Below are 535,995 nucleotides of genomic sequence, written 5' to 3' on the forward strand. Positions count from 1 at the left end.
CTCCCAGCCGACCCCAGGGTCTCCCCCATGTTGCTGGCCATCGCGGCTAATAACATCAAGAAAATAATGTCAACACTTGTCTCGTGTGGACACTTTGCCAGCAAGCAGCATCTGTCATCTGTCAACAGTAGCCGTCTTGCATCGCCGAGACTCCACACAAAAATACGCTGCGGATTGTGTCGCGTGCCTTTTTTTCGTTCCGTAAACATGTCTGACGCACACAGCGTGTCGAGTGCTACCACAGCGCTTGACTGACGACATCACCGTGCTTTGAAACAGTCCGTGGCTCAGACACCGTCCAAATGCCATGCTTGCCCTTCTGGCGCCAGGCCAATTCCCATGTGCCTGAAAACTCTTACACATCGACACCCGGCTCCCGAGATCCCCTCTTCGTAGTGTTGTGCACGTGATGGCGGGGTCCGTATCTCCGTACCCGTACCTAGGTACTCTAGCACTAGCTACACACCTGTCCAGTACGTAGCTCATAGGAGGAATTAAACAGTTCCCACAGCGGTACACTCGAGCATGCAGAGACAGCTGTCCATGCAATGTGCCTTCGCCTAATGCCAACAGAGCGCTCTCGTCGCGTCGCTTACATCGTCACCTTCCCTACTGCGGTTGTCGCTGCTGCTTGTTGAGGTAGTGAGAGAAATAGTGGGGCAAGGCGAGCATCGCGAATACCACGGCTACGCGCCATTGGTGTTGTACGTCCCGAGAACGGCTACGGCGATAGTCATTAGCATGAAAAGTGGGGAGTATGGAAGGTACAGGCAAAGAAGCGGTGGGTGAACACGCTGTCCGGCAGGAAGCGGGAGCGATTGCGTACGATTATTGCTAAGTCAGCCGGACACGGGAGGCATTTATATCGCGACTTCTCTCCCTCGTTCCTCACCCCACCGCACACCACCGATTGTAAACAACAGCCAACTGTCAAGCTTGCAATCTCTCTCCCTTCTATCAACCACACCCAGATTTCCCCGGGCCATTGCCCAGCTGTCAAGACGTTTTCCAATCTCCTCAGCTCGTATGTGCCCCGCCATAACCCCATGGGGACCGCCTTTACTTACACTTGACAGGATCCACAACCCATTCGCCGGCCGACGCACTTCTCCCTCTGGGGCAGCGTCGGATTTAGACTTCCGCAACTAAGTTCACCAACTCAACAAGAACTTAAATCATCATGGCACCACACGCAGACGAGCGCGTCGGTCACGCGAATGGGTTCGAAGCGAAGGCAACTCCCAAGGATCTCTTTGTCGTCAGCTCTCCTAACGTAGAATACACCGAGGATACTATCAAGTCAAAGTACACTTACCGTACCACCGACGTTACCAAGAACGACGACGGCAAGTATGTTGCTATCCCCAAGGAGACGCTCTACGACTTCAAGGTCGACCGCAAGATCCCCAAGACCGGTGTTATGCTGGTTGGATGGGGCGGCAACAACGGTACTACGGTCACGGCCGGCATCATCGCGAACAAGCGTAACCTCGTTTGGGAGACCAAGGAGGGCAAGCGTGGCGCTAACTACTATGGTTCGGTCATCATGGGATCTACTACCAAGCTCGGTGTCGACAGCAAGACTGGTCAAGAGATTCACATCCCATTCCATGACCTCCTGCCTATGGTCCACCCCAACGATCTCATCGTTGGCGGATGGGACATCAGCGGGATGAACCTCGCTGAGGCCATGGACCGCGCCAAGGTTCTGTCACCGTCCCTCAAGTCTCTTGTTCGCAAGGAGATGAGCACCATGAAGCCTCTTCCTAGCATCTACTACCCGGACTTCATTGCTGCCAACCAGGAGGAACGTGCCGACAATGTTCTCGAAGGTACCAAGGCTTCCAATGCCCATGTTGAGCAGATCCGTAAGGACATCCGGTAAGCCGAGATTCGATGCATATCATACCCACCTTTACTGACGATGTTGTAGTGACTTCAAGTCCGCCAACGGTCTCGACAAGGTCATTGTGCAGTGGACTGCTAACACTGAGCGCTATGCCGACATCGTCGAGGGCGTCAACGACACGGCGGACAACCTGCTCAAAGCGATCGAATCTGGTCACGAAGAGGTTTCTCCGTCCACTGTCTTTGCTGTGGCCTCCATCCTTGAGGGTGTTCCCTTCATCAACGGTTCCCCTCAGAACACATTCGTTCCTGGTGCCATTCAGCTCGCCGAGAAGCACAATGCCTTCATCGGTGGTGACGACTTCAAGTCGGGTCAGACCAAGATGAAGTCGGCCCTCGTCGACTTCATGATCAGCGCCGGTATCAAGCTCACCTCGATTGCCTCCTACAACCACTTGGGTAACAATGACGGCATGAACCTCAGCTCTCAGAAGCAGTTCCGCTCCAAGGAGATCTCCAAGTCCAACGTCGTCGACGACATGGTCGCTGCCAACAACGTCTTGTACAAGGAAGGCGAACACCCCGACCACTGCGTCGTCATCAAGTACATGCCTGCTGTTGGAGACGACAAGCGCGCTCTTGACGAGTACTACGCGGAGATCTTCCTCGACGGCCACCAGACCATCAGCTTGTTCAACGTTTGCGAGGACTCTCTCCTGGCTTCACCTCTGATCATCGATTTGGTTCTGGTCGCTGAGATGATGACTCGTGTCCAGTGGAAGGCCCACACTGCCGAACGCGGCGATGGCAAGTTCAACAACTTCCACAGCGTGCTCAGTGTCCTCAGCTACATGCTCAAGGCTCCTCTCACTCCTCCTGGCACCCCTGTTGTCAATGCTCTTGCCAAGCAGCGTGCGGCTCTCACCAACATCTTCCGCGCCTGCGTCGGACTTGAGCCGGAGAACGACATGACCTTGGAGCACAAGCTTTTTTAGGTCTCTGGATGAACTGATGGCGGGCATGCATGTTGATGGTGCCAGCTGGCAGACGGTGCATGAGCTCTTGAAGCACATGTCACTCACGATTTGATTTGACCAACTCACTACTTTCTTTAAAGCAATAAAAATCTGTTTACGAAATCCGCACGCATATGTAATATTGTCGGTCTTCGGTGAGCTAATAGTGGTGATCATGTACTATGCCTCACTGCCCATTTATATACACATGAGAGACACAGCTGATTTTCGGGTGGATAGTGCGACTTCCTCATCGTGGTTCTGAGGTGGGTCGCACCTACGCATACGCAGGAACGTTCCTACCTCAATCCTTACCTCCCTGAAACTTACCACAACTACCTCAACCTCAACACTGCGAACTCGTACCAAACGAGAAAATGCCCGCATCTTCATCAATTCAATCTTACTTCTCATCCTCGCCAACAAAAAGCAGTGATGTCTTCACCCCAGGGGAGGTACAATGCACGCCTGCGGCAGGAGCGACCAGAGAAAGTACATGGGCTGTAATGTGTCTCACTCAATGAATATAGACCCATCACTGATATATGAAAGCCCACTCTCGACTACGAAGAAGCAGACCTAGACACACTTGAACCTGGCCCCTGCAACCTCACCCTCATGGGCCGCGTCGTCTACTTCAACGACCAATCAAAACCGAGCAGATCGCACAAAGGAGCTCAAGGATGCATCAAAATCCTGCTCGCAGATGACACCGGGGTACTCACCGTGCGCCTTTGGTATGCTAATACCCAGTACAAGCTCAAGCTGGGACAGCTACTCAGCGTGTGGACGGTGCATATCTCGAACTCTTCAGAGTACAACTCACTAGCACCGAATACTGCGCCGCTATTCACTACGATATTCCCTGAGGGCGAGAGGCACTGCCATGTCATGGTGCATGAGAACAGCGATGATGGGACGAGGTTCAAGAGGCCGTATAGTGTGCGGGACAACAGAGTGCTGCCTGGGTTGATGACGCTGAAGACGTTTACTGATGGTGGTTATGATATCGAAGAGCCAAAACTACTGGTATGCGTCAAGAGTATTGGCGCGCGGAAGAAGTGTGCGTGGTTCTCCTCTTTACGATATCTTCAATTATGATTCATGACTAACTTGCCAACAGACATAAACCGCAACAGCACAACCTCTGAACTCATAACACTCGGTATCTTCGACGACACATCCGACGGCCTCCTCACCCTATACTCCTCCATGTGCGACTCGGCCTCTCTGTTCGTCCCCTCCGAAACCGTCCTCCTCATCTCGAACCCTGGATGGCGCATCGACAAGATGGCCAAGCTCACCATCAGCGGCAACTCACGTGTCGACATCGACCCCGACATGGGTGATGCGCGGCGACTGAGAGCCCTAGCACAAAGACTGACGAAGAAAGAACATGTCAACCCGCCGTTTCCCATCGCTGACGATGTAGTCGATGACTTCGAGAATGCAGCCGTGAGAGCGTTGTATACACTTGCGGATGTAGATGATGTCGCTCGCTCGCTGTCGAGCAAAAGGTCCAGAGAAACTATCGCTGGGTACCTTAGCGTCATCATCACCGAACTCAATATCGTCACGCCGTTCAAACGGAATATGCTCATGAGTAATGAGTGCTGTGGTATACCCATCTTCGCCAATAGTACCCAGGTCATTTGCAAGCAATGTGAGAAGCTTGTTGAATTGAGGATCAATCCTAGAATAGTAAGTCACTCTCAGTTCTCGTCTACATCTGTTCCTACAATCCCTCATTCGTCTTCTTCCCTGACTAACCCCCGACTCTCGCAGCTCGGTCCCCTCCTCGACGAAACCGGCCAGATCAGCAGCGGTAAGCTCATTCTCTCGGACGCCGCGTGGACCCAATTGCTCGGTCGCTCACCAGAGCAACTCGTCGATACCCGTCTCGATGTCCTTCGTTATCTGGAACAGCGCTTGCTGTTCCTGCGTATCTCGATGGGGTTTGCGTTGAGGCTAGAAGATGAGATTGGGAGGCTGGCTGTGTGGTGTGTTAAGAGCTGAGTGAGAGTGACTGAAGGAGAGACGGAGAGAGATGAGGAGGATGTAAGCTGGATCCAAGGTCCTGGAAACGAGATCTGTCATGGTATCTCGATAATAATAGAGTGCACTACTTTGACCGAATGAATTGTCTGCCGTGACTCAGAATGGGTATGATGGTATTCCTTCTCCAAAACATTTACACGAAAGAGTCAAGAAAACAGAAGGGTATATCGTATCCTCCCGGTCCATTCCCAAGCCCGTAAACACCATGCGAAGATGCGTCAATGATGTGTCTCTCTAAAACAAGGTGAAAACGGTCAAAGAAAGTGCGCCACATAGATCATTCTCATAAGACCTCCTAGGAGTGTCTGGTCGGATTGTCAATCCCTGCCCGTTCCTGCCGGCAAATTTGTTTGGTATTGATTGCAGCAGCAAAGTTATTCTTATTGCTCGCCAAGTACACCAGCAAGGCCTCTCAATATATCGCCGACTCCAATTCCTTCTGTGCCCACTCTTTCCTTCGCTTCCCGATCCCGCTCTTCCAACCTCTTTGCCGCAGTACCCAGCACACGATCCGCTACCCGTTCGGCCGTTGCGCGATACTGTTCGATCTTATGAACACCGTCTGCGAAAAGGTCTATGTGCGGTTCTAGCGAGTCGGCGAGGGACGTGAGATGTGATTGTAGTGCTGTAGGCGAAGTGAATGTGAAAGCTGACGTTGGTGGTTGTGTTTGTGACGACTGGAGGGAGGAAAGTATGGCGGCTTGGGCGGGATCGAGGAGGGACGTGTCGATTTCGGATAGTGTAGGTGTTGATGTCGGTATTGAGGGCGCGGTTGGCGGGGGCTTGGTTTTCGAAGCTGATGCAATGGCTTCCCATGCGGCTTTCTCTTCTTCGAGGCTGCTTCGCTGTTAGCATGGAGCAAATATAGAACACGCGGATTCTGTGGCGTACCGCTTGACTTCCTCCTCCAATTCCTGCAGTGTGGCTTGGTTCTTCTCGTTCTGAGGATTCGGCTTCTTTACCACAGGTGGTGGGGCTACTTCTTCCTGTAAAGCTATTAGCTCACCCTCTTGCCGTAATGCAATTGATCCACATACCCTGCTGAACCAGTCGGAAAGCTCGGGTTTGCTTGCGAAATCGTCTATGAGTTCTTGTTGAATAGCTCGCGCTGCGCTCCTGTCAGTCTTCGTCTTGTCCACCCTGCTTCGTTTAGACATACCAGCCATAATCGCATTCGCGTTCTTCACGTCGCCTGATGGTTTTGCTGGTAAAGCTCGCGATCCGCACCATGTCAATAGCTGCTTCATCCGTCGTGGTTCGGGTAGGCTCTGCTCGATATATTTGTAGAAATCTCGGACTTCGACTTCTGAGTGCGGTAGGGCTGCGGAATTGTTAGTATCCACTGATCCCCAGGGGCGCTTTTCCATGCCGTTAGGGTCCTGTGCCCAGCCCTCCTGTGCATCATTGCTTGACTCACCATTCGACTGGCCGCTGTCAATCAGCGAGCTTGCCCTTCTCCCTCGCAAGCCTGTGCTACTCCTTCTCGACCCATCCTTGTTGCCTTTCCGCATCTCTTTGTTCCTCGTAATAACTGGGGTGTCCGCAAAGGGCAGCATGATCTTTTGAGCGTTGGGATCGCGCTTCTTCGCGACCTGTATCTTGTTGTGTGTCGGCGTTTGCACGCCTGCATACGCGCTCTTGGGCTCTGGTTGTGCCTCAGGAGCTGGTGTAGTCTGCTTCTTCCTTTCCTTCTCTACGGGCGCGGTTTTCTTTGTTCGTGATTTCGCCGGTGGAGGTTCTGTAGACTTTGGTCGCACTTCCAGCTGTCTACTGTCGCCAGATATGCGCGCTGAACGACGACGCTTTCCCGAGTCTGAGGATTCCGGATCGGCTGTCGCGATTGACTGTTTCTTCCGCCGCGTAGTGGATTTGGCCGGTTGCGCTTCGGCAGCGCGCGCGAATGTTGCTGGTTCGTCCTCGGGTATTGGTTCTGGTGCCAGCACAGCCTGTGCCTTGGTAGTCCTTCGCGAGGACGTGCGACGCGAAAACTGGAAGCCATCATCGTCCTCGTCGTATGCAGCTGCCTTTGCTGTCTTCTTTGGCGCAGCAGTCGCCTTTTTGCTCGTCCCATTCACGTCCGCCTTCGCTCGTTTGGTCGTCGGCGCCGGCGCATCATCGTCGTCGAAGGCTTGTCTTGCGCTCCTTCGTCGCGTCGTGGGTCGGTTTGTTGCCATAGGAAGCGATTGGAGCGGTGGGCGCGCGAAGACGGTAGTCATGAGTCCAGTCGCTGCGTCACGGGAGTTTCGGGGAGTTGAAGTTCGGTCAAAGCGCGTGCATTGGCGCGACAAACGGGCGAGCGCAGACGGGGCGAGCTACGCAAGATGTGCGATCGGCGAGAGGCTGGTACGCGTGCAATTAGGTATGTGCCTGGGTATCCGGGGCTCGTAATGATTTGGCGGTAATGCGAATATCCTTAGGCGTCGGGCGTGGAGGGGAACGGTTGTCACACGGGAGCAAGGAAGCTGGTGTGTGCACCTGCCGCCAGCATCATCAAAACAATGGTTTTGGGACTAGCGCGTTCACGTGAGCCTTTAGCGCTCCCCACATCGACGAGCGCTGTCACTTCGGCTGCTCTCACTCGGTCTTGGGTGCAGTAAGCCAAGATTCAGAAGATGATGATGGTTTGTAGGATCCGCACCGGCTGCGCCGCATGTATATAAATAAAGTCTTCGTAGGAAGCGAAGGTAAAGCCGCTCAAAAACGCCCAAGAACAAGCGACTACCCGTGCCGCCAATCCATATGCTCTCATACTTCATAACCACGTTACTCCAGACACGCCAGAACAATGTTGAATATCCAAGCCTGCCCACTTCCTTTTGTGTATTCCATTTCTTTTGCACTTCAGTGGGGACTATTCTACATCCCAGCTCCAGGCATGGGTCCTTTCACGCCCGGAGGTGCAAAGCTGCCCTCAATGCGGCGTTTCGCGTCCTGCTTCTCTTCATTGGTGGGGTTGTTCTTGCGCATGTCGGGAACATGAGCTGGTCTGTTGGGGCTGTGGCCGATGGACATGCCGACGCGAATCTGTCGTAGTTAGTAAAGCGAACTGATTACAAGAGACGGCGACTTACAAGAGTCTCGAGAGCCGCGTTTGAGTTGTCTACGAGGTCCTCGTCGTATCGCATCTGACCTGGCTCAAAGAGTAGCAACAACGTGCTTCCACCAAATTTGAAGTACCCCAACTCTTCGGCACGTTTGACGTGCTCACCCTTCTTGCGCGTAATGACGGTGCTACCTACCATCATAGCACCAATGCAGATGACCATGACACGCCCATGGGCGACAGAGTCAATGGGTACTACAACGCGCACGTTTTCGCCGTAGACGTCCAGAGCTGAGCGAATAGCCATTGGGTTGACAGTGTAGTATTCTCCCTCAATCGTCTTCGGTTCATCCATGACACCGTCAACGGGAATGTGGAATCGATGGTAGTCTTGCGGCGCGAGTCGGAAGATACCAAGAGAACCACCGTGGTAGCGCTTTGCGTCCTCAGGGTATGCATCACCAAGCAGCCGCTCGACAGTGAAGTCGCGACCCTTGACCCAGATAGCCTGTGCTGAGTCGATCGTGTTGAAGACCACACTTCGGCAGTCGGAGGGGGAGACGATGACTCTGGGATCATCTGGCGCAGAGCACGGACGCGCACCAGGCTTCAATGCTCTGTAGAAGAACTCGTTAAAGTTTTTGAATTGGTCTGTTGGCAACAGCACTTCAGACATGTCAAGCTGATGGAAGTTGATGAAGGGTAAGATTTCCGAGGCTGAAGCAGGATCGTCATACTTCCTTCCTTGTTTGAAACTGAGGGACTTGAGTAGTTTGCGAACTGCGATCAGATTAGTATGCGACATGGAACCAACAAAATCTGGATGACTTACTTCGCTTCTTCTCCATGCTGTTCGACTTGAGACCCTTGTACAGCAATCGAATTCCCAGACGTACATACACGCTCATACGCTCTTCGTTGATCTGCCCTGTAAGGCGATCCTGGACAAGGATGTTGGCCGAATTTGCGCCTAGCTTGTATCCGCCGTATGAGATCTTGGTAATAACCTTGGAATACCACTTGCGCTGGGCCTGACTCGAAGTGACAAATCCAGCCATGACAATGTTGTTAACTTGTCTCCAATCTTGACTCGCGCATGTAGCAATGTGTGTAATGATATTAGCATCGGACCTCTTGTTCAACTTTGGTTGATGGCAGATGGGACATTCACGGATCTCGATGACATGTTCTTCTCCCTTTTCGTCTGCGAGATCATCAATCTGGATGTTGTCGCCTTCCTCGCCCTCCTTTCCTAGTGTGTTTGTTTCAAGTACTGGGATAGATGTTGTCGAGCTGTCCTGGTTGATGGGTGTGAGCATTCCGGATGCTAACGAGGGAGTCTGCGTGCCCGATGCAAGACCGTTCTTTCGGGAGTCTCTGGCCTCCGTGGCCTGGAGCTGGTCTTCGAGGCAGATGACAGCTTCGTCGAACGTAAGCAGAAGGTCTCCATTGTGAGCATCCGCGAACCGCTCGAAAAAGCTGTCGATGGTCGACTCATGCAGAGTGGAGCCAAGAGTGTCGAGCATGGTAGTCAATTCCACTTTGTCCAGCAGGCCGCTCTCATCGGCATCGTACTGCTTCAGCATAGCTCTCCAAAATTGCTGTCGGAGGGCCTTGTATGGGAGATACTTTGCGCGAATGTAGAGAGTAGAGTTGTGCTTGTTGCCCCAGCGCTCTTTGTCCTTCAGCTCCAATGGCAGAGTATACATCTTCAGATCCTCATCATCTACAGAGGACGGGTTGATATTGACATCGCCAGCGACAGCAAGGTTTCCGTTGGAGTCGGCTGCAGCGTTTGGCGGAGCACCCAGAGCCGCGTTGGATTCTTGCGCAGATAGTGAACCTGTCGAGGTTTCCTTCTTCAGAGACGGCCGGCCTAGACGAGATAGACTGTTGGTTGAAGCAGAACGAGAGATGGGAAGGCGGAAGCGGGATTTCTTAGAACTGCCCGAATCAGAGGGAGAGATACCAGGAGAGTCTGATGGCTCCGGTAGTCTGTAGAGTCCTGTCTCTGGGTCTTCCTGTGGGGCTGTGGAAACGGCCTTTTCGATTGGGAAGTTGACAGTGCCGACATAGTCGTTGCCCGAGAACTTGTCCTTGTCGATGACAGTGAAGTTGACAGAATAATTGGTCTCATGCCGTAAGACTTGGAAGATGAGTTTCTCGTCGAAGACGGGGTTGAGGTTGTGGCTGATGGTCTTGGTACGGTACGTCTTCTTTCCGAGGGAGGTTACGACGAAGGGATCCATGTCGAAGGTGGTTCTGGTCACTATTCATGTGTAAGTTCAGGCAATAGCGCGCTGTTGGGGAGACTTACCATTGCGTTGTGGGGGCAGATCGGTGCACTTCTGGATCTCCAGGAAGAGCACACCAGCTATGTCTCCCGTACTGGAGTATTCGTAGGCCTTCTTACCCTTGACCTTCCTCCTAAGCCTGGCCAGCTTGAGCTTCTTCCGCCGCTTCTCCCGCTTCTCGGCCTTCTTGGATTCGTCCTGGGCCTCGTCTGAGCTCGATTCGTCGTCTTCGGCATCGGTGAGGTTGCTGTCGCCGCGCTCTAGGAGGTCTTCGTCGTCTTCGTCGGGGCTCGGTGTTTGTCCGGCGATGGCGTAGAACTTCTGGAGGATCTGCTCGGGCGTGGCGGTGAGGTTGAGGGGATCGATAAGGGAGAACTGGATCTGGATCTCGCCGGAGACGACAGACTTCTTCTTGCCGGAGCGCCGCGACTGCAGCGGGAACCATTGCGGCTCCTGCTTGGTGAGGCCGTTCTGGAACTGCTCCTCGAGTATGACGTCAAACTCGCCCATGTAGTCCTTCCCAAAGCGGTCCTTGTCCCAGCAGACGACCTCGAGCAGGAGGCTCTGCTCGCCGACGATGGGCAGTTCGAGCGTCTCGTTCCATTCCGGGTTCAGCTGCTTGTTTATGGTAGGCGTGGTGAATTTCTCGTCGCCGAGGGAGAGGACGAGGTACTGCGGACATGCACGTCAGCGGGAGTTTGGGAGCAGTTCATACGGGGCACGACTCACGGGGTCCGAGGTGCCGCTGCGGTCCTTTGCAGCGAGGTCTCTGCCCTGCGTCGCTGTTAGCTGTGGCTCCTCCGCAGGGAAGCGTGGGCGGGCGCACTTTGATGACATTGGCTCTCAGGACCAGGCCGGGCGTGGGCTGCTCGTTCATGGCGCGCAGTTTGGGGCTGCCGTTGCGGCTGGCGGGGACTGAGGTTGGAGTGGAATTGGCGCCGTTGGTGTAGCTCGACTGCTGCTTGAGGCGGTGGGGGAGCGAGAGTTTGCTGGTAAAGGCTGGTCGCGGCATGGTGGGCTACGGCCGGCGTGGCTACGCGTTCAATCGGAACGTGCTGGCCGGACCGCGGTAGCCAAGTGCCTAGGGAGTGCTTGACGTCGCGCCGGCGGTTGGCAGAACGTGGCTCTGAGCATGCAATATCACGAGGTAGAAGAAACAGCAGGAAGGACGCGGTGCGAGTGCTGACGACGGCCAGGTCAAGAGTGAATTGAATTAAGCTTGGGGGCCGCCGCATACCTTAGTGTCGGTACATGTGCACGCGCAGCCAGCTGAAGGAGGGCAGGCCCGCAATGTGTCTCTTGCGGCGTCGATAGGAGCAGCGCCTGCCGGAACTTGCGGCTGGGCCCTCTGGATGTGCCTCTCCCATGTGTGATCGACGACTATGCTCGACTTCTATGCATGGCCCAAGACAAGACGGCCAAAAGCAAATACCGCCTGCTGCCAGTTGCTGCATCGAAGCGCGACTCAGCCGCCAATAGTCGGAGCCCAGAACTGTCTTCCATCTCCACCCGAAACCCACCGCAAGGCATCAGGGCAGCCGCAACCAACAAAACTCAGTGCAAGCAGCCCTAATCAGCCCTGCGCGTATTACCTCGATAGGAACCCCTCATTCCGCGCCTACTAGCCATCCGAGCAACCGGCCGCCGTATATATAGACATGCGCGCAAGCCTGTCACAAATGCCGCATATCCTATGCCGTCTCCTCTGTCTCACTAACGCGTCGCGCTGACGGCTTCCGTGCCAACAACACATCGTATACATCGCGGATACCTATCTCGATTGAGATGCTCCGGGACTATGCTGGGCCCTTACACTGGGGCTAAATGGGGCTACTTGGGAGAGCCTGCAGCTCTACGCGAACCGTCCTGTAACAGAATCCTCTAACCGCATCAACACTACCCTACTGTACTCCCAAAGACCACCTTCCACCTTTAGCGGGGTACATGTGAACGAGTGGGATCCTGCCCAGCCCGCGCATCACTTCTTCCGATCTTTGCTAGGTAATGTAGCATCTCATCTTCGATGTACTACATGGCACCACAAATTATACTGCCTACGTCGTCAGCCGAGAGCTTGTGCTCGAATCTGTGACTTGTACCACACCCATCGCTTGGCCCGATTCGTCAAGTTTCTGGCTGCCGTCAATTCAACACGCGCCTTGGGCGCCTTGCATGCCGTCAGATACGTCGTACCAAACTCCAAGACGAACAACGACTACGGGTAAACGACCTCGTTGGTGGGGCTTTTGTTGGATACTGTACCGGCAGTCGCGATCCGCACGCGACGTCATACCACCTCTCCACATTCTTGGTCCGCCCATCCGTTCCGCTAGCCGTGGCTGATGACGTGGCTGTGGCTGTGGCTGTGGTGGAATTTACTAATTGCATCGTCTCATCGATAATCTAGGGACACCATTGCAGACTGTCATGCGTGACAGGCTCGAACAGTCGATTCAAAAGCAAGACTCCTTGTGGTAACAGTTGATGTTGATTTCATCATCGTCCAGAAAACGGACACTCTTCCTTGCATTCCACGCCGTCGATTGAGTACATGTCCACAACTCTATCCGATGTTCGTAAACTAAACTAAATACCAAAATTTTCTGGAATGTCTCGCACATCAAGCCTCCCAGGTCTTAGTCTATCCTGTTTATTTCTCTCTTCTGATCATCTGTGTACTTATGTAGTGTGAAACTCTTGCCGACTACGATCAAAATACGTACACGACTTGAAACTTGGATCTTCAGTGTTTCCATCTGCTGAGCTCTGTCAGGGTATTCGTTGTCGCCAGTCATGAAGAAGGTGGATTTGGGGTTGGGCTCCTCTCAATCCTTCATGAGGTCGGACGTATGGAAATTGATAGCGCTTTTGCGATAGTGGTGTCGAGGGCGCTGGGACCATGATTCCATGGTCTCAGGTGTGAAATCTCCTGGGTTGTTCTCGTCATCCGTATATAACTGCAGCAGCCTCGTTCAGGTACTCCCGGTAGCAGGCCGTTCTCGCATTCCGGATTGTCTCGTCTCATCCACCTCCCGCCACTCGGGGCATGAGTGCTGGTCTTATCGCGATGTTGCAGTAGCACGAGGGCGATTGGCGAGAAGTTACTGACGCTGTCTCTTGGGTCGTCTGGAGATAAGTCGGTCCATCTCGCGGACTTTCCCCGGCTCTGGAGGGCTTTGCCGCAAAGTTGTACCACTTCCTTTGTTGCGCGACCAGTACAGGGATTCTATGTCGAGTCGACTGCTATCCCCGCATGCAAGATTGGAGACAAGGTAATTCGTGCGCTTGTCGCCCAGGGCATTGATGTTGTTATTGAATGCGATTCCAGGACTTAGGGATGGACGAGCATTCTGGTAGGGTTTGTCGGTACCTTGCGGAATGACATGTCTCAAAGAGCCATGCCGGAACTATGGGCTTGATGCTCTTTCGTTTATATATACTTTCTTGGCTTTCTTCCGAGGAAAGGGCGACATCGATATATAGGCGATCCCTGGCGATACGCAAAGGCATGAGAGGTGTTCCACTCGATTCGAAGAGTGAGTGCATTTGAGCGTGTTGAACTCCAGTAATGAGCTTGACAATGACGTGTATATCGTCAGCTCGAAGGATCGGTGGCATACGTAGAAACGCACTCCGATGAGGCGTCAATTCCATTCGCTGGGATGTAGCCGGCGATGTCGTCCACACGAATGTCGATGGCCAGCCCTCTCAAGTCACCGCCGAAAGGCACGTATGCATTGAGAGTGGCGACGAAAGCAAGCAATGTCATCAGCTCACTTACTGACACTGGCTCTCGATGAGACTCCTGCAAATGCTGATAATGCGTAGCTCTCCCCAGACGATTTATCAGCGCTTTGCCCGTCGATTTCTCCAAGACAGTTTCCTTTGGGCAGGGAGTTATATATGTGAGATTCAAATCCGTCATCTCGTCGTTGTCTCGTACACAGTCGGTAAAGCGTTTTCGCGCAGCCTCGGCGGCAGCCCTTGTACTGCGCTTTGCTGTGGCACAGCCCGAAAGGCAGAGGGGTACGCCGGCCCAAAGGAGCTTGCCTCCATAAAAGTACATCGTCGCACTTTCGTAGAGTGATGCAACTCCAGGCCTGGCATAACAACGACAACATGACAGCGTATGCGTTGAGTATGTATATATAGCGGTGGCTACTACGGCCTCCAGGTGATAGTTGTGGATGCATTGGATTGAAGTTGGTCAGCCTCAACATGTAGATATATATACGGTTGGGGTTGCTTTGAGAGAGGCGCCATGTAGTCTCAGGGCTCAGTAATGGGTGTTGCTGGTCTCTGAAGAGGTGACGCTGGCCTCTGCATACGTCTTTCTGACCTTCTTATCTCGTAAAGAAAAGAGTGGTAAGGTTCGTCGAGAATGGGGCCAGAGGATGCGATAGGCTGATTGGTCGCGGTTCTGCACGAGGAGTGCGACATGGTAACAGGTGCAGCATCGCCGACCTTCCTCAAACGAAGGAATATCACATAAGAGCATAGGGGAAGCTCGTCCTCATATGTGCGTCTAGTTTCTTGTTCCTGGGCGATGGCATTGTCTTCAGCGTCTTCGGCTGCATAGTGGCTGGTAGCCAGCGAATCGCAACGTTCCTCGTAGGGAACATTGGTAGGGGTAAACCGAAGCGGTCTACTTCATACCTAGTATATATAGACTCGCAATCCTCGTCTCGGTATGACTTCTGGGCCGGATTGATGTTGGAGCAGCGCTCTGCTTGACAACGTCATGTCTTACTTTCCCGCCTTGAGCTTGGTGTGATGCCCCCCTCACTTCGTCGTCGCTCTCATGCTCCATCACCACATCGACGTATCCATCGCTCTCTTTTCCCGCATGGTATATTTGCATAGTTGTGTCACATGGAGAGATTCGGGCGCCGCTGCGAGAGTATCGGAGTGATTGGTGTCCAGGGCGAGTACGTCTATACTGTTTGGTTGTCGCGTGTATATAGATATTCTCTCTCTTCTCAGATCGGACATGCGTAGGAATACCGGAATCAGCGGATCGTGAGAGGCCATGGTAGGCAAGCGAATATGCTCCAGCGAGTGCTCATCGATGCTATCTTTGTCCTCGTTATTGGCGGTTCCAGATTTGGGACTCGAGGATACAGTCCAGATAAAACATCCATCCGATCCGATCTGATCGTGTATATATCAATACGAAAGACTTCCTTCACTGTGAAGCGGTACAGATCTAGGGAACGCAGATAGTAAGACCTTGTGGCTGTTAGCCTATTACGTATTAGCTTTGTTGGCAGACTACGTACCAGAGTGTCGTCATTGTCTTCGGAGAGCTTGGATGGCACCCAGTAAGGTCGGTACTGGGGGAAGGCCGCAGGTTTACCCAGCGCTTGGCTCAGCCGACGGCTTGGTGGAATAGGACACATAACTCGTGCCGAATGCCGTAAGCAGAAATAGAAGAGACCACACGGGATGAAACCGTAGGCAGTTCGTACGTTGAACGCCTGCTGGAATGATCCAGACTTTATATAAAACCTTTCGAAGAGCAGCAGTGTCTCTGGTAGACTCTTTGGCGTGTCGAACGAGGCATAGCAGCCAGTCATCCATGACAGTAGACTTCTGCCTCTTTCCCAGATTACCCCATGCCTCCTACGGTTGCTTGGATTGGCCTGTGACAGCCTGGGAATGATCAGGAAGGTCCTGACATCAGTAGTACAGAAGGTATGGGTGTTCGTAGGCGCATGGGATATCTCGGAGTGGATCCAGGCTCCACAGGCGTGATGTCGAAGGACAATCCTTCGAGTGGGCTGAAGACTAGTGCGGAGGTTCTTGGAGATGCGATGCTTCTCTCTTTCGTAGAGTATCTCCTCGCGTATGAGTCGAACGACTATTGCGCAAACATTGGTAGCAGCATAAGTGCATGCAGATGGGTGTGCGCTATATATAGTTCTGAAGGATTTCGAAATAACACAGAATGTGCCGAAAGGCTCAGGAGTGGTGTATATACAAAGCTACATTGGTGCGTTCGAGGTGGCGAAACTGTTGGACTGAGCACGCCTGTGGAACCGCAAACGATGGGGATGGCAGAGACGATAGGAGTGGCGCAGTCGATAGAGCCGCGGATGGCCAGGAACTGAGCGCAATAGGCGACGAACCTGCCTCTGAGATAGTTCCGCGTAAGACGCCGTGGCTATAGAGTCTGTCGAAGGTCCATGACCTGGAGAGTGGAAGGCTGGGATCGATACGTCGACGTAATGCTTTATGACAGCAACGGCTAGCTCGGCGCAGAATAGTATTACTCTCTCTTTCGTCCAAAGGCGCTCGTCCATCTTTTTCGTCTCTCCAACTTTAAGTGAGTAATGGAAGTCATGGAAGTACCCGCATATCTTGAAGAGCAGCCATGTCGGGTGTCATATCTCTGCTCCGTATCAGGCATGTCGACTTCCTGAGGACATCGAGGAATTCAGGCCCAAGGTTGGATACGATCCTATGGGTGCCGGAGGCAGCGGGCCATTGGTAAGGTCCAGGTGCGATAGAAGCAGCGGCGAATGCAAGGGTCATATTCCAGGCCCCATGGCAGCCCTCTGCGCCTCCGGAGGTGCGCTATATAAGAACAAAGGAGACGGGATATAAGTGAACAGAGTGCAACGGTCCGGGTGTATATAAGAGGTTTTGGATGCTCAGTAATAGTAGGCTGGGATGGCTGATCTGGGCGAACAGTATGTGCCAAGATGAGAGTACGAGTCCTCTGGCCAGCAGACAAATTGTACGACGAGGAGGCATGAGCCAGAAACAGGACCGGAAGAGAACGTGATGATGACGTATATATTCTCAATCAGATGGAAAGTACATGATTTAAAAAGGAGGGGATATGAAAAGCAATAGCAAGACATAGGAAAGTAGACGTGATGAGGACTTGAGTGGGAAAGAGGCTGTTTAAATACCTATGCTTCAAGCAGCTGGCCATCTCATTTCCGGTGTAGACGGCAGTGCAGGATGACCACCGTTACCGCGGCAAACAACATCAACGCAGCCACCGTTACCCGCTCACAATTCCAACCACGTAGCTGCATGACGGAACCTCATCCGCTAACGGTATGCAAGAAGATGCCAGGGGTTCAGACAGTAAGGCAGGGAGAGTGCCAACTCAGAAGCATATACGCGGAGTCATTGGAGTCCAATGCGAGTGCTGAGACGAACACCGTGTATGTATGCGTGCCCGCATTGACTGATGCAGATTCGCGGCCGAGACAACACTCACCGCCTTGCGACTTTGCAACTAGGCAATAGCATATGCAGATATACCCCACAGCTGGAAGCGGCTTCCCTAGACAGCGACGTGTATGCAGCCTTCAGTCAAACATTGACTAAGCACCGCCAGTCGCGTTCCGAGCATCGCACCGATCCGAGACTTCGGCGTATGGAGTGGATATGAACCATCGGAGTGATTTCGATACAGATTTCCACATGTAGTGAGCATTGCGAATCATTGAGGGACAGACGTTGAATTGATGATGTGGTGGAGAAGGGAAGTCACGACCAATCCTCTGGAATGGCGCCACATCCGCGCTAACCGCATTCCCTTCCGCACTTTCACCTTGATAATCAGCCCGCACCAACAACATCACATTTACCATGCCCACGGGTCCTGAATCGAAATCCACAAGCTAGAAGATGCGTCATGTAAATTCCGAACCCAAACATCAGGTAGCGAACCAACAAAAGCACTGGAAGAGGGCCGTGACCCTTGCTCATTGTGAGACTGACCGCGCATGTCCACTGTCACTATCACTATCGTGACAATAGCGTAATGAGCGTATCGCATCACATCGTATCGCATCGCGTCACATCGTAGATCGATCTGTGCCCGTATTCCAAGGGCAACAGCAGCCGAACCAGTTCGTCTTGGCCGGCCCGAATACTGACTTGCTATGGAGAAGGGGGGAAACCAGAGTGTCGGGTTGCCAGAAAGTTGTCCATGTTTGTGTGGGTGTGCACGATGCTGGTTCCCTTGCTTTGTTCCCGTAATTGTTCCGCGAAATTGTCCCTTTGTTTCTTTCTTCCGGAGACAAGGTTGCTCCCGCACTCTGGGGTCCGATTATGCAAGGTGTGCGAGCATTGACTTGTTGGTTGGGACCGAATTGATTGGCATGGCTTTAGTCGTTGCGACTGGGACGAGACGATTTGCAATATGATCTGATGAGGGGAGATGATTGGGAGGTTAAAAGTAATTCATCATTTCACTACATATCTCACACATGCTGTATACATACGAAGACCAAAAAAGTGCATGCTGCGGTGAAAATAGACTTGGAAGAACAGGTAGTATTAGGAAAAAAGCTTCTTTTGGCAGCCGCTGTACACACGCTTCGCACGCCGTTGGAAGATTCTTTATATCAAAGGACACGTTCCAATTCCCAATCCCTCGTTGGGCCCAAGAAAACGTTAAAAGAAATAAGAAGATGAAAAGACGCTTCGCTGGTGGCGTGTTCCATGGTCTCTTCAGCCCGCCCGCAGGGTATCAAAGAGGTAGCGACCCGGGCCTGAGCAAAACCACTTCTCGACAAAAGAAGCGCAAACATGCAAAGCAATGTCCACAAACGCCTGTGGAGGACATGAGGCATGCAACCCGTGATTCGAGATCAGTTGGAAGATGTTCGTTTATCCCGCCGCCATTGCACTTATATCAAACCGCACAACCGCAGGTTCTCCTGGATAATAATGTCTATAACATGTCAGCGTGATACAAGCAGAGTAATGTTGGGCAGTCGTACCGTTTACTGCAGCCATGACGAAGCGGATCTGCATAGTGTCTGTGGCACATGTGAAATGCGTGTAAATTTGCTTTGTCTCGTGTTGGTTGAGCGAAACGAAGCGGTTCAGGATGTAGTCACACGCAGCAGCGTAGTCTGGGCCGCCCTCGTAGTCGGGGAAGTAGTTCTTCATGGGGCTGACGGGCAGCTTCTCCTTGAAGCGATCGATCTTGTTGAGGAACAGGATGATGGATGTCTTGACGAACCACCGCGAGTTGCAGATGGAGTCGAACAATGTGAGGGCTTCTTGCATGCGGTTGACGGTCTCGTCCTCGAACAACAGCTGGTCGTATTCGGAGATGGCGACGAGGAAGAGGATGGTGGTGACGTTCTCGAAGCAGTGTATCCACTTCTTACGCTCAGATCGTTGACCACCGACATCGAACATGCGGTAGGTAAGATCGCCGATGATGAAGGTGGTTTCGGTGATACCAGTCGTCTTGACACGCGATCGGAGCACGTCCTGGTCGTTGGGAATGTAGTCGGGCGCAGCGATACGGTCGATGGAGTCGAAGTAGCTGTTAACGGTTAGCGATATTGCGCATTCACTGCACGGAGCATGCTCACTATTTAGCAGAGTCGTTGAGCTGGTACTCGCGCGAACGCTGGAAACACTGTTGGACACCGGCGTCCTTCCACAGGACTGAGATGGCGTTTCCAACCTCCGGGGGCAGGCTGTCGCCCTCAATCTGTGCCGGCTGCATGAAGATGGTCTGGACGTGGTATTCGGCGCGCTGGTCGTCGAGCGGCAGCTCGAGCGACTCCATGGCCTCGAGGATGACGCGCATCGACTGGACGGTGTTGCTGAAGATGATCTCCTTGAACGACTCGCGCTCGTCGCGTGAGTATCCGCCCTCGTGGATGAGCTTCATCTGCTTGAGGATGGTCGACTTTCCGGACTCTCCGGCTCCTGCGCGCTGTTAGAGGCTGGCGACGTGGCGGGCGTCGCAATACTGACCGAGAAGCAGCATCTTGATCTCGTTGCGCTGCATCATCTTGTCGCGCTTGAGCTGGTTCTCAATCTCCTCGTTCCTCTGCTTGCCCTCCTTCTCTTCTGTGCTCATTCCGCAACCCATGATGGCGGTAGGGGACGGTGTCCGGGGTGATTATTAGGGTAGGATGGGTGATGTTCCGTCGAGGCCGGCCAATGCGGAAATCTGGAGGGCAGAGTCAATAGGAGCTCAATGGCAGACAGCGGCGGCGTCGTGCGAGTGCAGAGGGTTGGCGACTTTAGCCGTGGGCGAGGCGAGGGCAGGCGATGCCGATGTTTGCTCGCTCGCGCTCGACGGTGGCGCTTGGGTCCCAGAGCTCAGGCAGCGGCAGGCGCGACGGGGCGTCGAGAAGCAAAGGGAGGCTCACCTGGTATTACAAGACGACCCCCAATGGAAGGCGCGGTGGGCAGCGGTCGGATGTGGAAGGGATGAGGGTGGAGGACGAAGGTGAAGGGATGGCTGGCGTATGAGAGACGACGAGGCTCGCTTCGCTCCGAGGTCTCAGGGTTGCTGCACGGTCGGCTCGGGGGTGGATCGGCTGGGGGAAGCAACGTTGGCTGCGCGCTCGCCGACGTGTCGCAGCAAGAAACAAGAGGCGCAGAAAAGGGCCGGGACTGGGACTGCAGCGATTGCGACGAAGTACAGCCGTGGATTGACGTTTGGGAGAAGCAAAGAACAAGAGGCGAGTATGAAGAAGGCTGATGAAGGCCGCGAAAGGAGAGGCGCTTGCCCGCGAAAGGAAGCATCGCCAGGCCTAGCTAGCCTGCAGCTGCTCCCGGGCCACTCTACCACCAAACCCTCCGATGCCCATCTTGCAACGACTAGGTGCTAGCATCACTAACATCTTTTGCCGATTCCCCCTGGCTGGTTCGCCATCTTCGCTGCTTCTGCGCTGTCCGCTGTCTTGACGCGACGGCCTGTCTGAGCCCACCCACTGCCGACCCAACACCACACCCACCAGACGTGCCCGCCTGTTCGTCCGCCCGTCTGGCACCTGTTCGCCAGTTCGCTCACCGTAAGTTGGCCTTCGCCATTGGCCGCCGGGCACAGCAGCTCTATTCGCTGCAGCTCGCCCGCTCTTGCTGCAGGCCCTGGTGTCGCCTCCTCAGCCTCTGTTGCACTACGCGGTTTGACATGGAAGCGCTGTCGACAACACCGCCAGATGCGACTCCCGTAAATCCCGTCCCGCCTGGTTCTGACTAGCTGCGCTTCTAGAAGGTTTATGGAAATTTTGGACCCATCGAAAGAAGAGGGCCTTGACGCTTGGAGCCGGCAAAGCATCCAGGCACGGTGCCTTGAAACGCCGTCGCGTTTGGCCTCTCCTTCTCACCCGTCCTGTCTTGCATCTGCAGGCAAGGTCCCGGCCTCGCACTGCGTCGCTCTATCTGCTGCTGTTCTACCTCCATCAGCAGCCCGTGGTGGTGCGCTGACAGGTTTGGTATCACGCTTCTGCCAGCCACTCGAGTCGCTCCTCGGCCAAGCACTGACCGGGGGGCTATTGACACTAGTCTCCTTGCGGCTAGCCCCGCAACACACGAACATTCGCCAAACGTCCGTCGCATCGCTTCATCTCCCCGACTCGCGCGCTTCGGCCAATCATTGCGCCATCAGATTTTTGGATTTTCCCAAGTATCCTCGCCTCGCCTTTCTGCCGTTGCACTCGGCTGCCTGCTCGTCATGTCGCCTCAGGTCTGGGTGGATGCTGGATTTATGCTCTTCTGGGGTACTCAGCACTTATGAACATGGACGTGTCGCGGTCATGCGACTGCCATCTTCGTCCCGTCCTTGACGAAACTATAAATCACTAATCTGACTGGCAGCCGGGGCTTAGCCGTCCCGAAGACACTCTGTCTGAATACTATACTTCTTACCAGCGTTGCGCTGCTCCAGTACCCTTCTCCTGGGATGATGCATCAACAGTCTCAACTTCTGTCTCAACTCTTGCGCACAGTCCTGAGTCAGACTGACGGGAGGACCCACGAACGACACGTGGGAGCAATGACCGCCCGTGAATGCCGCTGAATAGGGGGACAGCTCTGGCCACGCGAACAGGTGACTACGTTTACACCTCGTCCATGGCTCGAAGCACGAGCATTCCCCCAGCTTGTCTAATGCCGAACCTTATAGTTCTACGCCTTTGCAGATACCATATCGTGGTTATATTTGCGTCCTCCTGTTCGATAACTTCATCTCCTCTTATCGTCAAGATCTGCGTCCCATGACGGAGTATGGCTGTATTCCACCTCTTCTCTCCGTGAGCTCCACATGCCTACGCAACATGCAGACCAAGTTACCCGCTTTGGTGGTGACGTCTCCACATAGCGACGACGTTCCTGCGCATTTAGCCATCTGGTAACCGATTTGGGTGGGTGCCGAAGAACATCCATATTTCTCTACTTGAAGCTCTGTTATCTCGGCCTCTGGGCGCCGTTACAAGTCATGTATACTGCAATGACAACGGGTAGCTGACGAGCTGACTGTCGATCGCCTTTGTAATTGCTGACTTGCCATGGTATCGGTTTGATCAGTGTGCGATTTGCGCTAAGACTGAAATTGTCATCCTTTGCGCGTTACTCCAGTCTTCAATTAGAAATTGGGACGAATATGGTTCTCTCGAGAGGTAGCACCAGATGTCGCAGCCGTTGTCACGAAGACAGACGATAATGCCAAACAGACGCGCACAGCCAGATGACGGCCCAGAATAGTCCATGACCTCGTCAGTCGAGTTTCGCGTCACCAACGCGAACGAGCACCAATGACGCGGTTCTCGGGTAGTCGCTAACGCTGGGCTGCAGCGTGTTTTCGTCCCACGTAATGCACGTAGGCCAAGGCTCGCTTTTGTGTTCTGCTCGAAGTTTATACAGGCGCCGTGCAACGACTGGCTGACGTGGTAGACTAGCCCGAACCCCAGCGCTTAGCGCACGACGCGAGCGCCTAGAATAGCATCTTTGCACCACCACATCTTCGAAGCGACGACTCTCCAGTCAATCAGCCTCTCTCAATTCTGCGAGCGCTTACCATGGGTGTCAATGACCTCGAGAAGCCGCTATCGTGGCGCCTCAGCGGTTGCTCACGCAGGGCTCTGACATGGCGGCTGGCAACGATGCCAATACATATTGTCAGCCTACCATCCCCCACTTAATGGCTTTTGTATACATCAACAAAACTTCATGAGACGGTGGACGCGTTACGAATTTCCTTGAGTTTCTCTCCTTCAATTTCCTTGTTCATTCCGCTGCAGGTTCAGCGCTTCTCCGCATCTTCCCTCATGTCTAGATCTCTTAGTGAGTAAACTATTGTCATACGTCCATCCTTGAAGATGTAGCTAACACTGGTACAGATACTGTACAACTATGCTTATGAGCCACTTCAGAAGGCTATGGATCTCATCAGTCTTTATAATACTAGCTTCGCCGATGCAGGCAGCTCCCACTGTCGCTTCCACACCAAACTCTCTCCCGCAGGCGCTTCAACAGAATGTACCCCAATGCGCACAATCATGTTTACGATCTTCGCTGGACGAAAGATTTCCCGTAGCATGTTCTGGTCAAGAGAGTCTTCAATGCCTCTGTTCTCGTTATAGTAATGCTGGAGAGTCACTTGGCGAAGTGGCTCTCGGCTGCATCTACCTATCGTGCCCCATGGAAGATGCCCAGGCATCGCTCAGTTCAACCTACGGGATTTGTCTGGGGCAAAAGGATGCGGTCATGCCGACCAAGAGTGTTCTCACGTACGTCGTGACGAGCGCAACTCGCACCATGTCGCCGACTATCAGTCTACCAACCACAACGAGCACACCAATCATCACATCCTCTTCACGAATTCAAAGCAGCTCTACCCAGACCGCTTTTGCCGATACTGTTCCTTCACTCCCGTCTGCTACTTCGTCGGCAACGTCTTCGCCTGTCGCAGCAACAACGGCTTCAAACAATCCTCCTAGAATGACACCTGCGCAGATTGCTGGACTTTCAGTAGCTGCAGTAGCAGCTTTTGTTATGGCGATTGGACTGATGGCGCTCAGTGTGTGCTTGCGCAGGCGAAAGGAGCGACGGGTGGTTTTCGATGGAGACGAAAAGGGAGAGACTCAGCGAGGAAAGCAGCTTTCGACAAGATTCTCGCACTATGTCCAAGTAGGACACGGTACTGAACTACCGAAGCAGTTCCCCTTGGCGCCTCCGCGAGCTTTTCGCAGGGGCAGCAAGCAAGGCCCAGCACGTCCAGCGCAACGACTCGGGGTGGGGACTTCCAACAGTTCCTCAAATTCCTCGTTGCCACTGGATCAGATAGGTCTGGCCATCAGTGCCGAGCTGGATGGCAAGCCCGTGGTACCTCAGAAGGCGCCAAAAGTCGGCACAGCGCATCAAAAGGCACCTCTCGCGACACAATCGCATACCAGCACAGCCTTTCGGCCTGTCAGTACGATGACTCAGGAGACTGTCTTCGAAGAAGATGAGACCTCACCACACCGGAGATCCTCGATGCTGTTGCCCACGCCTCCAGTACCCATTCCTCCGATCCGCGCTCTACAGCCCTCTAGACGAGCACCAAACTTCGCCGTCAACCAGCGTTCAGTAGGACGTGGATCCGAGTTGTTTCTTAATATTCCTGTTCGTCACGAGAGGCCCCAGCCGAAGCAGATTGCTGCGGCAGCGACACGCTCTCATGGTGCACCACTACCACCTCAAGCGCAGCCTGCAACACGCCCGCGCTTGGCACCACCTTTCCAGATGACATCTACAGCCACTTCGTACGAATCAAAAGCCACGACTGCCAGCTCGCGCGACGCAAACACATCTGGAGACATCATCGACTATTATTTCTCCAGTGGCCAGAGCCGTGACCAGACACCCAAGGCCAGTCCAGCGCGCATCGTCCGCCCAAAAGAATCACCGAAGACTGTGCAGATTAAGTCCAAGAAATCGCACGGTAGCACACTGTCGCGTACTACATCGCGAACTTCGACCAACCTACGCGATTCCCTGAACAGCCAGACATCTTTTGAGACGACAAATGCCAACGACTCCACACCTGAAGATGAGGACGAAGACAAGCAACTGTCGGATGACAGTGCCAGCAATAAACAGCAGCTATCACCTGTCGCTGAGTCGCCAATCTCCAAGCTGCGATACCCAAAGGTGCCTCGGTCTTCGAATCAGCTGGTACCGCGTAGCCCAAAGAGTTCGCCACAGCAGCAGAACTTCAGAAGTCCACGTAGGGCCCCAGACGCGTCAGCACTTCTTCAGAAACGCAACAATGCTCTTCCGCCACTACTACTCGAGTCCCGGCCTAGACTAGAGAGCCCTCACCGAGACCCGTTTACATCCCCGCCGCGTGTGACTAGTCCTCCGCGCAGGGCTCGGTCACACATGCGCAGCAACAGCACAGAGTCGTGGAGCACGACACCTGCTTCAAAGACGGGTATCGACCGTAAGAGTCGCGTGCAGAGTGGCGCTTGGGGTAGAAGCCCTGTCATGTACGAGGAAGACGTCGTGCGGCCGTTGAATGTGAGGAGGAAAAGAGACGAGATGTCCGAGTTGAACATCGGCCGAGATGTAAACGTCGACTTCGATCGGGACGGATTGAAGAGTCCTGCATGGGTACCCCGACTCACGCCGAGGAAAAAGGGCGAGGACCTATTCCTGGAGGTCGGGTGGAGATGAAGAACTGCGAGGTGAAGTTCGATTCTTGATTACATAGCCTTTTCTTGTGTATAGATTTTCTTAATGAATGATGATGGCGGAAATGGAGGAGGGGATGGAAGACGACAAGACTGTCATTTCCTTTACATGTTTGTATAGTACGAGATAGATACCCACAGCGCTCATTTATCCTTTTACGTATGTCGAAATTGTAACAATACATATATTGATTTTCCATGGTTGACCCGTCAATCAAACAGCCTGGTTGAGCGGCCTTGGTACAGGGACTCCTTGGTGTTGAGATTGTGATTAGCCAGCCAGCGGTATATAGCACGGCGGGCGCGCTATTTACCCAACTGCCCTAGCAGTCTAGTCTCACGTCGTCGCAGTCTCTCAGCGCAACCGGAGAATAAACAGGTTAAATGTCCGGCTCTAGTCGAGACATCTGTATTGGGGCTTTCACGATTGAGCCTCATGTACGCAGTTCTGTTTCGGCCGCGGCGCCGATCCCGGGTGTCGCGATAGCCGCCCGGAAGAATTCTGTCGCATCGTGAGTTTTCTGCATGGTGCAACACGTTGGAGCAAGAGTTTGAGAGAGGCGTTCCCTGCGCTATCGGGGCACTGTGGTCCGCCAGTGCGGTCGTTCTCGGCGCATGGCGGATGCAGAGGGAACAGAGGCTGGCCAGGGCAAGAGGTTAGTAATGGACAGTCACTTGCAGCTGCAGCAGCGCGCCATTGACCGGCGGGACGAGACAGGACGAGACACGGCAAACCATGTCAGCACACGGCGCAGGCTTACTAAAAACAAAACACGCAGCAGGTGGGATGTGGCATGTTGTGGCAGAAAGTGCGGCGACTGGTTGATGTAATCGGGCTTTGAGAGACCCCACTAATACGTCCACTCTGGCGTTGTGAGTGAGGCAGGCATGACGGCTAGCCACCCCACTATAACTACAAAACCTAAACACCAGCACGTCTGTGACAACTTCTCTTCTTTCAATCTTTTCCCCATCGACAGATCTGCCCATCATGCCGTACGGAAAGACCGATGAGCTCGCTATCAACACCATCCGCACCCTAGCGGTACGTTACGTCCCTCTGTTGTTTTGGTGCCCGCCCCACCATTATCAAAGCTACCCCGCTAGCAGTCCTGCTCCCAACAAAAGTGGCAGCAGCTTGTTGGAGCCTGTTGAGGGTCTTTTGAGAGATTCAATGGCTGACTTTTGGTGTTTTCGTATAGGTCGATGCCACATTCCAGGCAAACTCCGGCCACCCGGGTGCCCCCATGGGTATGGCCCCGGTGGCCCACGTTGTGTGGAACAAGTTCATGACTTTCAACCCCAAGAACCCCAAATGGGTCAACCGCGACCGCTTCGTCCTCTCGTTCGTACTTTTCTGTACTTTTCAACACATACAAAGGCGGTCATGGCAGGCTTGGAATCGCGCAATGGTTCTGGGGTGTCTTGGATGAGAAGTTGCGGATCTCCGCGGCGACGGCAGATAAGAGAGCATTGCTTTCTTGATGTCAGCCGTTGTCGGAGATCCCGTTGTGGCTTTTGCACCAGAGCAATCTCTGCGCAGACACCTTGCTTGCATTGGCGTGGCTGTAACATCCCACGTTTTATCAGATGGAAAAACTGACTGAGTGCCTAGCAACGGTCACGGATGCATGCTCCAGTATGCGCTGATCCACCTCTTCGGCTACAACGTCAGCATTGACGACCTGAAGAACTTCCGTGTACGCATTCAAGATAATTCTACTGCCTGTCAAAACTAATTCCGCTGCAGCAAGTCGACAGCATCACACCCGGTCACCCCGAGTCCCACGACACCCCCGGTATCGAGGTCACCACTGGCCCTCTTGGTCAGGGTTTCGCCAATGCCGTCGGTCTCGCTATTGCTGAGAAGCACACCGCCGCCGTCTTCAACAAGCCCGGCTACGAGCTGATCAACAACCACGTCTACATGTTCTTCGGTGATGGTTGCGCTATGGAGGGTATTGCCAGCGAGGCTGCCTCCACTGCCGGTCACTTGAAGCTCGGAAACCTCATTGCCATTTACGATGACAACCACATCTCCATTGGTAAGTTTGGCAGAGAGTTCGAAAGGAAAAACGGGGACTGACGTCATACAGACGGTGACACCAAGTGCGCCTTCACTGAGGATGTCATGAAGCGATTCGAGTCCTACGGATGGCACGTACTGCACGTCGAGGACGGTGACTCCGACCTCGAGGGCATTGAGAAGGCCATCGCTGAGGCCAAGAAGGTCACCGACAAGCCTTCGATGATCAAGCTCACTACCACCATCGGTTTCGGTTCCAAGCTCCAGGGTACCGGCGGTGTCCACGGAAACCCCCTCAAGGCCGACGACTGCAAGCAGGTCAAGGAGAAGTTCGGTTTCGACCCCGAGAAGATGTTCGCTGTTCCCCAAGAGGTTTACGACATGTACCACAAGCACGCCGCCGAGGGTGCTGCTGCTGAGGAGGAGTGGAACAAGCTCTTCCAGAAGTACGGCGAGGAGCACAAGGAGCTTCACGCCGATCTCTCTCGCCGTCTCACCGGCGACCTCCCCGAAGGCTGGCAGAAGGCCCTCCCCACATACAAGCCCACCGACGCCGCTATTGCCTCAAGAAAGCTCTCTGAGAGCGTCCTCGAGGCGATCCACGATGTCGTCCCTGAGCTTCTGTCCGGTTCCGCCGATCTGACTGGCTCCAACAACACCCGATGGAAGAAGGCCGTCGACTTCCAGCCCCCTGAGCTCGGCATTGGTGAGTGGTCTGGCCGATACCTGAGATATGGTGTCCGCGAGCACGCCATGGCCGCCATCATGAACGGTATGTCCGCATACGGCACCATCATCCCTGCCGGTGGTACTTTCCTGAACTTCGTTTCATACGCCGCCGGTGCCGTCCGTCTGTCCTCTCTCTCACACCAGCGCGTCATCTACGTCGCTACCCACGACTCCATTGGTCTTGGTGAGGACGGCCCCACCCACCAGCCTATCGAGACTCTCGCCCACTTCCGCGCTCTGCCCAACATGATGGTCTGGCGCCCGGCCGACGGAAACGAGTGCTCTGCTGCTTACTACATGGCACTTACCTCCAAGGGCACGCCATCCATCCTCGCCCTCACCCGTCAGAACCTGCCCCAGCTTGAGGGCTCAACTCTCGAGAAGGCCATCAAGGGTGGTTACGTCGCTCTTGAGGACAAGGACGCCCAGATCACCCTCGTTTCCACTGGTTCCGAGGTCTCTCTCTGCTTGGAGGCCGTCAAGACCCTCAAGGACCAGGGTATCACCGCTCGTGTTGCTTCCCTGCCTTGCTTCGAGGTCTTCGACGCGCAAGACAAGGACTACAAGATGTCGGTTATCCCCGGCGGTATCCCATCGCTCAGTGTTGAGGTCATGTCCACTATGGGCTGGGAGAAGTACTCTCACGAGCAATTCGGTCTCAACCGCTTCGGTGCCTCCGGACCATACAAGGAGGTCTACGCCAAGTTCGAGTTCACCCCCGAGGGTATTGCCAAGCGTGCTAAGGCTACCATTGACTTCTACAAGGAGGTCAAGCCTCTCCGATCTCCTCTCGACCGTGCGTTCCAGCAGCTTATCTAAGCGTTTGCGTAGCGTAGGATCTGCTTTCTGGAAGTATTTAAGGTTTTGGAGCAACGTCTCTGGCTTTTAATGAGTGATGATATATAAGAAGCGGCAGCCCGCTTCATGAAGGAGAAGGGAAAGTCATAACCCGAATGTATAGAATTTGATTCCCCCTTTGACCGACGTTCTTGCACCCATGTGAACACAAAGCTGCCTGTGAGTGTGGATAGGAATGAATCCAAATCGAGTCTCGAATACACCTATAATAATTCTCTCCAATCTACCTAGGTAGCTTCCTAACTGTATTAATAAATACAAACGTCAACATCAAATGTCGTTATGGATCATCGGAAACCTTAACAAGTTCTAGTACTTTTGATTCTGTTACGATAATAGTGCTGCTAGGATTTTTCAAATACGGAAGAGTATCTGGAGACATTTGGTTGGGGTATTAGTGAGGGTCTCGCGTGAGATGGGCGGGGCGGTGGATGCAACGACGTCGGCGGGCTCTCCTCCGAGGCCGCCGCATCATCAACTTTTTGCGACATCATCGCCAGCATCACCACGCATAGCCATGATGCCTCGACACGACGATGACAACGCTTCCGCTAGAAGTATCAGAAGACAGCCATCTTCGCGCAGCCTATTCTCCGTCCCGACTCCAATAAAGCAGCTGTTCGACCAGTTCCCACTCGTCACGTATCCCGTCAACGACTTCCCACAACGCGCACCACAACATCACGACACCCATGTACTCTATGTATTCACTACAGATGGAGGTGCAATCCGAGGTGCACCATCGCATAACCCAGCGTGCTTGAAGTGGCAGGTCAGTTCATGTCGATAGGTGCCCATACCCCACCACCAAGCTCACATTGTCGCAGGCATACCTCAAGTTTTCCAAAATCCCCTTCAGAGTCGCCTCGGCAAACAACCATGCCTCTCCCAGCGGCTCGCTACCCTTCGTAATACCGTCCTCATCAGATCCTTACAAGCGAACACAGCCTGTTCCCTCGAGCAAACTGCAACGATGGGCCATGAACAATAGCGAGAAGGCAATAGAAGAGCCTGGAGATCCGCGCTACGAAGCATACCTGAGTCTACTAGACTATCGGATACGGCGAGCCTGGGTACGTTCATCGCCAGGACGACTTTGCTCATGGCTAACTTATTTCAGCTCTACACTGTCTACCTCTCTCTCAACTTCACCACTATCGCCGAGCCCCTCTACATCCTCCCAAGTTCCCGCAACCCTTTCGTGCGCCTCACGATATCCCGCGAACTACGTCTGGCCGCTGAGACCGAACTGCTCAAGTTCTCGAGCATTATCAACGACGAGACGCTCTACAATCAGGCAGACGAGGCGTTCGCAACACTCGAGACACTGTTGGGTAAAGACGACTGGTTCTTCGGCGCGCAAAGACCGGGCTTGTTCGATGCTAGTGTCTTTGCGTATACACATCTGCTATTGGATGAGCAACTGGGCAAGGGTTGGGTGGACACGCGTTTGCGCGACGCGCTAACGACGCGCACACGCCTGGTCACGCATCGCGACCGGATACTTGCTAGATACTTTGAAGATGGGTCTTGAGTGTAGGATGATACCCGGGAGCAGTAATGCAGTGAACGCTGTACAGATCTCCCATCGAAGTCCAGTCATGAACATCACGAAACAGCGACCACGCGCTTGCGCGAGGTCTACCTCTCATCAGCTCTGTTCATGCCAGCTTGGAAAGACCGAACGCATGTTGAGTGAAGTTCGGACGTGGCGGACGCCGGGGGCAGTTTAGCGCGAGCCAGAACCCAGCAGATGCAGATGTGACTCACGCTACGGAGAGATGCACGACATATCGCCTAATTGGGCAACACTGGATACATGCTGGGCGTGGAGAGGGCGCGCAGAAGAGTCATTGGTTGGAGCAAGCTGGCATATAAGACTTCGCCAGGCACCGAGCAGGAAAAGCATCAATCCTCAGGAACCGTACCCCACTTCAGATCTGCAGTAACTGTTCGTCATCTGTGTCCAGGCTCAGCCAGCCAACTACCATCTACAATCAGCAACCAGTCTTTCATTCTGTCTTCGAGAGCACCATTATCAACATGACACAGCCAACATCCATCGACATGACCTTCGACACGTCCCTCGTTGACGTCAACGCAGCTGCCAATACCTCCTTCTCGACCACTGAATCGGACTCAACTGTAGACGGCCAACAAACAGCAAAGCGTACCCAGACTTTACAACCGACCACGGCTCCACAAAAGCCTTCAACTCCAGTCCAGCACATCCCAACTCAAGCCGCCTACGACCAATGGGCCGCCATCTACGACACCGATGGCAACATGCTGCAAGCGATTGACGATCTAGAGCTTCAGACCCTCCTACCAGATTTCTTATCCCAAGTCAAGAGCAGCACTGCGACAGAACAGGAGCTCCGCGTGCTGGATCTGGGATGTGGTACCGGACGTAATACTGAGAAGCTTGTGCGATACGATTGGAACGGAAAGAGCGTGGAAGTCATTGGTCTCGATTTCTCACAAGGCATGTTGGATGTCGCTGCGAAGAAGCTGTCGCCGTTGTTGAAGGAGAAGGACCAGCAAGGGGTGCGGTCAAGACTAGAGTGCTGCGACTGTTTTCCTACTGTCGACAATCCATCGATTTCTCCGCTACCTGCGGTATCAAACCTGCGACCCGTCCATGCCGTCACATCCACTCTAGTCCTGGAGCACATCCCACTGAAGGATTACTTCGCCACGTTAGCAGCATTGCTCTTACCTGGTGGCACGGCGTTGGTCACGAACATGCACGCGGACATGGGGCGTGTCAGCCAAGCTGGTTTTGTCAATGCAGACGGTGTCAAGGTTAGGGGAAGTAGTTACGTTTATACTGTGGAAGAGACTTCCGCGGCAGCCAAGACAGCAGGACTCGAGGTAGTGAGTGTGAACGAGCGAGAGATGAGGAAGGAGGATGTTGAGGGTGGTGCTGTGGGCGAGAGGGGTTGGAAGTGGGTTGGCACAAATGTTTGGTTCGGCATGGTCTTCAGGAAGACGTCGTAAGCTTTGTAACAGCAAAATTCGTAATATCATGAAGCGTGGTAGCTAGGAGGCATCTTCTCCTCGTCGTGCCCTCGCATACTTCCATCCAGGTTCTGCGTCGAAGTTTTTGATCCACTTCTCCGCAGCTCTACAAGGTGCACTTCGTCATCCGCCTTTCCAATACCCTCTAGCGTATCGTCTACCGTCCTCGCCATCGTAGTGTTGAACAAGCTTGCATCCAGCATGCTTCTGCTTGGCTTGCCTCTCCTTTTTGATGGCCGATTGGGCGTGTCGTCGTCTTCGTTAGGGTCGGAGTGGTTTTGCGTCGTGCCAAAGCACCTGGGTACCAGCTGAGCGAGGAATCTTCGGAAGGCTGGCATGGATACGCAAATAATGCCGACGTTGATCTCGAGAATGGAGTATACGCCGGACATGAGGTTGTCGTACATGGGGTTCTGTGAGGTGGCGTATTTGGCGACGGCGCTGAGGCGGATGCAGGATACTATGATGGTACTAAGATATCTTTGTTAGCATGCGGTGATACTTTACTAAGTAGATGGATTGACTCACATGCCCCCGACGCCAAAGATCGCGCTGAGGAACACCTTTTTACGCGAACTGAGCTTCAGTGTCATCAGGTTCGGGATCGGTATCAAGACTATCGCGACGTCCAGACCGATGTTGAACGCCGCTGCTACCAGGTAGAACAAATTCTGGTTTATACAGTAGTCCGGCGTGCTCGTCCCGTCCCAAGAAGTCCATACCGCGGAGATAGGCCTGCAGGCAAAGGTCATTGTGAATGCGAATGCGATTGTCCAGAGCACTGATATGACGATGAACACCCATATCCATTTCCGAGTCGTTTCCGAGGGAAAGATGCGAAGGAAGAAGAACAGGAACGCGAGCTTGGTGAGTCCACAGCAAAGGAAGTAGGATATTTGGGAGCCGTAGGTCAGCTGTTCGGCAGTCAGTAGTCATTCACATACATTAAGCATCGTTTGCTTACCCTCAAAACCTTGTAGATATCGCTATGGGGAACTACCCAAGTGTCTTTCCCGAAACCAAGCTTTGGCGTGTAACATTGTATCACCGTCACGGGGAGACAAGCTGCTTCGGCTGCTATTGCAAAAACATCATCTAGCCCGAACGAGTTCTGACTAATTGCAGACCACGTGCGAACGGTGACGGCGGCGAGAGCAACGGAGCCCGCTGTGATACCCGTCAAGAATATGACGTTGGATCGGTCGCGAACAGGCCTCTCGCACATGGTGGAAGTAACGTTAACAGCAGCTGTTGTTCGCCTCATGTCAGCGCGGTTGATGTAGAGTCTGGTGGGGATTCTTACTGAGGGATTCTTTGACTGAGCAAGCGCCACCCACGCAGGTCTGGATGGCCGCGTTTATGGATTCACTGTCACAGATACATTGCACATCAGTAGGTGCGCATGTCGTCTGGGCAGTGACAGCATTCTGGAAGCATTTTGCCTAGTACTGTCAGTGATATACTCTCATAGAAGTGGAGGAGAAACCAGGACTTACTGCGCATGGCGGTAGCATGTTCAAGCCATCCTGTGCTAGAGCTGTGTGCACAATGCTACTCAATGTTGTGAGCCCTATGACGAGCACCTCATTCCACCGCATGCTGAGTAGTATAAAAGACCCAAGAAGGTGAGCCACGAATATGACGAGCTGTCGATCCTCGTTCAATGATCATTGATACATATAGTGTACGACGGTGGTGAAAAAGCAGAAGAAAGGCAGCCATGGCCAAATGCCATCCCGAATCTTGGGTATCATCAGCACGTTTCCGTACATCCTTACCAGCATCCTGGTATTCGATATCCCAGTTGATATTCAGGAGAATTTGTTTCTGCTTGACCTGCGTAGGATTCGAGGCGAACTCTACCGAGCAGGCTGCATGACCGACGTGCCGTCCCAGGCGGCTCGGCACCCGGGGACTACCGAAAGGGTTAATGGGATCAGAAACCTAGCTGAATTGAGTCCTCGCCGATGTACATATTGATGCGGAAGTTGTTTTGTGAAGATGTAGTAAGCCGCGTAGTGAGTAATCCGATCAATTCTTAGAATGCGTGGCTACGCCAGTGTACATAGGGCCGAATGCCTACTACACGGCGTTGCCCTCACGACCATAGTATTCCTGGTGCCCTGGGAAAAAAGATGGAGAGGCGTTCAAGGTTGTGCATCCATCATCGCGGTTTCAGATCCTATTGGCTCCCCGCGGAAGTCCAGATATCCACACAACGTCAAATTGATAGTCTAGACGTTGTTGTGAGCTAAGTAGCGGCTCTTGGGCTTGCGCGTCTGTAGACTATAGTCTCATGCCTCGCGATTATGCATCCCTGGCGTAATTGAGGCGGCATTGGAGGACGGTAGGTGTGTGGAGGGCTGGCTTCGCTTCGCTTCGTGGCAGCGTGAGGAGACTGTGAACAGACACACGAGTAAGCTGCGTCGATAGGCGACAGCAAAGTTGAAGAAGTCACAAGTCATGCAAAACTCTGGAGGCGGCAGGCGGGATAGGCGACTCGGGACGGCGGCTGAGCCTGCTATGAACAGGGTGTTGCGATTAGGGTGCTGCCGTGGACCCCCTTGCAGAAGCAAACCCCATTCGGCCATTCCGAGCGCGGCAGCATCCTTCCGACTTCCCGCCACATGGCAATGAGAAAAAGCGATGCTGGACAGTCTGGACACATCAAATCGAACAACGAATAGTTCGCGGATTTCCTAAGCGACTTTTGTTCAGCTGGCGAAGCTGAGAACACCACAAGTTTGCTTTTGCGACTCGTGCAAAGCGCACACCATGGCCAGAACGCGAGGGTCTGCGGTACGCCCCGGCACTTGCAGCGTGCCCACAGTAGAGAGACCCGCATTTCGGCATCGTCTCTCCTTTCAGTATACTGGGACGGCCTGTTCGAGTCGTAGCTCGCTATCGGAGGCCTGAAAGGGTTGGCTGCAGAGTGCTGCAGTTACCGATGAGCGACGATGGAAGATAATTCCGTCTGTCCCCTCCACCATCGTTCGCGTGGTGTTTCTGTCCTTCAACGTCGGGATATGCAACATGACGCTTCTACATGATGTTTTTCTGGGTGCACATCTTCGATCTGTCCTCTTGATCTACCTTTCTACATCTTTCGTCTCATACTATCTCGTCTGGACCATCTATACTCGAACCCTCCATCCACTAGCCAAGGTTCCAGGACCATTCTGGGCATCGGTATCACGAACATGGCTTATGTGGCACCATCACAAAGGCGACATTGAGATTATCGAGCGCGTTCTTCACCAGAAATATGGCCCCATCATTCGAATCGCACCCGATGAGGTAGTGACGACCGACACCACGGCCATTCCACACATCTACCCGGTTCAAAAGGCCCTACAAAAGACGGATTGGTACAATCCATGGCGACCATCAGGACTAAACAGCCAGCCGGACTTGTTCACGCAGACCAATGAGAAAGCGCACGCAGCGTATCGAAGGATTGTTGGAGGTGTCTATTCCCTTTCCAGCATACTGAAAAACGAACCGAATCTGGATGCGACCTTGGAACTCTTTCTTGGACGATTGGGTAGCTTCGCCGATAGCAACGAAGTATTTGACTTTGGTCTTTGGCTCGAGATGTAAGTTACAAATTAGCTTTCACCGATTTCACAGTCTAACTTGTGGTTAGGTACTCTTTTGACAGCGTCGGTGTCGCCTTCTTCGGTCAAGCCTTTGGTTTTCTCAAGGACAGCATCGATTACAACAACTACATCCACTCGGTCCATCTTGCAATGCCGTTTCTTACCCTTCTGACAGTCACCCCGTACTACATACGACCGTTTCTGCTTTTGGTCGCGGTGTGCATCCCGAGCTTACTGAAGGCTGTGCTGGCTGTGGAGGACATTAAGAAGACTGCGATTATAGAGACGAAGACCGCCACCGAGAGAACCCTTGAAGTAACGGGAAAGCGACCCGACTTACTTTCTCAGCTTCTGGCGATCGTGCAAGAAAAGGGAGAGAAAGTCAACTACTCGCACAGAGAGATCACATCGGACATGTGGGTTGCAATGTATGTGTACTGAAAGAACAGCTACCGTGGAGTATCATGCTGACTGTTATTAGCATGGCTGGAGCTGATAGCACGTCCATCGCAATGCGCTCCGTTTTCTACTTCTTGATGAAGAACCCCGAGAAACTGGAAAAGGCGCGCGCAGAAGTCGATGCGGCCTTTGAGAACGGTACCCTCTCATCACCAGTACAGTACAGTCAGGTATCTTCTCTTCCATACCTCCTAGCGACTGTAAAGGAAGCCCTGAGATTATTCTCTCCATTCTCGGTATCGATGCCTCGATATGCTCCAAGCGAAGGAATCACTCTGTGTGGGAAATACATCCCAGCAGGCTACACAGTTGGAATGAACCCTTCAATCGTTTCGCACGACAAAGACGTATTTGGAAAAGATGCGCTAGAATTCGTTCCCGAGCGATGGCTGCAGAGTGAAGATCGTACGCGGGCGATGGACAAGACAATCCTAGGTTGGGGTGCTGGGACACGCACATGCGTTGGCAGACCCGTGAGTTCTCCGTGATCACATACTAGAGAAGTACTGACAATAGACAGCTCGCTTTGACACAGATTTACAAGATAACTACCGAGGTACTGCATCGGTTCGACTTTGAGATGGCACATGACAAGCCGTGGAAGACACACAATGCTTCTTTCAACGTCCAGACTGGTGTTGAGTGCAGGTTCAAGCGAAGAGGGTCGACTACACCTTAGTCGCTCAGAGACAGTCAGTATTGCGGTTACGTATGCAAGACCGTCGCAGTCTAGAATATAGACGATATCGGAGACGCTTAGTCATCGCCGCAGCCGAAATGTACATTCAGAAGTTGTATGCAGTGTACTGAGCTTTACATGTTGTGCGCGGTTAGACCCTGAAAGACCGCTTTTAGCAGCTTTTAGTGTTGTGTTGCTCCAAAGAAATTCCAGGCCTCCCTATGGTTGCCAAAATCAACAAGAGGATTATGTTAGAGAAGACGCCGACAGTGACCTAGTTGAAGATGCAGTGTCTTCGTCGGTCGGCTTTTGCTTCCCCAAGAAGAGATCTCGGGGTGCAGGGTCCGGTGTTTTACCCAATCAAAAGTCATCATGACGTCAACCTCTGTTCATGGTCCCATGTGCATTCTCAAATCTTCGCCATTTGAGACGCCGATAACTGTTCCCAAACGGCGATTATCGTCGGCGACTTCGACAAATAACTGAGATTAAAAGCAAGGACAGAGTTCATATCTCCAAGGCCTTACCAGTAGCACCATCAATCAGCACTTAGAAACGACATCACCCAGAACCCAACACAACATGGACTCGCTTCCCGTGAACAACAAGACGGCTGGTGAGCCTGAGAGTGCATACAACAACACACTTGAAACTGGTGCTGGTATGACTCAGGTAAGCATAATTCAGCTCGTGTAGTGACTACGCTAACCAATTGTACAGAACTTCGCGCCAGTCAAGAGGATATGCGCGCACCTCAACGCCTTCCACGCATACGCTCACGATCCCAAGCGCGATGCAGTCGAAGCAAACCACTACTGCGCGCACCTGAACGATGAAGTACGCCAATGCATCCTCTACGACTCGCCCGAGAAAGGCGCGCGGATCATCGGCATTGGTAAGCATCCTGCGTCCTCAATCGCAAGACTGCATACTAATACAATCTCAGAGTACATGATCTCACCCAAACTCTACTCAACCCTCGACGCCGAAGAGCAAAAGCTCTGGCACTCCCACGTCTTCGAAGTAAAGTCCGGAATGCTAATCATGCCGCGTCCAACCGGCGTACCAGAAGCCGCATGGGAAGTAGCCGAGAACAAAGAGATGGAAGAAGTTGTGGAATTATACGGCAAGATCTACCATCTCTGGCAGACTGACCGTGGTGACAAGTTACCGCTTGGACCCCCGCAGCTGATGACGAGTTATACGGCAGCGGATCAGATGCCAGATTTTGAGAAGAGGTTGAAGGAGAGGGATCAGCGGTTTGATAGCGATTATCAGAGGAAGAAGGGGGTGAGGGAGTATATTGAGGTGCCGAAGATCCATGAGAATGCTGATGCGACGTGGGCGAAGGGGGGTGTTGGTCATTAGACGCCCCTTGTTGAGGGGGATGTGGTGTCACCGAGGCATTTGCGAGGCGTTAGTGATGCATGTTGAAAGGTGGAGGTGGGCAAGAACAACAGGATAGTACGGGTGGGCCAGAAATCTTTCGCTAAATCCAGATTAAGTTATGCTGAAGTCATAATAAAGTTACACCATACTAAGTACACAAGTAAGAACCAGAACCAAAATCTGCTACTGAAGAAAGCAACACAAGAAATACCCAAGCGCATCTTTCCCCCCTCCAGAGTACAGAGCCAGCTCCAACCCTGTCGCGTAAGAATGCTAAGACACACCATCGATCTAATATCCAGCTATTGAAACAATCCCAACATTTATGCCTAACTTCATCTGCTCGTTCTGCTTTCTAGGTCGGCCCTACTTCTTGTTCGGACCCATGATGTAACCGAAGCCCATTTTATCTGATTTAGGTGTGGATTCAATGTTATCTCCAGTGTTCCGTCGCCTTGTCGGTCGTGTATCATCATCCTCCGATGGTGGACTATGTCTTGGCCTTCCGGATGGGTTGGCGGTTGTAGCGCCCATCGGGGTTGCCTGATAAGTCGGTTCTCGAATCGGACGTGGGGTTATGTATAGAGTCTCAAGAGGCTGAGTAATAGCCGTGTACGGGTTAGCCGCGTACGGGTCCGAACTTGGGTCTGTCTGTCGTCGACGAGGAGGTTCCGGATATGCTTCGCGTGCGTCATATTCGGGTTGCTGTGTGTCATAGGAATATGAGCCTTGCAGTGAACCATAGCCAGCAGCTTGATGGGGGACATGTCCTTGACGGTGATGTGGATCATACTCTTCAGCGTAACCTAGCTCTTGTCTAGGTGGGGGTTGCTGGAAGGCACGTGGAGGTTGAGTTTCCTGTGCGAATTGTCCAGGTGGGGGGTACTGTGGCACAGGCGCACGCGGCTGTTGCCGTGAAGGCCGCCGGGAGCTACTTGCTTCAGTAGCCGGCCTTGCCCATGTTTGAGCTCCCGGAGGAGGTGTAAGGGGATTAAGAATCGACTCCATTCCCGATCGTGGTACTGGAGGCTGCTGGAAGCTACTTGCTTGAGTATACGACGTGTCCCATGTTTGTGATCTCGCCGGAGTTGTAGTGGGATGGGTAATCTGTGGCATTACTGCTAGTGGCACTGGAGGCCGCCGTGACCCATCTGCTTGAGCAGGTGGTATTTCCCATGTTCGTGCTTTTGTCGGAGCTTGAGAGGCATGAGGAATCGACGATATGGGTGGTAATTGTTGCTGCGGGGGCTGCTGGAAGCTATGAGTATGCGACGTGTCCCGTGTTTGTGGTATCGACGGAGCTGTAGGGTAAGCAGGGCCCAGCTGTGGACCTTGGGGCTGTGCATTGCCAGTAGCAACTCTACGTCGTGGTCTACCCGGTTTCAGCTTTGCTCCTGTTTCAATAGAGCCCTGGCTCAGGTTGTAGAATGGGTCCACGGCGGCTTTGTTGGGTCCATGGGCATAATCAGGAGGCCCAGTCTTAGACTTGTACACTGAGCTGGCCGTCTTGAACGCTGAATCAACCGAGATATTCTTTTGCTCACCCATATAGCGGGGTTCTGCTTTTGGTGGTCCAAACTTCCCAGAGGATGTCATATAGCTGGGTGGTGCTTTTGGTGCTCCAAACTTCCCAGAGGATGTCACCGCAAAATTCCCCTGAGGAATCAGTCTTTGCCCTTGCTCCGCTTCCTTGCGGTGTTGCTCATCAGCCTTTTTCTTCTCATCAGCCTTTTTCTTCTCATCAGCCTTTTTCTTCTCATCAGCCTTTTTCTTCTCATCAGCCTTTTTCTTCTCATCAGCCTTTTTCTTCTCATCATCCTTGTCTCCAGAACCCCTACCCCTACCCCTACCCCTACCTGGTACTCCACTCATAATGGCCGATGGTACAGAAAAGAGGCTTGGGCCCAACTGTGTTTGACGAGGGAAAGATACGGTCGTTGAGCGTAGTCGTGTCTCGTGGAGCTGGAATGTTGATCAAGTTTGTTGTCGATATAGTCGAATGATGCTGTAAATGGTAGTGTGTGTATGCGTTGTCTGTGAGGTCTAAGGAAGAGTAAGTGTAAGTGCTGGGGCGGCTACTTATAGCCACCAATGCATCGTGGGTTCTTCACAGGACGAAGCATTGCGTGCTTGCAGTATGTGATTGTGTATGCGTGATATTGATATCCAGTCGTTCAACTCCGAGCCTAGGTCCCATATCTGCAATGTCTACATTGTACATTGAAGAGCATACCGGAAGGTTGCGTGATCCTTATGCTACATTAGCTTCCGCACAGAGCCACAGGTGAGGGGTTATACCGAATCTCGTTCGCTCTTCACACATCAGGCCTTTGACAGGCGAATCAGTGACTGGATAGGTGAAGGCCTCAGTATGAGCATGCGGATCGCGCGCAAACACTGTCGTATCCGTAGCTCAGTCCGTTTCTGAAGGCGCCCGTAATGACGGCAATCGTCTTGGCCAGCATCTCATGTTGACTCTGTTGTGTTTTGCACGACCTCGATGCTCGCAGGATCTCTCTTCTCGCGCCCCATCAGCTTGCCCAACACATCCTTTTCCTTATCGCTGTCTTCCGCATCGCTCGCGCTGTCCTTGTCGCTGTCCGCGTTCGGGTCTTTTTCTTCGAGAACACCTAGTCCGAGGTCCTAGACACTGTCAGCAGCGCCCTACGATACCCTCAAGATTCAATACTCACCATCTCAATATACGGCTCGCCCTCGTCCTGTCCCTCTACAGTTTCCAGGCTCTTCAGCGTCCCGGCCTTCTTCTGCGCCTCCAATTCCTCGTTCGCAGCCTTCAACTGCGGCAGAAAGTCCTTGAGGAAGCCGCGAATGTCTGGTCCTAGATCCTCATCGCCTAGCCTCATGATAGGCTTCGTGCCTCTGTTGGCGCGGAGGTTTACGACGCCGTCTTGTGATTGTGGCTCCTCGAGCTCCATCTCTGTGTCCTCGCCATCGTCGTCTTCCTCCTCGCTTGAGCTCTCGTCGCTGCTGGGTTCTTCGCTCGATTCGGACAATTCGCTGTCGCTGTCTGAGGTACCAAAGTCGCTTGCATTCGTGGTAGAATCGTCTGCAGCGTTTGTCGACGCGAGGGCGGAGTCGGAGGATATCGAGGGCGGCGAAGATTCGGGCTCGTTGGAGAAGCGCACGCGCTTGCTGCGGTGCGCGACGGCTTCGTGGACGTATGGCGACATAATTACTTGGTGGTGTTCGATATGGGTAATCTTAGGAGAGACGGTTAAGGACGTCTACGCGTTTGGAAGTGGGTTACAAAAGTCTGGGGAAAAAGTTGGCCAAGATTCAAAGTTTCGCGCAGACGGGTGCAGATCTCGCGCCAGGGTAGCGAGCCGGAGAAGACCCTTGGCTACGTCACCGCCCTCCAGATGCCTCCAGCACATGGCGCCGACAGCCAATGCCAACCAGATATGCACACATGACATGTTCAAGTACATCTATAACAATGGGATATCCCGTCAGATGCTCCACAGTCCAAGGCGTGCGGCTGCAGATTGGCCTGAGGCAGAAGCGACTCGTTGGTGTCAGCAGGGGTCGTGAAACGGCGTCTTGAAACGTAGTTAGAGCGGGCGCCTGCATGGCTGACTTGTGCTGTCCGAGGGGTTAAGCCTCTTAAAGCTCCAGCTGGCCTCGTACATATCCGACCTCACCCCTTCTCGTCAATCTTTACAGTCTCGCTGCTGTGATCCTTCTCTCTACCTGTTCTCATAGCTTTTGTGACGGTGTCTGCAAGAGTCGGTGTGTCGCTGCCCCGCTTCCGACTTTCATCAGTGTTCACCACCTGGGCAACCGTGTGCAAGGCTCAATTGTCTTTGCGCGAGATTTCTGGATATCAGACATTAGGTATGTACTTATTCTCTCATGTCGCTACAATCTCTACAAATTCATCCATCTCCGTTCCCGTCGTCTCTTTCTTGCCACCAGATCGAAAGTCAACCTCAGACTTGCCCACATGCACCCATCCATGGATCTTATCAAGATCGATCTGCCCCGATCCAGCATCAGCATCAGATGATTGCATATTTCCCTATTGATCATCTGCTATCATCTTGCGCGTTCTGCTATTGTGCCAGCATGATCAGTTTTCATCGAGCCCAACGCCGAGCGCTGGTTGGTCCACTCGTCTTCACCTTGCGCGTTCACCTTCACCACCGTCATTCAAGCGAGTCCACAATAGATTTCTCTGCTATTGTTTGTCTTTGCAATGAGGAGGCTGGGAGAGCATAAAAACTTTCCAATCGCTCGTCCTTGACTGTCTCTCGTCCATCACACTCCTGTTCTTCACAAGCCTTCACAATCTACAAACCACCATCCGCCAGCTTTCTATATCTATTCAGAGACTCTCAGTCGTCATTTCTCCTCTCTACATCACTCTATCCTATACCACATTCACATCCATCACCATGACCATGAACGAGACCATTCGTATCATCGGCATGCTCAGGGCCTCTGCCGCTCAGAACGCTGACCAGGCCAAGCTCAAGGAGCGCGAAGCTTTCCTTGCCTCGGCCAACGAGACCCGCAAGAAGCTTAGGACTGCAGCAGCTGCCCGCAAGTCCACCTCCGTCTCTCTTCTTGAAGACCTCATCTACGCGACCAAGCACGGCGTACCCTACCCCAACGAGCCCCTGACGTACGAGGCCAAGGTCGCCGCTGATCGCATCCTCGTCACCCTCAACAAAGCCATTGCCCGTGAGACCATCCTCGTCGTCCCCAACGTCCAGCCCAAGGAGACCTCCGAGGACCTCGCCAACGACCTCGCTATCGAAAACAGCAAGCGCATCTTCACCGCGCGTTCCAACATCAAGGAACTCCAGCTCATCAGCAGCAACCTCGGCATCCCCATCACATCTCCCGCCATGGCTGGTCGCTTCCCGGTGCTCAGCACCTCTGACCTCCCGAAGGCATCGGCTGAAGAGCAGTCGGCCACGGCCTCGCCTGCGCGCGGCACCGCCATGCTCAACAACATCTTCAAGTCGGTGCGAGTACCCGAGTTCCGCTTCAAATGGATGTTCTGGGCAGAGAAGGGTCAGCAAGCCGCGCCCAAGGACAAGGCGGCTTCAGAAGAGTACCTCACCCGCCCCAAGCCGCTTGGAGACCAGATCGTCTCCGTCAAGGAGTTCTACCAGCACTTCAACAACATCCCGGTGGAGAACCTGAAGCTGCGAGACTCGATACACCTCTTCCACCTGGGTGTGAAGCCGGTCTGGGAAGACCCGCGGAATACGCGCGGCGGCGCATGGTACTTCAAGGTCAGCAAGGACGTGGCGGCGCAATTCTGGCACGAGATGTGTCTGCTTGCGGTTGGCGACGTTTTGCAGGGGGCCGTCGAGACGAAGCGTGCCTGTAAGTTGATTTCTTTCCAACAATTCACACGTATTCAAGACTAATCTTCAACAGCCTTCAACGACGACATCTGCGGGATCTCGTACAGCGTTCGCTGGAACGCTGTACAGATCGCCGTCTGGAACCGGGACGCGGAGAACGAGGATGGCCGTCAGAAACTTCTGGCGGTCATCCTAGACAAGCTGTCAGAGGAGCTCCGGCCGAAGAAGGAGGACAGCTACTGGTACAAGGCGCACAAGGAGCACAAGGGCTTTATTGAGCAGTAGTGAGCCGACCTTGTACCGGTGGCTGTCGCTCAGATGAGAATGAGCTGGTGGAGGGGGTCATGGATGAGGCGGGGAGTACGTAGACGGGCTTTAAGCCACACATATGCATATCAGCATCGGCGTTGATGAATACATCCTTTTCGACACGCATATGAGTCTTTTTGTTTACCAACCGAATGCCTCCTGCCTGATCTGACAGCCCCTCTTCCGTGACTTTCCTCATGCACGGAAGCGTACCAGGGTCGGGTAAGACAACAATGCAACAGCCTGGACTATCTAATGAAGACGCCTCAACCCGCCAGCATGTGCTCGTTGTGCATCCGTGGTGGTAGTGTTTGCGCCAATCACGGGCATCGTTCGCCGCAGACGCTCGGACCATATTTCCAGTAGAAGCATCATCCACTTCTCACGATTCTCCGCATCTTGCCTGCCGCCGCCTCACCACACCAAATCCGCACAACCCGCCAACCATGGCTGCGATACCCACCTCCCTCTTCCGCTGGGTCGTTCCTGCCGCCATCGGCGCCAGTGTCGTGCAGAGCTCGCTCTACGACGTCAAGGGCGGAACCCGCGCCGTCATCTTCGATCGTCTGTCGGGAGTCAAGGAACAAGTCGTCAACGAGGGCACCCACTTTCTGGTACCATGGCTGCAGCGGGCGATTGTCTTCGATGTAAGGACGAGGCCGCGGAACATCAGCACTACGACGGGCAGCAAGGACTTGCAGATGGTCACACTCACACTGAGGGTGCTGCATCGCCCAGAGGTTAAGCAGCTGCCTAAGATCTACCAGGTATGTCTATGCCCCTCCGCACTCGTGCAGCAGGCAGCTCGAGGAATTGCATCTAACGCGCTAGTAGAACCTCGGTCTCGACTACGACGAGCGTGTCCTCCCCTCCATCGGTAACGAAGTCCTAAAAGCCATCGTCGCCCAGTTCGATGCCGCCGAGCTCATCACCCAGCGAGAGGCCGTCTCGAACCGCATTCGCACCGACCTGCTCAAGCGTGCCAACGAGTTCAACATTGCCCTCGAAGACGTCTCCATCACCCACATGACTTTCGGTAAAGAGTTCACCAAGGCCGTCGAAGAGAAGCAGATCGCACAACAAGAGGCCGAGCGCGCGCGCTTCATTGTCGAGAAGGCCGAGCAGGAGAGGCAGGCCAACGTCATCAGGGCAGAGGGTGAAGCCGAGGCTGCCGACACAATTTCAAAGGCAGTGGCCAAGAGTGGTGACGGCTTGGTGCTGATCAGGCGCATTGAGACACAGAAGGATATTGCGCAGATGTTGGCGAGGAACCCCAACATCAGCTATCTACCCGGCGGTAACTCTGGCGGCAATGGCGGTGGTTCAAGTGGAGGCAGCTTCTTGCTGGGCCTAAGGTCATGAGCGTTTGAGGATGTGCAAGGTTGAGCGGAAGAGGAAAAGAAGATAACAAAGAGCTGGACGAAAGGCAAAAATGCATAGCCAGCGGGGTTGCTGTACAATATATTGACATGAGCATGATAACGCTTCTCTACAATCGAAAGCCGGAGTCTCTTCTCACCTCTCGTTGTGTCTCACGTACCAGGCGTAGTGTCAGCTGGGAGGTTGTCTACGAATAATCCCCACTATTTGCCTTGCTGACACTGTCCTAACAACAAACAGCACCTATGCATCGAGCCGATCGATGCTCATTATTCAGTATGCTCCGAGAGACAGTAGCTTGCACAACGATCGCAGAGAGAGTAACGGACCTGTGTATGATCACGCGAAATATTGTCGCGAGAACTGAAATACCTCCTACACCTCGGCTCGTGTTTGACAAACCTTACCGCCTGAGGCCTCTCAGGTTTCGGTACACATCTCTCCGCCCAAAGATTCAAAACTTGTTCATGCATTGCCCGAGAGGAAACGGGCTTTCGGAAGCCGCGAGGCCGCACGTGATAGTTCGCATGCATGGTCTGCATTTGGCATCCGGATCTACACTCGGTGCGAACATGTTGCGATTCGGCAATGGGGTGTGGGGGTGTTTCGTGTGACGCCGGGTTATAGGCCTGGGATGCTGCTGTCCGGGAGGCCGAGTACGTTGAGTCGGATAAGAGAGTTGGCGAGTTGAAGTTGGGGGGAGAGGGTCGCTCATTCCACGTGAGAGATAGATGGTATCGGAAGCATCCAACCACCGCAACTTCAATGCCTACATGTTTTCTTTTTTCCCACATCACGTCCATAATCACCAAAAGCTTCGTCGTTATCGTTCGAGTCCTCTTTACCGAAGATCAGCCGCAACCATCCCCAGCTATGAGACGTCATGCAGGATCTATGTTCCACCTTGTTTCGGAAGGCCGCAACACCATCACGGCGGGGGGACCTCGTTACATCCTAGCCGCAGATCCCGAGGGATTCACAGACGTCAAGCGGTCAGCGATACTTTCCGATGGTCGCTGAACGTTCCGCATGAAGACGACACCGGTGCTGGGGGAATACAGGCTGTCTCTCAAGGCAACGACAAAACGATGGCGGTCAAACGACTGCAACACGGCACATTTGCGGGGGCCTGCCCGTAAAGTGTTCGTGTAAGGTAGGAGAACCGCTGCGCCACGCTATTCACTCAATGCGTGACCTTGTCTTTTGCCAGGCTGTCCAAACGATAGGGTGGGAGAAGTGGTGTCGAGTCTGGCGTTGATGCCCCAGGTTATCAAGCGGCATTCTGTTGTGGCTGAGCACTTCAACAAGCCGGGAGCCAGCCAATCATGCCGCGTGTGGCCGTACAGCGTGGCTTGACAGTTTCCTCTCATCGAGGCAGGCTCACCGGCAGGCACTCTGCAATGTGCTCCGCCCTTGGATGATTCCAAGTATATACATGCTAGCTGCGAACGCGAGAGGCGAAGGTTGAGTACACGTCGTCTCTTCTTACGTCTTCGGACCGCCCGTCTCGCTTAGCAATGGCGATCCAGCAGCGCAACAAGCAAACGAGCATTATCCTCACCTTTAGAATCCTCCAATTTGTCAAACAGCTTCGTCGTCGTGTCAAGCCGCGTGTGCAGCATGGCTCAATCGATGCGAGCCCTCTTGGCATCAGCCTCGCGCCGAGCCTCCGAAGTGTCGCCCAGAATCTATCACGGATCAGCGTCCAGGATGCGAGGCAGTCGCGTCGCGTCGCCAATCGCATCTGCAAGAGTCAGAAGGGTGCGACGTTCACTCGATCGTCGCGCAACCTGCAGACGCCGGCTTCGGCTGCTCCCGCAAGTCGAAACCTAGGGAATGAGGTGCAACAGTACGTTCACGGAAGCTTTTGTTTAGTTTCAACTACTGAACCTGCGGGCCTAGTATGCTTCGCTACGTCGACGGCAAACTCCATGTAGCGGGAAACGCGTTCTCGTCTATCGCGGACAGCGACAGGCTCTTTCTCAAACACGACAACGCGTCGATCTTGGAGGCTCGTTCCATGAACGAAACTATCCAGCTCCTCGTGGCAGTACACGAAGCGATCAACGTGCTTGCGGGGTGTCGCCGGCAGTATGGTGACGACTGGCTCTTGGCCCAAGGGCTTGACCTCGGACTGATCCTTGACGAGAACTTCATTGCCAACTATGAACATCTACTGCTGCGGCTACAGACAGACCTAATCGAGTCCTTGGCACGCAAGGCTCTGGAGGAGTTGCTCTGCGGCGATCACGACAAGAGGCAGCGCAAACTCCTGGCCTGGTTTACAGAGTTCGCTGAGAAGCCACAAGCGCTCAGCACCTTCCCATGGACTATCAAACCGTCGCTAGCCGTTCTGTGGGGAGTTTGCTGGATGTTTTACGAGGGAACTGGCAAAGACCGCGTGCCGTACAACAACGTGCTACACAACCTCAATCTTTCGTGGGATACCGATGCATCGTCAGACTGTATGTGTTACATTTCTTTCCGCCCGATGAGGCTTCTGCTCAGGTGGATGACTGGTTGCGATTGGTCGAGCGTGAAAACACGAAGAAGGTTTGTGGTTATCCCGATTGGTGCTAATGCATTGCAGACCTCAGCTTTGGCCAAGAGCTGATTGGCGAGCAGCCGCAGCATGCGACGCCTGCGACAAACGTCCATGTGGACCATGCTCCATTCCAGGCACGAAACACGGAAACCTGGGAGCCCGATCTGAGTTTGAATGGTCTTGCGGACAGGCTGCCAGTTCCAGTCCTGCGGGTTAGTCAGGCTGGAGAAGGTGCGGACCCAGAGCCGCGACCAAGTAAGTGCCTAGTGTCCCGTGTCCGTTTGAGTTGAGTCACGACTTCTCTGCCTACCCTGGGTTTCAGGCTGGACTTGTTCGCAGCTGCGACTAACAAATCCAAATCCAGATACTTATTATGGCGTATCCGCACCAAACTTCCAGGCAGTTCCGCCCGTTAATTTTTATTCGCCTCAAGATCAAGGCATTGCTGCGCCACCTCTAACGGCCTTTCCGCATCTGGGCTCCGACCACGAAATTCCTTGGCACTCATATACGTTGCCACCTCAAGACAGTCCGCGTCATCTGATCACTTCTACTCAAGATCCGAGAGTTAGAGTCACCGGAGCGGCGGGAAGCGATCTCTTTGCTCAGCCACAAACTGCCTTCGCGTCTCCCGGTATATATCAACCAAGCCGCCAGCCTCAGGCCCAGCAACACAGTTACAACCCTCAGTATTTCAACCTTGGATATCCAGACATCATGACTGAGCTTTCGCCAAACCCTACTTCCATGCAAGTGCCGCACGAGCACAAGCGGAACATTTCCATCAGCTCGCTCACCGATATGCCTACCCCGGTCAGCATGAGCGCTCGATCACCTATGACCTCTCCAACTGCTGGCGAACGACAAATCATCGTTACAAGCCCGCCCCGAAGCCACAGCAGGGGACTTTCTGTAGACTCCTCGCAAGACGGCGATGACGACGGATCACTACGGAAGAACCACAGCTATAAACGCGCCGAAGAACCACCGCGCAACGAAGACGGCAAGATGGTGTGCAAGTATCAAGAGTGCCGCGGTACATCTTTTGACCGAAAGTGCGAATGGAGGTGAGTGATAGTATTCCCAGACTCACACGAACAGACACTGACGTTTACAGCAAACACATGGATAAGCATGACAGGCCTTACAAGTGCAACGTCAAGGGCTGCGAAAAGCTCCAAGGCTTCACTTACAGCGGTGGCCTTCTTCGCCACGAACGCGAAGTTCACAAGATGCATGGCGGTACCAAGAAGTCCCTTTTCTGCCCCTTCCACGACTGCAAGCGCAGCTCAGGCGCCGGCTTCACGCGGAAGGAGAACCTCGCTGAGCATGTCCGTCGTGTTCACCGCAGAACATCAATGTCGGCAGATATGCATGGCTTGATCATCCGCCGCGACATGGTCAGGCGTGAGATGGAGGGGGGTTCTCCCATTCCTGAGTCACGCACCTCGGAGTCACCGTACAACCGCACCATGGACTACCGCGAGGAAGATGAGATGAGTCTGAAGCGCAAGCGACTTGGCTCTGACTCTGGCCTCTCAGACCGTGGCAACGATGAGATGCGCTCTGAGATCAAGCGTCTCCGTCAGGAGAATGAAGAGAAGGACTCGAGGTTACGGCAGCTCGAGCAGGCAGTCATGGCTCTTCAACAGAGTCATAGGTGATGATGATGACTTTGCGTCGCTGTCACTCGATGCATTTCCCGGCGTTCTTCCGCTTAGCCTCATTCTCTGTTCCATAACTTCACTGTCGCTCACTGTACATATCACTTGAGCGTTTTTGCTTTCCTTGTAACACCCCTAAACTGTAATATCTCTTAACTATTTACGCACTCTACGCATGGCTGGCACATGTTCACCCACGATAGCTATGATACCAAAGACTGCGATGGAATGGGTTGGATAGGGGAAGGCAGGGGGGATACGGACAGATGATACCTCGCTCAAATCTATAGATGGAATATGCCACTCTAAACTATTGTACTGTAATTTAAAAGATAGACACTCGACAGTCTCGCTCCTTCCTGCACTTTTCGTGATCTTCTCGTCTGCCGCGGTATGAGGTTGAGTTTGGCTTTTGGCCCCCGAAAACAATGCATACCTTAGCCTCGTTCGCAACGCCCTTGGTGCCTAGCAGGATTGCCTTACCCGCGATGTCTTACGGCAGAAGGGCGCGTGCGCTATCTGCCTAGACAGACGTTCGCATATGCCCAGGCAACCGTGCCGCTATTCATGCCGTTACGGGTGTGATATCCGAGTACGAGGTGCATCGCGAGAACCAGAGTATGCACTGTGTAGCATCACGTCATTTGCGCACTAAAAAGCGCCTTCCACAGCTTCCGGCTTATGCTTCCTTCAAACATTGTGATTACGGTTGCTGCCTTCTCGATGCGGTGATGATTGATCCGACGGACTCCGAACGGACATTCGCCTTCTTAGTCACCTCGCCTCAACATAGGCTTCAGCTTCAAAATTTTGGGTAGCATCCCGCTGAGGCAAATTTAGCCACAGCAGCCACGTTGAACGAAAGTATGACTCCCACCCGCCTCTCCTCCTCGCCCAACAACCCAACAACGTCGCTGTCGCAACCTGATTGGGCGCCAGGCCAGGCCATGTGACAGCGTGTTAGCGCGTTTGGTGCAACGTGTTACGTGTCCTGATGCCTGATTGTGCCGTGTCTTGCCGCCTGTCGGCAGAGATGGATGGGACGGGTGGGTGTGGATGTTATGGGGAGAGAATGGGATGGAAGAGGGTAGATGGGATGATAAATGGCGGGTGTGGCGGTGCACAGGGCCTAGAATCGCGTGGGTGGCAAGGGTGCGAAATCGTGGCGTTGGCGCCTGGCTGTGGCGATCATGTTGGACCTGCATGCGCGACCCGCTGCTCGCTTGCTGTGACTGCCCAGGCCTGCCCAGGTGACCTCGGGAGTATCAACGCGACGACGTCATAACGTTGTGGTCGCTTTCGCGTACGTCGCAATGCTTCCATGATCAGCAGTATTGGGTTTACGATTGTGGAGCCTGCGCGTAGGGAGGACGCCTAACTGTGCCGCAATGCTCTGCCCTTCATGCCGCACAACACGACGACTTCATTCTCTTTCTCTTCTTACCCATCGTTATGTCCAGAGGCAGAGGCTCCGGCAACTATAGAGGCCGGGGTAGAGGCCGGGGATTTAGCAAGCCCAACGTCCGCGTGCTATACCACGACCACTTCGAATCACCCAAAGAAGACGAGCACAATGTCAGCCCTGCATGGTTTGAGCGACAGAAGCAGCGTCCTGTCGAGAGCCATGACCCGAGCCTTCGCGACTGGCTTGCTACGGAGGTCGACGCATTGAAAGCATACCACGATGGCCACATGAATGCAGATGAGGCGGCATTATCCATGACACACCCAATATCCACCTCGCCTGTACCAGCACTAGGAGGCTATTCTGATGAGGTCCTGGCTGTTGATGACTTATGGGGACTCATCATAGACGCCCTCATGGAATGGCCATCCACCCGTGTCCCAGAGATCTTTACGCTACTGAATGCGATCGGAAAGGTGCCGGGTTACATCCACAAAGGCGAGGCTCTTGCTGCGGGAAAAAAGCTCTCATGGGCACGATTCTCGTACTTCGGCATGGCCTGGCACGAGAGGGCTCACTATGACATCCATCCAGGCCAAATTTGCCGGCAGTATTTCGATTCAACCTTGGTCGAGTTGGGACGGAAATCTTATTTGAAGATGAAGGACCTCGAAGCTCAGTTGTATGCGAACCACGTGTTTAGGGTGGACAGGAAAACGATTCGATTCATCATCCGAGCGCTCGAGAAAGAAATCGACCAGAGCGACGAGCAGCTTGCTCCAGATGAAGCTACTGGTTATGATCAAATCAAGCTTGACTGGCACATTCCCGCCGTCTCCTATATGTTCAAGTACAATGGGAGCGAAGTCTACGACGAAGTTGTGACTAAGGGATTGGGGGATTGGACAAGGGGTCAACTGCCAGATGAAGCAAGGGAGTTCCAGAATGGAGCTGAGCGATGGTTATTTTGGAGGAGACGTCTGGAGGAGTTGTCTCAAGAACATTTCGATGACGAGGTAAAGGCCGCTGCACAGGCAAGCTTGAAGTATATGTCATCGGTCACTTAGCGTTACGAGATTTTGTGAATGAAGAGACTGCAGCACAGGTTATGACACGTACCAAGCGAGGGATGTTAGTTCGTTCGCGGTGGAACATTGTAGCTTTGTTGGTCTCTGGTGAACCACAGCGAATTCTGAAATACATGTGGGCGCATTCGAAGACGTGCACGCTATGAGAATGCAGCCTCTTCGCCGTGTAATCGCTGGCAATTGAGCGCAGGGTCATTGACCCACCCGCGGTTCCTCGCGAAGCGCAAGCCTCCCGCTACCAAGAACAGCACCCTCGGGAATTTTTGAAGAATATATGGCACAGTCAAAATTCCTGACTTCCCGCCATCGATTATCCCATCTCCCTTCACCACCTCCTTGCGGGTGACTTCCTTAAGAATGGTACGACTCAGCAGCGAGATGTCCACCCCGATAGCTACACCTCCCGCATCCGAGAGAGGCGGACGCTCGCCAACCCGACCGGTCACCACCCCCGGCGGTGATGACAATACTATGACCAGCGTTCTGGGAACACTGGCTATCATGTGCACCCTTTTCGCGCTCGTTTTGAGCATTTACGTCACCCTATCCGGCACACCCGACGAGTCGCAGATATACCCTATCTGCTTGTTGGAACTACCAGTTGAGCGCCTACTCGCTCTTACTAGCCAGAGGAAGCACTAAGCATATACAGTTGTTCATGATAATCCTTGTAGCTACCTCCGCCGCTTTCTCGAAACTCGCCTCTGCCACACATCCAACAACCAATCGAGTATTCCTAGCTCTCCCTGTACCCCTCTTGGTTCACCTTGCCTCCTATGGCATCTATACTATTGTTCCCGATCCAGTCACACGCCTGCATGCGATATTCCTTGGGTTGCCCGTAAGCCTCGCCATATCAGACTGTCGCATGGTGTCCTAATGTCCGCAGTTTCTTCTATTCCTGATTTCAATGCTGATTTTCAGTGCTGTTTTCCCTTCTCCTACCCCTCGAATCGAGGCAAGTCCGCTGAATCTGATGGTATGAGGCACAGTGAGAGAGGCATCTGCGTTTAGCTCCACATTTTGCGGATTCACGAAGCGGGTATTGCGGATCATGAGTGTTTATACGTCCCACAACCTCGACAGGTTGTACGAAGAGCCGTCTTTCTACTCGTACGGGGAAGAAAAGGCACTGACAAGGAAGTGAGAAAACGCGTAGCTGTATTGTACGGCCGGTACACGTGGAGATTCTCGCTACCAAATGGCATTACCTTGAAATCTCTTCTCATACCACTTTTAAAGCTTCCGTCGCGTTCGATTCTCCTGTATCTTCACAAATGACAACTACCAATTCTCACCCTATATCGAACTACGGCGACATGACTCAGTCTAGATTCACCGGAAGCTGCGACGCTCATCAACACGCCAGTACCAGCGGCTCATCACCTTTCCTCTCGCTACCTGCTGAGCTTCGGGTGGAGATTTATCGATCCATCCTCGTATCATCGGGGCCTGTCGTGCTACCTAGCGACGGCATCACCAGTTTTCGATCTTGCGATGGCAACCCTCGTGGTGTTGCCCTCTTACGCACTTGTACGCAAATCTACACCGAGACAACGAATGTCTTGTATGGCGAAAACCAGTTCCGAATCAGATCCGGGCGTATGGCTTGCGGCAGCCTACTTTGCCTCCCTCGATCCAGCTTCCGTCATCTCAAAGAGCTCACAATCCCGACACCTTTCCATGGATGTATTGGTCGCCCTCAGTTTCGGCGACAGCACTCATCGAACGTATCTAACTACGATCTGCAACCAGACTCCATCAATCCAGACCTCTGTCGGACGGATTTCCCATCTAATCACGCCATACGTCAGCTTCTCAATGCAATCGCCAACGCACCGCAACTACATCAACTTAATCTGCTATTAGACAAACGCCGTGCGTACGAAAGCAGCTATGAAGTTTCACTGTACGCCTCACTTTCTGGGCGATACCACGCCTTCATCAACAACGAGGATGTTTGGGAAGATCTAGCAGGTCTATTGCGGGTTAAGAAGGCCTTACGGATCACAATCGTCCAGCACCATTATCCAGTCCCGCAATTCTTGTCCACAAGAGCAAAGCGATTCTTACGTGCTATGAGATCTCGATTGGGTGTGTGGGATGTGCGTGATATAGATGAGTATAAGACAGATTACTCGTGGAACGACTATAAAACTATACCTGCGGCGAGGGAGGAGCACAATCCCGATGAATGGCTACGGGCGGTTCGAACTCTCTTCGAAGACTAGCGGTGTCACTCATAGTATCTACGGCTCCTGTGGAAAGTGCACGTTGGTGGAAAGTACTAGGCTCTTACCACGTTTCGCTGTCATACCGGAGACGAACGAGTCAAACAAGACTGGCCCGTAAACAACAGTCTTATATACTATGCTCTTAATTAAACATCCACATTACAAGTCATTATCTATCCCAATTACACCAAAGTCGTGCTACACGAACAAAGGTCCGTACCCAGTTCCATCACCTCTTCCAATATCCGCCATCATCGGTTTCTCGTAAGCCACTCCATTGTTTGCCTCGCCCTCGGTAACTGGCAGCGGCATCTCCCTCCAGTGATCTTGAATCTTCTTCGCACTCTCCAAGAAGCGGTCTTGCAGCGCTGTGTATCCAGCTACGGCTAGCTGCCAGTCTCGCTTCTTGAACTCTCCGTTAATTATGACATGCCTGATGTCGCCTACGTTCGCGTGCAACATAATGGCAGCGATCGGATCGGTCCAGCCAAGTACACTCGGAGCGCGCCCGTTCCATACCAGTAGGTCTGCTTTGGCTCCAGGTGCCAGGATACCAATGTCGGATCGTCGCAGTGCGAGCGCTCCGCTGCGAGTCGCGAGAAGGAAAGCCTGGTTGACAGACATGGGATTCTCGGCGGGAAGATGGCGTCGATCAACAACTTCGCGGTAGAAGATCTTCCTGACACTCTGGAGCCACAATCGCGCTTGTGTCAGTATATCCGACGAGAACGTGAAGTGTGTGTCGATGCCTAGAGCCACTTGGTCCATGATGAGGTGGCTGTTTGGGTGCAGATGACCGTAGTGCATCTCAGACTCTGGGGTGGTGGATATGTAGTGATTGTACTGTCGTAGGAGTTGCGCGTCGGTCGCGCTATGATAGCTGGCATGTGCGAAAACGATCGGGATGGATTGGTTGAGGAAGTCGAATTCATGCAAGACCTCGGGGAAGTTTGGAGCGCCATAAACACCGCCGTTTGCGTGCGTTGAAACTACGGATACATTCTTCTCACTGGTAACAGTTAGTTATGTGCTCGTTCTCGTGGGGTGGGTACTAACATTGCTAGATCAAGAATTGTGCGCGTTTGGTTCCTGTTGGTGCTAGCGAAACCATCGTATGAGATGCCTAGGTTTGTAGGCGAGCTGTCAAAGCGCGCATCGTTGACCAAATCGCGGAAGAGGTCCACCTGCCCTTCGACGGTAAAGTTCGCGTAGTCTTGGAAGTAGTAGGCAAATTCAGTCCGAACACCGCTCTCGAACGTCGCGTTCAGCGCCGCCATAGCGTGCGCTGCGGACCAGGTGCAATGAGGGTAGTCCAGAATGGTAGTGACACCGCCATTCAGGGCCTCGTACAACCCGACGAGCTGGCCAATGTACACATCCTCGGGCGTGAAAAATGTATTGGCGGGCGAGTCGGTTCCATAGCGTTCAAAGTATCGCATCAAGGTCGTGTTCGATCCCAGGGTCTTGAAGGCCGTTTGCCAACTATGACGATGAGTGTCTATGAAGCCTGGGGAGATGATGTCGTTAGTGGTATCGACGACCTCCAGGTCAGCCGGTAGAGTGCCATTGTAGGATCCAGAGAAAACAGCGGTTATGGTGTCGTTCTCGACCAACACAGAACCGTTCCTGATAACATCGAGATGATTGGCAGAACTGTCCCAACCAATTACTGTCCCACCGGTAAACAGTGTTGCTGCCTTACCAAGCGAGACGCACGATGCGAACGCAAGGAGAGAAAGCCGGCCTGCACCACCAAAGATCATTCTGAAGGAGTTTGGTTAGACGTAACTTGGCTCTGCGGTTCCACCGCGACCAGCAACTTATACTCCATCGTCTACGCGATCTGATCTCCCGTCTGCTCGATCGTATCGTAGATGCCGACTCTTGGCCGACGCGTGTGAAAATTGTTCATCGAATTCATCGCTCTTCCACATTCGATGACGTTCAGCCAAGAACAGACCTTGGAAAAGCTTGGGAGAATCTTCACGATGGCCGCTTCGGCAGAGACGGAACACAACCGCTTAGGCCACCCGGAAGCAATGCCCGGTGGAGCTGGACCACTGCAGTGTTTTCCGCACACGCCAGAAAGCGGTCAGCCTTCTCTAGTGCAAAGGTCACATGTAACCAGCACTGGCCCTTCTCCTGAGTGCTTAAATACCGCTGTTCCCTCCTCTTTTATTCTGCATACTTACCTTCTTGCGATGACCCAGCTCAAAGATTGGGTTCATCTAACAGTCTCGTCTGCATTGCACAGCGCGGTATGGGACTGTTACGAGCTTCCTTCGGGGATCTCGGCGGGGCAATTTTTGCTGGTCTGCTTTTGAGCTTTTCATTGATCCCACTACCCTGGTGGTGGATTGAGGAAGAGTTTTCGTGGAATTGTGTGTGCGCGCGAAGATGCAGGGGTGACGGCTGAAGCCACTCTCCGCGACCAGGGCTCACGAAGGTTTCGCTTCGTCGAGCTGTAACGGAGTAACGTAAATGTACGTAGTGACAGGAGACGCGAACGCACATAACTGGTGATCTAGTGACACGGTCGCGCTCCACGGGCTTTGTGGCTTTGTACCAGCCATCTGGGTGTTGCTTAGCTTGGCGCTGCTAGATGGAGCGCCCATCGCTATCTCGAGATCATTGTGCGACCACCAAACCTTTGACGACTGTACGCGCACCTCTACGTCTGGCGGTATGGGCTGAAGGCCAATGAGCAAGCGTGTACCAAGATCTAGGATAAGCTTTGCAGTTGGGGTCGTGGTTCTGTCTCGAATATTGCGACATCCGACCAACTGGACTGCGCCGAGCCTGCAGCGCCTGCACCACCCGAGGCCAATAACGACTGCACCTTCGCAAAGGACCTACCTACCCGAATACCAGTCGCCTGATCTCCTCTGTTCTCGCAATGTCGTGTTGCTGCATTGCCGTATTGCCGCCTTTATCCCAGCTGCATCCATCATAGGCGCGCGTATTCTTCGTAGAGTCAGATGACGTATGAAGGAGATCTCATACGGGCGTCCCGGTATCTCGGCACCTCCTTGCAAACGCACTACTAATGCCCAGCTTCTCTAAGTTTTGAATTCACCAAAAGATCATTCCAACTACAACAAATCGCACATCCGATCATGAAAGACACCTTACCATCAAACCGCACAACGCTCGAGGTCCACAACAACATACCGTGGCGGTACCTTTACATACCCGGCCTATATGCAGTTCTTCTTGGTGGTCTCACGTTCTCTCACTCGTTTGATTACTGGACGATGAACCCATATCCAGGTAAGGCCATCGGTTGCTCGAACATTCTCGCCGGCGTTCTGGGTACGTTCCTCGTCTATATTGGTATCGGCGCTTGCATTGGCTGGTACTTCTTTAAGGATGCATGTTTTGGACGCGCGGTCGACGTAGATCCAGCAATAATTGACGTTTCCGGGATGATCAACGAGGAAAGATTCTGGAGAAGCATTATACAACGCTATCCGTGGCGCTATGCACAGAAGCTTGGTCTATCGCTAGTTATCCTCGCCCTGTTCATCATAGCTTATGGAGCGAACATGCATTGCATGAACTCTGGATCTACAGACTGGACAACGGTCCTTCCGATTCGATTTGGTATCATGCTAGCCATTATCCTCAAACTGGCGGGCCTCGTTCTCTGCATGGGATGGCATGTATTCAAAGATATAGAGACAGGCGATACAGAAGATCAAGAAGAATTAGGACCTCATAGGACTTACGATGTCTCGACGTTGGGTTCCCCGAATGTCACAACCTTCGCCAACCCCTTCACTCATCCATACTTGAGCGCTGTTCCTCCTACAATATGTACTGGTTGTACATTGTATAGTGCTTTCGCTGCCTCGGGCATACTTACTCCTGGCGGGCCGATGGCTGTACGCCCTTTCGTATCATTGGCAATCGCTACTTGCCTGAACATTGTTCTAATTGTCATCGAATTCATGGGCAATTACAAAAACCGGGTGTCCGCCATGCAGGAAAGAATGGCTGGGATCGATATGCGCTTAGGAACGGATTGCGACAGGTCTGGAAAGATGGAAGAAAGGACTCACCACTCGCGCACGACCTGACTTGTATCGCTATGGAGGCAAAGGGGGCCATGCTGGACTCCGCGAATGACCATGAATCGTCTACGCACTACTCAAAGGGTCATGAAGAAGGGGACTGCTTCTACACTGTTCATGGCGAAGACATTGGATGTGGGCATATCATGGGAAGTACACAGAGCAGGAAGTGCAACTCGTGATCAAACCACAGTTTCACTTTGCGAAAACAGGATAGCCTGCATACACAGATATTGAGGTCAGATCGGACTGGAACAGACGTAGTAGTAGTAACTCGTGATTACCTGGGGCGAGACAGATTGAGCAACCATTTGGTAACGGCCAGCTAAGCGCTGCCGCTGCTAGACAAATGCGGTGAGCACTCAAGTCTTCGGCGCGACCTACCTGGAGATGGTAGTATAGTACGACTCCAGATCCTAGGTACGCTTGGATGCTTGCAGAAGCCTCGGCCGAGCTCCAGCTCAGCACGCTAGCTGTCATCGCGCGCTGTAGCCCGCACCCACCGAGAGCGTACATCGCGTTCGTTTTGGCCTACCTACGCACGAAACTTAAAGGATGATCTTCATGGCTGGAGCTTTTGGCTGGAGTCTCGTTGCCAATGTGTTAGGCTTTGTCACGATGTGCGACGTGAGGGGCAGTACCCGATGTCGACACCGAATGGCAATCACCCCGCACGCCCGCACGTCCGGTGCCGCAGATCATGTATTGGTATATAGATGTACCAAAAGTACATACCGACAGCACCTACTGTGTTACCGAATACGCGAAACACTTCTTCTGTAAACCCGTACCGCTATAATATCTCGCCATGCCGCTGCCCACTGAAGTCGTTCAAAACCTGAAGCAGACCGTTGATGCAGCCTGCGCGGATCCAAAGACATCTATCCCAGGAACTAGCGTCGTTGTTGTAGGGAAAGATGGCGAAGAACTCTTTGCACACGCCGCTGGTCAACGTGGCGTTGCAAGCAACGAAAATATGACTCTCGACAACGTGTTTTGGATTGCATCTTGCACTAAGATGATCGCCGGGCTGGCCTGCATGCAGCTTGTTGAGCAAGGACAGCTACAGCTGGATGATGGGGATGAGTTAGAGAGGTTGGTTCCGGAGCTGAAAGAGACGAAAGTGTTGCAAAAGGATGGTAGCCTGGTAGACAAGAAGAGGAAGATAACCCTGAGAATGCTCTTGACGCATACCGGTACGAGGCCATCCTCGCAAAGTTGAATCCTTTCACTAATCATGACCCACAGCTGGCTTTGGCTACACGTTCTTCAACGAATCTCTGTGTGCCGTATTGGACGGGTTTGATGAGTTCTCCGGGGACGTCAAGGACATACTTCAGCCGCTGACTTTCCAACCGGGCGAGGGCTGGCAGTACGGCGTAAACATCGACTTCGCTGGTTTGGCTCTCGAACGCAAGACTGGCATGTCGCTAAACGACTACTGCCTGAAGAACATCTACGAACCGCTAGGGTTGAAGAACATAACCATGTTCCCCAACGAGGATATGAAGAAGCGGCTGGCGTCCATGCATCAACGAAACCAAGATGGCAGCTTGGTCGAGCGAGACCATCTACTCCTCAAGCCCTTGAAAGCTTCGAGCAACGAGATTGGCGGCATCCTGAACAGCGGAGGCGCAGGTGCTTTCGCAACACCATCCGACTATGCGCGTAAGTTGCCCATAAAGCAATATGTATACGACACCACTGACAGAGTTTAAGAAATAATCGCAACGCTCCTCAACGACGGCAAGTCGGCCAAGACCGGCGTCCAACTCCTCAAGAAAGAGACGGTAGACCTCATGTTCACGAATCAGATATCACAGTTCCCCGACTTTGGTCGTCAGGGAATCCCAGCGGCCAAGCCTGACCTCACAAACGCTATTCCAGACATATACCCAGTGGAGGGTAAGCCTCCTCAAGGCTGGGGTCTGACGTTCATGCTGTCCAACGGAGGCCCGACTGGTCGGTCCAAGAGTACTGGGTTCTGGGCTGGGCTCCCGAACTGCTGGTGGTGGTGTGACAGAGAGAAGGGAGTCGGCGGGATCGTTTGCAGTCAGATCCTGCCGTTTGGCGATCCCAAAGTGCTTGGATTGTGGTTCGACGTTGAGACGCAGATCTACAAAGCCTTGGGGGCTTGATCGTATGTCATGTTGGGTGACTCTGCTTATGCAGTCGGTCCGTTTTGTTTTGTCGGATTCGGCCGGATGGACGTGATCGTCATTGTCTTCATATCGAACCTCGCGTCAAATTGCACCCTGAGGACCAGCCGATCTCCTTGCTCTCTTGGTGCACTCTTTGAGAAACGTCAAAACCGTAATGTTGGGTCGAGAAACCTTGAGTTGTGCTATGAGTGTAGTGCACATCACACCCCCACATCTTTTTAGCGTCATGTGTGCCATACAGGGTTGCATATGGGCGAGAGATAAGCCGTGAACGGATATGGCGCATGAACATGTAAAGAACTTGTCGTTTGAACTGCGATTCGAGTGGTCTTTCGTGCTGGCTGAGACGTTGAAACCCGTCCGTGGCTGCCTGTGTGGGCCGATCCGATGCTCGTTCTCCGTAAGTAGCCTGCCTCGAAAGTTTCGGAACAGTCCGATCGCCATTCGAGGGACCAATTATAACAAGGATGGCTGCAGGCTCAGAGAATAGTGCCTAGGTGAGACCGAGCGTCCGGTACAAGCTGTCCCGTGAGCTGTCTGGATGCCGTTACAATGGAAGAGGCAGTGCTTCCTTTGGGGAGAAACAGGCATCTCAAGACAAGGAACATATGATAGAATAGCTTCGATCGACAGAAACGGCCGTGCAGCATCCATAATCGTCAGTGATGAGCCGGACTGAAGCTTGCGTTGAGCATCGTTGTGCCCTGCCACGCGTTAGCTTTCCCCGCATTTCTGTGTTGGGATGTGGGTCCTAGCCGGCGACGCGGGGTGTGCATATCAGCAACGCACTTGCCTCTTTGCATAAGCAGACCTCTCGTGCTTTTCCCTCTTTTCGACTGACAATCCGAGCAGCAGCCATGAACTTCGTGGACGTGCAACCAAAGTCGTTCCTCGATTATGCCTGGACGTCGCCATCTTCGGGGGCGATGGCAGCCACCAAACCGTCCAAAACGAGTCGGAAACAGAACAGATGCTGCGACCAATGTCGAAAAGGGAAAAGAGCGTGCGACGCCGCAATTCTAGAAGACACTCTTTTAGAAACGAGCAAATCTGGAGCAACCCCTACGGTGTTCCATTATAGTGGTAAGTCATGCCTTCGTCGATGGTACCTAACGCGCAAGCTAACCTGTCAGACGTTTATGGGCCGCTAGCATCGTGCGGTAATTGTGAGAAGACAAAAAAGAGCTGCACATTCGAATGGCTGCGCTCACAACGCGTATCGCAAGCTGCGCAACCAGTGTCGACAACTTCACCGCCAGCGAAAAGGCGCCGCACAAGAAGCAATTCGACCAGCCGAGCACAGAAGCCAAACCTATCGTGCCAATCCAGCGCAACCGTGAAACTGAAAGAAGACCGGCATCCGCACGGCGATGGCCTTCTGTCCCATACCACGCCCGTGGAACTGGGCGTGACGTTTGCAGATTTTCCGTGTGGCTCATCCATGTTCACCACCGATCCTACAATCGCATTCTTTGAAGAACCATCGCAAGTATTCGAGAAAGAAGGGACCGGAGATGAACCAGAACTCGCTGGAGGGCTTGCCGAAGAAAGCTGGACTATACTCGGTTGCGACTCTGGCAGAGGCTCGTCTCTGAAGACAACATCGGAGATCAGCGATGATAAGCTCGAACGCGACAGCCCCTCTGAGAGTCAGGACACCAGCAGCATAAGTCCAAGTAATCCGCCTTCTACCATATCGGATGGAACGATCGCTCGTACTAGTCTCAAACGGCGACGCTCTAGCTCCTCAGCATCAATCTCAAACGGTGCGCAACCTTACCCAGTGATATCATATGCCAGCGATCTTCTTTCATCAAGCAACAATGCGTATCTGACTGAAAGCCTGCTGAGGATCTATCATGATAGTTTCGAAAACGCACTTGCATGCTGGGTCACAGAAAGAACCTGTCCCTACAGTGCAAAATCGGATAACCTGCTAGCCACAAACGCTAAGCCTGATTGGAATCGAATCTATCACAGAGTGGTGCGCCTCGATAGGCTAGCTTCAGCCATCAGAGGGCGCAAGCTTACTCAAACGGAAGACCGCGCAGCATCTAGAGCTCTAGACTTAGCGGTCTTTTCCTTCGCTTCACAATGGGCACAGTCCAGTCCCAGAAGCAGAACGAAGTACCCGTTCCACAGCACCTCGGCCGATGGTGGCAGTAGCGTCTTTGATAGTATCGAGGACGAATGCGCACCGGCTGGCGTGAACTTTGATCGTACCCTGCAGATATCAGCGTGGCATGAGGCCCGCAATGCACTGCAAAAAGCCGGTGAAGTGGAGTCCTTCCGGGTGGTACTTGCACAGATCATTTTCGCCCTGACACAACGGCCTGTGGAGGCAGACGGGGCTCAGGATGAGCAGAACGCTCTTTCGAAGACCGAACTACTGGCGACCGACGCCTGCACGGAAGTCCCGATGGAACAGACCCCTATGCTTTCGACCGATCAGGACGTCGATGAGTGTGCAGATCTGATGTCGAAGTTGGATCTCGCTATTGAGTCCGACGGACCTCCTGTACATCTTGAATCAGGCCTTCGACTCATTCACTCCTTGAGGTCGCGCATGACCATGTCGAGAGAAGCGCGATACAGCAACCCCGGACCAGGGCGCTCTGCACGGCAACGACGCTCGCCCGTTGTGCGTCTTGAAGACGCCGATCGTGCGACAGTGGACCTTCTGTTCTGGGTCGGTGTCATGTTCGACACGCTATCAGCAGCCATGCACAAGCGACCACTGGTGGTATCGGATGAAGATAGTGATGTAGTCATGAGCGAAAGCATGCAGATTGAGCACTCGGCCCAACAAGCGGCAACACCTTCCTCAACAGACGATGGACTGTGGGACGACTACTTGTTCTCTCGGCAACAGCAGAATCCAGAACATGCGCCCACAAGATGGCCATGCTCATTCGATGAAGCCGCAGCTGCGTTGTGTGACGCAGCCCCGGTCAAGGTGTTGCTGTTCAGAAGAGTCTGTCGGATCCAGACGCTTCTCACAAGAAATGCACGAGGCGCGAAGGTCGAAGAGGCTGTCAGTGCCGCAATGGACGTGTGTAACCACTGGGATGCGCTGTATGCGCCCTTCGTCCGAGACTGCATACAGAACCACGACCGCCTTCCACCACGCGTCCAATCATGGTACGTATGCGTCACCGGACACTGGCACCTTGCGACTCTCCTTCTTGCGGACTTGATGGAAGTGGTAGACGAATCAGAGCTTGGACTTGAGGAAGCCACACATCAACGGAATATTAGTGCCTTCATCGCGAAATTCCGCGAGAACCAATGCCGGGTCCTATCAGACCTAGCGAGCTGTGCATGCCCGCGAGAAGACGCATCATTCGCACAGTCCGAGTTCCATTTCGCAGTCAACGAAGGCGCACTGCTGACGGAGCCATGGACTGTAGTGTTGATTCGCGCGTTCGCCAAGGCAGGCGTACTGTTGCTTGAGTCAGATACTCTGCTGCCGTCAGACCTGGATCGAGAGGATGCTTTTCAACGCGCGGATGCTTGTATTAAGGCGTTATGGTTTTTGGGTAGAAAATCGGATATGGCCCTCTCGGCGGCGAATATCTTGGGAGAGGCGTTGAAGCTGCGACGCAAAAGTGCGCAAGATCGGGTTAGCGACATGAGCGTCTTTTTGGAGAGTGAGCTGTGGCATGATTTGGAAGGGGCGTTCGAGGTGGACTGTGAACTATAAGCCAGCCACAATGTACTATTCTCGTGACCATGATGCGCAATTTGACAAGATGAAGTGAAAGAGTGAGTACTGAGATGGATCGAGCCTTAGAGGATGCCCAAATGGCGCTTAGACTGAAAAGGCAAATCACGTGTTCTCGCGTCGCGCAATGGAACTTTGGAAGGAGCGATAAGGAGATTGGCGACGGTCGACCGCGCCACACCCTTTCACCGTCGTCTAAACCAGCAAACCATGTATGCCTAGGTACCTAAGCCTCGCAATATAGCAGATCCGTTCACCATCTTGTTGGGCGCCGACACCCCAGCCTTCTCCCAAATCACGCCAATCGCGCTAAGACGCGTGCAACGGTCGGCTAGCCGACCTCCCATCTTCCCCACACCCACGTCATGGGCCTTCCAGCGTAAGCCTCCAGACCAATTGGGATTGGAGCTCGTACTGACGCCTGGACAGATTGTGGGACACGATTAAGAAGCACGAAGAAAGCGTACCCGTCGCGCAACTCGCCGAAGAGCATCACCGGCGTCATGGCAGGTCACTCCGCATTGCTGTCGACGAGGCCGATTGGCGCTTCAACAACCTCACGGTGCAGCAAGTCTACACGATACGGGAGAGTCAGTAGTACACGCGTCGTCTCTGCTTTTGCTTTTGCTAATAGGACCAGCCTCCAACGAGTACGCCTACCAAGGCATCGAGAAAGCTATGTTCTACCGTATCTGCCGCCTCCTTACCCTAAACATTCAGCTCATATTCGTCTTCGATGGCCCCGGTCGACCTTGGAAGCGGGGAAAGCGAGGTGGAGCACGGATAAACTACGAGGAGCAGCGCTTGCTCAAGGAGATGCTTCAATACTTTGGGATCCCATACCACGAGGCCCCGGGGGAAGCAGAGGCAGAATGCGCTCGTCTGCAGATTCTGGGCATGGTTGACGCTGTTTGGTCGCAAGATTCTGACTGTCTCATGTTTGGCTGCACCCTCTGGCTACGCGATCACCGTGTCGCAAAAGAAAAGGGCACGACAGACAGGTCCAAGGAGAACACCAAGAAGAATGGGAAATACGCGAGCGTTGTGCGAGCACACGATCTGAAAGAGAGATATGGCCTAGACCGAGAAGGACTTGTGCTCTTTGCTATGCTTGTCGGTGGGGACTACGACGTGAAAGGTCTACCACAATGTGGGCCGTCTCTAGCCCTGCAGGCAGTCAAGCAAGGACTCGGTCGGCGGCTTTGTGCCTGTCGAGATCAGATGGAGTGCGGCATGTGGACTGTGGAGCTGGCCATGTTCCTGGAGCGGAGTGCTCGCGGGCGCGCTATCGAAATCCCGCCAGCCTTTCCAGACTTCAAGATCTTACAAAAGTACTACAAACCGAAAGTCACCAGCGACGCGGATTTACTTAGCAAGTCGCGCCTCAACCTTGACTATGTTCGCCCGATCCAGGAGCTGAAGTTGCTTACACTTACCAGCGAGCGCTTCAACATATGGGGACGTTTATACATGAACTGGGTTGGGCCTGTGCTGCTGACACGAAGCCTCACCGCAAGAGATCCGTCTCTACCACAAGAACTGGTCCACGGAATCAGGCTCACAAAGCAAAAAGCGAAGAAAACCGACAACGAAGTGACCATACGCACTTTCGAACGTAAGCTGACCTTTTCACCCTTTGGCGTCACTACCCTGAGCAGAGCCGACTTCGAGGGTGAGCGTTTAGGGTGCTGGAATGGAGACAAGCAGACCTTATTTGACCCAGAGCATCGTGTCGAATGCGAATATCCTGAGTACTGGCTGCGTAAAGTTCTTCCACCTGACGTACTAGAACCGCCCCCTGCACCACCAAAGCGTACGCCAAAACGCAAGCGACCAATAGCTGAAGTTGGGGAAGACGGCGAAGCCTCAGGCACAGCTAAGCGAAAACGTACGAACAAAGGAAACGATATCTCCGCTACCCAGGCTACATACAGTGCATCCCCCAGGAAATCCAAAGGACCAGCTGCGAAGGCCAAGTTTCAAGATACGCAGATGACGCCGACAGCACAAAAGATCTTCGATTATATTGCACTCTCTGACTCTGAAGATGAGGGTGGGCTTTCTCTACCAGCCAACACTCGCTCTCCAGAACCTGCATTGAATCAACCGACGACATCTCACATTATTGATCTTGGTTCGCCTGAGCCGTCAGATCAGGAGAACGATTCATCCGTTTCGGATCCTTTCCGGAATCCTGTAGCAAACACATTGCCATTCGATATCCCAGATGAAGAAGACGAAGAGCTGCAGTTAGCTTTGCGGCTAAGCATGCAAGATCAAGGCGCCAAGATCCCCCCAATACAAAGGTCTTCCGCTTTACCTTCTTCAAATCGTGGCAGATATGAAAGCATTTTTGCAATGAGAGAAGCCGGTAGAGATGTACACGGGGCCTCTGTACCTGCTTGGTCGCTTGATGAAGCACTCAGCGCGGCTGTGCCATCCAGAGTTTCTCAAAATCCCCGACGAGTGGAGAATGAATCGCGCATATCAAGTATGCCAATGAGAGGTGTTCACGCAGGTCTTATAGGAAGGGAACCAGTCGACCTACCTGACTGGTCGCGCCCTCCTCCGCGCGCTAATCTATTGCCAGTGTCTGCAACTCCATCTTCGAATCCAGATACAGAAGATCAAGTTACACCTCCTGCACCTACCGCAGCTGAGATACGCGCTGCTCGGCTTCGACACTTCGCAACGACATCTCCCGACCCTGCCAAGGACGCAAATGAGCCACGTACTTCTTCGCTTGCTGTCATGCCAAACAAACAACCAACAAGTACTTATAAGGTACCAGTGGGGGTTGAGTGTATTGATCTGACGGATGACTGAGCAGCATATTTGTCTCAATTCAGCATTCACCGCTATATACCAAGTACACTTACTGTTAATACTATATCACGAGCTATACACGAATATGTGAAGGCTGTGTCGGTTGAACGCTTATATGCATAGCATCACACATCGCCTGGGCTAAACAGCTCGAAGGTGAATGACTGTGGCGATTGGACTCCGTCTGCGATCATTCAATGCAACCAGGAATTTTGCTATTCGTTGGTGGCAACCCAGAGCCATGGAGGATAAATGGGCTACCCAGTAGTCTAAATGCGTTTATACAACTATAGACCTCAACCGAACATGGACTCATCATCTGCCACATACCAAGACGTTGTTGACCGCGTACTCGCCGTCTCTACACCCACGGAAGCACCACAGGATGAGCCGACATGCTTTGTCTGTGGTCGAGAATATGGAAGCATCGGTGCAGGCGTCGAGACACACCTGGACTTCCTCAGCCAACTACCGGGAGCATACAGGAAGACCTTCCTCGAACAGACTGTCAAACCCATCCGGACACCGTGTGGACATGTCTTCTGCCTTTCTTGTCTGAGTGTGTGGTTCAAAAGAAAGCGAAAATGTCTTTGCCCCATGTGTCGCGAGCCGATTGAGATTCCTTTTTTATACGAACTAGAGAACACAGACGACGGTCGACGCGATGTCGGCATCCAGGGCCTCTCCCTAGCCCTCCATATACCAACATCTCTGGCAAAGGAGACGTATCGGATCATCAATCTGCAGACTCGAGAACTGCTCACCACGACCGCGCCGATGCCGTTTCAGTGGAATGCAGAAGCCATGATCCACGATTTGCCCATTATGATGATCAACGTTGCTCGTCGCTTCCATTACCAGTCGTTGCGACAGGAGGAGGGGGTACCCAAAGATCCCTCGTATATGAAGCGACACAATCCAGTACAAATTGTAACAGCACAACCTCGCTTCAACGATCTCAAGTCTCTGGGGCGCCCCGACGCACCACTCGCCAAGCACGCAGATGCTCTTGAGATGTACCGGCTCGTTTGCGACCGTATCAGGGATCTTGAGGGTACAGTAGGGGACGGTTGCGGTCGATGCGCAAACTGGGAGGCTCTAGCGTGGGCATTGATGTACAGAATCGTTCGAGAGAAGATGCCTCAGGCCAACGGAGGTGTCGGCCGGATGCGTTGGCGGCACTATGTGTGGTGCGTGATCAAGGCGGTGTTTGTCTGGCAAGCGTACTGCGAGCGCGCACGTAGGTTGATGTGCCTGCGTACACAGCAAGTGAGCGTTGATACTACAAGGACAGAGGAGGGCGTCCGAATGTATCAGGTGGGCTGAGAGGAGTCTGATTATCAAACCATCATCTAGACATGGCGTGAAGCATTTCTCGAAAATCGTTCACATTTCGTCAGTTAATGTGCCATATATGATGTCCGTGATCTCATCATGCTGTATTGAATCCTGTGAATGGAAGTTTGTCCTATCCATTTGCGAATTGTTCACGCCTTAGCCAGAGACACAACGCGAATCTTGGACCCTACGCGAATAAGTTGGTCTTCCACGCTCGTTTCATGTCCACCCTTCTCGCGCAGTGAATCCCAATAAAGCCATCCGTAGTGTTGGGTACGTGATGAACGGTGCCACTTCGTATGGCCTTCATCGGCGATCGCAGTAGGCTGTGAAGCCGTTGCCAAAGTTCCCTGTCGGAGCGGCCTTCAGATGTCGATATCACAGCTCTAGTCAGGACACCAATACCACCTGCCCACTGCCTGTAACTTGTTTCGCAAAGTTGAAGAATGTGTCTTGCCGCCATTTTCAGTGCTTGTCCTTCAGTGTGTAGCCTCCCTTCATCGCGGCAATCCATTCCCAGCAGCACCACTCGCGCCACTACCCCCACTCCCAGAACTCTCACCACTCCCATTCCCCGCTCTAACTCCCATCCTCGCACCGGGCTGCCTGGCCAAAGCCAACCTCAACGGCTCCTCTCTTCCCTGCCCAACAATCCCACCACCGCTCGCAACCGCCGTTCCGCTGCCACTCCCGCTTCCGCCGACCATAGGGCCTCTCCTCAGTAGTTCATCAAGACCTAGATCCCGCCATGTCGGCTCCTTCTTTGTCTGTGTCGCTCGCTGGATGCCGAATGCGGCGTGTTGGTCTGGGACGACGTCGTCTTCGTCTTCGGGGTTTACGGGTTGGAGGTGCGGCGGGATGTAGATGTCTTCCGGGGTGAGTTGGGAGGAGGTGAGATTGGTGAATTGCTCGAGCAGGTCGGCGTGGTGCGACGAGTGCATGTGGAGGTAGGTTGCTGTTGAGTCGCGCGTCTGTGGGGGTTAGTATGGGGTTAGTTTCCAAGGCGAGAGGATCTTCAATTACCATTCTGAAGTTGCGCTTCGGGTTTACAGGTTCGGGCAAGGGTTGTGTAGTATATTTTTCGCTCTGTGGTTGTACCGTCGTGTTGTGCTGGTCAATGTTTGTAGACGCGGAATCGCGCCGCGTTAGGACTGAATGGCGCACTAGCCTGATTTGGATGCCTTTGAGGATTACGCATATTATGCCTTAACCTCACTCCACCTCAGTGATCTTCTCTACAACATTATCCGTGAAATATATCTCCTCAGCTGCTGTACTGTGTGTGTTCTAGGGGCGAGAGGATGATTGATGCCTACACACTCGACTACACACGAAGCCCCTGTGCGCCGGATCAGTAACAGCACTATCAGATTGCCGATCGGTTCATCGAGTCGATAGAGGCCATTTACTCCGTCTTGTCATGGAATAAAGAAGGTTTCCTCAACTGTCCGCGTCAGGGATGGTACCAAGCTTCCAATGAGTACCCGGTACCTACGTGGAGAGGTAGTCACGGATCATTCGCTTTTGGAAGCATACCTACCTCAACCAAGATGTCGTCTTCGCGTCCCGAATTTTGGATGCAACGACTCAATGAAGCAATAACACAATCCTGGACGGCTATAGTGATTCACGATGCGCGTTACTAGCAGCGACTCGCCCTGTTTAGTTTGCCGAGGCCTACTCCGCAACTCCACGCTATGGATAACACGTCATAAGACCCGAACAGTCTCTGTCTCTAATCCACTAACTAGCACCTCCTTTCTGCGAGATCTTTGTTCCCATCTTCTCGTCAAAGTTTGCCTATTTCGAATCCTCTGAGCATTGCAGGATATAAGACTTCCAGTACACTATTCACCGAGAAAGCACCGTTCCGCATTCAATCACGATGGCCGAGGGACGCTGCAACTGCGGAAGCATCAAAGTTTCCATGCCTTCCATGCCTGAGCAGTCCGCTATCTGCTACTGGTATGCATAATCACTACAATCTACACCGGCATCTTCATACTGACCGTAGAAGCGCCAACTGCCGCCGCGCAGGAGGAAGCATCGGATCAATCGTATACATCCTCGACAGTCCCCAAGTCACAATCAACGATCCGAACAAGTATCTCAAAGACTACCGGGACAACGACACGAAGAGCGGGAACCCTATTACTCGCCAATTCTGCAGCAACTGCGGGTGGTGAGTTGATGGCCCATGTAGCATTTGGGAGAAGCCTGACTAACTAAAGAAAGCCCAATCACGTCTGTACTGGCTGGCGATAAGATTGCGTTGAAGGGTGGACTGTTTGATAAGATTCCCGCTCCAGGGTTCAAGTCTTTTGAGCAGGAGGAACCGAGCTGGATGAAAACTGTCTAGAGCTGGCAGAGGAAGACACGATTGGAAGTTACACATCAACAGCTGATGCTATATGAACAGAGATAAAACTTGATACTTAGTCCCGAGAAACGCACCATGCTAGACTTCAAGGCCTTCGGCATATACTCAAAACCTGCTTTTCGACTTCAGTTCGTAGCCCATCCAATGCATCTTCTCGAGAGAGTTCTTTTGCCTTCGATCTTGTTGTGGCCATCAATGTAATACATCGAGAACCCAGGTCGGTCGACATGCTGCCCTAACACTAGGTACACGGTCTGTCGGTCGAACGTCGGGTGCTGGTGAGCGCCGACGATGAAACATAGGTTCGCTGCTGAAGCTCAACAATCGGCCCAGACCTTGTGGTAAGAGCAACAAATGAGGGATAGGGGAGTTAGCGGAGCGACTTACTAATTAGCTGTTTCTTTTCTAGAGCCGACATGTCTGTGTCGATTTTCATGAGTTCAGTAAGGCGAGCACGGAGCTCTTCGTTTGCTGTCGGGTTGGTCGTAATCTCGCTCATCGTCATTTCGGTACAGTGAACTGATTTACGGAGAGTGGTGGCCTGGCTGCTTTCTTATAACGAACACGGTTTGCTACTTGACTTAGGTGATGCAAGCAATCTTCCATGCTTGTCGCACGTCAAAGTATGTCAGATGTTGTGTCCATGAACGAGGACTACGTCTTGTTTCTCATACAAGAACGTGTTTGCTAACTATATTGAGAGGCGCTTGCTGAAGCTAAAGATTGCCATGTGCTCGATGGCAGTCCGACACATTACTCGGTATGATGGATCCTCCGTGGTATCGTCTCTGGCATTGGGTTGGCCGGCCCAAGCCAGGACCACACTGTTGGAGCGCGACCCGCATTACGCAAGTATCGCATTAGCTGAAAAGTAGAGTCTACACACACCCTAGATGTCATACGATAAAGTCGTGGTTTGTCGGCTGAGGATCTCGTTTAGGTAGAGTGGGAAGGCGCGATGTTCTCACGCCTCACGTGCGCCATTCAACCGACTCTCCCGGCGCTGAAGCTAGTCCTCCCCACATCAACCCACTCTGCCGGGTCATCTATCTCATCAAACGACGGCAACAGCCCCAAACCTCACTGGCCTCATGCATCCCCAAGACAATCTAGATGCAGGCGCAATGCAACCGCCAAGCAGCCAGCACGTTTCAGCAACAGGGGTTTCGGAGATCATTACTCGTGATTACTCGTGAAACGTGGCTTCCTATCTCGCGCGATTAATTCTTCCGACGTAGAAGATGTTGACGTCTGGCTTTTTTGGACTTTCTTTCTTTTTCGGCATCATTCCAGGAAGGTAGTTAAGAAAGTAAAGAGCTTGGAAGATGGTCACAGCAACATGGCCGCGGCGACGGCATTCACCCAGTTACTTCGCCGTCTCCACAGCACTTCTCTGCGCATCGACTGCCAGAGCGGAACTTTTCTACACAGCACGCAGTCCCGTTATTCAGGATGGCCTTATCAATAAGCCTGCAACAGTTTGCCCCGTGGCTCAGGATGGCTACACTTCCGATACCTTCCCATGGACGCATCACCCGACATGCATAGACATCGTAACACCAAGTAGAGAGAACGAGAGCACAGGATCAGATGTTCATCAGACATTCTGCGCCTACACCAATGCCAACTACAACAACGGTCGCGGAATCAGCTTTGTTGTGAGTCCCGAAGTCGCGGCTAGCGTGACAATGGAGACGTTTGGCATGAGCATTGGGGGCATGGAAGGCCAAGTGGGTGAAGAGATGGGTATGTGGGAGGTCAAATACGCAGGAGAGAAGGGCAAAGGGTTGTTTGCAAAGAAAGATATCGCCGGGATCTTTCCAGGCGAGAGCTTGATTGTGCAGACTCCTGTGCTGTTCGTCGCTAAACAGATACTGGAGATACCGGAGATGCCGAGGCCACAGCTCGTGTTGAAACAGGCAGTCGATCAGTTGCCGGAGAAGACTAAAGAGATGGTCAAGAAATTGGACGTCAATGTGGATGGCACTGTCGAGGACATTGTCACGACGAACGGCATTGCTGTGAAATGGCCATGGGTTGATGAGCTGCCCCAGCTTTTGGCAGTTATTCCCGAGGCTGCGGTAAGTCATGACTGATAGCCTATCCTTGAAGTATATGCTAACTTCAGTATAGCGCATCAACCACGCCTGTCGACCGAACACTCTATGGCGTTTCGACGACTACACCCTCTCATTTGAAGTCTTCGCTCTCAGAGACATCAAGCCCGGGGAAGAGATTACGCGAAGCTGTAAGTAACTATCCGCCGAAGAATTCAACGGAAAGACTTTTCTAATCACTCCATAGATGGCTTCGAAAAACGTGCTCGCCGACGTCGCGTGAAGTCTATAGAAGCGAACTTTGGTTTCACCTGCGCCTGCCCTCTATGCACCGCAGACGACGACGCAACAATGGCATCCAACGATCGCCTCTCTGAGATCAAAGCCCTGAAATCCGTTCTACCCACCGACCCAGAAGATTCACCGCAGCTTCTCGGCCTCCTCCCTAAACTCATTGAGCATCTGGAGGAAGAAGGTCTCCTAACCGAACTACCCCAGTACGAAGAGATCCTGGCGTATACGTGGAGTAGTTTCGGAATCGAGGATCGCGCGAAGTACTGGGCGGGTAGGGCGCAGAAACATTGGGCTGTTGTAGCGGGTAAAGAGAGTTGGGAGCAGAGGAGGTGTGGGGAGTTGGAGGCAAATGTTAGGGGCCATCAGACTTGGATGACGTGGAAGGGTGATCCTTGGGAGGGTGTTGGTGAGGGGCATCCGTGGGACGAGAAGGAGGGGGATGGACATGATCATGATCATGATCATGAGCATGGACATGAACATTGAGCGTTAGTGTTTTTCCGTACAAAAACAAACTTGTTTCGAAGGGAGAGTCGGAATATCAGTAGTGCTTGCAGTGCTGGTATCACCCGGTCATTGTTGCACCACACAATAACAGTCTTTTGTTTACATCTTGGATCTGAGATAATCTTACTCAAATAACTTCCCATCCCCATGCATACGATCTAGTTTCCAAACAAGCGTCTCGATTTCCGTCTCGCACCAATCACCCTCTTCAGCGGCCTTGCTCACACCATCATTCAGCGCCTTCGCAAAATCTTCATCCGGTACATCCGCAAACTCATGCATAGCCATCCAAGTCGACGGTTGGGGATGCGGTTCGTCTGTCGTTGGCAGGCCCTTGAGAGCGCGAGACTGCGCATTCGTCCTCGCGTAGAGGAGTTTGAAGCGTAGTGTCCGGATATACTGCGGTGACTTCTCGAGCGTCGAGATTTGCTAGGATATTAACGTCAGTATCGAGTCTACATAAAATACTGACTGGGTCGGTACGGGGGTTACATACCTTTTGGAAGCACGCAGTGACCTGTCCTTCTGCTGGCTGCTTTTCCGGTCGAAAACCTGACGTGATCACATACTTCGGCCCACCTCCTTCTCCCTCTCTTCTCTTCGGTGTCTTACCCACAATACCCAGGTAACTAACATCCATATCCGCCAAATCATAAATCACACCACTACCGGGTAACGCATTGCTCTTGAACCCTATCTTTTTGAACTCATCACCTAGCGTAAAAGCCAAATCATCCATGGGGTAGCATGCTAGGAATGGTTTCGGATTTTGCTCGTTGCCAATAGGTGAGGACTTGTGGGTATCGATGAAGCGGAAAGCAGAGTCGATGCCGGATGTAGAGACTACTTCGGGTATGTGCTCGTTGTCGTACCAGGCGAGAAAAGTGGGCTCGGAGAGTATGTCGTTGGCGGAAGGCGAGATGCGGGAGCGGACGAAGAGGATGCCGGGGCCTTGGATTGCGGATGTGGACATGGTGTTGCGTCTTTGAGGTGTCGAAGCTGAGAATTTGAGCTGTAGGGTGTTATGCAGAGAGGAAGGGGAAGACAATACGACGCGAGAAGAACTGTTGGACTTTGGTGTGAGGAGGTATGTCTTGCAACGCCATCTCTAGTGCTGGAGACAACTGAACGCAATGCAGGATAGGAGTTTCGGGTATCCATTGCCGAAGTATGGCTAACCGATACCCCGCCTGTGCCTCTTCGCTGATATTTGGTGTGATTCCGGTTGATGGCGAATCGTGATGGATTCTCTTCCAAGGTCTGTAGGGATGATCTCTATACAGCCAACATGGCTGGGTCGTGGGTGTTGTTGTAGGCACAGATCGAAGCCCCATTCCAGTATCTATCACAGCTTCGACTTCTCTGCCAATAGCTTTTCCAGCCCGGCCTTGAGATCTTCACTCATGCCATCCTTTCCAGGTCGGCGACTGTCGCGGTCCACAAAGACGTGGATGAACTCGCCGACAGCTTTGACCTCCTCTTGGCCTCTTTCGAAGACACCAATTTCGTATGTGACGGAACTCTTCCCAAGCTTATTGACTCGTAACGCGAGGTCTACGACGGAGGGGAACTCGACAGGGGCGAGGTAATCGCAGTGCGAATGTACGACGAGGCCGATCTGTGGGGAGGTAGGTGGGTGCAGCGAGCAGTGCTGGATGAGATATGTATTGACTACGGAGTCAAATCTTCCAATAGTCAGTATCAGTATCTCATAATATGGTGAAGACGTACAGATAGTAATAGACGCTGTTGTTCATGTGGTGGTACATGTCATTGTCGCTCCTTCCTGCTGTCAGTACCGAGAAGGGCTTCGCGCGAGGACACGCACCATCTTGTCCTGTATTCGAGCTGAAACTTGTAGTCGCCCCGTGTACGCGACTTCAATGCCTGCTGTGCCATGTTGTCGCTGCTTGTTATTGGTGTTGGAGGCAGACGCGTCCCGGACATGAAGACGACGGGCTAGTTGGCTGCGTCACCCATCAGCCTCGGCTTGCGCAACATGGATTTCTCCCACACGCACCTCAACCCCTCTCCCCCGCGATTCTGGCGCCCTCTCCGCGCATCCTCGCATACCTCGCCTCCAAGGGCCGCCTGCCTGTGCCCAAGACTCGCACAGGCTCTCCCTCCATGGCCCTAGTGCCCTCGCCCCCGCGCGACAAATACCCGCCCCTGCCCGACGACAAATTTCCCTGGAAGGAGCCCCCCGCCGTCGCAATCACGCCCTGCGATCCCTGGCCGCGCCCATACTACCTCGAAGACGGCCTGCGCAAGGTCACGCCCTACCACTTCACATACAACACCTTCTGCAAGGAGAGATGGCGGGGCAGAGAAATTCTCGACATCTTCTCTAGCGAGTTCCGCGACCGGCCCGCCGAGTACTACAAGCAGGCCATAGAAGAGGGTCGCGTAGTTATCAATGGCCAGCCAGTCCCGAGCACGAAGACGATTGTCAAGAACGGCGATGTCATATCCCACACCCTCCACCGGCACGAGCCTCCGTGCACCGCGCAGCCCATCGGCATCGTCCACGAAGACGACAACATGATCGTCATCAACAAGCCCGCCGGAATGCCCGTACACCCCGCCGGCCGCTACAACTTCAACTCCATCATCGAGATCATGAGGGCCGATCGTGGCTATACCTGGAACCCGTTGCCGTGTAATCGACTCGACAGGCTCACCAGCGGCATCATGTTCATTGGTAAGCACAAGCAGGCGGCAGAGGAGCTGAGTGCACAAATCAGAGGGAGGACGGTCAAGAAGGAGTACATCACGCGAGTGGTGGGCGAGTTCCCAGAAGGAGAGATCCTCTGCGAGAAGCCTATCCTGCAGATCAGCCCGAAGCTCGGTTTGAACCGCGTGCGCGCAAACGGCAAGGAAGCGAAAACGGTCTTCAAGCGGTTGGCATACTACCCACCCAAAGACGACGGAAACAATGGCGAGAAGCAGGATGGAGAGACAGGCCCCAACGGTCAGCCATGGAAGAAACTCCGCGGCTACTCCATCGTGCGCTGCATGCCAGTAACAGGCCGCACCCACCAGCTCCGCGTCCACCTCCAGTTCCTCGGTCATCCCATATCGAACGATCCCATATACGCCAACCAGCGCGTGTTCGGCCCCGCCCTCGGCCGCGGACAATCCGAAGACGAAGACGACGAAGACATCATGTCCCGCCTCTCGCGCATGGGCAAGGAAGAGGTCGCCGACGCGGTCGCATACCACGACGAAATGGTCGATGCCTACAACAAAAGGAAAGCGGAGCGAATGACTGGGGAGAAATGCAAAGTCTGCGATACAGATCTGTATAGCGATCCAGGGGTCCATGAGTTGGGTATCTACCTGCACGCGCGCAGATACAGGTGTGAGGAAGGGAAGTGGGATTATGAGACTGGCTTGCCTGAATGGGCGTTGCCACCACCTGGATACGAAGGCCCTACAGAAAGCACAGCAGAGTCTGATCCTTTGGCCGTGGATCTCAAGAAGCTGGGCTTGGAGGACGATGAGCCCAATAAGGAGACTCCCACAAACGGCACCAAGGATACAAATTCAGCAGCTTTGTCGAAAGAGCCGGCTGCTGCTAGTGCTTCTGCTTGAGTGTTGACGCATTGAAATGTGCTACATTCACATATAAAAGTTCGAGCATCTAGAAGTTTTGAGATACCCACCAATGTATTCTTACTAGCAACGTCCTAATGTCCGTGTCCTGTGGTGAGAAATCTCTTGAAACAGTCGATTCCATTGCCCGAGATATCTAGAGCTGAGCTAATCGTCGTCTTCGTCATCGCTGTCATCAACTACACTTCTCAGCTTGCCAGGTCTTATGTGCCTGTGCCCAGCGAGGTCTTGATCATCCTCATCCGCATCTGCCTCGTAGCTGTCTTCAGTGTCTCCCTCATCCTCATCATCGTCCTCGTCTCCGTCCTCATCTTCCTCCTCATCATCCACACTACCCGTCCGAGGCGTCCCCTCCCTCTCCCTCAACTGCGCTTTCAAGCCATCCAGAATAACGCCCAGCCTTGCTTTCAGATCTGGATTCCAAACCTTACTTATCTGGCCGTCCATCTCTTGGATCTTGCTCCTCAACTCTTCCGCTACCTTATCTTCCCCGTCATCTTCTTCGTCATTATCGTCTCCCGAAGCTCCAGGGCCTTCTTCGACTTCGATCTTGCCGCCGAACGCAGCTGCGAACTCGTTGGCGACTTTGCGTTGGGGAATAGCAAAGATGATGTTCTCGATAGATGGAAAGGTCTCAGCACCAGTCGGTGGTGACTTGCTGTTCTTCTTGCCTCCAGATGAAGAAGCAGAGCTACCACCACCCAAGACCTTCGCAAAAGCCTCCGCAACATCTCTTACTGGATTACCATACGCTCCAACGCCCCAGGCCCCGAGCACCAACGCCTTAACCCCCTTTTGTTCCGCTATCCTCAACACACTCCTAATCTTGCTCTCTACAATATCCCTATCTTTCCTGCTTAACCTTTTCTCTTCCTCTTCTTCCCCTTCTAGTTCAGGAAATCGTAGCATCCCCGCACTAATAACATCGATGTACCAGCGCTCCGTGGGAGAAAGCTCACCTGCGCTATCGCCGAGAGGAAGGGCAGAGCGGAAAACGAGCACGTCGTGTGTGTATATGCCGCCATATTCGGGGAGGCGGTAGAAGGATTCTTTGAGCGAGGGCAGCAGCGTTGTGCGTGCGCAGAGGGATTCTTCGGCGGAAGTGGCGCCTGTTAGGAGACCGCCGCCTGGACGGAGGGGAGACGCCATGTTCAAGATACATGGGTTGGGTTGTTTCTTCGACGTCTGCTTTGATGTGGTGGTCGCGGTGGCATGGTATAATGAGGGATTGGCGAGCATATGTGCAGCTGTGAGGGCATCCGTCGTTATCATGCGTATGCATCGCGGTTTCCTAGATGGATCGGGTGTTGATGTTGCAGTACTACTCAAGTTGAGATTTGATAGCCCTTCGTCGAGAGAATCATTGCGTTTCTTGCCTCTTCCCTTTGCCCTTCCTTTGCCAGCATCTCTCCCCACATCACCATTCCTCGCATCCTCCTCTTCAACATCGTCTTTCCCACCTTTGACCTTCCGCCTCCCTTGACCCTTCCTCTTCACATAGCCCGTATCTTCACCACCCTCAACACGTGCACCATCCCTACTCTTACTATCCTGCCCCACTGTGCCGTTCGGCCCCGGGTTCGGAATAAGCTCACTCCCGTCCGCACCTCGCCTAGCTCTTGCATTTGATGCCAATATTGCAGGAACGACTTTGTTCACCACGTGCCGCGCTTGTTTGGCTCGGATGTCTTTGCGCACGGCGGGTGGCGCAAGACCCTGAGATTTTTCAGTGCGGCCCATCACCGCAGGATTGCGCGTATCTCTAGTTTTCTGGTTGTGGGTGTGGAAACCTTCGTAATAGAAGGGAAGACGTGACCAAAAATCTGAGAGGGTCCTGCTCAAGTTGTTGCTGCTATTCGCGAGTACTATGTTGGTTGGTCTGGTCGTCGCTGGTTGGTTGAGACTATGACGTTTTTGGGCGGGTCTGGAGCTAGTGGAGCTAATGCCCTTCGCTCGTCGAGCTGCTCCCTCCTTGCTTTCTACATGCACCATGATCTTGAGGCCCAGGTCAGGCGTTGGTGAATGTGTTGCGCATGTGCTCCGTTGTAATGCTCAGATCGCGACCCAAGCATGGCCGTACTACTGATGATCCACTCGTACCATTACATTCCTAGGTCTCGGCTCAGTAGAGTAGGGAACTCTTACATAACTGCAATAGATTTGCAGTATCTCAATGACTTTGACCCTCGTCAACCGGATCACGCAGAGCTCGATACGCGTTTGAAGGTTCAGTTGTTGAAGAAAAGATTGCGCGAATATCCACAGCAATGTGTCCAAAGAAGACACGATCTTCTTCCTTCATAGTCACAATCTGGAACCCCGTCCACGATTTGGGGAACAAAGCCGCTTCTGGGCCGTGTTATGTCGATTTACCGCTCAGCCCCCGTTCCTGAGAGGCGGTTCAGGTCCAACAGAACGCGCGTTCATCACAAGGTGGGCACTTCGCTCCGCCAATTTGTTCTCGAGAAGGAGGCCTCGCGATTGTATCATATGGATGAAGTGGGCACGACCCAGCTCAACAAAGGCAATAGAGGATACTTGCCTTCGTTCTCAACCACAACCTAAGTCTTAGCATCTTCGCGTAGCTCTTGCTGAATTCATACATATACTGCCTTCCTCTCCTTTCCTCCTTTCTTCTTCATCTCTTCTCTCTCCATCTATTACCAACAAATTGAACATCAAAGACAAGATGTTCTCTCTAGTCCAGTTTTTCGGACTTCTTACTATGGTGATGGCAACCGTCTTCGCAAACTTCGGCAACAAGTCCGTTTGCGAGCCTCTCTTCTCGGGCTCTGGCCCCAAAGTCTTCCCGGACACCCCCGAGGCTTTCCAGGCCTACACTCCCTTCTCCGATGCTGCATCATCGGCCGTCACTCCCCCTGGCTACGTCCAGTCTTACTCCAACCTCCTCACCACGTACGATGAACCATCACAGTTCGTCCACTACGTGACTATGGACTCGTACGATGTCGATCTGTGTGAGTACAACTTCGCACTGAAGAGCATCACACCAACAAGTGCATCATGGCTTCAACAAGTTTACTAACTACTTTCAGGTGCTGCCGAGTGCGACAACGACGCCAAGTGCAATGCTTTCACCATCTTCTTCGAGCGCCAGCCCGCCCATGCTCCTCACGGCATCCATTGCCCCAACCCTGAGTCTACGACTTATATCAGTACGTTCCTTCCTTGGAAGAGTATGTGAGACATCAACTAACTTCCCGTCCACCTCCAGAGTGCGACTTATGGTCAGGCACCATCCTCCCCAACATCGCCATAAACGAGGGTCAGACCCGTGAGAATTTCCATGTCGTCATGGCCGGCGCCAACGCCTACGTCAAGGACGTTGTCACACCCGATGTCCCTGCCGGCTATGCCCTTGAGGCGTACGCACTCGGTGCTGCCATTGAAGCCCCTCTTGACTGCAACGGTGAGGACACCTACATGGGCATGAGGTACTGGCAAGACGGCAAATTCGATGCTCAAAGGTGCATCACCGCTTGCGAGGAGACCAATGATGCTTCGGGCCGCCAGTGCCACTTTGTCAACACGTACATGCAGCGTCGCAACAACGTCCCCGTTGTCCAGCACTGCGCCATGTTTTCCAAGTACTGGCCCATCGAGTAAGCTCACCCACGAACTGTATCTACTGTGACCTTTCTCTGACTGGAATGCAGATTCGCTACCAACGTCGGTCAGCTACGTGGTAACGATGAGATTGACATCTCCGAGACTGATTCTTACGGGTAAGCTCCTCACTATCTCCTTCTCGACATGTACTAACCCAGTTGCAGTATCCGTCACATCGTCGACGACTTCGCTGCCTGCCTGCCCAGCGACAAATCTGCCTCAGTCGCATCCAGCACGCTGGCGACCATGACACGCGCCAAGAACGTGCTTGCAACTCCGTCTTCCTCCTCCTCCTTCGACTACCCCATCATCGCTCCCGAGACATTCAGCGACTGGGACCCTGTCATGGAGACTACCACGTACACCACTCCCATCGCCACTGCTTCTTCCTTCACCACGCCCATCATCGCCCCGGAGACCTTCTCAGACTGGGATCCCGAGTACGAGACGGCCACTTTCGATAGGCGTCGCCTCTTCAGTCATCGTCGCCAGCTTGTCAGGCCCACTGGCACAGAGTTCATCACCGATGTTCCTGATTTCGCGTCGGCCTTCTCTGCTATCCCTGCTATCCCTGCTATCCCTGCTATCCCCACTGTCCAGTAGATTCCCCGCTCGCTCGACGTGACTTATCATGTCAGTGGGAATGACGTCGCAGGTGTAGAGTCTCCTTGTCCAATCCTGCAATTTATGTGGTAGCGCGGACGATAACAGCAGATCTGGACACGGACATGATCAGCCATTATGGTGTTTGAGCTTTTGGTCGTTGAATTGGTTCCGTGGAGCATGGCCGACTTTGAGTGACATGCTTGAACCACACAAAAACATCAGAAAATAGAAAATACCAGAAAACAATATAAAAATTGAAAAACACAAACATTGTGAGATCCATGTCTTGTATCTGCTGACGTGGTAATTCGTACGATGGACACGAGGATTTGGTGTTGACACTTGACGAACTGCAAAATGCGGACCTTATCATGAAAAGTTGGAAAGTAATTGGACATAGTTTCTCATCTGCGTACTTCATCGTGCTGCGATACACTTCCAATCCAACCCTGTGCGCGAGTAGGCACGAAAGACTTGTAATCTGCAAAACTCCAAACCCCGTATACCCGGGAACGCCTACATCGCATTACTTCTTGCCATCTACCTCTCCCTCGCTCCTCTCATCCGTCAGCCTACTAATCTGACTGAGCGTGCTCATGCGACCTAATAGATCTGGTCTTTCCGCTTCCTTCTTGTTGCCAGCCGTCAGCGCACTCTTATCGCGATTTGTCCAAAAGAGCCAGCTCTGGCCATTATACAAAGCAAGAGGATTTGTCGAACTAGCTCTTTGCCCTTGTGACTGTTCTTCGTCATCTGGATCGGCAGTAACAGTATATGGCTCTTTGATCGGCGACGAGGCTTCAGATTGTGATGCACTGCGTACCGATGTGGTGGTGCGATCCATTGATATGGATGTCTTGGGTGTACCCGTGGGCTTGGTGTCGAAGGTATCGTTTGTTTTTGTAGGATGTAAGACGGGGGATTCGTGGGGTGTGGAGTGGAAGCTTAGGGCAGCTAGAGACTTTCGAGGTGAAGCGCTGCGGCGAGGGAGGGAATTCGTGGAGTCGAAGCTGGCGTGCGATATACTTTGTCGCCATGTCATGATCCGGTCGTTTGGTGGTTGTGTAGATACACTGTCTCGCCGTGATCGGCTAGTCCGCGATATGATGCTGCTGGGTCGACCGATACCCGACATTCTCTTCATGGATGCTGTATCCCACTGTTCGCTCAGCCGTATGCGCTTTTGGTGGGCGCAATCTTGTCTGAACACTTTCAGCGCTCCAGTATAGTCTGCTGTAACGATGATGTTGCCGCCTCGATGTGCCGAGCGAGCAACGTATGCCGGGCTTTCCGCAGCTTTCTTAAAGTTGGTATCTGTGGGTGCGGGTGTCGGATGGGCTAAACCTGCCTCTGTAGGCGCCCGCGACGAAACGACAGACTCAGCTTTTGACACTAGAGTGACCGGTGGTGGATTGCAGAGGTCGAAGATGGGATCTTCCGATGCGCTGAGCAACTGCCGTGTCTCGATGGGTGCCATGACAGTACACGTCGTGATGGAATTATGAGCTTCGAACATTTCCACCGGACGATGATTCCTCTTCTCGCCCTCTGCCGTAGATGTCGTCGACCAAATGTACGTTTTCCGATCCTCGCTTCCACAGATGATGTGTCCACTGCTATCAGCAAAGGTAGCTCGTATCTGACTGCAGTTGTTTTCGTGACCACGGAACTTCATCTCTAGAGTCTTGTCCTTCATGTTGTAGATGCGCAGCCTCGAATCATTGCTCGAAACCAGTAGCTTCATCTCGCCACTCTCGCTTCCTGGAGGCCAATATGTTGCTTGAATTCCAGTGATCTTACTGCCCTTCGCATTCTGACCGCGAGTCGACTTTACGTGGAGTTGCGCCTGCCACTTCAATCCTTCGGTATCGTAAAACATGCAGAGTCCACCGAGGGTACCAGCTATACAAGTCTTCCCATCGGGTGTAAACGCTACTGATGTGATCATGTCTGGAACAGTGATCGAAAAGGCCACGCTCTTATCGGGTATGCTCCATAGTCGCAACTTAGCGTCAAGCGACCCAGCTAGGAAGAATCGATCGTCCGTAGGGTGAAACTGAATGGAAGGAACAAAGTCGGAATGTTTGAATGTACATAGATTTTCGTCTCGGCTAACGTGCCATAGTCGAACGGTTTTGTCCATGGAAGAGGATAACAGGAAGTTGTTCTAATAGGTGTCAGTAATGCATCAATACCTCACATAAACTCGACATACCTTGCTCCAGCTCAAGTCCAGGATCGTTGACGTATGTCCTTGGTATTCGCGAACGGGCTTCTGCTGGAAGACTGGTGCGCTGAGTTGGGCATGCGGATCGCTCTCGGTATTCTCATGTGCGCGACGTCCTTCTGGGCTTTCAATCACGGCCCACACCCGGATGACTCTGTCCTGACCACCAACAGCAAGATACCTCCCATCTTTGCTGAACTCAACAGCCCAGATAGGATTCTGCGTAGCGGCCGACCCAGACTGAGGCGCAGGATTTGATCCAGCAGCGGGGGGACTCTTCTTATCCGATCCGGAGCGTAACTCCTGCGCCAGGAAGACACGGTCAAACTCCTTCTCCTTCTTGAACTTTGTCCTCACTTTGATGTATGCCGGAGGATGTGGTATCTTCGGACTGAAGCTGACATTGTCGACATAGAGCTGGGCATCCATACCCTCTGGTCGTCGGTCGTCTGCCTCAGAGCCATTGTCGCTTGCGCCATCGAGGGTGCTCTTCTTTTTGTTGCCTCCGATGAAGCGACTAAGGAATGACACTTTCCTACATACATAGTCAGCCTTACTGGTCACACCTGGAGCTAGCGTCGGCAATGACGATCAGGCCAACAGGAGAGCGAAGCGCGAGCTCAGCCTCGATACGCGGGTCCTAAATCTCAGTACGAAATACGCGCTAACCCTTGGCATGTAGCCATATGACACTCCATGCGCTCTCGTGAACGAACATGTGCACTTACTTCTTGTCTGCCTTGCCCCCGCTTGTGTCGCGGGCCGTCTCTCCGCTCAATTTCTTGTCTGCGTTCGCTTCGTTCGGTGACGTTGGCGATTGGATCGGCTCGGTGTTCTGGGATCGTAGTTTCTGTACGGCGGGCGACGTATTCGTTCTCTGTAGGATTTGCTATACGATAATGCGCAATTAGCGTCCGTCTCCGCATCTCGAACCTTATATGTACATACTTGCGAGAGCGGGTCCATGAGTGTTTCGGGCAATCTCTCTCCATCGCCAATGTATCCATTGTGTGTATCGCCTGCCGGTTGCGCAGAGGGTGTGGTGGGGCTTCGAAGTTTGGCGGAGAGTTTCTTGTTGGACAATGGGCCTGCGGATCCTGGAGTAAGCATCTGTCAAGTTGCGACGTGACTTGCAACAATGGGTACTGGTGTGTGACGTACCGTCTACTGTGATTGAAGACGCGTTCTCCTGGTTCTGGAAGTAGGAACCTTTGCCAACGGCAGGTGGGTCTGTCACCTTGATCTGGGGTACGGTGTCTGCCATGTTGACTTGTCACGAAGCGGCATGGATCTACCCCGGCGCCACCTCAAATGGTACTTGACACCCTTTGCTGAACACGCGGATTTGCGTGCTGCGACTTGACTCAGATGATAATCATAGAATATGCACGCTGCACTAGAACAGCGATAGAGTCGGATTTTGTCGCGGAGGGTCGCGGATGTTTACGAGCTAGCCTGTCGTTGTCTGGTGCACCAATTCTGTACGCAAATGCAGGGACAGGATTACCAATATCCCCATAGTGCGCGATTGGTTAAAAGCAAGTAGTCAAGGCGTCGCAAACTGCAGAGCTGGAGATGGCGCTGTACAGACAGCCTGCAGGTATCCAGCTCGCTTGTGGCAATTCCACAGGATGGCAGCCGCGGGACGCCTCACGCATGGCTGACGTCATAGCAGGCGGTACCTGAGCGAATCCTTCCAAGAGCAAGCTTGCGCGCCTGGGCGGCGCGTAGCATCTGCAGAGGAAGTCGCGCGCATGAAGGCTACTGCGAGTAATCCACGTGGTAGGAGATATGGGCAGGTATCGGCAAAGCTTGGTTCGTTCAAGCGCATGCTGTCGCGTGGCGTGTCGGACCGAAGCTGCACGCGTCATGCACGAGTAACATCATGAAGACCTTCACGCGTCGATGGAGATGTGGTAGTGGAGACATGTATATATGTAAATGTTTGTATTCGTGATTATTCAAAATGATAGAGTCGTTGATCCCATCGCTGTCGCGTACTATAGCTATCCTACCGCATCACTCATCCAAGAGGCCCATCCCAGCTAGCTAGCAACGCCATGACTCCAAAGTGCGAAGAGTGGTTACTTCAACAAAAGCAAAGGGGGTATGTGAACGTAGATGCCCGGCATCCGTGCCAAACCCAAGCGTCCGAAGTGTTGTACAGTAACTAAATCGCAAATAAATAACAAGAGAAGAAGTCGAGGCGTCTAGAAGTCCTCGTCGAAGCAGAAGTCTCCGGACTGGCCTTGGGGCTCAGGAGCGGGCGTAGACGAGCCGTCCTTCTCGTGCTTCTTGGTGCTAGCCATGACACCAGCCTTCTGGTAGTCACCGACGCGCTTCTCGAAGAAGTTGGTCTTGCCGGCTAGCGAGATGTTCTCCATGAAGTCGAAGGGGTTGGTGGCGTGGTAGGCCTTGGTGTTGCCAAGAGCCAACAGCAGACGGTCAGCAACGAACTCGATGTATTGGCACATGAGCTTGGCGTTCATGCCGAGCAGAGCACATGGCAAAGCGTCGCTGAGGAACTCTTGCTCAATCTCGACGGCCTCGGTGATGATGGCCTTGACCGAATCCAGGCTGGGCTTGTTCTTGAGGAGAGAGAAGAGAAGGCAGGCGAAGTCGGTGTGCATACCCTCATCGCGGGAGATGAGCTCGTTGGAGAAGGTAAGACCGGGCATCAGACCACGCTTCTTGAGCCAGAAGATAGAGGCGAAGGAGCCGCTGAAGAAGATACCCTCAACAGCAGCAAAGGCGACAAGACGGTTGGCGAAAGTGGAGTTCTTGTCGGAGATCCATCGCATGGCCCAGTCGGCCTTCTTGCGGATGCAGGGAACTGGAACACATTAGATGATGTTGCAAGACGCGTTGTAGGTATGACTTACTGTTGTCGATGGCGTTGAAGAGGTAGCGGCGCTGCTTGGGCTCGCTAATGTATGTGTCGATGAGAAGAGAGTAGGTCTCGGAGTGGACGTTCTCCATCATGATCTGGAAGCCGTAGAAGCATCGCGCCTCAGGGATTTGTACTTCGCTCGAGAATCGCTCGACGAGGTTCTCGTTGACAATGCCGTCGGAGGCAGCGAAGAAGGCGAGGACGTGGGAGATGAAGAAGCGCTCGTCATCGTTCAGGCGGTAGTTCCAGTCGTGGAGATCCTTGGAGAGATCGATCTCCTCTGCGGTCCAGAAAGAAGCCTCGGCCTTCTTGTACATCTGCCAGACCTGTAGTGAACATGTCGTCAGCATGGGTGTCGCTTAAGTGGGGTTTGACGCGTCTAGTCACGCGTAAAGCGCGTTAGATCGGAGTGAAACTTACATCGTGGTACTTGATGGGGAACAGGACGAAGCGTCCAGGGTTCTCTTGAAGGAGGGGCTCTTCGGCCTCCTCCTCCTTGATCGTGGGCGCGACGGTAGGCTTGACCTCCTCAAGATCATCCTCGAAGTCATCTGGGATGCCGACGATGGGCTTGAAGGTGTTCTCCTTCTGTGCAGGGGAGAAGTCAAGCTTCTTTGCGGGCGAGTCGTTCATCTTGAGCGAGTCAATCGCGGATGCGACCTTTTGACGCGTTAGCATGGACGCGTCTTGCTGGGTACAAGTACCGGAAGTATCGCGACGTACCTGCTTGGAAGGCGTAGACTCAAGAGCAGACATTGTGAAGAGAAAATATGTGTGAAGCTCTGGATTGTACGAAGAAAGGCGAATGTGCAGTCAGGATTACAAGAGGTATCGCTGATGTGGGCTGATGATGGTTGTGGTGTAGAGAGAGACGAAGAGCAGACGCGACTTCACTATAAATCCGCGTCGAGACGCTAGCACGTGACTGGGCGATCGGCTTTGGCCAGCCACTAACGCGCCTTCCTCGCGAAAAGACGCTATGATCTCATCCATGTGCGGCTTCGATCACCATGACTTTTGTGCCCTATGAACATCAAATTACACTATAAATGTACCTAACTACATAATCGAGTGCGCGCATTCCAACGATACCCATATTGCGTTCTTTCCGTCTGGTGGTCGTCGACAATCATCGTCAACGTCTTCCAGCGCGTCGCCCAGCCACGAGCTTTCACGTAAAAACCGTCTGTGCCAGACGCGTCGCAACGCGCTATGAGTCGAGTCTCCCCACCACAACATGCAAGGGCCGTTTCCGCGACTAGTTAGTCCTGCATTTGGCGGCTGAACAAAGGCTTGGAAATACATTTGAAACCCAGATTGGCCCGCCTCGAGGCCCGTCTCGACGCTTGCATTGGCTGCCATCTGGCCGTGCTCGTTCCGGCCTCGGATCAGATTAGATTTTCTCTGATAATGATCTGACGCTGATGGCTGGTTGGTTCCACTCGACTCGTCACACGCCGAGTTGGACATGTTTTGGCCCGAGAACGCGTCGTGAGACCGTGTTGGACGCGTCTGAAGCTGTTCCGTCTATGCGATGCTCACCTTCCCCTGACTTGCTCCCTTATCCCACACATACTTTGTACGGGTTTGCGATCTCGATGGCGTTACTACGCGAGTGATCCCCACTAGTTGACTGGACGACGCGTGCTCGGACGCGTCTGAGGGTAGTCGCACTAGGTGTGGGGGAGACCACCCGGCTCACTATACGGCTGAAGTTTGCACAAAACTAAGATTCGCTAGATGCACATGTTCTGGAAGCAATTTGGGGGCTTTTCGATAGAGGTTTTGGGTGGTTCAATCGTTGATCGTGGTTGAATGCGTCATCAGCGAACTATATTCATGGCATCGGCGGCGTGAAAGCCTGTACCGTAGGCAGACCTGATCTAGATCTACGCGCGCATTGTGTGACTCCTTGACTCACACTACTAGGCGTGACTAGAGTGTGTGTCGCAGTCAACAGCATACGTTTTGAGTAGAAGTATACATTGATTTGTATACTACGTACTTGCTACGATATAATAGTCTGAATGCAGCAAACCTCGGGATCAACGCCACATCGCCGCCCACTTCATTCCCCTCAAACCCCCAGTCCCCGGATCAACGCCACCAATTCTGGGATGCGAAAAGGTTTACAGATCGCCTCATCCACGCCTGCCTCCTTCGCCATATCAATCTGCTCTCTTCTCGCGTTCGCACTGACCGCGATAATCGGCACATGCCCACTCAACTCGCCATTGTTCTCCATCTCCCGTATTCGCCTCGTGCAGGTCAAGCCGTCCATTACAGGCATCTCAACGTCCATGAGGACGACGGAGAGCGGAAGAGGCGGTGTTTCGCTTGGTGTCCGAGAGAACGACGTGCGCGATAACTGGGAGAGAGCCTCAAAGCCGTGGTTTGCGACGTGAATTGTGTGTCCTAGCTTTTTGAGTTGGGTGGATAGGACGCGTTGATTTATGAGGTTGTCCTCTACGATGAGAATGTGGTATTTGTGGTCATTGATTACTATCCCATCTTCCTGATCCTCCATGGGGGCGGCGGTAGGCAGTGCTCCGTCGGGGGATTTGGTATCGCCCTGGATGATCTGAGCCTTGGACCGACTCGACAGGCTGTCTTTCTTCTTGTGGCCATTTGTGGTTGAAAGGGCACTTCGATCTTTTGCCCTCCGTGATTTGATGTAGAATGTGAATGTTGACCCAACATTGTGAACGGAGGATACGCCGATGTTTCCGCCTTGCATTTCGGTGAGCTCGCGCGAGATGAACAGGCCTAAGCCTGAGCCGCCATACTGAACATGTGTCTTTGGGGTCGCCTGCGAAAAGCGTAGGAATAATTTGGCTTTATGATCGGGAGACAGACCGCATCCTGTATCTTTGACAGTAAAGTGTAGATAAAACGGCTCGCCAGCGTTGTTCCATTCAGCCTGTGTCAGGAAATCTTTTCTGACGGCTTCCTCAGGCACATACTCGACATCGGGTATATGTTCTGCCTCGCGTGATGCGCTCATGATTACTTCAACCTTGCGGATTTCTTGGCTTTGGGTAAACTTGATGGCGTTGGTGAGCAAGTTGATGAGGACCTGTAGAACTCTGCTGGGGTCCAGTATCGCCCAATCAATGTTCAAATCCGCAATGGACGAGTCACATCTTACTTCCAGATTCACGCGAGCTTTGTTCGCCTCGTCCTTGAACATCTTGTAGGCGTCCTGTAGAAGAGCCGAGGGTTGTAACACCGTGGGACTGATCACCAGCAGCTTTGAGTCCAGTTTTGACAGAGTGAGGATGTCGTCCACAATTCGCTTTTGGTGCGTAGCGCAGGCTTGTATCGTATCGACTGCGTCTATACTGGTGCTGATCAAGCTTTTTAGTTGTGTTTGAATGACAGGTTGTAACGCCAAGGTATCTCCGCTCGCGAGTCCATTGATTTCGTTCAGGGATGAGTATATGGAGTCTGCGCATTGTACCATCGCGCTCAATGGATTCCGCATCTCGTGAGACGTCATGTCAATGAAGTTCTCCTGCTGCCTTTTCGCCTCGAGCGCTTCTCCGACTCTGTTCTTCTGAATAGCTTCAAGCCATACCATGTGACTGACATCAGTCATTGTTCCCGTCACAGTCTCATCGGGATACGCCGTCTCGCTGACAAGAATCCAAGTGGGTGTCTCAATACCGTCAGGACCCATCCACCTCTTCTTGAGGTTTATTGTGAAGGTATGTGGTCCTCGTTTGCGCCTGGCGACCTCGACTTCATGGACACATCGCTCTATCAGATCGTCATCGATAATAGTTCGCCACTCTACTTGATCGATGGGCACTTTGGGATGGTCGGTAATGCGGAACCACTGGTCGTTGACATATCTCATCGTCAAGTCTGGGTTGAGATGATATAAACCCACTGGTACGAGCTCCGTAAAGGAAGCTAGACGTCGCTCTGCTTCCGATCGCAACAGTATGGATTTAGTCGCTTCTTTTTGAGCACTGATGTCGGTGTTGCATCCAAATATGCCTGTGACAAGCCCGTTTGCGCCTTTGATAGGCATACATGCTGACAATGTCCAGAGAACGTCGTCGGCAGCTTCTCCGCTCTGATGGTTCTGATCTGGTCGCTTCCATCGTATCTCAAATGTCGCCGGTTCGCCGGATACAAGCATCTTCCATTGGCTATCCACCATAGCTAGGTCCTCCTCAAAGACGCACTCCTTGTAAGCCGATACCGGGACCTTGAGAAAGTCTCTCCGGTGGCCAGTCTGAGCAAAGTACGTTCCCTGAATTGATATTAGTTGCATTCAGTTTCCTGAACGAAATGTCCTTACGTTAGCATGAAGCAATATGCCATTGACATCGATCTCAAAGTACCCCAGGCCAACTTCGTCCGCGATATCGTGGAAGTTGCGGAGCTTTTCAGCTACGTGACTGGCTTCCAGTGTGAGATTCGCAACTTCTGCATTGAGAACTGCTCTATCCCTCGCAGCTTGTTCTTCCTGGAGTTCGCGTTTCCTGATCTCTTCCTCGTGAAGCGCTACTGAGGCCGCAGAGGCACCGAGCAAGTTGGAGAACACCTTGATCCAGTCCTTGTACTCGTCGTCAAACGGTCGCCGCGTATTCAGGCCGAGAAGAAGGTACCCTACTATAGTTTCGTCGTAGGTCCTGATCGGAACAACAATGAAATGTTTCAGGGGATCTCCAAAGCCTCGCTTCTCGAGATCATGGTATAGCGACTGCGGCAATATACCCTCCTTTTCCTGATACATAAGTGCGGTCCCATCGCTTGCCGCATCTCGCATGGCGCGGGCTAAGCCGTCATCGCTGCTGAGATCCAACTGCAGAGGTATGGCCGGGTGGTTAGGCTTGTAGCCAATGGCCCATTCGAGCGTACATTTACTAAGTGCTCCTCTCGGCGAGATATCGGTTTCCGCCATATCGTGTAATTCGCACTGTGAATATAAAACGGCGGCCGGAAAATCGTATTCGAAAGGCCTGACGGCATCGGCCAAGCTGTGCCAGAAACTTTTGGTGCTTCTTGCCTTGCTAGTCAGTTGGCCTACTTTGAGCAGGGCAGCGACACGTCGTTCCAACAACCTATGCTCGGTGAATCAGTCTGTCGTTCGTAGCACACATGCAGGATACCTACCTTTGTTTCGTCACCTCAGTCACGATGGAGTACATGCCGTCGATGTGAACACCGACAAGGGGTACCAAACTCCACATGAAGAAGGCTTCCTCTACAAAGCCAAATCGTTCAACCATGAAATGATACTCTTCTTCTGGAGCATCTGCGAAACGTGTCTGCTCTGAGCGAGCCATCGTGGCACTAACAGGATCGGCGAGTTCAGGCCTGGAGCGAGTTAGATGTTTGATCATTGTATGTGCACGTGAAGTAAATACCAAGCATCAATAATACTTTGACCAAGGATAGCGGGATGCCTTGAGCCACTAACAGAGGCATACGCGAGATTGTACAGTATGGTATGCTCGGGACCAAGGAAGAGAGCCGTTGGCCGCGTTTCCAGCATCAGTGTGGTGACCAGAACGTTGAGCTATCAAGCTGTTAGCACGAATAGTAAGATGTCTCAGCACTGCGTTAGCAAAGCATAGCAAGGGAGCTACATACTAGTAATAAGTTAGCAAGACATCTTGAGAGCTATTCGTGATGGCTACTTTACCTTCATAACCCCAGGAACTGATCGGGCCAAGTGACGTCTTAGACCAGTTGACATTTCGTATATGTTCGACATGTGCGCGTAATTCTGGCGACTGAATTTTGACGGTAAAGATGGTGTCTGGCACTGGTTGCAGACGTGGTGAGGGTAGCCTCCCTCGGGCAAATTGCGCGGGCTCCTGCAGGTGGCCATGCTGTTCATCATTTGGCGCTGGCTGCTCGATGATGGTGACAATCAACCAGCGCTTGCATGCGAATTTGGCCCATTTGTATCGGCCATGCAGGAACTCATTTTGATGGCGTGCTGCAACTCTACTCGCAGGATCCCACCAGTCTCTCAGCGCGGAATGTGAATGCAGCGATGACGCGATATGTTGAATTGTGAGGAGGGCGGTGTTGACATGATATATGATGGCAGTCGGGGCTTGGCAGTCGACGATAAAGGTTGGCCGTGGGTCGCTGTCGTATAGCTCCCGGATGTCCGCTTCCATGGTGGCAGATCTGCGTCGTCAATGCTGTGATTGGATGGCGCGTGGAGAATGCTGGGGATAGTCGCGGGAAGGCGCCGAAAGCGCGCCGGAGGTTATTATATCGTTCCTATCGCATGCAGTGGCTGAGATGAGTCCGTACTCTTACAGTGTGCGAAGATGCAGGTGTTGCAGCAGGAAGCAGGTGCACGAGTCGGCCGGTCATGGGAATTCGGAATTCGCTACTTGCCACCATGGGATTCCTGGCCGAGCGACTAGTTGACGCAGCAGTGACCTAGATCCGCCTCGTCCGTCGTCGTCCCCACGCTACGTCCATTGTCTAGAACTTTGGCATGCACGCCTTGGTAGTCTTACCGAGGCGATTGGAGCAAGGCGCGAAATGCTGCGAGTTACTGTTTCACGCAAAACGCCCATTCTTGTACAAATCGTTGTCTTCATCTCAAGCAGTTGTTGCTGATTGGTGGCGGACTTCAATATCGGTCCTGGGAGATGCAGTTACATATGTACAATCCATAAACTTTGACTGATCCCTGTGGCGCCAGGATATGCATGTCACGAACGCCTGGGTCAAATCAAACCCTACCCTAACATTTCTCCCCAGTTTGGCACCACCACGAACTTTCCCTTCACTCTACCAAGACTTGTTGCATCGCCCCCGTCTTCCGGCGCCGTCCTCTCGCTTTCAGGTCGGATGCTAAGGCTAGCAACTTCCTGGAGGAAACTGGCTTTTTGTCCAGGTGTAAGCTCGTAGCTTGTGCCTCCCCAGTCCAGTGTCGTGCGGCCAGATTCATGCACGCGCAACTTTCCTACCAACCCACTCCCGAATCGTACGCCCTCCCTTGATCTAGCAGAGGGGTCGGAGAAGCTGCCCTCTTCGAGTTTGATCTTTGGATCCGGCTTGACAGATGGCTGCGCAGGCGGTTGAGCGGGCTGAGGTTCGGAGGTTTCTTTCTTGATAGAAGGTGGCTCCACCGCAGGCATAAGGGGTGGTATTTGAAACAGGTAGACGTTGTTGTCTCGTACCGTAGGCTTCTTCTCCGTGCTGGCGGCGTCTGCCATAGGTACATCGCCAGACCCGTCGACCTGTGGTACTTCTTCTGGACCCAACTCGGCTCGGATATGACGTAGATTCGACTGGAAGCGTGCCCATTCGGCGCGATCTTCATCGGTTTGGAGGATAGGCTCTGCTATAGGTTTCTTCCTGAGCTTAGGCTTTCGCTCGGCATCTGGTGACTGTGGTTCCTGTTTCTCTGCGGGCTGGGCTGGAGCGTCAGATTGGCCCACCTGCTCGGCATCGACCATGTTCTCGTCTTCACTAGTAGGTTCAGTCTTGACAACCACGTCTGAGTCTTCCGAATCATGCCAGACGCCCTTGAACTGTTTCCGCGAACCTGTGATCTCCATGTCCTTCGGTTTGCTCTTGGGTTTCCGGCTTGTTTGTTCGGATGCAGCATCTTTGAGTGACTGCCCACTCGATTCTGCCTGCTCCAAAATCTTCGCCGCAGTCTCTGAGCTTGCCTCTGTATTGATGCCAAATGTCCGTTCCTGGTGCTCTTTCCTTCCGATACGTACGGGTAACGCTGTTCTTGCTCCGCGTAAAGTGGGTGCGCTTTTGGGTTTGCTTTCGTCTTCGTCGGAGGAGATTTCGATCAAGTCGATGTCCTTGCGCGGCACATCAGCCTCGTCTTCTTCATCAGACGACACAAGGCCGCCGTCTTCTCTCTTGATAGATGGACCGCCTCCACTTCCTCCTCCGCCACCGCCGCCTCCACCCGTCCGGGAACCGGATCCTCCATAGCTACCGTCCTCATTCTTGACGCGCTCTGCTCTTGAGCCTGATCCTGATCCGAATCCAGAGTATCCGCGATTCGGGTTGTTCTTCCTGTCTACTCAATGTTAGTATGTACAGCCATAGCCAGAGCGAGTGACTTGCCTTCCTTGGAGCTGCCTAACGAGAATGGACCACTGGCAACACCACTGAATCCACCTCGGGCATTTTTCAGTTTGCTGGCCTCTCGTCTTGCTGCCCTTGTAGCATCCGCCTGCTTCCTAGCTTCGGCTGCAACCTGCTCCTTTGTCCTTTCTCGGTCGCGGGCTGCCAATTCTTTTGCGATCGCGTCTCGCTCCTCTTTGCTCCTTCGCCCGGTAAAGGCGGGGGTTTTGACGCCCCTCTTCCCTCGAGTTGTGCCGCCGCGGCCGCGTACAGACGGTGATGCAGATCGCGAAGGAGGCACTGAGCCCTGGAGACTGCCGAGTCTTTGCACTGGGGCGCGGGTGGTTGGTTCTGCGCTAGGTTGAGGTGATGCGACAGCCCTGTTGTACATATATCAGTACTGCCGTCAAAGTAAATGGGGGAATAGAGCATACGATGCAGTCGCTGAAGGCGCCTCAGAGGTTTGCGACTCTATGACTGCCGACGCGCCATCACCACTAACGACTGGTTTCGCATCGCCGTCTTCTTGCTTGGGGACCACAGGCTCAGCAGCAGCTTCCGAGGCATCTGCGGCAGCTGTGCTTTGCGGGGTCGCATCTGTGGATTCGCTCGCGCCAGTCGTGGCTCGCCCTGATACTGCTCCTCCTCTTGCGGCGCCGCGAGCGCGACTAGCTCCCCGTCCTCTTGGTTTTGGCGGCATTGCTGTTACTCGAGTGTAGCTAGTTGGTGGTGTTTGGTGACTCGCGCAACACTGAGGGTCGCAAATATTTTGGCTATCGATAAAGTTAGCTCCAACGCGACGTCACATGTCTAGGTGAGGGGCCTCGACCAGTCCCTGGCAAAGATCTGTCGGTGCAAAAGCGGATGCTCTCGCCTTTCACTATTCATTTTGCAATGGACCTGGTCACATAGTCACACTCAAGCATGTCATCACCGAAAGCTACGAGTCTCGGAACATCATCTAATTCATTTCCTGACGACCGAAGCCTCGATCCAACTCTATCAATTACAAATTTGTCCGCGTCGAATGCTCAGGTAAGAGTAGTGGTAAGTTATGTGCATGCCAATGTATGTGAAAAGCCCGCTCCGCCAATGCTCGCTAGAGATACTGAGGATGATTGTGCTCCCTGAACGCCAGCCTCCAAGATGCCCAAAAGCAGTGTGTAACATGAACGCATTAGCAGAGAACCGGAATATGGCGGATACGAGCAAGAGTGCCAACGCGATGAACAACCGATAAACAGGGTATAAGATGCGATCCAACTCTTCTCTATCCTTCGACGAGAGTTTTGGGGCTCTTGCCAAGCAGCTCAAGACATCTGCGTGCGAGGGTGACGACTTCGCCCTCGCCATCTTCGTTGTCCTCATCGTCCGATTCGATGTTGCGCTCGGCAATCTCGGTCACCATGTCGATGATTTCGTTCGATTTGCCAATGTGCTCCATCAGCTGTTGGTCTTCCGATTCGAGTAGCTGCAGCAGTGTCCAGATCGCGATGTGCTGGAAGGTTGGGTCTCCGCTCGCCAAGAAGCGGCGGAGGTAACCGTGGATTCCGCCTGCGGGTTCCGTCCAGTTCTGGATGAATATCGAGTAATCACCGACTGTACTTGTTAGCGATGATTGTAGTAGCGACGAGTTAGACTTACCCTTGGAAGACAGGTTTCCCAGAGCGGCCGCGCTGTTCCCTTGAACCTCGATGCTCTCCGACTCGGTGAGTGGAATGAGTACATCGAAGACGCCCAGGTTGAGTAGATGGGGCTTGAGCTCCTCACTAAGGGCAAGAACGGCAATTGCTGCCGTCATCTCAGACTGAACCGGGAGTCGCACGTTGAGCACGAGCGACTTGCATTTCTGCACGGCACCCGCCTCCAAAACCAATTGCTTGTTCTTGTCTGAGCTGGCTGCGAGGTTGCGCAGGGTGGAGATTGCGTGGCACTGGATCTCGTCGTTATCGGTGGAGCCGAGCAGATCTACGAGAGGCTTGAGGAAGCCAGCTTCGATGATGGGCGATTCGTTGGCAGGGTGGATGGAGATGTTTCGTATGCATGCGACGGCGGATAGGATAAGCGGTAGGTAGGACGATTGCAACAGGCGGAGGAGGGAGGGTAGACCACGAGCGCGCACAATTTCGAGCTGGTAGCGTTCGTCCGATGCTAGGTTACGGAGAGCGAGTGCAGCCTGGCACTGCACCTTGGGCGAGGACGACTCCATGAGGTGTACCAAGGAGCCAACCAGCCTGCCCTCAGTCTGTGCCAGCTTGGCGCGGTTGCTTGCATCGACAGCGATATTGCTGAGAGCTGTGGTGCAGTAGTACTGGACATCGACATCGGACGAGGATAGCAGCTGAACGAGGACGGGAATAGCGCCAGCGTTCACGAGCTGTTGTCGGTTGTCGTCTGGTACCGTGTCAGTGCAAAGCATGATGAAACACTGCGAGCATCTTACCTGAATGCGTCATGTTCAGCAGCGCGCCGGTGGCATTCCTCTGCACGCGCATGTCTTTGGACTTTGCTAGTCTTGTGAGAGGCTGCAGTGCGCCGGAGCGTGCGATCTTCGCTTTGTTGTCTTCGTGTGTAGCCAAGTTGGTGATGCACCCGACGGCGTTACATTGCACCTCGACGTTGGGCGAGTTCATCTGCTTGATCAATGGCGCAAGACCTCCCAGTGCGACAATGGCTACCTTGTTCTCGGCTGCGATGGTTAGTCATCGCGTCGAGGATGTAGGGTGTGAACGTACTGTTTACCGCCAGATTGCCTAGGGCGGCACTCGCTGCACGCTGCACTTCGATGTCGGGGTTCTGGAGCAGGAACAGAATAGGCTCCAGGGTGTCTCGGTCGACCTCTCTGACATCTGGACGGATGGTGTTAGATGCTGCATGTAGGTGTGGTGCCGGGTCATGTACCTCGCTCTGTTATCTCGGCAAATGTCAAGCTTGCGGACCGCTGGAGATCGATGTTGTCCGAGTATACCAGCGTACTCAGCGCGCGGAGGGGTTCGCCAGAAAAGAAGTCGGTCTCGGCTCGCTGTGCAAGTTAGCATGGAGCAGCTGTAGCAGAGGCGGTGGGCAGCGTACGTTCTCGAGGAAGCCCAGCAGGTCGGCAACAGCTTCCCGCTCGCTGTCGGCCAGCACTGGGTCATATATGCTGTCTCTCGAGCGGCCTGTCAGATTTTGTCAGCAAGCTCCCACGGCGAAGATTTGGGTCGACTGACCGCCGCAGCAGAAGAATCGGTAGCAGAGGTCGGAGACGCCCATGGCTGGAGGCGCAGACGGTCGCAGTCCGGCCGAGTGAAGCTGGTGTCGGGTCTGCAGGTTCAGCCAACAATGCGGTGGCGCAGTGAAGAATGCGTGCAGCTGGCGACGGGAGACAGATTGGGCCGGTGCGATGGGTTGATGAGCTTGGTGATGTTGTCACCCGCCCCAGGGTGTTGAATCGAGCTTGGCAGATGGAACTTGGAGGTGTGCTAGGCGGGCGGCAGCGTCGCCCGTGCATGCAGTCAGTCAACAAGCGTCGAGCTAGCCAGCTTCACGTGAAGACGACTTCAATTTGACAGCAGAGAGCCGCGTGGATGCGTGCGTGCAGTGTGTATTCTGGCTGCGATGCGACCCTCGAGCAGTTGCGCGGGCGTTCGCGCTCTTCCAAGGCCCTATCGCAACGATCCCAGCAACCCTATAAGATGATGTATATGTGCATTCCAAGCTTCCCTGCCTCCGCTATCGTCAACTCGGTCAAGTCGGCGCGGCTTGAAGGGTCCAGCGATGCAGACAGGGACCCCGGGCAATGCCTCTTGCTGGCCGCCGTGACGAGCCAACCGCGTCGAGCTTCACGGCGACCGCAACGTCATGTTTCGGCCGTTTGACGTGTACAACCAACAATGCGCCGGCCAGGTCACAATTATGGCCCTCATGCTGCCTTATTCGCCTTTGCAACGCCCGGCGTCATGTACGGTCTAGCGGCCCGCCATGCAGGCCATCTGTCGGACGCGCCCCACGTCCTCTGTCACTGTTATCACCGCCTGCCAAACCTCATGAATGAAGCCATGGTGCTGCGCAGCTCGCTGCAGAGCCTCTGTGCGGGGTAGCCGCTCTCCTCGCCCTCTACCCGTCGCGATGCGGCGACGGCTGCTTGGCTATCTGCTATCCCATGGATCATCCAGCACACCTACTACGCTAGACTGCCCAGAATCTTCACCGAGCACCCACTCGCTATGCGCAAAAGCAGCAGATTACCCTGCGAACGCGTCCCATAGGCGCGCATAACTGCATGGCTGGTTCACGGCCGCTCACGTGCCTCTGCGCCCGCGCCTCCGCTGACGGCCGCCTATTAACAACATGCGTGGGGGAGGCTCCGAGCGGAGGACCAGAAGCAATATTCTGGACAAAGAACTATGCCCTCCTTTCCCACTTCTGCCCTTCTCCTCAATCAACTACACCCCAGATCCATCAATCAATTGCCACCCCGAGCAATTTCCCCAGGCATACCGTGGCTCGGCGCGCGTGCAATTTCCTCGTTCCGCTAGCACTCCGCTGTCACCAAGCCCGAACATAATCTTATTACTTTACTTCCCGGTTTCGCCCTTCGCCGCGCGACTCACCCCACGATCGCCGCACACATAATACACCCGCTCGCCGGTGTAAAAAGAGGTTTGCTCTCACTGTGAACCGGTTTAATGGCCCCAATTTCAGAACCCTCACACACTTTCCAGAAGCTCAAACTCGACACCTCGACTCCCCACAAACCCGTCGCTTCCACCTTTGCATCTTTCGCGCCTCTAGCCCGTAAACAGTCCCCGCACAACCACCATGGCCAGTCCCAGCTAACCGCCGAATTCGCTGCTGCAGAACCGCAGAACATCTCGCGCGCCTCTTTCCCTACGCGTGACCACCATGGCGCCGACTTGCGCGCCGAGTCCGACGATGAGGGCTCCCTGGCTGTAGGCAGCAGCGGAAGTGACGAGGATTTTGTAGCCAAATTCAGGCAGCGAAAGACGAGCATCAGCTTCAACAATGAAGTCCGGCTCGACACGGGAGAGGGCGTCGGCCTGGGCGTGCCCGTGCCCAAGTCTTCACGGCAGTCGCATTCACGCACACCCGAGAATGGAAGCTACTCGGATGGTTCGCAGCAAGACTACATGGAGATGCCCTACACCATGCGCCGCAACATGCAGTACCGCGTTGGAGAGTCCCGATACCCACTCGCCCAGTCCACCGTAGACGACCTGGCCAACGACTCCGAGTACCGCGACCAAGTCGCATCCTTGACGTCTGATGCTACCGCTTCGCCGCCGCTAGACGAGGCGCAAACGCCCCTCGAGGCGCCGTCCGAGTACATGCTCTCGCCAATGCCTGCCACCTCCCCCATGGAGTTTCCCCTCTTCTCGCCCTCTCCGCGCCGCGGCGGCCCACCTCGGACCAAGAGCTGGAGATCGGAGATTGGCGAAGATGGCAGTCTGAAGAGGACTAGCCGTCGATCGTCTGCCCGTTCCGGCCGTTCTCTGTCGTCCATGTCACCGGCTGCCTCTTTCCTGGCGCGTTACAAGGCGTCCGAGGCCCCAATCAAGGCGCCCGAGCCAGACGACGAAGGCCAAGGCATTGGCTATGACAGCGAGTACATTATTGGAAAACAGATTGGCTATGGTGGCTTCAGCGTCGTGAAGGAGGTTACAAGCATGGAGAACGGCAAACCTGTCATCGATGCTGTCAAGATTGTGCGCAGGCTGCAACAGGACAAGTCTGAAATTGAGAACGAACAGATCCAGACGCAGTTCGACCATGAGGTGGAGATCTGGCGCTTCCTACGGCACCCCTATATTCTTCCCCTCCTCAGGGTATACACCACCGACTATGCCACTTTCTGCATCACCAGGCTGAACAAGGGCGGGACTCTCTTCGACCTGATCCGCGACACACGCCGCCAAAAGAAGAGCGGACTACCAGCTCACTTGGTGAAGCGCTATGCCTATCAGCTGGCGTCAGCCATGCGCTACCTGCACAACGACGTCCAGGTTGTACATCGCGACATCAAGCTCGAGAACTGTCTTCTCGACATGACCGTAAGCGACGCTGAAAAAGACGGCGGCGATCTTCTCCTTTGCGATTTTGGCATGGCAGACTTCATTGTTAGCGACCAGCGCGATGGTCCCGAGCCACACTCGATCGGTGACAACCAGAACATAGGCCCCGCGGAGACTAGTACTTCTATCGCTGGTAGCCTACAGTATGCGGCTCCTGAGTTGTTCAATACACCTGGACCTGTATTCTCACCTGCGGCGGACATCTGGGCGTTTGGTGTAGTTGTTTTCGCTTTACTCACCGCGACTCTACCTTTCAATGACGGCCTCGACATCAAGACCATTGAGAAGATCAAAAACTGCGAATGGGACGCGGATCTCATACGTAACGCAGAGTCGGCCCAAGCAGGCAACATCGACGATGCCCTCGCATTAGTCAGGGGCTGCCTTGAGGCTGACGTTGGAAAGCGCTGGAATGTCCATGATATCCTGGAGTGCGCATTGTTGCGCGACTGCGAGCAACGCTTCGAGCACGTGGCTCGCTCATGGGTTGCAGAGTCATGAGCTGATGATTTTTTTGTACGAGTTACGTTTGGTGTTGGACAGGCCTTGGATACCCGGTTTGCATTGCGTTTTTTCTTGCTCATACTTGGTGTTCGCTTATCATCCGGCATTCTGCGATTCAGTCACTTCCGTTGGCTTTTGGATACCCTGCACTATTATTCCACTCATGATCCTGGTCTTCCCGGCGTTTTCTTATCAATGGTTGGGTCAAAGGATGGATGGTCTCATGATGCATTGTACTTTACTTGGCTGCCAGATGAGCGTGGTTTCCACCGCAGACTCCATTATTTGTCATGCCCGCAGGCGACTATCAGCGGCTTATACGACCTCATACTTTGATGAGCTTTCTGCAATGTATTGTCACTACTCACAAGCCTTGTCTGTCTCATGATTGTTGTGCTCACATGGTACTTGACAACTAACGTACACAACGTGGCAACGTTGTCCAAAAGACGTGCAGTCGTGGTCTTCGTGCTACCGCGTTGGACCGGTGGTAACCCCCGATACAGAACCTGCAAGCATGTCGATGGCACTTTCCGGATCCGCGCACGCCTTCCCCGCAGTACGACACCCACACGTTCCGTCGCATCCACACATTTTGCTTCAAGCACGGACGGCGTTGCGCTATCGTGGCTGGCTCTGCTCGGGTATCTCACACCCACATATGGTTTTGCGCTGCGAGTGCTCTAGCTCCTTCCTTATCCAAACGGTTACAACGCTAGCAGTGCACTCGTGTACTGTAAGTACCACTCCTTCCAGACCCGCGGTTCAACGTCACTCGTACTCTCTACTACTGGACACCGGTGCTTCGTCGCTCATCAACACCGCAGCAGTCGCATCACGAGGATCGTGAATCTGCCAGCGCCAACTCACGTCGCCACTCCTGCCGTCCTGGAAGCAAACCGTTGTTTAGCGCCTCTAATTGCGCGTGGTGGATGCTCTACCAAATCAGGCAAGGCCTCGTTTTGACGCTCGTGGAGTGCAATGAAAAAGGTCGCCTGATTTCACCGACTGATTACCAGGAGTCCGACATCATGTCTCGAGGACTGATCAGCCTTGTACTCACAGACGCTAGCTAGCCTGGCATAACCTTATGATGCACGTCAGGCGTACCTCTGCGGATGCGGTCAACCACCGCATATCCCAAACTAACCAAGAGTCTTGGCCACCGATAAAAAGCCTTGTCAGTGAGCTTCATGGACTTGTTGCCTACAATGTAAGGTGACACTAAAGTTTCCCCACGTGGTGTAATATTAAAAAGGTTCGGTGCTACGCCCATGCTGTTTAGGTTCGCCCGTAACTCTTCCTGACATTTGTATCGTCACTTGAACGTTAAATCCAAGCTAGTGCTGACCGTAGAGCTGTCAACAAACATCACGGCCCCTTCGACAAACGAAATGGCCATTTTCACGCACCGGTGCCTGCATCTTTCATTGCTAGCTGCAGGGAGCACGAGGTAATACCAACGGAAGATCGACTCGGGATTTCGTGTCTATATAACCTTCGTATTCCATCTCACCCTAAGTTTGCGCGCATGCCCGGTATCAATATTTTGCATGCTTGAAGATGTATCTTCCCATTCTTAGTGTGCTGTGCACCTTCTTTCTTACTACTGCTGCACAATCTAGCTCGACCTTCACTCCAGCTCGTCCACCCTCCCTACCACTGGCCGTCAAGAGTCCATATCTCAGCACGTGGTTTCCTGCCGGTAGTGATGGAGGAAATGGAGGCTATCTTCCAGGCCAGTGGCCATCATTCTGGACGTAAGATCCCTCTCGACGCTACGTGTTGGATACATGTTGACATTAAGCAGTGGTCAGATTCTAGGATGGACTGGCTTGGTTAAAGTCGATGGCAATACCTTTGTCTGGATGGGGAAACCCGACGGCTACAACGATTTCGCCAATCAGACATCATACGAGTACACGTCTACCAAGAGCATCTTCACCATCACCGCAGGCGATACCCTTCAGCTCAAGGTTACATTCATGTCACCACTGACTCCAAATGACTTCAAGCGTCAATCTCTTATCTTCTCGTACATGAACGTCGAGGTCTCGTCTCTAGACGGCTCCCAACATGACGTGCAGATCTACACAGATATCAGTGCTGGTGAGCATCTCTCACTCCCTTTTAAACGTGCGCTTGAGTTGACATGCAGATAGAATGGACGTCTGGTGATGTCGCTGCTGTGGCTGAGTGGAGTTACGGTACTACATCAGATGGTATCGGCTATCACAAGATCTGGAAGCAAAACCAACAGTCTTTGAGTGAGGTCAACGACCGCGCAGAGTGGGGTAATTGGGTAAGTAAACCACCAAAGGGCATGGAATCATGATCTGACATTAGCAGTATTATTCTACAGAAGCAGTCGAAGGTCTTACGTACAAGTCCGGCGCAGACTCTGAAGTTCGCGATGCCTTTGACAATGATGGAAGCCTCAACAACGCGGAAGACTCCGAATTCCGACCAATTAACGCTGAGTGGCCCGTGTTTGGATACGCTCTAAACATGGGTTCCGTCGGGTCTGACGTGAAAAGCCAGCTGTATACTATCGGTCTATGTCAAGACGACGCTATACAGTTTCTGGGCGCCGACGGCCTCAAGAACGTGCCATCACTTTGGAAAAGCTACTTTCAGGACGATCTCGCCGCCCTTTCTTTCTTCTACAAAGACTACCAGGAGTCCAACAGACTCTCTACGGAGCTCGACGACAAGATCTCTAAGGATTCCAAAGCAGCTGCAGGAGATGATTACGCTATCCTGACTAGCTTAGCTGCTCGTCAGGCATTCGGTGCCACTCAGCTTGTCGGCACTCAGGACAAGCATTACCTCTTTCTCAAGGAGATCTCGTCCAACGGAAATATGCAGACTGTGGACGTCATCTACCCTGCTACCCCAATCTTCTACTATACCAACCCAGAATTGGTCAAGCTGTTGCTTGATCCGCACTTCGAGAACCAGGAAAGCGGACACTATCCAAACAAGTTCGCTATACATGATCTAGGAGCGCACTACCCCAACGCTACCGGCCACCCAGACGGTCTGGACGAACACATGCCGCTGGAAGAATGCGGAAACCACATGTTCATGATGCTCGCCTACGTCCAGCTATCCGGCAACACCGACTACATCACCCAACACTACCCCATCCTCAAGCAATGGACCGAATATCTTGTAGAAGAAAGCCTCCTTCCAGCCGATCAACTCTCTACCGACGACTTCGCGGGCGCACTCGCCAACCAAACCAACCTCGCACTCAAAGGCATCATCGGGCTTGAAGCCATGTCCCAGATGGCGCGCATCATCGGCGAAACAGCAGACGCAGATAACTACACCGCCATTGCCCACGACTACATCACCCGCTGGATCGATCTCGGCATCAACAAGGCTGACAACCCACCTCACTCTATCCTCAATTACGGAAACGAAACCACTCACGGTCTGCTATACAATCTCTACAACGACCGTCTCCTCGGGCTCAACCTCGTGCCCCAAGAAATCTACGACATACAATCTGCCTTCTACCCCACCATCAAGGAAAAGTACGGCGTACCCCTCGATACTCGGAATCGTTACTACACAAAGTCTGACTGGGAGATCTTCTGTGCTGCGGTAGCGAGTAAGGAGACGAGGGATATGTTTATTGGGGATCTGGCGAAGTGGGTGAATGAGACGCCCAACTCACACCCTTTTACCGACCTCTATCAGACAAATGATGGAACACAACCTCCAGGTATTGATTTCAAGGCTCGACCGGTTATGGGCGGTTTGTTTGCGCTGTTGTTGCTTGATAGTGAGGGGTTTAGCGCGAGGAAGAGGGTTTTGTAGGTTGTTCCACATCGATGTGGCTCTTGGAGACATACCGGCGAGTGTGTTATTCACTGCCGTGAGTATGTTGTCTGCGGTAGTCAAGTAGACCCGGAGTGGTGTCCTTGTCAATACAGGGTTTCTTGAACAAATCACATGATTGTCATTTCCCACGAACTTTCGGCCTACTTCTTCCCCTTACCTTTTCCCTTCTTTCCCCCATTGCCGCCACCTTCGACTTCGCCTTCTCCTTCCAAGTCCGACAACGCCTTATCAGCGTCGACATTCGCGTCGTATTCCACATCCTCCACCCACTGCTTCGCCACGAAAAAGTGCCATGTCGCCGCTGCTGCAAGCCCCATCACGACCACCGTAGAAAACAAGGTCTTGAATATCGACCATAACGTTATACTAGCGAAGTACCGGAGCCATGGCGTAACGATGGCTTTTCTTTCTTCCTACATAGTGTTAGCATCCAAAATCATTGGCTCCGATATCCCAGAAGGAAATACCAACCTCCAGATCCGGATTCACGCAGTATAGCAGCAAGACGAGCGCAACGAGAATGAATCCCAACAGGATGACGGTAAGAACCTGGATGACGGCAAGCAAGATGGAGATATCGCGTGTTGTACGGAGGACTTTGAAGCCGGCCGCTACGAGTGGTGTTACTTGTTCGAATGCAGCGTTGATTTGGCGGGAGTACGGTATACCCATGTTGGGTGCTAGCGTTGGCTCCGGTAGTCGCTAATATGTGATGATGTATGTGCGCTGGGTATCGTCAAAAGAAAGAACATAGACTAGAGATTAGCGATTAAATAGTGTATTTGTTGAACCAGAAACCTGGAAAACAAGATGCATGACATAGCGGGGTTGCTAGATGCGCATGCACGACGGGAAGGTGAGATGAATGGGTGGGTGGAGTGCAGATGGGCCACTGACGTCATTTTGACCGTGACGAGGAGCAGGGGTGAAATGAGTGGTGTTATGCTTTAGCGAGAAGAGACCTTGGGGATATTGCGTTGGAGGATCGATGCGTTCGATATTCATTACTTTGACTATCTTCATGATTGTCCAACTGATTTCTCATCAATTTCAAGGAGAAACTGGACAACCGTCTCGATGAAGTAACGCATGGCCTCATCACCAGAAAGTTCATGGTCAGCATCCAATGGAATGACCTGACACTGCTTACTCGCCAAACCGTTTGGGATCGTATCAATCCACCTCTTGAGCAAAGCTTCCTTGTCTACAGTCGAGGGGACCATCTCGTCCTTCTCTGACATCAGAATCAACGTCGGCTTATCCAGTTTGCCGAATGTGGACTGGAGAACGGAAACTGGTAGATCGGAAGAGAAGAAGTCGTCGTCGCCTCCCACAGAGACTAGAGAGTGCCAGCGGTATGCTGTTATGGGAGATGTAATGATAGGTGGGATGAAGGAGCTAGGCATGATAGTCTTTCCTTCCCCTTTAGCAATGAGAGCTTCGGCGTGCTTGAGGCTGGTGGAGAGGAGGTCTTGTGGCATGAGCAGTCCAGCTGTTTCGCGATCTGAAGTTGGGGCTTGCAAAATGTAGCTGTCAACCAGGGGAGGCGCTGGCAGGGTAGTTGCGTATGTCATGATGGCCTGACATCCTTCTTACTCGTTAGTAACTAGCAAAACCCGAAGAAGAGCATCTCATCTCAGTGGAACAGACTCACCAGTTGAACTCCCTGTCAAGACAATCTTCTTCTTCTCAATCTCCTTCAAATATTGCACCAACTCCTTCAAGTCTTCGGCATCTTCCTTCAGGCTTCCATATCCGAACCCTGTATAAGTACTTCGCATTCTCAGCTCCCAGATACTATAGTGCACGCTGTTTCCATCTTTCAAACTCGCACGTTCCAATGCGTCATTTAAAGGTCCTAGGTAGGGGGTTGTATGCGGACCGCTGCCCAGTCCGCCGAGGAAGACCAAGGCGTTGCTGCACTTGGCCGAGTTGGAATGGCAGCGCTCGTATGCACATGTCTTTGGTTCGATCGGAGGAATGGGGTGGACGTGAACTGAGAAAGGACGGAGTCGTGGTGTGTGGGTTGACTCGGAAGTCGGCATTGTGGAAAGAGGAATGGACTCCTTGTTACTAGAGCAAGACTGACTGCTTTACCTCTCCTAGGATCTTCTATATGCCCTCTTACAGACTCTTATAGTCTATTTCTCTTAGATTGGCATGCCATTGTCGCCAAGAATGCATAGTCATGAGTGGGCCATCTGCGTATAGCGACGTGCGTGATTGGTGTGTTTTTCACAAAGGATTCGACGGGCGTACGTCAACTTGGCTTGATGTGCTAGCATGTCACATCTCTGGTTTGACTACGCTGATCAATGCATAGCATGGTAGATGGACTCCATATTGACTGCACATTGGAAGCACAGGTGCGCTCATTGGCATTCTTCGCGCCATATATCCATTGTATAGCATGATCCATAGTCGTGACGCGTACCTCCTGGGTACAATTGCAGTCTAGAAGTCTATTCGTGTAGATGCGATCTACCCATGGTCAAATTCTTGTGTTCTTCACAAGAAGGCGGCCGCAGCCGCCGCAGCCATGACGCCGAACTCAGCCCCCAGCCACTGTCCAGCAAGTGCAGTCGGCATCGCGGCTCCCTCGGAACCGGTTGTAGAGGTAGCCCTCGCCGCAATAACGTTCCTCACGATGCTGAACTGATCGCTGACCTGTTGTTCCTTGAACGACCTCGCCGCACTCGGCAGGGCTGTATACCAATCTGGCTTGGAGAAGTATGTGGGGGTCTCGTCGGCCATGGTGACTTCAGCTGGAATGCTGTAATTCGAGGCGGTGCTGACAAAGGCGTCGATTTCGGAGCGCGCGGATGTGAGAGAGGACTGGTAGGGCTCGCCGAGGGATTCCGTGAAGCGACCGTAGGCTATCTGCGCATTGAGGAAGACTGAGGTCGTCCATTCCTGGGCCTGCTTAATTGTCAGTACGGCGGTAGGGACCCCCAGATTTGCGTTCAGCGTACTTCAGATGGGTTGGCGAAGGTTGGGATGGCGGACGTGGGAATTGGCGGTTCGGTGTAGACCATGAAGTCGCCTCTCACCACTCCCGCCGCTGCGGTCAGTAGAAGAAGCCCTGTTTTCGCAAACATGATCTGATAGATGATGCGATATGTACTAGCGAGGGTGTATGCGAAAAACGATCGTAGAGTTGATAGAGAGCGGAATGTGTTGTGGTGTAGGACATCAACTGCGCGCCTTCGGTGGCACACCCAAGAATTCAGGCGCGGCCCCAAGACTTCTTTCCTCGTATCAAACCGCTACTGCTCCACATTTTGCTGATCGTGGTCGTAACGTCCTGGGCGCAGCTGGGCAATGCGAAGGATCCATGTGCACGCGGAAAGTCATGACGAACTGCGGCGGCTACTCCACGGAACGCGAATGGGCCCACTTTAGCTGACCAAGACGATGAAAGATCATCTCCACGTCCTCAACAGCCAAACCGCTGACCGACGCCATAAACACCTATAAACATAATGTTTAGCAATGCCCCAAAGTGCTAGCAATATGTGGGGTGTGTAGGGAAATCCTCGTTATTGGGTACCTAAGTAGATGCCGCGTACATCGCCTGCCCCACGCCTCTGTCAACCATGGAAAGTTTCCCATTCGGTACATATCGACACAGCGCAAGCCCGGCACTAGGTCCAGATTATATCTCACCTTCAACGGTACCTGTACTCGTTGCCTCCATGGCTATCCCGCGCAACACGGTAGCCTTTTTGGTTGGAGCTCATACGCACAAGGCCTGCCGTTCAACGAGCGGTTTCATCGCTTCTAACGGTCCCAGCTCACCAATAACTACCTTGGGTACCATAGCGATGATTGTTCACACCACTCAGCCTGGGGGACGCCGCGATAAGATGAAGGCGCAATTGTGGTGGGGTACAGCTCTTCCAGCAGTCCCGTGTCTGCATGTTCGTTGTAGTCCGTGTCTACGGTGTGCGTACGTTTCGTGATCTAAGCGCTTCGTTCGTCCGGTATGTATCATCAACTAGAACTATATGATTAGTTGTTGCGACTTGGTGAACATCTTTTTGTCCTGTCTGCAAATTGACGCACACAAACAGTGCGTGCGCATACAACCTTGTCCTCGTCATTGGGGGAACCGAGCTGGAGAGGCAATGGATGGGAGTTGCGCAGTTAGTGAGCGCACCCAATGAATACAGTATTTGGGTTGTGGACGCTCCTCCTTAGCATCCATCGTGGCTTGCAGCATTAATCTCGGGAATGCTTCTTTCCTCATGGCTTCGACTTGAGAAGACTTGTCGTCCTGCAAAAGACTGAGTCCTCGGATGCTCTGGTGTCTATCGTGCGCGGATTACCTGTACTTCGTGGACGTGGCGATTGACCCAAAGACGCGGGTTCGACGGGGTCCGCGAGACTGTAGTCCTTGTTCGCAGTTTTGTGTCATTTACAACAAGGGTTGCCAAATACAATACCTATTCGCCGGAAAGAGTGCGTAAGACCAGAAGGCCGATCAATTGACACAGCGAAATATGGCCATGATATTACTTCTCGGTCCGATTACCGGTGTATAGGTGTCGACACAGCATTTAGAAATAAGATGAACGCGGTCCTACTCGGAACAATGCAGCTCATGTTTCCTTGTCAAGATCAATAGCGAGCTGTCGGTCAGCATGAGGCATCTCTGATGGAGATGCGCGCATCCAAGATATTGGGGTGTGTTGTGCTCAGCATCCCGGCGTATTCGCGCTCAACGCTCGGCGGGTATACAAACTGCGCACACACAACAAGACATGGCGTCAGCCGATACGCAACACGGTATGCTCTGACCACTGCGATGTGTCGCAGGATGCGTATACTTACTTGGCCGAAAAAGCAAAGCCGCAGGACACCTGCAGACGGCACATATCATACACCGTTGTACAAAGGTCGTGTCGATATCGTCGAATATCACGCGTCGTGGAAGGATACGGTGAAAGATCGAAGGCTGGTCGCCGTTTGGTGCAGCCTATTCTTGCATCGTTGCCAGGATTTGGGCAGTCTCCCCGTGTGTCTATTTTCAAGTCAATTAGAAGAGACACATGAGTGAAAGACAGAGGACCGAATCGTCCATGGACGGCGATCACATACCACTGAACCAACGAAGTGGAGGACTGGGTCCGATCACTACGACATACGACGAACTATTACACCTTGAATCGGCACTGACCGTCCCAACTGGCTTTTTTGAGATATTCTACCAAGTGGCTCGACTAGAGCAGCCACCGAGTCGTGATGAGAAGCCTTTTAGCCTAATACCCCAGTGGCAAGGCTCTGAGGATAATTGTGTCGTTTCGTGGCGCGGCGCTTGTGGTGTTCGACGACGACCAACGGGACGGAGGCCTTGGTTAGGACCTTCAAAGATCTCGTGCTCGCGCAGCCGCCTCGAACGGTCATTCATTGATTTCTGCCCCTGTAGAGGAAAGAACGGCTGGAGATCCCGACAAGTACGACGGTCCGAGCGTGGGATCTCGTTGAGTGGCTGCGCATGATCGGAGTCGGAGTACACTAAACCAGCATCGGTACACCACATAGTCATGATTACTGTAGACTATTCCAAGCTCTGGTGGCTCATCTGGCTGGAAGCGAGGTTCAAAGGATTCGGTGTTGGTGGGCGTTGTGGATACTTGGACTGACTCCGTGCACATTGTCTGGGGTGATCCGACAGAGTACCCTGCCCATCTCGTGATGCTAGTCAACCCACAGAACAAAGCGATGTGATTGCGCGACCTTTAGGCGCCCTCAATGTACACATACCCACCATGCTGGGTGATGCATCGAACATGGCTGCTTTTGATGCAGTCAGACTTGACTTTTCGATAAGACAGAATGCCAACGCAGGCAAAGATTGCTTAGGTGCGGGCGGGCACGGCATGCAAGAGTAGCCAAGTCTGCTGAAAGCCCGTTCGGGATCGCTAACAAGCATTGAAGAAGCAGTTGCCGCATCAGCCGCGCATGCAAGCCCTTTCTTGTGGGTTCCAAAGGAAGGGCACAGCGGCCAGAGCATCCCGCGAAGGAGTCGAGGGCGTTCAGGGCCGTGGGAAGCTGCAGGCAACGCATTCAATAATTGCTGTGATTCAGCCGGTGCAGGCTGGGCAGCGGGATGCTTAGATCTCATCTACCTTATGGCGTCTTCGGCTGATCAAGAGTGTTGGAAGATTGGCATTCAAAGAAGAGCCAGCCACCCGTTGGCGGCTTGGCCCAGACATCGCCCAGGCGTAAGCGAGACCGCCCGTTTATACGGTGGCCGAATCACGTTGACAGGACGCTAATCAGGGATTGTGCTGCTTGCAGCATGTACTATCAAATAAGACGATGGTAGGATGTGTTAAATGAGCCCGGTGAAGCAGTTGCGATGTATCGCGTGAGGTCTCCTCGGAGCGCGTTAGCTGTTGTTGATCTCTGGGGAAGCTGTCTGGGGAAACCTCTGGGGAACGGCTCGAGGCGCTGACGGTGCAAGAAGAAAAGCGGGATATCGCATTGCAGATGTGGAGTTTCCGCGGAGTGTATCATTGAGCTGGATTGGCCATGAACGAAGGAGCGTTCTGCCGTTCGGCGCTAGCCCGTGCCTCACATCCATCACGTGTTCGGGGCACCAGTGAGTTAGCAGGCTGGGGAAATCCGGCTCCATCTTTCCGCCAACCACGCCTCATCACCTCGGCTCCGCGTGCTCTGCTGTTTTCCCCAGGCTGGCCCCAATCATTATGGGGAGACCCTGAAAATGCGCTTGTCAGACCCACGTTCTCGGTCGCTGGAGTCGTGAGCTTAGAGTAAGGGGTTAGTGGCTGGTTAATCTATTCAACCGTAGCATGCGACACTCTCGCAGCTGATCACGACCTTCGAGAAGGTTGGCGGAAGTGTCAAGCCTGTATGGCCGAGCCGGAACAAGGTCGCGGCTGGAGGCTTGTCCTTGCCCAGGTGAGCTTCACGAGGGCATACCGGGCTGGCGGGCCTTGTCGCACTGTAGGCATGCATCCATCAGGCCAGGTCCAACATTTCCATCACAAGACAAATGAGCCTCATTGCTTAGGCTTCTTGTTGTTCTTGACGGCTGACCGTCCCGCGCGCCGAGGCCGACTTGACACTGGTAACAAGATGATCCGTTCATGGGCAAGACGAAGCTTGGGGTCTGGGCAAGCTACCCTTGACCCCACCGTTTTGGGCAATTTGCCGCCCACTCTACCCCATACGGCGGTTCATCCGCGCAGAGTGCCACACATTTCTCCAGTCGAATTTAACCGGTCCGCTAGACCGTTGTTCTGGAGCCAAGGTCCTCTGCGAGGATAGTATCGTGCAGGCTGGGAGGCATATATATGAAGCACCAACATGTTCAATCTATCCAGGCTCAGCTGCAATCAGCCCAACCCGACAAGTCAACAGCTTATATACCCTGCTGCCCAGGACAGTGTAAGGTTGTGTGTTTCAAAACCAACCTTCACTCATTACCTCGTTACTTCGATTCAACAAGCAGTCTACGGACTAAGAGTCGGACGCCATGGGTCTCTACCAGAAGTTCACGCCCAAGATGGGTGCCGTTGCGAAGAGCAGGTCCGACGTCGAAGCTGCTCAGGCTGAAGCTCCTCACCTCAAGAAAGTCAACTGGAGGTCCGACGCCGGTCTCCGCAAGCTCTACTTCTACGCCTTCTTCATCTGTATCGCTTCTGCGACCACAGGTTACGATGGGTAAGTCTTCCCATTACTGTTATCCAATTGACCAAAGCTAACCCACTCCAGTTCCATGTTGAACAACCTTCGTATTCTGCCTAAGTGGACGGAGTTCTTCGGCGACCCAAAGGGAGACACTCTCGGTCTCTTGACTGCTCTTTACTCCATCGGTTCGATTGCCTCGCTTCCCGTCGCTCCCTTCGTTGCCGATCGCTTTGGACGTCGCGCCTGCATTACCTTCGGATGTGTTATCATGATTATCGCAGCTTCCATCCAGGCCGCCGCTAAGAACCTCGACTACTTCATGGGTGGACGTTTCCTCATGGGTTTCGGAAACTCGCTTGCTCAACTCTCGTCTCCCCTGCTCCTTACCGAACTCTGCCACCCTCAGCATCGTGCTCGTGTCACCGCCGTCTACAACTGCTTGTGGAACGTTGGTGCCATCATCTGCACATGGTTGACTTTCGGTACCAAGCGCATTGAGAGCGACTGGTGCTGGCGTGTACCCGCTCTTACCCAGGCTGCTCCTTCCGTCATCCAGTTGGCCGCTATCTGGTTCATCCCTGAGTCCCCACGTTGGTTGATCGCCAAGGAGAGGAACGAGGAGGCTCTTGCCATTCTTGCCAAGTACCACGCCAACGGCGATGCCAACAACGCTACCGTCCAATTCGAGTTTGCTGAGATCAAGGAGACTCTCCGCCTCGAGTTCCAGTACCAGAAGACCTCCTCCTACTTCGATTTCTTCAAGACCAAGGGCAACAGGTACAGGCTCATGCTCCTCGCATCTCTCGGTCTCTTCTCCCAATGGTCTGGCAACGGTCTTGTCTCCTACTACGCCACCGATGTCTACAAATCCATTGGTATCACAGACGCTGACACCCAGCTCGGTATCAACGGTGGTCTTACCATTCTCTCTCTCATCGTCTCCGTCTCCTGCGCTCTCCTCGTTGATCGCGTTGGTCGTCGCCCACTCTTCATCTCTGCCACCGCAGCCATGTGCGTCACCTTCATCGTCTGGACTATCGCTTCGTCTCAACAGGAGGCTACCAAGAGCAAGGCTGCTGGTCAGGCCGTCATTGCCATGATCTGGATCTTCTCCGTCGCTTACGCGCTGGCTTGGTCTGGTCTGCTTGTCGCCTACACTGTCGAGATTCTGCCCTTCAAGATTCGTGCCAAGGGTCTCATGATCATGAACTTGTTCATTCAGATTGCCCTGACCATCAACCAATACGTCAACCCTCTCGGATTCGACAACCTTCACCCTACCTGGAAGTTCTACACCATCTACGCCGTAAGTCACATAGCAATAAGCCTTGAAATATATCACGTACTAACCAAAGCCAGTGCTGGATCTTCCTCGAGCTCATCTTCGTCACTGTCTTCTACGTCGAGACCCGTGGTCCCACTCTTGAGGAGGTCGCCAAGATCTTCGATGGTGATGAGGCTGAGGTCGCTCACATCGACATTGAACATGTTGAGAAGAACGTCATGACTTCCGGCTACGAGAAGGATGACAACGTCCGCATTGAGCAGGTCCGATCATCCCAGTAGATGATTTGATCTCTCGTGTGTATATAATTGCTGCTTTGATTGATGTGGAATGATGGTGGTTGGATGATTTTGCTATATACCAAGTATGCATGTCCTTCGCTAGTACTAGTAATCGATATGCGTCCTCTTCTCATATTATATCCCGCTCTGTGACTTGTACATCATGCGTCAATAACGCCCTGCTCCATCTGACTAACCTCCCTTACTTGCCGCCTTGCCTCCTTTCTCTGTCTTCGTCTCTCCATCTTTGCCTTGATAGTGGCTTTGATCCCCGAGCAGCACATTACTGAAGAGAACAGTGCACTTCCCATCCACAGCAGCGCATTAATGAGGTCGCACCACACAGCTCTCTTCATGCGCCCCACATCCACATTCTGGTACCCTTGCTCGATGTCCCCGCTTGAATAGATCGTATAGAAGAGGCCGAAAGAGGCAATCCATAAGACCGCCAAGATCCATTCCGGGATCCAAGTGACACGGTAGTTGCGTACTGTTACACTATCGATGACTAGAACCAACAGAGTAAGCCCAAAGACGACTTGCGCAAATATGAAGTCGGTCTTCGAAGTACTCGTTGCATGGCTCAATTCGATGGCGTAAGATATGCCCGATGCGAGTGCGAAAGCGAGTTGGAAGATACGGATGCTGAGACGGAAGAGGGATACGGCGGGCTTGTCGAGTTTGGCATTTACTGCGGACTTGAACGAGGACGGGGAGATGAACTGCGACTTGAAGTAAGGTGGTGGTGGTACGGATGGTATCGAGTGGGTCGATGACGCCGATGAAGAAGTTGTGGATGGCTTGTTGTAGACGGCTTCGGATTGCTTTGGCTGACCCATTATGTTTGATTCGCTCGAGTGGAAGTGCGAAACTTTATAGTCGACGTCGCAGAGAGAAGCGTGAAGATGGTTTAGCTCCGAGCACAGCAGCGGGTCAGCCTGAGGTTATATGCATTCCGAGTGCTGACGCGGTTGGTTGACTAAAACTCGGCGCACTACATAAGAAAGAACTTTTCGCGGTAGTATGCTTTATTTAGTTCTGCTAAGTGGAGCGTGATGAGGGTGCCAGACATTTGTCCCTGGAAAATGCGTATTCTAAGAGAACACGAGCGAATGCGAGGGCTGGCGCACTAGCGTCAACATCGGAGAGAAGAACCCGCGTCGGATCAGCAACGATCAATGCAACGCCGCTGCACTCATCGTGGGGCTTAGCCGAAAAAAACCTCCTGATTAGGTGACACGTTGGGAAGGGGTCAGTCAGGTCAGTTTTCGGAGATTTCCTGTGCTGGAGATGCTTGCGGCGTTGCGCAGCCCTCGCGGAAGGTGTTCACGCTAGAAGCGATGATGCATGCCGCTAGCGGCTGTGGTCTCTCTTAATACGCGCTCCTCGCTCAGAATACGCATTCTGGCGTCTCAACATCTTCATCAACAACACCAACATGCAACAAGATTCGCCACTCACGGAAGCCACATCAACTTCGAGGGGAGGGTCTCTTCTAAATTCACGGGAAACCTCTCCATACGAGCAAAATGGGAAAGTTACGGCAAAAACATCAAAGATAACGAGGAAGTCTCATCGCAAGTCGCGGGCTGGATGTGTTCATTGCAAGACGCGTCGCATCAAGGTACGTACCTAGATAGTATTTGAGTATCTCGAAGATCTTTGCGCCATCTCTCTTGAGCAAGGCTGTGGGTTTAGTTTCTTGTATACAGCATGCCGAGCTATCGTTGAAGGACAAAGTTTACGCTCAATGTGCTAATGCAATACCTAGTGCGATGAGGGCAAACCATTTTGTACCAATTGCAAACGGCGGCAGGTCCGCTGCGAGTACCCAGCAACGTCTATTATCGTTCCGGAAGTTACTGGCCTACAACAACCCGGCGGCCTTCCACTTTCTGAGATTGAACTCACGTATCACTGGACGACGACTACATGCCACTCGTTGTCAGCATGGCCTGCCGGTGCTGCACGCGTACAATCGTCCACAGAAGAAATCGCATTCAAGAACGAGCATGTGCTACACCTCGTCTTCGCATTCACGGCTCTCCATCTCGCTACATGCCGACCAGACCGCAAGGACTCCTACATCGCTACTTCAAACCATCACTACGAATGCGCCCTAGCACTCGTCACTCCAGAGATAGCCAAGCTCAACCCCTCCAACTGCGATGCGGTTCTTCAATCTGTCCAACTGATTTGCTTTGTCAGTTGGGCGAGAGGACCACAGGCTGGTGAATACCTTGCTTTCGGCAAGCACGGTAGATCGGAGTGGCTCGTCATGTTTCGTGGAATCCGCACGACGCTCAGCGCCTTTGAGATAGACAACTTCGCGAAGACACATGCGCCAGCAGTGCGTAACAAAAGTCGGCTTTTACCAGTAACAGACGGGCCATTCGAGTTCGAAAGGCATCTTGAAGAGCTGAAAGAGCACATTGAAATCGCGTCTGAGCCTTCTGATCGCGACGACAATGTGCTCAGCGTGGATGTCCTCCAGGAGATGTATTCGAACCGCTACGGTGGCAAGGACGGTGAATACCACGTGGCGTTTGGATGGCTCTACCGAATGAGCGACGACTTCCTTGATCGCCTACAAGAATGCGATCCGCTGCCACTCATCATCTACGCGCACTTTGTCGTTCTGATGCACGACATGGAAAGATTTTGGTATATGAGAGGGTGGACACACCATGTTATGAGTGGAATCTTCGAAGCTCTGCCAACGGAGCATAAGCCCTGGATACGCTGGCCCATGACCTGTGTCGGGTGGATAGCACCGTGATGCATCTACTGTCTGTTTGTGGTAGGCTCAGTTGACTGCTTAGAAGCATCACATGTACGTTCAATTGAGGTGTATGTTTTAGATTGTTTCTCTGAAGTTTGGGGCTGCTTTCCACCACCAGGCATCGTGTTCATCTCTGAAGCGTCACATCGTGTCCAGACCCAAGACAGTCATACCAAGGCAGTCATGACACCCGCGGTTGAGCATGCTTGTTTCCCCTAGTGCAGCCGTGATGAAGGTTCAATCAAAAAGACCCAATTCGTACTCATCGCAATCGGCCAGCGCGTGTTGTTGCCCTGAGATCAAGCGAAGCGACCGTGAGCCTCCGTTCGGTCTGACCTACGGTCATTCGCACGAGGGCCGCGTCCACCAGCGCCGGAAGGACGATAGGGCAGACTTGTATGCATAGCAGCACGAGTATCTGCGTACCGACCCATACCGCCCAGGTGGTATGACCTATGAACGGGATCTAAGGATGAGTGTAGAAAGTCAGTATTTGTCTCACATACAATTCGTACAGGAGTATTACTGACAAGGTACATAGTCGCCAGTCGGAAGATCGTAGGTGATCGCTAGCTGGGGTTGCCAGAGAAAGGCTATTGCCTCTTGAGGGGTGAACATTATGGACGTATGTGAGCGTTGAGCGTTCATGACATTCATGGCCGACTCCATACTCTTCTTCTCCATCTCCAGTCTCGCTTTTTCGCGCCCAGCAAGAACATCTGCAATGTACTGTACATCGTCTGGCACAGTAATGTTGTCAGCCTGATCCTGAGGAGCTTTCAACCTCGATAAATATGAGGGGAACACATCGTCAAGTTCGTCGCTCAGCGTCAAGTCAATGACTGTGGATGTCTGACTGGGGAAGGACTTGGCTCGAGAGCTTTCGGTGGGTGCTTGGGCCTTTGGCTGCGTTCTCATGTATCGCACGTCGTCGGCCGCAGTAGTGTCGTCAGCCTCCTCATTTACCTGCGCTGCCATGACTTCCGGTTCCCTCTGTCGCTTGGTAGGAAGCTGCGGCTGAAACTGAGACGATTCGGAATCCGCTCGCGCACGTTTTGCGCCTCTCGCCATGGTGAAGCGAAATGCGGTACTGTTGAAGGTTACAAGTTAGCGAGTCTAGTATAAAGTAAGCCCGCGCATTCGGACAGTTCAGACAGAGAGGTTCGGCCGCGGTGAGTTGCTGGTCATGCAAGTTCCAAGGTTGTAGGTAGCCCATATAAGGTGAGTCCCAAAATTGCCGCTTGGACCACCAAAAAACGCTCGTAGAAGGCGCAACCACGTGGTAGCAGCTATTGTACGGCTATTGTGTGATCAAACCCGACCTTTTCTACCAGTCTTGGCATTGAAGTCCTGGAGTGCTTGCTTGAAACCAGGCCAGGCGTCTCTGACGAGGGGATTGCCCTCTAGCGTTCGTAGGTAGTTTTCAGGTACGTCATGGAGTCGCTTTCCTAGGTGAATGCCTTTGTGGAATCTCCATGTGTCTGATGCCGAAAGAGCGTTCGATCGAGACCCTTGTGCGTTCCGTGTGGGAGGCTGCGATAGCTGAGCGTGTGTCTGTTGGGGTTGAGGGTGGTCTGGCTGAAGACGTGCCTGCCCCGGCCTGTGGTACTCGAATGCCTCCAAAAGGCCCCCATGTCTTCTGTCCCTGTATTTGTATAACTGACCACCGATCATTCTGAGGTAGTTTTCGTTCACATCGGTGAACCGCTTGCCCTTGTGCATACCGAACGTGAAGACGTAGTCGCGTGCCGGATTGTACTCAGGTGTTGTCGGTCCATCCGTGGACTCTTCGCTTGTGTCGCTGCTGATGCTGATGACGCTCGATCGCCGAGATGCTGTGGATGGTGCGAGGGAGATGTATGCGGCCGAATCGGCAGAGGTATCCTCCTGGTAGAGACCGTAGCGCACGCGCGTAGTTGAGGTACTGAGTGGGTAATCGCGCAGATAGAGCTGCCTGTATACCGCGACCGCGGCTGCCTCCGTAAACATTATATCCGCTTGTGGTTGTATTCCCCGGCCGGTCGTGGGCAGTGGCGCCTGCACGTTGATCTCGATATCCTCGGCCTCATACATGTCGTCGTCGAGCAACTCATCGCCGAATTGGTCTGAGTCGGAACTGTCGCCGTCCATGTCGAGATCAAAGTCGTCGTTGCGTGAGGACCTGTAGAGGGCTTCGAAATTGTTGCCACCAGAGGATAGAGGTATGAAGTCTTGGCCCGATTCGTTCCTGCCCTTCTTCTGCGCAAAACGTCCGCCACGTCCGCCTCCTCGCCCTCCCCGTCCGGCGCCACCACGGCCTCCTCCTCCGCCTCCTCCGCGGCCTCCACCACGCCCGCCACGTGCTCCGCCGCGCTCGCTGCGTCGAGCGTTGTGTATTGCCTTTTGACGTGCTTTGTGTCTTATCGGGGGCGGTCCGGTTGGCTTGGACCCTCTGGATTTCCGGTTCGCAGCCGCACTGGCGCGCCGTTGCTGGCAGGGGCGCGACATTGCGACGGCGGAGTTTGGCTGTGAGTGAGTTGAGAAGAATGACGAATTCCAACCTGTGTGCTCAACGTCAGACTTCGAGACGCTCGGCCCCACGACTACCGATTCGGCATCCCGAAATTGCCCTTTCTCCCCCTGCGCACGTCCAACACCACGGACCCTGAATTTGTACGCGACTGTTGCGCACCTGGGCACATATTCACCGAGCTGGAAGACTCATGCCTTGTTCAAAAAGAAGTATCAAGATGGGACGGACGCTACCCTCAATACTCGCTAATATCTGAACCCTTGCCCAACAGTGCGACAAAAGGCCATGCGAACCCAAATATCCTTGCTTTATCTCGAAAGCCGTATTGCATCTATATCTTACCAACAGCATTCAATGGCTGCTGCCCGGTTGATCACAGAAGCTTCGAACTGGCAAACGTACTGATATTGATTCCTTTGAAGCGACGCAGCGACTCGTTTGCATCAGCCGTAGGTATCTTTGCCAGCCTTCTTTCGCTAATCTCCAGGGCGCTCACCAGGGCGTTCAGCAGGTGGAAGCCAAGCCGATACATCCACGCGCGCACAATGTTGACTTTACTGAGCTCCGAGGTGATGTAGCCGTGCATACGCAGATGCTTTCTTGCGCAGTGACATTGGACCAAGGAGGCAACCACGTTGCAGTCTCTTGAAGAACGAGGGATCTTCGTTGTGGATAGGAAACATCAGAGACTTGAAACAGCAAAGTGAAGAGCTCAAGCCAGCGTGAGTATGACGTATCGTCGTCTTCCTCTGTTATCATCTCGAAAATGCGCATGCCTCGACGATGTTAAGGCCATCTCTACGTTGATCATGACTTCATTGCGCCGCTCGCAATTTCCTGGGCCCATCGACCCTCGAGGACCGCTCATCTCACAAAACGTTGCCCAGCGCAATAACCCGCGCCGCCCTCATGAATACACATTCTTTGCAGACCCTCACATTCCTTGCGGCTCTACGATGCACCTCATTGCCCGGGGTGGATGCTTGCCGCTGACGTTGCCGCCAGAGCACTCTATTTGAGCACCGTGCCGCAACCCCGCATATCAGCCTTGCACAACCGCCGCATGGCCCGAGTACTCAAGCGGGATCGCCACACGAATATAGTAGCGATGAACAGATAGACAGGGTGAAGGGCGGGTGGTCCGGCATGGTTACTCTGAAACGAAATCTCTCTATGCTTTAATAAGGTACAAGAGTACCTGCTCGTCAGCGCGTCCTGTATCTGCATTCACTCTCCCTTGCATCTTCAGCTGGCCTTGGATCCGGTTATCCGCTCGTATTTGTCTCACTTGACTGACTGCGTCATCAACTCTACTTCTTCATCGAAACAAATACCCAACACTACCAGAAGCATTCGCAAGCAGGTCTTGAAGATGCACACCAACACCTTCGCCATTCTCTCTTCGGTTCTCTTCTCATTATGCGCAGCGCGCGTCCTCCCTCCTCAGCCCCCGCGCATTCTCCCTCGCGGTGATGCGCAGTCATTGCTGTCATCGTCCGCTACATCGCTGGCCGACAAGTGCACATTCACCCTCTTCCACAAGCAACTCATGACCGCTGCCCGACCAGCCTCGACAAGCGATGGCAAGATCAACTACGTCCAAGTCGACAGCTTGGAAGACCACATGAACGGAATCACTGTCGATCTCGCTTCTTCGAGACCCCGGACCGAGCGTAACTCGTATGTGAAGGTCTCTGCGACGCAGATCTTCGAGATCGATGGACTGGTGGATGACACCAAGTTGACTATCTACGGCTCCGATGGAGAAGATGCGCTGGCCTTTGAGTATGATGGGCTGAAATGGGCGACCGAGGGCGGGAGCAAGAAGTTGCACCCTGAAGCATGGTGTAACACCGGTTCCTGGGCGGAGAGTGGGAATGGAAGCAGGGTATGTTATTCCTCCGGGTTCATACGAGAATCGCATTACTAATACTCATGTGCAGCAACGATCAATGGAGTGCGCTTTCCCTTGCGCCAAGATTGAGGACGACGAAGAGGATGAGAGGGAAGAGCTGCGGTAGATCACTTTGATCCAACGTATGGCTCTAGGTCAGCATTAGATATGCTGCTCATCTGATCAGAGCAAGACTCTCTGGAATTTCTTTTGTGATCACTTCGATTCTCCAACACTTGATACCCATCCCAAAAGAATGATAGTCAGATCCAATGTGAAAGCTGTAAAGACCCGCAAGGCTGAAACTAAATTCATTCCATTTCAAAACTACATTAGTCTAAATTCATCGGTCTGGTTGAGTGATGCCAGCGTAACAAACTTTAGAAAAGGGAAATGCTCTATACGGGAAATTGAAAGTCAACTCAACGCTATCCTCCATCCTATCTGTTTCCGAACGTCCAAGCATCTCTAGTCACACCAAACCACTCCATCTCCTCGTCTGTCTTCTTCCTGCACTGACAACATCCCCCTTCTCTGCTCTCTTCCTCCTCAATCGGCATCATCATCCTCTTCTCCAACCACCTCGCCAATCTCTCATCATCACACCCCGTAACCTTCGCAACACCCACGCCCCTCACCCCAGTAAACAGTTTCAAGACCGAATTATCAGCCCCATCAAACATACTCTGCCAAACCTTAACCTGGAGAAACTCCGCACCAGAGAATGCGGCCGTAGCTTGACTGCTGGTAAACCGGGGATCGGTATCCAGACGTAGTTCAAGCTGCCAGCGCTTGATCTTCGCGATGTTGGTCGAAGACAAGATTGGTTTTTCGGGTAAGATCAGATGTGGTAGGGCGGTTAGGAGAGAGCGGTGGGCGTGGAAGACGTGTGTTGTATATAGTAGATCCTGGGCTTCTTCGTGGATCTTGCGACATGTGCGGAGGATGGCTGGGTAGACCGTTGGAGGTCTGGATGGCGTGGAGTATGTAGCGAGATCTTTGTGGTGCGGTGTGTTCGGACAGAGTAGCTCCTCGTAGATTTGGTTTCGGAGTTCTGCCGGTAGATGGAAGAGGATTGAGGTTTGCTGTGGGTTTGTTGCGCCTCTTTCCAATGTGGTTATTTCTGGTACCATTGAGACAAGAGGCTGGGCATGTATTGCTTCGTGCGTAACTGGGATGAACGAGAATGGGGAGGTGGTATTCGGCGTGCTTGCAGGGAATGGCGATGCATCATCGGTCGCATGCGTTCTGGGCATGTTGAAATGTGCTGCGTAGTAGTATGCTGTTGCCATTTTCGATGATTTTTCTTCTATGTTTGTCTAGCCTGGCGATGAATTGGAGATGGTCGATTGATAGCAGTGATGAACCGTCGTCGTTGATGTATTCCGAGGTGGACCACTCGCAATTTGCAACTCTGGTCGGTCAAGTCGGATGGTTCACAGTCGAGATATATTTCTTCAAGATCCTATGACGGTATGCTGTTCGTTGCTGATAGTTTTATTCGTCTTTGTCCCGATCGGGTGATGCTGACTCGGGGAGTTGATACTGACGGAGGTCCGACAGTCGATGATGATAAGCTTGGAACTATGTTAGACAACACTGTCGGATTGAGTCAAATCTTATACAAAGCAGTTCGTGCGTGATATCGATCTCAATCACCTTATCGTCAGTATCGTCGTCTGCTCGCGGTCACGTTAACATTCCAAGCCTCGGTCCGAAAAGGGCAAGATCGTCTGCGAGTAGCGTGAAAGTCGCGCCACATACATCGGGTATCACCCCACCGCCATTTGTTGACCTGAGATCATTATAATTGTCTCTATGGCTGTTACACACATCGCACGATGAACCTCCTAACGCAATTGCCCAATGCCTCCATATATACAAAGTACGTGTATCGCACAGGCAGAGCGCAAAGTTGAGTTGGCGCTTCGGTCTTGCCCAGGTGGGAACAACGCGTTGGCATGCTAACCCCGCCCGCGGGGGATTACCGCAGCAGCAGTCGTCACGTGGAGGCACTAACCGCCGCCGTGATTACTAAATGTGTCGTATCCTCATCACCCATCACTCCTTTACTCCAAAACTGGCATCGACCAACACAGTGAAAACGATGAAATGTTAGCACGTTGGGCTCAGACACCTATCTCTGCACGTGGTTGGGATTGCAATTTGGAACAGAACGGTGTTACATTAACGATACAGACATGTTATTCTAGTAGAGCCGGCCTTCTCCTTGAACGACTCGGACGATCCACAAGGACCATACGCTCCACTCTCAGTTCATCACGCTCAGGCCGCCGTCTCCCATTATGATCCACACATCTCCACCAGGCCTCCATCAGCATCGTTATTCGGCGCCAAGTACGGCTGTTCCGCCAGAGACGCTTTACTGGCATGGCTCGCGGAACTGAACGGTGAAGCCGCCGACGCTGGACCATTTGCCGCCAGCGTTGCAGGCTGCGCCGTCCTTGTTACGCTTCTTGTCCACGCAGACAACCTGGCAGTCTTCCGCAGCACCAAAGTTGTTCTGTAAAGGAGCCAGGCCGCAATTAGCTCGATCCTCATATCAAAGAGCTTTGAGAGACTTACGACACTGGCGCAGCAGTGCGAGCCATCCTGGAAGAGACATTGGCAGATGTGGGAAGCTTGAGCTCCGAACACGATCGTGAAGAACACCGCGGCAACGGAGAGAAGGCGGACCATGATGACGGATTGAGAAGAGAGTGGGTAAGTTGAAGTAGAGTTGGGTGTTGAAGTGGTGAGAGAAGTATTGCTGGTCGCTGCGATATCTTCACTGCAGAGGCGAAATCACCTGCCTTTTTAACATGTTCTCCTGCATCTATCACATTATCCTGAAGGCGAAGCATTTCGTTAGTATCGTGATAGCAACATGGGTAAAGCGGATTGATTAGTCTGTTTTCGGACCTTCTCGTGTATCTCTTTCGGACCTTCTACTACCTGCTCAACTAGGTACCAATCTCGGCTTCCTTCCCCATACTGTTCTGTACACACCGCAAATTGTAACGAACTGAGAAGATCTAAAGCCTCATCGGTACACCTCTCGACGATACTTCGGTGGCCATTAACAGTGGCCCAAGCACTGGACCTCTTAGCTTAGCGGAGCTTGTCTTTCTAAGCCAAGATGGGACTTGGTCTTCAACACGTGGTTATGATATACGAGGTGTACTTGCGCTTCCTAGGTAAGTACCGTGTTCATCGCATAGCTTGGTCTATCGGAACACCCCTGAGGTCGTATTTTGTTCGGCCGTCAAAGTAGCAGGGAAACAATGGCGATAATCGTCACTTTCGATTCCACCGCAGTCACCTGTGAGAGAGCCCGACGCATTCGTCCGGAAGCCAACAAGGCAGCTCGTATCTCTAGGCCCCTAGATATCGTGAGCGCTATATAGCACCTAGACTCGCCCTCTTCGTTCTTCCACTCCACTTCGTACCAACCTATCTCCATCTTCTTCCAGAACAACATCAAGATGGTCCGCCTCTCCGCCGTCTTCGGCCTCCTCCTTGCCATGGCCGTTGGTACCCAGGCTTCTATCTACTGCCAGTGCTTGTACCAGGACGGCTCCCATTGCTGTGTCGCTGTACGTGCCTCGAACTCCTTAGGGAGAGAGACACGGGACTGACCAAAATTTTAGGATAACAATGGCGGCTGCACCAGATCTTGCTTGAACGTCGCGCCGCTGTTTGAGGACGACAAGCCCTGCAATGCTGGAGGAAAACACTCCGACGTGAGCTTCTTCACCGCCCAGGGCCGCCATGCATGCAACGACTAGGTTGGTCATGAAACATTCAAGGGCGTAAGAGGGAGGTAGGATAAGGGACGATCAAGACAACAACTTGGAAAACGTATAGCGAGCTCGGAGATGACCGGCTTTGGTGGTGCTGGATGACATCCATATAAACCATATCCTCATAATTCCATTGTCTTCTTGTTCTTAGGATGAAGGGGTTCTTCGCACTGGCTTTGCAGCTTTTAGTTCTTATCTAACATTCGTCTCCCATTACTTCTTGTCTTGCTGACCGTTGCTATCATACTTCGCGTAATATACATGCATCGTAAGTCGTTTAAGTGCCATATATGACAACTAGTATGTCCAGATCCAAATCTGCAGCTGGAATGAAATCTAACTCTTTCTTCCATAAATTATCAGGCCCCTCATCTGCACATCACTTGTCATCATACAGCCATGCCCGCTATGCCAACTCCAACAGCTGCAGCAAGGCCCTTGGCCCAGCCTACTCCTTGTGTAGGTGCAGCGTTCACCACGATCGTCCGCGTCACTCCTGTCTTACCAGTGAGCGTACCCATACCGATCGATCCTGACCCTGGAAGTGGGGCGTTCGTCTGAAGAGGCTTGAAATCCAGCGATATAGTGTATGGCCACCAAGTGGAATATGTCCCTCCGATCCATGTCTCGGCCCACACCACGGTGTAGAAGGGTACGTTGCTGAATGGTTTCGCCAATCGCGTAACATCTGCACCTGCAGTTCCGGCAACATTGATGGGTGGAGCTGCCGGCGCGATGGCATTGACAGGAGGCGCAAGAGCTGGTGGTGGTATAGGATTGACGACAGGATCAACAGCGGGAACAGGTATAGCTACAGGCGCAGGTAATGCAGGCATCGGAAGTGCAGGATCGACAGGAAGAGCTGGGGCAGGTTCTGCAGCTGGTATCGCTGTAATTATGGCTGGTGGTTGCTGAACAGGCGCAGGTGCGCCCTCGACTGGAGCAATGCCGGGTCCTCGACGAAGCCTATGCAACCGTTAGTACCCTGTCACATCACAATCCTCTAAATTGGGAAGTTACTCAATGCCGCCCACGCCAGCGATAGATGTCGCAGTAGGCGAAACCGATGTAGGGACCGAAGCTGGGCTCGCGCCTATTGTTGTTGTAGTCTCCTCTACATCTGGCAGGTACTCAGACTCAGCGAAGAGTCTACCGCTTATGATTGCCGATAAAAGAAGGACGTAGAAGTCTTGGACGCGCATCCCGTCCCGTGCCGAGAGGTGAGAGAAGGACGCTCGGCTGCTGTTGTCGAATGTGGGAATTTGAGACTGAAGCACCAAAGCCTGACCTCGAAAGCTGACAGACCGACCGGCAGATGGGATGATATCCCAGACTCGAGCTTCACGCCAGAAGAAAAATCGGTGCAGTTACTCGTGTCGAGTTTGAGACAATGTTGCGATGCCGCTTGGAATTTGATATGTATCGTACTGCACAATGGAAAACAACAGGTAAAGTCTGAACAAGCCAAAAGAGCCAAAAGCCAAAAATCGAAAGCCTAGAGACGCGCGCGAGTTGCTGAAGCCAAAAAGAGCGTAGACGTGCAGAAAAGAGTGTGGTTGAAAAGCTGCAGTGTTGATACCTCGCGATAAGGATGCAAATGCAGCGACTGGACCCTGAACCAGAACAGCAGGAGCGGCTCTCCTTGCGGATAGGAAGCAACTGCCAGCATCTCTATCACGACTGCCGTTATACATTACGGGAAGGTGTAGCTCCTGCTTCATGGCCATGGTACGACTTTGGAGATGGCTCTAACTTACCCGATTGATCCCACGGCGTTATTTGACACCTAGGCATCGTTTACGCTGCGGGTCGTTGGGCATACCTGAAAGCTCATGCGACTGAAAACATACTTACGAGTCCCTATTCATGCATTATGTCCATACACCCTATCTGTGATGCAGTCCCTGAGCTACCTAGGTAGCATTTACTGTGTACTGAAGTCGTCGGTCCTGATACATCCGTTAACAGATCTCGGGATCGGCCAACTAGTTCCATGCATGCAAGTCGAGAACGCAATGTGGCTATGTAAGCCGCAATCGAAGTCGGAGGTCGTCTTGACAACACAGTCTCGCCGACCCGGTTCATCGCACCACCGGTGAACGCTAATGCAATGCCAAACAGAAACAAGCCTTTTCCCGCTCAATAGTGCATCCTGAAGAGAGCAAGATTGCCGCCATGCTGAAGCTTAGGTGGCTGCAAGAGATCTGAGCAACGCAGGGGGCGCGCAAACACAAGCTTCATGCAGGATGCAAACAGGAGGGGATCCGATGCAGCGTCTGGTAGCCGAGGAGCGAGGATAAAGGACGCGCGAGTGTAAGAAAACAAGAAGAAATCAACTGTCTCCAGAAGCTCTCCGGTAGTAGCGTCCTATCTCGATAGGTGTCACAACGAGCTCGAAATCGAGTCATCTCACGACGAAGTGTCAGAACATCTCCTCGCCACTCTCAGCTCCCAATAGACTTGCAGCCCCACTATCACGGGAGTACCTGGGCCGTCTTCAGCAACCGCCGCTCCACCAACATTAGAGTCCAAATTGCCGGTGTACAACGGCGCCGAGTTACAGGCCCATTACGTCACTGAGCTGGCACTACTACTGTGCAGCTAACCCCAAGTACCGAAACGCACCGGCAGACGCCACAGCAGAAATTTGGCGCGGGTACGGCACTAGACCGCGCGTCAGCGTGCAAGTGCAAAACAACGCTGGGGAGAGTTTAGCGGTCGCAGTGGGAGGTTTCCCGGGCCTTGTAGGTTCAGTCTATAGTCGTAGTTTGAGACTCGCGTCGAGTTGAGGTGCAGGAGGATCTTCAGGCAATTCTGGCAAGCTCGCCGGATGAGCTACATGCCGCGAACATGTTCTCTGACAACTAAGTCACGGACGCGTCCCGACAGCAGGGCAAGATTTCGATAGGCTTGCATAGCGCGTCTGATTGGCGTTGTTGGTCGAGGGCTGGTCGAGACGCGATGGAGGGTCTTCCGACGCTTCCGGAGTGAGGCTCCGTTGGTAGTAGCCCGGCCAGCTCCACTGAGCAGGATATCAGCCATCGCAACTCCGATGCTAGCTGAGTAGTTCTTGCGCGTATGCAAGGTACAGTTGTTGCAAACTGGGATCTCTGCAATTGATGAGATGCAGGGCAACACCCTTTTTCATCCTAGAGTGCGTGTCAGTAATGAGATGACACAAACGACTGCAAGGGCAAAGGTTAAATTGAATTGTTTAATTTTCTTATGGCAGTAGCTGTCATGGGCTAGGATATATCGACGCATAATGGTCTAAGATGGTATCTTCCGATTCTTTTCTCTTTCCAATGCAAAAACAGGCGACGCGATGGTATGCGGCATGGGGGTATGAGGGCCGAAAGGACGGTTGTGGAACAACAGCTTCCGGCGGAGTGCACTCCGATACAATAAGTAAAATCTCTGCCACAAAGGGCCGAGGTAGAGAAGGAGCCGCTGCTGGACCAGGGCAGAAGGCGTGGGCAAACGGGCTGACTGCGCAGAACCCCGTGCGAAGGGTATATACAAGAAGAGAATATATAAAAGGGTAAAGACACTATAGGCGGTGCTGCGCCATGAGTATGTTGCTGAATCAAAGAAAAGTGTGAGGCGGTGCGAAGACGGGCCCGTGTAGAAGTCGAAGTGAAAAGTGCAAATCGGACTGCAGTAGTCGTATTACTCCAAGAACGCTGTAGAAGTGGTCGTATGCTCGTAAAAGTTCCCAGCCCATGGCCCCAGATATAGGGAACAAGTGGAGTGGGAGGAGGCGGTATTAACTGTCCTGATAATGTCTATTACGCCAGCGTTAAGCTGAGAAGTGTGACGAATAAGGGGACCACGATCGATAATGATTGCGCACCGAATGTGCTGGTCGCGCTACCTGTGTATGTTGTTTGACCGGGTGTCATATCGTCTCCATCTTGCGAGAAGAAGTAGGTTTTCGCTGCCTCTGGGCCCTTGCTCTGATCCGGTGGGCTCATCTGGTTAGGGATGGCGCAGACTTTGGCGGGCTCATATGTCGGGCAACGCTTCTTGTAGTCGTTCTGCGAGCGTTCGGTATCAGTCGAGTTGAAGTATGACTTCATGTACGAGATGGTCATGACGGTGTCTTGATCCGGGGGTCCAGCAGACCACGATGGGTCACCGTTGCTCCAGTGGTTCAGGAAAATGCCGCCGCTCTCCGTGGGAATGTTCTCGGTCATCTCGTGGAGGAATACACCGTCAACGTAGAAGGCGACGCGGTTAGGGGTCCAGTCGAAACGGTACTCGTGGAACAGTTCGTCCGGACGGAAAGGGAGAGCCTTGACTTCGAAGCCGTTTGTTCCTTGAGCAGCGTAGCCGTGCGTAACGGATTCCGGGCTTTGGAGAACGAGGTTTACGGCGCCTTGGGAGTTGTTGAACTGGTGAGACAGGAACTCCATGTCAATTTCTTGCGAGTTGTTGTGGTACTGTGCTTGTTAGTCAAGTTTCAGACTGAAGAAGAGGGTGTGGGATCTTACGAAGAAGAAAGCGCCGCAAGTTCCCGAGGAGTTCGACAGCTTCATGCCGATACGGAAGCTTCCAAGTAGAGAGTCGTTGCGCATTGTGACAAGCTCGGCTCCGCTAACGAGACCATCTTGATGGTCGCCGCGAACCCACAACTCTAGTCCGGCATCACCGCCATGGTCTGCATCACCCGACCAGCCCTTCTTGAACGGGTTCGTGACAATGTTTGTCAACTCCATACTCTTTCCAAAAGGTCCTCTAGCATTCGTCGAAGTAACATTGTATTCCTGCGGCTGCCAGCCAACCTCTTTCAAGTCGTCGGTCGAAGTATGTAAAAAGTCATTTTCCATGAGCTCTGTGAAGACGGCATAGTTCGAGTCGCTTGTGCTGTTAACCGAGTAGCCGCATTCGCAGGCAGCGTTGGCTGAAAGAGGTTCACCGGTCAGCACGAGTTCACATTGGGAGTCGCAGGCGAGGAGCCGACTTACAGAAGCGGGACAAAGCGAGTAATAGTAGCGACGACGTCGCGCCCCAAGTACTGCGGGACAACATGTTGAGAAGATTAGATTAGAAGCGAGTGACTGTAAAGGTGAACCCTTTGCGACGGACGGAAAAGAAAAGTAGTAAAGAGCGTGCGAGGCGGGAGTCGGGTGGTTGATGTGCAGCCGGCCAAAAGTAAAAGAGGTCGGATGGCTGATGGCAGGCAGCGCAGAGGCCGATGATGAACTGCTGGGCCCTCGTGTGCAGAAAGGCAAAGTCCGGCACGCACGCCCAAAGCAGCGCAATTACGGACGCAGGAACCACTCACGTCGCCCTTGGGGTCTGGGCACCTCCGCTATTTTCCTCAGGGATCGCCCGTTAATGCCACCGAAATAACGTGTACGAGGTAACTTTGTGGGTCGCCAGGAAGGTCCAAGTCTGGGCTAAGAGACGTAGCGCACGTCTAAGCTGCTGCTCCAGCGCGGAGTGTCAGTAGCTTTGGCGTATCGTATGCAGGAACCGCCTTTGGTCAGCTGGCTGCTATGGCTGGGACGTGGTGGCTGACTGGGAGAACTACGATGAACGCTGGAGGCGGCTGGTGAGAAGACAGGACTATCTCCGCGCGACTCCATTCGCGCCTCCTCCGTGCCCATCCGTCAACGCTGCTGTCACCCACGCTGGGAGGCGCGATAACACATGCACCATCCCTCAACCCCCTCAGATGCTCGGAGCCACAGAGTCCATCGACTGGCCAGCGTTCACCACAGCCGTCGCACTACCTCGCCCTCCTTGATTGGCCACTGCCTTGATTCTGCCCAGTCACAATCGAGATCGCACCCAGTACAATGTCTTGTGATTATATCCAGGCGAGCGTAGTCGCAATGCCCTCCTGAATGCTTTGCTACGTGCGTCGCAAAGCTCCTATTCCAGATTCCCGAGACCAGGCACCCCCACTGCGGCCGTCTTGGACGAGTAACAGCTCACGAGCGCCATGCATCCTCTGCATCCTTTCAAGTCTTTTCCGCTCTTAGTGACAGCCTCGGGGAATAGCGAGCGTATGGCAGGCCACAGAAAACGCCCCTGCCGCGCCGTTGCTGTGCACGCCTGATTACAGGGTAACGCAATGCCTGCGAGTGCAGCAAGAAATTACCCATCGCTATCAAGCGAGGAGCAGGGGGTACGACGCTCTGGCCGCATCGATGATTACAATCTCAACCTTCTGCTTGACGAGGTGCCATGACGATGCGTGTGCTCAACATGTTCATAACGAAAGTTGGTCGCATCCATAGACGAGAAGATGTGCATCTGATATTGTTTATTGTTGATCACCCGAAGTGATAGGCGCCAAAGCAACGCAGCACCCCTATTCCCCATTCCGGCAGACCTCGGATCCCACAACCCACAACACCAAGGCCCAGCAACATCAGCAACCCGCCCAAGCTCTTGTCATCCTCTTCGCACAATCCCAAGTCCTGGCAAGACAGCACATTGTCCACCTCGGCATTATGTCATAAGCCTTGATGGCTGCACACTGCACCGTGCGCCCGCGTCTTTGACAGGCCAGAAACACAAAAGCTGGGGTATGCTACCACAACGGCTGTCGTTCTTTTGGCCACTTTCCCTTGTCAGTAATCTCCCTCAGATTGGATGTGAGGATGATCCTCGTCCGGCGTCACTCGGCAACGTCCGCATTGGGTCATATCTAAGACGGCACGCTCCTGCCGAGTTCTCATGGCGACTGCGCATGCCATGGAAGGATGGAAGTCTGGGGCAATCATTCCATGAGGCCGTCGCTGGGCGCCTCGGTGATCGTTGCGGGGGTGAGGTTGCTGTAGCGCCTGCCTCACCTCCGATATGTGTACCTGGTACCATGTTGCGCTGACTTTTGCAGTGGGTGCGCATTAGGAAGCAGCGTTCCTTAGCTCTGGCAGTCACGATGCTCACGTCGGATGGACAACATTCCTGCGCGGAATCTGAAATTTCCGCACAGGACGATCTGCCGATGAGGGACACGAGAGTATCCATCCGCGAGCACTAAAGCAGCCTGACATGTTTGCACCGGGGTGCGAAGTTTGCGTTGCATCGTAGAGTGCTAGTGCTCATCCATGCGTGTCTGCGATATGCACTACCACGCTGACGATTTGACGATGTGAGCATACCAGCCCAGACTGAGGTCCTGAAGCTAGGGCGGATTGTTTTCGTTCCTTCACACGCCGGCAGAAAGTATAGAGTAAAGTTCAAGGCGAGACACCGGGCAGCAGCGACGGAGAATGCCTCACCATCTATTCGCATCCACACTCGCACAACTAAACAAATGAACAACTCATCGCAGCACAAGTGATGATCCCCACCCTACAGCCCTATCGTGAACTGGTGTTTTGTTCACCGTCACTTTCACGTCTGAGTCGCTCCGTTAGATCGGCACCCTAGCAGAAGTCAGAGTCAGGGTCGACGGCGATACGAGGTGGAAAGAAACGCCGAGCGACCTTTGCCGCTCGTCCAATAACCAGACACGAGCCCTAGACTAACGGACAAGCTACAACACGAGAAAGCGTCCAGGAATATGCTTCATACGGGACCCTGGGTCATGATACTGCACGTCCTTGCCACGATGGTTTGCAGACAGTGATTTATAGAAATCGTAATCGCGTGTGAATTAGCTACGAAACTGCAGATGCGCGCCAGCGACAAAAAGACATGCCGTTCCGCTACCTATGGAACAAGAAAGATTTTCCCAACCGCAAGCGCCCATCGTAATATCCCGTCCCATGAGCGGAGCTTACCGGTTCTTGCGAGACCCGAGAGAGAGGGAGGAAATTATACGCACCCGCGTGAAGCGTTCGCTCTACGCCAGCAGTAACCAAGGTGAAGATCAAAAAGCCCAACTCGTTTCATTCCATCGTTAGGGGGTGTGGGTAAACCAGAAAAGCAAACGCCGAATACCAAAAAACAACCAAAATACTCCAAAGATTCCTATGAGAAACAACAATGCTAGTGTTTCGTGCGAGGGGGGTATCATCGTCATTTGTCACAATCTCATCACAAGAATCCACTCTCGGAGAGAAGCCTAAAACGCCGTTAGCCCCATCTTCTCTCCAAAAGACGCATTCATATCCCCGCTTTGTTGCTGTGTCCTCCTCTTGAAGCGGGGGTTTGATTTGAGTTTTTCTCTCTATCCTTCTAGCCCAGTTTTGGAACGATCAAAGGAGAAATAGGTAGTGTACCTTGCAATCTTTTCGTCCTCGCGTTCTCGTGGTTCGACGCTCAAACTCATCTCGTACATCTCGTGCACGTCGCCTGCAGACTGCATGTTGGTGAGGATGTAGTCTTGCAGCTCGGGCACAGGCTGTAGTGGGTATGGCACGTTTTGGTACTGCTGGATGTCGCGGATCACTTCGGCGGTTTTGGCGCGCTTTGCGAAGTTGATGAGGTTTGTGCGCTTGATCAGCGATGGAATACCATCCTCGATGAAGGTCAAGTCGGTGAGATAGACACCTGGTAACATGGATTAGCCGGCTGATGCAGGGATGCTGCTGGGGCAGTACATACCGAAGAAAGGGATACAGGGTGGATTCGCTCGATGGAGCGTATCTCGGTACTCCGCAAAATTCTTGGTGCTACCCATGAGCTTGCGCATGCTTTCCAGGGTTGCCATAGAGCGCTGGTTGACGGCGCTCCAGGTCCTGTTCAAGCGGTGAATAGGTGCTGTTCCTAGCGCTGAGATGATTGAGGTTAGTGTAGAAAAGTTGTTCAGCTGCCTGCATTTCTGGTTTGTGTTAGCAATGGATGTCGCATGCACGCGTTCGTTGACTTACATCTGCGACATTGACAAAGTGCTTGATGACGATCACTCTGCGCTTGACGTCTTGTTGTGTAAGGATCATCTGTGCGACCCAGTTCGTCAACTGATTGGAGTGGAGAATAAGCGCCTTGACGTTTGCGGCCGGATCAGGTTCACCGGGGGCAAGCTTCTTCTGCCAGGTCTTGTTCAAACACTCCGTAGGGCGAATCTTTCCGTATAGTCTGGATTCGATGATCGTGAGTTGTCGGGCGAATTCCGTTGCGTCAATGTCCAGGAACTTGAGCTTCTTCATGTGTTTGGGCAGAATAGGCTGCGGCGTTTGTGCACTCAACGTGAGGACTAAGCGTTTCGTGGGCATATCTGGGCCGCGAGACCTTTGCTCCACTGATGTCATCAGTGGTGCCGCTCCAGGGGTGCTTGTTGTGGCAACATGATCCTTCGCAAAATTGTACACCCGCTGGATCAGGATGCGTGCTTCCTCGTCGTTACCTTCCATCCAGTAATTGTCGAACCAACTCTTAAGAATATTGACAACTCGGAACCGGATCGGCTTTTGTTTCTTGTCTACCCAGTGCTGATAGTCCTCCTTGGCCAGTCCATGGGGTGGTTGTATACTCCATCGTTTGACCAGCATCTCGAATAGCTCAGAAGCCGTGGTGAATGATCGATACGTAAGCAGGAAGGTGTTGTTGAAAGCTGGATCGAGACGGTCGTGACGCGTCAGTTGCTCGACAAGACCAGCCAAAGTACCACCCTTCAGCTGTGGTGGTACGGATTTGTGATCGTAGGATATTTCGCCCTCATGGTCGAGCTTCAAGTACTCGGGGGTTTCTTCGATCGCCTGCTGTGGAATAACAGGGACTTCACCGAAGAAGTCCTTGAGCTTCTTGTTGCTGTTAGCTGATCGTACTGGCTCGATCTTGCCCTCGTCGACACCAAGAGGTGTGCCTGCACTGTACGTGTCTGCCTTAGGAATGTTGCCAAGCAAAGGTCTCTCTTGTCCAGATGGCCCTCGGGTATGGTTTGGTAGCTCGCTATCGGTGTTTCTCCTTGGGTCTGCACGGCTCACAATGTCGGACAGGGGGACTGTATCCGAAAGTTGTTGCAACAGACCGTATTGCTGGGTGCACGTCGATTCCAGATCTCGGACAACTGCTCGCACCGCATTGATGCGGTCCTCAAGTGAATCACCACGTAGTTCCGCCCACTCGTCTCCCAAGGGTGCGGCTACTCCTTGACACGCAATTACGAGTTCAGATACGACGTCGTAGGCCTTTTGCTTCTGGACACTGAATTCGCTGAGTTGCTGCCCGTGAGTATCTGCGTCGAGAGAAGCGAGGTTGATCTGTTCAATGGTCGAGATCCAGGGTCGGCACGCCTCCAACACCTTTCCTGCGGCACTGCATACGTGGTCACCTATCGCTTGGTGTTTCCTATGTGATATAACTGGGTCTCTGACCATCAGTTGCTCATCCAATCGCCGGAGACTGGAAATGATCAAGCGCTTAACATCCTGCAGTCTCTCCAATACGCGCGAGTCAAGCTTGAGAGTTGGTTCAACGGAGGGCTCATAGTCGTCCTGGTCAGAGTACATGGAATTGTTGGAGTCATGGGTGTCAGTTCCGTTATTCTGCCAACTGCCTCCGGTGGTGTTCCCGGCTACAAATCCAGGCACGAGACGGGGAATCTCTTCTCCGCGCTGCTGGCGTGCTACTTCGACAAAACCAAAGACTCCGTTGAGGACGCCCTCTGCTTCTTTCAGACACTTGGAATAGGAATCGGGGGGAGGAAAGTCGGAGGCAGCGATATGCGAAGACAGCACCAACTTGGAGAATCGCGACATGGTCTCGCGGAAGTGAGGGTACAAGGCCTTATTTGTAGATATGATAGAGGGGTTGCCGGAGTGGTTGTCCGTGGTCCCTGAACCAGCAGCGAGCAGCAAACGCAGGTGGTCCGAAACGTCCTCGGCGCGCTTCACAAACTCAGACCTGTCGCTATTGTTGATAGCCTGCTTGTAGCGCTCTATGGCGCGGCGCATGTCCTCCACCATTCTGTTCCAGGTGAGAGGAACCGGGCTCACGTCGTCGTAGAACTTGCGCGTTTGAGTTGTGGTGCCGTTCGACCCGCTAAGAGCTGGGCTGTTCGCAAAGGAAGTGGCCGTGGTGCCGGTGGGAGGCATGGTGGAAGAGGCTGCGAAGCTCATGCCGCTTTGGTCGTAGGACCTGCCAGGGTAGCCCGCGTTCATTGACTCCATCGAGGTTGCCGATGAGAGGCCATCGGACAAGCGCTGCCTGTGCTGTGGTACAGTGTCAGTACTCGCTCCACGTAGAGTAGCGCAAAACTTACGCGCGAGCGGAATGAGCCCTTCATGCCGGGCCCTTCCAGGTCGGACGCTGACGTCTCGTCGTCGGTGTCCTCCATGTGGTAGCCGGAGCCTGACGCGAGCAGCTCAGCTGGCGGTCGCGACATGTCGGGGATGAAGACGTCGGTGCGGTTGCGTGGGCCGCTCTCGTTCGCAGAAGGCGACTCGAGGGGCAGCTCCATTGTGCTGACGCCCGTCAGGGTGTTGAAGTAGAACAGCATGCCGTCTGGCGTCGCCTGGGGTATCCAGAACGCCGCCTCCTCCTCTTTGTTGTGCGGCACATTATTGCGCTCGAGGGGCAGGATGGTGTCGTTCCCGCCGCTCAGCGACTCCCCGTCCGACGTGTCGAACTCGCCGCCGCCCGTCGACCGTGTTTCGTGGTCGTCGTCGGCGTCGATGCCGTCTCTGTCGCTCTCGATGTCCTCGCTCGGGCGCTGCACGACGGCGCAGTAGTTGCTCGGGAACCAGCCGCGGACACCGTGAATGACTCCGTCCCACCAGCCGCTCTCGAGCTGGGTAATAACCTGTATTATGTCGCCCGTCCGGAAGCTGAGAGATGTGCGGTCGTCTGCCTGGTAGTCATACAGGGCGCGCACGTACATGCCGCCCGCGTCCGTGGTGCCGAAGCTCATGGCGTTGTAACGAGTCTACGTTGTTGGCGCGACCGGCGTGTGGGTGGAGGAGGCAACAACAGCCCAGGCGCGAGTACCCCTCTGCTCAACCCAGGGTTAAAGTAGACGCGGTCGCTATGTGGGCCGACTGAGCTTACGCCTTCGAGGATGTGTATTAGAGCCGGGGGTTGCTTGATTGGACTAGAGGGGGACCAGGCAATGAGGAGCCTGACGTTCGCGCTTAGCTGGGCCGGAGCAGCGAATCCAGCCTCGTAGCAAGCTCTCTCGTGTGATTATGGTTGAGCAGAAGAATGGGCTCGAGCGAAAGAAACGCAACACCAGGGTGGGCGTCGTGAGCAGCGGTGGAGTGGGGACGCGCTGTGCCATCCTTGGATCACGTGTTGGGCGTTGGATAAAAGCAGCTAACAATGTGTCAAGAAGACCCGGACCCGTCCCAGGAGGATTATTCTCGGAATCCGCCAACATGCTACATATTGCTCTCCATGCACATCTATCTGCCCTGCCAACCTGCAGCCGTTTGTGCATGTACTCAGTGTAGCCAGATGGTAAGCGATGGTCCCTGAGCGGGCACATCTCCATGGTTCACGCCGCAGCTGTCAACGAGGCTGTCGTGGCTGTCTACACCGACCATGCATGCTATACATATGCCATTGATAATACGGCCCCACCGGGCCCTCATTGTGGTACGCAACATCTATTGACGCCGCAGAGCCTGGCGATGCAGCGGGGACGGTGAACTTTCAGTCAGTTGTCATCTAGAACACTGTCTGACTCGTTGCATATTCTCGGGATTTTGCGCTATGAAACGTGGTCCTCCAGGATAGCGAGGACTTCCCTCCCGTTGCGGGCGGATACCGGCGCATCGAGCATTGTGCGACCGTCTATCTTGCACCACCTGTAACGTTTTGTATCTACCGACCCTACGCATTTCGTTTGCACGGGATGTCACTCGATGCCCCGCAACTCAGTGGGGGACCTTTGCTTGTTTGTGCTGCTCCTCGTCTGAACCTCCAAATCCTTAGAACAACAGGCAGTGACTGAGGCGCGGCAATGCTACACCGTGATACTACAAAAGCATGCCTATATCACTGCATCCGGCGCTGTATTCCGCGGCCCTTTCGGCCATCTGGGTGAGAGCGGTGACTGACACGCGCATCTCATCGTGGAAGGTGTGATGGAAGCTCGGAATGATTATTGCGGATCTTAGTGGCCGATACCAGTCTCAAACTTGCTTGGTTTGTCGCGTGGAAGCGGAAAAGGCATTTTCTGGGTTCTGTGACACTGGCTGGTGGGCCGGAGGATCAGCCATCAATTGATCAAGATCTTTGCTGTTCCCGAGACATGGGCATTGTTGAGAAATGAATAGGTGCCGTTGTAGAAGGAGAAGCTCAAACGAAGAGCAGGATGCGATAGCTGCCGTGCTGCACGTGGGGGCCTGCAGCGACATGCCGTTCAGATGTCATCGAAGTATCCGCTGAACCCAATGGCAGACTCGCTGCGTCCTGCAGGGCCGAAAGGGCGTACCTTTCACATGGGACTGGGCATGATGGCACGTCAATATACCGGCTTGAATTTGCAGCCACCATTCGTCTTCACTGAAATGAGCTAGATGTTTGCCTCGATCAAAATGAAATTACCTGACGGCGTAGGCGGATGAGTACGGCCCTGCCGCGTCCGTGAGGGCGCGGAAGGGCCATCCAGTGCCACTTGAAACCACCATCTGCTTCTAAAGCATTACGGCAAGCGTGCTAGCGCGGGGGGTTTCAGTGAAAAGTAAAGCCCCTCGCTGATGAAGTGGTCAATGAGGGGCCGTTAGAGGGGTTGTAGAAGGCATGTGTAGCGGTGGCTTGTGTTCAGGAACGGTGAGGGTAAGAGAGTGTCATGGCAGCAAGAGCGTTTGCTAGGCCGCGACCGACGCTATAAGGTCCAGGATTATACGCGCTCCCCCGATTGAACGAAGACAAGCGGGGCATAATTTAGCGGACTCTGCCACTTTCTGCTGACGGGACGCTCGATCGTGTGTAGGTGTTGTCCCGAGCCGAAAGACCTCGGCCAGACGGGTCGGTGGAATCGGTGTGTCTGTCGACACACGCAAGAAGCACCGTGTTCGCGGCGTTGAATGTTCGTGTGAGCTCTGCAAGCCGTGGCAGTCTACTGCAGGTGTGGACCTGACTAAATGCCAGTGTGGGTCCGGGGAACGGGATCCTGGCCCGAAAGTATGGATAGAGTTCCAGAGGGCAGCCGACGATCGTCTTGAAATTACTCGTGGCACGACTTGCAAGTATCCTGGGCGTCATGTTGTGAAGGTGATTACCCCTCTGCAACCCCTTTTCCCGCGCCCTTCGTCATCGTGCAACACAGACCAGCCGGCCTGGAGGGAGGGGCGACAGATTGTTTGGTATTGAAAGCTGTTGCAAAGAACTGGCGCAGGCGTCCCCAGGTGGGAAGTGAGGCGGTGAGCCACCATCTGCATGGCCTGCATCTGATAACTGGCGGCCCACTACTCCTCCAAGAGTGTACTCGACCTTGTTCTTACCGCCACTTTGTCTGCTGGCCAGAGAGTGACAGCGGGTGGTACGGCGAAACATACTCGTTGAGGCTCTTGTGGGAGAATCATTGGACAGGCGGCTGCCATGTCGCACACCTGGGCCCAGAAGCCTAATGGTTAGGGCTACCCCGGGATGTAAGAACTCGGGATGATTATTATAGTATCAGAGGTTGTTGATGGCCTCGGTGTGCGATAGTCAAGAGTACCTCGCAACCTTGGGTGGTAGCGGGGTGTCTGTCACTGTTAACCATCTTGGCAACCTCAAAGCTGCCAGCTATACAAGCACCTGGCAGAGCCAGCAAAAGCATCGCAATTAATAGATGTTAGACACTGGACAAGTCGCGTTAGATACACTAGCGTGTTATCCGTTCACAGGGATGGGAGATGTATCTAGCGATGAGGCGGACGCAGGACGCACGGGCGAACCCCCCCTCTCAGAGTAGCCCTAGAGGTGCCTCGCCAGCGACATTGCACTGGTCCTCCTTGAAGTCACCCCTCCCCGAGGTCATCTCATCTTCAACAGTAGCCATTATTGTTCCATCGTCGTACGCGTAGCCATACGGTGCTGACGCCTACGACTTCCTCTCTTTTCTCTCACCGGCAATTCCTTCGCAGCTTTTTCCGACACACGGGATGCACGAAGCGTACAGCGCGACACATCGTCCATCTACCACCACGCTTTAACACCCCATTCCATCCATTGAGATGGCATCAAACTCCTCGCCCGCCGTGCGCAAAACAGGCGCGCCTGAAAAAAAATACAAATGTCAGCAGCACCCTGCACGAGGAGCTGTATGTGAGAACATCCACTGAACTTCGTCCAGGCCAGTTTTGCAACCGCGCTTTCAGCCGTAGCGAACATAGATCGCGCCATGAACGCTCACGTACGTCAAAACTCCCGTCTTTTCCGTCGCGATGGAGCTTCGCTGGGCGGGGTAGCTGTTTACGCGTTCGCCCCGCGCGTACTGTTGTTGCTACCTGCCCCGCGTTTGTTGGAAAGATTGAAACTGACGTTTGCGACGACATACAGACACCAAAGAGAGACCGTTCAAATGTGCCAAGTATGTTGCCCTGCACAGACGCATTATGGGAAATGTGCTGACTCCAAATCCAGGTGTCGCTCGACATTCGTACGTCGCGATCTCCTCCTACGACACGACCGCACCGTTCACGCGAAGGATGGTGGCGCGCCCCTCCCCAGCGAGCAGAAGCGCCGAACGAACACCAAGGCAGCCGAACAGAAACAAGCCACGGCCGAGAGCGCGACGACACTCGAGCGCATCGAAGCTGAGAACGATGCGATGCACGAGGATGAGGACCTTAACGCTGCGGCCATGTTGATGACCGACTTCCACCACAAGGCAATGGCGAGCCAAGAGCCCGAGATGATCCCCGAGCACAACGAGCCCGTCATCTCGCCCACGGGCCCATCGATGATGGAGCCTGTCATCCCATACACTGCCCCTGGCCAGAACATGCTTCCGCAGATGCCGTGGCGAGACTCAATGGTGCCTCAATCCGAGCCCAAGTCGTCGCCCAACACACACTCAGCCTTCAACAGCGCCAGCGCGCTCGGTTCGCATCCCCACCAGCTTCCACCCCTGATGGAGCGCACCATGTCTGGCAGCGACAGCCTCGCGCCTACCTTCTCAGCAATGAACGGCGGCAATGGGTTAGGTACTCCTGGTGCCCTGTCACCCTACCCCTCCATGATGGGACCCGTGTCACCAGTTGACTACCGCAAGTCGCCCGGCCCCAATCAGGCTCTGATGATGACCCGCGCCCCTCAGCTGGACTCTGAAGAGCAGTGTGCAAGGATCTACGAGAACATCAAGCAGTACGACAGTGAGAACTCGCTCTTGGAGACGTTCCACTTGCCCAGTCTGAACACGCTGAACCGCCTGTTGAAGACGTACTTCGATCTGTTCCACCACCACCTGCCTTTCTTGCACCCCGCCACCTTCAACCCCACCGAGGTGTCTGCCCCGCTATTGCTTGCTGTGCTATCGATAGGTGCTCTGTACATCTTTGACCAAGACCAAGCCTATATGCTGCACATTGGATCAAAGGTCCTAGTCAACCAGTTCCTTCAGAATAAGGAAAACTTCAGTTCCCGCAAATGCCCGTTGTGGACGATGCAGAGCACCCTGCTCAACATGATTTTCTCTAGCTGGAGTGGTGATCCAAAGGGCCTTGAGTGGGCTTGCTCGATTAAGAGTCTTCTTGCCAACGTACGTATAAGTGTGTCTTGCTCACGATCGCCACTAACACATCGTAGATGGTCGCTGGAAATCGGTACGAGCTCAAGCTCCGATCAGATGCTCGTGATGGCGCTCAGCCAAACCACGAAGAATGGGTTGTCGACGAGCAATGCCGACGGACTTACTATGCGGTCTATATCTTCTTCGGCCTACTGACGCTCACCTACAACCACACTCCTGCAATGGGTTTCAACGAGTTCGACACCCTGGAGCTGCCTTCTTCGGAGTCGCTCTGGACCATGGAGGTTTCAGATGACGAAGCCTGGCGCGAGAGCCTGAGTGCTTCCAGGATCATCACGTTCCGCCAAGCGCATGACAACCTATTCCAAGGCGAGACTGCTCGTTACAGTGCTTTCGCGACACGCGTCATGATCAACGCACTGTTCCTCGAAGTATGGTACCACAAGCGTAGCCCTGAAGCTCTCCAAGACGTAGTCACCGAGTACAAGCTTCGCCTGGCCCTGGAGACATGGGAGAAGTCGCTTGAGCTCTGCGAGCCTGAGACAGTCGTTGTCCAACTGAGCGCTCCACACAAGGGCCATCCTCTCATTTTCAACGCCATGGCGCTGTACAGGAATACCAGGGCCCGACTCGTGGTCGATCTCAAGTCCATTCAAGAAGCTCTCCGCTATCACGACTCCTACGAAGTAGCTGCTGCTATGACGAATGCCCGCGACAAGGTCCAGCGTTCACCAGAGATGATCAAGGTCATCCAAGAATGCTTCGATTGCATCGAGGTTGCTGCCGTGCAAGGCATACGCTGGGTTGCCCGAACTTCCGCTACCAACTGGAGCATCGAGCATCCACTTACCGGCATGGATCTGATGGTCATCTTGACACTATGGCTCTACCGCCTGGAGCACGACGAAGAGCCAGCTACCGAGGAGGAGCTGGCCATGTACAACAAGCTGCGCAATCTGTTTGACGACGATTCCGTGGATGTCTACGGTGCAAAGCTGAGCTCCACTGTCGCGCGACTATGGGGCAGCATGATCGACGAGGTCGTCGTTTGGGGGTATGTAAATGCCTATTTGTTCTTCAGTAACTTGGCACTAACGATACTTAGCATCACCAAACTTATGGGCGAAGCTTTCAAGCTACATTCGCAAGCACTTGTTGGCTACGAAGATGCCATGTCGTCTCGTTCCGGATCCGCTACGCCATCAATGGCTGCTGGTGGTGTCCAGGTGCTCGAGATGCAGATGGCCTACTAAGCGAGAGACAGCTTCCGGAACTGGTCGCGATCTTCCACGATCTTGTTTCCATGTCGCGTTACTTTTACAGACTGTGGATTTCCTTCCTATATTTCGTCCTCTCCTTGCACCTGGGAGCATGGCAAGGAGTTTGGCGCCCCCAGCATCGGTCTATTGTTTATCTCATTTCATTTCATTTTTCTCAAGATCGGGGTAATACGGCGCACAGGGCGGGTCTGGTCCAGATTCCTACACTCTCGAGCTCATGCTCTACTCATTTGGCATTCTTCTAATACCTCTCCCTCGCTCATACCCATCGGCATTTCTGGACTGTTGAAGGCTGGCCCTAGGCGCGTTATTGCTTCACTTCGGTTCTGCTACTAGCGCTGCCTTTGTTGCATTCTTGCTAATATCTATTTCTTTTTGCCTGTACTTCGGTAATGCCTTTTCTTGGTGGCATTGGGCTATTTCCTTACATATACCATAGTATGTCATGATTCGACTTCGCGGTGACGGAGATGGGAGATATTACGGTAGTGGATATGAAGTCAAGGTGTAAATCGGTCTCAAATAGTACTGTATGAATACGTCTTCTTATGCCATCATGACATGAACGCAAATTGATATCTGCCTTGCTGTGATGTTTGTGTTCTTCGCGAAGTTGAGCATTCCAAGCCCTGGAGGTTCTTGAAAAGGCCACTAGTCGCACAGACCACCCCGGGGCCCGCTAGATGAAGCTTCATTCTCTTCCAAAATTTCGCGAAACCGACTTCAGCACGACGCATTACCAGCCACCACATCTTCGCATTTCTAATTCCTACCCAAAACCTACAGTCGCTTACCCACACAATGTCGAAAGATATCGAAGAGAAGAGGCTGAAGAAGGAGAAGAAGGACAAGAAGGAAAAGAAGGAAAAGCGCGCAGAGACAGACGGCGTGTCCAAGAGCAAAAAGGACAAGAAGGAAAAGAAGGTCAAGGGCGATGTCGAGATGGTAGACGCGCTCGAGGCTGAGCTCGAGAAGGAGCCAGAAGTCTCAATGGTCAACGTCGTGGACGGTGATGAGCCGCGCGGCGCACTCGTTCCCTTTGCCTTCCCTCTCGCAGACAACGACAAGGAGGTCAAGAAGATCCTCAAGACCGTCAAGAAGTGTATGTTTCCCACTTCATATGTGTTGGCCTGTTTGCGCACTTGAAAGAACAAGACTAACGTTCATCCTGCTACAGCCGCCAAGTCCAAGACCCTCCGTCGCGGTGTCAAGGAAGTCGTAAAAGCGCTGCGCAAGTCCGCTGCTTCAGGCGCCGGATCCTCCCTCGACGACCCCAGCGCCATTGTTGTCATCGCCGCCGATATCTCGCCCATGGACGTCATTGCGCATATCCCCGTTCTCTGCGAAGACCACAACGTACCCTACATCTACATCAAGAGCCGCGCGCAGCTCGGCGAGGCAAGCGCAACGAAGCGACCCACTAGTGTGGTCATGATCGGCAAGGACAGGATGGGCAAGAAGGCCGGCGAGGGTGACGAGGAGTTCACCGAGGCATACGGAGAGCTGGTCAAGGTTGTTGGCAAGGCTGCTAAGACAGTCAAGAAGTGAGAGCAATGCGACAAGTGGAGAAGAAGGTGATCGACCGTGTGTCGAGTGTATTGTTCAAAAGGGAAATGAGGAGTCTGGCGTTTTTCACCCATGGTTGGCTGATCAGTCCTCCTAGTGTTACTGTTTCAATTCTAGGCATCGAGCTAGGCTTGCAATATACCTCTACAAAACTTCACGCGCTCATGCCAACGGACAGTTTGCTCACGCGTCGCCTGCTGAACCAGCTACATTCACGGGTCTCACTCATGAGGCCTACACAAGACACTGAACGGAGCCCTCTGAAGATCGCCTGCAATTCGAGGTGCGATCCGATAAAAGAATGTCGGGTTTATGTACATATCAAGACAACCAAGTATAAACACGAAGAGAACTCGTTCACCACCCGCCCGCAGTTGACATTGTCAGTCGCAAGTTCAGAACCAAGGCCCTAGAGCCCATAGTCGTCCAATCCTCTGCATTCGAGCACAGAGCTCTGACAACAGCGCCTAGTTAGCAGCAGTCCACAGCGCCGGACCAGGGAACGTGTAAGTCGTAGGATTGGTGTAGATGTTGAACACGATACCCGGCATGTCCTTTGTGTACAAGCTGGTACCAGGAACGCCAGCCGTCGGTGCAACAGAGCCGCTACCACCGACCTTGAGGTTCAAGCCTACAGCAATACTTAGCATATGATCTTTTTACATCGAAAGCAGCCTGGAAGATGAGTGACCTACACTGGGGGTACAACTGCGCGCCATTCACGTTCTGCCCACCGTGAAGAGCAATGATCTCATGACGGATGACGTAGTTGCCAGGAGCAAGTTTGGCAGGAAGGACAGTGGAGACCTTGAACTTGTTCTTGATGAGCGTGTCTGTAACCCAAGTTCCTGGGCTGACGATAGCAGATTGAGAGATCTTGGACCAGCGGAGAGAACCGGGGGTCAGAGTGGTACAGTCGCCTGTATGAAGCAAGTGATCAGTAAGAGTGCATGCTGTACTGGTTCAAGCAGATGGCATACCGTTGCAAGGCGCAATGTAGTTGATAATCGGCCCCTTGTGACTATCAGGCCAAGTGTTCCACTCGAACTCGATAGTGTCTCCCGCATTGACATTGGCGTAGAGACGTCCCGCCGTAGCACTCTTGTGGCAGTTCACGTCCGCTGTGCCGACCGATGCAGGCTCGACGAAACCGATGTCTTGGTTCAACGCATCCCAGCCTGCGGTTTGGGGGCGGTTGTCCTTCGAGAAGTAGTACCACACGGGGTCGGAGCCGTTGGTGAAGGTGCCCTTTACGTTGACACCTTTGACGAAGCCGTGGGCGGATGCTGTGTCGAGAAGGACGGCGAGGGCGCCGAGTAGGAGTGCAGATGTGTACATCATGGAAAGAGTGATAGAGTGGTAGCGAACGTTGTTGCTTTGATGCTGATCTGTCGCACTTGTTTCTACCTACTCTTATATGTCTTCAAAGGTCTTCATAGTCTGTATGGCTTCTCATGGCGCTCCCGATCAGATACGGAGCACATCTACCGATCATTTCAGGTAATTCAAGGATCACATAGTACTGTTAGATGACTACAAGTCATTGCCTAGTCCTCTGTAACAGTAATGGGCATAGTCGCTATGGCGAAGCATAGCTTGTTGCTCCATGGTCATACACATGCTGCCCGCCGTGTAGCTTCCAAGACCTTTGATGGCTCAGAATTCCGGTCACAGGCGAAGAACCTGATATTGCTGTGATATTGAATCTGCTTCCGAGTGTGGTTGTGGCGCAGAGCGGCGCGCTTCGCGTGTCCTGGTTTTCTTTTGGGTTAATCTATTCTCCCCGGAAAGCCGCAAGCGAGCAATTTAAATACCGAGAGAGCAACGAATAGTAATCATATAGCGTGCAAATTGAAGTTACACTCGTCACTCGGGAGTGTTGTAAGGTTGCGGACAGTGAAGGGAATTTTTCCGTTGGCTCGCTACTGCTACAGCGGAAGGTGCACGCGGCGAGTGGAGTACCTCGTCCATGACAAACTCTAGCCACTTCATCCGTGACAAACTCTCAGTTTTTGCTCGCTACAGGAAGGTCTTCCAGAGGTTATGTGTAGAAATCGATATCCTAGACGCCGACAAAGGTGCTAAATTGTGCAGCCTATCCTGGTCTGCGTCTATCGTAGACTCAAACCTGATCGTTCGATCAAGCAAATAGCCTCCAGGACTTCTCTGACATGATTCCCCTGTCCCTACCCAAAGTGGGTCAGCGTATGTGTCGCGGACGGTATGGTAACGCCTGCGCGAAGTCAACACAACCTCTTCAAGAGCAATAGCTTTCAGACATACCATCTCGCCCTTTGGCTTTTGATCCTGTAGCGCTGTCTCCTCTTCCCCAGCCTTCTGCGCCTCGCTCTCCTCTTTGTCGTTCCATTCACGCTCGACCTCGACCTTCGTTTCTCTGTCGCTCACTTCCTCTTCGCCGCCCATGTCCTCGTCGCTCATCTCGTCTTCGAACCACGTCTCTTCTTCTGCCTCCGCGGTCTCATGGGTCTCCTCCACCCCAGCAGTGTATACTGCTATCGCATACAGCACATCGGCCTCAACATCCGGAACTGGTGTGTCCTCAGGTCATATGTCGTCTTCGAGTAAACCTTGCCTAAACATATACAATTTAGTTCTTTCTTGGAATCATCTAGAGTGTACCCGGGTACTCACTTTACTTCTTCTAAAGTCTCACGAAGTTCATCCAGCGTCCTGTTCACGGTCGGGTTTGTGCTGTTACGATACCATTGCTTCGTGATACGCCATATGGTTTCACCCTTGACGTAACAGGTGTATGCCTCATGCCAGTCTTCTAAAGTGCATGCAAGCATTGTGAGACACCTCATACGGTGGTATCTAGGAATAGCGCAATCAGCGAGTAATTCGCGCAAGACCTCGATACATTGATCGAATTCGTCCTGTTCGCGGAGCTCAACAGCAGCGTTGAAGCCGCTCGTAAACCGGCGATCTATTTCATCCATAGTGGCCATCTGGAACGTGCATGGCGTTGATGTGAGGGTTGGTGGGAGATATCGTCTCTGCGGTTTGTGATCTGTTGACTTTACGTGGGTAGCATAGCGATCCAAGGATGAAAGATCTAGCTGCACGTGGCAGACAAACGCTCAAGGACCCCGGGCCTCTAGGCCATACGTCATTGTATGGCAATCGGAGGTGAGAGACAGTTGAGAAGCATCCAATTCATAGAACCATAGAACGATTCAACGTATATGCCTGATTCTCATAAATAATACCACTCAATATGATACACGCGTTTCCAAACTCCATATAGCAGGCCTTGAGGGTGCATGCAAACAAATCGATCACATCAAAGCCGACACCCCAGTCTCCTTGCAACCTCGACATGTACTACCTCCGCATCTTCCGCCTGTGATGCTCGACCAAATCATTCTCCAGCACCATAACAGCGTCGAAATGATTCTCCCCGACAGCCTTCGCAATGAACTTCTTCTCTCCCTTTCCATCCACATATAGGCTCGCCTCCACGGACTCTCCGGCTCTACTGCTGATGATCAAGAACTCTTTCTCATCGCTAACCCCGAAATCAGGTTCGTATATGGCACGACCTAACAACTCATTAGTATCATAAAACACCGCCAAACTTGGACAAACGCCAAACTCACCGACAGCCATCTTGCCCACCCTTGCTAGCCAAGCCATAGCGAGCGCCTCTCGCTTATCTGGCACCCTTTCACCCTTCTGCTGCGCTAGGTTTCGTATATCCCGCGCCGTCTCCTCATCTTCCTTGTCTCTCTCCCACTCCAGCTCGCCTTTGATTCTTGGTCTGATGTTCAGGCCGCGGTCCATGTCGGAAGAATTCCATGTGAAGTGCTCATGTTTCCAGTCGTGTGCTGCTGTTCTGAATGAGCGGTGCTCGCGGGTGCGAGCGATCTCTGCGGGGTTGTCGACAGCGCGGATGTGCGTGAGATAGTGACTAGATGAAGAAGGTGGTAGGACTTTGATGGTGATGTGGTATATTGGTGCGATCAAGGCTGCGCCGTGTAGTTGTGCAGGGCTGGTTGGCATGATTGCGCTTCGGGTGTTGGGGACTTTGCGGCGATTGGAGATGTCGGGATCTGCTAGTAGTCAAAAGTAATTGGATTGGTGAGTATTAAAGTCAGAAACTCATAGTAGCCACATAAATAGTCCGCCCAGTCAGTGAATTTCATTTGTACTAGCCGGCTGGTGAAGTGTCGCAAACGCTATGCGAACGCGGCTTCAACAACGCACCAGCTCGCACGATATGCCATGTCTGTTTGACAGCTAAACAAAGCTTCAAGCATCGTGTAGTTTCACATTCCATATCCCACCTCTTGAAGTTGCGAATCGTGGTGCGTGCTGGACAATGATGATTGCGGCGTATAAAGGGTAGAATCACTTTACACGACGCGTCATGTGTATTTAATAAAGCAAGTTCTTAGTCAAGTACTAGACTGTCTGCAAGGTTGCCTATTGCGGAAAGATACGTCCGGCAGTATCTTCTAAAGAAGATAGTCACTGCTCACGGAGTAAAGAGAGTCGTAATGACATGTCGCGTAAAATTGTTCGAAAACGTTCGCCAGTGACGATTCTCAGAACCTACGGGTTATGCCAGTCCCACGCTGAGCCATCATCTGAACGAGTACTCACGCCATTGGGAAAAGCTACATGGCCCAACTCCTAGTATCTGCCGCCGGGTGGGGGTTGGCCATACTGCTGCTGACCTGGGTAACCGCCGGGGCCTCCTTGGGGCGGTCGCTGCTGGCCATACTGACCTGGTGGAGGTGCTTGTTGACCGTAGCCTTGTGGAGGTGCGCCGGGTGGAGCACCGTATCCTTGGGGCGGATGCTGACCAGGGGGAGCACCGTAACCCTGGGGTGGCTGCTGTCCATAGCCTTGCGGCGGCTGTTGGCCATAGCCCTGGGGTGGCTGTTGGCCGTAACCTGGAGGAGGTGCGCCATACTGGCCAGGTGGTGCGCCGTAGCCGCCAGGTGCAGGGTTGCTCTTCTCGTCCTTCGAGTCGTAGCTTCGATCAATGGCACCGAGAAGAAGCTTGATGATCCAAAGATCGGGTGTAAGATCGACAGGAGGGTTTGCGCGCATCATCTCTTCCTGTTCGTTTTCGAAGTCTGATTCTGCGTTAGCACAGGTCTAGTCTGGATCGTATGAGACTTACTGGACGTGCAGTCAACCATAGGGCCAACCTCGGGTTCCTCATCGAGTTGACTGAGGAATTTCCTTGCGGTCACATCGTTTCCTACCTGAGCAAACTCGAAAGCGACAGCACCACGGCCGTAGGGCGTCGACTGGAGCTGTCTGTAAGTCTCCTTGATGACCTTAAAGATCTCGCCGGAAGGCTCTCCCGCTGGCTGCCCATCGGTGATGGCAATGACCAATACTGGCTTTTGCATCTGTCCTGAGCGTGCCTTTGGGAGTACTATCTCCTGGATGACTTTCTTGTCCATAGAGGTACCCATGGGTGTGAGGCCCTTGAAGTTGACGCCACGCATGATCTCTGCGACCTGAGCCTCAGTCGCGACGCCATCTTGAAGAGGTCGACCCTGTTGGTTGCGAGCTCCCGAAAGATCGGTGTTCATGCAGCGGACAGAGATGCCATCGTTGTCAAAGAGAGTTGCAGCGAACGAGACTCGGTCCAAAATAAGGCGCAAATCTGTGATACGGCTACCTTCCTCTTCGAACTGCATGGATCCACTGTCATCTAATGTGTGTCAGCTTGATCACGATTCTCGAGCTGAGCAACTTACCGATGTATAGCACGATGTCGTAAAGCGCTAGCTTTACAATGTCATTGGCAATCTCCTTCTGGATCTTCCAGCGCGAGATGACTTGATTGATCTTCGCGGGCGCTTGTTGAGCAATCTGGTCAATATGTTGGCAGATTGGGAAGTTCTGGAGGCCCTTCTCTTGGATGCAGGCTTGCAGAAGCTGCTTGTAGCCCGCGATCTCAGCTGGTCCGGCCTGAACCTGTTGGGGAGGGGGCGGGCCGCCGCCATATCCTCCTTGTGGTGGAGGTGCGCCATACTGGCCCTGCGGAGGCTGTCCTGGTGGTCCACCCTAATATCACGTTAGTCTCTGCACAAATCTTCGCGGAAAGTCACTAGCTCTGCGCCTTTGCTCATACGTGGGTTTGAAAATCGAAGAAATCTAAATTAGTACGAACATTCGGTTGGAAAGCGGGCTGCTGGCCGTAAGGTTGGCCATATTGCTGCGGCGCCTGTCCGTAAGCGGGTTGCTGTGGTTGGCCCCATTGGCTTTGCTGCTGGTAAGGCTGTTGTGGTGGTTGCTGTCCATACGGCGGCGGGACCTGTGGCTGATTCCATTGCGCGGGGGGCGCTTGACCTGGTTGTGGGGACTGTGGGAATGTCGATTGAGAATACGGAGATGAAGGCTGTTGTCCTGGCGGTGGTGGCGGGGGTCTGCTATACCCTGACTGCCCTTGTGGATATGGTGAAGATGCGCCATATTGGGTGGGAGCTGCCGGTTGCGCAAAAGGCGACTGCGGCGGCGCATACGAACCAGGACGCGGAGGCATAGGAGGACCAGGCTGTTGTTGTTGCGCATAAGGATTTGGCGCCTGCCCGGCGTTGGGCTGATAGGCAGTATAGCTAGATGACATCTTGCTTGATAGAGGCATGTGTGGCTAGGTCCAGGAACGAAGTGTGGCGGAAAAAGTCCAGAGTGGATGCCGGGCGTGCGATAATTTATTGGAGCCAAAAGCAAGTGGAGAACTAGAGAAGAGGCTTGCGAATGCCCAGTCTTAAGTGGCGGGTAGGGAAGGGCGATGACGACGCAGAGCAAGTGACAAGAGAAAGAAAGAGCTTTGGGCTTACCCCGGGAGCACCGGCACCTTGGGCACCTGGATACGCTTGATACTGTGGCTGTCCAGGCTACGTTGCATTAGTGAATCATTGCCAACATCACCCTTCACTTGAAGACTTACGTAGCCGCCTTGTCCACCGGGCGGAGGATAGCCAGATGCAGCCTGAGCCGCCTGCATCTTAGATGCGAGCTTCGCCTGGTTAGCTATGACGATGGTGGGGTGGAGGGGTAGCTAAGGAGCTGGCTGATAACATACACCCATCTTGCTATTTGCGTGTAAGGGTTCTGGTGCGTGACAGAGGATTGAGAAAGTCGGACAAGGCTGATTCTTGAGATAGGAATTAACAAGGTTGAGATGGAAGGTCAGGTTATAATGTATGCCTTGCGATGTTGGCAAGAGCCGAAGCTGACGCGCTTACCTGCTAAGCCCCCGCCGGTGCACCGCCCTAGTCACGTATTGGTTAACGCCACATGGCCATTGTTCATTGCACACCAACACCGTGGCTGTTCGTTATGAAATGTGGGAACGCGTGAGGCTGTGCCTTCGGATAAAGTGACGAACGAGCGGGGCATCATCAGGCAACCGGATTTTGTACCAAACATTCTTGAGGCATGTGACGCTGCCGGCCAAAGACCCTGCTGCGCCTCTGCTCCATCTGACTGACCGTTACAAGTACATCTACATTCGTATAGCGCCCGCAGCTTACAAGGCGATTGATGCGCGTGGTGCTCTGAGTTGTGTAGCGTTGTTGCATCTTGACGCGCTCATGTTTAGATCGTTAAAGCACGACAAACGTCCAACTTCTCGACTTACGCCGGTGCATCTTGATACTTCCGCTGCTTCAAGCTGATTTTTCACGGTGTCACTGGCTCAAATTTCTAATTCTGCTTTCTGCTCGACATCTATGGTCTAAGAGTTCAGAGTACGTACATAACCGCGATACTGCCCATTACCTGCCTTCTTTGGTAGTAATTTTAGATCGCTCCAAACTGGTTTCGAAATAGTTTTCTCTGATACCCACACTGATCTCATAGCCGTCAAGCGTCTCAGGCTCGGTGGATCTCTCACCACGCTCTGCTGCGAGCGCAGCTCCCAGGATCGTACCAAGTTGAGCCTCATCTAGCACGTTCACTCGACGGAAGTCCATCAGACTTGGGAGATTGCAATACTTGAAGCGAATATTCTTGCTTGGAGCTGGGTAATGGAGGCTTCCGTAATCCAAGATAAAAGCAATGCCCTGGACTTCGTATCTTGTCTCAGGTGGGGTGCGGTGGTAGTCTTTGTATACCTCTAACACCAGGGCGTTGTGTAAATGCGTTGCGCCGGCGAAGACTGCAAGTCTTGTGCCCTCGGCCGAGATTTTCTCACCCGAAAGATACGTTATGGGATGAGTGGCCTCACGAGTATCGCCTTTCTCAGCGACTTGCTGCATCGAGGCCCAGCATCCTTGTGTATTCTTGCTGATCGCGCAAGACATTATGTCTGCTATACTGCCATGACCTGTTCGATGGGATCTGTTGCGTTCAGTCGCTCGATGCTGCGACTGTTCGGTAAGAGCATTGATAAAGGCTCTTTGAGATAAAGCCACAGCGGCTTCACTGGAAGTTACTAGCCGGCTACCCAACCAGCGATACTTAAAGAAGTCTTTGAACGCACGCATACGTTCCGGTTCTGCGTTGAAAGACTCTACTATTCTTTGGACTTCCGGTGGTAAGGAAAGCTGAACCCCTTTCTTAGTATGATACCAGTACTCGTACCGATACGGAAGATAGAGTACGTCTGTAGCGTTGAGGAATTGCAGTGATGCAGTTATCTCAAGTCCTCGAGCGAGTACAAAGCTGCTATCCCAAGTACCTGGTGCCACCTCAAGCGCGTATCTTGCAATCTCTTCACGATCTAGTGCCAACACACGACGGAACAGGTTGAGAAAGTCCCGCTCTTTCCACAGATCCGGCTCTCCACCTGCACATTGGTTTTGCAGAAGCTTTACGAACAGCTGCTTACTTGACGTGTTGTAATCAGGAACAAGACGATGCGCGGTCTCGTGATCCTGAGATGTAAGACCTAGCAGTGCGTATACTTTATCGTGAATAACGCTGCATCGAGACTCGGAGAATTCCTCGATTAACCACCGGAGTTCGAACTCCAGTGGCCAATCATAACCAGTGCGAAGGGATCGGGATCTCTTAGGGTCTCTATAGGTTCGATATTCTCCCCGAGATATCAGAAGTTTGAGGCCTGGAATATCCGGTTTGTCGTAAACGTACATATAGATCGCGCGGCCCAGCTCATCTGCATTTGCCCGGTACTCGCCTAGCCAGATTTCCAGAGTCGGCGGCAACAATGCTTCCTGGACAACCCACATGCGGCACCAGTATGGCTTCTGGAGAATGTTTATTATGGCCTTCTGGGTCCACTGCCTACCAGGATGGTGATCGGGTATGAAAGGATACGCCACGGTTTCGTCGGTGGTCGTCTCTCCCAGCCACGCGATGACTGATCTAGCTGTCGAATACAGGTGAAACATCTTGGTAACTTGTTGATTTCGCTCCTCGATATCATTTTGGTTTATACCTGCATCCGCAAGTTAGCGCCCTTGAAACACTAGTCTCGCTGATCTGTACTCACAGATAGCATCAACCCACAAAGTAGCATTCTTATCAGTGTTCCAGGAGCGAAAGTGACGTAGGAAGTCCCAAAGATTCTTTCCGATCTCGATATCCACGCCATTACATTGTATGCTACACTTCCCACTTTCCGGAGACCATGTGTATGACAGTGCGTGGTAGAAAAGGTGTTCATGCAGTTCTGCGTGAGAGAGAAAACATCGTATCGGCTCATGCGGCTCTCCAGGACACACCTTGAGCAACCGAATGGAGTTGGTGTTCGGATCAAGAGGTCTATACAGGAATACCGGCATGCCGCCTGTAAGATTATCCAAAGCGGGGCCGACCGGGTGGAATCAGATTGCCTGCGCTCCCTTGACCTGTAACTGAACTTAGGGGGATAGATAAGGATTTCGGCCACCAAGCTTCCATCAAGCTCAGGCTGCGTGAGGCGAGTGTCATCGAGAGAGGGATTTTCGGACGCCGGCGAGGGCAGCACATGTATGAAAAGTAACATCCCATGACTTATGCATATGCTGTGACACAGTGTGTGATTGCCACGTTGTCAGCGAATCCAATGCCGGCCTTATGACGAAGAGTCGCGTCGAATCCTTAGCGAGTGGGCGGATGCAGGTGTGCTGGGGGATGGGCGCTTAGTTGTTTGTACCCGTTTGTAATACACCGAGTGGGTTTCCCAAGTACTGGTTCTGTACTTTAGCTGATAAGTAATAGAGGAATAATTCTTGCATAGCGTTGAGGCATATCGTTCTAAAGCCTGCTGCGCATCTGTGTAGCTGTGCTGAGCGGTAGCCCAGGGGGCGGGCATGCAGTGACGAAAGAAACCGTGTCATGTCTCGGAATACTTGCTGGCTACAATCTTGATTAGACCACCTTTTTGTGTACCTTCCTCATTCATTAAATAACGTTACTGCCAAAAGGTATGTGAAACTAGCAGGATCGCGTGCTCTTCTTTTGGCGCAGCGCAGTTTTGAGGAGTGGCGACGGCGATCACTATCATGGCTATATTCGTCTCGTATTGGACCATCGTGTATCTTTATACGTGCGAATCGCTGTGATGGTCAGAATCAGAGATCCGATACAGGTTGTCGAGGGGGAAGCCGCCACCAGCCGTGTCGGCGGGCGATGCCCCGCGGGCCGCAACCCCGCCCGCCCTCAACTCAATCCATACATACGATCATGCACTCGTGCATACACTATTTACTTCACGTGCGGAGGCGGTCCTCGATGACCTGCTCAACTTTGCGTAAAGAAATTTCTTGTCCTCATATTAGCATCTACCTAGGTATGATCCAGCAGTCAACATTCTCGCGCTTGGCTTCGCGACAGTCGGCTTCTTGTTTCTCGCTGATAAATCCAGACGCGATAGCCTGCACGATGGCTCACTAGCATCTCACCCTGGCGCACCGATCTTGACTATCGGAGTGTGTATCATGCAAAGTCTTACTTTCGGCTGGGTCCTCTGGAATCGATAAATTCAGTGGACATGGGAAAAGAACTCACCGGTTCGAGGGTGATAAGACTCGCCAAATATCAGTGATCAAAGTGAGTGGTGTTAGAACGCACGTACTGAAACATCCGACAGGCTTTGCAAATTCTCACAATCCTTACTACGTACATATCACGAAGCAGTGATATATGAAAGCATCGATCCGATTGCGATATATGAATCAAGCACGATAGGAGGGCTTCATTTCTCAATTTGATGTTAACCTCCTGTCCGTCTATACCCTATAGCAAGACCACTTGTCCCATCCACCATCGCACCAAGCATATACGTTGCTGCCGTACTGCCTCGTACATGCTGCAGGAGTGTCGACATTCAAGACTATACCGGCGTTGAGGGCTCCACCTGAGCATCGCCAGTCGTTGCATGAATTTCCGACCCGGCCAGCAGTCAAAGGAAAGGGAGGAAACTGCTCACGGCAGGCCCGGGGCATGTCTATGCCGCCGAGTCTCTGGCCAGCTGCCGCTGCAGCAGCTGCTGGGGCGACGAGCGCTGCTGGGGCGCCAAATGCTGGCCCGGCGAGGAGGCCGAAGCTGATAATGGCACCGAGAACTGTAGTGTGGGTAACCATATTGTTCCCTGTACACAGACGAGTGGAAGTTAGTAATTGGAGAGATAGGTTTCTATGTCTCAGTTTGGGGAAAGGAAAGATCTCGCTACTGCCACATACCTAGGTATTTGATGAAGACTGATGCGAACAAGTAGATCGTGGCTGGGTCTTGAAATTTGTGAGATGGTCGCGGTGTGCTCGGTGAGTGGGTGACTATGGAGGGGAGCTACCTAGGTATTCAAGGTGAAGAAGAGTAGTTGTTATAGTGATTTGCTCCTGCTTCGAACATGCGCCTTCATGTAGGTCGTCCAGGCATATTGATTACTAGCCACGTCACAACTGTCGACCAAATGATCTTACTTGTACGCTAGACGTTGGAAGGGAGGGGAAGGGGGTGGGTCTAAGATCGTTTATGCTACTATGCGGCGCAGCTTGGTGTAGCCGAAGTAGTGATAAGCAGGCGCAAACATATGTGGCAAGGCTCTCGACCTTGGAGCATATCGTCTTCCAAATCCGGACGTTATACAGCTACCATTATAAGCCCGCCTCACCTATTAACTCTTTCTGGTCCCCTTACGCATCCCGCCCTAAACCGCATCTCTTCCATTAGTCCGCGCACATTCTGGCCTTCTGCTGCTAGACAGTGCACATACGGCAAATTGACGTATGTCATCAGCCCTGCAAGCTTTGTGCAGAAGTCTTGCTTACGTTTGCGCTCTTCAAATTCGGAAACGCGACAAATTGGAATGAAGGCTGCGAATGAAGACTCGCCAAGTAACCAATACACAACGCGTGAGAATGGATGTGTTTTGGCATCCGAAAGACCTTACAAAGTCCTCGTTGAAGATGGACCGTGAAACAGTGGGACGTAAAACCATCAACTCGAAAGCGACATGTCAACCACAAGTGACAGAAAGAAAGTGAATTTGTATATGTCCGTCTATGCCTTATAGCAGCCCCAACTGAGCGCATCTCCATTGCACCGAGCATACACTCCAGCCCCATATTGATTAACGCATGCCCGAGGGGTGTTGACACCCGTCTTGAAATTGGTGTACGCATCCCAGCACTTCCAACCGTTGCATGTACTATCAAACCGAAGAGCTCTCCACTGAGGTCCAATTTCCTTTATACAATAGGCGTCCATGTTAATGCCCTAAATCATCGATGTCCGAAGTTAGTGTTTGTCTCACCAAGATTGCTTATATGGGAGAATCTACCCCAAGGTATTCACCTGCTGCTGCTGCGGCGATGGCGGGTTCTGCAAGGGCTGCTGGAGCGGCAACTGTTGGCGCAGCGAAGAGACTGAAGCTGATGATTGCGCGGATAATAGTGATGTGAGTGACCATGTTGGCGGGTGCGTTCTAAGTAAAATTAGCCATCGTAAAGGTGAGAGTATATCATTGAAGTTTAAATGTCGTAGATCGCGCTATAGGAAGGGACTCGTTACTATGACATACTTGATGAAGATCGCTGAGGACCGGCGTATGGTATATAGCTCTTTCAATTTGTGAAGGGTCCGTTGCGTATTAGAAGAATGAATGGGGATGGGAAGGAGCTGTTCGAGATGAAGAAGAGCCGTTTTTATAGCAATACCTTCATCTTTGAACACACGCTTCCATTAGGTCGTCGGGGCGTAAGGCGTATTCTTTGTCGCCCGGTTCAAAGTATTGGACTAGGCTATCCTCATCGCAGGCTAGAGTTCTGGGGCGTAAGCTGAAGTGACATAGACCGGCATGCAATGCAGTCCGGTGGAGTGCCGTTCATGCTGACATGCAGCATAGCTTAGAAAAGACAGGTGAGTCTATTGACAAGCGGCCCGATCCTACGTAGCGAGTCTGCTGGAGCTAGATGCACTTTTTAGTAGACAGTATCGAGACAGGACTGCTTATCTATCTGCTCTGGGCTTTGGCGTTGACAGAAGGTCGAGCCTGGACGGAGGTGAACTCAGATGGGGAAGGTCTGAGGTTAGGCCCTCCGTAGGATTCGAGTGCGGGGCCAGCCGAGCACGCAGGGACTTACATACTAAGCGTAGGATTGGTTCTGTTAAATAGACTTCTCTGTCGATGTTAGCGAAGGCTGGTGAAGGATGCTCACTACAGCATCGTTCAAGGTTTGTGGTTAGAAAGTGTGCCGCTTGCAAGGAAAAACCCACCAATCGTTTCTTGGGTCGCGACCTTACAGTAAACCTCTGGAAATCTTCATATGTCGCGCAATAGAAGCGGACAGACTCCAATGACAGGCCACGTTTGAGATCATCGCTAGGTTTCCATGTGTATCTCGTAGTGATGCAGAACGAAAGAAACTCCACGATGAAATTCGCAGGAGAATTGTGGTTTACCGCTCGGACTGAAGTCATCCGTCAAACAAGCAGATACGCATTCTTTCTGCTCAATAAGTCTGTGCTGCCTCATGTATTACTCGAACTGATTGCGGCTAGGATCAGGCGCAGCGTATCCTCTCCTGAGAAGGAAGCTCTGCAGTCTATCCTCAACTCTCGCAAACTACAATTCCGTTAGCCTCAAAGACATTATTTGCGACTCCGTTAGGTCACTATTTAGGATGCGCTCTCTGAGCTGAAGCACTTACAAAACCCCGTCCCTGTACTCCATCTCTGACCCATACTCCATATCCACCCATGAGGTTTGCCATCATGACGTCCGTGGACAGGCGATCTCCTACTATTGCGATTTGATCTGGTCTGGTCACACCAGAGTCTGGATGTGCCCTGAAGTAAGCCATGACCTCTTCCTTACAGCCAGGCTTCTTGGTGGTATGTCGCAACACTTTGACACCGGTGTTGGCCTCCAAGACATCGGCTTGGGCATAATTCTTATCGGATGATGTGCCAGCTGTGTTAGACACTATCAAGAGTTTTGAGCCTGGATAAGCGCGTCGCAGGCGCTGGAAATGATCCTAAAATGGTGATTAGTAACGTTCTGGGTGGGGAAAGGCGCGTAGCAGTACTTCATACGGCTTGTGAATCTCATCGGTATGTGGGACAGCAAAACAATTGTCTTTGTCGAGCACTACAGCTTGGATGTCTACCTCTTTCTGCTCGTTGACCCCATCCTTTCTAAAGGCTTTCGACAGGGGAATGGGTAGATGGTTGAATGTTGAGACTGTATGCTGCGGGAGACAAAGAGTCGGATTCCAAATCAGCCGGAAGACGTTTAAAGTGCCCGAGATGTTCATTTGGGATGCAGCGTGGTATGATTGCGATGGTGGATCTGGATGGTGACGCGCTTGTTGCGCGCTGCTTTTCCAGAGATGTTATTTCCGACGGTTCCGATTTCGTTCCGAGCAACTCTCGAGACCGACCGCTGCAAATAGTACCGGTGAACTCTGCTTAGTGTGCCTATACGTTTGTTCAGTTCGAAAGAGCAGATCGGTATTAAATTCCAACGAAGTTCTAACAATCGTCGCTGCGCTACCTACCTAGGTAGCGAGGAGCGTACGTTTCTACCTCCTTCGAAGCAAAAGCCTGTTATTAAGCACAAGCATAATTCATATACAATCCACAATGATAACGCGCTATTACAAGATTAATGCAACTCGATAGAATGAGGCTTGGACAGACATCGAGTTCTTGAGGAAGAGCAGGCAGCAGAGAGCGATGGGATGATGACTAAGGCATGGCCCAAGCTCAACCTCAACTTTCTGTAGACAGCGATATTAGCACCGCGCACGCGCTCTGCACCCACGACACCCAAGACTGCGCCGTGCACCGTTACCGACGATTCCTGCGTATCAAGAAGGCGACGGAATCCACTAGACACAATCGCGCCCCGAGTGCGATTTGCGACCACGACACGAAGTCTTCACTTGTTGCGATCTACCACCATCCTACGGCTTCGAACACGCGAAGGACTCGACTAGTAATACCAGTCAAATTGGACGAGAATCAATACAACCAAAATGACGAGCACTATCGGCATCCCAATCAAGCTCCTCAACGAGGCAGCAGTACGTTCACCGTCAAGGACTCTACCAGTACTTGAGCCTGCGCTAACAGGTCCCAGGGTCACATTGTCACGCTTGAAATCACATCTGGCGAAGTCTACCGCGGCAAGCTGATTGAAGGTAACTCCCCGTATAGCTCTTAGCTCTTAGGCGTTATGCTAACCAGCTACAGCCGAGGACAACATGAACGTACAGCTGAAAGACATCACTGTAACCGCCCGCGACGGCCGCGTCTCACATCTCGAACAAGTATACATTCGAGGAAGTCATGTGCGGTACTTCATCGTTCCAGACATGTTAAGGTAAGATCCAACGCCTTATTGGAAGGAGACAGGCACTGACAGGTCACAGGAACGCACCCATGTTCCGATCGAGAGGCACAAGGGGCCGCGGTGTTGGTCTTGCGCGTGGAAGGGCCACAGTCAACAGGGCCAGGGCCAGCACTCGGGGCGGCGGTCGCTGAACGAGCTGAAACTTACGGGCGAAAAGACAACACAAGCAGAGAGCATGCTACCGGAAGCGCAGCAGCAGCGAGGACGCGCCATTTGGTGCGAGGACTAGACAATGGAGGGAAGGACAGGTATGCAACCAGGTCGTTCTTGCTGGACATACGCTGAAAATTGGGATAGCCACAAATTTGATGATACCTTTGAATGGGATGAATGCACATTTTCACATCACCAAGAGTAGCGCGTGCTGAAAGAATGAACGGCGGCATATGGAGTGAAAACGCAACCGGGCGTAGTCGCGAATGTCTGATAGTCCCTGCGGCAGGCGGGCGCCTACCCCACGTCCAAAGGCGAGACCCCCGAGAACTCCGCAACTCGACACTTTTTCAACCAACACAACATGGACATGGAGATCAAGAACCCACGGCGCATCCTCGCTATCGGTGCGCCGGGAGCAGGTGTACTTCCACTGCTGAAGGGTACTTGATACGCCCTCTGCATTACGCGCATCTACTGACTCGGCTCAGAACTCACAGGATCCGCCCCAGAGCAAACCTCCGAAACCACGGCCGGCCTTACCCACGAATGGCGTCTTGAGACCAAATACTACACCGCGAATCTTCCCATCTGGGTCGATGAGCTCAGCAACGTCGCGGAATGGCGCACCGAATTCACCAAGCCCGAAGCTCGCGAGGTCGTCACTGCGCTCGGTGCGTGGATATACTGCTTCAAGAAGCCAGTTGAAGCAAAGGATTTAGAAGTAATCAAAGAGACCATGCAGGCCGTTTCCGATGTCATCGAGCGTGCCTGTGGATACGGTGGTGACATGGTGTGTTTGGCTGTCGCGATGCCCCAATCCACAACACCTTACCTTGAGAAAAGCAATGAAGACTGGGAAGAACTGGCCATGGACTACGGCTTCGAATACGTCGACTCAGAGAAGAAGGGCAAGAACGAGTTTGGCGAGGCGACAGGAATACACAGAGTGCGGGAAGCGCTGGAGGCTGGGGAATGGGAAAGCATGGCGGGTTTGGGCTTGGGCGAGGATGACGACGGCTTTGAAGGCAGCTTCGCGGCAGAAGAGGCGGAGATGAACATGGAGCTGTTCGGCATGAAAGGCGCACTAGCCGGGTTCGACGACGATGAAGGTCAGGAACCTGGAGACAAAGAAGTCGAAGACCTGGAGGTCATGATGCAAAAGATGGTTGCGATCAAAGAAATGGGCGAGGGCATGGAAGAGGCCGAGCGAAAACGTTTCGCTGCAAAGGCAGTGAACGACCTGCTGAAAGATATATGATACGGACATATCTGGACTGCCACAGACACTGCCGAGCACTATCGTAAATGCCTACCTACCAGCGACTATTTCAACTCTTCACCCCGAAACACAACAAAAACGGGAAATCCATCTCTCTCGCCGGCTTCCCATCCTCAGCATCAACCTCCTTCCGCAGAACAAAGGCTTCGTCAACCCTCACCTCATTAAACCCTGTCCCTAACAATAACTCTTCCATCTCGCTTTTCTTAATCCCATGCCTCTCTACACCCGGCCTCTTACTTATCGGATGAAACGGTACGGCCTCCGGTCCAAAGTCCTCATAATCCGTTAACGCGACCACACCTCCGGGTTTCAGACACTTGTGCATAGTCGCTAGGATCTCCGCCATCGAAGGGATATGATGCAGCGTCAGGTGGGAAACCACAAGATCGAATCGATACGAATAAGGTGGCGATGAAGCTTCTCCGCGATGGGTGGCAAGGAGCGCTGCTGCGCTTTGCAGCTCATGCGAGTCCGGGTTCGTTAGGAAGTGGTTTACTGAACAGAGGTTTGGGTGGTCTGTTGGAAGATCCGCAAGCTTGGTGTCGAAGGCGCTTATCATGCCATCTGCTGTGTCGACGCCGATGAGGCTGCGTACGTGTGGAGCTAGCATGAAGGAAAGGAGGCCAGTTCCGCAACCGATTTCTAGTACATCGAGATCTGTGATGCTCGTCAGTTCAAGAGCGTAGTGGGATGGCGGCATGATAATACGTTTGCTGCTTCCATCTTTGAATGCAGGCACGTAGCGCTTGATGGCCTCGAGTGCTTTTGAAGTTGACTCTACATGCTTCTCATTCGAATCCCATTCTAGTGCTTCCTTGCTGAAGCGCGCGTTGTTGATCTCTTGACTTGTCGTCATGACGTTGGTGATGTGAAAGTTAAAGGTTACGTGCTTTCGAGAAAGGACCGAAAAGTACTAGTAGCAGTCGTGCATGAACAGTTGTAAAGCAATGCTGAGGCGTGTCGTGATTGATACGAATGTACTTGTGCATACGTAGAATGCTGTGCGGGGTTTGCGGCATGATGCGGGGCGCTTCCGTCCTGGGGATGACCGACAGTCGCGACTTCCTGTAATCGTGTCGCGGGACACAAACAATCAATATCCGCCTTATTCCCCCCGCATCCTTGTAGAACTTTCCGATTCGCTAACTGCAGTCCCATCACTGCAAAACCAGCAGCCGGGATTCTCGAGAGCTCGGCCTTGACGTGGGAGAGGCTGTGCAGCGATGCCTTCCTCGGGCGATTGCACTGGCTGCTTTTCAGCCAATTCTTTACTTCCCCGCTCTTTCCTCTCACCTCTCCTCAGTATCTCAGATATACGTACCGCGTGAAGATAACAGGGATATCGGTGTCTAAGCCTCTTCACACTAAGATGATCAAATGAGAAACTTCAGCTTGTTGCGATACAGCACCAGTACCATCACACGAAAGAGCTTGGGAAGAGATGGCAGCCTTGGGCTACACACAGCTGGATCGAAGCAAAAGGGCTATTCGTCTCCTCACGGTAGCGCCTGGTGGCCCCGACGATCAGATTCAGTGCCAACTCACGCATGCTGATCTCGACGAGCGACCTTCGTTTATCGCCTTATCGTATACATGGGATCAAGGCGGCGGACAAGACAAAATCCAATGCTGCGGGCACGTTGTCTAGGTTGGCAAGAATCTATGTAACTTCCTCCATCGCTTCCAAGTTTAGGATAAAGGTCGCAGAAGTTAGCTATAGATTAATGCGTTGTGTATGTATTATATGCGATATGCAGATAACTGTTAGTTAACTAATATAGAAAGGTATTAACTAGCACGATATTCACGAGCGCAATCATCAAGTCGGCCAAATGCGCGCGTTGTTCTCCACCGCCGCATCCACCATTGCATGGTTAGGCGAATCGGATGGCAACTCTGATCTAGTCTACTACGCCATACTATTATCCGCTCCACGACAGTCCCTTGGCCTTAACAATTTTGGGACACGCAGAGCGCTGAGAGATCTTCTGAATCGAAAGTACTGGTCACGCGTTTGGGTCATACAAGAATTCCTTTTGCCTGTGAAGTTGGATGTGTGGTGGGGCAGATGCCGTGTCAAAGCCAGCGACCTACATCAGCTTGTTTGGGCTATGACTGGATTCTCCTCGCGTAGCAAACCGCAAGACTATCACGTATGGAACACGCCTGGGAGGGTTCTGTTGCTTTACAGGACGAACTATCAAACAATGTGTCGTTTCGAAAAACACGACTACTGTAAGGAATTTGCGGACGCAATGACACTACAGTCCCTATTACGATCTTTTTCCTCATCCCAGTGCACGCTTATCCACGACAGAGTGTACGCTCTACTGGGAATAGCAAGCGATGTCATATATTCATCTGACCCAATTTCACCGGACTACACCAAATCGCCCACGGAGCTGTCCATGGACGTGCTACGGAGCCAGTACGGAAATCAAATTCCTGGAGTTAAACGTGCATGGATCTCGATCGAACTACTTTGTAGTGTGCTTGGATTGACCCGTCGGGAGATTGAACAATCTGCTTTCGTGAGAGCTCGGAAGATCGAACGAGAAACTCGCGCTCTGGACCTCAGTCATCACTCCGCCCTATGTTTCGATTGGGTCTCGCCCGTTCCCTTGCCGGAAATAAGCACGCCTCGTTCCAAGCATCACTTCTACAACATCGTCAGACTAATGGAAAGGGAGCCGGGTTGTTTGACGGCACTACAGGATTACCTCGATTACTCCAAGCAGCGTAAGCCACTGGGACAACGTCCCAAATGGGAATCCATCTCGATGTTGCTTGGCAAGGATATGTCCACCGTTGGCCGGGCTGATATTCGACCCTGGACCAACATGTCTGGGTTGACGATGGTACCATTCGATGATCACAGAGAGAAATGCGCTACAGATCAATCTTACGATTATCTGACCGAGTCTATATGCGAACAGTTTTACAACAGCACGTGGATACCATTCTTCGAAACAACAGTGATGGGATTCATGAGAAGAGCTATCAATAGACCCTGTGACACGGGACACGGACCCTGTAAAAGCCATTGTCCAATTGTTGCATCTTATCGCTGGTTTGGAAGATATGGGTCTGCAATAGTGTGGGAATGCCCTGGAAATCCAGTTCATGAAGTTGATGCGTCTTGCGATACTAGTTTGCAAGACTGATGTGTAACAGGTACCGCTTTCATTTGTAAGTGGGAGGCAGATCGATCTCACCATTGAAGCATGCGATCCTTCGCACATACACCTTAGGATTTAGCATAGTGGAGACTTGATGGGAAGACAAGATTGTTAGTGGACAGGTACGGTAAGGAAGCAAAACACACCGTCTCATGACTGTGCGCCAAAGCTGATTGAATATGGTGAAACTTCAAACCATCACTCAAGTATCGTTCACACACTCGTCTCTCTTCAAATTAATCATAATCCCCAGCAAACCCACGCCCACTCCTCCCAAAAAGCGCTTCAATCGCCGCCGTAGCCTGCAACTGCGCATGCGTCTCCTTAACCTTCTCCTTCTCCCGTTCCAACCTCCTCACTTTCTCCTTCTCCTTCTCCAACTCACGCTCCTTCTCTCGTCGTAGCTTTCTGAGTTTCTCATGCTCGATATCACTATACTTGGCCCGTTCGTAGTCCCTCAACTTCTCCACTCGCTCACGATCGCGCTCCTTCTCACGCTCCAAATCACGCAGGCGGTCGATGTCTAGCGAGGAGAGTTGACTAGTGACATCGTGGACGCTGCGCCACGGGTCTGGTGTGGATGCACGACCGAGGAGAAGTGGCGAACGGCGACCAAGGGTCAATGGGTGGGCGGAGTAGCTCATGGAGCGCTCGGTGAGCAGCCTGGGCGGTTCATGCGGTAGGAATGTAGACCAGCTGTACCAACCGGCAGCTTTGAGTTCGGCACGAGCTTTGTTGACGTCGTTCTCCAGCGCTCCACTGGAATCGATGGCGTCGAGAAAGCGCATGCGGTGGGAGCTCTGTTGACTCTCAAGCTTGATCAGGTTAGGCGGCTCAATGGTGGTGAGGCTGATTGACGTAGTGTGGTACTCTGGGTTCGAAGTGTTTGGCGCTCGGACGAGGAACTTTCGCGCCCAGTCCTTCAGATCAGAGTCTGGCTCATAGCCTTTATAGATCTCGTTGAGCACGGCTACGGGGTCTTCGTTGAGGATGCCATATGCGTTCATTCGATCGAGAGCATAGCTCTTGCAGTCTTCGAAGCCCATCAATGTACCCAGCTTGGCGAACTGTACATCAGTCAGAACGCAGGCTTCACTGGTCGTTGCTTGGGGTTTGATGATGGGTGGGCCTCGACGTTCGATGCCCAAACCTGCTGCCGCGGCGGCGAATGGGCGTGGGTCAGGCCGGTAGGAGCCAGTGTGCAGAAACTCCAGGAAGCGGACGAAGGTGTCTTTAGAAACCTCCTTGTGTACCTTCAGAAAGCGGCTACCCGCCTTTTCAAATGCCCTCACCACGCTCAGAGACTCTTCAATCTTGTCTCCATCAACGAGGACAGGCTTGTCTTTATACATGAACTCGACCGACTTTGCAGAAGGTCTAAGACGTGCACGGTGTCTCGTCTCGAGCTCATGACGCCGCTCATTGTACGTTTGGACTTCCGGCTCGCGGACGCACTTGGGCTGGTCGAACAGCGGCTTGCAAACCTTCCCGTACCACTTCTGCACTTCGCTCTCGGATGGCCCCTGCACGATGCTATGGCAGTGGCTGCAATACCATCGCTCCCGGTCCTCACGCTCAACTACTTCTCTCCTTCTTGGACTGTAATATTCCTCGGCAATGTAGCGAATGTTGGAAGGGCCATGTCCATAGTTGAGAGGCGACAACTCCCTCCCGTGCACAGCGGAGAGCTTTTTAATGGTAAATATGATCTTACCGAAATGCACGCCATGATCCAAGCGTCCATAGTCCACCTCGTCTTCTTTCTGTGCGCCGCAAGCGACCAGAAGGTATGCGTGTATCATGTGATGGATCAGAACAGCGACGATGTCTTTCGCCTTGGCGTATTCGAGCGCGTCCAGATTCAAGACGATAGAGATACGCTTGACCTCAGGATTTGGTCCTAGTCTGTGGGTGTAGGTGGCACCTGAGACGTCGGTACCCAGGGTGTCAAAATCGAGGAAGACTGCATTTTTCAGATGACCGGCAAAGAGTACTTCATCGAGCTTGTTGAAGATACGATATGGGATCTCCTGGACCAGCCCGTCCCTTTCAAGTGTCGCAGCCCGTATCCGTATATTCTTCAATTTCTCGGCTGTGTCAGCCCAATTCTGTTCCAATCGATCAACGATAAATGCGACTGCCCAATCAATGTTCCACCCAAGATTCCTGTCGCACCTGAGGAAGGGATCTTGAAGTCGGACAGCGACGCTCGATAGCGGTGGACGATAATCATTAGGCTCGAAAGGGATGTAGAGATCTGATTCTGAATCAGAGGGGTAGGACTTTGATCGAGCAAGCGCTGCTCCGCCAAAGAAACGATCACCATACGGCAACAACGCATATTGATCGGGAGAGCCGAGCGTCATTGAGTAGTGAGAGTGATGTGAAGGTCCGAGAGTCTTGGCAAAAGGTCAAAGAATCAAGAATTGATCGAACCTCTGCGGGAGGGTAGTTCCATTGCTGTTTTATAGTTGGGTCGAGCGGGAGGCCGAAGCGGATGATGGCTGCTTCCAGCCGGCGCGACGTAGTCGTTGGCGGCAGCTTCTCCGTTCGGAGAGTCAGCATGGAGCACGAATCATTGTTGATGCGAACGTAATGCAAACGCTATCACGTATTGTTTGTCATGGGCAAGCCAAAGATCTGGGTCGGGGTTCGTTGGGCTACGGGCCAAGTGGTATACCATTGGGTCGATACTGGAAACCCGAAGGTTTACTTTGATCTGACAGCTGCGCGCGCCATGCCCATGGGCCAAGGTCGCGTGGTACCATGTAGGCGAACGTAACGCAAGGTTGCAAAACACTGGCTGCTGGAACGGATGTGCTGGCGCTGGTAGGTGGGCGGCTTTCGGCGCCGCTTCTCACTCAGCCTAACAAGTGTCAGTACTAACGGAGACATGCCTTGTGGGGATTAGATGCGAGGACGACATGATGGAGTTGACACGGGTCGAAGGCTAGGTGAAAATAGTAGTATTTATTTAGCGAAGAGCGCAACGAACGCCAGTCGCGGCTCCAATGATCGAGCAGGAAAACAGATGGGATATACAGAGCACGTAAAGGGGAGCGAAAATGAAAGCGCACTAGATGGTGAAGCGCCTGACTGGTAGCCGAATATCGTTCCCCGAGTTTGTCGTAACACATGAACAAAGACGGGTGATGCCTCATTCTTAGCCGCTGGGGTTGCCACGGCTGATCGGTATATAACAGCGAACAGGAATCCGGACTATCGCGCTGTCATTACCAGCCCTGACATTTAGTAGCGTGGGCGGTCGTCAGGACGACCGTACTCGTCGACAGGCCTTCCGCTGACGGAGCCAGGACGCGAACCAGGGCGCGAGCCAGGGCGCGAACTGGGACCCACACTCCTGCCGCTGCCGTCGCCGTAGTGCTTTCGCCTGAGAGCGGCTAACCTCTTCTTCTTGGTGTGCGCGTTGATGTAGGTGCCGATGATGAAACCGACAATGTTAAAGAAAGGCACCCAGGTGGTCTCGGGCAGGAACTGCTGGGCGAATGCCAGCGAGATGGGCGAGACGATCCAGCTGACCTTCATGACAGGCCAGAAACCGGCCCTGACGGTCGCCTTGACTTGGTGGAAGGTGCGCGCGCCCGCGATAAGGGCCATGGAGACGAGGTAGACGCTGTTCTGGATGGGCGAGATCTGCAACTGTTAGCGACGTGCTGACGATTGATGGCCGTTCGGGTCAGGACTCACGATCAAGTTGCTGAAGAGAATCTGCAGGACCTTGGCCTTCAAGCTCTTGCGCCCCTGGAAGACCTTCTGGAGAGCGCTAATCAAGACGTGTCCAAGGGGCGCGCTGATCAAGGCACCGTAGATGGCCATCTTGGGAACACGCGAGGTGAAGTAGTGGCCCGACTTGCTCCTGTCGTGGGCGATCCACGATGCGAGGAACTCTTGGAGACCAGAGAGGGTGCCCGATGTCAGCATCTTGGTGCGCAATGGGTTGCTCTGCAGCTGCTTCAGGTAGGCCTGGCGCGCGTGCCGTCAGTGAAGGGCTCGTCACATGTTTCGTCGCACAAGACTCACAGCGAGATATCCATTGGGACCGCCGCCTTTGGTGAGGGCCTGGCCGAGCTCGTGCATGAGGTCGCCATCCTTGACTTTGCTCGCAGCATCGGCAACGGCGGCCGTCGCCTTAGTCGTCGTCTCCTTCTCGAATTTGACCGACATGGCGCCTCAATGCGATGCGACAGCAGCAGACAGCGGATGGGCGCGTGTGGGAGATGGGGCTGCGGTCGACGAGGTGTTTTGTGGGGGAGGGTTGACGAGCTGGCCAGGCGTCGGGATGGCTGGGGATGAAGTGTAAACACCTCGGACGACTTGGGTGCTCCGTGCTGCTAGCGCCGAGCCCAAGATGCGGAAGCGCGTGGTCTGGCACAACAACACGACCTCGGTTTCGGCTATGGGTAAGGACGATAGTGCTCAGCCAACTTCCTCAGTTCCAGCCTGCGATACCTGCAGACTCTTTTGAGGAATGCTGATGAAGCTGGGCCACACGGCATGCCGAGGGCGCGTTCGCCTGATGCTTTTGGCGGATGGCAGCGCGTCGGAAGCCGCCGCCAGCACTTGTTTGCACCGAGCCAGCTCGAGAGTCGCTCCCACGGCTCATTACAGGCTCTGCACCCAGCGACAATCGTGATTTACGTGGGCGATGGCGAGTACAGTCATGCGCAGGGTTCATCGCGGTAGGGGACCCTTACGCTGTCGTTGTCGATCGTGAAGTGATTTCCCTGAGCTCTTATCGCTGACTGATCCTGGTCCCTTCAAAAGCCGACGACATCATCACCAGCCCTCGTGTGAGCAATATTCTCATGGAATGTGCACCGAAGGGGTAAGACATCAAACCGGTCCTCCATGATTTAGACGTAGCCGTGAGTTAGCACCTACACGTTCAGATAACATGCGTCGAGGTGCCACAATGTTGGATTAGACACATTGTTTGTACGACCCCAAACTTCTTCGTAAACGCCATCGCCTCTCATTTCCTACCCCTCACATGGCATCACGTCCTGGCATTCCACCTGGCCTGATCTCGCCCCGCATGGCCTTCTTCGCTCACCGTGGCTTTCTTTTCTTTGTCCTGCTCCAAAGCGTCGTCAAAGCGCTTTCGTTCATTTCATTTCGTCGTTTGTATTGCGAGACAACAACAACAAACAGTCAAGGCACGTGCAAAGACCGTCAGAGGGCTTCAACATTGGTAAAATCGGGTACCTACGAGGTCAGGCCAAACCCGCAACGTGCAAAGCCGCCAAGTGGAGCATGGCCAGCGGGTGACAACTCGTGTGAACGGCCGTTTCCAAAAGACTTAATTGGTTTCGACTGCCCTCTTCCTTCCGTCTTGCTAAAAAAATTACGAGTTGATTAGAGACGACTTACCGAGGTCGCTCTTGCTACGCCGCCGCTGTCTTAGGGTCCACGCCTTCACTCACTCCTCGCAGTCTAGCGTGAGTGCACCTGCCCTGTCATTGTCTCGGAACAGCAACTGCAACTGCCACGCTCTTCCGGCCGCCCACCTTTGGTCCTCCTTTCTGCGGATCAATTGTCGCGTGTGTCCCCTCCTGGCGACTTGAGGTCTGCATACAGCCGATCGTCAGCGATTGCGAACCTACCAACCCGCGGTATTCACCTCGACCGGACCTTCACAATGGGGAAACGCCTGCGAGTCCCCAATTGCACCCACCTGGACATGGACCGCGTTTTCGGTCAGGAGCAGCACTGCGGCGTCTGCGGGCGCTCGCCATCCATCGGGTTCCTGTACGAGTGCAGACAGGATTGCGAACCCCATCTTCTCCGCACACTACTAGCTAGGGATCAGGATAGCATCGAGCCAGTGAAGTCTGCGTTGCGCCAGGAGTTGGAAAAGATTGGGTTGGGTGAGAGTATCATTATCACAGCGGAGAGCGGACATTACACCGACAAGCAACTGAACAAGCTCAAGGGCCTGAAGCTTGAGCTGCAGCAGGTCATCTCGGACACGCAACAAGCCGCTCAAGCCAGCGATGTCGTCTCTAGACTCACCGCTGCCATGGCTAAGGCGCCATATAGCACCGACGGGGCCTTCAACAGTATGCCTGATATGAACGCAGTGAGTAGTTTCCGATGTATTGAAATTAGCAAACAGACTACTAATCAGCCACAGAAGCCCATGGGATGCAACGTAAGAGCCTGCCACACCTGTCGCCCGTACTATCGAGAACGAATGTACATCCCCTTTCAAGCGGTACTCAACGCAGAGTTCCCGCCCATGACACGAGAAGACATGGAGGAGCTCCCAACCAAATCTGCACACATCATGCGTACCATCGGCACTCGAGTTCAGCCATTGCCATCCTCGACAACTCTAGGCACCTCTCCATCGACATTGCCCAACTCGAATTCCTTCGCTACATCTGCAGGCTCACCACTTACCGCCTCTTCCAACACAACCGATTCAAGCGAAGCGACGTTCAAGACAACGCAAACTGACATGGACGAGATCTCCGCTCAGCGTCGCCCCCGCCGACGGTTCTACAAGATGGGTCGTCGATCGTCCGTGGACATTGCCCGCTCCCTTTCTCGCGGATCCAGTCTCCTCACACCTCAAGGTCTCAAATCCGCCGTCCAGGGTATCTTCCGCCCAAACCGAGAATCCAGCTCCGAAGGCTCTAATATCACGCTCCCACTTCCAAGGACTGGCACAGTTCGCGATAACACGGGTTCTCCGCCTGTAGGCGAGTTCGACCTCGGAGCCTTACGTCGCGTTCGGAAGCAGAAGGAGCGCAATGAGGTCAAGAACGGAACGTATACGGGTGGCTTCGAAAATGTTACCGCACAAGCCACGGCGCCCAGTGACCCAGCGTCAGGAAACAACAGCAGCACCGACTCCGAGTTCTCGGTATACTCATTTACGACTGAAGAGGAAGAGAACGTCGTAGTAGAAGGCGTTGCTATCACGGAAGAAGCAGCTGAGACGCACACACCCGATCTTGTCGCTCTTAACGTCCCTGCTATTCATAAGCTGGAAGCGGTGATCAAGACCGCAGAGGTCGCGACTACTGAGATTGAAGAGGACGCGGATATTGGATTACAAAGCATCATGACGCAGGTGTAAAGAGAACTACAGTCTGAATTCCTGGGGCTGGCACATGGGTGGCCAGTAGAAAAGCGGATAAGGAGTTACGGTTTGATGATTTCATGACAACGGAGAAAGATCATGGTTCAAATGAGAATACGGCTGTTAATAAGGGAGGGAGGCGAACGGAGGAGGAGACTTGCTCACACGTCTCCTTTGATCCCCTCTTCTTGCTCGGATGATGACTAGAATAGTATCATTATCCGTAATTTAAAACTTTGCTACACTTTAATCAGTTGGAAGGATCAACACCCTAGAGCTTACGTTGACGCTAGACTTTCCAATGTGTTTGTTATATCTTAGTGTAGTCTTCAGGCCTGTTCAGCGTTTTCCTCGTACGAGGTGGCTAGACACACTTAGTAGAGATTGCAGTCAGTCCAGTGCAAGCTGAAAGCGAAAGAAGGCCCACATTTCCCATGCTACCAACAGCTACTTCCATGTGCGGGGTTCACAGGGTAATCATGATATTCATCTTTTCGTTCCACACCTATCATACAAGTACAACGTTTACAATTCCATCCCCAGCCAAGCCTCATCAATCTCATGCTTCTCTATTTACGACCAAGCTTCCACCTCGCAATCCTCGTCTGTATGTCATCCCATGTGAACTCTTTCCTCTTGAGCCCCTCCTGCTCACCCTCTTGCAGGACAACGGTCGGCGCTCCAGACCCACCTCCAATGTTCTTGACCTGGCCACCGAAAACATGGCGGGCCACTCTCCTGAGATCCTTTACGGTAACGTCCTCAATCTTCTTGCACATCTCCTTGACGCCCACTTTGCGGCCGTGAACTTGGACTTGCCTGCCCAGGTCTTCTAGTTCCACCATTCTGCTTTCGAGGTTCATGAGGAGTGAGGATCGGAGTTGGTTTTTCGCGCGTTGGACTTCGACGTCGTTGAGGGCGGAGTAGCCGGTTTCGTCGCCGAGCGATTTGAGTTCGCGGCACATGACTTCGAGCATTTGGGTTACGTGCGAGGGGGCGCATGAGGATGCGATGCCAAAGAGGCCGCTGTCGGTGTAGCTGTGGTTGAAGGCCACGCAGGACTCTACCCATCCGTGCTGGTTCAGTACGTTGGTGTAGAGACGCGAGTACATTCCCTTTCCTGGGCCACCTGCACTGAAGGAGCCACCACCGCCGAGCAGTGTTTGTAGGGTCGCGAGGGCGTAGATGTCGGGCGAGGAGATGGGGAGCGCTTCGAAGGCGAGGTGGATGTGCGATAGGCGGGGGAGCATGGGGTTTGCTGGTGGTGGGATTGGCGGTAGTGTGAGGAAGCCACCAGTGTATTGTGATGGTAGCGAGGTGTCTATCGGCGGGAAGTTAAGGTCGAGTGATGTATTTACGGAAGCGTTGGAGGTGGCTGATGTGGAGAGGTTTTTGAAGAAAGGTATCTTTGAGAGGAGTTTCGAGGTCTGCGGTGGTGCCCCGGTGGGTGTTGGGTGATCGGCCGTGAACATCTGCTGTTGCGGTGCGCTGTTAGAAGCCGAACTGTTAGAGTCGAGACCGATGAGCGATGGGCCGGTGCCCTTCTCCATGTCGCCAAAGTACTCTTCTGTCAGGCGGACAGCTTCGTTGTGGTTGACACCGGCAAAGGCAACGACTATCCGGTCGGGCTTGAAGAACTCTTTTCGGTATGCCTCGACAACGGCGCGGTTGATGAAGGGCAGGCGCTCCTTGGGACACAGCAGAGGGTTGCCCAGAGTGTTGTCCTTGAAGGCTGCCATGTGTACCAGCTCCGGCAAGATCAGCTCTGGCTTGCTCCAGATCTCTCCAATCTCGTAGTCGGCCGTCTCGAGCTGTTGCTGTACCTCGTCTTCCGTCACCATTGGATCCCGGATCGTCTCGGCAAGGACGCCGACGGTGGAGGGAACGGCGGAGTTGAACGTGGCGGACTGGTACATGACCGACTCTCGGCTAGACGCGCATTGTATGTTGCCGCCCAGTGTCTCTACCTTCTCCATCATCTGATCGCCGGAGGTGGAGCGTGTGGACTTGAAGGCCAGCCGGTCGATGATATGGCTGACTCCGCGCAGTGCATCGTTCTCGTACCGCGAGCCGGCGTCGACGTAGACTCCGATCCCCGAGAAGTGGCCCGGCAGGGCTTCGGTGGCGACGCGGATGCCATTGGAGAGAGTGGTGATCTGGTCGAGTTCGGCGGGGTCCTGGACAGCAGTTTAGAATGGCTTCGGCTTGCTACGTGAACTCAGTGCTAACCCTCTCTTCAGCGACGGCCGTGGCCAGGCTCCGTCTGCCTGCGCATGGTGCTGACTGTGTGAGCGACGCCGAAGTCTTGGACAGTCCCCGGGATAGCGGTCGGTACGTGTGCGGTCTTAACATTTCTGGCGTGGGTGAGGGCAGCACCCGTCGCGCGTTCCGAAAAATTCCCCATCTTCGGATGACATGATGTCACGTGCGCGGAGACCCAGTGCAGCGGATCCCTTACACCATGAAGGCGGCCCCACACCGCAACGCTGCGATCAGCGCATGAACTCTATCTAACATGGCCATGTCGGTTTGGATGCGCTGATATATCCGCGGGGAACTATATTTAGTCGGACAAGCGCCGCCGTGATGCAGACACATGGAGCACGAGGGCGGAGGGGTTTCAGACACCATCTGCCATCTGCCATCTTGTCATGGACCTGGACATGGGCATGGGCCTGGCAGCTGTTACCGTCCCGCGTGACGTTCAGCAGTGCCTCTGGTAGCGACGGCCGACAAGAGCTGACTTCATCATGTCGACTCTGGAACCCTGTTACCAGTACATGCTAGAGGTCCGTCTTCTTGGTAGTCCCGCATCGCCAGTCTAGAGGCGGCCTGCTCCTCTTCTGGTTTGCTTGGCCCGTCCAGGCCGCCCTGGCCTTGTTCGCGCACCATTGCCAGTGTGCATTTGCATTCATCATTTGCCCCAGTGCCGCAGTGTCTCGGACTCTCCCAACCCATGCGTGCTCTTGTAAACGGGCAAACTGCGTCGTCTGTCAAACGCTGTCGAAACTCGCGCATTCACATTCCCGCCCACGCCAGCTTCAGGCCTTAATCCTCGCTCTGCGCCGCTGACGGGGGTGATGTTCACCACAACAACAACCCCAGCCCTCCCTACAGTTGCGACTGCCGTGCCCAATTCGCCCTCGCAGCGACCCACGGGCGTCCACAGAGGCATCAGCTTCCTCCGAAACCTGCACCTGCACTCCGGCAGCCAAGCCGACGCTTCACGTGAGGACTCCCGAACCGGGACACGGCCACGCGCCTCAACACACACTCCACCTGCCTCGCCCGCCTTTGCCTCGTCGTCCCACCAACACACGGCCGCCCGTCCAGAGTCACTGTCGAGGAGCCACACGGCCGATAGCCACCCCCAGCCTCCCTCCACCGACTCCCCACCTACTACCCCCAAACCCACCATGACGAGAACCCGTTCCGAGACGGCTCAGCCCCAACTGCAAGTGCGCAACAACACCGGACCCACGCCCACCTCAACACCAGGGCCCGCCACCGCCCAACCCATGGAAGGCGCCACCGAGAGCGCGGGCGCCGTCAAGCACCTCCCCTCGATTCGTTTCATCCCGCATCAGGACCCCCGAGCCGGCAGACCTTCGCTCATATTCCCCACCATCAACCGCACCCTGCCCGACGAGAGCGCGATTCTGCGCGTAGGAAGATACTCGGAGCGCGACAACCTCCCTGAGGTCCAGACCAATGCCCCGTCGGCTGCAGCCATCGGCTTCAAGTCCAAGGTGGTCAGTAGGAAGCACTGTGAGCTGTGGTGCAAGGACGGCAGCTGGTATATCAAAGACGTAAAGAGCTCCTCAGGCACCTTCCTGAACCACATCCGTCTAAGTCAGCCGAACGTCGAGTCAAAGCCCTTCCGCATAAAGGATGGCGACATCATCCAGTTGGGCATCGATTTCCGTGGCGGTGAGGAGATGATCTTCAGATGTGTCAAGATCCGCGTGGAATGTAACCGCGGCTGGCAGCAGGGACTAAATACTTTCAAGTAAGTTTATTTGTCCGCGCGGTAGAAGGCGACTACTAACCCGCACAGCAAACAAACCCATCAACGACTACGCGCACTTGCCAAGAACAAGAAGGAGGTCACGGGAGACAATGCTTCCACACACACGTCTGAATGTGCGATTTGTTTGATGTCCATAGCCGTACGTACTCCCGTAGTATCGAGACCTAACCGTACTAATCAGCGCACAGCCATGTCAGTCCCTGTTTGTAGCACCCTGCTCCCACGTCTGGCACTACAAGTGTATCCGTCCTATTCTCAATGGACCCACATGGCCCAACTTCCTTTGCCCAAACTGCAGGGCGGTCGCAGATCTAGAAGAGGATGTAGAAGACATGGGCGAGTTCGAGGATTGGGAGGGTGACGAGGAGGTAGTCAACGGTGACACGGCTCCTCACGCCAGCGCGGAGCAAGGTGACCGTCACGTCACTCCCCGTGCCTCTGTCGCCCAGATCAATGGCACCGATTCAGACGGTGGTGTTGATTTGACGGATCTACACCATCAGATCACAAACATCGAGAACCAGACTGTACTAGAGACGCCCGATCGCCGCCTCACGCCACCAACATCGTCAGTCACACAGCCAGTGTCCATCAACGTCAACGGTGCGAATGAGTACGTGGGACTATCGCCTCTGTATCCTGCCGGCAGCAATGGCCTAAGCCCTGATCGCGTACAGGACGGTCCCATGACCCCAAGGAACGACGCCGGCCCTTTTGTGCTCGATGGTAGTGCGGGAAGAACAGCCGGCAGCCGCATGCGCGAGACTTCCCCTCCGTCTGATTCCGACAGCAGTGGAGCACCGACTCTACCTCCGGTGCGATTTGACTAGCCGATCCGCAAACTGAGCGTGTTGCATCTTTCAACTTCTTTCTCTTGGAAACCTCTCCTTTCGGGCTCAGTTGCATATTTCCGGGCGTTATGGCGTGTACAAAGCGATTGTTATGATCTCCATGTAGGTCTGGGTGGGGGGATCATGTTGCAATGTGTTATAGTTCAAGAGTAAGCAAGACATACAGGAGGGCGGAAGAACGGTAGCTAATGTATTGTAACAAAGTCAACCAAATCTTCGCGCTTGCAGCTTTCTTTCCGTGTAGGACACATTCGTTTGGCCATTGTGCTTCTGGGGTATCTACGCTATGGAAACTCGTAAAGACCAAAACAAACATTAGTTCGTGGCTGACCCTCTCGTTATCTCGTCGTACTCCATGTCTTCCTTCAGATCCGCTCGTTGGATTTTCACTCGCAAAACGATTCACACTCAAACATGCCTCCCATAGCCCTCCCCTCGTGACTTGCCCTCCATTCTTCCAACAATACCATAACCTCCTGCCTCGTATCCTCAATGATCCCGTCCATCTTGATATCATTCTTATCGTATCCAAACGGATCCTCCAACTGAACACCAATACCCTCAATGCCATAGAGCGTGAACGCAATGATAGCCACAATGGGTACACTCCACCACCTGTAATCATCGACAATAGCAAATGGAAGCACACATGCATACAGCGCCAGGACCTGCTTCTGGTGAATCAGATGCGCGACAGGGATGGGCGTGCTGTGAATAGTCTCCATAGTGCCGTAAGCAGAAACGAGAGTATTTAGCTGAACAGTCATCTGTGAAGAAAGAGGTGCGTGGAACCAGCCTCTATCGTGGCCGCGGCGGATGTAGCCTTCCAGTAGAATCGTGAGTTGTAAGGGCAAGCCAAGACCTTGATCCTCGTAACCCATCAAGCCTTCCGGGAGGAGCGACACGTATTCGTCCTTCTTCATAGGTGTTGTGCCATCGCCGTTCTCGAGGGTGGCAGTCGATCCGCCGAGAAGCGGGGTTGTGCTTGTGCTGTTGTTTGTGAGAATGGGGGGATAGAACGGGCCGAAACTACCAGTGCGGTCGATATAGCTGGGGCGTCTGGAAACAGGGCGGGAGCGGTTTGGATAAACGCTTGGTTGAGGAGGCAAGGTAGCTAGACTGGCGGGTGGGATGTTGAACTCCGCGCGGAGGTTGTGTTTGATCGAGTACAAGACGGCTACTAGGACTCGGACTATATTCTCTGTATCTCTTCTTTCCTCTTCCGTGGCATGGCCATCTTTGTCCCGCGAGTTTACGAGACAGATTCGAGCGAGGTTGCGGACGCAGGTTCCGATTGTGGTGAGGCAGTTGCGGCCGGTCCAGAAGCGGTCGTAGCCGGTGCTATTGCGGAAGACTAGCATCAGACCGACTACTATGGAGAGCGAGGGTATGATGGTCGCCGGGATGGATATGCTGTCCACATAGCGGGTATCGATGTAGACGATCAGAACGGTGAAGAGCGAGTGGAGGAGCACGGGTATGAGGATGATGTCGTGTACGGCGCCCTTTGAGAAGCGTAGGACGAGAGGGAGACGACGGGGTTTACGGCGGAAAGCGTGAGCGAGAGGGTAGGTCGGTCGACGCGTGGGGATCTCTGGGGTTGACATGATTGCGGAGGTGGAGGTGAGAGCGAAAGCGGTGGTGTTCAACGCGACCAGGCGGTGTATAAGAAGGTGGAGAGAGAGCCCGCTCTCGTATCTTCTCCCCGCGATAGATGAGGCGGTATGAGTGGGGACGGTATGGGGAAGACGACGAGGTGGCAGGGATCCGCGCCGTGGGCCGAGTCGAAGCTTTCTATACAAAACCCAAATGGCATAGAACAAAGTTCATGACGACTAGCCTTCGCCATGGGATTCTGCGACCATGGCTCACGAGACCTCACGCGATCGGTGATGCGAAGCTAGTGGTTGAGCTCCTCAGGGTCCATCTCTCGTCACATGTGAATGAAGATGGACGGGTCGTCGCCAAACGTGGGCTCCACGTGCGGGCCGATGACGCGATAAGCAACTTCCCGAGCAAACCTCGGTCAAGACGCGGGTGGTGTCATGTTTTCTCTACGCGCGGAATCAACAACACCATGCAGGCTCGATAGCACCGACACTCCTTTCTGTTCGCCTCCAAGTCTCCCTTGAGCGTCTACCCTAATACTCACTTTCTCAACATGGAGGACTCGCATCCGGACTCCACTACCATCCCTTCCTCTACCAGCGCAAACCAGCCAACTCCACAACCCGATGCGAAACCTACACCCGCACCACCGGCACGATTTACGACGATACAAAAACTGCGCTTCCTCCTCCTCAGATACCTCGCCAGAACCGCTGGCACCGCAGACCGCACGCTCGTCCGCCTCTCCAAACTCCTCTCCACACCCAGCGGCACCGACGTCCTCCTCTGCACAACCTCGTACACCCTAACCCTCATCCACGCCGTCCTCTCCCGCGTCCTCGAACGCCGCCTCGCATCCATCGCCACCGAAATCGCCGAGAAAGCAGAGGGTGTCCTGCTCCCTGGCGAAACGCTCATAGCCAGCCTCCCAGCGCCCACGAGCACAAAGGTCATCGCACAAGTAGTCGGGAGTTCGAGAGCGCTTGCGGCTGTCATATCCGATTTCCGCATCTTCGTGCGGTTATGGGGTGTGTTGGGATTGTATACTTGGGCGCGGGATACATCTCAAGACAGGTTGCCGGAAGATGCGACTAGGAAAGAGAAGATACTGAGAGGGCTGACGTGGACGGCCATCATGTCCTGTGTCGGTTTCCAAGTTTTGGAGAACGGCGCGTACCTAAGCTCAAAGGGTGCGTTGACGACGGCGAGATGGACGGGCGATGTGGGTAAAGCGCGGGAGAATGCGTGGTGGTTGTGGAGTTCGAGGTTCTGGGCTGCTTATGTGGGTGTTGAGCTTGTGCGTTTGGGTGTTCAGCAGTATTACGCTTCGTCATCTGAGTCGATATCGGTGAGCTCGGGTGATGGGGAGAAGGAGGATAAGATCCAGAGGGAAGAGCGGATTAAGGCTAGGAAAGTGGAAAACTGGCTTTGGTGGAAGGATCTTGCGTCTAATCTGGCATATGCGCCTATGACTGTTCACTGGTCAATAGAGCAGGGTTTGTTAAGTGATTGGGGTGTTGGTGCTTGTGGTATGGTTGCTGGCGGGGCACTGTTGGCTGACGCGTGGAGGAAGACTGCGTGAGTGTATGGCAGGCTCCATCAATTGGGATAGCACCGCAGCGCATTCCTCGAATTCACACATTTCCTACCGCGAATCATCACATGGCCAGTCAAGTACAGTTGGGTTAAAAGGTTCGATTGTTCTAAGTACGCTTCCATCTCGTGTTGAACAGACAGCCAGACGTACAGAGACAGATCTACAAAGAGCGGAGTGAGATAGATCTGAAAAGAAGAAGGAACGGTAATGACTGTCCAAATATCCACGCCGTTGCCAGCTCCGTCTACGAGGCGCCTCATTCACCACTTGTCCTCACTGTCCAACAAACGCGGCAATCTAGCAAGTAACCTTGTAGCTCACTTTGCCATCAACATTCTTGCATGACTGATTGTAGTTGGGCTCTTTCTTGTACACAGTAAAGTCACCACTGCACATCGGTCCAGAGTAGAGGTTCACTACACATCCATCGTTAGCGCCACGATCGCAAGTCCAAGAATGCTGAGGGCCGTAGACTTACCTTGGCAGTTGCCCTCTAAGTAGTTGACTCTGATGCTCGCAGCATTGGGTAGGTCACCGCATACGTCCTTGTTAACCGTGGGGTAGTGGTTAAGGCGTCCTGGTTCACCACTGCCCATGCAGCCTCGGACGTCCCAGGTGTCGAAGTCGGCCTGGAAGGCACTAACGCTGGTGCTCATGACAGCGAAAGCGGACAAGGTGGTAATAGCGGTGGGGAAATGCATCTTGAAGTGTTAGACTGGAAGGTTTGATGGTTCGATAGAGTTGTAATGTAGTGGATATGGAAGTGGGAGAAGATGTGTTGTGAGCTGTTTGAGTGTGCCTCTTCATAGACTTTATACATATTTTCACATATATAGTCTCTCCCTCTCAGATATAATGTTGCCTTCACTGATCGGACGTAAGATAGTGTTGGTTTTCGTGCCCTTTTTCCTGCCATGGTCACATTGTCAGCGGTTGGCGAGCAGTTTGTCAAGTTTCGTTGCGATGACATCGTATCAAGTGATACTTAAGAGTATGTTATAGACCTCATGATGGCTCCGGTGGAGTGTGATGATGGACACTGAGCTGATCTTATGTTGTTGGCTGGGCGGTAACACAGTCAGGACCTCAGGACCCTTGACGCAGTAAGCGCGCGTATCCAATAGCTTAATTCTGACAGGGTGCTATATGGTGTATTATAGCTCGATGTGATCATGCGCGTCGCATAGCCATACTATGTCCGGACGTGCGCTCTGGTCGAATGCTGGTTTCGGACAGCTTAGGACGGTTGTCGGTGAAGGCATCGAAGATGAACACCGTTATTACTAAAGATATTACTGGAATAGACACACAAGTGTCTCTCTACTCTGATTCAGAATCGCGTTCCGATGATGACTCGCCACTGGGACTCTCAGTCCTGCTTCTCTTCGCAGAGCGTGGTTCGTGAGGATCTGTTCTACAGCCCTTAGCATCACCGTACCCCTTGCAACAACTCCAGACGAAACCTTCAGGATACTCCTCGCGCATTTCCTCGGTATCGATCTCTCCGTGGCAGTTTTCATCATGATCGGCCCAAAAGTCCTCATCTTCAAACACCTCCAAGTCTCCTTGTATAGATGTGAGTGATACATTTATGGACTTTGATGGTCGGGATCTTCTTACCTGGATGCCATTCGCACCTTTCCTCCTTAAGTATATCAAACTCTTTATAACACTGCACACAAATGTCGAAGCGTCGACCGCGCTTCTGAGCTCTTGGTAACTTGAAGGCGGAATTCTCTGCGAGCGGCCCATCAAGAAGCGACACGGCTGGCCGCCCTGCTGCTTCTTCCTTCACAAAAAGCTTGTCGTGTGCTAGCTTGAAAGCTTCTGGCGACTCGTTGCATATTTCGAGCAGGACAGTTTGTAAGCGCTTGTGAGTCGAGGTCTTAATGACTTCCTCTAACTCTTGTCGCGCAAGGTGTTCTCCACTGGTGACGCGTGACATGGCGCTAAATAAAAGCGACAATGAATGAGATGAGTTCGTTGAAAGAATGCTACGCGTTCTGACAGAAGGTTCGCGATAGGAAGATTGCGGATTGAGCGACTCACTAGTACAAACACGAGATAGCGTGCCTTCCGGACGCGCTACCACGTGAAAGCACGCCACATATCGAAGTCGAACTCATCACGATGCAGCAAGAAGCTTGAAAATGCATTCAATCGTTTCAAAAAAGGTATATACATGAATGATTGCCTCCAACATGTCCGACACTGGTATGCGGATGAAAAGTTCTTTGGGACGCAACATCGATCCCTCGTTACAACTCGCCGATGCACTGCATTCTGGGACCGTGCAAACCGCTCACCCTCAGATGCCGCCAACGACCCTCTGATGGTCTTCACGATCAATTCCTTACAACAAGTTTACCATCCGGAGCAAGCAACAAACGCGTTGCCACTGGCACCAGTGTGTGTAATCTCTCCCGCACGCTGTCCAGCAGTGTTGAAGATGACACGATCAGCACCCGGAGATCCTAAACACCTCAGTCAGCACGCATTCTCTAATTGGCCCTTTTTCTCATCAACACATATTGGACTTACCACCAGTGTAAGCACCCGAGGTCCTCAGCGGGAACTCTTCATACGGGCCCGAAACCAAAAAGTCAAAGCCCTCATAGTTGTTATACCGATGGGGGTAGGTCGAGCTACCAGCTTCGTCTCCGGCCTGGTAGAGCTTGTAACCCGCACTGCGTGCAGCAGAGACTTGGGATGAAGTGTAGCATGTTGAGCCGCACTTGACGTAGCAAGATTGTCTAGACTCGACAGCAGCAATCTCAACGGGTGCCTCTTCGGAGACTGAAGTGGGGAGAGCGAGGGCAATAGGCGCGATGAAGAGGAGGATGTTGGTGAGGAACTTCATGTTGGCGGCTGGGAGAGAATGAGACGACGAGCGAGTGTCTTGTCGGGAATTGTGTAACGAGGGATCGGCGGGGCTGGTAGACCTGTCTTTCAAACAAAGGGTGCTACATAGTAGCTTTATACTGCCTTACTACCTATCACCCCAGTGTAGTCCAGCATTTAGTCCAGCGGTCGCCTCCGAACCATCTCAACCCTAAAGTGGAAGATCATACTCGAAAGCAATTAAACCCGGACGCAGAGGACCTTAGCACCTTTCCGGAAGGAACAATTGCTCCGCGAAGCCATGCAGCAGAGGCCCTCTCAAGCTGGGGTAGAGGAACCTATCACAGACTACCACTCCAAGCGTGGCACCTACAACACCATACTAAGCGCAGACCCTCGGTCCTTTCATACATCCACCACCCTCTTACGTTATCCCCTCCCATTCGCTCGACAATAACATCACGCATGAATTCCCGCTACCAAGACAACCGGAGCATCAACATCCCCAGCACCACCCCATGCATCCAGGACATGCGACTTCCGCCGATCAGGAAGGTACGGACAACGATTCGCCGGTTGTCTCCCGGAACTAAGATGATGTGTTTCAAGCTGCTTATCGCCGGAGATCTGGCGGTGGTGCACATGTGCGTGTTCGATAGGCTGAGTGCGGTTAGGGATCGACAGGGAAACGCGGCAACTAGCGCTGGATTTGGAAGGTGGGCCTGGGCATTGGGTGTAGGAGGCATGTAGACTAGGAGATCGACCTCCACGACGGTAAGTGCGGATGGTAGTAGAAGCGAGTGCAGCGATGCGGGCGGCTAGGCGGAGGTGTCGATTACTGAGCGAAAAGTGCCGGATGCGGTCTTGACCGTTGTTCGGTACTAATGATAAGCAGCTCGCCCAACATGCACTCACTGACCGAAGGCGAAGATAGGTAGAACATAATACAATCTTCGTAAGAGATAGAACACGATAGCAATATCATTGTTGTACACTGTAAGGCTGCCTTCTGCGGCTATGTAAAGCATGAGCTAAGATCCAAACCAGCTGGCAATGTGCATAGCCTAAGCAATATAAGCATACAGTCCGTCATCTTCTCTTTCTAGGAATTCCTTCTCGATCAAGCGATCAATGTTTCTCTTGATACCGCTGACCTCCAATGTTCCTCTGTTCCTCGTCGCTGAGATGGTCTCGCTGACCAGTTCCGCATGGCTGATTCTCTTCCTCGCCTTGAGAATCCTGACAATGGCAGCTTGCGTCTCGTAGTTGCGGTCAGCAGCAACACGCTCGTGGGTCTCCTTGTTCTCGGCTGCTGTTTCCTTGAGCTGGACGGTGTTGACCTTGATACGGTACTTGGGGTCTGTGAATGACGCGTTGAGTGTGAAGGTGTCGGTTTCGTTGATCTCTCGGCCTTTGGGGTGTTTGGTCAATGGCCTGACTTTTGCGCAGGCTAGGGACTGTAAAGTGCGATTAAGCTCAGCCGGCGCTATCAGATGTTAGTGATGCGAATAGAGTAGATCTAGCGCGCAACTTACGTAGTCCAGTGGCTTGTTTGAGGTACTCGTAGTCAATGTGCTCATCATCCGCTCGGCCGTTGAAGAGCAAGAGAACGATAGCCTGGAAGGAAGACACCACCAACTCCTTGAGTCCCTTGGGAAACCTGGCTTTGATCTGGCAATGGGCGAGCGCGTGCTTGAATTCCAGCTTGCGACCAGAATGCTTGACTTTGTAGTGTGCTTCAAACTTGTTGATCGCAGACTGGATCTGCGGAGGTAGAATTACGGGGACTGTGGGGTACGTAGGCCAAGCTGACGCAGAAAGGACGTTGACGTTGAGATCCAGGCTGAGCTTTTCGTTGCGTTCCTCACTAATATTCTTGTACGAACTCATCTCTTCTCGTGACAGTTCGATATCGCGGAACATCTGCTCGAGGTTGGCGGTGAAGCCGGCACCACATTCTGCAGTACGTTAGTATCTCAGTAAGTCGCAAATAGGTACACACTTACCAATCTTCAGTCTCGACAGCATGCTCCTCTCAGCGTCTGCACTCGCACTTCGGCCCATCAACAATCGTCTGGCCAGATCTTTCTTGTAGAAAGCTTCAAACACAGCCTTGCCGTGCAAGAAGCGGAACAAATCGAGAACCTGATCGAGCTGATTATTGACTTCTGTGTCTTCATCGAAAACACCTTCTTCGTTATCTTCTTCAACTTCTACAGCAGCGGGCTTGTCTGCCTTGCGGCTAAGCTGTGCTGGTATCGCTTTTGCGCCTCCCCTCAGCAGCATGTCCACGTACTTGGCGATCATCTCGCCAGTCTTCGAGTTGTCCGTGCCCCAGCTTGCACTCGTTTTCTTTGTCTTGTTCATGAACTTGTCAAAAGATTCTCGCAAACCGTGACCCAACTCCTCATCTCGGTGGAAAGACGCCTTCCACAATGTGTCTAATTGGCGCTTCAATGTGAGCAGTTGTATCACCATGTTATCCTGCTCCTTGTCATTAAACACTATAGCTGTGCCTTCGTCCTCGATCCACTTTGTGAACCCTGGCCGTAGCTTTGAGCCAAGTTTCCTCCGCTCGAGCAATGTGTACAGTAGCTCAAGATCTTCAATGGCGTTGGTTTCGAGAAGATCCGCAAGCTCGTCTTGATTGGTCAGTCGCACCTCCTTCTTCGATATCAAGTGGTCCTCAAACAACGTGAGGAGCTCTCGTTTGGTGGTGTTCGGGAGGCTGAACATGTCGACCCTCTTCATCTCGCGATCCATGAGTGCTTTCGAACTGCGGACGTATTCGGGTAGTGACTTTTCTGAACTCTCTGTGTTTGCCCACTTCGCAACGTATTCCTGACTGATCTCCATCAAGCGCGGCTCAAAGGAGCGTGTGTAGACTTGCATGTCGTGGAACATGTTGACCGTCTTAGAGAACATCTCGCTGTCCAAGTCACCGCCCGTCCGGTCGTTAGCGACGAGATCGCAGGCACCATCGACAATGCGCGGGTTCAATTTGGAGTGTTCAAAAATGAGGGAGCGGAAGAGGCTGATCGAGATTTCGCGGAGGGACTCGTGTCGCGGGAGTAGGTAGGCGCGGTCTAGATAACAGAAGATCCAGTCAAGGTATTTCTTCAGTTTGTCAGTATGACAGCGTGAGCACGTATATGGGTATAACTGACCATTTGGCTGTTCCACACTACCCACGCCTGCAGAGTTGCCCGCAGTACGTCAATGTTTGGCCTTCCCAGACTCTCCTTGACCTTCGCCTTCAGACTCCCGCCCACGTAGTCCTTGCATTTCGCAATCAAGCGTTCCTTGATGTCTTTCGCCATATTTTGGCGACATACGTTCTCTACACCTCTGTATAGTTCTTCCAGACTAAAGTCCACATCCCCCTGCCGAAAGATGGTGTCCAGAGCCTTCTCGATCTTGGCCCATGTTTGGTCCAGGAAGACCCTGGGGTCCACCTTCCTCGTGGGCTTGAAGTTCTTGACCACCAATCGCTTGGGACCATTGTTGGCGTGCATGTTGGGCGCTGCTTTGCGCATGCCATTCCGTTGCCCGTTGGCTTTGGCAGGGCTGTTGTCGGGGCTTGACGTGATGTCTACCACGTCGGCATTGCTCGATAGTCCCGCCTTCTTGCTGGGGAAGTGATACATCTCTGCTGTGCTCATCTTGGTAATCGGCGCTGGCGGTGTGGCGATCTCGGTGGTGGGGATCGGAGAGCTGTCACGTCGTGTGCGCTTGCTAGTGGGTGAGAGCGGCGCTGCGGAGGCGAGCTTTGGCTTGGATTGTGTGGTAAAGAGCTCTTTGATCGTCTTGCCCGAGTGCTTCCGTTTCAGTGCACCTGGATTGGCTGACATTGGGCGGACGTGGGGAGGACCCGGAAGCTGATGATTGCGGAGCTGTTGCTGTTAAAGCCGCGGCGATGGCAGTGACGCGCTTGATCCATGCCCCTTTCGGGTACACTAATGACGATATCGATAACGACGGAGATCTGAGGGTACATGGACAAACAAATCTCTTACATCTCATCTCGTATGCGCACATGGGAGCATTTCAATCTTTCGTCTAACTATGCTTTGACGCGGCTGTTGAGGCTCTGGGTGCGACGACATGGTCGATGATGTACTGTGCATCGTGCCGCAGATCTGTCATCAGCCATTGACACCCGCCGCATGCATGCCGCTCACATTGCGATGTCATCGTTTCCATCCTTCTCGACAAGCTCGCATTTCGGGCCAGTGAACAACATTCTGTTGAAAATGCTTGCAAATAGAGGGTGTGTGGATGCCCAAGGTTGTTACATATTACCTACTTCCAGCGCCTACATCACGACCACCGACAGGTGTCTGCTCAGTGTACTTCCCTCTATCGGCTCCTCATGCTCCTTTTACAAGATATGATTGCGAGATCACTCAACGTCCGCGCCGTCGCCGCCGCTGGCCCTCTATCTCGCCAACGCTACCCAACATCTTTGCGGCGTAGCTAGCTGCCATCGGGATCTTTCTATTATCGGACATCTGTTCCTTCTCTAACTTCTCTAGTGCCTACCCGATTGATGCAGATACCGGCTAAAGTATCCCAGGCTGACACCATGAAAAGGGATTTGGGGCTGAAACCTTGCGGTCAGCCTTTGCACATGTTTTGGCCGCCCCTTCGTCGTACACTCGCCGGTTCCTTCGCTTCAGTCATATCTTTTATCGTTATCATCACGCCCGCCCTTTCTTTTACGTTTACGCGGCCAAACAAACAACAAAGATCTTGCGCGTCAGCTACAGCATGTGCACGCGCATTGAGTTGCCAGCGATGCGACGAGTTGCGGTCACCCCACGCGATGATTGTGGGGTATCTACCCGTGGGCTTCTCCAGACGGCTACCGTTTGTGGAGACACGGCCCCCGGGACTCTCTATGTGCGTACGCGAGCCCTGACCAGCAGGAAGAACGGAAGTGAGCACAAACACCGTAACATGGATGCTGAGTGCTTTCGCCATTGGTCACACACGTCAACAGTCTTTCAATAGACTCGCCGTTAGCCTCTGTTGATGGCCTTCTAGCCCAACAGACAATGGCTCTACCACACTTCCAAGGTCGTTGCCAGTCAGCTTCAGCACTGTCAAGATATAGCAACGGCACTCCCCGTAGAGACTAAAACGCTACCGCCATCGCGGAACGTTCCTCGTATCGCAACCATTGCGTCCTGTGGTGGGTCTCCGAGGCTACCAATAATAGTCATTTTGTTGCTATTGTCGTGCCACACATGAGCAGCCACCAGGAGACTAAAAGACGCCACCGCCTAACCTGTTGAGAAACGCCCGCATCCCTTTGCGTATCACCTGCAATGTCTCGCTTCTGCCCCTGGTAAGGCAAAGCCTAATGTCGACTTTTGTTCCCTCTCTCCACACTATTTGGAGTTGCCAATTTTGTCACAGGCGAGACAAGTTCACCCAAACTCTCATCTGTCTCTGACAGTAGCAAGATCACGACTGCAAGAACTGCTGAGAGTATGCGACTCCAAAGATCAAGACCGAGGATACTGGTCTGTGATTGCTCGAGGTTAACATGTGAGACGGAACACGGGGCTCACTTCCTCGCCCACGCGACAACGACCCGCGCGGGATGAGCCATCCTGCTGGTACCTGACCATACAACTGGGCCTTGATATCACATCCGTGCCTCAACATCACTGCCCAAGCAGACCCGGGCATCTAGCTGAAAGCTCGTCAGCCAGGCCACGCCATCTTGGAGACAGGAAGAGTGAGACTTAACAACCCAGCGATTGAGCCTTACTCGACTACCGTAGCAGGTGCATACCCTTAGCGTGAATAGATGAGATGCCAAAATTGGAAACATGGTTGGCTAGCACGGTCTCTACATGACGTCCCATCCCCCGAAATGGAAAACGCTGGTATGGCCGCCTTTCCATGCCCTAACACACAGACCGTGGCCCCATCGATCCCAAACCTAGCAGACGCTCAACCCAACCAAGCCGTTCAGGGCTAGCTGTCTATCGACGTAGCCAACAGGACGTCGCGGCAACATACTACTCACTTGATGGTTTTACGCCATTTCGCCCGTTTACTCGACCCTCACTGGCTATCTGGCTTCCGATATCCAGCATTCCTCAACCCGCTCGCCGTGAGACCTTCGTTATCAATCTTCACTGCGGCCAAGGGGCACTGTCTGAACAGTGGCTTGTTCATCCTTCCTACAAGGCTCACTGGGGCTTGCATCCATTCCCTCTCAACCCACATCTGTGTTACCGATGGTCATTTTGCCACCCCACGTCCTTGCTGGCTCTCATGTATATCAAAAGCTGGTCTGTCGGACGCTGTCCAAATGCCACTTCCGCCCTTCAGATGACACACGCCCCAGTCGCATACAACTCGTTGTTCTCCTGACTACAATCATACCTTGTCAACAAAACGCATTCGGAGTATTGGCTAAGCCAATACATCATCACAACACACATCACGAACCATGAGTCGGGCTCCACGGCGCTTGGCCAAGTCTAGCAGGTCGGGCCCAGTTGCAATCTCGCCCAATAATGGTATGTTCGCTCCCAACAGCCGGACACGCACATATACTAAACTACCTAGCACAAACAACACTGAGCCGCTCCTCTGCACCACCATGCCCGTACCATCACTCAATACTTCAACTCAAAGTCGTGCGTGACGCACTTGAAGATATGCACCCCATGGATCGCTTCATCGCGGCGCCCTCATCACATCACCCTGTGGCGTTCATGGAAGCTTTCAAAGTCGGCACTGCTGCTTCGGATGGATGTACTTGCATCTCAACCACAAGCGTCACCTTGGAATTACCGTCGTAGATTATCATGGTGGATGTTCATATATTGCACGCACCCCACCAAGAACAAGCGTTGTTGAAGGTCGGGCGTCGTCCTTTCAAGAACGTGGCATTGGTGAAGCTCGGAAGCAGACCTCAAAAGCTTCAATGATAAGACATCACACAGGGAATATTTAGAGGCGCGTTTTGATTGATTTGTATTTCGAATAGAACTGGAACACTCTCTCGTTCAATGACATGAGCTTGCACCAAATCCGTCCTAACCTCAAAATCAGGGATCAAGCTCTACTGTCAGTCGTGTAGCGTGAAACCCCTCTCTCACATGCCCAGGTGCCGTCCAACTTTTCACCGACCCACAAGTCTTGGCTTCGCGATGTTTTGCTTTTGCGAAAGTGCTACAATCCACGCCTGTTTCGCCTCCTACCCAGTCGGGATGCTCCGCCACGTGACAAAGCTTGGCAAAGCGACCTTTTGCTCTCAAGAAATGCCGTCTTCAACGGACTTCCAAAGTTACCCCAAGAGGCAGTATGCGTGCGCCATTTTGCCAAGGCCATCTGGCAGGCCTGCCCTCTTATTCCAGCAGCGATCGACAGTGCCAAGGCTCTCTAAACCTTCCTATTGCGGGAACAGCGATGTGTTGCTCTCAGGACTTTGCTGTCTTCAACGGATATCTGTACCTGCTCAATGTGGTAACAGCGAAGTCTTGCTTTCACAGAAGTGCCATTGACAACGTTTATCTGTATTGCCGGGGTAGAAGCTGGACACCCAGACCACAGCTGAATGCCTTTACCACGAGCCGACGCGCGGTGCGACAATGACACAAGCTTATTCTTCCCAGTTGTCCTTAGATCTCATAGAAAAGCAGCATGTTGCTAATTGAGGTGGCGACTAGTTGCGATGCTTCAATGAACCATGTGTGGTACTAACAGCATTGCGTGACTTAGATGTATCTGGGGTATCTCATGATCGACCAAAACCAACACATCATTCCTGCGTCCCTCTCTTCGCAGCCATCATCTCACGGTACTTGTCAATCATCTTCTGACGCTCCTCGCCCAACTCCTCCCGTTTCCTCAAGCTACCAGCCAGCTTGGGGACATTTCCGACTTTGGCGCCTGCACCGTTCTTGACCTTGAAGATCTCCCTCGGCACCTTGTCGAAAGTTGGCGGTGCATGAACTATGTCGTGCAAGCCCTTCCGTTCCTCTCTCTTCTTCTTGAGAGCTTCCCACTCGTCTTCGCTACCATTGTCTATCTCGCCCGCCAGCTTCCTGCGTTTGCTCTTCTTCGCCTTCTTCTTCTTGCCGTTGACCGTTCGTGTAGTGTCGAGATCGGCTGTCTTGTCTTCCCACATGGCATCCAGCTCGTCTTGTTCCTCTTCGGCCAGTTCCGCTGCCTCCATCTCCTTCTCTCGTATCCGCGCTTCTTCTTCCCTCCATCCCTTTTGTAGACGTTTGAGATGCCGTTCGTGCTTGGTGACTCTGTGATCGCTGACACCTGCAACCTTTTTGCCGGACTTGGTGATACCCGACATTGGCAACGCTGCGTCAACTCGCGCGCGGAACTCGTGCATCGACTCTCCAGGTTGTATCTTCAGCGCGGTAGTTGGTTGCACCTGCTCTTCGCTCTTGTTGTTTGCATCATCCTTCTCCACTGCCTCAGCTGCGGCTTGCTTCTTCTGCTTCTTGGTTTTCAGCATGCCGTCGTCGAGCCCTGAGCGCTTCTTTGGTCCGCCCTGGGAGAAAGCCATGAGCCGCTGGAAGGCCTTGGGGGTGTCGTCTGCGCCATAACCTTCGACTTGGTTTACTTTGCGCTTTTTGCCTTTGGTAGCTGTGCTGAAGGTGCGCGCCTTGCCGACGGCGAGGGGAGCGGCGTGGACGTTGGGCGGAAGGTTGAACCTGTTGGCGACGGGTCAGATCACGGTCTCTAAGTGATTAGGCTTGCGAAAATACGAAATGACGTACTGGGTATCATCCTCCTCCACGCGTCTGTGTTTGTGAGGCATATTGGGTATTGGCTGGCTGTCTATTCGATACCGAGTCCCGACGGTAATCAGTCGATGGCTGTCGCAAAAAGTTACGGAGTCGCGACAGGGATTATCGGGCAAGTGGGGATCGGATATCTTGGCACTACCCGCACGTGTCGCTCGGCTTCACCCCGCCACATTCACTTGCGGAGGTGCTACAAGACATGGAGAAAACATACACGGCCTGCCGAGGCGGTGCTTGCGATGCTTAGAACTTCCGGCTTACCGCCTCATCTGCAAGCTTTCAAGTGTGGCGCAGGCCCAGAACAGAACGACCGAAAACCTACAACGTACGCTGGGACCAATCACGGCAGTCGTGTCGCCGTGTTCAATTAGCTCAGCGAGAGACACGCAGCATGCAACCCGTCAATCCTGGGAACACGACGCTATCGAGACTAAATGCATTGTTTCGCAATCAAGGCAAAAATGATGCCCCATTGTGACAGTTTCGGACCGAAGCCATCACCACTACGCGTCCGGGCAGGTGCAACGTGGATGCGTCGTCTATCGCTACCAGTCCACCGCCGCATTCAAATAAACCACTGAGTGCGCAAGCTCAGCAACGTGCCCGTCCAAAGCACAACCTTTCTGATCATCTGCTCCGACTTTCACCAGACCGAGTCGTTAGCATCTGCCGTTGAGTGTCGGTCATCCTCTCACTCGCAACCAATCACCATCGCCAGCCGTGTTGCGTGCCCGAACTCGCTCTCCAGGCCGTGCCCCAGTTCTCGAACGCTGCTGGGCGCTGCGGCTGTCTCGAGGGCTTGCATGCTGATAGCCCGCACTTTATCTTCGTGGGTTGAATTCGTTTCACGGGTGGGCTGGCCGATCGCACTCTGTCTCGCAATAAGTAGCCTCCGACCCAGATTACTCTTGACAACTCCAAGTCCTTTGCCTTCAATCCATCGACACCCAGAATCTTGAGAGGCTCTATCAAGGAACTGGACCCTGCGTTTTGCGCGACTTTCTGGATCCTGCACTGAACCGCGGAGGTGCATCGCGCCAGTCTAGCCTCCTCCGAACCCAAGGACGGGACAATAGCCAGTCTGGATCACCGGTACAAAGCTCGTGGCGTTTTGGAGCGACCGTCGAAGAGGAAGGTGTGTTTAGCCAGCGAACGCCTTGGTTCTGAGGTGCAAACTCGCCCGGGCGAGCAAAGACGACCTTTAACATCTCAATTCTTTCATCGCATCCTTCATCTTTGAACAGGTGCGCTGCACATATCGATGTCGCTTGCCCCGCCTCTCAGGGTCCAGCAAGTTAGTCGTGCCAGATCCTTGCCTGCGATTGGCTCGTGCCTGAAGATGGCTACCGAAACCCCCTCCACCCAACCTCTTCTACGCATCTCTTCCGACTCGGAATCTTCTTTCGATGCAAAAGCACCTCATGTTTCCTTGCGCGAGCTAGAAGATGGCAACGGCTCCATCTTTGCTTCGGACGAGGAGGAGATAGTATCGCGACCTGGGTTCTGGCACCGGCTGAGGATGAGCATTCGAAGACGGAATGCAAAGTTGCGGGTCGACGAGGACTGTGGACGTGTGAGGCTACCGGATGAAAAGACGCAGTCGAAGAAGTATCGAGTGAAGAGGAAATATGCAGCTAAAGCCTGTGTTATAATACCACTGCTGGTATTCATCTTCTTGTAAGTGCCTGTCAGACCTTAGCTTCCGCGCGTTCCGGCGGCAACCCTCTCATTCGACAGTTCCCTGCCCTACATGCAGCTGTCATCCTGTCATGATCTGGAGAAATAATAATAGGTATACTGACTCTATTAGTGGTGTTCTTCACATCGTCAATGTGTTCCTGGGCTATGTGCCTACCTTTCTGGATGGCTATGTAGTCTCGTCGTTCGACTCGAGTGTGTTAGACAAGACGCAGCTATTGGATATAACACGCGACGTAACTCCGGTCCCTTGCCACTCGCACAACGATTACTGGCGCCGAGTACCACTTTACGACGCCCTACGCTGGGGTTGCACAGGCGTCGAAGCAGATGTTTGGCTCTTTGACGAAGAGCTGTATGTTGGTCACAGCACCAACGCCCTGACGCAAGATGGCACCTTCACATCCATGTACGTCGACCCATTGGTCAAGATGCTAGACCACAAGAACGAGCTCGGAGAATTTGCGACATCATCCAATGTCAAGAACGGCATCTTCGACACCGAGCCTGCGCAGACTCTGGTCCTACTAGTCGACTTCAAGAACAACGGTCACGATATCTTCCCCGTAGTATCCCAACAACTCAATGCACTCCGCGAAAAGGGCTACCTTACCTACTTCAACGGCAACACCACCATCGAAGGGGCAATCACCGTCGTCGCAACTGGCAACGCCCCCTTCGATCTCATCACCGCAAACTCAACCTACCGCGACATCTTCTTCGACGCTCCCTTGGACAAGCTCGATGAAGGTTCAGTCACCACCCGCGGCGGTCAAGGCACAGTCGGCACAACACCCACCTCCCACTTCGACAGCACAAACTCGTACTACGCATCCGTCAACTTTGGCCACTCAATCGGCACACTTTGGTTCGGTCGCATCACTGAAGCTCAACGCCTCAAAATCCGCGCCCAGATACAGAGCGCGAAGGAGAGAGGGTTGAAGTCGCGCTACTGGAGTGCGCCCAAGTTTCCTATTGGATTGAGGAACAGGGTGTGGAAGATGCTGGTGGAGGAGGGTGTGGGATACTTGAACGGAGATGATTTGCAGGGTATGACGAGGTTGGATTGGGGGGTTAAGAGACACTGGGGTTTGATCGGTTGATCGAGACCACCGACCCTTAAGAAGAGGGGAGGAAAGATGAAGATACGATTTTACGTGGCATGTATGGCGTTCTAAAGGAGTTTGTTCTTGTGGGGGACCTAGCATCATAGTTCCTGAAGGCATTAGTTGAAGATACCCGATAGATGAGATTACAATCAACCATCTTTCTCATACTTACATGACATCATCTTCATGCAACACGCCTTCCATAGCGGCTGTTAGGCATCAAGTAGAGACCTGGATGAACGCGAACAGTGTGATCAGAAAGTCATATATACATAATCTCAATCCAATAAGACCAATAAGGGAGCAGCGAAGTCATCATCAACATCAACAAAGAAGCTTCTTTTCCGCTTCACGAAACGCCAACAGCGCCATACAGTCTATACCCAACACGAAGGCCGTCGTCATCCAGTCATTCCTACATCTAGAACATACTCCAGCCCTTCTTCCTCCGCTCATCCCTATCGTCCCGACGGCCCATCATGCGCTTCTCTCTTTGCTCGAGTTGGCGCAGACCCTCCATCTCCTTGAGTACGTGTTCGAGAAGATCCTTGCGACGCACGACATCGAGGTGGCGTTTGATCTTAGGGTCTTCCTTGGCGAAGCGGTCGATTTCTTCTTGGGAGAGACCGCGGCCTAGGCGGGCGTCGAGTTCACGTGGGAACTAGAAGGTGTTAGTGAAAGTTGTGTGAGTAAGGATACGGGTAGTGGCTTACGATGTAGTAGAACTTGCTTAGCAGCTCAGCGTCAAGGAAGAGATCGGCAGTCGTTGTAAGCTTGTCTGCGACAGCGTCGAGGAAAACTTCTGGGCAGTGGTATTTGTTCTTCTTGCTGGCGCATTGCTTGCTCTTGATGGCGAGCAGGCGTAGTTTGAGCACGTCGATACGGTCGCGGAGGAAGACTGCTTCCCGGCCTGTAATGTTGTTAGTACTGAGTTCGGGTGATAAGAGAGGTAGACTTACCCTTAGCAAGGAGGGCAGAGCTGAACCCGCCAGCACCACCAACTCCGTCACCTTCAAGAACAACTTGTCCGCTTCGTACGCGGTCAATGAAAGACATTACGTCCCTGACTCGCTTACGGCCACCAACTTGTTCTTCAAGCTGCTTTACGGCAGCCTCGACGACCTTCAGCTCGTCCTTGAGCACAGCTGTGACATTTTCCCGACCCTTTGCCCATTCGTTGTCCTCGACTTCGATGCGGTATTTGTAGGGCTTGATGCAGATCTCCAACTCATCGGAGATGTCGTAGGAAAGGTCTTTGAGGATGGAGGTGGAAGCGTCGGTAATGGCTTGTCGGGCGAAGGGGTGGGCGGCGAAGCGAGAGTTGGTGATGAGGCGGTCGATGTGTGCTTGGAGCGCACTTGCGACAACGTTGGTAGCTAGACGTCCGACACCCAGTTTCGTAAGTGCAGCACTGGAGCTGTCGAGCTTGATCTGCCATATTTGATCTTCGCCGTCGATATCAGCTTTGGCAAGGTTCGTAAGAGGGTCGGTCTCAGGGAAGGGAACACTGAGGTCATCGAAAGGTCTGTTCCAGTAGCGCTGTGCAAGCAGATTGAGTACCTGCTGGTCGAGCTCGTGCTTGAGTAAGTCACGAACTTGTTGGCGACCGAACTGCTCGGTAAAGCCACGGAAGGAGTGCTTGAAACCATCTAATGATTCCGCAAGGTATGACTCTGCGCTGATAGGTCGCTCGTTGTATTGGACCTTGTATTCGTATCGGGCATCTTCAAGCTCCCTTTGGATAGCCTCGCTTGTCGTCTTAAGGCTGCCGGCCATTGTCTGCTCGAGCACATGCATGAGCTTCTTCTTGAGGTTCTGCGTTCCGACGGCGAGCTCTGATCCTTCTGAAAACTCAGGATGCGAAGAGAAGTACGCCTTTTCGTTCTTTGTAATCGCATTGGTGATGTTGCCGTTGCCGCGGCTAAAGAGCTTCGAGCCACCAGCACCGGGTGGTACCCGGCACACAACACCGACGTATCCCAGACGCAGAGCATACTTCTGGTCGCTGAGAAGGCTGGCACCGCGTTCGGCATCCACAAGGTCCATCTTTGTAATGACACCAATAGTCCTCTCGCCTCGAGGGTCCATACGTCGGGACGCTCGCAGCGCGGTGCTGTTGGCCAGATCCACGTCGGCGGCGGAGATGGCGAGGATGACATTGGGTGCCTTGATGTATTTCTCGCAAAGCTGCGAAATCTTTTCCTTCAGCTGCGGGGGCTGGTCTCGGCCAACGACCTGGATGTAGCCGGGCAGGTCTATCAGGGAGAGATCGGGGACGTTTGGCGAGTAGATGCGCAGTTGGATAGGGTCATCGGAGACGCAATCGCTCGCTGGCACAGCCAGGTTCAGGTCTGTCAACGTCTTCTGCACCTGACTGAAATCTGTGACCTTTCCCAGGCCGAGAGCTGGGAATTCGCAGTACTCTGCGTGCGCATCTGGTGTGTTGACGAGTGTGAGCTCAATGGGTCGTCGCGTAACCATGTTGTGTCCTTTCGGCAGGAACTCATGGCCTACGATGGCTTCCAAGACCGAACTCTTTCCGGACGATTGCGAGCCGATGACAACAATGGAGGGCAATGTGAGCGAGTCGGATTGTCCAACAGTCTGCAGAAGCCCGCGTATCTCAATCATCTTCTTGGTGAGCATCATCATCTGCTCGTCTCGTGCGATCTTCTCCGCCTGCGGCCTGTCCTCGTCGTCTTCCTGGGCATATCCGAACGCTGCCGCTGTTGATGCACCGGCAGCAGCAGATCCAGCACCGCTCTGCTTGGGTTCTTCGGGGCCCCTGCCGCCACCGTTACTGCCACCACCACCAGATTCGTCCTTGGCGAGTAGGCGCTGTAGCCATTCCGGGTATTGTACGCCCTCGAATTCGTCCTTGGTCGACTTGAAGCCCTTTTCTAGCTGGTCGAAGAAGCCATTTGCCGTGCTGAGTGCGCCGCCCGCAAATTCGGTCGCGCCGTCTTTGGTTCGGTGGAAGAGGTCGAGTGCGAATGTTCCCGCCTCTGTTTGGTGTTAGCTTGGGTTGATATAGTAGAATGTATATACATACGGCCAGCTTGGTACTGGATATATGAGACGCCTGCAACGACAGCCCCTCCGGCAGCGGCGCCTACAGTCGCAAACTTGCCGACCAGCTTCGGTATAACGCGCGCAAAGGAGATGGAGCGTGTAGCGGGGATGTTGTGCAGCGAGTAGCTACCCAGCGGCCATGGTCGTCGCTTCACCAGGCGTAGGCCGGCCTGGTTGCGGAGGAGGCCACCGGCGGGCAGCGAGTGCGTCGTGTAGAAGCGTGGAGTGAGCAGCGGTGAGCGGCGTGCGATGGTGGAAAGGCGGCCCGCGACGAGCCTGCCGCTCATATTGACGACAAAGAGACCACGACAGGTCGGTGGTAGGGCATAGGGTCAGGTAGGGACGTGGGTGCGCGGCTGGACGAGCGTTCAGGTGCGGCTATGCACGTCACCCATCGACTTTTGGGACGCCGGGTGCTTGGGCCTTCAACACGCCGCGTGGGGCTGCGAGTCGCTCGACGAACAACATCGAGACACGACATCCAACCAGATCTGCTTTTCCGTTCATCTACGTGGTCTCGGGTATCTTCGAATTCTAGCTTCACTTCAAACACAAAATTGCCCTTTCCCCAAATGCATTCAACAACGACCCTTCCTCCTTGATCATGTCTCTCAGCCAGTTCCTCGAGCCTTCAACTTCCCTGCTGGCGAACTTGACTAGGACAAAGCCTCTCACGTTCGCAGCACTCCATATCAGCCCATCCGCCTTTTCTCTCTGCTGCCTCTCATACCGCCTCTGCTCATGCGCTTGAAGCTCTGGCTGCACCGCGTCGCCCCAGTTCCTCCCACCAATACGCGGTAGTGCCTCGAACTCATCCAAGAAGAACTTTGACAGTGACGAAAAGATGGGGCCGCGAACGATCAAGGTGCCGAAGACAGAATAGCTATCCATACGTGATGAAAGTTGCAGCCCCGTCTTGCCATGCTTGTCTAGAATGAGGTTGTCCCGTAGAAGCAGTCTCCTTTTGCCCGCATCGTCTACGGTCCAGACCTCGTTGCGGCTCTTGTATCCGTAGATGTCCCAATTCTCTCCCCGTGCGGAACGGCCGCTCGTGACCCAGTCGCAGACACACAGATTACCTTGCTCTTTCTCCAAGTGATAGATCTGGGACTGGGAAAAGGCCGTGTTGGCAAAAGGCTGCACTGGATCGGGGAGATAGACTAAGGCGGAATTGTTCTTGAGATGTATGTTCATATGTTGTCGTGAGACTAGCTCTGGAGTAGGGGTCTTGAAGATCTTGGTCGACCCTTGCGTCAACAGTATCAGCCGTGTATCGCTGTCTAGTCTGACTTCCAGGTCTATGCTGTCTCCAGCTACGATGCCTCCACCATAGGTCAACAGAAACACTGTATGAATGAGACAGGGGGTGACTGCTGCTGTCGCGTCCTCTGCTCCTCTGCCATAATTGGGTGGTGCTAGGGGATCTGGGGCGACTAGCTTGAGTGGGTATTGATATGACACGGTTCGAAGGACAGGCGTATCCGGAGGAAGAATTTCGAGGATTATGAGTCCATGGCCAGGTTTTGATGCTGATGTACCGAAGGGAGAGATGAAAGACATGTCGGAGTGCTATTAGTGCTTGCAAAAGATCATCTTTTACTAAGGTCGGCCCTGAACATGTGTATTGATTTGCCTAGGGTTTGTGCGGAAATGCTTCCAAATCTTGAGTAGCACCAGTATGTGCGCCTGAAAGAGCAGCGGCTTCCTCTGGAGGACGGGATGGCGACTATCAGATAAGTGAGTGCACTTGCCTGCGTGCCTGCCTATTCGATTAGCGCGAGCGCGGACCAAGCCGCCAAGGCGCGACGCGGGGCAGATTTCTTCCTCTCTTAGTCACTTTTCTGCAGCTCCCAACCCCACCTAAACGCAGCCAAAGTATCTACCGATTCGACAACTTTTGCACGCGTTCGAAACTCGACATCGACAACTTCTGCATACTACTCCAAGCGCCCGCCGGGAATTTTTGGTATTTTCGATACACCGACTATTGCGCCCAGAAGTGATCCACAACAGCGGCAGCCACTCACAGCGCGATCTCACCCAGTATCTTCCCGCAGTGCGCGTTCGAATCGCCGCATCGCCACTTTTGACATGCATTAAGCGCGTGTCATCGCAATCTCAATCACACTGCCGGAGTTGAAAGGGGGCGGGTGGTAGCAACATGGCGTCAGGTTTTGACAAGCTGTTGGAATTTCTGCTGTCAGAAATTGCACTTCGCGGCATTCAAGGTATGCATGACTCGTTGCGCGTGTAGTCGTTGCTTCCTCGCGCACTGGCCTCCGTCTGAGCGACTCGATACCTCTATTCCTCCATGAGCTACAACGCCAGACTGTTTGGAAGGCGGAGTGTCGCGTTCGCTTCACCTTGATCGCTAGTTTCCCTTTGCTTTAGCCTTTTTGTCATTCACTCTATCGTCTCACTTACTGACATGTCATAGGTGCTACTAGCGCCGACTTCCGTCACTTCGTTGAGACCTTCTACAAACAAGGCGTCGATAACGGCGGACCCAAGTCTGATGATGGAGACAGCCGTCTTCCTTCGGCTGGACTTGGCCGCACGTTCTATGAGCGTCTGTGGCAATGGCTCACTGATCATCCTGATATCCGCATTGTCTACCAACAGGAAGTTCGTCAATACACTCTCTCAGAGTTCGAGGCGGCCGAGCTTCACGAGACTGGTACCATCGGCGAGACACCCGCAACAGGTTCACTTCAAACTTCCGATAATCCCATCAAAGCAGTAGAGCAGCCTTCCAAATCTCTCTTTGCTTTGCGGGACTCTCTGCGCCAACACATCCTCGGAGATCAACATGACCCGCAAGACCCCTCCACTCGGTCGCCCGAAACTCCCACCCATCCAAATCTGTCACGACCGCGACGTAACCTGCCAGATGGACCGCATCGTACCACAGCAGTCTTCGACGATCCCAGCCCTGACATCACTGCCCCTCGTTTGTATGCGAGTCAGAGCAGGGTATGGCAGGCGTTGACAGGCCACGGTATCGACTTGAAGAAGGTCCCCGCCATGGAATTTGTCTTGCTCTCTCTCATTGCTGCCCGCGGATCGGCAGGCATCACACAGCCCGAACTGATCAACGTCAGTGGCCAGGATAAGAGGTCTGTTCCGCATAGGACGGATGAGTTAGCTCGCAAGAACTACATCAGCAAGATTTCTGTACAATCCAACAAGATGCGCACCAGCCTCTGTATTCACAACAAATTCGTCTCCCAGAACACCTTCATCGAGTCTAGTGCCGTTGAGGACGTGTATCAGGAGGACGGTACGTTTGTGGTCCGGAACTTTGCTCAACTCCTGTACAACAAAGTTGGCCAAGGTGGCATCGTTCCCACGCGATCTATTAGGGAGAAGCTGGTAAGTGTACGGCCTTTATAATCATGTGTCGTGTTCTAACATTACTAGGGTGTCCCGATGTCATCCTGGAACAAGCGCGCCACCCAGGGTGCAATTATCCGACTGGATCAAACAGGAATGATCAAGCGACGTAGAGTTCGTAAGAAGAAGTCTGCCGACGCTTGGATCACATGCATTCAGGTCATGCGCGCGCCACAGGACGAAGACGTCAGGAACCTTGGCTTCCGTCGAACAGCTCCTATCACGACGGATGCGAAGGGCGAGCTACGCGATGAGGATGTCGATGGCGACTCGTTGTTGAACGATCTCAATGACGACATGCCAGACGATCCAGATGCCAATGTCAGCGACCGAGCTAATGCTCAGCCTGCTCCTGATCAAGCTGTCAGCATTCCCCCGCAATGGACGCCTGACCGCTTTCTTCCGAACATGATCTTCAATGCTGCTGCACTGGCTGGTGCGCAGGGTTGGGACGCTGAGGTTTTACGCAACCGGATTGTCGGGCCCTTTTGGAGACGGCCCATTGAATCGTATTTCACCCGTGTGACCAATGACTGGGAGAAGACACAGCCTTTCCATCTACGGCATTTGGCTGTCATACGAGATGCTGGTAATACCAAAGCCAAGAAGTTCGTTCACTACCTCTATCGCACGTACGAGAATTTCCAGAAAGCCGTCGATGACGAGATCGCTGTCTGGGAAGGTGTTTCGGTGCCAGGAAAATCTGCGAAGAGCTCTGCGAGCGAGGTGTCACTCAACGCGTGGGGTTTCCCAGCTGTCAGCGCCAAAGACTTAGTTCGAAAGACTGGTGCAGCAACACTATCTGAAGCTGGTCTGGCCATTGTGAAACCTCGCAAGAACGGCCCGCGTTGGGATAACGGTGTCGCAGAGCAGATCGGCTATCAGAAGCACTCGAGTTCAATGCTGAAACCTACAACATCGGATACAGCAGGTCGGTCCAAGAAACAGAAAGCCGTCAAAGTCAAGCCCGCCAGGGCACCAAAGGCTGCTAAAGCTTCTAAGACGTCTTCAACCATCTCGCTCACTCCCGAACAGAAGATCAAGCTGGGACTGCATCGCCATGCTCGCCTGAGCAGACATGTTCAAAACCAAATTCTTGCTCATCGCGAAAAGACCGGTGATCCGTCAGCAATACCCGACAGCATTGAGCACGGTTCGGCAAAACGTCCACTAGCTCAGCCGTTAATGACAGCAGAAGAGCGGATAGCGAAGGGTATAGCACCAAAAGGGCGCATGCCAATGGGCGTGGAGAACGCGATTCGAGAGGAACGCGGTTTGCCTGTGGTGGTGAAGAAGGTGAAGAAACGGACGACGAAGTCGGCAACCGAGCCTACAGTCCTCAGCAACAAGCAAAGGATAGCTATGGGCTGGTCGTGTCAGGGTCGGATACCAGACGATATCATTGATGGTCTACGTCAGGAGCGCAAAGACGGCATTCCTTTGGAAAACTCGAAGATCATTGCTATTTGGGACGCCGAGATGAAGGACAGGGCGAGGAGAAAGAAGGAAGAGGGCGCAGGATCCACCAAAAAGCAAGCCTCACCCTGCAGGGACAAAGATATCGACGTCTCTATGGAGAACCCTGAGGCTGACTATGTGCCTGGACCTACTCTCACGGAGCCAGGGACTGGTCATGTCTCGCCCGAGCCCGTTACCGGAAAGCGGAAGGCGAAGGACGTGGTCGCTACCCCAAGAACGTCGAAGAGACGCCTCACCAAAACTACAGTTTCACAGAGGTCAGAATCAAGGACTGTGGCATCGATGTCGCCCTCGCCCACTGATGTTGGAAGTCCGCCCGGAAACGCAGCTTCCCCTGTCCGTCCTGATGATCATTCGGGCCAGTCAACTACAGTACACATTGCCCGGCCTTTGACGAAAACATACGTTCCGCTCGACGCCTCCAAACTGGACGCTCGAGCACGGGGTGTGGTTGATCAATACGACAAGCGATGCTCCCCGGGCCTGTTTCTCAATCCTCATATGAAGCAGAAGGTTGCGCGAGGTCGACCACGTAAGGCCCTGATGGCCACCTTCAAGCTACCGCATCTAGCCGATCTCGACTGGTTTATAACAGAATCGGAGCAGGAGCAAGGCGCGATTCAAGCAGAACGTTCTCAAACACCCCAGTCTGTGCAGACCAGTGTTACCCAGCGAGATGGAGCAACGACTCAACCGCATATTGAGGCGCCACTCGCTCATCTGGAGACCATCCCACAAAACTTGACCCCAGCCCAAACACGGTCACCTTCTCCAATGCAACCGCAGTCACCGATCGGAATGCAGACGCAAAAGGATGTTCTGATCCATGAGGAGTCATCTATCTCTGCTAGACAGTCAGTCCTACCTGATAGCGAGCCGTCACAAGACAGCAATGAGGTCAACAAAGAAGAAGCGACATCGTCTGTACCTGACGCAATGGTCATTAGAAGCGACGACGTTGTCACGGCTATAACTGCAGCCTCCGCCAATGTTGAAGAGCCTAGTGATGTTTCTCCCAAGCCGACACGGAAACAACCGCCCCAGACAGTCGTACCAACACCTCGTATGGTGGGCGGCTGGGCCGCCATCAATGCAACCGAGCGCGCCCGTATGACACCGTATCAGAGCCCTTATGCCGCCAGCCCAAGTCCGGTAGCCCAGTCGTCGCCAGCTCCCGTTCCCGAGGCCAATTCTGGTGCTCCTCCGCCCAACGCGGTTCACAGCGCTATCGTCGAGACCCCAGTACCGACTATCCCGGGCACCAAACCAAGGAAAGCACAACGTGGTGGCATTGCAGGAACCCAACGCACGTTGAGGCAGAACCTCATTCTCGAGATCATCAAGATGTGCGGCGGTGTTTTTCCAGGCGGCGGTGAAATGCCACGACCGTTTCTCACGCTTTGGGAAGAGCGGCACCCGAACATCCCGAAGCCTTCTCCTAGCACCATCACCGAGACGCTCAGGAACATGTCTGTAGACCCGAAGTTCGGATTGAAACATTGGAATTTTGCCTCGCAACACCAGAACATGCCAGGGACTGCCGTTCGCAGGATGTATACATGGGCACATCTGAACGAAAGGAGCCCGGAAGTCCTCAAGTTGGCGCATAACATGGCTCAATATTCCCAAGTCAAAGACTACAATGCCCGTAGGTCAGAGAAATCACTCCTGTATTACCCAAAGGAGATCCGTGATCTGATTGGCGAGGTCGTGTCGCACCAACCGATTGAGCCCGCTCCCAAGGACGAGAGCATTATCCTCAACCAATTGAATCCTGAACTCGAGAGGCAGATTACCGAAGCTAAGCTTCGAAAGCGTAGCGTGTGGTCGAAGCAGAAGAGGCTAGAAGCCAAAGCCCGCAAGGCTCAGAACGCTCAAGTAGAACAAGCGTCTTCTAAACAGCTCGCGGACGGCAGCGGCGCACAGCGCACGAAGCGGGCACGACTGGCTAGTTTGAACGACAAGAGCAAGAAGTTGCGTCGGGCTCCTTTGTATACCGCCAACATGGGAGCTTTCGACGAAGACTCCGACGATATGGCGGATGATGAAGTTGCTGCTACCACGGCCGCGAAGTCCGGGCCGATAACGCTCATTTGGACGCGTCCCATCGTTGCACCCGTTCCGGAACGTGAGCACCAGTCCGATGAGGAGCCGCCTGAGGACGATGAGAGCGATGAGGAAATGCCTGATCTGGTCACGCAACAGGCGCCCGGCAACGCTGTCAGTGAGCGCGACCTACCGCCCGTGGAACAGCCCGTCGTGGAGGATTCTACTGGAGGGGTGACAGCGGACGAACCTGATTCCACTGGAGCCGACAAGGTTGCTTCTTTGGCTTCTAGTGAGCAGGCTACAGACGGACCTGCTAATGTGAAGAAGAGCAAGAAGCGTGTCCGGATTGCAGCTCCACGCGACCAGTCCTCGAGGAAGAGGGTTCGGATTTCCCTAGCAGCATCTACGACTGCGCCAGATGTAGCAACCACTGTTCACTCCAGCACAGACGGTGAAGCGCAGTCCGGCTCGGAGGAAGAAGATGAGCCTGAAGATGACGACGACGCTGTACCGTCCAACAGGAAGAAGCCAAGGACAAGGAACTTCGGTGGACGGCAGCGAGGCAGGCCAGGCCCTACTCCCACTCTGCTGGAACGCCTTACTGGTCTGACAGGTGATCCGAACGATCCAATCTACCAACCTCCTCAGCGTGCACCGAGACCTGGGAGAGCAGTGCAGACATGGCGCGAGCGCAAGAGGACACGTCTGAACCGGTTTAAAGAGGAACGACAGTATGCTCGGGCTGCTGACACGCTGGACGACTTCAAGAAGCTTTTCTACACCTTCGTTGTGTTGTCTTCGCTATCTGGGAATGACCGGCAAATTGATTGGTGCCTTTTCAAGAACGTACATACTGGCGACAGATTCTTCGACATGGCCAAGGCCAAGAAGCTTTGGAGCTGGATGCAGGTGCACATGGCTGAGCAAATCCGTGAGCTCACCACAACATTCCAGTCACTTTACTTGGAAGCATATGAGACCGGCAAAGTTGCTTCTATCGAGGATCCCGAGACGCACGACTGGGCAGGCCTCATACAATGGGCTATGCGGAAGTGTGCCTATCCCGATCTTCCTCTTCCCGTCTTGAGGCAAGCACTGCAGCAGTTCGATGTCGATGAGTCAAACTACGAGATCATGGATCGGGTATTGTGGTACAAAGCTGCAACTGCAGATCGGACGAGGACAATGCTTCAACTGCAACAGTCTTTCACCGCTCCTCTCCATCGATCGCGGAAGGCAACCTGGTCCTCCGACGACAAGCTTCTCAAGGCACGGTCATGGATCCGTGCAAACACGGCTACCCCACAAGCACTCTACAACGCAAATCTGGCTCACGAGAAGTTCAAGGATCTCGGCGAGACTATACTTGTCAACGTCGTAGGTGATCTCGTGGACAAGCAGCATATCAGGATGCGCAAGCTCAAGCGTCTCTTGCCCGGCCGTAACTACAACTTCACGCAAGCTCTAGCGAAGAAGTATACACGCCTGTTCCAGCTCGACGACTTCATGAACGCCGTGGCAGTCAAGAAAAAGATGGATGCTGCGTTTGCCGACGAGGATGCAGGGTTCTACAACATGTCGCGTTGCGAAGACGACGGTGCCTTTGCAGCTATTATGACTATGGTGAACGAGGGTATCGTCAAGCTTGTACCTCAGCTACCGCCTGTCAACAGCGACTTCGACGCCGCACTTCCGAAACTGTCTAAGTGGGGCTTCTGCGAAGGCGGTTATAATCACCGCGCGATTGACCGTGCTCGGTTGTTCTGGGATATTCACGTTGTGCCGACAGCAAGCTATAAGTTCGGCAACCCACTACAGCCGTTGGCGACGCCACCGTCATCCATGGACGATGTTGAACCCGCGGTTTGGTCAGCCTTACCTGAGCCGCCTCTTCCTGGCAAAAACGATGCTGGCGCGCTATTACCCATTTGGAGTAGTATCGATGGCCAATCCGTGACGTGGCCATGGTGGTACCGGGTCTTGAACTTGGTGCTACAACCTTTGATTTTCTTGGCTGGCGCGACGGCTGCCGACATCCACTCTCATTGTCCTGAACATACCACCGAGCTCTTCGAGATTGAACATGTTCTAGCCTGGCTCCAGTCCGTCAATGCAGTCAAGAAGACGATTGGTGGCGGCTACATTACCCTGCCAGGCTTCTGGGCTGCATTTGGCGATCATCTGCGCGACACGGAAGGCGACTGGTTTGGCGAGCATGTCAAGCGCAAGGCGAAGAACCACGAGAAGCAGCGATGGCGCGTCGATTACAACTTGAGGCTCTCGACACTACAAGCGCGTAAGGCCGTAGGCACTGACGCGACTGCTGTTGATGAAGAAGGCGCTGCGAGTGTTCAAGATGTCGGCACTCTGGAGACGAGTACTAGTCGCGAGATCCTCAAGAACCCGAAACAACAGTACCGTATCATGCACCGCGCCCTCAACTCTGAGCCGTCTCATGCAGAGGAGCACGAATCGGATCCTAGACGCGCTTCCCGCTCTGCGACCCCACAAATTGGGCAAGAGCCCGTTGCAGATCCGACGGCAAGCGGCTCGCACACTCCCGCAGCAATCAACATGCCAAGTGAGGATGTGGAGATGGCGGATGCTGACGTGGACGCCGAAGGAGAGGAGGACATCGACGCTGAAGGAGAGATTGATGATGACATGTATTGAACATGCACGTACGCAACGGGTGGTGGATGCTGCATATGAGGCGGTGTGGGTGGGCGGTGAATTTTTTTTCCAAAAGTTTGTCCTTTTTACATGCATAGCGAGGCGCGTACTGTGGGATGATACCACGATCTGAGAAGAGAGGCGTCAATGCCAAAGATCCTGTACAACAGTCGGAAACGTATGAGTAATGCGCGATGCGGTAGGAGCAATAAGTCTTCGCAAAGATGTTTTCCAAATGTGCAATGTCACGATGCGCAGCGCGAAATGTTTGATGGCTGGTCATGCAATGTTCCTGGCCTTCGGCGGGCAGGTGCTTCGATGATGAGGAGGGTTGCAGCTGCAGCGGCCACCGCACTTACCCGCGCGTGCAAACTTCAACGCGCCATCAAAGAGACAAACACCATCACCGCCTCGGGGAACACCGCATAGTCGTCAACCTGGATTTATATATTTTTGAGCTTTCTCCATGTCCTCTTCTTTTCTCTAACTCAAGAGGTCCGTTCCTGTTGGGTTCATCCGCAAGCCCAGGAGGAGCGAACGCTTTCATCTTCGTATATACTTGACTCTATCTTATTCTTCGTACATACGCACAAGCACAATCTCTTGTAACACCCCTCTCTCAGCCCTGGTATGCTCCTCGGTCTTGATCAACGTATGCGTCTATGTATAGCAGACCGGCTATATCCCACCGTAGGATCTCGTGCATCCCGAATCTCCTCTCTGGTATGCAAACTTTTCTTATTTAACGAGACTCTGGCAACGTGCTCACTACTTTCAGGACAAAAGAAAGCAACTGCCAAACGACTCGCACTCGTCCAAAGTATACCCAGCCAAGTTATTGCCGCGTCCGCAAGAGATGGTCGGCTGATCAACTCGACGACGCGAGTACACTGAAGGACTCTCTCACCAGGTGGGGGTGGAGCGGAAGACAGAATGCTCAATATGCATTTTGGTGGACTGTCTATTTTGTATTGCCGCATGACCACGACCTTTTCTTTCCGCTCCCAAACCGTCCATGGCGGACGTGCGAGACAGGTGGCAACGATCTCGTATATAAGCAAACGAGGAAAGACGCTATGTGCTCAGCCCTTGGTTATAACCATACATTGTAAGCTTAATTGGGTTTTGGGTAAGTCATGTTGCTAACAGATAGTAGTTTTATACCTACACCTTTGCAGCCATGTGGAGCTTTGGCTGAGCCTGGATGTTCACGGTCAAGTTGTTGTCGTCTTTGCGAGTCGACTCCTCGCTATGTATACGTACCACGCATGGACACAGAGACCCTTGGTAAGATGGCTTGATCGATCGCATCTCCAAGAACCTCATCAAAGCCAGCTTACCTTGTCATGGGACTTCTGGTCGCGACCAGCAGAAGAAAATCACAACCCGGCTGTCTATAATGAGTGACAAAGTAAAGAATGCTACTTTCACTCAGATCTGCGAGTCGTTTTGGTTCAGGCGAACGGTGGTTGACGACAGCTCATGCTGAGAAGGATGACTCCGGTGGTGAAGAAAAATATCACCAGGACCTCTCTCGTAGCATCTACTTCTATCAGTCACTTCCCTTGCCCATCCGCCCCAAGCTGCAAGTTCCGGCAGGTCACACTAAAACGACATACCATCGATCGCCTAGTTACCGACAGAAGAAGACATGAAGTATGTTCTTGTTCCAACCCCAGGAGACGCTGGTATCCGTACATCGACGACATGGCTCGAACGCTTCAATCGCAAGCCCAAAGACAACGCTATCCGCGGTCGAGATTTCGTGCGCTCACTACGGATTCCGATTGTGATTACACATACGGACAATTTACCTATATATATTTTCCAATGAGCCTGTTGTGCAGAGAGCGCATGCCACCATCAGCGCGATGCTCAATCTATAAACGGAGAAGCCAATCAAACGATTTATAATCTTGTTCAGGCTGATTCTGGCTTGGATGGTTTTCTTCATCGCCATTGTAACAGTGTGGCGGCGGATGTCCTCGCAAAGCCTCACATGTACATCTGCTTGGATTTTGTGCAGCCCTTCGTACATCTCGAAGAAAAGAGCAGAAATTACTTATATACACGAGCAGAGCCCTGCTTCTATATCATTTCCCCTCCGGAAGCATGGGAGAAAGAGAAAGAGAGAAGCCACGGAACCATTGTCGGAGGTCTTCGATGGCAGACGTATGGACTACTGTGTCCGAAGCCGAGCTTTCGCAGTTGCACATACGGACACTTCATCTATATATAGCCCAATGATCCAGTCGCGCTGGAGTTCCGACATGGCCACGCTAGAGATTATCCATACCAAGCCCGAGGACATCGCGATACGGTTTAGGCCACTGTGTACCAAAAGCTCATGGATGAGCCAAGATCAACGCGGCCTCAAATGTGTCAACGGAGAAGTGGAAAAGAACATATAATCGAAGAAGAAGAAGAGTACGGATTACTTGTATATAGGATAGCGGAGGCCACACGCCAGTGCAGAAAGCAGAAGTGGGACGGGCACTGGATCACTACATCGCCTAATGTTGTGCGCTTTGCCTACCGCGGGTGCCCTGCGCAACGCTTTTGCTTCGGTATACTTGGCACGAACTCAGCATGGAGAAGATCGTGCAACATTGACCACCGCTACCATGAGCGACTCAACGCCGAAATAGATTGAGGACGCGATGCCTCCAAAGAAGACTGGGATTTAGAGCGGAGAAACGACGACAAAGACCTACATAGTGACGGACGTGGAGGCCACTTGTTACACCAAAGTCATGTTCAACTGCCCCTATGACCACGAAGAAGCCGCGAGCCAACGAAGAGAGCCGGTGACATTGTTCTGGCATACCTCGGATATGAAGTAACAGTATATACAGAGAGACTGGGCGCTCTTACTGAGCTGCTAGATGCCGGCCCAGCGACTTTCGACGAAGAACAGTCTGATGATGAGCAGTCTGACGACGAACAGTCTAACGACGATTGCAGCATGTCGGCTTGGAATAACGAACGTACGGGAGATGTCTACCGGCCACACTAATGTTCGCGTGTGAGGAGATCAAAGATCCTATCGAAGTGACCTTCGGGCAAGTTATTACAGATAAAGCAACAATCAAATCCATATCATTCCCTCCGTGTTGTGAGGAGGCGCATCGCGTCGTCATAGTCAGATATAGTTCACGCTAAACTAGCGTCTGTTGCGTGACGCGTCCAGGGGTGCCAACCTTCTCTTTACTCACCCAGCCTCCCAATTCTCATTACCGTTGATTGCGTCGCAAAACACTCCATACAATTATCGAGAAACACATCGATTACCGCCCGTGCGCACAATTTGATAGAGATACTCCTGCTTGCTTGGAACATACACGTAGCGCCAACCTCACAATGAAACGAGTAAGCCCAATCATAGATCATGCGCGCGTTCGTCTATTGGACTACAAACTATTTACATAAACAGCTTGCGCTTCGCATCAGCCACGGCTCTTGATGATGCTCGCAGCCTTCTCGCCGACAGCGTACATGGTCGACTGGATGTGCTGGGAGGGGATAAGCGGGAGGATGGAAGCATCGACAATAGACAGTTTCTCGATGCCATAGAAGAGAAGCTCGTCGGACACACAACCACCCATATCCTCAGGTAACATAGCACAGCTGCCGGAAGGATGCGAAAGTGTCGGCCAAATGCTTCCCTGCTCAATCATCTTATTGATGATCTCGTCATCAGTCGTGTACTGGGCTCCCGGCGTCGTCTCGACCGGGGTGTACTTTGCCAGTTCTGGGCCCGCCCAAACCTTACGGATATAGCGGACGCACGCAGCAAGAACAGCTTTGTCGATGGGGTTGCTGAGTGCATTGTAGAAGATCTGTGGTGGTCCTTGAGGGTTGGTTGCGTTAATCATGATGGTTCCACGAGAGACCGGCTTCTCCAAGCCGACGAGCATGTAGCCACCTGAGGATGGGACAGGGTACTCTACTACAGCGGCCTTTTCGTTTTGGAAGATGTTGGCGAGAACTTTGCGCTGTGCTGCGACACCTTTGAGCAGCTTCGCATTGTTCTTGTAGATCGATGGCAAATGCGCGTCATTCTCCTGGGCAAGCACCCGGTCCGCGATACTGTCGTAGTTTTCGGGATCTACAACCGGAAGCGGCATCATCGCTAGAGTGTTGCCACGAGCCTGTGTCAGCGGTCCAGTCTTGTTGGCACGGTACTCTTCCCAGGCTGAAGCATTGTACGCCGGGTCTGTGGTCAAGGAAAATCCGTTCGGGGTGCTGCCACCGGTGACGTTCCACCCAACGCCAGTATACGGATGGTCTTGGAAATTCGAACCCACACCGTCATGTTCAAGCTTTACGGTGATGCCAGCAGCCTCAATTGCGGCTCTTGGTCCGATGCCGCTGTTCTGGAGAAGCTTTGGTGTGTTTACAGCGCCCTGGAAGCGAAAATGACAAGTTAGTATATGCGCAATTCTGCAGGCAGCTTGACATCTCACTTACCGCAGCTAAGATGACCTCTTGCTTTGCGTAGTAGGTCTTTGTCGAGCCAGTATTCTTGTCGGTGACCTTTACGCCCTTGGCCGAGAGGGTTTTATTGCCGTCGAACACGAGTTCAGTCGCGAGAGACTCCAGTACGACATTTAAGTTCGACCGACTCATGATAGGATCGTAGTACGAGTTACGAGCGTGGGTTCTTTCACCAGTCCTGGGGTCCATGGTATTGGGGTACCATGATGTACCATATGCCTCGCCGTTGTTTCCATCGCGAGCGGCATGCGCGTTACCGGTACCTTCAAAGGCGTCGAAGAAGTCAGTGATATCGGAGTATTGTGTGTCCGTGACGCCGATCTTCAATGGACCTTTTCCGTAGCTGGAAGTTACTAACGTTAAAAGCTGCTCACACGGGCAAGATTTCGCTGACTTACGCCTCGGGGTCCCAGGTAATACCGACTTGATCAATAGTCTCCTGTGGAGCTGGGATGTACTCTGTTCCCATCTTGAAAAACGGATAGATCCCCTCCCATCCCCAACCCTTGTTGCCCAACGCCTCCCAGGCATCGTAGTCTGCCGCTGATCCGCGATCATATATCATTCCGTTGACGAGAGACCCGCCTCCGAGAATCCGCGCGACACGAGTGTTCCATGTCTTGTTCCCGAGAAATGGTTCTGGTTGGCACACGTAGTCTGTCCACAGAAGAGAGGTATTGAGAGCATATGTGGCGCCATAAGGCATGCGGATGTTTGGGTTGTCGTCTGCTCTTCCGGCTTCAATGACAAGTACGGATTCTGTACGACCATCATGTCAGCTTTGTGTAACTCTAGATTGGTTGGTCAGTCTCACTGTTCTTGTCTTCGGTCAGACGATTGGCCACGACGAGACCGGTCACACCTCCTCCAACAATAACATAGTCGTAAGTTTCCTGGGCGGCTGACAGCCCAAGCAAAGTAACAACGGCTAAGTTCCTAGGGTAAAGCATCCTGGCGAGCTGCTTCGAGGCGATACCACAAGAAGAGGTTGACTTTGACGAGGGTGGAATGCGCCGGGTGAGGAAGAAGGGGAGCTCTTGAGCTCTTAAACTCTCCACAAAGCCCCATATTAGCTCTTAGCATTTTCGCGGTACCTGAGCGTGCATGAGTTGTATGGATACACGAGTCGGTACACCGTTGTGGCTAAGGTCGGCAACAAACCTCCGATACAGTTAGCAGTGAACAGTAGATCTGGCCAACGGGTCCTGAATTCAAGCGGCATATCAGGTCCTTGCAATTGCATGGCGCAAGATTGAAGATTGATGGAAACAGCATGGCCCCGAGATTAGGCGATCTTGGCTAGACGGCTCGGCATTGTCCCGCATTCAGGAAGTCACCCCACCCACACCAACGCCGCTCCCCTGCCTAACTCTGATTCTTTGATACTGGAGGACACCTTTGGGTGCAGACGATCCTAGCAAGTTTTGCTGACCACTATAGGTTCTCGTTTGCCTTTCCAGGATCTTGACGGGCGAGATTGATCTTCTTGCAACGTCTTTATGCTTTTACCAACTTCCGAGCAGCATTGAGATGTTTAAGTTGGAGGCAGCATTGTGGCGACTCCCAATATACCGGTAGCAGGAGCAGGGTCGTGGTTTACACATATTGCGGCGCCGCTGCTGCTAAGTTAGCACGTTACTAAACACTAACTTTTTAGAATCTTAGAATCCTAACTTTTAAGCATTTTTCTTATACTAATTAATTTGCTATAGTAGCCTCTAACTACCTTAACTATCTAGATATCTACGCTTATATATAAATAGTCTAGAATAGCTAATATAGTAATACCTAAAAGTTTACTATACTTAGTATAACTTTTTTAAACTTAATAAAATAACTTTAAGAGTCTAGCTTATAGAAATTTACGTACTTTTAATAAAAAATAATAGTATAAACTTAATTACGCTATAGCTTCTATTAGTAAAAGTATACTATTAAAATACTAAGCTATTTTAAACACTATTTACTAGTAAATTTAAGTAGACTAAAAAGCTATAAAAACTTACTATAATATTATTTAAAACTTAGCTATAGCTATTAATAGCTATTTAGATTATTTTACTAACTTTACTTAGATTTCTATTACTAGAGAACTATAGAAATAAGTATTAAAAGCTATTTACTTATTATTTAACTTCTTACTAGTTTCTAGAAGTAATACTAAAGCCTCTACTAGCTTATTCTACTACTTCTAAGTAGATATAGTAAAAACTCTAAAAAATTCTATACCTTTATAAAAAAGCGCTACTAAGATAAAAGTAGTACTAATAGTAAAGCTAGCACTACGCTCTATAGTTTATTTACTACCTATAAATAATTATATTTTTATTACTTTTAAGCTAGTAGTATATATATAATAAGCCTTTTTATTTACTATATATAAAGCTATTATAGAAGCTATTAAAAATAGAATTACTTTATCTAATATACTTTAGACTAAGGCTATAAAAACTAGTTAGGCTATTATACTTTATAATAAAGATATTAAAGCTTATTTTATAAACTAAGAACTACGTAAACTTATAATTAGAGTAGTTAAAAGTAAAGATACTAAGCTTTCTAAGCGCTAAGTTAACTATATAGTCTAAGGCGTTAATAGCTACTATAAATTAATTTTAAGTAGTTTTATCTCTATTTACTTAAATAAAGTTTATAATAAAGTACTTTTATAAACTAGAGTATAACTTATAAGTATCTAACTATTATAGTATAGCTTTTAGAAGAATAGAAGAATTATATAGATTATTTCTTCTCTCTAGACCTAAGAGATAGAGCCTATAGCGTACTTTTTTAGAATTAAGTAATTACGTAATTATGTAATTACGCAATAACACGTTACTATATTAGACCTAATAGCAAACTTAAAAATCTCTAATATAAGCCTAGATTTGCGCCTTATAACACTTATACCTACACTATCTCTACCTCTACTACTAATATAATAGTTACTACACGCGCAATTATAATAGGCTAACTACTTTATATTTATTATATATTACTAATAGCTATCTAGACTATTAACTAGTACTAGCACTAGTCTTATATAATTGCGTAACACTAAAAGAATACCTAGTAAGTCTACTACTAGTATAAAGCCTCTAAACTAGTAATCTATATTCTATATATAATTACTTATAAGTCTAGCTATATTAGCTATATTGCGCAACTACTACTTACTATCTATATTTACTCTTACCTACCTGCCTACCTACCTATTCTCTATCTATACTAATAAGTCTCTAGCTCTTACTACAGCCTTCTATACTTTATAATAATACTTAGGTTACTCTAGAGCGCCTATAACTACTATTTCTTAGCTTACTAGTCTATTTACTACTATACTTATACTAGTAGCTTATCTCTTTTTTTCTAGATAATTCTAAGCGTCTCTAACTTCTAGAGTAAACTCTAGAAATAGAGTTCTTTACGTTATATATACTTTTACACTACTATAAGCACTAGCACTATTATAGTATAAGTATATATACTATTTACTATTCTCTAACGCTTAAATTTCTTCTAGGTAAAGGCCTTATCTTTTTTCTTCTTTATAGTATAGTATATAAATAGCGTATTTATCTAAAATAGCTTAATAATAAAAGGCATATCTATATAAAGATAATTATATAGTACTAGATCTTCTAAGTTAAACTCTACTAGAATAATAATGTTATAAAAAGTTACTACTATATTACCTAAGTTACTATTATATATCTACGCTCTAAGCTATAAGATATTAAAAATTATATTAGTATTAGTAATGCTAACTCTATAAGAGACTAAGCCTATTAGTAGTACTAAGTAACTATTACCTAGGCTAGGCACTAAAGAGTTAGAAGTACCTACCTAGGTAGTAGGCACAGAGAGAAAAGCAGAGTTTAATATCTTTAAGGCTTAGAAGTTGTATCTAGGTATTTAGCTAGGTATTTAGCCTAGATATTTAGATATCTTAGAGATGTAAGAAGTTCTTTAAGATAGAAAGTTATTAGATAAAAGAAGAAGAAGAAGAGAAGTATTCTCTATGTGCGAAGTTTATATAACTCTCTCTAGACTACTATTCTCTATACTATAATTTAACTCTATTACTAACTATAGTTTACTTACGTAGTACTATAGTTTAATACTACTTCTACTATAGTTTTCTATCTACTTCTACAGCTAATAGAAAGGCTCTTATTTAATATTATACTACGCTCTACCTTCTACACTTTTTGCTAAGACCTTTCTATTATTACTATTAGTATCTATCTTAGAAAGCTTATTTTTACGTTAATTTCTAGAATTAAGAATATTTTAATATTTCTATAGCTATACAGCCTCTAATAGCTCTACAGCTTACCTATTACTACTTCTAAGTCTACCTCTAAGTTTACTAGATAAGCTTATATTACTATTACTCTTCTATAAGTACATTATTACTATTATTTAAGCACTACATCTATAGTAAACGTTATAGAGAGAGTTTTATTAATTATTATAGCTATATATAGTAAGTATAAAGTATTTAGAAAATATACCTATATTAAGATTACTATATAGAGTTACTAACTGCGTTTTATTACTCTACTCTGCATTAACACTTTACTATAATATAGATTATTTCTTTTTCTACTCTAGTTTACGCTTTCTACTTATTTAGCTAGAGTAACTATTTAAAGAAAATCTAAAAGAACCTACCTATTTTACTATATAACTTTAGCTATTAAGAGTATTATAAAATTATAAACTATATAAAAGTAGCCTACTATTCTAGGTATAGTAAGCTAGTAGCTACTTATAAAGGTTTAATTAAAGGCTACTAAAACATACTAAAATACTCTAACTACTATAGCTCTTTTAAGGCTATTTACTTTAATTATCTAGTAGCTCTATTATAAGTTAATAGCTATATAGTATAGCTTATAAAAAGAATACTAATAACTATAAAGTAGTCTAGATAACGTATAATATTAGTAGCTACTATAGCTACTATAAATCTATTTATAAGCGCTTCTAAAGATATACTTATTAATATAACTATAAATAATATCTCTAGCCTCTAGATATAAAGTACTACTATAGTAGATACTAATAAAAGAGGCTATTCTAAAAGTACTACGCCTAAGTAGAAATTAATAAGTAAGTCTAAAGTGCTAAAATCTTTTAGACTATAATAATTAGTAGCGCTAATATAAGACTTTAGCCTTTAATAACTCTCTACTAAAAGTATTAGACTTAGAAACTCTAAGTATACTAACTCTTCTTCTATAGAATATATAAATACTAAAATAAGTACTAATTTATAATTATACTAAGATAACCTCTAAATAATAATAGTAATTATTTATAGAACTATAATAGCTAGCTATAAATCTACTAGTCTAACGTAGCTAAAAGCTTACTCTACTATATTACTACTTTTTAACTTACTTAGAACGCTAAAATTAATATTATTTATATTTAAAAACCTTTTACTATAACTAGTATCTAGACTTCTATCTATCTAGGCTACTATATACTCTTTTTAGTAATTAGCTAGAATAACTCTAAAACTTAGAAATATAACTACTTATAAGTTCTAATCTATATCTAAAAAGTCTTTAGCTTTAAAGCTAATATTATTTAGCTTTACTTTAGTAGAGACCTTTTATAAGTTAAAGTTAATAAGTACTTTATTCTAAATTTCTACTAATAACTTTTAGATAACTTAATATTATACTACTTAGTTTCTTTAATCTTTTCTTCTAATTATCTTATTAAAAAGAATTTAAACGCTTATTATAAACTCTTTAAGCTAGAGTCTATTACTATATATAGTAGATTAGAGGTTACCTACTAAGCTAGTTAGAATAACCTTTCTTTTATTAGAGAACCTAGAGAGTCTACTTATTACGCTAAGTATATTATTAACATTTTTTTTTTAAATATTCTCTTTACTAGAACTTTAGTATAAGCTACTTTATATTTAGAATTTAACTATAATACTCTAGTAACTATTTTACTTAGCTATAGCTAATAGGTATTAGAATAGTATTACTATTACGTCTTTAACTATAACTTACTCTAGTTTACTAGGCTAGTTAAACTAAATCTTATTAGTCTTAGGTCTATTAGCTATAACTTAATAGTATAATAAATTAAAAATAGTATAGTAAACATTACTAAAGCTATAAATAATACTATTAAAGTTACTAGTAAGCTAGTCTATAAATTAAGCTACTTAGTACTTTAGTAAATAGATAAGTGCTAAGTTTTATATAGAGTCTATATTAGAAATAAAGCCTCTAATAGTAAGCTACTCTTAGACGCTACTAGAGTATTTTTTACTAGAGTTAGAAAGGCTAAGAGAGAGTATTAGCAATACTATATTAATTTCTATATCTCTAACTAGAATCTTTATAAGCTAGTTAGGTAGTATAAGATAATATTTAACTAAATAGATACTTTACTAATTATTAATAGCTAAACTTTTACTATACTTTTAGAGAAAGCTAAGACTCTATAAAAGACTATACTAGACTACTTTTTAGTAGAAAATAACTTCTTTAAGCTCTTTTCTTTTATAGATAAGTTACTTAATAAGTATTTACTTTAGAATACTTATATTTTAATAAAAGAAGTTAAAAAGAGTATAATTAGCGTCTTTAGTATTTTCTCTAAGTCTAATAAGATTACTATTTAATTACTTAAAGTATACTAGTTATATATTAAGTACTTTATATATACTATTTACTAAAAGTATTTTACTAAAGCCTATTATAAAGATATATAGAGTAACGTAGAGGTAGCTATAATTCTAAAGATTAGAAAGAAAAATAAGTTCTTTCTCTACTTAATAAAACTTATTACTCTTACATTATATATAAGTAAAAGTCTTAACTAAATTATTATAAAGTAGATAGCCTATATTACTATAGTATATAATATTCTTAGCTTATAGTATAGAGGTGCGCTACCTAAGCGCTTAGCTATAAATTTAGTTACTTTTTTTATCTATAATATAGAAATAGCCTAGTTTAGGTATAAGTATATATTTATAGCTACTATAGATATTTAAGAAATATTTAATACGCTACTTAAGAATTAGTTTCTTTAATAACTTAAAGACTAAAGCTAGCCTTTAATTCTTAGAAAGCTTATTTAAAAGTTTTTATCTAATAAAACTATTTATATAAAGCTAGAAAACGCTACTACTCTAGTCTACTCTATACGCTATAGAATACTCTAAGAATTACTACTATTACTAGTTTTTTACACTTTCTACTTAGCTAAACTCTTAAACTAGAACTAATAATTATACTTTAAGTATACTAATAATATTTATATCTATAAAATAGTCTATTCTCTAGATAAAAGTACTATATTACTAGCTTCTAATTTAAAGTCTATTAATAAATAGAAAGTAGTAAATAAAATTACGTTTACTTTTAAGAAGACTAAGCTAATTTATTTAATAAAAAAATAGAGCCTACTTTCTCTTTATATCTAGCTTAATAACTAAGAAATTTACACTATTCTTTCTAAAGTAAATAGTAGCTAGACAGCTTTACGCTAGCTAGAGATATAGTTTAATAAAAAACTAACCTTTAAAACTTATATTACTAAATAAGTAGTAGTTACTTAAAAGATCTTTTACTACTTTTAAAGTCTTATAAATACTACTTATAGTTTACTTACTACGTCTCTTTATAAAGTAGTTATAACTTATATTATACTATTATTATTTTATAAAGCTAAAGCTTAGTATAAAAAGAGAATAAAGAATTTATAAATTATTAGAGCCTTTTAAAAGCTTATAGTTAGTACTTATATTAAGTAGTACTTAGCTATAATAGACTATACTATAATAACTACTATAAGAGCTATACTACTAGCGTAGTAAACTATACTAAATACTATTATACTAAGAGAGGCTACTATACTATTAGTAGTAGTAGCTCTAGAAGAGATTAAGCTCTAATAATTAGTACACTTACTAAGTATAAATAGTTTCTACCTACTAGTAAATAGAATTACACTACTTTCTATTTAATAAAGTAGAGGTACTAGAGGTTACTAATACTCTTAATCTAAAGTCTAATAGATAGCTTAGCTTCTACTTACTATCTCTAGACTAACTTTAACTAATATTTAATATTTCTTACTAAGCTTATAAAAAGACTTTACTCTTAGCTAGGCTAAAACTAAAGCTATAGCTACTTTTATAGTATAGTAAAAAGCTCTTAGTCTAATAATAGTAACTATCTTCTTAGATAGCTTTAAGTAATAAATTAAAAGTTAAAGAGCTATAATCTATAAGTACGCTATTTACTAAGACTAGACTAAATTAATAACTAGCTAGAGCTTATTATATTTTTTTTTTTATATATTTAATATAAAAGTAATAGAGGCCTATAGAAATTTTATATATATAGTTTATCTTACTCTACTTAGCTACTAAGAGATTATACTCTATATTAATAGTATTTTTATTATTTAGAGTATCTAAGAATAAGTACTAGTATTATTTTAATAGGCTTTCTTATAGATATATAGTATTATAAATACTTATAACGTATAAGTATAGTAGGTACTTAGATACACTAGTATTTCTAAAAATAAACTAGTAGACTAAATAGTAAATAATAAAGCTAAAAACTTATATTTACTAGTTAGTTAAGTAAATAACTTTACGTATTTAGATATTAAATTAATTAGTTAGAGCCTACTAGAATATACTTACTAAAACTAGTAAGATACTAAAAGAGGTAAACTATTTACTTAGTACTTATAATAGTAACTATTTTACGCTACTAAATAGCTACTAACTATACTAACTTTACTCTAGCGTATACTAGCTAAAGCTCTAATAATCTACTCTAAATATAGAAACTTTACTTAGTATTACTAAAGATTTAACTATAAAGATATAACTTTAGAGTATATATATAGTAAAGCTAAAACTTTTAAATATATTATCTTTTATAAAAGAATCTAGTTAAAGTTTTAATACTAGCCTCTATACTTTAATACCTTCTTTAGTATATAAAAAAAGAAGCTTAAGTATCTTAAAGAATTAATAGACTAGCCTAATAAATTTATATTCTTTATTAAAGTAATAAACTACTATAGTAGCGTAATTATACTATAAATTTATTTAAATTTACTAAGACTTACTAAATTTCTTAGTATTTTTTAGTAGAGTACTAGTAGCTTAAAAGCTACTATTACCTACTTTTATTTACTATTTTCTTATTATTTTATATTTACGTTTACTATTTTTCTATTTATTCTTATCTAATATAGTAGTAAGCTACTTTAATACTACTAAAAAGTAGTATTACTACTAAATATAATAAGTATAAAAAGTACTTAGAAGCTTTTCTCTTCTTTTTAATATATATATAATTTACTTTAAAATAGGCCTATAAAGTAGTGTATAACTACTATAACTTTTTAGTAGTACTTACTAGAATACTCTCTAGAAGGTTATATATAGGCGTAAAACTAATATTAATTAATTAATTAATGCTGCTAAGTCGGGAGGGTCTACTGTTGTGGACCGCCGGCTCTACGAGAACTCCTCTCACCTATTACGCCCCGTGGTGATTGTTTATGTGAGGGGTTTTTAACATTTTTCTCATCAAATGCCAACAGCTGTCAGCACACAATTTTAACCGGCTGGCTGATGCAGGTCACGAATCCTCTTCCGCCTGTTGGGCAGTCAGCATCGTCGCGGGATGGGACGGGACGGCGGGACCTTAATTGGCTCACCAGCCGACGCCCCGAGCCTCGCTTGCACGCTTGCCAAGTCTACGATGTCGAGGCATCCAACGAACGACAAGGGCTGTGTTCTGACCCTGGAGCACATGACAAGTATTGGTTGGCCGAAGCATGCCAAGGTGGCGTGGAACCACTGCTTCAAGGTCTGCTACAAACGTGAAGGGAAGAAACATGTACAGCGCGATACAGCACGCAAGAGGTGTATTTACATCACTGCAGCTTTGTGGAACCGCCTTTGCGAACTGATCTTTCCAACTCTTGGGGCCATCACACCGACATTGCAGCCTTTTCAGCTTTCGCTTACACCCGATGGAGTGACGAAGCCCAAGAGATGACAGCCACACGGGCACGGTTCATACCCAGTTCTGTGGCTCTTAGCATGCATAGCTGTCACGTTTATTCGCAACGTGCGCCTCGAAGGATTTCAGGAAGCCAGACCAATCCATGCGTCCCAACACGATCGTATCCAGACTCGTGTATTGTTGGGTTAGTATAGTCAGCATCAAGACTTATGGTTGGATGGTTGGCCAGCAGCAAGCAACTGACTTCAAGTATGCTGCGGCTTACTATATCTTGGAGCGCATGCTGATACCATTATGTCTGTTTTGTGTAGAGGTCTCATGCCCATCATCACAACCTCGAGCCTGATCCTCGTGCATAGATGACGAAAGGGAATTAGTGATACCGCACAAGTGCATGAATAGTATAGTCCTTACGACATCTTGGCACGAGATTGAAGACTGCGTAAAAGCTGGAAGCGGAGAGCGGAGTAGATGCTGGGGTTCCCTGCTACTGATGGCAGATGATGAAACGCCATGCTCGCGTGAGCTATTCCGAAGAGATCCCCAGCCGATAGGATGAACGGGGCGTTCCAGCGGCCCTCCCGAGATCCTGGGGTACCCAATAGGTTCAGATGGGCGAACGGCGGGAATAAAGAGTGCCACCTTGCGCACGTTGCCAACTGATGTCGTTTCTCCCTCCTTTCGGGTTCGCACTGCATCTACGCAATATCGGCATCTGCAATGGCACCAAGCGAGCAGCAGGAATGGCCAAATCGCGCGCCCGTCTTCCTAATTCCCTCGACTATCTTGTGCATATTGAGTACTGCGGTACTCGTATGGCGACTTGTGTATAGTATCAGGGCTAAGCGGAAGCTTGTACTACACGATTACCTTCTCATAATTGCAGCAGTTCGTCAAACCAGTAGCTTTATCAAGAAGGCAAGATTATGCTGACTAGTCTGGGCCCAGATGCTAAACGTCGCAGCGTCGGGAATCCGCTTTAAAACATGTCAGCATGGTCTGGGTCGTCATAGTCGGGATCCTAGCATCATGATGCCCTACGACATGCTGAACTACATGTACTACCTCTGGATCACGCAGATCCTAAACCTTATCGCAGTCGCAACGCTAAAGTACTCGATTTGTGGCTACCTTCTAGCCCTTAAATTCTCACGAGTGTACCTCGCGGTGGTGTGGGCTTCGATCCTGATGGTCACTACGTTCAATCTGATTTTGCCTATCATGGGCTGCTTTTGCAGTACACCGTTCGAGGCAAATTGGAACAAAACCGTGAAAGGGAAGTGCTTCATTAAGACCAGCTCGCCTCTCACGTACAGTCAGGTCAGTCCTCTCTATGTTTGCTTTGTTGGCGTAACCAGCTGAGGACAAAACAGGGAGTTGCCAACTGTGTCACTGACGTGATATACGTCGTCGCACCCATCATATACTTGTCCACCATCCAGTTACCAAGGCGTACGCAATGGGGTCTGCGTATCGTGTTCTGTCTTGGCCTTATGTAAGTGCTCTCCGGGATTTACATTGACATCAACTGAGCCAGCCATCAGTGCAACCGCTTGTTCAGTTGCAAAGACCATTGAGCTTTCCGCGTTGATGAAGACAGCCGATCCAACATGGGACGGTGTCAACCTCGCCATCTGGTCCGCATCAGAACTCTCGGTCGGTATACTTGTCGCGTCTCTACCCGCACTCCGAAAGCAATTCGACAGCTTCTTCCGCCGCATTCTCTCGTCGACCTTTCTGGGAATGGGATCCAAGACGGGGTCTGGTAGCAACGGAATACCACTGTATAACGTCGGACCACCCCTTACCGTCGGCAGCCGACCAACGCGAGGTCTCTCGCGATTCCAAAAAGACGACCTCAATGATGGAGATAGTGAGAAGTGCATACTGGGCGATTCAGAGCTGCCTGGAAAGCGCGAAATAACGAGAACGATCGTACATGAGATACGTAGTGAGAACAGGAGCAGCGTGCAGGTCCCAGATCGGGTGCACAACATGTACAGCCAGCTTCAGTGAGCCTCCTAGGCTTAGCTGTCTCTTCGTAGCGTTTCAAGAGTATCCATTGTTGAGTAATCGGAAAACTGGCGCTAATGCGCGCGGGTTCCGTGGCAGTATGGCAATACTTTGAGTAACCTCGCGAAGGAGTAAGTTCATGGCCGAAATTCGAAGGACAGGTCCAGGTGGATGTTACGCTGCGGTGTGGACGATCTTCACGTCGCGCAGTGCAGCACACGATTGAAGGAGATGTCGATATCCATGACGTCATCCACGGCGACCTCGGGGTCCCGACCGTCGTGTTCTTGCCCACATCGGATAGCGAGGAGGTGCGAGGAGAGCGCTTAAACATACCCTTGTGTGTGTTAAGATATGCACGTAACGACATAAGTGGTAACGCAGCCTTGTTCCGAACAGCATTGGTATACCGAGAAACCGAGAGGCCGTTAGCTCGTGCCGCGGACGCCGAGGAGGCAACCAGCGATTTCTTTTGGCGAACATTAGATAAAGCAACTCGATATCGCATACAGAGACAGAACAATACCTTCAATACATTCACATCAACTCAGAGTACTCCAGCCATATTCCACGATTTACCATGACTTCTCCCGTTCTCGTTTTCGGTCCGACTGGAGCAGTAGGCAGCGCCGCTGCCAATGAAGCACACAAGCGTGGTGCCAAGGTGTACCTCGCCATGCGCGACACGAAGAAGCCATTGAAAGGCATCCAGGAAGAGGGAAACAGTGACAGCTTTGTCCGCGTCCAAGCTGATCTGGCCAAGCCCGAGACCATCAAAACCGCGGTCAAGACCTCTGGTGCCAAGACAGCCTTCGTATACGTCGTACATGAGGTCGAAGACGGCATGCGAAGCAGTTTCGAAGCGCTCAAGGAGGCCGGTGTAACCTACATTGTCCTCTTGTCTTCTTTCAAGGTCGAAGATCCTCTGGACTCAGAAGCCAACAAGACGGATATGATTGGCGCTCTCCACTCCGCAGCTGAAAGCGCATTGCGAGAGACTGGCGTCTCATACACCGCCGTCCGACCCGCATACTTTAGTAGCAACGTTTTCTGGTACACCGCAGACATCAAGCAGGGCGAGGTCGAGATCCTCTACCCCAACGTGCGGTTCGATTACCTCGCTCCCTCAAATATCGGCACTGTGTGCGGCACACTTCTCGCAGAGCCACGATTCCAGAAAGAAGCGGGGCAGTCGATCTATCTGTGTGGCCCTGAACTTCTGACCCAGCGTGAGGGTATGGCTGTGATTGGCAAAGCATTGGGGAAAGAGATCAAAGTCAAGGAGATTGACGAGGAGAGGTGGTTCAAGAAGCTGGCGCACATGCCTAAACCTATACTCGACACACTGGCGCGGGGAATGCGGGAGAGTAACGCCGGGAAGGATGATTATGGCAAAATCTACAAGGACGCCGTGGAGAACGTGAAAAAGTACACGGAGCGGGAGCCGACGAAGCTGGAGGACTGGGTCAAACAGAACAAGGCCGCATTCGCGTAGACTGAAGCTTACCGTTAGTCGAGATAGTAACGAGACCCGAGCATTCACAGCTGCGTCCTCTTCTGTATTGCGTGAGACCCTTGAACGAGACCAAAAGCAAAGTGATCCGCGCGAAGTGGATACTGTCAGATAAAGTTGAACACGTCAGTCCAGATATGGACATAGCGCCCGCACGCGCGTGATCCCTGCATGACGAAGACAGGTGCCGATCACCTGAAACCCAGCAAGTTTCCGTCATCACGACCACGACCCAAACCCCACAATCTCCCTTTATTCTTCAAACCACGCACGACTGCCACCGGCGATAACGAAACATTACTACTACGACCCCGAAACCCAGGACACCGGCGCAGTCATGGCCGCGAGCATCGAAGCATCGCCGCCAGCGCCTCCAGTGCCGTCGAAACACGCCCCAAACGAGGCGCACACCCCGAACTGTCCGTCCTGTGGCAGTAGCATAGATATGGCCGAGTTGCAAGACGCGAGACAGAGGATAGAGGAGCTCGAGGCGCAAATGGAGCGCCTGAAGGAGAAGGCTACAGCAGCTGGTACGCCCCCATTATGCGTCCGACGTCATATCACACCGGAGCCCACACATACTAACATCGCCTAGTCGACAGATGCGCCGACTACGAAGACCAAATCCGCAGCCTCCAAGCGACGCAGAACGCCCCTAAACTGCCCCGGACCCAAACCTCACAATCCGACATACCCAACCCGTCCTCACGCCCCTCCGTCGACGCCGATCCCCCACGTCCCACAACCGCAAACTCCACAAAGGCCTCCCGCTTCTCCTTCATCACAAGCCGCTTCCCGTCGCCGGCGAATACAGGGGGCATGCCTCCGCCTCCACCACCGAAAGACCCGTCCCACGCACCACCGGTCGACTACACCCTACTCAACGAGCTCGAGCGCGAGCGTGCCCTACGTGCCAAGGCGGAAGCACGTGTTCAGACTGTAGATTCCGAGATTGAAGAACTGAGCGTACAATTGTTTAGTCAGGCCAACGAGATGGTCGCGGAAGAGCGACGGGCGCGAGCTAAGCTGGAAGAAAGAGTCGAGACCTTAGAACGCAGGGACAGGGAGAAGATGGGCAGGCTGGATCGCTTGGAGAAGGCCGTGACAAGAGTGGAGAGAGTCAAGGCATTACTGGGTGAGAAGGAAGATCTGAAGAGAGAGTCGGTTAGCAGCGGGTTGCTGTCACCGCCGGCCAGGAGGTGATGAGATGTGTGGTGTTGTTTCTTGTTGCTGTTCTTCCGTGTCATTTGTTACGATACCCATTTAGTTTTGATCTACTGCATCTTAGCATAGCGTTTGGCGTGGTTGGCTTTACAGTGGGCGCATTCTTCGGCGTTGGCGGTCGGTGGTCGGTATCGGTGTCTAGAGGGGTGGATTTTCCTGTAGGAAAAGCGGAAGACATAGCCTGCATTAACTATACAATACTGTACTTTGCATTGGCCATACGACATTATACTCTGTAGGCTCTGTGTGATGAGATTAAAGCGTTTCTTAATTCGTGGCTGCCCGGGCAGAATACGACACCGTCATAAGCATTACATCACAACAGCATGAAGTAGCAAACCGACTCATCAAAGCTCCGCAAGGCATCGACTCCACTCCTCGTAACAATAGACCCGGTTGTGTAAATGTTTAGATAGCGTCCTGGCCATTGACCATCAGCGATGCTACTGATATCCCACAGAGAGCACACTCCCTACTCCCAGCGCAAAGGAAAGCCAGGCAACACTTTGAGCTAGCCAAAGCCGCTTACTCATCTTGTTGCTCTTCCAGCTCAAGCGGTTTCCCACACGACCAAACACACACCCGCAATTTCGAATATGCGCGCCGACGCCCCTGCCATATTCTCTCATCTCGTAGCGCCCTTTCCACTACCCGGCCAAAAGCTCCGTAAGACTCATAGCACTGCCACCGCACCCATAGCATCCATGGTTTCTCAAAACAGTGTCCGTGCACCTCTGCCCTATGATTCCCAGAGCTTCACTGCGCATCCATGGCTCAGGGGAAGGCATTGTTACTTCTCGTCTGGTCATGGTAACCTGGTCCTTGGGTCGTGTCATGTGCCTTTCAGTACTCAGTATATGGGTGAATGGCTTCTGGAATTTCGCATATGCGTCTGTGTGACGGATGATGGGGAGTTGATGTGGCGTGCATCGTCTTGATTTTCGAGCGCTGAATGAAGCTTTGGCCATACTGAGAGCGCGCTTTGAATGAATTGAACGTGATACGTGACTTTGTCGCGTTGTAATCGCTGAATAATGGTGTCGATTCGCCTCGAGTCCCGCGAAAGAGCAAGACTCAGTCGCTTAGATCCAGTGGCCGCTTTCGCACAAAGACATTTCAGTCGTTCCTGTGACCAATATGTGTGGAAACATAGGCATCCATACTGGTGTCGGGAGAGTTGGCCGCGAAAGATGACTCTGTAGTGACAATACCCTCACCTCTTCCAAGGTTACGTCTGATTTTGCTATCGGTGACCGTCCTCCCATAATCATAGCAGCGACTCAGCTGCTAGTGTTCATGTTCGTGACATGGTTCTGGTGCTCATATGTTGGTCGCTCCATAGTATCTCTTTCTTCCCATTAATAATATCTTGCTGAAGACTCACAACCGTTGTGGAGTCCTGCTGCGCCTTCGTTCTTATAAAACGCAGCGCATTCCTCTCTTCCCTTCTCTTTCTTTTCTTTAGCAGATATCCGACTCTTGACTCTACACATACCAAGTTAGATATCAAGATTGTCTTCGAACTTACCTTCAAGACATACAACACCATCACCACCTCTGCTACCAACACACTACTACTACCACTACTACTACCACCATCACCAACACAAAAGTAAAGTCAAGTACTTTACCTTCCACCTTCAAGTGAGCTACAACTAGGAACTCATAAACCCAAAACAATCCTAACAGCAATTCAGCATGCCCGGCTACTGGGACAAGAACAAGTGCGCAAGCGCCGAGGACAGGGCGGCTGCCATAGCAGACATGGAGAGGGCCAATCAGAAGGCCGAAGCCCAATTCCAGTCCCGCCAAGCCCCCTCCAGCCATGGCCTTGTTGGGTTTCACCGAAACGGGAACGGCGATATGGTCAAGGTCATCGTCAACAACATGGCGTGGACGGAAGAGTTAGTTCCTGCCGAGAAGCAGGATTTGGCGTTTGGCCACGTTTGGCTGCCCGTTTGGCCGAAAGGGAACGCAGGGCCCTACAACCACTGGTCTGAATATGGCCAGAATCAGTCCGAGTTCATCCCGGTCATGGATGCGGATATTGGCTTCAACGAGGTCAATATAGGATTGACTGAAGGGATGAGATTCCTCCAGCTTAGGGAGGTCATACTTTCGGAGAATTCCTTCGGAAGGTTTTTCGAAGGCGTTGCGTCGTCTTCTCTCGATCCGGCTCGAGAGTACTTCACGATGGCCCTGGATGGTAGTGTCCAGGCACATCCTGCCCCTGCTCCCGCCCCTCAAGAGCAGCCCGGCAACCCCGCTGGAGACTTCGTTGGTCTGAGCGGCGACCAACTCGCGGAGATCCCGTTATATGAGGACGACATGGGAGTCGAGCCCTCCTCTCTTCCGTCGTCTGGTCCTAGTTTTGGACCCGACTTTTTTTCTGGCAGCGACAAGTCTGCCCCTTCGTCGGAACCCCCGACTAACAGCCCGTTTGCCGACGACATGGCTCCTGGATGGTACTAGCCGCAGCCTACCGCTGCGTTTGACGCCGACATTGCTGCTAACGGTCTCGACCCAATGCTGTTCGATCCGTATGCCGGCTTCGTGCCCGCGAAGCTATGAGTTCCGGCTTGAGTTTTGACAGCGAGGACCTCCTGGCGTATGTTTGGCGTTTGGGAGGGTTTTCCTTTTTTTGGTGGCTACTTTGGGTTTCTTTCTTACTGTTCGTATGTTAATTCTGGAAATACAAACACATCATCGCCAACTGTAGTCAGCTTGCTTCACATGTGATGTTTGATATGTATACTTATTCTTTGGAGTTCAACTACCTGTAGCAGACTACTAGTATCTCCAAAGACACAACAGCCGATCATAGAAGCTCGTAGATATGAACGTCCGTTGACCCTGACTATTGAGTTCTGGCTGAGAATCACTTCCGTAGTTCATGCTCTCATGTTCCTCGAACTTGGCCAGTACCTCGATCTGCCAATCTTTGGAAGCGCTCTTGGTGAGCCTAACGATCCTAGTGCCAGCATGCATACAGCTAACAAGCAGTAGGATGGCCTCCGGCGGCGGCTCCGATCTCCATTTCTTTACGCCGTGGTGCGCTGGTAGCTTGGGATTTCGGTCCAGCAGCTTCAACCGCCATACACCACCACCGAGATTGGCTTCCGCAAGAACCTGACGACGGCCTGAGATGGGTACGTGGAGGAGCCGGATATGATCATCGTAGCTGCCAGTGATGATCAGACCACCTTGGCTGTCCAGATGTACTGGGAGAATAGCAGTGACACCAGCACCGTGTATCTTTCCATCCATCCAGGGCACGCTTCCTCCAGATCCGTCCGACAACTCCGCAAAACGAAGCGCGCTGTCATCTCCACCCGACAGCAGTCCTGAGCCATCCGGTAAGAACGCAAGGGTCCAGGCTTCCAAATCATGCGATGCGACTTCCATCTTCGTAGGCGCATCGGACTCGTCTTCCGTATCTATTACACCGAGACACACCTGCCCGTTCGACAGCGTCATACCGACCATGAAGGACTCCGGGTGCCAAGTGAACGCAGTGATGAGTACATCTTCTGGGAAGTATTGGATAGTCTTGATGTGAGCGATCTTGGGGTCGCGCTGCCACGACTGGAGCTCGTAGATGGCGAATGCACCTGTTGAAGTTGCAACGCCAAAGTTGGAGCTGGTGACATGCGTCAAGAAATGTATGTCCAGAATAGCTGATGGCGTGGACAGCGTCTGAACGATGTGGCTGTCTAGGGTTAGTACTACGCCTAGACGAGCGCAACAAATACAGATGGTCCGCAAATAATCCTGCTTACACAATATCGCCATCAACGCGAACCAATATCAAACTGCCATTGCGCTGCTGATTTTTGGCGCTCACTTTGCCATCGTGTGGAGCGCTCCCCGCGGATTCTTTCTCGTCGGACTTTTCGAGGTTGTACGTGCCGATTATCGCATACTGCGGATTGAGCGGGAAGAACTCGATACAGCTAGGAGGCAGATCGAGCTTGAAAGACGTGAGAGATTGTATGGAAGTCATGTTGCGGGGATGGTGTACTTTTCTGACAGCCTCTCATTTCGGTTAGTGGGCTAAGTGACTAAGCAGGACGAGAGTGACGCAACCCGTCTCGAGCTCTCCTTCCTCGAACTGCGCTCCGCTGCACTTTGTGCGCATCGCGATTACCACGGATGTAGACGATGATAGCGGGAGCTCGTCGAATAACCCTTGACGTTCGTGATAGCGCCTGCGCCGTCGAATTGATGCCTTGCTAATCCCTGATATCGCGACATCGCTGCCTAGACTAGTCCCAAAGCGAACAACACCTGACCACGCGACTTCCATGACGGAGTTCTATTAAAGTAGTTGCGTACACGCGTTTGAACGTGTTGTTTCAATCTCATCTGTGTTGCGATCCATCTCGACATCTCTCAGATTTACTCAACCCGCAATTGACTTCACAGCCATTCGCCATGACCGACATTAGCGCCTCAGCAGAGACCTTTGCGTCTGGACGTTACTCCAAACGCAAGAGGACTCAGGTCACATACCACCTCGATGAATTGGACGTCTCGGACTCAGAGTCGGACTTCGACACGCCACAGGCAAAGGTTCGATGCACCTCTGCGTGAACTGCAAACACGGAGACTGACGAATCGACTCCAGAAGCGTGCAGTCGCGACAAGTTCCCGCCCACTTCCCAAGCGCAAGATCTTCCCTTTCCTGAAACTCCCTGCCGAGATCAGAAACATCATCTACGAGTACACGCTCACCGACCCCTCTGGCATCAACCTCGTCGGCGTGTTCAAGCACAAGCGCCGCAACGTAGAGCGCATATCCGCCAAGCTGCAAGCTGAGCTATCCGAAGGGTCCAGCTGGTCTGATGCCCAGCGCATGAACAACGGTATCCGGAGGGCTCAAGAAGAATCAGCGCCTCTCGTCACGTCGCTTCTCGCCGTGAGCAAGCAGATCCACCAGGAAGGCGTCGATATCCTATATGGCAAGAACGAATTCATCTTCACTGATAGCTTCGCGTTGTACAACTTCATGATTAACCTCGGTCCCAACCGCTCCAAAAGCCTCAGAACGCTTCGTATTCTAGGCTGGCTCCATGGTCGCGCCATGAAAGCGTACAATCACTCTTGCTTCGCTGCCCTCGTCTGGGCGACCAACATCACCGCCTTTCATATCGACTCCCAGATCGGCTGGCACCGCGCATCCAAGTACGGAGCGGAACAACTTTATCGGGATGCATTTCCCTGGATGGAAGCCGTTGGTATGGCACGAGGCAAAGTCGACGCTGTTGTCGACATCATCAAGCTCGGCCAAGACCATTTCGACGGCCGTCATAGCTATCACCTTTATTCGTCTCACCCGACGAAGTCAAACGATGACATGTACGAGGAGTTCAGGGCAGCGTTGAGGAAGTCGCTGGGAGCACAGCGACAAAGAGCCATGGCGCCGACTAGTCAGGTGAAGAGAGTCAAGGTTGTGAAGAGAGTGGTGGACGATGAGGAGTGAGTATGAACGGATATGCTGGTCGCGGAGCAAACCTGACGAACTCACAAGACGTACGAGCGAAGTCGAGGAAGCGGAAGTGGATGCAACACAAGGCTTCATAGGATCGGTTCGGAGTTGGTGGTCGAATACGTGTATGATTTCACGCGCCTGTACATGAAGCTGTCAGTCCTCATTACTGCGACACGACGAACCCGGCATGAGTGACGACAGAGAAATAGAACACTTCGCATTTACTACATTCAATCATTCATTCAAAATGGTACACGAGATAATCAGAGTACTTGATACTACACGCATTCAGAAATATTTACTACTTCTTACAACACAACCACAGTCTATTAGTATATATGTATGCAAATCCACAGTACATTGGGTATTAAGCCGTCCATCCATCTCCCAACAAACAGACAGACAAGACACGTACAGAGACCAACCAACCATCATGAAACATGAGCTTCGTAAAGCATGACATGACATGACATGCCGACATTATATCCACCTCCCTCACTTAAGCACCAACCTCTCTAACATAACCCTCAGCGCATCCGCCCCTTCCTTGCCATCGACCCCTAATTCCCTCTCCACACCACGAACATGCTCTTCAGTTTTGCCCCTCAGCTCCTCAATAACACCCTTACTATATTCAAAGCTGCCCTTGCTCTCCATGTATCTAAGCGCATACCGCTTAACCTCCTCATCGGTAGTCTTCTGTTTGAGGATGTTGATGAGGATCTGGTTGCTTGGATCGGCGCGGATGGCGTGGATGACGGGGAAGCTGAATTTGCCTTCTGTGAGGTCTTCGCAGAGACCTTTGAGAGTCGTGTAGCCGGATGTGGGGGAGAGGTTGAGGTGGTCGTCTAGGATTTGGAAGAGGAGGCCTATTGTGGAGACGAGGGGGGTGCAGTCACTAGGCGTTGTTAGCTGGGGTGAAATCTTGGGGTGGAGACGTCAGGCACGTACATATCTGTATGCGACTCGGCTTGCATGAGCTTGATTGCTAGTCTGAATAGACCCCCGGTTTTGTTTCCTACCATCTCCAGGTAGTCTGCTTCGCTCGGACATGTCAGGGTGTCCCTCCAGTATAGGTCCATGCCCTGTCCGCGGTGCAGGTTCAACAGCTCTTCTGTGAAGATCTCGATGAGCTTAGGGTTGTTCATGGAGAGAAGCAGGGATAGCGCGCGGAAGTAGACGTAGTTGGCCGAGTTGATCGTTTGCGGGATACCGAAGATGGAGTGTGCGACTGGAATGCCACGGCGGAGGATGGACGAGTCTTCTACATCGTCGACGCTGGAGGGTGTTAGGCAAAGGAGGGGAATGTGGGGTGGGTGTGCTTACAGTAAACTCGCGGTATGCAGCATGCCCACCACTTTTGTGATAATCTCGAGTCTCTCTGGCGGCACTTTCAACCACAGGTTGAAGGCTGCGATGCACTGACTCCGTATGTCCTTGCCGGGGTGTCCATACAGGTAGTCGTAGGGTCCGAGTAATATGCGCTCCTTGCCCTCTGTCCACGCCACCCCATTTCCGTATATGAGCTCCTCGCCAATATCTTTTGCATGTTCCGCGGGTGGTGACAACGGCGTCGGGTAATTTGTGCTGGCCTCGAGGTTGGCGCCGGCTTGCGCGTTGTCCATGGGCGAGTCCATGTCGGTGTGCTCGGTGCGGGGCGGCGAGTTCAACTGCGCGGCCATGGTCTGCGGCCGAGGTTGTTGCATAGACACGTTTGGGGCAGGCGCGTTGGAAGGATCCGCCGGATGGCTCGTCTTGCTTTTCTTGCTCTGGCCGAGCCAATCAATCTCGCTCAGCGGACGCAGCACACTCGTTCTGGAAGGTTGCTTGGCAATGCTCGCGTTCAAGTTGAGGATGCCCGTGGAGCTGGTGCGGGGCGGGATGGCGTTGGGCGAGGCGAAGGGGTGGTTTGGGGAAGTGGCCGGCATGATGTCGAGAAGCGCGGAGGTGCCGGACGGTGTTTATACAAGGCGCACACCACTACGCGACCCTCCTCTACTTTGGTTGAGGTGCCTGGCGGGCACGCGGCGCCGAGGCTCGTGACAATGCAATGACGGCTGCTGTGAACAGATGGGGTTACCCTCGTAGACGTTACTTTGAGGCTGCAGGATGCGCTGCGAGGACGGGGCGGAAAAGCGGCGCAACAGCCTCTTGGAAGCCCAGTGCGGAGTCCTCGGGTCGCGTCTTCTGTCTATGGTGGCCTCTGGCGCAGAGCTAAGGGGGAGGTTGGAGAAGACCGTCGGGGAGTTGGCCGCATCATGGCAGGCACAAGGCCCTTTTTGCTGCGCATCATTAACATACCGAGCTCTCCATCAAATGCACATGTCGAATGCATGGGAATGCATGTATGACGCCAGGTGTCGCTTAATCCCTGCGTCGGCCATGCGCTAACCCCTCCCGGCTGGCACGCCCCCATCTGAGATTGCGCACTGCTCACACTCAGCCCCGAGTCGAGCCATCTTGCCCAACACTTTGGATAAATCCACCACAAAAACTGCCACATTATCCTTCTTTGAGCCGGAGATTTAATGCACCCCTCTGGTTCACCTGCATTGGGAACGACCATCACCTAGCAGAAGCACATATGACAAGGGCACGTAGTCCAATTGCGGAACTGGTCTCTATATCTTGTAGTCCGCCTTCATTGCAATCCGTCCGCACTCCAGAAACAGCAATAACTCGGCTGCCGCCAGTGCAGCATTAGATATTATACAAATCAAAAGGCTTGTGTTACAGGCAGAAGAGGAAGAAGAAGGAGCTCCAAACCTGCCAGATGGCCTCCCCCAATTCAAACGGGTATGGAAAGGAAATAAGGTAAAATGAGAAAAGGGTGGAGGGCCGAAAGTATGCAAGGAGAGAGATACAGCCCCAGTTTAGAACCGTTTTGTATCCAACACAACAAGGAAAAGGTGATGCCTGATGCTGTAGTCGTACGTCGTCACAAAGAAAAGCCGAGAGGAAAGGAGAGTGGAGCCGTTGGGGCGAAGAGTTGGGTAGAAGTCGTGGCGACCATTTACAGCGCTTGGTTGTACGCAATCCAGGCATCGTGCGCCTCACGCAGGACTAGACAGAAGTTAGCATCTGACGCACACATGGACAGGGTTGAAACCTACTTTGCAGAACCTGAGCTTGCCCAATGTACGTCTCGCATGCGCACTGCAAGGTACGCCCGTCCATGAAGTCCAGGACCACGCTGTTGGGAAGTTCTTGGCGATCTTGGTCAGGCGGGTACGGTGTGCGGAAGTCGCTGAGATGGAATCGCTTGACAATTCCCTTCTCGTTGTGTTTCGACGGACTGAGGACGAGGTTGCCCAAGGCGTCAATCTCAACCCATCGTCGTTTCCAAAGCTGCATCAGGTTAGCGTAAGGTTTGCATTGACAGTGATGAGACTTACCAGAGTGTCTGGGAACTGGATGTTCAGATCACCAACATGCACAGGCGGCGGTGGCTCGCGTAGAGACGCCAGAGAGGTGGAACGCATGTCGTTTTCGGGAAGTGCCAAGCTGCTGTTCGAGTTCTTCCAGGGCATGGCAGACATGGAAGAAGACATGCGCTTGAACATTTTGCTGGTGCGCGACTTCTTCTCGTCTTTCTTGTCCTTCTTGTCTTCCCTCTTGTCTTCGCCGTCGTGGCTGTGTACTGACTTGGACTCGCTCATGCGGCGACCGAAGGCTCTCCACGTGCTCTCGGACGAAGCCCGCGAAGGTGCATTGCTGGGCTCGCGGGAGTGTGAAGACGAAGGTGGAGGAGAAGCAGGCTCCGGTCTTCCACGGGTAGGGCTCCTAGGCGTGATGATTGCCTTTTGGTGGTCGATGATAAGAGGGCTCTGGTGGAGATCCAGTGGTGTGCTCTCCGTTGGCATCGCAAGCGTCGGCTTCATTGTGCGCTCATCGCGGACGATGCGGGCCGTCACTTGCACAGACTCCGGCTTCTCAACTCCTCGCTGTACGTTGTATACTGTCGACTTGACTGGCGCCGACTGTTTCTTCTTGTCAGGCGTTGTTGAAGCAGATGAAGCCAAAAACGAGGGGCTTTCGAGACGCGGCGTAGATTTCCCAGAGGGAGAGATCTCAACAGGTGTTGTTGCAAAGAATGAGGATTTACGCTGGGCGACGGAGCTTCTAGTGCTCAAAGCAGAGCTCGCAAGACTTACTTGTGAAGCCGATTCCCTGTTAGTCTTGTCTGCAAGTGCTTTGATCCTCTGCGAGATGCCAGAAGAAACGTTAATCTTCTTCGGCGCGGTGCTCGAGTCGGACTTTGGCGCGGGAGGCCAACCGCCCGAGATCTTACGGCCAGTCTGCTCAGGTGACAGGCGGCTGATGCCATGGTAATTCGACGATGCTGATCTGGGAGGCGTTTGTAGGTCTGTTGCAGAGGATTTCCTGGGGAAGAATGGGGTGATTGGCGACTTGGACACCGACATGGGCTTAGCTTGATGTACTGTAGCGCTTTGCAGCTCCTCCATGAAAGAATCATCCGACAGGTACTCGGTCTCGGATTGGTCCGCGCTGACTTCGAGTGGATCCAAGACAGCACGTCGCTTTCCTTTGGTCTCGTACCAACTTTGATGTTGGGAAGACGGCATGAGCATAGACTCTCTGTTGCGTCTCTTGGACTGTCCTTCCTCTTGCTGGTACCCTTCGTTCGACGGCATGTAGATTGTAGATTCGCGGTTCGAGCGGCGTTGTGATGGCATGTCATTCTCCCATGGCCTTAGGGTGTCCCTCTTGCTGCTGTCATCTGCGTCATCGAACGACGGCGCTCGCTCGGTAATTACTGGGCCTTGCGCAATCTCCTGTGCTTCTACCGGCGGTACGGGAGTTGTGCTCTCAGGAACCACAGTCGGCGTGCTGTCAACTGATTGCTCTTCATCCACAGAATCCGCATTGTGCGACTCTTCTTGCTCGTCAGACTTTTGCGATTCTTCCATACCTGCCTCGTCCTCCGAAATGGACGACGGCCGTGTTGACGGTGCGCCGGTGGAACCGTGGGTCTGGGCGGATACGGGTGACGAAATCGAAGCAGTAGAGTTTAAGTCGTCTGTCTCGGTAGGACCATCCGCGAATGCAAGGCCAGAGCGACTTAAACGTGACGAGGAAGGGAGATCGTCGCCAAGCAGGGTCTCCTTGTCGGCGTCAGTTTCGGCCTCAGGTTGTGCAGCGGAGGGGCCATCATCGGGCTCGGTCGCAGTAACGGTCGCATCTGTCGTAGTTTCATCTTCGGCGTCAGTCTCCACCTTTATCTCCGCGGCCTTGACTTCTACCTCCGATGCAGCATCTTCAGTCGCCTTGTCCTTCCGCAGCTGTTGGGCCTGCTGTTGTTTCTTGCGCATCTCGAGAGCCTTCATGAGCCTTGTCCGCTCCTGTGTCGATCCTCCAGCCCTGAGGTGACTCCTGTATGCGGACACGGGCATTGACTTGGTACTGGCGGGGGCTCTCGAGGAGTATACTGACGAAGCGGGGGATTGTGGCATCTCAGGCATTGGAGGAACCTGGTGTGGAGGAGGAATGGCGATTGCGGGAAGGGTGCTCGAGGCGTTGGTCTTGGACTCTTTCTTCTCAGCTGTCTTTCGTGCCGCCGAGCGCAGACCTGCCGGGAGCGATGACTTCGGTCTCGCCAGATCTGACGGAGCACTGCCCGAGGTGGATGGTCTCCTGCCTTCGAGCGATGGCCGCGGTCGCGGTCCCAGCTTAACCTTTGGTTTGGTGTACTGCGCGTAGTAGTGCTCGTACAGTTCGTTGTAGTTTGGTCGTGCAGTCTGCGAAGAGTTCCGGGGTTCTGGTCCACCTTCGAAGAGCGAGTCGTAGCTTTTGAGCGTGTCCTGGAGATCTGATAGATCGGTGTCGTCTGGCGTCGTCGGCCCTTCAGTGACCGTCTCCATGGTGACATGGGAGATCTGTGGTGACAACTTGTGCTCGACGACCTTCTCGTCCAACATCAACGGAACGGTCTCGGCTTGTGAGTTGATCGATCCGCTCCTTGTGAGATTGTCTTCGCTGTCTCTAGATGGCTCCAGTATGGTGGGTATGTTGGACTTGGCAGTTTCTGGTCGTGCGCTGCCGTCTGCATCGGGCTGGGCACCTTCCTCGGCGGCCTCTTGGATCCAGCTGAGCTTCTGCTGTCGCGACGATCCGCTGGAGGAGGAGCTCGAGGGGGCGGCGGTGTGCAGACTGCATGCGGCGGTAAGAGCGGCATCGCTAAGCTCTTCCGGGGTGGATATGGACAGGACGATGTCGTGGGGCGCAAACTTCTCGGTGATGTTGATGAAGTGGACACTGACGCGGGCTGTCGAGCGTTAGTCGTGGTCATGATAGGAACAAGCCTCCACATACCCTGAAGCAGTCGCGATGTCCCCTCGGGCACGTATTTGACCAGGACCTTGCGCCGGCGGTACAGCAGCAGGCCGTACAGCGGTGACTTTTCCTCGTACTGGGCGACGGCAGCGCGCGCCTCGCCAGCACCGCCAGTGCCGCGGGTCAGGACTTCGACGGCATCCCTTGACGTGTACCTGAGCAGGAACCTAGATGCCAAACGTTAACACGTGGTCCGCGTGCGAAGAAGAAATTGGGACGTCGTACCAACCGCCAGCTTCGGCGAGGGCACCCTGGTACGCCTGTGTGACCTCGACATTGTCCAGTCCGTTCAGCGACATGGTGCCAGGTCAGCCGGAAAGCGACGCTCGGGGGTGCAGACTCTCAAAGCCGTGCGTGTCTGCGGCGAAGAGTCGTCAAGTCGTGATGTTGAAAGCGCCTGAGGGCCAGGAGGTCCGGGCTAGTAGGGGTCATGCAATCAGGGATCCGAGGTGGCAGAGTATCAGAGGCAGAGGCAGAGGCGCATGGGGCGGCGGGCCATTGGGGCTGCTGCGCTGGGCGTCGAGGCAAATGGACGCTTCAGGAACTGTGCCGTGCAATGCGCCTAGCAGTCTCCTCCAAAAGAGCAAGCTGGAGGAAGGGCAGTGAAGGCGAGCGTGGAGCTGAAACACAGGGGGCTCCATGGCCTGAGAGCACTAGGCACTTTATCTCCGCCTCCCGCTCCACACGGCTGTTCACCGACATCGACTCCCCAGAGTGCGCACTGCACTGCACTGCACGTGTGCCCGTTTGTTCTTTGTTTTTGTGAGCGACGCGAAGCTGTACAAGCGATTGCATACAACGCAGTCTCCACGTGGTATCCTTCGATAATCTCGGATACTCGCACGCATGACAGCCCTGGCCCGCATGAAGACCCTCACCAACGCAGGTACAGCCGGCAATCCTGAGGCGCCCCAGGTCACACCCTATTCGATCAGATCGACAGTTACGGGCTGACGGCTATGAAAGCCTTCCATTGCTTGTGCCGCCGGTATATCGCCGATGACAAGGCGGGGAAGAAGAAGCAAACAGCTGCCAACCCAGCAGTCGATCGCAGTCCCAATGCGCATCTTCTTAGCTCAAATTCGAGCATCACCAGACGTGACAGCACCTCGCAGCTGTACTAGTCAATATAAGTGCTATAACACGACATCCTAGTACATTCCACTTTGTTGAGGGCCTGTGGGAACGCGTCGGACCTTTGGAAAAATGCCACTCGACTCCGCCGTGCAGTATAAACAAGCTTCGTGCATTGTTTACTGCAAAACACGGTACGCGTCGCGGACTAGGAAAGGCTAGACGGCAGTCCGTCTGCAAAGCTCAACTACCTCGACACTAACTCTTCGATGCTGCCCCGCTATCCATCCAGAACAGCTTTGCCCCTTGCAGCGACCCACGTAAAGACACCATGCACGTCGTTGGCCATGACCAGGCATGCGCTGCATCGCTGATCGGTCGGTAGCGGCCGCGAAAAAAAGATTGAACAGTGAACCACGGCCATAACCACAGCCTTCTGCCTCACCACCACCACTCTACAAACGTCAACGTCGACCCTTCAATTCCAAAACCCAGCTAGCCAAATCTCCGGTCCCAAACTATCGCATTGCGAGAAAAGCAATAAACGGCTATCCCGAACCACTAGCCACTACCCTCAACCCTAACAATGACATCACTCCCACCCGCCAGCGCCCTCCCCCACGCCTCCGAGTCCACCCTCACCAACGTTCTAGACCTGCTCTTCGAGCCCTCGCCTCCCCTCCGCACCATCACCTTCCCCGTGCTGCGCTCCGCCACCTTCCCCAGCTACGACATCCTCATCACAGCCGTCAATGCGCAGCTCGCTGCCCTAGCTGCCTCTGACGACGAAGCCGATGTGAAGAAGTTGTCTGAGATTCTGTGTGCGCACCCGAGGTTGGGCGAGAAGAAGGTGGATAGCGAGCAGAGTCGGAAAGAGCAGGCGCAGTTGCAGCAGGGTGGGGAGGAGGAGAGGGAGATGCTGGCAAGGTTGAATGAGGAGTATGAGGGGAAGTTTCCGGGGCTGAGATATGTGTGAGTTTGGTTGTTTCTCGGACTTGACTTTATTTGGGGGGTTGTGAACTGATTAATGGTGTAGTGTGTTTGTCAACGGTCGCCCCAGATCGGAGATCATGGAGAACATGCGTTCGCGTATTGATCGGGGTGATATCAAGGCTGAGCGGCAAGAGGCCATTCAGGCCATGTGTGATATCGCTCTAGACCGAGCTACCAAGTTGCAGAAAGCATAGGATGCGACTTCATTGGGAAGAAGAAGTCTCCAGAGTGGGCTGAAATATGTCAGTCTCTGGGACGGATGAGTTGGAGTTGGAATCTCGGCATGTTAATTATTTCGTACTTTGAATCAGATACTGTTGTACATGCTACATGCACTTTTGAACATTCATACGAAACAGAAAACGCCAAAAGGTTCCCCTTTCCTTCATCTACATATACAACATTCCTACCCAGACGTGAATGTTTGCGACGAGAAACCCCCTAAACTCCAAACCCTTGTCCATAGGCCGCTAAACAACACGCTTTTCCCGCGAGATAGTAGTACAACAAACACTAGAAGCCGTCATGTCCTTCTTTTTTGTGGCTTCCGCCAGCCCCCATACTCCGGACGATTTTTGTAATTTTGATAATACAAGGAAGTTTTTTTCCAGATCGAAAATGCGATGCGAAATGAAGTTTTCACGTCTTGTTTGGTAGGAAACGTGTGGTATGCGCCTTGTTGTAGAAAGTCTAGGCGATGTCGTTCGGTGGATGCGATAGTCATGATATATGCTGCAGATCCAGTAGGTAGATTCTATCGCGTGTGAAGCTCGCTCGTTGAGTACTAGTCTCATGATCCAAAACGCATAAACATCAAGTTTCTCTGTCGTCTACGCTCCTCGTCGACGTCGTTTGAACGGGCAGGCTCATTTCCTCGACCCGGGTGATTGTCCAAATGGTTCCATGCTGTCGGATTCTGTCCCATCATCGATGTATCTAGTGCAGTGAAGTTTGGTGACTTGGACACCGGCGGGAAGTTCGGTGAAGCGGGAGCAGCCAATGGCATCAGATTCGGCGAGGCAGGTATAATCGCGGTTGCCGAGGCGAAATTGGGCGATGTCGATACAGGAGGGAAGTTTGGTGACATTGGCGCTAGTGTTGGGGCAAGATTAGGAGAAGCCATCGTCCGTGCTGTAGGCATAAAGTTTGGCGACGTTGCGGCCGCGGTGTTCACGGCGAGCATCTCCGGTGACACTGATTTCGTTGGTAAAATTGGCCGGAAGTTTGGCGACATGGCGAATGAATCTGTTCTCTTGGATGCGGACTGCGATGTTGCGAATAGGGCGGGAAAGTCCGGCGACGTTGATGCGAGTGTGGGTGCTGGACTATCGAAGGTAGACGCGCTTGGCCATATCGCGTCTGCGCCTTCATCTACCTGGTCGTAGTCGCCAACAATTGGTTCTTCGTGGCCCAACACGTTGAAGTCGGAAAACATGCTCGTGGCATGTGTAGTGTTGGTGTATGATGTGGTAGATGAAGTGGAAGTGACGGCAGAAGGCGAGAAAGGCACCTCATCGTCATCCTCATATGGATTTGGTATCGGCTCATCTTCGTCGTCAAGATGAGCGTACGGGTCGAACGCATCACCACTATCTTCAACGTCGAGAGCGTCATAGTTTGAGAGTCCAAGCGGCGATGGCGGTAAGGGTAGGTAGTCTCGACGTGGTGCCGGGTCTCTTGCAGCGTGAGACCATGCTTCGTTTGGCGAGCGGAACGCGGCAACCTCGTCGGAAGGACTTCGTAATGTTGGGGATGGCGAGGTAGGCGAAGGGCTTCTCGAAGACGCTGGAGAACTGGAAGGCGATCCAGATACTACAAAGTGGCCTCCAGTCCTCACAGCAGCACTGGGCGGTACTGAGGGGTCCCGCGAGTGTACCGGTCTCGTATAAGTGTCGACACTGCCATGATTGAACTCTAGCCTAGCCAACTCAAGTTGTGCTTGTTCTTTCTCCTGCTCAACTGGCACACGACCACGTCCGTACTGTGCCTCCTTGGTCACGATACATCGTCTGCGTATGCCATTGAGGATGGCAGCCTTTCTTAGCAAGTTTCGTCCAAGAGCCTTTTGCTTGGCCCATACTGCAATTTTAGAGCTACCACGATCTACGATGTTGGTTGCTGGGTGCGAAAACTGTGGCGATAGTCGTGAAGTGATGAGGAACAATCGAAGGCGCCGCTTCTTCTTCTGCACACAAGAATGTTCCCCATCGATATCCGCCACCGCTCGGCTGCGCTTCCTGGATCCGCACGGCGATGGGCGAGGCAAAAAGGTAAGCCCCATAGTGGGCTGGGGAAGTATATTGAACTCCAAAGTAGACGATTGCCCAATAGGAAGTAGGTTTTCGAATCTTCGAGTTGGTGATGTTGCGTGCTCGGTGGGGGCTTGCATCATCCTCCGTTGCCCAACTTCATGCACTGTCTTCGGGAGATGGAGCTGGTGACGCGAATCGGCATTCTCGCACAGCAATCCTGATCTAGCAGTGGCGAGGTGTGATGGTGCTAGTTCAGACTGTCGAAATGTCGGTATGCCGTGCGGATACGGCGCGAGGTTGACAGATAGATGTGGAGCCAAAGACGCCGTGCTAACGAAGGGCGAATCTTAGCTTGGGGTGTAAGCGTGCAATATCGAGGTCCGGCCTGTCACGAGACGACCTCTGGAGCCCGAGACGAGATGCGAAGTAAGCATGCGCGTGACGCAGTTACTGATTGGGCGAGTTAATATCGAAAGCCAAAGGGTCGCCAGCGAGGGAACATGTCGGTGCCAGAGAGTAAGCAGTCGGCGACGATGAAAGTGGTATTCTGTCTTGTGCAGAAGAGGGGCTAATAATATCGCTAGGGAGGTGCAGGAGCGGATGACCCAGCGCTATGGGCAAGATGCGGAGAACCCCAGTAGCCATCTGCCACACTACCACTAGTGACATGCACACATCATCTTCTTACTGGACAACGTGAGAAGCTCTTTGCAAGCCACGGCTCCCAGACACGCACTCGGTGGATTGACCACTGAAGACTCGACCGCAGCATCGGTCAAGGCCAGCTTTGTGAGGCTGCAACACGTCGTAGCGGAGGCGAAAACGGGACTTTTTGCTCGTGTTTGAGGGAAGAGGCGCACGCGGACTGAAGAGGAGGAGATGGGCGCTGGCCGGTCGGAGAAGGTCTCCATGCCCAAACTTGATTCAAGTGAGGCTTCAAGCTTCAGGGGTTCCCGTCTGTCAAACCCTGTCGCTCTTCCCCAAGATGCCGCCGATCAGCCCAGACCCCGAATCCTTCAGCTGCAGCCAACGAAAGCACCATCACGCTTTTCGCCATCCGCCATCGAGCAGGTAGAGTTTGCGGCCATGTCATCACATGAGCGGCGCTGGGTTTGACCTTGTCAAACACAGACAGATGACAGCAACACGCGCGTACACCATCAGACGAAACCACGTCGCAGCGAATGGCATATTCGATGTCCGAGGCACAGTCTGACAGGGTCTAGGGCACCGACGATCCGAGAACCCTGGGGTTGTGCGACGCATTCGGCTCCCCTCGAGCTGAGCTGCACGACATGGGATTTACGATCGCCCAATAGCGGGGCAGTCGCTTCGATGGCTTGACGAAGATGCCTGGATCACTGGGCAGCAATTTCAAACATCTCATCGTAGAGCCAGACCGCTCAAAGGCGAATCTACGTAGAGGAGGTGTATGCGCGATGCCTCCTTCTTTCACATGCGATCGACGATGCTCCTACGTCTATCTCACTGTCTTGATGTCAGCAACTCTGCCCGCGGAGAACACCTTTCGCCTCTGCGGACCACGGCGCTCTACGAACAACAGCCACCTCACAATGTCGTGCTCCACATGTGACCTTCCGTCTGTTCGTGTAACAACCTTACGTTTCGTTTCCCCTTCTCCAGTCCTGCACTCCAGCTTACACCGCATCTGCAGCACACGCTGCACTCCGCACTGCTGCACAACACACACGCACACTCATCCCATTCGCCCACCCCATCCTAAATCTGCAAGTCGTCACGAGCCCTAATCTCGCTCGTCTCGTTCGACGTGTCCAAAAGACTAATGCTCAAGCTCGCACATCGGCGACCTCCATATTCGCCTTCTCTTTTTGTGCTGCTGTCTGCGGTGAGAAGAGGGTGGCCTAACACTGACGCTCCTTCCTCTTGAACAACAAAATTCACGCAACGCATGACAGCCCAGCCCAACCCGCATCCGTAGCGCCATGCATGAAGATGAGGCTCAGCGTGCGTCGTTTGAAGGAGAACTCGTTCGTTTTACCGAGAGAATAAGCAATATGGACGCCACCTACACCACATCGCGATGGGTACACCACCCACCTAGTCTAGGTGAAATTACCAATGAGAAGCTCCTCGGCAACACACTTCCTCGAGATGCGATTTGCGGCACAAAGCTTGCTATGAGCTTGTAAGTCGATCAGGATCCGCGAGTATACAGTAGTGGGCGATTGTGCTGTGTTGGTCGGTGGAGTGGGCCGAGGGGGGAGGACAGTCCCGTCCCGCTCTTGGCAATTGACGTCTGAACGGTGAGTGAGGGATAGTAGAGCCCGAAAGGGTAATTAGAGCGAAGATGAGAGAAGGGTATTTGAGATCATGGTAAGTTCGTGACGGAGAAAAGCTCCAGCAGAGGATTTGGCTATTATGTACACTGACATGTGTTCGACAAAGTATGCTCATGTGATTTGCGGGTGATGAGCCATTAGATCAGAGGTAGACATGCACTCCGCTTGTTTCCCATTTTAATGGCTGCTGGTAAGACGTAAATTGCTCAACTACTTCCGCTACGTAGTCGAGTCTCCAACCAAGTTCACTCTGTTGGTGTCCACGTGGTCCCTTCCACGAACACACTGTCTCTTTCCTGTACTTTTGTCAACCCGGAGAGTATGTATCCTTCAGTGCGAGATCGATCACACTGCTTCCTTGAGATGATCAGCGTGCTGGTCAACGTGTAGTCGCATCAGCAGCTCTCGATGCTGCTGCCTTGTCTCGAAGCTTGCCTGTATTGCCGTTTCTCCTATGATGCTCTTCCTGCTTCATGTGTGGCTCTATCCCTGATATGAATGTCTCAGATCATAAGATCAGGATCTGGCTGCCAAAGATACAAATCCTTATCCGCACTCGCCAGCAAATTGGTCCTCGGGTTATATCCTACAACAGCGCTCTTGCCCTGTCCCGGTAGCTTCTCCATGGGCTCGAGCATATTATTCGGCGCTGGTGGTTTCGAAATATCCCACACCAAGAGACCATCCTCGCCGCTACCTCCGATGAGGAACTTGCCATCTGGCGTGAGACACACGTCGCCCTGTCCGTTTGCAGGACCACTGCCATCGGATTTGGCACCGGTCTTGTTGGTGACCGATGCGCTGGGCGGAAGACGTCCTGAGGAACCGGCCTTGCGGTAGCAGAAATGCGTCAGGTCGCCTGAGAAAGCGTCTAGCACGAAATGGCCGCTGCCGTTCGTCGCGACGACGAGACTCTTTCCGTCGTTTGTAAACTCAATCTTGGTCCATTCGACCTTTTGTCCTCCCATGAAGCGCTGCTCCGCCTCGAGGAGGTCGAATGTCGCAAACGGCGGCTTATCGTAGTTGCGCATATCGTAGAGGAGGACGTTCTGTGTAGGCGGGGATGCGATCGCGATGACGGTCGCGGAGGGATCGTAGGCTGCGAGGTAGGCGCCGTGGAGGTTGAGCATGCCGACGTAGTTGGGGGATTGTAGGTTCCATAACCGCACCGTGTTGTCTTTTGAGCAGCTTATGAAGTCGTCTTTGGACGGACACAGGGCGATTGAGGTGACTGTGTCGGTGTGGCCCTTGAAGTAGCGGATGTACGAGTTGTCGTGTGTGGAGAGGAAGCGGATGGTGTCGTCGATCTTTGTACTCGCGCAGATGATGCTCTGAGCATGGTGGCTAAAGCGCGCAAGATGTACGCCGTACTTTTGGCTCTTGAGCTCCTTGGCGTGCTTGCCTTCTTTGCAGTTGTAGATTTGGAGGGTATCGTCGTCGCGTGCGACAATGGCTAGTTCGCCCGAGTCGTCAAAGTCGAGGGATGTTACTGAGGTGCCCTGGCCGCCCGATTTGAAGCGCTACAAGGCGTTAGTACTGGACGTATACAAAGGTAGAGTATCTTCGTCTCACCCTCTGCGGCCGGAAGCTCGTTATGACGTCGGCAACTTTCTGTGTCGGCGGGCCTGCAGGCGGCGGTGGAGGCCCGCCGCCGGGTGTCGCTGAGCCAGCCATGTTCGAGTTGAGCTCCTAATCCTCTGCTGCGACAACTGCGTTCATCTCCACCGCTTCAGTCAGCGAATCAGCGGGCGCGTAAACTCAAGCACGCGACGCGACGTGGACAATTAGAGCCGGCGGAATGCGCTGAAGAGTTGCAGCAGATGGAAAGAAGTGGGTCCGAGCGGTCTTACGTAGCTGTCCATGCCGAGCCGAAACCGGAACGATTATTCATATTCACCTTGACATTTCCTCACCATTGCCATTGTTACCGCAAGACGTGTATAGCTTCGGTTTCGCCTAGTCTTACTTCCATCCCTAATTCCTACAACTATCCTCCAGTCGTGTTCATGATCGCGCGGTAACCCACGTCGCTACCACTATCGAATACGCACTCCACCATACTTCCGACTTGCGCGCCGAAGAGTCGCATAGAGTGTGAGAATGTCTACAACCCTCGGGTAGGTACTCAGTATAAAATTCAAACACAGTATTAATTGTATTAACGATGACCCCCACCAGCTCCTTCATAGCCGGCGGCATAGCAGCATGCGGTGCAGTCACAGTAACCCACGGCTTCGAGACCGTCAAAATCCGGTGCGCGTCTTCGCTCGCAGCACCTGCGCGACCAGCTCGTTGACGATCGCCCAGACTACAACTACAAGGCGAGCTTAAAGCGAAAAGCGACGCGCCGCGATTATACAAGGGCGTCTTCCACGGTGTGAGCGTCATCTTGAAGAATGAAGGACCCAGAGGTTTACTACGCGGTCTGGGATGCGCAGTATGTCTGGCACATGTTTCCGGAACGAGCAGAAACTGACGCGCCCAGTACATCTACCAAATGACCCTCAACGGCTGCAGACTAGGCTTCTACGAACCCATCCGCAAGACCCTCACCAATGTCGTATACAGCGACCCAGCCGTCCAATCCTTCGGCATCAACCTCTTCGCAGGCGCTTCATCCGGTATTCTAGGCGCAGCAGCCGGCTCTCCCTTCTTCCTCGTAAAGACGCGGTTACAATCCTACTCGCCCTTCCTACCCGTCGGCACACAACACAACTACCGAAACGCCGTCGATGGCATGCGGCAAATATACAGCGGCGAAGGAATCAAGGGCCTATACAGAGGTGTAGGACCAGCTATGGTACGCACAGGTTTCGGCAGCTCCGTACAACTTCCCACGTATTTCTTCGCAAAGAGGCGGTTAGTGAAACATCTGGGTATGGAAGAGGGCATGCCGCTGCACATTGCGAGTAGTACGGCCAGTGGCTTTGTCGTTTGCTGTGTCATGCACCCTCCGGATACCATCATGTCGCGCATGTACAACCAGACGGGCAACCTGTACACATCGGCTTTTGACTGCTTGAGTCGGACGGTCAAGACGGAGGGTATCTTTGCGCTGTACAAGGGCTACTTTGCCCATCTGGCGCGCATTCTGCCCCATACGGTATGTCAGACAGATGTAATAGGTGGGACTCGGTCGCTAACATTGACATAGATTCTGACCCTTACGCTCGCCGAACAAACGATCAAGCTCATGCGCTTGGTAGAAAACCGGATAGGCGTTTCAGACGCCAAGGAGAAGATATGAGAAGGGCTGCTTGTGAGGACTGGGGGCTAAATCTGCGTGCATCACCTACAACCTCGCGGTGTCCGACATACCATACGCAACTTGACGAGACGGTGCAGATACCTACGAAGAGTAAGGATATACCGAGAACGAAGCGAAGCGTTTCGGATACAAAACGAAGGACACATACACAGAGAGAGAGAGTTGAATAGATACCAACACCAGCTGGTAAATGGCTACTGAGATGTTAGAATCTGAGAATATCCCGTACATCTAATACTCCTCCGACTTGGGTCCCTGACGTGACAACGAGGGATGTCTATAAAGTCTCGTACGTCCAGAGCAATCCCACTTTATTCATCATCCTCCCACCCCTCAGGTAGCCATCCAATCGGTCTCGGTTTCCACATCCCCAACACCTTAGTCGGCCCCTTGATCTTCTCCTTGACCACCCCATCCTTGCCCTCATTCTTTCTAACCGGCAAAGCTTTCTCAATCTCCTCGACATCGACGTCAACATCCATCTCCTCACCCCCCGCTCCCTCCGCCCTCGCAGCCTCCAGCACCTTGCGCCACAACCCCTGATCCACCACCTCACTCCCCATGTCCAGCACCTTCTCCGCAACCTTCAAATTCCAAAACGACGGTTCAGAGAAACACACCCCAAGCACATCTTCCACAACCTTCCTCTCCGCCGCGCCTCCCCCTCGTACACCCGCCCATTCCCCCGACGTAAGGACATGGACAATCCAGTCCTGCAGTCCCTCCCTCACAGGATCCATCTCCGGATTCATCATTGCGCGCGCAGCAGGGGACGTAGCGTTCATAGCACGCATGAGATGTTCGACTAGAGTCTTGATGTGCAGCACGCCGGCGTCGAGGCAGAAGGCGCGGAGTAATGGTGTCCAGATGATGAAGGCGCCGGACATGGTACTGCCTAGTTTCTTGTCTGTGGGTAGAATCATTTTCTCGTCGACTAGTAGGTGGAGGAGTACGCGCTGGGTCTGTGTCGAAGGCGTGGTCGTAGCAGTGGGTGCGTAACGCAGGGTATACGTCGATAACGCTGTTTCAGCAGCCTTACTATTATTGTCTTTCTTTCTGTTCTTGATCTCGGACTTGCGCTCTTTGACGTAGGTTTTTAGTATGCTTTGGAGTTTTTCGCGGACGGCGTCTCGGCTTTGGACGCCTAGTTCTTCCTCTTCTTCTGTTGCGGGAGCAAGGCTACCACTTATCTTGAAGGCATGGTCGAGTTGGGCCCAGTACCATTCCCAGAGCCAGGAGAGGGACTCGGTGGCTGCGCGCTTTAGCTCGGCGAGGGAAGGGAGATGTCGGTGGACGATTCGGTGACGGGTTTCCAGGAGGGTGAGGGGGAGTTGGAGGGATTTGCCTGGAGGGAACCAGGAGGGTCGGTCACGGGTTAGGTCGATTTGCGTGTCTGCTAGGCCAGTGATGAATCTGGGCGTGGTGTTAGATGGGGGTTCGTATGAATTTAGAATGATGTTGTGGTCAGGCTAGTATGAGATCATGATCGATAGGTTGTTATGGAAGATGATTTGGTGGAAATGGACGAGGAGCATTGATAGTGATCGGGGAAAATGGTGCTGCAAAGCCATAATGAACGAGTCCTATGCAGAGGCTGTAGGAAAGCTGCTGAGATGTTCATGAATCTCAACTTGAACACACCTACCTCGATATCGCAGTCGCGTACAGCAACCGCAGTGCATTATGTTGCAACTCGCCTCTTGCATCTTGAAGCACTACATCGACGATATCCGCCGTCGAGTCCAGCAGCAATGGCAAGCCATCAGGTTTCCGTAGTCGCCAAGCAAACACCTACCTCTCATCAGCACACTGTGGCTGTCGACTCTCCTGCAGAGTATATTGGTTTCTTCCAGCGTACCTTGTTCACCGCCTTCTCTCTCCTACTAGTCTCAGGACTATACAGGTCCTGGCGCAGCTGAAGCAGCTCGCGACTATCACGCCACGCCGTAACAACAAACCGGGTATGCGATTCCATATTCTTAGTCGCAGTCGCGCAGATTGACGCGTTTCTGCAGTGCGAAAGTTTCAAACTCTGCTATTGGCTAGCTCAGCACCTGGGCATGTAACGTCGCAGGTGAAGGCACGTGAACTCGCGTTGGAAATTTCCTCAGTCGTTCCAGATTGCTCGCCCTATCGATAAGCGCTAAAAGTCTCACCCATGGCCTTTAGCATCGAGCCAATGACGCAAAGCCACCCGGCAAAACCTTGGAAGTGTTTTTTTCCTCTCCCCCATCTTCCATCCACGCATCGCAAACCTAATCTCGCAAGCCACGCTCCCCAACTTCTGGAACCTCTGTTGTCTGAACTCTTAACTTCGCGCTACTTGCTTAGTCTCCGGTGACGACCATGACAGGAGGGAACAGGCAGCGTGGCACATCCTGCTGCTCGGTTAGCTGGTAAACTTCGGCACTAGACGCCCGGAGGAGCTCAGATGTTCGGTCAGGGCAACTGAAGCGGGTCTGGCCGAAGTTGGGCGGAGCTGAGCAGAAAAAGAGTGCAGAGACCAGGACGATGGTGCAGCATCCATAGCCTTCTGCCGCGCAGGGCTGGCGTGGCTCGCTCCGTCTGACGGCGTAACGATCGGTCGGACCGTAGAGGTGTCTGCGTCACTCCGACATGGTGTGTGCGTGTTTGCGCCCATCAATCATGCCACTTTGTGAGGCTGATGCTACTCTGTTATTTTATCGGTCTTCGGTCCTTTGCCGGGCGTTGTGACACAATTGCGCGCTGGCCTTGTTGCGTCAGACTAGGACCGGAGGACGGCGGCATGTCGCCGACATATGATGTTGGTGTGTCTTGTGCTGGTCGCCTTGGAATGCAATGTGTTTGGTGCACTAAGGGCTGGTACATGGCGGCTTGCGCCGAGACGAGAGTGCGTTGGGACCACGGTTGAGCGAAAAGGCTAGAAGCGTTGAAGAAGCTTGTGGGTTGTGGAGGACGAGGATGCATCGTGTTACGGCATCCTGTGAGTTCTGGGGCAGGCCAGGTGCGCGATGGGGTGCACCTTCCTTTCTCGTCAACGGCTCACTGCCAGGCTTCTTGGGCACTATGTGTTCACAAGCATCATAGAGTAGACTCGTCAGCACTGCATATTGGGCCAAAGTATGGTGTAGTATGATTGATTTGGTTGATGATGCTATCTAATACATCATCTTCATCTGACCTCATAGTGAGCGATGCAAAGCCTCACTCTATTGCCGCTAAAGGCAGGGTATCTCTAAGTCTCTTTTCCGGTCCCAAGCGGAACCATGCAAAACGCCGCGCTGTGCTGAAAGAACTCGCCTCGAAAAAATGCTCGCCTCGAAGATAGGGCAATGGACCTCTGTCGTGGTCGCACGTTTGAAACAGACATCTAGATTACAACCAGCCATATCCCAGCCCGGCGTCCCGCACCGGCATGGTGGGCTGCTTCATTTGGTGAAACCACCACTCCTTTGTCACCGACTCGTCTTCGTCGAAGAAGAAGCTCTGTCCTTCCATGTTGTTTGGTGTTTGAGCTTTGACATGAACGGGCAGGTGCTGTGCCTGTTGTGCCGGTAGAGGCGGCGATGGCTCCTCGACGCTGGCCTCAGAGCTGGCATCGTCATCTTCTTCCTCTTCATCGTCAGCCTCAGGTGGCTGCCAAGTTTCCTCGAGCTTGAGACCCTTTCCAGTTCCTTCGTTGTTGAGGGCGCCCCAGCTCAACGAGGGCTCTGGTGCATCGTAGAGACCCAGTGCGACTAGCTTCTCGCCATCGTCGTCTTCCATATCTTGATCTTGCTGAGCAGGGTGTTGAATAGGCAGGAAGTCGGAAGATGCTTGAGCCTGGTTCTTTTGAGCCCATTGCTGCAGGTACCATGGTAGAGGCTCGGTCGAGGGAGTGTTGAGAGAAGAGTGGACATAGCCGGGTGTGGGCTGAACGCTTTGCCAGCCGCTCTCGGACTGGGTGTTGGTGTATGTCGGGGTGCTGGTCATGGGTTCGAACATGGAGTTGCGTGTGGACAGAGAGTAGAAGTCAGAGCCGTGTTGAGAGTCGCGGGATGAGGGAGAGTAGTGTTGTGACCAGTGTTGTTGAGGCATGGGCTCGAAGTAGTTGGTTTGTTGCGAAGCCTGGAATTGTGCAGACGATGGGTGCCAGCTCACAGGTCTGCTTGGCTGGGGACGGTCTTCGGTTTCCTCGGCTGGTACACCGAACATCATTCTGTAGTGGTCGTCCAACGAGGCGTAGAGCTTGGTCTCGGTGGTAGTCTTTCTCCTCTCCATGCTCTTTGGGCTGTTGTGGTGGCTCTTTGTCTTTTCAACACGAGATGATCGGGTTGCTGATTGGCTGCCTGAGCTGCGAGAGGTACGCCGGTGAAGCGTTGAGGTTTGCATGTGGCCGGACATGATGGGCAAGTGGTGGTGTAGTCAAGTCGGAGTGTGGGAAGGCAGTGATGATATACAGTAGAGAGGCGGGATGTCTCAGCGGTTTGTATGTGGCAGGCGGTTGTGTCGGTGACAATCAGTCTTGTCTGACCTGGAAGCGTGCTGGGTTGGGGGGCATATGCATAGGTATATGGGGTGCCAAGAGATATAGACAGATCAGGAAGGGTGGATGGGGAAATTGAGGTAGAGTAACCTCGCGGCCGGAGTCATGGTACAAGGACGGCCAGGGCCAGGCTAGCGAAACTCAAGAACAGCTAATAGTGGAATAGGTGCAGACAAGGAACGGGAGTGTATTGACTATACGGAGCCACCAAGGGATGGCTCGGTGAGGTGCGCTGTGACGACTAGGGCCAGTGGCACGGCTGGAACCATCAACGAAAGGCATAGTGCGTGGAGCGAAAAGGAAGACTTGGAATGACCAAATCACACGACAGGGAAGGTAGACGAGGGCGGCGTACCATGTATCATGGCGCAACGCGCAACGGAGCATCCGTGCAGCTAGACGACGGCCGGCTCATGGAGAAGGCAGGCCAGGGAACCACAGCGCCCGCAACGATGATGGCAGAAAGCGGTAGTGCGACTAGGCCCTGTCGAGCGGTGCAGTGCGACTCAGCTGGGCTCCACGCCGGGGAGAGTGTCGTGTGCATGGGGCGGTGGCCCTCCAGGCGGTCAGCTAGGGACGAGGAGCGTCATGTTTTAGCCGCGCCTGCGCATGGCATGATTAGTGGAAGGCGGCCGGCGATACTCCATGGGCGACATGGGGCGTCGTGTGTGGGAGGCCTGCAGGACGAAGTGCATTATCCAGCAACGATCCGTGTCGGCGCCAGCAGCATCGCGAGATCAGGGGCGGATGGGGGGTCAAACTTTGGTTGGCGCAGTAGTTTCGGAAAGGGTTGGAAGAAGCGGAGCGAGGTTGGGTCCTGCTGCGCTACGCCTACTCCTTCACAGCTGCCCTCGCGCTAGTGACATAAGCCAATCAGCGCCGCCCGCGCACTGCAATCGGTCCACCATACCCGCACCCAGCACCTCCTGCGTGGTCGCGCGTGCAGCCGGCAAACCACACTGCTGGCCCACGGTATCCAAGCGCGATCTGGGGTGGGCGCGCCTCCGGGCTGTCCATTGGCCTGCCCCTAGCCGAGCGTCTTCCAGAAATCGGCATGCAGCTAGTCCACCCCTGCCGCCTGTAACGGGGACGGGCGAGTCGATGACATGGGACTTTGCAGAGGCATGCAGCATCAGACATGCATCGCTGGCCGAGGTCACACAGCCAACGGCGAGCCACTCGCGGAGATTGGAGCAATCAGCGCTGAGCATCGGCATGTCATCAGCCTTGCATCCTCTAGTCCTCTTTCCTGACTACGGTACTGTCGCTACTGTCCCTCACACGCCTGACTACTGTTCTGTAGCCTGAGCACACCGGACGCAAGAAGCCGCCGTCCATCGGTCGACCCCCCGGCCTGGGTACATGTGCCGCCACGACGGGTTACGCCTAAAGGGCCCCCGTACATGAGGTTGTGTCGAGTCTTGCACCCTTGCTCTCTTAGGCACCGCCGAGAAAAGCACTTTAACCTTTTGCCAGCGTCGTGCTCCACCTGAGCACGCCTTGAAACCATGCGCACCGTGGCTAACGTCGCCTGTCGGGCGTGAACAACCGAGCGACCGGTCTGTTGATCCAAACACTGCGCATCGCACCCGGCACTCAACACCGGGCACAGTGTGCCCGTCTGGCGATACGCGCGTTCACGTAGCTGGCATGTCATTCCGCTCGCGCCATCGTCTAGCACTGCAAATAGCGCATCTATAGACTAGGTCGAAGCCTATTATAGCACGCCGGTATTCCCTTCAACGTCGCGGTGGGTGGAGTGGATCCGATCATCACGATGAGTGCTGGCTGCACCTAATACGAAGCACAAAGCCTGCCTGCGCCCCGGTGACAAAGAAGCCGCATGCTTCGTGAGGATCCATCTATTGAAGCATGCCGCTATCATCTACCGTTATTTGCAGCACCGCTGTCTCAACCAACATGACAAGCGGCCGACCGATCCCTCCATCTCACGACAAGGTCTTCACACCTCCCTGTTGACCCCACGGTGACCAGGCCCAAAGCGGCAGTGCCGTTCGACAACCAGAAATGAGAAAATCCCCGCGTGGCTGATGAGATGCAGCCGAAGCGCCGAGGGACCAACCCTGGCTTCGTCCCGCCTGAATGATCTACAGCGGTCCAACGCGGGCGCAAGGATCCTTTTGGTGGTTCAAACGAACAGGATCATGTCAGGGGGCTTGCATCTTGTCGCCAAAAAGAGCATATGAAAGCTGCACTTGGGTCCTTGCATGGGGGTCTTGTTCACGGATGCACTCAAAAGCATCGTCAACGTTTGCTTGGCTGCAGCCACATCCCATCTACACATGGCGTCTGTTTTGTCCAGCTGAAACCCAATCATGGAGCCGACATTTCATGGCACCATGTGTGCAGGCGCCTGCCGTAGGATCCTGATTGTACCAACAAAGAAGCAACTCCCATCACAGGTCGGTCATCAACAAAGTGCACCGAGTGTGGGCGTCAGTGAACGATGTTGCAACTAGCGCGAGCCACAGGGAACGAATCAATGCACCGTGTTCCGTAATTCAGCACATCCCGCGTATCACACCCAGCCAGTCTGACTCTGCAGCACGCGGCCTCGGTCATTTTGATCCACGAAAAATTGCGGCGCAGCTGTACACTTGTGCATCACGAGACGAATATGTGAACAGGAAAAGTAAGCACCGAACTGTCACCGGAACCCGCTCTGCAAAGCGTCGCTTGATCTTGTACGCTCAATCTACGAATCGTCGAATCGAGGTGCTGGGTGCTGACCCGCGTCTTCCCATAGTTTCGCGTTCAGATGATCCGCTCGAGACAATAGGCCGCGCAGCATTGGGCACAGCGCCATTCACAGACATTGCACTATCTGGAATCCCGTGCCTCCTAGCCGTGCTGTACGCCGTAAGCTCCATCAATCGAGATTGTGAAAACTGTGGTTTCAAAAAGGCTTTCTCCGGCATTATCATGGAGGATGCGCTTGGATGGACGCGGCAAGGGTGCTGCACTCATCACAGTGCCAGTGTGTCGAAGCCAGGCGCTGACAGCCCCAGTCCGGCAATCTGCAACACGGGAAGAAAAACCCTTTAATGACGTATCAGCGGGTGGCCCACGAGTCGAGTGGGTCTCAAACGTGGCGTCGCATCATCTCTAAGAATGCTGGAAAGGCAGAGAATCACGGTATGAGCGGCATCGCTACGCTAGCTCAAACCAACCACAAAGTCCCTCATGGCCCGCCCTGCCATATCAACCATGGTCATGTTGACACGACGTTACCTTCAGCATGATAGTCTATCATCCTGGCGTTCCCTTGAGTTTTGTCAACACCATTCACTAGACGTGGCCAGGCTATAGGTCGTTTCCCGGTCACGCAAGCACCCTAACCAAGCGCGAGGTGAAGCACGATGTGAACCAGTTGCATGAAAAAGAACTCGGTCGGCTTGGTAGCTGCATTATTTGTGGACGACGACGATCCTTTAGCATGGTATCGGCCTGTCTGCGTGTGATGTGTTCTAGATCATGGTCGGCCCATGCGAACGCGAAATTCTCTTTGCGGGCGCGGCGGCACTTTATCCTTGCCCACCAGCGAGCATTAGCCTCACCAGGCGGCTCGCGAGCCCACTTGCTCAACGTCGAGAGCCCCTGGTCCAATCGCCGTCCTCCGTTGAAGCCTCCTGTCTGCTTGGATCAGCAGCCACACTAGCTCGTCGGTGAGCCTCCTTACTGCTGCAAGTTGTGCTCGACGCAATCTTGGATATTTGCCGGAAACAAGTCCTACTGCACACCTCAGGCAAGCACCAGCGGTACAGCATCTCGAACATGCGCGTGTGACGCACGAAGAGGAAATCGGACACCGACACCCCACTCAACATCACTAGGGCTACGACCATGGGGCAAGATGGCATTTCCACATACACGATATGCGCTCGTAGCCGGGGTACGAGTCTGACCAGTCAGACCGCCACTGTGCCAGCTCACAGCCGTTGACTCGCTTGTGTGTACAAGTTGCTGGTACATCAACAAGAACAAGCCATGACTCTGCATCACTTTTACCTAGCCAAGACTGCCGCACGAGCATGCCGGACCGTGGGTATCGTGTACACGTCTGTACCTTCGCTTCACCCGAGCGCGCAACTGATGAAACTTCTGTCGGGCGATCCCATGCTAATTGTCTTACGACGCAGCAGCTGAAGCCAGCCTGCATCTCCGCAAAATCTTCTCCACTTTACCAGGGCCCGGCGGTGACTCGGTTTCACGCAGTACGAGCGTTTGTTTTCCTTCTGCCGCTCCACCGCGACCCTTTTGCCTGTCGCACCTCTTTAGGTTCGGTACCTAGCTGCCACCAACCGCCTCAAAGCCAATACAACAATGCATCCTGAGGAGCGATGGATCCGGCCGTCATCATGAATCAGGGTGTATTGAGGCGCTTGCTGCTGCAACTTGTGTCGACATGGCAGCTAATATAGAGCAAAGTTTCTCGATCAGCACGTCTGCCACATAGAATATCCGAGGTCGGGCCACCTCTAGCATTATGCTTACCGCTTACAGTTACACCACCGATCTCAGTCTTGTAATACTACGCACCAATCCGGCAATTGCACTCCGCTTTAATATTCCAGCAGCACACCCCTAGTCGGAACCCTATATAGCAGTTGCTATTCGTTTGTAAGACACAACTTGGTGCCCGCCAGTCATGCACTCGGCCGCTGTTACATCAGGCGATGTGTCAAATGCAATCCAAGGCTCGGTACTACTGCGTGCATCACTGCTGACAAGGGCCGTCCTTTGTGTGGAGGTGACCATCCTTGAGTTGCCAACTGAGACTTACTTGCGGAAGCTCCTATGCAAGTAGTTCCCCGTCAGGTGTATGACGGTGCAAACGGGCCCACGGATGCCATGCATGCGCCATGAATTTTTCCACCTCACCAGATCGGCAAATCGCCTATCTTCTTATTCTAGACATGCTCTAGGCTAAATTGTGCTTACGTGGCGATCCCAAAAGTCCACTTCCACCACTGAGCGACGACCCGAAGTACCTTCTTTATTCGCCTACGATTATGCGCAGAAGCAGTCACACCTGCATGGTCCTGATTTGTACGTCTCAGCAAATTGAACGCCCTATTTTTGGGCGCCCAGGACATAGATCGGTTTCTGCGTAGAGTACACGCACGTCGCTTATTGCCCGACTTGCCGCCTTCGCACCTGCCTCCCAGCCTGTCTGATGACCACGGCAGCCCCGGCTTGCCTCTTTGTCGAACACACCGATGTTTTCACGGCGATGCGGCTAGTACGCGCTCCATCAGCGCCCGCATTCGCAACACCACCCCTCTTGGCTACTAGCATTGACAGTAATCCGGTGCCTAGGATGACCTGGAGTTGCCCCAAACAGACCGCTCAAGGACTACCCGCACCACACAACACGGTGGCTTAACTTTCCGGACTGCGTTTCATCGACTTTTTTCCTGCTTCCGCTCTTTCCGATCGCTCTCGCACTCCCACGTACTGGCTGCCTGACTGCCCAACACTGAATCGTCGGCCGCCAGCGGGTCGCCTGTATGCACACCAAGTGGTACTATCTGCCCTTATAGTTACCCACCCTTTACAGTTCAAGGGTACATGCAGGCGCTATACGCTGTCATACGGATGGTCTCGACTTTGCGGAGGCCAGTTCTCTCAGTTGATCAACAAGTACCACGATGATCCAAGGATGGCTCAGGTTCTCGCTTTCGAATCTCTAGTTGCGTCTTGTTAGCTGCCCACTTATGCTGCGCTGCGTACAGTACCCGTCTCCGCCTGTCCTCCGGCAGATGCATCTTGCAACACGGCCTGGTCCTGCTGCCTCAGCACCCTGGGAAATTATTGCTATTTACTGTGCCTTCCATGTGCATGTTAAAATGCCAGGTAACAGCTCGGAACCAAGAATTTCCGGATCGTCGCTACGGATGCAACGCCGATAATCGTGCCTTTAAGCGGAAGCTCACGAAGTATCCTACCTATCTCATTCCGTATTCGCGCTTGCATCCATGCTCTATATCCGAACAAGGTTGGCTGCCTGTTCCTCATACCTAACCTTTACAGCGCCACGGTTCAAGGAAAAAGCCGGACACAAGGCTGTACAACCCGGCGAATCAGCTGATATCTCACGGTATACTACATCGCCGTAAGCGAGAGCCTAAGATGTTGAACAGAGATCGTCGACATGTTGATCGCAAAGGAGGAAAATGCCGACGTTCGGACGTTGACATCATGTGCCTACTCATGTCCTAACACCACCAAAAATATTCAATAGACTCAACACGGTAGACGTTCGTATCAACAACGCCGGTAACCTCCATCCACCGATAAGTATACACAAACATGTACAAAGCGGGCCGACTACGCAGCCCAAGTACGAAGACCATGTACATGTCCCTCGCCACATCAATCACCGCAGAATCAGCATCCCATAGCATAGCCCCCCGGAACAAAAAAGCAGCGCCTCCTCGCCACACATGTCATGCCACACACGCGCATCTGCCATCAACTCCCAACCCAACAACGGCCCGGTCAAAACAGGTCTACCAGCTCCCCATGCATACTCGCATTCGCTATCCGGAACCGCTCATGCTCACTCGCTTCGCCCGCGCACAGTGCGGGAGGGTGTCATCGGACTGGGCTGGACTGGGTTCGGTAGGCTGACTGACCAGGCCATGCAGGACTGTCGATCCCATGACGAATAGACGTTGGGCTGGGGTTGGGGTAGTGTCCTGTAGTGTAGTGCGGGGCTTGCTTTGTGCGAACATGTTGACATAAGCGCATGTGTGAGTATGGGCTTTTGGGTTCGAGCGGTGAGTATGTGGGTTCGTGTGTAGAACTATCACGATGTGTGTGTGCTGCGTGTGTATGAGCGTTATCGCGGAAGCGGAATGTCTTGGTCACGAAAAGCAATCATGCAGCTTTTTGGTTGCTTGATTCGTCGTGATGCTGGTTAAGGGAAAAGGTAAGCATGCGTCTGCGCATCTAGGTTTTTGAGTCACACAAAAAGCGTACGCTTGATGCGCAGCGTACTTTTGAGCGTGTGGACCATGGAATACAATTGGACCTCGCGACTTAGTTTGCACGGCTTGTATTGCAGCTCATGACATAGATTTTCGCTTCGCACCTGACTTCCGTACACCATCAGTTCTACTGACATTGTCCTCTTTTCTTTTCGTCATCAAGAGTCCCTTGATGTGGTCATGACGCTAAAGTTTATCAGGAACGGATCAATCTGGGAGACGTGAAATGAGATGACATGTGTAAGTCTGGTAATGTCGCCTAAGGATGATTCAGATCGCTTGTGTGGCCAAATCATGGCTACAGTAGGGGGGCACCTTAACTTCCAAGCAGTTACCCGTACGCGAGGTAATATGCATCTACTAAGTACTGCTATTGCTGACGTTTGTTCCCTTTGCTCTGGTAAATCACTACACTAATTGTTCTTCTACGCCGTAAATCTTTTGCAGCTATTGCAGCCAACCCCCATGTGATGCTCAGCTATATTGCCATACTTAGGTCCACGAAAGGCGCACCCAGTTTCGAAGGCTCGTATCCTTCTACCGAGATCTTGAATGTCAAAATGTAGAAAATGGACCCAAAGTAGCGATCGTCTTTGGGGCAATGGCCGTGGTCAACCATTGAAATCTGTATTGTGCGCGTATGCGTTACAGTTGTAAGTTCTTCTAATTGGAAAGGGAGTAAGCCTCTCGGTAGCCATTGCGTCTCGGGTGTCGGAATTTGTACACTTCGCGCGGTGAATATAGCCTTCCACAAGGTATATGCTTCCAGTACCTGCGTCAGCACATGTTTTAGGTCGAGCTCTGTCGATAAAACAGTCTGGTTACTTGGGAGATCTAGTATCGGCTTTGTCTTCTTAGATTGAAGGAAGAGCATGTCGCATGCAGCCTTAATTGAAGCAATACTGCTGGGGCGGAGAACATCCCAGATCGAGGAGTAACAGTTGTGCTTGGTAGCGACTTGGTTGAGACGCTGGTCAAGTATGACGTAGGTCATTTCTCTGTCTTTGACAGCACCAAAATTACTTCGAAGGGCGTACCAAAACTGTGGATCACGCGTTTTTGGCAACCCACTTCCTCTGAGGCGCTCAGGATGAATATTGTCTATCCACCCTGGCAGTGGTCCGCAACAGGGATTGACAAGATGCGGAAGGCCAGGAAAAGGTAGGCACAGCTTACACAGTCTATCGACGACTGTTTGAGCCGACGGTCGATCAAGGCGTCTTGTGGCCAGAAGTTCTGGCAGGTAATCGACAATGGGTTTGAGCCTGCCGCTGTCAGGATGATCCGACAGTAGTGCGAGCCATGATGATGTTGCCTCTGGGTTGCGTGCAAAACTGGATTGTCCGTTACTAGTTTTCTTCCAATAGTCCTTGACTTCGGAGAGAGTGCGTCCGTAAAGTCCCGAAATCATCTCGACCAGAACACATCCAAGAGAGAATATGTCGCTAGCTCGGTTGCGAGGCTCAGAATCCAAAACTTCTGGCGCGGAATACCGAATAGTCCATGCAGATGGCCGTCCAGTGGTTGTCGAAACAGAGTCATCGGAGAAGTCCAAGCTATGTATGGTTAGCACAGTAGTGTCGTGATTCGGGGTTGACTTACCTGAACCCAAAATCGGTAAGCAATATGTTGGTGCCATGAACGAGAACATTCTGCGGCTTCAAATCTTCGTGTCTAAGTCGTATTAGCCCTACCATTTGAGGGCAGTCTATTGGGAGGAGCGGACAAAGCGATCGTGTAGCGCAGCTCGTCCACAGTTCCCTTACTACACTTCAGCGCACTTACCGTATCTTGTTGTCATGGAGATACAATCTAGAAGGCGATTAGCAAAAGCTCCCCCTTATGTCAACTTTGCAGCCAGTCTGTCAGCCACCCATCATCGCTCTTTGAAGCTCGATGATGTGGAAGCGTAGGTTGGCATGTACTTACAGCCCGTTGCAAAGACAGTCAATGCCCTTGTAGAGTATGGCCCATTCCCGGTCTCCGATATGGTTATCAAGGAAGGCAGCAAGATCCATATCGGCCACAGGTGTTGAGAGAATATTGACGGACTCATTGTCGGTATAACTCCCAAGAAAGCGAATACAATGGCGATGATTGACTTGGCGCATGACTCTGACTTCTCGGATGAAAGCAGCCATGATCTGTTGGTGCGCTTTAAGCTGTTTAGGCCTCGCGATCTTCTTCCGTACACACACAATGGGTGGCTCGCGGGACCGGACGGTCACTTCTTCGACAAGGCCCACCATACCTTCGCCTAGCAACCGATTTTCCTCAAATACCTCTTCGTCGTCTTCGAACTCGCAATGGTTAAACATCATACCCGGTATGTGATCTCCCGTAGCACCTCCTGTCCAACGCGCAAGAAACACCCTGAGATGTTCGTCTTGTAATCTTAAGAACTCTGATATATGGTGAGGATCTGTCAAGGATCGCCGAAGCAGTTGTTTTGACAAGGGTAGCCACAGATCGGTGACCCCAAGGCTTTTAAGGGCACTCCGAGCGCTTTCAACAGCCATCTCCGATAGTATACGATTTAGTATCGATCCAGAGTACCACGGTCTGCAGAAGGGGTCTTGTTCACTCCGAGTCATGTAGCTTCCATTTGCTGACGATGTTCTTGTCGGAACCTCAGCGGCTTTACTGATGGTGGACAGCTCAGATGACGCGTTGTCGATATCTACAAGTTCTACATTGTTGCCATTGCGACTTGGCGTAGCCTGTAGATTCGGGGAGCTGGCCACGTTCCCGTCCGTATGGCGCCGTGTGTGCAGTGGCAAGCGCCTTTCTTGATTCCGCTCAGTAGAAACGGGAACTTCGCTCTCAGCACTGTGTGTCAACTCTGCTACACGAGCTTTTATGCGTGCCACGCGACTTTCGATGGTCTCCTCATCTTGTATTTCTTCATCGCTTTGCTGTGCTCCTTGACCCGCTCGCCTCAGCTCGGCCTTTCTCCTTATCTCGGCCCATCTATCGGGGACGCTGCTACTGTCTGACGGCATCGTATATTGGCGAGCACCTCTGGATCGTAGCGAGGGAGGCATGTCCAGATTATAGCCCCAACCCATCGCCGCCGCCTCTACCCCACCTTCAGCCTGATCGCCAGGGCGCAGCTGAGCTTGGTCATTTGTAGTATCAGTTTTCGATCGTTTCAAGCCAATGGATGGGCCAGGAAGTCGCATAGCCCGTCTGAGTCTTTGCTTGGAAGTCTCCATGGTGTTTAGTGTGCGTTGTCACGCAGGTCCAAGGCACCAAGGCCGGACTTTCCTTCCTGAAAGCTGACATGGCTACCAGGCTGAAGCTGTGTAACATAGCCAAGATAGCTGCAGATAGGATTGGTGAAGATGGTTCGTACGCGCCTGCTCAGATAGGCGTCGGAAGGCCCCGCAATGCACGTGATTGTCGCTTAGACCTTCCCATCTCATCACCTATCCACATGTTGCATGCGACAAGCTCTACAAACCTCCCCGCACCTATCATGGCTGGTTATCGACGTTTGCCAGTTTTGAGACTGGCGCATATATCTTCGTATCTACTGCCGCCGTGACACGAAGAGTCTCGAAACACCTCTACACCACAGAACCTCTCACAATGCCTATCCAAGTAACGCGCATGAAAGAGGCCGATATCGACGGCGCAATCGATACCATACAACAAGCCTTCGCCAATGACCCTTACAATAATTGGGTCTTCCCAGATCGCGAAAAGGTACTTACCTCAGTACCCGTCTTCTCGCGCGCTGCTCACCATCTCAGGTCTCTTTAGTACGAAATCGCGTATCCCTCACCCTGCGCTGCCGATGGGGCATCGAACATGGCCTCTTCCACGTCGCACGCGACACGTCGAACCCGTCCAAGATCCTCGGCTGCGCCATGTGGCTCCCCCCGCGACCCACGTCCGAGCCCGACTCCTGGTCGCTATACCTCTCGTACTGGTATCTCTGGGCCAACCAAATACGCATGAACCTATGGTACGGACGCGGTGGCCTCAGTACAACGCGATATTGGATATGGAAAGCGCGACAGGCGGAAGCGCAGGCTGAATTATGGACGGACCCAAAGGGATACTATTTCTGCAACATCGTTACTGTTTTGCCGGAGTGTCAGGGACAGGGCGTGGGAAGGGCATTGATGGAAGAGGTGCTGGATATGGCTGATAAGGAGGGGAAAATGTGCTATTTGGAGAGTAGCAGGAGTGAGCCGAACATCGCCATTTATGAGAAGTTTGGCTTTCGGTTGGCGAGGGAGATGGAGTGTAGGGATGGAGAGGGAGAGAAGGACGCTATCAAGCTATATTGCATGCTCAGGGAGCCAAAAGGCGGGAAGGACCAGGAAGACTCGGAAGCAAGAAATAAGAGCGTTGCTGCAGAGACAGCTGGGACAACGCCAGAGATAGGACAATGAGCGGCTTACATTCAATCCGTGCGCAATGGCATTCATATCTACTTCAAACCGATACACCAAGCTCCTGTAGATCAATACCCACAACAGAGTCCATATTCAAACCGCCATCCAACTCCCCAAGATCCACCAACTGGCCATACTCCCACGCCTGAGCCTTAACCGGCCCCTCCTCCCAGTTTACGCCAGGCCAGCCATCAAACACCGCCTTAGCCGCCGCCTCCTTCCCCTCCCTATCCACAACATCAACAATCCTCAACGCACTCCTCAGAACCCGCTCTGCAAACCCATCATCCCCCACAGGCTGCGCTTGAATCGCCCGCACCATCGCCCCAATAGTCTTACGAACCCGCTTCCCCGTCCACCACCCCTTCGGCGCTAGATTCGCCAGCGCCAACCACCACCCGAACAGAACCAGAGCCCTTGGTTCCTTGTCCCGCATCAACTGGAGGTAGTCTGGCATAAGGAAGGATGTCCAGACGAAGATGCGGACGTAGAAGTCAGAGTCTAGCCCGTAGTAATACAGAGATAGGAAGATGGGGGATAGAGCGTGGAAGACGGGGAGAAGGGTTGGTCGGTGCCAGTCTAGCGTTCCTGACTCTTTTCCACGGATAACGCTTTGGAGGAGTTGCATTAAAGGCGGTGGAAGAAAGAGGCGGTTCTGCGTGGGGAAGTGGATGGGCGTGTATGTCGGTGCTGGATTGGGGTTATCAGGCGTGGTTCCCAGAGGACCGATGGGCGCTTCGATGGCTGCGACGTCGATGATGGGTGGGGGTGGTAGCGTCTTGATTTCCCGGCGTACTAACGGGTACACGGAAAGTTTCTCGATGCCTTGGGCCCAGCGGAGGGAGGCGAGGATACGCAGGCCTTCGCTTAGTTTGAGGAGGCCGAACACCCATTCGAGGTGATCTTCGTCTGTGTCGGTGGCTGGCCCGGGGACGAGCGCGAGGAGAAGACCGCCTGTTACGAGGACGGCTTCGTAATTCTCGGCTGTGATGTTCTTGAGGGCTTCTTTGTAGGTGGAAAAGGTCTTTTGACGGTAGAGTAGGGCTTGTTTTTCGACCGTCTTATTGGGCGTGACGTTGTTGCTGTAGGTTGCTGTCATACCGAGTAGGGCGTATAAGAGAAATGGGTTAGAAATGCTTAGTTGGGGTATGGTCTCTTTGTGTAGGTTCTGGATGATGGCATCGTCGCAGGATACAACGGTACGGTAGGCGTCTGTTCTGTAGAATTGCAGTAGATGACTGTCGAGGGCTGTGAGTGTACCTATGGATGTATGGCAGTGTGGGCTGAGATATGGCATCAACTGAATGGAAAGATCGTTGAAGTCTACTGGAGTGTTGGACGTAGATAGTGAAACCTCATCACTGGACGATGGGCCTGCCGACGAAGTGCGAGAGGTCGAGAGGACATCTTGGATATATTCGCAATCCAGATTCCGGAGGTTACAGTATCCACATCTGGGCTGCGCTTCGTCACACTGCACCGTATCAATTTTATAACTCCATATGAGTCTCCTCAGGTCTGAATTTACCTTCACTTTCTTCTTCTTGCAGGTGAAGCATCCGCCCCTCGATTTGCGATGCGGCCTCTTAGTCACGAACGTGGTGGAGCGGCGCGCCATCCCATTTGATGTCTGCGTGTAGCTAGTATGTATTGAGGAATCACATTTTGTGGAAGCATGAGGTGGTGCTGCGTGAGGCGTGCCGCCTAATGTGGCTGGGTGCGCTTGTTCCAAGCTTGAGAGCTAAGATCTGACCTACCTCGAGTCATGCACGTCATAGGGGTCAGAGTTGGCTTTCGCAACGGCCGGCTGTCAAGCTTAAATATACGTTATTGGCATGTGAAATCATGCTATAGCCTGCTGTACAAAGTCGAAGGCATTCGAGATGTTCGCCTGCGTGGATTCAGGCACACATACCAAGACTCACCGAAAAGATGATATCGTGAGCAGACTGGAGAGAATAGGCAAAATGTATTGCGCTTAGGAAAATAGAGGATGCCCCGGAAAGTTGCTTCAAGCGCGCTGGAAGTACTGACCAAATTGCCAAAACCCTTCACTTTCTCTCCACAACGCCGACCTCGCCATCGCTGTCCAGTCGCGATTTCCCCAAGTTTCCCTCAACATAGCGACTCGGCTGCAGAACGAGCAACAAAACCAGAACCAGAAACATTGGCACAGCATCGAAGCAATACAGCGTCCATTCATGCGCAATCAAATACGCAGCGTTGCCCATGGCATACTCGATGAGTCTGAACGTGCAGCGGAACAAGATCAACGCACTGACGCTGTAGAGTATGTATAGCATCTTCTTCCAGTCTGCTGACGCATGATCGGCTTTCTTGTTCATGCGGATCTGGAAGTCGAATGAAGCGGCAAGGAAGACGATGAAGGTAGCGACTTGGAGTGCGAGGCCCGCGATGACGATCTTCTCTCCTGCGAGTGCGAGAGCGAGTTGCATGGTGCCCATGATACTTGCGCCTGTTCCTTCGTTAGCTTACATTTTTACAGTCCTCATCTTTGTCAAGTTCGCGTACCTAAGCCCTGGATGATCAACGTTGTGACATCCGCAGTGACAAAGATCCTCGTGTACCACCTCGCTGGGATGAGACTGACGTCTTCACCACCGGCGAGTCTGATGGTACGGCCAAGCATCATGTATATAGTTGCAGCGAACCACAGAGGACCGACAAGTGTCAGTACACCTTGAGTGATGTACGGGCCCCAGGCTTGATTGTCGAAGTGAGAAGCGATGCGTGCGCCGTATCCGCCAACTTCGCCTGTAGTCATGAATCAGCAAAGATCCTAGATGGTTTTGAGGGATGATTTCAATATGCAGAACAAGAATGGGACAACGTACACAGAGCGCCGATGACCACAAAGACGATAATCCGATTCCTCGACTTGAGAAACTGGTACAGATGTAGAAGGGCCATTACGAGGAACACGACGAGACAGACGATTGCTCCAGCCATGGAAGGAACATAACGGTACATTTCCCAATCGAAGTCTGGCCCTTTGGGTGGATTCTGTCGTTTCCAGTCCAGCGTAGCATGAGCGATGCTAAGTGAGCTTGCCATGATGACGGGTTAATCGAAATCTGATCGAAACGATCAAGTATAAATACTAGAACTCGAGGAAGAAGTAAAATAGATAGCTGTAACACCTCACCTCAACCAGCGACAACCCCATCTTATGTAGTCGTCCAAACTGAAGACACGCACTGCATCATGACCAGATTTCGCATCCGCAGCAGTACATCGCATTCGCTTAATCTTTGCATTGCCCATGTGTAAAACGCCTCAATGCCGTGTATGACGATGTTTCCTAGGCCGCAATGCCCAGACTTTCGCATCGCAGACCGCAGCATGCGTTAGCGTGGCGGTTTGATACGCACGTAAGCCACATTTCGCATTCGCTAAGCTGACCAATGCGATACTGCCGTTGAAGGCTGAATCCATGACGCGGGTTTCTCATAACAGCGGAGGCATACTTGTTGGTATTCCAAGGTTCAATACCTGGGCACTGGCAGTGAACGGGGCAAGAGCGACTGAAGTTTGATGAGTAAGGCGACAGCAGCAACACGCCAAGGCTGAGCACGTGAGTGCTTCAAGTGAATACTGCAGGTGCGATTAGGTCCAGACGCAGTTTAAGGGTTAACAATGATACATTAGAGAAGGGCCGACATCGTGAGCCTAGCCAGACGCCACGCTGCAGTACGTAAAGTGATGCCAGAGACCTTCGTAAACTTTTGTTCTTAGATCATATGTTACAATGTGCGGCGAAGCACCCCAGCTCCAACCCATCCGTCGTTCAAATCAAAAATCCAATATCCCTATGGGCTAATCTAGCCCATGACCATGCCCTTGAGGCCGGCCATGTCGCCCTCCTTGGCGGCAATTTCGAAGTATCCGTAGATGATGGTTACGGCAAGGAGAATACCAGTACCGCTACCAAGAGCACCGAGAAGGTCGCTGCCGACGGACAGAGCTCCAATGCAGGCACCACCAAAGGCAGCCGCGGTAGGAATGACGCGCTTGAGCTCCTTGTACATGGACTCCTCACGGTGACCAGCCATGACCAGACCCTGCTCCTTGAGCTGCTTGGCAACATCGCGGGGAGACGAGCCGGATACCTCGATCCAGGTCTTAGAGAAGACAGCGCAAGCGACGAGCATGTATACGATGAAGATGGCGGTCTTCAGGGGGTCGGAGAGGGCCTCGGTGATGCTGAGAGGGGGAGACCTGGAGCTGATTAGTGGCTGGTTCTGTAGCATGAACTATGATTAGACATACATGTAGTAGGCGACACCGGAGGTAGCGAAAAGCTGAGCGGAACCCTCCTTGGGCTCCCAGACACCGAGAAGCTTGACAAGGAGGTTGTCGGAGAAACGGTTGTAGAGCATCTGGCTGATCAAGAAGACGTTGGAAGACAGAGCCGACTGCAGCATGATGGGCATGTTGGAGGTGTAGAACAGGCGGACGGGGTAGGAGCCGCGGACACCACGCTGGCGGGCAGACTTGACGGGGATCTCGACGCGGAAGCCCTGGAGGTAGATGACAGCACCGAAAACGATGACGGTGGAGATCAGGTTCATGACGTTGGGGAGGTTCTGGCGGTAGAAAGCCTCCTTGAGCGCAACAGTCTTGTTGGGCCAGGTGAAGAGCAAGTGGACAAGGGCAATGAGAGCACCCTCGAACTCAGGACCGCGACCAGTGTTGATGGTGGTGGGCGAGAAAGCCTTCCACATGATGGACTCGCAAATGTTAGTGGCGATAAAGAGCGAGATACCGCTGCCGAGACCGTAGCCCTTCTGGAGGAGCTCGTCGAGGAGGATAACGATCAGACCAGCGATCATCAGCTGAATGACGAGGAGAACGCAGATACCGGCACCGAGGTCGGATGGCTGTCCGTAGAGACCCGAGATGACATAGACGACGGCCTGGCCGAAAGACAGGAGAATAGCGAGGAGCTTCTGGGCGGTCTGGTAGAGCTCGCGATCAGACTTGAGGTCGAGGTTGACGTCGATGAGGTGGGTTCCCGCGAGGAGCTGGAAAACCATGCCGGAGGTGATGATGGGGGTGATACCCAGTTCCATCAGCGTTCCTCTGTTACTCGCCATCATCATACGGAGCCAGTATAGCGGGTCGGAGGTATCAGACGACACGATTCCGTAGAGCGGCATCTGGCTCATGACGAGGAAGACGAGGAGGGTCAGACCAGTCCATACCAGGCGGTTGTTGAAAGGAACCTTGCTCTCTGGCAGCTGAATTTCAGGAACTAGAGGCACAAAAGGCTTGACGAGATCGAGGAACCGTACTGCGTGCGACCGTTAGCTGTGGTGTTCGTCCGCGCCGTAATTAATTCCTCGCACGTGTTGCGCGCACGCCTCGCCGGGCCATTGACAGGTGGGGTGGAGACTTACGGCCGCTCATGATTGCGAACTATGGCCCAGAGACAAGAAAGAAGACAACGAGAAAGTGAAGAAGGTGGTTGCGAACAGCCAGTTGATGGAAGATGGAGAGGGGGTTTGCTTCATGAGCTTTCGCAACGTGTCGCTGGGGAAATTACCCGTGCGCGCGCTAGCCGTAGCTCCGTCCCTGAGCTATCGCGAATCTCCCACCAAACTCCCAAGAGGCCACGCTGTTCTGATATTTGTGGGATTTGACCTTTCACCATTCGGGTTTCGCATTCGAGTTAGCAAGTGGCAGATGTCATTGTATGCGCAGTCTTGCCTTCACGTCGCGGCCTTTGCATGCATTCATCAACACCACCGCGGAGCGCGATCCTTGAACAACAGGCGCGATGGAAATCGACTGCCATTTACTAGCTTTGTCCCAAATCAATTGTGCATATGCCTATGGTATTAATACTGTCTCGTATTCCGTGGGAATAAACGCGAGGATGTCTTACATCAACCAGACTCCGAACGAAGCTGCGCTTCTGCCTAGTACTGGTACCCATTGCTTCCTCCCTTCTTCTTTTGAACATCTTCCTTGATGATCTATCCCTCTTTATCCCTAATGTTGGCCTCCAACTCCTTCAGCACCTGCCTCCGCTCTTCTAGATCTCTTTCTAGCCTCCTGTCTTCTTCTTCTGCTTCCTCTATCTGTATTTTCAACGCCTCGATGTAGTCGCGCTTTTCTTGGGCGCTGCTTTCTGGCATCTCTTCTGGCATTTCTACGTAGTTGAAGTCTGGTCGAGCCGATGGGTTTGGAGAGTTGGACTAGGCCGAGGTCTTTCTTAAAAGGTTGGGTAATAAGAGAAGATTATACAGGCGACGTGGGGTAGAGTGTATTACGAAGACCAAAGGGTGACTGATTGTGTCACAAGAGCCGGTCATTTTATGGACTGTTTTCCAAGGCTGGACAGCAGGTCCCAGCGCGATTTCCCGTTATGACATGGAACAAACAAGTACCAACAACTTCCATCGCAACTCCCGCCTAACCCTGACACTTACACTAATTTCCAAAACCTGACCGACTTCCGGGAACAACAACCGCCTGCCTGATAGACCGCCCCAAAGGTACGACCATATTATCATTCCATCAGCACGACGCACGTCGAATGACCAAACACCTACAAAACGCGACCGGATCAGTCTCAAACCACATCATGTCCAGCACGTCTCAAACTGATGAGAAAGCCGATCAAGACGAATTGCAAAACCCTGAAAAGTCAGATGGCAGCTCACCAGTCGATACTGAGACTGCTTCGGAGCAAACGTGCACAGATCACAACTCCCAAAACAATTCTCAGGAATCCCGCTTCCTCCCGTCCTGTCCCCACCCACCAGCCGAAGGCCAGACCGAGGAATTCATGGCGCCTACATCTGCTGATGAGGGAGGCCTCCACTTCCAAAGGCCAGATGACAACGGCCTCTCTGGTGTTCAGGGCGTTTCCAGCAAGCATGACTCTACCGGAAGTCCGGTGCGAAGTCCCTCTGGTCAACGGCATCTGGAGAGTACGCAAGAGTGGCTATCCGCAGTCTGCGGGCTGTTCAGTCCGGACAATCCTGTATCTGCAGCGATGCCATCCGCGACTACTCCATCAACAGAGGACGCGACGCATGAGGCCACAACACAAGACGATTTCCTGGAGTGGGTCAAAACAACCTTGGAGCTAGACAAAAAGGAGACGCCTTTTGTCGCAATTTACGTGTGTTTGCGAAGAATGCATGATTCAATAGCTCTTCTTGTTTCCGAAGGCCAACGTGCTGGCGAAGCGATTGCTGAGGTCAAGACCGTTATCGGGAGCATCAGCCAACAAATTACTGAGCTACAAAAAGCACAGCTCGATGATAAAGAACATGGGAGAGCTTCCGAGACTGGCTTAACAGAGCTGAGTATTCAGCTGTACGATGAGGAGGCGGCGTTGAGGAGGCAAGAACGTGACGCCGAGAGATTGCGCCACGAGGTCATGAAGACGGTTTACGCGCCACTGCAGGCACTGATTACTCAACTAAAGGAACAATTCGACTTGAAGGTTGCTCAACTCTCTCGTGTGAAGGACAAAGAAATCGATGATCTGCGCATTGACAAGCTCTTCACGCATGAGCATCTAAGTATAGCCAAGAGTAGTCTCGAAACCGCCCGGTATGAAGCCAAGACACTGGAAAACCGGCTTATCACTGCTTTGAAGCAGGCATTGGACCCCGCAGCGAGAATTCAGGAGCTTGAGCAGCAGAATGCGAGGTTAGAGAAAGAGAACGCAGATCTCAAGACGTCGAAGGAGACTACGGAGAGACCTGCAAAGACCTAGCCAGGCTGACTTCGATCGAGAAGAAGAAAGCAGAGGTTGCATCGCTGGACGCTAAGGTTGAACAAACTCGACGACGTCTGGGGAACTCTGGATAAGTAACATTATACGATGTACCTTGGCCTGTGCATGCGGACACTGGGAAGTTTCAGCCTTAGATTATTGGTATCGATGTAAATCGATTGCTTAGCAGAGAGACTACAAAGTTGCGCTGATGGGGCAAGATAAGTGCCAAACCACCATGTAATCGACATAGAGAGCTTCTCACACCCAGTCCCAGCAACATGACGCCATTGTAAACACCAAAACTTTACTTCTTCTTTCCTTTCTTCTTCTTTTCCTTGATAGTAAACTCCGCCGCTGGCTGTAAATTCTTGATATCTGCCTCGAGTACCTTCAGCTTCTTCTCCAACTCATCGTTCTTCGCCTTCAGTGACTCGTCTTTCTTGTTGACCTTCTCGACCTCGGCTTTCAGTCCATCAATTTTCGTATTCTTCTCAACGCTCAGCCGGTTGAACCTCTGCTCCGGTGTCTCCTCTTCCAGCTCCCGCACTTTGTCGCGCAAAGCAGCTAGCTCTTCGGTCTGCTTTGTATCTTGTCGAGTGAAGTGTTGACCGAGTTCCGCGCACTGAGGACATGAACGCGGGCTCATTCGATCTTGGCAACAATTGAGTATACGGCCAATGGAAGTGCAAAATGCGCAGTCTGTTTCGGTCTCGATGTCGGTCAGTTCGCTGCTAGATTGGAATGCATATGGACTGACCTGAGAAACTGCAGTCGTAGGGTAGCGTTCATCGGGCTTGACGGTGTCATGTTGCTCATCATCAAGAGACGATGTAGCGATGGGTTGGGAATTAAATGGTTCAAGTCTTGCTAATGTAGCCTGTAAAGATCTGGTCGTTTTTGTGTCCAGACTTTCCAAGGAAGGCAACATCGCTGATAGATCGTAATGTAGCTGCGGGTCATAAGTAGATGTAGGATTGGTGTGACGCGCTTGAATTTTATCTTAGTAAGAAATGTTCAGCGCTAGTGACGTAGATATCAATGAAGGTAATGGTGTCTTAACATGTGACACATGTCTTGAGCTCCACCTCTTTAGATGCACGTACCAATGCTACTTATCCTGCCTGAAAGGCCAGAGCTTTGATCTCGTGTTGCCTGATTTCTTGTTTTACAACAAACCCCGCTGGAACCAACCTTAACTTCTCGCGACTGCGCCCTCCCGCCTGACACATCATCAAACGCGCTCAGCTCCCACCTCCATAGGATCGCCCGGTCACAGACGAATCTAACTACGTGTCTCGCCAGCCTTGAATACCCCCGCAACAACTCACACCAATCCTCCGAGTCCTCAGCAGACTATTCGCGAGCTAGAAGGTCAACATGAGCGTTTGGCCCTCCATGGATCAGCCGCGTGCGCCTTTCGGGAAGTATGAAGTCCACTTTGACGATCTCGAACAAAAAACGCACGGAAAGATCTCCGCGGAACTCAGCAATCTAAAGAATATTCTTATTGCGCTACCTACCAAGTTCAACGATGCGGCCAACGCCATAACAAAAGCCAGTGCTCACAAGGCACGCTCGAAAATGCAATTGGAGCAATTGGATGATTTAGGCCATCTTATGCCGGAAATGGTTCATGATACAGCTTTCAGAAAACACTTGAAGGACGAATCAGATCGAGATTTCCATGAGTTCATGGACATACGGAAGCAATGGGACACTATGGCCTACGACACAAGAGACGGGATCGCGGAAAGGGTGTTGTTATTACTGGAGGCAATCATTGAAAATGCGTCGACTGAAGCAGAGAAGGTTCTTCAACAGAAGTTGAAAGAAGCGAGAAACGAACTCAGCGAATTGGGATCAACATCTGCCGCTATGATCCAAGGACTACTGAGCGAAAGAGAAGAAACAGCACGAGAGGTAGCAAAGGATAAGGCCACCATCGCCAAGAACGAAAAAGCCTGGAGACAGGAGTATGAAGAGATCAAGAAAGAGTCCAAGAGAGACCTACAACAGCGGGTTGAAGAACGCGTACGTGACGAGAAAATCAAACTCGCCGATCGTCTGGGCAAAGCAGAGGCTAAAGCTTCCCGTTACGCTAAGGTTCTGGAGGAGAAGGAAGCTTTGGAAGCAAGAGTTTTGCAAGAAAGCCGGGAGAAAGCGCTGCTCAAGCAAGCGAAGCTAGAGTGGGAACAGAAGTATAAGGAACGAGATGACGAGGCAAAGGCTGTGCAAGAAGGCTACGACCAACTCAGCAACGACATCCAAGCTCTTCAAACAGAGAATGCGGTACTCCACGCGGATCACGACGAGTGGAAGAAGGAACACGAACCACTACCCGAAGAACAAAAGCCCAGCTCTGAGTGTCGCCATGTTGATCAAGATACCATGGCGCTTCCACACGTCTCATCCACAACAGCGTCCGATCGACAAGCCGCAGAGCTTCAGCATCTAGACGGACTCGTCACCATCTGGCAGACCACTCTCGAGAATACGATTGCGGAGATGAATGAATCAGTTGGCAGGAAGGAGGCACTTGAGGCAAAGATTCGAGAAGCCGAGGAGCAGCTGGAAAAGTTGAAGCCTGCTCCCTCGCAAAAGGCACCTCGCGGATCGAAGATAAAGAACAAGCCTAAGGGCGCGAGCAAGAAGGAGCAAGCTGTTGTCAACGAGAAAGCAGATGACGAAGCCTTACTACAACCATCTGTCAATATATCCGGAGGGCTTCCCAGAGTTTGTATAGCAGCGGAAGCTTTCCCTGCCCTGAGCTCTCCAGCGGTACCCCAGACCATCCCGTCGACCACCTGGAGGAGCCTTCGTCTCGTCGGCATTCCGAAAGAAGATGCCAAAGACGTTCGAAAGAAGTCTGGCTAAGCTCCTCTAGACCGAAAGCTACGTGTTGCGAAAGAGTTTGGGGTTAGACGTGGCGGAGTATGGGGTACGCGCACGATGTGGTTTCACGGTCTGACGAGGTTCATGACTCTCGACAATTGAGTGTATTATAAACGAACGAAACAAAGAAGTTACATAACTCCTTCGGAAATGTAGTATCGTGTGCATATACTGAGCTGCCGCATTGAAGTTGCTCTTGCGCAGACCTCAAGATGCAGCCCGCCCGGGCGCGACTTCCAGGGGACTCGAGTCTAGTCCTGTCTTGAACTAGCGGCATCGCATCCCTGTCCGCTCACCGAACGCGACTTTGGAAACAGCCATCGCGTCCAAGCACTTTCGTCGCCAGACTTCTTACAGGCTTCTAATACTTTCACAACAACGAAGTAAGCCTTCCCAAATCTTATCGATCATGGAGGCTTCGGAAGATCGCATCACGGAAAAAGTGCAGTCGCTGAGTGATCTGGAGCTTGCCGTTCTCATCTGCTTGGTCGCGGATCAGCATTGCATCATCGAAGCGGAAAGGCAACTGACCCGTGATGTTCTGGAGGAGTTGAAACCTGTGAGTTGCTTCGCACTGCGCGACTGCCCGCGTACTTACAACAATAGGTCGCTACCAATACTTTCGGACTAACATGGGCTGTACTGGAATGCACCGAGCACACCACGCTGGACGATTTCGGAAGCGGAATCCTCGTGAGAGGAGAAGAGAACGATTATTTCGGCAACAAAGCTGGGCGTGGTAGAGGAGAGGTAACTTGTGCTCGTGTAGACTGGTTTGCCAGCGATTAATGTCTAGCCAGTTTTCGTCCATCTCAGTATCACCTGGGAAGCCTGGCGGACATACATCGAGGTCATCCAAACCGTTCTGTCCATTGGACAACCAACGCATCGCGAACATTGTTATTGCAAGAAACCTCAACAGGGCGAATCCGCAGGTCCAAATTCAGGCCTTGGAGGTGCATTAATCGTCTTTTCTGCTCGAGCATAACTAATGATAGACAGCTGATACGAGGCAAGCGGAACTTCACGAGGACAGCAGTACATGCGGCTCCGAAACCATTCCTATTCATCGCTTTGAATGCTTCAGATACACCGCGCCTGACAATGCATTTGGTATGCCGAGCCTATAATCTAGATGCAAAGTCTAACAATGCTACAGAATGACCAATTCTTCATCTCACACAAGCATCAGGCAGATGATGGGCTGCCAAATCTTGAAGAGCTACAGGAGAAGAATCATGCATTAGACGACGGCGCATCAATGTCTTCCGTAGTCCGCACGCCGCCATTCCAGCCGGGAAAGCATAAGCCGCAACAAGCATTATTCCTACCTGATGTATGTCGACCATAGTATGCCTGTTCTGTACTAACAAAGACAGGACCTTGAGACCTTGACGAAGCTGGTGTCGCAAGTCAGAATCAGCTCTGAAGTAAGAGCCTATCTATACAACATTATCGTGTTCATGCGGCTGCATCGAGCAGTTGCAGGAGGCATCTCTGCTTTGGCCACGAGGCACTTCAACACGCTGGCACAGTAAGTAGTCCACAATCCCAGCAGAACAGTATTGACAGCAGTAGCACGCTCGCCCCACTCCACGGCCTCGATTACATTTCACCGTCCATGATCGCCCTTGCCGCTCGCAAGATATACCCACATCGCATCGTCATTACTGCACCAGAGAACGAGCGCAGCATGCAATGGGGCAGCTCGCTCGAGGCAGTCAAGGCTGTCCTTGAAGGTGTCACGGTTGAGGATGTGATCGAGGAAGTGCTAGAATCAGTGGAAGTTCCGCTTTAGCATCCTTTGTCAGCAAGACTACCACCACGAAAACGATGGTGGTTGAGCAAAAGGCATGAGTAAGGACGCCAGCGGCTGATCTCATCGGCGTTGCGCGGACATGATTGGAAGCAAGCGGGGCCGGGCGTGCCTGCCCCTCGGAAAGTGGGCCGAGAACCGCAGTTACTGTTGCACTTTCGACATTACGCACGCGCTACAGCAAGGCTACAAAAGGGCAGCCTTTTCTCTTGGCCCTTTCAATCGCAGGACTATTTGCGCACTTCAGCCATGGCGACGAGTTATTTCGATCAGCTGAGCCCTGGCGTTCAGGAAGCAATCGAGGTACCTATGCACCCCAAACGTCATAACGACGCGTTGAAGCTAACTTCCTCATGGAGAGCGAGCTTGGAGACCAAGACACCAAGAATATCACCAAAGTGACCAGCCATGACGATGCGCTAGAGGTACCTACTCCACTGCACCCTTCCTCCGCGCGCTGACCAATAATCGCAGGTCGTCTTCGAAGGCGGATATAGCGGCCATCGTCGCAAAGCCTCGCTCGCTCCCCCACCCTCTGGCAAGATGACGTCCCGCCCCGAGAACGGTCGCCGTACCACCGCGTGTATCGTACACTCCCTTCTCGAAAAGCACGATGGCTTGCCCGTACAAGATCACTCCCAATCGCACGAAGGCCTCGCGCAGGAACGGCGCGTCGACAAAGACCCAGCCTCGGCGCGCTCGGAGCAGACGCAACATTCGCGGCTGTTGACCAAGAAGGAGCTGTCAGATATGGCATTTGGGATACGCGAGCTGTCCAAGAAGCTGTCACAGATCAGGCTGAAGCTGCATGTGAAGAACATCTTCATCCTCGGCAAAGCGCACGACGAGGCCTTGATCAAGAACTCGCGCGAGGTGACCGACTGGCTTCTGCGGAAGAGCTCGGAGCATACGGTGTATGTGCTAGTTTTGCCTAGCAACGGACACGATTAACGAGACATAGCTACGTCGAGCAGACGCTGGAGGACAACAAGATCTTCGACGCTGCTGGGCTGTTGGAGAACGAGGGGTTTCAAGGGCGGCTCAAATTCTGGACCAACGAGATGTGCGCTCAAAAGCCACAAACCTTTGACATTGTCCTCGCGGTAAGACATGTCATACTGCAGAGTCTTCAAGGCTAACGACAACACAGCTGGGTGGTGACGGCACAGTCTTGTATGCGTCATGGCTCTTCCAGCGCATCGTACCTCCAACGATTTCCTTCTCGCTAGGCTCGCTCGGCTTCCTCACCAAATTCGATTTCGAACTATACCCGCAATCCCTATCTACCGCCTTCGCGGACGGTATCACCGTCAGCCTGCGTCTCCGCTTCGAAGCTACCGTCATGCGATCCCAACAACGGGACGGCGAGGGCCGCGATCTGGTCGAAGAACTGATCGGGGAGGAAATCGACGACCACCATACCCACTACTCCGATGGTACACATAACATCTTGAACGAGGTGGTCGTAGACCGGGGCCCAAACCCGACTATGTCGTCCATCGAGCTGTTCGGAGACGATGAGCATTTCACAACTGTGCAGGCTGACGGAATCTGCGTCTCTACGCCTACGGGCTCGACTGCGTACAACCTCGCAGCAGGTGGATCGCTCTGCCACCCCGACAACCCTGTGGTCCTCGTTACCGCCATCTGCGCGCATACGCTCTCTTTCCGCCCCATCATCTTACCCGATACAATAGTGCTCCGGTGCGGTGTACCGTACGATGCGAGGACTAGTTCATGGGCCAGTTTTGACGGCAGAGAAAGGGTCGAACTCAAGCCTGGCGACTACGTTACAATTAGCGCAAGTCGCTTCCCATTCCCCAGTGTGCTGCCGCTGAACAAGCGGAGGACGGATTGGATCGATAGTATATCGAGGACTCTGCAGTGGAATAGCAGGCAAAAGCAGAAGGCGTTCAAGGAGTGGAGTTCTTAGAGGTGAGGCTATGTCTAAGTAGATCTTCAGTGTAGGAATATGCCATCGCTTCCAACCACGCGTACGATTTTTTTTCTAGCGCATGCTAGGGCTAGTATTTCTATCATTTCTGGTATGTCCTTCTTGATGAGCCAAGAAGCATGTACCAGGACATTTCACTCCACCTTTGTTTGTATCGTGGACTGGTGGTAGTTGCCAGAGCTGGATTAGATGGAGAGGACACGCTGTATACCCCACCGGCGAGCATCCGAGCGTCGGAAATTTCCGTGATCACCGGCATGCATATAATCCTCGTTGCGAGTCGAATGTCTCATGTCAAGCACACATCAAACACAGACGCCACGCCGATGAAAATCTGGTGTTCAACTGTGAATCATGGTGTGGCGCGTGTAGGTAATCGCTCTGCGTGTTCATCATCTACTGACAACGAGCAGTGAATGTGAGCGCTGCCAGCGTACTTTCGGTCTATATAGCGCGTGGGCGCAACACATTCGCGACTCTCCAAACCACAACGAGTGTCCAGTATGCGACTACGACGGCGCTACTTGGCAAGACTTACTCAAGCATTGTCGTCAAAAGGGTTGTCGCACTGTGTGCCAAGGCTGCGACGATGGCCGAGGAGCGCACTGGGCTCTTGATTGCGACGAGTATTACGAGCATCTCCATGAATGCAACCAGTGTATAACGTGCCATCGGCATTTTGATACGCCAAGCAATCTTTATCAAGTAGGCTACGAAGGTTTGACTGAATAGGTGTAGTGTGCTGAGAACACGCAGCATATGATTTCTCATCGTAGAGCAAAGTATGAGTGCTATGAATGTGACGCTACGTTTAAGACCTATGGCGGCATGGTAAGCTTCCTAATTATTCTTACTCTAGTTTGCCACTCACCATCACAGATCATCCATATCGAACGCGGCACCTGCGGCGACTTCGATCACGCCGATCTTAACATGCTTGCAGCACAATGCCGCAAATGGGCCGACTTCATTAACTACGAGTGTTGTCAGCTTGATCTTCTTGACTACGGCGTTACACATTGTCATGCCAGTCCCTTCAAATGCCCGACTTGCGATGCGTCGATGGCGAAACTGTCGAGCTTGTTCCAGCATGTTGAGTCGGATTCTTGTGAGCAGAAGTTGGGTTACGGGGCTGTGGGGACGCTGAGGAATTTCTTGAGACGTCGGCTGGCCTGATCTGATCTGATGGAAAGAGTGAGCTACTCGTACAAAGACAACGCTGAATAGGCATGCAGCGTGCAGCCTATAATGGGCCAACAGCAAGCAAGGAAGAGGAAGTGGCGTTGATGCATGCTTCATGGTGTTCAGCGTTGACTACAAATGGGGTGTAAGAACGACTTGGTAAAAGTTACATTCCATTATGTATCGGTAGGAACAGCGAAGGTACGCCTGATTGGAAGGAACGCCACTCGTAAACCACCAAGCTAGACGAAGACAAGGGTCCATGCCCAGAACGAATGACAGGCGCAACGAGACATTGAGGAATAGATGTCCGCACAGAGCTGACGAAACACTAAGGCTTCATCTTAGCACAAAACTCCATCGAAATTCCCTTGCTCCTGTCATATGGCGAATTCGGCCGAATCGGTTTGCACAGTCCTTCCTGATGTCATTCGTTAGCTGCAAAAGCACTTGAATAATATCACATTCAAACTAATAACTCACTTCGTATAGGTAAGCCTGGTCGTCGCACCAAAGACCTGCCTCGCACTGGAAAGTACGCCCTTCTGGTTGACTGAGATGTAGTCCCGCTTCGTGTCCAGGGCAACGACTCGTATCCTTAATGATTGTCTGAGTTTTATCCTCGCTATGAACCAGGGGATTTCCGTTAGTCGTGCCCAGGCAGTGTATCAAGCTCATGTCATATTGACCGCCATACTCGATGAGAAAAGGCCATAATAGTGGTTTCGACTTGAAAACTTTGATCACTGTACCTGTGAGACCGCGCGAGACGGATGCACCGGCTGCTAGTTTGGAACCGCCCTTGTCTTCGAACGGTCCGCCCGCGTTCCAGTGTTCAAAGTAGAGATCGTAGGGGCAGTAGTTGTACATGGTGAGTGTGTTGGGTTTACTCTCTGGTCTAGGGAAGAGGTTGAGTTGATCGCCTGGATCCACGATAGGCATGGGGACGCTTTCATCGAGAGGCCAGTTGCCGCTGAAACAACCTGCCGCCATTCCTGCGACCTCGGCCTCTTTCATGCGTTCCTGGTCGCCTAGCTTGACAGGTGTGTCTCGGCGTGCCAGCGACTCAGGACCGAGCGTAATGAGATCGTTGGCTGACGAGACATGTCGGTGGACGTGCTTGTGCCCGTGGTTGTGCGGCACTGCTGTAACGGGTTTCCGCAAGAGGAGGAGAGCTAGTAAGGCCGTTGCGATGGGCGAGCATGCGCGTAGTACGGCCATGTTGGGATTCGTAGGTGTTGGTTTGTGGCACAGCGATATTCAACCGTGCTTCAGTAGTGTGAAGTTGGGTGCGCTATGCGTCGCTATGGAGAGGCTGCTTTCGATGAAGATGTTGGTATCACAGGAAGGTCCACAACGGCGATGGTTGTATTAGGAGGGTGTTTGTGTATAGAAGAAGAAGAATGCGAAGAGAAGAAGATATTTACATAGGCAAAGAGGATGTTCATGACAGCGCAGTGCATGACTGAAGAAGTGAGTAATCCATCATGAGTAGTTTATGGGTCAGTAAACATCCCCATCCTACATCGTGGGTTTATCTAGTCGTGGTATGCTTGAATACGGCGATGACTTCGGGTCGAGCGCATGCAGGTAATGATGTAACAAAATCGAGCGGTAATGGTCGCGGTGTCTACGCCGCAGGACGTTGTACGGAAGTTGGAGCCAACCGTGGTTGGCGGTGCATGGGTACCACGTTGGGGCGAAGCTGCGCATAGGACTCCGAGATGTCTGAGCGTCGCGTGCATGTCATCGGCCACCGGGCCCTCAAGTCACCAACATCACGGCATGGTGAAAGCAGAGTTTGTGCTATGCTCTTGATTGAGGCTTACAAGCAAACTATCTTATCCTGATAGTGAAAGTATCCAGATAGGGAAAACACCAGCACCGGTTGCCATCCGCTGCTATCCATGCGCCAGCATCATATTCCAAAATCCTCCAACGCCACTCGTGTATGCCCTTGTTTCAAGAAGAAGGAGATAAAAAAAGCCTTGAAGTCAAGAGTATACAATGAAAAGAAAACCAAAGAAGAGAAGAAACATGAGGCCGTGTAGTAGTCTACCCCGAAGAGTAATCCAGGGCCTGCCGTAGATTGTTAGAAAGTGTTTGGAAGAGATCGTTATAGTCAGACAACACACACTCTTTTGCTCCATCATGTTCGCGAAAGAGATAGCCGGATCCCTTCGTTGGGTCGACACGGGAAAGAAATAGTCAGGTCATGATCTCGTGATCTCGGTATGAAGACCTCTTTCCTCGTAACGACGTCGCTCATGATCTGTTTCCGGCGCAGATCTCGAACGCGACGCCTTTATCGACAGTAGCGCGGCCGACTGGGGCATCGGGAAGGTACCCAAACTCAGGCACGACGTAAGCTTCCGCAGCGCAAGGCTCGTTAGCGGCGCACTCGAAGGATGGGCCATCCTTGGCCGCGGCTTGAATGCCTTTTTCGTGGCCGGCGCAATTGTCAAAGTTGGTCCCGTCTTTGGTCATGCAGTCGAGGTATGAGATGTCGTAAGACACCTGGATCTTGTCGTCCCAGACGGTATATTCGAATTGCATCGGATTATCCATGCTCGTGGATTTCGCGACCTTGAGTGAAATGCCAGACCCCTTACAGGTGCGAATGGGTTCAGAATAAGTGCTATTGGCGGATACAGTCACGCAGTCGCTCCCGGGACTGTTGTTGCATTGTTTGTTGTCGCCGATGGACGAGACATAGACGTCATAGTCGCAGGAGTTGAGTATGATCGCCTCGTTTGGGACAGAGTCGAGCGAAGCGTACATTCCACCTGGGTAAGACGAAGGAGCGGCAGAAGGAGGAACAGAGGACGTGAAAGTAGACGTAGATGTAGACGCAACTTCAGGGACGCCCTTCTGCGGGACCTCGACGGTGACAGACGGCTCTGGCAGCGCAGTGGAGGTAGTGATGACGGAACAACCGGCGGAAGCAGAGCTTGAGGTTGACTCAAGCGTGACGGTCGTGAAGATCGTCTCAGTCACGATGACGACGTTGGTGTGCATAGCACGAGGGTCGACCTTCTCATGGTTGTGACTGTGTCGAAAGCCGAGGTGCGCGCCCGCGGCGAGAAGCGGCATCGTCATGGCAATGAGGGCGTTGACATGCATCCTGAGTGATCTTGACTCGGATTTTGGACCTAGTTGCGTAAGTAGACACGGGTTCGAGTGAGTATGGTGAGGCAGTTGAGTGTCGCGTGATGTGGGTTGGAGCAGGTAAAGGAGCGTGGGAGTAAAAGTCGCTGGGGAAACTGTTGTTGTTATTGTTATGATCCTGCGTCACCCGGGGGTCTGAAAGCGCAAGTGAGCGTGGATTACAATTATATGCCACGTTGGGGCGCGTTGGCCCCGTTGGACGGCCGGTGAATAAATGGGGGCCGGCCAATCAGAGGCCTGCCAATGGCAAGGCCTCAGATGAGCACAAACGGAAACGCAACACACACGGCCCCCACACGTTGCTCTCTCACGAGCCGGTGAAGCTCACCAGGTTGCACTCGCGTTGCGGCGGTGGGCAACGCATCGGCGTCGGCGCCCCGCACGTGCATGTTGGCCCCGAAAGTGACACGAGAGATTGAGGCGAGAGTTTGCCTGAATGTGAATAGTGTAAATTGTTTTGCGATGCAAACAAGAACAACGATGGATCTAGCAAGACAATCCGAAAAGAAAGGCACCGCAAAGTTCCAGGGTAAGATAAAAGTGACGGCCGTGGCTTGCGCGACATTGACTGCTAGACATAAAGGTAGTCGCTGATAGACGCAATCCGCTCATCCAACAGGTCCAAGAGGAACGGAAGGCCGCGGCTCCTGTCGAGTTTGCGCATAGCAGGAGTACATTGGGCTGTGGCAGTTAGTTTTTGTTTGCAAGATCTAGACCATGATACTCACTCATCATATCCCGTCCAACCCACACACTTCCAACAGTTGAACAGATTTGTTGGATCATAGCGTCTCTTCACGGCCAGCAATCTCTCATAGTGCACCCCAAAGAACGTTTGTTGCCAGTTCTCCTCGGTCCAATCACCTTCGTTCGAGTAGCACCCACCATTCGGTGTGACGGCTTTCAAGATGTCCATCGTAGCAGAGACAGTCTTTTGGATTTGCGAGCGAGCCGCAGGCGGTGTAGCAGTCGTCCAAAATTGGCCCATGACTATTTCCCATAGCGAGTCTCGCCAGATGGGATTTACGCTGGTCTTACCGTTGTCAGGAGTATTGTCTGGTCCGGTAGCGTAGAACTGAGCGCCTCCACTGCCATGTTTGACACGTGAAAATTGCATGGCGGTGACGACTGCAGTGACGAGCCGGTCGATGTTGTGGGACGAGTTGAAGAGACTCCTGGGGATGAAGCGCCCTGCGCCATTGAAGCCTAGACCCACGGGTCCGTTGCGAGATATCTCGGGTCTTTCCGTGAACTCATGCCACTGCGAGAACTTCTTGAAGGAGTGATACTCATTCTCGGTGATGCTGAGACCGGAGTAGTTCGTCAAGAAGTCGTGCCATTGGGACGTGATGTCTTTGATCGCCTCCGTGTCATTAGAGGGCAGGACCTGCAAGAACACGACACGATCTGAGAGCACAAAATTGTATCCAGCGATTCCATGCTTGGCAAATAGCGTTTGGTTTGCGGCAAGCCCGGTGATGATGTCGCGATGTACCTTCGACTCTGTAATGTTCTTCGGCGCGGGAAAGCGAGCTTGGAAGCTATATACGTTGATAGGATCGGCCGGGTGGAGCTGGAACTTGTAAGATGTGAGCACAGCGTAGGTCCCGCCTCCGCCTCCGCGCATTGCCCAGAAAAGATCCGGGTCGCTGCATTCGTTAATGGTGCGCTGTTCTCCGTCGGCTGTGACAACGTCGAACTCGACAGCTTGGTCGACCATCAGACCGTATTTGGGACCGAGTGGCCCATGGCCGCCGCCCTGACCATATCCACCAGCGATGCCGACAGAAGCGACGGCTCCAACAGTGACATGCATGCCATGAGGTTCAAAGGCCTCCCACGCCTCCTGGGCCTGGACGCCAGCGCCGATCTCTCCAATGTTCTCATAGCGAGTCTGGCAGCCTTTGGGCTGGAACGTGTCGTGATACTGGGTGTCCTTCATGTTGTGAGTCCAGATTGCTAAAGAATTTGGCGCGGTTGATCGTCCGTAGTAGTCATGTCCAGTGTTCTTGATCGATAAACGGATGCCGTGCTTGCGCACAAAGCTCAAGGTCTTGCTGATATCATGCCCAGTCTCAGCTTTAACATGGTATGAGGAGAGTCTACCAAGCGAGCAGGTACCGGAAACAGGCTCTGAGGTATTGAAAGAGTTAAGTGCACATTGCGACGTGTCGCACTTCTCCCAGTCGAGAAACTCCGTCGATCCATAGTGTTTCGTGCGTGAGACTCCATCGCCGTAGTTCTTCGCGACCTCTTGACATTGCGTGCTTGACAGATCTGAGTAGCACGAGGCGGCCCAAGGTACCGTCAGTCGGAGGTTGCCGTTGATGCTCTGATTGAAAGCGGTCCAATCGCTCATGGTCGGCCAACAAGCCTGTCCCGGTAGACATGTGTAGTTGAAAGAAGTAGAGCTTTCGTGTGCTGGCACTGATAACATGGTGTCCCTGATAAGATGTTGCCTGCAAAAGGTATAGGATCCGTATACGGCGAAGCCGCAGAGAAGAGGTAGTAGAACAACATGGCGTAGGATGTCGCTTAAACTTCGCTCCGCTGATTTCGTCGAGTTTTGGAAAGTCTCATCTTCCCTCTGCAGTTGATAGGCATGTGCGGCCTTCTCGTCCAACAATGGAAGGCGCTCGGAGTATGTCATTTTGCCAGCCAGTTAGTTGATCTTTCCACAGGTGTTGCGTTTGATGATCTCAAGTCGTGCTTTCCGTAAAGGAACTTTCGTTCAATTATCCAGATGGTGTCTTATCGAACAAGGTGCAGTCGTAATGAGCGGGTAAACGGTGCGAAGCCTTGTTATAAGGCATCATCCGTACAGACGCGAGCTGAGCCTGGGAAGGACTCAACGTCCCGCGAACGCATCAGGAGCGAGCCTGCCGTAGCCCACATTTGGACAATGGTTGACTGCCTCAGCCTCAGCTTCTTCTTTTCTTACGCCTGGACTGGCCAATCAGGCGTCAGAGCACATCATCAATCGCATGTCCAAGCCAGTAATCGAACAGGCACCAAGCACCGCCCGCAAGATGCAGCAGGCAAAAGCTTCCCGATGCACATGATGTTGAAGGCTGATGTGGGGTGGTTCGGCGCGGGCGAGGGCGCGGTCTGGGTGGTGAGAGATTTGCCGTGTGCGTCCCACGCGTTCCCAAAATCAGTTCCTGGCGCGTACCGCCTGTCTTTCCGCCTTGGCTGTGTCCCGCAGCTGATGCAGGCTACTATGTCGAATTGCGCGACCGCTGTGACGGATGGACTGGAAGTTTGGTGATGAGGCTGTGCCCCTGAAGCGCGATCATGATGATGGTGGCCTAAGATCCGGAGTGATGACGTATACAAAAAAGAAGGCTGACAGGCAGCATCAGAAGCCTGTGCGCTGAACATACTCAGGCAGGTGTGAACGACGAACTTCATGGAGGCTTGATACTTGCATGCAATAACGTATCGCATGTGCAAGCCTTGCGCGACTGCTTTGTACGCAACGATGTGCCAGGTGGCCCCGCAATTGAGTTGCACGACTGCATTACTCAGATAGCCATCTTCAACCTCCACCACACACGTACGGGCGCTTGTTAGATACAGCGCGTGCAACAGAACTTGCGATGTCACAAACGTGTCTTGTGCGAGTGTCTCTGAAGGATGGTGTACAATCACATGAGTGGAGTAATATTCACGTCGTCACGCTGTAACGCTCATATGCTACTAGTGTACATGGAGGACGAGAACAATGACCTTATTCATTCTCGTCATAGTCATCAAAAGGCCAAGTAAGTAAGGCTCTTTCCAGTTCCTCCGGGTCGTCTTTCAGGTTGTCCACTATGCATTCCTTTGCCTTGCTTGCTTTTTCTTTCGCGAAGTCAAAGTCTTCGTGCGATGTGTATCCGCTATGGGATACACCCATTTTCTCGCAAAATTCTTCCCTAAACATGTTGCCTTCGTGCAATGACTTCCGCATATCTGCTCTCCTCTGCATCTCTTGCTCGGATATGACGATGGGGCATGGCGGAACCGTGCCGTCTGCGGCGGCAGATGCAAACACTGGCCATTCTTCCACAACATCCGCGATACCGATCTGGAGATGAGCATTGTCACCTTGCCACGGAGCGCCGGCATCGCTAAATATCTGACGTGTCATGAAAGTTCCGTCGTGTGTACAAGCCTGCCAATGAGGCTTGTTCAGCACCTGAGTGAGGCCAAGGTACCAGAAATGTATGTGTCGGCGTCGATATAGTTCTTCTGCCTCAGACCGCTCATTTTCAGCCATAGACGAAAGATTTTCCGGTAGTTTGGGCTCCGTAAAGGTTCGAGACTCTTCGTCTGCGTAATTTGCAAATGCCGCTGGTATGTCCGCGGCGAGGAAAGCAGGGAGAACTTCGGAGTGCTGCCAGTCGATGAAGCCAGTGATTTGAAGATCGTCAGATATCAGGATGTTATTAGGAGAGAGATCTGGATGTCGGAGGGTGGGCGAATGCAGTGTCGCGTCTCGAGGTACAAGGTGAGGTACGAGGCGTATGTAGTCTCCTAGCGACTGGACGTGTTCTTGAGGGTCTTGCTTCTTATATTCAAACGACTCAGCGTATTCGCGATAGAATGGGTGTCGCGGCCGTCCATATTTGCGGATCCACGCCAACTCCTTCTCGGAATGACTTCGAAGAACGAGCTCGGGATTAACATCTACATGTATGGGAATCAGTCGAATGTAATACTCGCATGAAAACGACTTACGAGGGCCTCGGTCGACGTTTAGATTCCCACGTTCGCCGTACCACCATTTCTGAGATGCGTACGGCCCCATGCACAAGCTGCCATCGGATCCAGGGATATCAACGCGGGGGGTATTGGTAGGCAAGTCGCGGGGATAGTATATGCTGCCACAGGCGGGAAGCATATTCGCGAAGAGCTTGGTTTCCATCAAGACTATTTTGTGCAGAATGTGGCATCTTTCCTCTTGGGCTAAGCTGAACCAGATATCACTGAGAGGCTTTCCTGGTAGTCTTTCCATCAGCATATATTCTACACCGACAGAGTTTTTACCAGTCGAGTAGTCCAGAACCCGAGGTACAGGTATTCCGTTAGTGCGGAGGAAGTCCAGCGTTGCGACTTCACTCGCTACCGCCAGGCGTCGTGGTAAGGATGATGGGTATGGAAGACGGGCAAGTACCGACGAGCCATCATTCATCGTTACTTCGAGTATGCGATTGAAACCGCCTTCGGCGATCTTCTTTATCGCGTGCACATCTGAGGCTGGTCTGTTTAGTGCTTTCGCAGCTACCTTCTTGAGTTCGGAGACGTTGAAGACTAAGCGGCGTTCAGCCATGCGCAAAGACTCGTTGACACTACATGTTCATGTCAGCCAATAGTTGAGTGAGTGAAATGATGTGAGGTGGCATACATCCATCTACCAGAAGTAAACTCGAACAACTCGCGGTGGTCTGTATTCTGCAGGCCGGCATTTGTCGACAGAAACGCGCGCCTGCAACATGAAGACGGGGTCTTGAAGCGTCTCATGATCGTGGTAATGATGGTGATGGTCGCGCAACGAGTGTTTGCTGTGCATAAGCAGTGCGCGTGCACAGACAGCTACCATCACGACCATCATCTGCAGCATTGCGGCGCAGTATACGTTCTCCACCACCATCGCTGTTCATCGCAGCAGAAAAATGTTGGGCATGGTGTAGGTGCCCTGGGATCGGCGTTGCGCAAGGCACAAAGCGCACAAGCCACCGTTGGCCGCCCCACTTGATGGGCGGCGATGCCATCGTCATTGCTACCAACGGTGGCTCGACTACACCTGACATGCTCCAGGACCTTACGAGAATGCCTCCGGCTTTCTGGAAACTTTCTTCCAACTTTAACAAGTTTATGTCTATCATCAATCACGAGATCTCGTGAGAGCCACTACCGCCGTATGAAGCCGCCTTTTACGCGTCGGATGACGCGACTGTGAACGCGCTCCGATGGGAAGGCTATCCATTAATCCTGGAACCTGCACACGGCTTTATCGCAAGAATTCAACGCGAACTTGACGAATTGACGTGTTGTAGTAAGTAGACAACCGACGACGTGGGTTCCTGAAGCTTCGTCTCGACGTTGCGAGTCCTGAGCTAATGCCAGTGTGGCAGCAGTCCTAGACACACATCGAACGCCCGATTGCACGCGAAGCAGACGAAGAACGACTACGAGTGCGCGCAAAGTCCAGATCTGGCCCACCCGCGGAGGGCCGATACCGCCGCAATGCCGCTTGACCCGATCAGGATCGTCTCCGATTCTCTCGCGATACCCCCAGCAGTGAAGTGGAAGGCACACAATTCTTGACGACACCTACGGGGTATCCGCCGTTGTATTCACTGATATGTGGAAGATATCAAATGCCTATCTCTATTGGTTCACTGAGGGAGCGAGGACTCGCAGACAGACGTGCTTTTGGCAAGTCGGTGGGAGTTTCAGAACTTCGGACACAGCAGGCTCGTCGCAAAGTAGAAGGCTCGTGAGATGCACCATAGCAATGGCACAGGCGGAGGACGAAGATTCCGTCGTATTGGGACTTGTGCAGCCGGAGTTGCGGATACTCAGTGGTGCTGGCGTGAGAGCGCAGTCTGTGATTCATGCGTCTGCTTGCGTTGATGGTACCTATGATGAGCTCAGGAACAACAGGCGCGCCGCAAGTGATAGCATGGCATATTCGATACAGTAAAGCGCTGTCGTGGTGATGTTACATGGCTTTGGTACAGACCGCGACGTTAGCGAGGCGCTCATATCTTTTGCGGCGCAGCCTCATTGGACAACAGTGCCGATATGCTGCATCTCTGCGCTGACGCGGTGGCGCGCCGGGCATAAGCTAGCACTCCAGCCTGGTATTATTGTTACCAACTTTACGACTGTCACCGTTGCTTCCAAAAGCCACTTTTATCACTCTGTCTCTAATATCGAGTTCCTCTCTGTAAATCTACTTATCTTCTTCTTTCAGCACGTACTCGACGCTGCCTGTCTCTTCGTCATTCTGGTATGCGTGTTCATATCTCAGCCTTGGTCTGATCTCCACGAGCCACTAGAAGCCTGGTCGTATGAAAGTCATACGGAGCATACAGAGAGACTGAAAAGGATCAGCAGGTGTTGCAAAGAATAGGCTCGTAAACGTCGAAAACTTGGACCGCAGAGCGAAAACTCCATCAGTGATGAATCCATACAAGTTATCTTGGAAATGGAGCGACCGACATCAAGATCATTATCGTATCGATCCAAGCGACGGATCAACAATTTGGCAACGCAAATCGTCGGGGCCACACACCGCAGACGAGTCAGGGTCATCAAAGATCCACCGCGAGCCCATAGAGGGAGGCGGACCTGAGAGCAATACTCACCTAACCTCTTCCACTAAGATCAACAGCGCCGAGATTCCACCATGGAGCAGCTATCAAACTACGCAGCCTGCGTATGGATCTCCGCATGGATCTCCGCATGGATCTCCGCATGGGACACCGCATATGGCGTGGACCTTTCCGTCACCTTATGTTTATCCCACTGCGCATAATCAGGTGCAGCCTTTCCACAATCAGCCGCAGCCTCTTCACAATCAGCTGCAGCCTTTTAATTTTCACAATCAGCTGCAGCCTTTCCAAAATCAGCCGCAGCCTTTCCACAACCAGCCGCAGTCTCTCCACGGGCCGACTGGAGTCAAAGGCGCACCCAATCAGAACGACAAACATGCGCGAGAATGGATGGGATCTTCGTACCTTGACATCCCAGTACCAAGGGCTTCGGAATTGGAGATTCATCTTCCTAATCACCCTTCACGTAAAGTTCAATCCCTTGACGCTTCCGATAATCTTGGGCACGTTTATGCCGACCTACCTCAAACTCCGTCATCTACGATTCGTGAAGAGGATCCAAGGCTGTCTTTCGAACGATTCCGGGAAATTCAGGAACTCCAGTCAGCTTGGAAAGCTAGGAAGGCCACAGTCGAATCAAGTCGCGGACTTGACAACAGCCAAGATGTCGTTCCTGCTTCCCACAAAGCCCGCTTATCTGCTTGCCTGTCTGATTACATGTCTTTGGAGACATCGTCATCCCAAAACTGGCTAGATATCCAGTCCCGGCTTCCTGGCGACTGGAAGTGGGATGTTGAATACCATGTCACTTATACCAGACACGATGGTCAGGCTGGCTGTTGGACTTGCACTCCTATGGAACCAGATCAGCCGAAACAATATCCCCTCGCCATTGCAAATGCGCCCTTGGTACTTCCAGTGGAGTATCATTGGCCTCCCATTAGCGGAGTGACGCCACCTCCAGATCCGCGACCTGCGGCACCAATTGATTGTCGAGCCCAAATATCACTGGACCTTGTCCAAGATATTTTTCTTACGTTCCAGGGCAGCGTTGGTTTCTATGTTCTGATAAATGGTCTACTCCAGATCATGGTACCAGAGGACTTCGACACAACCTGGGCGTCATCACATCTTCCGCATAAATATGGCGGTCTCAAGGTCTGTTACATTGAACAGATCCTCGAGCCCACCATGTTACCGACAAGGACAGAGACTACCGGGAGGACATTTGACAGATCATCACTCGTACCCTTAGGCACACCGGGCTCATCTCCGGCCGCACGCTCGTCAGCTCAATCCCTCACAAACAGACCGTCGCTAAAGCTGAACGACTTTGTAGAGGCCCGCCCGAAATCTAACCACCGAAATGAGAAATTTTCTGGACGCGTGGCGCTCAAAGTGAGCCGAACTGGCATCCCACTCATATTGATGTCCACCCACGTCATCACTGAAGCGATTCTTGCAAAGTCGCATCGCGACAGCATACTTGGCCGGAAACATGATGAACGAGTCCAGAAACTAAGAGATGATTGGAATGAGCATGTTGAAATCTGGGCTGGCGGTGGAAATGTTAGTATACTGAGCACGCCGATGATACTCGTACAGCATGGCTGTATCATCGTGCACTACTGTCGATGCGCTTTCATGCTAACATATCCATCAGTGCGGAACGATCCACCAAAGCTTTGACCAGGAAGCGAGAATTTATCCGAACGGCTTCAACCACGACATCACTCTCATCAAACCCGCGCATCGGACTTTGGTGAAAGATGTCGCGTCCCCTATCAGCGGTATCGGTTGGCTCAACCACGATTCGTGGATTTCGCTCCGCCAGCAGACGACAACCATCAAGATCTTAGCTGATGCCGAAAGCTCAGAGTCCGCGAGAGGCTCACAGGCAGCAAAAAGCATCAAATGCAGTCGTCCATCAGACATCCTTGTGGTAGGCGAAGGCATCTTCCTGAACCAGAAAGCTGCAGCGGGCAATTCGAAGAGTCTCAAACACCACGATGCGGCAACATGGAAGGATCTCGTGTCACGCGCAATCCTGTACCGTGTCTATCCTGATTTCGACCCACCGAACGGCCATAGCGGCACTGCACTTTATGCGGATGGAACGAGGACCGATGGAACCGAAGGCCCAGGTGTCGTAGGCTTCCAAAGCTTTGTACAGCGCAGTGGTCATGTGCAGAATTTCGAGATGGAAGGTGATGCACTGGAGCGGCGATTAAGAGCTGGCAGAGTTGCGTTCTATGGAGCGTTCGAAGTCCCCGCCGAACTCAAGAAGTACCATATATACTGATCGTAACCGTTTGTGCGATTTTCCGAGGTTATACTGTCGTTGAAAGATCGTGTTGCCAGCGCACCAATTGAAACTTGGCCTTCACCGTGGCCCAAAACCCCCACAGTCTTTGCCTCTCATCCCACTGATAAATAGCGAAAGTCGCAAGCCCAACCGACACGGTGACAACAACCCATATCCATATGTTCAGCTGTTCCAATTCCACGAAGTTCATGCCGAATATCGAAGTACAGTATGAGAGTGGTAGAAAGATGGTCGCGAGTATGGTGAGCTTCGTGACCTGGGTAGCAAGCGTAATCTGTTTCTGCGACTCTGCCAGTGAAGTGGCGCTGACCAGGATCGATATCGCTTCCTGGTAGTGCAACGAAAGCTGGCGGCATCTTGATCGAAGGAATTCAAAGTCGGCCTTGACCGCATCTTTGGCTTCCTGAGCTACATCGCTCTGGTCTTGTGTAAGGTTGACCGGCCATCGAGCCAGCTTTGGTGAACTGATGAATCGGAGAACCTCTTCATGTCGACTTGCGTGGTCATCCAGGAGGTGTTTGTGCATTATGAGTTGTTCCAGATGCTCGGTTGAGTACTTCCGATCCCATTTCGTCGATGCGATAATGTCGTACCATTTTTGAAGTGTTGATAGTAGCTGGATCTCTGAGGCAGCTGCGAACAGGAGGATAGGTGCAAGTGCGTATAGCGGATCTTGCCCTGCGATTTCGTGATCATCAAGCATTACGTGGAGCTCTGATGGTAGATGGGACGCTGTCTGGAAGAGCGAGTCATCGGTGTCTTGCGTGATATCGAGATCGGGGACGGGCAGCGGCCATGGATGTTTGATCGTCGACTCCTGTCCCAGCAAATGTACAGGTAATAAGCGGATGTCTCGGCGTCCTGTTTCTGTCTTGGCCGCCATATACTCGACGAAATGATGGTAAGTGCGGCTATGAGAGAGATTTCTGCTTCCGACATCTGTCCACAAGATTGCTGATACATATGGTAAGCGGTGACGAAACGAAATCAAGGTTTGACAGGTCGCTCACCAGTCCAGCCGCCTCCATTTGACTCAACGGTGATGGACACATCTTGCTCGATGACAAATTGAAGGTTGCTAAGATATGCATGGCCTCTTACATACGAACAGCCAGGAGCTGCGGCCAAACGTCTGGGCATCCACTCAACGTCGTCGGGTAGAAGCCTTCGTCGCGCTTGCAAGATCAAGCTACTGAATGAGTCTGCAGGCAGCTTGTTCTTGCCAAAGTTTCCCTGGGTGTTAAGACGCAGTAGGAGCCCTTTGTTCGAAGTGGCATATGGGCTTCTCGTGATTGCGTGAAGAACAGGCCCGTCAGTCGAGCGCCAAAGATGAATATGCTGCCGAAAGAACTCGGGAGCGATATTGTATTTCGCGCCCACTTCACATATCCAAGACCCTGGAAGATGTCCATTGAGGAAAAGGACCTGTCCTTGCCCTTTGCTCGGAGGCGGAGCTGCGACTAGGTCCTGTAACTGAGAATATTTGTAACTATGACGTTGATACTGCTCAGAGCCATGACAAGGCGGCCCATACACAGATAAATGGCCAAGATGATACGCTTCAAGGTCACTGTATTGCTTGGGTAGATGTGCCTCATCAGCTCGGAGCAGCTCAGCGAGAAATCTGTAATGATAGCCAAAGAAAAGCGTGCGAGTATATGAACGTGCAGCGTAGTTGAGTATATGCTGGCGATAGCCTTGGGCTTCAGGCGATAGCTGCATCTTGCTCGTGTGGCTGGAAGATACGACACAAGTTATAGGCGGTAAAGGATCGGGGAGAAAGGCATCGTAGCAAGTAAGCTTCATCCATGTTAAATAGTACCTTTAGAACACAGCGTGTCAGATCCGGTTTTCGCAACAGCATCAAAGGCTGGAGACAAGCCAGCTGCACAATCATGGTGTTCTCCGTCGCGACCAGTCAGGCAGGCGCATAAGCGAACGCGCACCATGGATCTTCGCAATACCTGCGGGTGGGGGCTAGCCGCCCGTGATACGAGGCTGAATGCTTCCGATGTCGTTCATTAGCGGAACGACCCCACGACTTGTGCGACGCCAAGCAAGACCTGAACAGCGGTCATGAAGACCACGATCGTAGCGAACCTGCATATTGTCAGTTTTATGAGGTGCAACAGTGTTGAGTATCTTACAAGAACGTCCAGAATTGCAAGGTATCGTTACGGTTACGAAACAAGACCCAAATGCTCCATGGCTTCGCCTGCTGCAGATGCTCATCTAGGATCATGATTCGAGACCAGAGGTGAGGGAATATACCAGGTGTCCATGCGATCGGCTGCTGATTTATGGCGCTCATGAGGTGAGGAAGCTTAGGGTCGTATTCGCTGCTACGTTGAAGTCGACTAAAGGCTTGGTAATCGCTGATCGCGCGATTGCGGTATCGTCGAGCAGAACATGGCTGACATGGGCAACATCGCCGCTGTATATAGGTATACCAAGTCAGTGTATGCTCCATATGCAGTTCGTAGAGAAACACGTACCCATAAACCAAGCTTAGCATGAGGACCCAATGAGGGCCAGGCGTTGAATAGCAAGCTGTATGACTCCATGACCTCTTGCGCCAGCTCATTACCGACACCGACCATCCTAAGGGGGGCGGCATCTAAGGCGCATGGTAGCGCGAAGATCTCAAGTATGCGACGTCCGTTGCGGTTCGATAGCAGGAGGTGCCGGGAGATGTTGTGAGTCCAGGTGATTTCCACTGCTCCGAACACAGTCAACCTGTACGCGTTGAGGTGGGTGGCGTCAACAAAGAGCGACTCCAAAGACTCTAAATCTGCCATGGTCACCACAGAGGCAAATGCAACAGGCGCTGGTAACAGGCCGCTGCCCGCTACCAATTCTGCCAAGCTCTCGAAGTATGGCTGGCCACCCAGCAGGCTTCCGTGCATGCGCAGATTGTAGCTTGCCGTCACCATTCGGAGCTTACCGGCTACCGTTGGTAGATCGGTGAACGAGCTCAGTAACAGTGTGCAGCTGCCAATAGCGCGCACTACCGTGTCCTCTTCGTGCCATTGTGTGTTCGGGTGGTTGGATAGCGAGTGTAGCAGCCCTTCAATGCTCCTCTTCATTGAACCAAGGGGCTGAGGGCCATGGAAGTATTGTACTATGGTTATGAGAAGATCTTCGTATTCTGGAGTACCACGAGCATCGTGCTGGTTCAGAAGGTAGTTGATGTACGGTTCGACGGTGTCATCGTTGGGGTAATTCGGGAAGCCCAAGGCGTGCGCGAGGCGAATTCGGAGGGGATCAAGTGGAGGAGGCCGTAGAAGCATGCCCATTGTGTATATTGGGCAACCCGTAAGCCTCGATTACTATGCCAGAGTGAAGGCAATAGATGGCTGAATGCGCATATGGAAGGTTTTCCCTACAAAGGCTGTTCGGCTGTTCATGAGGCTGTGCATCGGAGGGGAGTAGCCCATCAGGGCGGCATTGCCCCTTTCGACCAGGCGGAGGCTGATATTTGGCTGACATGATCATGCATGTGTGCCGGCGCGTAGCGATGGATGCGTGGTGGCAGTCAAGGACCTCGGGAGGAGGAGAGGGCGTCACGGGCTGCACGCGTCGCTTATCGATAAGACACCTCGCGCTTAGGCAACCCGCGTCACAATCTCGCCTGCGCCCATCCACAGACATGACGAACTCACCGACGCGTGTTTCCGAGATTATGTCACACACACATGAATTGAGGATCCTTCCGTGCACACAATCGGTGCAGTTATCGACATGTAATTCACGCGTTGAGTCTAAAACTATCCATTTGCTAACCAACCAACAGGGACGCCGGCAGCAGTAGGCGCAACGGCAAGCCAGCATCCTGCGAACCATGCAGGCTGAACAAAACCAAGTGTGATCATGGACATCCGAAGTGTGATCGATGTCGTCAACGTGGTATTGAAGAACGCTGCTTCTACCACCCAGCACCTCTCACCAGACAGCGTCAGAGTGCCGATGAGTCAGGAACAGGTGAAGCCCGTCCTCCCAAAAGAAAGTATGCATATATTTGGAAATACATTCACATCAGTATTTTGACTCGAACAGACGACCCTCGAAGCAGGCTTCGGATGCTGTTGCCGCTTTTGCCCCAGCGTCTCCATCGCATGGTGATAAACTTGCGGATGCCGTTGCTGCTGATGTATATCACCCTGGGTTCCTCGGGCCTGGCTCGTACGCTGTACTTCTTCCTCAGGATGAAGAACCCGGTCAGATGCGTGAACGCGAGGAGTCTGTTGCATCAGAACGATCAGATCGCGAACTTACACACCAGCACACCCTGTCCAAGTCCATGCGATATCAGATGGCTTGTGACGTTTTGAGCACTCTTCGCCATTACAACGCAATCAAAGAGCTTGTTCTATGGTACAATGCAACGAATGAAGCAGGTGTGATACCTGCCCAGGTTCAGGTCGACGCCGTGAATGCGTTAGAAGCTGTTGTTGACAAGCACGACCTTCGGCGGAAGAAACCCAGTTCTCTGCTAATAAGCCAAGTACTCGAGACAACTGCACGCCCTTTCACAGTATCACAGTCAATGGAAGCACACGACTTTCACATTTTGTGTTCTGGCGATAATTTACGATTCGAAACTATCGGCTTTCTCCTCGCGACGGCCGGGCGATCGCTGACGTTCGGCTTCGTTCCGGATATCTTCAGTGATCCTGCCAACAAGGACATGAAGTTACACTTTGCCGATGAGCTACTTCGCGCGAGTACGACCTGTCTTTTTCTCACAACGATGCTTGCGACAGTCAACGACATAACGATCTGGATGTATTACGAAAACTACCTGTTTACAATCATGATCTGCGGCTACCAAGGTCCACCCAGCTGGCGACGGATAGGTGAACTGTCGACCCAGATATATGCACTGGGTATACATCAAGAGAAGAAATGTGCTCATGCTCCGAAATGGTTGACGGAAACACGCCGTAGGGTTTTCTGTTCAGCGTACAACCAGGACAAGTCGATATCCACCTTCCTTGGCCGTCCGATACGTATCAGCAAGAGACACACTGACATCGAGCTTCCACTCGACCTGGCCGATAATGAAGTCACCGGTGACCAGGCGACCTTGAACTCTGCCATCGCAGCGTTGGACGAAGACGGATGGAATACCAAAGGCAGATGGTTGAGAGCGTCTTGGATCGTAAGTCTTGCACCTAGGCTGGTTTCGTTACCTCAGCTAACGTACATCAGCGTTTACGTCATATATCCCTCCGAAGTCGCGAAGAAATCCTGGAATTCTCGCTCGTTAAGATAGATGCAAACGCGGAAGCTCAGTTACTGTGCGTATGCCACGATGACCCTGCTTTGGCTTCTGTTAACAAGTCTGTAGAGACATATCCGAGCGTGTACGCACTTCCTGGGAGACGCTACCCAAACATATGCGATACTGGAAGACCTGTTGGGAAGACGACGTTCCCACGGTAATCTGTCTGATGCTGTCCATCATACACCTCACGCATTGGTACAACGAGTTCATGATCCAAAAGCTGCTCGATTACAGCCCATTGACGCTCAACACTGCCCTACTGCGCGTCTCTGTTGATCTTCTTTGCAATACACTTACCTTGGGTAGAATACGCGATCGATCTTACGATGTTCAACGCGACATGCTCAACGCCCTACTGCTGTTTGGTGTACCCGCAGCGTCGGTACTTGCTACAGCATTGCGCGAGCAACATCGAACAGGCCAGCAATTCCCCGCTGAAATATCCCGCGCGGAGATCATTCGCATGCTCAGCGTGCTCATATCACATCTTGATTCAGCCGCACACATGGAAAACTCTGGAGCTAGGCACGGCGAAGCCAACTATAACCTCTTTCGCAAGGCGAGCAAGATTTTCACCAAGGTCATTGACACAGTCTTGGACACCCGGCCCGCGGAAGAGATTACCCCAGCGAGTGCTCAGCTTGGGCTTGACCTGGATCTGGACATTTTCTCCGGCGCTGGGTTGGATGGTTTTGAAGGAGGCATGGAATTCCCCGGCATGGGAATGTCACTTGGCATGAACGGGAATGGAAATGGAAACTTTAGTGATGCTGCGGATGATTGGGGTGCTCTCGGTCAGTGGAATGCCTTTGGTGGGCCTGTATAAAGCCCTGTCACCACTGGCTATGCGCCCTGCAGGAGCCCTCGCACATATATGTATCGCGCAAGTTGATACGGAAATTGTCGACGTGTTGGATGTACATGTTTAGAGTACATTTGACCTTGCGCAAGCACATACAACCGTCGATACGCTAATTACAATCTAGTACAATGCTACTGACAATCTTTTTGAGGTATCATTTATAATAAAAAGAACGCCTCTCCCCAACTTAGTCCTGAACATACTCTCCTTTTACGCCTCCAACGCAGCCGTTCTCTTGATGTTTGTGTAGCGGAAGCCGAAAGCAGCAAGGAACGCGGCACCACCGAACGCAATACCAACGATGAGACACTCGCGGAAACCAGCCACATAGGCCTCAAGCACTCCCTCGAGGAATTGCGCTGGAATCAGCGTCTTGAGCTCGGAAGCACCGGCGTCCAGAACGATCTGGGGGTCGAGACCTGGTGCTGTGATGGGCAGCTGCTTGAGGAGCGTATTCTGGAAGGCAGCCTGAGCGGACGAGACACCAAAAGCACCGCCGAGGGTTTGGATGACTGCAGCGCTCGTTAGTAGTGCGTTGAGGATAGCAACGAAGGAATGTGGCTTACAAAGAAGTGTGGCTGTGGCTAAAGGCACATCGACTTCCTTAGTGGTCGCCTGGATGAGCATGACAGGGACCTGGAAGCTTACTCCGATACCGATACCACAGAGGATCTGGTATCCAATCCAGACTTTGGCGGGTGAATCGACATCGAACGTGTAGATCATGCCGGCACCGATGGTTGTTATGGCCGCTCCTCCAATCATCCATGGATATGCGTAGCCGGTCTTTGTGATGATCTGGCCAACGATCACGACGCAGATGGCTGCAAACGTTGTAAGCGTTTGAAGGAGAGGATGGATGTTGATGGTCTACTTACTGACTGCGAGGATAAAGGGTACAGTGCGAACACCACTTGATGCTGCTGAGACGCCCTGCACAGATTCTATTCATCATTAGTCATGGTCGGCAAAATGTGTAGCTCAGCGCACTTACGGAAGTAAATCGGCAAGTAGTAGAACGTGACCAAGAAGGCAGAGTTGATCAGAAACGAGAACAACGATCCGACCCAGATAGTTCTCCTCTGGATGATGAGGCTGTGAACCATGGCGTTCTCACCCAGCCACCACTGATCGACCACGAACAAAGCCATCAATACAACGAAGGCCACCAGGGTGCCAATCACAGCACCGCTGTTCCAAGCCTTGGAGATACCACCCCATTGCAGCGCAAGGATGAAGCAAACGATTGCGCCGATGATGAGGATCAAACCGGGCATATCGAGTGTGCGAAGCATGCCACGCCAGTCAGGGCGAGTTTTGGGTGGTTCGTTGGCGAAGAAGAGGAGGATGAAGAGGCACGAAACGCCGCCTACGGGAAGGTTGATGTAGAAGCTGCGAAGCTGTTAGCGAGACCCTCCAAAGGCTTTTGCGACAAGGCGTAACGAACCACCAGCGCCATGAGACGTGGCTAGTAAAAGCGCCACCGATCAACGGACCGACGACACTGGCGAGACCGTATGCTGCGCCCATCAATCCGCTGTACTTGGGGCGATCTGCTGAGGGTACTAGAACGGCAATGATGGTATACGAGCCAGAAAACAGTCCAGCGGCACCGACACCGCATATCGCGCGACCGATAATTAGAGCTACAGAGCTTGGAGCGGCACCTGTTCACGTAAACCATCAGTATGCTGTTGATCTCGAAGGGAGAAGACAACCGCGTCAGAAATTACAAAAGAACTAGTCTTACCGCAGATCACACTACCCAACTCGAAGAAGAAGATGGAGATGAGATACGTCCACTTCAGCGGAAAGAAAGTGTACAGTCGTCCCCAGAACGCTGTAGTCGCAGCTGTGGTGATGAAGAACGCCGAGCCATACCAGCCGATGTCTTGGAGACTCTTGAACTCATCGGTGATCTTGGGGATGGCTGTCGAGATTATGGTCTGCGCGTTCAATTAGGCCTTGCTTGGAAAGGGTCGAAGAAAAGATACTCGGTGCTCGTACTTACAAAGTCTAGGGAAGCCTGCAGCGATGGGTCAGTTTCTGGTTTTCGCATTCATGGGTGGAAATGTTGCTAACAAGGAAAATGGCTAAGACCAGGCCCACGAGTACGAGTACGAATCGTCCTTTCGTCAACTGGATATGCGCTAGCTCTTCTTTCTCCTCCCCTGTATTCAGCGACCCTGTGTTGAGCGATCCTTCCGTGGAATGGAGATCTTTCTCCTCGTCTGGGCGTCTAAGAACGTCTTCCTTCATGTTTGCAAGATTTTGGCAGCTGATATGAAGAAAAATGAGACGACGGTGCTTGATGGTTGTACTACTGATGCTTCACGTCGCAGGTTATTAGCCAAATAGTAGTCTCAACCATGCCGCAGCATGATCAACCTCCCTCAACGGCCCCAGTCCCGAAGTGCGAGGACGGACGAAAATCATCTTCATGCGAGGAGCCCGCTGGAGTGTTTGGTCTGCGTTGGGGAAGGACCTCCTTGGTCGCTTCCGTTCTTGCACGGAGTTCCGTCGGCGCTAGCGGACAAGCGCCACTCCCACGAACAAAGGCCTCGGTGTTTTGTCAGCACCTCTTGAGTTGATGCGAGCTACTGCATCGGGGTCGCGCATATCTTTAGTCAGCTAGAGCGATCGCACCGATGTTTTGCGGACGTCCTCTTCATGCTGGTGGTGGTTGGGGGCGCGTGCTTTGGACGCGACGCGCCGGTGGCATCACGCCAAATTCGCAACCAATGCACTATCAGAAAACGACAACATGCTTGGGTCGCTTCTGATGACCGTGATTGCGGTATACGCGGATTTCGGCGTGTTGATTTGACACGTTTGGTGTACAGCTACTATAGACATGATAAGTGGCAATGTGCCAACATAATCAGCGTGATATCAGGAGATTTCCAAGGGAGACCAAAGCTCTTGTCATTAGGCGATGGTGAGAGTCGGTCGGTAGCGAATCAAACACACATAGCTGTGTTCGCGGTTACCTTTATGAACGTTGTCCCATTCTTAGTGCCATCAGCGAGGTACACGCTGTTCCACGCCTTACTGTCCGTACGTGAGGGATATGGCGCATGCTTCGACGAAGTGATAAGCATGTGTAGGTTAAATAGGAATGACGAAGAAAGAGGCTCTCGCAAAGCGTGGGCAACGCGCACGACTGCTCACTAGAACACTAACACGAGAAAATTGTGGGCCAATATTGGAGGATAGACAAAGTGTTATATTTGGTACGCAAGGAGCGAAACTACAGAAATACGCTATAGAGAGAAGGGAAAGAGACGTAACGGTATGGTAGACAGTCAGGGCGTAGTGTACGAGACCACCAAGGTCTTCGGAAGAAGAGCTGTTCAGATAGCAAGATCAGGATGTTCCACCAAAGCCTCCTCATACATGGCCACAAGCTTCTTCTCCTTGTACGCATCTCTTGGTTTGATGTCGAAGACGAACACTTCCGGGCGAGTGATGAGCAAGTCTGTCCAGTCTTCTGTGTGAATGGGTATATCTGTTGTTATGTCAGCATTAGAACGACGTGTCAAACAGCGGGATGTGTACCAATTCCAATCTTGTTTTTCTTCTTGGTGACATTGAATGCCCAAGCCAGAGAGCCCATGATTGTGACCAGTTGGTAGTCTACAATCTCCATACCCAAGCAATTGCGACGACCATATCCAAAGACGTGGTGGTTGATGACGTTGGGGTACTTCGTTAAAGGCTCCTTGTAGGTGGGGTATTTGGGGTTTAGATAGCGATCTGGATTGAACTCTTCCGGGTTGGGATACAGGGATTCGTCACTCCGACGTGCCCACTCGGTAGCATGGATGAGCGCACCCTTCGGGATGAAGTATCCATCGTATTCATCATCCCTCTCAGCTTCGTGGGGAACGCCTGTAGGGACTGGCGGTCTCCAGCGGATCAGCTCTTTGCCGATCGCTCTCAGAACCGGAAGCTTCGGTGCGTCGGCCCATGTGGGTAGACGGTCAGGGCCGCAAACCTCATCGATCTCGTCTTGTAGTCGCTTCTGCCAATGGGGGTAATGGCACATAGCGAGGTAGTATGTCTGGATGGGCGAAGACATGGGTAGTGATGCTGTGATAGCAAGCATGCCTATCGCGAAAGCGCCCTCCTTCTCGTCTGGGACGCCATCGGGGAACTTCAAGCGCTCCTTGTCTTTGAAGAACGTGCGAGACCAGGAATGACCAGGAATACCAGCGTCCATCTTGGCCTTGACGGATTGCATGGCCCCGACCCAGAATTCCCTCTGGGCATCATGGCGCGCCTTCTCCTGCCAATACCAAGGGTTGATCAAGTTAGGTAACTTCTGAACGACTGGAAACCTGTTCGGTAGCTTCCCTGCTGGAGATATGGCAGCAAGTAGGCCAGCCGAGCTTCGGTTCAGCCCACGACTTAGCTTGGGGTCTTCCCAGGCGAGGCGTGCGCTCACACGATGGGTGAACTCTTCGGCGAGATCGGGGTAGTTGCGATTGTCCTTCATCAACGAAACCATCATCCGCGTGATCTCGAGGTGCGTGAAGCCGAACATGTCGTAATTGTAGGTCTCGGACAGACATTGGTGAGCGAATTTACGGTGCCTTGTAAGTGCCGCTGCATAATCAGTCAGCGACATCCGAAGATGAATCGATAGATACTCACCATTGTTGTCTAAGAGAGGAAGATATTCTGCATCAGTTTTGGCGCCTGGGATGTTGGGTGTGGGCGCGCGATTGGAATAGTATGCTCCACGCCTTGCGAGAAGATCCTGACACACCTTCTCGCTGTTGACACGGATATGTTTAACGCCGAAGAGAGTGAACTGGTAGATCGGACCATATTCTTCGTGCTATTATCATTCAGTTACATCGTCAGAAGCGTCCATGGGGACCTTACCCATTCAGCAAACTTCTTGTACACATCCTTAGAAGGGAACTTGTGGAAAGGACCGATCCATGGTAGACCTTTATAGCACTGTCAGCAAGTACCTTTTCTTCAGACAATGAATACTGACCTTTGGGGCCCGGCAACGGCTTGTACTTGGGCTTTTTCGGCCTGAACAGACGAACAACGGCTAGAAGAAAAGCACCGATGACACTGATGGCGATGCTGGGAACGAAGAGAGAAAGCATGGCTTGCGAGAGCGGTTGAACTCCCATGTCAATCATGATTGCTAGAGTCAACGAAAGACAGCTGAATGGTATGTCGAACTGGTACCAACCTTGGGCCAGTCCACCGGGCTTATAACTACAGCCCTCATGGTTTTCAGGCCAACTCTACTATCGCCTCAACTCCGTACTGGCATATTTTCATTGCACTCATCCCCTCGGACCTGTCTCGGTGTCATGTCTCGCGAACACCATCAGTATACTGTGGCTTGCTCGATACACAACGCGCAGGCATCATCCCGAAGCTCAATTCCTCTTGGGAACGGTACTGCGACCGCCGACCACCGATCGGATGGCATTGTACAGGTGGAGAGCCGTATTACAGTGAGAGTCCTATCGTGTTTTCAGCATCGTCTCAGGACCGGCGTGGCGGTGGGGTGATGAAGAGCATGGTTCCACTTGCCAGTCCGGAGCTGGGTGAAGTGGGCTGCCACGTGCGCTCCTGCTAAAGGTCTTGGCAAACTCCAACCATCGCAGCCTGAGGGTCTTCCATCCCATCTGTTCCCACCCACCACGACGCCTCATGTCTCAGCCTAGACAGCGACTTTCTCGCCTCTGAATCCGCTCTCCCCCGGTCACACACTGGCACGAAATCCATACCTGCTACGAATAGTTCGCCGCGGGAGTCCGCTAGACAATAAGCTCAAAATCGCCGAGCGCGAAACCGACGTTGACAACGCGATCCCGTCCCGTCGTCACGGACCTCCGCAGTACCCTCAGCGTCCACAGACGTTGATTCGCGTAGAGCGCATCTTCATGTCTCAATATAACCAGGGATGAGGGAAGACGCGATGCAGATGGCAGCTGTGTTGCGCTCTGAAGGCTGACCCGGTACCCACTCTGCTGGCGCTGGAAGCAGCCGCTTGCGTGAACAGTACATGGGACATGAAGTTAGTTTGGGATCTAGGTCCTAAGTACTAACAGTGGCTGAAGCGTTCAGCTAGATTACGGCTCGAGAATTTCAGACGGCCGCTCTTCGCGCTGCATTGTACGCATTTGGGGTCGATGAGGCTTTGCCGCTGAGACGTGGCCCTTCACTCCCAATGCTTTCAATTGCCATCGTCTGAATATGACCCGAAGCAAGGCCCGAGCTAGGTTCCAAGGGCTTATAAACCGGAAGGACCACGTTTTCTCGTGATACATTCATTGCTTCCCTCATCCTTGTTGTACATGCATTGCATTGCTAGCGTTTAGCTGCATCGTCCCTTCGTTATGGATATCTTGGCATCATTCGTGCTAGTCACATCTGTTCTTGCACGACAGGTGGTTGCCGTCACTACACAGCAGATCGAGACCGACTTGTCCTCCAATCTTTCTAATAGATCACACGTCATTCTCACCACCGATTCTTCTTATCCGACTGAATTCACGCAACGATGGAGCATCTATGATAAGGCCGAGCCAACCTATGCCGTTGCTGCCAAACCCGCTACAGCGAGAGATGTACAGACGATCTTGCGGTATGCAACCAAGAACAAGGTCCCTCTTTTAGCAACTGGAGGTGGCCACGGGTACTCGACGACGCTTTCTGGCCTACACAATGCGCTCGACGTTGACCTGCGCAACTTCAAGAAGATTAAAGTCGACGCATCCACCAACACCATGGTCGTTGGAGCCGGTTCTACGTTTCATGATATGTTCGATCCGCTGTATGCGGCCGGCAAGATGATGCGTAAGTCTCCGACATAGTCGGCATCCTAGATTACTGACAAAGCCCTCAGCTTCTGGTGGGACTTCTCCGCCAAGCATCATTGGCCTCACGTTGGGTGGGGGTGTAGGACCTTTGACTGGTGAACACGGACTCCTGATCGACTCTCTACTCTCCGTGGAAATGGTCACCGGATCGGGCGAGATTCTAACGGCGTCGGCTACTGAGAACTCTGACCTCTTCTGGGGCATGCGTGGCGCGGGCTTCAACTTCGGTGTGGTCACATCAGCGACCTATCGCATCTACGATACAATCAATGATGGCATGGTTTACAATGCAGACATGTCGTTTGAAGCCGAGAAGAACGCCACGATATTTGAAATCTTCCAGACTTACCAGGGCAAGCAAGATGATAAGCTGGCATTGACGATTGGATCCTCCATCAAGAACAATGTCGTAAGTGCTAGCCACGTCTGGTCGGATGCTTGACCTCCATTAACACATTGTCAAGCCAACAATCGATGTTTCCGCCATTTACTACGGCAACAAGCAGCAGGGCGACGCCGCGATCAAGTCGTTCATCAACCAAAAGCCATATTACAGCAACATTTCAGTCGTTCCCTACAACCGACTAGTAAGCGTGGCCAACTTTTGCGGCGATATATTCGCTCAGCGAAAGGGTGTTGGGGCGGACATGTGGGGGTTTCAGCTCAACAACCTCACTGTACCTGCGCTGGTCGACACATTCACGAAGTACATGAACTTCCTCCGTGCCAACCCGGCAATAGAAAATACCAACTGGATTATAGAGAAATTTGGCCTGGGCGTAACGGCGAGTATCGACGATGATTCTACAGCCTACGCTTGGCGCAAAACTGTGGCCTACGGCTTCTTTGCGTTTTACCTACCTGGCAACGTCACTGCGGAGCAAACCAGCGCCGTTGACACGTTCACCGCGAAGATTCGCACCGAGTTGATGTCAGCATGCGGAAACCCCGATGGCAATGTGTTTCCCAACTACGCACGTGGCGACGAGAAGCCGGAGCAAGTCTATGGTGCGACGAAACTTCCAAGGCTGAGGCTGCTGAAGAAGAGATATGACCCGAAGGGTTTGTTTAACCACTTCAACTCTTTTGCATGACCTTCTATTGCGCCACAGTTAGGGCTAGGTGCTATTGTCATTCTCAGCTTGGTTCTCGGCCTCGTCAGTTTTCTCAGTCCCATCGAGTTGTATATAATCTATGGTTCTATCAAAACTCGTATCCATCGTTTCTTAATCATCAGCACGTGTCTTGCAACGACTGAATATCGAAGCTCCGTGATGCGATGAAAAGGTTCGGCACGTGAGTCGAACTGACAGCCGCCGATTTATGGGAGGCCACTTTATTTGAACAGCATGAACAACCGCTGCCTCCTATCAAACAAACCCGCCGAACATCCGAAGCCTACAGTAGTTCTCTTGGTGAGAACTGAAGGCGGAAGGCAAAACAACGTATATCGAAGCCCGAGAAGATGTATCAACGACCGAAAGTTCAGATCAAGCACTAGTCACTTTTGTTACGGCTGTAGACGAGAAGAAAGAGACAATTCGTGATGAGAATGTAGAGAAAAGCGGCATGAATGTCTCTGGAGGCGACACGTCCTACGCGGTCCATTGACATTGACATGAATGTATACCATGCTCACTACAATACTCGATGCTCGGGAAAGGAATCGGACATTTCATCTGCGCAAACTCGATACGTTGCCAGCTAATAGCCACGCCAATCATCCCACTACCTTTGATGTCTTTAGAATATTCCGCATCTTCAACGCAGAGCTCGTTGATGTGCTCTCGCCTTCGTATCGCCACCTCAACACGCCTGCATCTGGCTGCCGAAACATACCCGCCAAATCAATACCAGCTCACTCGGCATTACCCGCCCCCAATCATCTTCCTCCGTGTGCTTGTCTCTAGACCAGAATAGCAGCAGCATTGCAAGCCACGAAACCAGCATAAAGCACAATTCTCACACGGTTCAAGTAGCCCCAGTAGGCGATCTTGTCGTGATCCTACGATACGGCGTTAGCATCTCTTGCATCTCGAGTAGATAAGCAACACGGAAGATATATGAAACTCACCCTCGCAGTCTGCATTCCCCTGCCCTTCTCTGGTAGATCCGCATAGTGCAGATCTTTCTGCGCCCTGAACTTCTCAATTAACACATCATTCACCGGGTTCATGTAGTGAAGTGTGAATGGGAAGATCAGGAACGCCAATACGCTGCTAACGCCGTAGATAATGGTGGTCTTCCCCGTAAGTCCTTGCTTGGTGGAGGAGTTGTATGTCATGATGGCAGAGAGGATGAGGTTGGAAGCCGAGAGCGAAGTAGCGGGGACTTGCGCGGCGCGGAACTGGTAGTGCCATTGCCGGATCGCGAGGATTGGAGACGGAGACTCGAGGATGGAGGGAATGGAGATAGTGGACAGGGCTGTGTTCATGCCGAGGAGGAAGGTGGCTTGGAGGAGGGTGCTGAATTGGAGGTGGGCAAACGACAACATCTCGAATGAGGATTACAAGACTTGGGGATGCGAATAGCAAAAAATGGGTTATGGCAAGACGATGAGAGACGAAAGTTAGCTCTTGAAGATGCTGGCGTTGATGTGAGCGAGATGCAGTATATGCTTATATCTTCATCGCACCTTCTCTATGCATCTCTCTACCAACGCCCATCGCTCTTCCTCCGCAAACATCACCGAACTCCATCCACGCACCTCATCACCTCCTCATCGCACCTCCTACGCCGGCTCTCCAACTATCGGCACCTGTAACCCTCGGATTTCCAGCTCGTAGATTTTCGAATCAGGTAAGCAAGAATCCTACGACCGCACGTCCGAGTTCCTGCTAAACCGGTGAACCGCGTTACCAAGCCCAACCACCACAAGGCTGCTTCTTCACACGAACACGGACAAGAACCGCGCTAAGGCTGAAACTGAATTCGGGCCGTTCTCAGCTGAGTAACTCGCGAGCAAAAACCTAAATTCCAAGATGATGGGACGCCTGATCCGATGCGTCCAAGGTCGCTTCGACCCGACATAACACGCTAGTCCGGAGTTCCGTACAAAGTTTACAAACAAACGTTCACCACGCCGCATCCTTCCAGGAGAATGTCGCCAGCGAGAAGGCAGGAGTGCGCTGTTCGCGCGCAATACCGGACACCGAGATGACTAATTCCCATTGTGCGTGCGCCGTTCTTGTGCGTTCCTTGACGTCAGTTATTTTTGTTGGATCGTGAAGTGCTTACTTCTGCCTTCGTATTTCCTCTTCATATCAACTGTCAGAGCGTCGAGATTGCCGGCCTGACTTGAAATACGCGCGCGAAAGACGAAAGACTACCATCTCACATCACCTCCCACGACCCCACTCTACTCTCCACTAAGCATTTCCCCTTCGCGGTATAGCTGCTCCAGCGCGACATCCACCAATCATGTCTTCATTCCCTGCCTTCCTCAAGTCGCAGCTCCTCTACACACCCAAGGTACCTCAGCCGGAGACCTTCACCGGCAAGACCGTCATCGTAACAGGCGCTAACAGCGGACTCGGCCTGGAAGCAACACGACACTTTGTCCGCTGCGGCGCGACTACAGTCATCATCGCATGCCGCACGCGATCCAAGGGTGAAGCCGCTCAACGCGATATCGAGGCCACGACGAAGCGCACCGGCGTACTCCAAGTGTGGGAACTGGATCTCTCTTCGTACGCTAGCGTCAATGCGTTTGCGAAGAAATGCGAGACACTACCTTGCATTGATATCGTGTTGGAGAATGCGGGTATCGCTCAGGGCAAGTTCGAGAGAATTGAAAGGCATGAAGCGCACATTACCGTCAATGTCATCTCCACCTTCATGCTTGCGTTGCTGCTGCTCCCTGTTCTGCGAAGAACAGCGGAAATACACAAGACAAAGCCGTATCTCACCATCGTCACATCCGAGGTACACCACTGGACGCAGTTCCCGCAGAAGAAGGCAGACAGCATCTTCGCCGAGCTGGACGACGAGAAGAAAGCCGACATGGCAGATCGCTACAACGTCTCCAAGCTCATGCAGATCCTCCTCGTTCGGCACTTGACCCAAGTCATCATCAAGGACAAGAAGAAGGAACCCGTTGTCATCAACTGCGTTACACCTGGTCTTTGCAAGTCGGATTTGGTCAAGGATATGGGTATGGCGCCTGTGGTGTTCAAGAAGGTTTTGGGACGCCAGGTCGAGGTGGGCAGTCGATTGCTGGTGAATGCGACAGCGCTGCCGGAGAGCCAGGGCGAGTATATTTTGGATGATCATGTGGAGGAGCCGTCGCCGCTTGCGAGGAGTCAGGAAGGTGCGGAGCTGGGGAAGAGGGTTTGGGATGAGTTGGCTGGGATATTGGAGAAGGCCAGTCCTGGTATTACTCAGAATTTGTGAAGCCTAGTTTGAGGTTGTGGCTCTTCCTCGCTTGATGCACTGGTAGTTAGAGTCGTGGGACTTAGATAATGTGTAAGCTTTCCATGAGTCAACAAAATGAATCTGGATATTCAACGCACCGTATCGTACATGAGAGGGACGTTGAAGTACACATTGACATGGACCTTGTTGAAGCGTGGACGTGATTGCGGTGGAACTGATCGGGGTATTCTATTGTTGCAACGACACAGCCAAGACGAGACAAGCTTCTTCGTCAACGGCGGCCAAGTAGCCTTCCTGAGATTCCTGTTCTATCGATATCCATACCTGCTTTTAGACGCCTGCCCCATATTTTCATGATCATTAACACCCTCAACTCCATCTAGTCAAGAAGTAGCGAGCCTTCTCAATGACGTTACGTGAACAATGTGTAGGATGACTCTCAAGCTTGCTGATGCAGTATTGCAAGCTGTTGTTCCCCTCAAGGATGGGTAACCGTCGCTTGTCGTCAAGCGTGACAACGGGTGTACCAGTAGTAGTGTTGAGAAAGCACTCTTCCTCCGAGGGTAATAGGGCATCAATACCACACTCCACCGCCGCCGATGAGGAGGTTCGGTCCCAAGATCGGAGCGACCAGCAAGACATGGCCGCACGATACAAAGCTACCGGCCACCAGGTTGGCCGTGCGTCCATGGACGATCTGTCGATCAATCTGAAGATTTGGCCGGCATGGAACAGCACGTATCTCTCTCCTTCGGGATGACGTGCCCACCGCCACATGTCCGCACGGGCCGTGGCTGACATGGGCGGCTCTTCCTTGGCGCATTTCTCAATCTCGGGGATGCTGGTGAAAACGTTCAGGCTAACCAGATGGAGCATTATCATGCTGACACAGTCGGTGGGGGTTACTTCACCCTCGTCTTCCTTGCTGGAAGAAGCTTTTGACCGTGAGAGAAGCGTTGCCAGATCTTGGAGCAAGTCTTGCGTCTCCTGCAGGCGGCCTAAGATCTTGATCTTAGAAAGCACCCGGTATCGATTCGAAGGTTCGTCGGCGTCGAAAATGCGCAGAAGTTGCTGTTGCTCGAGCACCATGGCCAGAATGGGGTGCAGAAGCAGACGAAGGTGGTGTAAGGGTACGTCATCACCGACTGCCAGCCGACCCTGGAGGAAACTTCGAAAGAGGCCGTTGAGGGATGGAGTTGAGTGCCCAGAGCGGGGTCCAACAGAACCCTGTTTCTCAAGCCAGGCACCAAACTTTGCGGCATTGCAGGGTCCTGGTTTGTTGCCGTTGGCGCCAGAATGCTCGAGCCACTCATTGTATGAGTTGGCATGCCACATCTCGTTGTCTTGCGGCAGGGGCACTTGTAGGTCGTTGATCGAGAGAATTGGTGGTAGGTCGTGCAACAAGCTGATCTCAAGGTCTACGTAGACCCAGGCATATGCGTGACTAGAAATGTTAGTCGAACGTCGGGGGGTAGTGTGAGATGTAGCTTACCGATTGCGCTGCTCTTGCTCTTTCCATCTTTCCCACATCTCTGCTCCTTCCGCTCTTGGATTGTGCACCGTCTGTTCAGGCTGTAATACGCCAGTGCATTTCAGCATCTGTCGAAGTTAGTCCAGGTTCCCAGCGCACGCATAAGGTTGATGACTTACACTAAGATATTGCCCTCTTTTCGACATGGCATACGCAGCAAAAGAGTCTTTACCACTCCGTGCGCAGAGTGTAAGCAACTGCAGTGCAATCCCTCCGATCATTGGTTGCGATATGCTGCGGCTCTCGAGAACGTCGTCCAATGCAATCCTGCATATTTCTATTAAGCCGTTGGCGAGTACGTGGGATTCGAAATGATCTGTAAGCATAGCACCTTGGGAGATGAGAAGTATGATGAGTAGAATCCCGACATCGGCCTTGTCGACTTGTAGAATGTCTGTGATGTTGATGCTTGAGGAGCCAGCGAGACCCAGATAGGGCTGAATGGAGTCGATGCGGTTTGCGTACGTTTCGATAAAGTGCATAAGAACGTTGGAGGGTGGGAGGACTACGATGCGTCCAAAGAGGCCTTGACTTGATGTTGAAGGAGATTGTCGGCTCCAGAGTGCCCGTTGCAAGAGTATCTGTACAGTTGCGACAATCCGGTCTCTCGCATCGTGTGTGAGAGACTGGCTGGGTTCGCTGTCGTTCTCCGCAAGCCCTTGCCATGCGGTAGGCTGTGCGAGTACATCCACCATCTGCGCGAGTACATCATCCGATGTCGCAAATTGGTGCACAGCTTTCTGTGGATACTGCTTTGGTGTAAAAGCGTTTCGTAAGCCTGGCGAACTCGCTGGTATGCTTGTGCTCCCTCGATGTATCGTATCAGGTGGTGTTAACGGCTGGTTTGGCCCATGTGACAGGTTATGGTGTTGTTGTTGAAGCCCTTGACCGCCGCCTACACAGCCTGGCGGATACAAGGGATCGCTAGGGTGAACATCCATCGATGATATGGAAGCGAAGAGATTGTTTGAGGTGTCCATAGCTTCGCTGTTAGCTGGAACACCGGGATATGGGAAGCTCATAAAGTCGTCGTAACCACCAAGATCCAGAGATGGTGTGGGTAAAGCCGAATTGGCGAATGCAAGCATGTCGCTATTCTGTGGTGGTTGATTCTCTGGCACCATATAGCCAGTAAATTGATCCATGTTCGGCACATGGTTGCCGTTAGAATAGTTGGTGTTTGTCGGGCTTGTTGACGCTTGACTCCGTGCCGTCGATTTTCGAGGCGCTCGCGGCTTACGCGAGGTAGTTCTAGGCTGACAAACATAGCCTCTTGCAACGCATTGTGAGCATGGTACCTGTGTTTCTATTAGATATTGCACTGATGGCTCAGTAAGTGCACTCTGGCTAGGTACTCACCTTCCTGTCGCACCGTGCCTTAGAGATGGCACATCTGGTGCAGGCAATCAGGCCGGGGTGACTCATTGAAAGTGTGATGTGATTGGGAGGTCTAGTCGATGTACCGATGATTACGAGGTATGTTGGAGGCGTACTCAGGTACTATGTACGGGATGTAAGCGGGTATATGTGCGTTCCCCAAGCTAAGCTCATACGAGACGGTACCCATATATACCCCTCCTTGGCACTTGATGACAGGATGCAGCTGAGCTCGAAGACAGCCCTGGAGTGCGGTGACGCGTGAAGATCTTCAGCGACACACTTCAAAGTCGCCAAAATTATCCCGAGGGACAACTTTGATGGCTAGCGCGAAACGACAGGACGCATCAGTCCAATTTGAGGACGCATGCTCCTCTTCGCAGGCTCAAGGCTATGCATGTTTGTTGCGGCGGGTTAGGCCGCTACTGCCAGGTTCAGGCGATAAGAGCCAAGTGGGGCAAGGGTTTGGGGGCTGTAAACCTACGCCAGTCTCGCCTCGCAAGACGATGCCGAATTGACTTTCCAGCCTCACCGCACCGCTGCTCGCTGTTGTGGGCCAGTCAAGCATAGCAAACGCCATTCCCACGAGGCCGCGTGGTGGAGCCGCAAAGCTAAGCACTTGCCAAAAGGGACCTACTTTATGTAAGCTGGGCTGACCCTGCACGAGGCGTGGCAATATTCGTGAGACACTGACGAAGCTGGAATTTAGTAGGCGCACAGGCAGCAACAAGATCCTTTTTGAGCGTCTTCTACTCTCGTTACTTGGCCGGTTGTCGCAAGAATGAGTCCAACGCCTGGTACCTGTAAGCACTACTTACGCCGCGCATTGGACTGTGCCCAAGTAATGTTGCATCGTTTCTCTTTCCTGTACGACCCTCTGAAGTCAGATAACTTGGCCAGCTGCAACATGATCGTATACACGAGCAATGATGAGCCATAAGGTGTGTTAGCAGCTCGATCTGGTCCCCGAAATCCGTCCTTGGCCCTCTTCTCACGATAAGCAGGTCCAAATGTAGTGAGACACTGGCTTTCGCACTTGATGGCTAAGATCATGTAGCTGAGAACATGTCGCTGCGACATGTGCACACAGACTCGGCCCTCCCGGAGACGCGACCTGGGTTCGGGCCTTCCCGTAGATACGATGCAGCAACCCCAGCACCGCAGCATCAGGCGCTGCAGTCGAGATGAATAACTGCGTGGCCACACATGCTGGCGCTCCTTGTCTAGAGGCGACTCCGCTTGTAGGTCGCGCTTTCAAATGTGTATACAACTGAGTAGCGACAGCTGCAAGCATATGGGTGCTGTGTGTAGATGGGTTTACTGAACACTGGAAGTCGACCTTAACAGCAAAGCTGCATACTACACCAGCAAGACCGAGTATGAACCGCCCTTGTCTCTGAATGACATTACTGCAGACGCCGTGTTGTAATAACCCGGCGGTCCACGAAGCCAGCCCCGATCTACTCTGGAGTCTGGGAGTGCCGCGGCTGAATGATAGGATGAATGATTCGTCGGCACAGGGGATGTTGACAAAGCCGATCATGCCGAGCAGTTCATGGGGGAGAGCCGTCGCGTATTGCGGATCTAGAAGAGGCCCGACTAACTGCTGGTCGGACGGCTGGCCTCAGCTTTCCATCCAGACCCGGGACTTAGTGCTCGAACACCTTGATCGTCGTTAATAGTAGCCTTGCGTCTTTTCTGGTGCCAGATCCATCCTCTTAGATGCAGATTCCTGACGTGGATCAGACTGTGCCGGATTGCTCCATGGGGTTGGTATCGGAAGCTACTGTGATGCTCGGCCGAGTTGAGCATCCGTCATTTAGTCCAATCAATGACGACAAATAGGAGTGTCCCTAAAGTAAGCCATTGTTTATAACTCGACCTAGAGATGTGGAAGACAAGAGGTCTCCCATTTCGATAGGCTACCGGTCAGCTCAACGCACCAGTCATGGTAGATACATCGGGGTCGCCGCGTCCATCTTGTATAGCTTGACCAATGGGTGCTAACACTCTTGAACGTGCTGGTGCAGAGGCGCAATCGCTGAGAGCAAAGCTCAACCTGATGTGAGCGGGAACACTTGCGAACAACGTCAGGACGTTAGTCCCATGGAAACACACGTGATTCATCGTAGTACGGTCATCATCAGGAAGACTTGATCCCGACCTGGTCTTCGGAAAGCCAATTGTTGCGATGTTCCCGTTGCGAAATTCTTCATTCCTTACAGCGTCTTGGGATTGCTCTCTTGGCAGATTGGCCAAATAGCTCATAGTCTGGATTATATAGGCAAGTCAGATGGATCGTGACTTTTGTCAGCTCCTGAACGTTGATTTGTCTCGACAGCCGCGAGCTGTTCAATCAGCCAAGACAGACACTGAACACGCGACGTTGTGCCGGGAAGCAAGCCTAGTCCCATCGTGAGTTGCGCGATTTATACAGTGCTCAAACCATACGAGCGGTTCGTGGCGCATGACTGATTGAGAAGACGGTGTTGCTCGTATGCAGCGTATACATGCAGGGGCGTTATCGACGATGATTCTGGGTTATCCTTGGAAGCACATAACAGCGCATCCGACGTTGGCGGCTACGAGCAGCCTTCCCCGAATAGTAGAGCCGATGAGATAGACTGATCTGAAGGACGCAGCATCAGGGGCGTAAGAGATTCGGTCCGGCCCCTGCAGTGATATCAAATGGGCCGCTTCCGCCTGTAGTGTACAGTAGCGTAGTAGTAAAGCTCAGCCTCCGCATCTTGATACACGTTCCATGAACGCCATGAACGTATTATCGAGGGATCCAAGGCCGCCAAACTGGCGTGCGATACGACTGGTGGTTGTCAGGGTGGGGTTGAAGATGGAGAAAGCGCGTTCACCAGCAGCGGCAAGTGGGGAAACCTGAATGCCAAGCTTTCCATCGCGGACCAACAGCGGAGTTACGACAAATCAACAACTTCTGAAGCAAGACCTGGTAACTGTTCAGCTGGGATGCAGGCACGATATTGTCAAGGTAGGTCATTACATTGTTCCATGTTGATCGTTACTCAACGCCCCCATCTAGATCCGTTTTGGCGCGCTGCTAAAGTACATTGAAGGTCAATCGAGAAGCGGAGAGCTGGGGTATGTCCAACACAATTATGTTACAAGGAAGACTTCGGGGGAATCTGCCCCGGAAGACGCTCGCCTCTTCTTCGGGCCCATTGAGTTTGATTAATTTACTCAAGAACACGCGTTACCAGACCAGTAGCGACAGTTCGGCCACCCTCGCGCATGTTGAACCGTTGGCCAGTCTCTAGGACGTGGGGCTGGTGGAGTTCGCAGACCATCTCGACGTTGTCACCAGGCATGACCTGCTTGTCGTGGGCATCCTCGGTGCCCTCTGGCCAGTGAAGCGCGCATGACTCGTCAGCGGTTCGGATGAACATTTGTGGCCTGTAGTTCTCGCCGAAACCAGTGTGACGACCACCTTCCTCCTTGCTCAGGACGTACATGGAGACGAGGAACTTCTTGTGAGCCTTGACCTGTCCGGGTACGGAAACAACCATGCCGCGGCGGACATCATCACGCTTGACTCCACGGAGGAGAAGACCGGAGTTGTCACCTGCGCGCGACTCCTCGCACGACTTCTTGAAGGTCTCAATGTCGGTAACCTTGGTCTTGATGGGAGCAGTACCCTTGCCCACAAGCTCGACTTCGGCATCGCGCTTCAGGATACCGCGCTCGACACGGCCAGAAACGACGGTACCGCGACCGGCGATGGAGAAGACATCCTCAACAGCCATGAGGAAGGGCTTCTCGGTCTCACGCTGGGGGGTGGGGATCCATGCATCGACAGCCTCCAAAAGCTCATCGACCTTGGTGACACCAATCTCAGGCTGGCGGCCCTCGATGGCGCAGAGAGCGGAACCCATGATGATGGGCGTCTCGTCACCCTCGAAGCCGTAGCTGCTGAGGAGCTCACGCATCTCCATCTCGACGAGCTCCAACATCTCCTTGTCGTCGACAGCATCGACCTTGTTCACGAAGACAACAATCTTCTGGACACCGACCTGGCGGGCGAGGAGCAAGTGCTCACGGGTCTGGGGCATTTGACCGTCGGAGGCGGCGACGACAATGATAGCACCGTCCATGTTGGCAGCTCCAGTAATCATGTTCTTGATGTAATCGGCGTGACCGGGGCAGTCGACGTGGGCATAGTGGCGGTTGTCGGTCTGGTACTCGATGTGGGCGGTCGAGATGGTAATACCACGCTTTCGCTCTTCGGGGGCCTTGTCGATGGAACCGTATTCGAGGTACTTGGCGTAGCCCTTCTCTGCTTGACGCTTGGTGATGGCGGCTGTGAGGGTAGTCTATAGCGTATCAGTCGTCATGAACGTGGGAGGCGGGGCGAGAGGCGTTGTACCTTTCCGTGGTCAACGTGGCCAATGGTACCTGATGTCTATTAGCATGACCACAGGTATGGTATCTGGGAAAGCATACCGATGTTGACGTGGGGCTTGTCTCGTGTGAAAGAGGCGTAGTTCCGTACGCCGTTCATCCACCTCATCGTGCCCTGCGCGCCCAAAGCATTTTGCACGGGCGACACATTACGCTGGTATTGGAGGGCGGAGCGCGAGGTGCGCAGGAAAACTCTGGAAAAGCTCGACATGATTGACCCGATCACACGATGCAGAGAAGCGAGGGGATGCGATTGCTTGAGATGGCGGTGGTGTCTCGAGATGGCGAGGCTCAAATCATTTTCTTAGCGCGACATGGTAGCGCATCGGCCAATCATGTGAGGGGGAGATCCGAGCTCGACAACTTTGAGAAGGAGCGATGGAGCACTGCGGGCGGAGAACATTTCCCGGTGACGTTGTATCATTCTCTATTCAGCGTTTCTTTAGAGAATCTACCGTGTCTTTCATTACCTCAAAACCCATCAATTGACGTTGGTGACGCTTACTCCAATCGATACGCCTACGCGAATACCCGAGGTTCGTTCGGCGGAAACTGTGAAAGTTGCATCATTGGCGCGCATTTCACCTACACCACCATGTCTCTCCGCACATTAACAAGGACGCCGCTGAGCAGCGTCTCACGGATAAGCACGATAAATACCATGCCATTGCGCGCCAAGGTCACACATCCCGCCTGGATGAGCGGGTCGAGAAAGGTACAGCACCCCTCCAGCCCACCACGCCTTCACACCTAACAATCGCGTAGTATGCCACACCCACCGCAGACCTCCTGAAAGCGCAGCAAGACGACGACCCCGACGATGTCATCTTCACCAACAACTACGGCGTCCGCAGCATCGAGCTCAACCGACCGAAGAAGCTGAACTCGCTCAATGGCTCCATGGCCCGCAAGATCATACCGAGGTTGCAGGAATGGGCAAAGTCAGAACTGGCAGGTGTCGTCATCATCAAGGGCAACGGTCGCGCCTTCTGCGCCGGAGGAGATGTCGCAGCACTGGCAAAGTGGAATAAGGAAGGGCCCCAGGGACAGCAAAGCAGTTCAGACTACTTTGGGCTGGAATACAAGCTGGATCACCTCATCGCAACCTACTCGAAACCCTACGTCGCTTTCATGGACGGTATCACAATGGGTGGTGGTGTTGGACTTTCGATACACGCTCCCTTCCGAATCGCAACCGAGAACACCCTCTTCGCTATGCCCGAGACGACCATCGGCTTCTTCCCAGACGTTGGCGCGTCCTTTTTCCTGCCTCGCATGGAAGGCGCTCTCGGCACCTACCTCGCCCTTACATCCGAACAACTCAAGGGCGTCGATGCCTTCTACCACGGCATCGCGACCCACTACATCCACTCCTCCACGCTCCAGCAACTCGAGGCGCGTCTTGCCGAACTACAATTCCCCGACTACATGAAGCTCGACGAGCGCTTCAAGATCATCAACTCTACAATCGAGGAGTTCAGCACTGGACTACCCGCCGAGCGACCGCACATCTCCGGTGAACTTCGCAAGGTTATCGACACCGTCTTCCACGAGGACATGCCTAGCATCCAGAACATTTTGGCATCGCTTGAGGACGTCAAGAAGGGGCACAAAGATTCAGAGATCCAGACATGGGCCGACAAGACTATCCAGACCATCCACAGCCGGTCACCCACCTCCGTCGCCGTAGCCCTCCGTCAGATGCGCGTCGGCCGCCAATGGTCCATGGCGCAAACCTTCCAAAAGGAATACGACATCGCCTCTCGCTTCATGGCCCACCCCGATTTTGTCGAGGGCGTAACCGCGCGCCTTGTAGAGCGCAAGAAGGAGCGACCAAACTGGAAACCCAACACCCTCGATGACGTCAAGAACCGCGACGTTGATGCTTTCTTCCGAGACAGTAGCGAAGGACCATTACCTCTGATTAGCGAGAAGGACTACCGAGAGTACCCGCACGCGTGGATCGGGCTACCCCGCGAGTCAGAGATTTTGAGAGAAGCTGGTGGTAACAAGAGGGAGGATGTTGTTGCTAAGCTTTTGGAGAAGTATGAGGGCAAGCAGGGAGTCCGGGAAAAGATTGCGGAAGTACTGGAGAGATATGAATAGGAGATTGGATATGTAGTCTTCAGATGTTTACGTGTAGTATAAAGCCGCTTACCGCTATCTGAGGCGAATCTACTTTTCGAACGTACAAGACTATCTTTTTATTACAGATCACGAAGTCGGAAAGCCGCCGTCTAACGTAGCAGGACCCTATTTCATACACCGTCAGCAAAAGCGAAATCGTCACAAACACACATGTGTCAACACGTACCATTCGCACCAAATTGCGATTGATGATCTTCCAGCTACCATCCCTCTGCTTCGCCCACGTATCCTGATACTGAGCCTTATCAATCAGAACCTTACTGTTATCCACAGGGTTCTGAACGCCAGTATACGGCGTAAACCAATGCGTAGCCTGAAAGTACGTAACAGACACAGCGCTTTTAGGACCGCAAATATGAATCATCTGCGTGCCAAGATGATGCTGGGTAGATACGAAAGTGCTTAGACCGGGTGCTAGGTTGTCGATGATGGCTTGGACACCGTTTAATACGCCGATGGGATCCGAGTAGTTAGCGCGGGCATCGGTGGTGAAGACTTTTCGGAGGATGTCGTAGTTGCGGCCGTCGATGGCGAGGGCATAGAGGGATAGCGTCTGGCGGATAGATTCTGTTGCGACTGGGTCTGGGTGGGCTTGGAGGGGGAATAGGCCTGCTACATCGCTGAAACTAACTGGCCCGGGGGATATATCGGGGCAGCTGGTGTTCGTATTGCGGGCTATGATTGAGGCGCTGGCACTGTCTTGAGCGGAAACAAAAGGCAGGGCGAGCAGAGCCGCAATGCGTAGTGGGAATGCGATGCGCATGTTCATGCAGGTACGGAGCAAGGATATGAGTGTGGGATGGGTGTAGTTTAGAAGAATGAGGGCGTGATTTGGAGTCAGAATTGACTAGCCAATTGCAACCTTCGGGTTTGGAACAAACATTCAATGGTTGTAGTTGATATGTAGGTATTGGTTCTCGGGAGATTGGGACGGGTGGCGGGCGGATACTCTGACGAGCAGCCGAGCCGTTCCCGGGATACATGCTGAATGGATGTTTGTAAGTGCAGTCCGAGCTATGCGTCAAGGCCAGAAGATTGGAGCAGAGAATGTGAAGTCGTTGAGATAATTTAATTATGCTGTATTACTACGCTAACACAATTCGGTTCGTATGGACGTGTCTTGCCGGCGCTCAATTGCGAGGATCTCTTGTCCTCTGGATCATCGATGTTGTTGAAGCGCGTCTCACTCCGGGCCATCATGGTGCCATCTGGTAGGAACATGTCCCGCTTCGGTCATTGAATTAGATGTCAGTGGAGTCAGATGTTTGCTCAATGGAGTGGACGGCAAGGTGGAAGCGACGTTCATGTGGGCCGTTCCTTGGCGGCATGATTGGCGGGGTACAACGATCAGGGCACCTTGTACAAGGAAGGCGCTGAACAGGTCTGCAGCCTACGTTAAGATGAAGACATACAAAGTAGACAACCCAACATTGAAGTAGTATTCGAGATGTCCAATTTTTCCCTTAGTGAAGTAGAGTCGCATTGCTCGTCAACAGCAGAACCTACACAAACGATGCATCTCTGTTGACTGGATGAATATCAGTAAGCAAACATACCGCCAAGACATGCTTGTAAGACCTAGATAGTACCATGCATCAGCCTAAGTGCATCATGATTACTTTTACCGCACTTGACGATACAGTACACATTCCATTTGACGAACCGCCCATCGCGTACCGCTAACGCTGGGCACACCCCAAACTCGCAAGCAGTCGCATCGGCGGTACTTCCCCATCCGGCGACACAACGCGGCCCGCCTCGCATGCAACGGCGACCGTCCGTTACGCATCCGGAAAATGGGTGGTCATCGGCCCATGTCCGCATCGGGTGGCGTTATCCATGGCGCTCAACAGTTCAGCTGAAGAGGAAAAGCTTGGCTTGGACGTCGAGCTTGTGCATGCACTTTGTCGTACTGCTGCGATGGTGGAGAAGGTTGAGTAATCTAAAGGTTAGGAGGCTTGGATTGTACATTGTGTGTGCCGTGGTGATGATAATCGAAGCAAGGCTGAGATAAGGTTGTTTGGTTGGCAGTGGAGGACCGGGAGCGAAGTGGGGCAGTCGCCGCGAGCCCGTGATGGGACGGTTGCGCAGGCACGACCGGCTGGGCTGATCAACAATGGTACGAAGACGAACTCTGCATTGCACAGAGTGTTGCGTCGAGCGCCCGCGAGAAATCAATTAATACGGTGTCAGGTATGGACTCAAAGCATTTTGCATTAGACCTAGCATTACATCCTGCACATCCCGTAGACATGTGCATCATCCCATTATCATGCATTAGTGCATTAAACATCAGACATTGAAAAGTATACGCTAGCTCCTCTTCCACATTACGCGATTAGAATAGTCCCAGTCCGAGGCCCGCTGCTCCAATCAACATGCCCGCGAAGTGACCTGTTGGAAGTGCTGCGCCTCCAAGGAACTCGGAAGTCGAGCTTGGGCTCGGCTCTGGGGCAGACGACGTGTCTTCTGAGGTAGTAGTAGAGCGCGTCGAGGTCAGGCTCGATACGATGATCGACGAGGGAGGAGGGGCAGACGAGGGTGCTTCCAGTGAGGAAGAAGGCTCGGGAACGGTCGAGGGCTCCGGAACCACGGATGATTCAGGAGGAGGAGCGGACGGCGATGGACCTTCAGACGCGGAGTCAGCAGGACTGCTTGATGGAGGCGCGATACTTGTCGGTGGTGGTGCAGCGCTAGAAGACGGAAGGACTGTGCTAGACGGTGCAGGTGCCGCACTACTTGGAGGTGGAGCCGGGCTCGACGATGGAGGTGGAACTCGAGTACTGCTTGGCGGTGGTGGTGGCGGTGAAGCGCTGCTAGAGGGTGGCGGCGGAGGAGGTCGCGAGCTGCTAGGGGCTGGGATTGCACTAGAAGAAGGAGGTGGAGGGGGAGGCCTACTTGAGGTTGGTGGAGGAGGTGGCGGCGGCGAGCTTGGAGGAGCAGCGGTGGTTGTTGGTACTGCACTTGTTGAGGGTGCTTCCGAAGATGGCAGAACGACAGATTGCGCAGTCGGCCTTCGAACCGTCGATGTACTCAGGCCGGCAACCGAGGAAACATAGGTGTTAGTTCCAAGTGAAGATGAAATGCCGCTCACTGTACTTCCATCGGCTGGGTCACATGCGTCTGGACCAATTGACTGGCCAAGCTGGGCAATGACGGTCGGCTGGCTGTTGAGGAAGTCGACTACCGTGGGCGCCACGAACGCTGTATTGGGGACGGAGTCGAGAGGTACAATGAGGGACGAATAGAGTGTAGGAGACGACAACACAAGGGTTTCTGTATCAATCACACAAGCCGTACCCACCGCCTCGACCTCCAGATGGCTAAAAGTCTCGTAGGCTAAGTAGGTCGTAGGATACGTCAGTGGCACGCCCGAGTAATCCCATGTGAATGTTGGCGGCGCTTGAGAAGGTAAGGCGTTGATGAAGAGTGATGAGCTGACATCCCTATTTTGATCATCCGTATATATCGTGAGAGTGGCTGTTGGTACCTGAACGATCTCGGTAACGATCTCCCCAGGGTACTCTAATCTGGTCGCGGTGACGTCGATCTGGCACTCGCTGGAGCAGGAGATTGATGCAGGCGTGGTGGAAGATGGACTTGGGGTCAATGTTTCCACAATGGTAGTAGGCTGGATCTGGGTGGTGACGAAGGACTGAGTGATGAGAATAGTGGAAATGGACGTCGTTGCAGGCAACGTCACGGTAGCTACCGAGGTGGAGCCAGGAAGAGAGATCGTGCTCAACACTGTCGATCCTGGTAATGTGACAGTTGACAGTACAGTACTTGTTGTAACGCTGCCTGGTAATTGGCTCACTATCGTAGAAGTGACAGCAGGTAGCGTTATCGTTGAGAGGATAGTGCTGGCTGGTAGCTGGCTTGTAACAACCGAGGTCTCTGCAGGAAGCTGAATCGTAGAAGTGACTACTTCACCAGGTAAAGTGAGTGTGGATACAATTGTACTCGCTGGCAGCTGGGAAGTTATCACGGATGTAGTGCCGGGGAGTTGAACAGTAGTAGTCGTAAGTTCGCCAGGTAGAGTGATAGTGGAAAGTACCGTACTTGCGGGGAGCTGCGTTGTGACCGTTGAGGAGACTCCGGGAAGCGTTAAAGTAGTAGTGGTAATCTGGCCTGGCTGTGTAAAGGTCTCCACAACGGTCTCTGGTGGCGATATGCTGACAGAAGTCACCGTGGCTTGCGGGAAAGTTAGAGTCGATACGATCGTTGAAACCACAGTACTAGGCGGAATTTGAGTTGTGATTGTTGAAGTCTCGCCTTCTAACGTCGTCGTAGTTGTGGTGACCTGGGGTGGTAGAGTCAGAGTGCTAAGCTGCGTAGATACTTCTGTGACTGTCTCCTCAACTGTCTCTGTGGGGCCCGGAATGGTGACCGGAATGGTGACCGGAACAGTGGTCTCTATCGTACGATCCGATGTCACGACAACAGTCTGTGGAAGAGTTTCCGTAAACGTAGTCGTGATGAATATCTCGGAAAAGACGGTCTCAGTAGTAACACTCGTAGTGCCAGACAGGGTCAGGGTTGATACAATGAATTGTGTTGACGTTGAAGTTGACACGGATGTAGACACACTCGTCGTCAGAGACGTTGTGGTCACGCTGATCACTTCTGTTGTCGTTGTTGGCGTGAAGCTGATGATAGTCTCAATTGGACCAGGGACCGACACTGTCTGAACCGAAGTCTGAATGGGTCCGGGAACCGAGACGGTTTCCACTGTGGTCTGAGTAGGACCTGGAACAGAGACGGTCGGTCCAGGAACGGTTGTTGTCACAGAGATGAGGTCGGTAAGAGTGAGCGTTGCTGTTGTTGTCGAGACCACAGTCTCGGTCCTGACAGATGTAGTCCCAGGCACTATGCAACAATCAGCATGTGTTTTGTACACCGCTTAAGCAGATATAAAAATAAAGATGGGATACATGAGAACGAGGCAGAAGTTCATAGGATTAAAATTGGCAGGTCGCATCGGGGGATGAGCAACTTACGTGTTTCAGTGATAGTCTCATAGATTGTAGTAAGGTAGGTAGTAGTCGAGATGTAGGTCGATGTTGAGATGCTGACCGTCGTAGAAACGTCAGTTTGGGTAGTGATGTCGGTTGTCGTTGCCGTAGTCGTAATGAGATCGGTAGTTGGTACGAGAGTCACTACCGTTGAGATTATGGTCTTCGTCGTATATTCTGTGATTGTGTTGTTGACGGTTGTCGTAGGCCCAGTCACGGTATCATAATCAGTCTTTGTGATGGTAGAGTTGTTGACATGAGTCACAGTAATGGGCTGCGGAACAGAACAGTACTCGGACGAAGTAACAGTTTCGTGCTCAGTCTCAGTTTCGTGCTCAGTCTTTGATAGTCAGCAACAGTCAGGGGCAACTTAAGAATGGCTATACCTCTGTGACAGTGACCGTTTTCGTTTTGATTTCAGTCTCTGTTTCAGTCTCTGTTTTGGTCTCTGTTTTGGTCTCTGTTTCGGTCTTTGGAGGTGGTGGTCCAGGAGGTGGTGGTGGATGCGATGAAGGTGGAGGAGGTGGTGGTGGATGCGATGGTGGTGGAGGAGGCGCGGCGTATCCACTAGACGTGGTTACCTCTGTTGGGTAAGCGGGATAGGTCTCTGTCGGATAGTCGTCTGTGGGATAGGCTTCTGTGGGATAGGCTTCTGTGGGATAGGCGTCTGTGGGATAGGCGTCTGTGGGCGGGGTGTCGTATGCAGGCAGTGAAGTACTGTTGGAATCACCATATCCACCACCTTGCGCGACAGCTATGCTTGTAAAAGCCAGCAGAAGGGGCCAATGATTGCGCATCTTGAAGCGAAAGACTGCTACGCCGGCTGAACGAGTGGCACACGGCTTGGAGCTGGACGAAAAGGTTAGACACGTGATGTGATATGCTTGAAATGACCAAAAAGCTAACTTGACTGAGAAAGTACCATACAGTGTCAAGCGCGGCACTAGGCAAGGTGCGGATTGAAGTAAGGGGAGGATCAGATGCGACTATGTAGTGTACCAATGGGGGCATCACATACCTTGCGACGAAAGATGGGCTGGAGGCTCGAAAGAGGGAAGGAAGCAAGCAGGAACGGATAGCTATAAGACGATGACGAAGCTAGCTGCCGACCTGCATATGACGGTGGGAACAAATCCTTTGGCGAGGCTGGCATCAGCCAAGCTTGGCCAGTAATCCTGTGTGCCAGGGTATGTAAACATCAGGCCGGAAGCAGAACAACCAAGCCGAAGGCATAGATCTACCTGACCGCCTGCCGAATGACGAACGCCCGGGCTTGGTCGCAGCATTGAAGTATACTCAGATTGCCTAGACCTTCTTCAAGCAATACGACCGGCACAGCTCAACGGCGAAAGGCCGCCACAGAAGCCAGGGTCGCAGTGAGACCTTGTAGACTTCCAAGACGTGGTGTCGCATTCAATCCGCATGATGAGAAAGGCCGGACAGATGCAAGTGACGCGGAATATTATCCAACCCAGAGGCCTGAAGACAAGTTGAGAATCGCATCCATGGCGGTTGCTGACATGGTTACTTCTGAGGCCGCATAAAGTTAGCTCGCTACCTTGTACAGAATAATGGCCTGCAGCCCATCATCACTAGCGATAGGTTTTGGCGCCAGACGGGATCCGATGAGGATGGCATTCTGGGGGCCGAAAGTGAGGAGCGAAGCTCGGAGCAGAAGGGCGCTCCTTGCACAGGTCCGCTGGTGCCGAGCGCCATACTCGCACTGGCTACACGACTCTAATTCCCGAATCCGTACGATGGTGTTTCTTTAAGGGTGGGTCGCGCAGGGTGACAACAAGAGTGATTGTGTGTTGCAACGTGTGAGAGGTGCATGCACGTGAGAACTGATGTGCGTGCTGTGCGGGCAAGTGGGGCGGCGGCTCGAGCGATTGGGCCGTTGGCTTCCGCTGAGTAAGGCGATCGAGCGCGCCAGCCAGTGAAGCTCCACCTGTCCGCGGGCCGTCAAGGCTTCCCTCGAGGTCTGCCTTTCCAGCCACCTCAGCATGCAGCCTATCTGCGGCCCTGGTCAACAACGATTGCCATCCAGACTCTCGATTGAATGCTTCGCGATCCTTCTCCGCCCAGTCCTCTCCCAATGGGAAGGCCGGTGGCAACCACACAACCTGTGCCCTCTCACCGGTATTGCCACGTCCAGTCATATGCCGGCTCATCCACATGTAATATGCAACCTCAGGGCGCCCTGGCGATGCTGTGCCTCTACCCCGCCTGAGGCACGGGCGCAATACATCCACAACAAGCAGATGGGCTTGACGCCTAGAGCGGCCAGACAAATTGATGTTTAACCGATCCAAGCAACGGCAATGAGGACCTTGCGACTGTCGTCCACGGAGCGCTGATGTGCATTGCCCACGCAAGTCGCGGTTCATTGCCAGTCCGGCACCACCAGCTGACCTACGCTAAGTGGTTGCGGTAGCTGACAAGGTGTTGGTGTTTTCGATGGCTTGTGCCTCTTCTTATCTGTAGCCTCCTCTTATCAACCGACAGCCCTTCACTTCGGCTGCGATGCGCCGTGGTCAAGTTACGACCATGTTTTCCAAGAAGCGTGCCGAGCCGATTCAGCTGCCTTCACCTTACGTTCTGAGTCCCAGTGGGAAGTACGAAGGAAATGACGGGAAGTGGTCTACGTTCTTCATCAATGTCGGCGACGACGCCAAGAACAACAGCAACGGCCAGAACTTCAGGGTACTCATATCTACTTCTTCGCCTGCTACCCTCGTACCGCAACAAACCGACTGGTGTTCTGATCCAACTCCTGAAGAGTGTGCAGCGAATCGTGGTATCTTGTCATACGAAGGCCGTCCGTCTCTAGGTTTCGATGACGAAAAATCTTCAACATGGAAGACTGCAGGAGTCTACACTATTCCGGTGCCCGAATGGTACAACGACACATTGCAAGCGGAGGAACCAGCCGCAGTTTGGGGAGTGGATAATGTTGGCCTGGGCGAGAGTTCACCACAAGGCTTTATCCTGGCGGAGCAGTATGTCGTGAAGTACACCGTTGCAAACTTCTACATGGGTTCCTTTGGGCTCGCTGTTGGATCTACCGGACCCCCTGGCGCACTCAAACCAAACTTCATGGACAACATGTACGGAAGCGCCCACAGAATTGCGAGTCGGTCGTTCGGATATACCGCAGGGGCTTATTATCGTAAGTGCATCATGTGGTGTGTATTATCAGTTACCACCGCAGCGAGAAGTGAAAGTAGCATGTCTGGACGCTAATACAAACAGGCAATAACAACAACGGAGTTACAGGAAGCTTGGTGCTCGGCGGTTACGATAAATCGCGACTTTCCGATCTAGGTGTCTCGATCAGTATGCCCAGCCGGCAGAACAACACGCTTGCTGTTGGCGTCATTTCCATTCTTTGGAAGCCAGACCAAGATGCCGAAGCCAACACAGCTTCTTTCACCAAGGGAGGATTCCCTGCTACCATCGATTCCACATTACCGTATCTTATCCTTCCGGACGAAGTCTGTGACCAATTCGTCACTACTTTCGGTCTGACCTTGGACGAGGATGTTCAGCTGTATACTGTCAACGACTCATCGCACCAGCAGAATCTACGACTAAACCCAACATTATCCTTCAAGATCAGCGCCAATACTGGTGGCGACAGCACAGACTTTACGGACATAACTCTCCCATACTCGGCGCTGGACCAGCAAGCCGGCTATCCACTCTTCTTCAATACGACCCGTTATCTTCCCATAAAGCGATCACTAAATGGAAGATTCGTGTTAGGGCGCACATTTCTACAGGAAGCGTACATCGTGGTCGACTACGAACACCAGAATTTCACGGTCGCTCCAGCCACATTCTCCGATCCAATGCCAGATCCGAGTCTAGTCACTATATTCGATAGGTCTTACACTGGCCTACCGACACCGCCAGAGTCTGGTTCTGGAGGTGGGCTATCGGCAGGCGCAATCGCAGGAATCGTTGTCGGCATCGTTGGCGCTTTCATTATTGTCGCAATCGGTGCTTACCTTCTATGGAGGAAGAAGCGCCAGACGAGAAACTCAAAGGAACCCGAGGAGAACACCGAGAAGCCGTCTGAAATCGACACAACGTTTGCTGGTACTGAGATCAAGTATCGTCGCGTCTCAGAGCTCACTGGTTCCGAAGCTCCTCATTCACCAAAAGACCCTGCAGCAGGCTATTACAGTGTTGATCAAAAATCCTATCCACCTATCAGCGAAATGTCTCCGGAGAGCACCCCCGCTGAGCTTTACAGCCCTCCGCCAGATGGTCGCAATTCGCCCGACTACTTCACCAATGGCAGGTATAGTGTGCCTCTTGCAGAACTTCCCGGCGGAGATACGATCAGCTCAATGCCTAGTAAGAACTCAGACATGAAGCCAATGCAGAAACCTCCACACAGCCGAAGTCCAAGTGACAACTCACTTTCGACCAACATCGATGAAGTACTAGCAAAGAAGGCGCCTGAAGCTGGACCAGATAGCGAAGCCACAAGATCAGCGGTGGAGCCTGGAGCGCCAGCTACTGCTGAAGAGATTAACAAAGCAAAGGCAGGCGCACAACCCGAAGCGGACAACGATGCGGAAGAGGCGGGGATCGAACGACGGCCGTCACACACCAGGGGACTGAGCGACACAACCATTCAAAGCGATAGTACAGCAGTCTCGCAGCCAACACCCGAAGAGCTAGAGCGCTGGGCGAGAAGTGTAGACGGCCAAAGTCGGCCCATGTCTCCATCATGAACGACGGAACTTTTGACTTCGAACATTTCCATGACTCTACACTTTCGGATCTTTTCTTCCTTTAGACTTTTGATATGTTTTGCGTCGCAGCGTTTGCCTTTTGGCCAGTCTTTTGGTGTTACTGCAACACGTAGATAGTGTTCGACCTTTCTTTCGGGATGTTCACGAGGAGACGATCAAGATACCCACTAGTACACTCTTTACGACTTTAATGTAATAGTACACTGCATCGCTATCTTGACGCATCGCACTATGTCCATAGCACTGCCAGCTTTTGAAACACTTCCGACATCTCACAACAGCCTGCGTTCTCGTATAGTTCGCATCATGCCTCATCGGTTCTCGCGCAGTACATTATCGCTGAAGCAGTACGGCGTCTGCAATGCGACTACTCGCGTCGTATGCTCCCCACACCAGTGGCTGTCTCTCAAGCGCGGGTCGTCTAGCTTCCGACATCTAGAAGCGATCATCGCTTCTAATGATCCCCAATATGCGTATTTCCGCCAGCGCAACCCGTTCGTCCCCACCGATCAGCATGCAGCGGCAAGGCAATACTCTATTGCCGCGTCACTCGGCGTGATTGACCGTCACTGCATGCGTATACAACTCGGCTTGCGTGCGTGCGTGGTGGTTAGCATCCGAGCGGCACAGTCTAGCGCTGCGGGTGCGAAGGAATTATTGATCAAATTTCCACCTCCGCGTCCTTCTCTAGTCACCAACTTTAAACAAATGATTGAAAGTTACTCCTCCCCAACAATGAGGCTCAGCACTTTCCGTCATTCCATCATCTCAATACGGAAGGTGCGCAATAGTAGACTTACGCCACCGTTCTTTGTTCCAAAGCACCTCAGCGGCTGGCTAAAGGACCATGCAGCAGGCCTGCATGCGACTTATGTGAGAAAGCGGCACAGCCTGGTGTGAAGAAAAGCATTTTGGGGGCCGTCACACAAGACGTGGGTCGCATATTGGGCAGGATGGAAGGCAAGTCAGCCTGGTATGTTGTTGAGCATGATTGACGTGGCAAGTCGCAAATATCATACCGATCGTGGGATTCAGGATGTTGCGATAGCGGTCATTTTGTGGGGCAAAGCCATACGGCGACTGTCAGAACGCGCTTACGTGGGGCACTCGAGAGAGTACGTTCGAACATCTTCTGTAGTGTGGGTAATAAGATTGAAGGCGGGCGTAAATTGGTCATAGTGTGCAAAGACAAGGGCGCATTCTTGGCGTGCAACTGTCTTGAATGAAAGATGCACTGGCAAGCCATCAAACACCGACCGAACGGTCGACAGATACGAACACATTCTTGTTCGTATTTACGCCACAGGCGTCAGCTCACAATGACGTTGCTCCGGATATGTGTTGTGATTAGAATTGCAGCGACTACGCCGCAATTTATTATTCATTGGCTGTGAACCTCGTTATACTGCCGGCCGTGGTACGCGGCGAGAAGCCGCTGCTAATGCGGGTACCTAGCCGGCGGTCACCTAGCCGGCGGTACCACTCAATGGGGATGATGGGATCGACCCGAGGCTATACTGCCGCTAGAGAACTGCAGGTCCATAATCTGCCAACATCGTGATTATATGTATTAGATCGCTCCACACCTGTGTTTGTATGGTGTCAGCTGCGAGTCTGCCGGATCATGGTGAGTGGTCTGGCCACGGGGCCAAGCCTGGTATTAGTCCTCTCCCGGAACTTGTTCGTCCTCTGCAGCACCCATCTGAACGGCGAACTTCGAGCCTCGTCGCTGGATAGAGTAAGATTGCCCTGGCTCAGCGCCGGACGTTGAAGATCCGATAGTCGGTGCCTCCCGTTGAGGTGTTGTTTCTGCCGATGGCTGCTGAGAAGCTGATGCTGACCCAGAAGCCTGTCCCTGGTTCAGGACGTTGGTGAACAAGCTCCACGAATCTCCCTGCTCCAGGAAAGACAGAGGCCATACAATAGCGGGTGCCCAGCTCTGGTCAATGGCCTGATGGCATGCCTTCGATACCCGCTGTCCCCAGCCCTCCATGAACCAGTATCGCGTCTCAGCTGCATGGAACATGGTCGTATAGTACAAGAGAATTACGATCGCACCTGACCTTCGCTGTTGAATAGCTTCCATGAAATCTGGTCCTAATTGCAGAGGCCAAAAGAAGAGGAAACGTAGCTCCCGGTTATCCACTCGAGCAGGCAGCGATATCTGGAAAGCGGGCTCGAAGAGGTGAATGACAGTAAGATAAAGTTGTCGTTCGGCCTCTGAGAGATCCGTTCTCCCTTCAATGAACGTAACCAGTGCTGGTAATTGACTTTTCAGCTCTAGCAACACGGGCTGCGATGCAGTGGGTTCCAACGGATCTCTCAGTATCGGGCCGAGAAAAGAGTCCCTCACTGCCATTTGAGCGAGCGCGAGAACGTGTCCCATACCTTGCATGAGATGGAAGGCATTCACCAGACTATCAATGTCGTTGACAGGTGCAGTAAGAGGTGTCTGGGCCTCGAATCCCGTTGAAGCAAATACGCTGAAGGTGAGCAGTGTCGACGTAGCTACAATCGCCGGGGCGTCTTCGTCGGTTACATTTTGAAGCTTCTCTCGAACTCCCCGAATGGCGAGATCTTGATGATGGATACCGCAAGCATAGTATGGCTGCCGTTGGTCTTGAGGTTGTTGATATGCTTTGTGTAGCGCCGCAAAGGCCAGAATCTCATGCATGAAGAAGTCATGTGCGTTGGCTTGTTTAGGAGCCTCGACTCTCCACATATGCCGAATGGTAGGTCGTTGGGACAGGGTATCAAATGCCTCTGTTGTCCAGTGGTGTCTAAAACAGTTGGCGATGATCCTGGCGATGGCCCAATTGACTTACAAGAGCTCTAGGTCCCGCAACCATAGCGACGACTGACTCGGTTGGTTTCTGTGTATATATCTAGTCAAGAAAGGGTATGCGTCCGACTGCGAGTCGGAAGAATCCTCTTCCGAGATAGTCGAGACGGCCCTCGCTCCGGCTGCGGTCGACGGGTTGCGCGGGTAGGCCACGTGGGCAGACGATGCCGATGAACCCTGTTACACCAATGAGAAAAGAACGACTATGTTTCATGGCGTTTTATGGGGCATACCGGTATAGATCGTTCGAGCGGTGACTGATTCGTACGTCGTGATGCAGACGATGCGGAAGATGCCGAATGAGCTGACTGGGATGCGCTGGGATCCCAGACGACGAGGCTACACGGAACGCCATGGCGAGCGCAGTTGGTACACGGCTTGAGTTCATCACACTGAGCTACTTCAGTATCGAGTCCTCGTAAGCGTGTAATGCTATTTAGAGGTTGTGTCCTACCTTGACATGGCGGGCTTTACATTGCTGGCAGCCTAGTCTGGACCTAGAGAACGTGATCGGGTCAGATAGGAGCGAAGAGTGGTTTTGAGGTATAAAACGGGGATGCTGTGGCTCGAGGGTACGGGGTCGTGGGCGACGAGTGGTAGGAGTGTGGCGTGATGATTACGGACTTTTTGTGGCCGAGGCGCGGCATTGCAGCGAACTACCGTGACCCGAGACCAAAGCTTTGGGCCTCGACAGTGTGACCAACCGATCAGGCTATCGTCGCAACGGACCGTCTCGCTGTTTCAAGCCGCAGGATGAGGGAACAATGCGAATGCGAAGGTGAGGTACGTGTGGACGATGCTGTGGGTGGTGGGTCGGGAGAATCTTCGCGCACAAGGATGATCCCACACTATGCCACGTTCGCTCCAGACGATGCCGAATCGAACTTGACTGCAGCCGCGGCACAGCTCGCATTCGCATTTCGGAGTTCGTAACGAGATAGCTATAGACTCCGACATGTGACGCGGTTGTGGTCGACGTCGCGATCCATTGGGTTGTGCGTCATCCGGCTTCTTCCGCCGCTTCAATCATCTCGCGTTCGCATCATAGCGTCATCCTCAATACGGGAACATCGAAATCGACCCTGTCAAACGGTACGATGGTATAATGCCACCCGTTAAGTAGGAGTCGAGGAAGCACGAGCCCAGAAATATATGCGAGAGCCGCCTGATCGAAAGACCATAATGGACGCGTCTGCACAACCACCCTCATTATCAAAAACTTTCAAGGCATATGTGTGAGTCAAAAACTATGTAGAAAGAGCTTGGAGCTGGCGGGTCGATGAGATGCCCAGGCAGAATTATGCTAGGACTTCGATAAGGTATTCCATCGCGTCCTAATCTCAACCGCATTATCCAGCTGTAAGATGCGCATCAACTTTCGCGATTGCAACGCATCGCATATTGCTTTTTTCTCTCAGCTCAGAGGGGTCATGGCTTCACGAAAAAGAACCGCGGCAAGCCAACTAACGAGCGGGGCGCCTGGCCCCCTATCGACATCGGCATCATCGGGTTGGTCTTGTCGTTATTGCACGCATGCATGATACAACTCTTCTGTGTTGTGTAAGACTTGGGTGGTTACTTCTCGAACCATGCCAGTCGCGAAAGTCATAGTGCAAAGAAAGAGCCTTGGCAAATGATTACCAACCACAGCACAGTTGCGGTGCGAATTCCCGACTTGTTCCTTTGCGGCCTTTCATCTGAGTCATTGCTGGATGCTGTGCCAGAACCGCTCTCTGAACAGAGAACAGAGTGGGAAGGCTATGTAGCAGTTGAAATCTGAACGCGCACGTGTGCAGAGCAGAATGTGGGTATCATATGACCATGGCGCAGTCGAGCTCAGGTAGAGGGTGGTTTGAATGGGGTTGGGTCGTATTGGCTCTCTGAACATGAAAGAGATTCACGGCCCATTTTACGCTCACAGTGGCATCCGAACCACGGTTCTCTCACTAGTGTGAAAAAGGCCGCAGTAGCAGAAAGCACAAGAGCTCACCTTTCTAAAAACAATTTTCTAACCACTCAACTCACTATACAAATCAGTACAACATTAACATCTAGATCCTTCGTCAGGCTCACGCAATGGATTCGCATCAATCAGCTGACTTGTTTGCGACGACAACATCGTATGAAGCTGTCGAATCGGCCGCAGACGTAGTCCATGGAGTCCACAAGTTTGCCATAGAGGAAGAAGACGACTACGAAATACACGAAGACGAATACGTGACCCCAGAGGAGATTGACCAGTATGATCCAGACGACTCTGATGCATTCGAACACCGTGTAGATATTGCTGCTCAAGAGCTCCAGCATGCGCACAGACCAGTGTATACGCGCACACTACTCGAGGATGTAAAGTACTGGGCTGATCGGATTCGTGGAGAGTTCTCCTTAGCATCTGATCAGCGAGTGCTCGATCATGTTGATGCTTCCGGGCTGAACAAGAAAACGTACAGGGTCTGGAATCAAGATGACGTTGATGCCAACACCATCCAAGTTGAATATCTGTCGCGAGTTGAGATGCATCCTGACTTTCAAAGTCGATACGGAGACCATTCAGAACAGATCAGGACTCTCCGACGCTACAACAAAGACCACAAGCAAGACTGCATCAACACGCCATATACTTTCATAACCTTTGATCGATGCTTCTTCAATGAACATAAGAACACAGCAAAGATGAGGACATATTGGAGCACTATACAAAACACAAAACGCCTTTGGATAGCGAGTTTCGCGAGAAGGCAGCTGGTGGAAGCATTCCTAGAGACAGCCAAGACGTGCGCACCAATCACGCAGGTTGTCTGCTTTGGAATAGGTGCGCTTAATCTCAAGAAGAACTGGTACGATTCCGCCATCCAATATATGGCCATCTTCAGCATCATACAAGCACTGAACCAGTACTACCGTCAGGCCGACTCCGCTCGGCCCTTGATCCAGCTGGTACTACAAGATCCGAATTACGAGACCAAAGATCATGAGATCTTGCAAAAACTATTTAACGACAACGACAATATCAGCTTCGTCTCTGACCCAGATGGTCTTCTCGCAATCGATGCGGGTACGCTAGTCGTGACAGCCTATCTCCCCTTCCAAATGCCTCTGGTCCAGATAATAGCCGATCTAATTTCGGAAAGCCCTGGCCAAGGCCCAGCGGCAATACTATGCGACATCATGGATGTCGATACTGAGAAGCGGGAGTACTCGTTCAGCGAGCGCGCATCTCCACATGTTGCCCGGCACTTCACAAACCATTACGAAAGGGAAGAGGATAGGTTTGAAGATCACGGTTTGAATGATGAGCTCATGGCAGATGCATATGGAGAAGATTGGGTGGAGAAGGACAGGATGTACTGGCTGAACAACATGGATTTATGGGTGCGAAAAAGCGGCGGAATTCAAGAACCGCACGTTCAAGATCAGTAGGCAAGTAAAGGTGGCTGGATGGTCATTATACTAGCAAGCATATCATGATGGCTCACCTCCATGGCGTCAAGGGATATCCGTCACAACGCGCATGCGTGACTACGACGACCTGAACGAGACAAATGTTTCTTAGCTCACACATGTCTCAAACTTTTGCCGCCTTCGCGTGCACTTGAGACATTGAAATGAATGGCAATCGCATTGCCTGGGGTATACATCAGTCTGTTTCATTACTGATCTTCAAGACTGCAACATGTTTGAAGACTACACTGTTTGTTCGCAGTTTGCTAGTGAATACTTACAAGGGGTGCACAATGCTATAAGTTGCCTGAGCACATCCATGTCGATCTCATCTTCATCTCCCTCAACCCACTAACTGGTCCATTCGCAACATCTACCCCATCGCTCGCCATGCCGATAACAACAAGATCTCAGTCCAAAGCCAAGGCATTGGCCATGGCCTCCGAAGAAGCTATGACTAGCGAGTCTGACTCTGATCTCGACCTGGGATCTGAAGTAAACTTTGACGAGGGAAGCGACCTGGATGACGATGAGCCACCTGACGAAATGCTAGAGCATCTGGTCGACCTTGATGCCCTTGAGAAGCAGCACAACAACAAACCGATGTATACAAGATCTCTCCTTTTTCAGATCCGCAAACAGCAACGCATAATACTCGACGAAGCAAGCCTACCACCTGACCGCCGCACGATACAGTATCTCACCTGGCGAGCCCAAGATGGAAGTCTCACGAATGTTTGGAAGGATAAAAACCTTTCCCGGGTAGTCCAAGAGCGAAAGCAACGCGTCGATGTTGACTACGTATGCCGCGTCGCCCTCGATCCAGAGTTCCAGCGCGAGTATGGATGGCACGTTGGATCAACCCTTATGTTACGACTGTACAGCGATGCTGTCACTAAGTATAGTGGTACAGAGGATGTGTATCTCGGCGCTCCTTACGCTCTTCGTGTCGTAGATCAGGGCAAGACTCTCCAACACCAAGATGAAAACCAAATGCAGAGGTATCGTGATGCGGTAGCTCAGTCATTGGCTTTCTGGAAGAGGGGTGACTTTGCCAAGAAGTTCACAGCCACGATCAAAGGTATCGCGGGCCTCTCAGCGCCAGTTGAGAAGATTGTGTGTTTTGGCCTATCTGTACCCCGCCCGGACTGGATGCATCACAGTGTGTTCCAACACATCCCAGTTTTCAGTATGGCAAAAACCTTAGCTAGGTTCTACCAAAAGTACGGGTTGGAACAAAAGAAGATCAAGATCTTGCTTCAAGAGCCCAACTACGAAGAGAGGGACTGGACGCTGTTCAGCGAACTTCACAAAGCCATGGGCTGTGAAGCCAGCAGCGAGATAGAATTCGTCAACGATCCAGACGGACTACTTGCCATCGACACGAGCACTATGGTAATCGCTCCGCATTTGCCTACCGGCACTTTTCCTTGGATTCAGATCATCGCTGATCTCTTCGCATCGGGGTCTGGGCCGGCTGTCATCATCGGCGATCATCTCGCTGTCGATATTGGGAAGGAAGTCTTCGTTCACTATGATCGCGGGTCGCCAGCCGTCTCGAGGTTTCTCTCAGATCGATATGAGGAGTTTCAAAGTGTTCTCCCTCATGAGAGGCAATGGAACGAGTTACGTCTGCCTGATGTGACCACTGGGTTTGATCCGTATGGTATCGACTGGATACCGGGTATGGACATCTACGTACGACACGATGGTCTTAATTGTGAGCACCTGTAGGTATTGCTGGTCGTGAGTTAGCATAATGTAGCTCAAAAGACTAGCAAGATAGCATATATCAAAATGACTCGCGATCTCTACCCTTCTTCTCATCCTCTTTCTTACTTTATCTTTCTATATGCACATCCTTACCACACAAAAAAACAGCAAAAAGTAATGGACATGACGGAAATCGAATCCGTATCTCCAGGAAGGAACGGGCGTCAAACGCCGCCCGCGGTTGCCCTCGCCTAAACCGTTGAAGGTCAGGCTACCAGCCCTTGCTTGTTGCCACAAGGTAAGGCCCCAGCGTTGTGACCATTAGACCACATGCCCTGCGGGTACTTTCATAACGATAAAAGCAAACTATGAGATTAATATAAACATCTACAAAATAAGAGTATTAGCAAAAGAGAAGCTTTCAACTCCATACTCTTCTTTCCAAGGTTGCGCTCCGACCCATGCTTTCTCTCACCCGCAACCTTACCCGCCTCTCCACCTTGCTATCCCAATCTCTCAGGTAGCTCAACACCGCCAAAAAGATAGGCACAGCGAGACTCGAACTCGCATCTCCCTATGTACATTTATGGCCTGGGTTGTTTCGCCCCCGAGCCAAGGGCCAAGCCTGCAGGACCAGCGGCAGAGCTACACACCCATCGCGGTTCTATTCCTAGGGCGTCTTAACCATTAGACTATATGCCTTAGATGATTTCGATAGCTTGCTGCAGAGCAAGAGAACATATATCAAATCGAGTTGCAGCGTGGTAAGAAAAGAAGTGAGGTGTTTTTGCGGTCAAACATTGCGATGGCAAAGCACACCGAAATGGTAAGAGCACCATTAGACGACATGCCCTTGATAGTTGTTGATGAGCGATTGAAGGATGGCTAAAGCTATAGCAACGGACATTGAGCGGAACAAAAAAACATGATGGACATGGCGAGAATCGAACCCGCATTTCTTGTAACCAAAGAAGTTAATCAGTGGGAAGCGGTGGCGAATGGAATGAGCCAACAATTTGCATTGATGGAGAGAGCCAACGAGTTGAATCGCCAGTGGGGAGCCAACAATTTTCATTGATGGAGAGAGAAGGTGTACTGTGCTCAAGCGTCCTACCATTAGACGACATGCCCGTGAGATGATGTTTGATGGGATGAAAGGGAATTTGACGGCATATGTAGATGCTGGTGGCATGCAATATTGTGGGAAATGTGTGCGGCGATGCGGAAGCGTCATGGCCTGATGCGAGAGCTCCTACGCGTCATCTGGGTGTGTTGTGGCAGTCGCTGATGGTGGTGGCAGGCGTGGGCAGGAGGGTTGCGGGAGCTTTGGGAAGGCACGATGAGGCAGTAGCGTGGAATCCGCCCACCCACACATCGCGACTGGGTCTTACGATGGCGGTGCCAGGTTGTCATGATTTCCTATTCTATGTCGTAGTCTTACCGATCAAGGGTATATCGCATGTAATCATCGACTCACTCAGTACCCTGCCAATAGCCGCCAGACCGCTTCCATCTAGCTCAACAACTCCTTGATATCCTCGATCCTCTGCACCCTCTTCTCCTCATCACTCATCATACCCAGCGAACTCGCACTGCGAAACGTTAGCACCCAACCTTCACACTTGGCAACACGCGTTCCACTTACATAAACTTCTTCCTCTCCTGTATCCTAAGCATCTTCTCCTCGATACTCCCCTCCACACAAAACCGCACGACCTTAACCTCCCTCTCCTGACCCATACGGTGCACACGATCGATAGCCTGGGCCTCGACGGCAAAACTCCACCACGGATCCATCATGAAGACTTTGTTTGCGCAGGTCAAGTTCAGACCTACACCGCCTGCTCTCAAACTCAGAAGTAGGACGTATGGTTTCGGGGAAGTGGTGAACTCGGTGAGGATCTGAGCGCGCACTTTCTGGCTGATGGAGCCGTCGAAGCGGAGGAAGGGGATGTGGTCGCGGGTCAAAGCGGGTTCGATGAGGTCGAGGAAAGATGTGAATTGCGAGAAGACGACTGTTTTCGCGCCCTTTTCTTCTTTGCGGGTTTTCTTCAGATGGCCCAACAGGGCTTGGGTTTTGGCGGAGCCGGTGACGCCGATGCGACGCAGGCTGATACGTGGTGTTTGTGTGGAAGTAGGCGGTGCGTCTGCTGCGCGGAAAGCGTGATTATCTTCGTCTCCTTCAGTGACATTGTCGTGCCGGATGACTTCGAAGACGTCGCGCGCGTTGATGGGTTCGCGGCAGTTCCAACAGCGTGGTATCTCGTTCTTGTCGCGCTGATGGGCTATATAACTTAGTAAGCATTCTTTGCAGGCTGAGTGCCAACAGCCAGTGACTGCTTGCTCAATCATGGGTTCTTCGGAGCAAATTGGACATTCGGCCGCAGATTCGTCTTGGATCTGTTTCAAGACATGTGCGCCGAACCTGTTGACATCTTGGTCGCCCTCGGCAGTGAAACGTTCAATTAGAGAGGAAAGATCCATATCATCCGCCAATCCATTAGCAAGATCCGATGCCAACGAGGCATCTTCTTCATCAGCGACAAGGTTGCGATTGCGAGTCAGGACAGGATGGCAGCATGATTGCCGTAGTCGTAGAATTTGCGCGAAGATGGTTGTATAGGACTTCATGAGCGTGCCGGCTTCTGCATTAGCATTGACCAGACTTTTTGCGCGCAGAAAGATGTGATCGTACACATCCCGCTCGTCCTGTGACAGCACGATCTTCTCAACTTCGATTGTCCGAGGGGGCAGTGGTACCAGCGCTTCACCATCGGGTGTCTTCATGTCCTTCGTTCGACGAAGCACCAGTGGCTCTAGTACTGTCTGTACCACGTTCAAGGCACGCACAAAGTCGCCTGATTCAAATGGTACGGTGATGAATGTCTTCCAGAATGAGAAGTTCGCCCACGGCTCGACCTTGAGGAAGCGGACTAGACTGAATAGATCTTCCAAGCGGTTGACAATCGGTGTTCCTGTAAGCGCCCATCGATGCTTTGCACTGAGCTCGTAACATGCTTTCGCTGTTTTCGACTGTCGGTTCTTGATATAGTGCGCTTCGTCGAGGATGATGCGGAAGTATTCGAGCGAGAAGATACCACCATGCGAGCCACGGTTCCCTTCCTGTGCAACCACCTGGTTATACTCTGACAGAACTGTGCCGTAGCTCGTTATGATAACGTTGGGCGCATTAGCGCCGTTCGATGCGCAACATAGCTTCTGAAGATTCACAGCCTTCTCTGAGCCATAATAGAGCATGGCCTTCAGTGTACCTTCTTTGGACGCCTTCTCAGCTTCGCTGTGCCATTGTGCTAGCAATGACATGGGTGCTATGACGAGTGTGGTGTATGGCGCAGGCTCAACTTCGGCACTGAGCTTTTGCAACCGGGGAAGAGCCTTCCGCGTCGCCAAAGCATCCTCGTCAACTTCTGTCCTATTTGTATGGATCAAGCTGAGCATCTCAATGGTCTTGCCCAGACCCATCTCATCAGCGAGTATACCGCCAAGGCAGTTCTGCTCTTGTTTCGGGAACTCCAGTGAGAGCTCGCCAGAGTAGGGATTGACATAGAACATGGTCTGGTCTTCGATGGTCGGTATTGGCTGATTGTCTGCATCGTGAGTTGGCCACGGGTATTCTTCCCACAAGGGATGCATCGAGGTCTCCTTGTCCTCTATCGACTCATTCCTTTCTTTGCTGACCATCCAAAAGAGCGCCTGCTTCTGATACTTGCGCAAGTCCATGCGGAAGGTGCTTGCTGGCTCCATGGTTGGGGTGTCGAAGTCAAAAGACTGCGCCTTCTTGTATAGTGAATCCAGTTGATCTTGTTCCAGCTCTTCTCCTTCTTCGGCATCGTCGGGTGGCGGAGAGGATGTGGGGTTGGTAGACGTCGCAGGCGTGGAGGATGTTCCGTTCTTCGGCTTCGGCTTATCGCCTTTCTTCTCCTCGCTCTCTGCTGCCTGTAATAGACCCTGTCGCTTGTGCTTCGCCGTCTCTTCGTTTTCGCGGGTTGGTTGGAGATTGATGTTATCGAAGAGCTTCACAAGACCAACTTGGCGTAACCGAAGGTCTCGCTCGTCGGATGATTCCTTCTCTTCGAACAGATTGATTTCTCGGTTGTTGTCAGGTTTGGCAAATTTACGCGAATCGAATGCTGCGCGAACGAAAAAAGCTCGTAGCTGTAGGTATATGGTATCGCCTGTGCGTATTTTATCGGGCGTGTAGACAACCGAGCCGTCGAAAGAGCACACTTTCTGGTCGAGTAGCACAGATACCCATGCTGCTGAGTCGTTGTCCAACCTGCCGACTTCGGCCCCACGCTCATTCATGAACCGGACTACGATATCCGGTTTCGAGAGTTTGATGACCTTCTTTGCCTTGTTGAGTTTGGGTTGTGGCTTGGTGCGCTCGATGCGTATCTTTTCGTCGTGCTTCAGCTGAGATCCGCTCTTGGTAGCAAAGCCTACGACACCAAACGAGCCAATGTAGCGCTTACTGGGCATCTCTCGCAGTATTGTGGGTGTGGAGGTGCCTGAGCCTGGTGCGGACGCGTTCGATATTTCGGATTCGGTTCGATTGAGGGTTTTCGCTATCGTCATCTGAATCGGCTGTCGACCGGATTTGAAGACGGGTGCGGGGGACGGTGAGTGCATCTTGCTCCATGAGCCGTCCAAGTAGAGGTTGATTGCTACACCTTGTCAGCCATGCAACTACAACCTCACACTTACTGGCATACCTCGTTCTACATTGCTTCCACTGACATCTTTCAGCTTCTGCAGTACCGTATGAGAGAGTTCTCCAACAACCGCCTGGAGCATCCCCACGTCGAAACTCCCGAAATCGGCTTCTTCCTCATTGCCATTGCTTTCGTCTGGTGTATCTGCGGCGTGTAGTGGCGGCGACGAAGGGGGAGGCTCGATGGGTTTCGACTCCGGCTGAGTAGGGGAGGAGTCTTCTACGAAGAATCGGCGCTTCTTGACGGGTCTCTCGTCTGGGTGTGGTGACTCCATGGTGTTGTGTTGTGCGTGTTGGTGTTGCGCTTTCCTCGCATGCGCCCAATTCGTCCAGTCGCGTCGACGCGCTTTCACGTGGCGACTGCGGGTGATCGACGTAATAGCGTCATACAACCCACCAGTCGCCGTGCACTCTTTGTGCCTTACGAGCAATTGCGCCTCCCCCAGATTGCGCAAACACATGCATCTTCGCTCTGTACAGTAGTTTTCGTCTTCTCAAAAGTTTTCAATGCCGCCTCCGAGGCTCCGCATAGCTCCCTCTCGGCGCATACACACCTACCCAAGACCACGACGGAGGCAATTTCACACCTCGCCACGACTGCAAAATGCTGCTCGCCCCTCAGAAGATGAGATTGCACGCGCACGTGCTTACTGCGCGAATCTAGTCAGGTAGCTTCATAACGGCAACTCTCTTCTGTCGCACACTAACGAAATGGCAGAACATACGATGCGCCCTCACATGTCCTTCAAACCTTCATACCGCAATCCTCCCGAGATGCCTACCTCGCGATTCGCGCATTCAATGTCGATGTCGCCCGCGTCGCCGACACTACGAGCACACCCACAATTGGCATGATGCGCATGCAATTCTGGAGAGATACCGTCACGAAAGCGCTAGCCGGTACACCTCCGAAAGAGCCAGTCGCCATCTTATTGGCACGAGCAGCTGAGGATTTGCATGAGCGATCTGGTGGGAAGGCGCGACTGAGCAAGAACTGGTTCCATCGCATCATCAACACGAGAGAACAATATCTAGGGAACCCACCGTATCCCACGTTGAGCGCACTGGAAAGCTATGCGGAGAATACATACTCGACCATGTTGTATCTGACGCTGTCAGCGCTGCCCCAGGCCTCGCTCACCACCGACCACGTCGCATCGCATATCGGCAAGGCCATGGGCATCGCAGCCGTACTACGAGGCATCCCGCTCATCGCGTTCCCCCCACAGCAGCCACTAGGCACTAGCAACTCCATGACCGGGCAATCAGGGCCCACACAAGGCGCCGTGCTCCTCCCACTCGACGTAATGGCCGAAGCCAACGTCCGCGAAGAAGACGTCTTCCGACAAGGCGCTTCTGCCCCCGGTCTCCGCGACGCCATCTTCACCGTCGCGACACGCGCGAACGACCACCTCATCACCGCCCGCGAGATGCTGTCGAAGCTACGATCCGAAGGCACACTCGGCCACGACTTCGAACACCAGAACGAGGAGGAACATCAGTACAGCGCACAGCAGATGAACACAGGGCAGGAGGCACAATTGGCGGAGGTAGAACAAGCATTCGGGGTCTTTATGCCGAGCATAGCGACACAGTCTTGGCTGGATAGGTTACAAGGAGTGGACTTTGACATCTTTGATGCGAATCTGAGGAAGGTCGACTGGAAGCTGCCCATGAAAGCGTACTGGGCGTATAGTCGGCGGAAGATATAATGCTCAAAACAAATGAAGCAATAACACATGGAATTCTCAGAGTTGCAATGCTTTTTGAACGATGATGCTGATCATCACCAATACGCATGATGGCTAAGTACAGGTCACAACCAAACAAGTCGACCGGTGCCATAGGATTGATCCGACTCATTTTTAGTTTTCCCCTTTTTTTGAGCACGATGTAGAGAGAAGGAGACTCAGTGATAATCTACCTCATTATATACCCGTCCAGGACCCTCATAGCAAACGAGGCGGTAGCCTGATCAGAATTCCGCGAGGACGTCATACCCGGACTACTACACCCGTTCGAATGACAGCCCAAGCTCTGCACAGAAGCTCATGTCTCTCTATAGCCTGATTTTGTTGAACGTCTTTCCATAAGTGTGAAGAATGTGGTTTTGAATTACTGCATTGACTTTTGTGCCAGTCGACGGGTCGCGGCAACACATAGGTGGATGTACTTCCATTTTGAAAGCCAGGGCTTTTTCATGAACAGTATTGGATGCCTCGTCCTTGGAGTAAACGCCGAACAGGGACACGACAGATACTCATGTTGACATGCTCACAGACTTTTGGAGGTAATGTGTTGGAAGTTGGCTTTTGACGGAAGAGGGAAGGAAGTGCTCATGGATTCTTAGCCTGTTCATTTTGGAAAGAGAAGAGCGAACACATGTTATTGAAGTCGAACATCTTTTGGAAAACAAAGCAGAAGGGAAGAGAGGTTGAAGAGTGAGAGGAAGAGTGGAAGGCAAGCTTTTTATATGTCACAGACCGGAGGTGGATCCAGAGCACAGCATGCTTGCGGGAGGTCGGGCTTTTTGGTTTATGACATTGTTTCCTGTGTTTTTGTTGCGCAGACAAAACATGAAGATGCAATTGATGGTTTTGAAGAACTCGGCCGAAAGCACAACATGAATCGTATTTTTCATGATTTCGATATTTTGTTAGAAGTGATGATGCAAGATCGAGGAGGGAGAAAGGCAAGGCGAGATGGAGAAGCCTTACATGGACCATTTCATTGTGAGCTACTCCCCGTGAAGATTTTGCCGGCTGGAGGGCACCGCACATTGCAATGTTATACCGTGTTTTGAAAATGCACATCATATGGTTTTTGGAACATATGAATCAAAAGACTTCTCAGGGGAAGAAAGGAAGAGAAGAAGAGTAACGATGCGTATTTTATACTTCTCCGTTCTCACCGCAGACGTGTAATGGTGGTAGAGCCCGACGTAGGGCGGGTTGGCCGGTCATGCGCAACAGTATGTAAGAAGGATGACCGCGACCATGACAACGTCGCTTCTGGTCGCAGGTGAGAACCTACCCAGGAGGTATGCGTGCGGTACGCGCGTAAGACCAAAGCAAACTATTGATTCGGATGAATGACACGGAAAGCGAGGATTAGAGCCCCGCCCTTTCGTATCCGATTTGGTTAGTCTACGCATCCTGCGTGTCATTATCCTAGAGCATATCATGTCGCAAGTCCGTCATTTTGGTAGTAAGATATTCTGAAATTCATTCTCGGAATTTTGATTCTGTCTGTCGCACGTACGGTGGTCGAAGATGGCGTCAACGGTGTGTGCCCTCAGTCGCGACCCCCTGGGCCTTCGCATGCTAACAACCACAGCCAAACGCATCGATACCCTGGGCGGCATCTCAGAAAGAAGATGCGTCCAAAGTTGGGTTTCTGGACTTACCGCGCGAACTTCGCGACATGATCTACGAGTTCGCCTTCAGCATCAAAGGCGCGGTTCTCGTCTACTCGCGCGACCCCTTCGCAGTTCGGCCGGTGATGAGAGTGCTGAACATCCGACATGGCGGCGAAGGTCCGATTGAACCACAACCCTTATGCAGCGGCCAGATCCCGGTAGCACTCATAAGGACGTGTCGACAGCTGCGGGCAGAAAGCAGCCCTGTTTTCTACGGGTCGAACGTTTTTTCTTTCTGGGCGCTGGGCAACATCGACGTGGGTTCCGCCAATCGGTGTTTGGTACGGCACATTGTGACCGAAGCAAGTCCTCGCGGCATCTTCGACAAGTCTCTCGAGCATGTGAGCTATTGCTGGAAGAGGAGGTTTTGGCCTAAGATATTGCGTAGCAGCGAGGCTATATTGGAGCACTTCCCATACCTAGACACGCTGACGTACTCACTGAAGCCACCGCGTGAGGAGGTTTGGAAACCTGCTTTCTTTGATGTGGCCAACAAAACTAGAGAGCAGCGTGTCGATCTGGTTGCTAGTTGGATGGGTCAAATGTGTCCTTGGGAGAACGAGCGACTGCGTCGGATTGTGCATCTCGAGATGGTGCCTTCGCCTGGGCTCTCGAGAGATGAATATGCGGGTTCGCGGTTCGTTCTTGAAGACGAAGACGTCTGGGACTACACCGAGTTCGTGGATGCATTCGAGCGGATGAAGATATCGATCTAATTAGATGGGCGGAGAAGCATATCGGTTATATAAAAGCAATATGAGCATTCTGTGGGTGGCCACGTTAGCAGAACCATCGTTCGGTGCAGGATGACGGAAGGAGGCATGATCGTGTGAGCCTTGCCTTTTCCGCCACATCTATCTCATTTCTTGAGCCCTTGGCACGATATGTGCTTTTCTCCACACGATGCAAGCAGAAACTTGAAGTTTGGTACCGGCATCCCCACGAACTGGTGGCTCAACTGGTAAGCGACGAGGCTAGATCGCCGGCCGATTCCGGCAACTACACCCAAGCCGCAGATGTCAAGCACGGCATCAAGAAAACGCCATTCCGCGCTCAGATCTCACAAAAAAAGATCCAATTGTCATCGACATGTTTCTCCGACCAGCGCGCACCTGCACACGGTCACTCCACACATCAACCCGCGCAATCACGGCCCGGCCGTCCATAAACCCACCAAACGACGCTTTCCGAAACCGGCAAAACCTAGTTCCCAAATTTTCGACAAAACAGTCATCATTGCAATTGAGCAGCAGGCGATTCATAGCAACCTCCGTACCGCGACTTCAACAACTCGGCTCCAAAGAACGGATTTCAACATCCAAAATGGCAGGCGACGATCACTACCTCACGCTCTCATGCCCGGATAAGGCTGGCATTGTGTACGCCGTCACGGGTCTACTGGCCAAGGAAAACCTCACCATTCTCGATCTCCAGCAATTCTCCGACCCAGACTCCAAGAAGTTCTTTATGCGTGTGCATTTCGGCCATGCAGCAGATGTATCCGCGCTGCAAGAAAGCATGAAGAAGCTCGCTTCGGAAATGAGTATGACATACCAGATCCAACGGGTAGACTCCAAGCCCAAAGTCCTCATCATGGTATCCAAAATCGGTCACTGCCTCAACGACCTCTTGTTCCGCGTCAAGTCTGGCCAACTCAAAGTCGAAGTCCCGATTATTGTGTCCAACCACCCCGAGTTCGCGGAGCTGGCAAAGAACAATGGCATTGAGTTCCATCACCTTCCTGTAACCAAGGACACCAAGGAGAAGCAGGAGACGCAGATTCTGGATTTGATTAAGCAACATAATATCGACCTTGTTGTTCTGGCGCGCTACATGCAGGTCCTCTCACCGCGCCTGTGCACGGAGATGTCGGGCAAGATTATCAACATTCATCACTCTTTCTTGCCTTCGTTCAAGGGCGCGAAACCTTACCATCAGGCCTACGAGCGTGGTGTCAAGATTATCGGTGCGACCGCGCATTTCGTTACTGCGGATCTGGACGAGGGACCGATCATCGAACAGCGCGTTGCGAGGGTCGACCATGCGTTGAGTCCCAAGGAGTTGGTCGAGGAGGGTAGTAATGTCGAGAGCCAGGTTTTGGCTGCGGCAGTCAAGTGGTGGAGCGAGAAGAGGGTGTTCTTGAACGGTCAGAAGACTGTTGTGTTCAACTAGAGCGTGCCATCAAAAGTCGACGAAAAGCAATGTAAATACACATGTGTCATGAAAAGCGTCTGAAAAATAATCTACAATGGGTTGCGCACGCTCACCACTTCACGCGCAGGCCTTCGAAACTCCTCGGCATAGGCGGAAAGTCAGCAGACAGGCCATCTTCGCCGATGTACTTCTCCTTGAGAAGGAGGCAGGTCGAGCAAAGACGCTCCCCGATTGAGTGTTGACCGAGCCAGATCCGGCCTTGAGCGCTGTAAAGCAAAGTCGCTATATCGGTGAACATATTTGATGTAGGATTGGTTTGGAGGTCGGTATCGTTGAAAACGTGCGGCTGGGCGTCGAAGAACTCGTCATCCGATTGCGTGTCATCGTCGGTATCGTCCGTTTGAAGCATCCCGGTAAAGTCCTGAAGCTCTTCTAACATCGTCGTGCCTTTTTGGATCGTGTCGCATACACAGCTGGAGTTGTGACCGGATTTGACGCATTCTGTGACGGCTATGCGCGCAGGTTCGACCAGACCGCCAGCAAATGGACCGTAGTCGTCTCCGCAGTGAGTGCATGCAGTTCTTGATGACTTTCCAGAGCCGTGAGGGATATCCTTGGCCTGAGTCAGCACACAGATGAAGGTCCTTCGTTTCATGCCCATTCGGCGTAGATAGTCATCGAGCTCTTCGCGCATGTACACTTCCAGCTGCTCAATGCAGTCCAACACTGCGCTACACCAAGCCGAGTAGATACTAGGCAGTGCTTGCAGGTATTGCTTATGTGTGAGGTTGTCCTCCATCCAATCAAAGCCCTTCATCTGTAGGAAGGCGCCGGCGTTCACTGCCATTGGTAGGACCACTCGGCCGATTACACGTAGAGCGAGCCAAGAGCCCATAGCGTGTAGGTGTCTCTTGCTGATCTCCAGACGCTCTTCGCTAGAAAGACCGAGAATTTGCTCAAGGTAGTTGTTGTGACGCGCATGGTTGAGAACAGATCTCATCGCGTGTTGCAGGGCGGACCAGACATTGCGCACGCTAAATTCGACGTATTGCTCATTCAAAGTAAGATGAAGTAGCCACGTGATACTGTTTCGCGAGATTGGAACTCGTTCCCTTGCATATGCTCTCTTGAGCCAGTCGTGGACACACCAACCGTCGCCTTCAGTGTCTGATATGTCGATGCATTCAAAGAAGAGTCTGAGCATGGCGATCTTGACATCAGCCTGCTCATCGGTACAAGATGCTACGAAGAGTGATACTGGTGATCTGTTTTCCTTAGCAGCGGTTTCGTCATTTGACACTGGGCACCTACAAGATCGCGTCAGAAGGCCCTTCGTATACCAGTGCGGACTTGTCGGCGCCTGCCTTTATTAGCAAAGCACAGAGCTCGACGTGACCTGCTGCGGCGGCAAACTGGCCAAGTCAGCATACTTGAACAACTTTTCACACAGGAGCAGTGTCTTACGTGCAGTGGCTTCCATCCTTTAGGGCTCGTGTCTACTACGCTTGCCATTCCTCTCTCCAAAAGTGCTTCGACAGCACGAGTCTGACCGGTACGGCAGAGCTCGAAGATGAGTGAGTCATCGGAGACCGGGCGAGTTACTGTTATGTTACAATTAAAGAGCCAGCTCCGACCTCCGGATGCTACGACAGCTTCTAGGCCACTCTGCATGCCCATGTACTGTTGCCATTTTGTGGGGTATAGAATCAGCGATCTGATGATCTGGGACTTCCTAGATCTCTTGAAATACCTGTTGCCGTGGTGTATGTTCGTCGTGCGTAGCCAAGCACACCCAAGTGCAGTGCGGAAGACTGAGACATGGTGATTTACGTGATACCGCAGTTTCTCGGCATAGACAAAAGTCTTGGCCCTCAGCTGTCCGCATTCATCGATCGTATAGCCGTCTTGTGAATAGATGTCCAGCGATGTCGGTTCGAATGTGGTGACTGCAGTCTGTGCGATGAAGTGCAACATGAGCTCCTGTGCCTCATGATTGATCGAGAGGCGCTCCGTTGGCATTTTACGTGAAGGCTGTAGTGCGTTCGTCGTGAATGAAGACGTCATACTGCGGAGGGAACGCTGGCCAACGAATTTCGACGGAATACCTTGCACCGTTGTCCAGCTAGACGCGTCCTCGATCCCGGGCAAACGAAGTTGGCCTTCTCGAACGGCTTTAGAAGTACCATGTGTACCGATCTCTCCAAACACTTTCACTCTTGTCGGAAGACGGGAAGAGCGAGCTTGAATCACGCTACATATGTGTGTTTAGCGAACCACTATTTGCATGCATGCAATTGCGTCATACCTTTCGTGGGCCATAGCCAGTGTAAGTGTCGACTTTGTGTCGTTTAACGAGTCACGGAATCGTTGGATATGTTTGCTGTGAAGGGCAGCTTTGAAAGCCGTACGTACACGTTGCCGCCTCGACAGCGATGAAAGACCACCATCGAATCTTTCAACAATGAGAGTCAGATCCTGGAATGATTAGTTACAGCTTGCGTCCCCAAACCGATTCGCTTACTGCAATCTTGGCCCGGCAATGTTGTACACCTTCTGCTAGACAACCGCCAAGATTGTTGCCATTTGATTCGACTCGCTGGAAGACTGAGATCAGGAAGCGAAGATCTTCCTTGATCGCAATGATCTCCCGAGGAGCATCTTCGACTGTCTCCCAAAACGTGTAAAGTTTGATACACGCTTCGGTAAGTTGAAAAGCCACAGATATGACAGCGAGGCCTGAATGCTGTCAGTAAAAGATAATGAAGTAGTTCATCGAAAATACCATTCGCAGCGACCGAAAGTCCTTCCATTTTCTCGAAGCCTAATTACTAATTACATGTCAAGAGCAGTCCGATTGGAGTTTATATTCCAGTGAGCCTACTGCGGTGCAGCAAAGGGGCGAGGTTCACTCACGTCTCAGCATTGCCCAGTTGTGGCTGCGCCAATGCATACTCAATGATTCCCCTGTAGGTCGCCTCGTGCTTTACCTCCACCAAATCCGCGCTGAGTACGCCTTTGAGCCTTGCGCATGGTCATAGCTGGGAAGCCGAGAGACAGCATTGAACAATGATGTGCGCGGCAGATTGGCGCGCTTGCGTGGATAAAGGCCACGACAGTTGCCCATTACCTTGTTCCTCTCCGGTTATAATATCAGCAAACTTCAATGCTTGACAAGACCTGCCCATTAGCTCGATACGATTTCGATGTCTGGGCGACGGTTCGTCAATGGTGCTTGGGTTCAGGAGGCTGGGCCGATCGACGCTTCCGCTCCCACACTATCCACTTGTGGGCGCAGCCGTCACGTAACGGGTGGCGAGGCCGACGCGTTCCAGGAAGCTCGAGAAGACGGGCTCACATACAATAGGCTGGGGCATCGCGTGTCGCAAACTCAAGATGAGATGAATGAGAGCTTACTGGGCAGAGGCACGGGAAGAACCAGCGCGCTAGCGACAAGATGGTCAGCGACCCCCGCACGTGCCGACAGCCACCCCAGGGGCCATCTCGCTTGGGTCCGACATTCATTCAATCAACGAGCATCAACAGCAAAAAGAGATGGCCATGCTTTGAATTTGTTTGCCTTCTCAAAACGCCTTAGAGACTTGCGTTCGGCGAGATGTCTCCGAGCAGGCGACATCCGCGCTAGATATGCGTATACGGTACAGGCTGAGCCAGCCAAAGCGGGTACAGGATGTTGGATTCACCTGTCTATTCATCCTCCACGTCTGACTTTATCGACACTTGCCCGTTACGTCGCTTTATCAACCCCGCATACGGTGCACCTCTAATAATAGGCGCGATTTCTGAAGCAACGCCAAAAGCACAGTGGTTTACACTCTGGAAGTCACCAATCCCCTGATACCCATGTTCTCTCATGTACTCTGGATCGTTGCTATTCGCAAGAACACCGAACTTGAGTCTAGTGTGCATCAACTCTAACGGAAATGGATCGTTACCCAAACATGCGCCGCGGCTGATATCATCCAAGGTAGTGTTCCGTGTAGTCACAAGGATGCGAGAAAAGCCAGTCGAGAATGTCGTCCCGTCTTGCCAGATTGTGAAAGCGCCAAACAGGAGGATGAGGAGTGTGATGAAGATAACTGGTGCGTAACATTGCCAGAGCCGTTCGGGAACGTAGACGAATGAGGATTGGAGTCGCGAGCGATTGACTGTAAGCTGTTCTTCTGCGACTGCTAGCATCTCTGGTGCGGATAGCAATGACAGAACCATGTCTAAGTAGAAGGTCTCGATCTCATCCGTCAGGTTTTGCTTAGGCTCGCTGTTCTTCTGGACTAGTCGTGTCTTTGTGACATCGGAATAGACTTGTGCGTAGTATGGTCCTGGCAATGGCGGTTCGAGATCGACGTGTCCACGGAGAAAATCCCTGAACATGTCGCCGACAGCATGGTATGCGGCCGTTTTCTTGTAAAGACCCACGTCGCTCCGAGGGCTGATGTATTGTTCCGCTGGTCCCGGATCGAGGGTGTAGTTGATTTTGCCGTCGACACCCTGCGGAAAGCTGGTATCTATAATGGGCCTCCGTGGTTCTAGCTTGACCGTGGAATTGAAGAAGGGTTCAGTGAAGTTCCAGCTGACTGTATACTTAGTCTCCATATGTATGCAGCGCATGATTCGCGCATCATAGCGATGTGTCCAGTTCTTTGCAAGAGGGTCGTCTTCCGCAAGCTTTACTGTGGAATTGAACGCATAGCCAATCCAGAGCGCAGGTTCTGACTTGAAGACACCCAGGCCGACTGGAATTTCACCATCAGGTATGCCACCCGAACCTTTACGGAAGTTGTCGGCTTGCGGGCGGGCATATTCGCCCTCGTCGACGTCGGCGTAGTAAACGAAGCGGCCTCGCGGTGCCAAAATGCTCATGTTGAAGGGCGCACCCAATTCCGTTAGTCTCTCATCGTCATCTGCACCACTTGCTATCTCTTCGCATTGGTAGCTCGGCCCAACAAAGCTTTGTTCGTACGTGCAATTGTACCGCCCTCCACAGGCGTCTTGCCGAGCATCTTCCCTGATGTTGGGACGGTCCACGTTGCTATAAGCCAGCAGAAGAGCGACACGTCTTAACTCCGCCGAGGGCTGATCGTAATAGTCAAACCACCCTGGTGTTGTACCAGATAAATCTGTAGTATTGTAATACATCATCGATCTCTTGTTGCTTCCGTCGGCCAGCTTCACCGGATGTCGCCAGTCTTTTGTGGACTCCATCGAGAAGTTCAGCGTGGGAACGTTAAGATCGATTGTCTCGCTGTCGAGATAGGTTCCGAAGGTAAGCGCACCGGGAGAGAAGATGATTGTTGCCAACGGGACCAGCCAGATGACCTGCAGGCAGACGTCCCCGGTTAGTCGTGTTTCGCATATAATTGTTGCGGGATAGTTACTCACCAAAGCAATACCGCACAGAACTGGTGCACTAGAAAGGGCCTCCCAATTTCCAAAAATCGATGGATCTTCAGTAGCGCCAAAGATCTGGTCGATAGACAGTACGGTGAAAGCCCGGTTCCTAAACGCTCTCCACATGCGCTGACGAAAGACCAGAACCACACATCCGCCGAAAGCAAGCTTCGATAGATAGGCAAGTGCGCGCCCATACAGAACCCAGCGAAACTTCTTGTCCTCGTCCTCTTCTCGCTGGTGGTGCAAGAAAGTATACAAGAGGTGTTGAAGAAGCGCAAACACGATGCCCATGATGAAAGCAAACCCCATAAGTGCTGGCCCACGCCAGTTTACTCGCCATTGAGTTGACTGCGTCGCTCGGTGTGCTATCAGCCTCTCGGTCATAGGATCTGTCCGCGCTCTCGAGATACCCGATCCAAACGAATACAGCGTATCTGGTGTTCTGGAGTATGGTGGTCGTGGCCCTGGAGAGTAGGTCGGAGGAGAAAAAGCGCCAGGCTTCGTATTAGGCGTATCCTGCCGCCAATACGTAGAGCCTGGCGACTTCGGTGAAGGCATGGGCTCCATTTGGATACCTAGGCCTGGGTCGTCGGCGCTCTCGCTGTATCTTGATGGCGCTCCGCGCCTGCTGTCGGTGGATTCGTCGCTTATTCGAGATGGTATAGTGGCACATTCGGGTCGAGATATTCGAATGTCTGGCGATGCAGGTAAATATGAGTATTGCGGAGTTTGAAGGTCCATGTTGGCAGTTGTTGGAGGCGTCAAGATTCAGATTGGCACATAGAGCGCTTGGCTGGATCATGTCTCAGTAGTTTGAGAGTCTGTAGTTGCATGTTTGAAGAAGATAAGGGTCTGCACTGTGGAATAGGTATCCTAGATGGTTTTACAAAAGACCGGTCAGCATTTTCGGAATGGCCGCTCTGGCGTCGTAGCTGAGCTGCATCTTCCTAGGGCTGAGCTGTAACCGTCAGCTGGCAGGGGTCGCACACGTTAGAGGCTCATCATCTGATGTCAGTCGGTCCCCGGTGCTCGCACGGGAGTGTCGCAACAACAACGGCAGCCAGCCGCATCGCGCGACCGACTTGTCAGGCCCTTGGCTGCGCCTGGTCTATTCGCGTGCGGAAACCATCATAGTGGCGACGGGTGGCTTACACATTTGAAACGGTTAATGCTGCGGTTGAACATGACGAACGTCTGATGAGCGGTGTCGTGGTGTCTGGTGCAGGAAAGCCATGGAAGGAGGCACGGAGGAAGCTCGGACGGAACAGGTGCGTTAGCCGAGAGTCATCCGTAAGACATGTACGTGCAGCAGCAAACAAAGTCACCACTACACGACACAAGTGCATTTGTGCATACGATCATGCTACAATGATCTCTCAGGCCGCCTTGATGTAGTACATCTCAACAGTCCAGTCCCCTCAGATCTCGTAGAACCTCCTCGCCTCATCCTCAGTCACAGCGCTAGTGTGGCACCTGTTCAAGTCCACAAGTCCATACTTGCTCCCCTTGATCTTCCACCACATATCGCGACGATTGCCATTTAGCTTGCCGCCAAGGATATCTTCCTTCAATTGCTTGATGAAAGGGTTGTATATGTCTGGCTCCTCGAGCTCGATAAGCTCCTCGCGCATGACGCGAATAGCTTCAAGTGCCCGTCCATAAGCATTATCGCCCACACTGTTGCTGATAAGATTGCGAATCTCCTTTGCAACATCATCCACGGCTTCTTGGATAGCCTCCATGTCGTCAGAAGCGGCCAGTGCTTGCTTGAATGAGGGTATGAGGTTGTTGGTTTCGATCTTGACTCGCTTGGGATTGCCGAGGAGTGCGTCAACATCGAGACCGGAGAGGGGCTTGTCGCGATCTCCACGCTGGCGTTTTCCTCGACCTTTGACCTTTGGTGGGACTTTCTTGACATCTGCTGCTTCCATCAACCTCTTCATTTGCTTTTCCGATGCAGCGAGGAGCTCTGCTGGTGGCGCGGAGTACTTCATTAGGATCTCGGGTGGATCGGGAATAGGCAGCGTAGGGTCGGGGTGCGTCGCTCGCCATTTGATCACATGCCCAATGCGGTGGACAAGGGGTGAGAACGTATCCTCTGGTTTCGCGTATTCCTCTGGGTTACCCTCTTCGTCGCGGCCAAATGTCGATAGATCCATTGCGTCGACATAATCGCTCATTGCGTCAAGGAGCTTGTCGGTAGGCAAGTCTCTATGCTCTGTGATAGTTTTGCCACTGACTGTGAGCTTTCGATCTAACGGTGGGAACTTGTACCGTCTCATGTCTTCCTCGAAAGGTAGCTCAACATCGACCAGAGCCTCCCACTCCAGCTCGATACGGGGAACAAGGAGCAGCAACACTGGAGGTTTGAGGTCTTTTGCCACCAGTCTTGCGATCGCATAGCAATCGGCTTCGTAGAGAGCGTGAATGAACGAAGATAGGGCGAGCTGTGCTTGGGTATTGGCCTTCTGCGGTACGATGAAGTTGGAGCGACCAATGGGAAGATAACGCTCGAACTCCTCCATCTTTACAAAGCCGACCAATTCCAGAGACTGTTGGGTTTCTAGTTTGACGACATTCATATCGGACTCTGAGATGTGCACTGCAGTTCTGCCGTATTCATAGCCGCGCTCTAGCTCGTCAAGCTCAACAGGGTTCTTCAGACCAGGCTCATCCAGGTTGTCCACTTGGTAGACGCGCTGGTTGTGGACAGCTGCCAGATCGGGCATCGGCTGGTCTTCGCCCACGACAGTCGCCGATGACTGCCCGGATGCGCCCGGATCCGTTCGTACTGCAAACGTACTTGCTGTGGGCGGCTTTGATATCATAGTACATGGATATCGCTCGACATCAATGGTAATGGTGGCCTCGTACTTGCTAGCATCTCCTAATGTAAGCGAGCCTCTGTAGCTCTGAACAGGGCGGGTTTCCTTGAGACGCGGTGTATGAAGTTGATCGACGGCTGTCGCAAGTGTGCCGAAGTTGCCATCGCAGTCATTTATGAAGCTTTTCAATATCGCTTCGTTCCTTGCCTAGATTGGGTTAATCATTGTCCGCTTTGGCGATCGTGTCACATACCTTTTCCGCGTTCTTGCCCTCCTCTTTATAACCCACATCTTCGTCATCAAAATCGAGACCGAGCAACACGATCTCGAATGGAGCAGCCGGGTCTTTGATCTTTGCCGCCATCTCTGCGAGATCGTTTGTGTCCATTTGACCGCGACCGTCAGTCACAATGATCACCCTGCGATCGTACTTCAATGGGTTGCCTTTGGCACCTTGTGTCGCATTGCCAATCATGTAAACAGCTACCGCAAGTGCGGAAAGCACTGTGACAGTTAGCGAGAAGTAAAACTAAAGATGCATGTTACTCACGGTCGCCGCTGTCTGTCTTGCTTGGTTTGAGCTGATCTTGCAGCATCCGAATGTCGCCGAGTAGATATCTCGCACCTGTTAGTATATACAACATAATTCGTGTCTGACAGCTTACTGCTTCAAATTTGAGAATACTTTTATGTTTTCGTATCCTTCCCCTTCTTCCATGTTGCCAGCAAGATCCGTTTCATCTGTCCGACAGCCAATCACGCTCATCAACGCGGTCTTTCTGCCTGACGCGACCTAAACATCCATTAACTTTCGAGACATGACGGCATTGAGCGGCAATTGAAGCTTCACGAGCATTGAACATACTAAATCTCCAAATGAACGTCGACTTACAGTAGTGGTGATCTTGTCCCACACATACTCCAATGCCCAATCCAGGTCGGTCTGATCGCGGCCATGTCTCTTTTCACCCATTGACCGTCCCAGATCTAGGATGTAAACTGTCGCCTCCTTACCAGCCATGATTGCGTTATAGTATGCTTCTTCTGCGCGCTTCGCGCCCGGGCGTGTGGTGACTAGCGTCGCGTGCCGCTAATTTTACGACGTCAAAACACTGGAGGCCGAATGAATTATGTGCTTTGGCAGTGTTGGACGTGATGAAATAGAGAAGTCGCAATCAAAAGAAAGAGCGAAGGCGTGAAGTGTTGTAGTCGTCGCATCAGACGGCACGGTGTAGCCTGTTGCGTTAGGCAAACGTGGCACGGACCATGTACTACAACGCGAGAACATGTGACGAGCTAGCCTCATGGAGCCATAGACCAAGGAACGCAGCGTGGTTTCGCTCATACGTTCATGATATTCGATTACGGTGCAGTTAAAGTATGATTTCTAAGGTCTAGCGTCCCTCAGGTCTATCTTCGCAATGTCTATATGTTCAGCCAAACCTCATAGTAAGAGCCTCAGGCTTACTCCCCATAACCTCTTCAATCTCTTCCAAATTCTCCTTGGTCAACTTGCGATAAACATCAACCGCCTTGACAGTCTGATAAATCTGCTCCGGCCGCGACGCACCGGTGATCGCACTCGACACGTTCTTGTTTGACAGCACCCACGCCATAGACAGCGTCGCAACGTCAGTATCAAGCTTCTTTGCAACATCCATGAGCTTCTTGATCTTGCCTTGTTGCTCGTTCCATGCATCGCTGCCAACGCTTTTCATGACGGACTGAATGTATGGGTCGTCTGATACGCGGAGACGCGAATCTTCTGGCACGCCGTCGACGTATTTCCCTGTAAGGAGACCGCCTTGGAGGGGAGAGAAGATGGTGAGGCCGAGGCCGCGGCGGGTGTAGAGGCCCGCGTCTTTGAACTCTTGGTCTACCTTCTGAGGGCGGAGCAATGAGTAGCCGGGCTGTTCGACAATTGGGCCGATGAGTCCGAGACGGTCGGCGACGGCCCATGCTTCTTCGATTTCAGAGGCGAGCCATTCGGACGTGCCCCAGTAGAAGGTTTTGCCCGTGTTGATGAGGTAGTTGAAGGCGCGTACTGTTTCTTCGATGGGTGTGTAGCGATCTGGGCGATGCGCGTACAGGATGTCAACGTAGCTTAGCTGTAGTCGTTCGAGCGAGGCTTCAGTTGCTTCGATGAGATGCTTTCGTGATAACCCAAGGTTGTTGATCTTGTTGCGTGGCGAGGGGAGGGCGGAGTTGTGAGTACCCCAGTAGATCTACGCCAGTCAATACGGTCCAATGGTCTAATCCCGCTCCAGCGTGTAATACCTTGGTGGAGACGACAATATCGTTCCTGTTCCACTCGAAGTGTTTGATCGCCCGACCCATGACCTTCTCAGACTCGCCCTTTGCGTATCCTTCAGCGCAGTCGAAGAAGTTGATACTGCAGAGAAACAGATGCAAAGTCAGTGTACATCACACACGTGTATCGTATGCTTTGACTTACCCGGCATCAAATGCTGCTTTGAGACAAGCGAAAGTGCTATCATCGCCGACATGACCGCCGTATGTGAGCCAACCACCGAGGGAAATGGCAGAGATTTGCAGTCCGCTCTTGCCCATGAAGCGGTACTCCATCTCAGGTAGATCTTTGGGTGCTTCTGATTGAGACATGTTGCAGAGTGGATGTTTGAGAAATAGGTGCTCCACTGTCAAGAGGGAACAAGTCTGATTTATATTGCGATAGCATCATAGTCTCCAATTACCGTGTGTAAGCAAGCCACCAACGATACCGCACGATACAGTGCAGGACGATCTGCTGAATGTGGTTACTTGCTCTAAACAGCCATCCAAGGTGGGGCTACTCGCTGCAAGATACCCCGCACAGAGGGCACGGCGGCGTAGGCGGCGCGGGAAATACCAGCTTCGTCCCGCCTGTCGTCATCACTACGGAAGACCACTTTAGGCGGTGGTAAGGAGTATTGGAGGGGTGTACAGATAGCAGAGAAGGAGTGCGCTTGCAGCAAATGAAAGCACGGGGTGATGGGACCGAGCATGTACGGCAGCATGCCATGCAGACATTCTGGAAACCATCCACCGGCATGCCCTTTTCTACACGCAACACGCTTCACCAGATACCAGGAACCATTCTCTTCCGCGGACCTACCTTGGCGGCACCAAATTTCTCCACGTACCACTCCTTCGTTCCGACGGCAGTCACGCCTAAGTTTGTAGCGACAAATATAGTCGCGCAGACCAGTGTCCAATTGACCCAGCTGCCCTCAGGAGCTGCTATGAGCGACAATAGTGCGTAGATGACGACCTCGCAGGTATAGTGTGGGCAGAGTAGGTTCGGGAAAACGGTATGCGAGGGAAGCTGGTAGCCGTTGCTCTCGGTGCGGAGGCGGTAGAGGTAGCTGTGGTAGGAGTGTTGTAGCATCTGCGCGGTGACAACTCCCGGCACCAATGCCCAGTTGCCGGCGGCATTGCTAGGTGTCTCAACCCAGATGGACATGTTTATCGTGATGTAGAAGAGAAGTCCTAGAACCCAGTGGGCGAACCACATCCGGCTCTTGCTCGTCGAAGTGTATGCGTACGACTCGAGCATGCGTCGCAGGCCCTGAAGCAGCAGGAGCGCCCAGACAATCTGCTGCTGCCTGCCAGCTTCCCACACGTGCAGTCTCCATGCCCAGAACAGCGAGCAGAGCACGGACGTGATGTAGAAGTGGGTGAAGTAGTTGTGGGGCACTTGTAGCGACGCAGCGTAGTCGAGGGTACGTGTGAGAACTGAATGCTGCTGAGCGGGTGGCTCCTTCCTCCCGCTCACGCCGGTGACACGGGAGCCATAAGCAAGAAAGCGCGAGCGCAGGGCAGGAACAGCCTGAATGACGAGAATCTAGTAAGCCGGACTGATTAGTGAGGTTGCATGTGGAGGTGAAAGGTGCCGCGATACAAGAAGAGACGCAGCGAGGTAGAAGATGCGCAGCAGAGCCACGGGGTGCAGGTCCTCGACGCGGCAGCCTATAGCTGAGAGCGAACGCGATAGCGAGGCCATGTCGGGAGTATTGAAAAGTGAACGCGTAGGGGGCTGTGACGGCAGAATGATGAAGCCCTGACTGGTGCTGACCGCTTATTCGGCGGGCGAGTCACGTGTCGCCAAAGCCAATCTCTCCGTGGTTCTCGCGACCAAACAATCTGGCCCGCAGGAGATGATGAGGGCTAAATAACGCGGCAAAGGCCGAGTTAGCGGCGGTTTGGAACCTTGGGAGTCCTGTTTCGGCTGGGATGGCGAGCCACGAGGAACACGGGACCAGCAGCTCGCAGCGCTCCCTATGAGTGGAAGAGGCCGACTGACAGACAGCGAGCCACGCAGCAGCAAACGTCACGGCACACGGCGCGGTAATCGTGATGTCGCGTCGCTTGTTGTTCTCCGTTCACGATAGACGATGGCTTGATAGCAGCACAAAGGCGAGTGCAGGGTTGCCTTGACGATCCATGCCCCCCATGGCTGGCGCAGGCCGGTGAATGGTGGAGCGCTGCCTGCTACTGGCAAGCCTCTCAGCTCTTCTCCGTGTCGCTCCTCCTCCACTACACCTCACAACGCGCCTTCATCACCCACCCCCGACCGCGCCGTCCATCGCAGCCCGTCAAGCAGCCCAGCGCCCTGTTGTTGTTGCCGCCCGCGCCCACCCTTCTGCAGAGGCCTCCGTTGTGCTCCTTCCGTCCCTTGCTCTGCAAGCCAGCATGAGGCAGGAACTCGAGTGTCCTGTCCCAGCGTAATGACCAGTAATGCCGATCCGGTCTTAAACGCACCCTCTGCCCCCAAGTCCTTCCACCACGACCGCCCGCACAGCCCGCCGTCGCCTCGCCCGGCACCCAAGACGGCCGCGTTTCCGTCCCAACATGCTCACGATGAAGACCAGGACGCTGAAGGCGAGTCCGAGGCCGAGACGGTCGTCCTGTCACGGGACGAACACCCCGAAGAAAACAAGATGATCAAGACCGAGCGCGTCGAAGACGACGACGACGATGCATCGCGGCTGCGCTCCATCAAGGAAGAGTCACGGGCGCATTCAGCCCAGCCCAACGGCCGCGTCAAGGTCAATGGCGCCAAACACGCCTCGGAGCGCGATGCGAAGAGCCCCGTTCCTACTTCACCCAGCAGCCGCACGGCCTCGCGAAACACCAAGGACACCAGTCCAAACGACTCGGCCAAATCGCCCGTCCGATCCGCCCTCTCCCCCACACAAGCTACTACTCGCGGCCGCAGCGCGTCGACTGTCGAGAACCGCAAGCGCAAGCAGCGCGACCAATCCTTCCCCAAGACCTTCGAGCCACCGCGACAAAAAGCTAGGACCGAGGGCTTGAAGGACGCGCGCCCGCCCCATTCGCCTGGCACGCCAGGTTTTGGTCGCCCACACAAGCGCTCGCAGTCAACACAATCCGCCGTCACGGGTATCGCAGGCCGCAAGCGCCGCGAGGTGACCAATCTCGCTCTATCGACAGAAGAGCATTGGTCGGGATCGAGTTCAGATCACTCAACATCACCGCAGCCCACGTCTGCGCCGCACCTCCAACACGCCCGGGTGAAGCGCTCCACCAACCGTGCGCTGACCTCGCCCGCACGCACCATGCCCCAGCGGAAGGTCGACAGATTTGGCGCAACGCGTCTTGCTCGAGAAAGCGAAAGAGGCGATCTGGATGCAGTCAAGGAAGCCTTCGAAGACGCGCCCGACGAACTGAATCAGCCCGACTACGCCGGTATCGCTCCGTTACAAAAAGCCTCGCTGCACGGTTGGGCGCCTGTCGTTCGATACCTGATCAGCAAAGGCTGCCGAACAGACTGTGAAAGCCACGATCGAGACACTCCTCTTATCGATGCGGTAGAGAACTCGCACCTGGATGTCGTCAAACTGCTGCTCAACGAGGGCAAGGTCAATCCACATCACTCCAACAAAAAAGGTCAGCGTGCGATTGATGTGCTGGACCCGGAAGATGACGACGCAGAGGAGATTGAGAAGGAGCTTAGAGAGGCGATGAGAAGACGGGCAGACACGTCCAACAACGACCCCGAACGCACCCAGAAGCAGGCCAAGACCGCATCGCGATTATTGTACAACGAGTTCAACGTGGAAACGTTGATCGAGAAGGCTGGCGATGGCGACATCCTTGCAGTGGGAGAGCTGATCAACAGTAATATCAAACCGAATATTACCTGTGGCGTTGCGGCAGCAAGAGGTGGACATTACGATATCCTCAGTATCCTCCTCGCGAGTGGCCTCAAGGCTGATCCCGATCCGTCCAAGCACCCAGAAACGCCCATGACAGTTGCCATCGGACGAGGATACCTCAAGATTATACAACTACTTCTCGAGCAAGACAACTTCAACCCCACTCGCCGAAACAAAGACAACAAGACGTATTACGAGATCTCTGAGGAACGACATGGTCCTAAGTGGGAAGAAGAGAGGGATATGCTGAAGCGCGCCTGCGAGGAATATCAAACGACACACCGGAGCCCGCGGAGAGTCAAGAAAGAAGCTCCAAACGCCCCGGCGAACCGCATGAAGAGAAAGACGTCGCCGCGAAGAGAACGGTCGTCTTCCCCACGCCCTAATGCAAAACGCGCGCAGCTGGTAAAGTCGACGACAGAGCCTGCTGCACCACAAAAATCTCGACGACTCATGTCCGGAAAGGAAAAGGCGACCAGAGAAGACCAAAGAAGAAAGCGCGTTGTGGACGACGATTCATCAGAAGAGGAGAGCGAAGAAGACGTACGACCGCCCATTCGGAAGGCCAAGCAGCGTTCTTATAGCGAAGGCGAAGAAGCGAAGCCTGTCAAGAAGGTTGTGAAAGCACGATCAGACGACAATGAATCCAAACGACCGGACCGAGCACACTCAGACGAGAGCGACGAGGACCATGGTACTAAGCAGCCAGTCAAGATCCGGACAAAACCAGGCAGACCACTCAGCGCCAAACCGACACCCGAGATCGACTCTCCAGACGAACGCAAGGTTGTCAAGAACAAGATCAAATACAAGACCGTTGAAGACAAGATTAGGAAAAGAAAGATGTCGGATGCATCAACAGACGATGTTAGCGTGAAGAGGACGCCCACAGCATCTGCCAAGTCTACACCCGTACCGCCTGAAAGGATAGCAACTCCAGAAGTTGAGCGCGCACGTCGTCAAGAGGAACATAAGCTACAGGCAGAAGCGAAACGTAAAGCCGCCGAAGTTGCAGCTGAGGCCGAGGCGAAGCAGAAGGAAGCAGAGGAGGCGGCTCGCAAAGCTGAAGAGATCGAGCAAGCGAAGAAGAAAGCCGAAGCGGAAGCAGAGACACAGCGTCAAGCAGCAGAAGCAGAAGCAGCACGAATACGAGAGGAACAGGAAACTCAACGCCGAGCAGACCAGGAAGCGAAACGCCAGAAGGATCTGCTCGAACGTCAAGACCGGATATCCAGGCTCCCCCGAGCTTTGAGACGCGCCTGCGAATTAGGCACCAATCGACCGCTTCATTTCGCAGGGGAGCAACTTGGTGTATCTGCTATCTTCCTACCGTTGTTCTTGGCAAATGCTGAGGACCTCGGTGACTCGCAAGCCATCCCAAATCGGAAGTACATCTGTTCGTTCCAGGCTGTCGGCATACTTGGTCTTCCCGAGCTCGATCTGGCGCATCTCGACGCTCCTTACTCTGAATGGTCGCGCATTCCCGTGAGCCGCGCGCAACGAGATGCCATACTTCGCCAATATGACATTGCGCTGTTAGCCCAGGACACCCGATTCCCAATGGAAGGCTCGCCAGAGTTTGACTACGCCAAGATCCAGGACAGCATCAAGGAAGCTAAGCATCAGTTCTCTGCTATGGAGGGCCTGTACTGGGTGGAAGAGTCGCTGCTTTACGCCGAAGTCGAGAAGATTGAAACCCTACGGCCGCTGCTCTGCCATATGCGCTCTGATTGCAAAAGACGACGAATCCATCTAGTCGACAGCAGTGACGAAGAGCCAGAGAAGAAGCCGAAACCAAAGAAAAGCTTCATGGACATGGTGCGCGAGCACAACGGCATCAATGGCACAGCGCCTCGCGCAATCGTCAACGGCAATGGATGAAGTAGCTAGGATATGGGGCCCTGATTGTATACCTATTCGGATGTGAACGATCCCACATTGCCGCGCCGTGTCGTACTATGTTGTACGAAGAACAAGAGCGCCTGGGGGAAGCTACAGGAAACTACGCCTGTCAATATGTTATGTAGTGTCCAGCTCCGCAGCGAGAGACTGGCCTGGAAGTATAGCGTGCTCAGCAACTCCATGAATGAGGATTGATGTGCACAATCACGAGATAAATTCAAACCATTGACGAAGAAACTCTATAATCTTATCCGCTGCATCATGCTTTCGCTCTCGTATCGTGCCAGGTTAATCCTTGTTGCCTCAGGCTTCACCCCACTTCGGCGCATCTGGCCGCCCCAGTGGCCCCGCATGGGAGCTCCAAGCTCCGGTACACTTTCACGAATCCAAGTTCCTCACGCGCATAACTTTACAATACTGCGAATACCTCGAGGTGATAGGTCTGGAACTCCAGTCTACCAACTACCGATCCCAGCCTTCGATACCAACTAATTCTGGTCCCGATTGCGCCCTTGCCAGCCGTAATAGCCGCATCCGCGAAGCGTCCCACCTGATACACGCTCACGTCTACGCCCTACTCTACACTCCCACGGCAGAATGGCACCCAAAAACAAAGGCAAAGGCCAAGCCAAAGACGACAGCGGTAGCAAATCCGAAGCCGGCGGAGGAAAAGGCAAACTCAAGCCCGCGACCTCGATAAACGTGCGACACATCCTCTGCGAAAAGCACTCGAAAAAGGAAGAAGCTCTCGAGAAGCTGCGCAACGGCGCGAAATTCGACGAGGTAGCCAGGGAAATGAGTGAGGATAAGGCGCGTCAAGGGGGCAGTCTGGGCTGGAAGGTTAGAGGGAGTCTCATGCAGGATTTTGAGAAGGTGGCGTATGAGTTGGAGCCGAGTACGACGGCGAGCCCGAAGATTGGGGAGGTCAAGACGAGTGAGGGATATCATATTGTTATGGTTGAGGGGAGGAAGTGAGTGGGATGGCGATGTGAAGTCAGAATTGTTGTCGAGAGGTCATGGATGTGCTGGACAGGCATGTGGAGGTTTATACTTGATACCCTAAAAATGAGAAACGATTCGATACTGCCAGGCCTATGGAACTCAATCCCATGGCGAGCTCAGGAAAATACGAACGGCTTAGTTGATGCTCAGGCTTTGTTGCAAAATAATTGTACCCATTCGCTGGCGCCTCTGAAGAATGCCTTCCGATCATAGACGGTTTCATCATTTATGCAACAACCGTCTGCATCCTACGAACATCTTTGGCTTGACATGCAATTGCCGAATGTAAATGTTATCCCAGGCAATACTCGCTATGCAAACAACTGCACAAGCCAAGTTGTGTTGGTATTTTCGCCTCATTCCATTATCATCGCAACGGCCATTCTTCGCCGCGAATTGGAGCGGCTGCACACAAAGAATAGTGGGAATGCGGAATCGTCATATTTATACTTGAGGTACTTGCGGTGTAATCTTCCATCACGAAACCGTCAAGTGAGGCGAGACAAGACACGTCGGTGGCTCTCGGCCACCATCAAGCAGCTCGGGAGCGCTGCGCTAGCGCCCTCTTTATCGCAGTGAAACCGCTATCTCGGTGATCAGCTGGTGCACGGGAGCGCTCCAGTATCACGTGCGGCTGAACCATGGCGTCATCATCTCGAGCAATAGCCTCTTCGGAGGCAGTCATTGAGTGGGTAAAGGCAGTATTAATCGGGCGAATTCTTGCGGCTCCTCACGGCTGACGACGTGTCTGGAAGCCTTGTGTGGTAGCGAACCACTCGGCCACTCGAAGTACAAGAATCAGCCGATCCGGAGCTCAAACACGAGGAAAAGCATCAAAGAAGTGCCTTGACACATAATTGAGTAGGCCGTCGGACCATCAGTTCATAAGAAAAGTGATCCCAGGCGCCAATATCAGCCTTTCGCCCTCTGCGACGCGAGCACTGGCAATCCGGTGTACCTGCGATAGAGTTGGCGCGCCCCCGGCGTCCACTAACGCTGCACTGACCCCACTCACTAGGCAGCTACTACTTACACCTCCAGCTCCGCCGCCGTCTCACCTGCTCCACCTCCGCCATCAACTCTCCATCAACCACCTCGACAGCGACAACTCTCTAGTTGCTGCACCTCTTTGTCTCAATACAGCGGCGGCCAGCTAGCTGCAGTCGCTCTGACTATTACTCCCCCCCCATCGCCAGCCTCACTCGCCCAATCATGGCGGCGACTAACAACGTCCCCGTGACTCTGGACACGCCCATCGTCGTCAAGGTCCTGTTCCGCGGCCAGACGAAGAAGTTCAAGCTGCCGTTGAAGGATCTCGGAGCTCACGTGTTGCCCGACAAGGTTCGTGACTTTCTATAACCCGAGGTTGTCACGTCTAGGCGATCGGATCGGTCGCTCGGACGTACGATCAAACACGCTCGGGAATCACGATGCTGACTTGATATGTGATGTTTAGCTCCGCAGTGTTCTTCAGCTTGAAGCCGGTGAGCAGGTCGTCTTTGAGCGCTATTCCGACTCAGCCGCGTCGTATGTCACCCTCGACGCCGACAAGCCCCAGGTCTACAAGACGCTCTTCCGCGCCGCAAAGGCGAAGCTCAAGTTGCGTCTGAGGGCCACCGTCCCCGGCGAAGAGCCCGTGGCTGCGCCCGCACCTACACCAGCGCCAAACCACGTCGTCCGACACTACCAGCCCACTGCCCACCCCGTGAGCACCGAGACTCTCACTCCACTGGGCGGCGCTCCCGTCTCTCCGGTCATTGCCCGCTCCCCAGAAATCAAGCCCACCGAAAGCACCAGCCCTGTATCGCCACCAACGACAGTAGATGCTGACGGCGAGGCTCCCGTACCGCAGGCCTTCACTGCTCGTCAGAGTAAGCAACGATTCCTCATATCCATGTCGCACGATCATCGGCTAATGCAGTGTACAGGCTTCTTCAACAACCTCGCAACTGCGAACTACAACTCCGGTCTCGCATTCCGCCCCAAGCCGAGCAACGCGTGCACTTCGTGGGTCGTATACTGCAACAACTGCAACGAGCCCATGGAGGACGAGCACTTCCACTGCAGTGTATGCGACGGTGGTGATTACGATCTCTGCCCGGCCTGCGTAGACAACGGCATCCACTGCCCCGGAAGCGGACACTGGATGGTCAAGCGCTTCGTCAAGAACGGCAGCGTCGTCAACAGCACCACCCAGCGCATCGCACCCAAGGTCAAGGCCGAGACCGAGGAGCCCCAACAACAGGAGATTCCAGGTGCCTTTACCGATGAGAAGCAGTCCGTCACATACGAAGAGGAGCCAACCCGCACCTGCAACTGCTGCGTCAAGGTCCTCCCCGAGAAGGAATTCGTTACCTGCGTTCCTTGCGAAGACTACGACCTCTGCCTCACTTGCCATGTTAGCAACAAGCACGGTCACCACCCTGGCCACACCTTTAAGCCTGCCACGTCTGAGACCGTTCTGCCAACCCTGGCCGATTTCTTGTGCAACTCTGGCAGGAACGTCCGCCACAACGCCGTCTGCGATGGCTGCGACAAGTTCATCTACGGTGTCCGTCACAAGTGCTTGAACTGCCCAGACTGGGACTACTGCTCCGACTGCCTCAAGAACGCCAAGTTCATCCACCCCCGTCATCGCTTTGTACCCATCTACGAGCCATTGGCTGAGCCTCTGAACAGCGCAAACCGCCACTACGGCATCTACTGTGATGGTCCTCTCTGCAAGGACAAGGAGAATCTGTCGTACATTGACGGCGTCCGCTACAAGTGCGCTGTTTGCCACGATACCGACTTCTGCCAGAACTGCGAGGCCCATCCCAGCAACAAGCACAACCACACCCACCCGCTGATCAAGTTCCAGACGCCTGTGCGCAGCGTTAGCGTTACTACACTCAACGACGACAAGCAGCGTAAGTCGATGGCTAGACTCGGCGACCGCATGTGCGATAGGCGATCTACCTCAACTGAGACTGCCCCAGTCGCTCCTTCCACCAATGCTGCGACCCAGGTCCAGACCATTGTCGACGTGAAGCCCTCCGCCGAGCCCCAGGTCAAGAAGGAGAAGATTGCTATTCGTGATCTCCTTGTCGACTCTGTTGAGCCGGTACAAGAGAAGCCTGCCGTACCTGTTCAGATCAAGGCGCCAGTCAAGACCGAGGCTATTCCCATTCCTAGGTCAGAGACTGCTACCGAGGGCCTCGACGCGCACTTCATCCGGGACACCATCATTGATGGCTCCAAGATCTGTGCAGGCCACCAGTTTGTTCAGGTCTGGACTCTTCGCAACCCTGGCCCCAACGCATGGCCGCGCGGCTGCAGCGTCCGACATGTTGGCGGTGACAACATGCTCAACATCGACAACACCCGACCTTTGAGCCACGTTGAGCTTGCTGAAGCTAGCGAGAGCAACGTTCTTGGCCACACTGTCGAGGCTGGCGAGGAAGCCCAATTCCGTGTTCTCATGAAGGCACCCCAGCGCGAGGGCACTGCCATCTCCTACTGGCGCCTGAAGACCCCCGAGGGTATGCCCTTCGGCCATCGCCTCTGGTGTGACATTGCAGTCGTTGCCGTGCCCTCGCCTGTCGCCGCTCAGCCAGCTATCCCCATGCCAGTCCAGGTTCCTACTCCCGCATCCGGCTCAGCCACCACGTTCGAGGTGGCTCCTAGGTCGAACCCTCTGTACGACCGCCTCCTACAGGCCAGGGCTGAGCGCATGAAGCAAATGCAACACACTCAGCAACAACAACTGCAGAAGATGAAGGATGCACACCACTCTCTGCAGCAACAGCTGGATCAGCAGAAGATGGAGCGTGTTCAGCGTGTACGCAAGGCTGCCATGGAGCGTCTTATGGAGGGCCGCCGCAAGGTGCACGAGGAGGCGAACCGTCGCAAGGAACACGAGGCTGCCCTTGCTACTATCAAGCAGGAGCCTGTTGCTGCTCCCAAGGAGGAGGTCAAGGTCGAAGAGCCAGTTGCCGAACTCCCAGTCGAGGAGAAGCAGTCTGCATCTGAGCCCATCGCTTCCGGCATGATCTTCCCTCAGCTTGACAAGGAGTCTCCCGAGTCCAGCACTTACGAGTCATCTACCACAGCTCAGCCTGCCTCCCCATCTGAGAAGAGCACCGTTGCACGCACTGTCACCGTGGCTTCAGATGACGAGTTCTTCGAGGATGCTGAGAGTGTCGCCCTTATGTCAGACGATGGCTTCATGACCGATGAGGAGTACGACATCCTCGATGCCAGCGATGAAGAGATGCAGTAGGTGGTTTGATAGGCGTCAGCGAAAGCTGCCATATTTCGTGAGCACAAAGGTAGGCAAAGTGTTCCTGGTTGGTGTCTAAAGCGTTCGAATTTCTGGGTACTGGGGGCGTCAAAAGGAATGGCCTGCGAGATATCGCGATCACACAACATTCCCTACACAGAGAAGGCGCTGGAGCGCGCTTCGATACACCTCGACGGGACATGTGAGTAGGGTGCTTCACTGCCTCTGACTCGGTTACGGCTCTCCTACTTGGCTCAATTTGATCTTTCCTTCCATGTCTTCTATATGTGTAGTAAATCAATGGTAGTTTTCTTGAATACGCTTCTTGTAACAATGTGACGAATGCAAAGTCTGATTGACAACACATGCGCTATATCTTGATCGTTTGCGGGTGGAGCATGACTAAGCCAGGGTCTTTTAGCGCGGCCATGCTAGCGAAAAGTGCCCCAGAAAAAAGTTCGAGCCGCAAAGTATCGATACGCAACACCACCCGCACTACAATGTCGTCAGATACAGAGATGTCCTCGGCGGAAGAGATTGCCATTGTCTCCAAGAAGGAGCGACGCGACAAGAAGGAGAAAAAGGTCAAGAAGGAAAAGAAAGAAAAGAAGCGCGCGAGGGCCGAGATAAAGGCTGAAGCTGCAGAGTCCGACAGCGACGCAGCCGAGACACCAGCAAAGAAGCGCAAGCGCGAAGCATTGCCCGAAGAACTCGAGATCGACGTCAACCTCCCCGAACCCGCCTCTAAGAAAGCCGCTCGTAAAGCAAAGAAAGCAAAGCTGAACCCGACACCCGCCGCCGACGCAGACGGAGAAGCATCGGTCGCGAAGACGGATGCGAAGACAGACGCAAAGTCAGCCGAAGACAGGGAGAATGCCGCGAAGCGCTCGGAATACGGTGTATGGATCGGCAACTTGCCATGGTCTGCCACGAAGGAGTCGCTACGAAAGTTCTTGACGGACAACACCGAGATCCCCGACGACCAAATCACACGCATACACATGCCCCCTCCCACGAGGCCGCCACCCCCGAGCTGGACTACAAAGCCAATGAACAAGGGTTTCGCATACGTCGACTTCTCTACTGAGCTGTCAATGTACTCGGCGATTGCCTTGACGGAGATGAAGATGGACAACCGCGCGTTGCTGATCAAGAATGCAAAGAGCTTCGACGGGCGCCCAGACAAGCCCAAGACGGAAGAGACTCAGGATAACGGACGTGGAGCCAAGGATGCGAAACCGAAGAACCCTCCCAACAAGCGCGTGTTCGTCGGAAACCTCTCCTTCGACGTTACCCAAGAGGATCTCAAGAACCACTATGCACCATGTGGAAGAATCGACAACATACACATGGCAACGTTTGAGGATTCTGGCAAATGCAAGGGCTTTGCCTGGGTGACTTTCAGGGACGTGGAAGCTGCGACAGCAGCGGTCAAGGGCTTTGTCTTCAAAGATCCATCTGCTTTCAAGAACAAGAAGGACAAGGACGAGAGCGATTCCGAGGTCGACACCAGCAAACCCGTAAAGCAAAGGAAATGGCTAGTCAATAAGCTCATGGGCAGAGAGTTGCGTCGCGAGTTCGCCGAAGACAATCATACCAGGTACCACAAGCGGTTTGGCCATGAGAAGGAGGGTGCGGATGGAGAGAATACAGGTCGCGAGAGAGGCTTTGGCAGGGGAGGAGGAGGTCAAAGAGGAGGCAGGCAAGACTTTGGAGAGAGCAACGGCGGACGGGGTGGCAAGCGAAAGGTTGACCCGAGGAATATCAAGAGTGGTGCTGCTCATATGAGTACCCAGAGGGCGAGTCAAGCGATTGTTGAGTCGCAGGGCAAGAAGACAACTTTTGATTAAGCGTAGACGTTGTGGTTGGGAAGGAATACATAGGATGGGTTGTGAGCAAGAGCTGGTCGTGGTTGACCGCATGTTCCTGCTTCGCATTGTGACACCGGCAGGTGGTTGGCGCATGGCTTCAACTGTCATCGCCCTCTTCCTCATCCGCTCTCCGTTCCTCAAAACAACCCTAATACTATTGCTACGCCCTGAAAGCGACTCATCTTGATCAACCTATATACCACCTTCTTACCATATATCTCTCTGTTCCTACCATAGCCCAAACCCCCAACCTTCCGCCCACCCACCTCCACCTCCAAGAATGTCAAACCTAAAACGCATATCCATCCTCCCCAACCCGTCCTGCGAACGCGCCGGCCTAAAATCCTACGCCTCCCTCCTCCGCAAATACGACTTCGCACCCACCACCGAAGGGCCCTTCCAAGTCCTCGACGTCGCCACGAAATCCGTGAAGAACCTATTCAAACCCGCCGCCAAAAAAGAAACCAAACCTGTCTTGAGGAAAATTGAAGAGGAGGGCAAACCGGGGGAGGTCAAAGCGGAAGACCAACAGAATGACGCGTTGTATATTTGTCCCGTGGAGATTGGAACGCCGCCGCAGGTGATGAATTTGCATTTTGATACTGGGAGCAGTGATCTTTGGGTACCGTTACCTATTCCACTTGGCTATGGTTGGGTGACGATAGACTGATACGATCTGTGATTGTAGGTATAGTCTACCCTGCTGGATCCTGCGACGAAGAAGGCGGCGGTGAATGGAAAGACGAAACACAACGTTTTTGATGCAAAGGCTAGTGAGACGTTCAAGAAGGTTGAGGGTGCGAGCTGGAGGATCAGGTATGGGGATGGTGAGTTTCTTCCCTTCTCTTGCCTTCACTCGTTCAATCAGTCTTACCACATAATGGACTCTTCGCTGACTACGACACACAGGCTCTACGGCCTCCGGCATCGTCGGCACAGACAACGTGACCCTCGGCGGCCTATGCATCGAGAACCAAGCGATTGAACTCGCCAACAAACTCAGTCCGCAGTTTACTTCCGGCGCAGGAGACGGGCTGTTAGGTCTAGGATTCGGACATATCAATACCGTCAAGCCGAAGAAAGTGGCTACGCCTGTTGAATCCGTCAGTTCTCTTCCCTTCTCTCCATTCTCGTTCTTCCATCATTCCACCTTCCTGCCGTTTCTGCACCAACACATAAACACACTGCTAATCCAACGCCTGTCCTCTAGATGATCTCCCAATCCGACATCCCCTCCTCCAGCGAGCTCTTCACCTGCTACCTCGGCTCCTGGCGCGACACCACCGACGCCGATCACGGAGAATCATTCTACACATTCGGCTACATCGACGACACCGTCCTCCGCCGCTGCGGCGTCTCAGAACCCCACTACGTCCCCATCGACTCCTCACGCGGGTTCTAGCAGTTCCCCTCGCCCACCGCCGTGCTAAACGGCGAAAGCATACAACGACCACCTGGAAACACGGCGATTGCAGACACAGGAACTACACTAGCGCTACTGGATGATGCGCTCTGCGAGAAGATATACAGTACCATTCCTGGTGCGGTGTTCGATAAAGCGCACCAGGGTTGGGTTTTCCCGCTGGGGACTAAAGTCACGGATTTACCTACGCTGGCGCTGGCGGTCGGTGACAAGGTGTTTGAAGTCCAAAAGGAAGATTTTGGCTTCGCGAAATGTGGGGGTGGGATGCAGTATGGGGGGATTCAGTCGAGGGGCAAGAGCGAGTTTGATATTCTGGGCGATACGTGGTTGAAGGGGGTTTATGCGGTGTTTGATCAGGGGAGGAAGAGGTTTGGGGTTGTGCAGAGGGTGGAGGGAGTGCAGAATCTGGAGGCGCCGAAGTAAGGGGTGGATTGGGGGGTTTGTTTAATCCTGTGGCTTTAGATTGTAGTAGATGGTAGGTAGGTGGTATCAATTATTCTGATTCATGATTGAACTCCACTATCCCATATCATCATACATCATGTTTGACATGCGGCCTACGGCGCAGCAGCATTCGCGGCCAACCACTGCCCAAACGCCGCCGCATTCCTCGTCTGCATGAAAACAGTGCCCGGTCCTGTGAATTTGCATACAAGGCCTTCACCGGCCGTCATGTTACTGATGATACCACCACTAGCAACACGTTCGAGGACGTATTTGCAGTTCCACGCGACGAGGTGGCCGTTATCGATGATGAATTTCTCGTTGGCAGCAAGCTGGAGGAATCAATGACGTTAGCACTCCGTCAATCTGGCATGGTGATGGATGAATGGAAACCTACATCCTTCCTGATAATCGCGCCAAAACTCGTCACCCAAAGCACACCCGTCCCACTAATCTTGTACACGAACAGTCCCTCCCCACTGAACATGGCTTTGCCGATCCCCTGACTCTTATACTCTGTCACAATACCCTGTGTACAAGCCAGGAACGCGTCGCGGCCCACCGACCATGTCTCCTTTCCACCGAGCTTGATGATTGTGATGTCGCCGATGGAAGGGGGAGCGAGGAGGAGTTCACCAGGACCCGTGTACGTAGATTTGGACATGTCGCCGCCCATGAGGGCTTTCTTCAGGGAGAACTTCAGGTTGCCTTTTAGCGTCATGGTGTGGGACATTGCTATCATCGCGCCTGGGGTTGTGTTAGTCATTCGTCCTTTGCATCTTTCACTCCCTAGAGTAGCGAAGTACGGATATCGTAGTGGAAGACTCACCAGGTTTAGCAGTAAAAGGACATCCAATGGCTAACTGCACTGTGAGAATGGAGTTTGTGTCCCTGTGGCTCACGCGATAACTTCCTCCATTGAAAGTTCCCACGTCGTCTGCTGAGGCACTTGCGGGTGATGTGTGTGCTGCCGCACCCGCGCCCACGTACTGCGGTTGCTGGGGTATGCTCTGCTGGCTCATCTGCGACTGATGGCCCATGCCTGGATGACCAGTCTTCTCAGCGGGATATCCCGAGGGAGTCGCGCTCGGGCTTCCGCCAGGGAATCCACCAAAGCCGGGGCTCATCGGTTGCTGTGGCTGTTGTTGTGGCGGCTGGTGCTGCTGTTGCTGCTGCTGCTGGAAAGGCGGGGGCGGCGATTGCGCTTGGCCTGGGGGCGGGAAGTGCTGTTGCTCAGGTGGCGGCGCATATTGCTGTTGTTCAGGAGGCGGCGCATAGTGTTGTTGTGGAGCGGCATTCCCCCCTGGCGGAGGTGGGTAGTGTTGTTGCTGCTGTTGGTGTGCGGGAGGGGATGTGGGTGGTGGAGGGTAGGACTGGCCGCCTGGCGGAGGCGCATAGTACTGCTGCTGACCCTGTTGGTCTGGCATATGTTAGAGGTGTTTTCAGGAGGAGCGGTGTTGTGGTATTGGAAGGCTGGAGAAGGAGCGTTCGGTATATGACGGGACGAATGTAGATGGTGCTGATGTACCTGGCGGTGCTACTTCTCGTCAGTTTACTTTCACACACAATGCGACATGCGACTCACGAGGGTAGTAGTTCCCGCCCGGTGGTGGAGTTCCCTGATATCCCGACATATTCAAGCTTGCGATCCTAAGGCGACGAGTTGACGCGACTGCAGTTGGGTCTCAGGGAACAAGGTAAGGGGATGTTAGCAGCAACCACGCGCAATGTAGGAGACAGGAGAGGAGAGGAGAAGGGATTAGATTAGTCTACGGAAGCATCAGCACCATAAGCAGTATAGACATTTTAACCGCGCGCCCCGTTGGTGTCTCCTTGGTCAAGCTGCTCAGCCTCCAGCGCGCAGCTGCTGGCTAGCGGGGTCTCTCGAGCCGCCGAATCAGCGCCCCGCTTCCCTCGCTCTGGCCTACGCGCCAAGCCTGTGCCACGGGTGAGTAAGAGAATAGCATAAACTCGTTCATGCGTGTGCAGCTATTTTGGACGAAGGAATTCGAGTTGGGCAGAAACAAACATGTTCGCATGCCTCCACGATGCAGGGGAGCTCCGGGAGGCACCGTAGCTATCAGGGTCCACTTGCGACCGACTTAAGCGCCCACGATGTCTCACATGCTAGTCTGCAACTTATTCCCCAGCGCGTATATCAGCTATCATACATTACGCACGTACTGAGCAAGTTCTCTTCGACGTCTATTAGACTGTATCTTCTGACTCATCTCAATGTACATGAACCTTCCACAGACATTGCTTGAATCATCATGACCGTTCATACCGCCGAAAAGCGTCATAACAGCAACAGCCGTAGCGCCCGCTGATCGAGAATCCCCAGCCCAAGCCATGCATAACATTGAACATCGTAAAGCGCATAACATCAATTCCTTTAACCCACCATTCTCCGCCTCTTTCCGATCTGGGCCGAGAAACCAGTCTTGATGGCCTGTACCGAACGTCTCGATCCGCAGCTGTTGCAGGTGACGAAGTTGAGACGGTTCTCACCCTTGGAGAGGTCGGTATCGGGCGAGCGGCAGGTCTTGCAGGTGACATATTCGACAATGTATCGTCGGAGGACGTTCTCGAGTTGCTTCTGCTGGAAACGACCCTTGATGACCAAGCGCTTCTGGTCGGCGAACGAACCGCTCGTACCCAATTCAGCGAACAGGAACTGAGCAACGTGCTCGTCGGAACGCTTCATACGCTTGCAAATCTCAGCAAGGTTGGCAAAGACGGTCTTCTTGTTTCCTTCGCGCATGCACTGTGGGGGCGGGATCTTGTAGCTCTTTGTGCCCGAGCTGGCGAGGTCGGGATGTTGTGCGTGGAGGAGCGTGAAGAAGCGGTTCAGGAGGAGGTTGTACGAGATGGGGGTCGTCGAGTTGTGTTCCCAGATGCCGGTGCCCTTCATCATGTCGCCTTCTTGTACTTCGGGTTCAGGAGCAGCGACCTCCTCCTCGCCTTCGGGCTTGTCGCCGCCGGCGGCAGCGAGCTTGGCCTCGAAGTCGTCCTCGACCTTCTTCTTGCTGGACTTCTTCTTCTTCTTCAGCGCGGCGAAGTCGCCCTCTGCGCCGTCCTCTTCCTCGCCTTCCTTCTTCTTGGAGGACTTCTTCTTCTTCTGTATCTTGTCAGCAAAATGTTGATAATCGCGCATGTCTTTTGCGCCTCACCTTCTTTGCGAGATCAGCGAACATGTCGGTGACCTCCTCGACCTCTTTGTCGTCGCCTGTAGCCCCGCTTGTCAGTGACTGATGTATTTCCAATGTGTGGTCCATCTTACCAGCACTCGCGGCGTGGCCCTCAGCAGAGTCCTTGTCGCCGTTCATCTCTAGTGATTCGGTAACGTCGCCGTTGCTGTCGACAATCGTAGCACCTTCGGAAAATTGGACCGACTTGCGGGGTTTGCGGTCAGGGAGATCGGCCTGTGTAGATGTCCGTTAGTATGTCGCTCTTTGTAGGGAAGTAGAAATAAATCGTAGCTAGCAAGCTGGCATGCAGCAAGCCCACTTTCAAGGCACAGGATATTTCGAAAGCGAACGTGGGGCTGTGACGTACAGAATCAGCCATGATTGCGGTTGCACTCGTGTTTTCGATCTTCAGTGAGTTCTGGGGATGTTCTGGTATCGATTCGGAGTACGTAGTGATATGTAGGCGTGATGTGTCGAAGAGTTAGGCAGGCGGTCACCCCAAAGTTCGCCGCAACACATGTGTGAGTCGAACGCTGAGTGCCAAGATTTGCGTCACGTGCCGGCTGCCGCTAAGCCCCACCTCCGCTCATTGGCTGGAGCGCTCCGACACCATTCACCGAACGCGCCTCTACCACAGCCGTCGCGATTCCGTCACTATCGCCAATGCTGCTACGGTAGTCCGCCGATCCAGTCATACACCCACCACCCTCTCCTGTCAACGATCCAACATCACCGCCACCATGTCCCTGAGCAATAGCGAGAGCTTCATCGAGCCATCCTCCAACGACGAGATCGATTCGTTACCATCCTCGGCAACAAGCTCCTCAGCCGATGAGGAAGAATACATGTCAGATGCGGACAGGGAATGGAAAGAGTCGCTGCAGCAATTGGAGCTGCTGTTGACAATGGTCATGGTGCCATATCTGGGGAAATACTTTGGCAGGAAGGCCGCATACTGGGGTACGTCATCTTCAAGGCTAGATGACCGCATAGATGACAGGTAGCTAACATCTTTGCAGGATGGGCCAAGTTTATGGAATGGAAATACCCCGTCGAGATCGTCTTTTCGAGTCCGAAAACGTTCAAGCTGGCTGGAGCTGTTGAGGCAGCAGCCACACTATGAGCGCTTTACACTACTTCGGCGGCTTCACACAATCAAGCATAGGCGTTTACGGCGTTGGGTCCATCAGATATCCACACACACTGGACGTCACTTGTACATACCACTCTATTACCACGACACATCGAACACTTATATTACAAGGCAAAGGGCATTCGCCCAACCTCTACTCAAGAATCTCCCCGTTGAGAATCGTTCTCCCATAAGCATCATGGTGCCAATGGTCACCCTCCAGGGTAGTGAGTCGGTCCTGCATATGTTTTGTGTCGATTCCGCCATCCTTGGCATGTATCTCCTCCATCTCCTGCCTCTTCTTGCTCTTGGGCTTCCCTTCTTTGATGCGTAGCTTCTCAAAGTAGACGTACGAACCATAGTAGATGCCAGATGTGTTGCCGTTCAAAGCACCTTTCTTGCTGCGAAAAGCAGAGAGTTGGCGCGCGTTGAGCGTCTTGGGTGGATTGTGGAAGGACGCTGAGGCTGCGCGAAGGAACGCAGCTTGGGTTACACCGGGTTTCTTGAGGTGTACGTTGATCTTCTTGCGGACGTCGTCGCATGTATCTATCAGCGTGTCAGTCCTCAAGTCTCTTCCGTCATGGTGGTGCGAAAGCTTACCGTACACTGGTACTTTATCTTCCTTCTCGAAATCCAGCTCAACATCATCGACACTAGGCACACTATCCTTCGCCGCGACTCCTTCATTCTTCTTCGCCTTCTTGTTTGCAGTCGTTTTGATTCCCGCCATCTCGCGCTGCTGGAAGAACGCGTACGCTGCCGGATATACAGAAGACTCAACTCCCTTGTCCTTCCCATGCTGGCTCATGAATCGCGAGTACGCATTGGGCGTAATGCCAACTGCCTTTTGGAACTCGCCCACTTTCATTTCGCCATTGTCAATCAAGGTGCGTATCTTACGCCTGCATACAAATCAGATACTGTACGCAGATCATGGAGAATCGGAGATGTTCATGGCGGCACGTCAACCTAGGAAAAGACTGAACAGGTCTGCAGCCTATATCAACATAGAAACCTACAAAGTAGGTGGCCTAACATCGATGTAGGCTCTAGACCTGTTCGTTTTTTTTTCCCTTTGTATGAGGTGGCGGCGTAGAAACACGCAACGCGCACATTGTCACTAGAGGAAAAATCGCATACCGTAAGACATCGCAGCTCTCCGTCACAGGCCTGTTCTCAAGCTCAAAACTTATTTCGTCATCATCGATGATTTGCATGCTCGGGTTAGGCATAGTGGGGTTCGAGGTAGTCGGGTTTAACACAGTTGGGTTTGGCATGGGCGCATTCGAAATGATTGTGTGCGGCATAGGAGGCGGGTTCGACATATGCTGATGCGACATAGGTTGGTTCGACATAGGCGGATGCCGCATAGGCTGGTTCGACATGGGCGGGTAAGACGCAGTTGGGTTCTCCAAAGTCGGCATCGGGTATGGGTTCATATATGCCATGTTGTGGAACTGCGCGATCCTGATGTGATTGTATTCCAATGACAATATACAGCGACAGTCGTCGGAACGCACTAAGGTGGCGAAAATGCAGTTTCAGAGGAAAATAGTAGAGATAGATGAGAAAGGGCGGCATTGCGATCACCCCATCCTTATGACGTCTTGTTGCGACGCGTCTGTGTTTTGCGCTAGTGGGCGGGGAAAGCACAAACGCGTTCTCAGGGGGGCGAGTATCAACATTGTGATCGGGCATGCAAGACGCCTTTCCGATCCAAACGAAGAACTTCTTTCTTTCAATGCGCAGCATCGTGCTGTTGAGATGTCTTGACTATTCATGTTTGGCGACGCGCAACGTTGAGAAAGTCTCTCACAACTTCTGAGCATCAAGACAGAACATCACAAGCAGAGAGATCGTGACTTGTTGGAACGTAAGCATAACCCCAAAGAAACCAGTGCATTTCGATAACGGCGCATGATGACTCCAGAATCTTCGCTGGCCATTGCTTTTTAATAAGTTTTTCGCTCTCCAGGGCTGCTCATTCGCTGACTGAAACGGACGCTAGGCACTTGAACCGGGGGGTGTATGTGTATACAACATGAAAGCGCAGCACTATCCATAATCACGCCGAAACACGACGAGCCGCGAAATTAAACACGGCATAATCGTCCGTTCTGAGTTTGAGTCCCTTGCTCGCCATCCCTGATTTCCCAGTCCTCACTGCCAACGGCTGTGGTCGCGTAGAAGACGCCCTTGGGGTCCCACTTCTTCTTGATCGCGAGAAGCTTGGGGTAGTTCTTCGCGCCGTAGAAGTCGATTTGCCAGTTTGGCTCTTGAATATCCGCCTCGTTGAGATAGACGCCGCCACCCTCGGACGCCGGAGCGACTGCACGCCACGAGTCCATGATGTCGTACGTAAGGTAGTCGGATGCTTCCTTCAGTTGAGCGGGCGTCGCGTTCTCAGGAACCATGTTCGCGGTGATCAAGAAAGACTGGGTGTTGCGCCACGCTTCATTGACAGCATTGTCAACGTTGAAAGGGTTACCTGGAGCCATGTGATAACCACCGACCGTATGACCATTCATCACGGTGTCCTTGACGGTGGTGTAGAACGAGTTGAACTTCTCCACGGTCGCCCAAAGGCTCTTGGGGAAGAGACGGGTAGCTTGACGAATGGTGGTCACGCCGAGCGTATCCGCACCCCACGAGCCCTTGTTGGCAGAATAAAAGTCGTCGTGGAAGGTCGTGTTGGGGGTTACCGAGATGTTGAAAGTTTTGAAGTCGTCAAACAAGTCTTTGGTGAGCGCATTGAAGGACTCAATGGTGTGGTTCGGCGCAAAGAAGGGAGTCATCTGGAAGTCGAGTGTCGTACCGTAGTTCCAGATCCAGAAGTACGAATAGGTGCCAGCGTTGGTGTACTCGGGGAATCGCTTCATGTAAGCGTTGATGCCCTTCCAGAAGTTGGCAGAGTCGTTGACTGGGGCCTGGAAAGAGAAGACAGATTTGGTGACGTGTATTCTCGGATGGGCTTTGGCGACGACTGAGGTTACAACACCAAACGTTCCACCGCCTCCTCCGCGAAGAGCCCAGAAGAGATCGGAGTTGCTGGAATCAGAGGCGGTTACGAAACGCCCATCGGCGGTGACGACCTCAAAGGCGAGAACTTGGTCAGCGGCCATGCCGTAGATGGACGCGAGAGGTGAGTGGCCACCTCCGGTGACATAGCCACCACTCCATCCAACAGTCTACATCTAGGGTTAGTAGTTGCGCCTCCGATATACAGTGTACCGTGATGACTTACTTCACAGATACCAGCCATAACCGTCACGTCGTGATCGCGGGCAGCTTCCAGGATCTCAAACCCTTGGACACCAGCACCAGCCTTGAACGCCGGGCCGCTGTACTCATCCGAGTCGTACTTCTCAATGAACCGGATGTCCTTGAGATTGTGTGTCCAAATATTGAGAGCACCCGCGCCAGTCGACTTGCCAATGTAGTCGTGCCCAGTATTCTTAACAGTCAACCTGAGGTTCATGTTGCGAGCAAAGTTGACACCAAGCTGCACCTGGGCGACATTCTCAACGTCGATGGAGTAAGATGCATAGCCGCCTATCGTACAGGTGCCACTAGGGTCGTCGGTAGGCATGCATGTACGGCCCTGGAAGAGCGGCCACATCATCGAGGTCGGGTCACTCGTGTGGAGATCGGATGTCGTGAATCTAGCAGAGATATCTGCGCATTTCGCCTCATCGTAGTCATTCCAGGCCGAGTCCTTGTAGCATGGCGCAGCGATGGGAGTCGTCTTGATGAGCGCTCCTCCCAGCAGGTTGTCGAAGGTAGACCATATGCTTTCTTCCGGATAATCGGAATCGCCCGGAAAGACTTTGCATTGGCCGCTGCTGATTCCATGCGTCGTCTCCTCCTCATTGTCGAAGCCAAGTAGTGAAACTACATCAATCTCACTCGTCTGGCGAGCAGCCGCATTCAGGGCGTCGTCGGTCAATTGGACTGCCTCGTTCGGGAAAAGCGCAAATCCGGCAGGCGAGTTCGTGGAGACTGTGGCGGCGGCAGGTGCGACATCGCGGAAAGCAACCGGACTTCCAAGAGCGCCGATAGCGTTTGCAGCTAGAAACAACAGAGGCCTGCGTGCAGACATAGCGAAAGGACAGTCGGTTAAAAAGAGTGAACGTGTAGGCGCTGCACGACCAAGCCTCGTCGACCCATCTTGATAAATGAATAAAAGCCCACGCCACACCGAACCGAAGGACTCATTCTAGATCCACACATCAGATAGTATCCGGGAGGCAAATGTTGGGATGCGGCATGCTCTATACAACATGCATGCTGCTCGCTGTATTCACATTACTCGTACCTACATTTGAAGTGGAGCCGCGGCTCGAATACCCACGGCCCGCTCCTTCGGTGGCTGTTGACTCCACGAATGAGGAACAGCAACCAGCATTTCCCAGGTCGCGGGTATTCAACGTATTTGCGCATCCTTGCGGTCTCTGGCTGAGAAGACCGAGGAAGGATTTGGTTCGGGATGGTTCGATGAGGTTGAGGCCCCACATTAGGTGGGAGTTTAGCCGCGCGCTGTAGGTGAGGATATTGTCGAGCACGTGGTCTTTCGTGACACCATTGGCGATATGACTGTTTGACTTACGGCTCATCATTTTTTTGGTATTGAACTTGTAAGTGATCTATATTCTAGAAACTGTGTCCGACCACCCCACTACAAGAGTGTACTTGATGCTCTCGATGTTTCAGTGCAGCTCTTCGTAATCTCTTTCCTGCTCTTCTTCGACGATGAGTTTGGCACCTTCAGGCAGTAGCCTTAATAGCTCTTCTCTCTTCTCATGCGGAAAAGCTAGTTTTTCCCTGATCTCCGTACGACCATCCCATGACTGTTGCGATGTCAAATCAAGCTGAAGATCTGGTTCGGCTAACTCCTGCTCTGTCGGTGTATGATCCGAAACCCAACTTTCCACATGCCTTCCAACGCCTCTGATCTCTATCTGCTTCACATGAGGCCATGGAGCTTCCAATAGAACGGGCAAGATCCATTGTCGGAACATGAGATCCATTGGCCGATACGAATAATGCGGGCACGGTGGCCGAATGCCTCTTGGAGAGTCGTATTCATTTCGATTGTAACCCTGCTTGAAGGAGAGAGAACGTAGGGTATGCCGAACGGATTGCATGAAGCGCGCCCATTCAGAGTATCGTTGGTTGCCCTCTTCTGTATCGTACCAAACATTCGTAAAGGAATTGCCGACGGTAGCAATACACAAAGAAGTGAGAGCAGTAAAATTCCCAACGTAAGAATCTAGCAATCCCACCATGTACCGGTCGTCTAGGGCGCTGCGTTCATCTTCCTCGTGTTCCTGCAAATAGTCTACCATGTCTTGGACGGCAATAAACATTGGATAAGGCGGATCAAACTCGTCAGACTGGAACAGGTTGTGTAACTCAAGTGCTTTGAGTTGGTGGGCATACTCCTGGAAGAAGCAATTGACAACGTCGCGTCGCACCCAGCCACTCAAGCGCACCGAAGTAGCTTTAGGAAAGCATATCAAAGGAAGTAGTAGAGGATCGCATGACCTTTAGAAGTCAGTAAACAATCATCGCTAAACAGCCAAACACTTACTGCGTGAAGCAAAGGTCAATCTCGGAGACGTTATCAAGACCACGGAACGTGCGCCAAAGAGAGCCTAACATAGTCAGCATCAACACCTCAAATAACGCGTCGGCGTACCGTAGCTTCCATGTCCGTCAATATGCAGATCTTCCGACCCTGGGTATTCATCCGTCAAGCGCTTGATTTCGTGCTCCAAACTTTCTTCTTCTCCGTCTTCCCAAGCCCCCTCATCGCATTCAAATAGATTGAAGACTGTCCAGCATAGCACATGCGCGTGCTTACCGAGCCCCGGATCGTGCTGCAAAGTTCGGGTAAATTGCAGCTGCTTCTCGAATACGTCCAAGTCAAGGCGTCCCCATCTTCTGTGGGTAAAATCGGGTGGCACCCGATGAAGCCCGTCGTAAACAGGCGTGCAGTCGATGGGAGCATTATGTGAGCTCAAGTCAATCTTGCGGTACAACTCTGGCATCTACTCGTCGTCAGTCGCTGTGCGAAAGTTGGGGTGCTCACATACACCAACGTCATATAGCGAGCGGCGTGTCTCGCATAGTCTCTTTATGTCGGCGCAAGAGCAAGAAGATAAGATTTCGATGAGGAGCTCTGTTGGTAGATCGAGTAGATGAGACATGTCGCTGCGACTCCATCCACTGGCGAGATCAACGATACACCGCAAAAGATGCGTTTCGCACTCGGGATTCCAATTAGATATCGAGTAGTGAGGTGTTGTTCGTTTTGAATGATGAAGTAGCTGTGCCACATTAGGCAGCATCCTTGGCTCTCACGCTTATATCCCTTTCTGAATCATCACATTCCTTGCATCTCCAGAACACGCGCTTAAATTTGTTTCGAGAGCTCTTGCACCCAAGCTAACCTACCCTCGCCAAAGATCTCGGCTGTGGCTGGCATGTCTTCACCGCCTTCCAGTAACAAAGTGCGCACGATGATCTTGTCCGGCATAACATCTTGATGATGATAAATATGGCTCGTGCAAACTTTGCAAAAGTAGCATCGCACGAACTTGCCTGCACCCAGTCAGCCTTTCCTCCTTCACCAACACAAAGCGAACATACCACTAGCACCTTTGTACCGATACTGCCTGATGTTTTCCTCGCCGGAGACGATCTGCAGTTCCTCTTTCGGTATGATCTGATTGCACGAGTACGGTCCACCACCGAGCTTCTGGCATGTTGAGCAATGACAGAGCACGTGCTCAGCATTTTCGAGCTTCGCGGTCCATTTTACACTCTCGCAATGGCATGTGCCTTTTCTGACCCCATCTCCTTTCGCCGACGGATGTTCGGCTGCAGAACCAAAAAGCACACCGTCTTTGATATCGACGACTAAGCTATCCTCGATCAGCGGCTTTGCGGCTTTGGAGAAGGCCTTGTGAACCGGCTCAGTGGTAAGATAATAGTCCAAATCCTCCTGGTTCGCAAACTCTAGCACGAAACCATGTGTCATGCCTTTAGAAAACGGTTCCCACGATCTGTTTTTGCCGGCTTTGAGCGACTGTATGAGCGGCTTGCCGGTATCAGAATTCAGCGACTTGTGTTGTAGGGCCATAAACGACTTGAAGTGGCTTTCTAGGTCCATCCATGATATATCTTCGCGGTACTTGAAGAGCACGATGTGTGTGATCGTGTCGCTAGCCATTGTCTCCGATGCAGGAGTCCCTGGTGCGGAGGTGCGGGGCGTAATAGGTGCGGAGTCGAGGATGTCGGCTATGTTGGGGAACATGTGGAAGACACAGCATGGTCTTCATAGCGAGGCACTTCATCTTATACTATCAGGCCGCCAGGAGCAGTCGAAAGGTGATGTTGCAAGACCGCGATGGCACGCGTTCGTGGAAAGCGCCCCCGGGGCTAGCGCCGCTGGAAGTAGCAAGTTTCGCCGTCTCCGCGCTGTGGGGCAGCTGCGCATGGAACAAACATGCGTCCTTCTCAGCACCAGCACTTCGACAACCATCATTCACTCATGCCATCTCAACGTGATTTTGTTAATGAGACGCATCTTTTCAAAATGGATTTCATTCCAGATAAAGCTCGCTAAACTGCACGATCGCATCACTGCCGCTCACCAAATCGCATCTCACGGCGTGCCCTCCTTAGCCGATCCCATCGCCTGCCCAGGCGCACTCGCATCCCTCAACTTGACACTCTCATCTGTCTCCTGCAATAGCGCATCTTCATGATCAACCGGAAAGAAGCGATAGCTTCTCATTTCCGTGTTCTGCCAATCTCCATGTGCCTGACAATCGTTTTCATCTAGATCCCCAGATACGTAGTGCAGGAAGTCGCCGTGCGACACCACTACAATCTCCTCCTCGTCACGGTCACGCAAGAAGCGGCGGAGTTCCAAGGCGCGCGCCTTTAGTGAACCGCCGTCTGGTGCCCACATGCCCTCCTTGGTATTGAAGTCTGTGTAGGTGTCCAGGCACCTGTGGAAGTCGCAGACGTCGCCAAATTCCTTTTGAAGCCGCTTTACGTCACTTGGTGTGTTGGCGGGCTCAGATGTGGCTTCTTGGGCTAGAGGAAGAGCGAGGATGTTGCGCTTTCCGGATTGTAACCACGGCTCCATGCTGATGAGTGCCGTTTGGATGGTACGGCGGATGGGGCTTGCGCAAACTAGGTCGATGCGATCAAAGAATGGGAAAGTTTCTGATAGGTTCTTGCATTGTTGTTTGCCTTTCGGTGTGAGGTCGGGGTCGGGGATCTTCTCATTGTGTTCTGCATTGTGGTAGCCTTCGGCATGGCGGATGAAGTGCACAGCACGGGGAGCCATTTTGGATTAGGAAGTATAGGTGTCGGGAAGCTATTGAAGTGTTGTTTCGTGTCAATCGTAGAAGATTTAATGTCTTGAATGGCTTTGAGATGACAGTATAAGTACAGGGAGAAGAACTCGATATATATACTGCGAGAGATGCATCTAGAGTAGCGTCACTACTGGTATACCGAACATGCACATGCCATCTTCGATTTCGGTCGTCATATGCTAGCATATTCATCGGACCAAGATCTCGTGGCGAGATGCATCTTCACCAACAACGTCCACGAAACGATAGATGCTGGTGGATGACGAGAAGGCTATGTCGGCACAGCTGTGAGTAGCATGGAAGGTCAGCCGTGTCAATACCAAAGACACGTCGGAAGTGCTCCTGAGGCTATGGCTGGCTGCGTGCTGGCGTACAAATAAGCTCCTCGTAAGTTTAGCAGCCTTCTGGAAGGTCTACATGCCCAGCCATCGGAGTCTGGGGCTCTTAGCGTCTGGTAAGTCCCGGGTCGGAGGCGCTTGCTTGGATTCTTGGGCTATGAACGGCGCGAAAGCACTTACTGAGCCAGTGTAAAGACCCTGACTACCGCATAGACGGATGTATATTTGTTGAAAACTTGGTTCGCCGCATGCACAATGACATCCAGGCTTGAGGCCGCGTCAGGAACGGTATGAGCAGTTGCGGGTAATCGGCACGTCAAGAAGGCGATGTAAAGCTTGATGCCGAGATGCACACAGAATGGTAGGAGTCGCGCAGATATTACGGCCCTTTTCAAATGTTCTCGCGCTGTGGTCCAGAATTAGTGGAGGTGAGGCCTCCGTCACATCCGCTCTGGTCGAGATTTACACGCCAAGTGGGTGACGTCAGCACGCGTGAACTAATGATCTACGGGCTTCCCACAAACTAAAGCTTCGCCGTAGAAATTGCGCTTGGGAAGAGAGATGCGCTACGCATGGTTTTCCAGAGCTACGGTGCTTGAGATCTTGCTACACGGCTGTAACGGCATCGCATGCGAGAACCCATCTGTCATACCGAGCGAGTGTCTCTGCTAGCATACAGCACATCATAAAGTCTGTCCAACCCAACCTTCCGCTTCGAAATCAACATATGTGCCTTTCAGTCGCACAGGATCAACGTAGATCTTCAATCCTTTGTCGTCCGACGAAAGATAAGACACTCGCATAATGACATACATTCTGGTTGCCTCCTGGTCTCTTTGAACAGCCATTTCATGCATCTGCTTGTTGTGTCAGTCATGCGCCCACGAAACTCATCCCACATATCTTTCAAGGCAGTCTAGACAACTTACGAGTTTGTACTGTCCCGCACTCAGGAAGAACCTCGTCTCACAAGCACTTGTTGTGCTCTTGACTTCGAGGTAGTATTCGATCGGGTGCTTCGCGAAGTCACGCTCAGTACTACTAGCAGGATAGCCACCTGTGCATCTCCCCTTCAACCATTGCGTCAGCGTACCATCGCGATCTGTGTAGACGATATCCGCTGTTTCACGACCTTGCCAGTTGGCAATGCCGGCGTATCTCGGATGGCGTGAGAGCTCTCCGCGAATCGTACTGCGCCAATTGTCGAGCGTGAAATCGGTCAAATTGAGAGCGGCGAGCGTTTCAAAAACCTGCAACTGTCAGTAAGCGGATACGGAGTCACTCGAAGCGACGACTTACAAATGCTTCACCAAGAGCCCCATGAAGGCGGTTAATACGCTCCTGATCTAAGCTGCGACTTGCTTTGGGACTGTAGGCCGCATGTCTGGAGCTAGCTGTCACATCTTCGACGAAGGTTGACTCGGATGAGTTCACAGACCCATTTGCTGAGACTAGAGAAGAGCGTCTTCGCGTGCTTGTATTTTCAGCATTGTGCACGTGTCGCGGCTCAAACGGCGACGATGAATCATCTTCATCCTCATCCCCATCCTCATCTTCATCGTCCGGTAGATCCAAGACTGGCTTTGTGATCCACGACACGCACGATATATCGAGCTCGATCAGGATGTCGTCTAAAGCTCGGAGGTCGCTACCAATGATGACAGAGATGTCATGACGTGCGCTGTCGTCGACTTCCATGATGTCTGCAAGCAGTTTCGGAAGCTGTGATCGATAGGAAGATTGACGTTGCTTCGGGCCTTTGGGTACGTAGATTTTTAGACCGTCTGCCGTTCTCTCATGGTGTATGAATGATCGCTCGCTTCGAACACTAAGATGAAGGTCTGGGTCTTTGTTGTCGATGACCAGGTGGGTCGCGAGATCGCCTCTGGAGATCCGAACAGCTGACAAAGTCTCGAAAAGTGAGTGATCTCCATGGAGAGCTTTCACACTCTTGTACTTCGCAGCACAGCTGTGTAGAGTCAACTTGACTGATCGCACAGAGTGGCTTTCATATGAGGAAAGACTCACCAATATAGAGCGTACGCTTTCACTTGCAGTTGTTGCGTAAGGGCATCGTCTTCCTCACTATCTTCCTCGACCGTGGACTTCTCGACCACTAAAGACGAGAGATAATACCTCTTGATACCGGTATGCGTGAACATGACGTTCATAATTTGAACCTCCTCAACGGAGAAGTCGAGTAAGATGTCATGCTCCTCAAAGGCGCTGCCATATCGAGTATGGTCCCGGATAGCGTAGGCATCGTGACGGCTAAGGAGGACTGTACCGCCATTGGCAAGTCTTTTGGGCAGGAACTTGCTTGCCGCAAGATCGGATAGCGCATCTTTAGTTGCCTTATCCAGCTTGGTAGTAGTCAGCATCCTGCTGACGTCGACGAGCCGCTTTCGGATACTATCGTAGTCGGGCGATTTGTTCCTGACCATTTTCGATATCTCCTTGATAACCATAGTCGGTGTGACTTTCTTGACTTTGAGATGCTTCACGAAGAAGGTTTCCAATTGTGGGTAGATGGAGCTAAGGTCTTCGTATCCGGAAAGCAAGAAACGGCTGTGCCACACACACGTCTCCAGGGTGTGCCAGGTGTTATTCGTGCCCAAAATCAAATCGTTTTGCTGGAACTGCGTCCTAAGGGTTGTTAGCACATACAAGGATGAACCAAATAACGCGGCTAAGAAGTGTTTTCGGTGGTGCTGCTAACATGTATTGAAGCTTTCCAATACTGAGCTCAGTCTCGGATAACGATGTAGACATCGTATGTTCGATCCAAAGCTGCACAGAATTGAAAATCACGCGGGGGGATTAAACAAGGATAACTCACCTCAGTATCTGCCACTCCTCGTCACGGACTGTATTATCACGGATGTATGAATAGATGTCTCCTGCAACGGAAAGGGTGGTTGTGAGATCGGTAGCTTGCCGTCGTTTGATCAGCTCTTCCAAGATATCCTCGGGGACAGCATCTGGTACATCTAGAGTTCCTTGAAAAAATCTAGACAGTGCAGGAATATGCCCATAGTGCGAGTGCAACACGCTCTTGTATCGCAAAAAGGCTGGGCCCTGCCAGACGCATGAAGATTTGTCTACCCAGCTTCTACTACTGGGTATCCAGAGCAGCTCCTGGGAGAAGAGTTCGCTATTTTGATGAGCCTTGTGACTGAGTTGAAGAGCGTGGGATGAATAGAACGTACCAAAGATCGTCGTGATCGTCTGCCGTAGCGAACTTCGCTAGGCCCGCATATATCTTCTCCAGAATTCCCAAATCAGGATCTTGAGCCACTGACCTGATACCCTGAAGAGCGCACTCGTAGAACTCGAGATCTACCTCGCTACGTACGCCAAATTCTTCCAAAAATCGCCACTTTACACGGCCTTCTTTGTCAAGATTGTCCGACAGTTGGCAAAAACCAGGTATATCGAGTATACGAAACTTGCCCAAGGTTAGATCAAGGTTCAGCATTTCATCAATGACGTCTACCGTAGGTAGGTATGTATCTTGAAGAGGTTCGAATTGGTCAGGCTCATCAACCTGGGCGGCGCATGGTACTTCCAGGTGCCTGAGCTGGTCTTCGATCCGTGAAATGTCCTTTTGGTAATCGCGCCAATGCTCTCTGAGCATGTCCAAAAATTCGTGACCTGACCACAGGTGGACTAACATCAAAGCTGGGGAAAGCTCTGGCAAAGACGTCTTTGCATTTTCGTGTACGAGAGGCGGATAGTATCGGGCACCTGTCGCCTGCTCCAACCACTTTTTCCACGCATCACGCTGGTCCCTCGCAGAGTTTTCTTCCCAGTCGACTAGAGACTTGTCAACAAATTCCAAGATTCCCTGATATCTCGATGGATGAAGTTCATCAAGAGCTTGATAGAGATGATGGGCTTCTTCTGACGGGAAGTATAACGTTGCAGAGTCTCTCACATGCCCGCTTGTTGTCGGCACCCAGATCCATTGTTTGAGCAGCGAAGCTTCCTCGTTCGCGCAGAAAAGGTATCGAAGATGGGACGGTATATCAGCAGGAGCTTTGTTGGCGCGGCCATGTATCTGCTTGATCCTATCCACGACAAACTCATGCGAACACTCCTCGACACCGAGTGCTGTGTAAAAGGCCTTGCGCGTCGGATTCGAAGACGCGTGTGTATCGAGGAGATTCAATCCTATAGAGCTGGGAATATTGATGCCGTCGACATCAGAGAAGTAGATATGATCCAAACTCCCACCGCTGCTTTGCCCTGGTGCACCTGTCCACTGCCGACGATTCTGCAGAGGTATTATAGCCAGTTTCCTCAGTCTGTTTTGGACACCAACGTCGGGGGCTTTGATCGACCATGCCTGTAGAAACAAGGATGCAAATGCAACGTGCCATGCATCGTGCGGTTCCGTGGCTTTCAATCTCGAAGTGACGGTCAGGACATCAGTCTCTAGCCGCTTCATCATGCGAGGTAGACCTGCCCAACGTACCCCAAGGGAAAAAACTTCAGAGACGTATTCAGGAATGTAATCAGGGGCAAGGTCGACATCACCCGATATGGCCTCCAAGATCGGTTTGCCGCCATGCAGCATGTTGTCCTGTAGTAAACGTAGTTCTCCTGGTCTTCTAAGACGTCGCTGTCGCCAAGTCTGCAGGATAGTTTTCTCTGCGAGCTCTTTTGTAATTAGTTGACGCATTAATTTCCATCGATCGTCGCTTAGTCCGGTAGGTAGGTAATCGAGCCAAGAATACTCCAGGGGATCACCGTCGTTCGTGAACTCTTCAACAGCCATTGCGAACGTCTTCGCCACACCATGGAATATAAATTCATTCCACGTACAATCAACGACACTTTCTCGGCTTGCAGAGGTGACAAAGTCTGATTGGATGAGGAACTTACGGAATGGATTAGTATACTTCTTCTTCACATGACATGATCTTACCTGAATCTGTTGCAAACGTTGCAATGGTAAATAAGCGAAAACATGATGTCCAGATTCGCTAAGCTTTGGCTGCTGTGTTGTGGAGTCGACTGGAAAGGCCAACTCGACGCGCGCTGATCCGCGACCCTCCCGGTATTCGTGTGCTGGCATGTTCTCGACGACGTGAGTGAAACAACGATACAAGCTTTCGTCGACCGTGATTTCATCGTTGAACTCTTCCTGGCGCCTAATAAGGACGCGACCTGGGGGAGATTCAAGTGCGATTCTCTCGAAAGTAGTTGTTACTTCTTTGTCATCCAGGTCTGGGTCTGTGACATGAATACGGAACCTGCGTAGTCTCTGCAAGAAAAAGAGTGTTGTATCAGGCATGCTTGCGACAGCATTGAGTAGACCCTGGTACTCTGCAGTTGCATCCCTCGCGAGGCGCAAAGTTATTCTTGTAGTCACATCCTCAGGGAGAGGGACTGGCTCGGCGTCCAGAGGCGTCACCATACCAAGACCGTCGTCTCCGCGCCGATGTTGAAACCGAAATGACCAGAGTCCAGATTGAACGTGCACGTCCTCTGCAATGGAGAATACAGACTTGAATCCGAAGCCTTTCTCTCCGATGTGATCGTCGGTAGCTGACGATTTCTTCGAGCTTTCCCCAGTCGCACACACTGCCTCAACGTTGGCTAGTCTGAAGCCATCTTCATTTGTTTCCACAATGAAAGCATCTGGCGCGATCTTGAATCGGAGAAAGGGTAGTACCGATGCGCTGTGCGCCTCGTTGTACAGCGAATCGTCAGCATTCTGAACAAGTTCGTGCAAGAAACGATACTTGGACGAGTAAAGCTGCTGGGAGATGCTGCATCAGTTAATAAAATATGAGTATGATTTGACCTGCAACACGAACCTTTTGGTGAAAGCTGCCTCAAGCTTGCGCTGTTTTGCAAAAACATACAATGTCCGGTCGCGATGTCCGTGGGAAAGCTTCTCTAAATCCAGTCGGTAATCCTCGTCGATGTGGCCTTTGTTGACACGAATGCGCTCCAATACAGCTTTGCACTCGTCCACTGTTGATGGTTCCGCCTTTCCGAGCCGTTCAAGCACTTCGTGGTACCTGCCACTGATCATGCTGAGAGGTCAAACAGGAATGGCGAATTTGGTGTCGTGTGAATATAGTTAAACGAGTCAAACATGGATGTTTACCTCCTGGGTCAAACAGTAGTGATATGTGCGATTATAGCGAAAGTGGAGAGAAGTCATGAGATTGCTCGCGTTCGATGGTGGGGGTGAACCAGTACGGTATTGGCCGCTGCACGCGTGTGGCACGGTACCTTCTCGCGTCGCACGTACATGCAAACCCGAGACATTACGGGTAACGATATGCGCCGAGTATTTTGAATGGACCAAACGCGCTGAGAACAAGCTGCTGGAGGATGCGCTTCCAGACAAGCCTCGAGCCTTTCTTAGAAGCTAGTCCTGATAATCTCAAATCAGCTGGTTTTGGCCCCCAAGAAACCACAGTCACTCACAAGCGTACTGTTACTATCAAGGGTTAGACATTCGTTTGGAAGCGCCAGCTTGACTTGTTGGTTAACGCGGAGCAACCCCGTTATCAGTGCTGCTAGAAAGTATGGGGAGACGTTTACATGTCGCTGAAGGTCAGGGCTGGGGATCAAAAGATGGTAATGCTGTGATCTGGACGAAATTCGGTCATGACATCTTAATTTGTGGATGCGCTGTAGGTATCTATTGCGCCAAAGCAGTTTTGGCGACGACTATGTGGCAAGGCGACCTTGGCGTGGCATCTCACAAGAAGATCTCCAGGTTGAACTCTAGCGTACTCACGGGGTATCTGTACGATAATTAGCATCTAGGTTACATCGCGAGATAAGCTGAAAGCGACTTACGGCAACTCGAACTTTTGCAGCACACTCGGGTGCAGAATACCGAAGACACCGATGGTGTGGTTCTTGCCGCCGAGGTTGAGCTTGATAGCCGCTGAGTGCCCAGGAAGGAAGGTCGGGTCTGTGACCAGTCAGTATGTTTGCGCCATTTCTGATGCGCAACCTATCCACTTACCATCAACCTCTTCTATCCAGTAGCCCTGCAATTGCTCGTTCTTTAGTCCGTCTTCGCGCGTAAGGAATGCCGACCGAAGCATAAGCATCAGCCTGTCCAGCAGACCATGTACTTGCTCGAAGCCACTTGTCTTGCCCATGAATGCGGCTGCGAAGTGGCGCTCGTTTCTGCTCTTCCTCTCCTGCTCCAAATCGACGAGACCAATGTCGCTGACCTCGAAGATCTTCATCGGTACTGAATGGTGCTTATTGGAGTTGATAGTCTTGAGCAGACCCGGTAGTAGCGATGTTCGGACGAGTTGGTATTCCGCTGTCTTGGGGTTCGCAAGCTTCACCGCTGTCTTTCCGTCGTCTTTCCGGTTCAGCCACTCGAAGTTCTCCTCATGCGAGCAGAGGATGAGAGGCATGACTTCGGTCCATCCCGATGACGCAGACTCTATCCGGACGATATCACCGAGCTTGTTGATGGGTAATGGCGCAGAGACAGCAGCAGTCTTGTTCGGGTATACTCGCGGCAGCTTGTTGAAGCCGTATGCGATGGCGTAATCTTCCATAATATCCGCTTGGTGCAGGATGTCCGCTCTTGTGACAGGCACCGAAACGTCGAGGATGTTCTTGTCGGATTGAGACGGTGAGACGTCATGGCCCATACGCGACAAGAGTTTCGAGATCTCCTCGGGTGACAAGGTGAGGCCAGTGACCTGGTTCAGGTAGTCCACCTCAACCTGCATTTGTCGCGGTGACAGATCTGGCGACTCTCTTGACTCTCCATTGTGGGGCGAGTTGATCTTGATAGGCTCGATCGACTCTGCGTACCCAGCGAACATAGTGACCATCATGTGGTTGACGATTTCGACCTTTGTCTTGTCGGTCGCAGTGATCTCGATGAAGACGTTCTTTGTGTCCAGTGTGACCTTGCTGTGATTGCTGTTGATGATGGGCGGAAGGGAGAGGACGGTACGGTTTGCGTCGTAGATTACGGGGTAAACGGGTGAGTCGCGAATGATGTGTAGGAAGCGTCCGAGATGCTTGTCTTTCTGTTCAGGGTCAGAGTGGTGCTGCACATTGGCATCTCATGTTTACTGACTTCGTAGAACTCCATGAGCTCCTTCGCGTTCATTTCCTTGTCCTGCTTCAGGGGCACGAACTTGATCTGCTCTGGCGGCAGTGCTTCGTATGAGAAGGGGCCCTGAATTGTATCCAAGTCGTGTGTTCCGATAGATACAAGTGTCCGTTGACGCGCCAGATTGGAGTGTAATTTATCTTGTAACGCGATGAAGGAGTCGTATCGTTCTTGCGTGAATTTGATACCTCGTAGTATGACACCCGAGCAGAGCTCTCGTATTTGCTTGGTCTATAGAGCGACTAGTCAGTACAACTTCGCTACCGCTTTCCAGACATTCGGCATACCTCAGGCTTGATGTCGAGCACCTGCAGCTCTCCTCCCTTGGGCGCGGTAACAGTCCACTTGGGCAGCTTCTGTTTCTCAAGGAAGACCTTGAGGTTCATAGCGATACCCTCGAAACATAGCATGTCATAGCGATTTGCGGGAATCTCAATCTTGAGTTGTGGTGGTTGCGCCTGATCTTCTGGCTTGGTGCTCAGGCTTGTGTCCTCGTCCAACTCGATACCGAATTCGAAGCATAGGTCGTCGAACTCCTGGTAGGTATATTCCCGACCCAGCTCCTTGAAGAGGGCCGCCTTATCCACACCGATGGTAGGCATTTTGGCGCGTTGTCTGCTCTTCTGGGGGGTTTCGCGTGGTTCTCGTGTGCGATGGTGGGGTCTTTGGAGGGGTAAGTTGGGAGGAAGGAGCGACTGGCAGGGTGTGGAGAATGTCACAGTACTCGTATACGAAGGTAGCCGTAATACAGGAAGCTGTTGTCGTCTTTTAGTCGCTCAATGGACCGGCTGAGTGAGAGGTGCGGCTGCGTAAATAATTTGGTATGACTCCAAGCCTCGAGCGCAGCAATCGGCGCCGGGCGCTGCGTCGGACCGGACCTTGGCGCTAGGCCGTTTTGGATGCGCGTCGCCCTGCAGATGGGTAGAAGTTTAGAAACAGCTCACGCAAGATGAAGCATCGCTCTTTTGTAGCTGGAAGAACAATTTGCTTTCCAGCCTAGTAGTGGCTAACGAACTACCTAGTCCCCCATCCTATCTTCACGATCACAGAGTGCTTGACATCGTGCATAGAGTCTTCATATATGCAATTCTTGACATTCAGTCGTACCTAAATCTTGTTTCTGCAAAGGCCGCTGTATACGACATGAGCCCTTCAAACGCCATCAATGCCCCTGATGTCCATCAGGCGCCTTTACCTAACTAGGCGTAATCCTCGTTCAATCAAGCAACTCTCAAGGCTATCGACAAAGTTGCAGTCCCTGCTCCAAGTCCAAAGTTTTGTTTCCGCGTACAGCTGTTCTCGATAAAGGTAATCTTGGTCCGATGGCCAGCATGTGACCAAGTGTATGAATAGAAGGTACAATCTGAGCCGCTCGAGGCTAGTGAGAAAGTGTAGGTTCCACAACACCGTGCCAAGTCATGTTCAAAGGCAAGTTCGCAGCGAGTCGCGTCGAAGTTGGCAATCGGATCGTAGCGCATTCAATCCTGCCAGTCCCACACTTTTTTGAGGAAGTGTGCCATGTTGACCTTTTTCGATTTCATTTCGACCATCCACGGGTGTTCAAGCATTCGCCAGGGGGTGGCTCTGCGAGGACAGTCCTTCTCAAGACTGTAGAAATTAGCAGGGGTTCATTTCTAGGTAAGAGGGTTACATACCAGCACTCGATAAAGTACTTGAAGTTCTCTGACCACTTGATACCATTTTCGGGCTCATCCTTGAGCTTGGGAATGGGTTGTCGAACGATGTAGGTGAGTAAATCAATAAGACCAGCGCGGGGGTTCATCTCGGTTCCATCGGCAGGGAACGGGAAGCGATGCTGCGCGACTTCGAGTAGAGTAACACCTAGACTCCACACATCACTAGTGATTGTATAGCTTTGCCCGGTGATGCGCTCTGGTGCCATGTAGTATGAGGTTCCAATGAAAGTGTTGGCGTCTCCCTTGGTTCCGAATTCTCCGGATACACCAAAATCGCAGAGCTTGACCTGACCATTCCGGCATAATAGGATGTTGCTCGGCTTGATGTCCCGGTGTATGATGCGATGAGAGTGGAGGTATGTCAGTCCATTCAGCACGCCCTCGGCGACCTTGCCAAGGACCTTCTCGCCTGTGCGGCCTCCAAGCTTCTTGACCTCGCGGTATACTGCATCGAGCGATCCTCCTTCGCAGAACTCCATGGCGATGCTGATGGTCCCTGTGCTGTCGTCCATGAAAGCACCGTAGTAACGGCAGATGTGGTCACTGGCGCAGTTCTTGTTGAAAGACAATTCTCGTACGATTTGCTTCTTGACATCGGGATCGGGGTTCGTTGTGATGATCTGGAATACAATTAGTTGAGTCCCAAGCATCGTTTGAGACCATGCATACCTTCAATGCAAACGTAGTTTTTCCGCCCTTGAGTATGCATTTTGTGACAGCACCACCAGCGCCCTCTCCTAGACTTCCTTTCTCCTCAATCATTCCTCGTGCGCTCGCCGCTCTCCAGGCTGCGTCATCTAGATCATCCACCTCCAATGGCCGACCCTTTTCTAGAGCCATAGTATCTAGATCTGGTAGAGGCTGACTGCTGTTTGCACGCTCCATGGAAGGCGCGCCCTCGCTTCCTCCTTGGGATATTGCCGAAATGGGATCTGTGGCCTTTTGAACCCCCATGAATCCCAGTGCCGCATGGTATGATGAAGCAGAACCATTTGCTTGCACCTCGCCAAAGCTACCCGATCTTGAGTGTGCGCTCGTGTCGCTCGAGCCTGATGCTGACAGTCCTTGGTGTGGCATTATAAGCGGCGGGGGAGCTCGTGCGTTTCGTCCTTCCTGTGGTGCATTGCTGGAACCCATGGGAGTAACGACGCTTAGCTTCGGGCCATGACGGGGCTGAGGCGCGTTCAGGGTCGGTATGCCGTTACCTGCACCGTTGGTAACAGGTCGTGCGTTCGGCGATGGTGGTATGGATAGACCAAGCTGGGGCGGTCCCCTCCTCCCTGGGCGCGCGCCGGGGATGGGTGGTCGCAGCAGAGGCGCGGGGGACGACATGTTGGGCTGTGGGTGAGGCGAAGGCCCGTTGTTGAATGACTGCATCTACGTTGGCTCCCGCAGAGTCTGAACCGATGCTGGCCCCGGAGATAACGAGGGAAGTGAGTGGTGTTGAGGTGGCACGTCAATCGTCTTCGGTCCCAACAGAGTGGGTCGCTGCCGTAAGCCGGATCAAAGAGGCGGTCTTTCGCGCGGTCGACGTCTCAGGGGGAGGAATACGAGGAGGTGAGGTGCGGTGGAGTGTGAGGCCGCTCGGGTTTAGGCACGAGTGACGTTGGGCCACGAGTCACAGGCAGGTGCGGCTTGACAGGCGGCAGGCGCGACTCGGTGGAGTGGGGAGGGCTCCGTTAGGGGGCGGGTTTCGGGGGGCTAAGAGATAGCTCTTCCAAGATCAGGCGGACGACGGGCGGCCAGAGTGACAAAGGCAGCGGGTCTTTAGGTTTCAAGACCTCAGCGTGCTGGAGGGGCTCAGGACGGTGGTGGAGAGCGGCTAGGCGCGTGCGCGCAAGGCTTGCCGACAAGGGGACTAGGCCGCTATCCAGCGGTTCCAAACAGCCTCGACACCTCCAACCTTCATTTGACGCGTGGACTAATAATAAGGAATTACCGAGGTGTAGCCAATGACGTGGAGCAAATTCGATCAAAGGTCGGCAACAGCGTGTGTGCAAGGAGTGCGGCCAGAGTGTTGCGGCGTGGACGATGATCCCATGCCCGTACCTTGAGGTTGGGAGGATGCCACGAGACAGGATGCGAGGCGGGTTGTTGAGTGCTTCCGCAAGCGCTGAGGTTGCTCTTTTTATCACTGGCTCCAAGCTATGTTTCATCTCCTACTCCCGATGTGAAGGGTCCCTATTTGGGCGGCCTAGTCTATGCGCTGGTTGGTGTCTGCGTCTACATTGCCGCCGGTGACTGCTCGACTGACGTTGGCTCACATGCGAGTACAGCTCCAACCGCAGCGGGATCCCTTGGAATCGATAGTTTCGCGAGGTAACAACAACTCTCCTAGGGCTTATTCTGATGACGGGGATAGTATGCAGGCTCGAATACATCCTTCGACTTGCCATCCTTGTGCGCACGCGAGAGAAAGCCCTAAGGGTCTACCCCTCCACCCAATTGAACATGTCAACGGCGTTTGGTGGTGCAGCTTGGCTGACGTTAGACTCTACCACTGGCTCAAGAACTACAAGCAACTTGCGATCGGAGCTAGAGATTCATACAATCGCCACCAACATCTTCGTGCCTGGTGCATCGTGGTCTGTACCGAAGATGCCGTCCACGCAACCCAGCACCCATCCTGCGCATGCAGCAAACATGCTGTTGATACCTCAAATTCTGCTCACCTTAACACCATCACCTTCATCTGTTTCAAGAACCGCCGCATCACTCCATCTTCGGAACAGTGCCATCTCAACACGGGTGCCGGCGCTTGTGTTGGCTATCGACGCCAATGGAGCTATCCGCAACTGCATGAAGCTCTAGTGGGTCCCACAAGAGGAGCGACCAGCAGAGCCCCCCGGGGCCGCTGCATGAAGACCTATGTATAGCAACATCACCATTCCGACTAAACATAAGTTGTAAGTTCGTCAAAACTTCACCAAACTACTCGTCTTGAGTCAGTAGGCTGTGCAGAAGGTAAGAATAGGTTTTTCGATAAAGCTATTGCATATCAGCTGCAGCTCGTCGAGTTCACGAGCTGTCGGCATACCTTCCGTTACGCAGTCTTTCCTCAAGGTGGTAACACGCAAACTGTATTAGCACAGCAGCAAGAATATCCGGCGGTCTCTGTGTGAAGTACGTTTACGAAACACTTAGTGTCGTTGATTGTTAGAAATGTTAGAATAGTGCTCGTTCATAGAGGTGCCTGGATGGATTGGCCGGGCCTCGGCAACGCGCCAGCTTTGGGCAGGTGCCGTCCACCCAAGCGCGACCTTGGAAACAAACGCATCATCATCTCCACCCACTGTCGACGGAGACCGAACAGCGATGGTGTGACTGGGTGGTACCCTACAAAGAGCCCGACAATTCCGTCAGCGTTATCGACGCAGGAAAAGTACATTCTCAGGCGAGCCCAGTTCGTGGCACGTCCTGGCGCCCGCCGCGGCAATGCTTCTACTACCGAAACCGCCTATAGGCTTTGTACATCTATACCGAGCATGCGCAAACTCTCGTGGCAATAGTAACATCACAGTGGACCAAATACGATACATAACAGTAATCAGCTTAGCCTTCTATTCACTCTGGGGCTTATGGCCGTACGCCTCCTTGGTACACAATACTTGCGATGCCTCTCATCTGTGAGTGTCTCATCGTCGTTCAGGTTGCGGGAGTGTCGGGTAGCTCCTCCACTCTGCGTCATCGTAGTACCCTTGGGCGTATGCCTCCTTACTCCCAGCCTCAGTCTCATCCTGGAAGCTCAGACTCGAAAGCATCATGTACGCATCATCGACCTTGAAAAAGAACTTGTCCAGTTTGTAATCGTTCTCGTCGTCTGCGAACACGAACAGCAACCCTCCAGGTTCTTTCCAGTCCTTTCGAACCACGACGATGAACGCAGTCGGCCACCACTCTAATTCATCCGTTTCGCTGTCTGCCCCTTTTTCCAAGGCTATGTGAGCCTGTAAGACTTCTTGGAGTGTCTTAAGCTCTGATGTGGAAGGCGCAGGTCGAACGAGATGATCCTCGTTGCCCTGCTCTAACCACTGCTTCTCAAGAGTCGAGGCGACATCTTGAAGTAATACCCCGTCGACAAAGGTGTAGACAGCAAACGCGGCGCGATTCCAGTTGAAGTCGTCGCATTGACCGAGCTCCGGGGCCTGAGGTGGTAGGGATAGGTCGGGTGCCATCAATGCGATTAAACAGTATTGATGGGAAGATGCCTAGTAACCTTATCAACGCCGAGCCGCTCCTAGTGTAACATCAAACTGACCGAATAGATCCGACGTGTGGTCCCTGCGATAGGTATGCACGTTCGGAAGGTCGCTGCCCGCAGTACCCGCAGCGAGCTGGGCCTTAGATAGCAGGGTGGGGCATTAGCCGATGCCGGTGCTCATACTCCAACGGCTGCCTATTGACATCGGCATTTGAGTACCACGTCAGCTTTAGACTAACATATCCAAACAGTTCAGAGCACCGGTATCACTTGAATTACTGAGCATACGATTTACAGTTCATAGGTATGTCGAAAGACTTGGCTTGGCCTCGTCGCATACTGACAACTTGCTAGCAATTCACACAGCATCTTTCGCAATGACGAGACCGGAAGTAAAAATTACACAGGGTACTCTCTTAGGTACGACCTTGCAGGGCGACTATCCACGGGCCGTCGAAGCCTTCAGAGGAGTCCCCTATGCTTTACCGCCAACAGGTGAACGCCGATTCCGACCACCACAAAAGGTAGCACCTAGTCAAGACACTATAGATGCTTCAAACTTCGGCCCAAGAGCTCCAGCACAGCAGCTCATGATAGTTGGACCGAAATTAGAGGAAAGTGAAGACTGCCTCACAGTGAACGTCTTCCGGCAAGCTCAACCCGACAAAGCGTCCGCTCTGCCAGTTGCAGTCTACCTTCATGGGGGAGCCTTCAATCGAGGAAATGCTGCGATGCACGATACAGCTTCTATGGTTGGATGGTCCGAGTCGCCCTTCATCGCAGTATCGTTTGGTTACCGCATAGGAGCGTTGGGATTCCTACCATCAAAGCTGAGCGCTGCAGAAGGCGCACTCAACCTGGGCTTGAAGGATCAGATTTGCTTGCTTGACTGGGTCGAAGAGAACATCGAGCATTTTGGTGGCGACAAGAACAATGTAACGCTAATAGGGCTCTCGGCCGGCGCGCATTCGGTATGTTTGAGCCGCTCGATACCCTGATCAAATTTACTGACGCTCGCTTAGATAGGGCATCATCTTTTAAACTATGAGGAGGGTGTAAAGCCCAAGTTTCACCGTGTCATCATTGAGTCAGGCGCTCCGACATCCCGCGCTGTCCGCAACCCCGACGCAGAGATCCACGAGATGCAGTTCAAAGACTTTTTGGAAGAAGTTGAATGTCCTTCAACTATACCAGAGTCGGAAGTCTTCAGTTTCCTACGCAACCTTCCCACTTCCACAATTGCCAAGGCCCAAACCAAGGTATTCCAAAAGTACAATCCCAGTCTACGCTGGGCATTCCAACCGGTAATCGACAACGAAATCATCCGTCGCCGTCCAATCGATGCATGGCGGACGGGCAAATGGTACAAGATGCCCATCATGACCGGATTTCAAGGAAACGAAGGCTCACTATACGTCAATAAGAAGATGTCGACTTCCTCCGAGTTCCTGGATTTCTGGAAGACTTTGCTGCCGCAGATGAGCGATGAAGATATCCAAACGATACACAAGTTGTACCCTGACCCGACTGAAGTACCTGAGTCGACCTACAAAGAAACGCGGCTGGAACACGGTGTCGGTCCCATGTACAAACGCATCGAGGCGGCTTACGCGCACTACGCATATGTGGCCCCGGTACGTCAAACGGCTTTCTTCGCCAGCCAAGATGCACCTGTATACCTGTATCACTGGGCAATGAGACGCGACATCGTCGATGGTGCTCGTCACGCGGACAACATGTTCTACGAAATGAGAGACCCGAAGTTTATTGCGAAGTCTAAGAGCCAGGACGAATTGTCGGGTATCCTTCACGCATATATCACTAGTTTTATCTGTACGGGCACTCCGAACGGACTCGAGGGCACATATGCGAACAGAACGGAATGGAAGAGCTATGATAGAGCGGATCCGAAGGTGATGATCTTTGGGAGAGATAATGAGGAGTTGATTGGTGGAGAGACCATTGGTGAGCCGGCTATCATAGTTGACGACACGTATGCGAAGGAGGAGAGTGACTTTTGGTGGTCCAAGGTTGAACTGTCTCAGCAGTAATTTTGATCTTTCCGCTACTAGCAGTCAACATCACAGTTTAGCCTGCATCCCAATCTCACCAACAAGCCCTACAACCTCCTCCGCACACCCAAACGAGCCCTGGTATCCCCACCCCGCATGCCCATAGTTATGCACAACCCAAATTCCATCAATCCTCTCCTTCTCAAGCCTCACCCCAGCCTCCCTTCCCGGTCTCAACCCCACACCATACCGGATAACATCAAGATGCTCTGGCCCTTTCCCATCCGTCAGCTCAGGCAACAAACTAACCGCCCTCTTCATGATGCGACTAGCGATATTGGGATCGGGTTGACTCTCCCAGTTTCCGCTTTGCATGGTGCCTCCCAGTACTGTTCCGCCGCCAACTGCTCGCGTCATCATGTAGCAAGCCTCGTCTTCGCTGTCGTCCGTGCCGGATACGAACACCATGGCTGGTGCTACGTTTCTTACTACCACGACCTGGCCGCGGATCGGGTAGCAGGTCTTGTCTTCAACGCCCCCTAGTTTCCCAGCTGATAGCCCAGTCGCGTTGACGATGATGTCTGGCTTGAAGTTTTCGATCCAAGGAGACCGCAGGTCAGATATATGCGATACAGTTTTCCGATAGAATTCCACTCCGTTTGCGCGGCATTGGCCTACGAGCCAGGGGAGATAGAGAGCGGGGTTGATGCACACGGAGCCGAATTCGCTGCCTGATGCCATTCCTGATGGCAACTCGGAGGAGGGGAGGTTGCGATAGTCGTCGACTAGTTCGCGCCACCAGGGGTTTTCAGTAAAGACGTTGTTGAAGGATGTGGCGCCGCCGCTTTGCAGCTTCTTCATGTCTTGCTTTCGGCGGTAAATGCGGCATTCTGCTTTTGTTTGAGTATGCTATTGTGGTCTGGCCGTGAGAGGGTATGCTCACTCTGTAGGTGAATACCAGCTTCTGGTACTTCTGTTGCTAATCTTTTGAGTTGCGGCCATGTTCTACGTTCATAGCGATTTTGTGGTTCTGAAGACATTCTGCACAACATATGTCAGCTGATTGTGTACCCAGCTGTTCGCGTATACTTACGGCATGAAGTTTGCGCCGGCCCATGGTGATGCATACTCGATATCGGAGTCGCCGGGCATATGCTTGGCTACGACCGCAATTCTGTTACTTGGATCTTTGGAGAGAAGATACGCTGAGGTCAGTCCGGAGACACCTGCTCTTTACACCAAGAAGCGTTAGTATGACCGAGCTGACAGCTATCGAGAAACGGAACGAAGCGTACCCGATTACGATGATGTTAGGCATTTTCCAGTTTCAATATTTCCAGCTTCCCGTGAACCTTTCGAAGGCAAGTCTCTGTTCTCAGGTTTTAGAAGGAATAGGACGCTTTCTTGAGGCGCACAAGCATTCACTAGGCTCGTCTGGCTTAAGTAGTCGGGTCGGATATGCAGCATCGATGCCAAGCCCGAGCCGCGAGTTCTCCGCCGGGGAACTCAACGCTACCGACAATTGTTGGCTGGAAGGCTTGAGCGTGTTCGCCATTCTGGTGATCGCATTGAATGGAGCGAGATTGTGATTTCTGCGAGGTTCGCGGTGTCGTTATCGATAAGATAGTGCCGCTCGATTGGGCGAAGACCTCGGCTGCAGCTGCACCGTCCACCGAATCCTCCTGTCCTCACTGCCATCGCGCCATCTTCACGAACCTCACGGACATCAAACAACGAAAGTTGGGGGAAGCGTATCTGCACCCGAAATATATCAATATCCTAGGGGAAGTTCGTCCAGGCCGCGATGAATGACTAGACGTGGCTTTCGTGCAGTCTGCAGAAAGACTTGGCATGCCCCCTCTCAGGCTCGAAACCGGAAATCGAAGTCTCGTCACTCGATTTTAACGAAGGCTTCCTACAACCTGTACCAATTACATTCGAACAATTGAAGCACATAGCTACCTAGTCGCAGCGACATATCGTTCAATGTTGTGCTCGGTATCAGCATTATCGATGCCGTCTTCGGAGCTCTCGCACAATCGATGCAGGTATGGCGGAGCCGCTAACGGGTACTGGTGGTCACTAGGATGCGACCCCAGCTTGCGACCACCACTTTACGAATGCCGCGGGGCGCTACCGGTATCTGACATCTGCCATGCGACTCCCTTATCACTGCCGAAGTATTGCCGTCGGGCGATGGCATGTTCACAAATCTGCTGCATCCTTTCCAGGTCACTTACCAGGGCGATGATCCACTTCTTCAATCCTTATCCAGGTTTGACGCCAGCTTGCAGGCGAATACAGGCCCACTCTGATAACAAGGTAGCAACGAGTCCCGGATATGTCCTCTGGGCAATGCGATCGGCCGCCTGTCTTCCGCTATCACGCGTTCTTATCGAATCCTACATGGGTTCCGTTCATTTGCATTGAATGGTTGATGTCGCGGGGTAGTTCGACGCGGGTATCTCATCCGAAGTTATGTTAAAGCTCTACTGCAAGCATCCTCGTATGGCTGCTCTGGTCCCCGACGCATAGATCACTCACTTTGTTGATTGTCGACCCTCGTTTTCAGCCATGTCGACGGAGCCGAATACCACGAGATGCGACGACAAAACACCGACCATATCAAAAGACATGGAGGTTCAGCTCAGCAGCATGGACGCGAACTCTCTTCACAAGCAAGAAAGCGCTATCGTGGGTGAAGTTGAAGACCTCGATGAAGCAAACCTGTTCCTGAGGCAACATAATATCACACCGGAGTACATGGCTGAGCTCCTTGAAGACGACATAGCCAACAAGCGCGTTTCCAGAAAGGTCGACCTGTTGCTGTTACCACTACTATGTGGGACCTACTTCCTCCAGTACATCGACAAGCAAGCAATGGGCTACTCCGCCGTCTTCGACCTTTTCGAAACTACTGGCATCACCGGTGATCAGTACTCCTGGCTGGCGTCGATCTTCTACTTTGCCTACTTGCTCGCTGAATGGCCATCAGCATACCTTGCGCAGCACTTTCCAACCGGCCGAGTGGTGTCGCTCTTCTGCTTCTGTTGGGGCTCCATTATGCTACTTACAGCTGCTACGCACAACTTTGCGGGCTTCGCTGTCATGCGCTTCCTCTTGGGTGTCTTCGAGAGTGTTGTGACGCCCGCGTTTATGATGGTGAGTCTTGCTCTTCAGGTGACATGCCGTACACACACTGACGTTTTTTCTTTACTGTTGCAGATCGTCGGAATGTGGTACGTAGGAAAACAACAACCCGCAAGGGCGGGTACGTTCTACTGCTTCAACGGCCTCGGTAGTGCCGTCGGGGGCATCCTCTTCTACGGCGCCGGATATGCGAAGAGCTTCGTCGTCTGGAAGATCATATACATCATCTGTGGAGGTATGACCGTCTTATGGTCTGTAGTCCTCTTCTTCAGGTTGCCGAACAACATCATGACAGCCAAGAGCTTTTCTGTCGAAGAGAAGGCTCTCCTGATCGCGCGCGCCGCCAGCAATCGCACCGGAGTGTACAATCGCAAGATCAAGCTGCCTCAGGTCTGGGAGGCCTTGATGGACCCGCAAATCTGGATCCTCTTTCTGTTTGTCACGCTCAACGAAATGATCAACGGTGGCACTGCGAACTTCGGCAAGCTAATTGTCAAGGATGCAGCCGGAGGTGATCCACTCAAGACAACACTGTATGGCATCCCGCAGGGCTTCGCTCAAGTGTTCTGGGTTTTCACAGGCCCTTTTCTCGCCTCTCGACTGCCGAACGCGCGCACATACATTATGGCTCTTTACCTCTGTCCAACGATCGTCGGCGCATGTCTGATCTGGCAACTTCCACGCACTAATCTGGCTGGATGTTTGGCGGGTTATTACATGGTTCGTCTTCACCATTTGTCGCTCTGCGGAGACGTTTCTAACAAAGGCAGATTGGTGCCTTCGTTGGCTCTTTGGTAATTGCGCTTCAATTTCCGGCATCCAACGTAGGCGGCTACACCAAGCGTACTACTAGCACAGCTTTTGTCTTTCTGGGTTATTGTGTTGGTAACATCATCGGTAAGCCTCACTACACCATCAAACCCCATCTCAGAACCGCGGTTACTAACATCACCTACTTCAGGTCCACAAGCCTTCTTGGCGAAGGAAGCCCCAAAATACGAGACCGGTGTGAAGATGATCTTGGGATGCGCGGTCTCTCAAGTTGTGCTAGCGCTTTGCCTGCGAGCCCTGCTCTTACGGCGGAACACCCAACGCGATCGCGAAGAAGCGGAGAGCTCACACGCTCAAGGCATCAATTCGAGCGATGTGAATTCCATTGAGGATACTACCGACTTCCACAACAGGAAGTTTCGGTATAGTGTATAAATTTGGTGTCGGTATCGGACACCCTGTCATAGGGCTGTCATGGTTAGCGTGTTACCACATCCGATCAAGAAACGAGCATATTTGCCTACCGATAGTATTATTCATGTTCCACCCTGAGCCTCTGCGCCTCTTTCCCTAGCTTTCATCTCTTCTTTTTGCCTCTCCTTGACTTTCTTTGGTTTCTTCGCGCTGACCGGCCCATCGGCACTTCTATCCTTCCACTATACGCGACCTCACATCAGCCGCCTCTCTTTCCCCTGAAATCTTTCAGCAACTCACCATGCCCCCATAACGGTAATATGGGTATTCCTCTTGCATCCCTTTTGCGTCTTCAACTCCACCAGAGACCGATTTCCAGCATGCACCAGGGCAGACAAAATGCCATTTTTGCGATTCGTCGATCTGGCAGCGCACGAGGACGTCGCGGGCTTTGGAACAGAGAGTGCAGGACTTTGTCATCGCGTAACAATACGTATCGAAGCTGAGAGTTGGTGGTTTAGACATGGAAGACGTATGTGACCAGTGGCCCAAAGTGGAAAGAAGTGATGACATCATGAATTTCCCCTTGGATAGGTACGCCAGCACAGACGCACCCTCACCATCCACCCCTGTCCCCCAGATGTTCTTTTCCAGACTTCTCTCCAAACCCCATGTATTTAGCAGTTCATCTCTCCATTGCCGTGGCATGGCCGACAGATCGTTCGAGAGCTGTATGGCTGGCCATGATCGGTGATCAAGCAACCCAGACCTCACCAAGACCGAATTCTAACGAAACCACATCAGGGCCCCAAGGATCACCTTATGCATGGTCCAGCACATCATGGTCTTAGCTTGCAAAAATGGACGAAGAAGTCCACCACTGCATGGTCTACGCGATTCTGTTACTTGGTGCTTAGCTATCAATTCTCCACTTTCAATCACACCGCTCCAGCGCTATTGCCGTGGGTAGACTGACAACACTGTGGACCTGCTTGCCATATGTCGTCGTTGCGATACTATATCCTTAGGATCGAGAAGTGATGAGCGCTGACCCACTAGCCCGTGACCGCCAGCTCGCCATGTTTTTCTATCATGACATCCCTCCAACCCTCGTCCAAAAGCCAATCCGCATCCTCTTCTCTTACTACATCTTCAACGCGTAGCCCATTCCTCGCGAGCGCACTACACCATCCACCCCATGCGCCACAGCGCTTAGCGTACATACTCGACGTCAAGCCGTCGTGGTCACGATGATGTACATCGACACCCGCTCCTATTAACGCGGTGGCGATCTCTTCGGCTGCAGCCAGGTCTCCTGGACTACTTCCATAATGAATGACACGGTAGGAACGCTGTATTCTATTGCGGCCAAGACTACCAATCGTGTTGATGTAGGCAGCGTCGACTTCGAAGAGTGGAGCCATGATGCTCGATACTGAGGGCCAGTCCCACGGGTCGTCATTCATCAGTACAGAGTCGGAGATAAGGCTCTCTTCCTGCAATCGTTGGATTTGTTGCCGCAGTAGAGAACGGGGTCGTCCTTGGTAGAAATCCCAGAATAGCATGTCCATTGTCGTCTCAAAGAGGAATGAAGATGACTCGTAAACCTGGGGAATAATATAATCGACGGTCTTCTCGAACGGGGCGCGGTCGTCGTCGACTATAGAGCGCACGAAGAGACCCGCGACTATGCTGACATCGTGGCTAGTGTGCGTTAGGAAAACGTTGCTGCAGGGTATCGAAGCTGCTTACTTCAGGTTCGATACTCCGATACCTTGGGTTGCCAAATAGTCGAGCAGATCTACCCGTGTGTTCTCTGCAGCATACTAAATTGTGCAAGTCAGCTTCTTTCATCACTGTATTAGAGACCCTTAGTAAAAGCTTACATATAGACATAGATTTCTTCCTTCACGGTTAATCTCATATGGAGAGATGACGCCTCTCCGTAATGCGTCATCAATCTCTTCGACACCAGCAGATGCAAAAAGCTTGTTGTAATGCGTCTCGGACTCAGCCAATGTGAATACACTGAGTTGAGCGCAGAGCCCTGGGTTCGACGCATTAGCTACGTTACGAAGGAAGTGGGCGTGAATGGCGTGGACCGACTGGCCAATACCACAAGTGAACGTGAAACTGGCCTCGTTGTTTGGACGTTTGAACTTGGCTTTGACCGCTCGTCGAGGAGACTGTATGCGTAGACTACCGAAGGGAGTAGTTTGTGTATATGCCCTTTGGCCCGCGATTACGGGCGCGCTGAGATAGAGGTTTGCGTAGTCTGCTTCGGGCGTATCCGAACTGGTGTTTGACTCTTCAATAGCACGCCCAGATGCCCTAGAATGATGTGGCATTGTCTCCTCAGAGTAGTGCCAACGGTCGAAAGAGGCTGCGGAAGATCCGTGGTGTCTTGTCGCTTCTTCTTGCGATGCTGATGCTACAAGGTGGTCGAACTCGTATCGTAACCAATCGACATAGTGAGGTGAAAACCGTTCGATACCATCGGTCAGCAGGTTTCTGAATGCTGCCTCTAGATGCGGTTTGACGAGAAGTAGATAGGCCATGATCATGTCACGACGTTCACCAAAGAAGAAGATATTTCTCATCCATCTCTGAGTGCGAGGGATGCGATGCTTCTCAAACTCAGCGGCTATGGCATCGCCGATCTTTTCTGATAAGACTTCGCGAGTCTTTTGATGCTCTCTCAATTGCTCCTGGTGGGTGATTGCAAGGACCTTCGACGTCCGTTTTGTTTCCTGGTAGTGATGGACCGACATACGTCCCAGGAGTTGTTGTCCTTGAATCAATGTGGCTTGGTTTGTGTCGTGCCTTTGCAGTAGCTCCAGGTGTTGATCGTCTGATCTTTGCCTAGGAGCCTGGTCAAAATAACGTCATTAGATGATGTGACTAGATGCTTACCTGCTTGCAACATGCAAAGAGTTTGCTAGTAGACTTTTCGATCGTTCCAGATTGTTAAACATCTTGCTGATCTTGCGCTCATCCAGAACGTACTTCACCCTACTCCATGTCTTGCCGCCACTCCTAAATCTCGCGCTTAGTATCCTCAAGTTTTGTAATTCGCGTTGCAAGCTTTTGAGCGCAGATTCGAAAAGCGCTACCATGTGATTCGTCGCGTTGGGTTGTTTCCGACAAGCCACGGTATCGAGAAGCTGTTTCACAGTTTCGGCCAGTAGCGCAGTCTCTTTGACGGTAGTACAAAGTTTATCAATCTCTTCTGGCGCACCTGCGATGTCGCGTAGGAATCCGTGAGCCTCCCTTCCCATTCGCACAACAACATCGGCTACGCCGATGATCGCGAAGATCCCCGCGGCGACCTCGAGGCTACCTGACATGACTGACGATCTGATGGTAATGGGTATTAGGCACGACCAAAACTTCAGGATGAAGGAGGCTCCACGAAAGAACTCCCAGATAATGCATATGTCGCTGCAGGTAGGTGCGACCACATCGGGAACCGAAAATGGGGGCGGTTGATGCAGCTTACCCACGTGTGTTGGGGCGAAACAGCTCGCAGCCTATCAATCGTCCTTGGCCCCTGCCACAAACTCCCGATATATCCGTATCGGGACAGTTTTGATTGTATTCCAGGTAACATTGGTGCCTTGAGTTGGAAGGTGTGGTCGAATAAACAGTGTCGTGCCGTGCCAAGGCAACGTCACATCGTACCTTCCCACTGTAGCATGACCGAGCGTCGTTTCCTGCAGGTTTACACTCTTCGTAGTCTGTCTCGAGAAGACACCACGTAAACCCCGCAGACGCGATCTCCAGGTGCAAATCGGAGGGAGCGGATATATGCTGCGTTGAAGGATTCTCTATCTTTAGCGTCTTTGATCATATGCCAGATACCCCATGCAGGAGGACGCGTGGAAAACATAGCCATGGTGTGTCGGAGGAACACCATCAGCAGCTCTTCTGGTTTTGAACCCCCAAAAGATTCTCTGGCGACTGTCTTACTCGCGCATTCATGATGAACGATGTAGTCTGCCGGCCTCGTTCGTGCGATGCTGGGAATGGCGATCGTCTTGTCTTGAAGGTAAGGCGTGGTCTGACATTGCACCTTCCTGGAAAGAGTTGCGTGTAGATACGCAAGGTACAAAGCTGGGCCTGTGAATAGCAAAGAGACTAGAAGCACCTTGTAGGCCATGGTGCGACGATTCAATGGTCCAACAAAGTTAACAGCAGATGACTCTGTGAGTGCAGTCCTCCTGCGTTGGAGCGCGGGGCATGGTGAGCTTCAGCCCTAGAGCTTCAGCTACTGTATCAACCAATCAAGCGTGGTGCACGGATCCCGAGGGCGAGAAGACAACACAAGGCGAATATCCACGTCAGCAGCCACCAACGTGCTGGTGGTGCGCTACGTAGCCCCTAGTGCCAGCTGAAGTCCTTCCATGTGACATTCTGGAATGAACAAAACTGTGTTTGCGAACGGCGTCGACGCTCGGACGGTTTTGACACGTGGTGGTTGTTAGGTTTGGTGAGGCCGACGACGCTGCACGTCGAAGAGAACGAAATGAGGTCGCCATGCGTTTGTGTGCACGTCTTGGAATTATTTGAAAACAGCTATGGCATGGCGCGAGCGCGACGCACGAGGAAATCTGAACAGAAAGCAGCAACGCTGGTGGAGGGACGGACGAGAGCGCAAAATCGCGATGACCTAGGACGCATTGGCCCGTGCTAAGGACCCACTTTCCCCTTTCGAAACGGTCGCAGTGCGCCGGGAGATTCACCCGCCCAGCGCGATCTTCATTTCCCCGCATTCCACGACAACCATCAACCACCATAGTACAAGCTGCGTCACGATGCAGCAGTACCACATATTATCAAATCAATCAAAATGCGAGAATTGAAATGTCAGACTGGTGTTACAACTGCAGATTGTATTGACGATGACTACAGCTATATGTGTGCTTTCCCCCTATGTCTTCCAGTTTGGCTCCATGTTTACTCGCCTCGACCATCAAATTCCCACTGATTCACCGCCAACTTCTTGATCTAGTAATGAGGGCAACCGGAGGGCACAGCAGGGCTCTCGGCAGGAGGAGCAGGAGCAGGAGAGGGAGTGGTAGCGGGGGGAGATCCACCACCGGGGGCGCCGGCACCGGGGCTAACGTCCTGGCACAAGACAGCCTGGCCGGCAACGGGGATGGTGCAGCACTTGGCCTGGTTGCCAGCGGCAGCGCAGCCGGCGATGAAGCCAGTGGTGCTGGTGGGAGTGGTGGCGGCTGGATCGCAACGTTAGCATGATTGCGTGTATGAGTGGAGGGATGGAAGGCAAAGACTTACGAACTGCGCAGTTCAAGCCGACAACACCAAGAACATCAGTGGCACAGCACTGGGGGCTGTTGTAGAGGCCATCGGGGCAGACGGGCTCTGTTCCAGTGGAAGCGAAGGGAGCGGCGGCGGCACCGGCAATGAAGGCGAGGATGGAGAAGCGCATGTTGATGGTTGGAAGTTGTTTGGTTGGTAGAGAGTGAAGAGTTGGTGGAAGTGAAGGTAAGAAGCTGAGATGATGCTTGATGCTGTGGATGCTCAACTTGAAGTCCAGAGTCTGCCTTCTTTATACTTCTTCGTTGACATTACTTCGAGGCCCGTTCGCTTGGCGGTCTGAGTAGTGCCGAGGAGTATCTCCGTCCGTCTTCTCGTATCCTAAATTGCGGTTGTTCTCGTCCCCGGTTCATTGAACGTGGAATGTGCCTTGCAAGGTCGCAGCAGGACGCTGTACGACACTCCGAGTCCCGTCTCGGCTCTTTGCTTCCCCAAACCATCTGCAGAGCAATAAGAAAACACTGGACCTCCACCAATGCCAGCGACGAGGCTCTGCATTCCTCAATAAAATCGATAAAGGTTCTTTACCCAGTGGCCCGAGGGGGTATGGTTTTCCTTGATCTTCCTCGGAAGTGCCATACATTCTTTGCATGTGCTGTAAGACATGCAGCTACGCGATGCCCAAGAGCTTCCCCGCAACTCCAAATGATGTCGCTTGCTCGTACTCTGGACGTCCTGAGTCACGATCGACGCTCTACAAGGAGCGAGCACGGCGATGGACCGGGGATCGATGCGTTTAGGCGTGAGCGTGTGTTGTGAACCCTCACGCTGATGACCCACTAGCTAGTGTAGTTGCAGCATCGTGACCCGAAAGTAAGTTTGTGACATCTGTCACATCACTAGTTGGGAAATTTCTTTGCTTACCAACGGCGAGTGGATAAAATGAGTGATGAGTCTTTGCTCATCATACAGCGTCTCCTTGCATCAGATGCAGCAATACGGGTTGTATGTATGCTGATTAAGATAGACAGCCTCCGCATCGAGAAGCGCTCTGGGACCTAATCTTGGGAGATGGGTATCGTCCTGCAAGGTACGGTGTGGTTTGCTGTCACAACGCAAGCGTACGGTCGGGTCTTGTCGCCTCGTGGGTCTCGGGATCATGCCTCGTTACGAAAAGTATATTCGTTCGCCATAAGGCTTCGTCATAGTGCTGATGTCCGGCAAAGACGGACGTCGACCATTGTACGTATATGGCGCCGTATTAGCCATATGTGTCTGATTGGGTAACCCGCATGACCCGGCGCCAGGGCAACTCGAGGTAGTACTACCAAAGGGTCGGATGCGGCACCGGATATAGTGCTAGATGAGTGATTGGCAGGCACGAACAAAGTTAGCAGAGTGAAATTGACAGCATGTGGATCGATCATGCTTGATGCCGGTACCGAAGTCAAAATTAAGTTGCGGGGAAGGTAGCCTGCCGTTGGGCTAGGTAATTAAACCTTGCTTAGCGCATCGGTTCCATATGTCAGCTCCACATCCATCTTACCCGAACCATGAGGGCTGGTGGATCAATCGAACTTTGTGCTTTGCCACCGTCTAGACCAGAGAGATTGGCCCGGCTATACTTAGACAGCTGAGCGAGAGAACCATGCTGCAGGCGCAACACCGTTCAATGCCTGTGGAAACCGGGCGCAGAATCCTACGGGTGCATACGTTGTAGATGCCAGATTCGTCGGTCGATCTTCATGAGCTTTGGGTGCTCCGTAATCGGCTGATCAGAGCGCCGGCTACGAGAAGTCCCACCAACACTCCACTCTGCACCGGCGCAAAAAGAGCGGATCGCAGGATCACCAGAGTGCCGACAATAACGAAGATGATGGGAAGGACGACGAACGGACGATAGGGTCGGTCCAACTCCGGTTCTCGGCGACGAAGTATAAGTAGCCCAGCCACTGTGCTTACGTAGAAAACCCATTCAGCCATCCCAACGAAAGTCAAAAGTGCCCGAAAACTACCTGTCAGTATGTAGGCAAGGGTAACGACCAGGGCTAAACAGTTGGCATAGCTGTAACGCGTGTCAGTGTCTTGGCAGACCCTGGTTTCCCGAGTGGCTTACATTGGGGCGTCAAGGTTGGATAAAATGCTGTTCTCTGCTTCAGCCCTCTGCGTCATCGGCAGTCCTCGCTTGCTGAACACTGCAGGTATGTACTGCATGTCGGGGTACGACGTTAGTATATCTCTCACATGCATTCCGTACAGGAACACGTACATGACGTTGCGATGCAGCAATCGTTAGTCTGCCTACTGAGAAGACATTGCTCGTGATAGACCCTGCGCAAGATATGGCGACAAGGGTAGTGACGAGAATGCCTGCAGGTCTGCCCAAAAGAGAGGTGGCAGCAGCGACAGCTACTGCGTTGTTGCTGCTCAGTTTATCCCATGGTACAAGGATGTAGTAAGCGACGTTCACGAGTTCGAATGAACTGAGAACGACGATCATTGCAGCTTTGATCGCTTTTGGAAGCGCACGACCTGGATCGCGGATTTCGCTTGCGACGATGTTGGCCTAGAACACACTGTCAGACCATACTGTTGAGTCAGTAAGGCCATACACTCACGTTGTCCCATCCATCGTATGCCCACAGTCCTCCGTAAATCGCTGCACAGTAGTGGCCGTAACGGTCCCAGGTCCCCATGGAAACCCAATCGATGGTCTGGCCATCCGACACTGTCGATCTAGTCTGGAACCAGTTGCGGGAGTACCAGTCGGACGGCCCGGAAAACGAAGAGTTCGCATTGATCAGATGTGCAGCCACAGCCACCATGCCGCTCAAGACGATCAGCCCTACTGTGGACAGCTTGAAGACTGTGAATGACTCGCTCAGTCGCATTGTGAATCGGGTGTTGATGGAGTTGAGCAGCACCATGGAGATGAAGGCCATGGCAGCCATGAGCTTGAGAATCTTCGTGTCGGGTAACTCGCCAGTACTGGACGTGACGGAGCCTATAGACTCAGCGATGACGATGCTTTGAATAGCCATTGACGACGGCTTCACACCCAGGATGTACACCCATGCCATCAGAAAGGCCGCAGTATCACCATAAATATGGCGCAGATACTCCTGCATTCCGCCATTCAATGGCAGCGCGGCACCAAGCTCAGCGAAGGATGCTGCTCCTGCCCATGATAACAGCCCACCAAGGACCCACACAAGGAGAGCAGCCCCGGGCGATGGTACATTGCTATCGACCTGAGCTGGCGACGCAAAGATTCCTGAGCCGATTTGGAGAGTGACAAGAACGGCGAACGCGTGACGTGTAGTAAGCTGTTTGGGCAGTTGCTGGGACGCCTGTGATGAGGACGAAGAACGGCCAAGCAGTGGTTCGTCCTCGGTCGCGTTCGGTTTGGCAGCGCCTTGGTTTTCAACACGCCTCTGTTGGTGTTCGTCGTCCATCGTGAGCCGATCCAAATTCCTCGTCCGAGAGTTGAAGAGACAAGAGGGCAGCAAGTCGTTTTGCTAGTAGAACGGTCCTTCTCAGGGCCTTGGCGAGCGGAAGGCGCTAGACGATGTCACAAGACATTCGGCACGCGCTATCGCGGCTCTGTGTGTATGCGCGAGCCCTGACGCATTTCGTAAAGTGGGATGCTAAGTACATCGTAAGCTGCGTGGGTGGATGTCGCTAAGAGATCTGTAGTCACGGCATCGTGCTTTCCTCAGATGGAGCCAAGGTGTGGCGCACTAGCGGAAAAGGCAGGTGTCAAATAACGCTCCCAATTCGAAATGTACGAAAACAGTAGCACTTTTGATCAAAGGGCCAAATTCTCAATCAAAAGCTAAACACCATATCTCCATCTGACACAGGTTCCATCTTCCCTCCGGTACCTTCTCATCTGCAAGTGTGGCGCACCTGTGGCTGAAAAGCTCGGACTGGTCCTTCAGCGCCCTGACACCCCTCTTCGCTTCCTCGCCAACAACCAGGTACGTCAACACCACGCCCGCGTTTCGAGCTCCCTACTGCGCCCTCATAAACTTAACCCGCCCCAGACACTGAACCATGGACGCAAATCAAAACGACGAGCTTTACCCCATCGCCGTGCTCATCGACGAGCTGAAGCACGACGACGTTATCCTCCGCCTCAACGCCATCCACCGACTGAACACAATTGCCCTCGCCCTCGGCGCCGAGCGGACACGAGAGGAACTCATACCCTTTCTCGATGGTAAGAGCCTGGCGGGCGCCTGCGTCACGTGTGGACTGGCTAACGGCAGTATCCAGAGTCGGTCGAGGATGAAGACGAGGTTCTCACAGCATTGAGCGAGGAACTTGGCAAGTTTGTCGAGTATGTGGGCGGCCCAGAGCATGCACACGTGCTTTTGTCGCCTCTCGAGAACCTTGCAGCCATAGAGGAGCCTCTTGTCAGAGAGAAGGTGCGCGCAACAATTGCCTCAGCTCGGCCGCCAGCTAACACGTGCAGGCTGTCGAATCGCTCAACAAGATCTGCGAAGAGCTGTCGCAGCAGCAGATTGAAGAGAACTTCATACCCCTCGTCTTGCGCTTATCAAAAGCCGACTGGTTCACGTCGAAGATCTCCGCGACTGGACTCTACCAGACCCCCTACACTCGCGCTACACCACCCTCACAAGAAGCCCTCAGGCAGCACTACGGCCAGCTAGTGCACGATGATACCCCCATGGTCCGGAGACAGGCGGCCAACAACCTCGCCAAGTTCATCAAGGCGATGCCGCCATCCATCGTCATTGAAGAAATGATTCCTCTTTTCCAGCACCTCGCCGCCGATGACCAGGACAGCGTCCGTCTCCTGACTGTCGACATCCTCATTGCCATCGCCGAAGCAGTACCCAAGGAGCAGCAGTCGAGCCACGGTGTCCTGCTGACTGCGCTACGGAGCCTGTTCGAGGACAAGAGCTGGAGGGTGCGATACATGGTGGCGGACCGATTTGAGAAGGTGCGTTTGGCTTGTAGCGAGAGAGGGCATGCGCTAACGGGTACAGATTGCAAAAGCCGTCGACGACGAGGTTGTCAACCGAGACCTTGTACCCGCATTTGTCAAGCTCCTCAAGGATACCGAGGCTGAGGTCCGCAGCGCCATCGCAGGACAAATTCCAGGTACGTTACATGCAGCAAAAGCGCGACACACAGGCTGACCATTACCAGGCTTCTGTGCGCTTTTGGAGCGTGAGACCCTCCTGCACGAGGTCATGCCCAGCATAGAGGAGCTGGTCTCCGATCAATCACAGCATGTGCGCGCCGCACTTGGCACCCAGATCAGTGGGCTCGCTCCCATTCTTGGAAAGGAAGAGTAAGTTGCGACTGCGCGTGACCACGTGCTTACCTGCTAACACGAGTCAGGACCATCTCGCATCTCCTTCCCATGTTCCTCCAGATGCTCAAGGATGAGTTCCCCGACGTCCGCCTAAACATCATCTCCAAGCTCGAGTCTGTCAACAACGTCATCGGCATCGAGCTCCTCTCGCAGTCTCTCCTCCCCGCGATCGTCCAACTCGCCGAGGACAAGCAATGGCGCGTACGTCTTGCCATCATCGAATACGTTCCCCTCCTCGCCTCACAACTCGGTGTACAATTCTTCGATGAGAAGCTCAGCAGCCTGTGCATGAGCTGGTTGGGCGACACAGTTTTCTCGATCCGTGAGGCATCCACTCAGAACTTGAAGAAGCTTACGGAGGTCTTCGGTGTAGAGTGGGCCAACGACGCTATTGTTCCCAAGGTCATGGCTATGGGCCAGCACCCCAACTACCTCTACCGAATGACGACTTGCTTTGCCGTGTCAACACTCGCACCCGCTCTCAGTCTGGATGTTATCGAACAATCCATCATTCCCATGATGGACAAGCTGGTCAACGACGACATCCCCAACATTCGCTTCAACGTCGCAAAGTCATATGGCCAGCTCATCAACACACTCAAGCAGCTGCCTGAGCAGGGTACCGTCATCGCTCTGGAGAAGGCTGGCACACCTGGCCAGGGCTGCCAGAAGGCTACAGATGTCATTACAAAGAGCATTCTGCCGAACCTCGAAAAGCTCCAGCAAGATGACGATGTGGATGTACGATACTTTGCGACGACGGCCGCACAAGGTTTCACGGACGCGATGCAGACTTAGAAGATCCAGCTTCGCCCGTGTTCTTGAATGTGGAGAATGACATCATGAATAGCATCAACGATGGTTAATGATCTGGAAAGACTGCAGGACAACAGTCTGGGGATGAAGGAAGAACCCAAGCCGCAAGCCCTGTAGGTGTAGCTTCGAGCTTTGTTTTACGAGACTTGAGTGAGGCTAGTAGTTGGGCTCACTAGCAATAAACCACAAAGATTACCCAGTTAGAATCATTCCTGGCAGATTTTCAATGCATACTTTGGCGTTATTATGAGGTGCACGGTGTGTGATGTAGATCATTCATTTTGTTATGTGACCAGCTATCGAGGAGCAGCTACAGCTTCTCTCTTATGGTAGGCATTTAGACGGCACCAGCATCCTTGAGCAGGTTGTTGAGCTGACCCTTCTTGGCCTGCAAATCGCTGTTTCCACCAATGTGCTTCTGGGCGATGAAGATGTTGGGGACGGTGGTCTGGCCGGTCATTTCGCCAAGGGTGGACTGAATGGCGGAGCCATCATCTATGCGCCTGTTAGCTGTGGTTCTTCGATACACCGTTTCGCAGCTATCACGTACCGACTTGGTCCAACTCAATGGCGTAGAACTTTGCGCCGCTGTCGCTCAGCAGCTGCTTGGCCTGGCGGCAGTATGGGCAGTACGACTTGGAGAAGACGGCGACGGGGTTCTCGTCGATGATGGACTGGACCTTGGTCTTTGTGGCGGACATTGTGGCGGGCGAGGGGGCGCGCGTGAAGAAGTGACGCAGGAAGGAAATTTTGGCGGTTGTTGTAGATATCTGGAGATTTGTGAGTACTGTGTTGTGATGCTGGAAGGGTGGGCGGGGTGACGTACTTATGCGTGAAGTCGAGGTTTGTCAGATGATGGTAGTAGCTTTATGAGCTTGGTTCTAGATGTACTGTATACAAGTAGTGGATTAGTGTGCAGCTGCCCCCCGCAGTAGCAAACGTTCTCGATGGCAAATGATGCAATCACTCGTGAAGTACTGCGCTAACTGCCGTCGGAGATGGATCGGCGATGCGACGTGATGTGCTTACAAAGACCATGAGACGGACAGGGGTAAGGACGCGGACTCGTCATGACGCGTGCGGCTGATTGCGACGCGGATGAAAGTAGGGACCTAGCTTGTACGCATGTTTAGATCATAGTGCCAAGTGCATAGCTATGAGAATCGCGGTGAACATAATCATGAAGTTCTAGATGAAAAGATTGAATAATAGAACGTAGTAGTAGTCCGACCGGGTCGCGCACCTTCCGCATTCCGAGATTAAGCAGCGTTCCGACGCTTCCACGCCGTCCGTCGCGACAACTGACAAACTATCTTTGGGCCAGCCACACCCAGGCTTCCTTTCACTGTCATCACACATAGCCATAATCCGCGCCATCACCGCCACAACCTCGGCCTTTTCTATGCGCACCCCGTACCACACACCACGATGACGTCCTCAGCGGCCGGCTCAACCGCCTTCTTCGTCCTCTCCCTCCTCTCCATATGCGGCACCGTCCTGCTGCTCCTCCGCTACTACCTCCCGCTCCGCACCACACCCGCATACGTCGTCGTACCCGTCTTCTTGGCAATAGCGCTGCCGGCCAGCATTGTCGTGCTCCTGCCGATCGATCTCGCGAGCAGTGCTGGGTTGGATACAACGGATGGCGCGAGGGGTATCTGGCTGAATGACACGGTTGTGTACAAGGCATGGCGCATCATCTACTGGCTCACGTTTGCGCTCACCTGGGCGATCCTGCCTATGCTGGGCGAGTACTGCGATAGTGGGTACAGGGAGCCCAAGGCGAGGTTGCAGTATGCGCTGAGGAGTAATGGGCGGTACTGGCTCATTGTTGCAGGGTGCAGTATCGTCGGCTCGATCTATTTGATTATCTGGAATGGATTCGAGACGGACACGTTTAAGGGTCTGGTCATGGCGCTGGCGTACACTTGGGGTCTTATACTGGGCATCTACCTCATGGGTCATGGACTCGTCGCATTCCCCAGGAGCCTGTTTCGGTACGCGAGTGTTAGTGAGAGGTTGAAGAGGATACAGAGTTCGGCGCCAAAGGTCCACGAGAGGCTGACCGAAGCGCTGGAGAAGCTGGATCAGTACGAATACCAGGTCGTGCAGCTTAAGCAGAGGAAGAACGGCACGGCGCGGGAGTTTCAAGAGTGGATTGATGAGTTGGCGGAGAAGGGCAATCTTCCAGAGAACAGAGCGGGTGTCGTCGGACGCATGGGCACGGCGACGGTGCCTCCAGTCATCACGGAAAGATACCTGGCGGACTTGACGAGGAAGTTGAAGCGCGCGCGCCATGCGAAGTGTCGGTTCGAGAACGAGTGGGATCATGTTGTGCGGAGGGCAGTCAGGACACAGGCTATCCTCGATTCGAAAGCGAGCAAACATCTCGAGTTCAAAGGTGCCGCCTTACCGACCTCGAGAGGACTCTTCGATCGCATGACTATCCTCACACCACTGACACGCTACTACCTACACGTTCATGTTATCCCTGCTCTGGCCTACGTCTCTTGGGCCATCACGATTCTCGCCTCCATATCCATTGTCTGGTCGGAATGTGTGCGCGAAGCTCAGGACTTTGGTGGGCCCAAACTATCCATCATCGGCTGGACAGTTGTACACCGTCACGAAAATGGCCGGTCGTCGGTTGGCTTCAACAGTCAGATCATTGCCGCCGCCTGGCTGTGCTACATGTGCATCTGCGCATTCTACAGTCTCACCGAGGTCAAGATTTGGGGCAACAGAGCACTCGTACGAAGGAACACATACCAAGAGTCCGCGACCTGGTACGGCCTGCAAGTCGCCAAATTGACAGTCCCGCTAAGTTACAACTTCCTCACCATGACCGACAAGAACATCTGGAAAGGCACCATGTTCTACAAGTTCCTCGGCCGCCTCATCGTCCTCACACCCCTCGGTGAGGGCTTCAGCGCCTTCTTCCCCATCTTCATCCTCGTCCCCGTCTTCGCCACAGCCTTCGGGCTCTACGGCAAAGTAAAGAACATCTGTGGTTTCGGCGACCTCCTCGACGACGAAGAAGACTCAGCAGGAAACTACGCTGGCACCGGTTCCTGGCGCGAAGGCCGCGCATTAATCGAGCGCGAAATCCAGGGCGCAAGCGGAAACGTCCTTAGTCTTTCCCAACGCAGCACCACCAGTCCACCGAACGAACGCTACACAGATAACCCAGCATCATCGCCATCCTCCGCCCTTCCCACATCCACTGCAGCTGCAGCGAACGGCGGTCCAAGCACAACACGCCCCGACCGCCGCCGCCCACAACTCAACGACGAAGAAGACGAAGGCAATTTCTTCGAAAACTTCGCGTCGAGAGTCAAGAACACATTTGAAACGAATGACTTTTCTTTCCCACGGCCGAAGTGGCTGGGTGGTGATGACGATGAAGTCGAGGCTGGACGTAGTAGACGGACACAGTTAGATAGAGGGGAAGGGGAGCGCGGAAGTGGGTTCTTGAGCTTGTTTGGAGGGAGGGGTGATGAGGGGAGGGTGAGGTTGTAGGCATTTGTTGTATATGATAGGTGGGCATTGCGATGGCGTTTCTTACAACTTTGGAATAGATCATGGGTTTGCGTGGGTGTATGAGTATTGGGTATACGGATTTTACATATAGGGTACATGGCTTTAGACTTTTTGTTCTGCGCTGTTGCGCTTGGCATATATTTAATATCAGATACTCTTATGTTTTAGGGTGGGTGCCTTCTAGTTGTGGGTGCCGAGGCAGTTGCAATGACTTTTGGCATGTTGTGGGTGTGTCTGGTCAGCCTCGTGCGCCTCGCGCGGTTCACCGGTCGCGCTTTCCTTGGCTTCAGCCTGATGTAGCTGCCTGGGATCGTTGTTAGCCTAAGGCAGCCAATCAAATAAAGCGATGTATGCACCTTGTCGATACTCGACCGCCCCCTTCCCCAGCCTTCTCGTTTGGTACTTCTGCACATTCCTCTTCAACTCGCCAATCCCATCGTCTGGACTATGGACGGGCACATCTACGGCAGCCGCGTAACTGAGCTGGATCCGGGTCAGTGCACGGATGAAGCGCCCGAACACGATCCTGAGGGGCCCAAATACACCGCAAATCATGCATCTGTGGATGTCATGGATGTCGCATTCAAAAAACTCGACCTCGCTCCTTCGGAAGCCCAGATCGACTGTACTACTCCCAAGGAGATTGGTTGTGATCACAATCGCAGTCTCGGAAACGATTTCGATTACGGTTTCCCCACGAGTACAGCCGATGAGGAACAATTTCGAATGAAGCAAGAGGACGGACATAGTAATGATGACGATGATGTATGTCAGAGATGCAAGTCCTTCCGTTGGGATCAAATCCCATATACGCAGTTACCTCATGAGACTCTGCTTCTTATCGACATGACGAAGGCTCAGCTAGCAGCATCGCACTGCCGCATCTGTCGCTTTGTCGCGAAGATCATCGAAGCCCAGCACCTCCCAGAAGACAAACACTATTCGCTGGTAGGATTTAGAGTGGACTCCACCACCTCTAATAATTTCTGTTCAAACATACCCAACATTCAAGGAAAAGGAAACACAGGCCTTGCACAAATTAAGCCTCATGATCCGGAGACTGGAGAACAAGTTTGGACAGCCTCTGATGGAGAGTGGAGCCCGTTCCCACATCTCGCAATCACCGATTTTTCACCGGAGGACAACTCGGTCGAGAAGCGTTCTTACAAGGCCAGCCACATGAAACTCGATCAGATCAAAGGTTGGATTGAAGACTGCCACATAAAACACCGCGAATGTTACATTGGAGACGTCCAGCATCTGCTGCAAAACTTGCGTCTGATTGATTGTGGTTCAAAGACTGTTGTGCCTGCGCCTGTGGGATGCCATTACGTGGCACTGTCTTATGTTTGGGGACAGCACAACGATGCTTTTGACGACTTGCAAAATCCACCAAAGACTATCGAAGACAGTATCTATATCGCGCAAATGCTAGGATACCGGTACCTCTGGATCGACAGATTTGTGCGTACCTACCATCTTTCAGTGCATTCGTTGAGACTAACCAACCCAGTGTATCGACCAGAATGATAGAATGGATAAGCACACGCAGGTCAGGCAGATGGGCGAAATATATTCCGCAGCACAGATTACGCTTGTGGCGGCAGCAGGAAGCGACCCAAGCTATGGCTTACCCGGCGTCCTGTCGAGGCCACGACTCATACCGGAAGCCGAGGAAATCCAAAACATGTGTCTGAAGCCTCTCCCACGCTTCGTTCAGCTAGCAGAAGTAGCTGAGTCAAGATGGGCTTCCCGAGCATGGACCTTCCAGGAATTCTATCATTCCACGAGGCGTTTAATCTTCACTGAGAACCAGATTATCTTTGTGTGCAATAATCACATCAGGTGTGAGGTAGATTTGTCGGGAATCCACTGGCCCAGATCAGATGAGTTGCCAACAGAAGATGGGTATTGGGCTCAACGTTGGTTACCCCAACATGGGTTGGCAGGGGATCAAGGGTCGAGCTGGACCGCTATTGACCGGGCCGCGGGACATCTACAGGCCTATAGCAATCGGGACTTGACGTACGACAGTGATAGCTTGGATGCTATCTCAGGTGCTCTACATTCGCTTCGGAAGGATTCCATTTACCATACCTGGGGTGCACCTTTTCGCCACGCTGCTGCGTATGCAGCAGATTCTCTTTCGGCAAGACTTCGACACTACAATCTCACATATTCTATACGTGATCGTGGAAGTTTCGTCTCTATTGGAAGTCGACGATCCACCAACACAGACGATAACGACGTCGAGCGCGTCCATGTATCTGCCTCGCAGGATTTCCAAAGTATGAACTATCCCTCTATACCTCAAAAAGGAGATAAATGCTCTGTCCTTGGACATGGGCAGCAAATTGAGATGGCCCTTGCATGGTATCACCAGGAACCAGCTCGTCGTCGATGTGGCTTTCCAAGTTGGTCCTCTATAGGATGGGAGGGTCCATTGAGCTGGTCAAGATGGGCCTGTAATATCGATCGCGAAGAGCCTCCTATAGTGCTGATTCAGGTTCGGAAAGCTCGACTGCACTTTCCAAAATTCAGCTGCGATTTGTCGAAGTTTGACCCGGCACTACAAGAAGATGTCGACCCCGCACCACCGACGCTTGAGTTTACAGCGAGAACAGCGAAGCTAGACTTGGTGCCTGATGGCTGGACTGATGGCTATCCTGATCATTTTCAAGTGGCGCTGGAGATCAACGATCATTATAAATACGCCTTTGGACTACACTGGGATGCAGACCCTGCTTCTTTAAGCTCGAAACAACTTGTAGGCGCTCTGCTCGATGGACGAACGGAACACTCAAAAGAGCTTGAAGGGTATCTGATGGTGCTTGCTCCATATGGCGACGTCTTGGAACGAGTTGGTTTGGTGCACCTACCCAGCATTGCAAAACGCCTGTACAACAATCATATGCTAGGACAAGACCTCCTGCCTCTAGCTGGACATACTGGGCGCGAAGCGGAGCATATAGCCCTCACAGGCTACCCTTGGGAACGCCGTACATGGTGGCAGAGCTCGTTTAGCGATTACCGCCCCGTTGTCATAGGATAGAAACACTTGGATAGTGCTTCCAGAGAACTGAAGGAACGCGCCGCAAACTAAGCATAGAATTTGTGGATTGGCGAATGAAAGCTTTTCAGTTGAGGATCAGATCTCAGGCTTTGGAGGGGTTGAGCGAGGCTGTTGCACATTGCTTGACGCAGTCCAAATCAGGCAACTTCTCGAAAGCCGTCGATTGCCCGCGTCTGCATTGTTACCACGGCGTCGTCTGAACTCGAAGTACGCACCCTGAATTAACCACAGCGACCGTTCGGCAGCATCGCACCTCGTTCAAGAAGAAAAAACTTAAAACCCCCGGAGCCTACTTTGACGTTAGATCAGCTACGTTGCGTGCTTTTATTTTAATGTATGCTGCAAACCTGTTCAGGATTCTCATTGTGCAAGGTGATCGCAAAATGAAGAAAGGCCGGAATGAGGAACAGTATGTTATCGCGACTTCCATTACTTGAGCAGACAGTTTGATTTTGTTTCTCAGCCTATGCTCTACATTCCCAGCTCTCAGGCTTCTTACAACTACCCCCGACAAACGTGTTCCTCGCCGGATACTTGCAATGCCTCCTCGTAAAGTCCACTCCACTCTTCACAGTATCATTAACAAACTTCGTGCCCTCAATAACCTCTGGCGCAACACCCTTCTCCACCCACTCCACCATCGCCGCAAGAACGTTGTGTTTCGCATCGAACGGAATACCAGCCTGCGCCGCATTTCCACCCTGACCGAACACCCACGCCCCTGGCCCCGTGCTGCAATGAAACATGCCCGAGATACGGAAGAAACGCGTCCATTCATCCATTTCGGCGTACGTGTTATTACCGCGAAGGTGCTCGTAAAACCGGTTCGTGTTGAAGGACGTGATCTGGTTATCCTGCTGGCCGTGGTACATGAGCAGCTTCCCGCCATTTTGCTTGAAGCCAGGCAGAGAAGAAGGGTAGGTGCGAATATCTCCTGGATTGAGGTCCTGTGCTGCTTGCGCGTCGTCGTACCCGTATTCTGATGCGTTCCACGTTGGGTCGTTGTAGACGACGTATTTGAACCAGTCGTCTGAGTAGGCGAAGGGGGCGCCGGCGTAGAGTTTGTCGACGGCGTTGATTTCGCTGCCGGGTTGCATTGCGGGGTAAATTAGTTCGCCGTTCGGGAAGCGGTAGTCGCTGAAGATTTTCTGGAGTTGGTGCACTTGGTTGTCGTTTAGGCAGTTGGTTGTATTTGTGATGTTGTGACCGCAGAGTAGGGTTGTAGGGTCGAACTTGCATAGGTTCGGGTCCTCGATGATGCCGTCTTTGACTTTGTCGATGGTATCGCATTGTCGTAGCACCTCGTCGTGGATCCAAGTCTGCCATGCTGCCTTCGAAATGAAGTCTGAACCTTTGATGGGGCCGGTGATGGTGTAGAAGTGTGCGCGCCAGGAGATGAGGTTGTTGAAATCGACGCCTGGAGCGCCGGCAACGATGCCATCGAAGTCATTCGGGAATTTCTCTGCGCTCTTGATGCCCTGGCGTCCACCGAGAGAACAGCCCAGGTAGTAAGATTTGGTGTGGCACTTTCCATAAAACTCCCTGGCTAAGGCTTTGCCCGTTTCGACGCTTAGGTGAAGACTATATTGCCGGTGAGTATATGCGCCGTGGGTAGTAGAGACTTTCTTACGATCGCCAGGCGAAGTCAACTACCATCTCGGGATTATCGAGGTAGGCTACTCCTGTAGTACCGTTATGACCATTATTTGCGCCAACGCTAGCGAAGCCATTTGACGCTCCATATGCGATATCCTCATACTTGATGCCTGTTATCGCTGTCAGCACCCTGTATAGTACTCGTGCTATCTTCTACTCATTCACCACTTACAGCCATCAATGCCTCCGTTCCCCGTTGCCAGAAAGCGACCGGACCAGTCCTCCGGAAACCATGCTTCGAAAGATATCTTCGATGTTCTGGTCGTCTTGATTTCTAGTGTCATACGACAAAGATCCACTGAGACAACCTGGCTAGCACGTCCGCAAGTCGCGTCGTTGTCAGGAAACGTCAAATTCGTCCCTGCCGGAACATGTTGGAGAACATTGCGGGTTGCACCATTGATGTATCTCTCGGGCTCGAATGCGAGACACTTCTCCTCAAAAGCAGACGACCCAGCGGCAAATCCAGTCAGCGCGAAGTGCGAGACAAGCAACACCAGTGATGTAGGAAACATGTCGACGGGGAAGAAAGACTTGGCAACCGATCATCATGGTGTTTTAGCGACAAGCACTCTTTATACTCAGCGCAAAAAGTACGGTAGACTTGACAAGCCACATCCAGCAAGATGCGGGGTGCGAAATGCGGAGACCGGCACCATGTCCCGACATTATTCAATGATTGTAGAAGTGAATGATCCACCTCGATCTTCTCAATTCTCTTGCAATCGTAGCATACGGGCCGAACGCAGTGTCAATGGGACAATGAGTCGTGGATCTACTATTAGAGTTCCTTCTCGGGTGGTATGGCCAAGAGTCTGCCCAGGTGGCATCGCAAATTCGAGGCATGTACGCCGTGTCACACCTCGCACCGGCCAGGAAACAGATTGGGGGCTTATGTCCGGACGCCTCACAGTCATTGTGCATATTTGACGGATAAATCGTGCGCAGGCGTCAGTTCAGTGGAGGAAGAAGAGACGAAGAAGTATTGCGGGGTTTCGGCGGTCGCGCCGAGCCCTGAGGCAGACATATGACCTGGGGGCCCTTCTGCGCTAGCTTGCATGCACCCGACAGGTGCGACGGACTTCCGAAGTCGACAACTCAGACACCTGCATCATCCCAGAAACTTCGGATGATGTCTGTTGAATTAGACCCTTCTCGCCCTCCATACCGAGTATCTGCAGCGGCGCGCCCTACTCAATTGCCGCCAATACGGCCGCCTTCCCTTCTACCTCGCGCCTGAAGTCCTTTAACGAAGGTGCTCGTCGCTTCAGCTGCCAATGGTAATACATGCTTCAAATCTCATCTCATAGTAACGTGCAAAAGCTTAGTCTCATCTTGAGCTGTTGCGACTCCGTATGCTCTCGTCTATCGCAAACTCATGCGTCATAGTAATCCTCCTCTCTTCATGGCGTCCCAGGATGAAGTCTTGCCAGGTGATCCCATCATTTTCATTAGCAGATCCGCACACTGTTGTCGTAGTCAGGCACAAATCTTCTTCGGCTGGCCGAGTTCTACCCCAGCGTTCTGTCCAAGCGTTGATCGTCCTCGACCCAGTCTCGCGACTCTCAGGGCCCTCCTGCTCCGGAGTATGGCTCGGTGTAACACCGAGTGCACCTGCCAAACAGCGCGTTATACGAATCAAAAGCGGGTGAAGCGTTGGAAGACATCCAGAGATGATGCCAATCGATGGCTCGACGGACGACCATATGAAGACATCGCTCTTTTTCCAGCTGACGTCTGGCGAGGCCATCAATCGGACGATGGTGATGATACGATAAAGCGAGGCGAAGCACACACTACGATGATTAGAAACAATACGGTTTCCTTACTTCGCAGTGCTTACAAGCTGCCGAGCAGGAAGATAAAGCAGATCGCCACTTTCTCCATTCTTTTCATCTGCAATTTGACAACGTTGGATATGGGTATACAAAGTATACACACATCGCCGAAGAGATTGAAGATCCCAGCTCCAAGGTAGAACTGCGATCGCGTAAGCAGACAGCTTCAATCAGAATGTGGGGTACCTGCGGCGCACCTTTGCCTCATCGACGAGAATTTCTCCGTGTGCCCCATTCCATTGATCCCAGTAGTAGCTCAACGGTCGAGTGTACAATGGCAGAACGACGTGGTTTGTGATCAGGTAGGCAGCGGTCATGCCAACACAGAACCAACCCAACCAGTTTATACCGAAGATACGTCGATACAAAGCGAGGATGGAGAGTTTGATGACACAGACACTCCACGCGTAGACAAAAACGTATGCGAAGGTGATCTGTCAAATGTCAGTCCCGCAAGAGTATGCCCAGGCATGTAAGCGCACGATAGTTATATGTCGCATTTGCTCAGGTCCTAGCGCCCAGATATGTCGGCCCAGACCGTAGAAACCTCCTTCACGCTGCGTCAGTAAAATCAAGACTTTGCCCAGAAACTGGCTACCAACCAACGATACAGCACGCAAGATTCCCCGCGTTCAATGCCAGCCCAGCAATGATCAAGTAGTCATCACACCCCAGCTGTTCCTGTTTCAACTTCAGGCGAGTAAACAGCCTTAATGCAACGAAGACACCCGAAAGACCAAACAAGATGATTGCGACAACACTGTTTCCGACTGTCCGGGATTCGCTGAGATTAAGGCCCGGGGGTGGGTCGCCGAAGTCGAATGTCGTCATACCACTGGGTGTCTTGAGGGCAACTCAGAAGACGGGAGTCAAGCCCGAAAGAGTGGGTGGATGGGGTAAACCAGCACAGAAACGGAGCGTTTTGATCGGAGACGCGGTGTAGTTATCGTTGGCACAAATAAGGGTATCCCTTGTGGCGTACAACGCACGGGTTTATCATGCATAGATGCGCGATCGGTATTGCTCGTCATTGTCATCGACATGTCCGGTAAAGATGCTCTGTCGTTCCCTATTATGCAGGTGGAGCTGTGCCACAAAGAATCGCATTGACCATGGTAAAATATTGATGAGATGACCATGACTTGGAATTGAGTTCGCACATCTTTACGGCTACGCCACAACATGCACGTCGTCGAACACCCCGCCACGTGCCCCCATCCCTCATGCACCTCATACAAAGGAAAAACTGAACAGGTCTGCAGCCTACATTAACATGGAAACCTGCAAAGTAGGTGCCCTAACGATGATGTAGGCTCCAGACCTGTTCAGTTTTTCCATATATTGGCGTGCATGCATGTAACCGCAAAAAGCGACGAAGTGACGAGATTTATCCGGCTATTGTTTCCAACATAAAGGAAGGGAGTACTACAGCATCGACACTGTCATCAGAACCATGAAAATCATCAGTGATGAAGCATTTCCTGATTCATGCACATTACTCCTTGCACTACTTTTCGTCATGCTGATGGCGCCGCTGTTGTCAACCACTTCTGTATGTAAGTCAGTACATTTCGGTTTCGCACTGTAGAAAAATGCTTACGACTTCCAATGGCGCCATCCTGCTGGAATATAACGTCGTCGCCGCAGAAACCCATCAATGTTGCATTACTCCTGAGTTGCTGCAGCTTGAGTTCCGCTTTCTCGAACTTTTGTTGTAACTTCTGTTTCTGCTCATCGCTGAGAAAGTCCGTAGCAAGTCCTCCATTGAAATCAGTCTGCCCGTTTGTCGAATTTACCAGTCTTTCCAATATCTGCAATGTCTTGCACTGACGAGCTGTGTCGCGCTGCGCATTGAACGTGTCGCATTCCGCTGTCAGCGTCGAGTTGGATGTTAGCTTGTCGAGTTTGGCAGCGATGTAGTCACTGTTGCTCTTGATCCAGTCGATGCGTTGTTGGGCGAACTTGTCGCGCATGATCATCATGTCCATGAGGGTCTCGTTATGTGCGATCTTGTTGAGCTGTGTAAACGTACGTAAGCGTCTACATGTCTTGTCAATGTCGGCATCTCTGGGACTGATGATGATGTCGCTGCCTTGCAGATGCTGGGTAGATAGATCGTTTGGCGAGTTCTTTGAGGCTGTGGCCAGCGCAAATAATGAAGTGCTAAGGAATACGAGAAAACGCATTGTCGATCGGAAGTATGTGATAAGAATGCCCAGACCAAAGTGAGAGGTGATGGCTGCCACATCGGCTTGGAATCTTCATCGTAACCGGCTAGACCTGTCAAAGTTTCAACCCTTCCAGTTGCCGCAGAGCCGCAACGAAGATGTATGCATGCGACGTTTCATCGCGAGTATGCTCTGACGTTTCCAGTTACGATGGATAGCTCTACCTGGCGGTCGCATGAATAAATTGGATTAGTTGACACGGTTCACTCGATGACAGGATATCTGTGTAGTGAGGCAAGCTTCGCCAAGGCCAGGAGATGTTGTTAGTTGCAGGAGTCATCCGTCGTCGATGGCTAGGTATGGCGGGGTGCTATCGATAAGCGGCTGAGTCACGCTAATGGCGGGGATCGGAGGAGTCAACTCTAGGCTCTAGAAAAAGATTCCCCGCCACGGCTCTGTCTCAGCATACTCACGCCGCCACCATGTCTATGAACTTTCCGAGCGAGGAGGAGCGCATCCTCGCGCGCTGGAAGGAAATTGACGCCTTCCAGAGACAAGTCGAGCTAGTACGTGACTATGCTACAGCCTAGTGAACCCAAGCACGTGTGGTTGACACTTGCTAACTCGCCATAGTCAAAAGGAAAGCAACCATACACTTTCTACGATGGACCGCCTTTCGCGACAGGAATGCCGCATTATGGTCACCTCCTGGCCTCGACCATCAAAGACATCATTCCCCGCTACTGGTCCATGAAGGGCCGCTATGTCGAGCGACGGTTCGGCTGGGATACTCATGGTGTGCCCATTGAGTACGAGATCGACAAAGAACTGGGCATGTCGGGACGCGACGCTGTACGCGAAATCGGAATCGCCGAGTACAACAAGAAGTGCCGCGCGATTGTCATGCGATATGCGACCGAATGGAGGGCGACTATCGACCGTCTGGGTCGCTGGATCGACTTCGACAACGACTACAAGACTATGGACACCAGCTTCATGGAGTCGGAGTGGTGGGTCTTCAAGCGTCTCTTCGACAAGGGTGCCGTATACCGGGGTTACAAGGTCATGCCCTACAGCACAGCGTTGGCGACGCCTCTCAGCAACTTCGAGGCCTCACAAAACTACAAGGACGTTCAGGACCCAGCGGTAGTCGTCACATTCCCGCTGCTCGACGACCCAAACACGTGTTTGTTGGCATGGTAAGCTACTTACTCCAACCCAGTGCTACTGGCGTGCGCTGACCAGCCCGAACAGGACCACTACGCCATGGACACTCCCATCCAACACCGGTCTCTGCGCGCATCCCGATTTCGAATACGTCAAGATTCTCGACGAAGCGTCCGGCAAACACTACATCCTGCTCGAAGCCCTGCTACGCACACTATACAAGGATCCAAAGAAGGCCAAGTTCAAGGTCGTGGAGAAGTTGAAGGGCAAGGACATGCTGGGCTGGAAATATGAGCCCCTGTTCGACTACCTCTACGACGATTTCAAGGACTACGGCTTCAAGGTGGCGAACGACACCTACGTCACAGCAGACAGTGGTGTGGGTATCGTTCACCAGGCCCCCGCATACGGAGAGGACGATTACCGCGTTGCAAAGGCCCACGGTGTCATCTCTGACACCCGACCGCCACCCAACCCAGTCGATGATCAGGGTCGCTTCACCGCGGTCGTCCGCGACTTCGAGGGCCAACACGTCAAGGCAGCAGACAAGGGCATCATCAAGCATCTGAAAGGCACCGGTCGCTTGATCGTAGACTCACAACTTCTCCATAGCTATCCCTTCTGCTGGCGATCTGACACACCCTTGATCTACCGAACGGTCCCCTCATGGTTCATCAAGATTCAGGACATCGTACCGCAAATGCTGGAGAACATTGCTGGTTCGCACTGGGTTCCTTCCTTCGTCAAGGAGAAGCGCTTCGCCAACTGGATTACCAACTCACCCGACTGGGCTGTATCACGAAACCGTTTCTGGGGTACGCCACTTCCGATATGGGTCAGCGATGACGGCAAAGAGGTGGTCTGCATTGGCAGCGTGGAGGAGCTGAAGAAGCTCAGCGGGTATGAGGGCGAGCTAACCGACATTCACCGGGATAAGATCGACCACATCACCATTCCCAGCAAAGACGGCAAGGGTGTGCTCCGAAGAACAGATGAAGTCTTTGACTGCTGGTTCGAGTCTGGTTCCATGCCCTACGCCAGCGCGCATTACCCATTCGAGAACGTGGAGCAATTCGAGAAGTCCTTCCCTGGTGACTTCATTGCCGAAGGTCTCGACCAAACTCGTGGTTGGTTCTACACACTCACCGTCCTTGGAACACATCTCTTCGGCAAGCTGCCTTTCAAGAACTGCGTTGTCAACGGTATCGTGCTTGCGGAAGATGGCAAGAAGATGTCGAAACGTCTCAAGAACTACCCCGACCCCAACTTGATCATGACCAACTACGGTTCTGATGCGCTGCGATTATACCTCATCAACTCTCCCGTCGTTCGTGCTGAGACACTTCGATTCAAGGAAGCGGGTGTCAAGGAGATCGTTTCCAAGGTCCTTCTACCTCTCTGGAACAGCTACCAGTTCTTCGAGCAACAAGTATCGCTGCTGAAGAAGGTCGAGAGTCTGGACTTCGTATTCGACCCGGCAGCTGGAAAGACCAACAAGAACGTGCTTGACCGATGGATCCTCGCGTCCACCCAGTCGCTGCTAAAGTTCGTGAACGAGGAGATGGCTGCATACAGGCTGTACACCGTGGTTCCGCGGTTATTGGAGCTCATTGACAACACAACAAACTGGTACATTCGCTTCAACCGTCGCCGGTTAAAGGGTGAGCACGGTCTGGAGGACACCAAACACGCCCTCAACACACTCTTCGAAGTTCTCTACACACTCTGCCGCGGTCTCGCGCCCTTCACACCATTCATTACCGACAACATTTACCTGCGGTTACTACCTCACATCCCCAAGGAACTGCACGCGGAAGATAACCGTAGCATCCACTTCCTCCCCTTCCCAGAAGTGCGAGAAGAGCTGTTTGACGAGGATGTCGAGCGCCAAGTCAAGCGCATGCAGTCAGTCATCGAGCTTGGCCGTATCTGCCGTGACCGTGCCAACAAGGGCTTGAAGATTCCGCTGAAGACCCTGGTGGTCATCCACCCAGAACAACAATACCTTGACGACATCAAGTCATTGGAGAACTACATCCTGGAGGAGCTGAACGTCCGCGACATTGTGCTCTCTAGCGATGAGGAGAAGTACAACGTCCAGTACTCAGCTACGGCCGACTTCTCCGTGCTTGGCAAGAAGCTGAAGAAGGACGCCATCAAGGTCAAGAAGGCGCTACCAAATCTCAAGAGCCAAGATATCAAGGACTACCTGAAGAACGGCGAGATTGTCGTGGACGGCATCAAGCTTGAGGCTGAGGATCTGATGGTCAAGCGCGGTCTCGCAAAGGACTCTAGCAACAAGGACCAGGAGTTCAACACAGACAACGATGTCCTCATTCTCCTCGACGTCGCCTCATATCCAGAGCTCGAGCAAGAAGGCCTCGCTCGTGAGGTCATCCGCCGTGTACAAGATCTGCGCAAGAAGGCCGGACTGGTGCCAACCGACGACGTAGGCATGGAGTACCGAGTGCTGAGCGATCCGGAAAGTGTAGGACTGGAGCAGGCGTTTGAGAACCAGGGCCCATTGTTTGAGAAGGCTTTGCGAAGACCTGTGGACAAGCACGTCATCACTGAGGTTGAGGGCAAGATCCCGGAGAATAGTAACGAGAAGGTTATTGCAGAGGAGGAGCAAGAGCTCCATAAGGCGACTTTCATGTTGCGGTTGATCAAGCTATAGTAGCTCCCTGGAGTGGTTCGATAGCATAGTGGCGCGCATGATCTGTTGATGAATTGAAATCAAAATTTCCATGTTTACAATTAACGCCTTCATATGCTGTGTGCTTCGATGAGAATGATGATTCGCTACGAGTGCCGTCACCGCTGCTTATACGCCTTCTGTACGTGCGGTTAGTTGTGTTGCCTTCTAATGTTACAAGGAGATCTTACCAGATAGCACTCCTTGAGTTTCATGAACTCATTGACGCACATGTCTTTTCGTACATTATTGTAGTCTGCGAAGATGCATTTGCCGTATACTGCGCTCTGGAGTATGTCAGCATCGAGTGGACCTGACTGTCACTGAGGGGCGTATCATACCTCTGTCGAGCATTTTGCAGCCGCTGTGGCGAGTTTATCGATAGGACGGGTTCGACCGGGCATCTCGAGTAGTACTGAGTATTTCTCTCGTGTATTTTGTGTTGGAGTGTAACAAGAATTAGTCTCTCCAAGATACGTGAAGTTCTTTGGCCACGGCGAACCACGCTCTTCCACCTCGATGAGGTCAACGAACAGGGCCCACCCAACTAAAGCCTTGGCGCCCTCGCATCCACGAACGCGGGCGGCCAACCACTCCAACAACAAAGCGCGTCGCTGCTAACGCCAAAACGCGGGCGCACCAACAGCCCTTCATCGCTCCTCTCTTCTTACTTTGGACTTGTAATGCTTAATTGTTGCGCGACGAACCCACGACTACTTTCTCGCATGCCGCTGCTTTTTGGTTGCTGTTCGAATCATTACAGCCGCCGGTCCCTTCCATGTTGTCGCGAACGCGCCGGAGACGAACGAGTCGCGTGCACGAATGCTATCCTCCATGAGGCTGAATGGAGATGATGCGAGGGCTATAACAGCTGATGATCTTTGTCGGGATGAAGGTAATATAAACAGACAAAAAATGGGTCAATGGATATACTAACAGCGCAGTAGTCTCCGATGCCATTCACAATATCGTCCTTCGCGCGCAAGACTCCCACGATGGATCGATTGACGCCCTCTTCGTCGCATACGATGAATACGTCAAGGAGCACCGTTCTTCGCCCACCGATGCCGCTCTCTACTACAGTTTCCTGTTGCGCATGCAGGAATATGCGCGTGAAGGCGAAGACTTGATGGCGCTGGTTCTGCGCGTGGTGAAGGAGCATTTCGGTCTCAATGGAGAACTCGGCGACGAAGAGGTCGTTGAAATCCCGAACAATATTGACGCGACGCGTAGAGGGGCGCAGGCGAGCTTGGGACGGTACACGAGAACCGGGAGCTTCGACTCGTTCCTTGATGGGACTGCAGACAAGGTCGCGGGCACCGACTATGGCGATTTGGCTGTGCGCCCGAGGAGAGCATCACGGCAGAATGCTCCTGACGGCTATGTCAACACGCGCAACCACCGGCGCGCAACGTCAGACACCGAAGCGCATTCGTACCGGCCAGCGCCACTTCCCAGTCGCCCCAAAGTGAATGGCATTGCGCCTCGGAGGTCAAGTTCCGGACCGCAGCCGCCAGTGCACAAGCGCAGTACGTCTGTGTCAAGTTACGGCAGTCTGCGAATCCGAAGAAATCCTACGACGACATACAGAACTGGAACTCATGATGCAGACGAGAGCGATTTCACCGACCACACGGCCAGCCTCGACCTCTCCTCCATCCAGATACCAGGAGTGAACGCGCCGATACCGAACGATCCCTACGATTCCCCGCACCAGCGTCGCCTTCAACAATCACGACAGACTCAACAGCAACAATATGTCCCCGAACCGTTTCGACCCTCCGATACCCGATTGATGGACGATGCGGAAACTTTCGAAGAGCAACGCCTACATCGAGTGACGAGAGAGTGTATACGGATATGGCGGAACCGCACGCAAGAGCGCTTGAATCTGCGCGAGGATATGGAGAGAGCTGCTGTCGCCTTCGACCGTCGCATCTTGCTCAGGGCCTCCCTCTTGCAGCTACGCGACACGACGCTCGTAAGACGTTCTGGCAGAGAGACGAATCGCTTCTTCGATCGGCTAGAAACGCGTGCAGACAAGGCTCGCAGTCTGTTCCTGCTCACGAAAGCCTTCACACACTGGGCAAAGTGCGCCGAGGACGAGGTTCAGCGAACATCGGTTGCGCGACGGCATATTCTACGCACACGCTTCTTCAACGGCTGGCGCGATATCACGGCAGTCAACGAGCTGAAGATTCAGCACTTTGCTCTTGCAAAGTTCCTCTCGATATGGAGAGCACGCGCAGCAAAAGTGCAGGATCGCAATGACTTCGCTGAGTCATACTATGAAGAGAAGATTGTCAGGAAGTCATGGAATGCTCTCAACAACGAGTATCTCAACAGAGGCGCAGCAAACTGGCATGACACAAGGACAGCAAGGACAACACTGCAGAAATGGCGTGAGATCACCGAGATCATGAGGGAGCGGAACATGTGGGCCACGGATCGGCGCGATGGAACACTCATGCGCAAGACGTTCCGGACGTGGCAGCAGAAGACAACCGCAGTGACGAGTCTGCATTCGCAGGCGGACCGCTTTCGACAGACCTCACTCCTTCGAACGACGGTCCAGACACTCCAGAGGCAGGCACAACTTGAGCCACTACTGCGCCAGGTCCAAGCACGCACCAACGGCCGTTTGCTTCGTGCAAAGTTCCAGGACTGGCGCAAAGACGCTCAGCTATCTCGTCAAGCACGCAATGTTGACCGCATGCGCGTCCTACGCAATGCCTACACTGCCTGGAATGACAGATTGCGAATCAAAGCTCTCGAGGATCGGATCAACGACCGCATCATTGTTGAATGCTTGTACAAATGGACCTTAGCATCCCGAGTATCCCTCTTCCAGCGTGTCCACGATCGACAGCTCACGCAGTCAACATTCCTATCCTGGGTCACCAAGACCAACCAGCGCGTCAACACCCTCGATACTGCGGAAGTTCGGTTCGCCCAGTTCAAGCGTGCTCAGCTGATGCGGACGTGTTTGCGCAAGATGGAAGCTATCACTACGGAGAGAAGAAGGGAGCAGTTCGCTATTCTATCCCAATATCAGCAAAAGCTCAAGCAACGCATTTTCGACAAGCTCAAGGAGAGGCTAGCACACTTCCAAGAGTTGAACCAATGGTCGGCCGATGCGCGCTTCTACGTCCTTAGCAAACACACACTGAACACATGGAGCCAAGCCACACAACATGCGCGCCGTAATCGCAGACGCGACACATACTCGCAAGTCCGTAGAATGGTCAAGACGAATCTCGTGCGCAGAGTCTTTGAGCACTGGCGGGACAAGGCAAACCACATTGCAGTGCTGACACAAAGGGCAAACGATGTACTCGACAATCGCACTTTCCAAAGCAGTGGCGCAATCTTGCACCAATGGCACGACCGCACGCTCATACTCCGCCAGCAGGATGCCCAAGCCGAGAGCCTCCACGCCTTCAAACTCTCCACCCGTTACTTCGCCATCTGGTCACAACGCATGGACCTTGTACACACACTTGAAGGGCAAGCTGTCGCTCTGCGGCAGGAGAGCACAGAGATTGCTGCCACTGGTGCTCTGAAGAAGATGGGCTGGCGTCTTTGGAACTTCCAGAGGCAAGAGGAGAACGCGAGAGCGTTGTTCGAGAGGAACTTTGAGAAGCATGTTAGGGCCATGGTTCGTTTCTGGGCCGAGCGTGCTACCGAGCGGCGTGGCCAACGGGTTGCGAGTCCATCGCCTCCTAGTAGGTCGAGAAGACGAAGACGGGATGACGAGGATGACTATACCAGTCACGGAAACGACGGAGGCTTTGACGACCACGATGACGGCAACAACACCGCCGGGCAAGGAGGTTTTCAGCAATCCGGTGACGAGACCCAACGCCTCGAGTCCTGGACTGCCTTCGATGAGACCGCTCTAGGTCTAAACAACGATCTCGACCTCTCTCTCTCCCTTACCCCAGAACAGCCACCCCGCCATCCAACGCTGACCCCCAACCCCTACGCTCCCATTCCCTCACCCGCATCAACAACCCGCCCCCCAGGTTCCATCCTCCGCCGCCCAAACACCTACCCGCAACCCCAATCCGCCGTTCGCCCCCCTCCCGCCACCATCCCCGAAGACGACGAATCCGACCTCTCCTTTGGCGACGCCGCACAATCCACTTTCTGGTCCGGAACGCCCTTGCCCCCTCCTCCTACTACAACCAGTAAACCAGGCTACCTCAAAACACCCAGTAAACGTAGCGTTGTCCGTGCTAAACGACCTGAACTCCCGCCTAGTCCTGAGAAAGCACATGTTCTTTCTCCTGTGAGGCGACCGCTGGGCTCCTCGTTTCTGGAGAGGGAAGGAAGGGGTAGGTTGGGGACTATGAGTGCGCCGCCTGTGCAGAGTAGTAGGGATGCGAGGTTGGGAGTTGGTGGTGTGACGAGTTTTGAGAGGAGGTTGAGGGAAGGTGGGTTTGGGGGGAGTGTTGCTGTTGGTGGAAATGGGAGTGGAAGTGCGATGAGGAAGAGTAGGGGAAGAGGTGGTAGGGCGAGAGTGGGGTTTGGAGAGGTTAGTCAGATGGGTGGTTTGTGAAGAGAACGAAGAGATACTTTGTCTCGTTTTAAAAGCATTGCGCGGCGTATCTGTTTGTGCAGGTTGGTTTGGATGTGTTAGGATACCCCATATTGTTTGCTACCTTTATCCAAGTGTGCATAAGTTTGTCTCACTACATGGAACCACCCGTGAAAGACACCGCTAGTCCTCCGTAGATAGTGAAAGGATGTCATCGATAGGCAGCTCACTCGCCTTCCCACAGCACGGTCCGTGCGTGAATCACCCACCCTCTTGCTTCTTCCCTCGATGTATATATGGTACCACCAGTCTACCTTCTGATCCCCTCCCATCCACCACCTCTACTCAATCTCTCAACCTTACACCCAAAGTCACTCGTCACAAACATGAAGCTGTCCACGACCACCACCCTCTTCGCCAGCCTAGCATGTCTAGTGTCCGCCTCCGCCCCCGCCCCGCCAAAAGCCTCTGTACAAGCGAGCGTCGCTACCGCTGGCAATGCTGCCATCCATGCTCTCGATAACGCCAAAAAGGCTGTGTCCACCTTCACAAACAGAGTTCAAGCTACCACTAACTCAGTTGATATCGACCCAGCTGTGAAAGAGGAGTTCAACACACGCTTCATTATCCTAAATCGAGAACTCGAACATTCGATCATCCGTGTGGAAGGTCTCGTTGAGCGGTTTGGTTCTATCCACATGGAAGACGACGGGGAGACACTGCGTCTCAACCAAGACGACAGTGAGTCGCCGCGTATCAACCAGGACACGCCTTCGCGTAAGCTTGCAAAGTCGCGTAAGCTTGCAAAGATAGAGGATCGAATCGACGCTATATACGATGAGTACTTCGATTTTGACGACATGCCCGAGGCTACTCAGACAGAGCTAAACGCGCTGTGGCAAGACTTTGTCGAGCAGACGATGAACCAGATTAGTAGTCCACCGCTGGGCTCTAACGGTGGCCGCGTGCACATCTCTTCTAAGTCCCGTACTGAGGACAAGCCGGCCAAGTCCGATGAAGTGTTGAGTCTACTCGGCAAGATTAAGAAGCAAGTTTTCGACCGCACGTTTGTCTTCCGGGGTGGTGATGTACTTTCGAAGGATGAATTAGCGCGAGTACAAAAGCGAGCTGAGGAACTTCGGAAGCAATATGTTGTAGTTCGCAAGCGATACGATGAAGGTTGGAAGCGAGCTAGGGAAGGTCGCAAGAAGACTGGGGAAGATCGTAAGAGCAGACAGTTTGAGTTGTAGCATCTGGAATACTCTCAGTAGCCGATTAAGAAGCGCGACGAAGAAAAGGATCGAAGCGTCCAATAGGCATAGTGCCAGTATGTCTGACATACAGGGGTAGTGTAACCAATGTATTTCAACGTGCTAGTCTAGGGTTTACGCGCGCATGCAGCTTATGGTGTGTGAATGGGCTACGCCGTAGTGGCGGGTATGTAGATCATAGTCTGTTGTTTGCCGATGAACATGCTGCCGTCAATTTGATTCGTCACTTCATCTGAAGATCCCCGCGGGTATATGACTTACCTCGCATCACCGCTGCACGTCTCACATCAGTCCATCTTCCATCCAATAACTACCCTACGCTGTGATGCACCTCGTATGTATGTGCAAGGCGTAGAATCATGTCAACACATACAAGACGACCTCATATTCCCTCACAACCCGTTTTCCACCTCCACACCATCACTCTCAACTCACCGGATCAAGCCATCAATATGCACCCAACATCATCTCTTTTTCTCAATCTCCTCGCTGCCACCCTCATAGCAGCCCAACTCTCTCCAGACATCAACTATTGCGAAGGCGACAAGAGCACATTGGGCCACTGCGACACACTCACCTACGAAGACACCACCCTATCCGCGACCAACCCACCCACCACAACAGAATGCCAGGAGTCGTGCTTTAGCATCTTCGGAGACGCTGGCGAATGGATCGTCCAACTAGAAGGTAAATTCAGCCCGTACCTCCACTCGTCATCCCACTAACACCGATATGCCAAAGGCAAACCAGAAGGTTACCAACAACATATGCACCAATTTCCCTGCGGGTTCAGTATTGGTGCTATACCCAACACGCCGCATGAGTTCTCGTTCGATATGAATAACCAGGATATGGCCGATATTGTTGATGAGGCGGTTAAGCGGTTTGCGCATCTGCATGATGGGAAGGTGGCAGCGCGGGGGACGGTGAGGTGTGATGGGCATGAGGCAATGTGGTATGTGAGTCGGGATGGACGGAATGGAGTGTGATGGCGAGACTGAAAGGGAGGTATGGAGTCGATGGGTTAGTTCATTGAGCTTTAGATACTTCCCATACGATTGCTGCAGTACGCACAATAGGGTCATCCCGCTCTTATTCGAACAGTGACTTTATACCCCTCCAAGCCGCGTTACAGGTGGTCAGCGAAGCGCCTCCTCAGTCCCGAGCCTACGTTAAACATTCGGGTGCCATGTCAGCTGTGACGTTGGGCGAGTTCAGAGACGCGATCATAACATCTGCCATTGTCCCAAACCTTCATCGTGGTTGATTTGCTGTCTTGTGCAGAAGTGATCGATGCTAAGGCCGTGCTAGTCCTTTGCTTCATCGGCAAGACTCATGGACCGCGGGAGCGAATGCCGAGATTGCGCACGGAGCACACTGACACTGACAGCTCTCGCGACGTGTGCGCTAACGACGCGTTCTCGAGTACGCCGATAGCGCGACGTCCCTCTGAACACGAGTCCACTGACACGGTGATGGCGGCTGCTGGATAGCTTCGCGGCCACTCGATCGAGTCAAACCCGCAGAAGCCCACGACGAATGCCATCGCAGCAGGCCCACCTCGCTTAGATCCACCAGATATGGCGGCTTTCTGACGACACAACAACATCATAGGAAGCTTCGACCATCTCCACATCCAGCACTCTGGTCGAAAGTCCAGACTATAAACTTTCAATGACGCAGGTGCGATCAGGATCGAAATCCGGATGTGCGTTGGCATACCGAATCTCGCAGAAATCGACGGACATATTCGTTACGAGTTTACAAGCACAAACAATTGATCGCCTTCGTAGCCTCGCGCAAAGTCACAAGCGCAAAGCTCTGGTACATGTTGTGTATTAGGACGACGGTACATGACAACGTCCCTCCGCGGGTAACGTACAATTTGTGTATCTTCGGAACTACCGATGGCGCGCGGGCCGCCCCAGCGATCACTACATATGGGTGGAGATGATTTCCAGTACCCTCACTGTGCTACCCTATTAATCGACATAGAGGTGTGGGAACGATTTTCGACACTCTCGCTATGCCCTATCGATCAACATTAGAATGAGGAAATGATCTTCGATAGCCTCGCCGTGTTCCATGATCTGCGGAGCAGTGCATTGGTGTTTGACTGACAACACCTTTGCGCAGCCCGTCATTTGCCCAAAACTTCGCAGCTGTATCCTCTGTTCGGCGATTACTGTTGGGGTTAATCTAGCTACTCCAGAGTACTAGGGGTATGGCTTGACAAGCTGCAGATCAGAACTCTCAGCAGAGCTCATAGCATTTGTTTCTTTTTTTCATCGTAGTAAGCAACTTGCGCAACGTTATATAGAGACCTCCTCTCAAGTGTGAAAAGACCAGACTTCAGTCATTCTATTCGCGATCTCTTCCTCAACCTTTCATATTCACAAGCACAAACGACAACAAAATGGAACTAGCATACGCCCAACTCATGAGCAAGTGCACCGAAGGCACCTACCTGTACACACCACCCAAGGCTCACAACTTCCATCCCGGCTCTTGCGGCTTATTCAACGACAATGGAGTGTGGGAAAAAATTGCCGACCTTACTCGACTCAAGGATGATAACCCCAAGAACTACAAAATCCCGAAGGAGGAGCTCGTTCTGGCCGAGCCAACGCTTTGCACGTGGAATAAGAAGGTTGTCGAGAAGAACGAGGGCAGTGGTTTTGGCGCCAAGGCAGAGGTGTCCGGGATTGCTGCTCAAGCACCTGTGGACGTTGGAGCCAATTTCGCAGTAGGAAGCACTGCAAAGGCCGGTGCAGGTGTGATCGTATCGCCAGGGGTAGTGCACACGAAGTTCAATCTCGACGCGCGGAGGATCGTTGAGAAGTGGATCCAGGACAACATGAAGGACTTAACTGATAGATATAGGGAATCGATCTATCAGTTCGGCATTTGGGTCATTACAGCCACATGGGTCACGCAGAAATGCGACATTGCCATGTGGAACAAGACGGGCAGCAAGATCGACACCGGAGCGGAAATCGGGGCGACAAACATCGGCAAACTTGGGATTAACAGCTCGAGCGAGGTACAACATGATATCGATGAGCACCGAGTATTCAGCGTACGCAAAGCTCTTAATCTTTTGCGGGAATCCTCGTTATTAATAGTGAGCAGGAGCCCGGCGGATACGCCGTCTCCTTCAGTGGCATGCTCTTCAGACCAAGCAGGAAATTTTGGAGCAATGTAAGTAACCTTTCTCTTTCTTTCGGCGGTTTCTCTGTCATAGCACACCACAGTAATATCTTCTCAAATTTCATCATGGCTGATTGAAGGAATTAGAAATTGAAGCACATTCAGCGCCCGAAAGATGGCTCTCTCCGAGTTGCTGACTTCGCCATGTCCATGCCAGACGAGGACGAAGACGGAAACGTTCTTGATAAGAATGGGAATATTATCAAGGATAACGGACAGCGTATCGACAAGGATGGAAACCTCGTCGACGAGGACGGAGATCGTGTCGACGAGCATGGGAATCCCATCGATGAGGACGGAAACATTATTCCGGAATGGTCCACGGAGGTTATTGGGGAGGATTGAGCGGGCTCTTGCACTTATTACATGCCCTTCATCTGCTTTGCATCTGCGCAACGTATCCTGCAGGCTTATCGATGATTAATACGATCAGACCTGAGCCTCTAGAATCATACTTTGTAGCCGACCCAACGAATTCACTACCATTACTCTCTTCTCTTCCCCTCCCAAAGCAACCATCCTCTCTCCTTCCTCGTCTTGCTCAGCTAACCACACACACTTGATCTCCGCTTCCATCGCAGGAACAACATCCCTATCCCAGCTATCACCCACCATGACCACTTCCTCGCTCTTCACACCAATCATCTCCAACGCCTTGCCAAAAAGACCGTCAATCTTCGCCACACCAAGCTTATTCGTAGTAACTAGCCTGTCAAAGTATGGCTCTAGGCCCAAAGCACCAACAGTACGTTCCTGCGAATCTTGAGGACCTTCGGTGATGATTGCCACTTTTTTCCCTCGTTGCTTCAGTGTCTCAAGAAGTGTTATAGCGCCTTCCTTTAGTTGCAGATTCTGCATAATTGCAGTTTCGTACGTGTCGAGCAAGGCCTGCATCTGTTGTTCCGTACAATCGATACCAAAAGCGTTCATAACACCCTGAAAGCGCTCGGCACGGTACTCGTGACTTGTTTTACCATCCACGAATGCGGTAGATGTGCCGGTTTTGAGCATCTTGAGGTATTCCGCTCTTAGCTCGGCGATTGTGAGCGGCTCACCGGAAGAAAGTTCATGGTGAGCGTGGTTTTCTAGAATGAGGCGGAGTGTCGCGTCTACGGCGGCAGAAGATGCCTTGCGAAATTCGTGGAGAGTGTCGTCGAGATCGAGGAAGTACCATGTTGCGTTCTTGAGACGTTCAACTGTTGTGTTGTTGTGCGCTTCCATCTTGAGCCTCTAGGTAGTTAGATGAATTTGACGCGGGACGATAATTCGCATCTGAATCCTGGAAATGACACACGGAACAGATTTGTTATATTGCGATGGTACAAATGGGACGGTTTGGTTGATCGATACAAAGTAAGTCGAGTTCTTGCCGCTGTAGAGATTGATAGGGTTAGTACGCTTCCCCGCGCAACGTCGCAAACACGCAAGAGCGATCGGGTGTCGGAGACTTCCGATGTACGTCGAGGCGTGTCCACGTCGCTGCAATACTCAAAATCGCAAATCTCTTCACACTCCCCATACCGATATCGACGACGTTGATCGGGCGATGATGGATTTGCATCGATGCAGAATGACGGTAGGGAAAGAGCGAACCCGACAGCGCTACAAGTAGCCCCGTTTCTTCACGAAGGCACGATAGAATGTCAAAGTTGGAATTTGCAAACATGAATTGGAGTCTTTACGCTAATGTACTGAATTAATGCTCCTTATGATCATCAAAACGACACCAAATGCTTAGTGAGGAGCCGCATACCCTCCCGCGTTAGGATCATCAGTAAGCACAACGTAAAAGCCCAACGGACAGATCAAGTCGCTTTGCTTGAACGTCAAAGTCGTGTCCTCGGAACACAGCGCTCCACTGACAGTAACTTTTCCAATACCAGGTGGGATTCCACACGGCGCACCGTTGACAACATAGCTGTTGCCTGGCTTTATGACTGCCGGAGGGTTCGGTGGGCTAGGACCTGGAGCCGGCTGCTTGTTGTATGTAGTAACACCAGGCTCTGCACCAGCATTGATGGCATAACCAGTGAACATGAAATGGCCGGGTCCCTTAAAGACGAAGAGACCGGGTGCTTGGACGAGAGAAGGGAAGTCGAAGACGAGGTTGCAGATTTTGCCTTGGGTGGCGTCGGAGTCGAGCTCGAGGTTGAAGATTGTGCATTTGTCTTTGGGCGTGATGGTCGCCCATTCGGTAGCTGGGTAGGCCTTGTCGGGGTTCTTCGCGCTGATGGGTACCAGGGCTGAGGTCGATATGCTTCCCTTTGGTAATTTCCCGTCGGGTTGAGCTGGGTTTGCCGGACATTTGGCAAGGCTCTTGAGGACGCCCAATGTGCGTGGTGTGATATCGCTTGGCGCAAGTGTGGCTGGGGCAGCGATGGCCGTGGCCAGGAAGGCCGAGAAAAGCGTGAAGGTCTTCATGATGAGACGAGGGAACCTGATTCGATAGCTTTGATAGATCGATCAAACAAGATGAGTAGGTTAGAAACCGGAGCGAACGCGTGGTTCACTTCAGGAAGTTTACTCTCTCACTTTATACTTCCCATTTTCTCCATACCATTATTCCAGCTCAGGTCCGTCAGGCTGGCGCGCACATAGGCAACGATCGTCCAACGTTCGCGTACCGCGTCGTATTCTCGCCTACACATTCGAAACAAAGGACCTATCATCTAAAAGTAAGCTGACAAGCAAATATCTCTTGACTCCAAAAATGGCAATCCCAATGACGCCTCCAATTCATACGATTTGCCAGGAATGTCAGGCAGGACTGGGTAGGTTCTCAGGTGAGACGTGGCTAGCTGGGTAAGCTCTGGATTCGGGCGGTAGTATCGTGACCCTGCGCTCATTCCTGTAAAGTCAGACGTCTAGACGATGTTTTTGAGTACTATTGGTGGTTGGCGGTTTCATGCAGCAAAGGATACCGGAACCCCACCTTTTACCCGTTGACGCGAGTATTGACTCAGCATTCCCAAGACTGTTGGAGTCGTCCGTCATGCAGTTCAGTATTGAAATGTGCCTTTTGACAGCTGGGCAAGTCTGCTCAAGCTGGACGAGGGCATCTGTCGGAGGCAGGCGGCATGCCGCAGTTAGCGTACTGTGTTTCCACGGTCGTGTTGCAGCACCTGCATCCAAATACCAGACGTGCGCCAACGAACCGAGCACCCGTAGAAGGAACTATGCTAGATGGCCCTGGTTCGCGCTGGTCTAGCGCAAAGCTTGAAAATTGTAGAGGGTGGCGTTCGCAGCGCGGCGACGGTGCACGGCTGATGAAACAACCATGGCTATCGAAATATAGTTCGTGGCCGAAACATAGCTTCCAGGCTACGCTTCCAACAATTATCGCCATGCAGGGTCATCACCGTCCGTGATCAGGTGGTCGTCGAAGCGGATTTGCAAGAGAACGTAGGGTGCAGTTCTGGTGTTCTCAGGAAGCGAGTTTGCGGTAATCGATGGGCAGCTTTCGCTTCGGCGGTAGAGCGTCATCGCGTCGCATGCAGCGCTATCCTTGACGTCGTGGCACTGAAAGAAGCAGGCACGTTCGCAGGTGCATAAGCAAAGAAGACGTACATGTAGGCTGATGCTGTGTATCCATGTGCGACTACATCGCATGCCACAGAAGTTCATGACAGCCTTTGGTAGGGCATAAAACCCAGGTTGTGTTAGCATCGGTTCAGCGTTCGTGTGTGGTGGGCTTCGAGATCATTCGTCAAGTAATCGAGAAGCGTAGGTAGATGCGGATTAATGTAGCATTGTAGAATGGATCAAGTTCACAGCATTGCACAGAAGCATCACGATGAGGCACAGAGAAGTATTTTCCAAGTTCTTATTCAACCACACCATCCCCGGACTAATTACAATTACCCTTTCCGACACCAAGGATATCTACTGAAGTGAAGACCAATCCTCGATGCAATGTATCGTGCAAAGTCATAGCCTGCCCGTAGACAGGCTCAATTGAAGGTTATGACATTTACAAGAAGAAAGCAGCGAAAGCACCAACACCGGCAACGAAGCCACCGACGTTGAGAGCAGAGGCAGCACCAGTGAACTCAGCGGGGGTGGAGGGCTTGACGTAGCCACCGGTCTTGGTGGGGTAGCCAGTGCCAGCAGCAGGGGGAGCACCAGTGCCAGCAGGGACAGAGGGGTAGGGAGCACCACCGGCAGGGGCAGATGGGTAAGGAGCAGAGCCGGAAGGCTTGCCAGCACCGGGAACCATGGGGTAGCCGGAGGGCTTGCCAGCACCAGGAACGACGGGAGTACCGGTGGGGTAGGGGACGGTGACGGTGATGGTGGTGGAGCTGAGGCAGGAGGTGGTCTCGGCCTCGGGGACCTCAGGGGTCATGGAGGAGGCAGGGTAAGAGGGAACCTCAGAGGTGGCGTGCTCAGGAACCTCGGGGGTCTTGGTGGAGACGGAGGGAACCTCAGCGGGCTTGGAAGGAGTCTCCATGGGGTACTCAGCAGGCTTGGAGGCCGAAGGAGTAGGCATAGCGGAGGACTCGTGCTCAGGGACCTCGGGGGTCTTGGAGGCGGGGTACTCAGGAGCAGGGGCGGAGGGAGTCTCAGCGGGGTAGGCTGGGTACTCAGGAGCCTTGGAGCTCTCAGCAGGGACCTCAGGGTAGGCGGGCTTGCTGGACTCGGGCTGAGCAGGGTAGGCAGGGTAGGCCGGGGCAGCGGGGGTGCTGGCCGGGGCGGCGGGGTAGGCGCCGTATTGGGGAACGGCAGCGGCAAGGCCGGCGAAGGCAGCGATGGCGATGGAGTAACGCATGTTGATTGTTGGGTATTAGAACTTGAAACGGTAGAGTTGGAAGTGTTGGTTGGTGATGGAGGTGGTGGGAGAGAGTTGGCGAGTGTGTATTATTAATGATAGTATTAGTTGGTAACAACGAATGGACGACCGAAGGTCAAAGGACTTGAAGCTCGAAAGTTTGGCTGTGAAGTGAAAAAAACAGCAAGGCGACCTCGCTGCCTGGATATATACCGTCAGGAGATTACAGCACGGTAGCGCGGACCGGAAACAAGTGGCCACTGAAAGGGGGAAACAGGACGGGCGACAGGGGCCAAAGCATCTGGGCGCCGCAAGTGGTCTGGCGGATGTCAGGGCTAATGCAGGAACCAAGCTGGCCTGCCGCCCCGCTGGCCACTCGCAGGCGGTGCGTGCCTGGTGCTAAGACCAGATCGGCAGGTTGGCTGTGGAGGCTCGCGGTGGCTTCTCGTGTTGCAGAAATGAACGGCCTGTGTTGGTCGTTCAGTCCAGACTGTGTTGTTGTCGTCTTGCTGCACACAGGCCGCCATCCCCAGGCCGGCGGCTGTTGTTCTAATTACGCGCTATAGGCGGAGGAACGCACCATTTCCATTTCGAGAACATCGCGAGGCACGTTTGCCCTCACGGCCTCTGCTCTGTGCGAGCTGAGCCTCTAGGTGGCGATCTCGTCAGGGTATCTTCAGGGGCGGCCCTTATCGTGTTGCCCGTTGAACAGAGGTTCTCCACCGGCACTTGGGCCTCCCAGCAAAGCCTCTGGAGATCATTTTCCTGAAATAGTGTCTTTACGGTGTCAGTGTTGCAGAATCTGCAGGGTGCGTCAGCGCATGTTTAGTTTTGCAAACATCTCACTGCGCCGTTCACGCACGCTCGAGCCCGTGAGAACCGAACAACACACTCGGTCTTTTGCTTACGGAAGACGTCACCTGCCCTTGGTGTTGTTTTCGCGCCGGAGCCGGTGTTGCACGACCGAACGGTCCTTTGTGTGAGGCGCCGTGGCTCCAGAATCGATAATGGCATTGGCCACGACACTTTGCCGAGGGTGGAGATTAAGCATTAGTCGCTTACCAATGCGGTCTAGCTGCTTTCTGCGCTGTCCCCTTTCGTCTCCACCACGCCCTGTGCAGTCGACCTTCATTTCGGCCTCAAGTCCAGCGCCTTCTCGCCGGCGGTACTTCACGATCCGATCTCCAGATTCCGTCATAGTCGTTGCCATAGTGTGTTAGTCGGATTGCTCTTTTTGCGCGCTTCAGCTTCCGTGGCCGGAGCAGCAATATGGCGCTTTTCGTTTTGACCACGATGCGTGTTGACCGCCTCGCATTCATTTGCATGTGCCGCACACCTGCATTCAGCCGGAAAACGCTCCGGTGGGCTTCGGCGACAACTGCCAGGAGACCCTCCCATTCGCTTTCTCCGCTGCCACATAATCAATGCCGATCATATAGATGTCCTAAGCGCACAGCTGGCTTGATCAGGCTCGTGATGGAGCGGCTTCGTCGTAGCGAGATAAGGCGGTCAGATCATTCGACATCGAGAACGGGGTTGCATGTGAGCAGCTTGTGATTGGTGCACAACGGTGTCTCTGGCACGAGCTCGTGACCCACCCGGACGCCTGAACAACTGTCGGCATTTGACTTGGTCGAGAAGCATCCGATGCACATCTCATAGTACACAGAGTTCTGTTCATCTTGCGTAAACTTTCTTGCGTTGCATCGTTCTTCTCCAAAGCGAATGTTCTTCCCCGACTGGATGGCTTCCATAGCCACTGCTAGCTGTGCCTGCCCGAATCTGTGGAAGTGTCACCCTCGGCTGCATGGAGACCCCGGCCTATGTTGACCATTTTACGGCGTCTCGAAGGACCTCCTGCACCCGTCACACCGCCACTGGAATATGCCACCGGACCTCTATCATGCTTAGGATTTTCACCTGTGGATACAGCTCCAGCTCAGCTTATGCCAGAAGCTCTGCTGCTCTGCTGCCATTCCAAACGACGAAGGCAGTGCTGGATCTTCACCCGAGGGACGTGACCCATACCCTAACTTCTGTACTCACTCGCATCGCCCTACCTGCATGGAACTGGAGATGCAATTACCTACCTGGTTACATACCGGAGGAGATACTTGCGGACCATATGCCAATGTAGCCTCGCGAGCTTCACCCGGAACCTGAGCAAAGGAAGCCATGGTGAACCCCAGTCCGTTTCCGAAGCCACCGATTCCCAGCGGTTGATAATCACGTCGCCCGAGCGCCTGTAACAATCCTCCCCATGCGACATGGTTGCCCAGTTTGTTGTCTCAGTCGAGTCAAAAGCCGAACAGGACTTGTGAGCAGGTATGGATAAGGTGGGATGCGAGTTTGTTCAAAAGATACGCGGTCAGATGACGTGATACACGTGCTGCACTCAATAAGGTGAGGGTAAGATGCACATTCAGAAGACGATGCGCTACCGCAAAGTGTGGAACCATGAAATCAGCGACCAAGGTTACAACCAACACCAATGACTGGACAAGCTTCACATTACATGCGACCATGGAACCGTGGTTCAAACCGTACGGCTTCATTCCGCGATGAATCTTGCACCTGAATACAATACAAAACCCTTTGCACCTGCATTTCCCAGTGATACCCAAGGCAGCTTCCATTCGGAGAAAAACAAAATGCTAAGCACCTGCATTTCCTTCTCTCATACCAGCCGCAACCTCAGCCTCCACGCAACACGACACATCCACGAATGCCTGATGAGCCCTTCCGCTTCCTTGACCTACCCAAGGAGGTCAGGTTCATGGTGTACGAAAATCTTCCTCGGATCATCAGTAATACGACAATCGAGCCTCACCCCGGTGACTACTGGCGTCTTCGACACCAGCCATCTTTCACGCTCATTTACCGCAGCACTAACACTTCTATTCTTCGAGTCTGCAAGGAAATTTACAAAGAGGCAGCGCCGCTCGTCCACAGGACGATCCGAAATTTCATCCTTGAGGCATCGCCCAAGGTTGCAGGCAGCATTGATCGCTACACCCACGCCAAGTCCCTAGCACCGATTGTAAGAGCTGCGGCACGCGACTTTGATCACCTCCGCTCAAGACTCGGTCTCGTTCCAGTTGGCCAACACGCTGCCCCGGAAACTCTTGTCGACTACGAGAGCAGAACATCCAAGTTCCTCCAAGACCTCGCCGAAGCTCGCAAAACCACTGCGGATTGGGATTTCTCAGACTTGCCCGAAAAATATCTTGTGGACACGGACGTATTCTTACCCGGCAGCATAAATAAAATTGTACCCTCTTTGCCGAACTACGGGTTGAGCGATGCTGAAAAACGCACGATACGCACCTTCATCACCACGGCCTCGATACAACTCCTCTACCACCACATCAAGCGTCTGTCCCGCCCTACACTCAGCAACCCCACCATCGAGTTCGTACGCATCTGGGATCGCGAGGCAATAGCCGAGATATCAGAAGTCTATTACACACGTCATCAGTGGTGCGAGATGGACTTTGTGACGGCCTTCAATATCATGGGTCGGGGTTTCCGCTCCAAGTGCTACGACTTCGGCGTCAATATCCAACTCGCGGGGTACGTGCCGATAAGCCAAGGCCAGAAGCCGTTGCTAAAGGAAGGTGCTTTCGTCGCCTTGCCGACAAGAGATGGGCATGTGGGTGGATTTGTCCCTCCGGGAGTTGGCATTGTGGTGAGATGGGAAGAACCTATGCCGGAGTGGGTGTGGAGAGAGGGATGGCTTCCAAATGAGTAGTGACCGTGATCGAGACTGTCGGATCGGTAGCCGCTCAAAGATTACATCGTTGGCAGGTCACTACTACTGCGATAAACATGCAACGACTATAGACGACGTAACGAACCTTTCGCCATTAGCCCACTTAATAGCTTTACTCGATCCTCCTTTCCAAGCGCGTTGATTGGTGGGTAATTGATTACAGAGGGAGCAGTAGCCAAATATGACGAATTCATGAAGCCCTTAGAATGCGCTCATGTAGTGATGATACATGACATGACTGGACAGACGAGTAAAATTCTCAGCGTAACATGAACCTCATAGCGCATCTGTGCATACCCAGAATTGGTAGTGTACTCATAAAGTGCGAAGTTATTCTGCGGTAGTGCACCCATGAAGTGTTAAGTTATTCTGCGCTATCTCACAAGCGTTGACGTCGTGCTGACGATTAACCTTCACCACATCACCACTTTCACAATCACGAAATACCAAGCAACAAAACAATGATAACAGTTCTCTCAGCATACATCATACTCTACTCACACAGGCTAGACATACATGAACCACTTTCCCCGCTCCCTCAACAGTCGGAGCAAAGGATACAAGAACAAACAAAAAAGACAAAAAGCCCTCATCCAACGCCATGCTAATACACACATTTCCATAGTACCTAGCCTGTGAGAATGCAAAAACATCATACCAACCCGATCGATCAATGAGACATTGATACCATATGCATGTCATGTCATGCCCCGTAGTGGAAAGAAGAAACGCCAGTGTACGCCAGTTAATCCGCCCAAAGATGATGTGTCTTGGCCTGGTAGGCAGGCACAAGGTAGTTGTAGTGTGGAAGGGACTCAAAACCACCGGGCATGGCTTAAGCCTTCATCTTGCCGAGGAAGCCGTCGAGATCGAACTCTTCCTCATACTGCTTCTCGTCCCAGAGATCGCCTAGTTCGTCCAAGAAGCCCTTCTTGCCCTTCTCCCTCAGCGCACCGGTTGCGTCGACGGCGTCGTTCTCGTCGATGCCTGTTCGATCGTCTTTGGCGTTGCTGGGCGGTGCTGGTAGTGCGGCAGGATCATTCGAATCGGCCGAGACGTTGAAGAGATCGAGAATCTGGTCTGTTTGCATGGACTGGAGACCCGCGTTTTGTTGATTGACGACGGTGGAAGCGATATCGATCTTGAATCTTTGGAGACTGAAAGCATTTGTTAGTGACAGGATTCAAGTGCGGGAGTTTCGGATACTTACTTCAAGATCTTCTCTTCCAAGGTACCGCGCGTGACGATTCGGTAAACGTTGACGACCTTTTTCTGACCGATACGATGCGCGCGGTCCATGGCTTGAATGTCCTTTTGCGGATTCCAGTCGTGCTCAACGAAGATAACGGTATCGGCACCAGTCAAGTTGAGACCCAGACCACCAACACTGGTTGTCAGAAGCAAGACATCGTATGAAGGATCGGTGTTGAACTTGTTGACAATCTCCTGGCGCTTGGTAGCTTCGACACCACCATCGAGACGCATGAATTGCACGGACGGAAGCAACTTCTCGAGCACGTTATGCTGAACCATGTCGAGCATCTCCTTCATTTGACAGAAGACGAGGGCGCGATGCTGCGAGACAGCTTCCGGTAGGTCGCCATTAGCGGCGGCAGACTTGTCGCTGACAACATCGGATGCGCCGATACCACAGTCCACAAGCAGATCCTTGAGAGCGCCGAGCTTGGGTGCATGCGCAATGTCGTCGATCGTGGTGTTGTGCTTCTTGAGATATTGCTGAGTCGGCTCGTATGCCTTGTTGGTGGGTCCCTTGACGACGAGCGAAGGTGAGTTGCACAGCTTCTTCATGTACTGAAGAGCTTGGAAGATATGTTGCTTGCTCTCGCGGTCGGCATTACCGGCCTTAGACTGAATCTCCTTGCCTTGGCGCTTGGTGAAGTCGTCGAAAAGGTTGCGTTGCAACTCAGATAGATCGCAGTAGTAGTTTTGCAGGATCTTAGGCGGCAGGTCATCCAGCACCTCTTCCTTGAGACGACGGAGGAGGAATGGAAGCACCTGCTTGTGTAGAGCTTCGATCGCCAGCGCACCCCGTTCTTGCTCCTTCGAGGAGCTCTTGGCGAACCGGGAGGCCGCGATAGGCTTCGCGAAACGTTCCTGGAAGACCTTTTCTGTACCAAGGAAACCGGGCATAAGAAAGTCGAAGAGCGACCATAGCTCGAGCACGTTGTTTTGAATAGGTGTACCGGAGAGGATGAGGCGGTGATTCGACTGGAATTGCTTGACAGCCTGGCTGGTCTTGGACTTTGAGTTCTTGATCAAGTGACCCTCATCAAGTACGCAGTAGTTCCAGGTGATGGGCTTGAGAATGTCGGCGTCGTTCCTACAGATATCGTACGAAGTAATGACGATATCCACCTTGTCGAGCTGATTCCTGTGCTGACCGCGGATAGGTGGCGAACCAACATAGGCTACGCAGCTAAGGAAAGGTGCATACTGGCGAATCTCTTGCTGCCAATGACCAGACAGCGTTGGCGGGCATACAATGAGAGATGGTAGACGTCGGAAGTTGGGATCGCCGGATTTGGCGAACTCATCTGCGCGCATATGATGATCACTTGCCACCATGCATAGCGTTTGTAGCGTTTTACCAAGACCCATGTCGTCGCAGAGAATACCGTGGAGGTTGTACCGGTTGAGGAACGCCAGCCAATTGACACCCTCTTGTTGGTATGAACGGAGCGTCGCCTTGATACCGACAGGAATCTCGAAAGGCTCCACTTTCTTTGCATCCAGCATCTGGGCGACGAACTTGCGCTCTCGATCTCGGCCCTTGAGGAGAGTGTCCGGAAGGCCTGGCGGATCTGGAATTCCAGACTCAAGTGGTACGAGCTTCACAAGTGTGGCAAAGCTGGTCGTGGCCAGTAGTCGGACGTCGTTGTCGGAGTCGCTCATACGACCAAGAACCGGGGTGATGAGGAAGATGACGTATGGTAGAATGGCGTCTTCCATAACATGGATGAGATGATAGATGCATTCGATGGCTCCCTGGCGGGCGTGCACATTTCCACCGTCGCTGATGGTCGGTAGCACGCTCTCGACAAGCATGGTAACACCTTCGACAGACATGACGCTGCAGACGGTTGCGAAACACTTGGCAGCTGCGTACCGCAAGACGTACAATTTGCTTTGGAGAGCCTTGGCGATGAGTGGAAGCAGGTCCTTGACGAAGCCTCTGACGCTTGGGTGGAAACTGCCGGCCAGAGCACGTAGAGTTGACAGGGCATCAACAACTTCCTGTCCAAAGACGCCGTCTTCGTTGAAGATTTGCGCGGGGAGTGTGGCTTCAGTGAAGGCGTCCTTGATCGGTCGTTCAATCAGATCCTTCAGGATAGGCACCTTCTCGAAAATCTCAGCGCCGAAACTCTCGACGACTTTCTCAAGACCCTCTCGCGCACCACGCTTGGTGATCCTGGCGGCCCGCGACTCTTCTGCGAATCGAGCAGCGTCGGGGTGATCGCGCACATCTTCATCTTTCTTGAGCGTAAGAATGCCTGTTTCGATGTGTGACTGTCCGGCGAACTCCGGTGTTTCGGCTGTCTCCATGCAGTAGAACTTGACCAGATTGCCGACAACCTTGTTGACCACACCAGATCTCTTAGCGTTGACGAGGAACACAATGTAGCCAGCGACTGCAGCTGCCGAACGCCTCTGTAGCTCAACGTTCTCTTCTTTCTTGACGCTGTCCATCATCGCTTTAATCGGTGGTGATGGCTTCTTCGGAGGCGAGTTGAGCGCGACAAGTGCACCGGCTGCAGCGGCCTTGATGCGAACATCGCGTTCCTCCTTGATGTCCTTGGCTTCTTGAATGCTCGTCTCTACTTCTTTGCGTGCTGTGTCCAGATTTGCTCCTGCGACCATGCGCGCGGACGGCGTCATGGCCTTCTTTAGCTTCTCGAACTGCACGTTGAGCAGCTTTTCGGCATCTGCGACGCCAAAGGCATAGTGGTTCGCATTCGGCATCCCCTGGACAAGGGCAGCGATCTGTGGCAGGCTTTGGACATGGGCGTCGTGGAAGATGCTCAACAAAGAGTGGCACTGAGTCCGAACAATCTGCAACTTGGGCACGAGATCCTCGTAGGCGGCAGGCCTCTCACCCTCAACCATAGGCAGCAGGGCCTGAACAAACGACTCAGCCAAGGCATCTTTGGTTGCCAGGTTCTTTCCAAACTCCTCAATGATGATCGCAGCCGTCAGTTGGGTTGACGAGTTCTGAGAGGACAATGGGGCCAGCAGCCTAGATCTGAAGGTCTCGAGCCTCGACTCTTCAGGCCAGGCTCCCATCGCTTTGCCGAGAGCCTGTGCTGCAGAAGTCCTGGATCGGATCATGACGTCCGCGCCTATGAGTTCGAGATCACCGGTGATCATGTGTCCGTCGACGTTATGAGACTGTGAGGCTGGAGTAGGTGTTGACGTTTCGTCCTTTCCAATACGCGACTTCTTTCTCCTCTTCTGAGCTGGCTCACTACCATCTGGTGGAGACGACTTACGGCTCGGCTCAGAGTCGGGTGGCGGGCCCATGGCTTGTCCGGAAGGTTTGATGAGTAGTGACTTGTTCAACGATATTGGGTGACGTGATACTCCAATAGGCGTGAGCGTGAGAGGAATGACAGCATCTAATATGGGTTCCATAAGAGGCGCCAGTTGGCTACCCAAGGCTGCGACAATAGCATTCCAAAGCTGGAGGGAGAGTTTCAAGACACCTTCGTTGCGTTCAAGCAGGATGTTCTGGAATATGAGTTGCAATGCCCTGCTATCTACCCAGCCGTCCGAGCCTTCGCTTTGGATGTTGAGGAAAGTAATCAGCGCACGCAGCACTGCCGCACGGACACTGGTGATGGTATGGCGTAGGAAGGGGAAGAGTCGTGGCACCAATTCGTGGAATGATTGGGTCGGATCTTGTCGCGCGTTGGCTTGCATCGCTTCCAAGACTTGAGGAAAGCCACAAAGCTTGGCCAAAAGATCCATGATGAAACCGGTACTGGCACTTAGGTCGTCTTGTAAGCTGGAGAGACAAGACCAGACTACGTTCATCAGGTGCTCGAGTGATTTTGGACGCATCTCGATGAATTCCTTCGCCACGGGAATAAGGGTGGCTGCACTGATGGCTCGGACATCGTCGTCGGAATTACTCAGACCGCTGATGACTGCGGCGAGGACTCCATCCAGTAATGTGCCGTCCTCGAGGAGTAGGTCGTTTCGTACAGCAACAAGGTACCGTAGTCCGATCATGCCACCTTGACACAGGGCCCACGGTGCGCTCAGAGGGTTGGTGTCGAGAGGAAGGTTATGGTTGATGATAAGGCGATTGAGAACCTGGAACGTTGCAAGGACGTTGTCGCGAGACATGTATTGGAGCAAAGACCCAAGCGCTTGTCCGGCCGTCTCTCGTATGGGCGCAATAGCATTATCGCCGGTGAAATCTGCAAAGCGATCGAGCATGAAGATGCAGACCATGCGACATGCTAGATCATTCAGCCATCGCTGATTCAGCCGATCGTTCTCCGCCCGGCTCAGCCCCTTCCGCCTGCCAGCACCACCGCCGTGGATACGGAGAATTTCTCGGAGGCCCATGGCAGCACCATGGCGTACCTCCCAGGTGTAGTCGAAAAGTTCAACGGCGAGATACGCACAGACACGCTCGAACGGCCATTCTAGCCCTTGTTCTTCAGCCTCTGTTTGGAAAGACGACTTCTCTGCTACCGGCGCGCCCTTGAACTCCTTCACAAACTTCGCGTCGTCGTCTCCACCGTTGCGGTCGAGTGAGAAGTAGTCGTTCATGGGTTCGTCCTCGTCTCCGTTCTCCGACTTCTCGAACTTTAGGGCATTAGGATGTGGGCGAACGGGGGTCTCGATGAGGTCAGCTTGTGAGTCTTTCTTTGCAGTTGAATTGAAGTCGACAACTTGGACTTTGCTAGCACCCCCGGCAGCCTGTCTCTTGTTCTTGCGCCTCAGGGCGTTCTGCTGACGTTTGCTGAGTCCTTTGCCATCAGGTGTGCCTGCAGTAGGTGAACTACCATGGTGCATGCTCTCTGACCGCGAGACGTTGGTGTCGATACGGTGCATGCCGGGAGTCTTTGGAGCGGGAGTTTGTGGCATCATCTCCTGGGGTGGTGTAAGGTCCTCAACCCATGCGCCTTCAAAGCCAAGTCGCTTGAGTAGAGTGCTCTTTTGGTACTCCAGTCGTTCAGCAGGGTCCATGGCTGCGAGCTTGTAGTCATGTTCCTTGGTGCCGAGAGAAGCTAGGACCTTTCCGAACTTGAGGATTGAGGGCAGGTCCAGTGTAGCAAGATCGAGTCCATCGGCAAGCGGTGGGAGGGTGCTATCGCCGTTCTCCTCTTTCTTGACTAGTGCGCCATTGCTGTCTTCCGATTTGACCTCGCCATGGGACTCTGATTGGGCTTCCGGCTTGACGGACTCATCCTGATCATCGGCGTTGGGGTCGAACTTGTCGGCATTGGCAGCGATGCCACCTATCGCCTTGGCAGCGGCAACTCTTGTTTCCCAGCTTTTTGATCGCAAATAGGGTATGACTCGGGTAAGAAGATTGAAAAGCTCATCGGGATGTTGTTTTTGGACGTCGGCTAGCTGGTCGGCTGCTGTGTTTCGGATTAATGCTGTGCTGCCAGTCTCGAGGAGCCTTGGCGGGGGTTAGCGAGAGTCAACAGAGACAAAAGAAGCAAGGCTGTTCAAGCGTGATTAACTTGTCGCAGAAGATGGCAACGTAGTTTGATCAAGCAGTGAAAGACATGCAGGACATGCGCCGGGTATACTCACGTTACGAGACGATCCAATCTGGTGGCACTACCAAAGCGTTAGCGCGTCATGCATGCATCGATGCGATATGCGACAAACCTCATCTTCGCGCTGCACTTTTGACAGTCGGGCTCGCAGGTGGAGCGCAACCAGGAGAATTAGAAATTACTAGGCGCCCGCAGGCGTAGCCATGGAAGCACTGGGCACGGCACAGAAGTGTTTGGGCTGTGTAGTCAGAGTTGTGGAAGAGAGTCACGTGATGGGGTGGTAACTCGATGCGGTGCCGGGAGCGCGTCGGAGAAGGTGGGCTGCGGGCCTATCTAAGAGAATGAACAGGTCATTAAGTAGGCTGGATCACCACCAGGAACGGGCTAGTGGCCTGGCCCGTGCGTCCCGTTTCAGGGAGCAGAGGGAAATTTTTGCAACATCAACGGCGCCGGCCAGAGTAACGCAGGTGCAAACAGACTGCCTTCTCTTACTGCGAAGGCGATTCACCGTGTCCGATGTATTTTTGATGCTGGTCGTGCGCGGTGCGATGAACCGGTCGCGACTTCCTTTGACAGAGATGTGGCCTCTGCACGCTAGCCGGATCCATCACCGCTCATCAACGCGCCTGCTCAAAGACCAACTTCCAACATCTCCACCCCACCTACTCGTAATCACATACGATGATCGCATTTGGTGTCGCGATATTCTCGCGACAGCACTTGCACTTACTCCTCACCCACTCACTACAGTCGCACAACCCCCAGCCTCATCGTTATCAACGCGTCGTTGTCACTAGGCTAGGCTACCATCTTCATTTCTGACAGCCAGCCAAAGCGCTCGGTGCCCTGGTGGCTTACAAGGCTGCCTACCGGTAAGCCCTTGACCACTTCTCGACCATCGCAGCAGCCGCAAACAGTGCAGCCCTTTCCGCGACACCCTCTGCCCTATTCGACGGGTAACAAACGCGCATTCTGTATATATCCAGTAGCCGTGGCAGGGCGGATGTACCGGACCCAACCTCTCGCTTGGATTGATCTACATAAGGCGCTGCAGCTAGCGCATGCCTGCATCGACATGTCTTCTGGGGATGTCGTTCGTCTACACGTCTTCTTTTTCCTATTGATTTTCCTGTCTTCGAGCCTCAGCGCACTCCCATGGGAATGCGACGTTTTCCCCGCACCGCTTGCGCGTTGGACATGTAATTTCGAGGTGGAGTCCAACAAACCCGGTCAACGCTTCGTGCTACCCTCTATTTGGTACCGCGCCTGTGGCTGCAGACTGCAGATAGCGGTCCGCGACACGTCCGTGCCCATCCACTATTACCATTCATGAACGACGCGTGAAGCTTTAGCGCAACGCCTGGATCGCATCGTCGAGGAAGTGTCAGGAACGCGCGCCTTCCAAGTGACACATCATAATTCTAGTTCTGTGACATCATACGTTGTGGTACAGTGTCAGGGGGCGGCCGGAAAGGCTTTGCCTTGATTATGAGGAGACTGACCTACTTATGATTCTTGAAATTCAGCGTTACCGGCCCCACTCTCCAAAAAGTTCCATACAATTCCTTCAGACAGCTTGTTTCCAGTCCTCCCCAGCTTTTGCAGCCCGTTCTCGGCATTGATCACTACAGGACGAAGAGTCCACCAGTCCGACATCTGCATAATGTAGCCACCTTTTGGCACTGGAGTAATAGTAAAGTGTCTCCAACCATCTTGCTGCTCTGCTGAGCACTTGAGTCTCGCATCCCAACCATGGCATATGAATTTGCCTGACACGCAGTTTCGGAATCCAAACCAGCCTTCAGATTCTACACACTCCCACAGAATGGATCCCCGACCGCTAGGCGGCGCTAGTACGATGTTCCCATCAAGCAACGTGAGCACATTGCCGCATGAGATGGAGCGGATGATGACGGTAGATCCATGTGAAGGCACCCAACTCGTCGAGGCGTGATCTTTCAGGTCTGGAGTACCGTTTTCGGTGGTTACGGTAGGTGTGTAGATGCTAGCATCGTCTAATTCTGAGATGGATGTAGTATCGGCCTGATCAGGCTCCTGAGAAACCATGTTCGACAATCAAAGAGCCGGTCCTACTGCGGCGTTTAGGTCTGCGCGAAGTCAAGGAATCAGTACGCTGTTTAACAGCCAACTTCCACCAGGTGCTTACCTACTCACAAAATGTGGCCCGCTTATCGTAGTCGTCGTTGTTGTCGTTGTTGTGACTTTGTGCTGGTTGCGGGGTATGGGCGCTTTAACCCCTGCTCGCAATGCGGCACGGACTGCGTTACAACTGCGCGGGACTGGGAGTCGATTCTGCTAAGCATTGTATCACTTGACGAGTCCAGGCTGTCTCTGCTCTGGTGTCTACCTAGGCACCAGTCATCATGTTCTTGCGTGACATCGCATAGCCGCAACGTTAGCCTTTGATGCTCGCATGCCCTTGCACATCATGAACACTCTGATTACTTTTGAGACATCATTTAAACATCGATAGAACATTTGGTGACGAGACTTAGATCGCTCAGTCGATCTTCTCTTTCCGCACACAGAGACCGAGGAACATCGAGTTGTTGTCTTCTGGATTTTGGAAGCGGACTCTCACCATCACATATGCGGATGGTGTCTTTTGGTGTTTTACAGCTCGATTGAGGTTGCAACGAGAGTGTGTGAGAAAGAGAGAGAAGGGAATGAAAGTAGATGACTTTTATGTCCACGTGCCAGAGACGCGAAGACGGAGAAACATGTTGGATTCCTTACATGGCTTTTGGAAATGCTGCTGTCCCTCTTCATCCAGACCATCATGCGGTACACTCTCGTTTTTTTGTACTTTCTCATTTCGCAGTCTAAGAAGTATTACCGCGCTGCTCCGCATGTTACCAAAGAAGACGCTCTTTTGAGATATGACAATCACAGCTGTTCTCGTCGAGCCGAACACATGTAACAATGGTTTCATGCCTTTTGCGCGGCAAAAGATTATGTCATGGCCAGTTCTCTCGGAGAGCATGTGCGGGGAAAATGGCTGTTTTGATACGTCGAATCCAGGACAACATGGGTGTAGTAGCTTGCATGTTTTGGGAAAGCACACTTTTCGTGTGTGCTTGTGGAGGTAGGAAGGAAGGAAGGAGAACAGCTTTTTATATATGGTGGCCGCACGCTAGTCATCCTTGCCTAGGCTTTGGAAAGATATCATAGTAGCGAAGGCTGACTTTGGAGCTCGATCATGAACGAAGTTTTGCTGTTGAAAAGACATGTGATCTCAGTTTGATGATTTTAGGGGGGCACTGGTGGCGGGCAAGACATGCGTGAGACGTAGTAGATTTTTGGACTCTCGAAAAAGATCATCATACGTACTCTTTGAAGTTTTGGGGTATTACATGTAGTTTTAGTTACAGAATGGCAGTTCGAAAAGCGCCGTGGAAGTGCTTTATATAGTCAATGAGAAGACATACGTCTCAGCGACAGTTGTGACGGGAGAGTAAGTCATCATCTTGGATTGCATGTTCTTTGAAACACAGAACACGATCGCGTATGATAATTGAAGTACCAGATGCGAGCTTCTAGTCATGGCTTCTGCACGCGGCTTGTTTAGAGAGCAGCTCGAATGCGCTCAGGACATGGCTTTGTCGTGCATGGTTTCGAGTTCTTCTTTGCGACACATGAGTCGTGAGTTTATTCGTTTTTTGGTTTCAGCAGCCATTACATCAAGATCGTTGACCTTTTAGTAATTTGAACTGTGGTATGAGGTTAAAGGAGCAATGAAGCAGAAAGCTGGCGGAGTTAAATACTCGCGAGCATGACCATTGCCAAGATTCTAGTGTCAGATGGAGTTATATTCTGACCTGGCAACTACGCCACAGTACATCCTGTAGTCTACAAGACACGAAAATGTCACAAAAGTGCCTTCTCAAAACCCATGTAGTCCTCAAAGTGGCCCCTCTCACATCTTCGCGCACAGCCTAGTCCTCTTATCCCTGGCTATTGAGCTGCTCAATCCGGGCGAGCAGAGCTTCAACGGCACTAAAAAATCGTTAGTAGGGTTCACTGACGGAAACGGAATGGAGACGTACTCTGAATCGGGGGTATCAGACAAAAACTGAGCCTCCAAGTCGGCTTGAGCGACAGCGAGCATAGTAGCGACGTTGTGCTCGGTCGGTTCAACGTCTTCCTGTGCTTCGCCGTCCTCCGGTACCGGAGCGGCCTGGTCTCCTGCATCCTCTCCAGGACCACCTGTATGCTGAGGGACACCTAGGCCTGGCCCGGCCAAGAGTTCATCCACAAGTCGAGCCGTGGAGACTGCCGAGGGCATGAAATCGTCGTATCGCGCCGGACGGGGTGGGATGTATGCTTCAGATACCGTGTGCTCGATGGCGTTCGTCGAGTAATTCTGCTTCCAATATAACGAGGCCTTGCTGCGACCCTTCTCTGGTGCCTGTGAACGAGGTAAGTATACGCCTCGGATACATTTTGGACACCTGAATTCACCTGTCTGGAGAGATACAGTTCAATGGAGCCATCCCGAACATCGGCGTACGTATCGAAGCCCTGCGAGCGCATATAGTAGCAGAGACGCAGCGCATCCTTGGCAGCGGGATGCATGTTGTCTGCAATACGTTCTGTCCAGTTATGAGCTTGCCGGACCGTGAGCTTCTCGGATGCGTGCCTAAAGAACGTCAGTACATCTCTCACATCAGTCTTTACATGTGTACCACTTACTTGTTGAGGTACTCCAAGAGTGCAAGTTGTACTTTGGTATAAGCGGGTGTGTTCACGGTCCCCTCTGCCTCCTTCACCTCGTTGTATGGGGTCTTTGGCAGCATAGAAACAAGCGTCGTGGCAGGCTTGAGAGCGGATTGGGCTTGAGGTGCAGACACTGGAACAACAATATTGTCGCCTTCGCCTGTAGTTCCGGCAGTCTCACCTCGTGTAGGCAAGTTACGCGCCATGTTCCGATGAATATGCGAAAGTTCTCGAAGCTCGTCAACTGTGAGGGTGGGCACAATCTGGTCGAGGAACTGGAGTAGATCTCTAGACACACGAACCGGGTTTCTGGATCGACGAAGCTGGCGCCTTGCGCGGTTGAGTTGTTCGATGGCTTGCGGATCGACGAGAAGCGCAGTATCGGCGGGGTCGGTGTCAGACATTTGAGCGATAGTAAGCCTATTTATCGCATGGAGCGTTCGAACGCCGCCGGTGGCGGAAGGACTGTGAATGAACGATGGTGTTGTGGGCAATTCAATGTGCGATCGAGGACGGTGAGAAAGAAAAATGCCAAGACCTAATAAGTGAAGGAGCGTTGTGTAATCGGCAGTGAGTGAGGAAAGTGCGACTGGAAGTCCAGCCTAATCCGGCGGTCGTATACTGTATCAATTCTTTTGTATAATTACCGTGCTTAGTGAACCAGATCGTAGAGATACTTAACGTAGTTCAGAATGCAAATGTGCATGATAGAGCACATTGAATTTCTTCAGGGTACAGGCCTTTTGACTGCCTTCCACATCGCCAGGAAAGTAGGAATGCGAGTATACAGATAGAACCAAAGAGGCGTGATGAGATGACGGTGTGTCGCGATATGCCGTACGAACATTCGTGGCTGTAGCTGCTGAGGATATCGTATTTGTGTCGTGACTGTCGTGACGCATTTCTACCTAAGCACCACCGCGTTGGACGCTGCAATGTTGACAAGCTTGTACATGTCTCTCGTTAGATATAAATCAGCATCTCTACGCCATACTCAATACCCACAAAGCCGCTGCCCTCGCGTGCAGGTGGTTGAAGACGTTCATCAGCGCAGCCAGCTGCTAGCGTCCAGTCATCGCACCCACCAAAGCCCGCCTACACAATCTGCGACCCCACGAACCAATCAAGCCGAGCCCAACAGACACCCTGATCTAGAGTCCAGGCGCCCTTGGCCCCGCGTAGATAACTTGAATGGTGGCCGTCCAGCCAAGAGATGCTGTCCGAGATGCAGGTTTCCACGCGGGACGATCAGTTGGTCTGGGTTTCTGGTTCAGATGACGTATAGCGCAACCCATCCACGCACCAACCCCTGTCTCGATGCCACCACAGCGGGCCACAAACTTGTAACAAGCACGGTGCAAGTGATCGAGGATGAGATCACCGCTGGCGCAGATGGCGTACACACGGGAAGGCGCGAGCATGTGGGTGGAGTATATATGGCTGACTGCCTGATCTGTGTGTTGGGTCTTCACATGCAAATACACACAACCTCTAAAACATTACACATTACTGTTCATACACTTCAACCAAATTAGTAAACAACATTCATACTGCCCAAGATGACAGACCAAAACAAGGGATCGCAAAAGACCTACAGGGAGTCCGCGGGAGAATACTACAACCAAAAGTACGAGACATGGATGCCATGGATCGAGGACCAGTACCTGAAGTGGTTCACCAAGGACAACAAGGCTTCATACGCTACCAAACGTACGTTTCTTACTACTCTAACCTACCCCTCAACCAAACGTTTCTAACACTCCTCCCCACAGAACAACTCGACCAGACCAAGGTCACAGGCATCGACCAAGTCGACAACCTCCAAGACGGCGTAAACAACCTCGTCGGAGGTCAAGTCGGCAAGGGAGGACTCGCTCAACCCCTCGGTGATGCCGTCTCCAAAGAGGGTATCAACCGTGCTGAGCGTGGCGGCAAGGACGACAAGGGAAACTCTATCGAGAGTCAAGGACCACTGGGTGGTTATGGACAAAGTGCTGCGGATGGTGTAAAGGGAGGTGCGAGCAGTGTTGCTGGCGGCGCGAAGAGTGCTGGTGGATACGTTGGAGGCATGTTCGGTGGCGGCAAGGGAAAGGAGGAGAAGAAGTAGGGTGTTGGAGGCGGAGTACGATGATATGATACCATGATTTGTAGGAAGGTTATTTCGGGTGGATCAGACTGCCAGACCTTGCGTTGGGTTCGATAGCGTGAGTTTAGTATTCGATTTCTGGAGTAATATATTTATACCCTCAAGCTATCGTTGTGCCAGTCCTGAACGAGTGAGCATGCCTACTCCAGATCGTCAACACTGCGGGGTCTCCACTATGACACAGCATGTGCATCCACATCCACCACAGTCCCTTCTCCTTCTTCGACACCAAACAGCTTCAAGCAATTCCCTCTCTTGAACATCCTCGCGCAGTCCACCGCATTCGGCTGTCCCTTCTCTACGTCTGCTCCCCCCTCATACAATACTCTAACAACGTCATCGTACCCTTTGAACACAGCCCCCGCAATAGGACTCTGGCCCCTCCCATTCAGCACATTCGCATCCGCGCCGTTATCCAGCAGCATCTTCGCAGTCTCAGCCTTGCCATGGTAGGACGCCAGCATGAGAAGTGTGTCGCCGGATGAGTTGGTAAGGTTTTTGGGGATGCCGGCGCTGACGTATTGCGAGAGGGTCGATGTGTCCCCGCTGCGGGCGAGGTCGAAGAGGCGCGCTGCTAGGTCGAGGGCGGCAGGTGGGAGGTCAGAGGTAGATCGTGCGTCGGGTGGTGCTTGTACGGCGCCGTCGGTGTCGGTTGCGCCTGTGCCTGCTGCTTGGGCGGCTTGCTGGCCGTAGGATTCTTCGTAGGATGGCATCTTTGAGGCACGCTGGGCTGTATGCGGGTATAGGACGCAAAGTGAAGATGGCAAACGTTATGCGTGTGAATTGGTATTAATGGCAGATCGCCTGCTGTTATCTCGTTTTACATGGTGAAAGTCGAGAGCGCAGACGCTGAATGAGAGCAACAGGCGCAAGTATCCATCTCCCGAGTGTCGATGACGAAATCACCCGGTCGCGCTTTCCGAGCACAAAACGCGCTAGTCGACGCTCCATCGTTTTGCTTGGCGGAGATCGCGACTTCCCCAGGGCCCATTCCATTATCCAACCCGTAGAAGTTAGCCTTCCCACCCAACCACCCCCCATTACTACGACGCCAGCACAAGAGGCCGGTACTCTTGTTGATCGCGCGACCATGGCTTCACCACCACACATCCCCCAGCTCAACGTCCCCGGCAGTCGCAAGCGCGGCAGCATATCCTCTCACTCCGGCGCGCCCACAAAAAAGCGCAAACCCTCCAACCTACGCAACGCCTTCTCACCAGATGCCGAATCAGTCGGCGGTTCCCCGCGCCAATACTCGCGTTCACCGTCCGTGGAAAGCAACATTACGACATCCGTCGTTAACGGCGTAGGAGGGAAGAAGCGACGGAAGAAGGGCGGAGACGGAGGCAGTGTCGCAGGCTCAAGCGCAAGAGGCGGCAAAGGCGCCGACGGACGAAGCGCAATCGGAGGCGAAGACGAAGACGGCGACGGCGGAGAGGAAGCAGAAGATGACGACGACGACGAGATGGGCGAGGAAATGGGCATGGAAATCGAAGGCGGCATGAGTGTTGAAGCACGCAGGAAACAGGAGAAGGAATACGAACGGTATGTCCCCCAATTCACTTCATCATCTCTTGTAGAGCCCGTTTGCTAATACGGTGTGATCCAACAGCATGCTAGAAGACTTCATGACACCCGCCCAAATGGACCGCTACGCAACCTACCGCCGCATCCGCCTTAAGCGGGAAACCGTCCGCAAACTCGTCAACCAAACCCTCTCCCAATCCGTGCCCCAGCCCATCATTATCGCCGTAACATCCTACTCCAAAACCTTCATCGGCGAGCTCATCGACCGCGCCCTCACCGTTCGCGACGAATGGTCCGCCGTCCGCACCCATCTGCCCAACCCAAACTTGCCGGGGCCCATCCTCAGTCAGAGTCTGGTCAGACCTAGTGCTCATATCAAGGATGATAGGAATAGGCCGACTAATTCCGATATTACGAGTGCGGGATGGTATCCGACGCAGGTTGATCGTACGGAGAGTCTGTGGAAGGAGGTGGAGAAGGATGCTAGTTTGCAGGATAGGCTGAAGGCGTGTGATAAGGGACCGCTTACACCAGCACACCTGAGAGAGGCGTTGAGGAGGTACAAGAGGGATCGGGATGGTGGAGGTGCTGGATTCGCGGGCATGAGTCTGGAGGGTGTGGAGAGGACTATGGGCAGGACGGGTGGAAGGCGTCTGTTCAAGTGAGGTCTTGTTCTCGCGAAGAGGGCAACTTTGAAGCATAGCGACGGCGTTTGGGAAATGTATTGCTAGCATGAGAGTGCACTTAGAAGAGATCTCAGTCAGTGGAATACTGACGATCATGCAAAACCACATTACTACGAACAACTATTCACAACATGTGGACGAACCTCATCAATGCAACGCCTGATTCAATGATCATAAGTAGGAGTGGAAGTGAAACCTTCTCAGAGGCATTTTGTGAAGAGCTACATTTGTCATAGCTATTCATCATTCCAGTCCATCCCAGCCGAAGAGAGAACACCTTAGGAAATCATAACGCTAACCAACAACCATCTAGTTCTCGTGCATAAGCTCGTGGAAGGTCTCGGTGGCATACTCGGGCTTGCCCTGCTCGAGCTTCTTCTGGCCGAGCTTCTCCTTGGAGAAGGTAGCAGCGTATGGGTTGAGGCGGAGCTGCACCTGGAAGTTCTTGAGCGGGTTCTTCTTTTGTACGACACCACGCTTGGAGACGGCTCCACCACGGACGGGGCGGAGGACCTTCTGGACGTCGCTGGAGTTGATGATCTTGCTGAGGTCGGGCTGGCTCATCATGGTGGAGGGCAGGAGGTAGTCCTTCTTGAGCGCTGAGGGCTCAGCGGTGGATCCGTAGACCTTGTCGAGAGCGCTGAAAGCGGATGAGGTCCAGACGATGAAGCGACCGAGGTGGCCACCGGGGGCGAGCTGGAGGAGGTTCAGGGAGTAGACGGATGAGGTCTCGACACCTGGGATGTTGCGGAAAGCAAGGACGAGCTCCTTGCCATCCTCCTCGGGGTTGTAGATGACGAGGGGTCCGCGGCGCTGAGTGTGACGGCGGCCACGGAGCTTACCCTTACCAGCGCGGACCTTGCGTGTGTTGCGGGCCTTCTCGACATCGGCACCAGCACCGACAGCCTTCAGCAGAGCGACGGCGGCGGAGGTCTTCTTGATGGCGGCATCGGCGAAAGCAGTCGATGAGATGACGAGAGGAACCTCAGGGACGGTGCTGATGGCGTGACCGCGGGCAAGGAGAAGAGCAGGGCTTCCTGAAGCAGCGAGCGCAGACGCGGTAGCGAAACGCTTCTGGTTCAGGTTGATCTTCTGGTGCCACTTGCGCCAGATCTTGGTGGGCGCGAACATGCGACCGGAGCGGCACATGTTACCGAAGGCAGCCTGACCGGCACGGTGAGTACCTCCACCAGAGACACGGGGAATACGGGCCACAGCGCGACCGGTACCCCAGGACTCGGCAGAAGTCTGGTGACCAGCCTTCTCGGAGCTGCTTGTTGTTAGACTGTGTGGTTGTGCGGCGCGCGAGGTAGGCTTACACAGCGTATGGCTGGCGGCGGTTCTTGTTCATGCCAGTGTGCACCGCGTGGACGATGTCAGGGCGGATGGGTGCCTGGAAGAGTTGTTAGCATTGGCCATAGTCCCTGATTTGCGTCCAAGTGCATCGCAGAGCCGTATCCAAGAGACTGAGAGAAGCAGACAAGCCAGAAAATGCGGCTTTCGCTACACTTTCACAAGAGTGCATCATGGGAAGAACTCTGCGTAGTCCAGCTCAATGCGAGCATCCTCCGCTGCCACCTGTGTCCCCGCTCTTTCGATGTTCTTCCCATGTGTGCACTCCTCCAGCTGCCGTCGCAGCCCTCAGTCCCTCCGGTTGTGGTTTGCATCGTATCGCGAAGTTCGAATTGCGGCGGAACTGACCTTGAAGACATTGGGCACGGGGACGGTGTCCTTGGTGACCTCGCCCTTGGCGGAGACGACGGTGACGGTTGGCCTCGACATGATCGCTGTTGTGATTGACCTGGTGGTTAGTTGTCGCGAAAAGAAGAGGCTCTCGACTTTCGAGTTCTTCGGGCTCGCTTGAATTTCGCATGGTGGGCGGCGCTAGCCCGCTTTGGCTTGGCGTTAGTGGTGGTCATCGATGAGCGCATCCCGAGGTCTGCACGCTGAACAACAGAACATGCAGTTTTGCCTGCAGTTTTGCGACGGTTTTTGAAATCTTCTGAGCCTGGGGCTATTCTGTCAGGCGAAAGTGATGATGGCTTTGAAAGTTTATACTCCAACTTCTACGTGGATGAAGGCGAACGTAGCCATACTGAGCTTATCATTACTACGGCCATGTCAGGTACTGACTATGAAGAAGCCAGATATAAGATCTCGTCTTTTACATATGTAGAGGCTGCAAGTAACACAGAGCTTGCCTTCGTTTGAATGAAATATCAGCTTGTGGGATAAGTCAATTTCCAATACTAATACATCAAAGTTTCTGATCAGAGAGTGCAGTTTGACCACATCTACAGATGAGCGCATTATCCTTCCGGCATACCTTCAAGTATGTTTAGTGAACAGCGTGACTCAGTAAGAATGAACATTGAGTTGTTGCTCCTGACACAGTCACATCCCATTCTCATGCAGCACCCACAACTTGTTAAATGTCTCTGGCAGTGTTCTAATCCAGCTGAGATATGCAAAGCGCCCATGTCAAAGTTGTGACTACAGCTGGACACCAAGGTACATTACCGTTCTTGTGAGCGAGCATAGCGTTCCATGTTATGAAGTCGGACGCAAGTCCGAAAAAGCTATGACATGCGCGCAGTGTGTCGTGGTGACGTGCTACAATACAGGTACCACGGCACATAGGCCACAGGGGCGCATGAACCTCATTTGAGTATGTTGAGACTTCACGCACAACCAAACCTATGATCAGGTCGACCATGAAATGTACAGAGCACGTCCCTGCTTGCTGGTCGAAGTCGTCGCAGAGGATTAGGTTCTCGGACCGCCAGCACGATCGCAAACATTTGAACCTTACTGAGGCCCGTGATACATCACCCCTTATCTTTTATCTCGAAAAGAATGCTGCTTGGTCCAAATCACCCTAATAGCGGGAGAACCAGACTGTTCTGTCACAGCTGCTACGACTCACCGCGTGTAGCGTCAGGGCCGGCAAAGAGACTCGGGCCTTATTGGGGCCTTGTGTTGGGAGGCCAGAACACTTCCCAAGGACGACTCAGTCGGGAAACCCGTCTAGTTGGTAGCGAAGAGTTGGGCTCTGATCTCCACGTTGCAAGTTGATAAGTATGGAAACTACCAATGAGTCGCTCAGTCGACCTATCCCGATCTCAAGAGCACGTGCCCAGGAAGATGAGGCGGACTGTCCTGAGTCGTTGGATCTTCGCATGGGTACCCGAATCGGTGTCGCGTTGCTTTTTAGGACGGATTCTGCCGGTGTTAAAAGATGCTGAAACGCATTTGGTGTGGGCTCGCCGAATCGGGGCTTTGCGTAACAGAAAGAACAAATTACCAACATTCAGGGCACAGGCGGCGGCAGAGGTGGAAATACGTTTCGGCAGGTACTGCAAGGACTGCGGCTCTGCGTGGCAGTCATACGGGAAAAAGGTCCACAAATGCTGTGGGAGAGTTTAGGATTGCGAAACTGACGGCAGAGAGATGAAACGCGTGGTAATCCTCACATGACGGAGACGCAAAAACTCACCCCGCCAACAGGTGGGTCGATAAGTTCCCACGGTGCGTTTCACGTTGCAGATATTTGCTCCGACTGTTTTGTGCCTCAGAAGGCCGCGATGAAGTCAGTCGCAGTCGCAGTCTTGCACGCAGCGAGAGTCGAAACGATGGCTGTGGCATGCGAAGCGAGGCCAGGGTGTCCCGGCGGTGGTGAGCGCTGACAACAACGACGACCTGGACGACGAGTAATTCATCTCGAGCGCGTCGAGGCCGGAGACGGGACGGATTACATACTGTCTGGGGTGGATGCAATATGGCGCGGACCCCAACCTCTTTCCGAGGTATCTCGTCTGGGCCTTCCCGTCTTCAGGATGCGGCCTCCAGGGGCCTACTCTAGGCTCGCCAGGTTCGCCAGGTCCGGGGAACAAGGGCAGACGGGCAGTTTGTCGAGAGCCGTCTCCTGTGGAGCGGAGAGGGCGAGTATTTGTTTGCTAGGCGAGGGAGATGACGGCTACGCGTACGCTGCGAACCAAGATCGGCCGCGGTACGGTAGACAGGCTGTAAGGCGCGGTGGTTGAGTGGACTGGCGCGTTTGTGTAGTATGGTCCCAAGACGCTCATGGGTCTGACATGCTAGTGTCCTAGTGGTCGCAGCTGCCTCGTAGCGCACCGGCGGCGGTTGCTATTCCTGGAACGTCGGCGCTTCCACAGAGCCACTAGCGCAGCTCGCAGTTCGTCTCCCCCATCCATCGACAAGACGCATTCACGCCGCCTCAATCACGACACACAGCGTGCTCGCCTCGCCTACCACGACCCCCTCCTCCCACATCCAGGCGGCAGCGGCTCTGCGATCGACCGGCTTCCCTCGTCCGCACTGCCCAAGCTGGTCACCACTCTGCCCTCGACCCTCCCCATCGTCCAGAGTGCGTCGCAACAGACCCCCATCGTGAGCGCGGCACCCACCCTCGACCGCGCCTTCCTCACCACCGCCGCTCGCACCACCCGTACCCGCTGCGTCGCCCGCTCCTGCCCTTTCTACCCACTACGCCGCATCTCCTCAGGCATAGGCGCATCGCCGGCCCAGTCGCTCCTTCCCCCAGGCGCTTAGTAGAGGATCTGGTATTCTCGCTCCAATTCACCACGCCAGCGCCCCTCCCCACTGCTGTTGGCACCCAGGTAAGCCGCATCTTCTTTTCGTGTCCCAACTCCGCATTCCTGTGCCCTGTTGTCTGTCTGGGCGAGCATGACTGTAGTCGAGGCAGTGTACGGGCACCTGTCACCTGTCAACCGTTACCTGCTCGACCATGTGCACTCTACCACCAATCTTCGAGTCTGGGAGCAGCTTCTCAACCTATCTTCAGCCTCCATTCCCCACTCCCCCGTCCCGCCGTCCTCGTTTCGAAACACATGCGCCTGCCATGTCTGCCTCGCCCACAATATCCCATGATGCTGACACTCCGACTCTGAAAAGGGCTTTCTACACACCTAATTCTTCTTTCCGTTCCAAGAAACTCGAGCAGTCCTTCACCCACTGCCTTCCTTCATCCTCCACCTCAACGCGAGCTCCACGTTGGCACAGTAGCACCCGCAACCACTGCCCACGTTTGGCAACACCCACAAGTCCCAGCATGGTTCAGACGAGCGCGCGCTCATTCATGCCCATGCCCTCATTCGGCGCCGTATTTGGAGGAGAGCACCACAGCAAGGGCCAAAATGGCGGGAATGTAGCACGTCCTGCCACGAGCCCTAACACGAACTCGGGCACACCCTTCTCCTCCTTCCACATCCACAGCGAAAGTCGCGACAGTACATCGACGGGCTCTTCCGACAACTCCCCGACCACAACCATATCAACCATGGACTCGTCCTCGGTGACAGACCCCTCTCCAGGCGTGTCTCCCGAATCGCCCCTCGCAAAGACAATCACGCCCTCGTCTTTCGTTGCCGACTTCAGGTCAAGACGAGCAGAGGCACCTGTCGGGGAACCGTCTGCCGGCCCATTCTTCGAATTGCAGCGTCCCACAACACCTGCAAAGAAGCCTCGGAATCTCAAGAACCTTGGCATCAACACAGCGTCTTCGCTCAGCAACTTGCGCGCGCACACCCCGGCTCCCATAGCAGTTGCTCCCAAAGAGAAGAACAGCTCGGCACCGCCATCTCCGTTGTTTATCAAGCCACCGACACCCCCGAAGCGTCGACCGTCCAACTTGAGCTTGACAATTTCAACGCCTGGCAGCAACGAGAGCAAGCCAGTACGATTGCTCATACCCTCGACACCGTCCTTCAATCGCCCACCGCTTCGCCACTTCCAGTCATCTCCTTCGCTACCATTATGTTCACCGAGTACGAATCCAATGGGTGGTATGCAACTGCCTCCTCTACGACCAGTTGCACCTAAGCAAAGTGGCCTTAGCGAAGTCCCCTTTGAAATGGAAGAGGAGGAGGACCAGGAACCCAACTTCGATGTTCCCCAGTCGCGAGAGGAGAAGCCGGCTGCCTATCCCAACGGCCCCATCTGTATCTATGAGTCTGGCGTGTTCCTCTACTTTGAGCCAACTGCTATCCAAGCCACGACTTTCGATGTCATTATCAACGTCGCGAGCGAAGTGAAGAACCCATTCACCACACCAACGGTGGAGTCTCAAAAAGACATTGATGCCAGGCGCATAGATGGCCCACCAGCGGAGAATGTTGATTTTGCTACCCTTGGACAGCGACCAAAGCAATCATTCGGTATGGACGATGGCTCGCCAACCACACCCAAAGCCACGCCGGTCATGCAAACCATACAGCCGCGCGAGGTTGTGATTGAGGGCAAGACATACAAGACACCAGAGTACATCCACATGCCCTGGGAGCACAACACAGACATCGTTCCCGACCTTCACAAGCTGGTCAGGATGATAGACGAGAGAGTTCAGCGTGGAAAGCGCGTACTCATCCATTGCCAATGTGGTGTCAGTCGTTCTGCCAGTTTGATCGTTGCCTACGGTCTGTACAAGGACCCGCAGATGAGTGTGCAAGAAGCGTACGACAAGGCGAAGAAGCGAAGCAAGTGGATCGGACCGAACATGAACCTCATCATGCAATTGCAAGAGTTCCGCAACAGCTTGTTAAGACAAAACGAAAGCCGTTCATATCACAACCAAGGGTATGGACGCCGATCTGCTGGCCTTCCTTCCACCCGCTCCACAGGAAACAATAAGTACTCTTCGTACGATAGAGACTCTGGTTCGGGATCGCGCACTCCACGAACAGCGCCGCTACCACCCGACAGCGACATTAGCATGCAACGGGCAAGCACAGGCAACATGATGGCTATATCTCCAGGTCCCCTATCGGCACCCACTGGAGCCTTCTCAGCCGGTTTCCGTCGGTCCTGGGACTCGAGCCCTGCGCACTTTGATGTCCCATCCGAGCCCTCTCCGACGACAACGACGCCCTATGTCGACCCCACAGGTCACGTTGTGCCTGTAGTCTCCGTCACTAACGACAACGTGCCGACCATTCAGACTCAAGATGTTTCTGACAGCGAAGACTATTCCGAGCCTACTCTCAAGCTTTCCTCTGTCCCCAACTTCTCACGTCAACTTCCATTACGATTGGGCCTGAGCAACGACGAGGGCTCATCATTCGGATCAGGAGAGAGACACCTGGCGCCTCTACAACCATCAGGATTTGAGCCACTTCGATCCCCAGCTGTAGCAAGTTTCAACATCCCTTCCTTCAGCTCCTACGACGCATCCGATGCTGAGGTCATGTCGCCAATCAAGACTTCTTTTGACAACCCATGGCCGGCAGGCTACGATCTGGACAACGAACCTTCCGCGCCTGAGATTACTTCGCCAGTGGCTACGCAATTTCCTAAAGATGTCTTTGGTCGCACAGACGCAAGCCTAGAAGATGACTTAAAGTCGCCACGTGCCACGGAATTCCACATGACTCCACTGAAGCCAAGGATAGCAGATGAAGATCCATTCGGCTTGACATCGCCAACAAGAGCAGACTTCAATCCGTTCGACAGGCCCAGCATAGCGGCTATCAAGGACTCTGAAGCTGAGGATCGACGGCCGTCATTCCAAGCCATCCTACCGCCTGCCCATCAGACTTTCAACGGCTTTGCATCGCTGGACGGTACGGCGCAAACGAACCCCATGTTCCAGGCCCCCAGCTTGCTGTCCATGTCCTTCCCAAAACATAGCCAAGACGCCGGACCACGCATCGACAGCCTTAGCAATTCACCCGAAAAACAAGCCTTGACCCCTATCGACCCGGCTGAACCTGTTCCTGTAGCGTTCCCCAAGGCACCGGATACGCCCCGATCGCCTAGTCAAACCTTCCTTTCAACTCCCGCCAAGGCCATTCGCACTAGGTTCTCATCACCGAACATGCGCGAACAACGAAAGTTGCACAAGCTACAAACGGAGATTCAGTCAAAGCTGCCGAAACCTTCTGCTCCTCAACATGCTGCTGATGACATCGACGCTCTCATGTCACCGCGTGCTGAGGAGTTCACAAGGAATCCCTTCCATTTCGAACTCCAGTCTTCTGGCGACGACACGAGTCCGGTATCTTCCAACGAGACGATCAAGGACGGACGAAACGGCCATACCGCATGGGAAGAACCACTACCCCGGCAATGGACGCCTGAAAAGGCAACCGTTGACCCCCGGAGTCCTGTCCAAACTGGCAGTAACCCCATTGTTCGCAACATCTGGGACGTACTGTGAGCAAAGGCACAAACAGACCGAAACGCAAACTCAAAATATGCGGAGTGGACTTGCTCAATCTAGAAGCTTCCGGAGAAGACGCCGCGCGCACAAGATTTGGTAGCTTCGGCCGCCTTGTCGGAAATTACGCGACCTCTCTCCGAAGGATCGTCCTTCGCCAACAGGAGCTCGCGACGCCACCAACACTGAGCGTTTCGACTCCTGACAGCTGCATGTCACATTGGCCCACTTTGCAGAGTCGACGTTGGATGTGCAGCATCTCCGTTACCGTTGGCAGCCGATGCATTCCAACGGTCCGGCAGTCTCCATCTCGTATTCCCTTGTCATCAGTCATTTCCTTTGTGATCAAATCTTTCGTTTCTTTGCAAGTCCGTACAGCACGGCTTTACATATTCGCATGTTGGGGGCTAATGCGCGTTGAATTACGCAGAGTAATGTTCTAGTTTCTAGTACCCTAGTACCGCCATCCCCTCGACATACTGACACTCCTTACAACAACTTTTCCTCTGGACAAAACCATTACTACATTCGCTGCCCCTTTGTATATCTATCTCATCTCCTTACTTTACACACTCAGTATCGATGTTACGAGCCATGCAAAGCGACTGTCTTCTGGCAGAAAGCACCCACTTGCGATCTTGGGTTGCGTCCTTGGTTTTGTGTTTTGATTTTTCCATTTTTTGGTTCGCTTGGCGAATTCAGCCAGCGAAAGGCGTTTTGTGGGAGAGAGGGAGAGAAGGATCTTGACAGATGGATTGATCATATCCTTGGGCTTTTCCTATTTTTTCCTTTTCCCTCTCTGGATTCATCTATGGGTTTCTGGTGGAAAAGGCTATGTAAATGAATGGAACACATATTTCAACAATGGGTCGTCCGCTTACTTATGTGTGTTCGTCGTATATGCGATCCTTCGTTCGCGATACGGCCTCTCCCCACACTAGGTAATCTTCCTGATTAAGCGTACCCTCCACGGGCAGATGGATCAGCAGGGCAGGTCCAACCGAACACCGTTTTGTTGCTGACCAAACATGCGACAGCTGAAGTAGCATCTCTCATCTAACTAATGAAGACATCTGCTTACTTCGTTCCTTGCACACACCAAAGGCTTACATACATCTTACCTGCATTGCTTCTACATTATCTGGTGCTACAAATGTAGATCCAACCTATCTCTACAAGATAAGGGTTGTGCAGATCGCCGTTCTCGGTCGTGGAGGGGTAAAAAGGAAGGGTTGAACTGGTAACACGAACAGTGAGTGGGGGCTAGGCTGAAGGTAGTTGCGGTGTGAGATGGGGCAGCTCGCGCGGTTGAGATTGCGGCTCTGTGGAACGTGAGTGAGGGAATTACCATTGGAGTCGTCGTGTTTGCTCGTACCAGCAAAATGCGAGGTCAGATAATCGTAGACACATTTCCGTGGTGGAACAGAAAACATATGCTGGAAGAAAATCTTGGATCAGGTTGAAAATCCATTCAGGTTACTACTTTAAACTATATACTATGTGTGATGCGTGTGTGTATGTCCCAAAAGAGGACCTCCACGTCTACAGAAACAATAAGAACAAGTACCATGCCAATCAGGCTCATCATCTCATGTCCATCTCATCTCATCTCATCTCGTACCAAGCGAGCGTAGTATACCAAAAAAGCGAATGTATCCAGGTCTAGCCCGGCGCAGTGAGTGTCAATACAATACAACGAAAGTAATCTACAAGACGTACATACACGTCTTGCTCGATGAGTAGTTGGAGCAATAGAAAAAGCGATTGGAAAGCTGCTGCATCGAAATGTATTTCAATTTCGATGTGTATATGCAATTGTACAGAGAGATGATTGAGTGTGAGACTTGACAAACAAGACGGGGAGACGGAGAAACGCCAAACGCAGCACTTGCGTGTAGTTGGTCGTAGAACTGAACAGCAAGGAGATGGGAGATAGTAATGGGAAAAACCGTTCAACGCCTGTGAAATCGCAAATATGATCCCGGTGTTTCGTCCGAATAGCCGGGGGTTGGGGGTATCCTATGGGCAATTTGATGCCTATGTCGATATGTTTGTATGCATGTATGCGTTTCGCCTTTCCAATTCAAGGTATAACGGAACTACTAGTAAACATACGTAGCAGTCCTGCCTAGAGTAGGTTTACTAGCGTAGCCTCTATCAGCCCTGTCGGATTCACCAGATCTTGGTGCCCATCTGACGTCCTCGGGACCGTATCTACGGCTGTATTGGACTTCGTTGGGATCGATGCTTGTCTGGCGTACCCGGTGTCGGGGTTCGCTACCAATTTCACCGTAGAGTCTGCCTGAGCGGCCGCGTTCTTCACGAACAGGCGAGATGTTGCGACTCGACTCTGTGCGGCTTGGCATCGATGGCCGGGGCACGGTTTTGTATGATGCAGTGGTGGGTTCTGCCGGACGGTTGGGACCAATCGGGGGCTTGCCGATGGGCGACTTTGAACGGTGTTGGCGTTGGGATTGGGGTTCGCGAACAACGTGGCGAGGAGTGGGGGTTGGTGGGTCTTGGGACACACCAGCTCCGGGAACGGGGTAGTAATATGTCTTGACGGTCGACGATGGTGGTACGCTGGGGAAGGCGTCTCGCTCGGGACTGGCGTACTTCTCAGGGCTGTATTGCTCTGGAGTCATGGCCTCGCGAAGACCAGACGGGCGAGGAGCGGTGGCTTCCTTCCTGCGCGAGGAGGTGTTTGGAATGGTAGGCATAGTCGACGATCGACTCAGCGAAGGTGCTGGAGGCGTGTTCTCGGCATATCTGGCGGGCCTGCTGTCGGTGTACGAGCGTTGAGGCATCCCGCGGAGCTCAGCAGGTGATGAGGTTGTGTGCTTGAAGCTGGGTACCCGTCTCTCCTCACGGCGAGGCTCATCATCCCACTCGACAACCTCGGGAATACCGCGATCGGTACGGTCGGTGTCACGACGGGACATAGACGGTCTTTCCTTGCTGGGGCGAGCAGATGACCTGCGGACGGGCTCAGGTCGAGCACTGTCGCGTCGAACCATCCGAGGTGGGTCGGAGGTGTAGTAATCGCGCGAAGAGGCCCTGGCGGGCGACGGTCGGGAAGATAGGATATCCGCCTCGACGTGGGCGCGTGACTTGTGCTGGTATCGGAGCGCCTCTTCTTCCTGGACGCTCATCTTGCGTGCAGCAGGAACAGTGTGGGTGGTGGTGCCGGCATATCGGTTGTCTTCATAGGTGCGGCGCTCTTCTGCCTTCCGCCGAGCATCCTCTTCAGTGCGAGCCTTGAAGGCTGCCTCGTAGCGCGCCTTCTCGTCACCCGATGACTCACTGTCAACCTGGGTGAACTTGCGGTCGCTTCGGGTCTCCTTGGCACGCGTTTTCTCGCGATCTGAGCGCGATCTGTCTTCTTTGACGTGTCGCGAGCTCTTGGACTCCTTCTCGCGAGTAGATCTCGAAGATGATGTGGGTTTTGAGGGTTGTGCGTGGTATCGTGCGTGGTAGCGGTCGTCTTCCTCGCTCGCTCTGGGAGCGCGGTACTCGGTGGTGTATCGCGAAGGGCCGTTTGCGGCAAAGGAAGCACCACCTGATGTGGGGACGTCGAAGCGTGCAGTCCTGTCGCGTGGCGCACCTCCTCGCGCCGCCTTCTCCCTGCGCAGCTTGTCGAGCGTGATCTGCGCGTCGTACTTGCTCCTCTTCTCGTCGTCAATGAGGCACTCATAGGCCTGCTGGATGTTGTGAAACTCCTCCTGTTTCTGCTCCTTCAGCGCGGGGTCGGTGACCTTGTCGGGATGGCACTTGAGGACGAGCTTGCGGTAGGTGGCCTTGATGACGGCGGCGTCGACCGTGTTGGCGACGCCCAGGGCCTTGTAGTGATCGGGGAGGGGGTCGTCCATGGCGGCAATGGGTGTGGGGAGAGGGTTGCTAGGCGGGTGTGGGGTGTGGGATCTCTCTTATAGTGTGACAGCAACGACTGCTTGCGACTCAGGCCTGACACATGCGGATCCGGGCAATGCAGCGAGTGGAGGAGCAAGCGAGCCTGTGGCGGTGTTGGGCGGATGTCTGGCAGGCCGCAGCAAAAGCAAGGGAAGGAGCGATGGGCTTTGGGCGAGGCGACGGTGTGGGAGCCCTATAAGGAGAGTCGGGTGCAGTATGTGCCGTGGTGAGAGCAGAGCGGACGGAGCGTGCGGGTGTTCCTGCACGGCCTGACGAGGATGGCTTGCTTGAAATCGGCTGACCTAAGGAATTGTGGGTCGCTCAGGGACACAGACAGCGCGGATCGAAGATGGCGGAAACGTGGCGAAGAGACAAAAAAACTCGGATCAAAGACGCTGGACAAAGGAATTGTAGTGCTCGGCCGGCGGTCAGGGACAGGAGTGAGGCTGTGTTGTGCTCGCGACTGCGCTGCTCGTTGCCCGGCAGCGATGGCTCTACTTGCAGGCCGTAACTTGCGGTGTGGATGGCTTTGCGACGTCACCGTCAACCGTGCCAAAAAATGCCAATAGGATCCGGCGGGCGGTAGTCGGGATCGCACCGCGTAGTGTGGAATTTAAGAATCGTGGGAGAAGAATAAGATTGCGGCTTCGAAGAATAGAACAATGTGTGCAACGGGTAATATGGATTTGGAGAGCAGTCAGCCTGCACGCTTTGGGGGTGCAGTTGTGACTATATCAGGCTCTCATGCACAGAGCCCCAGGGCTTCGACAGCCGTCGAGGGCATCCCTGTGCCTCGCACTTGTCTGCTTTCTACCAAACTCGTCGCCGGCTGAAAAGAGCGTCACAGCCTCGACTCGACGCTGGCTAGTCCCCGCTCCACGCCCATCGCATCGCATCGCGCAAGCCGCTGCTTCACATGAGCACCGCTGCACGTCTCGTCGTCGGCCACGGCGGCTGCAAAACACACAGCCCAATCACGCCCAGCGCCCTCCACATGGCCCGTTTCGAGACTGGCGCCAAAACCGCTGCTGATAGGACCAACCCCCAGCATGGCCTGCATGACCACCGAAGCCCCAAGAAGCCATGCCAGAAGCGTGGAAGCACGATGTGACCACACCTGCTGTCCAATCGTGAAATGCTCACCAACCCCACCATGAACATTTGCAAGACATGACGAATCCAGCTGCACCCCAAGGGTACAGGTGAAGCACAAAGCCAGCGCCGACAGCCAACTCGTCACATTCGAGATCCACCCAGGCAATCCATCCTCTGCAGCGTCCGAGACACATGTGTTCCCCAGCTCAGACGGTAGCAGTCACCGGGCCTTCGGCACCCATCAATGCACATCCTCCGCACATCACTCGAGGCACGATGAGGGGCATCCCTGTGGCCCGTCGCAACTCAGGTCAGGGCACGGCGGTTGCGTCGCCCGTCAGGCAATATTTTGCTCTGCGTCCCAAGCCATGTGAGAGAGTATAGATTTGCTGCCACTCGATCCGTCCCGATGGCAGACGTTAGCCCGTGGCTTGATAGGACGATAAGATACGCTTATGCGGGGGTAAGGCGGGGCACTTCTGCATGTCACGCCCAATCGTGACATGGTCAGCTCACAAAGCCCACGAAGCACGTTCTCCTACGTGGTCCTCGTCCATTGCACACACTTAAGTGAGTAGGACACGAATGTGCTATAAACCAGCAGCAGTATGATGTAGGTGTTGGCTCGACAAGTGTGCTTTGCTGGCTAAGAATGAGATCATTTGGGACAGGTACGCTGCAGTTGATCCGTCATCCCACATTAGCTAGCATTATCGTGGTCCCAAAGAGCCCCATACAGGCAGCTCCATATCGACGACTATCGGCTTGTTGTAGGCCACCGACGTTTTGCCAGCGACCCTCGGACCCAGATACGCTGCGTTGATCACCGTGGTCTGGCTGCGTTCTTCCGTCCCTGGTGGAGGCATACCCCTCTGTCGTTCTGCGAGACGCTGAGTAGCCTCGTCAGGACACCCATGTCCGGTATCGCTCTCATCTGGATGCTCATCTGCATCGCCCCCTCGCCGTCCTCCTCCACTAAGCCCTCCCCACAGCGCCTCACTGTCCCGCAGGGCAACATCAGTGAGGCTCGCTGGTGCCGTCGGGATAAGCTTCTCACCACCACCGGACGGGGGCTGACGCCCTGTCTGATCCGGTGCAGACATTGCATCAGGCTGGCCTTCCAGACGGTCCCTTCGCGAGTCAGGCTGCAATTGACGTGTCAAGCTCGCATGGTGGTCGCAGCCCGAACCACGCCCTCTTCTCACCTGCATGCCCGTCGTCAAATCAACTAGAGAAAGTTTCTTGTTGGAGGCTCCTGGGTCGTTCCAGAACTGCACGCTTGGTACTAGGGTACCGATATCCATGGGCGTGGGTTGGTGATGTAGTAATGCATGTCTTTCTCTCCATTGTATCGTCTCCACGCCTCGTCCGTTGTGTATGTGACCGCAGATGTTCAAGATCGGCCTGACTTGCTCTAATCTTCTTAACAACGCTGGGCATCCTTCCCTTATTCTGTCTTTCTGTCCGCTTGTTGCTGCTACTACTCCATCGCATCGCCCCTTGGGCGGTGTATGCGTAACTACGATATCCACTTCATTTGGAATCTTTTTCCACACTTCTTCTGCTTCGTCGGGTTTGTACTGAAAAGCCCAACTTGCAAGTTGCTGCTTGGGCGTACGCGGACTCCCGAAGATGGTAAAGGACGTTCCCCGTTCTTTCAATCGTATCTCCGTATAGTCATTTTCAAGGTAGACGATGGACTTGGATTCCGTCAACAGTTTTCTACACGCTTCTGTGTCTTGAGGCGCAGGCCATTTCCACGACTCTTCGTTTTCTCGAAAGAATGGAGGATCGAGCGTAATGTCGTGATTCCCTGTCCCATTTCATCAGCACTTCTCTTCTCCATTATATCTGTATCTCTTGAAAAAGGACCAAGGGCATCCATTACCAGCAACCACAATCTTCGCCTCAAACTCCTGCCGTTCAAGCCACTCCACCGTCCTCTTCAACTCCGCATAACTCCCCTGATTCGTCAAGTCACCCGCGTGGATCAACACATCGCCAGCCGGCAACTTCGGCGTCTGATTATGCGTATCCGATATACAGACTAAACGCGTTTTGCGCCGTGCCGACATGCGTAAGTAGGTTCATGCACACATGTGCTAGTTGGCAGCAGTAGTAGTGATCGTGGTGGTAGTGAGTTATCGTGTGATCGATCAGGTACACGCCAACCAAACAGCAAAACAATGCCCAACTTCCCACGATCCAAGCTAACCCCAGCACACCCACCCAAAAACCTTCCTGTCATCATGCACTGCAAAGGAGCCGTGGAAAGAAGGTTTGGTGGAGTTAGTCCAGCAATCGCTATCACGCGGTTACGTCATTCCCCATCATGTCACGTTCGAAGGGCCTGGCCTGGCCTCGCCCATTTCCCAAACTCTCCGTACCCGCGTACCGCGTACCGCAAAGACAGCAGCATAGCATTTGCTTTTTCTCATTATTCGCCGGTGATCAACAAATGTCCCGGCCTCTAGGGTCCTTAGTTCCCTCTAGTGATGCGACAAGAAGATAGACAGGTACATCCGCAGCACGACATCGCCTCATCCCCGGTTTTCCACCATATCGCCGCACCTCGGCTCGCTTGAGTGCGGTGTTGTGCATTTTTTTGCCACCGCCACCCGTTTCGCGCAACCGATCTTGCGATGGCGAGTTCAGCCGCAAACTTCTGGATCTGCGGTGGTTGGGAGATGATGCATGTGGGAGTGGTTGGGCGGACAGAAAAACAGGTTGTTGGAGAATGTTGGTACTGCCGATGCTGGATTGCGATGGCGATGCGCGTGGGGATTGCGCTAGTACGGAAATGACGTTGCACGTGATGGATGCTTTGGGTAGGTTTGATGGATGATGGGAGGCAGGTGCGATGTCGAGTATAGCAATTTCATCTAAGGGGTTATCACGATATTGCAGAATGGAAGTTTTGTTCAGGCTTCACAGCCTTTTTTTTTTGTTATTTTCGAAGTACATTTTTATCGCGAAACAAGACTATGCAAAAACCAAAACTCCTTCGCTACAATTGAAGGGGTATCTTGACAATGACAAGCCTACTTAACGCCCTTATCAAAAGAAACCCAAGCCAACGTCGCCTCCGCGCCTCACTATGCCTAGGTGCTCCTCTCCTCCCCATGGACAGGGTAGTCGTCAACCTAGATTTAGCCATCGAGGACGACCTCAGCGGTCTCCTCGTCGTCCTCATCCAGGTTCATGTCATCGTCTGACACCATCCAGGTACTATCAGAGTCCTCACCCAGGTCGACGACTGACGTATCACCACCTGCGGACGCAACGTTGCTGTCCAGGCTATCCCTCCTGTTGCCATGGACAGCGTAGTTCGCATCGTCGTCGTCCAGAATGATGGGGGATCGGGAGCTGCTACCGCTGGGGACATTCCGTCCCGAGTGATGTGATCTGGAAGCCGGGGCCGGGGCCTCGAATGCGACGACTGGTCCGTCATCTAGGACGGCGTCTGTGCCCTGGATAAGCGCGTAGTCCCAGTCATTCGCCAGTCTTGAAGACCACTCTCTGTGTGCCCAGCGAGCGATTTTGCTCTGGATCTCATAGCGAACCTGCTCCGAATGGAACTCTGACTCGAACTGTTCAGGAAACCAGCGCTTGAGCTCAAGGTCGCAGTGCTCCAGCCCTGCCAGATGACGGCGCGTGATTGCATCCATGGAAATCTGACACATTTTGTATACAAATGGTCCGCATGCACCTCCATCTTCTTTGAACCTGTTGTTGGTGTTTTGATCGGGACTGTTCCATTGTGGGAGGTACCTCCAATCCTCTGGGTCTTCATCAAGAATATGGAGCATTCCCATAGACACATCCCGGCCTAAGTCTTGATAGAATCCCAGTCTGACGAACAGCGAATCAATATAATAGCATTTCTTGGAAATCCGATCCAGAATGGCGAGAGACCAGTGTAATCCACTGTGGCCATCGTTTTCGACACCGCCGATGCCATCGTTGATGACGATGAAGATCCAATTCTTGTCAGCGTAACGTAACCTATACTGTTCGTATTCCGCAGTATATCCTGACATTTGGGCGAAGTAGCAAATCTGGGCCACGGTGGAGTTGGCGATGCCGATTTTGTGAGCGTCGCCGTTGTACTCGCGGCGAAGCACTTCAAGAGCCATGTCTAGACTCTCGTCACGCATCCATACTTCCGCACCATATATCCGACTGTTGGTAGCGCCAATATAGTTGAAGGAGTCGTTATGTATGGTCACATCACCCAGCTCAAGGAACACTCCTTCGTTGTGGGTAGGCTGACCAAAGAAGACCGAGGCGAAAGCAGTATGTCGGGCAGGATGAGGAAGTTGCACCCAATGTGTAAGAGCGGGTAGCGGATCCACCTCCTTGTGTGGTAGCTCAGGGATGTCAAATGTCTTTGCAACGTCAGTGAAGTGCCCACTAAAGACAGGTTTCTGGTGACTGTTTACCTGAGATAATGCAAATTCCCAGTGATTTGTCTCTTGCTCCCATTCGGTGGTAGTATTCACATCGACGCTATAGCGGCGCTTCAACAGAGGGGGTCTTGTTTGCCTTGTGGGCAGATTCTCACGTTGAACACCGCGGGAAGAGATGATAAATATCTTGGCCGCTTGATATTTTATCAACCCACGTGTCTTCGAGAAGATGTTGCGTTGCATCTTTCGCTTAGCGAGTGATTCGGAGATGTCTGTAAAAGAGACCGCTGGATCAGGCGGCATGACCGTGTTGGATTTCGGTGGGGGCGGTGGAACACCTAATTCAGTCCACCAATCTGACGATACCGATGAACTTGGAGACTGGGGTTCTTCGTCCATGGAAGGCGTGTGTGGCGGTGTGACTGGCGGCGTCGTGGACATTTTGCCGGCGTGGTCTTGATTTGAGCGCGGGGAAGGAGGGCGGTTGTTGTCGACGTGCTCTTCCTCCGGTGACTGCATAGAGTCAGGCGCATTGTCCTGAGATTGTGAAGCCATAGTTTCATCGCTGTGTGGCGGCGAGGATACCAGACCTTGCGTCTCGGTCTGTGGTGTGACGCCGACCGCAGGTGAACCTATGCTTGAATGAGAGTTGGCATCGCCGTCAGATGCAGTCACGACATTCGAACAAAGAGGTTCCGGCTCGGCTGGTGATGAGGATCTGACAGTTTCTCCCCGTACTGTGGATGATGAGTCTGTCAGTGTGTCCGCCTCGTCTGATGCGGTAGGCGCGGCCTGCGCGACAACCTGGGCAGGCGCGCGCTCTTCAGAAATTTCGTCTGACATCGCAACGGCGCCGCAACGTTGTTTCCTGATTGGAATGCTACGATTTGGCGATGGGGAGTGTGTGCGCTTGAAAGTGGTGGGGATTCGCGTAATGGGGGCGTTTGCGAAGGCCTGCGAATTGACAAACACTGCTGGCTCAGGCGCTAAAGCGGTGGTGGATGCGCTTGATGGCGAGTTTGCTGCAGTTGAATCCAAAGGCGAGTGTAAGTCTGTGTCGGTCGTGTGCGGATTGCGAGTTGCGGGCTGACAAAAAGGCGTAGTTACTGGGGTGGTGTCGTGGTCGAGCGTCGCAGTAGAAGAACTCGAGGAACGGCGCGAGCGGCGCTGCGTCATAAGGCCACAGCAGAAAAGGTCCATGGAAGGTGAATGTGGGTCGGTGCGCTCTTAAAAACTGTTTGCTCCAGCGCAAAGAGCGTGATTGTTTCACAGCACGGATTCAGGGATGCCAGGGCATTCAGATAAGGTGAAGTCAGCGGTGAACAGAAGAAGGGGTCCTGAACTCAAATGAATACCATGCGATATAGACATTTCCGTGTGTAGGGCACGTTCGTTCCATGGTTGCATGGGTTCAGGTGTGGGTCGTCCAAAGAATATGGGAGAACAGCCCACATATATCTTGCAATTAACTACAAGGCCTTTGTGAATGGTCAGTATTACCGACAAGCGACGGCTCGTCCAGTTAACAGCCAGCAATGAACAATGCTGCGAGAGTCCGATTCGTAGCCAGCAGCAGACCTTCTTCATTATACTTGTGGGATTCACCCAAAAGGACTCCAGGTCGCAGAAGCCTGGCCATTCCAGACGCGCCGAATCAGTGAAAGTGTGGGCATTGCGTATCGTTCCTAGAGTCCGGTCTGCGATGGTGAAAGCCGTAACCTTGAGCACTGTGTCAGCCTTCATTTCATAGATGCACAAAAGGGGTTCGTAACTGATATATATATTCACAGAGGAAAAGGCGGTTTTGATATATGTACACGAAGTTTCAACACTCACGTTTTGAAGAGAAAGAAGAAGTAGCAAGGAAAAACACGATCTGGTGTTGGTATATGGAACTAACGAAAACGGCAAACGGAAAAAAAGACAAAGAGATCATGAGATGCTGACGGTGAATCGATCCTGCGCCCACACGCTTGTCCCCTTACGTGCAAGAAACGCTGATAAAAAAATGCTCCGTAGTTAGCCCCTTTTGATGGCAAAATATGCAAAGTCGTGAGAACGCTCTTTCTCTCACAATGCTTGGTAGAAACTCCTTCGTGGTAAATCGCACAGACTTCTTAGCCTTGCAAGGCTGAATAAAGCAGATACTCCTTCTGACATGTCTCCGTGCGCGTCTGTCCCTATATCTCTGTACTGACTCGGTGTTCTATGGTGCGCCTCTGTTGGTGTGCCCATGGCGAATCCGGTCTCAAATATGAGAGTCGCGGGGTCATTGCGCGTGGACCAAAGAGGAGACTGGGCATACTATGAGGGTGACGTCAAACATTAACGCAAGCTCAAAGAAATGCGAGAGCTTTGCTTTGCTCACTCTCCGATACTTGTTCCCCTCAAACGTCTCCCCAGGCTTACGCTGCGCCCGATGTCGGAAACACCACCGACTGAGTGTCTGTTGTTTGGGTTTCGAGCGACGCTCAATTGTGCTCTTGGTCGTAGTCCTCCCGTCAGGGTCTTCTCGTAGTTGGCTGGTGAGCCTTCACGGCCTAGGTTGTGACCGTAGCGGCTTTGGTTTTCCCGGAACAACAAACTATGCTCGTTGGAGGGCGTACTACTTGAAACACTAGGCCGGCGGAGACTGGCGGTGGTTTGAAGAGCGGGTGATGGCTGTAGATCAGGCATTGGTTCGCGGGAGGTGTACTGTCTGCCACCGGTGAACCGTTTTTGATCTGACTGACCACCGTGACGGGCTCTAAAGTCGATGGAGGTCATCGCACGGGAAGGCGCACGGAAAATTGGATCTTCGTCTTCTTCGTCCACACTGTTGCGTGTCTGGTGGAGACTGGTGCCTGCTCGTTGCATGCGTGACGGAGTGTGTCTATCGTCGTAAGGTTCCTGGCTGCCACCTCTTTGGCTGCGGCCGGAGTCATCGATAAGCATGCTGGTTCTCCGAGCCTCGATGCGTGACATGGCTCTACTAGGACTGATACCAGATAACGTGTTGCTTTCGGGTTCGATGCTCTGTCGGATAGTCGGTGAATCGCCATTGATCTGTACACTCGGCCGACGTGATAGTGTGGCTGTGTTGGATCGGAAGGCTGGACTGGCAAGACCGGTCTTGGTGTCGCACAGAGCAATGCAGAGCTCGGTGAGACTGCGACAGAGGTTGTCGGCTTTGCGACGAACCTGGCGGTCTGAGACGACAGAGCCGTTGATGATGGAGCTAGCAGAATGGAGTGTGCCCTGCGGCCCTGCACTGCCGCTCATCTCTGCCAGCGCAAGTGCTTCGGTTGCAGTCGCTTCCAGGTTGCGGTAGACAATTGGGGAGACGTACTGTCTAGCTTTACCGAGAGCTTCGCGCAACAGAGGATGAGTTTTGTTGTTGTTGGGGGTATGAGTGCCGACTGTCGACTCGGCAGGCGACGGATTCGACTTTCGCTGCTGATTGGGTGAAGAAGAGACTGTCGTGGCTGAGGTGTTGGCCGTCCGCGGGCGCTCAGCCGATGCTTGGTTTACAATGGCACCCGATGTCGAGGGTATCTTGCCGCCCATCTCGATCTTCCGTATCCTGGACTTGAGCTCGTCCAGCTCGTCCCATACAGACGCGGCCGGCCCTGTAGAGCCATGTGACTCGGTACCGTCGGCGCGCGAACCAGCCTCAAACGATGTCTCCACCTGCGGCGTGCGCGGCTCGTGTGACAGGTTCGACGGCCTGTAGGGGTGGACCGGGGTGCGACTGGGCGGGGTTTGGTGTACCTCAGGCTGAGATCCCCGTCTCGTTGAGTTTGAGAACTGGGCGAGGAAGTCGCGCGGTGAGAGCTCAGAGTCGCGTCGGGTGGAGCTGAAGGAGGCTTTGTGGTTGAGGTCGCGGGTCCGTATGGCTTCGGGCGCAGGTGAGTTCGGTGACCGCTCGTATCTGGAGGGGGTGGGCAGGAGCGATGACCGGCGTATACCGCTGGACCTGGCTTCGAGGGCAGCGCTGGAGGGTATCCTGCTGGTGGTTGGTGTGACTAAGCTCGACTGGACCTGGACGGGCGAGGGCGACTGCAGGGCCGAGGGGAGCGACTGCCGGTTGTTGACGCGGGCGACTCGTGACTGGGTCGTTAGCTACCATCCATGCGCATACCGTAGCTCCATTGGTGCTCACCTTCAATCGGTCGCGCGCTGTCGGGTTCTCTGGGCGCGGCGGCTTGGGCGCACTGTCGGCGGCGATGTTCAGGAACAGGTCCTCCTTCTCGCCGTCTGTTCCTGGCGTCGCGGGCGCAGGCGCTCCCCGTCCGCTATGCGCCGCGTGGTAGTCCTCCATGCGGCTGCGGGGGCCAGAGTCGTACTCGGACGACTCGTCGGTGGAGCTCGCCATTCGTCGCGGCGGGGGCCTCGCACTGCTGGTCGAGGCTCGTCGGGGGTGGGGTCGGGGGCGGGCGGCCGGGTCTACGGTGCTTGTTTGTTGTGGTGGTCGCGGGGCTTCGCTGGGGGAGGTGCCTGGGTGGGAGCTAGTGGGGGATACCAGGCCGGACTGGAGGAACTGCTGCTGCGCATAGGCAAAGTCGGCGGGGTTCTGCGAGCTGCGGCTGCGAGTAACGAGGGTGACGGGAGGGCCGCGCGAGTTGTCTATGCCATGGCCGCTGTGCGAGGCTGGGGGACGGCGGGCGGACGCGGCGCTGACTGACGGCAGGCGCAACAGCGTGGGCGGCTCCGGGGCCGTGTTGGTGCGGGCGTGGGTGGGCTTGCTCGGGGGCGTGCTCTGCGACAAAGAGTTGCGCCGCTGGGTGGTGTGGTGTTGTGGTGCTCCTCCAGACGATTTCCGAGAATGGGTCGGCATAGCTGCAGGCCTGCGCTGGCACACCAGACAGGGATGGCGGACAACGTTTCAGAATACTCAGCCCGTCATGGCTGCTTTTGCGACCCACAGTCCGCGCGCGAGCCGTTGAATATTGCCAATTCACTCTTCAAAGTTCAGAGGTTGATGCTGCGACGCTGGGGATCCCTAGCATCTTGACCTTGGCCGTTTGCGTCTAGGGTCCCGGGCCACTCTGCACGAGATGTCACAGTCCTTTCTGGAACGAATGGCCGCCTTCGAAACCGTCTCTTAGCAACGGCATGATGTGCAGCGACTAGCCGTGCTCTGCCCTTAACCTATATCGCACCCTATATCGCACATCACTCGCTCGCCTCTCTCGACTACCAGCGTGTCAAAGACGCCTCTACCCGACTAACTTTCCCTGCAAGCTGACCTTTACCTGCGCGATTATTACCTCGCCATTGTGCGTGTCTGGCCCAAAAAGCATGCTGGCTCTCATTTCGTCCGGTGAACGCACACCGCCGCTTGGCCCTTAGCAGGAACCACTTCCAAGCTTCTCCCGGCCTCCCGTCGAGATAACAGATCACGATTGTGACTGCAAAAACATTGTGCTGACTGACTCTGTTCCTGCATTCGCCATCCTGGTCAACGGCAGGTTGTAAGCGAGTAGCAGCGACGGACGGGACTTTTACCCATGTCAGTCGCAGGTAAGATTCACCGGCGCCTGAGTCGTGAAGATTAAGGCCAGACATCCTCACTCCTGTAGCAGACACTGTAATCTCGCGCACAACACAAGGTTCGCTGGCTCAGATTTTATATCGATAGTGAAAGCTACATAACGACAGACGGAATTGCGCGCTTCGCATCATTGATTGGCTGTTGCGTTGTAAAGGGCAGAGTACCTACATAGTAGAAAGTGGACGTGCTGGGTTGGGGCAGCCATGAGCACGTGACCTCGGCGGTGGCTGAACCAAGCGCCGAGGGTCTGATGAAATCTTGCCCAGCAACATCATCACCACCACCAGTGCCAACCGCGATACCCAACCCTCATAGCATCGCGATCTGCCCTCGCGCCTACACCGACCATGTCCGTTGCAGCTCTATCCAAGTCGCTGCCAAAGCCGAAATACTCGGGCGAAGAGGAGGAGCTCACCAACAGCACGCGCGTGCTAACCGCAGAGCAATATGAAGCGCAAGTAGTCGCGAAGAAGGGCCCGCCGCCCTATGGCCAGAGGCAGCACTGGAGGCCCCGCGCGCCTGAAGGTAAGCAAAACACGTATGGAAGACACACGGGAGAACCACTGACATCACCAGACTTTGGCGATGGAGGCGCATTTCCGGAAGTACTCGTCGCGCAGTACCCGCTCGACATGGGAAAGAAGGGCCAACCATCCACATCCAACGCGCTTGTGAGGAGAGTCGACGGCGAGGGCAAGACCAAGTACGACGAGATCGCGCGACGCGGACACGGCGATTCGAGGATTGTGCAGGCCAGCTTCAAGGACCTCATTCCTCTGCGCCAACAGGCAGACGCTGGCGAGCTGGACTTGTCGCGTCCTTCTGCGGAGGTTGTCCAAGCAACCAAGGAGAAGACTGAGCAGGCCCTCATGGCCCTGGTTCAAGGGCAGACTGCCGCGCAACGGCCCAAGAACGTACAGGGCAGGAAGAACGACGAGCCGACCTTCGTCAGATATACACCCACAGCTCAGCATGGCCAGGCTCAGGGCCAGACGCGCATCATCAAGATCCAGCAAAGACAGATCGATCCCATGGAGCCGCCCAAGTTCAAGCACAAGCGCATTCCTCGCGGACCACCATCGCCCCCTCCACCCGTCCTGCACTCGCCACCGCGAAAGCTGACCGCCGAAGACCAAGAACTTTGGAAAATCCCACCCCCAATCAGTAACTGGAAGAACCCCAAGGGATACACAGTGCCACTAGACAAACGTCTAGCAGCCGATGGTCGCGGCTTGCAGGACATCACGATCAACGACAAGTTTGCTCAATTCGGCGAAGCGTTGCAGGCAGCCGACAGACATGCACGAGAGGAGGTTAAGCAGCGTGCGATCATGCAGCAAAGATTAGCAGAGAAGGAGAAGCTACAAAAGGAGGAGCACCTGCGAAACCTGGCGAAAGAGGCACGAGAACAGCGCGCCAACACCTCCCGAAGACGGTCACAAAGCGAATCGGACACTGATTCAGAAGAAGAGGCAGTGCGGAAGCGAATGGACGCTCGCAAGGAGAGGCGCGAAGACTTCCAACGCGAACTCCGTCAGTCGCGGATGGGTACCGAGCGCAAGATCCAGATGCTGGCTCGGGAGCAGAATCGTGATATTTCTGAAAAGGTCGCACTCGGTCTGGCAAAGCCGACACAGAGCGGAGAGTCCATGTACGACTCGCGGCTGTTCAACCAGTCCAGCGGATTCAACGCTGGCTTCAACGAGGACAACCACTACGACAAGCCTCTCTTCGCAGCTCAGGATGCTATCAGTAGCATCTATCGCCCGAGTGTACAGCAGGATGACGGAGAGGACGAAGGGCAGACCTACGACCGGATCACCAAGTCGAGCAAGTTCGAAGTCCTTGGAAAGGCCAAGGAGGGCTTCAAGGGTGCGGATCTGCAAGAAGCCCGGGACGGACCAGTTCAATTCGAGAAGGATACTGACGATCCGTTCAACATCAACCAGATGATTGACGAAGTTCGTGGTGAAAAGGGCGAGAAGACAGGAGAGAAGCGTTACGGCATCCAAGAGCCGGAGGGCAGATCAGCCAAGCGCGCCAGGGTTGATGATGACAGTGATTGAACGTCTTTTAGCATTATCGAGACATATTTTAGGCGTTTGGGTCTTTTGCATAGCTCGAGTTGCTAGTGCAATACTGTAGCATTTACTGCGATCAAAACGGTCATCATTGATCTGGCTCAATCTTCTTAATACAAAACTCATCACATGAAAATTAGGCGTCCATGGTCACAATAGCCTGCGCGATTGTGTTACCACACCTACGACAGTCGTCGTATATGCTTACTACCCGTCACTCTTCCATTGGCCAAGCCCCGAGGATCCCAGTCTCGGAAGGCGCACCTTCGTCGGAAAGCCGCACCGACAACAGCTTCCGTCTGCGTCTACCATCGACGCCATACACACCTTCGCTCCACAGCCCCACTGTGCTATGTCGTACGAAAGTACAAGCCAACGGTGAACCCTGAAGTTATGCGCCTTGCGCTGGTGTGCTTGACTGGCCGACATGCTGCCGGCTGTCGGATCTCGATCGTACTGCTAATCGTTCGCTGTTTGCTAACATCCGAATCATACTTACTGCGCAGTACTTTAGGTCTAATCGCAATTGCATAGAGGGAATATAGCTCTGTCATTTGATATACTTTACTGCATCTTCAGGATCTCGTGGGGAAAGACGTCATGCCGGAAGAAACACAAGCTTCACAAGCTCACCACCCTTCCGCGGTATCGGATAGCCAGGATCACAAGTTCAATCCGAATTTCACTCAGGCGGTAATCAATGCGACGGGACCAAAAGCTACACCCAGGGTCAGACAGCTCACAGCGGGATTAATACGGCATCTCCATGACTTTGCGAGGGAGAATGAACTCACAGTCGATGAGTGGATGACAGGAGTTGAGTTGGTACGTCAGAGAGCTTTCCATGTTTGATATTGTGAGATATAACTCAGCATACTAAACGATGGGCAGATGAATGCAGCAGGTCGCATGTCAGACGCCAAACGCAACGAAGGTCAACTGCTCTGCGACATCCTCGGCCTCGAATCGCTCGTCGACGAGATCACGTACAAGCTCGCCTCTACTGCCGCCGACGAACCCACCGCGACTGCCATCCTAGGCCCCTTCTACCGCCATGATGCCCCGAAACTGCCCATGGGCTCCTGCATCGTCTCCAAAGAGATAAATGAGCAAGGCGATCGAACATTGATGCACGGCATCGTCACGGACTTTAGAACCGGGCAGCCTATCGAGGGCGCGGTGGTGGACGTATGGCATACGGCGCCGAATGGCTTATACGAACAACAAGACCCAGACCAGCCAGAGATGAATCTCAGAGGTAGGTTCACGACGGGCAAGGACGGCAAGTATAGCTTCTACTGCTTGAGGCCAGTACCTTACCCCATACCTTTCGATGGACCAGCAGGCAAAGTGTTGCAAGCGCTGGATAGGCATCCAATGCGGCCGGCACATATACACTTCCTGGTATGTGAAGCCTATGACGAACGTGCAGCCTGATGTGCTAACTTATCTTAGCTCACAGCGCCGGGCTACAAACCTATTGTTACTCAGATCTTCGACCGAACGAGCAAGTACATCGACGACGATGCCGTTTTTGCGGTCAAGGATTCCCTTCTTGTAGATTTCAATCCTTTTGAGGGAGATCCGAAAGCAGACTTTGAGCTGCCGTACGATTTCAAGATGGCGAGCTTCGAGGATGCAAAGAAGCACTCCGTTGTGGGGACGACAGAAGAAAGCGCGTGATCGGTAGAGATTCAAGCTATCAAGGAACTTCAGCATCGTTCACAAGGTGTTTTCCGTTTGAAGTTCTAGTTGTCATGTTCTAATCGCAGCTATCTGTTTCCGATATCATTCCGATGTTGAGCCGATCTCCCCGCACTGTACTACTCCGCTAACCGTCGCCAACCGAACCGCGGTTGTCATACGCCTTACGTGCGCCCTAGACAGATGCTAACATCATGTGAATGTTATGGTGTTTAGCGTCCATGTTCCGTGTTGTTCCTGCTCTTCTTCTAAACCTTGCTTACGTATCTGCCTCATTCGGACATTCGGAATCCTCGGCACAGCACACGGTAAGCTTGTCGCGACTATATCTTCGCAAGGGTTACAACACCAACACAACTAACAGACGTGGAATATAGAGGTATTAATCAATTACTTGAGATCTGCAACACTTCAAAGGAGAAAGAGCTAGAGGACAGCCCGTCATGGCAGACAACAAAATAACCCTCGGCCGCTACATGTGGGAGCGTATCCACCAAATCGGAGTCGACACAATCTTCGGTGTACCCGGAGACTTCAACCTGCAATTCCTCGATTCTATCTATCTCACTCCAGGCCTAACCTTTGTCACCAACCAAAACGAACTGAACGCTGCCTACGCCGCCGATGGATACGCCCGCATCAAGAACACGCCCGGATGTCTCGTGACCACGCATGGTGTGGGTGAACTTTCGGCTTTGAACGGCATCGCAGGTAGCATGAGTGAACATGTCAAAGTTGTTCATGTTGTTGGGCAAACTACGCGGGCGATGCAGAAGAACAACATGATGATCCATCACAGTATTGGAAACAAGCCAAATCATCAGATGTACAACAAGGCTAGCGAGGGGCTGAGGTTCGCGGCTGCAGAACTCTGGGATGTTGCAGATGCACCGAAGGAGATTGATAGGGTGCTACGGGAATGTGTTATCAAGAGTGGGCCGGTTTACATCTTCTTGCCGCTGGATCTGAGTGCCGAGATGGTGGATGCTGGGTTATTGGAAACTCCAATTGATCTTGCGCCGCATGTGGATGAGAAGGCGCGGGATGAAGCAGTCAAAGCTATCGTGGCTGCAGTCTCTGAAGCCAAACAGCCAACGGTACTGGTAGACGCTCTCGTCCATCGCTTCAACGCTGTCCAGGAAGCTGCGCAGGTAGTCCGCAAACTCAACGTTCCTTTCTTCTCAGCAACGATGGGAAAGGGCATCGTCGACGAGACAGAAGAGAATTTCGTTGGGGTATGGAATGGCGAAGTCAGTTCTCCAGGCGTCAAAGAAGCAGCGAAACAGGCAGATCTGGTGGTTACTCTGGGTTACATACCTGCTGACACGAACTCGGCTGGCTTCTCAAGACCGCTGGACGAGACTAACACCATCCACATCAACCCACACGACGTTGTTGTAAGTCCCTCGCATACCTCATCTGATGTCTTTCACTGACATACCCCGTAGGTCCAAGGCAAATCCTACCCCAACACACCCATCAAAGCCCTCCTCGAAGCTCTAACCACCGCCCTACCATCAACCCCCCAACACAAAATCCCCAAACCACAACTCCCACCACCCCGCACACCCCTCGACGCCAAATCAGCCCACCTAACGCAATCCCAACTCTGGCCCGCCATCCAGTCCTTCATCCGCCCAGGCGACGCTCTCGTCAGCGAAACCGGAACCTCGAATTTCGGTCTGTGTGACATTGATTTCCCGTCTGACATCAGACTCGTGACGCAGATCTACTATGGCAGTATTGGTTTTGCTACTGCCGCGACGTTGGGCGTGGATATTGCGCGGAGGGAGCTAGACAAGAAGGGAGAGGGGCGGACTATTCTCATGACGGGAGATGGAAGTATGGCTTTGACGATTCAGGAGATTGGGACGATGATCAAGGCGAAGTGTAAGGCGATTGTTTTTGTGATTAATAATGAGGGGTATACGGTTGAGAGGTTGATTTGGGGGGCGAGGCAACGTAAGTCTCTTCTCCTTCCTCCCTTCTTTCTTTACACGCGAGCAACATCAAACTAATCACGAACGCCTATAGCATACAACGACATCGTCCCGCACAACTACTCGCACCTCCTACCCCTGTACCGCCACCCAGACCCCTCATCTTCTTTCCACCGCGCAACCACCCTATCAGAACTCTCCGCCATCCTAGACAAACCGCAGCTGCAAAACCCGCAGAACGTCCAGCTTGTGGAACTCGTGCTGGATAAAATGGATACGAGTTGGAAGTTGGGGACTGCGCTCGCGTGGAGGAGCGAGGAGCACAAGGAGTATCTTACCAGAGAGGGCTTTGTGGATACGTATGGGGGGTGGGGGTTGGATGGGAAGGCTGGGGGGAGTGTGAAGTGGAGTTGAGGGATCGAGATGGGGTAGAGTGGGTGAAGTAGCTGCTTGTACCTTGTACATGATTCAACAGTATGAATCGATTATCGTGTAGATCGCATTCCTTGGTTAAGCTAGACCATGATCATCATCCAGTCTCGCGCCATGCTTCCTCTCCCTACTCTCGTTTGTAAGCTTTTACATCGTTTCCTCTTTCCCTCTTCCGCCTCTTCTATATCTAAGCAAACACCCCCAGTAAACAAAACCACACAACAATCAACTCGTATATCATAACAGGCTGCTTCTCCCACCCATACATAACAGCCGCAAAGCCCAATCTCAGCGGGATGGTCGAAGCCATCATGCGGCGGTTACCCTGGAAGGTAAAGATGAGTTGGTACCAGCCTACTGCTACTCCGCCGAGACCTTTTTCCTCTCGTTAGTCCAGGGTTGGGTATACATTGAAACTAATTCTCGACTTACCGATCGATTGTAGCGTTTTATCAGGACCTTCCATACCGGTGATTGCAGAGTACTCTTCAGGGTTGATGAACGGGTAGACGCCGAGGGCTATGTTGACGATGGAGTGGAGGATGAGGAGGAGGCGCGCCATGCGCGAGATGGGTGACATTTTGGCGGGTATGGACGTAGTCAACGGTGTCGAAGATGGTAAACGAGATGTTTAGTTGGATGTTAGAGGTGTTGCAGCGAGAAATGTAGGATATCTAGGCATGCGCACCAACCCCGCTAAGGCAAGGCGTGCCGTTTTTAGCGCCCACGTGGGCGCGAGTGTCTCCTGGCCTGCGAAGTCTTGGTTCTTGATCCACTTTCTGGGGGTAATTACGATTTGATGTCCACAGACGGGGTTGGTTCTACAGTTCCAATTGTGTATACATGGGAATAGGTAATGCAGGTACAACAGACGTGCGGCCAACGTGCACCTAAACACCGAATCCAGGGTTGCCGAAACTACTACCAGCAGCCCACCCATCCAGATCGTAAAACCACTCTGGACTCCTCCCAAAGTGAAAACCATCCCCTGAATCCATTGGCAACCCCTGCATGTACGCATTGATATCGATATCCAACCCCATGTTCACATCTCCCAGATCGCTATCCAGCATATTCAGTCCGTCCATCGTGCCGTCGAAACAAGAAAAATCTGTACTGTTGCTGCTGCCGGTTTGGGCGCCGGTACCAGTAGGTAGATGCTTCCCGGTAATATCATCAGCGCCCTCGCCTCGACCATGCTCTTTCCCTGCGAAGCTGCTGGTGGAGGGACTGAGGTCGATGTCTTCGCCGTGCTCTTCGCGGTATACTGCAGCCAGTATCTGACTCATTTCTTTGGTAGATGATTTCGCTGCTTCGAGCACAGCTACTTCAGGGTCGGTGCCGGCTATTAAAGCATCGATGCGTGCTAGTGCGCAATTGATAAAGACGACACCTTTTGCGTTTGTCTCGCCGTTTTGGACGCGGGCGACTGCTGTGTGTCGGGATGATTCCAGGACTTGACGTAGGGCGTGGTACTGTGGTGGTAAGGATGTCAACCCTGTAGAGGGGGACGTTGCGGCTGGACGTGTGCATACAAGAGGAGCGAATAGCGCCAATTCTTCTTTCCTCTCGTTGATCTGAGAGTTGAGTTCGTAGTACACGGTTGACATGGCGTAGAGGAAGAACGACTTGAAGAACCCCACGCATCTGTGCGTCATACGTGTCCAATCGTCCTCTTCTCCTGGTCCCAGTTCCGTTGCTGGCGCGTAGATCGCTAGTGATGTATCGAGACATATCTTCCGGGAGTAATGATAACGTGGGTTTTCACTTGCTTTGGAAAAGTAGGGACGGTGGAGGCAGAGGACGAAGCGTCGGACCAAGGTATCAGACATCTTGATCTGAAACGGCGTGATGTTGTTTCCTGCTGCTAATGCTGATTTGAAGAAGATTGTTTTCTCACGACAAACGCTGATGAGCTTGGTGCCGATGTGCAGTACGTCGTCGTAGGATAGGTCGAAGCGCAGATTGTTGATTACCCTAATGATCTCAAGCCGTGTGGGAAGCGTCTGTGTAAAAGCAATCTGTATACTGCTGTCAGTAAACACGGTTGCCGGCTTCACATCGAGTGGTGTGTCTATGCCGTTTCCCATATCTTCGTCGTTGATGTTGGAAGGTGGCTTCGTATCGTAGTCGTTCACCGAGATCATAGGCGGCATACCCATATCTAAGCTGCTTTGCGCCGTGATTTCGAGAACAGTTGCCCATAGTCTGCGTCGCATCTCGCCATGGTAGACACTGATCTTTGGGAAGTGAGACGGGTCGCGATGTAAGCCGAGATGCATCGCCGTCCGCAACATCGTACCTGCAGGTATCCATATATGATCACCATCGATGCCACATACTTGACGTGCAATCAGAATCAATATCTGTATCTGCAATCCTATCATGTTGAGCCGCGACTTCGCATGAGGTGCACACTGCCATTCCGCTGCAGCTTGGATCCATTTCGCAGCTGAAACACGAAGCTTGGCTTGGTCGGGTCCGGTATAAAACGGCACGGCAATTGCGCATACCAGCAGAAACTTATGAATGATAGACGGCTTTGCAGGCGTGGTGCCTAGCCAGTATGCATCGTAGACTCTTCTGAAGGAAGGGACATGCAGAACGCGAAAGACACCTTCGAAGGTGCGGAGATAACAGTCGACCAGTGCGTCGCTGATTTCTTTCGGGGGGATACACGCCTGCAGTTCTGGAGAGATGGAAGGCTGCGACATGCGAGAGGCCTTGATGATGCGAGCCATCCGTTTAACCTCTGAGACAGTAGCATACAGCTCAGTCGATTTGTTCCTATATGCTGCAATTAGATCTACTGTCATTAGAGAAAGACTGACAAAATGACGTACACCTCTTTCCTGTTTGTATTGTGGTTCGTTGTAGTATTTGTATCACCGAGAGCGTCATACTGCTATCCGTCAATTGAGTCCCTTCGAACAGAGCAACCGAGACAAGGAAACCATCGGTATCAAGCACTCACGGGATCGATAGCGTTCATCCAATGACTCTGACCATAGTACTTTGCCTTCACAAACTGAGCGCTCGTATCACTTGCGCTTTCCCGTCTCGGCGATGTACTACTTCTCGGGTTCTCGTTGAGGGTAGCGCTCGCCAGTCGTTCTTCCAGACCCTGAATCCTATCCAACAAGCTGTTGATGATAGAAGCTTGCGCAGAGTCCGAGTGCGAGTTCAAGCTAAAAGCCGGTCTATTGGAGGGCAGAGGCTTCGGCTGGCCGTCGCATTCTCCAAGAAGCCCAGGTGCCACATAACGATTGACGATGGCATCAAACTGATTGGGAAGCTCGGGCGCCGCAGGAGAAGAGCGAGCCGGATTCTGGTCGTGGTCGTTGCTGTGACCTGTGGAGGCATTGTCTTCAGGTGATCTTTGATTCTCCGGCCGAATCCCCGGACGTGGAGGTCTAAACGTGCATGTCGCTGATTTGATCCTAGTGCATGCACCACAAGGTTTTCCTCGATCGCATTTCACCTTGCGCATGCGACATTCGACGCATGATAGTGCTGGTCTTCGTCGACGTTTCGCTGGTCCGTTGCCATCTGTGTCTGCGGACTGGATGGTAGGTTGCTCAACCATTTTGGCTCACAAATACAAGAGAATTGGTCGCAGTTATCTTGAATGCGTAGTAAGAGTCGTATACAGCATTCAAAGATCCTAACATGGTTGCTGGTAGACGGACAGGCACCCGTCGGTGTTCTGTGGAGCGGCTCGGTGCTCGGTCATTTCGGTCATCTCGCCACTGAGTCCGCGGCAGGGGCGTTGGCCTGCTCCTTCCGTCTCTCGTAGCAACAACACCACCTGGGCATCCTTAGGGCGAAGGATTCCAGCTCGCATTAGCCTGGGCACGGTGTGCTTACACAGTCGTGTGTACTGACAGCGGTAGAGTGTATGGCTGTGCCTCGCGACATAACTCCGTTTTTGGGTAGCGTCCCAGCCTCCGCCAGCTGATTTCTAGGCTCTTATGTTAACAATACTTCTCTTTTTAAGAGGACCTAATTATATAAGTATATATAGATTTTAGAAGTTATAAGTTACTTATTATAATAAGTTATTAAGTATACTATAAGATAGAGGTAATAGTTCTAAAGTATAACTTTGCGTATATAATAACTATATAAGTTAAAGGCAGAGTATATAAAGTAACTACCTTAGCGTTATTATTACTTATATAATATATATATACTATAGCACTTTCTTCTACCTTTATTACTTTTAAGATTCTAATCTAACTATATATTCTTATTAATGTTAAATACTACTAGCTCTTACCTACTAATATAGTAAAGGTAACCTACTACTAAGTAGCTATATAAGCTAAGTATTATTAAGAGATACTTATAAACGTAATTTTATACACTTAATAAAGTGTTAAGTTATATAAGTTCTGCCTTAAGCGCCTACTTAGTACGTAATATAATATAACTTATAATAAGTATACGCTAATAGTATATAAGTCTATACTAAGTAGGTAAACACTTTCTTTACACTAAAATAGCTATAGTAGATATACTACTTATTTATCTATATTAGCTAAGTTACTAGCTCTTTAGAGTAGAGACTACTTTTTTTACTTAAAGTAATATTAGTAGTAATATAAAATAGTAGAAGTATACTAACGCACTTTTTACTTTTTATAAAGTATAAGTTAAGATATAGGTTAGTATTTAAGCTATCTTAGATAGTAAGAATAGGTACAGAACTTTATACTAGAGTAAATAGAATATATTGTAGAATATATAATTGTATAGGTGATGATGGCCGCAGGTGAGACACAAGGGAGCTGATTTCTAGGGACTAGCCAAACCTCGAACCACATCAGGTCCGAATTAGAGCACGATATTGACTATTAGAGAATGTACATTGTCTCAAGAGTTCTTGCAATGGCCTGTATTCAAGTCCATCTGCTCATATTCTACAGGCACAAAGCGCGCCGGGATGCACCAACAAGCTATCTAGGCAGTTCCGCCTGATGATGATCATACTAGGCCCCCAAATCATCCACCTCACGATACGCCATAACGCACAGATATCTGCGCGTTCCTTACGCACTCTCCGCATCAACACAGCTGTATGATGAGGCATCAGTCGCAGCACCACCCTGGTAAACAGATACCAGCGGGTAAGGGCAAAGGTCCCTCGATAGCACTGTCCCGTTGACATGTTGCGTTCCAACTGCCGGTAGGGTGTCTGGAGCTGTACCGTTTTCGACCCAAGCGACGAGTTGCTGCAGCGCATTATTGACGGGTGCAGGACCAGGGCCACCTGCGCAATGATGAAGGCCAGGCGCAAGGAACAACCTGTAGTACTCATCCACATCGGCATCCAGCGCGGCTACACGGTCATAGTACTGTGTTGATCCACCCGAAGGAATCAGGTCATCTGCGATGCCGTGCCAGGTGAGCAACTTCCCTCCTGCTTCCTTGAAGTCCGAGAGATCCGCATCGTTTGTGTTGATGATTGAGTCCCACTGCTGCTGGCCGGCGTACAGGTAGTCCGGTAGACGCTCCGCGGTGATTACAGACCAGTCAAAGGTAGCGTTTTTCTCGACAAAAAGCTGGAACCACTGTGCGCCGAGTAGCCAGGCAGCGGTGGTGAGGCAGGTACCTGAGGCTTGACAATCCGTGTCGGTCGTTGCCTGGAGGGGTGCATCGAACGCGTATCCTGGGTAGATCTTCTTTCCCCGTCTGTCGGAGACACCATACCATGTAGCGTTGGCTACCGTTGCTGTTGCGTTGGAGATGACATTCGAGCTGCTATTTCCGCAGTTGGCGGGCTGACCGACCACGGTGAATGGGTCGAAAGAACACAACTCCGGGATGGATATGATCGAGTCTTTGACGCCGTCCAGTTCATCGCAAGCGGCGATTGCGGCGGCCCCAATTGCTTCAAACTCGCAATTGGGCGGGTATTCACCGAGCGTGTTCATCACAGCTTGAGCATGGAACAAGCTGGCCAAGAGTGGGATGATGTTCAGTGCGGGTGCTGCAGCGATAATACCGTCAAACGCTTCAGGGTAACGTTGAGCCAGCATCATGCCTTGTCTACCACCCTGGGAACACCCAGTCCAGCTGTGTCTTTTGTTAGCCACTGTTCATCCCAGACATACGATGAAGCGTTGACCGCGAGTAACATCGCAATGTCGAGGTCATACGTACTAAGAGTAAGCGGGAGCCTTCTGATAGAAGCTCTCTGTAACCATCTTCCCGAATATAGAGAGCTCGTTCAAAGTCACAGAACCAAAGTTCTGCAAAGCAACCACATCGACATTACCCGGAGATTTGAGCGCCCAGGGAAGAGCGGAGACTTCAGTGGCATTGTGGCCACCGTCAGTGGAAGCTGCCGCGTATCCCTGAATGATGGCCGGGAGTAGGCTCTGATCGAAAACACCAGCGCGCCAGCCGCCGCCTCCCACACCATTGAAGCGTCCGTTCCACTGCTCCGGCAGCCATATCTGGAGGTTGACTGTGTCGTTCTGACCTGGATGGGTGTAGGCCATCTCTACGCGGCAGTAGGAGATGTTGTACGACGAGACTCCAAGAAGCGGCACAAGTTGTTCGGCTGGGATAGGCGAGCCTTCGGGTGTCCATTGTGTCTTGAGCTCTGCAGTGAACTTCGTGATTGCCGTGCCATTGAGGTAGGGTTGTGCAAGGCTTGAACAAGCCAATCCGTGCGCTGTTCGGGCTGTTAGAAACAGAGATCATATCGAATGGATCGGACTCAACATACCTAAAGCTGAATACATCTTGTTCAAGAAAAGACACGGCTCGTACGAGATAGGGATTTGATGTTGAAGTAGGTGATGACTCGCTCCAAGGTGTACAGCAGAATGGTGCCTGCGACAACATTGCTTATATATGACATGTTTCGTTAGCTGCGATGAGAGGCGGTTTGTCAACGCCCTGCCAATTCCACTATGATGGCAATGGCGGCATAGCCGACCTCGCGAGATGGTGGTCCATCAGGGCAAACGAAAACGAATAAAGCGCGATGCGATCGCTAGTAAACCTGCCTTGTCCTTCTGGAGCACAACTACTTCGGTAAGGCGGATGTTAACCTTCCGGTGCAGGTCCGGTAAACGAGAACGAGTACCTCTCTGATCGGCATCCTTAGCGTCAACCTACCAAATTAGTGTTCCTTTTGGCACCAGGCACCAACAAGTCTCGCCCCCGCATCACGTCCAAGCCATGTCGTTCTCGTTTACAAAAAGCCCCAGGCGGATGATAACTTACCACATCTAAAGCGGAACGAATATGCGATTGCCGAGATTGAGTTCGAATGGCAGTGAAACGGTACCATAGGAAGTCACGGGCTGGATGCGACACGTGCAAGCGACGGCGCGTCAAATGCGACGAAGCCACACCCAAATGCGGAGCTTGTGCTCTACGAGAAGAACAATGCACCTACCCAACACACAATGTTTCTACTGGGTCTAGAAGGAAAGCGAAGACGGCGTTAACAACGGCATCATCATCATCATCGTCATCACCACCACGATCACCTATACCAACCAAACCCGGCTGGTATTCCCTCTACGATGCCTACAGCGGCCCATCCTCCCGCCTAGCCACCTACAATGCGACCCGAACTCTCGAAATGCGGCTCATGCACCAATGGACCACAACCACCTACCTCACCTCCGTGCACCGCAACGTGCTCGTCTTCCGCGACTATGCCGTAACCAAAGCGCTGCAACACACCTACCTGCTAGACATACTCCTCGCCTTCACCTCCCTACACAGCGCCAGTCTCGCCTCCTCCCCCACCGCATCCCACGACCACGTCGCCGCCGCACTGCACTACCAGAACAGAAGTATATCCGAGCTCAACGAGCAGGTGTCGCTGTCTTGTATTTCGAAAGAGAGTCTCGACCCTGTTTGTCTTATGACTGCTCTTCATGCCGTTGTTGCGCTTATCGCGAGTCTGATTCCGGCCACGCCGGGTGAGACGTTGGAATCTGTGTCCAAGGTGCTAATGCGTGTGAGGAGGTATACGATGGGTATGAAGGAGATTGTGGAGGAGCATAGTGTGTGGGCTAATAGCGGGGAGTTGAAGCAGATACTTGGAAGTCCGGTTGTTGAGTTGGTGGGAGAAGAGGGCAGGGCGTTCACGGCGGAGAAGCTGCGTGCGTTGACGGATGCTATACTTGCGAATATGGATCTTGATGATGCGGCGACGCCGTTCTTTCGTGGTACTCTGGAGAAACTGGAGAAGGCGTATATGGATAGTGATGGGCATTCGGTTGTTCCTTGGTTGGGTACCGTGGAGCCGGAGTTCTTTCAGAAGGCGGATATGGGGCAGGTGCCAGCGCTGGTCATATTAGCCTGTTGGGGTGCGATTAATTGTATTTTGGAGGATATGTGGTGGATGCAATATTCTGGGAGGAGGATTGTGGAGGAGTTGGCCTGCCAGCTCGAGGGCTGTGATAGCCGGTGGAACGAGATTCTGGATTGGTGTTACCAACAGGTTGGGTTAATGGCAGAGATCAGTGATCGTGTTCGAGGAAACAGTGGAGGTGGGCCGGGATCGGGTTATGTCATTCTCTTTGGAGAGCATGCATGAATGGCATCGTAAGCGAAACAGTCCAAGTCGTACTCGTTTACGCAATACGCTGGAATCTGATTGCGGTGACGAGACGTGGAGGGATTGGCATGAGCCTGCAAGACTAGTGTGTAAACCCATGTGGTACCTACAAAGATACTGGGGAGATTCAGGTAACTAGCTCTACGTTAGCATCTAAGCCCGGTTGCAGCACCATCTCTTCCACTTCCTCTACACCAACACCTCGCTAAATGCCACGACAACTACTCATACATCGCACACCCACTGACGCCATCTACATGTCCTTTGTCAAATCGTAAATCTTCTGAATCTCCTTGAGCTCGCCCTCATGGTCGAATTTGAGATCCTTCAACAACCCGTCTCCGAATCCAAAGACCCAGCCGTGCACGACAGGGAACTCGTTCTCAGCCCAACACTGCTGCACAGCCGCCGTCTTGACCACGTTCCGGCACTGCTCGTACACGTTCAGCTCAACGAGCTTATCGTACTTCTCCTCCTCTGTGCCGCCGTTGGCCATAACATCGTCGAGCTCCTTCTGGTGCAGTCTGTAGACATCGCGGATGTTTCGGAGCCAAGGGTTCAACAGACCCATGTCCTTTGGTGTCATGGCGGCCTTGACACCACCGCAGCCGTAGTGGCCGCACACGACAATGTGCTTAACTTTGAGGTGGCGGACCGCGTAGTTGACGACGGACATGACGTTGAGGTCGATGTTGTTGACGAGGTTGGCAATGTTGCGGTGGATGAACATCTCGCCGGGCTCGAGACCGGTGATGGCTTCGGCGGGGATGCGGGAGTCGGAGCAACCTGTAGGTATTGAGTTAGCAAGTCTAGGTGGTGGGTAGTATAATGGAGTAATGCTATAGGGCAATTGAGTCATTCCAGATGCAACTCACCAATCCATAGGTACTCGGGTGCTTGTCCTGCACTCAGATCGTTGAAGAAGCCTGGGTTCTTGTTCCGCATCTCATCGGCCCATTTCTTGTTGTTTTCAAAGATGCGGTCATGGCTCTGCTGCAGGTACTTGCGCACCTCCTTTGGCTCTTCCTTTCCAGTCATTCTGGGCCACGAGAAGTTTCGTTTGGCGGTAGTGCTCTGTGGGCTGGATGCTTGCAAGAGGAATGCTGCTCGTCCAGTATGACAAGTTCGCAGGGAAGTCTGATGGAGTAGAGAAGATATCGGAGAAGAAGTATGCAGTAGCGGTGTTGAGCTTGATAAGAGACGAGAGGCGGGAGCGAAGGACTGCCCCGCTGCAACTAGCTCTCGGAGAGCGTGGGGTAACCGGTGCGGCATGACAGGACAAGAAAAAACGACGCGCAAAGGCAAAACGCCAATCCCAGAGCTGCGGGCAGTTTCGGTTTTAGGAGGGAGGGGACGCGACGCTGAAATGCTCGAATTATTTTGCTTCTGCTGCGCGCCGATTGGGCGCTCTGACGTCAAAGGATTGGCTAAGGATCTCTGGACCCCTGTTGTCGATCAGCGGGCGATGGGTCTAGCAACCAGATCTGGGTGAAACCATCGAGACGGTGCATCCTCACCAATATCGCTGCGAAACAACCCAAGCATTATCGGCACATCAAATCCGCCAGCTGGTACATGGTATTCGCCAGCTGCACAAACAATATGGCTCTTGATGACGCCAAGAGGACCATCCTATCGCGCCATGCCGACCGTCTATTGAGCTCAAGGGCTTGGCCCAAGACGATCTGTCCTTCCGAAATTGCCCGCGCACTGTCAACAGAGGAGCTGTGTGCATTGGACGCGTCAGAGTGGAGAGACACCATGGATGATGTACGACAGATGGTGTGGGAAAAGAGAGAGGCTGGAGAAGTCGAGGTAATGCAGAAAGGCGCCGTAGTGGATGTGGAGAGTTTGGCGGATCTCAGAGGGCCGATAAGAGTGAGGAATGTGAATGGATGATATAACACCGTATGGCTGGATACTCTTGCTGACGACAGCATGTATGGTTGCGATACAATACGAAAACTGATTAGTCGGTCCAATTGACCCGATGTGCTGACCTTGAAGAGCCGCACCCCACGAACTCTGACAAACTCCAATATATGCATGCATCCAAACCTTCTTAACTACTCAAACTCAGGTATCAGGATGCTTGGCGCCACTCGCATCGAGCCCCTGCCACTTCTCTTCGTCCCACCCCATGCTGGGATCTGTTGCATTCCCGGCTTTGCCCTCTTCTGTAAGATTCTTGATGTCGCTCCAATACTCGAGCTTCTTACACTCGTTATCCGCGGCTTCAATAGCCTTGAGCAGGTTGTTGATTCTGCGTTCCTCGGCGTCGCCTTCAGGCTTGTGGTCCTTCTTGTGTTGCTCGCGGTGGTCTTTGGCGGCCTCGAAGCGATCCATAAGTGTGGAGAGGAGTTGGCGGCGCGAATTTTGGAAGATGAGCATCGACATGATGGACGGTATCTGAACTCGTTAGCTGTGTTTGCATGGGAATGCAACATGCATACCTGTTCTGGGAGGTAGTGCAGCTCCTCCCCTCCATCGTCGATGAACTTGTGTATGTAGATGATCTTCTCGCGATCGATGGCAGCTGCCTTGAGTTTCCTCATCAACGTCGCAATATCCCTAATCTCCTCGTCTAGACTCGTCTGTGCGCTGTCGTCCAACAGACCGCTGCCAGTGCCAAAGGTCGCTGATCTAGCCAATGTCGTGCCGATGCTGAATGTCTCGCCGAACATACGCTCCTTCGCATTCTTCTTGGTCTTGGGTGGCAGCCTTTGCTTGACCCGCCTCCGTAGCCAGCGTCGCCGCCGAACGAAGCTGTGGAACCAAGGGTGGTTGCCATGCCAGGCTGAGCCTTTGAAGAGCAAGCTGTACTGCCAACCCTCTTCATCGACATCCAGACTCATGTCGACATACCAGCTCTTCCAGTCCCACACCCAACTTGGGTCTGGAACTTGTGCATTTGTGATGTTGACTGCTGAGGGCTTGAATTTGGCATCCTGCCATGGCGCAGGGTCGATTCGCAGATTCCATAGCGCTTTGGACGAGAAGAGGGGTATGCCGAAAACGAACCAACCGCGTTGGTTCTCGTAGAGGATGTCGATGTGCGAGTCCGACGTGGTTGACCGCTGTTCGGGTTGTGTAGCCGAGGTCGGTGTGTTGTCGCCGTTGGTATGGTCGACGAGGTTTATCTGTTGGTCCGCCATGCTGCAGGCGTGGTGGATGTGTCAAGGAGAGTAAGAGGCAAACGCCGTTGCTATCGTGGATACATGAGGTCGCTGTGTTAGGCAGGCGCGGCACGCTGCGCGGTAGTCGCTAAGGCAGTCGCTCGAGGCTGGCTTGTTGTGGTGAACGGTTTAAGGGGCGCGCACAGCAGACGGCACGCTGGGAAGGCACGATCGAGGTGCGACGAAGATGTGATGAAGAGAAATACTATAATGACATTATGATTAACATGTAGAAGCGAAAGCAACGAATGTAGGTAATGTGGATCCGGCTTGTCGCGCTCGGTAGAGTCCTAGTTTGGTGATCTGGTTCGCACGGCACTGAAAAGCCCGTGCTGCAGCTGTCTGCCATTACGTCACACATGCGCTTGTTTGAAAGACGCCTTCCAAGGTTCCCCTCCCTCGCACAACTTTCATTCTACATCTCCAATTCGAATCTCACATACCTTGATCTTGCTTCAAGTCCAATCAAACCACCTCACAAAAACCCCATTACATCAACATGTCTCGTCGTTTCGCTACATACGGTGGTCTCGCTGCTGTTGGTGGTGTCACCTACTACCTCTACAGTGCTGGAGGCGACCCGAAGCTTGCCGAGAGGAAGGCTGAACGTATGTCCTGAGGGTATTCAACTTCCATAGTATCTTGACTAACGTGTATAGATGACGCTGCGACTGCCGCACGCAAGCTAAGAGGCGACTACCCTGGCCAGGACAAGGAAGCTAAGAAGGCCGGCCAGGAGGGTTACGAGGCAGTACGCGCCAGCGCACAGCAATACGTATGTTCAATGCGACTTGATGTTACTCGTGACAGTATGCTGACCACTGCTAGGCCGACCAAGCCAAGGCGGAAGCGAAGAGGGCAGAGCAGAAGTTCGATGCCTACAGCGCAGATGCGAAGAAGCAGTATGAGGAGGCCAAGGTCCGCGCTGAGCGCGAGATGCACGAGGCAGGCAAGCAGGTCAACGCGGCCGCCAACAAGTTCGATGCCGTCGTCGAGGAGAAGGCCGCGAAGACTCAATCATGGCTCGGTGGACTGTTTGGCGGAAAGTAAGCTCTACGTCTAGAGAACTAATAATGTAATGATAATGTGACAAGATGAGCTGGAGCTTGTTAGTGAAGGTCTTGCATGAGCATTGGAGTATATAGGCGCAGTTCTTCTCATCCCAATACGATACGATACTCACAGTTGCCCTCTATTCGTTGCACGGACGTGACAAGCTCTGGCGACGGTACGCGCCGCGACGGCATTGCTTTTGCGTGATCCACTCCTTCGAGAACAAGACAATTTTTGCACGCGCTGCGTCATGAATAGAATGGAAATAATGCTAATGCCGAATGAGGGCTGAAAGTACGCCGGATGCGTGGGGCAACGACACGTTCGAGTTTCATTAAAGTGGGGCGGAAACGCGACGCGAACGCGCAGAAGCGTAAAGCGCGTCGAACGTGCCTTCCCTGTTTTGCAGCCCCCTCGGCCCATAAACACTCCTTGGACCTCGACCTCACACCCACACGACACATCACTTATCGACATTGTTCCAGATATCTCATCGTCGTATCCATTCCACTATTCTATCAACAATGTCGCCTATTGCTCCCGGTCAGCTCCCGGCCGAGCTTGTCAACCTCCTCGCGTTACACTCTTCCTTCCTGACCGCGCTGTCGCTGCACTACGCCCACAATGGCACTTCAACGCCTGCCGATCTTCGAGACCTGATTGCATCAACGACATTGGTCTGGCGGCAACGTAAAGTCACGTACGATGACATCCGACTGCTCATCGGCATCCTCGACCATGGCCCTTCCGGCAACAACAACCCCTACTACCTATCCGACTATGGCCGCGGCAAGGTCTGCATCGAGATCAAGGACAGCAGTCCGATGATGAACGGCATGACACACATGAACGAAGAGGGATTGCAGGACATGTTTAAAGAGGGCCTAGACACGCTATGGACGCAATGGTGCACGTCGCAGAAGATGATGAGCCGACCAATTGCCGTTCCCAAGCGTGGACGGGGCCGCCCAAAGAAGGCCGATATCAAGCAAGCCTGCATGGACACGTTTCTCGACGACAGTTCCATGTCCAAATTCCTGAGCCAGCTTCCTCTCGCCGAAGTCACCACATGCGAGTCCCTCACCGCACTCGCGCCAGCACAAGAGAAGGGACGCAAGAGGCTGAGGGAGTTCAAGGAGAGTGTGCAGCAAGGCCGTGCACAGAAGAAGACGAGACCCTCTGTCGGAAAGGAGAACGAGACGCCCATGGGCCAGAACCAACAAGCTCAGCCCGCCCAACCCAAGATCACCGAATTTGCTGCCGTCCGCAAGACCAACCTCCTCGACCGTATTCTCGCAAAGCAGGAAGCTGCAAAGGCTGGCCCCGCAGCGCCGACACCTGCCGAACTTCAGCGAAAGGCAGCGTTGCAACGCACTCCAGAGGTTATCGGCGTCCTCTCCCTACTGTGCGCGAACAGACCCGGATCGCGTGTTTCCTTCTCCACAACCACCCTTCTGCAGGCAATTCAAGGCTCTATCAGATCACCGATTTCGAAAGATGAGGCAATGAAGTGTGTTGAGGTCCTGGCCAGCGAAGTCGCTCCAGGATACGTGTCAGTCGTCAGCATGGGCAGTATTTCTAGTGTTGTCATCAACCAGATGATGAGGCCCACGGACATCAAGAGCAGGCTTATCGCGCTGGGCGCTTGAATACCTGTTGTTTTCATTCTGTTATCTTCGATGTTTCGGCAGCTCTGTGAGCTCACTTCGAGCCACTTTTGGTTATTGTTTGTTTACCGCATCATTTTAGCGAGCGCATTCTGTTCTTTCACTGTACAGTATTTCAGTCCTCTAGCATATCCTAATCACAACACGTCGAAAGTCGAAGTCTTTTTCTCATCGTCTTCTTGCGATACATTCATGTTTTAGACACTTCGTGATGCTTGGTACGCGTGGCTCGGGTCTTCTCTGAAAACTGACAGCTGTTACATGTCAGGCCATCACAGCTCGCTTCACTTGTCAGTACGTGTCCGCACCACCGGTGCCTTTTTTTTGACATATTACATTGCAGATCTGCACGCCATCGACTTCACACTTCACTTTACCTAATCTACGAAGCTGAGCTACGAGGAAGCCTGCATCTCGCGACATGATGTACTGTTGCAATATGGCATGGACGACCTTTGCTGAATGAAAAGCGCCTGATCTACGAAACAGTGACAGCTGAGCACCGACACACTGTGACAGAAAACGTTCCATTGCACTGTAGGATCGAAACGACAGGACGCCGGCATTGACGGGAATCATTCATTCCATTGTTCTGGGGCCGTTGTCGCATTCATGAATGAAGCGTTCGTTCACGTTTTCGAACGTAAATGTTTCTTGCCTCAGGCCGTGGGGAAGCGACTAGAATACATATACAGGCGCGTTCCTATTGAAGACAATACAAGTTCATATACCTCGTCACTCATTCAAGAAAACAAGGCCTCAAACACATAAAACCCACTGGGTAGGTCTTCTTATCTACATTATAACCCACATACCACACCTCGAATCAAGCTACAAGCCTCAGTCAGCATCACGATACCAGCAACCATGAAGACCTCAGCAATTCTTCTCGCGCTCTCAACCCTCGTGTTGTCAAGCACAGCCGCTGCAGTCCACCCACATATCCATCGCCGGCATGGCCGCTGCGAACATAGCAGCAGTGTATCCGGCGCTCCTCCTGCCCCAGCACCAACCACACTAGTAACCTCTGTATCTGCTTCTGCCTCTGTTGCTCCACCAGCTGTGCCTCCCCCGGCATCGTCCGCGTCACCACCAGCTGCTTCACCGCCAGCTGCCTCAACCTATGTATCACCACCAGCCGCAGTATCTCCACCACCGGCTGCATCTCCACCACCGGCAGCATCACCACCACCCGCCGCCTCCGCATCACCACCACCCGCCCCAACCTCGGCCTCAGCAACAGCCTCCACACCACCCACCCCCTCACCCTCCACGTCTCCAGACCACAACTCCGGCAGCGGCAAACAAATCACCATAGCCGCCGGCGACACACTAGAGAAGATTGCAGCCGAGAACGCAGTCGGCATATGCGACATCGTCAAGGCGAATAACATTCAGGACCCGAATTTGATTCTTGCAGGCGAGATGTTGACGATTCCGGTGTTGGCGGGGGAGAAGGACGATAGTAGTTGTATGAGTCAAGAGGGGGGAGACGGTGGCGGGGAGGGTGGTAAGAGTATTGGGTAGTTTGTATGCTTGGAGGATATGTTTAAGATGTGATTGCGTTGGTGACGGATGTGGTGGGTTAGGCTCGGATACCGATTCTGGGCAGTGTGTGATGTTGGATGCTACGGGGATTTATCTTTTATCATGGTCGTAATCTTTTGTTTGACGGACGAATCTTTGAATCCAAATCCATTGTATCATCAAAATGCTGATCGTGAACTTGAAGCTGTTGTTCTTTGCTGCGGGTGTTTCCAGGGGACTTGAGTACGACGTAGCTTGCTCTCACATCGTAGAAAAGACTTAATAGGTACGCTGCCATCTACATAGATGTCAAAGCCATCGTTTGTAAAATTTCATGTTAATGTAGTCTTCTAGGACATATTTGTTTCAGGTTGCTCTTACATACAAAGCTCTGTATGGCGGACTTCGCCTAGGTAGCTATAGTGTGTGCAACTTGTAAGGAGAAAGGATTTAGGCCAACGACTCAGGGTGCATGTAAACAATAATGGTGTAGAACATTCCAGACCACAAACAAAGGGTGAACGGGCTAATAGCAGAGACATTGTATGCCTGGTGATGATTTTGAGTGGTGGTTTGCGAGACGGTGGGGCACTGGCCAAAAAAATGGTCCTGTGCACTCCATCAACACCACGACCACCATTCTGCCACCTACGACGCCAGGAGCAAAAACAAAGCTTCTCAAGCCCGACGTGGGGGTCGAACCCACAACCTTGAGATGTACTGAGTAATCGTGTCTGTTAGACCGTGAAAGACTAAGAGTCTCACGCTCTACCGATTGAGCTAGCCGGGCTGGTTTGTAGCCTGTTGATGGAGAGGTATCAAATTTGATGATAAAAGTCCGTGGGCACACATAAGTCACGCTGTTGCAAATCTTATGCTGACCGTATATCTGCAAATGCGGGGCGTTGTGCTGGGAGCCGCCTGCGTCCGCGAATTTTGACTTTTCAATTTCCCCACCCCACGAACTTTACATTCCTGCAACTCCGCACTCCATGGTCAGATTATGACAAAGACGATTGTAAATGAATGCGCTTCTTCTCTTTCATCCCTTTATTAGCTTAAGCCTTCTGGTCATCCATTACATCATGTTCTGTTACATGGTGACAACGAACTTGCTGGTGGGTGAACTATGGCCCGAGAAGCCCGAAATTCTTAGCGACATCCTCGGAGCCACAGAACAAGATCAATGATGTCGTCTTCGGCCGACCCGTCAGCAAAGACACAACACGAATGCAAATACGATTACGAGCAGGGGTATCATATGGCGAAAGTGACGCGAACATCTGCGATTTATCTGCTTGCCCGCGGCGTAAGTCGAGACTGAACGATACCAAGCAATTTCACAATGCCACATCCATCATCCAGCAGCAAAGCTAAGGAGTCTGGCCTGGTCGCATCACCGGACGAGAGTTGTATTTGAGTATGCTACGATTGAGGGGTATTCTCACTTCGGCGACGCTGCGGAGGTCGCAAAACCTGTCGTTGCAGACACGTCTAGGTCCAGCATGTATGCCGGCTGCAGATGATACGAAGCGTCGGTGCACCACACGAGGTGCCCCATCTGCTTTGCTTATGCCTCCGACTGGCTTCTGGAAGACCGTTACGCGGCACTCGTACATGAGACTCCATCCATTAGATGCATCTGGGCCACGTTCGTAGCATTGCGCCCAGAGTGGCGTTGCCATGCCGAGACTGCGGCAGTACCAAACTATTCCCACCCATGCTGACGTACTTGTGGCTGAGGTCGGTCCTTAGGTCGTAAAGAAAATCCAGGGCCTTGGAAACGGACAAGAACACGAAAAAGCAATTCTTATGTTCCGTAACAGTAGTTCCAGGGGCAGAACCAATGTACGTGTAACTGAAATACGTTCAGGGCAACACCACGTTGGAAAAAGCAACACTTGGCCCTGCAGGACCCTGATTCATCGCAGCGCTCGAAATAATTTGCATGATGTTTTTGAGATGAGGCGGTGCTGGGATACCTAGGTCATCTAGAACTTTCGCATCTGGACTGTTGGGTTGTACGACAACGTGAATCGTAAGGTTTTATGACAACCAAGTGACTGGCCGGGATCAATGGTTTACTTGATGGCGGCCCTCACATCCGCATAGTAGAGAAGAGCCCCATGCGTTAATCTCCAGTTCACTTTACAATTTTGTATAGTTCGGAGGGGTTCCGCAGCGCGTGTTTCAGAGTGAAGTGGACCCGGTACTTGCGCCGCCCGATCCGAATATGAGGCCTCTCCTGAAGACCGCTTCGTTTGAAAGCGTACCAAAGTAAGCACTGGAGTAGTGCTCACAGTACACCGGTGAATGTCACCTCGGTATGCCGGTTGTTTTAAACACTGCATGCGCCGGAAAGCCCCTATAATCGATCATAGATCTACATAAGATCTACCTGCATGGTCTAAGCTCCGGTATCCTAAGCTCCGGTATCCTGAGCATCGTGGTTAGCTTCAAGTCCACATATACGAACGCGAACAGGAGGTGAGTGTCGCACCAGGTAGACTTGATAGAAGTTCATCTTCACCTTGCCACCGTCCTCCTTGACTAGGTGCGCCCTTGCAGCCCAATCTTTGCTGGCTTCTCCGCCTGCCTTGAAGCCGTACTTGACCGTCCCGTACAACATGACCTCGTCTGACTTCGGACCGAACGGAAACACTTGGAGTGGCTTGTGCGTTCTCGTTGAAACTTTCTCCCACATACTTTTGCGCAGGGCTAAGATCTCTACGCCCATGAATTAGCCCGGTAGATTATGGAAGGGCGATGGAATTCCAGGGAGCCGTTCGCAAGGCTGGAAACAAAAAGCAATGCGACAAACCTTCCCGGCCTACTACCCTCTTGGAGGCCATGACGAGGGTTGCATCCTTAGTGAAGTACTGGACGTATTCCTCATGCGCTTCTGCTGCATCGGACGTAGCGTAGAAGTCCTCGAAGAATTTCTTGTATGCAGGGTCGAACTCAACAGCCGGCGGGTATTGGGACACGTAGGAACTCATCTCGTGTTGTATTGGTGGGGTGGGATCAAGGGTTGAAGTTGGCTATTCTTAACGGATGGTCAAACGTCCAGCAAAGGCTTCTCTCGTGTTGCGGGCCTGACGTAACGAATGACATCCGGCCTTGGCAGCGGCCCGGGCGGGAACGGCGTTCTGCAATTTGGACCTCATCGTCGAGTTGTCAGCAACACTCACTCGTACATCTCTTGGTGATTCCCGATCACGAACTCCTGGCAACTGAACAGTTGGGTAAATTGCGACCCCGCGACAATGATTTGGCATCGCCACAACGTGAGCCTCGAAGCCTCCCAGGTTGTGGTACCCGAACGGCACTGACATGTTAGACTATAGTAGCGCCAACCGTTCAAAAGAAACGCCGACTTCCAGCGGGATGCCCTGCAAAGTTGCGTAATAGCAAAGCACCCTTGAACTCTCTCTGCAAGGCTCCCATGTCACCTTGCCTACTTCGTCCTCGGCCTCAACAACACGACAATTACCCTGAGTACCTGCGCAAGCGCGGTGAAGCTTTCTCCGAGGCTGCAACGCAGGGGCCTGCGTTGTCAGCAGCACGGATGATGCCGTGGAAGTAGAAGGCCCAGTCCACCGTGTTTACGAGTGCGAGATGAAAATCTTCTCGGGCGCTGCTTCCGGACGGGTTCAGGATGCATGTGTACGGCCAAGGACCGAGGCGTAGAAGTCGAACACGACTTCCACAGCGCAACGACTATGATATCATTGCGCGCAGCACCGGTATCGAGATGCAAACTCTTTCTTCCATCGATCTAAGATGACCTACTGCACAGTAAGATTCGGAGTCATGTCCAGACGGCACTTCTTGGCCACAGCCTCAGTCTACGCCTCGAACTACTTGTCAACCCCGAAGAGGTCGTTTAGTACCCGTTCCAATTCACGGCGCCCACTGTTTTAGCTCAGACAGTGGCAGTGCACGGGCCCTATCCATGTCGGCGATGCTGTCAGAATCCATCTTTTCAGCTGCTCTGTCCATGGACAGGTACGTGGGCGAGACTTGCAGGGGTTATGCTACAACCCACCTAAAGGTACTGGAAGGTCATTTCTTTGGCCACGCTTATACGAATGTGGGTTCCTTGCCTTCCATCATACATCGGAAAATGGCCTTCGAAGACACGTCAAACTCACATGGCCCAACGATATAGTGATGCAATACAACCACAGATCCACGGCCTGAGGCGTCAAACCCCGTGCTCGGGACAGGGTCATCAGAAACGCAAATCCATCTGGAGCTACTTGGAGTAGAAGTAGACGGGAACTAGTAAGGCTCCGTTGCGATTCAGTGGCGTGGAAACTTTCCAGATCTAGCCCTCGCTCTAAACGTCACTGTCAACCGCATTTGTGGCGCATCATTCAACATGCCTCCAACACGTGCATGCCGCCCTCCATGATGATCGACGCCGGGTTGTACCCACACCTACCATGTGGATCGGTAATAGCACATAGGAGGAGATTTCATAGTCGGATCGCCCGATGTGGCTGTCCGACTACCCGACTAGAGGTTCGACATCGTACAAGGTCTGGAGATGGCTCCCGAGTATTAATGGGGTACCCCCGTCCGTTATTTCACAGACACAACTACCCCGGGACCTTCATCTTGGTCATCATTAATACAACATGACCTCTCCATCCGGTCTTCCTTCCGGCCTTCCTTCCGATACTCCTGCAGAACATCAATTGGCAGACATGACTTACGCACACGGACGAAAGTCCAGTGAGATCGTACAGGATGTCACTGTCCCTGCGCATCTACTTCGGGCCACTGGCAACCTTGGATCCAAACGCGACAAGACGTATACCTCACATGGAACATGGGAGCCTCAAGCAGAGAACCCTTTCCTCGATCCCAACGGCATAGGAAGCATACGTCGTCGACCAACTCAGGACTCAGGCTTACACCGAAATGGCACCCAACGCTCTACCAATCTCGAACGCACAGAGACGCAGGGCGAACGCAGGAGGAGTAATCGATTCTCTTGGTTCAGTAACACTGGTCCCAAAAGAATGTCGCAGCAAAGCGGGGTACTACCATCACCAACAGAGGAAAACATCAGACCCTTCAGGACCCTTTCTTACATCCCCGGGTCAACGGACGTTCTAGCTCTCAGTCCTCGAGGCAGTCGTGCACCATCGCCCAACTCTCTCAACAGGACTACGACTGCGTCGTCAAAGTGGTCGAATGAGGACCCTTTCGCGACCAGGCCCAACTCGATCAAAGACAATCCTTTCGCAACACAGAACAACTCTTACCGGAATTCAACAGCCTCCTTGCCTCAGGAACCTGAAGCTGCACACCAGGGTGGTCGGCCCCGGAAAGGGACTCTAGAGTCCGTTGTTGATGCCATGGTCCCCAACGCTCTCCAGCGGAAGATGACCAATGCCTCTTACTTCAAGAGGAGTGAGATGTTTGGTACTTACGAAAAGGCGAAGCAAAAAGGACAAGAGATTCAGCGAAAGAAGTGGGTGCAGTACACCTTCGAGTACGCCATCTACCTCTTCCTGATACTCTTCGTCTACTTTGTTCTTATCGGAATTCCGCTCTGGAAGGGTGCTGTGTGGTGGCTCTACTGGGTCGTGGCCACAAAGTTTGTCATCGCTGGTGGTTTCGGTATCGTGCTTGGAATAGCGCTATTGTGAGTTGACACAGTTGCATCGCTACCTCTTCTTTGACTAATATACCCTAGCTACGCATTCGCTCCTCTGCTCATCCTCTTCGAGAAGGACCCGCCCCCTGCCGACTACACCACAGAGACCAAGATCCAGTCCAATGTTTCCGACACCTGCCTTATGATCCCTTGCTACAAGTCTGCTGGACTCATTGCCAACACACTCGAGGCCGCTTTGAAGATCTTCCCTCCATCGCATATCTTTGTCATCGCCAACGGTAACAGCCCTACACCTCTCGACAACACGGAAGAAGTGTGCCGCCCATACGGCGTGAACCACATCTGGTCGCCCATCGGATCAAAGATTGTCGCTCAGTTCGTCGGTTGCTACGCTGCGAAGGCTTTCAAGAACGTATTGCTCATCGACGACGACTGCGCACTGCCCGATAACTTCCCGGTTGTTACTGAACGTCTAGTTGGCAAGGTCCAGTGCATTGGCTACACCATCAAATCCGTCGGACCAAATGGGTCAAAGGGCAACCTTTGCCAACAAGCCCAGGATCTCGAATACAAGCTCAGTGGTATCCAGCGCGAGTTTGCTGGTAAGATTGGTTCTGCCACCTTCCCCCACGGTGCCATCTCCCTTTGGGACCGCGAACTCCTCGTCAAGACTTTCCACGAACACCCCGGTTTCAGTGTCTCTGAAGATTGGTTCTTCGGTCACGTTGCCCGCAAACTCGGATGTCGCATCAAGATGTGCTCGCAGGTATTTGTCGAAACCGAAACACCTACCGCTGTCTTCATCTCTGGCGGTGGCTCTCGTGGTGGTTTCGGCGAGATGACCATCTTCTCGCAACGCTTCAAGCGATGGAACTTCTTCTTCGTCAACGGAATGTACTACAACATGGCCTATATCTTTGGTAGCTGGAAGCTCGGCTGGTGGGAGATTGGCGCAAAGATCTTCGTCTTCCAAGAGGTTAGTCACTCACAATTCATTTCTCACTCATCAAATTCTAACAGTCTCACCAGGTCTACGAAACTCTGCTCTACCTCCTCACACCCTTCATCCTACCAATCTCGTTCTACGTCCGCCCCTCGTTCTGCGGTTATCTCCTCGCCGCCACCGTCGTCATGTACCTCATCAACAGCGTCCTCTTCAACGAAGTCCATCTCCGCCGCAAGGGCGAGCGCGTTGGCTGGGTGCTCATGTACGTGTACTACCTACCGTACAAGATGGTCTTGACTGTCATCAACGTCGCCAGCTGCTACTGGTCACTCTACAAGTACGCCCGCTACTTCGCCAAGCGTCATCCCAAGGTCATCGAAGACGAAAAGGCTGTCGAGGTCGTCATCCGCCTTGAGGAAGAACAAGCCAGCCCAGAATGTGGTCTCGGTCGACGCATGACGGTGCGCACCATCGGTACACGTGGCAGCATAGACGAAGGCGACGACCACGACGACGGTGTTTCACCAATGGATCGCGTCGAGACGGGTGGTGGTGCTTACGCCATCGTCACAGAGCCCGAGCACGCCCACTCCCCTGGCCTGCAACCACCTCACCACGTCAGCACAACGCGCCCCAGCAGCCCTCTGCTACGAAGTGAGGGTGTTGTCGCTCGTGACTACTTCGCCATGCAACAAACAACGCCTCCCGCAGATACAAATGTCGACGTGGAGAAGCAAAACCATCAGTGGATCTGAGTACGAGTCCAAAAAGTTTACAGCGCAAAGACGCTTTTTAAGTTCTAATGTTTTTACCCTTCTAGTGTTTATACTTTTTTCCTTTGTCATGGGTCGGTCGGCGTTCAATCATGAGTACATGGGCGGCATTCTGTTATATACCTTTGCACACTTTTCATAACTTCGTCTACGGTCGATGATTACATCCCGATTCAATACATCACGATTCAATATTCAACTTTGTGATACTGCTTTTTGAGTGAAATGTCTGCCTGGCTGCTACAAAGATATGTTGCCGATAGTGACTCTGCAACCAAATTGGAGTGGGTAAGCAATATGTGGCTTCTCAAACCCAGCACATACGACAACCAGTCTCTAATCTGTCGTTTGGTCATTCATCGCCTTTACCACATGTACGTCTCTTTGACTTCTCCGCAATTTTGATCACACTCAAGCACCAGCATTCGCATCACCCGCGTCATCTACCGCCCTTTCCTTCCCATCACCACTGCCACCTCGTCCACCACCTCTACCTCCTCTTCCCCCTCTCCCACCTCCCCGTCCACCCTTCTTCCCCCTCTGTCCATCCCCAACCTCCTTCTCCCACGCCTCAACATCCACAACCACACCCTCAGGCAACTTTCCCCCACTCATCAACACCCCACCATCCTTCTTCCTACTCTCAACCCTCTTGAAGAACTCATACGAAAGCAAGCCTTGCTCATTACCCTCCGTAAGTATTACCCCGTTTTCTGAAATGAAGAACTTGATACCAGCAGCAAGCGCAGCATTGATGTCGATGTAAATGAGGATCGTAGAGTTCGTGCGCATGCCTGAGATGACGGGTGCGGCTTCTTTTTCCTCAGTGGTGGAGTCGTCGAGCGCTTTGAAGCCAGCGGGGAGGCCGGATGCAAAGTGCATGTGGTTGCGTCCCATGCGTCGCATACCGCTGCCTTTGAGGATGAGGTTCCAGGCCTTCTCGTTCGTGCCGTGGACGACCGTTTCGGGGACATTTCCAGCTTCCTGGGTGATGGGTGTGAGGAGGCCTTCGGAGTCGACTTTGATGGAGTGGCCTTGGTTGGCGCGGATGAGGTAGTCGGCTGGGTTATCGGATTCTGGTATACTTTCAAGTGCATCTGGTGTGGGTTGCTCTTGTGGTGGTGCTGCGCTGTCGGATGAGTCCTGGTCGAGTGAGGATGCTAGGATCATGGAATAGCGCTGTTTGTCGTTGTTGGCGACTATGTCGCGGAGTTCAGGGAATGTGACTTTTAAGCCCTTGAGGGTTTTGGTGTTGAGCTGGGGAGTGTCAGTCTCCCGTATGATGCTACTGCTTACTTTGTTTCTATAAAAGCAAACATGAAAGTCTTCAGATACCCACGTCTTCTGGTTGAACGTATATCTGACTTCCCAGAACATAAAGTGATGAACAAACCTACCGTCTCCTGCACATTGACATACCCACCCTTTCCCAACTTCAAGCCCTCTTGACCAGCACCATGTCGCAGTAACCAACTGACTTTTCTTGACACCTGCACATCTCTCGATTGGTTCGCTGGGTTGCGATTACCGCCGCCTCGACCACCTCTTGCCATCGCTTTGAAAGATCTTGTGATAAGTCGCGAAATGTTTGCGGAGGGTTTCGATCAGAGTACTATCATAAAATAGCAGAACTCCAGTTCTTTCCTAGTCGAGAGGGATGATGCGTAATGAGTCAGATTGATGGCCTTGGGGAATGATGGAGTTGGTAGGGCCAGGCAGGCGCAAAAGGTTAGTGCGGGTCGACTTTTGTGTGGCGACCCCGCAATGATTGGATGCGCTACACGTTCAATAAAAAGAACGCGACTGCCTCATGGAGATGCCTGCCAAATGCTTTCAGGCAACATTTCCTTTCAAAAGTCATATCTGATAGCACCATGTCGGTGTCCAGGTCTCTTGCGTAGAGCTTGTAGCATCTACTACAGCAGCTCGACACCTTCTAACCATAGAAGACACACCGTTAGATATACACAAACCATACACTTTCTAACAGCTTTTAGGAGGTGTGTTTTTATAAATGATTTCAACTGCAGATCAGAGGGCTACACAAGAGTTCGTCGTGTCTCTCGTGCTAATAGATGTCTTCCAAACGACTACATGCTGGAAAGATGTCCAGTCTGACAACGATAATGGTTTAGACAATCCGAGGAGTTTGACAACCGAGATTGAGACGACGACCCTGAAAGGATATGGATAGCAATCGTACCGGCCAGATCTTCATCTCTACATGCCCAAAGTTCCCGAAGTCTCTCCTGCAGGAAAGCACCGCTCTTCCGTCGACTGTACACCCAGAGCTGCTGTACGAGGCATCTGCGTTCCTTCCTCTTTCGCACGACACCAACTGATCATGTCATCAGCTGCGCCCGTCTGTACATAGGCGACGTTATTGTCAAACCCCAAATAGTGTCAAGTTTCCGATGACTGTCTGCCAATGAACCTGTTGCGGGTACCAAGTCTACCACCTCTTCCGTAGCCAATGCCCCATCGCCACCCACAAGAATCTCTCCAATCCGTCTCAGCTCATCTTTGAGAAGCCGCAAACATCTCTGAAAGTTGATATCATACGTGCTCTCGGGATAGACTGAAGGTTTGATGTACCGCGTAACCACTTCAAAAGTGATTTTCTGCAAGTTCTTGGGTAGTCGTTCGAGGAAAGTGAGATCCGAGCGAAATTTCCAGGCAGATTGGTCTACTTTCTCACTTAATCCCGTGAGTTTCGAGCGAAATGCGTACTTAGAGGAGTCGCATTGTTGCCATCCATGGAAATCGTACACGCTCAGACTGAGTATCTGCAGTACTGGCGGGAAGGTCGTCAGGTGATATGTAAATTGCTTGGTACATACTTCTTGCTGTGGGTGTAGGCAGATGACAGTGTACTTATCCTCCTCCAGAGGTTTTCCCACCCCTTCCGGATGGCAATTGATTCCAGTATTGATCCGTACGATTCTCGCTTTGTCGAGACGAAACAAGCCTAGGGGCATTGCAGAGGGATAGATCGGCGTAAAGAAAAAGTTGTTTTGCCAAAAGATGGCTTCTCTGTGGAATTGGTGGACACACTCTTGGAGCATTTGTTTGTTGAGCATCATCCACCCCGGAAGACCCTTGCCGCTGTGCCATTTGGCGTCTTTGAATTGTGCCCAGTCCGAGGGAAGACCGTCCGCATGGAAGGATTCATCGAAAGTCGTCCAACGGACGGACTCGTCTCCATTTTGGGTATACTGAGCCATGACAGAGGTGTTATAGTGGCGAAAGCGGATTATGGTCCCCGCAAGAGTGTGATGAAGAATTCGATCTCTGATGTCTAGCGGCAGGGCGAAGAAAGGCGAGTCGCCGGTGGTTTGGCTTTGAGGAGTTCGCGCGCTCTTACGCGTACCGCTGCGCGTGCTCCTGCGCGTTGAGGTATCTGCATCGTGAATGCCCGAGAAGAGTTTCTCAACCCATTTCGCGGGTTTGGCCTTCTTTTCTAGTACCTCTGGCAGTACGAGACGTTTATGATGAGCTGGTGCCATGGCTGGTATCGTAAGATTTGTGGTTGAGTGCAAATGAGCGCGTCGTGTGTGCAAGTGGGGCATATTAGAGCCCCTAGCAAGGATGGTTGTTGGCGCGCCAACCTGAGTGAAGGGATAGCTCTTGGCGCGTCTTTTAGGGAAGCAACGACGAACATGGCGGCAACAGACACGACTTTGTGGGACTACTTCCGGTGTTCGAACAACATCTTTCAATAGAGCCTTCCAAGCAGGAACACTGCACTTGAAGCTCATTGTAGGTGTAGTCAAGCTGCCTGGGACAGAAAACCCAGTCGCACGTCTCACGCAGTATATACGCCATCATGTTGACGGCAATATAAAGTATATCATTCCATCCAACGCCTAATGTTGATAATCCGGAGTTGAACACATCAATTGTGCCCGCAAGTCTTCGTAGCTATCGAGCTCCTCCGTGAGCATTAGCAAATCCACACGACACCACTTCCGCATGCACCTCTTCAGCATGCGCAACCCTCCTTAGGACCCTCCGTCCGTGCGCTGCCCAGGTTCACCCGCGCATCCTCTTGCCTGTTCAAGTTTGTCTGTCCACCCACCCCACGAGGCCCCTTCAAGCTCGTCTCTGGGATAGCATTTGCGATGGCAGTGAAGACCTCGGCGACGTTGTGCCCCGTCTTTGCACTCGTCTCGAAGAACAGCAAGCTCTCCTCGTCTGCGTATGCCTTTGCAGTCTTGCTAGGTACTCTCCTCGAGTCGGCTCCATCCTCGGTTGGCTCGTCCTCGCCCTCAGCTGCGGGGGCATCATCTGCATCTTCTGGGTTCTCTTCATCGGCGGCGGTCGCCAGATCGAATTTGTTTCCTACGAGCGCGATGACGATGCCTGGGGAGGCTTGGCGGTGCAGTTCGGCGACCCAGTGCTGGGCTTTTGTGAGGGAAGAGGGCTTTGTGATGTCGTAGACGACGAGGGCGGCTTGGGCGTTGCGGTAGTACATGGGCGCGAGCGAGGCGAAGCGTTCTTGGCCGGCGGTATCCCAGATCTCAAACTTGATGGTTCGGGTTGGTAGGTTGCATTTCTGCGTCAAGAATGCAGCTGTCAAATGGTACGTTAGTCATAGTTTGGCAGTATGGGGATGCGGGTGGTTGTTGAGCAATATCTCCGCATGTGGCTGTGTACGTACCTCCGATAGTAGGCTCTTTGTTCTCTTGGAAGTCGTTGTTGACGAAGCGCATAACGAGAGATGACTTGAGAAACGTCAGTTTAGAGTCGCGACGAAGCCTTCCTACTCCGTACCTTTCCAACGGCTGCTTCTCCTAGCAGCACGAGCTTGACGCTGCTGCTAGGCTTCGGTTGCGCGGAAGCGTCCGCCATCGTGAAGTCGTGATAGGGCTGTGATGCGGTCTTTGCGGAGGGTTAAGCGGCGACTGAGGTTCTAAAGACCCGGAGAGTGATGGACAGCGGTTGTTTGCGTCGTGATGAGGCGATAGCGGTTGCGATGCTGCAGGCAGATGCTTTGGAGATCGCCGAGAGCAGTGACGAATTCGTGCACGTGACTGACTTACTAAGATCGGAAAGCACTTGGCGTGCGAATGCATTCCAACACAACTACTTCAATTTGGCATATCGATACTGTTTCTATCCAGCACCCGTAGACAGAGCTCATGATGAGAGTCATGATTCCTAAGCCTTCTACGCTGGTGACTGGAGCAACTGCATCACATCAACTGCTCGATAAGACCCATCTTGACTGCGGATACATTACCTCCAAAGCTCTTGCCATGTCGACCTGGCAAGAGTGCAATAAGGCTTGTTGAAGTTACAATTTGAGGCACAGCCAGAAACTATGCGATGTGGAAATGAACGTCGCTCTTAGCTGCTTTACCAGCCCCTACAAAGCATCGTTGAGATGGCCTCTGCTTCCTGTTGGCGACTGCGTGCAAGAAGACACTAGATGCATACATACATGGCGGTCTGTTACACCGTCTCCACATGAAATCATACAGTAATGTCCGTCTTCACAACCGTTTACCGCTGGAGAAGTATCTAGATACATTCCGCGGACATCCGCAAAGCCGACAAGGCCCGCATCAAACATGTCTCGGTATATAGAATCACGAAAGCACACACGTCACTGTGTGTGCATCTGGCCAGCCCACGATGCATGCCGAGGATATGCCACCCCGATGCAGGATCTCAACTTTTTTTGTATCAAGTAATGACTGACGTCACATTGCTGACGTGAAACTTAGCTGGCACAGATCCGCACAGCCCACTCTCACCGTGACCGTGGGCGAGTTCCGTCCCAAACCAAGTAACTTTTGGACTAAATCTTGACACGTGCAACCAACAAGCTCAATCCTGGTTGACGCGGAGGTTTTGTCCGCGGTGGACCTGACTCCTCACTTGGGCCGTCAAGACACCGGAATCTGTTACTCGACGCAGTTATGTGCAACATGCAATTATTATACCATAGTACAGTGATGTGAGGATATGCAGGTTGTGGCGTCGTCGACCCCTCAGCTAAGGCGCGCAATCTCGCAACGAAGCTATTCCAAGGCCGTGGGACTCCCGAATCGGCAGGCGCGAATTGCACCCCTCTAGCACCTGCATGGGCATAGACACCACCGGAACGTCTTACACATGCCCAGTGTACCCAATTCCAAAGCTGCGGACCGCTCAGTTTGATGCCAGACGGCTGCTCTACCGTAGGTGGTTATTGGTGGTGAGAGGCTACACCGACAAGTGGATACTACGCGTGTATGGCATTCTGCTGCCCGGACTCCGACGACAACGAACATTGCCATTGCCAGTGAGTATCCGTCACTGTGGCACTCTCTGCATCCCTGCGACAGGCCACGATCTGGACCCGTTGATCTTAGCCGATCGCAGCGGTGGTAGGACGAGAGGTGGTCCAGCTATGAGCGCAGGAGCGAGCGGTTTTATTGTACGGCTGGCAGGCTGTCATGTGTCTTTGACTGTGTGGTGCAGGTGCCGCACCACTCAACACCCAGCGACCCCACAGCAGCGAGCAAGACGACAGGGTGGTGGCTTGCGCGATAATGTGCAGCACAGACGCCATGTGCGCGACCGATCGCGATGACGCCAAGGCTGGCCTGCTATCCGAGCGGTTTGCGAGTGGGTGCCCAGGTGAGTGGAGTCAGATAAGTCTTTTGCCATCAGTCGCCATGATGCAAACTGCCCATTGTCTGCAATGAGGAAAAGAGAGGGTCGCGCAAACACCTGTTGGCAGGCGATGATCTGTTGTGTAGCGCGCGCAGCCCGACACAGCAGCGATCGGCTCGCCTTAGCCACAGCACTCCAGACAAGCGCTCGGTTCCCCGTGTCCTTGATCCGCCCGAACCGGACTGGCCCAAGCGGCCATGGGCAAAGTAGCTCGAGATCGGCGTTCCCTATTGCGGGACCAGGTGTCTTGACATGAAATCACGCTCGAATCACAGCCGCGGGGGCTCACACGGTATGGCGCACTAACGAGGGGCCTTGAGAACCTGCGTTGCGCCAGGAACACGCACAAAGGGTTCCTGGATTTGTGCATGGGGATGCGCAGGAGAGGCAGCAGAGGCAGCCAGAGTCAGAGGTGTCTGGAGCAGCAACATGGGTGAAACATGCAATCAGAGGGCGAGGGCGATGGTGCGCTCCCTGCCCGCCACGGCCCCGTGCGGTCTTTAATAGGAGCGGCAGCATGGGCGGCCTCGTTTGTCGCTTCAGCCACGGCATTGCCGCGTACCTTTTGAGGAGGAGGCGGCCGGGGTCTCGCTATCAGTCACGTTGGTCGGGCGTGGGCTGTGAGCGTCCGGCTGACCCCAGATGCCGCGTGCCATGTTTGCGACCAAATAATAAAAAGTTCCTGGCCGCTGCCACCGCTGCACCCATCTCACTCCCTTCCTTAACCTTGATTATTACCGCTGCCGGGTCTGAAACGGGGATATTTGGCCGCATTTCTGAGGCTGCGAATCGAGACTCTCTGTTGGACACAGTAACTCCATATCAGAAGCTCGGGCATCACCCCACTTGTCGAATAGCATTCCGGGACCTGTCCACACGCTTTATTTTTGAAATCAGCGCCTCTCCAGCTAGCAGACGCCTCTCGCACACATCTTGGATTATTATTTCTACCGCCCACGCCTGCGCTGCCCTGCATTGTCTCTCAGCCGCATCTCGCTCTATTACCTCCGACACCTCGGAGGCTGTGCAACTCTCCGCTGCCTTGCTGACGAAGCGGACAACAAAGCAAACACCCGGCCGGCGACTTTTTTACTGCAAGCATGACTGTCCACAAGGTACCTATACACATCTCCCCAATTGACCGCCGCGAGTTGCGCTGACCGTGCCGCCTGCCAGGAGCCCATCAACGTCCGACCCGCCAGCCAGCAACGGCACTCGTCGAGCACCATGGCCGGCTCGCTCCCCAAGAACCGCCCGCACTCGCACTCGATATCCGCCGCCAACCTCAACCCGGCGCATCGCGTCACACGCCGGAAGAGCATGAGCCAGACGCCTGCGTCCAATGTCGCGGCCATTGCGGCGGCGGCCAAGGGCATGTCAGGGGCGCCACTCGAGGGAGGCAGCAGCAATGGCCTGCGCCGCTCGTCCAAGCCGACGTCGCAGTTCCGGGGCCCCAACATGGCCCTCCACTCCACAATGGCGTCGAGCATGCCCGGCAATGGCGCGCAGTTTGGGCCCAGCAGTTATGGCGCCGCGGCGGCTAAAAGCGAGGCTCTCACCGACGGACCGACACTCGCAACCATGTTGGAGCAGGACAAGGCCAACTCCAAGTCGCGGAACCGTCGCGCGAGCGAGGGCTCTCGCCTGTCCAAGGGCGACGGCAAGCGAAGTGGTAGCGATCTGAGATGTGAAAAATGTGGGAAAGGCTACAAGCACAGCAGCTGTCTGACCAAGCACCTGTTAGTAACCCTTGGCCGACTATGGCCCTCCCACATACTTTCACGACTCATGACGAATGCCCTTTCCTCTCTCGCACGCACACATAGACTGCCATGCCTCTTGATAGTTCCGCGTTGACTTTTCTTCTAGTTGGGAGCACACGCCTGAATGGCAGTACACATCTAAGCTGCTCATTTCCAAGCACCAGCAGGTCCAGCTGCTCGAGGCCGCCTCGGTCCTCGTCGCCATGAACAAGGAGAGCGACGGCGAGACCAGCGACCGCTCGTCCCCGCCCGCCTCGGGTTCGTCTGACCTGCGTGAGGAGTTGAGCTCCACTGAAACTACCCCGCCCCCGCAACTCGACGACCATGCCGTAGGATCCTACCCTCACTCGCACTTTGGCACCCGCTCCCTCAAGCGCTACTCGGCCAACAGCTCCGCTTACAGCCAGTCGTACCAGTCCACCGTCTTTTCCGACAACGGTAATGGCCACCACTATCGCCAGTGGAGCAACGTGTCTGACCGCCCCACTACGTCAGGCACCTCGGTTGCCGGCTCCTACCATGACGATGCCAATGACCATGCTGACCTCGCTGCCGCCGTCGGCCTGCTGAGCTGCTCGTACGGCACCCCCAAGACGGGACCCGTTGCGCTCCCGCCGGACGTGCCACCCGTGCCCCCGCTACCAGCAAAGTATTTCGACCTGAATGCCCGTACCCTGTCAGGTAGCACCACCGTCACCGCGCAGCAGTCGAGTATGCGCAACAGCTACCGCTACCACAGCGAGAGCAAGGACGTCGACATGGACGACGACCACTTCGCCGACGAGGAGGACTACCGTTACTCCAACTCGCGCAGCCGCGGCCGCATCGACGAGGACGACGACGAGATCTTCGGACGGATGGAGGAGTAGGAGCCTTCTGCGCTTGACACGCCCTTACGACGTCCCGACATCTCTTGCCATGTTTTTTTCCATCGCCTCCATTTCCCACCGTACTTCCGGCCCTGTACCACAAACCAAATACCAGCCATTTAGCAATCTATCTCCGCGAAGGAAAAAGACGCAGCCTGCACACCGAGGAGAGGGCCGTCACAACCCCGACGACGCCCTTGAGGTTAAAGTACAGGTCAATCATCCGAACCTGCCGTCTTTTGCTCACCTTTGCGTCGAGAGCCTAGCACCTGCAACAAATATCCCGGAGTTTTTTTCTCTTTTCCTTATCTTTTTTTCTCTTGCTCAATCTTCATCTCTTCACCAAGAAACTTCAGCCTATTTTGACATAAACCCATATAACTTTACAAATACTTTCAATGACGAGGAGGACGGGAGAGCTATCATGGCTGCGCTGGATAGCGTGGCCTTGGTGCCAGGTGAGGAGAGGCGAGGGGTCTTTCCAATGTGTGTATGGTCCAGCCATCTTCTTGTATATTCGGCTGTGGAGGAAACCTTTTTTTCGAAACGAACCTTGGGGATGAGAGGAATCAAGATTGAAATGCCAAATAAAACATCTCAGTCGAAAGGGAAGAGTGCCCAACGTGCGATTGTATTTGCTTTGAGTGAGGAAATCGAAGTGCTCCCGACCGAGCAGGACCCCGTTCGTATAAGAAAGCCCAAAGCTGACCAGAGACGAAGAAATTGACAACACAGAGAACGGGAAAGAGAGGCGGGGGCAACCGGTCCTTTTTACACCCCAACCCAACCCAACGTTGGGTCGCCGAGATAAAGCGTGCTGAGACGCGGAGCTGCGAGCTGACTGGAAAAGCGGCCAAGACCGTTGAGGTTGGGGGGAAAATCGTGCTTTACCTTCCTCAGTTGATAGCTTAGTTTGGCACACCATGATCCGGGGCGCCGGGTGAGCGTTAGTACCCAAACACTGGGCTAGCTTCGTTGTTGCTGGAGATCCGACTGGATGGCTGGATGGGATGGTTGCTTCCGGGCTGAGAGGTAAGTAAGAGGGAGAGGTGTTAGAGTTCGTGGTGATGGGTATTTGTTACGTCGACGGGATATCATCGTGATGTTTGTATGTTGGCTGTCAATGGTTGGATGGTTGGGTCGAGTGGACGGGTAGGATACCCCGCTATGCTATGCCATGCCATGCTACCCCACGGGATAACAACAACATCACGTCAAAGGCTGATCGTGATCGTGACACCTTGGCATAGAACCAAGGAAAAACCAAGATGACAGCATGTTGATATTGTTCCTCGGACCAGCTCTTATATAAAGCAAAATTAGCTGACGTACACCTCCAACAACCCACCTCTCCTTCCGTCCCCCGTCCCGCAACACACATCTAATCAGGTGTGGATCGACGACGATCCCCAATCCTACATCATAAGCGAGACCCATCAGCGTTGGATATGCTGAGTGAGGCGGGTCGACAGCATCACCAACTTCCTGTATGGGTAACGTGTGCGTGTTTCAAGTTGCGTGGTTGTGGAGATGAGGATCTTCGATCTGTGATGGGGCGCGTGAGGACTTTGTTGGTTGGTGGGGGGATAAGGCTGAAAGTGGGGTATCGTGTATCGTGATGAGGGAAGGATGCGAGGACGCGTGGTTTGTTGTGGATTTGGCGCGGTGGGTGGTGTGGGTGGAGGGGTGGGTTTGGTTGGTATCGTGATGTTTGTTTGGCGTGTGAGGTGCTAGGTCCACGGGTTGGTTTGGGAAGGTATGACGACAGATGATCTGCGGTCTTAGTAGGATGGGACATAGAGGGGTGGCACCTCATACAAGGGAAAAACTGAACAGGTCTGCAGACTACATTAAGGTGAGTACATGCAAAATGGGTGTGTTAACATCGATGTAGATCCCAGGGTGTTCACTTTTTCCCTAGGTTGACGTGGAACGGCACCGTACAACAGAGCAAGTCAGTTCTCAGAAGGGAAGAATTGCCTTGGTAACATGCAATCTATCTTGTATAATATTCAGAAGCAGGACCCTCTTCATCCCTTTGAATCTGACTCTGGCAAGGGTATATCCGATCATACAGAACCAATATCTCCTAAATCGGGCTTTCTCCCGCTGGACTTGCTTGGAGTTCCAGTCGAAGGTGCCGGATGCCTTCTGCTTCTTTACGCGAGAGTCTATACATTCACATTATTTAGCCAAGTTCAACAGCGTAACGCCACAGCAATAACTGCTATAAGCAACATGTTACGATACCCAGTGGGTAACTTGACATGGAAGGAGGAGAGCAAGGGTTGTATACGTACTGCGAGGCATGATGCTGCTATGCGTACACGAATTTCAGCATGAGTACTTCCATGTACGATAGTCCGCCTGCCGTTCGTTGTTGTTGTCGAATGCCATCCTGTCTTGGTGTATCGCGTTTGTTTATCGATGAGAACGAGGATCGGAAATATCGAAGCTGCAATAGGTTAACATTGAACTTCTTCAAGGAACAACGAGCAGTTGTTGTATATCAGAGCAAGGCTGTAGGGACTGAAACACCTGACGCGTGTGAAGCAGCATGAGAGGCAGGAAGAGGCCACCCCAGAGCACTAGCAGAGCTAAAGCGTAGGTGTTCATTGCCCAAGAGTGTGCGTGTAGGTATGTGTGGGGTTTCTCGAGGGGAGGGAAGACGTACTGCGGGTGATAGGTGATGGATATCGTCCAGTCGGAATTCGAAACTAATGATATGGTTAGCAGTGTCTGCACAGTCAAAGGTATGTAAGTATCGGACGATGGACGAGTCGAACTATAGGAAGGAGAAGACTATGCTCGATCGACCAAAGTCGAGGGGCAGGAAGACACCTTACCACGCACAGCTTCGGATGAACAGACGCAAGAGAACAGGCTGGGTATATAGTCGAGGGATGGTCGTGTGAGGAGTTGGAGTGTCACTCAGCTTTGCGGTCGCCATGCGACATCGTGCAGTGTCGCTCCACGTCCATATCATGCAAAGACCTGCGCCTGGCGATTCTCTGGCCATCTCGAAGTTCTTCCTAGTCTCTTTTGTATCGCTTGAATCTGCGCAGTCGTGGGTTCGTCGGGCGAGGATCATGGTAGACACGATGGCATTCTTGCGGCAGTCGTGGGGGTAAAGAGCTTCACTTACAAGGTATGCTGTACGTAGCTTACCAGAAGATGCAGACGTCAACTGGAAAATTCGTTATACCTCACCTCACGCTAGGACGGCCATGTGGCACGATAATTCGTGAGGAAGGTGGGGGAGTTTGAGATGGGAAGGCGCGGCCGTCTACATGACCCAGCACAACTACAATACCGCTACACTACCAGATCAAACTGCTACTTCTTGCAGTGACATGATCCTCCATCAAGCTCAAAACCCTCTTCGTTATCAAAACCACTTCTTCAAAAGCCATAAGCGTGCTCTCAGGAACCTACCTGCCTAAGTCTCAGCGCGTCGCGCGCTGCGACTCCAAGACCTATTCTACGCTGGATAGGCCTTCTTTCTACTACGCTGAACAGTCGGGGGATATAGGTTTGTCGCCTACATCAATGTAAAAACATGCGAAGTGGGTGATCCAACGTCAACGTAGGCTCCAGATGTGACAGGGAAAGACTGTACGTAGCATCGCAGACAAGTCTCGCTAGACCGAGGCCATTAAGATACCCATAAATACACGATCTTGCATCGAATATGGTGGGTACTTGTGAAATCTTCAGGTTTGGTGGGTCACTGAGCATCGTGCCTTCCGGATTTGAAGCATCCATACAAGTCAAGCCGCGTTGTGAGAGACTGAGGCATATCAAAGGTTGGATGAAGCAAATGGTAATGAGAAGCAGCAGATGGCTGGCAATTAGAAAGATATAAGTGCCTGGGAATACTCAAATATCAACAGATCTTTTGATGCTCAATACGAAGTGAGGCAGCTGAATTGCCCATCTCAACTCTGGCTGGCTTCTGAGTTTGTCTGAGCTTGTGCTGTACCACGCATCGCTGTGTAACCTTCTGGAGATATATTGAGGCCCGTGCTAAGTGATGCATTGCAGCAAGTCATCCAAATATCTGGTAGACGTGTTCCTGCAGGATGCGCATGCATGTTGAGTACCCAGCGACAAGCAGCGGGTGTCGTTCGATTTCATCTCAGACATGTGAAATCGGTCTCTGATGGAGCGATGTTCAAATCTGGGTCTAATTGAGATACATGCAAACATGGAACCCAAGACAATGGCTTTGTAGTTGTGGGGATGGAAAAAGATGTGGCTTCGGGCATGGCGTCACTCACGACCCTGCAGATCCGCACGGTTGCATGTTGCGGCTCTCCGGCGCTCACAACTGCGCGACCCAACACATGTCAGACAACTCGATGCCCTCCGACGAGCGCTGACCCACCCTTTGCTCCAATGCACCCGGCCGTCTCCATACTTGCCGATAATGTCGTCAAATACCACCACCTGCTCGCCCCGCTGCTCTACACCGTCCTCGCGGCTGTCGCAAACGTACACACACCGGTCCAGCATTCGCTGCTCATAACGACGATATCCTGGCTGATAGTATGGGTGCCGACTGTCTTTTGGGTGGGCATATATTCAAACAGCGACAGCGCCAAGAGGAAGACAAGCTGGCTGGCTGGCGCGCTGCTGGGTCTGTCTGTAATATGCGACCGCGCGGCATGCGATAAGCAGGGCATTTGGGCGACCAAGGTACTTTCAGACGGGATAAAGGGACAACATGCGACCGTCTAACAGCACTTCAGGCCCTAATTCCCTTCTTCACCGTCCTGTTCTCCGAGAACCAATTGGTCGCAAAACACCTTGCCCTACCCACCTGGACTGTTCTCGATGGCCCTGCAGCCGAGACCAAGACCCCCCCGGAGCGACAGCCTCATACCGCATCATACGGGATACTGGCAGTTCTCGTCGTCTCTGCGAGCGCTGTTCTAGGCGTCTACGCAGTTCCTACCACGGTCGCGCTCGGTGTCAGCAGTGCCATCTTCGCTGCTACTGGTCTTGTCCTGTTCGAGACCACCATACAAGCCGCGACAGAAGAGGGCGAGGGTGGCAAGCGAGGACTTGGGTCTGCGAACGGGAGTACGTTGCGGCGCGCCTCAGTGAGCGGTGCCTCGAGGCCGCAACGATTAGCTGCGCTAAGAGATGTCGCTGTGGCCGTTGCAGTTGTGTGCGGAATTGCGTCTATCCTTACCGAGTCGTCCTTGACTGCAAGCACGATATCTTGGGAGCCCGTATACAGAGAGTACAACCGAGAGTGGAGGGATGTACACAATTTCCGCATCCTGCAGCGCTTCTTGTGGATGTTGCCGGTTCACACCACTGTAAATGTTCTTGTCTTCGTTCTGGTACGTACTTTCTTCCATATTACTGTTGAACTACCTAATTACGCTGTCCTGTTACCAAACGCGGGTCTGGCGTCCTGCCGCGTCGTACCCGTCGCCATGGCTTTCACCCCAGCTTTTACTTTCCGGTTCCAAGACCAGAGACGTAGCTTTCACTCTCAACGTACTGTCACAATATCAAACTAACTAGCCGATAGATCTCTCAATATGGCGCTGTAAATACCTCTCTGTTGGCCATATTCTCTCACCTTGCTGCGAAACTACACTTCGCCCCGACCTTTTCCGCCGTTTTGTTTACCCTCATTTACGACGGGGCGGCACTTGTACACTTTTTTGAGTCATCCGGATCTCCCATTGTCATGGATTCGCGGCGCTCGAAGCGACTGCGTCGCTTTATCTTCATCGTTATGGCTCTTGCAGTGGGGTCTCTACTTTTCGGACGTTTCACTGGACCACCAACGTATCAACACATCACGCATGGTGTTCTTACCGACATACCACTTTCCCCGCCTGGGATGCCACTTGCTCCGGTGTCGGTAGATCTGACCAAGGGTCATCCGGCTGCGCAATTGATTGACGCTGCAGAGGCAGACTTCCAAGGCACCCTTAACCGACAATCCAAGTCGCTCGCTGATGCGGTTCGAGAGTACCGACGCAGGAACGGGATCTCGCCACCTCCGCACTTCGACAAATGGTACGAGTTTGCGACGCGCAACGGTGTTGTGATGATAGACGAATACGACACGATTAATGAGATGCTGCTACCGTTTTGGGCGCTCAAACCATCGACGATTCGGTCGCGCATTGCGAATGCGTTAGGTCATGAAGATAGCTCCATGCTTGCAATTGCGATACGCCATGGCGCTGTAGAGAACTTCCAAGGCGGCGATGAATGGCAACAACAGGCTACCATTGGCATGATGAAGCAGTTTGTCCAGTATCTGCCCGACATGGATCTGGGCTTCAACTTACATGACGAACCGCGAGTCGTCGTGCCCGACAATCTGTTGTCGTCGATGGTGGCAAAGGCGAGGGACGAAATTCTACCGCGCACTGCGA

At 52.6% G+C, this 535,995-nt stretch overlaps 192 protein-coding genes and 1 non-coding gene across 193 annotated transcripts in view; 85 read left to right on the top strand and 108 right to left on the bottom strand.

Moving 5' to 3' along the window:
- Positions 1-1,180: 1,180 nt before the first annotated feature.
- J4E85_003350 (uncharacterized protein) lies at positions 1,181-2,843 on the top strand (the record flags this gene model as incomplete). Its single annotated transcript, XM_051467618.1, has 2 exons — positions 1,181-1,881; positions 1,934-2,843. The coding sequence occupies 2 exons, from the start codon at positions 1,181-1,183 to the stop codon at positions 2,841-2,843; spliced, it is 1,611 nt and encodes a 536-aa protein (XP_051328777.1).
- Positions 2,844-3,299: 456 nt separating this feature from the next.
- On the top strand, positions 3,300-4,880 carry J4E85_003351 (uncharacterized protein; the record flags this gene model as incomplete). The annotated part of the gene is made up of 4 exons (XM_051467619.1): positions 3,300-3,356; positions 3,417-3,927; positions 3,988-4,565; positions 4,650-4,880. 4 exons carry the CDS (start codon positions 3,300-3,302, stop codon positions 4,878-4,880), a joined length of 1,377 nt encoding a protein of 458 aa, XP_051328778.1.
- A 422-nt stretch (positions 4,881-5,302) lies between these two features.
- Positions 5,303-7,138, bottom strand: J4E85_003352 (uncharacterized protein; the record flags this gene model as incomplete). Its single annotated transcript, XM_051467620.1, has 4 exons — positions 5,303-5,759; positions 5,814-5,908; positions 5,960-6,030; positions 6,082-7,138. 4 exons carry the CDS (start codon positions 7,136-7,138, stop codon positions 5,303-5,305), a joined length of 1,680 nt encoding a protein of 559 aa, XP_051328779.1.
- A 640-nt stretch (positions 7,139-7,778) lies between these two features.
- Positions 7,779-11,271, bottom strand: J4E85_003353 (uncharacterized protein; the record flags this gene model as incomplete). The annotated part of the gene is made up of 6 exons (XM_051467621.1): positions 7,779-7,946; positions 7,994-8,745; positions 8,798-10,234; positions 10,283-10,931; positions 10,989-11,033; positions 11,086-11,271. The coding sequence occupies 6 exons, from the start codon at positions 11,269-11,271 to the stop codon at positions 7,779-7,781; spliced, it is 3,237 nt and encodes a 1,078-aa protein (XP_051328780.1).
- Positions 11,272-18,913: 7,642 nt separating this feature from the next.
- CGA1 (Glucoamylase 1 precursor (Glucan 1,4-alpha-glucosidase) (1,4-alpha-D-glucan glucohydrolase)) lies at positions 18,914-20,121 on the bottom strand (the record flags this gene model as incomplete). The annotated part of the gene is made up of 4 exons (XM_051467622.1): positions 18,914-18,957; positions 19,007-19,563; positions 19,613-19,955; positions 20,004-20,121. 4 exons carry the CDS (start codon positions 20,119-20,121, stop codon positions 18,914-18,916), a joined length of 1,062 nt encoding a protein of 353 aa, XP_051328781.1.
- A 3,857-nt stretch (positions 20,122-23,978) lies between these two features.
- J4E85_003355 (uncharacterized protein) lies at positions 23,979-25,697 on the top strand (the record flags this gene model as incomplete). Its single annotated transcript, XM_051467623.1, has 1 exon — positions 23,979-25,697. One exon carries the CDS (start codon positions 23,979-23,981, stop codon positions 25,695-25,697), a length of 1,719 nt encoding a protein of 572 aa, XP_051328782.1.
- Positions 25,698-26,705: 1,008 nt separating this feature from the next.
- On the top strand, positions 26,706-29,288 carry J4E85_003356 (uncharacterized protein; the record flags this gene model as incomplete). Its single annotated transcript, XM_051467624.1, has 5 exons — positions 26,706-26,759; positions 26,917-27,059; positions 27,330-27,414; positions 27,465-27,759; positions 27,811-29,288. 5 exons carry the CDS (start codon positions 26,706-26,708, stop codon positions 29,286-29,288), a joined length of 2,055 nt encoding a protein of 684 aa, XP_051328783.1.
- A 556-nt stretch (positions 29,289-29,844) lies between these two features.
- Positions 29,845-30,861, top strand: J4E85_003357 (uncharacterized protein; the record flags this gene model as incomplete). The annotated part of the gene is made up of 3 exons (XM_051467625.1): positions 29,845-30,099; positions 30,155-30,400; positions 30,448-30,861. The coding sequence occupies 3 exons, from the start codon at positions 29,845-29,847 to the stop codon at positions 30,859-30,861; spliced, it is 915 nt and encodes a 304-aa protein (XP_051328784.1).
- Positions 30,862-31,370: 509 nt separating this feature from the next.
- On the top strand, positions 31,371-32,327 carry J4E85_003358 (uncharacterized protein; the record flags this gene model as incomplete). Its single annotated transcript, XM_051467626.1, has 1 exon — positions 31,371-32,327. One exon carries the CDS (start codon positions 31,371-31,373, stop codon positions 32,325-32,327), a length of 957 nt encoding a protein of 318 aa, XP_051328785.1.
- Positions 32,328-32,353: 26 nt separating this feature from the next.
- J4E85_003359 (uncharacterized protein) lies at positions 32,354-33,573 on the bottom strand (the record flags this gene model as incomplete). Its single annotated transcript, XM_051467627.1, has 3 exons — positions 32,354-32,819; positions 32,877-33,262; positions 33,487-33,573. The coding sequence occupies 3 exons, from the start codon at positions 33,571-33,573 to the stop codon at positions 32,354-32,356; spliced, it is 939 nt and encodes a 312-aa protein (XP_051328786.1).
- A 1,982-nt stretch (positions 33,574-35,555) lies between these two features.
- On the top strand, positions 35,556-37,085 carry J4E85_003360 (uncharacterized protein; the record flags this gene model as incomplete). The annotated part of the gene is made up of 4 exons (XM_051467628.1): positions 35,556-35,944; positions 35,995-36,375; positions 36,429-36,879; positions 36,927-37,085. 4 exons carry the CDS (start codon positions 35,556-35,558, stop codon positions 37,083-37,085), a joined length of 1,380 nt encoding a protein of 459 aa, XP_051328787.1.
- Positions 37,086-37,667: 582 nt separating this feature from the next.
- On the top strand, positions 37,668-38,453 carry J4E85_003361 (uncharacterized protein; the record flags this gene model as incomplete). The annotated part of the gene is made up of 3 exons (XM_051467629.1): positions 37,668-37,757; positions 37,806-37,980; positions 38,032-38,453. The coding sequence occupies 3 exons, from the start codon at positions 37,668-37,670 to the stop codon at positions 38,451-38,453; spliced, it is 687 nt and encodes a 228-aa protein (XP_051328788.1).
- A 511-nt stretch (positions 38,454-38,964) lies between these two features.
- On the bottom strand, positions 38,965-40,346 carry J4E85_003362 (uncharacterized protein; the record flags this gene model as incomplete). Its single annotated transcript, XM_051467630.1, has 4 exons — positions 38,965-39,017; positions 39,106-39,280; positions 39,532-39,581; positions 39,851-40,346. 4 exons carry the CDS (start codon positions 40,344-40,346, stop codon positions 38,965-38,967), a joined length of 774 nt encoding a protein of 257 aa, XP_051328789.1.
- Positions 40,347-40,940: 594 nt separating this feature from the next.
- Positions 40,941-41,665, bottom strand: J4E85_003363 (uncharacterized protein; the record flags this gene model as incomplete). Its single annotated transcript, XM_051467631.1, has 2 exons — positions 40,941-41,117; positions 41,168-41,665. The coding sequence occupies 2 exons, from the start codon at positions 41,663-41,665 to the stop codon at positions 40,941-40,943; spliced, it is 675 nt and encodes a 224-aa protein (XP_051328790.1).
- Positions 41,666-42,889: 1,224 nt separating this feature from the next.
- Positions 42,890-44,098, top strand: J4E85_003364 (uncharacterized protein; the record flags this gene model as incomplete). Its single annotated transcript, XM_051467632.1, has 2 exons — positions 42,890-43,832; positions 43,887-44,098. 2 exons carry the CDS (start codon positions 42,890-42,892, stop codon positions 44,096-44,098), a joined length of 1,155 nt encoding a protein of 384 aa, XP_051328791.1.
- Positions 44,099-44,568: 470 nt separating this feature from the next.
- PHB1 (Prohibitin-1, subunit of the prohibitin complex (Phb1p-Phb2p)) lies at positions 44,569-45,484 on the top strand (the record flags this gene model as incomplete). Its single annotated transcript, XM_051467633.1, has 2 exons — positions 44,569-44,889; positions 44,957-45,484. 2 exons carry the CDS (start codon positions 44,569-44,571, stop codon positions 45,482-45,484), a joined length of 849 nt encoding a protein of 282 aa, XP_051328792.1.
- A 1,535-nt stretch (positions 45,485-47,019) lies between these two features.
- J4E85_003366 (uncharacterized protein) lies at positions 47,020-49,711 on the top strand (the record flags this gene model as incomplete). The annotated part of the gene is made up of 5 exons (XM_051467634.1): positions 47,020-47,351; positions 47,405-47,967; positions 48,093-48,302; positions 48,760-49,114; positions 49,189-49,711. 5 exons carry the CDS (start codon positions 47,020-47,022, stop codon positions 49,709-49,711), a joined length of 1,983 nt encoding a protein of 660 aa, XP_051328793.1.
- A 1,452-nt stretch (positions 49,712-51,163) lies between these two features.
- J4E85_003367 (uncharacterized protein) lies at positions 51,164-52,183 on the top strand (the record flags this gene model as incomplete). Its single annotated transcript, XM_051467635.1, has 1 exon — positions 51,164-52,183. The coding sequence occupies one exon, from the start codon at positions 51,164-51,166 to the stop codon at positions 52,181-52,183; it is 1,020 nt and encodes a 339-aa protein (XP_051328794.1).
- A 2,453-nt stretch (positions 52,184-54,636) lies between these two features.
- Positions 54,637-56,201, bottom strand: J4E85_003368 (uncharacterized protein; the record flags this gene model as incomplete). Its single annotated transcript, XM_051467636.1, has 2 exons — positions 54,637-55,447; positions 55,495-56,201. 2 exons carry the CDS (start codon positions 56,199-56,201, stop codon positions 54,637-54,639), a joined length of 1,518 nt encoding a protein of 505 aa, XP_051328795.1.
- A 3,118-nt stretch (positions 56,202-59,319) lies between these two features.
- J4E85_003369 (uncharacterized protein) lies at positions 59,320-60,649 on the top strand (the record flags this gene model as incomplete). Its single annotated transcript, XM_051467637.1, has 3 exons — positions 59,320-59,707; positions 59,760-60,179; positions 60,231-60,649. 3 exons carry the CDS (start codon positions 59,320-59,322, stop codon positions 60,647-60,649), a joined length of 1,227 nt encoding a protein of 408 aa, XP_051328796.1.
- Positions 60,650-62,114: 1,465 nt separating this feature from the next.
- On the top strand, positions 62,115-64,376 carry J4E85_003370 (uncharacterized protein; the record flags this gene model as incomplete). Its single annotated transcript, XM_051467638.1, has 1 exon — positions 62,115-64,376. One exon carries the CDS (start codon positions 62,115-62,117, stop codon positions 64,374-64,376), a length of 2,262 nt encoding a protein of 753 aa, XP_051328797.1.
- A 386-nt stretch (positions 64,377-64,762) lies between these two features.
- J4E85_003371 (uncharacterized protein) lies at positions 64,763-67,223 on the top strand (the record flags this gene model as incomplete). The annotated part of the gene is made up of 3 exons (XM_051467639.1): positions 64,763-64,776; positions 64,827-64,987; positions 65,038-67,223. 3 exons carry the CDS (start codon positions 64,763-64,765, stop codon positions 67,221-67,223), a joined length of 2,361 nt encoding a protein of 786 aa, XP_051328798.1.
- Positions 67,224-67,529: 306 nt separating this feature from the next.
- Positions 67,530-68,549, top strand: J4E85_003372 (uncharacterized protein; the record flags this gene model as incomplete). Its single annotated transcript, XM_051467640.1, has 1 exon — positions 67,530-68,549. The coding sequence occupies one exon, from the start codon at positions 67,530-67,532 to the stop codon at positions 68,547-68,549; it is 1,020 nt and encodes a 339-aa protein (XP_051328799.1).
- A 509-nt stretch (positions 68,550-69,058) lies between these two features.
- Positions 69,059-69,502, bottom strand: J4E85_003373 (uncharacterized protein; the record flags this gene model as incomplete). The annotated part of the gene is made up of 1 exon (XM_051467641.1): positions 69,059-69,502. The coding sequence occupies one exon, from the start codon at positions 69,500-69,502 to the stop codon at positions 69,059-69,061; it is 444 nt and encodes a 147-aa protein (XP_051328800.1).
- A 944-nt stretch (positions 69,503-70,446) lies between these two features.
- J4E85_003374 (uncharacterized protein) lies at positions 70,447-70,920 on the top strand (the record flags this gene model as incomplete). Its single annotated transcript, XM_051467642.1, has 3 exons — positions 70,447-70,526; positions 70,579-70,743; positions 70,797-70,920. The coding sequence occupies 3 exons, from the start codon at positions 70,447-70,449 to the stop codon at positions 70,918-70,920; spliced, it is 369 nt and encodes a 122-aa protein (XP_051328801.1).
- Positions 70,921-72,280: 1,360 nt separating this feature from the next.
- Positions 72,281-73,778, top strand: J4E85_003375 (uncharacterized protein; the record flags this gene model as incomplete). Its single annotated transcript, XM_051467643.1, has 4 exons — positions 72,281-72,306; positions 72,380-73,022; positions 73,075-73,189; positions 73,246-73,778. 4 exons carry the CDS (start codon positions 72,281-72,283, stop codon positions 73,776-73,778), a joined length of 1,317 nt encoding a protein of 438 aa, XP_051328802.1.
- Positions 73,779-73,922: 144 nt separating this feature from the next.
- On the bottom strand, positions 73,923-74,772 carry J4E85_003376 (uncharacterized protein; the record flags this gene model as incomplete). The annotated part of the gene is made up of 2 exons (XM_051467644.1): positions 73,923-74,228; positions 74,296-74,772. 2 exons carry the CDS (start codon positions 74,770-74,772, stop codon positions 73,923-73,925), a joined length of 783 nt encoding a protein of 260 aa, XP_051328803.1.
- A 372-nt stretch (positions 74,773-75,144) lies between these two features.
- On the bottom strand, positions 75,145-75,698 carry J4E85_003377 (uncharacterized protein; the record flags this gene model as incomplete). The annotated part of the gene is made up of 3 exons (XM_051467645.1): positions 75,145-75,484; positions 75,531-75,581; positions 75,628-75,698. The coding sequence occupies 3 exons, from the start codon at positions 75,696-75,698 to the stop codon at positions 75,145-75,147; spliced, it is 462 nt and encodes a 153-aa protein (XP_051328804.1).
- A 228-nt stretch (positions 75,699-75,926) lies between these two features.
- Positions 75,927-77,393, top strand: J4E85_003378 (uncharacterized protein; the record flags this gene model as incomplete). The annotated part of the gene is made up of 1 exon (XM_051467646.1): positions 75,927-77,393. The coding sequence occupies one exon, from the start codon at positions 75,927-75,929 to the stop codon at positions 77,391-77,393; it is 1,467 nt and encodes a 488-aa protein (XP_051328805.1).
- A 168-nt stretch (positions 77,394-77,561) lies between these two features.
- J4E85_003379 (uncharacterized protein) lies at positions 77,562-79,154 on the bottom strand (the record flags this gene model as incomplete). The annotated part of the gene is made up of 1 exon (XM_051467647.1): positions 77,562-79,154. One exon carries the CDS (start codon positions 79,152-79,154, stop codon positions 77,562-77,564), a length of 1,593 nt encoding a protein of 530 aa, XP_051328806.1.
- Positions 79,155-80,103: 949 nt separating this feature from the next.
- Positions 80,104-81,647, top strand: J4E85_003380 (uncharacterized protein; the record flags this gene model as incomplete). The annotated part of the gene is made up of 5 exons (XM_051467648.1): positions 80,104-80,431; positions 80,471-80,590; positions 80,650-81,037; positions 81,092-81,160; positions 81,209-81,647. The coding sequence occupies 5 exons, from the start codon at positions 80,104-80,106 to the stop codon at positions 81,645-81,647; spliced, it is 1,344 nt and encodes a 447-aa protein (XP_051328807.1).
- A 529-nt stretch (positions 81,648-82,176) lies between these two features.
- Positions 82,177-85,141, bottom strand: J4E85_003381 (uncharacterized protein; the record flags this gene model as incomplete). The annotated part of the gene is made up of 5 exons (XM_051467649.1): positions 82,177-83,817; positions 83,866-84,412; positions 84,606-84,766; positions 84,826-84,965; positions 85,039-85,141. The coding sequence occupies 5 exons, from the start codon at positions 85,139-85,141 to the stop codon at positions 82,177-82,179; spliced, it is 2,592 nt and encodes an 863-aa protein (XP_051328808.1).
- A 946-nt stretch (positions 85,142-86,087) lies between these two features.
- Positions 86,088-87,523, bottom strand: RNR2 (Ribonucleotide-diphosphate reductase (RNR), small subunit; the record flags this gene model as incomplete). Its single annotated transcript, XM_051467650.1, has 4 exons — positions 86,088-86,710; positions 86,760-87,093; positions 87,188-87,427; positions 87,491-87,523. 4 exons carry the CDS (start codon positions 87,521-87,523, stop codon positions 86,088-86,090), a joined length of 1,230 nt encoding a protein of 409 aa, XP_051328809.1.
- A 1,321-nt stretch (positions 87,524-88,844) lies between these two features.
- Positions 88,845-92,913, bottom strand: J4E85_003383 (uncharacterized protein; the record flags this gene model as incomplete). Its single annotated transcript, XM_051467651.1, has 4 exons — positions 88,845-91,028; positions 91,077-91,842; positions 91,895-92,098; positions 92,462-92,913. The coding sequence occupies 4 exons, from the start codon at positions 92,911-92,913 to the stop codon at positions 88,845-88,847; spliced, it is 3,606 nt and encodes a 1,201-aa protein (XP_051328810.1).
- Positions 92,914-93,489: 576 nt separating this feature from the next.
- J4E85_003384 (uncharacterized protein) lies at positions 93,490-95,543 on the bottom strand (the record flags this gene model as incomplete). The annotated part of the gene is made up of 3 exons (XM_051467652.1): positions 93,490-94,788; positions 94,818-95,223; positions 95,278-95,543. The coding sequence occupies 3 exons, from the start codon at positions 95,541-95,543 to the stop codon at positions 93,490-93,492; spliced, it is 1,971 nt and encodes a 656-aa protein (XP_051328811.1).
- Positions 95,544-96,113: 570 nt separating this feature from the next.
- On the bottom strand, positions 96,114-98,095 carry VAC8 (Vacuolar protein 8; the record flags this gene model as incomplete). The annotated part of the gene is made up of 7 exons (XM_051467653.1): positions 96,114-96,442; positions 96,488-97,237; positions 97,287-97,532; positions 97,579-97,692; positions 97,745-97,865; positions 97,916-98,001; positions 98,053-98,095. The coding sequence occupies 7 exons, from the start codon at positions 98,093-98,095 to the stop codon at positions 96,114-96,116; spliced, it is 1,689 nt and encodes a 562-aa protein (XP_051328812.1).
- A 1,415-nt stretch (positions 98,096-99,510) lies between these two features.
- Positions 99,511-101,415, top strand: J4E85_003386 (uncharacterized protein; the record flags this gene model as incomplete). Its single annotated transcript, XM_051467654.1, has 1 exon — positions 99,511-101,415. One exon carries the CDS (start codon positions 99,511-99,513, stop codon positions 101,413-101,415), a length of 1,905 nt encoding a protein of 634 aa, XP_051328813.1.
- A 1,796-nt stretch (positions 101,416-103,211) lies between these two features.
- On the top strand, positions 103,212-105,246 carry J4E85_003387 (uncharacterized protein; the record flags this gene model as incomplete). The annotated part of the gene is made up of 3 exons (XM_051467655.1): positions 103,212-103,527; positions 103,581-103,720; positions 103,768-105,246. 3 exons carry the CDS (start codon positions 103,212-103,214, stop codon positions 105,244-105,246), a joined length of 1,935 nt encoding a protein of 644 aa, XP_051328814.1.
- Positions 105,247-105,410: 164 nt separating this feature from the next.
- On the bottom strand, positions 105,411-105,942 carry J4E85_003388 (uncharacterized protein; the record flags this gene model as incomplete). Its single annotated transcript, XM_051467656.1, has 2 exons — positions 105,411-105,683; positions 105,742-105,942. 2 exons carry the CDS (start codon positions 105,940-105,942, stop codon positions 105,411-105,413), a joined length of 474 nt encoding a protein of 157 aa, XP_051328815.1.
- Positions 105,943-106,289: 347 nt separating this feature from the next.
- On the bottom strand, positions 106,290-107,315 carry J4E85_003389 (uncharacterized protein; the record flags this gene model as incomplete). Its single annotated transcript, XM_051467657.1, has 2 exons — positions 106,290-106,858; positions 106,925-107,315. 2 exons carry the CDS (start codon positions 107,313-107,315, stop codon positions 106,290-106,292), a joined length of 960 nt encoding a protein of 319 aa, XP_051328816.1.
- Positions 107,316-107,778: 463 nt separating this feature from the next.
- On the bottom strand, positions 107,779-108,368 carry J4E85_003390 (uncharacterized protein; the record flags this gene model as incomplete). The annotated part of the gene is made up of 2 exons (XM_051467658.1): positions 107,779-108,189; positions 108,243-108,368. 2 exons carry the CDS (start codon positions 108,366-108,368, stop codon positions 107,779-107,781), a joined length of 537 nt encoding a protein of 178 aa, XP_051328817.1.
- A 4,406-nt stretch (positions 108,369-112,774) lies between these two features.
- On the top strand, positions 112,775-114,495 carry J4E85_003391 (uncharacterized protein; the record flags this gene model as incomplete). The annotated part of the gene is made up of 3 exons (XM_051467659.1): positions 112,775-112,962; positions 113,014-114,235; positions 114,289-114,495. The coding sequence occupies 3 exons, from the start codon at positions 112,775-112,777 to the stop codon at positions 114,493-114,495; spliced, it is 1,617 nt and encodes a 538-aa protein (XP_051328818.1).
- Positions 114,496-114,687: 192 nt separating this feature from the next.
- On the bottom strand, positions 114,688-115,334 carry J4E85_003392 (uncharacterized protein; the record flags this gene model as incomplete). The annotated part of the gene is made up of 2 exons (XM_051467660.1): positions 114,688-114,781; positions 114,835-115,334. 2 exons carry the CDS (start codon positions 115,332-115,334, stop codon positions 114,688-114,690), a joined length of 594 nt encoding a protein of 197 aa, XP_051328819.1.
- A 599-nt stretch (positions 115,335-115,933) lies between these two features.
- J4E85_003393 (uncharacterized protein) lies at positions 115,934-117,274 on the top strand (the record flags this gene model as incomplete). The annotated part of the gene is made up of 2 exons (XM_051467661.1): positions 115,934-116,119; positions 116,312-117,274. 2 exons carry the CDS (start codon positions 115,934-115,936, stop codon positions 117,272-117,274), a joined length of 1,149 nt encoding a protein of 382 aa, XP_051328820.1.
- A 302-nt stretch (positions 117,275-117,576) lies between these two features.
- Positions 117,577-118,348, bottom strand: J4E85_003394 (uncharacterized protein; the record flags this gene model as incomplete). The annotated part of the gene is made up of 2 exons (XM_051467662.1): positions 117,577-117,743; positions 117,808-118,348. 2 exons carry the CDS (start codon positions 118,346-118,348, stop codon positions 117,577-117,579), a joined length of 708 nt encoding a protein of 235 aa, XP_051328821.1.
- A 240-nt stretch (positions 118,349-118,588) lies between these two features.
- J4E85_003395 (uncharacterized protein) lies at positions 118,589-119,764 on the bottom strand (the record flags this gene model as incomplete). The annotated part of the gene is made up of 2 exons (XM_051467663.1): positions 118,589-119,438; positions 119,706-119,764. The coding sequence occupies 2 exons, from the start codon at positions 119,762-119,764 to the stop codon at positions 118,589-118,591; spliced, it is 909 nt and encodes a 302-aa protein (XP_051328822.1).
- A 1,397-nt stretch (positions 119,765-121,161) lies between these two features.
- J4E85_003396 (uncharacterized protein) lies at positions 121,162-121,810 on the top strand (the record flags this gene model as incomplete). Its single annotated transcript, XM_051467664.1, has 2 exons — positions 121,162-121,677; positions 121,733-121,810. 2 exons carry the CDS (start codon positions 121,162-121,164, stop codon positions 121,808-121,810), a joined length of 594 nt encoding a protein of 197 aa, XP_051328823.1.
- A 2,256-nt stretch (positions 121,811-124,066) lies between these two features.
- J4E85_003397 (uncharacterized protein) lies at positions 124,067-124,383 on the bottom strand (the record flags this gene model as incomplete). Its single annotated transcript, XM_051467665.1, has 2 exons — positions 124,067-124,207; positions 124,270-124,383. The coding sequence occupies 2 exons, from the start codon at positions 124,381-124,383 to the stop codon at positions 124,067-124,069; spliced, it is 255 nt and encodes an 84-aa protein (XP_051328824.1).
- A 4,891-nt stretch (positions 124,384-129,274) lies between these two features.
- On the bottom strand, positions 129,275-130,517 carry J4E85_003398 (uncharacterized protein; the record flags this gene model as incomplete). The annotated part of the gene is made up of 3 exons (XM_051467666.1): positions 129,275-129,928; positions 129,980-130,389; positions 130,454-130,517. The coding sequence occupies 3 exons, from the start codon at positions 130,515-130,517 to the stop codon at positions 129,275-129,277; spliced, it is 1,128 nt and encodes a 375-aa protein (XP_051328825.1).
- A 2,967-nt stretch (positions 130,518-133,484) lies between these two features.
- J4E85_003399 (uncharacterized protein) lies at positions 133,485-137,241 on the bottom strand (the record flags this gene model as incomplete). The annotated part of the gene is made up of 5 exons (XM_051467667.1): positions 133,485-133,512; positions 133,670-133,940; positions 133,995-134,211; positions 134,261-136,543; positions 136,594-137,241. The coding sequence occupies 5 exons, from the start codon at positions 137,239-137,241 to the stop codon at positions 133,485-133,487; spliced, it is 3,447 nt and encodes a 1,148-aa protein (XP_051328826.1).
- Positions 137,242-140,704: 3,463 nt separating this feature from the next.
- Positions 140,705-143,264, top strand: J4E85_003400 (uncharacterized protein; the record flags this gene model as incomplete). The annotated part of the gene is made up of 4 exons (XM_051467668.1): positions 140,705-140,724; positions 140,904-142,020; positions 142,068-143,065; positions 143,117-143,264. The coding sequence occupies 4 exons, from the start codon at positions 140,705-140,707 to the stop codon at positions 143,262-143,264; spliced, it is 2,283 nt and encodes a 760-aa protein (XP_051328827.1).
- An 828-nt stretch (positions 143,265-144,092) lies between these two features.
- Positions 144,093-144,839, top strand: J4E85_003401 (uncharacterized protein; the record flags this gene model as incomplete). The annotated part of the gene is made up of 2 exons (XM_051467669.1): positions 144,093-144,393; positions 144,469-144,839. 2 exons carry the CDS (start codon positions 144,093-144,095, stop codon positions 144,837-144,839), a joined length of 672 nt encoding a protein of 223 aa, XP_051328828.1.
- A 485-nt stretch (positions 144,840-145,324) lies between these two features.
- J4E85_003402 (uncharacterized protein) lies at positions 145,325-147,826 on the bottom strand (the record flags this gene model as incomplete). Its single annotated transcript, XM_051467670.1, has 6 exons — positions 145,325-145,488; positions 145,553-145,777; positions 145,838-146,245; positions 146,861-146,876; positions 147,141-147,416; positions 147,515-147,826. The coding sequence occupies 6 exons, from the start codon at positions 147,824-147,826 to the stop codon at positions 145,325-145,327; spliced, it is 1,401 nt and encodes a 466-aa protein (XP_051328829.1).
- Positions 147,827-148,202: 376 nt separating this feature from the next.
- On the bottom strand, positions 148,203-148,880 carry J4E85_003403 (uncharacterized protein; the record flags this gene model as incomplete). The annotated part of the gene is made up of 2 exons (XM_051467671.1): positions 148,203-148,420; positions 148,478-148,880. The coding sequence occupies 2 exons, from the start codon at positions 148,878-148,880 to the stop codon at positions 148,203-148,205; spliced, it is 621 nt and encodes a 206-aa protein (XP_051328830.1).
- Positions 148,881-149,513: 633 nt separating this feature from the next.
- On the bottom strand, positions 149,514-151,851 carry J4E85_003404 (uncharacterized protein; the record flags this gene model as incomplete). The annotated part of the gene is made up of 5 exons (XM_051467672.1): positions 149,514-149,962; positions 150,010-150,552; positions 150,599-150,908; positions 151,015-151,459; positions 151,685-151,851. 5 exons carry the CDS (start codon positions 151,849-151,851, stop codon positions 149,514-149,516), a joined length of 1,914 nt encoding a protein of 637 aa, XP_051328831.1.
- A 6,921-nt stretch (positions 151,852-158,772) lies between these two features.
- J4E85_003405 (uncharacterized protein) lies at positions 158,773-159,550 on the bottom strand (the record flags this gene model as incomplete). Its single annotated transcript, XM_051467673.1, has 3 exons — positions 158,773-158,859; positions 158,945-159,271; positions 159,323-159,550. 3 exons carry the CDS (start codon positions 159,548-159,550, stop codon positions 158,773-158,775), a joined length of 642 nt encoding a protein of 213 aa, XP_051328832.1.
- Positions 159,551-160,273: 723 nt separating this feature from the next.
- On the top strand, positions 160,274-160,879 carry J4E85_003406 (uncharacterized protein; the record flags this gene model as incomplete). The annotated part of the gene is made up of 5 exons (XM_051467674.1): positions 160,274-160,321; positions 160,378-160,438; positions 160,491-160,620; positions 160,670-160,712; positions 160,748-160,879. 5 exons carry the CDS (start codon positions 160,274-160,276, stop codon positions 160,877-160,879), a joined length of 414 nt encoding a protein of 137 aa, XP_051328833.1.
- A 288-nt stretch (positions 160,880-161,167) lies between these two features.
- On the top strand, positions 161,168-162,064 carry J4E85_003407 (uncharacterized protein; the record flags this gene model as incomplete). Its single annotated transcript, XM_051467675.1, has 2 exons — positions 161,168-161,246; positions 161,295-162,064. The coding sequence occupies 2 exons, from the start codon at positions 161,168-161,170 to the stop codon at positions 162,062-162,064; spliced, it is 849 nt and encodes a 282-aa protein (XP_051328834.1).
- Positions 162,065-162,134: 70 nt separating this feature from the next.
- Positions 162,135-162,944, bottom strand: J4E85_003408 (uncharacterized protein; the record flags this gene model as incomplete). The annotated part of the gene is made up of 1 exon (XM_051467676.1): positions 162,135-162,944. One exon carries the CDS (start codon positions 162,942-162,944, stop codon positions 162,135-162,137), a length of 810 nt encoding a protein of 269 aa, XP_051328835.1.
- A 2,559-nt stretch (positions 162,945-165,503) lies between these two features.
- On the bottom strand, positions 165,504-167,633 carry J4E85_003409 (uncharacterized protein; the record flags this gene model as incomplete). Its single annotated transcript, XM_051467677.1, has 1 exon — positions 165,504-167,633. One exon carries the CDS (start codon positions 167,631-167,633, stop codon positions 165,504-165,506), a length of 2,130 nt encoding a protein of 709 aa, XP_051328836.1.
- An 883-nt stretch (positions 167,634-168,516) lies between these two features.
- J4E85_003410 (uncharacterized protein) lies at positions 168,517-169,452 on the bottom strand (the record flags this gene model as incomplete). The annotated part of the gene is made up of 3 exons (XM_051467678.1): positions 168,517-168,921; positions 168,976-169,251; positions 169,309-169,452. 3 exons carry the CDS (start codon positions 169,450-169,452, stop codon positions 168,517-168,519), a joined length of 825 nt encoding a protein of 274 aa, XP_051328837.1.
- Positions 169,453-170,926: 1,474 nt separating this feature from the next.
- Positions 170,927-172,372, top strand: J4E85_003411 (uncharacterized protein; the record flags this gene model as incomplete). The annotated part of the gene is made up of 2 exons (XM_051467679.1): positions 170,927-171,367; positions 171,422-172,372. The coding sequence occupies 2 exons, from the start codon at positions 170,927-170,929 to the stop codon at positions 172,370-172,372; spliced, it is 1,392 nt and encodes a 463-aa protein (XP_051328838.1).
- Positions 172,373-172,944: 572 nt separating this feature from the next.
- J4E85_003412 (uncharacterized protein) lies at positions 172,945-174,727 on the bottom strand (the record flags this gene model as incomplete). Its single annotated transcript, XM_051467680.1, has 2 exons — positions 172,945-174,552; positions 174,605-174,727. The coding sequence occupies 2 exons, from the start codon at positions 174,725-174,727 to the stop codon at positions 172,945-172,947; spliced, it is 1,731 nt and encodes a 576-aa protein (XP_051328839.1).
- Positions 174,728-175,791: 1,064 nt separating this feature from the next.
- J4E85_003413 (uncharacterized protein) lies at positions 175,792-177,235 on the top strand (the record flags this gene model as incomplete). Its single annotated transcript, XM_051467681.1, has 3 exons — positions 175,792-176,384; positions 176,433-176,544; positions 176,594-177,235. The coding sequence occupies 3 exons, from the start codon at positions 175,792-175,794 to the stop codon at positions 177,233-177,235; spliced, it is 1,347 nt and encodes a 448-aa protein (XP_051328840.1).
- A 407-nt stretch (positions 177,236-177,642) lies between these two features.
- Positions 177,643-178,863, bottom strand: J4E85_003414 (uncharacterized protein; the record flags this gene model as incomplete). The annotated part of the gene is made up of 1 exon (XM_051467682.1): positions 177,643-178,863. One exon carries the CDS (start codon positions 178,861-178,863, stop codon positions 177,643-177,645), a length of 1,221 nt encoding a protein of 406 aa, XP_051328841.1.
- Positions 178,864-179,417: 554 nt separating this feature from the next.
- Positions 179,418-180,446, top strand: J4E85_003415 (uncharacterized protein; the record flags this gene model as incomplete). Its single annotated transcript, XM_051467683.1, has 1 exon — positions 179,418-180,446. One exon carries the CDS (start codon positions 179,418-179,420, stop codon positions 180,444-180,446), a length of 1,029 nt encoding a protein of 342 aa, XP_051328842.1.
- A 312-nt stretch (positions 180,447-180,758) lies between these two features.
- On the bottom strand, positions 180,759-181,162 carry J4E85_003416 (uncharacterized protein; the record flags this gene model as incomplete). The annotated part of the gene is made up of 2 exons (XM_051467684.1): positions 180,759-180,877; positions 180,940-181,162. 2 exons carry the CDS (start codon positions 181,160-181,162, stop codon positions 180,759-180,761), a joined length of 342 nt encoding a protein of 113 aa, XP_051328843.1.
- Positions 181,163-182,825: 1,663 nt separating this feature from the next.
- On the bottom strand, positions 182,826-183,321 carry J4E85_003417 (uncharacterized protein; the record flags this gene model as incomplete). The annotated part of the gene is made up of 2 exons (XM_051467685.1): positions 182,826-182,935; positions 183,003-183,321. The coding sequence occupies 2 exons, from the start codon at positions 183,319-183,321 to the stop codon at positions 182,826-182,828; spliced, it is 429 nt and encodes a 142-aa protein (XP_051328844.1).
- Positions 183,322-184,366: 1,045 nt separating this feature from the next.
- On the bottom strand, positions 184,367-187,153 carry J4E85_003418 (uncharacterized protein; the record flags this gene model as incomplete). The annotated part of the gene is made up of 4 exons (XM_051467686.1): positions 184,367-184,788; positions 184,838-185,260; positions 185,309-186,419; positions 186,470-187,153. 4 exons carry the CDS (start codon positions 187,151-187,153, stop codon positions 184,367-184,369), a joined length of 2,640 nt encoding a protein of 879 aa, XP_051328845.1.
- A 3,935-nt stretch (positions 187,154-191,088) lies between these two features.
- J4E85_003419 (uncharacterized protein) lies at positions 191,089-192,108 on the bottom strand (the record flags this gene model as incomplete). Its single annotated transcript, XM_051467687.1, has 2 exons — positions 191,089-192,001; positions 192,068-192,108. The coding sequence occupies 2 exons, from the start codon at positions 192,106-192,108 to the stop codon at positions 191,089-191,091; spliced, it is 954 nt and encodes a 317-aa protein (XP_051328846.1).
- Positions 192,109-193,433: 1,325 nt separating this feature from the next.
- On the top strand, positions 193,434-194,895 carry J4E85_003420 (uncharacterized protein; the record flags this gene model as incomplete). The annotated part of the gene is made up of 2 exons (XM_051467688.1): positions 193,434-193,771; positions 193,905-194,895. 2 exons carry the CDS (start codon positions 193,434-193,436, stop codon positions 194,893-194,895), a joined length of 1,329 nt encoding a protein of 442 aa, XP_051328847.1.
- Positions 194,896-195,322: 427 nt separating this feature from the next.
- On the bottom strand, positions 195,323-198,260 carry J4E85_003421 (uncharacterized protein; the record flags this gene model as incomplete). The annotated part of the gene is made up of 4 exons (XM_051467689.1): positions 195,323-195,562; positions 195,615-195,811; positions 195,861-197,906; positions 197,954-198,260. 4 exons carry the CDS (start codon positions 198,258-198,260, stop codon positions 195,323-195,325), a joined length of 2,790 nt encoding a protein of 929 aa, XP_051328848.1.
- Positions 198,261-198,513: 253 nt separating this feature from the next.
- On the bottom strand, positions 198,514-199,533 carry J4E85_003422 (uncharacterized protein; the record flags this gene model as incomplete). The annotated part of the gene is made up of 1 exon (XM_051467690.1): positions 198,514-199,533. One exon carries the CDS (start codon positions 199,531-199,533, stop codon positions 198,514-198,516), a length of 1,020 nt encoding a protein of 339 aa, XP_051328849.1.
- A 601-nt stretch (positions 199,534-200,134) lies between these two features.
- Positions 200,135-207,567, top strand: J4E85_003423 (uncharacterized protein; the record flags this gene model as incomplete). Its single annotated transcript, XM_051467691.1, has 3 exons — positions 200,135-200,201; positions 200,411-201,345; positions 201,394-207,567. 3 exons carry the CDS (start codon positions 200,135-200,137, stop codon positions 207,565-207,567), a joined length of 7,176 nt encoding a protein of 2,391 aa, XP_051328850.1.
- A 3,446-nt stretch (positions 207,568-211,013) lies between these two features.
- J4E85_003424 (uncharacterized protein) lies at positions 211,014-213,014 on the bottom strand (the record flags this gene model as incomplete). The annotated part of the gene is made up of 4 exons (XM_051467692.1): positions 211,014-211,973; positions 212,038-212,407; positions 212,463-212,823; positions 212,879-213,014. 4 exons carry the CDS (start codon positions 213,012-213,014, stop codon positions 211,014-211,016), a joined length of 1,827 nt encoding a protein of 608 aa, XP_051328851.1.
- Positions 213,015-223,139: 10,125 nt separating this feature from the next.
- On the top strand, positions 223,140-224,123 carry J4E85_003425 (uncharacterized protein; the record flags this gene model as incomplete). The annotated part of the gene is made up of 3 exons (XM_051467693.1): positions 223,140-223,427; positions 223,481-223,602; positions 223,652-224,123. The coding sequence occupies 3 exons, from the start codon at positions 223,140-223,142 to the stop codon at positions 224,121-224,123; spliced, it is 882 nt and encodes a 293-aa protein (XP_051328852.1).
- Positions 224,124-224,700: 577 nt separating this feature from the next.
- On the top strand, positions 224,701-225,615 carry J4E85_003426 (uncharacterized protein; the record flags this gene model as incomplete). Its single annotated transcript, XM_051467694.1, has 1 exon — positions 224,701-225,615. The coding sequence occupies one exon, from the start codon at positions 224,701-224,703 to the stop codon at positions 225,613-225,615; it is 915 nt and encodes a 304-aa protein (XP_051328853.1).
- A 355-nt stretch (positions 225,616-225,970) lies between these two features.
- Positions 225,971-226,836, top strand: J4E85_003427 (putative secondary metabolism biosynthetic enzyme; the record flags this gene model as incomplete). Its single annotated transcript, XM_051467695.1, has 2 exons — positions 225,971-226,163; positions 226,229-226,836. 2 exons carry the CDS (start codon positions 225,971-225,973, stop codon positions 226,834-226,836), a joined length of 801 nt encoding a protein of 266 aa, XP_051328854.1.
- A 1,719-nt stretch (positions 226,837-228,555) lies between these two features.
- On the top strand, positions 228,556-229,329 carry J4E85_003428 (uncharacterized protein; the record flags this gene model as incomplete). The annotated part of the gene is made up of 1 exon (XM_051467696.1): positions 228,556-229,329. The coding sequence occupies one exon, from the start codon at positions 228,556-228,558 to the stop codon at positions 229,327-229,329; it is 774 nt and encodes a 257-aa protein (XP_051328855.1).
- A 318-nt stretch (positions 229,330-229,647) lies between these two features.
- J4E85_003429 (uncharacterized protein) lies at positions 229,648-230,860 on the bottom strand (the record flags this gene model as incomplete). Its single annotated transcript, XM_051467697.1, has 2 exons — positions 229,648-230,566; positions 230,637-230,860. 2 exons carry the CDS (start codon positions 230,858-230,860, stop codon positions 229,648-229,650), a joined length of 1,143 nt encoding a protein of 380 aa, XP_051328856.1.
- Positions 230,861-231,291: 431 nt separating this feature from the next.
- J4E85_003430 (uncharacterized protein) lies at positions 231,292-232,339 on the top strand (the record flags this gene model as incomplete). Its single annotated transcript, XM_051467698.1, has 2 exons — positions 231,292-231,429; positions 231,485-232,339. 2 exons carry the CDS (start codon positions 231,292-231,294, stop codon positions 232,337-232,339), a joined length of 993 nt encoding a protein of 330 aa, XP_051328857.1.
- A 504-nt stretch (positions 232,340-232,843) lies between these two features.
- Positions 232,844-234,276, bottom strand: J4E85_003431 (uncharacterized protein; the record flags this gene model as incomplete). Its single annotated transcript, XM_051467699.1, has 3 exons — positions 232,844-233,246; positions 233,300-233,626; positions 233,675-234,276. The coding sequence occupies 3 exons, from the start codon at positions 234,274-234,276 to the stop codon at positions 232,844-232,846; spliced, it is 1,332 nt and encodes a 443-aa protein (XP_051328858.1).
- A 1,085-nt stretch (positions 234,277-235,361) lies between these two features.
- Positions 235,362-239,001, bottom strand: J4E85_003432 (uncharacterized protein; the record flags this gene model as incomplete). The annotated part of the gene is made up of 5 exons (XM_051467700.1): positions 235,362-235,411; positions 235,462-235,696; positions 235,744-238,634; positions 238,682-238,869; positions 238,928-239,001. 5 exons carry the CDS (start codon positions 238,999-239,001, stop codon positions 235,362-235,364), a joined length of 3,438 nt encoding a protein of 1,145 aa, XP_051328859.1.
- Positions 239,002-240,362: 1,361 nt separating this feature from the next.
- On the top strand, positions 240,363-240,963 carry J4E85_003433 (uncharacterized protein; the record flags this gene model as incomplete). The annotated part of the gene is made up of 2 exons (XM_051467701.1): positions 240,363-240,748; positions 240,813-240,963. The coding sequence occupies 2 exons, from the start codon at positions 240,363-240,365 to the stop codon at positions 240,961-240,963; spliced, it is 537 nt and encodes a 178-aa protein (XP_051328860.1).
- A 915-nt stretch (positions 240,964-241,878) lies between these two features.
- On the bottom strand, positions 241,879-243,050 carry J4E85_003434 (uncharacterized protein; the record flags this gene model as incomplete). The annotated part of the gene is made up of 2 exons (XM_051467702.1): positions 241,879-242,094; positions 242,145-243,050. 2 exons carry the CDS (start codon positions 243,048-243,050, stop codon positions 241,879-241,881), a joined length of 1,122 nt encoding a protein of 373 aa, XP_051328861.1.
- Positions 243,051-245,845: 2,795 nt separating this feature from the next.
- J4E85_003435 (uncharacterized protein) lies at positions 245,846-247,016 on the bottom strand (the record flags this gene model as incomplete). Its single annotated transcript, XM_051467703.1, has 2 exons — positions 245,846-246,862; positions 246,915-247,016. 2 exons carry the CDS (start codon positions 247,014-247,016, stop codon positions 245,846-245,848), a joined length of 1,119 nt encoding a protein of 372 aa, XP_051328862.1.
- A 490-nt stretch (positions 247,017-247,506) lies between these two features.
- J4E85_003436 (uncharacterized protein) lies at positions 247,507-248,589 on the top strand (the record flags this gene model as incomplete). Its single annotated transcript, XM_051467704.1, has 4 exons — positions 247,507-247,595; positions 247,650-247,779; positions 247,828-248,445; positions 248,497-248,589. The coding sequence occupies 4 exons, from the start codon at positions 247,507-247,509 to the stop codon at positions 248,587-248,589; spliced, it is 930 nt and encodes a 309-aa protein (XP_051328863.1).
- A 332-nt stretch (positions 248,590-248,921) lies between these two features.
- J4E85_003437 (uncharacterized protein) lies at positions 248,922-250,585 on the bottom strand (the record flags this gene model as incomplete). Its single annotated transcript, XM_051467705.1, has 3 exons — positions 248,922-250,023; positions 250,256-250,401; positions 250,469-250,585. 3 exons carry the CDS (start codon positions 250,583-250,585, stop codon positions 248,922-248,924), a joined length of 1,365 nt encoding a protein of 454 aa, XP_051328864.1.
- Positions 250,586-251,967: 1,382 nt separating this feature from the next.
- J4E85_003438 (uncharacterized protein) lies at positions 251,968-252,975 on the bottom strand (the record flags this gene model as incomplete). The annotated part of the gene is made up of 1 exon (XM_051467706.1): positions 251,968-252,975. The coding sequence occupies one exon, from the start codon at positions 252,973-252,975 to the stop codon at positions 251,968-251,970; it is 1,008 nt and encodes a 335-aa protein (XP_051328865.1).
- Positions 252,976-260,608: 7,633 nt separating this feature from the next.
- Positions 260,609-262,451, bottom strand: J4E85_003439 (uncharacterized protein; the record flags this gene model as incomplete). The annotated part of the gene is made up of 4 exons (XM_051467707.1): positions 260,609-261,686; positions 261,733-261,804; positions 261,916-261,942; positions 262,060-262,451. The coding sequence occupies 4 exons, from the start codon at positions 262,449-262,451 to the stop codon at positions 260,609-260,611; spliced, it is 1,569 nt and encodes a 522-aa protein (XP_051328866.1).
- Positions 262,452-263,721: 1,270 nt separating this feature from the next.
- Positions 263,722-264,533, top strand: J4E85_003440 (uncharacterized protein; the record flags this gene model as incomplete). The annotated part of the gene is made up of 2 exons (XM_051467708.1): positions 263,722-263,838; positions 263,886-264,533. 2 exons carry the CDS (start codon positions 263,722-263,724, stop codon positions 264,531-264,533), a joined length of 765 nt encoding a protein of 254 aa, XP_051328867.1.
- A 43-nt stretch (positions 264,534-264,576) lies between these two features.
- On the bottom strand, positions 264,577-265,943 carry J4E85_003441 (uncharacterized protein; the record flags this gene model as incomplete). Its single annotated transcript, XM_051467709.1, has 2 exons — positions 264,577-265,796; positions 265,919-265,943. The coding sequence occupies 2 exons, from the start codon at positions 265,941-265,943 to the stop codon at positions 264,577-264,579; spliced, it is 1,245 nt and encodes a 414-aa protein (XP_051328868.1).
- A 644-nt stretch (positions 265,944-266,587) lies between these two features.
- Positions 266,588-267,611, bottom strand: J4E85_003442 (uncharacterized protein; the record flags this gene model as incomplete). Its single annotated transcript, XM_051467710.1, has 3 exons — positions 266,588-267,012; positions 267,069-267,311; positions 267,392-267,611. The coding sequence occupies 3 exons, from the start codon at positions 267,609-267,611 to the stop codon at positions 266,588-266,590; spliced, it is 888 nt and encodes a 295-aa protein (XP_051328869.1).
- Positions 267,612-268,378: 767 nt separating this feature from the next.
- SEC61 (translocon subunit) lies at positions 268,379-269,966 on the bottom strand (the record flags this gene model as incomplete). Its single annotated transcript, XM_051467711.1, has 3 exons — positions 268,379-268,775; positions 268,827-269,850; positions 269,957-269,966. 3 exons carry the CDS (start codon positions 269,964-269,966, stop codon positions 268,379-268,381), a joined length of 1,431 nt encoding a protein of 476 aa, XP_051328870.1.
- Positions 269,967-271,146: 1,180 nt separating this feature from the next.
- On the top strand, positions 271,147-272,292 carry J4E85_003444 (uncharacterized protein; the record flags this gene model as incomplete). The annotated part of the gene is made up of 1 exon (XM_051467712.1): positions 271,147-272,292. The coding sequence occupies one exon, from the start codon at positions 271,147-271,149 to the stop codon at positions 272,290-272,292; it is 1,146 nt and encodes a 381-aa protein (XP_051328871.1).
- A 307-nt stretch (positions 272,293-272,599) lies between these two features.
- J4E85_003445 (uncharacterized protein) lies at positions 272,600-273,102 on the bottom strand (the record flags this gene model as incomplete). The annotated part of the gene is made up of 2 exons (XM_051467713.1): positions 272,600-272,917; positions 273,049-273,102. 2 exons carry the CDS (start codon positions 273,100-273,102, stop codon positions 272,600-272,602), a joined length of 372 nt encoding a protein of 123 aa, XP_051328872.1.
- Positions 273,103-273,690: 588 nt separating this feature from the next.
- J4E85_003446 (uncharacterized protein) lies at positions 273,691-275,169 on the top strand (the record flags this gene model as incomplete). Its single annotated transcript, XM_051467714.1, has 1 exon — positions 273,691-275,169. One exon carries the CDS (start codon positions 273,691-273,693, stop codon positions 275,167-275,169), a length of 1,479 nt encoding a protein of 492 aa, XP_051328873.1.
- Positions 275,170-275,596: 427 nt separating this feature from the next.
- On the top strand, positions 275,597-276,985 carry J4E85_003447 (uncharacterized protein; the record flags this gene model as incomplete). Its single annotated transcript, XM_051467715.1, has 6 exons — positions 275,597-275,746; positions 275,794-275,937; positions 276,190-276,300; positions 276,347-276,523; positions 276,567-276,721; positions 276,751-276,985. 6 exons carry the CDS (start codon positions 275,597-275,599, stop codon positions 276,983-276,985), a joined length of 972 nt encoding a protein of 323 aa, XP_051328874.1.
- Positions 276,986-277,356: 371 nt separating this feature from the next.
- Positions 277,357-278,936, top strand: J4E85_003448 (uncharacterized protein; the record flags this gene model as incomplete). The annotated part of the gene is made up of 4 exons (XM_051467716.1): positions 277,357-277,428; positions 277,478-277,917; positions 277,965-278,106; positions 278,154-278,936. 4 exons carry the CDS (start codon positions 277,357-277,359, stop codon positions 278,934-278,936), a joined length of 1,437 nt encoding a protein of 478 aa, XP_051328875.1.
- A 1,674-nt stretch (positions 278,937-280,610) lies between these two features.
- Positions 280,611-281,360, bottom strand: J4E85_003449 (uncharacterized protein; the record flags this gene model as incomplete). The annotated part of the gene is made up of 1 exon (XM_051467717.1): positions 280,611-281,360. One exon carries the CDS (start codon positions 281,358-281,360, stop codon positions 280,611-280,613), a length of 750 nt encoding a protein of 249 aa, XP_051328876.1.
- A 1,044-nt stretch (positions 281,361-282,404) lies between these two features.
- J4E85_003450 (uncharacterized protein) lies at positions 282,405-283,232 on the bottom strand (the record flags this gene model as incomplete). Its single annotated transcript, XM_051467718.1, has 1 exon — positions 282,405-283,232. The coding sequence occupies one exon, from the start codon at positions 283,230-283,232 to the stop codon at positions 282,405-282,407; it is 828 nt and encodes a 275-aa protein (XP_051328877.1).
- A 683-nt stretch (positions 283,233-283,915) lies between these two features.
- On the bottom strand, positions 283,916-285,957 carry J4E85_003451 (uncharacterized protein; the record flags this gene model as incomplete). Its single annotated transcript, XM_051467719.1, has 2 exons — positions 283,916-283,988; positions 284,036-285,957. The coding sequence occupies 2 exons, from the start codon at positions 285,955-285,957 to the stop codon at positions 283,916-283,918; spliced, it is 1,995 nt and encodes a 664-aa protein (XP_051328878.1).
- Positions 285,958-287,037: 1,080 nt separating this feature from the next.
- Positions 287,038-288,621, bottom strand: J4E85_003452 (uncharacterized protein; the record flags this gene model as incomplete). Its single annotated transcript, XM_051467720.1, has 2 exons — positions 287,038-287,978; positions 288,030-288,621. The coding sequence occupies 2 exons, from the start codon at positions 288,619-288,621 to the stop codon at positions 287,038-287,040; spliced, it is 1,533 nt and encodes a 510-aa protein (XP_051328879.1).
- A 3,100-nt stretch (positions 288,622-291,721) lies between these two features.
- Positions 291,722-292,934, top strand: J4E85_003453 (uncharacterized protein; the record flags this gene model as incomplete). Its single annotated transcript, XM_051467721.1, has 2 exons — positions 291,722-292,201; positions 292,296-292,934. The coding sequence occupies 2 exons, from the start codon at positions 291,722-291,724 to the stop codon at positions 292,932-292,934; spliced, it is 1,119 nt and encodes a 372-aa protein (XP_051328880.1).
- Positions 292,935-292,962: 28 nt separating this feature from the next.
- J4E85_003454 (uncharacterized protein) lies at positions 292,963-296,254 on the bottom strand (the record flags this gene model as incomplete). Its single annotated transcript, XM_051467722.1, has 3 exons — positions 292,963-293,869; positions 294,064-294,191; positions 295,454-296,254. 3 exons carry the CDS (start codon positions 296,252-296,254, stop codon positions 292,963-292,965), a joined length of 1,836 nt encoding a protein of 611 aa, XP_051328881.1.
- A 1,250-nt stretch (positions 296,255-297,504) lies between these two features.
- Positions 297,505-299,071, top strand: J4E85_003455 (uncharacterized protein; the record flags this gene model as incomplete). The annotated part of the gene is made up of 3 exons (XM_051467723.1): positions 297,505-298,119; positions 298,170-298,258; positions 298,309-299,071. The coding sequence occupies 3 exons, from the start codon at positions 297,505-297,507 to the stop codon at positions 299,069-299,071; spliced, it is 1,467 nt and encodes a 488-aa protein (XP_051328882.1).
- Positions 299,072-299,317: 246 nt separating this feature from the next.
- On the bottom strand, positions 299,318-301,366 carry J4E85_003456 (uncharacterized protein; the record flags this gene model as incomplete). The annotated part of the gene is made up of 8 exons (XM_051467724.1): positions 299,318-299,619; positions 299,674-299,931; positions 299,986-300,051; positions 300,102-300,499; positions 300,555-300,774; positions 300,858-301,053; positions 301,119-301,133; positions 301,190-301,366. 8 exons carry the CDS (start codon positions 301,364-301,366, stop codon positions 299,318-299,320), a joined length of 1,632 nt encoding a protein of 543 aa, XP_051328883.1.
- A 1,094-nt stretch (positions 301,367-302,460) lies between these two features.
- Positions 302,461-304,269, bottom strand: J4E85_003457 (uncharacterized protein; the record flags this gene model as incomplete). Its single annotated transcript, XM_051467725.1, has 5 exons — positions 302,461-302,615; positions 302,666-303,715; positions 303,764-303,950; positions 303,998-304,065; positions 304,116-304,269. The coding sequence occupies 5 exons, from the start codon at positions 304,267-304,269 to the stop codon at positions 302,461-302,463; spliced, it is 1,614 nt and encodes a 537-aa protein (XP_051328884.1).
- A 1,212-nt stretch (positions 304,270-305,481) lies between these two features.
- On the top strand, positions 305,482-307,058 carry J4E85_003458 (uncharacterized protein; the record flags this gene model as incomplete). The annotated part of the gene is made up of 3 exons (XM_051467726.1): positions 305,482-305,941; positions 305,991-306,373; positions 306,429-307,058. The coding sequence occupies 3 exons, from the start codon at positions 305,482-305,484 to the stop codon at positions 307,056-307,058; spliced, it is 1,473 nt and encodes a 490-aa protein (XP_051328885.1).
- Positions 307,059-307,870: 812 nt separating this feature from the next.
- On the bottom strand, positions 307,871-308,458 carry J4E85_003459 (uncharacterized protein; the record flags this gene model as incomplete). The annotated part of the gene is made up of 2 exons (XM_051467727.1): positions 307,871-307,969; positions 308,039-308,458. The coding sequence occupies 2 exons, from the start codon at positions 308,456-308,458 to the stop codon at positions 307,871-307,873; spliced, it is 519 nt and encodes a 172-aa protein (XP_051328886.1).
- Positions 308,459-309,384: 926 nt separating this feature from the next.
- Positions 309,385-310,356, top strand: J4E85_003460 (uncharacterized protein; the record flags this gene model as incomplete). The annotated part of the gene is made up of 1 exon (XM_051467728.1): positions 309,385-310,356. The coding sequence occupies one exon, from the start codon at positions 309,385-309,387 to the stop codon at positions 310,354-310,356; it is 972 nt and encodes a 323-aa protein (XP_051328887.1).
- A 351-nt stretch (positions 310,357-310,707) lies between these two features.
- Positions 310,708-312,564, bottom strand: J4E85_003461 (uncharacterized protein; the record flags this gene model as incomplete). The annotated part of the gene is made up of 3 exons (XM_051467729.1): positions 310,708-311,782; positions 311,831-311,937; positions 311,989-312,564. 3 exons carry the CDS (start codon positions 312,562-312,564, stop codon positions 310,708-310,710), a joined length of 1,758 nt encoding a protein of 585 aa, XP_051328888.1.
- A 3,888-nt stretch (positions 312,565-316,452) lies between these two features.
- On the bottom strand, positions 316,453-317,885 carry TUF1 (translation elongation factor Tu; the record flags this gene model as incomplete). Its single annotated transcript, XM_051467730.1, has 3 exons — positions 316,453-317,586; positions 317,640-317,668; positions 317,717-317,885. The coding sequence occupies 3 exons, from the start codon at positions 317,883-317,885 to the stop codon at positions 316,453-316,455; spliced, it is 1,332 nt and encodes a 443-aa protein (XP_051328889.1).
- A 384-nt stretch (positions 317,886-318,269) lies between these two features.
- On the top strand, positions 318,270-319,780 carry J4E85_003463 (uncharacterized protein; the record flags this gene model as incomplete). Its single annotated transcript, XM_051467731.1, has 2 exons — positions 318,270-318,389; positions 318,440-319,780. The coding sequence occupies 2 exons, from the start codon at positions 318,270-318,272 to the stop codon at positions 319,778-319,780; spliced, it is 1,461 nt and encodes a 486-aa protein (XP_051328890.1).
- A 108-nt stretch (positions 319,781-319,888) lies between these two features.
- J4E85_003464 (uncharacterized protein) lies at positions 319,889-320,585 on the bottom strand (the record flags this gene model as incomplete). Its single annotated transcript, XM_051467732.1, has 2 exons — positions 319,889-319,927; positions 319,989-320,585. The coding sequence occupies 2 exons, from the start codon at positions 320,583-320,585 to the stop codon at positions 319,889-319,891; spliced, it is 636 nt and encodes a 211-aa protein (XP_051328891.1).
- Positions 320,586-322,332: 1,747 nt separating this feature from the next.
- On the top strand, positions 322,333-322,881 carry J4E85_003465 (uncharacterized protein; the record flags this gene model as incomplete). Its single annotated transcript, XM_051467733.1, has 1 exon — positions 322,333-322,881. One exon carries the CDS (start codon positions 322,333-322,335, stop codon positions 322,879-322,881), a length of 549 nt encoding a protein of 182 aa, XP_051328892.1.
- A 4,503-nt stretch (positions 322,882-327,384) lies between these two features.
- Positions 327,385-329,582, top strand: J4E85_003466 (uncharacterized protein; the record flags this gene model as incomplete). Its single annotated transcript, XM_051467734.1, has 2 exons — positions 327,385-328,006; positions 328,090-329,582. 2 exons carry the CDS (start codon positions 327,385-327,387, stop codon positions 329,580-329,582), a joined length of 2,115 nt encoding a protein of 704 aa, XP_051328893.1.
- Positions 329,583-331,263: 1,681 nt separating this feature from the next.
- On the bottom strand, positions 331,264-332,325 carry J4E85_003467 (uncharacterized protein; the record flags this gene model as incomplete). The annotated part of the gene is made up of 1 exon (XM_051467735.1): positions 331,264-332,325. The coding sequence occupies one exon, from the start codon at positions 332,323-332,325 to the stop codon at positions 331,264-331,266; it is 1,062 nt and encodes a 353-aa protein (XP_051328894.1).
- Positions 332,326-334,521: 2,196 nt separating this feature from the next.
- Positions 334,522-335,865, top strand: J4E85_003468 (uncharacterized protein; the record flags this gene model as incomplete). The annotated part of the gene is made up of 1 exon (XM_051467736.1): positions 334,522-335,865. One exon carries the CDS (start codon positions 334,522-334,524, stop codon positions 335,863-335,865), a length of 1,344 nt encoding a protein of 447 aa, XP_051328895.1.
- A 411-nt stretch (positions 335,866-336,276) lies between these two features.
- On the top strand, positions 336,277-337,620 carry J4E85_003469 (uncharacterized protein; the record flags this gene model as incomplete). Its single annotated transcript, XM_051467737.1, has 1 exon — positions 336,277-337,620. One exon carries the CDS (start codon positions 336,277-336,279, stop codon positions 337,618-337,620), a length of 1,344 nt encoding a protein of 447 aa, XP_051328896.1.
- A 1,492-nt stretch (positions 337,621-339,112) lies between these two features.
- J4E85_003470 (uncharacterized protein) lies at positions 339,113-342,606 on the bottom strand (the record flags this gene model as incomplete). The annotated part of the gene is made up of 3 exons (XM_051467738.1): positions 339,113-339,191; positions 339,245-342,284; positions 342,333-342,606. The coding sequence occupies 3 exons, from the start codon at positions 342,604-342,606 to the stop codon at positions 339,113-339,115; spliced, it is 3,393 nt and encodes a 1,130-aa protein (XP_051328897.1).
- Positions 342,607-342,838: 232 nt separating this feature from the next.
- J4E85_003471 (uncharacterized protein) lies at positions 342,839-344,043 on the top strand (the record flags this gene model as incomplete). The annotated part of the gene is made up of 2 exons (XM_051467739.1): positions 342,839-342,999; positions 343,050-344,043. 2 exons carry the CDS (start codon positions 342,839-342,841, stop codon positions 344,041-344,043), a joined length of 1,155 nt encoding a protein of 384 aa, XP_051328898.1.
- Positions 344,044-345,603: 1,560 nt separating this feature from the next.
- J4E85_003472 (uncharacterized protein) lies at positions 345,604-346,465 on the top strand (the record flags this gene model as incomplete). The annotated part of the gene is made up of 2 exons (XM_051467740.1): positions 345,604-345,615; positions 345,668-346,465. The coding sequence occupies 2 exons, from the start codon at positions 345,604-345,606 to the stop codon at positions 346,463-346,465; spliced, it is 810 nt and encodes a 269-aa protein (XP_051328899.1).
- Positions 346,466-347,072: 607 nt separating this feature from the next.
- On the top strand, positions 347,073-347,921 carry J4E85_003473 (uncharacterized protein; the record flags this gene model as incomplete). The annotated part of the gene is made up of 1 exon (XM_051467741.1): positions 347,073-347,921. The coding sequence occupies one exon, from the start codon at positions 347,073-347,075 to the stop codon at positions 347,919-347,921; it is 849 nt and encodes a 282-aa protein (XP_051328900.1).
- Positions 347,922-348,012: 91 nt separating this feature from the next.
- Positions 348,013-348,903, bottom strand: J4E85_003474 (uncharacterized protein; the record flags this gene model as incomplete). The annotated part of the gene is made up of 1 exon (XM_051467742.1): positions 348,013-348,903. One exon carries the CDS (start codon positions 348,901-348,903, stop codon positions 348,013-348,015), a length of 891 nt encoding a protein of 296 aa, XP_051328901.1.
- Positions 348,904-351,608: 2,705 nt separating this feature from the next.
- J4E85_003475 (uncharacterized protein) lies at positions 351,609-353,603 on the bottom strand (the record flags this gene model as incomplete). Its single annotated transcript, XM_051467743.1, has 2 exons — positions 351,609-353,237; positions 353,301-353,603. 2 exons carry the CDS (start codon positions 353,601-353,603, stop codon positions 351,609-351,611), a joined length of 1,932 nt encoding a protein of 643 aa, XP_051328902.1.
- A 1,127-nt stretch (positions 353,604-354,730) lies between these two features.
- Positions 354,731-357,158, bottom strand: KU80 (ATP-dependent DNA helicase II subunit 2; the record flags this gene model as incomplete). The annotated part of the gene is made up of 5 exons (XM_051467744.1): positions 354,731-356,344; positions 356,391-356,641; positions 356,688-356,755; positions 356,803-356,930; positions 357,003-357,158. 5 exons carry the CDS (start codon positions 357,156-357,158, stop codon positions 354,731-354,733), a joined length of 2,217 nt encoding a protein of 738 aa, XP_051328903.1.
- A 412-nt stretch (positions 357,159-357,570) lies between these two features.
- J4E85_003477 (uncharacterized protein) lies at positions 357,571-358,759 on the bottom strand (the record flags this gene model as incomplete). The annotated part of the gene is made up of 3 exons (XM_051467745.1): positions 357,571-358,362; positions 358,415-358,529; positions 358,593-358,759. 3 exons carry the CDS (start codon positions 358,757-358,759, stop codon positions 357,571-357,573), a joined length of 1,074 nt encoding a protein of 357 aa, XP_051328904.1.
- Positions 358,760-359,213: 454 nt separating this feature from the next.
- Positions 359,214-360,140, bottom strand: J4E85_003478 (uncharacterized protein; the record flags this gene model as incomplete). The annotated part of the gene is made up of 2 exons (XM_051467746.1): positions 359,214-359,981; positions 360,039-360,140. The coding sequence occupies 2 exons, from the start codon at positions 360,138-360,140 to the stop codon at positions 359,214-359,216; spliced, it is 870 nt and encodes a 289-aa protein (XP_051328905.1).
- A 724-nt stretch (positions 360,141-360,864) lies between these two features.
- Positions 360,865-364,197, top strand: J4E85_003479 (uncharacterized protein; the record flags this gene model as incomplete). The annotated part of the gene is made up of 1 exon (XM_051467747.1): positions 360,865-364,197. The coding sequence occupies one exon, from the start codon at positions 360,865-360,867 to the stop codon at positions 364,195-364,197; it is 3,333 nt and encodes a 1,110-aa protein (XP_051328906.1).
- Positions 364,198-364,815: 618 nt separating this feature from the next.
- On the top strand, positions 364,816-365,193 carry PIN4 (Peptidyl-prolyl cis-trans isomerase pin4; the record flags this gene model as incomplete). Its single annotated transcript, XM_051467748.1, has 1 exon — positions 364,816-365,193. One exon carries the CDS (start codon positions 364,816-364,818, stop codon positions 365,191-365,193), a length of 378 nt encoding a protein of 125 aa, XP_051328907.1.
- A 1,239-nt stretch (positions 365,194-366,432) lies between these two features.
- J4E85_003481 (uncharacterized protein) lies at positions 366,433-369,481 on the top strand (the record flags this gene model as incomplete). Its single annotated transcript, XM_051467749.1, has 3 exons — positions 366,433-366,561; positions 366,677-367,091; positions 367,149-369,481. 3 exons carry the CDS (start codon positions 366,433-366,435, stop codon positions 369,479-369,481), a joined length of 2,877 nt encoding a protein of 958 aa, XP_051328908.1.
- A 500-nt stretch (positions 369,482-369,981) lies between these two features.
- Positions 369,982-371,331, top strand: J4E85_003482 (uncharacterized protein; the record flags this gene model as incomplete). Its single annotated transcript, XM_051467750.1, has 1 exon — positions 369,982-371,331. One exon carries the CDS (start codon positions 369,982-369,984, stop codon positions 371,329-371,331), a length of 1,350 nt encoding a protein of 449 aa, XP_051328909.1.
- A 301-nt stretch (positions 371,332-371,632) lies between these two features.
- On the top strand, positions 371,633-372,754 carry J4E85_003483 (uncharacterized protein; the record flags this gene model as incomplete). The annotated part of the gene is made up of 4 exons (XM_051467751.1): positions 371,633-371,932; positions 372,047-372,179; positions 372,262-372,455; positions 372,563-372,754. The coding sequence occupies 4 exons, from the start codon at positions 371,633-371,635 to the stop codon at positions 372,752-372,754; spliced, it is 819 nt and encodes a 272-aa protein (XP_051328910.1).
- A 578-nt stretch (positions 372,755-373,332) lies between these two features.
- On the bottom strand, positions 373,333-373,940 carry J4E85_003484 (uncharacterized protein; the record flags this gene model as incomplete). The annotated part of the gene is made up of 2 exons (XM_051467752.1): positions 373,333-373,551; positions 373,617-373,940. The coding sequence occupies 2 exons, from the start codon at positions 373,938-373,940 to the stop codon at positions 373,333-373,335; spliced, it is 543 nt and encodes a 180-aa protein (XP_051328911.1).
- A 61-nt stretch (positions 373,941-374,001) lies between these two features.
- Positions 374,002-374,646, bottom strand: J4E85_003485 (uncharacterized protein; the record flags this gene model as incomplete). Its single annotated transcript, XM_051467753.1, has 1 exon — positions 374,002-374,646. The coding sequence occupies one exon, from the start codon at positions 374,644-374,646 to the stop codon at positions 374,002-374,004; it is 645 nt and encodes a 214-aa protein (XP_051328912.1).
- A 968-nt stretch (positions 374,647-375,614) lies between these two features.
- J4E85_003486 (uncharacterized protein) lies at positions 375,615-376,789 on the bottom strand (the record flags this gene model as incomplete). Its single annotated transcript, XM_051467754.1, has 4 exons — positions 375,615-376,340; positions 376,393-376,448; positions 376,503-376,644; positions 376,778-376,789. 4 exons carry the CDS (start codon positions 376,787-376,789, stop codon positions 375,615-375,617), a joined length of 936 nt encoding a protein of 311 aa, XP_051328913.1.
- Positions 376,790-377,150: 361 nt separating this feature from the next.
- J4E85_003487 (uncharacterized protein) lies at positions 377,151-377,533 on the top strand (the record flags this gene model as incomplete). Its single annotated transcript, XM_051467755.1, has 2 exons — positions 377,151-377,370; positions 377,430-377,533. The coding sequence occupies 2 exons, from the start codon at positions 377,151-377,153 to the stop codon at positions 377,531-377,533; spliced, it is 324 nt and encodes a 107-aa protein (XP_051328914.1).
- Positions 377,534-377,696: 163 nt separating this feature from the next.
- On the bottom strand, positions 377,697-378,774 carry J4E85_003488 (uncharacterized protein; the record flags this gene model as incomplete). Its single annotated transcript, XM_051467756.1, has 2 exons — positions 377,697-378,444; positions 378,683-378,774. The coding sequence occupies 2 exons, from the start codon at positions 378,772-378,774 to the stop codon at positions 377,697-377,699; spliced, it is 840 nt and encodes a 279-aa protein (XP_051328915.1).
- An 861-nt stretch (positions 378,775-379,635) lies between these two features.
- Positions 379,636-381,641, bottom strand: J4E85_003489 (uncharacterized protein; the record flags this gene model as incomplete). Its single annotated transcript, XM_051467757.1, has 2 exons — positions 379,636-380,730; positions 380,787-381,641. 2 exons carry the CDS (start codon positions 381,639-381,641, stop codon positions 379,636-379,638), a joined length of 1,950 nt encoding a protein of 649 aa, XP_051328916.1.
- Positions 381,642-383,957: 2,316 nt separating this feature from the next.
- Positions 383,958-384,860, bottom strand: J4E85_003490 (uncharacterized protein; the record flags this gene model as incomplete). Its single annotated transcript, XM_051467758.1, has 2 exons — positions 383,958-384,145; positions 384,194-384,860. The coding sequence occupies 2 exons, from the start codon at positions 384,858-384,860 to the stop codon at positions 383,958-383,960; spliced, it is 855 nt and encodes a 284-aa protein (XP_051328917.1).
- Positions 384,861-385,211: 351 nt separating this feature from the next.
- On the bottom strand, positions 385,212-385,904 carry J4E85_003491 (uncharacterized protein; the record flags this gene model as incomplete). Its single annotated transcript, XM_051467759.1, has 1 exon — positions 385,212-385,904. The coding sequence occupies one exon, from the start codon at positions 385,902-385,904 to the stop codon at positions 385,212-385,214; it is 693 nt and encodes a 230-aa protein (XP_051328918.1).
- Positions 385,905-386,956: 1,052 nt separating this feature from the next.
- On the bottom strand, positions 386,957-392,319 carry J4E85_003492 (uncharacterized protein; the record flags this gene model as incomplete). Its single annotated transcript, XM_051467760.1, has 9 exons — positions 386,957-387,130; positions 387,203-387,523; positions 387,573-388,242; positions 388,302-388,919; positions 389,113-389,427; positions 389,483-390,621; positions 390,751-390,858; positions 391,204-392,050; positions 392,099-392,319. The coding sequence occupies 9 exons, from the start codon at positions 392,317-392,319 to the stop codon at positions 386,957-386,959; spliced, it is 4,413 nt and encodes a 1,470-aa protein (XP_051328919.1).
- A 678-nt stretch (positions 392,320-392,997) lies between these two features.
- On the bottom strand, positions 392,998-394,994 carry J4E85_003493 (uncharacterized protein; the record flags this gene model as incomplete). The annotated part of the gene is made up of 5 exons (XM_051467761.1): positions 392,998-393,043; positions 393,099-393,216; positions 393,271-394,306; positions 394,357-394,623; positions 394,680-394,994. 5 exons carry the CDS (start codon positions 394,992-394,994, stop codon positions 392,998-393,000), a joined length of 1,782 nt encoding a protein of 593 aa, XP_051328920.1.
- Positions 394,995-395,870: 876 nt separating this feature from the next.
- Positions 395,871-397,421, bottom strand: J4E85_003494 (uncharacterized protein; the record flags this gene model as incomplete). The annotated part of the gene is made up of 3 exons (XM_051467762.1): positions 395,871-396,000; positions 396,048-396,709; positions 396,759-397,421. 3 exons carry the CDS (start codon positions 397,419-397,421, stop codon positions 395,871-395,873), a joined length of 1,455 nt encoding a protein of 484 aa, XP_051328921.1.
- Positions 397,422-399,724: 2,303 nt separating this feature from the next.
- J4E85_003495 (uncharacterized protein) lies at positions 399,725-400,264 on the bottom strand (the record flags this gene model as incomplete). Its single annotated transcript, XM_051467763.1, has 1 exon — positions 399,725-400,264. One exon carries the CDS (start codon positions 400,262-400,264, stop codon positions 399,725-399,727), a length of 540 nt encoding a protein of 179 aa, XP_051328922.1.
- A 403-nt stretch (positions 400,265-400,667) lies between these two features.
- J4E85_003496 (uncharacterized protein) lies at positions 400,668-402,341 on the top strand (the record flags this gene model as incomplete). The annotated part of the gene is made up of 2 exons (XM_051467764.1): positions 400,668-401,261; positions 401,313-402,341. The coding sequence occupies 2 exons, from the start codon at positions 400,668-400,670 to the stop codon at positions 402,339-402,341; spliced, it is 1,623 nt and encodes a 540-aa protein (XP_051328923.1).
- A 30-nt stretch (positions 402,342-402,371) lies between these two features.
- On the bottom strand, positions 402,372-403,620 carry J4E85_003497 (uncharacterized protein; the record flags this gene model as incomplete). The annotated part of the gene is made up of 4 exons (XM_051467765.1): positions 402,372-403,192; positions 403,246-403,343; positions 403,396-403,533; positions 403,598-403,620. The coding sequence occupies 4 exons, from the start codon at positions 403,618-403,620 to the stop codon at positions 402,372-402,374; spliced, it is 1,080 nt and encodes a 359-aa protein (XP_051328924.1).
- A 1,256-nt stretch (positions 403,621-404,876) lies between these two features.
- On the top strand, positions 404,877-406,658 carry J4E85_003498 (uncharacterized protein; the record flags this gene model as incomplete). Its single annotated transcript, XM_051467766.1, has 4 exons — positions 404,877-405,464; positions 405,528-406,172; positions 406,223-406,349; positions 406,414-406,658. 4 exons carry the CDS (start codon positions 404,877-404,879, stop codon positions 406,656-406,658), a joined length of 1,605 nt encoding a protein of 534 aa, XP_051328925.1.
- A 1,034-nt stretch (positions 406,659-407,692) lies between these two features.
- Positions 407,693-409,984, bottom strand: J4E85_003499 (uncharacterized protein; the record flags this gene model as incomplete). Its single annotated transcript, XM_051467767.1, has 4 exons — positions 407,693-408,341; positions 408,390-408,463; positions 408,524-409,499; positions 409,551-409,984. The coding sequence occupies 4 exons, from the start codon at positions 409,982-409,984 to the stop codon at positions 407,693-407,695; spliced, it is 2,133 nt and encodes a 710-aa protein (XP_051328926.1).
- A 1,660-nt stretch (positions 409,985-411,644) lies between these two features.
- J4E85_003500 (uncharacterized protein) lies at positions 411,645-412,089 on the bottom strand (the record flags this gene model as incomplete). Its single annotated transcript, XM_051467768.1, has 2 exons — positions 411,645-411,874; positions 411,936-412,089. The coding sequence occupies 2 exons, from the start codon at positions 412,087-412,089 to the stop codon at positions 411,645-411,647; spliced, it is 384 nt and encodes a 127-aa protein (XP_051328927.1).
- A 1,571-nt stretch (positions 412,090-413,660) lies between these two features.
- On the bottom strand, positions 413,661-415,372 carry J4E85_003501 (uncharacterized protein; the record flags this gene model as incomplete). The annotated part of the gene is made up of 4 exons (XM_051467769.1): positions 413,661-413,982; positions 414,034-414,125; positions 414,187-414,483; positions 414,536-415,372. The coding sequence occupies 4 exons, from the start codon at positions 415,370-415,372 to the stop codon at positions 413,661-413,663; spliced, it is 1,548 nt and encodes a 515-aa protein (XP_051328928.1).
- A 601-nt stretch (positions 415,373-415,973) lies between these two features.
- On the top strand, positions 415,974-418,062 carry PAA1_2 (Polyamine N-acetyltransferase 1; the record flags this gene model as incomplete). The annotated part of the gene is made up of 6 exons (XM_051467770.1): positions 415,974-416,139; positions 416,196-416,347; positions 416,395-416,886; positions 416,933-417,047; positions 417,096-417,240; positions 417,291-418,062. The coding sequence occupies 6 exons, from the start codon at positions 415,974-415,976 to the stop codon at positions 418,060-418,062; spliced, it is 1,842 nt and encodes a 613-aa protein (XP_051328929.1).
- A 355-nt stretch (positions 418,063-418,417) lies between these two features.
- Positions 418,418-418,781, bottom strand: J4E85_003503 (uncharacterized protein; the record flags this gene model as incomplete). The annotated part of the gene is made up of 2 exons (XM_051467771.1): positions 418,418-418,575; positions 418,631-418,781. The coding sequence occupies 2 exons, from the start codon at positions 418,779-418,781 to the stop codon at positions 418,418-418,420; spliced, it is 309 nt and encodes a 102-aa protein (XP_051328930.1).
- Positions 418,782-419,508: 727 nt separating this feature from the next.
- J4E85_003504 (uncharacterized protein) lies at positions 419,509-421,599 on the top strand (the record flags this gene model as incomplete). The annotated part of the gene is made up of 1 exon (XM_051467772.1): positions 419,509-421,599. One exon carries the CDS (start codon positions 419,509-419,511, stop codon positions 421,597-421,599), a length of 2,091 nt encoding a protein of 696 aa, XP_051328931.1.
- A 468-nt stretch (positions 421,600-422,067) lies between these two features.
- On the top strand, positions 422,068-423,150 carry J4E85_003505 (uncharacterized protein; the record flags this gene model as incomplete). The annotated part of the gene is made up of 1 exon (XM_051467773.1): positions 422,068-423,150. The coding sequence occupies one exon, from the start codon at positions 422,068-422,070 to the stop codon at positions 423,148-423,150; it is 1,083 nt and encodes a 360-aa protein (XP_051328932.1).
- Positions 423,151-425,157: 2,007 nt separating this feature from the next.
- J4E85_003506 (uncharacterized protein) lies at positions 425,158-426,864 on the bottom strand (the record flags this gene model as incomplete). Its single annotated transcript, XM_051467774.1, has 3 exons — positions 425,158-426,274; positions 426,324-426,459; positions 426,522-426,864. 3 exons carry the CDS (start codon positions 426,862-426,864, stop codon positions 425,158-425,160), a joined length of 1,596 nt encoding a protein of 531 aa, XP_051328933.1.
- A 2,840-nt stretch (positions 426,865-429,704) lies between these two features.
- On the bottom strand, positions 429,705-430,373 carry J4E85_003507 (uncharacterized protein; the record flags this gene model as incomplete). The annotated part of the gene is made up of 1 exon (XM_051467775.1): positions 429,705-430,373. One exon carries the CDS (start codon positions 430,371-430,373, stop codon positions 429,705-429,707), a length of 669 nt encoding a protein of 222 aa, XP_051328934.1.
- A 464-nt stretch (positions 430,374-430,837) lies between these two features.
- J4E85_003508 (uncharacterized protein) lies at positions 430,838-434,199 on the top strand (the record flags this gene model as incomplete). Its single annotated transcript, XM_051467776.1, has 3 exons — positions 430,838-430,921; positions 430,989-431,554; positions 431,610-434,199. 3 exons carry the CDS (start codon positions 430,838-430,840, stop codon positions 434,197-434,199), a joined length of 3,240 nt encoding a protein of 1,079 aa, XP_051328935.1.
- Positions 434,200-435,051: 852 nt separating this feature from the next.
- Positions 435,052-440,007, top strand: J4E85_003509 (uncharacterized protein; the record flags this gene model as incomplete). The annotated part of the gene is made up of 3 exons (XM_051467777.1): positions 435,052-435,112; positions 435,165-438,653; positions 439,193-440,007. 3 exons carry the CDS (start codon positions 435,052-435,054, stop codon positions 440,005-440,007), a joined length of 4,365 nt encoding a protein of 1,454 aa, XP_051328936.1.
- A 2,437-nt stretch (positions 440,008-442,444) lies between these two features.
- On the top strand, positions 442,445-443,583 carry J4E85_003510 (uncharacterized protein; the record flags this gene model as incomplete). Its single annotated transcript, XM_051467778.1, has 3 exons — positions 442,445-443,107; positions 443,161-443,229; positions 443,326-443,583. The coding sequence occupies 3 exons, from the start codon at positions 442,445-442,447 to the stop codon at positions 443,581-443,583; spliced, it is 990 nt and encodes a 329-aa protein (XP_051328937.1).
- An 84-nt stretch (positions 443,584-443,667) lies between these two features.
- J4E85_003511 (uncharacterized protein) lies at positions 443,668-444,459 on the bottom strand (the record flags this gene model as incomplete). Its single annotated transcript, XM_051467779.1, has 1 exon — positions 443,668-444,459. The coding sequence occupies one exon, from the start codon at positions 444,457-444,459 to the stop codon at positions 443,668-443,670; it is 792 nt and encodes a 263-aa protein (XP_051328938.1).
- Positions 444,460-444,972: 513 nt separating this feature from the next.
- Positions 444,973-445,659, bottom strand: J4E85_003512 (uncharacterized protein; the record flags this gene model as incomplete). The annotated part of the gene is made up of 1 exon (XM_051467780.1): positions 444,973-445,659. The coding sequence occupies one exon, from the start codon at positions 445,657-445,659 to the stop codon at positions 444,973-444,975; it is 687 nt and encodes a 228-aa protein (XP_051328939.1).
- A 1,549-nt stretch (positions 445,660-447,208) lies between these two features.
- Positions 447,209-448,003, bottom strand: J4E85_003513 (uncharacterized protein; the record flags this gene model as incomplete). Its single annotated transcript, XM_051467781.1, has 1 exon — positions 447,209-448,003. The coding sequence occupies one exon, from the start codon at positions 448,001-448,003 to the stop codon at positions 447,209-447,211; it is 795 nt and encodes a 264-aa protein (XP_051328940.1).
- A 2,725-nt stretch (positions 448,004-450,728) lies between these two features.
- J4E85_003514 (uncharacterized protein) lies at positions 450,729-451,754 on the top strand (the record flags this gene model as incomplete). Its single annotated transcript, XM_051467782.1, has 1 exon — positions 450,729-451,754. One exon carries the CDS (start codon positions 450,729-450,731, stop codon positions 451,752-451,754), a length of 1,026 nt encoding a protein of 341 aa, XP_051328941.1.
- An 856-nt stretch (positions 451,755-452,610) lies between these two features.
- Positions 452,611-458,653, bottom strand: J4E85_003515 (uncharacterized protein; the record flags this gene model as incomplete). Its single annotated transcript, XM_051467783.1, has 4 exons — positions 452,611-452,932; positions 452,986-458,433; positions 458,571-458,597; positions 458,649-458,653. The coding sequence occupies 4 exons, from the start codon at positions 458,651-458,653 to the stop codon at positions 452,611-452,613; spliced, it is 5,802 nt and encodes a 1,933-aa protein (XP_051328942.1).
- A 3,848-nt stretch (positions 458,654-462,501) lies between these two features.
- J4E85_003516 (uncharacterized protein) lies at positions 462,502-463,677 on the bottom strand (the record flags this gene model as incomplete). The annotated part of the gene is made up of 4 exons (XM_051467784.1): positions 462,502-462,553; positions 462,604-462,965; positions 463,019-463,196; positions 463,250-463,677. The coding sequence occupies 4 exons, from the start codon at positions 463,675-463,677 to the stop codon at positions 462,502-462,504; spliced, it is 1,020 nt and encodes a 339-aa protein (XP_051328943.1).
- Positions 463,678-464,832: 1,155 nt separating this feature from the next.
- On the top strand, positions 464,833-465,380 carry J4E85_003517 (uncharacterized protein; the record flags this gene model as incomplete). Its single annotated transcript, XM_051467785.1, has 2 exons — positions 464,833-464,983; positions 465,046-465,380. 2 exons carry the CDS (start codon positions 464,833-464,835, stop codon positions 465,378-465,380), a joined length of 486 nt encoding a protein of 161 aa, XP_051328944.1.
- Positions 465,381-465,592: 212 nt separating this feature from the next.
- On the bottom strand, positions 465,593-466,132 carry J4E85_003518 (uncharacterized protein; the record flags this gene model as incomplete). Its single annotated transcript, XM_051467786.1, has 1 exon — positions 465,593-466,132. One exon carries the CDS (start codon positions 466,130-466,132, stop codon positions 465,593-465,595), a length of 540 nt encoding a protein of 179 aa, XP_051328945.1.
- A 377-nt stretch (positions 466,133-466,509) lies between these two features.
- On the top strand, positions 466,510-467,611 carry J4E85_003519 (uncharacterized protein; the record flags this gene model as incomplete). Its single annotated transcript, XM_051467787.1, has 2 exons — positions 466,510-466,964; positions 467,032-467,611. The coding sequence occupies 2 exons, from the start codon at positions 466,510-466,512 to the stop codon at positions 467,609-467,611; spliced, it is 1,035 nt and encodes a 344-aa protein (XP_051328946.1).
- A 330-nt stretch (positions 467,612-467,941) lies between these two features.
- J4E85_003520 (uncharacterized protein) lies at positions 467,942-469,414 on the bottom strand (the record flags this gene model as incomplete). The annotated part of the gene is made up of 3 exons (XM_051467788.1): positions 467,942-468,902; positions 468,952-469,025; positions 469,334-469,414. The coding sequence occupies 3 exons, from the start codon at positions 469,412-469,414 to the stop codon at positions 467,942-467,944; spliced, it is 1,116 nt and encodes a 371-aa protein (XP_051328947.1).
- Positions 469,415-472,724: 3,310 nt separating this feature from the next.
- On the top strand, positions 472,725-475,826 carry J4E85_003521 (uncharacterized protein; the record flags this gene model as incomplete). The annotated part of the gene is made up of 1 exon (XM_051467789.1): positions 472,725-475,826. The coding sequence occupies one exon, from the start codon at positions 472,725-472,727 to the stop codon at positions 475,824-475,826; it is 3,102 nt and encodes a 1,033-aa protein (XP_051328948.1).
- Positions 475,827-477,928: 2,102 nt separating this feature from the next.
- On the bottom strand, positions 477,929-479,695 carry J4E85_003522 (uncharacterized protein; the record flags this gene model as incomplete). The annotated part of the gene is made up of 1 exon (XM_051467790.1): positions 477,929-479,695. One exon carries the CDS (start codon positions 479,693-479,695, stop codon positions 477,929-477,931), a length of 1,767 nt encoding a protein of 588 aa, XP_051328949.1.
- Positions 479,696-483,979: 4,284 nt separating this feature from the next.
- J4E85_003523 (uncharacterized protein) lies at positions 483,980-486,082 on the bottom strand (the record flags this gene model as incomplete). The annotated part of the gene is made up of 1 exon (XM_051467791.1): positions 483,980-486,082. The coding sequence occupies one exon, from the start codon at positions 486,080-486,082 to the stop codon at positions 483,980-483,982; it is 2,103 nt and encodes a 700-aa protein (XP_051328950.1).
- Positions 486,083-487,603: 1,521 nt separating this feature from the next.
- Positions 487,604-489,593, bottom strand: J4E85_003524 (uncharacterized protein; the record flags this gene model as incomplete). The annotated part of the gene is made up of 2 exons (XM_051467792.1): positions 487,604-489,328; positions 489,381-489,593. The coding sequence occupies 2 exons, from the start codon at positions 489,591-489,593 to the stop codon at positions 487,604-487,606; spliced, it is 1,938 nt and encodes a 645-aa protein (XP_051328951.1).
- Positions 489,594-491,119: 1,526 nt separating this feature from the next.
- Positions 491,120-492,838, top strand: PRP45 (mRNA splicing protein; the record flags this gene model as incomplete). Its single annotated transcript, XM_051467793.1, has 2 exons — positions 491,120-491,297; positions 491,349-492,838. The coding sequence occupies 2 exons, from the start codon at positions 491,120-491,122 to the stop codon at positions 492,836-492,838; spliced, it is 1,668 nt and encodes a 555-aa protein (XP_051328952.1).
- A 615-nt stretch (positions 492,839-493,453) lies between these two features.
- J4E85_003526 (uncharacterized protein) lies at positions 493,454-494,536 on the top strand (the record flags this gene model as incomplete). Its single annotated transcript, XM_051467794.1, has 3 exons — positions 493,454-493,678; positions 493,745-494,257; positions 494,309-494,536. 3 exons carry the CDS (start codon positions 493,454-493,456, stop codon positions 494,534-494,536), a joined length of 966 nt encoding a protein of 321 aa, XP_051328953.1.
- A 464-nt stretch (positions 494,537-495,000) lies between these two features.
- J4E85_003527 (uncharacterized protein) lies at positions 495,001-496,911 on the top strand (the record flags this gene model as incomplete). Its single annotated transcript, XM_051467795.1, has 3 exons — positions 495,001-495,954; positions 496,006-496,447; positions 496,592-496,911. The coding sequence occupies 3 exons, from the start codon at positions 495,001-495,003 to the stop codon at positions 496,909-496,911; spliced, it is 1,716 nt and encodes a 571-aa protein (XP_051328954.1).
- A 205-nt stretch (positions 496,912-497,116) lies between these two features.
- J4E85_003528 (uncharacterized protein) lies at positions 497,117-497,509 on the bottom strand (the record flags this gene model as incomplete). Its single annotated transcript, XM_051467796.1, has 2 exons — positions 497,117-497,304; positions 497,362-497,509. The coding sequence occupies 2 exons, from the start codon at positions 497,507-497,509 to the stop codon at positions 497,117-497,119; spliced, it is 336 nt and encodes a 111-aa protein (XP_051328955.1).
- Positions 497,510-497,819: 310 nt separating this feature from the next.
- J4E85_003529 (uncharacterized protein) lies at positions 497,820-500,515 on the bottom strand (the record flags this gene model as incomplete). Its single annotated transcript, XM_051467797.1, has 3 exons — positions 497,820-499,716; positions 499,773-499,831; positions 499,904-500,515. The coding sequence occupies 3 exons, from the start codon at positions 500,513-500,515 to the stop codon at positions 497,820-497,822; spliced, it is 2,568 nt and encodes an 855-aa protein (XP_051328956.1).
- A 1,465-nt stretch (positions 500,516-501,980) lies between these two features.
- Positions 501,981-503,800, bottom strand: J4E85_003530 (uncharacterized protein; the record flags this gene model as incomplete). Its single annotated transcript, XM_051467798.1, has 3 exons — positions 501,981-503,007; positions 503,095-503,611; positions 503,710-503,800. The coding sequence occupies 3 exons, from the start codon at positions 503,798-503,800 to the stop codon at positions 501,981-501,983; spliced, it is 1,635 nt and encodes a 544-aa protein (XP_051328957.1).
- Positions 503,801-504,532: 732 nt separating this feature from the next.
- J4E85_003531 (uncharacterized protein) lies at positions 504,533-504,989 on the top strand (the record flags this gene model as incomplete). The annotated part of the gene is given in 2 exon segments (XM_051467799.1): positions 504,533-504,962; positions 504,979-504,989. The coding sequence occupies 2 exon segments, from the start codon at positions 504,533-504,535 to the stop codon at positions 504,987-504,989; spliced, it is 441 nt and encodes a 146-aa protein (XP_051328958.1).
- A 783-nt stretch (positions 504,990-505,772) lies between these two features.
- On the bottom strand, positions 505,773-506,557 carry J4E85_003532 (uncharacterized protein; the record flags this gene model as incomplete). Its single annotated transcript, XM_051467800.1, has 2 exons — positions 505,773-506,305; positions 506,395-506,557. The coding sequence occupies 2 exons, from the start codon at positions 506,555-506,557 to the stop codon at positions 505,773-505,775; spliced, it is 696 nt and encodes a 231-aa protein (XP_051328959.1).
- A 1,038-nt stretch (positions 506,558-507,595) lies between these two features.
- J4E85_003533 (uncharacterized protein) lies at positions 507,596-508,674 on the bottom strand (the record flags this gene model as incomplete). Its single annotated transcript, XM_051467801.1, has 2 exons — positions 507,596-507,928; positions 507,973-508,674. 2 exons carry the CDS (start codon positions 508,672-508,674, stop codon positions 507,596-507,598), a joined length of 1,035 nt encoding a protein of 344 aa, XP_051328960.1.
- A 520-nt stretch (positions 508,675-509,194) lies between these two features.
- On the top strand, positions 509,195-509,745 carry J4E85_003534 (uncharacterized protein; the record flags this gene model as incomplete). The annotated part of the gene is made up of 3 exons (XM_051467802.1): positions 509,195-509,303; positions 509,355-509,470; positions 509,524-509,745. The coding sequence occupies 3 exons, from the start codon at positions 509,195-509,197 to the stop codon at positions 509,743-509,745; spliced, it is 447 nt and encodes a 148-aa protein (XP_051328961.1).
- Positions 509,746-510,272: 527 nt separating this feature from the next.
- On the top strand, positions 510,273-511,397 carry J4E85_003535 (uncharacterized protein; the record flags this gene model as incomplete). Its single annotated transcript, XM_051467803.1, has 1 exon — positions 510,273-511,397. One exon carries the CDS (start codon positions 510,273-510,275, stop codon positions 511,395-511,397), a length of 1,125 nt encoding a protein of 374 aa, XP_051328962.1.
- Positions 511,398-513,623: 2,226 nt separating this feature from the next.
- Positions 513,624-513,732, bottom strand: J4E85_003536. The gene has a single exon. It is a non-coding gene; the product is annotated as a tRNA-Lys (tRNA).
- A 1,632-nt stretch (positions 513,733-515,364) lies between these two features.
- J4E85_003537 (uncharacterized protein) lies at positions 515,365-515,941 on the bottom strand (the record flags this gene model as incomplete). Its single annotated transcript, XM_051467804.1, has 2 exons — positions 515,365-515,603; positions 515,764-515,941. 2 exons carry the CDS (start codon positions 515,939-515,941, stop codon positions 515,365-515,367), a joined length of 417 nt encoding a protein of 138 aa, XP_051328963.1.
- A 1,644-nt stretch (positions 515,942-517,585) lies between these two features.
- On the top strand, positions 517,586-520,275 carry J4E85_003538 (uncharacterized protein; the record flags this gene model as incomplete). The annotated part of the gene is made up of 3 exons (XM_051467805.1): positions 517,586-518,601; positions 518,653-519,550; positions 519,604-520,275. The coding sequence occupies 3 exons, from the start codon at positions 517,586-517,588 to the stop codon at positions 520,273-520,275; spliced, it is 2,586 nt and encodes an 861-aa protein (XP_051328964.1).
- A 429-nt stretch (positions 520,276-520,704) lies between these two features.
- J4E85_003539 (uncharacterized protein) lies at positions 520,705-521,846 on the bottom strand (the record flags this gene model as incomplete). Its single annotated transcript, XM_051467806.1, has 2 exons — positions 520,705-521,550; positions 521,691-521,846. The coding sequence occupies 2 exons, from the start codon at positions 521,844-521,846 to the stop codon at positions 520,705-520,707; spliced, it is 1,002 nt and encodes a 333-aa protein (XP_051328965.1).
- Positions 521,847-524,275: 2,429 nt separating this feature from the next.
- Positions 524,276-525,144, bottom strand: J4E85_003540 (uncharacterized protein; the record flags this gene model as incomplete). The annotated part of the gene is made up of 3 exons (XM_051467807.1): positions 524,276-524,865; positions 524,954-525,017; positions 525,067-525,144. The coding sequence occupies 3 exons, from the start codon at positions 525,142-525,144 to the stop codon at positions 524,276-524,278; spliced, it is 732 nt and encodes a 243-aa protein (XP_051328966.1).
- A 3,039-nt stretch (positions 525,145-528,183) lies between these two features.
- J4E85_003541 (uncharacterized protein) lies at positions 528,184-529,588 on the top strand (the record flags this gene model as incomplete). The annotated part of the gene is made up of 2 exons (XM_051467808.1): positions 528,184-528,695; positions 528,826-529,588. The coding sequence occupies 2 exons, from the start codon at positions 528,184-528,186 to the stop codon at positions 529,586-529,588; spliced, it is 1,275 nt and encodes a 424-aa protein (XP_051328967.1).
- Positions 529,589-533,986: 4,398 nt separating this feature from the next.
- J4E85_003542 (uncharacterized protein) overlaps positions 533,987-535,995 on the top strand; it is a gene marked incomplete at both ends in the record, with an annotated part of 3,193 nt that continues 1,184 nt past the window's right edge. Inside the window, 3 exons of the mRNA XM_051467809.1 lie at positions 533,987-534,286; positions 534,340-534,939; positions 535,275-535,995. The exon at positions 535,275-535,995 is cut by the window's right edge and continues 1,184 nt beyond it. Of these exons, the coding sequence (XP_051328968.1) occupies positions 533,987-534,286; positions 534,340-534,939; positions 535,275-535,995 (1,621 nt within the window). The remainder of the gene's footprint in view (positions 534,287-534,339; positions 534,940-535,274) is intronic.

This window comes from Alternaria conjuncta (genome assembly GCF_024043145.1).
Source record: "Alternaria conjuncta strain BMP 0040 chromosome Unknown scaffold_4, whole genome shotgun sequence".
In the NCBI taxonomy this organism is placed as follows: domain Eukaryota; kingdom Fungi; phylum Ascomycota; class Dothideomycetes; order Pleosporales; family Pleosporaceae; genus Alternaria; species Alternaria conjuncta.